Raw genomic sequence first — 575,386 nt, 5'->3', positions numbered from 1 at the left:
TAAAAATCATAGTAGTAGCCTCAAAATACTTGGATTTGTGATTGAGGAATGAAATGTAGGGAGTTTTAAAGGGAATTTTACTATGGTTTTACTGGAGGATGTGGATGGAAAGTTACATGGAAACATTCAAATAAGAATCCAAACCTCACTAACCAAGATACATTCAAATGATTAAGGAAGAGAGCATCTGCTGCTGAGACTTTTGCATGGCAAACAAATAAGGAGGCTAAAGCTTCTTTTTTTTAAAAAAAATGCACCATGGTAAATCTAGCATGCAGGCAGTGATTACACAACACATTTCTGAACATAAATAAATCACGTCTGCTGAAATAACAGGAGTTAGAGGTACATCCAGTTCCTAACGAGATTATACAGGGAAAAAAATAATACAGGGATTATTTATTAACATACTTGCTTACACTCCCACACTAATTGCACATTATTTCATTTAAACAAGTGTCCTTCCTTACAACTGTATGTGGGCAGGCTAACAACATGATTGACTCATCTCAAAGCAATAAGAGGAAGCGGATATGTTGAAATACTGTGAATCCACACTTTCTCCCATGTGCGCCCCTGGAAATCTCTCTCTCTCTGTCTCTCTTTCTCTCTCTCACACACACACACACACACACACACACACATGCTGTGGCTTGATTTCAAGGTGTAAGACAGATTCAAGTCTGCCAAAGTTAAGAGATTCGTTATCAGGTTTGGGCAAACAGAGCTGAACATTGTTTGAGTTTAGTAGAAGTTGGTACATTTGTTTACACATCACAACTCAGTTCACCAAGTAGACTTAACATTTAAATAAACTTTAATGATGTTTTGACTGTAAAAGTGTCACCAATTAGATTTAAATTACAGTGTAAATACTACAGGGGAACAGTTTGTACCAACAGAATATTTGGACACTGGCACAACACTGTACAAAAACATCTTTAATTCAAAGATAGTGATTCACTTAGGTGACAAGTATAGGCATGGATCTTGTATTATTCTACAAGCTCCACAGCTTGTATTATCACATCACAGGTTACAGTGTTGTTTGACAGGTTTCATTGGTTTCATTTCCTGTAAATCTACGATATATTCTGGTGATTATGTTTCTTATGGGCAATACTGTTCTGTTGTTGAAAACTGCTGTTTGTCCCCCAGTGTTTAAATGCAAAAGTCAGAAAAAAATGAGACTGTTTTGGCAAGCAGTATACCTATCAAACCCAAATAACCCGATTAGTCTTGCACAACTTCCTTTTCTATTGCACAAAAATATCAAGTCTATAGCCAAGACACAACTTTCATAAACTGACATGTAGCTTCAGTATACCAGTAGTTTCTAGACAAAACAACAAGAAGCTGAGGACAGGGAGGAGTAAACCAAAGGTGATGCAATTGTAGTCTTGCTTAATTACATACTTATTTCAGAGTAACAATATAGCAACAGTGCAGCTGCTGTATTTTTAGTCTGAAAATGCAATGCTTTGAAAATGTTGCAGTACAAGTTACAGAAAGATGTTGGGAAGATATTTCTTCAGCAGCTAATAATGGGGTATAACACATAGTTTAACATGCACAGGTAAATGGATGGTATAAACTGTACAATACAGCCTCTCTACACTGTGACGAAAATAGAGAACTAGAGGGGAGAGGAAAGAAGCTTTCTTTCTCTAAAGAAAGTTCACCTTCCCTGAGGATTTCATTAGTTTTCAGGCTAGGAAGGGCAAAAAAAACATCTAAAACCAGATCTAAAACCGGCCAGCTACAGGCTCTTACAGTTACTTTTTCAGTCATATGCACTTCTCTTGTGACTACTCCTAGAAATGTGGAAACTACATTTTGCCGCCCTTTCCTCATTATTTTCTTATGAAATCATTTTCTTGTAAAATAAAAGTGATGTACTGGCATAAAAGACAAAGTCATAGAATCATCATGGAAAGGAGAAGATGTCAAGAGAGGTCAATGACGGCGCCGTATTTAAAAGCTGTGGAAATCATATATAAATGCTGTGTTATATTTCTAATAAACTGAGTCCTCTGTCACTGTAAACAAAAGAGGTGATGAGAGAGAGTGAGGAGAGCTGAGGTAATGACAGGAAGGAAAGAGTGTGAAAATCAAGCCACAATACACTGTTTCATATCATTAACTGTTTCCTGCCTGCATTGCTTCTAGCAGTCAGTCACGTCTTCATCATCTGTTGTTTGCCCTCTCTCTCTCTCTCTCTCGATAGTTCTTAAAAATACCCAGAATGCGAGACCAACTAGAAGGTACTAGAGAAAATGGACATAATCCTTCTGCAGAAGTCATTTCTACAAACCAGTTGAACCACATGAAGGCTTGTCTTTTTCTGTGTGTGTGTGTGTTTCTGCTTGTGTTGTAGTTTTCTATAGCTGGTAAAGTGCAAATTACTAGCTGCTGAGTGCAGGCTCATAGGACAGGCATGACTGTCGCATATAAACACCAACCCCTCTTTCTCCCAAACAAGATCCACATGACACATGGGCTCCATCCCTCCAGTAAGCCAACCAGAAAGGCCGCCCTGGGGCCTGGTACTCTGTTGCCCAACAGACCTAATCCCCAGGCTTACTGCCTCTCATCTCCGTAAAGTCCATCTTTTGTGGTGAACACAACTCATCTGGCCAATGAAGCTCATTGGTTGTGCTCATACACACCAACATACCCTTTGTAATCCCTCTCCATTCTTTCTTTTTATCTCTCCCTGACACTCTGGGTCTCTCGCTTTCATAAACACACACTGTACAGTAAAGACGAGGGTAACCACGCGAATACCCGCATTTGTGTACACAAACAATTGTCCCCATTCTCTCACTCTCTTCTCTCTCACCCACCCCAAAGTAACACAGAAGCAGTGATGAAAAGATCCCTTTGTTCTTTGGCTATTTTTATCAAGACTTTATTTGTAAATTGAAAAACGATGGAAAAAATGATAAGGAAACGGAGAAGAAACAGCAGACATGTACATGAAGGAAAAAGTATTAAAATTTGAGAGTTTAATTCAGTGGAATCTGTAACTTTAAAGGCACAAAACACTGCAGACCTTACACAATGAGAACTGAGGATGTCTGACTTCTGAAAACTGCAGACAGACTGCAGTTGTTCTTCTCTCTGTGTAGTCGCGTGATAATGAAACAGACAGATCGGAAAGAAGAAGCTTCTGTCCGTCTGTCAGACTCAGATCTAACTGGATCTGGCTAAATGCTGCTAGACTGCTGCCTGGCTACCTCATTTCATTGTTCCTTGCACCTCTCTCTGTCACTCTCTTTACTCTGGCCTCTGGTGCTATTTGGTCTGCACATTCCTGCCCTTCAAAGCTACTGTTAGTGCTGATCACATAGTTAAGCGCTCATTCATGCTTTGTTTGTTACAGTCCGGGAACACAGATTTTTGCGAGAACAGTGTGTGTACGTGTGTGTGTATGTGTGAACATGTGGGTGTTGTGGGTGTGTCAGAAAGTGAAAGAGAGACACAGAGAACGGGGGTGAGAGAAGCGTAAAGAGCATACTAAAGCTTAGCAAGGACAAGGACTGAGATCTATAGTAACCTCTGATGGCTCATTTACATTTGAAAATGCTACTGTTTGTCCCGATTCACTGCTGCTGTCGCTGCTTTGGTTGCCATGGTCACAATTATGTGATTATTGCAAACAGGCCAAGTAAGACAATAGGATGATTAAGCCATTTACTGTACATGATTATATAAAGTGAATCTCCCTCTAGTGATTTGAGAAGAGCAGAACATGACCTCCATCAACAACTAGCTAATGCAATTGCAACTGAATACTATATACTACATACACACAACATAAATGGAGAATGAGTCTTAAATGGATATACCCTATCTTGCTTGACTATTTCAGTCACATTACTACCCAAACAAGTGCATGTCCTGAAAAAAAACCTCTACAGGTCTCACCAAACTACATATTTGCATATTTACAAAAATCTTTTAGGAATTAAGAAAAATGTCAAAAAATAATGTAATTTTTTTCCCCTGTTGTTTTTTTGTTTTGTTTTTATTTTGTTTCCCCTTGTTTATTTCTTTTCTTCCCTTGGTCTCATATTTGTTCTTTCCATAATCTCACACTTTTGTCACATTAAAATAGATACTAAAATTTTTTTTTAATTATTTTGTTTTTGAAAGTGTAAAGTAGTTTGCATGTGTTTAATTGAGATAATTAGGCAATAAATGGCAATAAACATTACAATCTTGGTCAAAAACATCAGAACATATCTCCAAAATTGGAGATGTATGGTTTCACAAAAGCAACAGGTACACATAGAAGTAAAGTAGAGCCAAGGCAGCCGGCTAACTGAGGACGCTCAGTCAATGCTGCTTTCTGGGGACAGTGGATCTGTCAGGAAAATCATACAAATCCTCCATGTATAATCCCACTAGAAATGCATACACAATAATACCAAATCCGTTAGGAGGATATGATACTGTCCGTGTTGCAACACTACTACTGTAACATTTACGTGTCTGTAGGGGAATTTGGGTCAGTCATATGACTTTCTATCCGGTACAGCTTCACCACTTTATTACTGCCAAATAGACCAATCCCTCATGTTCTCTCAGTCTCCAATGTGTGTGTGTTTAGCTGAGAATTTCTGTGGAAATCAGGGGACAGAGGAACAGTGAGACAACATGCAAGCCTGGGCGATGATGACAACAATGAAGGGATGTGCGATAAATAATGAAATTAGAGAGGGATAGTGGGATGGATGGAGGGATGATGGAGAGTGAGAACAGATGTAAATTGAAGAGAATAAAGCAATAGCTTAGGGAATAGGGAGAAGTAGGGTGGGTGGACATGCATCACAGATGAGTGTATTACACAATAAATGCACTGTGTGTATTTTTTCACGCTTGTCTTTTCCTCTTCTTTTCATGCAAACACACACTGAAGAATTTAAGCAGCCTAACTCACACACAAAACAAAAATTAGACAAACACACACATGCAAGCATATTATGGGAAAGACGACTTTATCTCCTCCCATACAGCCCTTTTCTCAAAACACTGCCTTGACCTTATACCACTGAAGGAACTTCACTCCACCTAAGTTTTCTCCTGACAGATGGCATCTGTGAATGAATCAGGCATTCTGAGTATGTGTGCATGGATTTTTGCATGTTTGTGTGTACAGGGACATTATGTCTTCACTCTGTTCCTCCCACACAGAGAAGCATCAGTCAAAAAATAGACGAGTTTCATCAGTAAGTTTCACTTCCCATGGCCTTGAGGAAGCTGACTTGTGGATGTTTATCTTACATAAGAAGGTGTTAAGTCTGCATGTTTGAAAATCGTGGCTTTTTTCGCAGTTGAACAGACACATAATAAACAACTCAGCATGCAACATCTGGTCTGTAGATAACACAAGTCAAATAAAGGTTTCTATTACTTATGGAAAATATTTATGTCAATTAATTCAATCTTTTAATAACATTCTTTAATGTTTAACTATGACCAGAGTCAGGAAGTGGTCCATATATAATATGTACTCTCTTCCTCTAGTTGTGCTTGAGTTCCCACCACATATTTTCCTGCAGCCTCTCAACAGTTGTGTTGATATGTACAAAGTAAAATAAATGAGCTGCCCAATTTAATGTATGTGCCACTTTGTTGTTTGAATTATTCTGTGATTATTATACCCTTCAGTACCTAGTGCACAAATTGTTTTTGTATTACCATTAAGAAAATTGATCATGAACGTCATACACATTCACAGTGAAAACAAAAGAAAGAAGCTTATGCATGTAGAAAGTAGAGTTTTGTGGGGGTTCTTGCATACCTCACCCAATATTTAACATATACATGAATGATCTAACAGGCCCAAACGACATTACCAGTAACATAGATTCATTACATGATTGAGAATAGAGACTGAAATCATATCTATCTGTTTCATATGAATCAGTTGAAAGTGACATAAAAAAGAGAAATGTTATCACTAGATAGATTTGAAAAGCAGAATAGACTCCCACAGGAAAGACAGAGAAAGAGACAAGTACGTTTGCCATCTAATCTGGTGACCACGGTTACCCACAAAGGTCAAAATCACCGGATAAATCTATGTTAGCTTACTTGTCAATCTGTATCATTAGCTAATGTTATGCTAACTGGTAACACAGTTTAAATGTATAAACTAAACCTATAGCCTAGCATATTTTCTTTTCAAATCAACTCAATAATACTAATTTACTGTCAGAATTAACAACTTTAATTTTTAGTGAAGGTATATACCAACATTAGATGTCATAGTTTTAGCTGAAATCTTTTGAAGCCAAAAATGTTAGCTAGCTGCATCTGCAAGCCTATGCTAATAAGTTAAAGGTGCACTGTGTAGAATTTAGTGGTATCTAGTGGAATAGACTTGGCAGAAATGGATTATAATATTCATGAGTGTGTTTTAACTAGTGTACAATCCCATGAAAATAACCTCCCCACTTGATGCACACTGATCCTTTAACTGGATCAAAACTGCTGTTGAAACTAGCTACTACTATTAGTTGTTGTCAGTCTCAACCATTATATTCACATCAGATGGTTGGGATTGAAGTAAAATGTGACCAACACACCGTGTGACATTCTTTTTCTCTTGGGGCTGACATCTCACATGTTTCTTTTAAAATTAACATACCCGCTTGTGAATTTTCATGAGGAAACCATTAACCTTGGTGCCAGTTAAAGATTGCTGCTTTGGACTGTTGAAAAATATGTAAGAAAAATCCACAAAGTTAATAGAAAACTAGGATGATGGGCCTTAATAGTTCTGGGGGAAAACTAAAACTGTTTAATATTAACATGGTATCTATGGTTTCACCTTATTTACACCTGACAGTCTCAAGTCTCTACATAGGATTGTATAAAATATCTACACTACAGTTTAAATTCCTGGTGTATAGGGAGACAGAACATGAATTACCGGAAAATACATTAGTTTAATTTCTTTGATGTAAAAAGTTTATAATGCCATATATAATCATTCTGTGATATTTTTACCATAGTGCTTGACACTCATCTAATTGGTCTTTATTTCAGGTCATCTGGTTGTTGAATAATCAAATAATCAATCAATTCCAGAGAAATAGGCCAATGAAATTATTTGCTTAGAAAAACAAATACACAAAAACCCAGACAGACACAGACACACACAGAAGCATGCTTAAACACCATCACAAAATAAAAATGTTGTAAAACAAAGCCCACATATACCGCAACATACTGTATTTGTAAGACAAATTTATATTCCAACCTCGTCTACCTCTGTGGTACCACAGAAACTCACGTGTACAGGTATGGGTTTCAGCTTACTAATATACTTCACCATGGTAACACAGTGATGTAGGCTAGTGGGCAGATTTATCTGTAGAGAGGCATATTGACAAGGTCACAGCAGGTTTTCCTAATCAGACTGACTGCTGTATGTGAATGTGTGTGTGTTAGTGGGCCATTGGGTGTGTCTACTGAATGTGTGTAAGCAACTTGATGTGACAGATTGCTTCACATCCCAGTGACGCAGGCAACTTATGATATCACCTGTTTTCTCTTCTGAATGCAGATACTCTGACAAAAATTATCATTACTGTAGTAGCACAATGCACTGACAACACTGGAGGGGTGTGTTGCAACAATATAATCCATACAGTGGTGCCAACATATTCAGACTTCCCTTCCACAATATAGAGGTGCCGTACTGTATATCTGATATCAGCTCAGTGACCTTGGTCATCAATAAAAGTCAAGAATTTATTTCTGAACTGGCTCAGTGTGTAAGTGTGTGCATGGTACATGTGCCATCACCTCAGAAAGGTAAGTGATGAGAGCAGCACTCAGGTGAAGAAAGAATATCTATCTATGTATCTATGTATCTATGTATCTATCTATGTATCTATCTATCTATCTATCTATGTATCTATCTATCTATCTGTCTATCTATCTGTCTATCTATCTGTCTATTCTTCTTTTCTGTGACACTATTTTTTTGCTCATATCATTCATCTGTCACTAATAGACAATTTATGTCTCTGACTGTACATTAGAGTAATTTTGTTCTCCATCAATCTCTACTCTGCTATCATCTCACCCCCTCTCCTCTTCACACCATCTTTTTCTACACATTAGCCATACTCTGACTCTAGAAACTGCAATGTTTATCTATCGGTCGGTCCACCACTTCAGTTCAGTCTGAAATATCTAATCAACAATATTGGGATGGATTGTCATGACATTTTGTACAGATATTCTTAATCCCCAGAGGACTAGGCTTTCTGACTCTGGTGATCCTCTGACTCTCCCTCTAGCGCCACCAGGAGTTGGATTGGGCGCAAAACCTTGTCCAGATGTTTGCATTTATCTCAAGCACCTCTGTGCCTGTAGCCTCACAGGGCTGCAAGCATAGCTGTGGTCTTGTTCCAGTATGGACATTAAGCTTCCAAACTTGCATGTAGACCGTCCTGGACAACCAAAAGTGGTTTAAATGACCCATCCAGACGTTTCAGTGGTTGAGGAAATTCTGTCTCCTAGAATTACGCTTTCTTACAAAACATATTATTTTTGGACATAATTGGACTTTTGGTCCAGCCCAAAGTGCATCATTTCATGAAGAAAGTTGAGTTGACTGGTGCAACTCTCAGAGAAAGAATACACACAACAGACTGGACAGCTGGGTCGTTAACTCTGTCGGTTGTGGTCATCAATGCTGCAGCATCTGTTGTGCAGTTAGATGTCAGAAAGTTCCATTTTAGTTGAGCCAATGCAAATAGGGGTTTTCTTGATTACTTTTACCCTAAGCACTAAAATGTATACAATTGATTAGTTCTAATGGAAAAACAAATGCAACTTTATTAATCCATTTTCATTGAATTTAAGAGGAAGTGATACCAACTGTGACATAGACAACACGATAGTTCCAGCTGACCTCAGTTCAGACACTGCTGCCTGTCCCCAGCTTCACATGGAGCAGTGTTTGGCTTTAACATAAAAACAGCTTGGTGAGACCTTTAGGAAGGCCAAAGAAAGAATTCTAAGAAAGTGAGTGATTGTTTTTGACCAAAACACAAGATTGCGGTCAAAATATCAACATGGCTTTTCACTGCTGGAATGTGACATTGAGAAAAATACAACATGCACGCGGAACCAAGCCACAGTACCAGAATACTTTTGAAGAGGTCGCCCCATTTGAAGTTCTTGCATTATTAATATGTCTACAAAAAGGATATGGATCCATATAAAGAAGCACTTTATATCATCTCACCACTGCATTTTATTCACTTTTCTCATCTTTCTGATTGCTCTTAAGCAAACATCACCTCCTTTGCTCTCTCTAGCTCCAATTGAAATCAGAGACTATTTTTAGTTTAAAAAGTCTGTTGTATCTTGCAGGTATGTCAAATCAGTAATTTTGTCACTATAAATCACAGGTATAATTATATATATAGGTAATTACTGTAAACTGCTTTACATAAATAATAATTATTTGTGGTAGTTTAAAAGGCACAGCATTAAAACATCAAACAAACTTGAAAATTTAACAGAGAGGAAAGTAGATCATTTCCTTACGGCAATAAAAACATAAAAAGTGGGAAACAAACTAATAAAATGTATCTTTGTCAGAGAGGAAGCTACTGTCTTAATGTCAGCTTTCCAACAAGCCAGTGTTTACAGTTTCTCTAAAATACAAAATTATATAATTACCATGCAGTATATAATGTATGCATTATTCATGATAGAATGTTGTGCAGATTCCTAAGTGTAATGTTATTGTATATTGTTATGCCATGTTCAATTATGTATTTTCATATTCCATACTACAGTATATAGAGCAAGACAGCCATGGATATGTTATGATCCCACTTCTAAAGTAAATATTATGGTCTGCCACAGCAGAATACGCCTGCTGACATTTGCTGTTGGTGCCATAACAAAACAAATCACAGGCAACAATGATAAAAAAGAAGCTGCTTGAATAACACAACAGCACTGAAAATAATCTTATAATTTTACACAAGATGGTCCTGTCATTATACACTGGAATGAACAGAGAATACAGACGTACGATAAAGGCCAGTGTGTCTATTTCTGTTTGGGCTGCTGAATTTTAAACAAATATGAAATATGAAAGCCAGGTTTTGCCTCTGCAGCTGATTGGATATGGGTCTCAAACAGAATGCTCAACATCTGTTCATAGCTGCAAAGAGCTCTGAAAACATGTTGTGAGCGTTATGCTGTAATTCGTACAGTACGTGAAAGATAGCGAAGCCCCACATATCCATCAACACGCATTAGCGCTCTCTCCTCATGACTAATTCACACTGTGTAGCCTGTACTGTAAATGTCACAGCCTCTCCTATTACAGCACTACTCACTTGGGTATATGATTTTACATCCTCTACCTGCTCAGGTAATCTCCCACTTATAAGTCCATTAAACGTTTAAGAGGCAACCTGTCTATAGAAATAAAAGGTTAGTTTCATCGTGTATTCTATCTGTGAACAATATGAAAAACAAAGCATCTTTGCAGGGGTTAGTTCATGAAATAAGTTATTGTATGAAGCGTGTTCAAAAGTCATTACAGGTATAAAAACAGTGCCCAACAAACATTACAACACATAATGCAGCCTGGACTTTTACATGACCAAGTTTTCACACACTTCAGTTTGAGCAGACCAGTGCACATAGAAACCAGGTCAGATGTATAGAAAAGGACATGCACAGACCAAATGCACAGACCTACTTAACGTGCCACTTAATTCTGAAGCACTCACCATTTAACTAGAATTGTAACTCGAATGTGTCAAATCGTTTCTCCTGTTAATCAGTACAAAATCTAAAATGTTCCACTTTATTGTGGTGCCTTTGATTAATTCTCAGTTAAGCTCCTTGACCCAGACAGCTGAGCTTGAATCTCAGATACAAATGGGATACCAATGTGCCGTTACAGCCCTTTGATACTTTTACGAGTGTGATGAGATTGTAAAATTGTATCTGTGTTGCAATCAGCCTGTGTAAACAATACGCCGGATTTTACAGTGTTTATGATGAAGTTTTCTGTGTGTAAAGTAATTGTCTCTGATTGATAAAGTACTGCTGCTACATGACACGGGTAGCGAGAGTTGCCTATCACTCTAGTCATAACTGGATAAAAGTGACCAGGGTCAAAGTGATGTAAGGTATCCTGGCTAGAGGCACACTGGTTAAAAGTTAAACCGCTTAAAGAGAATATTACTGATAGCCGACAGCCAGTGTGTGTGGGAGTGTGTGTGTGTGTGTGTAGATGTGTGTGACTGTGTTTATGTGTATTTGCCCACATGCATGTGCACACAACATGTGCTTGAGTTGTGTGTGTGCCTGTGTCTGCGTACTGAAGTTTGACCTATGATGTTATCTGGGTCACATTTTATGTCCACTGGTTTTAGGGATAACCCCCTCAGCAGGTCAAACACAGAAAAATCCTATTGCAACATCAGTAGCTCTGCTTCAAGCCCCAGTTGTTGGCACTCTGAGGAAGCTACTCACTTAAACAGTGGAAAATTCCCTTTGAACTGGGTGTGAACAGAATAATGATTAACTATGTATACACTGTATGTTTGGCACTCCAGATTCTCTCTCTGCATGATTAGCATAATAGTTCATTAAACGACAATGACATAATAGTCACAATAGTATGATCATAATAGTTATTCAAGTGCATGATGTAGGCATATAGGTCTGGTCTCCTGATTAGTTCAAATAAGATAAAAGCTCATAATCAATGCTAATGACACAGTGAGGAAAAAGGATGACAAAACAGCTGAATAATGTTGATAAAGCTGTCCAGTCATCATGGCCTCAAAAAGAGGTTTCTGACCATCATTGCCAGCAGTGCACAACACTAATGTGTATCACTGTAGTATTCCTCAAAGGTAATATGATGCTAACAAGCTCATTATGAAAGAACTGGCCGTTGGTACACAGCTAATTAGGTATTGCTGGCAGCTTTTCCCCAGCACCCGACTGTCACCATGGGTGGAGTGTGTTAAGAGAAGGTCTGTGAGATATTAAAATCTCATTATGAAGGACGCAGAAGAATTAAAAAACAAAGGCGACACGGGGCGAACTAGTAGATGGAGTTTAATTCAACACATCACAGTAAGGTTCGCAGCTTAAAAAATAAATCAAAAAGCAGCAAATAAAACACTAAATCCAGATTAATATGATATTTCACAGCTCAGGGAGTGAGGGTTTTTAGAGAAGAATGGGTATATCTTGCCTCACCAAAGCAGTGAGGCATAGCCACTTCACCATTCACAGAGAAAAAAAAGGTCTAAGCATAAAAGGAAAAGACGAAGAGATGATTAGAGCCTTAAGGTTGCATTAAAGCAAGAGCTTCCATTTTAAGAAGCAGAAGGAAGTTGCTGTGTTTGTCTCAGTTTATGTCCTCTTTCAAACCAGCTACTTGTCCTGGAGTAAACATAAAATCCCAGAGGAGTCTTCTGTTAATGAAGGAATACAGAGAATCGTAGTCCTCTGATCTGGATCTTACTATAAATAATTTATGCCCACAGATTAATTTCAATATGTCGCATTTGTTCCCTTCAGTAATGACTTGAGGCTTGCCACTAATACTGATGTTGAGCTTTTTTAAATGTATGGTTATTTCTTGTGAGATTCCCTGGATCTCCTGGCATTCTGTAATATGTATGAGGTTTTATGAGTTCAGCTGAGATATTCCTGTCTCAACAGCCGCAGGGAGAAGAGATGTCAGTGAGAGACAGTATCAGATTAAAATACTGGCCGGTTACATAGAGAGGAAAAAGGATGACTGATGTTATTTACGTGTTTTAAAGAGATACGAAACGAGCACCTGACAAATCTTCAGCACTTCAAAAAAAAAAAGAATATTCATAGGCTAAAAAAAGAATGAAAAGAGCAAAACAAGAGACACAGACATAAAAGAACAGAGGAACAGATAGGAGCCACCAGTGATTGGAATTATCTAAGACCAAAGACGCTGTCACATGTTTCTAAACTGGTGCGAGCTAAGGTCACCAGCATGAGCAGTATGAGAGGTCATGCGTTGCCTTTTACACACACACACACACACTCACATGCACATGCACACACACACATTCATACAGAATCTAACAGTTGCATACTTCCCAATCAATCATTAGATGTTGACATGATGCTCATCAATGTCATTGGTCATTTAAAGCGACCCAAATATGCGCCTGCTTTGTTTTTATGTTGCTCTTAAACAACGGCCCTTAGTGCTGGAGGCTGTTTCTTGATAGACTTGACATTTCCAGAAGAACCTGAAACCTCTTGGAATGAGAAAAACGTGACTATTTGTGCATGACTCTACACATTTGTCCTGATTTTGTCTCACTGCGGTCTCTTAAAATTGATATAACTTGGGAGAATCTCAAAAGATAAATGTGTTAGTCTAACACTGAGCAAGCTATTGTTTTGTTGGTTGCTATAATTGACTTTATCGTCATGTTTCACATTTATTGAAGTACCTCAAGCAGATGTGGGAAAGCTCGTGCTGTTACATCAATGACTGAACGCAGCAGTCAGAAGGCAAGACATGATGCAAGTAGGCTTCAGGGAGCATGACCTCTTAACCTGTCAGCAAGGCACAAGACTAACCACAGCGACATGTGAGTTTCTGAAGGGCTGTTATGTAGTCTCTTGGATAATTTGTTCCACTCCAAAATCTTATGCAAGCACATTTTGCACATTAAAATGTATCTCACAATAAAAACTCTGCCAGCTTACTCAGAAAAATATTGCTTTTTTAGTAGTGAAGAAGTGTAAATCCTTCCAATTTAGAGAAGATACCTTGAAAGTGATACAGGTGGGTACTGGCTGACTAGAGAGAAAAAGAGAGTAAGTAAGGCTAAGGAGAGAGAGAGTAAGGCTAAAACATAATTTTAATAAAAACACACACACTGTTGTTTCTGAGTTAATTAGAGCACAAGGTACATTTACAGGGAAAGCAGTGTGGCCTCCGGGGGGATCGATGTAACACTAGGTCAAGATAGCAGCTCAGTGCGGAACTAATCAAGTCTTTTCCTCCAAAAAAAAACTAGCTTGTACATGTGTGTGTGTGTGTGCGTGTTATATTCCCACTGAACTGACCCACTTCCTAAGTGCAGGACCGCAAGAGGGTGGAGGGTTTGAAAAGAGAATCTCTTGTGCCACACGTAAGTATGAGAGGGTTCATGTGTTTTTCCATGGGATAGAAAGCTAGACTCTTATGACTCTTGTGACTCTCTTGTGACTCCTCTTCTTTCTGTGTGGACCAGAGGACAGTTCTGTGGGAAAGACTACACTGGGTGTTTGAATACAGTGTGTCTTTGTGGGTCAGTCACAGCAGAGGGTGATAGCTGTATCTTATCATCCAAATGTAACTCATAGCTCACATTGTTTCCTATATATGTTTCATAAGCTGCAGATGGTAAAGAGGTACATGCTCAACTTTTCACATTTTGTTCCATGGAGCTTTGAAGAAGCAGTCTAAAATATTTCGTTATTTTCATAAGAAAAATATACATGAAATTAAATGAAATTAAAAATACATAGAGGAAAAAGTAATTGTGATTCTTGTAAAAAGACGTTAACATTATTTTTCATCTTTTTAATTGGAGGTAATGTGTCAAAACGGAGCTGGCCAAACCTGGCTGGTTGGAGTTAAAGTATTCCTCTACACTCCAACTAAAGTTATGCTTAATCTGTGAGTGAACTGTTGACTTGGTTGTCTTTATAACACAACAAGTGTGTTTGGACAGAATGATGAATTGACTGGGGAAGAGTATGTTGATGATGAATAGATATGAATTGTAATTCAAACCTCATTTGGCTGCAAGTGCGTCAGTGCAGATTATAAATCACAAATTAAATCTCCAGTTTGGACAAAGTTCTCATGTTTATACCATAAGTACTCACTAATTTCTTATGCTGTGTGCCATTCTCCTTCAAAAAGCCACTTTAGAGCGGAACAAATAGGAGGAGTACAGATCATATCTGTGTTACAAAACAAGATGGGTTCTTAGGAAGCTATATCACATAAGCAGTTCACCATAAAGTAGAGCACAACCTGGCAGCCACTTAAACTTAACCTTTGAGCTGGTGTCACTGAAAACCCACTGCTCCTATTTTGTCAATGTCATTGGTCTGTGATGAGAAGGTTAACTTAAAGAGTTTCACAGTTTATCAGTACCTTATCAGGGGACTGTGTAAATCCACTCTCACGTGGAACTGTTCTCATTTCTCAGTGCCCCAGGGGTGAGTGGTGGGGAGGTGGTGATAACACAGAAATTCTTCGTTATCCAGTTAACCAACTCCAAGAGGCACATGAAATTTTGATACACAATCTACTGTTGTTCACACACTGACAGAAGAATGAGAATGGAGTGCAAAAGAACTGGAAGCTCCATCAGATTAATGCAGACTAAACAAGACAAACTGTGCACAGTAACATATACTAAATAAGAAATCAGTAAACAGCTGGTAGGGCCATCCCTGACATTACAATGTTCACATTTTAATCAATTAATAGAGAATAATTTTCAAAGCTTTTGAACACTGCAGTGTCACTCTAAATTCTTGACAAAACTTAAACCTCCTGCTTGTCTCCAACCCCGCCCACACAGCAGTATTGGACACGTGTTACTGCTGGGCCCAGATACCTAAAATATTCATAGTGTCCTTGTCAGAACAGATTGATGCAGCCTCACTGAACAAATCTCTGTAGAGTGAAAGAATAAAGGGGGCGCCAGAGTCTACAAGATGACTCAGCAAAATGAAGGCTGGGTTCTTTTGTGTTGGAATTAGACAAAAGCAACATACACCCACAGATTTTTGGTAGTTTTTTTCAATATTTAATAATAACAAATCATAAATAAAATATATCACAAAGGCTAAGACGCTGTATTTCACACAAATGATATCTCCTTTGGTTTACTGCCACCCATGCACAACAAAACAGACCCATAGTAATTGATGTGGACTAACGAGAAAGTAGAAATGCTGGCCATATGGCTGCATTCACAGCTATCCCAGCAATGTGGCACGTTCCCGCAGGGTTATGCGGAGGTGTGGGAGGTGTGGGTGTTTGTCACTACATGGCCCATTTGTGTGATGTCATGTTGTGAACTGTAACCCCTGGCCCGGGCCTTTATCTTCCATTTCCTACCTGTAAACTCAAACAATGGATATAAACCAAAGGAAGCTTCTTGCTATTGTTATTTTGCAGTGTAGACTGCAAACCAGATGCAGACATCGAAGCTGGGTACACGAAATAACCCCCTGACCTCTTTACAGTTGCTCGGTAAGCAACAGAATGCTACAATGCTACATGGTAAACAATGTTCTTCTTCCAATGGGCATCTTCAGTGTAATCGCTGGCTTATGTGATTTGCCACCGCAGAGTGACATCAGATTGTGTTTCGGCCAACACTGTTTTTTGCTTAGCCCTATGTGGTCCCCCCTTCCGCAGTGTAAACGCACTGCAGCCATTCAAATGAATGAGAGGACTGTCGTTTTTCTTGCATTGCCGGATTTGGTGTGAATGCAGCCTAAGGCACACCAAATACAAGCTGTTTTACTGACTTTTTACGTTCTGAAACCAGAAACGCATGTTGCATTGCATGTCATGGTTTTGGAAGGTAGTCGTAGTCGTAAACTGGTATGACAGATAATTATTAACTTCAACCTCAGCCAAAGAAATAAAAATAATAATAATACATGTGTATACCTGCTTCTGTTTATGAGAGAGACAGAGGAGATTTTCTATCGTGGCCTTGGAAGCACTGATGAAGCAGTTATGTATGCCTTTTAGGACAGATTGTGAACTTGTTTTTTTAATTACTACAAACTGCTTGTGTAGTAATTAAGAGTGACATTTACAGTAAATGTAGTAAGTTAGAGCTGCTGCTTATGTTAGTGTCTTTAACACTTTTCACTTTTTCTCTGTTGACTAAGTTGACAAATCCAGAATGATCTCACAACAAATTCTGAAGTATTTTTGTACATAAGTTTTCAAGCGCTCTGTTAGGGTGATAGTACATACAGGGGAGACCAGAATAAAATGAACATGTGCAATTTGATGTAACAGCTATAGATGTCATATCTTTTTAAAGTTTATAATGTTCAAATTATTTTGAGACTACATCTGAAATATTTATTTAATTTTATTGTCAATGTTGATGTTTTAGCTCTGATGCTGTACTAGGTTGTCATTGTATTTTGCCCACTAATACAGTCTCCACAAAAACTAAACATTGTAAACTTCACTAAGGTAGAATTATTTGCGGGGCTATCGTGGCCACCTTCTACATCTGCCTACAGAATTAATCCTATTACAGGGACTATATATGGCAGCATCACATCAGATACTTTCTTTTTTTATCTTTTTGTTACCCACCTTTTGGTCCAGAGCCAATTCCTAAAAACACCTCTAAGAAACTAATAAGTCAGGTTGGCTGAACTCCATCAGCTGAAATCACCAAATGCTAGGGAGATGGACCGGACTGCTTGCCAGGGGATCCTCATTCACCCCTGCAGACTTTCAGGGGAATGTTGCAGTCAGATGGCTCAAAGGATCTTTGGCAAAGACAAAACTTACAATAAGGAGTGAATGAGTCCTTGAGATGAAGAAAGCTCTGTGGATATGAGGTTTTGCATTCTGTGGTTTATAAATTCAAGCCATTCAAATCATATAAGCTCTTGGGTTTTTACATTTAAATTTTCATAAGTACATGTCTGGCACATCACATTGGAAGTTACAGTGATGCATCAGTGATGGCATGTACTGAGTTTCCTCAAATTGTTTTGTTGAAAACATCCTTGGTGATATGACCTTAAAGCTGGTTGGTGTCCTGGCCCGTCTATATGGAGGTGCTTCTTCTACAGTCCTGGCACACATAGACACAGCAACAAAAAAGAAATAGAGGTGAAATATGATGCAGGTTTTGGCAACCAGCCATTCGCTTTCCTAACCATGGGCTAGCAATAACTTCTTTCACCTTGCCAGGAATGTCACGCCCACATGGATGGAAGTGCAATGTGTCCTGGTAGTAATACCAGCACAAGAGCTGTTATGAAGAGATTACTTTGTGTTGATAAACCTAATCTGTGTTGACTGGCCCCCTGGCTTTGGTTGTTATCACTGTGGTTTTCAACACAATGGTCAGTGTGCCGGTAAGGCTGTGGCTAAATGATTTTGTCCTGCTGTTACCGAGTTACATTTGGTGCCAGGCTTTCACGTACCGACAAATACACACACACACTCACCATTCATGCAGATATAAAGGCTGGCTGATACATTGGTATTGAAGTGATTCTTATCCTCTAATCTAATTAATGACGTACTGAGGTAGCACTAATCTCTATTCAGTCAAGGTAGGTGAATGAGTTCTTCTTCCACTACGATGACGTCTGTGCAGTAGCGCGCAGGGCTGAGCCCGGATGTTCCTTCTTAATGGACATCAAACGACTTATGCAGTGGTGCTCATCCCGGTGTGCTGTCATGGCTCATGGTCACAGTTAGAAGAGAATATGACAAATGGCAAGTAAATTTGGCTCCAGTGAAAAAATAAATTAAATGACCAACGCGGTCAAGACAGAGGACACAACCTGTAAAAGAGAGTTCCAGAAAGAGATGACAAGCAAAAGGCAGAGGAGCAATGACAGCCTCAGCCTAGACCCAGGGCCAAGTGGACACGGATTAAACTCAGCAGGCGTCCACCCTGCTGAAGTTTCCTTAAGCAAGCTGCTGAATCCTACTAGGCAGACAGGGGAGCTGTTCTGTAGCTGAGCTCCTATCTGACCTCTCTGTTGAAGTGGAAATTAAGTACATTTACTCATTAGCTTCTGTACTTATATACAATTTTGAGGCAATTATTTATTAAAAATATCTAAAATAATCTTTTCTTTCTTTCTTCTTTCTTTTGTTTGTGCTTCCCTTTCCCCCCATTTTGTCTCTTCTTTTTTTGCTAATCTATATCCTGGTATCCCTCCTGGTATTTCTTGTTTCTCCCTCTTTCAAGATTAGTTCTCACAGCCTGTGCATATTCCACAAAGAAACATACAGATATACACAGTGCATGAATTATATATTTTGTCACACATACATTCACACTCCTGCCTGCATCCCAACCCATATTTATATATACAGGTATACATATATGTCTAGATCTAGTATATAAACAATGTCAATGAGGCAGTTCAGGGCGGCTATGGCAAGAGGGACAAAGCTCTTGCCAAAGTGAGCTCTTCTCCATCATATTCTTCATCTACGACCAGACGACAGTAATGTGAAGAGTGGATCGAGGGGGTGATCAGTGCCATTTACTATTGTGAGTGTATCTAATTATATATTAATCTAATTATTCTTTTCATTATTGATTAATCTGTTGATTACCTTCTCTATTAATTGATTAGTTGGAAAATGGTGAAAAATGCAAATCACCCATGTCTCCTAATGTCCTGATCAACAGTCCACAACCTAAAGATATTCAGTTCAATATCATAAAAGACTAAAGAAACAGAAAATACTCACATTTAAGAAGCTGGAACAAGAGAGTTTTTGTATTTTTTCTTAAAAAATTGCTCAGAACAATTCATCAATTATCAAAATAGCTGTTGATTGAATAGTGTTGCAACTACATCTATAGTTACTGGTCAGGCCTACCAGCAGAATAACATTTTACACAAAACCAATGAGGAGCTCATAAAATGTGATGCATTGTTATAGATTAAATTACCCAACAGTATATAAAGAAGTTATATACTGTCACCAACTATATCTATCTATATCGGGGTATAGATGGCCCCAGGTAACATGCACTGGGGCCATCTTTCTGCAAGAGAGCTTTTACTTTTGATACTTGAATTATATTTCTTTAAAAAATATATAATGGATGATTTGGCCACCACACTGTGATTCACCTTTTTAAAAAAAAACAAAAAAAAAACAGCTTCATTGGAATAAGTATACAACACATTGACAACACGTTCTGTATACAACTTGTGTCTACAATCACAAACACACCGAGGGGACTAAAGGTTAATAATAAAGGTTAATGGTTAATAATAAAGGTTAATGGTTAATCATAAAGAAAAAAAATATATACATCTTGTAATAAAGTGTTTGTGTTTGTACATTCAAATATTGAAGAAATGTATTGTTTGATACAAGCAGTCAGCTCTGAAAAGTTTGGCTTTTTGCTTAAAGTTCTCCTCCACAAAAATATGATTTCTTTTTCTGCAGAATGATATATGTGCAGAGTTTGACACTAGAAGGCTGTTTTCACATTCATCTACTAAAAGTGGAAAGTTTCTCCGTGCTCATTAAAAATCCAATTTTAAGGGATGGACCTAAGAGCATGATTTCTGACCGATTCTGGTCCAACATTCGGCTTACATAAGTGTGATGTGGAAACTTGAAGCCTCTAGTGCACAAACTCTGAGAAAGGACTTTACAGTGAAGTAGGAAACATCTTGAGTCAAGCAGTTAAACATCTGAAATGAAATATATTTGCATATTTATAGACTGTGGAATTTTTAACGGGGGAGAAGATAAAAGATTTTTTTTTTTGTGGAAAAACCGTATCAGACACAAATTATTATTTAAAGTATTTTATATACATTTTACTGTAAAACATGTGTGGAGGGGATCTTTAAGACTTTGGATTATGAATATAAAATATGGTTAAAATAGTAAGCAAATCAGACTTTCATTAAATGGCTCGTCCAATAAATTTGGGAAAATATAGGGTCCATTCTTCCACTTTGTTAAGAGGATACATTTACTACTCATTCCTGATTGAAGCAACTTTTGCAGTTTGGAGGGGCATCAATATTGTGTTTTTGTGGCGTGGGTGATGTGCTGCTGCACATCTGTTTGTTTATGGTTGTGTTATTTTAGTTTTCTCAGTCTTTGTAGGCTGTTTTGGTGTTTAGCAATATGTCACTTTTTTTATAATGTCTTTTTATAAAGGGAATATATACCTCTTTACTTTTTTGTAAATGCTCTCATGACACCATTGTGTGTCCTTGCAAAACCCAATAAACAAAGAAAAAAAATAGTAAGCAAATTAATTAAATAGCACTGCAAGCAGAGACTCCTGACATATTGAGTGAATCCAAACAATACATTTTTCCAAAGGCCTGTGATCATGGATTCACCCCCACACTGTACCACATCCTGGATTTCATCATTCTCAGCGTAAGTACAAGTAGGCGGAATAAGGACCGCCCACCCGCATTACGTCACACACGGCGTGGCGGTTGCACAGCTTTTCACGGGAGCGCGCCTTCCCGTCAGCGCGAGCTTCCTGTCAAAGCGAGCCGAGACTAGACCGAGAGCGGACGTGTTTCTCCTACAGAGAGGGAACAGTCACACCACTAACCAGCTCCACAAGCCTGTAGCCGCGTTGCGTCGTTACTCGAACCAGAACCAACCAACTCTGAATTCGCATTAAATATGTCTAACATCATTTGTTGTCAAACGCCCCAGGTAAGATTTTTTTTTTCTCTTGACATTTAAAAAAAATCAACGAGGAATTGGCGCTGTTTGATGTCTTTGTCAGGGTTAACGTTACAACACGTGGAGAAACCGTTAAAGCTGTCGTTGGTTACAGTTTAAAGTGAATTGTAATGGTGGTTGTCGTTCTTTAGTTAACGTTGGATATTTATTTTGCACTTACAATGAATGGTAACAGCTGTCTTTGCCCAGACTTGGTGGAAACGGCTGGAAATGGCTCGATTTCGATCTGGCGCGGACAATGTCACACACAAACCGACGTTTTCCGCATACATAGCATATCTAATGACGCGGATATTTGACTTATATTACCCAGCTAACTGAATAGCGGAGTGGTTTCTTGTGTTGAGTACGGTCAAAGAGCTAGCTAAATGTATTCGCCGTGGTCCAGTTAAATTAATTTACCCGGCTTGGCGCTCTCATGGCTCCCCATCCTGTCTAAGCAGCAGGTTGTCTGCTGTAGCTAGAAAGCTAACATGCACTAATGTTAAGTTAGCGCCCTCTCTTTCGGCTTCTTTTGATTGCGAGCTAAAGTGGGTGTATTGTCTGCCTTTGTAACCGATGTAAAAGTCGATTTAGTCAGATTCTTTTTGGGGTGGGGTGGGGGGGTCGGCTCTTGTTCCTGACCCACTTTCTGCTGGCGGGATGTACGTACAGTCTATACGACTTCGGGCACATCGCCAGGCTTCATGGCCCTCATACATAACTCCAACCAGAGGAGGAGACAGACGAATGAATGGTTTGCAGCGAATGGGCAAACATACTGGGTGTCCAATCGTGAAAGACTTGCCCACTGGGGGCTGGCAGGGTGGGTAACATAGTATGGGTACATCCTGTCCTTTACTCACGATATATAGAGCCATATTGTCTCAGATTCTATGGGCTGTTGACATACTATTGACGCCTTACTGTTACTGTCGGCATTGCGCAGTATCGATTGTCTAGTTAAAGGAAATTGTCTAGCCGATTCTTAACGATTCGGGATTTTCTAAAGTGCTTTAGTATATAATGTCTGCCGGCTGCAGGTCGCCTCATGCCACATAGTATTTGACCTACTGTGCTGTTAATCCGGTCTTGAAGCTGGAAACCACGTGGAAAATTCTCAAATAACCCAGATTAACAATTTGAGAAAGAAGAAAACCATATGCAGGCGTTTTAAAGGCTTCTTCTCTAGATGACTAATAAAACATCCCTACTGTCGGTTTGGTCATGCTTCCAAGTTATTCTCTGTTTTACTTCCTTAAGTGGTATAGAAATGAGTCGCTCTTGTATTTAAACATGAGTGTTGTCTCATTTCGCACAATTAATCCTCAGTATTTCTCAGTTAAATTTGTTCAGTCTTGTTTAATTTGAGATATTATTGTCTCTGTCCTGCCACTGCTTTGATCAGAGGTGTGAATTTTTTTTCTTTTTATAGACGCACAATCAGTACAATTCGTTGTTATTGTCACACCCTTATGAGATCCTCTTGTTCAAGACTTGTTAAATTAAAGCAGTAAATTTCCACACAGTTAAAGCTGGGTTAAATAGTCGGCAATATCTCTCTTCACCACTGGAGGGGTGTCTAACAAGCATTGATTGTTCAGTGTCAGACCTGCACTTTTGTGTCTGACTAATCAGAGGGAAAAATGGAGAGAGAGAGAATACATCAAGAGCTGCCCTCTGTGACAAAGTTGGGAACAATCTCACTCTTTCTCTGTCGGGCCTTTGTTCTGTCCCCTTTGTTCCCTGGTTATCAAGCGTTTGCACATGTATCTACATTTACAGCTCACAAAGTCTGCCTGTCTTTTTGTTTCGCTAAATAAATTCCTATATGCTTGGCTACTGACCTGATGCAGGCACTGTTATTTCCCCAGTGTCACTATAGTTTTGTTTCTTGTGTCTGTGTAAGTGACTAAAAGGCAAGAAATAAAAACACATGTGTATCATGTTTAACCCAGCAGTTTTGTTTTGCACTTTTATGGAGCGTGACTTAATTCCTGGATTGCCATTTGCTAGTTTCCACAGAAACACTGGCTAACGATGTAAGATTTTCTTATCAGTTTGCAGAAGATTGTTGTTTAATCACAGGCTGCGATTAAGGCAGCAATGCTGTGTTAAGAGAGAATGATCTAGAGAGCTGAGGGCGTGGCATGCCTGGCAGAGCAGTGGGTTAAAATGCTACTGCTAGGTAGAGAAATGAGAAGGGAACAAGGCAACAGGCGAGCGTGTTGGATCCAGCCATGAGGAGGAGTTGAGCTTTAGAGCCTTCACAAGGAGTCTTCTGCCAGATGTTGCATAATGCCTCAAAACTGGGACAGTGTTCCCTCCATCCACACACAGACAGACGGGGTGAATTACAGCTTTCAATGCCAACCCTGCTGAAAATGTGGTTCATTGCAATACAAAGACTATATTCTAGCATGTGCAGTTGTGGTTGAGCATTTACCCATAAAAATCTCTGGCACATCTCCAGCAGTCTTGACGCTTAGTACTTTTACACATCCGCCTTTCACAAGTTGGCCATTAATGAAGCACGGCACATACGCATTTTGTGTGGGACTTTTTTTTAGCTTCATGCTGCACATGATTAGCATCTTTTGAGATAGAAAACACAACTGGCTCTGCAACAACACTACTGACTGCCTGTTCTGAAATAGTGCAATGTACTTTTTAAGAGCAAAACAATAAATTTTTCATAGTCCCTCTTAGTCCTTCTCTGCCTTCAGACTGATAGCCATCATCTTCTCCTTGTACATTTTGTCCCTTTTTTCTCTTTTGCGTCATACTGTGTAAGTCTTGAAAAAAGGTAAAAACTTAGAGAAAGGAAAAAATAGAGTCAAATGCAGTCCGAGGCTAAGTAATCGGATCTCAACATAATTCCTTGTTTTTTCTTCTGATACTTGATTTATGCTTATTAAACTCTCACTGTGTACAGTGTGGTTTTGAGTTTAGTAGGCCATGGAATTTGAGATTTTTTGTTTTGTTGATCTGGCCAAGTGCACAATTGTATTTGTGCTTTGTGGGTGATTTGAATCACTTGAGTTTCAAGTGACTGGCATACAATACATGCGCCTTGCATCATTTTGTTCAGCCTGGAAAGGGTAGTCTGTCAGGCTGGCTTTTGGCGCCTTAACTTGTTGAACCAGTTGCTTGCCATCTTGAACGTACATGTTGCTATTTTTATAGGGCTAATTCATTGAGAGGACATAGCTCAGGGCAGTCTTACTTCGTTCAATTTGTAAGTGCACAGATGTCCTACACTGCAAGCATTTTTTTCCAGCTGAAGACAAATGTTCCAGAAAAATATTATTTAAGCAGGTTTCACATATGGCCTTGGGTTTGCAGTCTTGCAGTAGTGAGCTAGCAGATAACCCTAGGCTGCACTGTATCTGTGGTTTGTGCACAGTTCAAATGGATCTGAAACATGTGTGTGCATAAACCTCCTGCAAGGTTCAAGAATCATTTTAAAGTCTTTTTTCTTAATATTCTCATTGTCTGACTAACTTGTCGAGTGCCTCCTTGCATGTTTCTTTTAAGAGTAGAAGCCTGCAGTTATTTGTTACAGGACTTTTGTGCTTCATCATTGACAAGTTCTTGTGTTGACAGTCCTGCATGCAAACCACAAATGTTAATGGTATCTAAAATCTACCACTTAAAGCAGGTGAAGTAACAAATAGCCTACATTACATGCACACCAGCTGAGTAACAGCTTTCTAAAAATGATTTTATGATCACACATTAGTTGGATACACACTCCAGAGATGCGAACTCCTCAACCTTTGCTGTTTTGAATAGGTTACCTACAAGCTTTGTGTAGAAGGAAGGAAATTCTGAGGAAGAATTTTTTTTCTTGGGTTCACAGCTCCGCTCTGCTAACATCAGTCTCTGAGCGATGGCTTAGAAAGTTCACAGTATACTTCACATTTGTATCGCAAAGGTTATTTAGTCATTAAATCAAAAAATGCTCGCAACTGCTGCCTTTTTTGAAGAGGAACTCTAGCATGTGCGAGCTGTAGACTGTCCAAGTGCTGCCCTGCCCTCGCAGTTAAGTTCCTGCCTATTTTGTTCCGTCAACACCATGTTTAGAAAACACATTTTTGACATTTGTGAATCGATTCAGAATCGTAGGAGATAACTATTTTGATAATCAAAAACTATTTAAAACAAAAATGCTAGAAATTTGCTGGTATCAGCTTTGTATATGTAAAAATTAGAGAATTTTCTTTGACATTGTAGCAGACTGAATATTTCAGAGTTTTGGACTGTTGGTCAGACACACAAAGACATTTGTTTTTTTTTACTATTTACTGACATTTTATAGACAAACAGTTCATCGATTGATCATGGAAAATAATCATCAGATCAATGGATAGTTGCAGGCCTTATGATAATACAAAGCATTTTGTGTGGAATTTTAAATTTGTGTGGAATTTGTTTTGTTTTTGTTTTTATTTATCACATGGACCAAAGTGACTTGACGCTATGTGCTGGTAAAGGGAGTGCCATGTTGAGCTGCAGATCAGTATGTTGATTATCGATTCCTTTTATGTGTTTTATGAAGGGTTGTTTTACCCCTTAATGGCTGTTAGAATTAGTTTTCAGGCAGATGCAAATATACTTAAAAGTAACTAGAAATGAACATGTAAAGCGAATGCCTTTCAAAATTTTCTTTCCCTGCCCCCAGACCCACTATTTGTGGGAAGCTCTCTCTATCCACACATTGTTCTCAACTTACCTGTTTGTATCCCTGACACTCACACAAAGCTATGCCACCCAGGAAAGCTTTGTCACATGGAGTGTGGATATAATTTCAGACAGGGCCAGCTGCCGTGGTCTGTCTCATCCTGTCTCTCCATGTGGGATAGTGATAAAACTGTTGGAATTTGAGTGAATTTCATTTGTGCTGTTAAGATCATATTGGTCCAAGTGAGATCTGTATTTCTTTGTGTGACAGATGGAAAAATACAAACTTTTTTTTAATAGCAGAATAAAATGACTTGAGATAGAGAGATACAGCACGGGACAATCTCTATTGGATCATGTTTTGTGGGAGTGTAGGTCTGCGTCAGGGTTAAATAGCATATTGACTGGCTGTGGAAATGCTGTCTCAAGTTGTTCCCTCCTGCGCTTTCCTTATAGGTCAATGTCAGAATGAAAGGGTTCCTATAGGGTGGAGCCAGCCAAAGGGGCTTGTCATAAGATTTAGTTGGAGTGGTTCGCCTCAGAGAGTGGAGACAGAGCTGAAGGCATGAGACAGATTTAACGGTCTTGCGTGGCCCAGTGGGACGTAGCAGCAGGTGTGGAGATTTAAAGCGCTAAATGGAGGGTGTTGTATGAGAGGATCGTGTGCTTAGCCAACTCGGTTATACCACTGCATGCCTGTTGGTGCACAGCATATTGGGATAAAATGCTGAATTCCAGTTTTCTTCCTGAATTCGATGAGGATTATTTAATCAACTCAAGTGACTATTGTATCCTTAATCAGATCGCCTATTCTTGAATTTTTATGTGTGTTGGGAGTGTGGAAACAGTGTGAGCTTTACTGCATGGTTGGAAAATGACTGGTGAAAGGGACGCTGAAAGAGTGGAAGAGGAGGTAGTGTTCTCCTTTACAATTGTATGTGCAAGGTTTCCTCGACTTACCACGTGGAACTGACTCATGCTAGCATTGCAAGAGCGCCAAGAAAAGGCAGCATCAGTTTCAAAATAAGCCATTTGCCCTCTCTCCTCTTGTATGAAACAAAAATTCATGTTCCTTTTTTTTTCTCTTTTCTCCTTTTTTCTTTCAGGTTATAATGTATGACCAACAGAGAATAAGTACAACTCTATAGCCAACGGGTTCCCGAGGACTTGATTACAGTCGCTTCAAGCCTGATAGTTTGTCGGTGCGACTGGTTTCCCTCTCCCTTCTGCTCACGCCCGTCTAGTCAACTGGCATTTCTTCTGACAACTTCCCCATCCCTCTCCTCGGGTGAAGAAGACCAGAGTTTCCCTGTGATCTCGGTCTGCTTTGCCTATTGCCTACCTTCGGTTCTACTCTCAGCAGTGGTGCTTCCCTGGATTTGCATTATTCTCTATTAGGTAAGGCCATGACTAATGCATATGAGAGATTATAGTACACAATGCACATTAAAGGCAGCTAATCCTAATCCCGCTCTCTTGGTCATCAATTAATAAAGCCAGCTATTACTATGTTGCACAGCTGAAAGCATGTTGGACAGAGTATGCTGGGTGTTATTGCCTGACTTGACTTGGCATAGATTTATTCATTTCATCTGTTTTCTTCAGATATACCAACAAAATTCACCCAAGATGATTCCAAATGGTTATTTGATCTTTGAGGATGAAAGTTTCCTGGATTCCACCGTGGCCAAAATGAACGCTCTGAGAAAGAGTGGTCAGTTCTGCGACGTTAGACTGCAGGTATGATTTAAAGCAAACACATACACACAGTGAAGGGTATAGTTGGGGTAAAATGACAAACATGTTTTAATATAAGGAATCAAAAACAGTTTGAAATGCATAAGATATCAGAACAAACTACAGTTTTTATCATATATAGTCCAGTTCACTGGGTCTAAGGGATGAATGGTCTGTATTTTGTTCAAAACCCGCTTGAGTCATGCCAAACTTGGAAACAAGGAAAAGACATGTTGTTGTCCTTTTTCTGTTATGGTTAGGGAGACTGTTATGGTTCTGCTGTTCTCATATTTCAAGTGTGAGAACCTGTTTCCACCATCTGTATGATGCAGACCTCTGACACACTTGTGCAACCATTCAGGCTTTGACATTAAGAGGTTTCCCCTGAGACAGGGAATCTTGGAGCTTTTTAATTATTTGTATTAATTTTTAATTACTGATCTTGGCATTTTTAATTAAAGAGATTTTGAAATGTCATAGTGGGAAAAGCACAGGTGCAAATAATAAAACATGATAGCTGAATTCCTTTTAGCTGCTTGGGTTTCAGGTTTCTGGTATTGTGCACGTTTACTCATGGTCACACTGTCGAGGCATACCGGGACACTTGAATATAACGGAGACATCTTTCATTTTACTAGTTACACCTGTGCTTTTCCTACGATAAAAGTCAAAATATCTGGTGTGGAAATCAATATCCTGTGAGCCTGAAATAATTATCGTTTCTCTTCATTTGACCAGGTGTGTGGTCATGAGCTGATGGCTCATCGTGCTGTCCTGGCTTGCTGCAGTCCCTACTTGTTTGAGATCTTTAACAGTGACATTGAGCCTCATGGAGTCTCTCATGTCACTTTTGAGGACTTGGACCCAGAGGCTGTGGAGATTCTACTCAACTACGCCTACACTGCCCAGTTAGTAGCCTTTATGACCTTTGACCCATTGTCCCTGATCTTATCATTGCAAAATTCTCAACTTGAAAATGATTGACAACCATGTTTTCTATGTGTAACCTAGGCTTAAGGCAGACAAAGAACGGGTCAAAGAAGTTTACTCTGCAGCCAAAAGGTTCAAGATGGAGCGAGTCAAACAGGTTTGTTTTTAATCATCTGCCTTTATTTATTTCCCCTCAGACATCCTGTGAGACCCCCGAGGACAGTTTTGACTTGATGCTTTAAAATGCACAAATGAAACGATACTGAAGTAAACCAATGTTTGTTACACATGGTTTTTACAGGCTAGTAATAATATTTATTGTGAAGTTGTAATTAACTCTCACATCTCCAACTCACTCCTCAGATTTGTGGTGACTACCTGCTGTCTAAGATGGATTCCCAGAACGCCATCTCCTTTCGTAACTTTGCCAGCTCTATGGGAGATGCCAGAGTTTTGGCCAAGGTGGACGCCTACATCCAGGATCATCTACTGGAAGTGTCTGAACAGGATGACTTCCTCAAACTTCCCCGCCTCAAGGTAAAACCTGACTAGCTTAAACTTGCACGCATGCCAGCTTGTTTACTCTTTAAATCAAGAAGTCTGTACAAGTATTTTATTAGTGTTGCCAGTGAGATTTTACACAGTTGGGGCCTTTTTATAATCGTAAAGCTACATGGCTGTACAGTAGAGGTTTTGACTGCTAATATCTAATTCTGGGAGTTTTCTATTCTAGTCCCCCCTTTGCTTCTGCACTGAAAATAGCAAGTGGTGGAGGTCTTAGAGCAACTCTGGATTAAGCTTTGTATTTTTAACTTTCTGACTTTAACGTGAGATTAACAATACTTATGAAGGTGTGCCTCCTTATAGATTTTCCTACAGCTAAAGCCTGCTGAGATGGATTTAGGGCAGGAGACTTAAACATATGCAATGAAGGGCTTGCGTAGGTGTGTTTACAGTGTGTAGGTTTTTATTTAAACTGAGGACTTTGTCAGGTGGTTTCCTCAGGCACCTCTGTGGTTGATGTTTTGCAAGTTGGATAAATCACCTGGTATTGTAATGTGTTGGAATTCAAACCTGTGTGCTAGTGGGCCTCCATTTTTTAAGACCGCCGATTTAGGGTTGTAGAGGAGTTGGGCAAAGTGCTGAAATGACTAGTTCATTTGTTGGTTACAGCTTCTCAAATGTGAAGATTTGCTGCTTTTTTGGGGTTCATATTATTTTTAATTAAATACCTTTTATGGCTTTTTGACTGTTGCTATTAAAGATATCACTTTGGGTCTAGGAGCTTTTGATGCTCCTTTGGCATTAATTCTTACAATTTTAGATCGTAAATGGAAAAAATGCTTAAATGAAACTTATTTATTGGTCGCAGAAATTGTTTGCTGTCCCAGTTGGGAGCTAAAAATATAACGGTTAATATTGAAGTTCAATTTATGTGTAAGACAGATCTGAACTGTATTTATCATTAAGGGGAACACTGACAGCTGGTAGCTTTTTGACCCATTAGCTAATTTACTGCTGTCTTTCTTGGGTCGCTTGTTGCAACAAAGGATATTAAAGAATTTTCTTCAAGGCGACATGAATTTGTAAACTTGACCTGAGCCAAATAATCTGGTGTATGTAAACAAAATTCCTGTTGAGACGTTTAAAATACAACTGACCCAGTGATTAATTCAAATGTGGGTTGAAGGTTGCACCAGGAGCTTACGGGTTTAATAAGTGGTGGGGGTGATTCCAGAGCAGCTTACTATAATACTGAGATGAATCTTGCCAAAATTGGGCAATTATATGGAAATCAAAATAAATCAAATGTCCCTAAGGCTCAGGTAAATGAGTAAGCCAGTAATAGGGCTGTGCAATATGACCAAAATCTCATATCTCCATATAGGTAATTTCATATCTTGATAACGATATATATCATATGAAACGATAGACATTTTTCTATCATCGCACGATACATATCGTCATAACACACAACCCTAGCCAGTAAGATCACATTTTCCAGTTGGCAATGAAAGCCATGGTATTAATTTCCTCAGTTATGCAGTCACTTTATTCCTACTGTGCATGAATGTAACTCCTGTTTCACCCCCTTTGTGTGTTTACAGTTAGAAGTAATGCTAGAAGACAACCTGACCCTGCCCAGCAATGGCAAACTTTACTCAAAAGTGCTCAACTGGGTACAGCGTAGCCTTTGGGAGAACGGAGACCAACTGGAACGACTGATGGAGGAGGTCAGTACCGGGGCGTGCCGTTTCAACTCATGCTTACCACCTTGTCCCTTCCCCTCCTTCTGGCTCCTCCTGTTTTTGACGTTAAGAAGTCATTAAGGGAGCTGAAATAGAAATAGCATGCCATTGTCATGCTGCTATGTCAGGATTGTTCTTTTTTTTCCCTCTGATTTGTTGAGGTTTTTGCAGTAAGAAACTGTACCCCTGAACCATACTACAAATTAGAGGTGAGCCAAAAAGAGCTGCTGTTTGCTCTTGTTTTTTTGTTTCAGCTGTTCTCCTTTTGGGTGATGTGGTTGATTTACATACAACCCCATCTGAGTATTACAGTGCTCCTCTCCTCTGAAACACAAAAACAGGTTCTCTAAGGTCTGACCCTTGATTCTGCTGTCTCACTGCCACTTTACTATCTGAACAGCTGCGTGTTTGTTGCTCCAGCACTAACAGGCCCTCCTCCCCATTGATTTATCTCTCCTGTAGGTTTATTAGCAGCAGCAGGAGACCAGACTGAGGAGCCAGGACTGAGCCACCAGGGTAATGAGTCAGAGAAAAGAGAGAGAGAGGAGAGGAGCACTACTGCCTCTCAGCAGCCTCTCTTTGCAGCCAAGCAACACAGTGCTCCCATCTGTCCATGCCATTTATACAGATGCATCCCATTTTTGCATTTACAACACATTTTAGCAATAAAAACATCCAATTGAAAGCCCCTTTACTGCACATAACAATACATGCTCATACAAATACCTACGTATCAACTGGCACGTTCAACAACCACTCAAATTAGGCATTGGACAGAATACAGCATTGCACATAAGCATAGTGCTTTGCTTTGACAAATATTATATTTCACTGGACTACAAATGAAATATTAACCTTCCAGGTGAAACTTAAAAAAAATTCTAAACTGATAAAAGCCTTTTGCTTTTTTTCCTTTTGTGAAATTTTCCCTAGAGATGGTCAACTGTCTGACCAACACATTGTCAGATTATATTTCTTGTCTGGCCTCAACAGAACAGAACAGAACAAGTGTGGGTTTGTTTTTATTTCTTGTTGGATGTAATCTATAATTGGATAATGTTCACGCATTAGCTTGATAGTTAGCACTACTGCTTAGTCATCTGGATTTGACTGCCTATTGTGGCTGCCATCACAATGACCAACTTCTTCAGCTAGAGGACCGGTTTCCAAGCAGCAGAGGTGGAAAGAGGGCTGCATGCAGCCCCTCCTCCTCCTCCTCCTCTTCTTCATTCTTCACAGAAGATCTTTCCAGATGCAGCCTCTCATTCTTCACCAGCTCCCTCTTTTTTTAGATGCAAATTAAGGAGAGCCACTGTCACACGCATGGCAGATACCTTCTTGAGCTCAAATATTTAACCCACTCTGTGCAGTGGCAGCAGCAGCAGCAGCGTGTGTCTTTTTAAAGGAAGCTTTGCATCCAAGCGACTGAAGATCCAGGCCTTCGTCCCCTCCCCCTCTTCCTCTTCACAGCACTGCCCTCCCTCCTCCTCCTCCTTCCTCTCCCCCTTATGCAGGGGCTCTCAGTGTGTTGCTATGGAGACAGCCACATGGGTGTGTTGTTCCTGTTTGTCTTACAGGTGCAAACGCTGTACTACTCACCTGACCATAAGCTGGTGGATGGAGGGCTGGTGATTGAGGGGCACAGTGAGGTGTTTGGTGGCGAGGAGGACCACCTTCAGTTTGTGCAGGTACTCAACAGCTTGTGCCTGGCTTCACCGTAATGAAGTCTCTACCACATTTTGCTTGGCAGTGTGTAGCTTAATTGTAGAGCTTGTGCCTGGCCATGCATAAAAATACTTCACAGCCTGTGCCTGGCTAGAAGTAGATACAGCTCATTTAATACCATAATTTTGCCACAATGTACGTAATAGCAAATTTCAGGGGATTAGCAAGAAATGAGCTATAACGCCCATCTGGCTATGCCTTTGAGCATATATTTAACCATATTTTGACTTTTAAGCTAATCTCAAACCAGTGGGAACGTGGGCAGTGATGACTGTCTCAGCTTTTTCTTCTCGATTTTGAGTTGTGACTGAACTGTGTGCTGTTAGATTTTGATGCAGACTGGTCTTGGACTTGACTTTGCAGTGCTGTGTTGTTGGCTTCACATGGTGTCAGGTGTCAAAACATACTCAGAAAAGATTAATGTAGGCTTATTATGTCAGGTCCACATAAGACCAGCTTGATAAAGCGTAGGTTGGGGTATGATTAGCTGGTGTTGGCCACTGGTGGGCCTGTGGTGCAAGCTTGGCTTCTGTAGCTGCACTGTGCTCTTGCAGAAGAAACCCGTACGGGAGAGCACCCAGAGACAGATGAGCTGCAGCTCTTCAGGAAGCCTGTCGCCCTCCAACCAAGCAGCAAATGCCCCTAAACAGACCGCCAGGAGAGAGTGGAAGTACATCGCCTCTGAGAAGACTACAAGTAAGTGTGTTTCTTAACTCCATGTTATTTGTTACAGGACAATCAGAAGAAAGTCAGAAGTCTGCTGGCTTTAAAGGCATACTATGTGGGATTTGTCAATTGATGTTTGTAAAGACATAGCATTCAAAGTTGGCACCGCCTCCCTGGCTCAACGAGCGAGTGAGAAGGAGAGAGAGAGCAGTTGGTTGAGCAAGCTAGACAGTGAATGAAGAGAGTGAGTGGCGCCATGAGAGCACAGCCATGAATCAGAGAAATAAGACATTATTTTCTGATTGTTTTACAGTGCTTACGTTCTAAAGCACAAATAAACATGACCACACCTCCGCACAAGCCTGCGGGAAGGTGCCACATTTCTATATTTTGTGTGAACGCAGAGCTTCATTCCGTCCTCTGTGGCCTCTCCGCTCTGCTCAGCCCCGCCCTAGGTCAAGAAAACACATAGAACTGCAGCTCTTCATAAATCCATAACAAAGAGCAGAGCGCAACCCTAAAGGTTGATGCCCAGAAATGTCCTGAAAACAGCAAAATCATAAGAAAAATGTAGCCACAAGCGGTGATTCCAGGGTTCAAGCTGGATGTTTGGACAAACTGTCATTGATTTATAGCCAAATTTGCACAAGGCCCATGCACGTGTTTGGAACTGGTGGCGCCCCCTGTTGAGCAATTTTACAAACGTGGTTCAACAGTCTTTTTGAAACAAGTTTTGTAATGATTGGACAAACAATTTCTGATTTAGTCTGACGCACATAACTTTCAGGTTATGTTTCAGGTAATTATGTACATATTGTGCAAGTTTAGTGATGACTGGCCCAATGGTTGTTGACTTTGGTCTATTTATGTGCTGAGCCAGGCCCTTTTTAAAGTTCATTGGTCAATATCTTGAAAACTAAATAAGATATCAACAAGCTTTATGCAACTTTTGATAGACGTGGTTCAGTAATCAGCAGAAAATGTGGTAGCAATCGGACCTGCGGTTTAGGAGGAGATATTAAAAATGTGTTGGCCTGTGCACGTGTTTGGAACTGGTGGCGCCCCCTGTTGAGCGATTTCTCTTTGAGCTTGAACCCCAGATAAGGAAATAAAGGAAGAGTCTCTGCAGATACATACACTGCCACACACTTCTAGTGGGTCATAAGTGATGACTGAGAGGGATTACTTTTGTATGAGTCTATATTGTTTTTTTAGGAAAATCCTGCATAGTATACCTTTTTTTTTTTTTTTTTTAAACTTTTTTTTATTAAAGGGAATGTGTTTAATTTTTTTTCCAAAAGAAAAAAAGTTTATCTCAGAACCTTTTTTCTCCAGATGTCTAATAACATTCTTCAATCTTCCCTCAGACAACAACTACCTGTGCCTGGCTGTGCTGGATGGGATGTTGTGTGTGATCTTCTTGCACGGTCGCAGCAGCCCTCAGACCTCTCCCTCTGCCACCCCCTGCCTGATGAAGAGCCTCAGCTTCGAGGCCCAGCCTGAGGAGCTGGAGGAGCACCCGCTCTCACCCATGCATTACGCTCGCTCCGGCCTGGGCACCGCAGCCCTGAACGGAAGACTCATCGCGGCAGGTTGGTCTTGAACAGGGTTTCAATATTACAATATTACAAACAAGTGCCATCAGAACTTTTTGCAGTTTTTAATATGTGGATTATGTAAAAAAACAAATATAAGGGAAACTGTATAACCTTAGGTGGACCTCAGAGTTCCAGTGTAACCTTGATACATCTTGATGTTCTGCAGGAGGTTACAACAGAGAGGAATGTCTGAGGACTGTGGAGTGTTACGATCCCAAAGAGGACCGCTGGACCTTCATCGCTCCCATGCGAACTCCAAGGGCTCGCTTCCAGATGGCTGTGCTCATGGTAGACTTTCCTCTTTATCTTTGTCTCAAATTTATTTACTAGGGGTGTAACAATTTTCCAAATCTATGGTTCGGTTCAGACCTTGATTGAGCGGGTTGAGGAAGGGGGGGACCAGTAGTTAATCCATCCAGTATACAAATAAGATTCAATCGTCTTTCAGAAATAATGTAGTTAACTGAATATCTGTAAGTCCTTGTAGTTCTGAGTCCACAAGGCAACCAAAAGTAAAAGTGTTAAGTGGTTGGTTGATGTATCATCTAATGATTTGTCCATTTACACCTGCACAGGGTCAGCTCTATGTGATTGGAGGTTCGAATGGACATTCTGACGAGCTGAGCTGTGGGGAGACATACGATCCACGCGCTGATGAGTGGGCTCAGGTGCCAGAGCTCAGGACAAACCGCTGCAATGCAGGTCAGCCTCCCCTGCAAGGACTGATTAACGGACTGTTGCATCTCTAACAAGGAAAATGTTTAAATTAGGAAGCACCTCTGTGACCTATTTCAGGCTGTTTCAGCTCACTCCTGTCATCTCTGTTTTAAGGTGTCTGCTCCTTGAACAACAAACTCTATGTTGTTGGTGGGTCAGACCCCTGCGGGCAGAAGGGCCTGAAGAACTGTGATGCTTTTGACCCTGTGACCAAGACCTGGTCCAACTGTGCCTCCCTCAACATCAGTATGTGTCCACACAGTCCCAAATACACTCAGAACATTCAACTAACTTTAATACATACACTATTATTTAAACTGAAGAGTAAAACTCAAATGTTTTGTCAGAGACAAAAGGGAAATAAAAAGTTGTATTTATAAAGTAACCTTGTTTTCAGGGAGACACCAGGCAGCACTGTGTGAGTTGGATGGCTTCATGTACGTGATTGGAGGAGCAGAGTCGTGGAACTGCCTGAACACTGTGGAACGCTACAACCCTGAGAACAACACCTGGACCCTGATAGCCCCCATGAATGTGGCTCGCAGGGGAGCCGGCGTTGCTGTCCATGCTGGTAAGCCAACAACTACATAAGAGGTTGGGATCAGTGGAGCCAGATATTTGTTTTGCACGTGGCAGCTTCTAGCGTGTAAACAGCATAAGAGCGTCATGTTGTGTGGGCGATGGTGATGTTGCTTCTAGACAAAAACGTCCCAGATAATAATAATGTAATTCAGGTGATTCAGTTTCTGAGCAGGACACAATAATTTGTCACGTTTTGCTGATGCTGATGTCTCTCTCTCTCTCTGTGTCCAGGCAAATTATTTGTCGTTGGTGGCTTCGACGGCTCCCACGCGCTCCGCTGCGTGGAGGTGTACGACCCCGCCCGCAACGAGTGGAGGATGCTGGGCAGCATGACATCTTCACGCAGCAATGCGGGTGTGGCCATGCTGGGCGACTCCATCTACGCCGTGGGCGGCTTCGACGGAAACGAGTTCCTCAACACGCTGGAGGTGTACAACCCCGAGACGGACGAGTGGAACGACTGCACCCAGGCCCCGTCTCCCCTCTCCGACTGAAGAGGGGGGAGACAGGGAGGAGGACGGCGGGAGGGACGGGGGGGTTACGGAGTTTCACAGTGCTTCACCTTTTTCCAAACTAACAGGCTTAGTGACGTAATCGTGTTTCGTGATGTTACGTGTGTGTATGAGCGGATATGTGTGGGGGAGGGGGAGGGGGGGTTGTCAGGGATGAGGGGTCTTCAGTGAAGACTGGCTTATATTTGGTGGGTGGGGAGGGGTGGGGGGGTTGTTGCCTAAAACAACATGACGCCTTTGCATATTGCATACAATGTTTTACGTGCTGTATATATTTTGTTTCTTCCTCATTTTTTGTCATATGCCAACATTTAATACACATTTAGTGCTTTTCTTTTTCTCTTAGAGTTGAAAGGTTTGTCACTTTCATTGAGGGTTTTCAGATGAGCTAGCTACTATTCGTCACTTGGAAGGTGGCAGTATGGGGTGTTGACGATTGAATTTTGGAAGTTCAAAGTTTATTTAAGAATATTTCTGTTGTGGAAATGTAATTTTGCTCACATATTTAAAGGTCAGTGGTTTGAAGCCTTACTCAGAGTGCGAGTTGAAAAAAAAAAACACCTGTCATGGCTTTTTGTGTCATTTAAACAAGCTGGATTGCTTTTTGAATCTTAAATGATGGCCTTTTTTATATTTTTTATACACTGCTGATTTACCAATAAAATAAAAGTAGTAGCAGACAGCTTAAGTCAATGAATCTAACCAGTGCCAGTTTTAGTTCATTTTTTGTGCACACACCACACACGCACAACCATGCTTCTGCTAATCAAACTTTTGTTATTGTGATTTAACTAATTGATGTATGTAGAGATGCAGTTTACTGAAGATCCTTTTTTTTTTTTTTTTTTTTTTTTTTATTTCCTTGTGTTTTAAAGTGTCAGGCATTGGCAGATTCTTCTGGAAGGAATGTTAGAGTGAGAAAATTATCACATTTGTAACATTTCTTAATTAATAAATCATTTAAATCTGATTTTTTTGTCTTCAGCACTTTTTCCTCAATTGCAACACAAGTGAATGATATGCAAATGAAAGTATGATGTCTGCCATACTATTCTGGGAACTGCCTGTGGGCTTTTACGGGTAATATTTAGGGTTGTAGCTCTAGTCAGGAGTAGATCAGCAGCTGAGCTAGGTGCTCCACGCCTTGTCTAAATTGCCAACAGCTGAATTACTGATGCTAAATTTAGAAATGACTGCTACCTTGTCTCACTCTTGCCCTGCTCGTAGTGTCGAGTAATTACTGTGTCCTGGTCTACGCTGTCTAAGCTTTCATTGCCACCAGTTTCCTCAGGGACTACCACGCTAAGCCAGGTTTTTTCCTGCTCCTCTAAGTGTCTTTTAGGGGAGATTATACTAAGCTGGCTAACAGACCTCAGCAGGAAGGGACGACGACAGCCACTCTGGCCTGTTGGAGGGTTGTGCCAGGACCAGCTGAGCAGGCTGCATCTGCATGACCTCAGACATCCCCCCCCCCCCCGACCCTGCGCTTAGTCACATTCAGCTCATTCACAAGTTAGCCTCAGATATTCTCTGCTCACACACGTGACCGTTGAGGTAAAAAAGCAGCATATTGGCCCCATGCTACTGGAAACAAGGACTAAATGTTTAGATACTGATAAGTCTGTTTTAGCCTTTTTTTGTTCTGGCCAAATGTATGTAGACTGATGTCCGGTCACTCTTCTGCCTTACACAGTAAATTGGGAGCAAGTTTTTTCTGGCTTTCTCTTTCTGCTGTTGATTTTTACCACTGAAAGCATGAGACAAAACCAAATAAGTGGTAACAAATTAAAAAAAGTGCATGATCTATTGTTAAAATGTATAATTATGCAGGCAGGACTATAATATTACACGTTTAGCCACTTTGATTCTTCCTCTTTCACAGTTTACAAACCAGCACAGCAACCCAAACTTAGACAAAGGTATTCTGAAAACAGAAGATATAAAAAAAATGCTTGGGTGGTTGTTGCTGTTTCACATTATCCTGTTACCTTGATTATATAGAGATTAAAAGCCTCTTTGGGTTAATGTCAGATCTTAAATTACATGTGGTTACTTTGGCACAAACCGCTCCAGCATTAAAATGGTTTAATTTAGAGATGAAGTGCAATGAAAATGTACTGCACGCACACGTTTAAACGGTTAGTTTGGTATTTCTAAGTTAGTTAAAAACATGGTTTAGGACATGCATCTGGAACAAAAAGTCAATATCTTAATCCAACATTACAACTGTACAAAATGTCCAATAACAGTACTGAGTTGAACTCTGCAATGATTTAATGAGAGGGAGTTCAGTAACTTTAGATCATCATTGGACCTAGTTATTTGCCCTCTCACCCTCCCCCCTCCAGCTCCTCCTGCGTGACGTCTGATCCTTTAGCCTATCTGTGGGTCACAGCAGCAGGTGTAATCTCAGCCTGCCTGCTGGCGTCACCTGCGCTCTAATCCCCTTAGTCACAATACACATGCAGCCACATGCACTCACATTTGGGCTATCAGTCAGGATCACGGCACATTTACTGTACTAAGCTGGTTTTTAAAGTTTTTGTACCAGACAGATTATCAAAAGGTTCAAATAAAAACTGTACGGCACGAGGTTTTGAGTCTTATCTGGTTTGCTGTTTGTCCAAACGGGCCGAAACTGTTTGGAAATCTCTTTAATTCACTTCTATGCAGAGATCAATGTAAGCAAATGCAGATCAGAAACAGACATCTGTAATAAGATAAAACATTTAATTTCTTCTTGTAAACATTTAACTCTTTTACATTAAATATATATTTGTGTTCTGAAATTATGTACATGTACTTCATTGTAAAAATCAACCAAAACTAGGAAAAGCTGAAAACTTAGGTTCTTTTTTCCCAACCTAGACATTGTTAAAAATGTTTATGTTGTTATATTTGTTAACTTAAAACATCCTGATTTTGAAAACAGGAAGCTCATGTGATAGTCAGACACGTCTACATGTTCTACTGCTAAAAAGGAGGATGTCAAACGATGCTTATCACCAAACCACTGTTCTTTTAGCTACATTTAGTTACTTGTTTATAATCAGAATCATGGCTTGTGACCCTGAGAGCTTCCTGTTTTTGAAAACGACTGTCCCGCTAGACTTAATGAGATGCTGCATATAGCTTCTTCAAATTGAAACTTTTGGTGAAGTTGAAGAAACATTAATACATATTTAAAGGTGCCCTGTGGAGTGTTCTTGTAAACAAACAACAAAAAGTTATGTTTACATGCGTTTCAGGTGAAAACAAGTTGAAGTTCTGAAGTATGAATGAAGATGCTGAACATATTTCCCTCCTTACAAAACATATGAAAAGCCATTTTTTAAAATATTTGAAGTCATGCATGGTCTACATACATGCTTACTTGCTTGCAGTCTTCTTTTTGCTTGCCTTTACGTTGTTGGTTCATTACTACGCTTCTTTGCTTGTAACCGCCATCAACTGCTGATCAGTGCAGTGGTGTAAAACCATTAGCAGGACTGTGTATCTCAGGTGTGTACACCTGTGTCCTTGTTTACAAACAAAACACGTACCAATCAGTAATACATCGCTCCATAGCACTACAAGTGGTCAAAAACTCCAGGATACCTTAAATATGCTCTGAGTTGAAAAATAGTGAACTTATCCTTTTTAAAAAAAAAGTGCAACAGACATTAAAATATGGTTAAATGTAGTCATTTAAAAAAAGCTGTTGTCACAGTGGTCTGAGAGCTTCAGACACATTCACATGGTCCAAAAATATCACAAAATAAATATTGAAATTTTATGTATGCACACTTAGTTTCAAAAGTAAATGTAACATTTTAAATAACTATAATAATGAAAACCAAAGCTGTGATTTAATTAATCACTAATTTAAACACAATAATTCAACATGTTATGTGCATAAACATTATAGACTTAATAACCTAAAAAAAACCTGTGAAAGATAGAAAAACTAAGATCTATAATTACTGTTCAACTGTGATTGTTTGATAGGAGATATGAAGACCAAGTGTAAAACAGCTCAATGAATATTACAGAACATTGAAAGCGGAACCTGATGCAGCTGAACTACTTGAAAACAGTAAAATACTGAAAAAAAGCACCATTAAGCAAATGTATTAACTTTTAGAATGACATTCATTCAGTCAAACAGAACAACTTGTCTGCAACAAGACACATTTTTATACACGGAAAATAAAAAAAAAGGTAAACAAGCCTTGTAGCAGGAGGTATGGTAAAAGCAAAAATCCCTTTAACTTACAGATATTACTTCAAGTAAAGGATCTTAGTTTATTCAAACATCTGTTTGGTTGATGTGCAAACGTCCGGACACTGGTCCAATCAAGGCTACGTGTTGAAGGTGATGTGTTGACCTGTGGTCTCAGCACAACGGTCCAGGGCCTCTTTTAGCCCCATTAACTGCGTCCCTCCGACTCTCAGCTTCTCCCTAGGAACACATATGGAGATACATATGAGGTACAAGCAGAGATAAAAAGACAGAAGCAGAGACGAGGAAGACATTGAAACATAAAGAGAGGAGTGCTTTCAAGTTGACTCTTGTATCAAACATCTGAGTCTCATATTCATCCTTTAATTTAAATCTCCTGATTGGCTTTATTAGAAATGAGGTCCATAAGGCTGGTTGGAAAGGAAAGACAAGTTGATGTTTGTATGTCAAGCTGGAAAATAACTATACAGTGAACTATTTTGCTGTGAAGTTGAAGATATACGTCCATCTGAACAGCGTCTTTAGGTGCAAAGGCAGGTGGAAAATTTGCAGTATTTATCTTGTGCTGATAAAAGATCCTCTAATTAACAAGAATATTATTGGAGGTTATTCGACTGGACAAGCCACATGTCCAGAAGGCACTAAAAGAGACAACAGCCACATATGGGATGACAGCGTGGCCCAGTATTATTTGAGTTTGTTTATTTGATATTTTCTGCTGACATATTTGGGGTTTTAGCAAAGGCCAAAGCCTGTTGTTTGTGCTTCTGCTTAACACCCTGAATAATCCATTTGTATAAAGAGTGCCACGTCTTATAAATCACAATAAATTTCCAAGTATTAAAGGATAGGTTCACAATTTTTCAAATCTATCCTATAACAACAGTCAGCTGTGAACCTATCCTATTAGTTTTATCACTTCACATTATACTATCTGGATGAACCCACATGACACTACAGACATCTTGATAACTGAACTATGTGCAGATCATGTTCAGCACAGAATGTCCATGACAGACAAAAGAGCTTGTGTGTGTGTGAGTGTGTGTATGTGTGTGTGTGTGTGTGTGTGTGTGTGTGTTCTGCAGTTTCCAGAGGCCCTGGGTTTCAATGCCAGCTATGAATACACACTTCTCTCCATTTGAATCACATTTTTCTGGTTACAACACCACACATTTCCATGCAGTTACGAACCAAAACACACAACCAGTCTTCATCGTGAGCACAAACACATACACACAAATTGGCTGTGACAGTCTTTGGCAACGGCTGCTTAGCAGTGGAGACACTGTGGGAGCTTGTTGCTTGTTTGTTTCCTCCTCTGCTTTGTTTCCATTGAAACGTTATGTAACAGTGGGGAGGAGAGAAGGCGGAAATAAAGACCAGAATTTTCTGGTTGTTGATGCCCCCCTGTTTTCACCCTATAACTATCCATCCACTTCCACTTCTTCATCCAAGTGTACAGCTGTGTGTTTTCATAACCTGTGGAAACAGCAGGTTGTTTCACCGACTGCTCGCTCTTGTCAGGTTCAGGCTACTCTCAGGATGTGTTGGTCTGGATTAGCATTCCAGCATGCTCCGTGGACAAAGGGATTGTGTGAAAGGCTTCCTGTCAATGTGTTTACACTGACAACTACGGACTCATTAGTGTGACACACTGGTCACGTCAAAAGGCATCGAGGTCTGAACTCAGTCACACAAAACTCAGTGACGCACATAAATTGTGCACAGAGTCACTGACCCAGATCGACGATGTATACACAAAGAGGGAGAGTTGTGCTGCTTCTTCGCGTTACATAACGGCCTATATGTGTTTGACAGGTAATTAATGGATAACCCCAGGAGACAGTAATGATTCGCACTGCATTGAACACAGAACCGCATGAAACGCTGAGATGACATAACAGATTCTCATCCCCCAGTGTGCTGATAAGTATATCAGAAAGTCTCACACAGATCATCTCCATGGCGACCAACGCTTGGTCTTCACAATCTACTGTTCGATATCAGTTTGAAGAAGAAAAAGATCGATAGTAGACTAAAATGTTCTGGATCCACTTTTATAAAAGATTATTAGTTGGCTATCTAGGAATATTAGCATCCTCTTTACACTTTCCTATTTACACACTGACAATAAGCACAAGCATAAACATTAACAGTGTGTCCTCTTCTGTCACTGCACATGGAATACACTAACTGTGCTGTGATTGCTTTTGTGTAGAAATCTTATAGTAAACCTTGATAATATGGTTCACATAAAACTAAGTCTCCTCTAAAAGTCAGTTCTTCCATTTGAAGTTCATTCAAATTTCATTCTGAGAGTAAAACACTGACCTTTTCGAGTGTGACTCAGCCTTGCATGGAGGCTAATGAAGGAATGCCAGTGAATGATATCAAAGTGGCACCGGGCTCGCTTATAAAGTGTTTGCCATACAAAGGCATGCAAGGACGTTTGATGCAGTCCAATTAGTACATGATGAAATATCATTATACCTCAGTAAAATAATGGTCTAGTAGCTTTTCTATTCTGCCAATCTGTTTGAAAAATTACTATATTCAATTACTTTTTCATTTAATTTTTGCAAAATAAAAAAAAAAAACTGACCTGGTGAGAAACAAAGGAGAGTGAATGATCTGTCTTATTAACCAAAGCAGCTTCTCTTCAATGTAGCTTTTGAATAAAAAGCAGAAATTTAAATAATATAAGACCTTAGGCTTTTTTTTTGATACAGCTATGTACTATTCCTTTTATGTTGGTTAGTTTTGTGAAGTAGCAGAATAGTGTTTTCCCCCTGGTCTATCTGTTTGACTGAGTTACATAAAACTACTGTGTAAATATTATAATATAAGATAATGCCAAAGGGTTGACCGCCAAGGATAAGGAGCTGGTGTTTAAAGTTGTTTGTCTGAGTCACTGAATTACATAAGAAATGGTATGCGAGTTAAACACTAATGTTAACATGTGAGCTTGCATTCGCACACATCAGTGCCCTCTAGACAGCTGAGGCGTTTGTTCTCACCTATCAGCTGTGGCAACCACCAGCTGAGCTGTGACTCATTAAAAGTCATCAACCCCTGATGACATATCCACAGACGAAATGAACCCAGGTGCAGCAGGATCAGGCTCGCACAGATAACTCCACTTTCACACAACATGCAGCGTACAAACAACATACATGCACGTGTTGCTGAGACTGAAAACACCACGAGTATGAAGAAAGAGACACTAATAGACACAGGGCTGCTTTTATTTAAATATTTCTTGGATCTGAAAAGATACTAGAAGATGAAACACAAAAACTGGAAAACAACTTGTTTTATTACTTTCCCTCCCACTCTCTTTAAAGACACAGTGAAATTAAGAAGGCATTTCAGAAAAAGGTTCATGCAAACACACAAGTGCATGCTTGTCATTCTTGACAAAAACTGCAAACCAGTTAGTGTACCATGTATTAAACCCTTCCTAAACACAGTATATCTCTCCCTCTGAATGTATAGAAGCAGCTAAAAACTAGAAGAAACATGAATATAAATGAAAAAAGTATCTAAAGACCATTTTAGAGACAAAGATTGCTGAGGTTTGTGAGGTTTTGAAATGTTCCTGTTCGTTACATGTTGTTGACTAACTGGTAATTCTGTCAGCTGATTTTAAAAATGAGGAATCTCACATTGCAAATATTACGGTGGTCACTTTTCAATTTGTTTATTATCAGACAACAGGTTTTAACATTAAACATCTATTTTAATCTGACATTTGTAAAATCCTGAATCTCCGGAAGTCCTGAAGCTTATCTACAGTTGAGGCCTGTTTGTACTGAAAGCTGCCTGTCAATGACTGTTCATGCTTCCTGAAAAAAGGTCTCCCTAAGGCTTTATATAACTCATGACATCATACCACTGCAGTGTGCACAGAAATCAAATATTTAACACTAAGGATAATGCACTCACTAAGTAAAAGCCCAGATCACTCCTCAGAGAATGTAACAGATAAAAAATTTACAAACACAACACAGTCAGCTTAACTATATCCTTCAGCAGTGACCTGTTGTAACAAAAGCTGGAATGATGTGACTGGTAAGTGACTGTAAATCTCTTCCACGAAGTGACGCAGCAGATGTTGTCTTTAATACTAAATAAACCTTTGGTTTCAATCACTTTATTATTCCAAGAAATTAAGTAATTCTTTAAAATGTATTTAAATATTATTTTTAGTCTGATGATCACATTTCTTGTCAACAAAACATTTTGTTTATTGTTGGCTATGGTAATATAATCATCATTATCAATATAACAACAATCACAGCACTGATTTATAATAATTTATTTCAAGTGACCTTTAAAAGAATTACTGACTGAAAGAACTATAAAAACAATTCTACTAATAGTTTTACTGATAGTGAAAGTTAAAATCTTCTGAAAGTCAGGAAGCAGCATTAAAGGCCTCCTCCACTCAAAAATATGTTTTTCTTCTTGTTGAATGTTTTAGCTTCACTGTGCAGAATGATGTACGTGCAGAGTTTGACACTAGTGGACTGTTTTCATGTTCATCTGCTGAAAGTGGAAAGCTTCTCTGTGTTCATTGACAATCTAATTATGAGGGTAATTTCACAAGTGTGATTTGTGACATCACAAATAGTTTAGAAGCCAATACGGATCCAATATTCAATTTACACAAGTGTGATGTGGAAACTTGAAGCTTCCAGTGCACAAACACTGAGAATGGACTTTTCATTGAAGCAAGAGACATCTCGTGTCCAGTAGTTTAACTTTTGATATGAGAAATATTTGCATATTCAAAGATTGTGAGGTAGAATAGATATCCTGTATGGAAAAACCATATCAGACACAAATTACTATTCAAAGCAGAGTGTTTTATATACATCTTAAAACATGTCTGGAGGGGATCTTTAAGAGAGGACACATAATAGCGTGGAAATAAGTAATCTGTTAAATACATAAGACTAAGGCTTGTTTCCATGGCAGCTGCTGGGTTCAACCAGCAGTTATAAATACAGCTGCATGGAGCTGAATGGTTATTGCATATGCCATATAACCACAACATCCCCGGTTTGTTGCGTGTCATACCATCTCTCTCCCCCTTGTTTCCTGTCTGCCTCCTCACTGCCAACTATCCAATAAAGACAAAAATAAATAAATACAGCTGCAATTTAGCTTCAGAACTATATCATGATGGACGTGGATGTGGATATAGAATTAAATTAATGTATTTATACAAAAAGTAATCTATGCAAATATTTAGCGCTGCAACTTAAGATTTTTTTTTTTAAATTACCAATTTATTTGGTAATTTATTTATTTTTTGTTATCAATTGCCTAATTGTCAATCAAAAGTACAAAAGGCAAAAATATTTATGTCAAATACATAATAACCCAGGAAAACAGCAAATTCTGACATTCGAGAAACTGAAACCAGCTTTTTTTTAATGTTCTTTCTTGACAGATGATTTAAAAGATTAATTGATCATTAAAATTGTTGATGAATTTTCTGTCGATCAACTAAACGATTATTTGATATGTGAATTACTGTAATAGTTTCAGCACTACAAATGTAAACCTTTTTAATTAAAAGTTTAACAGCTGTTTAATTATAATAAGTACATTTAAATGATCAAGATAGAGCACAAAACATATGCTATCAGTCAATGTAAGTGACAATGTATTTAACATAGCAGACAAATCCAGAAAACACAGTTGCAGTTTAAGCATAACTAGTGTACAGTGAACGCAAAACCATGTGATATTAAAGGTGATAAGTAGAAGAACACAGTCAAAAATAATCAGGATAAGGAGGATAACTGTGTGCTTATGTGTGTTGTTAACATTTAATCTTAAAACAGGCAAGATAATCTCAAAGAAAGTGTATAAAGCCTGTGTCACATGAGAGACAGAGCAGAGGTCATTTTGTAGTCCTGTATTCAGCCAATCGGGTAGCACTTCTTCTCTGGCAGCAGACAAATCCCACCTCCTTCCATAAGATACTTATTCAATTTAGATATAATGAGATAAAGAACAAAAGCTAGATAGATAAGCTAAGACAGACGACATGGACAATAGCCTGGTCAAGTGACTTTAAATCAGCTCAGTACTGTAGATATATCATCACTTCATTCACGTTACAACAGTTTATGGGAGACCCTTTAAAAGCACTGTTTAATCTCCATGGTTCAAACAGTTGATTAAACAAATATCTCTAGTTCACACTGACCCTAGAAAAAGGAATCTCAATACAGACAGTCCGTGCAACAGTCTGTCCGACAGATAAATCCTGACTCTACAGAACAATGTGTGCAATTACGTCTCAAAAGGTGGCAAGAACGACTGATAACTGATTCGGGTAACTGCATGTAGGTATCAAAGTCCCATTATGTACCAGCCTGGTAATTACTGTACCGTGCCTAGCAGATTAGATCTACTGTACATTTCTATTGTGCATTTCTTTCAAGAACTATGCTAATAATGTGTTTCAGAATTGTTTGGAATTGTTGGCATGGCCACCGTCATTGTGAGAGCTCTGTTGGTGATATCTATGCGGAGAGATTTTATGATCGAGCAACGGCTTTGAGACTGAAAGAACAACACTTCTACCTGCCCGGGCATGCTGCAACAAAGAGCACAAGAAATCTGAGAACCTGAGAATGTTTGATTTGGGCAACTGGTCAGAAGCAGGTTGTTGTCAAAGGCATATATCAAACTCAGTATGTATATTCAAGGTGGTGCTAGATTTATTTCAATAAACCTTACTTTAATGTGCTCAGCCTCTATAAGAATGTGACTGTTCTAGGTTTGTCCTGGATATCATACCCGATATCGCTGAGATTCAAGTAGTGACTGTGTGAAGTGAGTCAAAAAATCCCTCTGATTCACTGGAGAGACAGAGGTCATAGTGCAACAGCAAAAATGTATGCTCTATAATAAGCACATATACAGTATATATGGTATTATTATGTCTGTGTGTGTTCTACCTGTAGTCTTGTTGTGAGAAACAATCAAGTAGATCTTTGGCTGCCAATCTGGAATCCACATCAACAATCTGAAACACAACGCACAAGAGCTGAGCAAAAAGTGAGCTCAACATGAAAAAAATCCAATAACATTATTAAGATGGCACAATTGTATCCATCTATTTTCATACCAACAGTTGTAAAAAGGCACCGACCTTATTAGACTGGATGATGCTGAGCAGTGTCTGCACCTCCTCTAAACCAGGAGCTGAGGACAAGACACTGGGATGAACAAAAAAAACATAAAAAATAATTTTAGAGATGAGATAAAGTTGTTTGACATTTTCATAATCAGTACAGCTGGGGCCGATCCATACCTTAATTTGCAAGAAACTTTTATTCAGTGAATCCAAACTAAATGTCATTTTATCTCCCCCAAAGTATGAGCATGTCGAGTATAAATCTTATGTAACATAGAAATTTGTTGAATTTCTTCCCAGATTGCCACCCGTTCCACCCTAGTCAAGACCTTTTTTTTCCCCTTCTTTCTTTCTTTAATATCTTTTAAAGAAAGTGAATATCGAACCAGAAGAAACAGAGTAACAGACAAAAAGAAAGAAAGTAATGGCAGTAAAGGAATGAGGGATGAGGAAAAGAAAATAGTAAATTAAGCAGAGTCCTGAATTATCTATATGTAGAGGTATCTATCTAGTGACCGCAGAATGAGAAAAATGAGTGAGAGGGAGTCGGAGAGAAATAGCCCGCATGAGTCATAGCTCTGCTCGAATGTGAAAATGAGTCTGGCTGTCTCCTAGGCAACTGTACTCGAGCAGCCCAATACACACATGCATGTGCACGAAGAAGCACACACATAAAGTACACACAGTGAACCACCATTCCTGCAGAAAAAGATGAAGGTAGGTACAAAAAAAGCTTATTTTAAAACAGTTGGAAAGATATCCACACAACTGCCACGTTTATAAAGTGTGCTAGTGCAAGTATAATGACACACACACACACACACACCCACAGACACACACACACACACACACACACACACACACACACACACACACACAGTAAGTGCAACCTTGAGAGAAAAACAGGATTTGAAAAATATCAGATTTTGAAATAGGACAAAGTTGCAGCAGAACTGGTCAAGTGATTATAAAGATTACAAGTTACAAGATCACACAAAGACCTACTTGAGCAGCTGCAGGTGCACCGTCACATGACAAGGTCAACAGGAAATGATAGATAAAGATCACCTGATGCTAGAATACACATAATAATAAATAAATGCAATCAGATTAAAACACCTTCTAGAAATGACAAAAACAACAAACAGGGGAGCTACAGAGGCCTCTGAGAGGGTTGAAGTGGTGATATACTGTATAAACATAGTGTCTTACGATCTGAAAGGTCTTTTTTGTCTGGTTTAAAACGACTGAGCTGAGAACACACTGCACGACGGAAGCATCGTTTTTCCTTTGTTCTATCTATACGTCTTATAACTAATACGTTATTGTTCAAGTACTTGTTAACATGTGTATGTGGTTGTACAGGATCTGAGCTCTATTATGCTTCCTGTGTAAGCAAGATGGTACAGATTCAGGGGGAACCGCAACCGCCAGAGATAACAGAACAAAGTCAGCAGACGCCTAACGGGAAATAAAGCATGTCGAGCCATCGCGAGTACTTTGATCAATTATAAACCACAACAGGACGACACAGGGTTGAATGATGAGCTGACATTTAAAACTGAACTGTCTTGGTTATGACAATTATGTATGACAAATTATGTTCACGTAATAGGTTGTTTTCATGTGTAACAGCATATCACAATCAAAGAAAAAATATAATATTGTCAACTAATGCCAAAAACCTCTTTACTGGTTTTATAGGACTAGAGAGTAGGAGCTAGATGAAAGCTGGATGAGGAGTTTATAGTTACCTGCCCTCAAAGAGACCCAAATGTCACAATGAATCCCATCAAAGGAATGAAAAATAAGCTGACTCTGACCAAATGTTTGTGTGCTGTTTTGTTTACATGTACAGTACCAGTCAAAAGTTTGGAGACACTTTCTCATTCAAGTGAATGGGTACTGTATGTGTGTGAGAGAGAAAGAGTGACAAAACAAAAGAGAGAGAGAAAGTAGCAGTGAGAAATTGTGCAGGAAAAATGAAGTACTTGAACAGCCAAATTAACAGCTTTGAAACTAGAGGTCTGGCATTCTTGTTCAATTATTTTGTGTAATATTAAGTCAACTGAATGAGCTCAGAATTACGGGAAGGGTTTCTGAACATGTCATGACAGTTGTCCGAGTCATCACCAAGTGAACGGGAAGAGAGTTGGAAGAAGGACGTGACTGCATACAATTGATGTCAGCCTGAGAAACGCGATGATATCATCAAGTTAATAGAAAGAAGTTAATAGAGCAGATAATTTATAAAGTGCTCCACTGATACGTCATCTTGCAATGCAATGCTATCTGTTCTTTATTGAGGACTTCATTGTTACACTCAAATCTGCACGTCTGGTGTGAAATGTAAAAAAGTTTGAATATTTTCAGATGCCAATTCAGGCAGAAGCGAAAGCCAATGGAAGGTGACGATGTCCAGCAGATAACTGTTAGCATTTTTCTTGACAAAAGCTCAGTGAGAAACTAAACATTGCTACAGTTGGGCACTGTCTTTTGCGTCATGGGAAAGGTGATAAGGCAAAGATAGAAGGTCAAGCAGATTACAGCCTGATCAACACTCTATGCCAAATAGTGCCAAATACAAGACACACACACATAACAAGGACACAGGAAGGAGGAAGTTGGTTAAGGACAGGCTAAGGACAGTTTAAAGCCGCTTCATAGAGGGACTGGCTGTCGAGACACGGCAAGGTGCGACACACCTGTGCTGACATGAGGAAGGTGAAGTCAGAGGATGTGTAGAGATAGAGTAGAGATGGAGGGTGTTGAGGGAGAAGCAGTGACATGAGCAAAATTACACCAGTGACCTAATGACATATAAATTCCTGCTCATGCTGCCTTTCCAGTCATAATTTTTGTCTTATGTTATAAGATCCAGGCTCTATAAACACTCACTAGGACAATAATTGACTGAGTACAGTATTAAATTGACCTGGAGGGCATAGTGGTTAAAAAGTAAGCAGAATGTCAGGTGGGTTTGGTTAACAATGGGAGCAGTGATATAAGTGAGCTGAGATACCTGCTGAAGGCTTGGAGCAGCTGTGACACCATGGAGGACAGTTTTTGCAAACAGGCCACGGCGTCCTGTGGTGGCGGAGGACCTCCTGCTGGCTGAGCACTCTGCATGGTGTGAGGGTCAAAGCCCAGAGCTTTGAACACTTCAAAACTGGAACATGACAGAAAAAAATGACCTCAGGGGTCAGTGGAATAGAGAAAAGCAAAAGTGTTGTTTTATTTATACAAGTTCCTTCATGTAACCATTTATTGTTGTTTTAAATTACATTGATGGACTCTGGGTTCATTGGCGTTTTCTCCCTATTTTCCTCTCCGCTTTTTATTACAAGCAGCATTTTTGAGCTGTTCTTGTTCATCATAAACTATGCTGCCTTTACAGCAGGAAACAACTTTTGGATGTGTGCTCTCCTCCTACTGAAAAACTCTAGGAATTTTTCAGTGAAAAGCAGTAAAAACCACACAATTCTTTTTGCAATAATAAGCGGAAGCTGAGCACTGCATCCATCAAAAATCCCCGTTACACTCACCTTATTCGACAGACATTAGACCAGATGTTCTCAAACAGGGCCCACACTTCCTGGTGAGAGACCTGGGCGGACGTGAGTTGTTTGTCTTCATCATCATCATTCATGACGACATCACATGTAGGAGATTCCCCCTACACAGACAGATGTGGCTATTATTCAAACTGGGAAAATATCAAATAAAATCCAACAGTGTCAAATAAATGGTCATGTCTGATAAGAAAATACATCCTGCTGTCTGAGTAACTTTTGTTTTCTCATTATCTGCTCTTTCAAAAGTAAAAGAGAATAGACTCCCTTCAAGTGCTCTCTGGGTTTAAGCACAATATATATTACAACCATCACAATTCAGATAGTGCAGTTCTATAAAAGAAGTTGTTGTTTCGGAGTGATCAGAGGTGGGATAAAAAAATGAATTGAGTACACTAGCTGACCTGAGGTTGCAGGTTATGGAAAATGTTGTCCATTACGGAGAGGGCCCTGGGAACATGGCTTGAACTTTTCTCAAATGCTTTGACAAGATCCTTAGCTTCTTGGAGGGCTGCTAACATAGCGCTACAGTCCACTGATTTACCTGAGAAAATACACAGATACATACAGTATATATTAGATAAGATATAGGATGTCTGGACTCATATAGGTAGATGCACACAGATGCACATAAAGATATACTTTATAACTTTATTTACTCAGTTGCCAGTTTATTAAGTAAAACTAATGCCTTCATTAATAAAAAAAAAATGGGGCAGACAAAAAGAAACATCTCAGAATAATGCAATACAATTCAAAAGCACCACAATCTACAGGCATCAAAATCAGTTGAATCAGAGCCTCTCTAAAACAGTTTCAACAAAAAATAATTATAACCTCCTTAAAAGTAGGATTCACTGCAGGGCTGTTGTATTTGACTGCATTAGTTTTAGCTGTGTACACCGAATAAACTGAATGTACATAAACACACATAAATATCAGACATATGAAAATGAAGCAAAGGGAAGAGGTGCTACTTGAACAGCAAATACATTTTTCAGGAGGATGTTGTCTTGTGACAAAGACTGTGAGACACTCCAACAACAAGCCTGCTCAAACTGAATGAGTGTGTCTCATGTCTAACTGTTTACAGACTGGCAAAACCTGTACAGGACATGCACAAATTACACCGAAACGTGCATGTGCACCTGTGTGCAAAGTATACAGCACTTCATCATGTTGCATAACACACACGTTTTTTTTTTGCAATAGGGTTGAGAGGATATTTTATGGACTTGCATTCATTGTGTACCCTAACCTTAACCGTAACAGCTGCATACCTATCCCACAACTCTTTACCACACAAAATTTAACACTTGCACCACAGTTGAGCACGGGCTGTGAAGTGCCTGTCCCCACAAGTATAGCTACAACTGGCTCCACACACACTAACAGCCTGCACAGGGGAGAACAGAAAAATCACATGCAGTACTTTTCCACTCCTAGATTTGTTCTTAGCCTCACATACAGTTTATCCCTCCTTCCTCCTCCTCCTCCTCCTCCTCCTCCTCCTCAGCCTACTCTTGCTGTCCTGGCATAGAGCCAGGCTGCGTGGGACCAAAAAATCCAAAATCATGCTAGTGAACCAAGGACACACAGAAAAAGGGCAAAACTCCATTGTTTTAGCTATTAACATTCTTGGATGGATTAAAACACATTGAGCCGCTGGGCCAGCAGTAAGCCCCACATACAGATGGACAAAGAGAGAATAAGACGCTGAGACACACACTCAGCACTGTAAGCGTAATGTAATTAGATCCAGTGATGAGATCCAGGGGAAGAAGTGCTGCAGAGGGCGACTCAGCATCTTTCTGACACACATTTGAGTGTCCTGTTTTAGCGGATGACCTAATTATGTATGTAGATCTGTAGGGTTCTAGCGCAGTGCAGGGCAGACAATGTCATACTACAGTAGAGCAAAGGGTTTTATGCGGGGGATGACTCAGTAACTCGACACCGCTGTCCGGTGAAAAATAAAACATTTCCGGATACAGTTTTAGGGCATTTGATGTTTTCATTTATTAGTCATTCATTCATTTTTCATACCACTTCAGTTTAAAGCCTTGAAACTATTACAGCAGAACAAAGAATATATTCACATTTAGACACCTAATGGAGCTCAGCTTGGCCATTTCCACTGCTGTATTTTTATGCTTTCATATCTTCAAGTTTATTGTTGTTTTTCAAAATCTACTGTTCGCATTCAAATAAAGATTAAAATCAGCTCCTAGGAAACTGGCATCAAATGTTTTCATCTACAGTATATGATGTTGCCAAGCCTTTCCAAATCCCAGCAACAGAGAAAATGCTAAATAAAATAACATAACGTATGAGGTTAAACTGGGAACTTTCAGGCAATGTCCTGCACACACTGTAAGTATTTATTTACATTACAATCTTATCCATGTTATGCTGGTTAGATTTTTCCAGTTACTGTACAACATTGAGTGCACTGGAGTCTGGACTATGGTCAAAACAGACAGTGACAGTAACCTACATTTAGAGACTAATTTACCACATCAAATGACCCACTATTTTCTGTATCATCTGTTTTTTTTTGTTGTCTTGTGTACCTCCACAAAGTTCTGTCAATGGTTTCACACTATTATATATATACAAGTTGCTGTAATGCATCAAGAAATGCAGTAATGTGTCAGCAAAGGCAGGGAAGAAGACTGCAAGCTAGTAAACAGTGCAGGATGAAAACAATGCAGGATTTCAAATACATTTAAAAATTCGGCTTTGCAATTTTTTTTATGAGGAAGTTAAATGCACTCAACATTTTTGTTAGACCTGCAGGATACACACAACGCATCTGATGAGTAGCACTCAATATAAACATAAGTTTTGTTTGCTTACAAGCAAACTCCACGAGACACATTTAAAGGTGCAGTGTGTAGAACTTAGTGGCATCTAGTTGAACGGACCTGGCAGAAATGGAATCTAATATTCATAAGTATGTTTTAATTAGCGTATAATCACCTGAAAATAAGAATTGTTGTGTTTTCGCCACCTTAGAATGAGCCATATCTACATAGGGAGTGGGTCCTCGTCCACGGAGCCCGCCATGTTGCACCGCCATGTTTCTACAAGAGCCCAGAATGGACAAACCAAACTGGTTCCAGAGAGGGGTTTTTGCATTTTTAGCGAGTTTTGTGGGCACCGTAGGTTCTCCTATACAATTGTAAGGGGAGGGTGAGGGATGGGGTATTCATTTGGTTATAATCTGCAACCTAGATGCCACTATATCCTACATACTGGTCCTTTAAGAAAGGGGCCAGTCATGGCTGCTATATTATTTCTGATGTAACCCCAAAGATTGTTATGGAAATTTTTAACCTAGGTATAGTATAATTAAATGAGCACAGTAGTCCAAAATCTGTGTTTGTTCACAGGAAAAAAAACTTGTACATTAGAAGACATAATGACAGAGATAATAGCGCTTCCACTGACATACCTGAGTTGAAGAAGTTGATGAGATTTAAAACAGTTTGCAGCTTCTCCCGTGGGACAATGAAGCCAAAAACAGCTATCCAGTGCTTTTTCAAACACTGCAGGATATCTTTTAGAGTCCAGGGTGGTTTTAGATAAACTATCTGTTAAAAGAAAAAACCCACCATGAAACAATTTCCTAAATTATGCAATGTTCAAACTGAAAGTCATTCTGGCCCATCTGACTCACCTCAGTTCCTGTATATCAAACAAGGAGAGATTTGATCTAGAAATTCCCATCCAAAACACACACAAATCTGATCTACAGTAAGATGACTGACCAGATGTCTTTGACTCACACATATATAATGTCATTTCAAGATGAAACCAAACAAGCACTTCTAATTTCTCAATGAATACCAAACATTAGTTATCCATGCATCATATTACGATTTAGTCTAAAAGATAATGTGAAATTCCAAAACACAATTTTACCTCTTGCCAGAGGTCTTCGTAAGCAGCCTTCATCTCCACCTCTAGCACTTCGGACAGCACCTCCTGGAGGCAGTCTTCTAGTTCAGAAACACTTCTACTCAAGTCCCATTTTTTCTTCTCTTCATCTCCTTCACTGAGCTGCTTTCTATCTGTGATCAGTTACATACATATATATATAAGAATAGACACAAGATGCAGGACTGTAAAGAGGATCATATGCATGTACATATACATGTAAATGATGCAGGAGAGATAGTAGGCATAGCATAAGAGTGCAATATACACGCTTGGTATTATGATAGTGGTTTCACTGCAAATACACCTTCCAGCATCTGTAATACTAACTGTACACTGAATATGTGTAGGTGAGGGCTTCAGAGTTTTTAGCATTTTATTTCCACTCATATTTCTCTGTGAATTTTTTGGTTGTTAAAACTGTTTACAAATGCAGAGAAGTGGTCACCTAAATTTAATATGGATGTACTTGAAGTGAAGCAAAGAAAACAGGAAAATAGGAAATGGTGGGTGGAAAGTACATAGATGGTATGTGCTGTTAACTGCTGCACCATGATGGAGCAGGCCAAGTAATTTCCTGTTTTGCATGAAGAACACATTAATTCCTGGCTCACCGTTCTGTATGGCTCCTACAGAAAGGCCTGTTCTCTCTTGACTGTGTTGCTGCACTGGTGTAAAACTCCTGCTCATCACTGGTGATGAGACCTGGGGGCTGATATGAGGCAGCATGGGAATCTGATTGTTTTGCGGAAGGTGAGGGCCATGTCCGGATCTCCCACCCTCTGCCTCCAGATCATTTTTGCTGTGGGCCTTCACCCCACTCAAGAGGGCCTTACTGCATAGGTTTTTATCATTACTAGAGAGGAAAGAGGGGTTAGCAATGCTTTTTAATCAGGAGTGTCTAAATAGCTGATGAAAACACACATAATCAACATTAAAGGAATAGGGAAACCAGGTATAATGTGTTAATTAGTGAGCTTTGAGAGTGCTGGTAGGTGAATTTTGTTATCTTTGGACAGCAGTGTTTCTCCCTGTTTCCATTATTTATGCTAAGCTATACTAACTGACTGCTGACCGTAGCTTCACGTTTAGCGCTCAACAATTCCTTTAACATAATCCAATCACATCCCTTTACAGCAGCCAGGAGGTTTGGTGGCTAACACTGAATCCAGGCCAAGTCCCTGTACAACACCTATTCAATGTCTGACCATTGATTTCTCCTTTAATTTAGCTAGCTTATCAATATCAGACAATGTAAATAAAGGCAGACAGAGAAATAGGTCAAAAGGAGAAATAATGTAAAACAATACAAAGGCGACTCCTATTGTGAGCAAAAAAAGCCTAAACTCAGAATTCCTTGCTCAGCACATCTATTCTTACCCAATTACTCTGCCTGGCCCTCTCTTTCTCTCATCCCAACTGGAACTATCTGGCTGAAGCCACTCACAGTCACATGCATGTGCATTATTTGCAGAGGACATTCACTCTGCAGCAGCAGCAGTATACCGGAGGGGGGGAGGGGGAACTCACGTGCATAGGATGAGTGCACACTCTGGGTACAGAGTCTGGTATTGCAGGCAGCACTGCAGCACTCGGTCATCATTATTCTCAGTACTCAGACCATCTGGGGACAAGGAGGTGCAGACAGAAAGATGAAGAGACAGGAGTGACGGAAAGAAACATGACATTCCATATAAGGGCAAAGAGATGTGTTTAATTCATGACACTGAAAGCACATGGTAAGCGCTTTATTCAGTGACACAGCACATGAGGTCCTTTTCTCTTTAATAGATAAGAAGGAAGATACAAAGTTGGAGAACACAAGATAGAGAGTTCAAGTCTATTCCAAGAGATATAGTGAATTAGAAATAGGAAACAATATGTCTGCTGTATCTCCTTTATCACACATCTTGTCGAAGAGATCCTACAACCACTCTCGGAAAATTCATGTCTGATCAATATTATATACAGCTAAGAAGTGGGTTACCTTATGCATGGGTGCTAACCTGCCCTTGAGATACACGCAATGCATGAATTAAGGAGAGCACACAGTGCTAGTGCCATCCAATGGCTGTAAAGTGAATAGTCAAGCATTTACTAATAAATAGCACGGCAGGCACATCTGCCATTTATGGATCCATATATACTGTTCTTTAAATAAGAGACAAGACCATGCTCAATATTAGAATACAGAAACACGGCTTTGGTTGCAAAACAAATCATGCAAATTCATCTTCATATAATATTTTAGAAGCCAATGACCAGGCTCAAACTTAACAGTTTTTAGTTAAAAAAATCCTCTAGAACTGAAGTGTTGCTATGAAAGGCAGATAATTCTATTATGATGCGACACCCACAAAAAGGAACAAATGTTGAGAAGCAGCCATAGAAAAACAAAAAAAAAACATGGTGCTATAAAGTGTAATCAGTGGAACGCCATGATTCATTGTTATGTATAACAGACTCTTTCTTCTCCCTTTGACATATTCTATAATATTTATATTTTCTGTTACACCACCATGGATGAATTTGTTTTAGCCTGCTCAGCCATCACAAGTGTCTTCATCTTGGACAGCATCCAATATTCCCCCGTTCAGATGTGGGCTCATGGACAAATTATGGGGACAAAATACATCTTTAACATAAAGGTTCTATTCTTGGTGGATAACAAATTTGTTCTTTCGACGCATCAAAAGTTATGATATTTTCCTTATATCAGCACTCACTGCTACTCTGGGCGGCCTGCTGCATTGACTGCCCCCAGAGGTATGGGTCCCGGCTCTTCAGAGAATCGTAAATGTATGAGATGGCGGGACAGGCCAGGTGAGCCACAGAACCTGTGAGGCCTCTACCCTTTTTTAGGGAATCCAGCTCCTGAAGCACCACCCAGGGGATCAGGACAACAGGGAAGCCCAGAGCTAAGAAAATAGAAGAAGAAGAGACAATGTGGTGATGACTCCATATTTCATAAGTGGAGTTCATACCAAACATGTAATTATTTTTTTGGTTTTCATGGTTTTCACTCTACATATTTGGATTAACATTCTGCTCCACAATAGTGCTGTGGTCCTTGCTAACAACTGAATAAACTCAACTAGATAACTTTTTCAATAACAAGAAGCTTCACATCAAGTATTAAAATCATTTAACTACCTCCAAGACCGTGAGATCTCATTTTTTTCACATAATCCAGGTGACTGAGGAGAACGTTGGTGTCCAGAACGAGGATTAGGCCTTGCTGAAGGGGTTGTTTGCCTGTAAAAAGACATGGTCATGTTTGATTCATTGATTGTTGTTGGTCATCAAAATTAACAACTGAATTAAGCATTTTTTTTTTCAAATAAATTTTAATTTTGTTACTTGTAAAAATGGTTATGATGTGGGATGAAAGGAGCAGGTAGACCATTAGCTTGTGCTTGACTGTTCATATAGAATTCATCAACAGTAGATGAACTGTAAGTAGTGTATTTCTTGAGTTACTTAGCTTTTGTGGATTACTTGTTAAGGAAAATGTTAGTTCTACATTTAATTTAAAAAAAAATAATTTTTTTTCAAGTATCATAAATTGTATGATGTGGATCCATTTGACTAAAAGTATAGTGTCTATGCATGTTAACAGTTCAGGAAGACTTTGTGAAATGATGCAATGCTTAATGTGAAACTTTTTTACATTTTCTGTGGGACTACTCTTTGATATTAAAATCATATTTAATTCTCAACTTTTCCATGATGGGTAGGGACCCTGGTTTTATACCTGAAACCATATTAATTACCACTTCATTTTGTTGCCAGCACCAACCCAACAAATTATAGGCCTACTTCAAATACCATTGTGAGACATAACATTTTTAATTTATAGTCCTCCATGTGGTAAATTGAGATCATATTTCACAAAGATCTTCTGTTTAACATTTCAGTTCAGATTTATCACCTCGCAGGAAAACAATAAAACTCACATAGTGTGTCAGTAGCTCCCTCCTCTGGGGGATCTATGTCCATACAGGTGAGTTCTCCATAGCTCTGCATTACATCAACCTCCAATCTCTTCTCAGAGCGAGCAAGGTGAAGCTCTTCAACCAATTGCATCTATAGTACAACACATTTTTAAACAATAACTAACCTGTTAGCCATTTTTCACCACTGCATGATTAGAAAACTAAGGTTTCTGTTAGGTAAAAAAAGAGTAAGGAAAATAACTCATGAGAGCAAAGACTGACAAGTTCAGAACATACATTACTGATGCTTTTTCTTACCTGGTCATACCACGGCACAGTGTCAGTATTACATGTAGCTGGGAGTTGGCCTGACCAAGATGACCTCTTATCTTTCCTTTCACACGGAAAAATAGGAGTAACATCTGAACGGCTGTGAGCCTGTTTGACAGTTTCCTGCTTAGAGTTGTTCACAGAGGCCCCAGATTTTGAAAGCTCAGTCCCACGTCTGACATGTCTGTTTGTTGAAACAGCATCACTACTACTGCTATGAACTGACCATAGCGGAGCCTTTTTTAGTATCTTAAAACTCAGACGCGGAGGTGATGCGAGAGTACATGATGAACTAGCTGTCTTATGTGACACTGATGTGACATTCCCTGGGATTGAAGTGACGTTCTTCAACACATTTGAGCTCCTCTCTGAGGTAGTGTACTTGGCTGAGGTGGAAGACTGTTCTCTGGTAGTGGCAGAAGGCATTTTTGCTTCTGTATAAACACTCCTTTTGTCATTTAAATCATTTTCCTGAAGCCTCTGGTGCATTTTCTTGACCAGTTCCTTTCTCTTCTGCCTTTGAGAATCCAGAGAGACAGAGGAGGTCTTGCTCGGTTCCCTGGTCTTGACAGTATCACTGTCATTTCCAGTTCTTGGTGGTTCCTCAGTTTTGCACTTCTTCTTCAGCACGTTCTGCCTCTGTTCCTTTTGTTCAGTAGAAACCGAACTGGGACTCATTAGCTGCTTTTTTAATCTTGATGGGCTCCTGTGGGAAGACTTTTCATTTGAGCTACCTCTAGAGGTCCATTCTTCTCTCTGAGGAACTGCACCTGCATTGTAAATGTTCGGGGATTTTGATGGTCTCCTTTGCACAGTCTTACTCCCACTGACGATTATATTTTTCCCTGAGATATCAGGCTTTGCTTTACTAGAGCAATTATCTCCATGGAATGGCACAGAGACATATTTTGTTTTTGAGCATTCCCCTCCCTTATTAACAGGTTTCTGGTCTGTTGCTTGTGTTTTTGGCAGTCTGTAGACAGCCTTTTTGATCTGACGGCTGCTTTGGGAATCCTCTTTAACGGTAAGAGAAGCACAGTCTTTCGGTTTTGTTGCAGAGCTACATGTGGAAGAAGACAAAGAATATCACAGTCAGAGATGCAGTAGTTTTAAAAAACATATGAACGTGAGTGGACGGTACTCAACTAAACAGTATCTTGCTGATTATTATTGTTATTAATGTGTTATTAAAGGTTAAATATATTGTATCTAACCTCTCCTGGCTCTTCACATCTTGCTTCCTCTTGGAACTTTTATACTTTTTGGTGACATCTCGTTCTTTGGGTGCCTGCAATAATGAAAAACAAACATTAAATCTCTTGTAAGCCAGGTAGCAGAGCCTGATATGAGGATGTATACCATGAGACAATATTAAATTTGACCACCGTCAGAGACCACATCATTTATAACGTAACTATCCCTTCAATATCTCCAGTTGTGGTAATTTATTGTGTAACAGGTCATTGCTACAAATCAAGATCAAGATTGGATTTTAATATGATTTTTGCATCAGTCTTAACTATAATTTTGCCGCACCAGCTGAAAACAGACATTCCTGTCTGGTTATTTAATCCATCAACAATTTCTCAATTGATTTTCATGAAAATTAATTATATCACAATATGAACTGATATCATGTTATAAAACTATATACTGAGTACAGAGGATTATAACGACAACTCCAAGAAACAAAAACTTAATATAAAACATAGTTGAAGTTGCCTTTTCCTCACCTTCTCATCTTCTTCACTGGAGGATGAAGACCACTTCTTGCGCTTCCTCTTTTTTGACTTTTTTGACATTTTTCTGTGAAGGTAATTTTAAAGAGCAGACATCAACTTCAGCGACTATGCAAAATATGGTTGTCTTTATCCATACAGATTTAAACATCTCTTGATAAGGGAATAAGGTAACAAATACAAAGACATAAATATAGACATGGAAATTTGACTTAATATTTGAGTCTAAGACATATGGTGATAACAGAGACCACACTTTATTAAAAAAAAACCCACTCTTACAGGCTATCTGTATTTTTATAATGAGCCAACACAAACAGATTAGCTCCAGCTTGTGTGTCTCATGTAGCCTAGCTAGGTCTGGTTATTCCTCCATTTAAACCCTTTAAAACAATGGTGACATGAGGCTCAAACTTGGCTAACACAGATTGTATTGTGTATTAACACAATCATTACCATATCTGACATTTTGTACGGAACGTATAGTCTTTCTAAAGTACGTCTCTAATATGTACACAGTACTAAGTTGATTAGAAACACACAATCACAAGTCTAAAGTTAAATGTTACCGTTAGTCTTGTGTAAGCTAGCCGAAATAACAGTAACAGCCGCGGCTAATTGTCTTCTTTACTATCTCAAACGTTTACGTATATGAATTAATTGAGAAAAAGCGAGTCTAGTAGGAATAAACGTGTAATTGCCAAAGTTGTAAATCCACCTTTACTGACCGACTAGTTTCTGATCAAAACATCCGCTGATGTTCCGCTTTGTCTTGTTGTTCATTGGATTTAAATGGCGGTTGGCAAACCAGCTTACAGGCGCATTAGCGCCACCCGCTGGACTGGAGTGTGAAGCAGCACATTGGTGTAAAAAGAAAAGACAAATTATATTGTCTCTGTTCTATTTGCCCTCAAACAAAACAACTGTGGAGTAAATTGTCACGTTTGATTGCTGAACATATTTACCCTCACTTAACATTATTTTGGAAAAGTGTAGTATTTGGATTCACTGAATATGATAGGAATCTCTACTCTCAGTTTTATTCCATTACTCATTTTGACCAAAGTTTGTATTCACAAATCAAAATTCTCACGCAAAAGGCCAAACCTTTTAGAGCTGATTGTCCATATCAAACAATACTTCTTCCACAACAGAAAAGTTGTTAAAACCTATAACTCTTGTAAGCTGTACAAGATATTTATTTAATGATTTGTTTTATTGATGATTTCTTTTATTACAGCCTTTAGTCACCCTGGCATATTTATACACACAAGTTGTATACACAAGGTGCTCTAGTTGATTAGAAGACTATACATGCTTTGCTTTGTCTGTTTCTATTGTGCCAACTGGGCTGGAGTGAACATCTGAAAAACATCAGTTGCACTTTGATATTTGGTACTTTGAATTGCCGTGTTGTTGAAAGGTGCCAAAAAATAAACATGGCTTGCCTGGACAACTAAACAGCCATTGATACAGTACATGGAAGAGTAGACAGGTCAAGGTTAATTTGAGTATAAGCCTGAGTGGGTTATCTCGACCTCTTTACACAAACTTACACAGTTAGAACTAGTTCTGTATTACTACATCTGTTAGTTTTCCAGGCATCACACACAGTCAGCAATTTCCACTGAGGTTACAGGCTACAGCATCAGGGGTCTATAGGTTACTCTAGGCTTGGTTAAATCTTTGTTAAGACAGAAATATTAATCCAAATGTAAAGAGAAAAGGAGCAGTCACCAAAATTCAGCACAGTATATGAATCTGCATATCACTCTTTCTACAAATTGACTGACAGGTATGTTAATACATGGACTAATAGTACACTGCAAAAAAAAAAAAAGTTATTTCACAGAAATTTACTGTATTATTTTTGTTTTTTCTACATTAAGTGTAAATGCCATAAAAACACAGTAAATTATTTTTATTAAAAATATTCACCATAAAATAAAGGCTGTAATCTGTAAATTAATATAATGGAATATTGTAATTTTTTAAACAGGATTATTCATTTACTTAGTGGTCTTGAATGTTAAATTACATTGAATTCTATGTAAAAATACAAAAAATACACATCCTATTACTGAATGTAAAATTAAGGCAACTGTTTGTTTTGTTTTGTTTTTACAGCAAAATTTAAATTAAATGTAAAAAAAATGTAATAAATAAATAAATAGTCAAAAAATGGTAAAAAAGTCTGGCAGCAAAAGTTGGATGAATCACGCTGTGGGGAGATGATCTCAACCAATGATATTGTTTGAGTTCTGGGGGCAGGTCCGCAATAAAGAAATCCATACATAATTATGTTTAAACTAATTTTGGCCATCTGCACCATGATTTCAGTTTCTACTGGAAGGCTAGATGATCAATAATTTTGAGAATTTTCACTGTATTGATGATAGGGAGTTCTTGTGGATGGATTGGATAATCCTATGAATTTATCAAAGATTACTGCATGAAAACAATATCTTTTCCATTTTTTGTGCAGATTTATACATTTGTTTGACATTCTAGCAATGTTTTATAATGAGATTTTATTTTTATTTTACAATGGATGGACTGTAAAAATGCAGACAATGTCCAAAGTAAATATCCATATTTTTAAAATAAATCTCTGTAAAATAACTAAAGGGTTTTACAGTGTAGGCAACAATCAAGTTAAAGTTGTTAATGTTGATGCTGTGAATTTATCCTTATAATTAGAGCTTAAATTAATCGCCAACTATTTTGATAATCACTTAAACGCTTTGTGTCACTTTTTAAGAGGAAAATGTCCAAATTCTCTTTTTCCAGCATCTTAAATGTAAACATTATCTGTTTTCTTCAGTCCTCTATGATAGTAAACTGAATACCTTTGGGTTATGAACTGTTGGACGGGACAAAACAAGACATTTGAGGATGTCACCTTGGGTTTTGGGAAACAGTGTGAACATTTTTCATCATTTTCTTACATTTTATGGACCAAACAACTAATCAATTAATCAAGAAAATAATCAACTGATTAATCGATAATGAAAATAATTGCTAGTTGCAGCTCTACTTCTAATGGTATTAGGTTCGATCCATTATTGGTTGCAAAACAGCTGTGAGCAGACGGTCACTTGATATCATCCTTTTTACTTCCAACAGCAGTCTGGCTGGACGTCCATATTGAAACTTTTGGATCAAGGGCAGTAAAATTCTCATCATTGTATGTGTGTGTGTGTAACAGCAGTGTACTGTACTTTAAAATAATGCCTACACAATATGTATATCTGATATCTGATCCAGTTCATAGAAAACTAGTCTGCAATCCATATATTAGAGTATGAGGATTTTATCTATCATATGTTTTTTTTTTCCTGCTATCTCATGCTTTAGATATATATTCAGGTCTTTCATGAAACTGACATTGCAATTGCAGTTATATGCCACATAGTGACACTGTTGCTCTGTTCAGAAACCCCTTGCCCCCATCACTACACACACTGTATACCAAGCAAACATAATAAACCACCTTTATGTCCCTGAACCAAAAACTTAAGTAACAAGGCTGTTGAAGACTTTGAAGGTGACAGAAATGAGATGACTAACAGATGAGCTACGAGTTGTTCCAGCTGTAGGGAATAATCTCTGACCACTTCAGTAATCTTGGACAGGAATGATAATAACATGTAGGGATTGTGACATAAACAGTTAAATACACCAGGATTCAATAGATGACACAGTTTGGATTAGATCAGTGACATGTTAAATACATAAAGATTATATCTAAAATTGGAAACAGCTTCTCGGTGTTGTAGTTCATAGGGACGGTTAATTCTGCAGGGTTTAGCTGTCATAAAAAAGTGTTTATGTGATGTGTGGTGTGTTGTGATGATGGTCCAGAAGTCAGATCTCAAACAGACCGATTTATAAGATCATATCATCAGAGGGCTACTTCTAGCGGACCAGTTTATTAACATTAATCATGAAACTCAATCTTCTCTGTGAACATATACGAAAACAGCCATTACACAAATATAAATCTGTCCTCATGTCATTCTTGGTGAATAAGACCAGACAGAACAACTCTACAACTGCCCACACAAACTCATTCAAACTAAACAAACACGTTAAATCTGATCTGACTGAATTGGCATTTTGTTTTCATTTCATTATTGTATTTGACTTGTTGAAAACAATTTAGAAGTGAGGAGCGATACGGAGGTCTGCAATCAAACTAGAACTGACTGTATTAACTTGGGGTATAAATGTATAAAATGATGGTGATACTGTCCAGAAAGTCTTGACAGGTTTGTTGTAGCAGTTTTAATCAACATCAGGTTCAAATATTCAACTAAATTAATTTAAACGATGGTGGAAAATAAATCATGTACTTATGTACTGTTCATATGTCATGTTACTTTAAAATAAATACTTGAAAACTTGTACCTTATTTATGCCACTTCATACTGTTGTGGATTTTCGGAGCTGATGCACTGGCAGTTGTCAGTTTGAGGAAGAGAAGACCAAACCAAACTTCGTATGATGATTCTGGGAAAACTTTAATGAAGAACCTTGCAAGGGAGAGCGACTCAAGGGACACCTCCTGTTCGTACGGTGTCCCCAAACTCGTCTGACCCTCACAGTCCAAAACCAGCCTTTAAGCCAATCATAGAAACTAGTTCGTCAGTTCCGAATCATAAACCTATGACCTAAATCTGTATCTTTGGTTTGTCTTGTTGCGTCTGATGATGACCTGCATTCTGGCCTTGGTTCGCCTGTGAGGCTCCTGGTTTATTAAACAACATGTGTTATCTTCTGTTTGAGAGAACAGAAGAGTACAGCTTGACATTCTGTTGTCCTGGTCAGTTATGGAATATCCATAACACATACTTCTACTCCACTAAATTTTTGAGCGAAATATTGTATTTTTTAGTCCACTACATTTATTTGACAACTATGGTTACTTTGCAGATTAAAATTGCACACACAGAACATATAAGGTGATACAACATAATGCACTGTTGTAAATGAAACAACCCAGAAGTATAAAAAATAGTTAAATAGTTTGATCAGCTACAACATTAAAATGCTGCATACATGTTAATGAATAAATAATAACACAATCACAGAATTGATGCTGTATTATTGCTGTATGCTGTAATATTTGAAAGTTGTCATTTTACATTAATAATGCTTATATTTGTGATATTTTTTATTTAAGTACATTTTCCTGATAACATTTTTGTACTTTTTAGTACATTTTTGTGTGTAACGTGGGATTAAGAGATTGAATAAAGAGATCGTAGTGTTTACTCACCCTCTTGCTGATTTCTATTGACTTATGTTGCTTAAAAGGACAGGTTCACAATTTTTCAAGTTTCTCTTAAAAGTCAGGTGCCCAAATAAACACTGAAACAGGTTTTGCTTGCATTATTCATTCCTCCTGTTCATACTGACCTTTACAAGATCTCATCCAAATATGCTTTTAATGTAAGTGATGAGGGACAAAATCTACCGTCCTGCTTTTAGCAAAATGTATTTAAAAGTTTATTTGAAGATAATATGAGGCTTCAGCTGTCCGAGTTAGTCAAATAAAGTGGATATTTTCCACAGTTAGTCTTTTTAGTAAAAAAAAAAAAAAAAAAAAAACCCTCTTTGTGTTTTGACAGTGTTTTCATGTTGAGCTGCGGTGGAAGGATCATAACAAATAGATGGAATTTGGCACCATAATGACTATAACTTAAGAGACATTGAATTGATTTGACTAATGTGGATGGCTGAAGCTTTATATTAGCTTCAAACACATTTTCTTCTTTTGCACAAGAAGAAGGGCTGTGGATTTTGTCCCCCATCACTAACACTGAAAGGGCATTATGAGGGGGTCTCAGAATGGCCAGTATGAACAGAAGGAATGATTACAGCAAGAAAAACGTGTCATTGTTTGTTTGGGCACCTGACTGTTGTTTTAAGACAGACATGAATAATTGTGAACCTATTCTTTAAGAGCTGAGATTCTGCCAGACATCTGTGTGCCTCTGTCTGTCTGTCCCTCTTTCTGTCTCTCTATTCTTCTTTCAAGCCAATTCAAAGACATTTGGCTTCTGTTACGTGTGTGTGTGTGTGTGTGTGTGTGTGTGTGTGTGTGTGTGTGTGTGTGTGTGTGTGTGTGTGTGAATGTGCCCATGTGCTTGTGTGTGTGATGTTTGAGTATGTGTTGGGGAGGGTCTTTACTCCACTAATGGTTTGTTCAGAAACCCGAGCAGGGTGTTTTATGAAAATATGAAAATATTCTTTCCGTCATTTAGTTAATGGGTAACTACTGTGTGCGCGTGCGTGTGTGTGTGTGTGTGTGTGTGTGAGAGAGAGAGCGAGGGAGCGAGAGTGTGTGGATGCGTGCACGTGTGTAAGAATTGATTTTACGCTTTCTGATTTAAGGACTGCCAAGGTCCTCTGAGGTCAGGTATGCACACACGCACACACACAAACAGAAGCTTTGTACACAATGACGGCATGGCGTCATGGCACATTTCTTATTCCCATTTTGTCTCATTCTGACTTTGTGTGTGTGTCTATTTCATAGTTGTCGAAGTGATATTGCAGTTTTGATCAGGTCATGCTATAGGAGAACATTGTCTAGACTAGTAGTTCCCAATCTGGGATTTGGGAGTCCCAAGAATCCTAAAATAAATCTACGAGGCCACAAGACACTTATTGTGATAAGAAAGAATAATTTTTGACTTTTGTTAGATTCTTGCTTTTCTCTTGTGAAATGCTGAATGTGGTTACCCCCTTCAGGCCTGTAGGAGTCCTTCAAATGAAACCTCAGAAGGAAAATCATTCTTTTGGTTGAACTGTTCAAAACTTGTGTCCACACTAATGTGTGGATGATGTGTGTCCACACATCATCTATGATTGATACATAATCAGCAGCTGATGTCTTCATTTTGAGGGTTCATACGCCATAAATGGTGGGAACCTTATTCTAACCTACAGTACGCAGGCCTTTCCACAGTATATGAATGAAGAGCCTGGTTTCCACTACAGGGCCAAGAACATGTCCTGCCAGTACTTACTAAATATTTATACAACTTAATTTCCCCTAAATCAAAATATAGGTGATTCTTTCTCCATCTTGTTGCCAACAGAGATGACTCTTCTGCTGGGTTACAGTCTCATATAAACAAATAGGGCTTTAATCCTGCGTCCTAAACATCTTGACTTGGCTCTGGGCCGAGTAAACTGAAAAGTGTTGAAAAGTGGTGAATAACACACTGACTGGCTCTGTGACAGGCACCTACCTCAACACATTCTTCAAGTCTCTTTCCCATTAATAAATACCCTTTTATTAGTCTGCTCTAATAATTACCCTTGGAGGGGATTCCCAGACTATAAAGGAAAGTTTGTTTTTCAGAATAGTAATGGTAAAGTGTTAATAGGCCTGGAACAAAAGCATGCCATGCAAAGGCTATAAATGCCATCTCTTACTTTACTGCACGGTCTCTGCTGATATTTTATTCAGTTTCAGCAGCATTTATGTCGATCTTCTTCAACAGGCTGTTTCTTATTTTCAGAACTGAGTTGAAACTTGTTATTTGGATCCGTTTAGTTGTGATGATGATGAAGACAATGATTATGATCATCATGTCGGAGGTGAAGATGATTAAAACAAGAGAAAGTGATGATGATAATAAGGGTGAAAGTTGGGGGTGAGGATAAAGACGATTGTCCTTTAATGCAGCATGATGATGATGATGATGATGATGATGATGATGATAATGGAGGTGAGGATAATGATTTACAGATCTGATATCAGCAGAAGTGTCAATCAAAACAAAATACAATTTCTTTATCAGTGTCAGTATAAAATTCTGTGTTTCTGCCAGCAGTTACATTAATCAAGTGGACTCAGTATTTAGTGCTACAGTAATCTCAGGCGTCATGATCCTAATCTGCAGTGAGGAATACAAAATTTACAATTTTTGAAAAAAGAAAACACTGGTATTGGATCAAGAATCGGCAGATTCCTTAAGTTAAGGTATCAGAATTGTAATTAGAAAGAAAAACGTTTGATCAGTGCATCTCTATGTGAGAGTCATCATCATGTTAGAGGTGATGATGATGATGGAATCGAGGAAGATAACAATTATGATGATGATGAATAGTTGCATGAGCACCTGTGATACAACAGAGTATTTAATACTTGCATGAGGATGAAGGTGAGGATGGAAATGATGAAGATGCTGAAAAATCGTATAGTAATGATGACGATGATGATGGAAGTGAGTAGTAACTGCATGTACAGGTTGTGGGAGCAATGGTTTGAATGGCAATAATGATGATGGTGATGATTTTTTGGTAAAAGGTGATGAAGATCACAGCGGTGATGAGGATGTTGATAGTGTCATATTCGAAGTGAAGACCTTACTGACTCCGCGTGGCTGCACTTGTACCGGTGGTGGGAGTGTCCGCGAGGGGGGTAGAGCCGCTCCACTCCCTGCTCGCGCGCAGGCAGGAGCAGCGCGCACATGCATCCATTCTGAACTTATAGGGTCGCGCGAGCAGGAGGTTGACGCTCAGGACAAGAAGGAGAAAACTCTGCTCGTTTTATTTTACCGTCCATGATTTATTCCGGTCCGTACTTACATCCCGGTGTCATGTCAATTCGTCGGGCCGGTTTGCTGCTCCTGTGCGCGGTTTTGGCGGTGACGCGTGCTCGCCGGAGTTCACCGGAGCAGGAGGATGTTCAGGAGAAAATCAACAGCGCCAGATGCACGTCCAGGTGTCTCACTCTGCACATGACTCAGCTAACCGCTGCCTTTAGACACCTCCAGGTAAATGTCTGACGTTATGTCAATCATTAAGAGTACCAACAACCTTGAGGTCAAATATGACCACCAGTGTATAAAACGTACAAGTCAAATTCAGTTTGATGCTGTTTTCCTTTAAAACCCTAATTACATTAGTAGTATGACGTGTATTTAAACATTTATGTGAAACTCGAAGGTGGGTAAACTGTATACGTGCAAATGTAAGAGCAAGTATGCTGCACAATTTTAGACTGCACTATAAACTCTTGCTTAAAAAGGTGCATTATATGTATTTTCTGTAATTTTACAGGGCAGTTGCAATTGCTGCCTGTATTGTTGACAGCACACACTGCAACTCTATCACTCTTGATCCGTATAATTCAGTGGGATCAGTAGGGATTCTGTTTTTGGTCTCCTATTAGTCGCTTTACAACAACACTTTGCTTATTTGCTTTAATATTCATAGCAGCCTATTCTAAAATATTTCATAGGAGGATATTAAAGAGTGAACTGGAAGTATGGGATAGAAATGAGCATCTTGAATCAATCAGGTGCAAACAGTAGTCAAATAGGTTAATAAAACAGTGGAATTTAAGTTAAAATTATTTTTCCAATAGAGTAATAACACACTGAAATAATGACCTTTCAGTGATTTTGCAGATTTAGCTGTATTCAGTTGGTGATTTGTACATGGTGAGTGTGCTCAGTGATGGATGTGACCACAGGCGTTATCATCAGATCTATGAGATGAAAGTTAAAAGGCATCATTAAACAAATTAAAAAATTCAAAATTGCTATTATCTACCATTCCTATTGACACACCAGATGCACCCACACCTCTGATCACCATTCAAAGTCGTGTCACTTACATCTGTCACTCTTTTCAAGAATTATGTTGCTTTCCAAAGAAAATATATTTATTCATTATAACTGTTTGGTTGTATCCAGATATCTTTTTTTTTTATTAAACCTTACCAGTCTTTCCTTTTTAATACAACAAATGGTATTTACAGAAACAATTGCCCTACAGTGATTTTAGATTAGCTAAGAGATGTTGTTGTTATGCACACTGGAAAAGCACAGTTAATCAGAGGAAACTTAGTCATCTTGACTCAAACAGTGCGTTGTTTCCAACGTGGTATTGGACAAATATTTTGATCTTGCTAAAAAGTTGCCCTGTGCCAGTACTTAGAGGGGCAAAGGTAACCTGAAAATGTTAGGTTATTAGTTTAGAGTAGTTGACAAAATTGCTCATCTTAGTGAAATCGCTGGCCCATGCACTGAGGCCTTTGTAGTGAGGAATGTGAGATTAACGGGGACATTAGGACGTTACCAAGTTCGAAAAGCCACTTATCGTTAACGGCTTCAACATGTGCATGCTGTGTAGTGGGTGGGAAAGTCATTAACCACAAAGTTCAGCCCCCATGGCTCTGAGGTGTGTAGAAGAAAGTGTATGTATATGTGTGTGCGTGTGTGTGGGTTTGCATATGTTCATGTATAAAATGAAGGTTTGGTCTGGTCCTCGGCCATCCAGAATAGACTCCCGCCACCTGTGCATTGGGTAATGAGGGTGGCCCCTGGATGACTCTCTAGCAGTATTATGTGTGTGTGTGTGCTGGGGTTTCTGGTATGGAGGTGTGAGAAAGGGAACATTTGGTTTAAACTTTATGAAGTGGAGTGCAGTAGTCAGATGTTGAGCATCAAACAGCAGCAATGGAAATGAGACCAACTTACTGGGAGGTAGCAAACAAGCCAGACATTCATTTTCTACTTGGGTTTCATGTTAGGATGTGGACAAGATATTGCATTCCATTCTGATATGACTCTTTAATTTTTCAGTAAACACAGCTTGTGTGAGTTCTTGGCTTTAGCTGATGTCCACGGTGTGTTTACACCACCAGGATTTCCTCACTCTGTCCGCTGACATCTGCAAACATACCTGTTGAGAAAATATTCCAGAATCCAGAGAGGAAAAAAAAAAGGTCAACCAACTTCATTTATAGTTTGTTAACTACACTTTGTGGTGTGCTGTGCAGCAAATGGTCCATGTCTGTGTCTGAAATGACTACCTATTTACTTTATAGTGCGCTGTATTTACCCTCCACCATTTTATTTTTGATTGTCCGAGTGTGTAAATTTATCCGCTATGTAGTGCCCTCAAAAATGCCACAGGGAAAAGAAAAAGTATTATCCATTGCATGTCCGCTACTTTCTGCTGCTGACGTTCGTAGATGCAAAAATTACCATTGTGCGACTCTACCACAGATGTGTTAAGAGACATCCAATAATACATCAAAGGACTCTACAGCTGAAGGTGATGACCCAAAAGGATGATGATTAGTCAGTGTCCGACATCGCAGAATGCTTCTCACTAATGAGTAAACTATTTAAAGGACCAATGTGTAGGATTTAGTGACATCTAGCGGTGAGGTTGCAGATTGCAACCGACTGAATAACCCTCCCCTTCCAAGCATGTAGGAGAGCCTACGGTGCAACTTGCGAAAAACGCGAAAGGCCCTCTCTAGAGCCAGTGTTTGGTTTGTCCGTTCTGGGCTACTGTAGAAACATGGTGATGCAACATAGCGGGCTCCATGGAAGAGAAACTGCTCCATATGTAGATATAAAGGTCTCATTCTAAGATAACGAAAACACAACTATTCTCATTTTCTTGTGATTATAGACCAATTCAAACATACTTATCAATATTATATTCCATTTCTGCCAAATCCATTCCTCTAGATGCCACTAAATTTTACACACCGCACCTTAATGTCTATTATATAGGAAGTAGTGAATGAGTGAGGGAGGGAGTGATTTCTGACACAGCCCATCACAAGTTTAGTGCTGTGTTTCCTATGTGTATTTGTTTTGGGATTTTTGAAAACTGGAGAAGAATAAAGTGCAGGAAGATAACAGTGAATTAATTCATACATACTTCAGGAGGAATCAAATAAAAGTGACTCACATTAGTCGCCTCCTTTACTTATGTTAAGAAACATTAGATTTTAAGACTCAATGCTAAATTGAATGACTTCATAAATTGTCACTTTTTGCTTCTCATTGTATTGAAATTAGTGCAAATTAGTCGGCTATTAATGAATCAATCAACAACTATTTTGATTGTAAAATGAATCATTAACAGCCATTTATCAACCACAAATGTCAAACTTTTTTAGGTTTGAGTCTCTCTAATGAGAGTATAGTTTTATATCATTGTAAATTGAAGACCTTTGGGTGTTGGACTGTTTAAATGTCTCAACAAATAGTTTGAACATGTCACCTCAGGATCAGGAAAACTGTGAAACTTTTCTGACTTTTTTTTAGATTAAACAATTTATGGATTAATCAAAAAAATGAGTGAGAGATTGATCCTTAATGAAAGTTATTGTTATCTGCAGCCCAATAAAAATATATATGAAAAAAAAGAAGTCAGCAATGATTTGAATTACTGATTAGCAGGGCAGCGACAAACAGGAAAGGAAAGTGTTAATGTGTGACTCAGAAACTCATTTTAGGATATAAAGTGTGTACTTAAAACATTATGTTGTACCAAAGTAAAAAGAGACTCTAAACTTTGAGCAAACAAGGAAATAAGTTTCCTCTCAGCCACATCCTGGGGAACAGCATCGTTCCCTGAACCTATTATAGGACAGTGTATGAGAACACAGAGTGATTGATGGGTGGGGGAGTCCGAAAGTTAGAGCGTTCATTCATTTAAGGAACATAACGTTTAAAAGATAACAGCTCCAGTAACTATAACATCAGCAAGGGCAAATAGCGCTTTACTCATCCTCCTCTGTCACCACATTCAGACACAAACACACATATTGCTTCCTCTGGCTTCATGTGGGTGAACCCTGTGTTTTTGGCTCTTTATTTCTCAGTGTGTGTGTGGCTAGTGTGTAGCCACTAAAATGTGAGTCACCAGTTTTCTATTTACACCTCTCTTTATGCTGCTTCCCTGGGTTTTCCACTACTTTCCCTTGTATGGTGTCATAGCTTAATTATAGCTCTTTGTGTGTGCACACACATGAGCATATATATGTTGTCATGTTCCAAAATTCCTCCTTGATGTAAAATCCTAAAAATACAGGGAAAAAACTGCAGACTGGCCTGCAGAGTTGGATCTTTTTGCACATACGTCGTGGATTAGATTAGACTGCGTGTCTTAAACACTCACAGGTCTGTGGTGCTGATGAGCGGATGGTTTGCGGTTCGAGCCAGGGCTGAGGGCCAGTGTGAGCCTGAATGAGCTGCCTGTGTGAGAGAAAGCATTCATGTTTATGTGTGTGCGTGGATGTGTGTGTGTGTGTGTGTGTGTGTGTGTTTGTGTGTCCAAGCTGCTCTGCGGTAGGTAGCTCTAATCAGCCCAGAGGTCAGTCAGCCAACCAGTCACGCTCTGAAAAAGACCAGAGACAACGGTCAGGTCAGGTTGCACAGAGATAGACGGACAGATAAAGGCAGGTAGACAGACCCGGTCAAGCACGAAGACAGGCAGGGGGGGTGGGGGGGGGGAGAAAGACGGCAGGTAGACACACAGACAGGTGTAACAGACATTCATGAAGACAGACAACCTGACAAAATCATACACAGGCTAAAAAGTGGACTGATATGAAGGCAGACAAGTAAGCAGAGAGACAGGCAGAGGGGTGTGGACAAAGGCTTGTTTGATTCTTCTCAGAGATAAAGCCTCTGCGTCTTTCTGCAGCTTTGTGACTCCCTGTCATTTGATCGGTTGAACCAGGCATAGATGGTGATAAAGTTGTAGGTTGTATAGGAGTGACTCTCACCTGAAACCAGGACAAGAAATTCCAAGGCAGTAAATCACAGCTGGAATGGCAAAGCACCAAGCGGCATGGCTTTGTTCTTTCAGCCACAGAAAGTGAGACAGACAGAAAGACTCTTTTACCGCATCAACGCTGTGAGGGGATATTATATCTGATCTCGGCAATTAGATCCATTCTTCTTCTTGCTGGTGACTATTTTTCATGGTTAAGTCATAATTGAACTTGATAATTCCGAGTATTCTCTTCATTGTCACTGTTGGAAGTGAACTGAAACAGAAAGACAGTTGTCGATGTAACAGTCCGATGAGGCAAGGTTGAGGACCGTATAACAACCACTGTGTTGTGATACTTGCTGTTTGCAGGATGTGGGCCACCATAAACACTAACGTTGACACACGCACACACACACATACACACATACACGGACACATAGACCAATTAGGAGCTCCTGTCGGGAATGTTTAGACCTCAACATGAGCTTTTTGGGAAGAACTTTATTTTCTGTTGAGTGGAAGTTAGTCATTACGCATTCACATCTGTGTGCACACACTCTCACAAACAAGACGTACACACACACACTGTAGCTGTGTTTATTTCTGGTCATCTGGGGGTGATTAATGCCTCATATTAAATAGACTTTCTACTGCGTCTCACCACAAACACTGACCACAGTACACACACATAATATGTACACTCACTTTCTTTCTCTGTCCCTCTCACACACACACACACACACACTTTTTATCGCTGCATCTGGCAGAAGTGTGATTTATATCTCTCTTTCAAACACTAAAGGGTGTGCGCAGCTGTGCGCATGCATGTTGATTGTGCACATATATCTGTGTGTGTGTGTTTTTGTCCATATGTATGTGTGTGTGTGTCCCTGCCGTTGCATCCAGTAATATCAGGTTGTTATTCTTTAACAATGATTACTGTCGACTGAGCGGCCATCAGAGCCATGTGGAAGTCCTTTAGAGCAAGTGTTTCTTTTCATTGTGGGTCAGTTCTGTTTCTGACGGGTCTCTCGTGTCTCAGGCTCAGAGATTCTCCCTTGGATCCCAGACAAAATAAAAGTTTAAGACCTTGTGTTTATAGAGTAGGTATGAAATATGGCCATGTGAAAATCCACATTTTGCACTTTTTGGTTCAAAGTCATGGATCATAAGCTGGGTTGAACCGAAATTCTCTTGATATTTTTCAAGCATTGTCTGTTGTGAGAATTACTATATGGATTTGATTTGTGCAGGAACCATAAAATGAACAAAAGCCTTTGGATCAAAATGTTTTGTGGGTCCTTTGGTTTTACATTGAGTTTTTTTTTAAATGAAGGCGACACATACAACTTTCTGCACAACCTTTACAGAGCCACAATAAATGCATTTGTAAATTTTAAAATGTTCTTCCACGATATATGAAAATACAGTATTTAAAGTTGGCTTTCCATTAATAAAATAACACTGACGACTAAACTCCAGCCAGACGAACAGCAGTCACCAAAATTTATTGTATCCTGTTTCACAACTGGTATCCACCTCTTCTCGCCAGTCTCCTCTCTGCTCCTATTAACTAATATTTATTTCCATCTTTCACCTTCTTTTGTCAGTCTCCCTTTGCTCTTTTCAACTTCCTCCCTCCCTCCCATTTCCTCTCAGTCTCCCACATCCAACTTCTCTTCTCTTCTTCCAATCCTCCCTTTCCTTCTTTCTTTCTCTGACTTTTTTAACATGTGCAGCTGTTATGCCGCAGACAGACATACACACACTCTGAGACCCCACGAAACCCCGCTTTGACCACTGTTTAATAACCATACAGCACACAGGCCCGTCTACACTGCCTTGATTTGCTCTGACAGCTAATGTGTCCCATGAAATTGACTTGAGATGAATGTGTGTATATGTACATCCACATGTGTGTGTATTAATGTGTGTGTTGGAGAGGGGGGGAGACGGTGAGAGAGAAAGAAAAGATGAGAGCTGAAGAGGAGTGACAGAGAAGGGGGGATGTTATGACGAGGAAGACAGAGGAAGAAAGAGAGCGTGAAAAAGATTAAGAGAGGGGATGAAGATGTGAGGCCAGCGGGGAGAAAAGCAGCTTTATATCTGCTCGGTGAAAATCTGGAGATGTTTAACTGGCCTCACTGTCCTCAGTTCTTTGAGTGGAGCATCCACAGTATTTCATCACAATGATTTTCAAGTCCTCTCCTGTAATTTTTACAGGAGTTGGCTGTGGAGAGACTAGAGAGAGAGAGGTGGAGGGTACAAATGAAAGGCAGAAAGAGCGACAGAGTGACCAAAGTAAAGGGTAATCTGGATGAGTAGCAGAAGGAGGAAGAAGTGGGAATGTAAAGTGCGTGTCTGTGTATTGCTTTCAAATCCTCCAACTGTTTCTTCCTCCTTCAAAAGACGGGTAAAAGGGTGGTTGGTTAAATAAACCATCATTCTACTGGAAGATGAATATTCATCCCATCTAGATAGAGCATCCCAGAGCACGTCGTTGAATGCCTCCCAAATCCAGGGTGCTGATCTGTAGCTGAGCAATTAGAGCAGAGCAGAGTCTACATTTAAAATCCACCCTAACACAAGGTCAGGTACAGGCATCTGGCAACATTAGAAAGACATTCTGGGAAATGCGGGGAATTTGTTAGAGAAGCCAAAAGTACTGAAAGCAGTGAATTATAACGCTCCATCACAAAAAAAGAAAACTTAACATCACAAAGTGAATACTCTGAATGGATCCAAAGGTGGAATTTGCTTCACAGTAGCACCGCAAATATAAATTCTGCAGTGCTAATGCAAGTTAAAGTTACCCTGAGGAGTTTTTGACCACTAGTAGCACAATGGAGCAGTATTTTTATGAGCGGGTCCTCATTTTGTTTGTCTCGTGCCAAAGCTTAACACATAACACATGCATGTGTGAGAATGCAGGGGTATCCCAGTGTTTTCACATAATTTCACTGATTGACAGGTGGCAGTAATATACCACAAAAAGCAGCAAAATGCAGTGAAAAGGAAGCAAGTAATTATCAAAAAATCGGACTTACAGATGTTTTAAGAGAAAGGAAGTGCATTCAACATGTTTGTTAGACCTCTACGATACACATAATGTGTACAAAAGAACCCCACAGGGCACCTTTAATTGTATGACAGTAGATTTTTACTACCAGCAAATATCCAGCAAAGCACATCACACTTAAACATGTAAAAGTTTTTGTTCTCTTGTTACGCCTGATTTTGTCCTGGACATGTTGCTCCTTTACCACATGACCATATCAGAAAGGAACATGTGTTATGCTGTTGAATGTCTGCAAAAGTTTGTTTCCTAGAAGTGAAGCTAATGAAACTTTGGAGGTGGAATTTGTGTCTGTGTAACATTGTAAGCACAGATTAGTGAAGTTATTCCTGATTATGTCATTAAACAGAATTAATGGGAGAAGAATGTGATTGCTTCTCCGCTATAGCAGCTGCTTCAAAACATTTGAGAGAGTAAATAAACTCCTCTACTTGTGTGAATTACACTGCTATTTTAAGACCTGTGTCCATGGCAACTCTGTCTTATTTTGCAATCAGCAGCAGCACCTGGGTAGCTTTAAAAGTGCCTTTTAAAGACAGGAAAGACAGGAGGAAACATAGAAATTGTGGGTGAAGGAGGAAGGTGTTTTTTCTCCCTGCCTCTTGAGTGATACCATGACACCCGTCTCTATGTTTCTTCTCTCATCCATTCTTTTTTCCATTCATCATTCCCCACAGACTTGTTACTAATCTTTTCATTAGGGGTTTAACCATTGCTTTAATCCTCCACTGCTTTCTTTTTCTTCTCTCTCTTGTCTATCTTTATAGGAGACTGCTTTTTCCGTAGCCCCAGCATTATCCCTTGAAACAACTAGCACAGATTACTGTTAAGCCAACGGTGTCCACCCCACCAGTACTCATTTGGTCTTAAAGGTATACTAGCACTTGTATGATAGAGAAACACACTTTTATTCATTTATTCACCAAACTTCTGTTTAAGAATAACCTCATAGATGGAATTTCTCTGTAGACATTCTGAAACTCAGCCGCACTCCTTGTGTCTCTTCTCTGAAACCTGACTGCCTCTTCATTGCTGCCAACAGCTGGACAACTGAGGCAGTACTGAGCAGCTGAGCAATGGATATGGACAGTGGTGAGAGTATGAGAGGAATGAGGCAAAGAAAATTTGTGGAGAACTTGGAGCTCTTCCGATTTTCACACATTCTCAATGGCCAATCTCTGCAGAAAGCAGGCGAGACGGATGATTTGTCAGTTGTGGAAATGTGCAAAAGTTGCGAGGGGAAGCTCTCCGTGTGTTACAGAGGGAAAGCAGCTTTGAATCACACTTAGACCGTCCAAGCAGCGCTTCTTTATAAGTATGTCACAGCCTTAATTCCTTGCTGTCACATTTTCAACTACAGTGTCATTCCATGGCTGTTCAAGTGACAGTAAGTACTTCGCTACTAGGCTTGTAGGTGACATAAGTCCCCAAATTTGTACGTCAAAGTCCAATTTTACCAAAATAAATTTGCATCTGTTTTGAATGTTCAGAGTGAGTCTCTAACCTTTAACCTCACCACTTCAACCCCAACTCTAACCCCTTAACCCTCATCATACCAGCAGCACAAAGGCTAAAAGTGTGTGTGTGTGTGGGTGTGCAGAATGAGATGAGCTTGGTTCAGGCTAAATACAGCTCACTCAGGACAGGGTTTAGGAGTCGTTAAGAGGGCTTATCCAACACACACACACACACACACACACACACACACACACACACACACACACACGCTGGAAGTTTGCACACAAGTAGACATGAACACAACATAGACAGGCAGACAGACACACACAGACACACACTCACACACATACACACCAGAGGCTCATAGTCTCTGGAGGCACACACACATGACAACACGCAGGTTCGCAAATGTGCAAATGTGTCTAATAGTTGTTTTGATGTTGGATGATGGCATCATGATTGTGCCGATGATGACAAAGCATTTCAGAGTGCAGGTTGCCACACTGACTATTTTACCAATGCAAGTTAAAACAGCTGACCTGGTTTCAGCTTGCATTTTAAATCATTAAAGTGATTAAAAATCTCCCAAAACTATTCAAAAAAGTGAAATAAAAACTCATTGATGGGGAAGAAGCTGTTGAAAAGAAGCTGCAGGGTGATTCCTGTGAAGTGTTGTTGCGCACTAGCAGTAACATCCACATTGTGAAACCAACAGGGCTAATGGGAAGTAGCACTAAAATGATTAAGTGATTAATCAACTCATGTATTGACAGAAAAGTAATGGTTAACAGAACTGATTATTGGTTAAGCGTTTAAGTAATTTATTAGGCGACAACACTTACTGTCTACAGCCATGCCAGCAGCTCTGTGAGGCTGTAATTAGGCACAGTGGTGCTTTGAGTTAAATGTTCAGATCAGCATGCTAACATGCTATTTAGCAGGCATAATGTTTTACCATCGTAGTTTATCATGTTAGCAAGCTAACATTTCCTATTTAGGACTAAACACAAATAACAGCTGAGGCTTATGGGAATGTCATTAGGTTTGCAGTTATTTGGCCATAAACCAAAAAACTGAAATTTTTACCTGATGGTGGCTCTAGATGCCTGTTTTCAGCTTTTCCTTCATCCGACTGATGTGAATTTGTAGTGAAGCTTGGAAATGTTACAAGAGATAAAATACGACTCAGGTGTGCTTCCAGCTGGGTTGAGGCTTTTAAAAAGGTCCAAACCTGAATGAAGAGCGTAGAGAACACATCAATAAGACACTGGACTAAATCTCTCAAGACGTCAGTAAAACTGAGTAAATTAAAGTCTTTTGTACAGACATACATGGTTCCCAGAGGATCAATCCTGTCGACTTTGGTGATCTCCTGACTTTTCCTCCACCTCCACCAGGATGTTGACATTTTTGCTTTTTAGTGACATGTCTTGACAACTATTGGATGGATTGCCACGTAATTTGGTGCAGCTAGACATTCATGGCCACCTGCCACCAGCTGGTCAAGGTTTTCACTAACTTTATGAAATATGTCCACAGACATTTATGGTGTCCAGACAATGAAGAATCCTAATGACTTTGTTGATGCTCTGAGTTTTTCCTCTGGTCCCACCATAAATTTAAAATTTGTGGTTTTGAATAAAATATTGCAAAAATTATTGGATGTATTTCAATGAAATGTGTTTCAGACATTAGTGTACCTCTCAGGATCAATATAGTCACTTTTACTGTAGCACCATCATCAGATCAAATGTTTTAATTGTTTAACAATTTGGTTTATAACCAAATACTTGAAATATTCCCATGAGCCTAATTAGTACTCTGTGTTAGTGCTAATAAGTGATTATTAGCATGCCAACATAAACTAAGATGATGAACAAACAATATACCTGCTGTAACATTAGCATTTAACTGAATCAAAGCACTCCTGGATACAACCTCACAGATCCACTAGCATGGCTGTAAACATTTGTAGATTGAAAGATTAGTTGATTTATTGAAATAATAATTGATAATCACCCTAATGGGAAGTTGCATATATATGTGCTGTATATATATTTTCAGTTATTTGGATCATGATGTTATTTCTTAATGGTTATAACATGGGTACCAAAACTTTACAATGATGTACTGTAAAAATGCTAAAAAATGCTTCATGTAGCACAGGTAAAAACTCAGAAATATTTATAAGCCCAGGGCTGCAACTAACGAATATTTTCATTTTTGATTAACCTACTCATTATCTTTTCAATTAATTGATTAATTATTTTGGTCAATAAAACATCAAAACTGTGAAAATGTCCATCACAATTTCCTAGAGTCCACAGTGATGTCATCAAATGTCTTATTTTTTCCAAACAACAGTCCAAAACCCAAAGATATAAACATTTCTGTAATGTAAGACAAGGAAAAGCAGCAGAAATGTAAGAACCTGAAACTTTCTTGGCAATTTTGCATCAATTAAACCTAAATGATTAATGATTTATGATCAAAATAGTTGTTGATTAATATTCTCTTGATGAGCTAATCAATTAATCGTTGCAGCCCTATGCAGGTCTACATTACCTTGTATGTTCAGTAACAAGTATGGAGTATCACTTTGTTTCGCCACATTTTATTTACAGAATAAATAAAGATTTGGAAAGCTGGAGAGACTTCAGCTTTTGGTGTTTGGTTTGGTTCATGTGTATTTCTGTTGCTGTGGTCGTACAGTATGATGACGTCTCCTTCTGTCACAGTGGTTATAGCAGCCATGTTTACTGGTGGTCTTGACTCACCAAGCAGTAACTGTACACACATGCGCACATGCAGACACACATAAACATACATCTCACCAAGTGACGTTGTCTCTGTCCAGTTCAGAAGCCACAAATACAGTGTGTTAAGTCATTTTGCGCCCGGAGGATAATTATGTAAATAAGAGAAAGGATGAGTGTGTGTCTTTCTGCATGGCAGGTTTGCTCTGGTTATGTAATTTGGTCAGTGACCTTTTAACAATATTTTGCTTTTGGTTTCCTTGTAAGTTGCTCCGAACACAGACAGAAGGCGTCAAACGCATGATTTGTCTGTGAAAGATTTATTTCTCTCTCTGTGTTTGTTTTAATCCTCGTCCTCTCCGTTTCTTCCAGAGTGACCAAGTTCTGGTTTGGTGTGAAAACCACAGACGCTGCGCACAGGTAAATACACATACACACACAAACCTGTACTACTATGAGGATGTTGTACTGACTTGCATTCACCCAGGTTTACAGTCATAACTATAACCTAACTCTAAAACCAAGTCTTTGGTGCAAGGTTAAAGACTAGTGATTCAACACTTGTTAGCAGTACTTCCAACTTGGTTTTGTGTGCCAGCAGCCATGGTTGGACTTGTTCATGGGTAATAAGCTGGTGAAGACCAGTGATGGTGGATCATAGGAGAAAGCTTGAACCCATGTGTTATGCTCGTCTGGTGAAGAAGCTGTAGCATTTCCCAGAGCAATAGTAGATGTACCAGTGACAAATAACATAGTGCAAAGGGAAATTGGGCATTTCAAATCTGTGCCAAATGAGGCAGAAATCTGAAATGTCTTAACTGTAAAATAAATTGTTAACCTTATGTGTCTCCAGATATGAATAGATATTGTTTGAAACTTTTGTATCTTACCAGACAGCTCTAGTGTAGCCTTAAACAGCATCTGTATTATACCTTGGCCATGATAAATATTAAAAAGTCACTTTGGATAAAAGCGTTTGCCAAATGACAAAATGTAATGTTTATGATTGGCTGGCACATTATTGCAAAATTGTATAACAGGATACCTCAAATAAATATTTTGGTTAACAGTTTGTACACAAGGTATATTAACATAAATGCACTTAACCACAGAAACAACGTGTTTCTGCTTCACATTGTCCGCTAACTGTCACTGGTGGAGGAAACTAAATCACATGTTGAACTGCAAACAAAAAACAATAAAAAATGGATGATGATTTGTTTTTGCTCGTAGTAAGTGGCAATAGAAGAAGTGTGATAATACACAACAATGTACCTTGATCCTAGAAAGTAATAAACTTGATGCACAATACAAAACAGCCTCTGCCTCAAGAGGCAAAGAGACAGAGTGACAGAGTCCTCAGAGTCTTTCTCTCCCTTCACTTCTCTATGGAATCTTTACACTCACCGCACGACTCCTGTAATAGCAAAGGTTGTGTTTTCAGTTAAAATAATGTCCTCCCCTATATCCCCATTATCCATCCTCCCTGGAGCAGAAATTAGCCCCTGTTTATTCACTTAACACTGCCTGCCAGGAGGCCTCAGTGTGTGTGTGTGTGTGTGTGTGTGTGTGTGTGTGTGTGCGCTAATTCATTGTTTGATTCATGAGTAGTTTCCATACTGATTATTTTTAGCTGCCAGTCTGTCCACTCTGCAGCAGTTCCAGCTTGTTACAGCTTTCTGGTTTTAGACTGCTGGTCCCACCTCAGAGTCACAGTCTGCAGTGGGTGGATAAAACTGAGACTGAAGCAGTTTAATGCAAATGATCATGTTCTAAATCAGAAAGGCTAAAAGCTTGTCAGGGAAAATGTGTTATATACTGTAAAAAAAAAAAAAAATTTACCGTACATACGAAGGAACGCATATTTTAATTTTAAACAAGGAGATTAGAAATACTTTTACGGACTAAAGAATGATGCTGTGCTATTTGCAGGCAAAACACGTCTGTGAAATATCTGTCCACCATGACCTTTTACTTACAGACTTTAACTTACTCAGTATTAATGATGTCTTGAGAGATTCAGTTCAGCGTCTTATTGATGTGTTTTCTGCACTCTTCGTTCAGGTTCAGACCTTTTTAAAAGCTTCATCCCAGCTGGAAGCACACCTGAGTCGTAATTTATTTCTTGCAACATTTCCAAGCTTCGCTACAAATTCACATGACAGTTGGATAAAGGAAAAGCTGAAAACAGGCAGAGTGAGCGTTTTTTTTTTTTTTTTTTTCTCGGCAGCGCATATCTCAGTAGAGTGTGTGTCGAGGTCAGCATGGGTTAATGTCAACAACAGCCAAGAGCACGTCCCGCCCAAAACTACCACCAACAGATTGTTGCAGAGGATACCACACTGAGCGAAACATCAGACATCAGCTTTCAACTATACCTAACCCCCCACTACCTCAAACAAAAACACACAGCTCCTTTGACCTCAACCAAACTTTTCTCTTTCCTTGCTTTCCTTCCTTTGTTTCTATTCCTGATGTTTAGAGTTCAACAAAGAAACAAAGAAAATGAGAAAAGAAAATATTTTCTAGATTAATACTGTGTCTAAACTTTATTACCCTGGCTTCGGGTCTTGCTGTTGTACATGTATGAATACCAGTGTGGCACAATGTTGTAACCGTGGTCCAACAGCAGTCTCAGAGACTGGCCAGTGGGGGCTGGCTCTGCGTAGACCACAATTTTCCTCTCAGACAGCCTGATACTGCACAGACATGCACAGTGTCTCCTCTTGCTTGTTTCAATTGCAAACTTATTAATTCTTACCATTTTACAGTCTGTTGAAAGTGGATACAGTGCAATTTGTAAAAGTCACCACGGAAAGCCAATGAAAATAAATTAGAACAGAAACAAATGTGTCCCAGTCCTCAGCAATAATTGCCAAGATTAATCAAAATAATGAATTACACAGTAGAGGAAGTCCACCACTGTTAATGCTCCCAAGGTGTGAGCGTTTGTTAACACAATATGTTTAGTGCTTGCTGTTTTTTTTATTGATTATGTGCCTTGAGAACATTACACAGCCTACACAGTCCACTTCATTATTGTTTTATAAGGCTATTAGACTAAAGTGCCCTATTCTTCTCGATTCTGTTCTGCATTTGTTCTAGTAAAATATTTGATATAAGAGGGCAAACCACAGAATTAAAGACAGACAGACGAGGGTATGGTTAGAAATGTTCAGATGCTCACAATACTTTTTTTCATAACTTACATTTAGGAATACAAACAGTTTAACCTGACCGATCTTTTGGTTTTTGAAGTTGATACAGATGATGATATTTGAGCATTTAAAAGAATCCAATAATAATATTAGTACTGCAGCTAAAGATTATTTTCATTATCGATTAATAGAAGAAAATGACTATGACTAAACGATTATTCAATTATCAAAAAAGTTGGAGATCAATTTTCACTTGGCTAATTAATCAGCTAATAGTTGCAGCTTTAAATAATATATTGGCAGATTGTCATGTTTTTATATAAACATTTAACAAAAAAGTTATTTTGATGAGGAACCTTAAAGCTATAATATGTAACTATTCTGCATTAAAATGTCTAATAACTAGACCTATGTTATATATTTTGTTGAGTTGTGTACTTACATTATCCCAATTTTCAAACCCAGAGAAGTCTGTAATTTTAATCAAGGTAATGGTCTGTTTCATTTGGTCGCCTGTCAAAGGCGTCATACCCCCTCTACCAAAGAGTATATGTGCACAAGATGCATGCGTTGGCGTTGTGTTTGTCTGCTACAATGGCGTCTACCAAAGAGTATACACCCACAAGATAATACATCGGTGTTGTGGTTGTTCGCCAGAAACTGTAATAAATTGACTTTTATTCAGTTTTAAGCCACATTTTTATGATAAACTTTTTAGATCATGGTTGTTTTTAACTTTTGGAGAGGAGGAGACCTCTGTGGATAATTCGGCTCCTGGTAAAAACATCCTGAACGATGAACACTGTAGTAATCCTATCCTAGAGCAGCTGGTTGTTTAACAATGAAGACAACAACTCCCATGATCCCACGCTACTTCACGACATCATCACACTCCGTCTTTTCCTATTGTTTTGATTGAGAGAACCCATAGCGGCTGAAATTACATACTGTGCATTTAAATGTATTTTTTCTTAAGAATTGTGACAAATGTGTAATGAGCAGAGTATTTTACAGTAAAAAAATGTAATGTAATGTAACAATCGCACTATCTATAAATTCCTTTAAAGTAGGAATGCTGGACTTTTGTCCTTCTGGAAGTAAGAGTAAAGGGGGGCGCTCGGCTGTCATTGCCTGACACAGGAATGTAACACGCTCTCATGCGCACCCCGAATGACAGCCACACAGAGAGGTTTTGATGGTCCACCAGCCCAAAAATGTATTTTTGATGGCCCACCGGGGTTTGTCCCAGTATGTCTGATGGCCAGTAGTTACACCACTGGCTGTAATCTATTGTTGTGGCTAAACTGTTTTGAGCGTGACACAATCCCCATGAATTGACTCGTTTCATTATAAGAATTTGATCCATTTAGTCCGATAACATTTGGAAAGTCTAGGAGAACCGCACAATTAACGGCCAAATGGCCAGCGCGGGAATGTTGCGCCTGACACGAGATTTAAAAACTCTGTGTACTATGAAATACAGAGAGATTTATCAGGCGGTGATAGACTTAATCAGTGTTGAGTGAACTCGTTTGGCTTGAATATAACGGATGTTCATTTATATGTAGAAGTTCCGCACTGCAAGTTTAAACATATCTTTACTAATTCTGTACAACAAATTTTTTGTCACTTATTAGCTGACAAACCCATTGATACTGCTGATATCTGCCAATTTACTGGTCAGTCTCTAATAAAGAGAAGCCAATGGCTAACGTGTCAGGAACTGTCAGGAACTACCTGATCACCATTTTGATGGTGACATTTGATGCCAGTTTTCAGTACTTGAGTTTTCGATAATCTGTGCCACAGACGCATTTCATTTGGTACCAAAACAGTATTGAGGTTCAATATCCAGCTCTAGTTTTAGCATTTTCTGTAGTACAGTAAAAAAGAGAGAATGAGGGATTAGAAGGAGTAGAGTCCCCTGGTCATTAGCTGTTGATCTGTTGAAGGAAAAACACTCCTCTGCACAGTGTGATGTTTTAACTTTTTCTCTGGGGAGCCACATTTTTCTTATGTTTATAAAACCAATTTTAGAGCTATTAGTAAGGCAAATCTAACAAAATGTGACTTGGTCTCAACCTACATTCCACTGCAGGATCTCATAAAGCCTTTTGGCAGTGTAACATGCTCAATAACGTTTGACAGAGAGTTTTACAGAATAATTTGGGGACTCATATTAGCTTTCCCTCAACTCCTTTTTTGGTCATGATCCAGACTTTGAGCAATGTTGATCTATATTTTTCTCACTGAGTTGTAACATGCGTAACACATCGTCACACACCCACCCACACACACACACACAAAATGGTGTGCTGAGAAACTAAAGGATTACTTTAATTTTCCCATGTCATCTATTTCAAATAGGATGCTTTGACTGTTTTTTTCATAACAAAAAGTCACAAAAAACAAGCAAGTTATTTGAAATTTTATGCATTTTCTTCGAATCATCCTCAGTTTCGGAGCCCTGGCAGCATTTGTTTAAAAAATATTTGACTGCTATAAACAAAATTGCAAGACTTCCTGACAGATAGGAGACAATTATTTATAAATGAAGAATGCTTAAGAATAAAAAAAAAAACACATTTCTCTAAGGTCACTCCTCCTGTGAGTGTAGTGCCTTTTACAGGATAAGAGAAAAAGGGAGGAAAAAACAGATAAAGGTAAGCAGCGTCTCATTGACTGTGCTTTTTTATCTGTTCCTTTGTTACATCAATACCCAGGATCTTACTATTGAAGACACACACACACACCAGGCAGATGTTGTACTAACACATATGGTTTGTGTCACATCATCAGTGGACTTTCTCATGGAAACACACATGGGAGTTGACTAAAACTACAGCCCTCACTCAAATCTTCCATCTGTCCATATCCTCCTTCTTTTATCTCTTTCTCTCTCTCACACACACTCACAGATCACACACACACACACACACACACGCGCAGTTGTAGTAGTAATGTGTACCAGGTGTGTGAGGCAGCGGGATGTCCACTAACAAACAGGTCTGATGCAGAACAACGGCGCAGAGGTATCAAGTCACGGTTACTCTTTCATTCCTCATAACTTAGTTTTAAGAAGTTCAAATTACTTGTAATACCAGCTGGATCGGTTCTGCATGTTTACTGTCCTTCGATTTGTAATTTGTATATTTCACTTTATACTTATAACTCAAACTGTACCCTCTCACATTTGAATTATATTTTAATTACATGTGAATCAGTCTTCCCCGACAGGATTCCTTTCAAAATATAAAACATGAGAAGCTGCCACAAGAAGCACCACTACTCTTTTATTCATGCAACTTATAAGAGGTTCTTTGATGCCAACATAGAGGACAGGGGTGGTTCTTATTTTACCCCACTACCCTATTTAACCCTCTCTATAAATATCTCTATAAAAATGTCCACATATTTTTCTGAAGAAAAATATTCATCCATCAATTTTAAGTCATTTAGGGTTGTGAATGTCACTGTGTCTCAGCCACATAATCCACCTCCTCTTGGGGGTTTCTAAAGCTTTCCCAGTCTCCTCGCAGTTGGACGTGCCCAAAAAACCTCCAGAGGAAAGCTGCCTAATCCTTACAAGGCAAAGGAGCAGCAATTCCTTTGTGATGGCAGGGTTTTCCTTAACTTTTTTCTAATGGTGAAGACCCACTGGAAGCGAATGAATTGCACATTGTCGCCTCTGCTACTTCTCACTTCTCACTATGGCACTGGCTGGCAAGCACGTAGAGATATTTTTGTCACAGTGTCAACAAGTTTTTAGATTGTAAGTAGGGATGGGTATCGTTAGGATTTTATTCAATACCAATACTGCTTATTGAAACTGATACTTATCGATACTCTTATTGATAATACTCTCCATAATTTGGTGCAAAAAATAAAGATGTGACATGAAAAAATGTGAAAAGATTCAAAATTTACTCATTTACGAACATAACAGTTAAATTAGAAATACTTAAAACCAATGCTGTGTTCTGAGTTAATAACTACACTTATTTATATGACGATTAGGGCTGTAGTCAATCAAAGAAAATCTTGGCTGACTGAAACTCTATCTACTCTTCAACCAACGGATTGTTCGATGGGGAAAAAAGTGATATTCACGTGATATAGTAAACAAGCTAAGTTAGCCCTCCAAGCTAGTGCATATTACCTACTTAGCAGGTGATATCATGGTGATAGCTAGTGTTGGCAACACTTTTTTGCTGACACTTTTTTTTTTGCTGACAATGAATTAACGTTACATAGATACCGATAGCAGCACCATTCACTGTCACCTGCCCAGGAGCTTATAACTATTTTGGTACTGACCAGTCAGGAATCAGTGCCAATTTAGTACCGGTTCTTGATACCCATCCCTACCTGTAAGCATTTCTTAGCAACCATTATGTAAGTAAGCAACTTGCTGCTCTCTCCTACAGTTTGCGCTACTTCTTTGTCCTTGTCCTTGTAATCTGGTGTAAAAGTGGAATTCCCGCAATGGCATAAATTATTTTCTCCTCTACGGACATCTTCTCATAGATTTCTGGTCCACCATTAATCCACTTTATCAGTTTCACTGCATCACTTCCAGGAGAATGTCACTCTCATTTGCATAAAGTTCACATTTTTTAACTTTCGACCTTCGACCCTTTTTTTTGTGCTGCCGGTCAGACCTGCATCATGTGGAATCCACAATGCCTTGTGAAGAGATTCGCTTGTGTACCAAAGAAAATGAATGAGGGTGAAGTTTGTGTTGCATCATGCTGCATTCAGCACCCAGCAAAGGAAACTCATCACAGTCTCCTTTATGGTAATTTTGGTCAATGCCAAGGATTAACCAGATGGCTTAGAGCAGGGCTTTTCAAAGTCTGGACCTGAGTTCGCATCTGGACCGAATTACAAGTCAGTCCGGACCCAGCCCATACCTAGTGTTATGAATACAATGCATTATGGAGTGTAACGTTTTCTATGTTGAAACAAATTTTCTAATGACCAATAAGTTGTTAGTGACGTTGAATATACAGTGTAGCTGCAGATCTTTCACAGCAGTCCTGTCCCCAGATAAATGTGGTTTTAATGTGGCTTATTTCCCTATTGTTGACATTGTTGTCATGGTGACGTTAACTGCTGGAGAGAGTGTTGTTGTTGCTGACTTCACGCATTAACGTCACACCGGAGAATTTGCTATCAGCTCCTAAATTGCAGACACAGAATGTGTCTCCTTTTATCTAGCACACAATTTCAACAACTAGTGTAAATGTAGTTGTAAGCAGGGTCGGACTGGCCATTGCGAGCAATCTCAGTTGGCCGGTCACTCTTTGGTCTGCTTGAGCAGCCCGTTATACAAAAACAAGAGCGAGAGAGATGTGTCGTCGGCCCACTTTGATTATGCACCAACCCCCCCCTTTGAGTTAAAAGTTTGAGAACCCCTGGCATAGATCTACTGGAAAATCTAGAGCTTTGCCTCAACCATGTGTTCACCACAAAAAAATCTGGTACAATGCTTACATCACTACAGACACTGCATCAACCACCCTGTCACGCTTTACAGTCCTGAGTCTCACCTCTATTGCGCTGCTCTCAGCTGAAAATTGTGCGTTGGTTTGAAATGAAATCAGCACTCACAATGTTGTGATCAATAGGTAGGAAGAAATGGACGAGGAGGAATCACTTGGAAAGAGCTTCAGCAATCAGGCAGTCATCTCTCTGTGCTATTCTGAACCCCCTCCTCTGTCTCCCCCTTAGACTTTAACAGCGCTCATTATCATTTCACTTGCACAACCCAATACAACAGCTGCAAACAACAGCTTATATAAGCTTGCACATCTTCTGCTGGCATCATTTGAACTCTGCTTCTTTCTTCTACTTTTCCCACAGTCATCTCTATTCCTTTTGCTATTAACACTTGTCCACAAGTTTAATATGATATCTGGTTGAGATATGTTACATTTACTGGGCCATAAGTGCCAGTTCTGTCAAAATATTGTCAGAAATGCCAGCTTATGCTCCCACAGCAAAGGAATACACCAGGTATTAAAGTCTGATAAATGAATAGAACCAGCTAATCTGGTAAACTTCAGCATGTTTTTAATAACCTGCGGTATGTTAAGTATTTTGACCTCAGCCTGCCACCAACACATCCATTTCTTCATGGTCCATACTTCCGTCTTTTCTCTGTCCAAAAATCTTTAACACAGACCAGACAATTTAGCATCCTTCAGTAGCTGTGTTCTCTATTTTAGACAGAGAGGAAGCACAAGAAGTAATTGATTAGTGGAAACGCAGAGAGAGAGAAAGCTGGGATAGGATTCAGTCGTAGGCAAGTGTGGGTGCGTGTGGTTCGAGAGGTGAAGAAGTTAACCACTGAACTATCTTGAGGCATTTGTCTTTTTTTTACTGTCTTTCCAATCTCTCTTTCCTTTCCTCTATTCTCTTTCCTGCTGCCTTTCCACTCCTTCCACAAGCTGCCGACATAAGTTAACTCTGGTTGTGTTGCATGTTTTTCCAAAGGCTTGGCTAAACTCTAACCTGCTTTTCAAAGGGATTTTTGGAATTTGTTCCGCTACTTTTCACTCAATTACCACAAAGCCTGAAGTGTGTGTGTGTATGTGTGTGTGTGTGTGTGTGAGAGAGAGTGTATGCATGAACATATGCATGTGTGTATGCATATTTGAAATATAAAACAAAGATGCTTGTACCATCTGAAAAACTCTGTAAAATTTCATTTATTGTATGAGTTCAAGTGCAATTAATTCACACCATAAACAATTATAATTAAGATTACCATGAATAGAATATATAGTATTCTGAAGAAAATCAAGAAAGTGTCCCTGGGCAAGATACTGAACCCCAAATTGCTCCTGATGGCTGTGTGAGTGTGTGTGTGAATGGTTGGGTGACATTTGGATAAAAAAAAAAGCGCTCTATCACTCCTGCTGAGCAGGTTGGCACCTTGCATGGCAGCCTCTGCCATCAGTGTAAGAATTTGTGTGTGAATGTTGGCATGTGTTGTAAAGCGTTTTGAGTGGTCGGTAGACTAGAAAAGCGCTGTATAAATGCAGTCCATTTACCTTTTATATTAAATAAGCTGTGGTTTCAATCACAGTCACTCTGTTGTTAAAAAGCCTGCAGTTAGATACAGTATTTTCACCCAGGAGATTAAGGCCTATAGTTACTGTTATTATCACAGTATTTCAGTTTCACACTTGTAAGTTAGTTGTTTGGAGGGCTTCATACTTTCCCCACCACACCCTCAACTTCAAATCAGTAGAGACCTGTAAGTACAATCACAAAAAACTGTCAGTCTGTATCAATCTATAAACTGCATGTTACATTGTGGACCACCCGGTCAGATTTTGCAGGAAATCTTCTGGATTGCTTTGCAGAATAAAACATGAAGATGATGCTAACAGAGCTTCCAGGTTCTCAGAGTGGCTGATGATGGGAAGAAAGAAAAGCCAAACCAAGGAATCTTTTACAGAATAAGAAAACATTGTTCATACCTGTTGCTGTGTTGCAACAGAACAAGTTTTTAAAATGTAGTCTTACCTTTAAGAGACATAAGTTGATAGTCTGATCGTAATTGAGCCAAAATGATTTCATTACACACTAAGGCATTGTAATTAATTCATACAATTTAAAGTGAAAGCTGGCATCGAAGGTCTGGTCAGATTTATAATCCTGTTTAGTCATTCTTTGATCAGATAGCTCCTAATTTATTTACACTATATTAACATTTTTAATATTTAGTTATATTTAATAATATAGAAAAACATATTTATGTTTGTCAAAGTAAGGTATCGAAAAAAAGTATTATTTTTGTACCAAAACTCATATATACTGTAATACTTCACATACTGTATGTGGAAAATATAAAATAAACCCTGAATAACTGATGACAAAGTGAAAACATAAATTAACATAAATAGTCTTTCACATTGCACCCACTGAACTAGTGACCGTGTGTATGGAGAGTGAGCACATCTGGTCTGTGGCTGTCTGTCTCTCTCTACCAACTTCTCTCTGGACCTGTTTCACTGTTTGTCTTTCATCTCCTCTCTCCTTTTCAACTGACACTCACTCCTTTCCCCCCTCCATCCTCTCCGAAACCACATCTCTCCTCCCTTCCCTCTCTCGTTTCCTCTCCTCCCTCTCACTGAGTGTGGCTGTCATCCCTCTATCGTGGCAGGTGAGGCCATTAAACAGCAGGAGAGCAGGAGGGTTGAGAGACAAGGTGTGTGTTTGTGTGTATGTGTGTGTGTGATTAATTATTATACAGATACCAGAGGAGATCCTATGCAAACTGTGCACACATTCAGACGCAGGCAGAGTGATTAATCTCAGCTCTGTTGTTACAGTGTTTTGGTGTGTTAAACAGTAACATCTCTAACCTCTGACCTGTGCTGTGTCTACTGCACATAACTCATCATGTCGCCTTCAGGGCCAAAAGTGTCCGTTTGTCTCTCAGCCCCTCTTATACAAACACGGTGCATGTACTGTAAAGTGATTTACAACATGCAAGTGATATTTGAGAGTGTAAGGTGTATGCTGCATACATACCAAGAGTGTTTTCACTCAAATCCATTAGCCTTGTCCTCCCCCTCTCTCCCCTCCCTCCCATTTCTCTCCCTACTGTACGACTGACCATCTACAATAGTGGTGGAAGAGGAATTCAGATTCTTCACCTTAGTAAAATACCACAATGGAAAAGTACTGCATTACAAGTAGAAGTGTTTCATTTAAGATGTTAGTGAAAGCTGCAATAACCAAATTTTTGTTAGATTACCAGTGGAAGAAATGTGGAATGTAAAAGTTGTCGCTCATATGTCACCCTCAGTTTTACAGATCATTTTAGCATCTTTCAGCTCATTGTTTTGGTTTTACGGCCCGTAAGTTTACCATATTTCAATTCAATTCAACACAACTTTGTTTATCCATGTATGCTTTCACTCTGTGTCGTTGTTCTCATCAGTGGTGTTTCCAAAAGCAGCAGACAGTGGTTTTCAGAGAAAAAGCTCTGATAAACCCACTATATGAATGAACAGGGTCAGTGACTAGCTAGACAACATAGTGGAGAGTAAACACTGGACTTAGATTAACTCGGTGTCCAGAAACAGGGCTCTATTTAAATATGGATGTGGTTCATTAGTTGCTGGACGTGTAAATACAAAAACGACGGTAACATGACATAGTGATAATATGTCTTGCCCTACGTGCACTGCCCCCACATGGCCAAAAAGCAAAAATAGCCATTACGAATATATATTATGAATAACCCCTCTATGTGTTACTATATATTATTTCATTATTGTATTATTATTACTGAAACATTAACCTGTAAGCAGCCTTTTACTGCTGATCAAGGTGTAGCTGTAATTTTAACTACTTCATATAGTGTTGGGTAGTTTAATCAGTAACAATGCATTGCATTTAATAAACTGATAATGTATTTTGCATGTCAATTTTCTATAGCTGTCATAGGTTCTGTGTTACTACCAGCACAGAACCTAAGTGAGAGAAGGCATTTGAGGCAGAGATTAGTGATGAACATACCTGAGAAACTAGGACACTGTTGTCATTGAGCCCTTCTGAGGTTTCGTGAGCAACAGTAACCAATGAAACATGGGTGAGGGGGAGATGCCCACTTGAAAACCCAGAGAAGCCTTTGGGTAGACTTTGCTCCAGGGAAGGAGCATGCCAAAGAAGGACATAAATTACTTTTTATGAGTATTATTTTTTGCCAAAAGCATCAACAAGCACATCCAAGAGGGCAACATTTCAAACTGGTCAAGCAGAGAATGCGTGCTGTATTTTAAAATACACCAGGCTTTGTTTTCAATTCTAATGAAGTACAGCTACAGTAAAGACAGTATTCCTATGTTTCCAACTTAAGATGCCCACACCAATTACATTTATATGTCAACACAGTCCTGTTAGCACAGTTTAGTTCCTTATAAATAATTTTCTGAATATTGGAGCTTACACCAAAGCCATTTAACCCAGAGACGACTCCTGAATTAGTAAAGACCCAATAATGAATGTCAGTGAGAATGGATGTGTTTGCCTTAGAGGAGCAAAGAGGAGGAGGAGGAGGAGGAGGAGAGGCAGAGAGATTAAGGGAGCTGTGATTGGAGCTGAGGCAAGAAAAGGAGGCAGAGAGGTGAGATGAGAGGTGAAGGAGGAGGAGAGGAGGAGTGATAGGGTGAAGACAGGAGACAAAAAGAACAGAGGATTAGAGAAAGGGATGGAAGGGGGAGAAAGGAATAGGGGAGGGTGAAGGACGAGATGGAGAGGAATGAAAAATTAAACATGTCTGTAACTGATCAAAGCGGCAGCAAAAGACGAGAGGGGGGAGTAAAGGGTGGGCTGGGTTTGGATGCAAGATGGAGTGGAGGGGGTGTAAAAAAAAAAAAGACAATATGTTGGTTTGTGTGTGTGTGTGTGTGTGTGTGTGTGTGTGTGTGTGTGTGTGTGTGTATGTGTGTAAGGTGTTTTTGGGCAGATTTTGACAACCTTAAGCCCAGCACAGCACGTGGTCAAATGAAGAGACCCATGGGAGCTCCTTGAAGAAACACATCACACTTCAGGATCTAGTTACAGTACTGTGTGTGTGTGTATGTGTGTGTGTGTGTCTTATATTATCTCTGTGTCTCCTCATACTCTTTCAGGAATGCACCAGAAACTAGCAGTAGAAAAAAAAAAGGGAAAATAACTTAAAGTGATACTTCTCTCGAAACTTATCTTTTGTGGAAGGAAACATAGGCCTCAAATGTGGCTATAAAAAGTTTCTAGTTTGCTTCCTGATGGAGTTAAAAGGATGCGGTCAGCTTGGATTGATTACAGTTATAATGTATTCCAGTGTGACAAATTTCATGGCTAGACAAATATCAAATTGTTAAAAAAAGTGCAACACATCGCATCATTTCTGTTCATATATATCATAAGGGTGTACCAAACAATCATATCTTTGCCAAAATATTCATGTTGATAAGTGGAAGAGCAGCAGATGGGCAGTCTCACATGCATGTAGTGGTGGTTTTAAATGCCACTTAGACTGGTTGTGATGCCTAAAGGGCAGCACATACACATTGAAGTGTCAACCCACAATCAGCTCTTCTCAAAAGCAACAATTATATGACATTTGCTCCCCCAAACCTGTGCAATGACTACTTCTTCTGTCTGTATGGTGTGTCTGGTATATACTATGTCAAATGATGTGATGTGTCTTGCACTTCAGCTTTGACTTCTAACTTTAGTCATAAATTAGCATCATCCACTAAGAATTTGCTGATCAAAATATGCATGAAACTGCTGCTTGATCTTCTACACTGTCATCAGAAAGTTTATAACATATGACAACAACAGGGGCAGTTCATGAATAAAAAAATATGTGACTAACTGGTCTCTCACGGTGTGCGAACTCACGCTCACAAACTCAACTGAGCTTTGCCTGAGGATTGAGGCACTAAGCTTTGTAATAGGCCATATTTTGGTAAAAATGTGAATGTTTGGAACACAGCGAACATAGAGATGGACAGCAGAGACGGGGGTTGGTTGTTTTTCTGGTTTTGATTTTTATGATGTCAGTTTTGAAATCCCTGCATGAATCTAAGCTGACCACAACCTTTGTTTTCTGTGGAGAAGCAAACTGCAACCTTTTTTGCAGCCACATTTGAAATGTACACGGCAAGAGTGGCAACTGTACTACTCGAAAGATAGATTTGAAGTATTGCCTTAAGCTAAACTAAATTTATTTGTAATTTAAGTGAAATTAACCAACTGTACAACATTAAACAGCTGTCACGCTTCATGCTGAGACCCCAATTTATATCCCACAAGTTGTAAAATCAGGCATATGTGGCTTCAACTGGCTTTGGTTTGTTGATTTTGTATGAACCCTAGTTACAAGTCACTATTTTGTGTTCATTTTATACATTAAATTAAAGTTTACATGGTCCAAAATGCAGTGACCAGTGCAGTGAAGTGAAGTGTGATGATAACCCTAAAAGCCCACAGTTGTCATTTGTAAAAAAGCAAATGCGCCTATTTAAAACAGCTGAGATTGTTTCCATCCAACAGTAGCCATTTATTTTTATAAGCAGAGTTTTTATGCCTCTTTGTCAGTTCTGTTTGTTCCCCTGGAATCAGTGTGATGGAATAAATTGGAGAAATGATTGAAGCCAGGCACACTGGGGAGCTGAGGGAGACAGACGGACAGACAGAGAGAGAGAGAGAGAGAGAGAGAGAGAGGAGGGGGCGAAGGTTGGGGGGGTGAAACCGCAGTTTTTATGTGTTGTCTGGTTTTAATTTGGTAAGAGCCATCATTCACCAGTTCACTGAGGTGGCAAACCAGATGAGTGTGTGTGTGTGTGTGGGTGTGCTTTAAAAATGTGGGTTTCCTTCTGTGTTCTCTACCTGCTTAAACACTGAGCTATGTTTTTGCAAATTCTAAAACCTCTGCCACTTTATTTATTCTTGCCCCGCGTTGTTTTATATTCCATGTATTTTGTTAAACCTTGGCTTACTTTTAAAGGTGGTGATGTACAAACTTTGTCCTCTACTAATTTCATCATGTGTAATATGAAACAGTCAGTGTAAATTGCAAAATACTTCCTTGATTGTTCTCAAAACCTCATTTGTTTATTTCTATCCATTTTTTTCACATTTAGTGCCTTCAGCCATGCAAAGAACTGTGGGAAACCAGGAAGATGCTTTCTCCAAAGTCTTGTGAGGTAAGATAGAGAGTGCATAGTTTGTCTGTGTGTTTGTGTAAGTCACAGTGTCACCTCTGCACTAGAAACTTGCTTTTATTGGCATAACGAGAGAGTTTTTTTGTGTCTTTGTGCGCCATGAATTAACATTCTTGCGTGTGTTTATGCAAGGTTTTGTTTGAGTGTTATGAATAACATATTTGTGAGCTTTTGAATATATACATGTGAGAGCGTGCACCAGTTTTGTGTGTATTTTGTACGTGTTTGTGTGTGGCCCCTAAATGATTATTTGCAGAGCCAGTCACTGTGGTTTTCAGATAGATTAGTTTTTCATCACAATAGCTGAAGCATGTTACTGGCTGGATGGCTGACTGGCTGGCTGGTTAGGAACACAGGGTAATTCAGAGCTATTAACTAAAGCTTGTGTTTACATTTTGCTGATCTGCAGCCATGTGCTCAGACACACACACATATACACACAAATACACACACAGTTGTGTACACATGTACTCCTTTTCAGACCAAATCTCAAGGGTTGCCTTCAAAGACTCAGTAGGAGTTAACCAAAGGAAACACTTTCACCTCTGCTGTGTGTTTTCCTGCCCCCATGTGTGTATTTGTGTGTATTGTAATAATAACTTCCCTCCCCTCACTTCACCTCTCTCCTCTCCCTCTTTCTCTCATTTATGTACTCTCCCTCCATCAGAAGCAGACAGAGTGTGTGACGAGCAGGGAGTTTCTGGCCTCGCTGAGGTCATCCAGACAGGGTGACTGCCCTCCGCCTCAGCGAGCGACCGGATTCGCTGCAGCCTGCGTGGAGAGCTGCTCGTCAGACCCACATTGTCCATCCCCCAGGAAGTGCTGCTCCAACGGCTGTGGACACACTTGCCAAGCCCCAGCCAATCTATATAAAGGTAAATGTAACTCTTGGGCAGCTGGTTGGCGCTTGTTTGCAAAATCCTGAGGGTTTTAAGTGAGAACATATTTAACCCTTACATACTGTTCATATTCTGACTCTACACAGTATCCTCTCATGATTAGTCTCTATACCAAACTTCCACAAATCTATTTTTCATTCATAAATACCTTGTCAGTCATTAATAAATGAGTGATTAATCCTTAATGAAGCTTTCAGAGAGCTGAGAGAATATTATTAAGATTTTACACAATAGGTTTATGGTGAAAAAACATCGACAATCACACTATGTTATGGTTGAATGTTACTGTATCTGATTTTTGACTTTTAATATAAAACTAATAAGTATCAAATGTGTATTAGCTGCACAAAATAAAGTTGAAATAAATAAAATTTAAAAAATCAATTTTTGGTGTATTTCAGGTCATTTCAGGAAAAGTCATAAAATTTCAGGCTAAAGAATGATGTTTAGGTGTTTTTACTGCTCTCAAATGTACAAATGGGGGACCTGAACAGTAAGGGTTAAAGAAATAATTGTTTTTGATTGCATCAGGCTCTGGGCTTCTTAGTAGAGTTGATGTTGATAAAGGAATTCTATTGGTTGATCAGTCTAATGCTTGCACACATTCCAACTAATAATATTTTTTCTATTAGGTGTGCTTTAATCAGGCTTTTTTTTATTTTAGAAACAAGCTCTGTTAGCTGATATGCTACCACCCATTCTTGTTACTCGCAGCACTGTACACGTTTTTAGATGTTTGTACAGGAGGGATGTACTTCCAATTTTTAATGACATCTGGCACTTGTTCCTGTGGTGTTTAAATACATTTATGGTGAGTTGCTTTTGGTCAAAAGTGTCTGCCAAATAAATGAAATGTAATTTAATGTGATAAAGATCCCTAAATACTGCCTGCTTGACTGCGTCTGAAGTCCCAGAGGGTCCCAATTTGGTTAACAGCTCCATCTCAAGTCTGTGTGAGGTCTAGACAGGAACATGAACTGCCTCAGATGCCTTTGTGGTGAAGATTGGACCACCATCATAATTAAACAAAAAGAAAACTGAGTGGCATTGATATTTTTACTTCACCAAAGTTGGGATTTGCAAATTTCAGGATGACAGCCCTCTTTCCGGGTACTATGATATATACCATCCATTAGACGTGTATTTAATATATGATATATGGGACCAGAAATGTAGTCAGCTGCAAGACAAAGTACCTTACTGTCAAGTGTGTCAGAGCCCACTGAGCCATGTTCAGGAAGGGTATTCAACAACTTCCATACTTCACTCTCTGTTAAATTGAAATATACAACTTTTACTAAGCATTGCATTTTTTCTTATAACTTCAATAGTATTGGAATCAATGCTGCCCATATTCTACCTTAGTGCATTGACCCTGTTTACAAAAAAAAAAATCATTAAAATAATTGTCTATATCAAATGGTTTGGTTAAAAACCTGCCATCTGATTCCACAAAAGAAAGGCTTCCAGTTTCCTTTATCATTATTTCATTTGAGGTTCTCCAGAGTTCTTTACCGTCTTGTTTTATGGCATTTATTCTTTTTTATAATATTCCTTTTTCTTTTTTTTTACTCAGTTTTGTCACCTGGTTTCTCAATTGACAATATTTTAGTGTGTCTTCCACAGAACCTGACTTTGCTACTGTAGATTTGGCTTCATCTCTCTTTTTCATGAGATCTTTCAAACACTCGGTCAACCATAGCGCCGGTCTGGATTTGACAGTACTCTTCTTCATGGGAACATGTTTGTCAAACACTCCAGATGTTCATAAAAATATCTGAAGAAGCCTCTCTCCTGAGTAGCATACACATCAACCCAGTTTATATTTCTGACATCTTCCAAAAAACATTCAGAAATGAATTTCTTGTACATTCTTTTGTGTATAATTTCAACCCCACATTTAGGGATCTTGGTTTTCCTGGTAATTGCTATCATGTTATGGTCACTGAACCCCACAGAGAGACCAGTTTAGTGCAGTGCTAAGGAGTATTTATGGTCAATGCATGTAGCAGATGCATGGCCAGCACTGTTGGTAAAGACTCTGGTCGGTTGAGAAAGCATCTGTGATAGGTTACAAGCGTTAACCAATGACATCATTTTCTTTTTCATTGGGCATTGACTTGCAAGCCAGTCGATATTCATGTCCCCTACTAAGAAAATTTCACCATACACATCTGCAGCTCTGTCAGTTGGCTCACATAAGTCATTCAGATACTGAGTGAGTATCAGTTCAAGGAGGCCAGTAGAAACAATCTATCACTATTGGCTTCAGGTGAGGCAGATGTACTCTAACCCACAACGATTCTAAGTTGCAGGAAAATTATTTTTGGTATATATTGCTACTCCACCACCATGTGTATTTCTGTCTCTCCTGAAAATCAGAGGGGGTCTCAGACACAGCCAAGATGTGGATGGTGTTATGCTGAGTAAGACAGTTCATGTACCTTATTTCTGACTCTGCAGATATTCAGATGAGCCATCATAAGGCCCTTTGTTGGAGATGTTAACATGCTGAATTTCATGATTTGAAATATGTCTTTACATTTATGAGGTTGTAACAAAATATGGTGACATTCAGCGGTTTAAAAGAAATCATGTAAAGTAATAGAGAATAAGATTGTTTGTTAGTCATTGTCAGTGTGGTTATCTCCAAATTATCCATCAGCAGTAGAGATAGTACATGGAATAATCCTGCCTCCATGATCCATTAGTCCGCGCAGGTCATTCATTCATCAAACTCATCCACTTTGTTGATGTCCCTGATAATGAGGACTTTCGCTGTCTCTGGTGTCGATCCATTCAACTTAATGAATATGTTGCAACGTGTGGTCCAAGTCGCCTGGATCTTGTTTTGCTTTCTTAATATGCGTGTTCTTCTTTGTGAGGTGTTCAATGATGTACACGTCGGCCCCCTTTAGTTTCCTTCCTTGTTGAGTAGCACATATTTTTTCTTTCTGTTGGTGAAGTCAAAAGATCATATGTATAATTCGTTTTTATGAATATAAAGGTGTTTTAAACATCCTATCGGTCCTAAGGCTTCTCCATGTGCCATCTATACCACCCATTATTAAAACAGCTTTTTTTCTCTTGCTCTTGCAGGCGTTCCCCTGAAGCCTCGTAGAGAGATGAGCTTCGTGGAAGATTCGGAGGGTCATGTGAAGGTGCTGTGGGTGTCAAAGTTCAATGTCAGTGTGGAGCCGGTCGTTTACATGCTCCAGTCCCGCTGGAACATAGGCATTCACCCCAGTGAAGATCATGCCTCTCTGTGGACCACCGTTGCCATGGTAACTAACCTGCAGCCTCTCACCTTTCACCCTGGGTCTTTCTTTGAGAATTTAAAGATTTAAGATACTGAGATCATAAAGGAGATATTACTCTTTGAGTAAAGAGTTGATATAAGGTGTAATGTGATAGAAATGTTTATTAACTTCTGATTGTTTTGTGAGTCATTTTCTCACATGTGCAGAGATATCATCCCATTTATGTCACCCTCTCTACGCAATAATTTAGGGATATCAGTTGAAAAAATGTTGGTGCAACCCTAACCCAGATATATTACAACATGGCACATAGTTTATTCTGCTGAATTAGAAACAATGACAGTAGAAGAGTAATCAAAGTTATAAAAATGGTTCCCTGTGCCTTTAACAGTGGAACAACGCCACAAAGTTTGTAACATATCTTTACCTCATAACTCTCCAATTTGCCTCGAATGATGAAACTTCTCAACTATGGAGATGGATGTTAGACTCTGTTTCCACCTCATCAGTCTGCTGCCTTGCTGTCTAAACCTCTCCACCCCAGCCAGTCTCCCATTCTGCCAGGGTAAACCGTATGTGTGTGTGTGTGTGCGTGTGTGTGAGCGAGTGTGTGTGTGCACTGTACGTCCACGTGTATGTGCCTGTGTGAGGTTAGGTAAATAAGCAGAGCTTAAAAAGGAACCACAGGCAGCCACAGTCGTTCCACCGACTGACTCTGAATGACTGAACGCTCATTATGGACTTAAATAGATGGCAGCTCGTGTCTGTGAGTGCGTGTGTGTCTGTGAGTGTGTGTGTGATTGTGGATGAGTAGATTTTAAGCAGTGATTACATTTGCACTGTCGGGGAGACAAAACATGTGAATCTTTAGCAATTTTAACTATAATTTGGGCAAATCGTTTAATTTCACTATTATCAGATGGAAATCCAATCCGACTGTGTTCATCTGACTTTCCAGCTCATTATCTTGTGAAACTCATATGTCTAAAAGTACACAAGGCTCTGTCATCCTTTTGAGAGGAGATATATTATGGATTTGTGAGTGATAACAGGATATGCGTCCAGAGTGGGCTTCGACTGTAAAGTCTGTTTCTATTTACAGTTACTGTAATAAAATCATGGTATCAGTGATTTCAGTATTAAAAACATATAAGACGTCGTATAATGTTAACTATTAAGTATACATATACCTTATGGAGAAAAAAAATGCGCTTATTCATATGCATTTCTTAGATTTCAAAGTATATTCTGTAAAAGTTTTACCTTTTTTGTCACCTAAGGATCAAAGTGATATAAATGTTTAATACTTGTAGGTCCCTTTTGAAGTTTTCTTGCAAACAAACCAAAGTTATGTTTACATTCACTGTTACTCACCAAAACTCATATCCCTGTGATCTACGAATGTGTTGAATGCTTTTCCTTCCTCATAAAACATTTGCAAAACGGATTTTTTAAAAAGTAAATCCCGTATTGTTTACAGCCATGTTTACTGGCTCGCAATCTTCTTCTTCTCTGCCTTTGCTGGTGCATTTCTGTGTTTGTGTTTTCACATTAAAGCCACCTGTAGATCAGTGGAATAGTGCGATACAACTGGCAAGACAGTGTATCACGTCACCCGTGTGCACATGCCGGCGCACGTGTGTCCTAGTACGTGTGCACATTGCAAACAAAACAGGGACCACTCATAAAATACTGTTCCACATGTTCTATAAGACATCAAAAACGCCACAGTTTAACTCTGTGAGTCATGTACTAAAATAAAAATCGGTTTCAATTTGTTTAAAATGAGACATATCATTAAAACATCATAGGGAAATTTGTTTTTAATTCTGTCATGAATCCTGCAAAACCATATGCCATCATTTCATAAATGTCCACAAAAAGGAATGAAAACTATCATATATTATTTTAGCTGTACGATAAAAGAAAATAATGAGACTCTCAATGCTCTCAAGTGACTCTCAAAGCCTTTTGTAAAAAGTATTTTTCTGTCATACACCTTGTTTATCATTAATACATATGATGTGATTGTATTTTTAGACCCTTTCTGAAGATGTGGTTCTGTCAGATCTGAGACCTCAGCGTTGGTACCAGTTCAGAGTAGCGGCTATCAACAGCCACGGCAGCAGAGGCTTCACCACACCCAGCAAACACTACATCTCCAGTAAAGGTAATACTAACACGCTGTAAACACATACTCTCATTTTCTTCAGAGAGCTGTTAGGAGTGTCTCACAGAGAGTGATGGTTCCTCCCACATGTTTCCATAACCTATCTGTGAATTTTGATATTCTGTCATGAGACACTGAGCAAAACAGCGATTCCTGCGTTCCATTTGTGTCATTTTAAGAGAGATATTACACCTCTCTGAGGAAAAATCAGAAGCTCGGGAACGTTTCCCTTCCTCTCCTTCCCTGTTCTTTCTCTCTCTTTCACTCAAGAGTTGATGGATAAGGTACACACAGCAGGAAAACCATCAGACAGTTCATAAAACACAGACAGGAAACAGAAAATACACACAACTGCATGTGCACATATTCACATATACTGTACAGACACACACTTACATACTCACTCAGTTGGTTTTGTGGCAGAATGAAATCCCTAGTGGGTCAGTGAGACAGGGTGAAAGTGAGAATAAAACAGAAAGTCACAGACACACACACACACACACACACACACACACACACACACACACACACACACACACACTGTAGGAGGTCCTAGCTCTAATGCTTAGCAGACTTAGGTCATATTGGTGTTGCGCCAGGATTGGCTAGTGATATGAATCCCCTGCCAGGATTGGCTGGAGCATGTTTGTACGTGAATAATGACTTCAGGTTGGACTGCACTTTGGAAAATGGTTCTTTATCAGTTGAACACTTTTGGGAGATTATGAAGAGGTGTCTGAGATACCATTTTCCACCTCTGCATCAACAGAGCAAATGGTGGAATTCCTCATGAAACTGCCCTGGCAGCTCATGGTGCGTTAGTTTGCATTTTGGGAAATACGTTTATTTGCTTTCTTGCTGAGACTCAGATTAGAAGATAGATACCACTCTCAGATGGTATCAATCTTCTCATCTAACTCTCGGCAAGAAAGCAAATAAACGTATTTCCCAAAATGTTGAACTATCCTTTAAGACACGTCATATGTGTGTGTGTGTGTATGTGTGCTCTTGTATGTATTTTGAGGGCCTGGGTTAAAGGTTAAAGACACACACTTACACATTCCAAATACCATCTGATCGGAGTCAGAGTCTTGTGTTTCCAGTTCATTAGTCTGATTAGTCAGGGGCTGAAGGTCAAGGGTCACAAATCAGGAAGCTGGCAGATGTCAAGATGGTTGAGGTTCCTCCACTGTGACCTGGTGCTAACCATACAGAGAGATTTCGAATTTGAAAATCCGCAGGACCTGCCAGCAGTAATTATGAGGGAATGTCTGGATCAGAAAACTCATCTTGATGTCTTCATCTCATGAAACAATGGATTGAAATCCAGCTGATTGAGGGAGAAACAGAGAGAAAAAGGCCTTAGAGAAGAAGGTGTGTTTTGGTTCTCGTCAGGCAATTACTGTTGGCCCAAAGAGACACCCTGCTTGTTCCAAAAACATACTGAATGCACATACATGCACACACAAACAGGCCAGGCTTTCCAGCCCTAATATTTAGCTCTATCTTTGATCTCTGCATCTTGGGCAGCCAAGCACAGCCTGGGGCCTGTGGGAGGCCTGCCGTGGGGGATGTAGTTCTAATCAGATACATTTTGTAGTTTTAATCAAATACAGCATTGGGGTATGAGGCTCTAATGAGATACGGAGCCAGTGTTGAAAGGGCAATGACCCCAGGATTTCATCTTGGAGGCAAACAGTGACTAGTGGTGGTCGCCTTTGGTCTGTGTTGTGGTAGCTACTGAAAAAGGAGGCTTCAGACTTCTCCAGTATCATTCACCTTTGATGCTGTAAATCTAATTGGCTGAGTAGACCTGAATGAGACCAAGAGGAAATTAGCCTTTTCCCCCCGGAATGGCTTTTTTATTTTGCTCTGCTGCAGCACATCAAACATCGAGTTATTAGACAATTCAGTAAAGCTGGTTGATGTGCTTTGTAGGAATCATAATCTCAACACTAATCACTCTTCACCACATAAGGCCAAATGATTAAGTGTTTTTTATATGAAATCAAGATTGCAATTTTCATATCTCATGAGCAGTGATTTTAATCTAAAGTTACATAATTAACAGCATCTTTACAAGCTGTTGCAAGTCAGAGTTTAACCGTTGTTTACTCAGCTGTGGCTAATTAATGTTAATTTCGTGAGTTGGCGAAACAACATAAAAAATGAACTGTAGGCTGCTGTCTGGTTGATATGCTCTGCGTGCCGACGTCTGTGCCATTTACACTCGGCCAATTTTGTAATTTTGTTGTAATTAACCAATAAATATGGCACCACTTTTAAATGTCATGATTGTCATACTGAATGAATAGATTAATGAATTAAGGTTTTATTATTGTGTCATGCATACAACTAAGCCCACCCTGCCTACAAGACACAATAGATATACACTGTATAAACCGGATATAAACAGCGCTGCATGTACATTTTCAGACAATACTGTAAAAAGAATAAGAAAATAAAAAATAAAGAAAACCAACTCAAACAACTTTCACAGCCAAAATACCTTCCTTGTCTTCAAAAAGGAATACTGATAATTCAAAAAACAAAAAAACATTGCCTGATGAAGACCCATTAGGGTCGAAACATTGCCTTTTTCAGTCAATAATAAAAAGACTTTGGAGTTATAATCCAGTGTGTGGACACTCTACTTTCTCCTCCATTTGATTTATTTTCCTGCACCTGACTTAAATATAATATGGGATGTGCACACACTATATCTTTGCTCTTTATTACATCATACTGGGCATTACATCTGAATAATGTTAAATATACCACTAATGTAATTAATAAATGAATGAAGTATGGGATGTGCACACACTATCTCTTTGCTCTAAAAACATGTGCTACATCATACTGTGCATTACATTACTGGACGACTGTGGCTCAGTAGGTAGAGTGGGTCATTTTGTTTTTGTTTGACAAGACAAATTTACTTATAAGTTGATTTTTCTCTGACTGACTGGTTTTAAAAAAAAGTACCCTGTGAAGACCTCAACAACAAGCAGCTGCATCATTTTATCTGATTCTGTTCATGTAGAACAGAAGGTAAATTTGTGACAATGCTTGGTACCAATGTATCTTGTTTAATACTATGCAGTACAGGCCTGTAGTTTAATTTATATTTACACTTTATATCATTATATTTGTCAGACAAATCGCAATTAGATCCTTTCCTTGAATTGTTCAGCCCTGTCACTAGACCTTCATATGATGCTTTTGTACCAGTGGGGTAGTAGATGACTGACAACAAATCTGATATTCTTGGTCATCTGAAACAGTTCAAATGAAAATGTGTTCCTATGATGATGATGACAGTGGTGATGATGTTATTCTGATGATCACTTGTTTCTCTGTTCATCTTGCTGCAGATCCTTCCCCTCCAGAACCCCCAATAAATATCAGAGTGAGCAACCAGACTATGGACTGGACGGGTTCACAACCAGGGTCCCATCTCACAGAAAGGTATCTAAATAGATGAAAGACAATTAAATAGATGAATCTGTTTGTGATTTTCTGTGCTGCACTAGTTGCTATGCATCGTTTCAGTGCTGTAAGCTGCTGTTGTGGGCAATCAGTCATAAATTGTGGTCAGGAGGATAGTCGGTGCTTGACTGATTGCTCAGCTGCATGTAAATTACAGTTCATCCTCATTCAATCATATCATATCATAACATCTTTTCTATTTGTGTGCTGCAATACAAGACAATGTTATACAAAGTTCAGCCCATTACTTGTATCAGCAACAATATTCAAATGAAACCTTTAAAAAGATAAAAAGATAAAAAAGATGAAAAATGTCTGAGCCTCTACTGTACTCACACAGAGTAAAGAGATTGTAAAATCAACACTGAAAACAGCTGACAAACAAGTAGAGCATCAATTTTACTGCCACTCAGTAACATACAAGGAAGGAAGTACTGCACTTTCTAGTTCATTACTATGAATTTGTTGACAGTCATGCTGTGATGTTATTTGACTTCTTGCTTTCTTCTCATAGGTCAAGAGGAAATGAGGTTACCGTGGCAGTCTTAATACGCTGGGAGCCCCCCAGGGAGGGAGACCTGCCAGTCCACAACTACAGAGTCACCTGGATGTCTCGACATAAACACACAGCACACAAACACACACATTCACTGCAAGCACACACACATACCGTGCACAACAACATGCACACACACCTTGCACACTCACGCACACCAGAACAGGGTAAAAAGGAGAGCAACAGCAGAGTGACTCAGGGGGTAAGAAGACTTTCTGTTCATTTACTCACACTAAACAGATAATATAGTGATGGACACGTGCATAATAATATCTCACTCATATCTAAATTATAATAAAGTCTTTACACATTTTTTTAAAGGCTTACATACACACACTCACATTTGTATTTGCTATACCTCTTAGGACCTGCAAACTTGCTAACCCAACCCTTTCCCTAACATTAATAACTCTTTCAGACAGAATATGTGCGTACGGCATGAATCTACTCAACGTATGCTCGACCCATATTTGACCCATTCATTTGAGACAGCTTTCAATCTGTTTTTTCACTGTTAGCAGAGACTCCAGTCTGCAGAATAGTTTCAAACACTTCACTGCTAAACCAGAGAATTAAACTGTACAACACTGAATAATTACCATATCAGTTTCACCTCTCTTTCTGTCCATATTCACTCACTTTCTATTTCTCCCTCTCTCTCTTTGTGACAAGTCGTTAAATGACGTTTAAACATTGGCATCACTAAATTAATTTCCATTCCTGATAGCAATGCCAATGCTGGGCAGCCACCAACACACATCCAACCTAACTCAGGAGAAGGGTCATAAAGCTAAACCCCAGAGACGGATTTAATGGTGTCACTCTGAATGGGGTATAACCTAAAACCATTTTTTAAAATGTACCCTAAAACAAGTCTTAAAGGATACGTTTACAGTTTTCCAAGTTCGTCTTAAAACAATAGTCAGGTGCCCAAATAAACATTGACACATGTTTTTTTTTTTGCTGTAATTGTTTCTCCTGTTCCTATCAGCCATTAAGAAATCCCCTCATAATGTACTTTCACTTTAAGTGATGGGGGACAAAATCCACAAGCCTCCTAGTGTACAAAAATGCATTTAAAAGTTTATTTGAAGATAATATTAGGCTGTAGCTGTCCAAATTCATCAAATCAAGTCAATACCTTGCAAGGTTAGTCTTTTTACTGCCAAATTCCCTTTTTTGTTACGATTCTTCCACTGCAGCTGAACAGGAAAACACTGTCCATCAAGAAACAGAGAGGGATTTTTTTACGAAAAAGACTGGAACTGTGGACGATATCCACTTTATTTGCCTAACCTGTTTTAATGTTAATATGGGCACCTGAATATTGTTTTAAGACATATTTGAATATTGTGAACCTAACCTTTAACCCTAAACCAACCTCTTTGAAGTGAGCACCAAAATGTCCCCTACTTTGAATCAAAATCCTCAGTCTGTAGGTCTGAATTCACATTGGTCTTACAAAGATTGAAATACAGGAATGCAAACACCACATAAAACACAGATCTATAGCTGCACCTGAGAGCTTTTACTAGGCTTTTAAACCTATGCAGCACACACACATGCAAACATTCCTGTTTGTATTCTGGTTGTGATTACTGCAATGATTTTACAGGCCTCTGCAGTGCTCAAAGAGAACAGGTTCTGTAAATAGCTACTGTGTGCTCATGGTGGTTTAAACTGAAACTAGAAATGCATTTCCTGCGGAAAATGCGTATGAATGCTGACAGCTGAAATAACTTGCAAAGCATTGCTGCAAATACAACACACTTGTTCAGTCTCCTCATGTGTACAACGTTGCAGAATTTGGTTACCATGGTATATTACATTTAAGAGATATGGCAGTTAATAAGTGGTATGTTGGTGTTTTACTCATGACCTCAGGATGGGGATATTGGTGCCATGATTTAGTATGTCGTGCAGATTCTCATGGAGAACTTCTGTAACAATTTTCATTTTATAAAACACAACAGAAATATCATGTTATAATGTTACTTTACTGTGGGTAGAATTATATCAAATGTTACACACTTGTGCAGTGTGGCTTTATGTACAACATTCCCAAATTTGGTTGCAATCCAATTTAGTATTGCAGAGTTCTGGCCCGTTAAAGGCATCATCCACACCTTCAAAAGTTTTGCAATCAATTACAGACAAACGGTAAGTGATATCCAGAAATGAACTCATTCGTTTTATCTGACATTATCTAAATATGGTATTTACCAAGTTTTGTGAGGATTAGATGAAATACGTGCCAACAGAAGCAAAAAATCCTAAATGGTGGAAATTTAGGTGCAAATGGGCGTGGCCTATATCAGTTGAATCAGCGTTGTTCAGGGAAGACACTGTGCAAATATTGTTTTAATACACCTCAAGGCTCATGAGTTATGTAAAACACGTAAAAACTGACCACTTGGTGACGCTATTGGTCCCATGTTTTAATAAGTTAAGCATTTCCATATGAGACACCTGTCCATGTAGTATGAATACTTTAGCACTTTTAGTTTTTAAGATACCACCTTGCAAACATTCCTCCCAAAGCCTTTTTGTCATGGACTCTATTGGACTTTTTGTGTTTTGGGGTTTTTGGTTTTTTTTGTTGCAGATGAGAGATTGTAGTGTTGTTTGGGTATTTGAGTTGTATTCATGTTTACTCTGTGGCGGCTCTATGCAGGTTGGTTTATTATGAAGAGTTTTCTGGGTTTGGGGTTTTTTGCTGTGTTCCCTCCTATGTTCCTGTGCTTGCTTTGCCCATCTACACACCTGCCCTGCATCTGGCATTGTTAGTCCCACCCTGCTCTGTGTTTCCTCACACCTGCCCTGTATCATAAATAAACCTTTGAAGAACATTTGAGCCGTACATTTTATGCCCAAGGGAAATTCTTCAAATGTCTTCATTTGTCTGATCAACAGTCCCAAACCCCAAGATATTCAATTCACTGTGATATTACATAGAGAAAAGCAGCAAATCCGCATATTTGAGAAGCTGAAACCAACACATTTTTGGCATTTTTTCTTTAAAAAAATAGTGAAACAATCATATGAAATTAAAATATAATTGCTGATTAATTTTATTCCAATCAATTTAACATTGTAGCTCTACTTCAAACTTTGCACATATTACATTTTTGACATTTTTACTTGGCTGTAAACTAATCAAAAGTTCATAATCATATGTTCGGTGCACATCTAGGACTAAAGAGGCCTAAATCACCTGACTCACCAGAAAGCAGCTATTGTATTGGTATGTCAGATAAATAATTACATTTTGTATTTAAAAGATCACTTAAGCATTTCATTGTGAAGTCCTTGTTGACTGGAATAATTAGGAATTAGGACTGTAACACAAACTAGAAAATGCATGAGCCCTGTGAATTGGGGCATTGTCATCCTGGAAGAGACCACTCCCATCAGGATAGAAATATTTCATCATAGGATAAAGGTGATGACTCAGAACAACATTGTATTAATTTACAGTGACCCTTCCCCCTTCCCCAGTGGACCCAAACCATGCCAGCAAAATGCCCCCCATAGCATAACAGAGCCACCAGATCCCCTCACTGTAGGGGTCAAATATTCAGACCTGTTTCCTTTAATTTGTCACCCGTCTGTATGTATGTATGTATGTATGTATGTACAGCATGTATGTATGTAAGTATGTAAGTAAAGTTAAGTAAGTAGAAAAGCTTAATATCTTAAAAAGTATAAAAGTTATACAAATAAAAATTAATAGAATATAGCATAAATGTCCTTAAAGAGCTGAACATATTGATATATGAATGGATTCTGTAAATGAAAGTATGCAGAAGTAGTTAGCCAACGAAAAACGTATAGAAGAAAAAGAATAATAAAGCTCTGGATAACAATAGTTATTGTTTGCTTTCACAAATACACAAATACCAATTTAATAATCTCATAGCAACTTGTGTAAGTTTTAGGCAGAGCATCACACAGGTACACAAGAAACTCACATTTAACACTCTTTTAACATATCTATTCTTAATGTTACACCTTAAATTATTGCAATTAATTCAAATTAGAGAATGCACTTCTGAAACACCTGTGGCCAATAAAAATTCCTGCAAATAGGAAATAGGAATACAAAGCGGAAGTATGACATCTTAAATTAAGGATGTGGATTTATGCAATGAGCAAAATATAATGAAGTGATGGCCACTAAAGTTATAAATAATTTGACATTTATTGCAGTTTTCAAGATGTGGTTTTATGATGTTACATGCTGACAGTATTTAAATATAATAACTATATAACTTTATAACTAGTTTTGATATATTCACCCTAAAATCATTGTTTGGCAGGCTTCCTCGTTTCTGAGGTCTTTTGCAGACATTCTGTGCATATGTTCCTTGTGAATCTGAAAATGCAATATTGTGCTGAGACAGACATACCATTATCTTCATGGGATATAACTTTGTTAGAGTACTATGACAACATGTAGGCTTTGCAGCACTGGAATAACATGACAATGTAGCCACGTAGATTGATTGACAACAGAGAGATGTGGCTTTCCTGCATTTGGATAATGTGTTTAAGTCAAATCAAAGCATCTGGGAACAAGGGCATTAGTGAGTGAGTGTATCAGTTATCATGGTTGTAAAGCATAAAATCTGTGTGAACTAGTGTTATATGACTGATATTTTAATGCTGATTCAGTACTGTATCTTCGAACTTAACATGCTAATGAGGTGAGAAACACGAGACCAAGGGAATTATGGGATATGAAGTTATTTTAGAGTGAGTCATTGTTCTCTCATTGTTGCTTAATTCACAAAGAAACTGCTAACATCTTAAGAAATTCAACAGATTTCTTAGTCTATGCTTGAAATTATAGTTAATGCAGCAAAAACAATCAAGAGGGTGGATCTTGCCGTTATGATTATAGGTGTGATTATGATGTAAAATGTTCAAGAGTCCAGTCAGCAGCACCAAAATACCCATAATCACATTAAACAACACAGGTTTTACAGCTTTGACGCAACAGTTATGATTGCCCGTGTATTGACTGAACATTTTCCTTCATATTTGTTCAACATTTAGAATAAAAAAACCCCTACATTTTCATGAAAGTACTCTTTGCACAGGATTCTTTAGCTTTAGAGCCACTTAACTGCTGAAGTATAATGTGAACATTCACTTCAAGAAAAGAGAAAAAAAAATAAAAACATAAACATCAGAGCTTCATGGTTTTAATGCAAGCCCACTCATATGGACTTAGCTATCCTAAGTAGTGATGGCGATCCCAGACTGAGCCTGGTGGAGCCATTTATCTGTAGTCTGGTCCTCTGTTCTGCTTGGCTGGGAGGCCTGGAATTTAAATGAGGCCCCCTAACTAGTGTTTGCTACTTACAGCTGCATCTAGGCAGACACAGAGACAGCAGCATCACAACAGGTAGGAACCAGAAGAGCATATTTGTGCTGTGAAAACTGTCTGTCATATTGTGGAAAATTCAGTATATTTTATTACTCACCATTAAGATGATACATCCCCAAGATTTTTTATAACAAAAAATTTGTGTCAGTCAGGAATTTATGCAGGACTGGAGGGATGTAGCAATAAACCTGAAGTTAAAGGGGAAATTGGAGGAAGTATTCAAACATGGAAAAACTTCTGCTGAATCAGTGCTTTTAAATATACATCAGTTTCTTACATATAATGTCCACTGACATTATGCACTAAAATAGAAATCCAGACTTTTCTCTCTGTGTGTCACAAATACCCACACGCATGCACACACACACACACACACACACACACACACACACACACACACACACACTCGTACAGCTGTACAGGCCATATGTTATGTCTATCTTGAGCATAATGGAAACACATTTATACAAATACGTTTTGTCTGCAGGTCACCAAGGAACTGCTTTTAACTTGCTTTTGTCTCATTCTGTCACAAGTATACATATATATATATATATATGTAGAAACACACACACACACACACAGACTTGTTATCATCCAAGCATCTCTTTGTTGTGACTAGCTCAGGTCCACACAGACAGACAGACCTGATTGACTAAGAGCCTGTTAATAAGCTGTCAGTCAAACAGCAGGCTAATGCAGAACAGGTCTGGATGTCAGTCACAAGGCTCGGCACATACGTACATCTCTCAGGATGATGATGATGATGATGACGATGAGGATTATGGTGGCAGTGAGAATGATGATTGTGATTATGATGGCACTGATGATGGTGGCTATAGTGGTGATGCTGATTATATCACTGCAAACAGGACCAAAAAGCTAAAAACAACTTGTTTCTATAATCCACCCCGTTTTTAATATGTTATAGGCGCAGTGTGAGCTGTGGCTGCAGGGTCTGCTGCCCGCTACTTCTTACTTCCTGTCTGTCCAGACGGTGGCCTACTGGGGTCAGAAGAGGCTGAAGAGTCCCAGATCCCAAATTGTTTTCACTACAGTCACTCATACAGGTAAACAAAAAAACCCAAAACATCTTCTTCTTCATAGGGCTGGATGGTATGACCTAAAATTTACACCGTAGTATATTTAGGGTATTTGACAATAACAATGTTTATCACTGTATATACTTTTATTCTCACAATTTCAGTAGAATGTGATTTAACAATAAAGCAATACAGGACTGGGTTAGTAATTATTTATTGTTAATATCAATTAACTATTAATCTGCTTTAGTGTTGTGAGTGAGTTTCATACATGGTGGAAGTGTCTGAGTGTGTATGGCTGCAGTTTGCAGGACACCTTCAGTTTTGGGTGAAAGATTGTGGTTTTATATTGTACAAATCCACTATTTTCACAATTTTCTGAAAGCAATCTCTCTCAACAGTCTGGATGAGCATTCAGGAAGAAGCACAAAACCTCCAATAGGTGTACTGTACAGCTTTGTCTTGCAAGAATATAAATGGTAACAACAATAAATAAAAGTGAGAGGCCTAAGTAGCCCAAAGTAGTTTGAACTATAGGTGCACAGTTTATGTTGCTGTGATTCAACCAGACAGTCATACCTTCTGTAGCAACCGAGGAACTCTACCCTAAACATAGACTCTAGTCCATATTTCTGAACATTTTATTAACTTGCCATGCCATTAATAAATACTGTTTATGCAGGCCAAAGCACCCATTTGTTAACAGAGCCATACATTATTGAGTTAATGATTTTTCTGTTAGTTCAGAGCTGCTGCGTATGCTGACTGTCAGCATATTCTGTCCACCTACAGCTGCACTTTTTAAACACATTGACACACACAGAGTACGGCGGAAAGAGGCGATGTTAATGGTCGTCCAGGCAACAGAGGTATTTATAGGTGACCTGTCGGTCGGCCCAGCAGAGGATTATAGCCAGCTGCAGCTCAATTATCAAACCACATACCAACAATTTTATAAGAAACATATTGCCAAGTATTAATATTTGACACAATCCATGTACAGTATTAGTCTGGTTTCTCTCAGTGCTAATGAGGGTCAGTTATGCCAGATAAAGCCAATTAGTGTTCCTGAGTGAATGAAACAACAGGAAAGCTAGCTACCAGCTGCATTCTCGTCACCACTTTATGGTATTCCTGGCACAATATATAACATTTATTAATTCCATGTGCGATATAACATATATCCAGTCAGTCATATGATGTGTTCTTGTGAAGTTGACATTTTTCAGAACACTTACTGCATAAATGTCGCTTGTTAAGAGCAAAATAGTTGTAGAGGTTTTTAGAAATCAGTTAATATCTCCTGCATCCCAACTTTTATGTTTTTTTTTTTGTGGGTTTGTAGAAAATTTTCTGACCACATAAAAGGGAGTTTATGTGGAGGAAACAAGATTTGTTATTAATGAGTTTTGACATTCAAATTATTTTTATTTCATACAACCCTGTTTGTTTTCATTCCAAAGAAATGCGTTCAAATTGGCCAAACTCTGAAATTTTAACATTTATTATTTTTTCCTCTCCTCTCCTCTCCTCTCCTCTCCTCTCCTCTCCTCTCCTCTCCTCTCCTCTCCTCTCCTCTCCTCCCCTTTCCTCTCCTCTCAATCCAACTCCACCAAAGGAGAAGACTTCTCCAATGAGCTCCCCTCCTCCTCCTCCTCCTCCTCATCTTCATCCTCCCTTCCTTCATCGCCTTCTCTCTCATCGTCCTCCCCTTCTTCCTCAGACCTCCCACTTTCATCTTCTCTCCCTCACCCCGAATCCCCCCTTAACCCCGTCACCCCTGGTGACCTACGCCTGGAGGTTGCTGCCCCTCATTACCATAATGATCAGCTGCAGGTCAAGGTGTTCTGGAAGTGGTCTTACCACGGTGAGTTAAATTTAAAACACTTAACAACTTAACAACACCCTGAAGACGAAAAGAAAACAAAAACTGTGATAGAAATCCCAAATCTTTTTATATTGTTTATACTTATGAGAGAACTACTCCCAAAAAATGTATTTCTGTTTTTATAGCGTTATATAAATCAATAAAGAATCAAAACAAAGACAAAGAATTACTCACATTGCTCTATTAATGACATGATCAAAGCTCAGCCAATAGCAGACGGTAATTTCATATTGAATGTTTGATTTTAAACAGATGTAAGTGTGGTGTAAAATTGCTCTTTAAGCCACTGACCGCACTTATAACAAGCTTTTTTGTCTAATTCTTACTTGTCTTAGTAGAGATTGAGCTGGGATGTGGGCCTGTAAAGCCCACTGAGACACTGTCTATTATATTGGGCTATAGAAACAAACTTGGCTTAACCTGACTTCAGCAGGTACGTAGGCACATGGACAGTGAGATGGGACACATTCCTTTTGTCCTGATTGTGAGTCTGTCATTATCTACAAAGAGCACGGTGCTTTACTGATTCATTTATGCTAAATCCTAGCATACTTTTAGTAGAATAAACAGTAAATAAAAATATGTCTAAATTGTTGTTTTTTTTACCTGAAATAATGCAGAGAGGAGTTTGCATGTTCTCCCCGGGCCTATATGGGTTCACGCCGGGTTCTTCGGCTTCTTCCCACAGACCAAAAACCAAAAACCTAAAAGGTTAGGTTAATTGGTGAATCTAAAATCTAAATTGCCAGTCGGTGTGAACGTGAGTGTGTATAGTTGTCTGTCTCTATACTATATGTTAACTCTGTGATTAACTGGCGACCTGTCCAGGGTATACCCCGCCTCTCACCCAATGTGAGCTGAGATTGGCTCTGGCTCTGCAACCCGCGACCCTCTAGAGGATAAGCAGTAAAGAAAATGGATGGATGGATGGAATGCAGCGAGGGTGGATGCATTTATGTGTTTTAGGGCCCAACCGATACTTGATTTTTGGGGCCAATGCCGATACTGATATTAGAGAGTAAAACAATTCCAAAATCGATATATCAGCCAATAATTGTATACATACAGATTATATACATAAACACATGGGGTGTGTGGTTATCAAACAACAAATATATGTAGTGGAGGCATGATATTTTAGTTTAACAATAAACTTTATTTTATAAAATGACATCAGTGCACTGAAACAGTAAACTTCACTGAGAATTTAATAATTATAAATAACTATAAATAAAAAACACATAGAACAAAGAAAACATATGTACATATATATTAAACTGGAATTAAGAAAAAATAATCAAATATACATAAAATGCTGCCTATATAAAAAAATTTTAATTAAAAAATATCAGTGCATATTGGACAATATATACAGCGATACCGATATAGGCCAATATCGGCTGATAATATCAGCTGACTGATATATCGATCAGGCTCTAATGTGTTTGCGCAGTCACGACAACCTGCAGCAATAAGACAGGCAGACTGTAGTCCAGGAGGCAAAATACTCCTAAATACTGCTCACTGCTCACTGCTGCTCCTTTAGCTTATTGCTCTGAGCACATGGTAATAATTGAACGCTACTCAGATGAATATATCAACTTTTTTATGTACTCCTCTCTCATGTAGATTTTGGCATAAGAGAGCAATGTTCAGAGATTTTAGAAAGAAAATCAACCTGAAAGTACAAAAGTGAGAGGACAAAAACACGATTTTGAAAAGTGATTCCCACTTTTGTACTGTGTATCTGATCTATTTTGTTTTGTTGTATTACAGCCAGACAGAGACACCCCGGTCCATACATTTTGCGGTGGCGTCCACATACCTGCAGTGCTAATGTTACAAGCACAGAGAGAACAACAACTGTGCAGGTATGTCTACCCAGGCTGTTTTTTGTGTCAGTGTGTTTGTGAAATAGTGTATAGGTGTTTTGTTACTCTGTGAGTGTTATTATTGTGTGTCTGTGTGTATGTGTGTATCGGAGATCAGATTTCATCACCATAACTCAGATCAGTCTGGAATGCTCTCATCCTCTGTCTGTGTGTAACTTTGTCTCTCTGCCATCATCTCCCTCCGTCTCTGTGACTTTTATCATAACTGCGTCAAATCTCTGTCTGAGATATCCCAGATTTCTGTCTGTTAAACTCAGCTTTTTTAAAGAAATAATCAGTGTAACTCATAAACTAACTGTGGTGGATTGTCTTCTTGAGCAAAGAATCTCTTGTAAACTTGTAAAAAAAAAACAACAACTTAACATTACAACCAACAAAAAGTTATAGAAGTGTGCATAATACACTGGTAACTGTATTGTATATGTCAAAGTTTGACTGGAAAATGATCTATAGGAAAATACACAGTGGAAACATCTAGTAATGACCACTAACCATTTAAAGTGTTACCAAAATTAAAATAGGTGAAATAAAACCCTTTTCCCTCTGAAACTGCACCTTTTAAAAACCCAAATCATAAAGTGGAGCGGCAACAGAGAGAAGCATCTCAAAATATGGACTGGTATCAACTCTGCCCACAGCACTTCGTCAAACTGAACTCACTACTATTGTACCACTGGTGACCTGTTGTCTAAAATGATCACAGGCCTACTGAGTTGATAAATATCAATGTGCTTTGTGCAATTTGTTGAGGTCACAGAACATGATGTCTATTCATTGAAGTTTGGGGCTTTTCAAACAGTTGCACCATCTCTCAACATTTGAAGCTGCCAACCTGCAAAGCTGCCAAATACAGCTTTAAACTCTAGTGTTTATTTCAACATGGAGTTAACAAGCTGCTTATATGAGACAGGTTCCCAAACAAAAATAGTGGTAATGTGTATATTTTAAGGGACCTTGTAATAGGTCAAATTTAACAAGCAGCTGTGTGCAATTTACACTATTATGTCTCTTTAAACACTGTTGTTATCCCTAACCTGACTATATTTTTTTCCTGCAGGGTACCCATCACACCATCACAGGCCTGCTGTTTGCCTGTAAGTACCGGGTCACCGTGGCATTGAAGACTGACCCGGGATCAGAGGCTGTTGCCTGGGTTACGACCCCGACTTGCTCTTCCATCACGGTCAGAGGAGGCAAAACTTTGCCCTGCAACACTGAGGGTAGGAGGAACTAAACACACACACACACATACGCACACACGTGACGTGAATGCAGTGATCTACTGACCTGCTTTAATCCTCTAAACCCTTAACCCCTTCTTTAAGAACTAGCTTTTGCCATTTGTGATGTCTTTTTTTGGGAACATAAGACCCCAAACACGGAATACACATTCACACATACACTGAAACTCTATATATTGTATCACAATATTCCAGTAGTCTTCGAGGTTTGCCAAACATTTTTTTATGCACACAGTCAACTACTTTAATGCAGTGGATGGTTGCCTTCACATAACTGTGTTTATGGTCAAACTCTGACTAAACTCTGATTACGGGATTTTCTACAAATTTACTAGTGTGGTTATTTTAGCATAAAAACATCATTAAACCTACTGAGAAATCATTTAGTAAAGTATTCTGTGAGGGAAATGTTGTGTGTTCTTTGTGTCAGAGCGCCTCCTGGCAGGCAGAAAGGTGGTACTGCGTCCAGAACGACTGACTGCAGACTTCAAACAAGTTAATGGCACCCTGCTCACCACGTTTCGCTGGAGGATGTCTCAGCATGCTCTGGAGCCGGCAGCTGTCGAGGGGTTCCAGTTCACCTGGACGATGCAGTCAGGGATTACCATGGCAACCGAAGGCCAGGAGGACACTCTTATCTCTCAGACACAGACAATCGCACCGGTGAGACAGAAAGAGAGGTCTATACAGTGACTGAATTATCAAGTGTTTGTGTATGAAGTTCCTTTTTTCCCTTTATACTTTAATAAGTCACTGTCAACATTCAAAGATCTGAAGAAGCATAAAATATAAGAGGTCATTTCACAAATGTTGAATAAAAGTAGTAAAATAAAGTAACATCATGAAACAGCACCTATAGTAGAAAAGGTGATGTATGATATTTTTCTTTTCAACAATTCCCATGAACAGACTAAAACCAACAATGAATTGACGCTTTTCCTCTGTGGCATATAAATTCATTGTTATCTAAAAACTTTTAAAAACTTACCAGTGAGCTACACTGTTGTTCTGGAACTGTAGTTTATATTGAGTTAATCCCACCTACACTGTCCTGTTGCTGAAAATAGAGCACCAAATGTGTAAAAGAGTTGTCTCCAACAAATACATTATTTACAACTGTATGAGTAATGTTTGCAAAAAACTACAGTGCCAAGGAAATTATTTAGCCTCTTTTGAAAATGAAACTATATATACATGACACATTTTTAAAGATTTGTATTGGAAACACTGGGCTTCGTGGTTGAGCGTCACAGATGGACTAAAACATTGTTGGTTTTAGTCTTTTCATGGGATTTGTTGGCAATAAGCAAAACACAGAATAACATCAGCCTGTAACATGTTATTAGGTTATTTCTGCTTTTACCTCATTGAAAGACTTAGAAGTAATAGTTTATGTGTGTGCATCTGAATTAACCTTGTCTCTCACTCCTCAGTCTCAGCGGTCGGTCATAGTTCAGGGTCTCCAGGGTGACAGTGTTTACCAGCTGCAGCTCCAGGTGCTAACAGCAGGGGGCAGCAATGGTGCTGCAGTCTCCAAGACCATTCACACTCCAGTGATTGATTCCACACTGTGACAGGTAACGTTGCACTCTCACCAGCGCACAGTAATAGCCGCACTTTTAATCTGTTATTTTATAAAAATAACTGACATTCCCTCATGTTTGGAGAATATGTTGTTATGAATGGATAACACTTCATCTTCTGCCCGCTTTAACCTTGCCAATCATTTCCTCCAGGTCCCAACCTTACCGTCGCCGTCTGCTGCACCACTGCCATCTTCACCAACACCCACTTTTTTACTGTCTTCCAAAGTGCAACAACGTTTCATTACAGTCCAACTTCAGAAAACGTGACCAAAGCTGTAAAATAAAGAAAGTTCCTCTTTGTAAAGTAGATCACTTACTCATGTGACAGGTATTTCCTACTCATATTCTGTTTCTCTTATACTTTAATCACTTTTCAAACATCAGGAAAGTTGTGCACTTACTCATATGAAATAAAAATCATTTGTATTTCAGTCATGAATCTGTCAGCTAATCCAAGTCAATATTGTTTTGTAAGAAATGTAAAAGATGTCAGTTTAAAAAGCTCCCAGTACTCACAGGTAGTCTCAGCAGTGAAGTCTGTATCTCTATAACACACTTCTCCTTCTGTTTTCTATTAGATCTGCAGCATATTTCTAAATAATTCATCATGGCATTAGTGCCACAATGCTGCAGCATTGAAAGACATGTATATGAAAAGTGCTCCGCTGCATATGTTCATGTTCAATGTTTAGATTGGACTATTAAGGTCATTTCTAATCACTTGACATCACTGGAGCCAAATGACACATGTAAAGAGACATCTTATGCCTGTTGTTGGTTTTTTTTTTATCATGCAAGTAGAGAATAATATAGCACTGACCTTATGTACAAATAGAAATGTATAGCAATAGAATGACTGTGTTTATTTCAATGCATTATCTTTGATGTCAATGGGTCTGTGTGCTGAAGCCTGGAAGTAAGCTCAAAAATATTTTAATGTTTTGTTTTTATGTTAAAAAAAAAGCTTTTTTTAACTAAAATTTGTCTGAATTTGCCTGTTTGATATATTGTTGGCCTGCTCCAGCATTAATTTGCATCATGCTACACCCAAACTGTGATATGTGACATTTCCACACAGTTAATATAGCTATGCCTGTGGTAGAATAAGGTGTGACATTGATTTGAAAAGTCTGAGAATTATTATATTAATATTCTCTTTATGTACCCTTGTATTTGTTTACTTTGACATTTTACTGTTTATAATTTTGTACTTCATTCATTTACTTATCGACTGGTAGTTTTATTTATTGTTTTCCTGTCTTTGTTTTTTTTGTAATTAAATGATATCTAGATACAGTGTGTTTTGTCTCAGTGATCTGGCAATAACTGTGTGGTTGAAATTGTTATAAAATTTTATCTCTTCAACATTTTCTCTCTTGGAAAATGCAAACTTTAGAAACCTCACTCAGGTTTCTTATGGGTAAATGACAGCGGAGTGGAAGTCGGGGCTGTAGTTCCCATTGAGGACAATGACGTCACATACACATTATGTGTATTTTAGATGCTGCATTGATATTAGATCCAATATTCTTAATTTTGGATACTTTTAGGCCAACCCATGAATGAATAATTGATTTAGAACTTGCCGGTCAGAATTTAATCATGGGTATTGTGAATCAAGGTCTGAACAGGTATTTGGAAAATAAAATGTAGGCTACAGAAGATAGGATAGATTGAAGTGTTCAAGTCCCCCTCCACTCAAAAATGTGTTTTTTCTCTTGTTCAGGTGGATGTTTGAGCTTCACTTCAAAATGATGTATGTGCAGAGTTTGACACTTTAAGACTGTTTTCACATTCATCGTGGAAAGTGGAAAGTTTCTCTGTGCTCATTGAAAATCTAAGTTAAAACGGTGTAAGCATGATTTGTGACATCATAACCAGTTTGGAGCTGATCCTGATCAAATAAACAACTTACACAAGTGTGATGTGGAAACTTGAACCCTCCAGTGCACAAACACCGAGAATGGACTTTACAGTGAAGTAGGAGACATCCTGTGTCTAGTTGTTAAACTTTTTAAATGAAAAATAATTATAATTCACAGATTCTGGATTTTTAATGAGGGAGAAGGAGATTTAATTTTAAGAAATTCTAACTAGGTAATTGAACTTTTAGTGAAAAAAAAAATCTAGACAAATTATTACTCAAAGAAGAGTATTTTTATATGTCTTAAAACATGTCTGGAGGTGATCTTTAACATAATAAATAAGAATACGATAAATGTAAATAAATAAAACATTTTAGAGGCTTTTTGTGTCTGGTGAAAATGTCCTGAAGTGAAAAATCACTTCTAAAAGGTCCAGGTGGTGGTGGGATGGAAAGACGAAGTTACTTCGGGAGATTATCCGAACAATGCCGAAGCTGATCCCGACGCCGTGACGCAATCAATGAGCGCCGCCAGTTTGGATTGTTGTTTCTTCAAATCGTGGTCAGATGAAACTCAAGTTTGTTATTTCATAGACAAGGTAGTGTATATGAATGTTTCTCTATACTTTTCTCCATGCTTTTAATCTTATGCTCAATAACACTTGAAGCACTGACTCGCAATTCCTTCTTTGTTCTCAAACGCCTCCAACTTCCTTCTGAAAATGGAGGAAATGTTTTGCAGTCGCTGGTTTGTGTTTTCGCCTCTGTTTTGACTGCAGCTAGCTAACTTAGCTAGCTTCAGGGGAATGACTAACTTATGCAGAACTTTGTGAAATGTCATATTAGACATACTTAATTGATGTTCATGTGAATCTTTAGAAGATGGGCGAGTAGCCCGGTTAGCTTAGCTAACGTAAAGCTGGTTTTCTTTTCACCACTTAACGCTAACTTAATTGACTAACTTAATGGACTTTGTAGTGATAATTAGGGAAGTCGCGTGTAATGTGTCAACATACATTGAATGATTGTAGCTTAGATGTATTGTTAAATCTCGTAGGAGTGATGCTAAGTGAAATATCACCCCTTTGAAAAAGTAAGACTACTTGAAAGAGATGGATTGCACAAAATGTTAATTAGTGCTTTGTTATTATGTAGTAAGGGTGCCTTTGCTCAAAAAAGTCAGCTAGCTGCAAGCTAAAACAACAAATGAAGGGCATACTGCATCTGATCACCGAACCACCTGTTAAATGAAGATTAATGACCCCCGGTGCTCCACAGCACATTGAAGAATAGATGAATCGCAGAGACCTTTATTAAACATCGCTACTTATATTTTATCTTCCCACGTAACGAAGTTCGCTTTAAGTTTTGAAGTTAAGCTGGTCTCGTCTGACAATGAAGATTAATGAGATAGATCAGTAACATATAGAGATAAATCCACAGTGAGTAATGGAAAAACTCAAGGGAGACTCTGACAGTGCCCATGGTGTGTTTGCTTGGAAATAGGGGCATTTTGTGATTCACATCTGTAGTCACTACATGTAGATGAAACTCTTTTGGACAAAATCAAACTGTCTTCAGTGGAAATTGTAAAATTAAAATCTAACCTAGGACTACATTTTTATTATTCCAGTGGTCTTGGACAATATAGTCAAGACTGCTGTTGCGCTAAAGAGACAATTAGAGCAGTAAAAAATTAATTGTTAATGTCATCAGGTCACACTTTCTGAAGAGTGTCTGTTGAGACAGATTAAGAATGTTGGTTTTATTTTCTTCACCACAGTTGTATCATTCACATCTCTTGTATTTCAGATTCATATTTTGGGTAGCCTATATGCTGCTGTTGTCATATGTAAATGCTTTGTGTAGATTATTCAGGTATCAATATACACCCACCGGCCACTTCATTAGGAACACCTGTGCAATCTAATGCAATCCAATACAACATCTCTGACATAAAGTCTACTTTTACGAAGCTTATACATTTTCAGTTTTTGTTGATATTGTCAGAAAGGTGATAATTCTACTTTATGTTTATAAATTATCATGCACCTTACTACTGTAGCAGTGTCCACCTGACCACTGTATTCTTTCTGTTCTATTTATTATTGTTCAAATTTGAGTTAGTTTATTTACTTATTGTATATAATTTACCCTTTAATTGCATTTCTTTCTTTCTTTTTCCTTTTTTACCTCATTGTTGGCTGCTGTAACATTTTAATTTCCCTTTGGGATAAATAAAGTCTATCTGTCTAATCTCAGCTGCAGTAGAGGTACTACAGTTTTGCATTTCTGACCTAATTATCTCCAAAAATGCTATTGCTTTGAAAATCCTAAACAAGGTTTCTTGGTGTGCTGTTTTTCATTTGGGTTCATGACATGTTTGTGAACCCCTGGGTGTGGCCTGAGCCACGCCTTGCGTGTTTAAATAATAACAATTCAATTATCTTGCTAACTGAGAGGAGTTTACTAAAAACGTTTTATTTGTTTTTTTTCTCTCCCTGTTTCTTTCATGCTCTCCTTGCCACTTTCCCACTTTCTCTGATTAGGAGACCATGGTGGTGTCCAGCTACCACTGAGGAATACTCCCAAGTTCTCATCTGCTGCCATCAGTAACCTCTATGGTGGGAGAGGCTTGAGACAACTACTTTTCTACACAAGAAAGGTGGTTTAGAGAAAAGCACGTGGAAAGAGGAAGTGACAGGATTAGGAAAGAACAAACCGCAGTACTTCAAATTCAGCGGACCAAACGGGAGGAGGGGACAGGAGTGTGAAGAGAGGTGTTGGGGATGGGGCTGAAGAGCCAAAGGAGGACGTCATGGTTCACAGCGACTCTGCTTCCCCAATGAAAACAACACTATCAGTATCACCCCATTTAACTGCTTCTGCTACAGCACCTCCTCTTGTGCCTCCCCCTTTAGATACTACTGGTCAGGATCTAACCCAGACCACAGCGAAACTCCACGCTTCAGACATTACCTCCAACTCAGACTTGAGCCAGCCCTCTACACAGACTCTTGCTGATGCCGAGCCCCCTGTTTTAACCCCAGTAAAAGCACTAACAGCTAACTCAACCCCCGCATCAGGCTGGTCCTCTTCACAGACAACAACCCCTGCGCAGGGCACAGCCAATGGCCGTACATCAGGCAGAAGGAGGACTCCTAAGGCTTGTGACTGCTGCGGCCCCAACAGTACAGGACACAATGTCAGAACCCCGGGCAGAGGGAGGGGAAGGGGGAGAGGGAGGGGCTCTGGTAGGGACCTCTTGGACACCCCTAAAAGGAAAATTGGGGGCCAGCTGACGCGTATCAAGAGCTTTGACTTGACCAAGGAGAAAGTAGAGGAGGAAGAGGGTGAAAATGACAGATATGAGAAGGTGCAAATGTCTGTAGTAGTGGCTGATGCTCAGTCACAACCCCCTGTTGCTCTGCCTGTCAATGTCTCCCTGCTGGATGGACCAATAAGGAACTGTGTTGCTCCAGAGAAAGGGGACGTGCAGAAAAAGGAGGATATGTTGATAGAGGAGTCAGGGGTTGCTGGCACAGGAGTGAGAGGAAGAGGGTCAGCAGTTAGAGGTAGAGGAGGGAGGGGTAAGATGGGAGCTACATTTGCATCGAAAATGAAAGCAGAAGTTGGAGTGAAGAGGGGAGTTGAAGGTGGTGTTATCGGTTCTAAGACAGATGCCTTAACTCGATCAGTGTTAGTGCAGGGGCACGAGGAAAACAAAGATTCAGAGATGGAGCACGAAGAGCAGGCACACTCCATCTCGGTTAAATCTCCATTTGGAAACGGAGATACGATAAACCTGTCTGAAACAGAACCTGAAGGGGAGGACAGCATGAACGTGACTAAACCAGAAAATGGAATACTCTCCATCTCAGGGCAGTCAGGTTCTGCTTCAAGCCCAGGAACACCCCAGGACCTCGACTCTGAGATGCAGGTGGACCAGACTCCTGACAGAACAGACCCAGCGTCCTTACCAGTAACTCTTTCCAACGGAAACGCCACCACACCAACAGACCATGACCACAGATCCACACCTACGGAGATGGAAACGGTCTCTTCTCCGAACCAGGGTCCTATTTCAGTGTGCAGCATGCAGCACAGGTGGGCATTAAGAGATCACAGGCTGTACTGTCAGCCAGGAACCTGGGAGAAACAGGAGGCAGAAGAAGCGTCAGGTACAGATCAGTCAAAGGAAACACACGGACGAGACATGGATGGAAAGACACTGAATAATGAAAGTCTGGAGCAGCTTACTGATATGGTCCACGGTAAGAAGTGTAAGATGTGAGCACATTACATGAAATTTTTATCATCATCCCTTTGAGTTTGTTACAATGAAAGCAGGGTAAATCATTGATCTTTTTACACACAAACTTGAAATAATTTACAATGTTCACTTTTCTGGGATATTTTCTTTCCAGAATAAGAAATTAAGAACTGAAGATATGAGTAGTTGAGACAACCTGTAAACTAATATGCATCAATTCTCAGCAAAATCACGTTCTGTTGTATCCTATTGGTCATGAAATGGTGAATAAAACAGCTGTAGGGAATATGCCCAGTAGAAAATACTCCAGCAGAATAGGTATTTTCAATATTTTTCCTTATGTTTTCAAAATAGTTTCATCATAATACAGAACAGCCCAGCCATTAGTATTAATTAAGCCTGATATTTGGAATTGGTGCATCCTGCTCCCATGGCCCTAATACTGAGCCTGAAAGCCAACAGATATTTTGGCTCTCAGGACAGACATCTAATTTAAGATCAACCCTGATTTCCTAAAGTCTTCACATGGGTATGAACGAATCGGTCATCTGTTTCATGAAGCAGAAATAGGGATTTTCAACTTTAACAAATGAGGCCTGTTCATGCACACACAGGTCTTTCCTGATAGAATAAAGTTTGGAGTTTCTATAGTGGGACAGCATCTTGTTGGTACTAGTATATATATATATATATATATATATATATTTTTTTTTTTTTTTACAGGTGAAGTGTATAATCAGGACTGCAGTTGCCACAAATAAGTCAAAATTGTTCCAAAATTGTGTTTTAAAATGTGCAAATATCAGTGCTTTATACATAACCCGACACTGCTCATGTTCAGCTTTGCACAAGCCTCGAATCTGATAAACTTACAATTCTTAAATTGTCAGTAATTAATCAATATTGTAAATTTCGGTTTTAATATTTGAGAGATAAATTGTTTGTGTCTAACAACATCTTATCAGATCATAAAATCATGTGATAATGACTTTCTCTTCTTTAGAATTTCTGGAGAGCTTCTATATAAAATATGGTAGTTTCATTCCTCTGAGTGAGACAGATGTCCTGGAGTACCTGAAGAAGAAAGGCAACTGTGACCTCAGCAACAAGTTAGTATTTAGGCACACACACACACACACACACATACATACACAGATGTTTTGCCTAAACTGGATATTAATGAGGCAATTTATCAGTGTTTGAACACTTTGGATACAATCTCTACTACTCAGCCGATAGAATAGTTATAACAGAGGATTTTACATGAATCCAGTGATACAGGTGAAACAGTATTGTACATACAAACAGCAGAAAGTCAGTTGAACGGCTGTCGAAGCACTGGGGTAAAAACTGAAATAAAGCTGCATCTCTCCTGTCGATGTGTTTTACTTTAGGGGACTAAACATCAAAGGGGAAATGACTCGGTACAGGGCAGGGCTGGCCTCTGCTCCTATTTCGGGCTTCATGGTGATGTATAACAAACACACCCTGAGCCTCGAGGACCTTAGCACACTGGAGGACCAGAACTGGCTTAATGACCAGGTAAGGAAGAATGGAGAGATAAGCCCTGTTTCAAGCAAAATGTTCCAGAAACTATAAAACCAGAGGAACTAAACCAGGAACTAAAAGTCCCTGTTGTGCTGTTTGTGTTTCCACCGCAACTGATGAATTGGGTAGATTATGCAAATTGGACTCATGACGCATTTGAAATGCAGTATTAACACAAGGAAACAACAGAGTCATCCTGTTTTTTTTTTTTTTTTATTGTTACATGATTCTGATGTTTGAGTTATAGATCTAATGATTGAATTAAAAGGAGAAATGCAGAGGTGGAAAATGGAACTGAAACTCATGAACACTGGTCTCCACAATAAACAATCTGCTGAGTATTTGATAGTTATTAATCTCTGCTTTAGAATGTAGTAGCTGCCAAATAATCAGGAAATAAAGACAAAATTCACTGTGGAAACGCTTGTAGAGGAACTGAGGTTCTGAGGTTCCCGTGGGAAAGTTGCTGCGGTGAAAATGTGGCTTTATAAAGCAATGCAGAAACCTTATCATCATTTTCCCTCTTCTCACTCTGTCTGGCTCGCTGAAAAGAAAAGGCTGGAAAGGACTTTGACTTTTGATTTAGGCTGAGATTGATTGTCTGTGCTTCTGGTTGTTTCTGGCAGATTATCAACATGTATGGAGAACTGATTATGGAGGCAACACAGCACAAAGTAAGTCAGGTGTTTTTTTTGCATGGAGTTCAAAAGGATATAGAAGAAGACCTACAAAATATAAAAAAGGGCTCAATGTAGCAGTCTTTAAAGGAGCAATTAAATTGCAAAAAGACTAAATATGTTTTATTACTTTTCTCCCTCAGGTTCATTTTTTTAACAGCTTTTTCCACAAGCAGCTGGTTGCCAAGGGTTATGAAGGTGTGAAGAGATGGACTAAAAAAGTAAGGAGGAAGATGGGACAGTTTGGAAATTTGTAATTTTTCTGCTGTTTTGACAGTATTGCTAATAGTTGCCCCATGATGTCACATTCTCATCTTTTAATCTGCTAAAATTTCACACTCTTGAGTCAGCTTGACACCAGCAATTCCCCAGTTAATACTGAAAACTAGATTTTGATAACTGTCAACCTTTTTGTGTAGTCTGCTGACCCCCGTGGGCAACCACAATCTAAATTCAGTGTGACATAAAAGTATGTCTTATGTACAGCAATAATTGTCTGATAATTTGACTGTTACGTTGTGAAACTATTTGGGTTATACTGGATAACTTGTAGGAGACATCTGCAACATTTTGTGGCTTGGATATCTAATTTGTGTGTGTGTGTGTGCGTGTGCGAATTTGTGGGATTATTTCAGGTCGATCTGTTCTCCAAGTGGCTGTTGCTAATTCCCATCCATTTAGAAATCCACTGGTCTCTCGTCACAGTCACCATGGCAACAAAAACCATCAATTACTACGACAGCCAAGGCATCGTCTTCAGACACACAACAGATGTGAGTGCCTCTGTGCATGCTGACGTTCTTTGGGTTGTTTTTTTTTTTTTTAGATTTTGAAATGTCTGTAGAGCAAAAGACCATTGATGAAACAAGATCAGGTCATCAGTAATCCAGGGTTCCTCTTCTCTGCTATGATAAATCATTGGACCATCAATTCCTGGCGAGAAACTATATGAGATGAATAGTTGTTGTAGCTTAATTTCACTGGCAAAGATTTTCAGAATGTGCGTTTCTCTAGAATTCAAATAATTTCATTGTAGGGGTGTAATCAACCAGAACAAAGCAGAAGGATTAAATTAGTAGATAATGCTGGAAGACAGACTGCTTTTTTTGTTTAGTTGTGTTTAATTGGCACTGCTTGGAAGAGTTTCAATACAAATGTCAAACTGCAGATTTAGAGGCCATTAGTCTGTTAACTGTCAACTACTAGCTAGAAATTTGCCTGTTTGCTGCACTATGAAGAGTTGCTGTGTCCATTTAGGGTTCGCTGAAACTAAAGAAGAAAGAACAGACTTAATACAGACATGTGTATATACTTGTGTAATGTCATCACTAAAGACTTTTGACTTCATTACCAATACTATTAATATGCTACTCTATCACACACTAATAATTTAATATATACAAATTCAACACTTATAGAGCCAACTTGTAGCTGCAATCAGCAATGTCAAAATCTAGAGTTATGTGTGGTATTTTGTATTGACTGTATGAAATGTAATATATTCTAATTCATGAGGAAGCAGGTTTTTGTTGAAGGGTTAGCGTCAATCTAACAACCAGTCAGTGTGTTAGACAATCAGTCAAGTGAATCACTTCTGATCTGATCCTCTAAAAAGGAGAAACCATCGAGCCACGTGTTACTGGATTTGACTTGTAGACGCTGATGCACAGTGGCTTCATGTTATTTGTTGGCTCCATTGTGTCCCCTTTGTGAACCAGATAATTTGATGTTCCATCCCAAGTGGTTTGTGGTCCAGTTCAAGACATGGTTGACTGTTTGACACCATCGTTTGACAACTTAAACTGTTTCTATACACACATACAGTATATTTTTTTATTGTATATTAGTGTTGTATACAGTATATTATTTATTGAATCCGAAATTACATTAAAATTTGCATAAAAAAGTTTGGTCTGTACTAAAAAGTGTAAAATCCAGTAATTATTTCACAGTGGAAATGTAGAGGCATTGAAAATGTAGTTATACTTTGCACCGTCTTACCATAACTGTTCTGTGTGTGTGTGTGTGTGTGTGTGTTTGTGTGTGTGTGTGTGTGTTTGTGTGTGTGTGTGTGTGGCCTCCTTTCAGAACATTATGAAGTACCTTCAGTCTGAAGCTCGAGAGAAGAAACAAACAGCTTTCCAGAAAGGCTGGAAGATTACCATCATCAAGGTAACTTTAAAACCTGATTGTAATTTTCATGCTTGTTCACATTGTGACCTTAAAACATTCATACTGCTGGAAAAGTGGATGTTAGTCAACTGTAAAAAAAAAGTGACTGCAGAGATATTATTGCTAAGTTGATTTTTGATGAATAGAACATTCAGAAATTTTGTGTGAATTGCTATAATTAAAAACTAATCAGTTTAAGGCTAAATGAAATCTGTGGAATACATACATATACAGACATACACTGTTCAGTCCATCAGCTGTAACTGTGAAATCTTTTGTCTGATTAACTGGGAACTTGTTGACTCCTCAGGGTATTCCTCAGCAGAAAAATGACAGCGACTGTGGAGTTTTTGTCCTCGAGGTGAGACATAATTCTTTCCCACCTTTCCAGCCACCCGCCCCCCTCCTGTCCTTCAATCATCACATTATCTTTCTGTCTGTGTCTGTCAGTACTGCCGTCGTCTCTCGGTGAAGCAGCCTCTGCAGTTCAGTCAGGAGGACATGCCTCGCATCCGCAAGAGACTCTACAAGGAGCTGTGTGACTGTCGCCTCAACGATTGAATGACTGAATAACAGCCGCCTTCACTCACTGACTGAGTTCTGATCTGGTTACATAAGACGGTCTGTCTAAGCCTGTCAGATGACCTGTTTTATCGACAGCCATTTTCATTAGCTAACTCACAACCTGACTGTTTTCCAGGGAGCTGCAACTGCCTGTGTGACTGACAGCAGTGGCTGGTCACTTTTGACTTTTTGTGACTGAGTTCAATAACAGTCTACTTTAGCAGATTTTTACTTGCAAACTTGGAAAGAACTACTGACATGGCCCCCTACTGACCCCCTCCCAAAATGCTGGACCCATACATTTCAGGTTGCTTTTGCTTTCTACGTTTAGCACCCCCCAGTGGATTTCCACCCAACAGCCAGTTTTAAGGACACAGGAACTCTTATTCAGACTGAGGATGCAGGCGTTGGACCAGCTTGGACCAATGCAGTGGACTTTTCCTTCCAAATGGAGTGGCCTTACATCCCGGACGGCCATTTTTAAACTAAATGACATTTTTAACTGTTTATTTTATGCTGGATTTAGCAGCAGCATCATGCTTACAGTTACATGCGTGTTTTCTAACATGTTATAAAGCTAGGAAGTGCGATTCAGTGGACCAACTGTTCACTTAAAACTTGAAGGTTTGAGTTGGTTTTGTTCTCTTGGACTACAAATATTTGCACGGTTAGAGGCCTACCCATTGAAGAGTTCAGATTATCAACTGAATGTACTGATCACGTATTCTTCCTGGCTGCCTCGCAGGGTGGTGACTTAGCACCGTACAGGCTAATGGCACATTTTGGCTGTGGCTTGAAACAGGGATATAATTTTGCAAGTTAGTTTTTGTTCATTCTTTGAGTATCAGGTTTTTGTTAACTTACTCCAAATAATTTCTTTCTAAAATTCCAGTTTTTCCACCACATTATGCCCTGCATTTTTTTGTTTTGTTTTGTTTTGCTGTGATCACATCCTTTATGGTAGGTTTTGCACAAGCATTTTTCCAGTGTTTTCAGCTATAAGCCATTGTTGGATAACAGTTTGTTTGACTCCATCAATTTGAGTTAAAAATGTTTCTCATGCTGGTTAGTAAATTTCATGTTTAGCTGTACAGCTAGCTGCTGATGTGAGGACCACAGTTCTTGATTTTAGCCAAACGGTTTCTTCAACCTTATACTGTCAAGACGTACTACTTCATATAGATGCATTAACACAGATGCAGAAAGACTTGGTTACAGTCTCTTGACAGTGAAACAAGTGGACCTCAGCTATTTTGATTAAATATTCTGTCCAACCTGGATTTTGTTGTTATATTACCTTATATGTATTTACAGACTGTATTGTACTTTTACTGGCCAACTACTGTACATGCTTGCTTTGGCTAAAAACCACAGTGGTTTCTGGACTGTTTTTATTGTTATTAAAAGGCCAATACTGCTGGAAAATTTGTTGTAGGTTTTTTTATTGTATGAGTAGTGCAAAATCACAGAAATCCTTAATTCATAAGGAAACATGGAGGCAACAACATGCAGTGACAGGAATGATGATGTCTTAGCTTCACTTGTGGTGATAATTAAAATTTTTGGGGGGCTGAAAAAATCCCTTCCTGATCAAATCTCGTTCATAGATAACCACATTTATCCAGCAGCGCCTGTTTCACATGTTTTTCCTCTTTCAGATGTTCTTGCGACCCAGCACCAATAAAAAAAAAAATGTTAATGTCCCTGCCAAAAATAAGGAGAGGAATTGACTCAATTCTGATATCAATGACCTTCAGGGGAATATACAGTAAATTTTGTATTAGTGGATATCAGAAGAGATCTTTGAGTCAAATCTGTTCTTCCAACGCAGATAGTGAATGAGTGTGACTTCAAAGATAATCTTATCTTGTTATCAATCCTCTGTTCTGATCAAAGTCAAACTAAGACAATTTTAAGAATTCTTTTTTTTTTTTTTTTTTTGAGAAAAACCGATTTCTGCACTAGTAGGTGATGAAAACCTACAGCATCTTTTTGGTTTATAACAGACTGATGTACTGTTGTTGGGCTTAATTAACTACTGCATTACTACAATTTACCAGAAGAGGGGGGCCTATATTAGCAATTTTCACCTTGCAATACTCATCCCTTTTTTTCTTCTTGGCCTCCACCCAGAGCACAAGGTCAGAAACATGTCAGTGGCCTTGGAGTTGGATAGAAGTTGAGTGTCTTGCTAAGGGCACTTCAGCGGGGACACCTACTGACATGGGTGCCTTAACAGTGCCCTCTGGGTGAGGCCTATTATTCATTATGCAAGTTGGACTGCTTAAGTGCTACATACTTTAATGCCATCATTAGCATTACACAGCCCTGTGACTTAGTTGACCTTTAAAAAGCAGGTTTATGCTAATTATGTGCATTATATTAAATCAGATTCCAGTTTGAGATTACTGCTGCGTCTTCATCATCCTCAGTCTGTGGGAAGTGTTTTCTTCAGATCTGCACAGCTAAAACATAGATGCCTGTGCTGTTTTGTGCTTGATTCTTTGATTGCATTCAGCACTTCCAAAGTATTGGGTATGTCAAGGAAGTCACTGAAGGGCTTTACACAGTCAGCATTTTCCATTATCATTAGTACATTAATTGCTTTTACGGCAGCAGTGAAACACCATGTATAGACCTGACCATCTTCTTTATTTATCTGTTTTTTTTCAGTTGTCTTTATTATGACCTCACTATGTGTGTGGGTCATAGACTGTATGGTAAAGGTGCACAATAAAAGTTGAAACAGTATTTTTTACAGGAGGCAAAAATAGTGCTGGAAAACTAATTTGATGATATAGATCAGAAAAAAATGACATACAAAAGCAAAAGTTAGACCCCTTTATTTTGTCCCATATTTCCTGTCTATTGCTACACTGTCACTGTCAGAAACATGCAAAAAAAAGTACCTCAAATCAATTTAACTTCATCAGCTAAAATGCCATAAATCTTTGTTTCCATCTCATCAAATGAGGTGTTCAGCTGTTGTTCTTTGTCATAGATAATTGTCAACAGAATATTTTAGGGGTTTTGGACTGTTGGTGAGACAAAACAAGCAATTTAAAAAGATCATGTTGGGAAATTATACTGTGTAACACATTAGCCACAGACAGCTAGACTACTCGCCGATTACTGCAGGAACAATCGGTTAGCTTCAACTGCAAAACCTTTAGCGGTTGCTACTAGCAACACTCAACTGAAACCAACTGCTGGTGGCAGAATAACTTTCTTTGCCTGGGTCCAGACCTTTGAATCCGCCCACTCAACATATCAGTCAATAATTTTCTACAACCAACAGCAAACATTATGGATCATGTAAAGTTGCATCTGCAGACTTGTTTCACTTCATTCTTGTTGGTATGAAATCAACATGTCATTGATGAACCAGATAATGTGAACATGTATATATTATTTACTGAAGTGATTAAGTGATCATTATCAACTTAAAGGAGCGACTCAATAAACCTGATTGAAATTTATCAGAGCAGAAGAGTGTGGAAATAGTACGCTCGCTCTGTTTAGTGTTTAATCACACGTCATCTTACAGATTGAATTTAATGATAATAATAATAATAATAACAATACATTTATCAAACATGAATAAGTCTACAGCCATGCTAGCAGCTGTTTAGCAGGTATAATGTTTATGATATTCATCGTCTTAATTTAACATGTTTGCATGCTGATGTGCTAATTAATCGATTAATTTCATTAGTTTATACGGTATTTCATAAACCAAGTATTGGATAAATTGAAATTTTGACCTGATGATGATAGGTGAATACAAATTTATCCCAAATTTTCATGGTCATCCATCCAATAGTTGTGGAATTTACTTACTGTCTGGCTATCTTAAGTCAGAGGATCTCTAATATCATCAGCCTCAGGGCACCATGGATTTCTGTACAACATCTCATGGTAATCTATCCAATAGTTGCTAAGATATTTCAGTCAAAGTGGTGGACTGACCAGACTGACATTGCTATCCCTAGAGCCATGCAGGTAAAGTGGTAAAACAAACAAACATAAAAAGCTCTAATTTGTGACATTCTTCCTTTAGTTTAAGGGCATCATTGGTGGTTGGCTGCAATGATGTGAAGACAGTTTGAACATACATTAGTAGTTGGTGTCTCTATCTTTCTCTCCCACCAAATCTAATTCAGCTCTGCTCAGGCAGGTTAAATGCTGCTAAGCGGTGCTTTATCTCTCTAATGTGGAGAAAGTATAATAGGATAAAAGGCAGGAGAAGACAGCTCTCTCTCTGTGTGTGAGAGTCGGGTAAATGTTGGCTGGGGTACGTCTACTCTCATCATCCAGTTGGACTTGTCCTCATCTTTTATTTCAGTCCACTTGCCTCTTGGCCTTTTTTTTTTTAAAAAAATCCCTTTTGTCTTCGTGACGCCTATCTGTCTGGAACCCCTAACTTCAACTTCAGCTTTGCTTTGTCCCGAGGGAAGTTTTACTTTACAGCTGGGGCTTAAAATACTCATAATAAAAGCACATAAAACAAAAAATATTAAAAACATCCCACGTGTAGAACAATAAAATCAAAATATAACTCAGATAAAGAACAGATCAGGGCCAAAATAAAGTCACCACTTCAGATAAATAGAGTCTGATACCAATGGAGTTGCTCCTGTCACCCTGAAGTTTTAAAAGCATAACAGCAAGAACTAGTCCAAGTAAAGTACTACAGTTTAAGTGCCAAGTGCAACGACAGCCACATTAAAACACTTTCTCTGTCTCTTGCATTAGTTTTAGGCACCATAAATCTCTGAAAAGTAAATAGTTTGAAGTGTGTTCTAATGACAGCCATATACACTAAAGGCATTTATAAGTATTTTATTATATTGAGAATTGAGACCTGTTTCAGCCTGTGGCCTTCATCGGTGTACTGAACTAGAAACTCTTTTACTATGATTTAGCCTACTTACTTGCACAGAGAATCTTGAGTGCAGTAAAGAAAGCTTTTTTAAAAAATCTGCAATTTAAAAAAATCATCATAACACTGCACAATAAAATCTGCTTTACCTAAAAAGTCAAATCATTGATGTCACATTTGTAGGAACCATCAAGAATTTGTCACTCTCAGCGATACAATTCAACACCCTGAACAACAGAAACACTGTTGAAGCTTATTACAGGTCACCGGTATATATCAAAACAGAAATTAGTACCAGTTAAAGTGCCTTGTTGTTCATTTATAAAGTGACTGTAAAATCTTTGGTTCTGTAGAGACTTTTAATATGATTAAAGCCACTACTGGAAACATTTAAAAATGTATTACTGTAGTGCCTCCCAGTGGTGGTGCTAAAAACGACACTGGTATACAGCAATGACTCTTCCTTTTAAAATACTGACAACGACTGAATAATCTGCTAATTCTAATCAATACTTCCTGCAGTTATTTGAATAATAAATTGAAATAATCTGCCAGGACAAATGTACTCTTGTGTCCAAAATCACTCCCTCATTCACTCATTCACTACTCACTGTATAATAGAAACTCAATAAATTACTATAGTGAGTAGTTAAATGGCATTTCGGATACTTATGAAATGTGAATTTATAAGATATCACCGACAGGTGTGGTGTTGCATGACTTGAATTTTTCACATCTAAAAATGTATTGTATTGTGGGATTGTTAGGGGAAAGTACCAGACATGGCATGGACATTACGTTTGTCATTCAAGTGAGGGAATATTTGTATGAACTATACAGTACGCAATCAAATAAAATGGTGTACGGTAAGTGTAGTGTTTTTTATTAAATAGGTAATTGTTCTGGACACAGCCATAGTGTGCTTCTTTCAGAGCAGAGGACGTAAATGTAGACATGTCAAGTCAAGATTGACAATATGATTTAAATCAAAACAATCAAACAATTTTCAGCCAACACTGGAAAAATGGCTGGAAAGCTGAAATAACAGTAGCCTTTCAAGAAGTTGGAGGGGTGCTCTAAATGTTGAAATAATAAATCAGAGGTTGAGGTTTGGTCTTTCTGTGCCTCTTGAAATATCTTTTCACCCTTTCATTTTCATCACGAGGGAAGTGGGTGGCTTGGAATTTTTTGAGAGCTTTCGGGTCCTTATTTTTTGAAACTGGCAGAAACTAGAAGTAGCAGAGTAAGAGCAGAAATGAATGCAGTCAATAGTCATCCAACAGCAGTCCTGACCTTCTGCTTTCCTTTTCCACTATGAAAAACACTGCAGCACTATACATTTAGGTTTATCAATTGTAGGAGTTGCTCTGGGAAGCTTACACAAGTTATTAATCTCTGAGGAAAAATGAATAATATGAAAGTATTAAATCTCACATAAAAATCTATTCAGGTCATCTTTCAGCTGCTTAGAAGTAAAACCATCCAATAAGATTATGTTATTACCTCACCATGAGAACGTGCCTGTCATGCATTTCATTCCATTTGACATTATTATTGCTAAATTTAAACTGTATCTTTATCCTATATCTGAAGGTTTGCCTCACCACATTCTGTGACAGCATCTTTGTTTTCACTTGTTTGAAACCCCGTGGCTTTTTGTTTGGATTAGGGACTACCTGCTTAGTGGGTATCACACAATCATGGATGTAGCTGCACAATACATCTATCAGTTCATTAAATGAGTCTTCAAAGTCGGACCCAGCCGTACAGTCGATGCAGCCCTACAGGATATCTTGACTAGATGTCCAAACATTTGCTCTGTCTGAAATACAGCGCTACAGAGCTACGAGGGTCATATAGTCCCACCACTATCAATTATTTTATTCATTTGTTGGAATGTTGATCAATTTCTTAATTTCATTGATTAAAGTTAAACCATTCTACAGAAAAGGAATGGGAAATAGAGGGGAGAGGATAGGCAGTAAGAGCAGGATGGAGTGAAGTGGGTATGAAAAGAGGGATTTACTTTGGAGAGATTGAGAGGGAGGCCAGCAAGAGAGGATAAAGCTCAGAATAGGGTAGAGAAGAAGAGTTTGGCTCTTAAAAGGACATTGAGATGGATATGGAGCACACTGAAGGAACGGGATTAAGGGATGAGGGAGCGAGATGGACCGTTTGGAGGATCTGAGGAGGTCAGTGCTTCAGGAAGTACGCAGTAATCACAGATATTAGTCAGAAAGCTAAAAGGGGATAAGAGTCTTTGCAAGTAGTTATGTAAAGCATAGCTGAGGCTATAATAAAGAGAGTCAGATAGAGGTTGGTGAATATTCAAATATGACACTTTTCACTGTAGTCTCTCCCCATCCCTTTGCAAATCCAACTTCTTTTAACTTACTGTCAGTGATGTAGAGTGGAGTGAAAAGATAAAAAGGTACAGGTAAACTGTGACCTTTAATCACTGATCATATAAGGATAACAGCCACCAGTGCACACAAATATTCTCTTTGCCTTAAATGCTCTCTACATTGCCCGTTTGCTGTTGTGCATACCATACTACAAATTAATGTCACAGACTTTCATCAACTTAAATATTAGGATAAACTCAAGTTTAGAAATTAAACTGGTTGCAGTATGCACTTGCGTTTGCAATTTAATTATTAGTTAGTATCAATTAAATGAATTAGTTATAACCTGAAGTGGTTCATCTGTGTTGTCTCCAGCTGTATCCTAGATAATGTGCTGTAAATGTAACCTTGATGTAAAATATGTCTCGTGATCATATATGTGGCTCTTTCAGCTTTTCAGTATCAGCAACAAATCATACTTCTGAATATATATCATGGGAAAATGTTTCTGATGTTCTAGCTGGTACTCTCTCATGAGCTTTTATGGTATTATTTATGTTTTGACCCACCACAGGTCTTTTTTAGGCAAATACCCACATTTAAAAAATGAGAGATATGTGGCAATTGACCTCATATTTACGTAATCACATTCATATGTACCAGAATATCCTCATTACAAGATAAATGGATGGCAATAATATGAATAAATATACAAGTGCAATTCTTATATGTCTTGAAAAATCATCCGATCAGTAGGTCACAAAAAGCCAGTAAAATATAGGATGTGTCAAATACTTAAAAATATACATATTCCAAAGATCTTTTTTCTAAATACACAGTAACTGTACATAATAATGCATGTTTATAGATCAGACAGAGATTCAGATAAATTTATAGGCTATCATCATATGTGTCAGAGGCACAAAGAAACATGTATAATGACAAGATAAGACAACAGGAAAGATTTTAATGTCAAAGTCCTGTAACCAAGTCAAGTCAGTTTTATTGATATAGCGCTAAATCACAGCAGAGGTTATCTCAGGGCACTTGTCACATAGAGCAGGTCTAGACTGTACTCTTTAGCTGATTGTCTTCCCCTTTAAAAGGCCAAAGGATGACGTTGATCTTGATGTTTTCACTGCAATAAAAGTAATAAGAATTCTTGCTTTTTTTTAAAGGTATTTCCGATACGGATATGTCCGTGATGCAGTTGGTCAGTCAGTCACAGTTGGCCCATCTGTCAACACCACTCTGACCCCAGCAGTGTTTATGCTTCCCCCCTGCTGAATACTGCTGAACTCTGTCGGCTGACGTATTTTTGATCGTCATTTATTATCTTTTTTTTTTTTTTTCAATTTAAGGGACATATATCTCCCATATCCAATTATTTAAACACGAGCATCATGACAGTCGGTGGCTCCACATGCTGATCTGAGCTGGCTGTTCTGCAACAGATGGACATGTTAATCTTCCTCATCATCCCCTCCTCCCAACAACACTTCTATCATTGTATTATGGTGTCTTTGCTGTTAACCAGAGACAGCAGATTGATGCATATGTGCATTTATGAGAACAACATAAACACTAAAATGAGCCAATTTTATTGTTAATTTTTGTTTTGTTAAAAAATACCACCAAAATCATGATGCAACTTATTACTTCATACACAAAAACATATGTTATGTACTGTACATTTCTATTATTATTATTAATTATAATTATTACAATTATAATATGCAGCTTAATACATCTTCATCTTAATATCAATGACATTAAACACTGTTTTTACATTATGACAGAAACAGAAAAGGTGTTTACGGCTTGTTTTCAGTCCTTTGTGAGTAAATTCAGACAACAGGGAAAAGGGAAGAAAGGAAGAGACTCTCTGAGCAGGTTAAATGGCCTGTTATTAACCCCATGGGCTGCTATTGTTGATGAGACAAATGGAAAATTGACACTTCCCTTCGCGCGCACACACACACACACACACACACACACACACACACACACACACACACACACACTTTACTGTAACCCCCTTCTTCTTCCTGTCCCCAGAGAGCTCCATATAACCTTCTACTTCCTTCCTCATCGCCATGACGATGCCCTTTGGGTGAATCAAAAGAAAGCTAAATGTCTCTGTCATCATAACCATCTAGGGTGAATTTCTCTTCAGTTTTAGTTTTGTAGCCACTCATTCAGCTGAGCATGGTAAATGAGGAGGTGGACTTCATATAAATTAAACCACATACTGTATATGTTCACTATGTAACTATACGTAGAAAATATCAAACCATATATAAGTTGTGCTGTACTTGTGAGGTCCCTCATTGACACAATGCATTTTTTTAGCTCCAAAATCTAACTTTAGAGTAGCTATAAGCCATATTTTTATATTAACAAAGGATCACATACTCTACTAAGCTTTATAGTGTCTTTCAGCTCATTATTTTGGTTTTCTGTCCTGCAACTTGTATGCAGGACTTGTATGTTTTGGTTCACTCACGACTGTCATCAGCATCATTTTTGGCAACATCAGGCAGTTAAAAAGGTCTAATATAGACAATAGACTGGTGCATATGGTGGAGCATTTAGCAGCATTTAGCTGCTCTGGTAAATAGCCAGACATTTCCCTCAGGAGTTGGTGGAGAGCAAAAAGAAGAAAAGAAGAGTGAATTCGGGTTTGCACTCATCAGGTTGACACAGACATGACTCCAAATGAATGCTAATGTTGCTTCGGATCATCCGGATAAATAAGCAACTGTTTGATAACAAGTTTCTTCCTAAAATATCTGTTTAAAAGGTGATAATATGTTGGTGTTGTGTTTACAGCTTGTGTAGCTGGGAAAAAGAGTGGGGAAAAGTCAGTTACTGTAGATTTAACTTCATGTCTACTTCATGCATTCATGCCTGATTCTAACCTTTATCTTTAAACCAAGTCTTAACCCTCAAACTGTCCTTTGAAGGAGTAATGATTTGCCAAAAATGTCCTCACTCTCCAACAGTGCCCTCACTCTCAGGCCAATTTTCAGCCTTAAGTGTGGACAAAAAATCTTTTTATTCCTTTTTTTCTCTCCTACGTTCTCCATTGCTGAGATAACAATGCTGCTGTTAACAGCCCTGTCACAAAATGCAGAGTGTTTAGGTATGGAGCGATTTCTCTCAGAACACTCATTACAAAGAAGATTCAACACAGCATTTTCATTCTACCCAGGGAAATTTTAGGATTTTTGGACATGCAACCGGAACGATTTGCAGTGGAGACTGTGATGCTTTTAGCTCTCAAGATTTATTTGCATTGAAAATGTATTGTTCCTCAGTGCTTTTTCAGCAGGTTGCCTCTGTATTTCCACAGAGTAATGTTATTATTATGTATCTGTCTGAACAGAGACAGAAAAAGTCCCAGAAACAGCAATAAAATGATCAGGCAGTGTTTCAAGACAGGGAAACAGCTGTTGTGTTGATGTTGCAAAGCAGATCTGGTTGATTATGAGATTTTCTGCCAAGAGGGTTGGAGGGGGGTTGGGTCTTTTGTCCTTCAGCTTAAAGGGAAATCATGAGCCTCTATTTCATGGCTCAGTGGAAGAGAAAGACACCGATATGATAGAACCAATTGTCCTACAGTGCTGGTGGAGCATTTGCAGTGTTGAAAGATAAGGCTGGTGTTATTTTATCTTCTTAGTATAACCAACAAATTCCATGGAGCGAACAAAACCATCAGCAACTTCATCCTTTTAGTGAGTATCTGGCAACACTGTACTTCAATATGGTCATGCCAATAAAGCCTCATTGAATTGAATTGAGTATTGCTTGTGCAGCCTTATATTCTAAAGCTTCTGCCCCTTTACTGTTGTCTAAAAGCATGTCGTACCATTGCATTTGGGCAACATATTCCTTCATTACGATAAACACAGCCAGTGTAGTTTATTCCTCTAAGCTAGTCAAACTAGCAATGCAGTGTAAATAAGGAACCTGAGCATGCTCAGTGACATCTGCCTAACGCAGAGTAACTTTCCACAGATTGAAAATCCAGTTGCAGAGCTGTCTAGATTACAGTAAACTACACTGGCCATATTCATTCTACACAAATCCTTAATTTGTTAGAAAGAAATAGCTGGTTAGTTAGTTTTGGTCTTTTCTTTAACCAACCTCAGGATAAACACAGTGGGCTATGACAGTCCCCACAAAAGACTCAAAACCAAAGCTCTAAAATCAATGACAAAAAAGAAGCAGCCTGAACCCCTAAACTGTCACAAATTAGACCACGGACCCCCATCTGATAAGATTTTTGCTTTTAGATGTTTTATTACAGAGAGTGTATGAAACCCATGACCAAAATAGTCATACATTCTGTTATTGTGTTACTTATGGATGCAATCATAGTGAAAATAAATTATTCCCCTTTTTGCTGGGGACCCCATGGAACCCTCTCAAGGATCCTTGGATCCTGTTTTAACATACATAATATTTTCCCAGAGTCTCTTTGTCCCAGTGGTGTCTCCCATTAAAGAAATATCCTACAGAGGATTCTCTGTGGAATACACATTTATGAAGATGAACATATATGGACATAAATCTCTGCTGTAAATATTTCATGGGTTAGTCTAATGCATTCTGCACACAGTCTTAAACTTGGGCACTGAAAGACACTCTGTGTGTGTGTGTGTGTGTGTGTGTGTGTGTGTGTGTGTGTGTGTGTGTGTGTGTGTGTGTGTGTGTGTGTGTGTGTTTGTGCCTGTGCTTCATATTGGTAATTGCATGTTGGCACACTGTAGGCTCATGGATATGTTAATGCGTTCTGTTAGTGTTAGCAGGGGCATAAATGTGTTTTTTTCTATAGAAACTCAGTGTCTGTGTGTTATTGGTTGTATGTAGTTTTGTGTGTGTGTGGTTGTGTAGTTGACTTGGTTTTGAAGAAAAATATTTGTAACGGAATCATTTCATGCATGGAGTCTGGCTGTATGCCCTTACCACTGAACTGTGTCACTGTGTGCACCTGGACCTGTCAACCAATTTTCCACTGATTGAAATAATAACCCAGTCTATCTCCAGGATGCTCTATCTCTCTGATTGCAGGTCTGTTGAACCAGAATGTCACACACACAAAATGAGCTGTGCTGCCAAATGAGTCTCTTGTGTGCATACATAAATCTGCACATTTGACCATCAAGGTGGGTGTCTACATATGAACAGTATGGATGGGTGTGTGTGTGTGTGTGTGTGTGTGTGTGTGTTTGGCAGGCATGCAGGAGACAAAGAGATGTGGAGGAAAAGCACTTTACACAATGAATGACACTGAAACAAGGACTTACATGTGTGTCTGTGAGCTGATGCATCATGTACTCTTTGAACCCTTTCATGTGGAAATCAGACTGCACAGAACACCTATACATGTTTCATGTTATGAATATCAGTTGTCTTGGTACGCCACAAAGATCTTCTCAGGTGCAATTTTTCCAGTCACAGAGGCAGTTGCAGTATTTTTGTCCATCTGCATCAGAAGCAAATTCATATTTCGCCGTTCAGTCATGTACTATGTGTGAGTGAGTGTGTACTGTATGTATTTCTTTGCATGTGTGCCTGCTTGCAAACAGCACATTTAATTTGTGCTTTTTTTTTTCTGACACATACTATTCATGTTAAAAAATAGTATGTCTTTACTTGTCTTGGTTGCATGTGTAAAGTATGTGGGTAAAAGTTGTGTTTTGTGTTTTTCTCTCTGTGTGTTTTGAGTCATCTGATCCTTACATGAAAATTAACGAGCTGTGTAGAGCATTACACCTCCACATTTTCTTTATAACCTGTATGCATGTTTTACAGCAGTTGTTCGTGTGTGTGTGTGTGTGTGTGTATGTGTGTGCGTACAGAGGCAGTGTTATGCTGGTGAGTCATGTCTGGAGATCATGCTGTGAGGACTGTCAGGTTAACCTTGCAAGGAGGAGAGCGAGATAGCACAGTGTGTAGGCAAACCCTCGCAGCACGCCTCGCTCACTGTACACACGATGAGCAAAGGCAAGTGATCTGCATGTATGTATGAGGGATAGCCAGTTAGGGATGGGGTGAATGTTTTTTCTCCATGTGATCATGTACATTATTTACATATAAAACAATATATGTGATTGTTTGACTATCACAAATGTTGGCATGGCTTAAAGATAAAGTAGCAGTAAAATGAGATGGTTTTCTATCATCTCTTTGCAGTTTTCCGCAGTAGTTTGCTCTTTCTGGTGTTAAAATGTTAAAAACTGGAGTTTTGATATGAGAGGAGAAATACTGAATAAAACAAGATGACTGAAAGACTTGGTTGTGATTGTTACCTCTTCTCATACCTACGAACAGAAAGTACTATTTCTTGGGGGTGCCCTGGTGCCCTGTGTTTCCTGTCTCTATTGTCTGTCAAATAAAGGCTGAAGAAAGTACTATTTCTAGAATGTCTTGACCTTTATCACAGTCAAAATGTGGCCCACGCTGGCACCACACAGAGGGAATTATGACTATAATCCTGGACAAACCCAACACTCACCTACGACAGCAACTTGCAAGTGTGCTGGGAAGCATCTGCTCGGCTCAGTGGCTTTCAAGGTCAAACTAATTTTAACTGCTGCGCACACAAACAATGGAATGAAGTTGTTTTTGTGCGTCTGTGTGTCAGACAACAGTGAGAAAACAGAAAGGCATAAAATATTCTATTTTATACAGGACGGTTGTAAACACGCTGTCAAGAAACATTCAGTTTTTCCATGCAGACGTGTAGATGTTTTATTCTCACCTCTGCCAACAGATGGTGAATTGTTTTCCCACTAGAGAGAAAGTGAAAGTAGCATCTAGTGGAAGTGTGATGAACTTTGAAAGTTAACACTGAAAGTATGTGTAAAAATAAGAGAGAGCACTGTATGATTTTCATGGGAGAATTTGACCAGTGTCAGTACAATCAGCAGTAGGCAGAGACAAATCAGTGTAAAAGAAATGCAATCAGTTATAGTGTGAAATAGTGGTAGTGTTATGTATTTATGTGTTATGTGTGTATGTATGTGATTGGTTGATACAGACAGAAAGACAGGGAGGGACATTTCTTTATTTTTCTGTGTACATGAATTATTTATTACTTGCTGAGTTTTGTGTTTAAGTCTCTGTACCTGTTTGCATGTGTGTGTCCTTGTGTATGTGTGTGTGCCTGCGTGCGTGTATGTGCCTATGTGCATGTGTCTCAGCACCCCTCTCAAACTACCAGATGGCAATGCTTCTTAATCATGGTTGTGTTACTTAAGTAGTAAATCCCCCTGTTGAAAAAACCAACACATACACTCTGATATACACACACACTCTTGGCAGTCTTCCCATTTGTTCACCTTCCACACAAGTGCATGTGCACACACACACACACACACACACACACACCTTGCACACTCTATTAATGCCCTAACCTTACCATCACACACACACAACATGTCACACACGTCATTAATTAAACGCAAAACAAACACACATGTTAGGATTTGTGGATTGGAAGGAGTGGGTTGAGTGGGAATAAACAAAAAGCGGCGAGTATCTGTGTCCAATTAGAAGTACAAAATGCACCGTGTCATAGCTTAAACAAATACCATTGGTCATGCACAATGGCATCATCTCGTATCAATATGGAGGAGCCCAATTCTCATCTGTCTTGGTGCCCAGTGACAGCATTTCACACGGTGAGGAGAGGAATTATGTCGGTGATTTGAAATCAGTGTGGAAGCATCATGAAAAAAATACTGTTTCCATTTTAGTAGAAATGGTGTTTTAATCTTGGTAGCAGAGTCAACATAGCCTTGAGAACTGATTTGCGTATTATGATAGATGATGATGAGTTTAACTCGATACAGGGATGTTTAGACGTGAGATTGAGTCAACCCACTGAGATGCCAGGAACGGGAACGAAACTATTTGCATGCAGAAACATCACTTCTGTTTTGTTCCCTTTTCACTTCAATGTAATCCTTTCCTCCCCCCTTTGATTGTAAATAAAATGTGGCTCAGTTTCAGAATATAAATAGACCTAAATAGATTCATTTAATCTCAATCTGTTGTCACATACAGTAGAGGTGATATTTACAGTACATCCTAGCAAATAAATGTTTATCTCCTGTAAACATGGCTCTTCAGCCTATGACTTTATTCATAGCAGTATGACAGATGAGTGTCTTCACAGTGGAGGTGTTGCTGCATATCTCATCAGTGTGTATGTGTTTACAATCCTTGGCTCCACAAAGGGAAAGGTAATCACATGGCCACGCTCAGATAATGAAGCCTCTCCCTGTCTTTTCCTCTGTTACCGTGAACTAGATAGGATAGACTCACACCCGCTATACAATGTCCATTAAAGCCTGGGCCATTGGGAAGCAAGCAGTTTAAATGGCTTTGTGTGTGCAGCTATGTGTGGAGAAGCAGAAAAGGAATGTGTGCAATGTGCACACTGCATGTGTTGTATGTATTTTCTTACAGGAGTGCCTTGAGGCTCATGTAGAAAATAGGAAGACTGCAGTTCTTCAGGGTTGCTGCTTTATAGAAAGACAGACCAAAGACACCTCAGGCTCATTGGCTTCAAGCAGATATTTCACTTTCGTTCACTTCTTTTTCCTAATGCCTCTATATAAGTTGCTCTGTGGACAGTTGCTGGTACAAGTAATTTCCATTAAAAACACAATTCTTGTAAACATATAAAACATGGATTCTGGAGGCAGACTTCCAATTTGTTTAGAGGCATGCATTTTTCCAAATGGGTTGTTGTTTGGTTCTAGTGAATCAATTTACATACTCATCCTGCAAACTAATTTTCAGTTGACACAGCAGTGGCAGTAGTGGAGCAGTTAGCGTTGAAGAAATATACAAATTAAAGAGTTAGTGTTTCTGTAAGTTGACTTACGACAACCTGTACTGCTGTGTAGATCTCATCCATATTTCTGCCACAAGTTTTCAAGCCCTGGTACAGGAAGATGATACCGTCTCCCTTGTTGTTCCTCAGCCTTGGCATTGATTCTACAAGTCTCTGGAACTCTTCTGATGGGATGAACAAAAGATATTCCTTCATTTGGTGTTTTGATGATGGTGGTCTAACACGTCAGTCCAAAATCTCCAATAGGTATTCAATTGGGTTCAGATCTGATGACTATGAAGGCTGTAGCATATGATTCACATTATTTTCATACTCATCAAACCATTTAGTGACCCCTCGTGCCCTGTGAATTGGGGCATTGTCATCCTGGAAGAGACCATTCCCATCAGGATAGAAATGTTTCATCACAGGATAAAGGTGATCACTCAGAACAACTTTGTATTGATTTGCAATGACCCTTCCCTCTAAGGGGACAAGTGGACCCAAACCATGACAGCAAAATGCCCCCCACAGCATAACAGAGCCACCAGATCCCCTCACTGTAGGGGTCAAGCATTCAGGCCTGTACCATTTTTTCCTTTAATTTGTCACCCGTCTGTACTTCCTATTATAATATCAGACCACACTCCAGTGATATATAATTTTCAGATCCTAAAGAGCAACCGCAAGCATATACACAGAATTCTGAGTTCTTGGAACAACTGAGAAATAACCTTACATTCTCTGAGAAATTAATTCAGAGACGGCATCCTCACCCCAAATACTTTGGGAAAAGACTAAATGCTTTATAAGGAGAAAATCTTCTCCATTTGCTTCCCATTTAAAGGCCTCCAGAAAACACAGAATCACGCAATTAGAAAGTGAAATGCAGGCACTAGAATCTAATCAAAAGCGTCAGTTCTCCCATCAGACTCACTGAACTCTCTTGGCTCTGAAATTTGATTTAAATAATTTGCTTAAGGCTAAAGCTGAATTCATAATCCACAATACTAGAGTTACATATTACAATCAGTTCAAGTAGACTAATAGCTGACAGGTTAAAGCAAAATGAATCATTCTCCACCATTACTGCAATCGAAACTCTATCAGGACCCATTACCCATGACCCAGGTGAAATAAATGATACTTTTGAATCTTTTCACTCTCATTTCTACAAAGCTGACCCTACTCCTGATCTGACTGCCCTCAAATCATATTTGTCAGAGCTCAACCCATTTTCATTGACTAGTGAGGACACAGAATGCCTTGAGGTAAAACTTACTCTCCTAGAACTTAAAGAGGCTTTGAATTTGATGTAAAGAGCAAAATCGCCAGGCCTCAATGGTCTGCCTCCGGAGCTGTTCCTAGAATTGTGGGATGTATTCAGGCCACTCCTCTTAGATTCTCTTAATTATGCTCTGGACCCTGAGTCCTAAAATACCAAAATACATCACTTATATCAGTATTGCTTAAAAAAGGTAAACCCCCTCTAATATGCGGCAGTTACAGACCAATATCCCTCATAACAAAGAAGTGAAGCTCTTTGTTAACATTAAAAGACTGGAACCAATGCAAAAAGCCTTCAATAGAGTGGGTTGGATATACCTATGGGTGCTTTTGGAGGAATTCGGACTTGGTAGAAACTTCATATCAATGGTTAAAACACTTTACACTAATCCTTGTGCAGTTGTAGAAACAGGTAATACCGTGTCTAAAACATTTCCCCTGCAGTGTGGTACTCGTCAAGGCTGGACATTGTCTCCACTGCTCTTAGCACTCACTGGGGTACACAACATAAAATCTGTCTTTACGCGGATGATGTATTACTCTACTTTACTAATATCTCCAAGTCTTTACCTCAAATACTACAAGTCTTTACCCAGTTCAGTCAATGTTCTGGTTATAAAATCAATTGGGATAAATCTCTTTTTGCTCCTCTGAATGCCTCGATGAAACACTTCACATTACCAGCTACTCCACATATTCAGTGGCACAACACTGCTTTTTTTTTCTCTCTGATATATCAGACATTTCAGACATTTCATCTGATATCCAGAGATGGCAAGGCAGAATCTCAGTAATAAAAATGTATGTTCTTGGTCAACTAAACTCTCTTTTTTCTCCTATGCCCCCACCAACTAAATACTTTGATGAATGACATTCTCTGACTTCTAAATTCATTTTGAATGGTAAAAGACCTTGCATTCGGCTGCGTACACTTCAACGCTCAAAGTCCTCTGGAGGTCTGGTGGTACTTGATTTTAAATGATATTGCTGGTCATTTCAGATAAAGCTATTGACAACTTGGTGCAATGAAGAAGCTGCTACACCTTGACGCCAGATAGAGCAGGAACTAGTAAAACCACACAAACTGGCAGATGTACTGTTAGACGTGTAGAATGTTTGGACCAATTGTAGGCAATTCTCTGCAAATATGGTCCAATGTCCAGAAATATATGGGTTGTAATGTCAAGCTCTGTCCCCATTCTCCAATTAGGTATAATTACAATTTACTACATAATTCTGGTCCATATTTCGATGGTAGTCGGGCCTCTGACCTAAAGGGATGATTTTCATGTGACAAATTCAATAAAAAGTTGATCACAAAAAAGAGATGTAAGAAGATGGACTGTTTACTTTTACTGATAGCAAATCCCAAAAGGAGCTTAGCTAGCACTTGATGTAGCCTTTTTAGCACAAATATGTATGTTTGGTCAAAAGTAAAAATGTTGTGCTGTTTTGACACATTATTTCAAACCAGAAATACACAATCAGTATTTCAATTAATTCCAGCATGATTAATAAATATTCTCTCCCAAGCTTTATGCAATAGTCCTTTTATAGGTCATTCAGACTAATCAGCAGTGGACAGTGTGAGGCAGAGATGGTCTAGTCATAGCTTCCTGTAAATATTACTGCTGACAGATTAGACCTTCCTGGCTTGCTGAAAAGTACATTAAGGACATGATGGTTGTCTCTACCTTATTATAACAACATGTTTATGAGCCCTGGAAAGAAGCAACGGCAATAATGATAGGCAACAGTGCACCAGATGCACTATTATACACGTACACCAAATGGTCCTGTAACTATCAGCACAATAGAGGAAGGATTTTAAAATGAGTCTCTCATTGTAACATCTTACCACCTCATTTCTGACAATGCTTAGCCAATACTTTATTTGCATAACTTGGCCTCAATGCTAAGGACTCCCACGTGTGCGATCCTTTTGTGTCTCACATAAAAACAGACGTGATACTCGGCACAAGAGGATGAAAGGGTCAGTGATGTGGTTTTTCCAGAAATGAGAAAATAATATTTGTAGTCAATAGGCTGCTGCATTGTTTCTAAATCCTCGTTCAAGAGAAACCTCCTCTTGTGGTCGGTTGAGGAGATTAGACATGCTTTGTGGTGGCAGAGAGACAAGGGATTTGCAAAAAAAAAAAAAAAGGGGAACAACCCAAATCTCTGCGAGGGAGGAAAAAAGAGTGCCATAATGAGCACTAATATATTAGTAAAAATGTATTTACACAATAAGTCACAGTCTGTCTCCTTAAATTCAAATTCAAAACTGAAAAACGAAGCAAAAATATTTCCATATCTCAATTTTAGAGAAGCTTTGTGTTGCTAAAATCTGTCCATTCTATTGAATTGTAATGGCACACAACTCCCATATGTGGATTAAAGTAGAAATTCATGACATGACTAAAGCGCTTCAGTCAGAAATAGCATTCAAGGATGATGGGTCAAGTATATTTTGCACGCTGCAGAACAGTAGAGGTCTAATAAAGATTCAGATTTTCTTTTTTTGGAGGGACAGAGGAACAAAACCTCTAAAGCGTGTATGGTTTAAACATGGCTAACACATGTATGCTTTAATCTTTGATTATTTTTTTTCCAGCTGTGTTTTGACAGTTTGCAGATTTGCAGATTGACTTTTAACTCCATTTTACTGTAACTGTTTGCAGGGAAAAGCTGCAGGAAAAGCTTGCCCGCAATCCCTTCGTTTAATGTAGGTCAGTAAATGTGAGCTCCAGTGTATTAAATGTCACAAACTATATATATTTGAGTGCAAAAATAATGTTTAAAGCTGCAGATTAATTATGGTCTGTATTTTCCTAATTCTGTTCCTTGGAAATCAACGCAGAGCAGCAGATTCTTTAAGGACTTGATAGACAGGGACAGAGCGGAGACAACACATGTAGAGTAATCACACACATCATGACCTTGCGTCACAGTGACACACACACACACACACATGCAGAAACACAACTCACTCACTGACTTCCTGAACATGAGAACAGAAATTCACAAATCATAATATATGAAGTCACAAGGGAGTAATTCTGCCTTTTTTCCACATTCTTCTTCTTCTTGTTGACTGGTACAGTACACTTCTAAGCAACAGATTATTTACCGCAACATGGGAATCTCTTTAAAAGTCATCTGTTGTTGTAAAAGGAGGCAGATGTAAAATGTAGGTTGTGGGAATTCACTGAGCCCATGTTGGTGAAAAGGTAATAATAGCGCTTGAAGTACTTATCACACTGTGACTCAACAGGGAAAATAGACAGCGAAATAGAGAGAATCTTATCTTCACTTCATGTGCTCACAATCATGGGATGGAGCTTATTTTTCTCAGGTGTGTGTTATGTAGTCTAGAAATTATCATACAATTTGCAAATATAAATTGCCATCTGAGATCTGTGTTGACTGTGTCCATTTTAGTTGGGGAAATCATTGATTAGTGTGAAATCAAGTAATTTGATTAGAGCTCTTCTGCTGCTGGTGTCCGGTGAAGTAAGTTGTAAAATGTATAATTTAAATGAAACTCATTCTCTCTTAACAATAACATATGGCAAAGTCCTTTAGCCCTATTTTCTGCAACAACATTTACAAAATCACTAGAGACAAATTGTAGCAATGAATGAAGAGATGTATGTTATTTGGACTGATAAATTAGCTCACCAAATGCACAAAGAGAGTTAACTGCTTTTAAGGGAACACTCCAGCATTTTGGAAAATTATTTGTCGTGTTTGCTTTAAGTTAGATGACGGAATCTATCATCAGCCTATGAGCTTTGTTTACACAGTGTCAAGTAACAAACAAGGACAAAACTTTTGAGAAAATGTATGAAGTCACTCGACCTTGCTCAAGTAATTGGCTCCAAAATATTCACTGACAGCCTTGAGGGACACATTTCTTTGTTCAAGGGGATTTTTAAAAATTATTGATTAAAGAATGTTTCACTGCATCAATTTTTACACTTTCAAACACTCAATTAAATATGCACTGCTTAGCAAATAAGGAGTAATTTCAGACACAGCCTTGGCCTTGTATGGAGGAAAAAGCATTGCTGCACTCACATCTGATGGTTTAAAGGTGTAAGAACTGTTGAACTCTTCTGCTGTCACATCCAGGTGTAGTGTAATGTTGCACTGTAGTGCCATGCTACATCACTGCTATGCAGGGTGTGAACAGAGCATGTAGTCACCGATAGTTGGCGGTGAAAGCGAGATAATTTTCCTAACTCACCCAGTACTCAATACAATACATTTTGTTAAGATGATAGATTTACATTTGTTGGAACACATACTTAAAGGGGACATATGATGCTTTTTGTGATTTTCTGATATTTTTATAATATTGGGTGTCTATGTTAAACATGGTCATAACTTGAGGTGAGTGTATGTAAAAATGCTCCCTGAAAGTCAAAAGCCAGGGCTTCAACCTACTCTGAACGCTTTGTTTGCAAAGTTAGCTCTACTTCCTGATGATGTCAGACTGTTCGCACATACCCACAAACAGCTGTCTGTTCCCTAGCTTTTGTTGCTAAAGTTGTTGCTAAGGTTATTCAAGTAAAGAACGAGAAAAAGAAGTGAAATCCTACTACTAATGTTTGTTTACGTAGCTTCTGGATTGGAAGCTAACCAATCAGAACAGAGTGGGTTCATGGGGAGACAGGAGCTAAAACAGCCTGTTTCAGACAGAGGCTGAATTGAGGGGCTACATCCCCTTTAAGATGCCAGGCCAATTGTTTCCCTGTGCCTTCAGTCTTTGTGCTAAGACAGGCTAAACACATCCTGGACCCACTCTGCACTGAACTCACAAAGATAAAATTAAAATTGATCTTATATCATCTAACTCTGGGTTAGGTGGCAAACAAGCTATTTCCTAAAATGTTGGACTGTTTCTTTAAATCATGACCAGGCTTCAATATTTTCTTCATTTATTTGTATCTCTCAGAAGCATCTTGAGTTTAGAACAGTGCACATTTTAATAATTGTATAATAAAATTATTACTATTTTCTCAAAGCCTGTTTATGGTTCACACTTTGTCAAGACCATCTTTGCTCAGTACCAAGTATTTCTTTGATTTAGGCTTTGTGATCTGACAGCTCTCTGGTCCCACACCAGACTGAGATGCTCTGATCGTCTCTCTCTCTCTTCCTTGCTGCCTCTCAATTGGTCCACACTCCTCGCCTGCTGAGAGGGAGGAGGGAAGGATGGACGCAGGGGAACACCGAGTTTTAAATGCGCGAAAGCCCTCACAACCCCCTCAAACGTAAAGCTCCTCGGTCTTGCAAAAGGAAGCTTGTGTGAATGGTTGAACGGCATGCAACCGGGACAAAAATCAGTTTGCTCAACGCGTCAGTTTTGTGTCAATTTTGTTTCAGTCTGGACAAGCAAGAAATCTTAGATCCTGTGAGTACAAAACGAATAAGAATCTGGATTATCCTGGTCGTTGGGGAGAGCTGTGGAGTATCCCAACAGAGGATGGCGAAAATACTCGCTCATACGGAATAAAAAGACGTTTTTTTATGTGGTGACAGTTGCTCTCTCAAGCCTCAAAACAACGCGCAAAAGGCGTCGGGATTCCCTTTGTCCCCACGTGTGGATGAGCAGTGGATGAGCTGTGGAGGAGACGCAAGGTAACCAAGACCCATTTGTGTTTAGGCTGTCGAATCGGATTCACTTTTTATTCGCTGGACGGAGCGTATGCTTTGTTTTGATCCTAAATGCAGTGGTAAAGAAAGGGGCTGAATGGATTTTTTTTTTTTTTTGAGATGTGCGCTGGATTTTGGGCTGGCTTTGTTTGGCTCCTGTCATCGTTAAATACACCGACAAGTTCAGCTTAACCCTAAGCTTTGACCTCAAGTGTTTCCCCTTCATTTTATTTACACAGGCAGGCTGCAAAACACAGCACAGTCCACTTAATCCTTGAACCCTTAAATAATTGATAAAAAATACTAAATATATTATATATAATATTAAATATAAATTATACAGTAGTATTTCTGTTTTAGTCATACTGGAAAATTTAATGCTAATCAGTCCTTAGTTTGGACATTTGAACTCTGAAGTAATGACTTTAATAGTAGTCTAAATTTACCCATTTCATGCCATTACTATCTTTTCATTGGGTAGGTTAAATGCCACATTGCTTGTCATTTCAAATTGGATGTTTGTATATTCTCATTCACAGGGCTTTAAGAGAGAACAGTACACCTGCCCATCAGCGTAAGTGCCACTGATTTACATTACACATGTCAGGGTCACATTTCTGTCAGGAATATTGTCCACAACTGCCCTGAAACCTTGCAGGAAAGTGCTCATTAGCCCCTGGAGGAGACACATTTGCCACGTGGATGCTGCCTGATAACTCATACAGGTTGACCTGACCTGCTTTAAACAATCTCAGAAACAAATATACCCATATATTACCCTTGGTACATTTTCTAGCTGTCCATTTTTAACACTTGAACCTTGTGAAGATTGAACTGAAGTGTCCCTCTTTACAAATCTCCTTTTTTCCTAAATTTAGAGGGCTATCAAAATGTCTGCTTATCAATGAGCTTGGCAGCTTGATATACAGTCTTGCAGAGAATGGCAACTGTCCTGTTATGCTGTTTTTCATCCTGCTGACAGTGACTTTATTTTCAGATCATATTGATAGATTGATTAGCCTTTGTCTGCTGTGTCTTGTGTTTTCACATATTTGTATTTTTTACATTTGCAAATGAGCTGTCAGACAGAGCTTGGTGTGCTGAGAATGTATTCAGATCACGAACTGGAATGGAGGCTTGGTACAATGGGAATTCCTTGCAGGTTGGAAAGGCAGTATGGGGACTCCCAGTAGTGACAGATCCAAACCAGCAGGGTATCCTGCTTTGTGAATGAAACTGTGAACAAACACAAAAATCAATCTTCTGATGGGCTAGCTGGCAGGTGTGTTTCCCTTTTCCAGCGACTCTCAGTTTTTCTCATATCTCTCTCTTTCTCAAGGCAACCATTATCTTTCTCACAGGGCTCTGATTCTACTCCGTGTAGATGCTTCGGTACTATCTCCATGCTCCCCTGCTCGCCTTCCTTCATGTCTTTGACTCCTCTACTTTTAATCCCTCCAGCTATGCTCAAATGCCTTCCACATCTTCATTCTTTGCCTCTTTCTTTGTCTCATGGTCATCCCTCCCCGAATGGGAGAACTATGTAACATTGTTCTTCCATACCAGGCGTTCCATCCAAAACTCAGGGTCTATCGATCTGTTGGTTTACAGACCATGTTTAAATGTGGAAAACCATTGATCCGTGAGCAGAGCTTTTAGCGGAGAGACACCAGTATATACAGTCTCACAGCACATGACTAATTGCATCTAATTCTTACTGTCAAGATTGACTTGTGCTATTTACAAATATTTAATTGCTATCATTATGGGGCTGAAATTGGTTTCACTGACCCACTTTTTGTTGACATTGTAATTGAACACTCTATGTGGTTAGTTAGATTGCATTAAAAGTGTGTATGTGTCTGTGTGTGTTTCTGGTTTTTATATGGGCTACACAGTGGGCTCTGTGTGCACATTAAACCTTTTGGATATTCACTGGAGTGATTGTACATTCAGTAATTTCTCACTCAGCATGCATTCCAGTCAATTAGGTTGCTTAGATTCATGTGCTTAACTTTACATTCATTCAGTAAAAGGTACATTATATGATCACAAGACATCATATATTCAAAAAATTAGCCTTTCAGGCACTGTCAGCTGCCATTCTGAGATGTTTATTTAGAAAATAGTGAGCTGTTCACTCGTCTTTTTGTATTTTTATCTTGTATCTAAAGGCACTGGAAATGTACAGAGAGACACAGGAGAAATGGCTCCAGTGGGATTTAACCCAGAGTGAGTCAGGGCACGCACACAGGAAGTCCAGAAGTAACTGCTTGATTAGGTCTGGACACAACAATCCAATTCCAATAAGAACTAGCTGACCAAATCCCAATGTCATGAATCACTTTCTGTAGAAGAGAAAGACCAGCAGCCATCAGTAAATAGCCTCACAAAATCAGACTACATGGTTTGAGCTCCCTTTTTGTTATGAGATTTAGGTCTGACTCAACCGATACATGTCAGAACAATCGTTGAGTTTTTATATGATGATGTTACCCAAGGGACCCAATCCCCAAACACTGTGAACAACTATTTCATCTACAGTAGGTGTTGCTTCTGCAGTGGCATGGTTTATTTTTAGCCCCAAATATATTCTTAGATAAGACAATAGCTATAAATGTTTTTGAACATGTGTTGTGTGTTGGTTGAATGTTGAAAAATCAGGGGCTAAGACCATTGATAGCTCAGTTAGGGGTTAGGGTTCATGTTAATGTTGGGGGAGAATATGAAGGCTGCCAATCATTTAATGCATATTCTACTTGAAATGATTTATCTTAAGCAGATGCTTATTGAACTTTGCCAGACTGTTATGAAATGAGGGCTGCCATTATGAGGTTTGACCATAACTGAAAGAATAAATTAGAGATACTTGGCTTATGCAGAGAATATTTGCTATATATATAATTTTTAGGCAACATCTTACTTCACACTCTTTCAGTGGCATCTGGTCTTTATCAACAACACCCTGCTGCGAAGCTGTATATTTCACACTTCAAAGGTGTATATTTATACTGTTGACTATAGAGAAGCTATAGTCTATAGGACCAGCTGCTGCATCTCATTGGCTGTTGTTGAGGCAGAGGAGTAACATTTCTTTTTCACTAACTGACTCAAATTTTGAGTCACAAGCCGACTCATTTATCTTCAGACTGCCCAGTAGGCTACCAGCACTCCTTGTCATCTTTAGCTCTGTCCTCATCATGTCCAATCTCTCTTTCTGTGCAGCCCCAACCCCCAGCCCCTGTCTGTCACTCAGCCAATCCCATCATCCTGTCATTTTAATTGCAATATGGATTATTTGAATGTGCAACTCAATTGCAAGGCTCAATTCTGCTCTCATAGGGAATATAATTAAAGGTCAGGTCGGTTTCTCCGACTCTTGATGATGATAGTATGCACTACTTTTTCTCCTTATGTTGTTATGTTTTGCAGATTAATAAGGGATACGGCCAAATGTGTGTGTGTATGTATGTGTTTTTTTGTGTGTGTGTGTTTTAAAATGCCTATTCATGCTGGTATTTTGACACCATCACTATGTTTGTCCTGGCTCTTTTTGGAGGTTGGTTAAATACTCTTGGCAGATCCCCTAGACTGAAGAAGCATCTGCTAGATATTCCTCACTCAAAGAGTGGATTCAAAAATAAAATACAAACAGGTAAACGTGAGGCATACTAATAACCAATAATTCATTTTTCTGGGAGTTTACAGGGTGAAGACATTAGACTTGTTTAAGTGTTCACAAATCTATGATGGCATGTGTTTTGTAATATGCTGGCTGCTGGTGCACATCTGTGTTGTTTTCAATGCTCAGAGCATATAGTGTCAAAACTATGCAAAGTCTACATGATGTTAATATTCTCTGCATACACTGTGTCTAATGAGTGATGCATGAGGTTGATGTATGTGCTGAATAGCCTTGAGGTACTGTTACACTTTAGAAACAATATGTCTGTGTGTGCTTGTTGGTTATTTATGTGTGACAGCAGTCCTCCATCTCTAAAGATTCCTGTTTTATCTAGAATGAAATAATACAATAATAAATCTCTGGTGCTAAAAGGAGAAATTAAGTACTAACATCAAGTGCTGACATAGTCAGCCAGATAAATGTCTCATTATCATTCCAAAATCTTTCATCAGCTGGCACAACCATAGTACGACAGGAAGTATGTTCAGATGAAAACCACTGCTCTATATTATTAAGTTTAGATTATAAAAAACTAGCAATACTGTGTTTTTCCCCCCCGTTTTTTTGTGTCTTTTAATTTCCCATGAGCACGAGTTTAATCATAATGCAAGCAAAATTTAAAAATCAATATGTTCACATGCCACATTATGTTTAGAAAAGAATGTTAGATTGATTTGAACTTTATTTAGATCAGAGTTATAATCATAATAATCCATGAATATCTTTTGGCTGCAGAGAGATTTGGTGCTATGTCTAGATGGAATGTATTCAAATGAACAAGTTTGCTTTTTTGTTTTTGGCAGTTTAAGACATTGCAAATGAAATGGTAAAAAGCCATTCCTTTCCTGTGTGTAGAGTAGGGCCTTTCTGATAAATTCTCCGGGGCGCTATATAAGCTCATTTTAGCTTATTGCAGGTATATGCAGGTATATCATTATTGGTGTATATGTGGACTGACAATATAACAAGCATTACAGCCTCAGTGATGTCAATACATGGTTTGTCCACCAGGGAGCAATAAAAAGTTTATCACAACATTGTCCTTAAAAATCCAGTATTGCTCGGGCTATAGTATAGAGTTCACATTATTTAGTGTTTATTTGTATAAGGACAAGTATATAGTATGAATTTATGCCACATACCACAACATTTATTTGCCTAAACTAGTTTGCAATGCTCCTCACTAGATTAGACTTCAATTTTCCTGCGGCTCCTATTAGAAATGCTGAAAAATGAAATTCAAGTCCCGCTGGAATTAACATGTTTTTTGGGATGTGTTTTTTTTTTTTTGAAAGGCAATCAAAATTTATTTCCATTTTATTATTAAAATATTATGTTAATGTGTGCTGGGTGCAGAATAGACAGAAAAATGTGCCCCACAGAATGTCTGCATCTGTTCCACCAAAAGGAGGTTGCAATTTAATGTCAAAGCCACATTCCAGTTTGGCAGATAGATCCCATGAATTACAGCTAACCTTTATCACTAGTAGTTAACATGGTGAGATGATCTGAAATCTTTTTTTTTCTGATGCAAACATTTCAGGCAAGACACAGACAGTGGTAGCAGTAGTAGCTGTTGTGTAAAGACAGCAATATTTGATGGTGTTTTTTTTCTTAACATCCACAACAAGGATGTCTTGGTAACTGGAAAGATCACATTGACCAAACACAACAGTGCCAAACGTAGCAGGGGCAGACCTGAACTAACCATAGCTGGGCACAGACTGGCATTAAAGGGGCTATGCTACTAAAGCAGCAGCATATGGGACAATGGCACCAAAATTTGCAGAGCCAGGAGAGCGCAGCAGGACCAGAGCCCATATTCACAGCAGGGCAGGGATCAACTGGGCCGGATGCAGAGGGGCTGGAATGAACATAACAACACTTGGCCAGAGGCATCACAGACAAACACAAATGGGCCAGGCAGATAAGATGCTGTTATAATGTTGTTGAACAGTGGGACAAAGAAAAAATACAGGCAAGGGCATCCAAATGGAACCTGCCTTTAGTATGTTACTAGCTAGTTTAGGAGAACCTTACTGAGGACCCTCACTGCTACAGCCATGGTGTATTTAGGCAAAGTTCATAGTTGGCAGGATCAGGGGTTTCCCAATGTGACTTTGATCAAGAAACGGTTAAACTGTTCTCGTCTTCACAGTTCGATTTCTACTTAACTTATTACTAGTTTAATTTGTGCAGGCTGAAGTCAACAAAAAACAGGAGCGGTAAAAGCAAGGTTTAATCTATACAATTGGTCCAGAAGTAAAATTGGAGGAGCTGGGAATAAATGCAAAAAAAAAGAAAGAAGATAAAATCAATACTAGACTAGAAATTAAATCACTGGCAGTAGATTCTCCAATGATCTGCTAATGATGTTGTATTTCATTCATTACGTTGTCTAGTTGGCTGTCAGTGGGATGTTTCAAACACATTTAAATGGATTTCACATAAAATTTAGTTGAAAATTTAAAGGCACAGCTGGTTACATCGGATACAATTTACACACCCTCAGCTAGACAACTTTTGGTCACTGCAAACATTTTCTATTCATATAGATTAGGACTGCAACAAAAGATTATTTTCATTATTGCTTAATCTGATGATTATTCTCTTGATTCATTGTTTGTTCTATAAAATGTGAAAAATTACCATTTCAAATTTCCCTAGAGTCAACGGGGATGTCTTCAGATGTCTTGTTTTTCTGATCAACAGTCCATAATAATAAGATATTATTATAAGATATTCAGTTAACTATCATGTATGACAAAGAAAAGTAATAAATCATCACATTTGTGAAACTGGACATTTTTGGCATTTTTGCTTTAAAAAAACGCTAAAATGATTATTCTATTATCAAAGTAGTTGCTAATCAACTAATTGATTAATCGACTAGTTGTTGCAGCTCTAATATTTATTGCTTTTTATTGTAAGAAATAGATGTTTTGTTCAAACAGTGTAAATGTAATTGAGGGAGACAATCTACTTTGATATCATCCCCTCATGCTGCCTGTCATTTCAGATGTCACGCCCTCGCTATTTTCCGTAATTTAACAAAAGATGTTCACTCCCCTCTCCTTGTTGTATCAATTTATACATTTCTACATCCATCCAGCAATCACTGATTCATCTTCAGTGGGCACTTTTTTAGTAGGCTTTCATTTGTCTGGTCGATAGAGACATGGCAGGATAATGCCCACAGCTCTGTTGGATAAATGGACTTGATATATAATGGTGTATATGTGGAACAGCAGGAAGAGCAGACACAGCCGTGTGTACACATGCATTAGTTTGAGACAGAATTTGAGGAAGAAATGGAGAGTAAGAGGTTGTCAGGCAACTATTTACAACTGTGACAGTCAGAGCACATTTCATGATAATTGGATTTTTGTTGCCAAACACATAGTAGACAGAAATATTCCCATTTATCATTAACTTGTCTTAACATCTGCACACTTTGAATCTTTTTAAGGTCTAGCTGAAATTACATTCTACTGACCAGTTGTATCACATCTTAACATTGTGTCTTTTCTATAATATTTGATTAGAATATTATCTGACACAGGGGAGGATATATAAGATTATTTTCTTAATTCACGGTTCTCTGCTTGCACGCTCAGTAGCAAAAATGATCAAGTTGAAGTGTACAAATGATCTGAGAAACCATTTTTCAGGTGAGGATACAGAGATAAGAGAAATATCTCAAGACCTTGGAAGGATTGATTGTAAATGATGTGGCTAGAAATGTACAGCCACAGGTGTTGGAGTTCTGGATACAAAATGGTCTCAACTAGCTGTTGCCATCTAAAGCAAGATCTCGGGTGGCCTGGATCTCACTTTGTACTGCATTATTTTTAGATAATAATTTGATTTGACATTTTCCGCTTCCTGAACAATTTTTCAAAATCTGTCATATTTGGACACATTTGAAAGGCAGCAGCTGTCATATGCTGCTTTTATTGTACTGTCCAAGTGATGCTTACTAGCCCCTATTGTAGGTCACAAACTGTGGGTGATGCCAGTATAGACTCCCATTTATTGTTCTGTAAACTAAATTCTGTTCTTGTTTTTTGCCTTCATCTGCTGCTCTCTGTCTCTCCCCCCTGACTCTGACAGTCTGCTTATGAATATCATAAACCAACGTGAATAATCTTGGTTATTAATTTAATCAGTGAATAAACAAAAGGACGCACTCTCCCTCCTCTCACTCAGTGACTCTGAAAGAGTATTACCCTCACAAAGCTTGAGCTGACAGAGATGAATAGCTTGAAACGATGAGCTAGATAATTGAGAGTAATTAACATGCCAAGCATTCAGCTCATGTCTTCATGTTCAAGAGAAGCGGGGGCTATTGCTGATGAGCAGACTGAGGGGTAGAATTGAGATTGTGTTTTTGTGTTATAGACTCACTGTTGAGTGACATCAAAAAGATACAGCTTGGGTGAAGACAGTGCTCTGTTGGTGATTTTAGACTCTTTTTAGGGATGCTCAAGCAATAATCTGACAGAGAACGCTGGATCAGATTGGTCGTTATTACTGTGTGGTTGATTTGATGTGTTTGATGATGTATCAATGTAATTTTAAAGTAAGGCTTAGAGGTGAAGAATTTATCAGACACTGATGTCTCAGAACGAGCCAAATGTTAACCGCTGGCAGTTTCAGACGTTAATGTTATTAGCAAGCTCACGAGCTAGCTAGCTAACGGCTATGTTAGATCATCTCTGAGCTATCTTGCTTGTAATTTGCTAATTTCAGATTTTAAACATGGCAGTGTGTGAATGTCACTCGTGTGGGTACTGTTAAAGTTAGTTATACCCTGGGTGAATACTCTTTTCTGATTGGCTGGCAGGTGAAACCGTTTAATACACACGTAATTCAGCTCAAGTTTAATCACCATTTAAAATTTATCCGCTACCCTACTTGTAACCATAGCAACATTAAAGAGCACAGACGTCAAAGCTTACTGGTTATGAAGTTTTGAAGAATGGGACGCAGCAGAGGAAAAAGAAATGGAGAAGAGAAGAAAGAAACCAAGCGGAAAAACAGCATAGGAACTGACACCTGAAGAGCTTAAAATGATAGAGGAAGAGAAGGATGAGATTAATACAAAAAAGGCAACAAAATGGGCAGTTAATATACTGAGAGACTTTCTCTGCCAAAAACAAAGGAACACTGATTTGGAGACATACTCTGTGGTTATGCTTAATGACACCTTATATGAATTTTTTTCCCTTTTCAGGCTGGCGGCGAGTACAGTGTGGCAAGTTGTCATGACAACAGTAAGCTCTTGCTCCATAACCTTTCAATTTTGAGGGCAAAACTTTCACCAAACATTTGCAAATGCTTTTATTTTATATTGTTGGCAAATGACTATGGTCTAAGCAGTATAATCAACTTGTAGGGGGGTTAAACATTTTAAAAGGTCCTAAAAGTCTGATCCTAGAATCGCCCCTGTCATATGTCAAATTGAGCGCTATCTAGACATTTCCCTCTGTAGTTAGTGGAGAGTAGAGCCAAGAATGAATACTGGGCTTTCCTTCATCAGGTGGCCAGAAACATGACTCCAAATGAATGCTAATGTTGCTCAATTTATAAATAGGCTAGCATATTTTCCATATCAACCTTATAAGGTAATAATATGTAGCCTAAGTGGTGTGCTCACTACTTGTTATGCTGCCTCTGAGTTGCCCCAAAAAATTCTTAAAAGTCATAACTGGCAAAACAGGGCAAGGTGAAGCTTAATAGGCTTCACCTTGCCCCGTTTTGCCAGTTTTTGCCCATTTTGATGTTTCATTAGTGCTTCCCCTGAATGTTGTTTTTATATGTTGAGACCAAAAATCAATTTTGCCCCCAACTATAAATGTGTGTTGTCATGGATTTAGTAATGGCTCTTATAATAAGGGTCCTGGTATATGCACTGGCATGGCTTACCAGCACACCTCGATATAACAGAAATGTCATTGATGTTATTAGTTACGTCCCCGGTTTTGTTGCAATGACAAGTCAGAATGTCCACCTTGAGAAAAGTCTATTATGTTTGTGTCAAGGAGGTCGTCTTTGTATCCAGGCAGGGAGAGTTAATTTGACCTGGTAGCCAATCGCTATTCTCCTCTTACTTGATGTAATACCTTGGTAATCAATATTCTGATGGATTACTACGGTTATTGACAGCCTATACAGACTGTCTAACCCTTTCAGGATGACACAGCGATGTGGGATGTTTACTTTTGATTTGAATGGGTCAACATGCAGAGTTGGAGGGTTGAAGGTCGGCCTGACACTGCTCACCTTTGGTATAAGAAGGTGAAAATGCAGTTCTATAATCACTATAGGATTATTATAGGGTTACAGGGTCAAAATAGGGATACTACAGAATTATCTCAGGATTTCATTTTCAATCTTTAAGCCTTCTTAATCATAATTATATGGACCTGTAGTTTGGAATAAAGTAAAACTGACTGGTAAATTCTTGTAAGAAATCACTCAAAGTTGCACCACCTCACCTGCACCATCATGAAATTTATTTCCAATTCCACAATTCTCTTTAGCAAATACAATATATCCTGTCTATATATGTATTTTCTCTGTTGTAATTCTATAGTTGAGCAGTGTATGGAATTACAGCTGTGGACTTGGATCATCTGTGAATGGCAACAAGCAGGGATTAACCCTTGACAGCAGTATGGTATGATTGGGTCAAATACGGGTTGATACTATGTATATAATCCCATGTTGAGCATGTGGGTTGTGTGTGAAAATGGCATACAGTAGTACTGACCATCTGAAAGGGTGTGTGTGCGTGACCTGTTTCTGTGCAGCGGAATAATGTACGTTTGAATCTTTTCACATTTACACAGAGTTTAAGGAGCAGGATTTATGACATCAACAACAACTAATTTGGAATCCAATCCTGGTCCAGTATGCAACTTCTCCAAGTGTGATGTGGAAACTTGGAACCTCCAGTGCACAAACACTGATAATGGACCTTAAAGTGAAGTAGGAAACATCTAGTGTCCAGCAGTTAAACATTTGAAATGAAAAATGTTTTCATATTCATAGATTCTGGATTTTTCAATGCGGGAAAAGGAGTAGATGTCATTTTAAGGATTTCCAACCAGGTAAATGAACTTTTTTATAAACCTCATCAGACACAAATTATTATTCAAAGCAGAGTAATTTCACATATATGAAAACATGTCTGAAGGCGATCTTTAACTTTTAATTAGGCAAACAAAATGTATTAGTAGAGCATCTTTCATACAGGTTTCATGCAGGTGACTGACAAACTAGTACCAACAATTTGAACCAAATACACTTAAACAATTAAAATATAGTTTAAAATGTGAATAAAAATGATGACAAAAGTGAAAACAAAAAATACATAAAAGAAAATAAAAACATCAAAATATGAAAAACAATAGACCTTTTCACAGCAGACATTTTCACATGTCAACGCAGGAAAAGTACAGGTGCAGTTCATAATATTAATCAGGTGGAAGTGAGCCATCGTTAATGTCAACACCGACTGACACATCAAAAAGTCATAGCATTCTGCTGTGAGAAAGGTTTATAAAAGCAATAAAACATAAGCAAATGCTTAGCCAGGCTAGAAAGATACTTTATCATTTTATCTTGTTTATGCCCAATTAAAATCCATAATCACAACTCTGGAAAAATATGATATGTTGATTTAATTTTTTAATATTTATTTGTGGTTAATTCTCTGTCTGTGCCTGTGTTCATTAGAATATATACCCTCTCTCTCTCCCTCCACCTCCATTTTTTCTCTTGGTTTTTATAATGAACACAGTTGGTGTAAGAGTGTTTATTCTCTCTAGCACACGCTCAACGGAGTGCAGCCCTCACCCTGATTGCTCCCCTTCATTAGAATGACGCTGCTTGAAGGAGCAAATAAAAGAGGGACGCTGGGCTAATCAATTTTTTTAATTGTCTCAGTAAGAACTTATGAGAAAGCACTTACTTTTTCATAAGCTGATTTCCTCAAGACTTAGTCAGGCAGGGGTTGCTAGAAAGATGAGTGAATGTGTGTGCATGAAATGACAACATTCACTTCAGGGTGTGAAAAAGGAGAGGGGAGCGTCTGAAAAGGAAACACAGTGAAAAGAGACTTTGCTCATTAGTAACTCCCAGAGCTCCAGTCTTCTGTCTCACACTGATGATCTCTGTGAGGAGGAAAATTAAGTCCCCAGACAGAGCGGAGCTGTCTCTAGAGCCAGCAGATAATAGTGATCATTGGTGAAGGTGTGACGCTGCTCAGATGCTGGTTCAGGACCTTTTAGAATTCAGATGATGAAAGTTTTTAAAACCAAATACATAATTTAAAGTCACCAATTATGTAGCTTCTGATAAGCAGTGCAGAAGAAGCTGAAATAAATGATGTGCACTAAAAGATCAGAAATCTATCTAGTAAAGATTAGTCTTGTGTAGAGCTTGGTTGAGAAAATGTGAAAAACCACAGTTTTAGAAAACAGGTGCAATGAATCTATTTCCACTGCTCTAACCTCTCACTCCGTGATTTTTCTCCTTTTACTATTCTCATGTGGGAGGCTTTCAGAGGCTGTAGGCTGCAGAATAATGGGAAAGTTTCAGATATATCCCTCCACACAGAAATGAAGCATTTTCAGTGTGTCATGCATTCTTCCAGGAGAAACTGTTTTGAAATTCTTTGTCAATGTAAGTTTGAAGAATTTGGAATAAAAAGTTAATGAGACTGATTCAATCCTCATTTGTTCTAGTAAAAATTGTGATAACATGGGTGTGTGTAGCTAAAGACATTGATGTTTGACTCGATAAGATGCAAATGGTGCTACAGTTTATTTGTAGTGGCTATCACACATTCTTTTTTAGATTACTTGGCAGTCACCATGATAACTTGGCAGAGTTGTAAAGTCCTTCCTAGTAGTGCTTTGGCATCTGATTCAAGCTGTCAAACTCATGGATGTATTACTCAAACTGGAGTTAGATTTATTGTTATCATAACTGAAACAACAGTTAGACAAACCCACTTATTACTGTATTATATTATATTATTGTATTATTGTACCTATGTGAAATAGTAGTTATAGTTTGCAGTTCACCTGAGCTGCGTACTTTGGACTGAGAAGAACACCAAAGCAGCTAACGGAAAGCCAATGAATAAGCTGAGCTGAGCTTTAGTGATTGGTGACATCACCTTTTTTGTGACTGATTATTTTCATTATCAATTAATTAATCATTTTGTCTTTGACAATAGTGAAAAATTCCTGTTATAATTTCCCACAGTCAAAGGTGACGTCTTCAATGTCTTATTTTGTCTGACCAACAGTCCAAAAGTCAAAGATATTCAGTTTACTATCATGTATGACAAAGAAAAGCATCAAATCACCACACCTGAGAAGCTGAAACCATCAGTAATCAGGATTAGGTTTTATGCAGTAATAGATGTTGCTGCTACCCTGTTGTTGGGGTCGGGGTCACCACCAGCTCTAACAGAAACAAATGAATACACAAAGTCACCCTGATATAATTTTGTAAGATACATTTAGTTGTATTGCTCCAGTCTGTGGACAAGTTTGGGATATTTCACTGATTATAGTCATGGAGTCCATTTTTTGCCAATTTAATGCCAATGATTGCAGCCAATTTTTTGTTTTTTATCTGTGGTGAAGAAAAAAAGACAAAGGCCTTTAGTGTGAGGGCGGTAAATTTACACAGTTACCCTTATTGGTATTATTATTCAGTGCAGTGACCTCCACTCAGGCCCTAATCAAAATATCCTGATCAGGAATCCTAAGTCTTATACCATTGCAGCAGGTCTTAGGTTTCTGATGGGGTTTTTCAAAATTATCGTCTTGAAATACTGAAGTCTGAGACTGTCACTCATACAGTGCATTGAAAGACTTAAAAATATAGGAACTTCAGTCAGCAATCATCCTGTCTTTGCACTTTGAATGATGAATAGTTGTGTAACAAATCTTTTTTTTCCAAGTTGTCCAAAGTGATTTTGACTGACATAGCCACTTTGGTGGGGTTAGGGCACCACGACCGTGTTGCAGTCTTAAAAAGCAGATTTCCTGCCTCAAACTCCTGTTCAAAAACACATCAGAAAGAAAATAGAAAGATAGAAAGATAAAGCATCACATTTGTCTTCTCTACAACAAAAAAGACACAATTCCTGCTGTGTATAACTGTTATGTAACTAACAGAAAGCTGACAGAAAGGGGATTTGAAGACAAGGTTTACAAAACTGTCATGTTATCCCTGGAGGCTTTTTAAGCACCTTTGCCTGGACATCTGTGTGCTTTAAACTGGATTAGCGCTGGAGAATGAGAGGTGGATAAAGAGGATTCAATAAAGCATAAAGCAATTTTTTGGAATGAATTTATTAAAATGGCTTTTTCCTTTAACTCTGGAGGAAGGAAAATAAAATTGGTTTTCTGCATTCAGTAAATTGTTATAATGAATTCTGGTCACCCACATCAAAAATGATTATATGGTGCTATTATGGGACTGTAATTTTATAGTGTTTTACTGAACATGTGGTTGAAATGTCTGGTGACTAAACTGTATGTAGTTTAATCTTTTTTTCATACTGAAATCATATGAGCTGCTGAACAGTGGCAATCTTGAGGAGGTCTTGTGGAGACTAAGATATTCCAGCAAATCTGCAATTTGTCAGACAGAAATTAAAAGCAATTAGTAGGGCCACTTAGATAAAATATTTTAAATTACACTTAACATTTAAAAAGTAGTTTTGAACCTCCTTTATGTATTGTGTAAAGTATATACAGAAGTCTGAGAAGGAAATCAAGCATCAGAAATACAATGAAAATGTTATATTCTGTTGTGGATGGTTCAAATTCTTTTATGAATAAAGTGTTTACAGTTTAAAATATTTAATATTTGTCTGGCAAGCTGCTCGATGGCTGTTATCTCTGACCACAGGGTGAAATTATGACCATGCAATAGTATTGCCACTTTATAGAGGATGATGCCGTATTATCAAGCTTCTCAGTATCAGCTTGACTCTGCTCCAGTTACCCAGAAGTGAGCCACTGCTGAAACACAGTCAGTGGATTAAGTAGTTTATAGTGCTTCATAATTGTGCTAACTGCTAATATAAGTCAACCACCACAACCACAACCAGTTCAGTAATATAAGCAATACTACAGAAATGAGTTAATATGTTGTCCATTTAAAAATAAGAGCATTCTTGCTCGGCTGAAACTGAGCCCAACATATGTAGATTCTTAAAACAGAATTATTTATCAAGTAGAGGATGAAAAAATAACTGCTCTGTTACACATTTAAAAAAAAAAAAATCCTCCTAGCAAATGTTTAATATATACAGTATGAGGCCGTTCACTGTAATAATCCTCCCAGCAAATGTTTAATATATACAGTATGAAGCTGTTCCCTATAATAATCCTCCCAGCAAATGTTTAATATATACTGTATGAAGCCCTTCACTGTTGTGATGTGACTGGGTCATGAACTTCATTGTTTGCCATCCCTTCTCCATCCTGTCTTTGTTCATTGTGTTAATAACACAGAATCTCCTCAATATATCCTCTACGAATTGTCCAATGCTGTATTTGATTTTTGCACTAGTGAGCTAAACCCCTAACCTCATATTTGTATTAAGGACTGGGTTTTTACAAAGCCTGAGCTTGCATACAAAGGGTGGGTTTGCGCTACTGAGCATTGCCATGGGATTTGACAAGATTCAGAGTCTGTTGAGGATTAAATTGTGTTTAAGCGTGTTCTGAGTTTTTATTAATGTTAGACTATTCATTAATATAAGACCAACAATTCAGAATACTCAACCATTCTTGGAATTTGGTTGAGCTGATTTGTAGTGGTGTCACGTTATCGGCGCACTCTCTGTCTGAGTCACTCATGCAGACAGTCACACACATAAAGACAACAATATGATGATCAGAAACATGATGAGGTAAAACTTTCACAATGTGGAGAAGACTGGATTTTTTTTTTTTTATCAGAAATCACACTTCAGAACCAGTCGTGGTATTGGATGTCCAAAAGCAGCTGTGCACTGTGCAGTTTTATTATGTGTGGGGAAAAATTAACCATATTCACAAATTAAAATGAATATTGCATTGATGATAGAAAATCTTAAAGGAATGTGATTGCAGACACAAAAATTGTCGTCTTTATTTTTATTACAGCCAGTTTTGTCCACACAACATTTCATCTTTATTGTTGTATGTGGTCTGCTGTCTGCTAGTATGATGCAAGAGCATGACAGATCATAGTGAACTAATTATCGAATGCAGACAGACTGGATGCCACTTGTTCCTTCTGGTTGCTCTGTGTACACTTGTGTAGCATTTGATGTCTTGCATTTCCACTTTAGATTTTTAGTGGGGCATAAATTCAGATTAGTTCTCTCTTTGTCTCTTGGAGCACCACCTCATACAGACCCTTAATCAAGTTTTAAACTGCACATGTTAATCTAATAAAGAGCAAAAGGTAGAACACACCCCAACAGCTGACAAGCAAACAGTTTCAAGCTATAACTTAAAGTAACTTAAAGTCAGGTTACAGTACAATATGGACCAGAAGACTGAGGGCTAGCCAGGCAGCTGCTAAGATCCTGTTTCTCTTCCTCTTGTCAGATGTCCCACTGAGCCAGTCAGTCAACAGGACAGGCAGGCGGAGAGCTTGTTATCTCTGCTCTATTAGGCTGATACACGACATGCTCTGTTGAAGCCCTCTTCCAATGACGTTGTTGCATGTGAACTTCTGTGTGTGTGTCTGCATGTGTGACAGGAACAAGATGAGATGTGACACAAGACCTCATCACATTTTGCCATACACCCACCTGAAATTGTCTCCTGCGCAACATTTGAAATTAAAAACCTGTGGACTGTAGTCTGGGGAAATGGGTGTTTTTCAGGTATTACTGGTTATGATTTACTACCTGATGGCTTGGAGAGGGGGAATGGTTGCATTACACTTTGGTAGAAACGGATAGAGCCACTTTCTAGTTTGCGCAATAATATTTTACATTTAGTGGCCACTTTATTAGCTATGCCTGCTTGTAAACAGTCTGCTCTGACAAACAGTGAATAATGGGGCTACAACTCATACACTGTATTGGAAACAGGGTCAAGAGGTTCAGTTACTTCACATGCATGGTGCATTAACCAGAAAACACAGGCAACCAATAAAATCATAATTTTTTCAACAATCCTATTAACTCAAACTGCCTTTGTTTCATAACTAATAAGCCATTGGTTTACACTCAAGAGCAATACACAGCAGCGTGTTGCATTATTTGACACATGTCAGTTGATGTCTGTAGCGACCACAGTCATACAGACAAAAGAAGTAAGGTATAGCAGACAGGAAGTGCCAATCTGGGGTGTAATTAGGATAAAATTGCTGATTTTCTGAATAGTTGAAGTACGTTGATGCTGGTGTTTCCCGATGAGTTTAGACGTCATGATGATGCTGGTGTGTGAGCTTTCATAGAAAACGATGGGTGTTGATGTTATGATGCAGGTTATACACTGCCAACGTATGCTGCCCTTTAAGATTTTTACTCTCACTGTCTGATCTCCTGCTCCAACATCACGTTTCAAAAGGAAATCTATCACATTGAGGTCGTAATGATACCATTTAACCGGATCTTTTTGGTAGGAGAAGTCAGAGATGAAAGGTTAGACACATTTAAGCATGTTTTTACTTTTATTTTTTTTTAAAGGCATCTGTGGCACTCTTCTCCTGTTATATGATGATGCAAGGAGTGTTCTCATAACACTTATTATGCCACTTCATACCAACTGAGTATCACTTTGATGCTACAGTTGTGCTAACCAGATGCATCCCTAATGGCCACATACTTTTTACACATATAGACTTTAGTAGAGTACTAATGGCCTCCGCATTCTCCAGATCTCATAGCACCTTTGGGATGAGTTTGAACAAGGGATTTATAGCACAAATGCTTGGCCGAATATGCAGGAACTGCATGTTCCTATAAGCCAGAAAATTTAAACCAACCTTGTCATCTACATAATGCATTTATACACTATAAATCTGCTATATCAATGCATTTTTGTAGAGTATCTACCTGTACTATGTGTGACATCTAAAGGTAGGAGGGTGGGTGGTTGGGGGCACAAAGTACAGGACTTTGACTGATGTCCTACTTCCCACATGTTGTTACATTTAGGCTACTAAAACACTTAAAGATTTTGGAAAGATTGTGGTTTTAATAAATATTGAAAATGTGACCAAGACTGCAATCTTTCCCTAACCTTAACCAAGTGCTTTGAGTTTCATAAACATTACCATCAATCAAGCTTTAATTTCCACAAGCTGATATAGCAACAAATTAAATATGTTGAAAGTGAACATTTTGGAGACATTTTGTGTTGGCAATGAGCAGTTCATTATGTTTGGTATGAGCATGTCCTGATAAAAATGTAAGCTGGGCAGTTTTAAGGTTCTTATGCAGCATGCAGTATTTGCTAATGCATATAACATGAATATAAATGTAATCTTTAGGGGACAGGATTGATGCCTTGTAGAATTTGTGCTGTTCTGGAGGCAAGACTTGGTCATACCAAGTATTAGGAACGTTTACTGTTAAAACTATCCACAGTGAGAGAGTGTCCTTGCTTTAGAAAGTCACTTTGTGATGTTTGTGATGTTGTGCTCAGTGTTACCACCTCTGCCATAATCTCAGTTTGACTGCAAGCCAAAGGTGACTGTGTGACTATTATGAATAACTTAATGCTAAACCATTAAACACACAAAGACGCCTCAGCAGCGCTCTGTGTGTGCTGAACACACATTTGGGAGAACATTTTTGTATTGTTTTCATGCAGAGAGCATGCGTGCGCTAGTTTGTTTTGTTGAAGGCTTTTTTTGGTAATGTTTGTGTGAGCTGTCTTCTGTCTTCACACCTGTCTGCCCTAATGCTGCTAATTAGGCAGAAGTAACATCAATTAGGATGCCCCAGAACACACACTCTCTCTCTCTCACACATATACACCGTACTCCTCGTTAGTACCATTGTGCTTCATCCCCCGAGGTTACAGCGCTAATCTGTGTTCATAAACTGATTTCTACATCTGTGCTGCCGAGCACAATTTTCAGATCTGCACTGAAACACAAATTTCTTCTGTACCCACTAATTATCTGCTAATGGTGATAACTGGAACATATTGTCGTCCCTACAGAGAGGCCTTGCCGCTGATAATTTCCTCTAAGAAATACACAGTATATTCAAGGTATTTTTAATGAATTACCTCAATTACATTATTCAAGCGCTCAACTTAATAATCATAACAATAGTCAAACAAAATATTATGAAAAGTCTGTCACCAGAAAAGCTCAAACTAAACATACGAGAGAAAAACAATCTTTAAAATGCATTTACATTAATTTTGGTTTAGTTGTTTTCTCTTATTTGGGATGGTAAGGCTTTATGTGCTATGTTTCAAGTGGCGAAAACCAAACAGCATCCATTTGAACAATTCTCATTTCTTCAAAACTGTTTTGGAGAAATGAAGATAATTTAGGAACAAAAGTAAGTGAGTTTAAGAAAGCCAGCTTGCAAAGCAATTAAACTCTCTGCCATGATTATTCAATGCAGCAACTAGCAACTTTACTGTGTCTTAAAATGTTTGAGCACATGCCTGTGAGCTATCCAGGAGATTAGCTTGTGAAAACCTTTTCAAATATCAGCCAACAGTGAAGGTTGCCTGTCTAATTTGCTGTAATGGGTAAGACTAATTACGCTGAGAAAGTACATTTTATTAAACATTCTCTATCTGTTGAAGGTGCTGACTAGCAGTGAGGTCTTGTAGCAAGAGGAATACGTGCTAAGTATTTGCTTTTTTTTTTGCTGTGTTTAGGTGGTGTGATGGGGGTGTTTTTATGTAATAGTGGCATCTCCTTGGGCCTTAAAGGTTGTCCTGCCTGTTCAAGCTGAAACAAATGTGTCCATCTGCTTCAAGGGCATGAACTGTCCTTAACCATTACATTTCTTAACATGGTAAATATGCTGTCTCCAACCTGTCTGCATACAGTCTAAGTGCACATCCAGTCTTCCTTGCTGCTTCTTCCTCTGCTTCCTTATTTCACACCTCATTCTTCAACCCTTCTTTTTTTTAACCTTCAGCCTTTTCTCTTTATTTTATTAAATCCTCTCTGACCTGCTTGCTTGTGGTGCCCTTTCCTTTCTCCATCTCCATCTTCATCTCATTCTCTGGGCCACTCCTCACTAATTTTGCCAGATCTCCCCAAAACAGTCTAATTCTCATTCTTGTTCTTCTTTTACTGCCTGGCCCTCCCTCTGTATCACTTTCTGCCACTGCTGATGCTCACCTCCCCTTATCTCCATACACTGAAGAAAAAAATAGAGACCATCCCAGGTCACAGGAGGAACATATGAGTTCTTATGGGCCTTTTAACGACTGCCTGAATTGGCTCATTAGAGAGAGGCTCAATGACTGCGGAGTCAATCATGTCTGCTGCTTTTGAATGATTAGCATGGGGGGAATTACAGTGTGCTGAACCATTAAGGCTGCTTCAGGTTTCATTAGCTCGCTGTTACATTAGTGTGTGTTACTGAGAGGAAAAATTTTAAAAAAAGAAAAAGTATAATTTGTCCTGGCAAGAGAGAGAGCTCATAAAGATTAGCCAGTATGTATTGCTCAGTTTATTTTGTTTTTTTTTCATTTGTCTGTTATGATTCAACCTCCCTACACACACACACACACACACACACACACACACACACCACTAGAGCATAGGGCCAATCAGGACTGATTAGCTAGTTAAGTAAAAGCTTATGTGAATTTGACACGAATTCACAATTGGCTGCCCTATTGCTCTTTGTGTGATCGATTTGGGAGTCTCTCGTGTTTTTTCACATCTAAGATTTTGTGTAGGCTTAAATCTGGAGTGCAGGACTTGAGAGTAAAGGGGGGCACTTTGCTGTGATTGGCATCACAGGCTTGCAGCACGCTCTCATGCGCACCCTGAATGACAGGCACACAAAGAGGGCTGATAAAAATGGAAATGTTTGGGCGGTCCACCAGCCCACTGGGACTTGTCCCAGTATGCCCGTTGGCCAGTACACCACTGGCTGTAACCTACTGTTGCCGCTGTAAAATGGTGAATAAATTGTTTTGAGCGTCACACAACCCCCACAAAATGACTCATTTCACTATCAGAATTTGATCCATTTGGTCCAGTAACATTTAGAAAGTCTAGAAGCCACTAATGGCCACATTAATGGCCAAACAGCCAGCGCAGGAATGTCATGCCTTAAATGGGATTTAAAAACTCTGTATACTGTGAAATACAGAGAGATTTACCTCCGCTTAATCAGCATTGTGTGAACTCGTTTGGCAAGAGCTTGAATGTATCAGACATTCATTTCTGTAAAAGTTCTGCAGGTTTAAAATTAGTCTGACAGTAGCAGTGTTTTTGAAGTAAGGTTGTATAATCTTATTATATAACATATGTGAAATTATATTCTCAGAATCAGTTAAAAGCATCCATGCACTCTAATTTGGAGCTATTAGCAACAAAATGAGATGAATGGCAGTATTATCTGTTTATTATCTTAAGTATCTTTTTGTGTAATTTAAAAAATGGAGTGAAATCTGGCTACCATATCAGACAGAGTAATAGTGTTACGCTCACATGTGACAGTATTCTTTGCAACACATCGGACTACCCATTGCTTTTGTCCTGCTTACTCTTTCTTTTGCTCTATTTATTTGTAGAAAGCATTGAGATGTGAAGTGATTTCTTGAAGTCTGCAAAAACTCACCAGATGTATCATATCTCTTACTTTTAAATTGCAAAATGTGTGTAGCTGACAGTAGATTTTGTGGGCAAAACAAATTAGAATATGTGGCAGCCCCTGTGCTTTATATTGTTTTATTTTTTATCAACTCAGTGATTCACATTGCGAAAATGGTTAAATTGATCTGTAATTCAAAGCAGTCATGTGGAGGCTCACATATATTAGTAACTGCTAAGACATGTTAAAGTAATTATACATGTATCTGGTTTAGTTAAAAATATGTCTCATCCTGTATCCATCTCCTTTTCCTGTATTCAGTAGTTTTCTCAGCTGTGATATTTCAGCTTTGTTAATTCGAATCAATTTTAAGTTGCCTTGAATACACTACATGGAAGCTGTCATCTTTGTTTTGTTGTAACAAGAAGATCATGTCTCCTGTTGTCACGTCACTTGTCAGTGACTTGACAGTGTAATTTGTGCAGCCGGATTGCCAGCTGCACAGCCGTCAATTATTTTAACATCCTAATATTTCACTTCTTTTCCAGCCCCAAACAATGATTGAACTCACTAGTAATAAGCAACAAATCATAACAGGACAGAATTCTGTATAAGAATTGACACAATATTGAAACATTTGGAAATACAAACTGTCACAGCTGTAATAATGTACGACAGATGGTTGAACTGCTGCTCTTTATCTTATGTTTGAGTCCTGAGATGCACTATTCAAGGTCAGGCCCATTCAGCCATGAACATCTGTCTGAACTTACAGATTAAAAGCATGCAAACACTCATCATCTCACTCATCAGGGAAGTGAGACATTACAGGCAGGGAAATACCCCGAGAGCATTCAATAAACATTAAGTTCCACGGTCTTTTACTTTGAACATTTGACTTGGTCACACAAAAACATCTTTATACATTGTCCATGTTCCCTTTACTGGGTTTTTGATCCTTTGATATTTATGTGTGTATTTGTGTATATTTACAGTGTACATACACAGTTCATGCACTGTATGTATATTTGTATAGTTACTGTTCATGGCGTGACTCTTTGCTATGTTTCAGATCTTTTAGTCCAATATGAGCCTGTATGTAGCTTGAGATCATTGGGCAGAGCTTGTCCCGAGTCCTAAGTATATGGGCTGGTTGAGACAATATTGTCTTTTATATATCTTCTTAAAACATACTTTTATCTGAGAGTTTATCCTGATTTTTGAGGATTTTTTTCTTTTCAAAACTTGATTTTTCCTGAATTTTGGTATTTATTTTGTTTATCATATATTACAGGAATTTCCATTCATCCATTTTCTTGCTTGGACTTGATAGGGTGAGAGGCGGGGTACACCCTGGACAGGTCGCTAGTCAATCACAGGGCTAACATATAGATAGAGACAGACCATTCACACTCACATTCACAGGCAGTGTAGACTCTCCAATTAACCTAAACTGCATGTTTTTGGTCTGTAGGAGGAAGCCAGACTACCTGCAGAGAACCCATGAAGGCACAGGGAGAACATGCAACCTGCACATAAAAAGGCCAGTGGGTTCAAACCCAGAACCCTCTTGCTATGAGGTGACAGTGCTAACCACTGCACCACTGTGCCACCTATTTACTAGAATTTGATTTACATACTTTATTCTGGTCCATGTGATGTTACAAATCAATTTTCCATTTGTCTTTAATAGAGTTGATTTGTTGCTGTGTGTGAAGCACTTTGTAACACTGCATTTGTTTTGAGAAGTGCTCTACAAATAAGGATTATTATTATACATTTTATATTTGTACCTATGCTTATAAACTGTTAGTGCAAATCTAATTGCTCTCAAACTACCAACACAGCAGCTCCAATCAAACTACTGTTGGTATTGTTTTTTGCAAGAACCATCTTTTTCTGGCACTGGGAAGTGATAGGAAAGGGAAATAAAACGAGTTGAGTTCAACATGGGAGCGATCATGTTGCTGGGGTATCTAGCCAACCTCTTTTATCAGTGTGTTACTTTTATTGGCCCTCATAGAATATATTGCACATTTTCACATAGCAGTGCATCATAGGGGATTTCAGTGTGCTGTACAGCAGCGTTTTCATGTTGATGTATCACTTACTAGATGCCCCTCAACGGAGCAATATTGAAGGCGAGGCTGTTTTGTCTTGACTGCTCGGCTCTCTTCTTCCTCAGGAAGACACACCAAAATGACTGAGAAAAGTAGTTCAGTAAATTCAATATTGATGCATAGTGAACAGTGTGTATGTTATTGTACATGTGGTTTTGTATTACTTGTGACAAAATAGGAAGGACAGGTGGCAGAAATATCCCAAACGGAACAAGAACCAGGATTGGGGAATATTTATATTATAATGAAACTGAAGGTTAAAATGTTGTATTGTAATTATATCTGTCTCTCAAACTTGTGTCGACACTCTAATATAACGAGATGGATAGAAATTCATTTGTGTTGCTCAAAGCATTTGGAAAAGCTCAACACAAATAATGTCCAATCACTCATGGACCTCACTGTCAGCAGTTTTCATTGCAACTTGTTCTAAAAGGGTCTCTATTTGTGGTTTCCAGGTGTGCATGTGAAGCTGCTGTGGTTGGACAGCGAGGGAGATACTCGAGGAAAAATGAGGAAGAGCAGAAGTGTTCTCACAGTGTCTCCCAACAGTGTAAGTCACCTTGTCTCTACAATATCACACCAGTTATGTAACAGACATTAATCAAACACATTTTTGAAGACACGTGTCATCACTGGAGATGGGTTTCATTACACTGTGTCAGAAATATCGACCTTGTTGACCAAAGAAAGAGCCCTCATTAGTGTTCAGGGTTGAGAGGTAACCAAAAACATTTCATCATCTTTCATTTTAGGATTGTGTCAAAGTCACTAATCCAACACAAAATGTTCTTCAATTCAGAGACAGAGAGAGAGACATAAACACTGAGAAGAAGACACAGACACTCCCTGACTGAGACTTTATTATGGAATAGTGAGGATTATGAATAATTAGGAAGCATTCAAGAGTTTTTTAAGCAACAAAAGCAGCTCACCTCTTGTAGCTTCCTTCTTGTTGCTTTGTGAGGACAGAGAAGCACAGAGATAAGCGGTTCACCACATACACAGGGAAAGGCAAGGCGAGTTTATTTGTATAGTGCATTTGAACAACAAGGCAATTCAAAGTGCTTTATGTAAAACATAAAAGGCATCAAGACAGAATGTAAAAGCAACACAACGCAATATAAAAAGACATTTAAATACAATTTAAAGAGGAGAGAGTAAAAGTTTAAGTGCAGTATAAAGTATTAATCAAAAGCCTCTAATTTGATTTAATAAACAGAAACAGAAAAGTATTCAGCCTTGATTTAATGAACTGAGAGTTGCAGTTTTGTAGGAGTTTGTCCCAGATATGTGGAGCATAAAAACTGAATGCTGCTTCTCTATGTTTAGTTTTGACTGTGGGGACAGAAAGCAGACCTGTCCCAAATGACCTGAGAGGTCTGGATGGTTCATAACGTAGCAGAAGATCAGAAATGTATTTTGGCCCTAAACCATTCAGTTCTTTATAAACCAACAGTTGTATTTTATAACCAATTCTTTGACAGACAAGAAGCCAGTGTAAAGATCTGAGAACTGGTGAGATATGATCCACTTTCTTGGTCTTAGTGAGGAGTCAAGCATCCTGTTCCGAATCAGCTGTAGCTGTCTGATTGATTTCTTAGGGAGACCTGTAAAGACAGTGTTACAGTAGTCGAGTCTACTGAAAATAAATTCATGGAATGCATTTTCCAAGTCCTTGATATATTCTTAAGGTGATATCAGGCTGACTTTATAATTTTCTTACTGTGGCTGTTGAAATTCAGGTCTGAGTCCATGGCTACACCATGGCTTCTGGCTTTGTTTGTGACTTTTAACATTATCGACTGAAGCTGACTTTTAATCGTTCTTCCTTGACTCCAAAAACATTAACTTCCGTTTTTTGTTTATTTAATGGAGGAAAATTCTGGCACATCCAACCATTTATTTGTTTGATGCTCTTTCTCAGTGCTTGTATTAGTCCCCTGGTGTTATGGTTATGTAAATTTGTGTGTGGTCTGCATAATTATGGTAACATATTTTGTTGATTTCCATAATCTGAGCCAGGGGCAGCATGTAGATGTTAAACAGAAGAGGCCCCAGAATGGAGCCTTGGGGAACTCCACATGTCATTTCTGTCTGCTCAGATTTGTAATTATCTATAGACACAAACTAGTCCCTGTCCTTTAAGTAGGATTCAAACCAGTTTAGTACTGTGTCAGAAAGTCCCACCCAGTTTTCCAGTCAGTCTGGTAATATGTTGTGGTCAACTGTATCAAATGCAGCACTGAGATCCAATAATACTAAGACTGAAATTCTGCCACTGTCTGTGTTTAGGTGGATGTCATTGAGGACCTTAACAAGAGCTGCCTCACAGCTCTCAATCATTCCTCTCTTTGTCATCCCCCCCATGTTTTGACAGCTCTTTTCTGTTATTTGCCTGGCTCTCTCCTTTTCCATTAGGTCTCTTTTGCACAGAGATTTTCTGTAGCTCACGTCGCGCTCCTTGTTTCTGTTTCTTTCTTAGATCTCTCTTCTTTCTGGCTCACAGGTTATAAACATGTGATGTGATGTTTAAACCCACAGGGTTGCAAACTGTTTGCACTGTTTGTTGTGTGTATGTGCAGATCCAGTACAACACATCCTGCACTCATGTGTCTTAGTTTTAAGATACATTTATGCATGTGGACAGTCTCGCTACAAGACTAACATTCATGTGTGTTAATTTTGCACAAGCTAAATATGTGAAATATATGAGAAATATAATTTCTCATTATGAGAACATTCTTATTAAACACACATATATATGAAGATTATATCTGCACAATCTGAACTCTATACTTCCTTGTGGCAATTTGAGGTAGTGTACTGTATATGGTAGGTTTATGCAACCAAAAGCACTTGATTTAGGTTATTTGAACATCAGTGTATCTATGTTAGGATAACTAAACCACTTTGTAAAGTTTAAGGAAAGATTGTGGTCATGGTTATATACTGAAAAAAGTCAACAGTGACTTATTAGATGGCACACAAACTCCAGACCCCAGTGTCAAAGTTGAGTGCTTTTAATGGCCATCTACCTCCTTTAACCACCATTACTTTCCCTTGCACTATAAACACGTCCCACTCTGTCTGCACTCAAACTAAAAGTCACCTGTAAATGTATTCATTTTTGCAACACTGTGTTATGAGGATATGATGTGTTTAACGCCTGTACATTCATTCTATGCACTTTATGGACAGAAACATGCATGCGCACTTAGCAGTGGTTGTAGGTGTTGGGTAGTATTGCTCAAATAATCCATAGCTGAAGATGTGGGTGTGTATTATTCAGGCTCTCTCTTTCTCTCCATGTAAATTTGAGCACTGTGTACTCTTTTTGCTTTAATTGAATTTAATTACTCATCTCTGTTTTTGTCTCCTAACAACAGTTAACCCTCATCTCTGATTGGTGATGATAATAACAATAAAACAATCATAACAATAAAACATTAAAATTATAATACAAAGCGCACTTATGACAGCAATTGTTTTGTCAAATGGAGTCAGAATGTGAAAAAAGAGAACAAATGAATCAGCTGAGTATTTGCACTCTGTTTTGGCAAGGGCGGGTGCAGCTGTAGGGGCTCGAAAGTAGTTTAGGGCAAGGGTTGAAAAGGTGTTTCCTGTCAGATAGTTCAGTAAATTTATGATGGCACACCCTGATATCCCCTGTAGGGTCAGAAATATCATTTAACAGTTGTATTGGGTTTCTGGAGTCAAAGGGGAGACCTTTTAACAAGTATTCTCATTGAAAAATTGGCTGTTTTATACTTGACATCAATTTCCTACCAGATCCAGGGGAGCTGTCCTGAATCTCTCTCTGTGCTTTTAACTTCCTGCGCAGAGGGAAAAAACTATTTCTTGGTGAACAGCTTTGTCGTCACAGTGATGTTGGCAACCAGCAGAGACATTGCCTGTGGGGGGGGAGGCTTCAAGAGTTTAGTTACACTTCTTAACTCACTTTTAAACCACAAGTTGTCATTATTACATAGCAGATTTCTGTAAAAACGAAATACAGTGTGTTAATTATTCAGCTTTAGAGGTGCTGGTAAGCAATTTTTTTTTAACTTTTGGCAGAACCAGGCTAGCTGTTTCCCCCTGATTCCAGTCTTTATGCTAAGCTAGGCTTCCTGCCTCATGCACCAAGTATTCCTTTAAAATAAGCATACTTTGCTCATCTTGTACTTTAAATCTAAGTGTCATTATTTTTAAAAGCGATTTATTTATTTATTTATGATGACACATCTGGAAACCACACAAAGGAGTTACAACATATGGTATTTGTCTGATAAGTTAAAACAGATGCGCAAACCAGGAATGCATGCTTTTTTTTTGTTATGGGCTTGCATGTACATTTATCCATGTTCAAAAAGCCTGGAAAACCAGTGTATTTACAGTATATTTCAGTGAAAGTGTTAAGTGTTTCCTAAATCAATGAGGTTAAGTGTGCTGACTCGAGGTAGGACATTGTTATTGGATTCCAGCTCTAACAGAAGGGATTTGGTTTAGCTGGTGATGCTTAGCTGGGATTAGATTTGAGTGGTGTGAGTGTCTGCAGATGCCTGTGAGTGTTTGTGTTAATGATTTGGCCCATCATGAAGCTAACATTTGGATTGGATTAGTTTGGTGGGTGCGTACAGTGTGGTTGTATGTGCAGGTGATTCATTCCCTATACATTCATGTATGAGTGTGTGTCTCAGGGAGGGGGTGTGTTATTAGACAGTGGTGTGATGAAGGGTGGACAGATTAAATAATGTCTCTGCGCCCTACAGACCTAATGACCTCATTCCCATGCAGATCACAGCTAACCAGCTCTGATCTGATCAGCTCTGACTTCCTGTATGTGTTGGTACTCTTGTGGCTGTCTGTGTGAGTGTGCTTGAATGCATGCCACCATTTGTATGTGACTCTGCATATTTATGACAGTGTGTCTCAATGCTTGTTTCCACACATGGATACTCAGTTCCAGGTGCTCTGTGCTTTTGGCCAACATTTTGCTCATTCAATTAAAATCTATTTCTGAGGGTTAATGGAAGTGCGTCTGTGCATACATTACTCTCATCAAGTCCATATCAGATCTATCCACACCCTGTAACAAAAAAAAAAATCAATTTAACGTTATAGCTTCAATTTAACCTTTAAACCTCATTGTCTCTACTGATTCATGTCAGTAGTTCAGTAATGTTTTAAAACTGGAATTCAACAGGTTTTACAGGGTGTGTGTAGGTCCCTTAAAAGTTCTATATGATCTAATGTCATTGATTATCAAGATGTAATAATCTTAAAGGACAGGTTCTGAATATTTCAAGTTTGTCTTAGTCAGGTACCCAAATGAACACTGAAACAGGTTTTTCCCTCCAAATAAACTTTCAATGTAAGTGACGGTGAACAAAATCCACAGCCCTCCTTCTATGTAAAAAGCTTTTCTGAAGCTAATATGAAGCTTCAGCCATCCAAATTAGTCAAAACAGGTGGATATGTTTCAAAGTTAGTCTTTTTAATGCCGACTTCCCTCTTTTTGTTACTATACCACCACCACAGCCCAATAGGGAAACGCAAAGAGGGAATTTTTACAGGAAGTGGCGGCATTCGGCTGACTAATGGTGTCACTTCATCAGCCAAAAAGACTAACTGTGGAAGATATCCACCTGATTTGACTAACTGAGACTGCTAAAGCCTCATAATCTTCAGATAAACTTTAAATACATTTTAGCACAAACCAAGGTCTGTGGATTTTGTCCCCCATCACTTACATAGTAAGCATATTTGGAGGGAATCTTTTAATAGCTAGTATGAACTGGAGGAAAGATTTCAGCAAGCAAAACCATAACCTATCCTTTAAAAATCATGAACATTTTTAAATTACTGTTATTATAGGGTTTATTTTTAACTACGCTGACAAAATATAGTTGCAGTCACAGTTGGCGTTAAAGTTAGTTAGCATTTGGTAGCTGATAATTCTCGCTAATGTTATGTGCTTTGGAAGGTGTTATTGTTAACCCGTGCTGTTGTATTGTGAACCAAATTAAGACCACAGCATGAAGACAAATCAAACCAAACTTGTATATGTGTGCAACAGAGGAACCAGTTGTTTTTTTATATGTATATATTTTCATCATACGTCAAACACTTAGAATTTTAACAAATTTCTGGACATTCAGTTTGCAAACAGCCAAGCCATGATTTATGAGAAACTACTCAGACTGCAATTTTAGTGAACTACTTTTATGATAATGAGTTCATGAGTAATGAATCATTGCCATCACAGGCTTATTTACTGCCCTGCAATTTTCTCCAATCCAAGTACTTTCATAAAGAGGAAAAATCAACTATGTTACATACTATGCAATGTTTTTAGAAAGAATTTGGGAGAGAACTTTGAACTGCAACAACGCAGACTGCCTCACCAGCCATTGATGCCCGCAGGCGCACGCAGCCCTCCTTCTTCCTTGCCACAGTATATCTACTGAACAGTCTGTTGGTTTCTGTTCATGTCCTTTTATCACTCTTCCCTCAGCTCTGCACCACAGTGTGCAATAGATAAGGTGTCTGATCACAGCCAGCTCATATCACTGTAGCATGATAGCTTTGTCATAATTTTTACTGTATCCAAATTATCTGTCTTACAGAGTTTCTCATTAGGCTTCATGTGGTTTTCTGGTGTTTATATCTCATCTAGCTGTTCTATCTGTCTTGGGAGACACTCACAAGAGACCTAGTTTGTCAAGTTACCAAAGCATGTGATGCTTAAACAAAGTGCTTGTCCGATGATCGATCAGTCTCTGAAACCTCCTTTCCCTACACCTCTCTGGCGGGACTGCCGAGAATTTTTGTAACATTTTGAAAGTGCAAAACCACAAATACTTTGAGGAGAGTCTGTTTGAAAGTGTGTGTCATTATTCCCATTTCTACAATATATTCTGTCTCACCCTTCTCCATGACAGCAGGATTTTCAATGTTTGAGTGTGGATATTCTGATAGTTGTGCTTTTTAAATGTGGTCAGATGACATTTCATACAAACAATTTTTTTTCAAGTATTACTTGGACCATAAGCACAGGAAACCACAATCAGCAACCACTTTCCTGCCAACAGTCAACGCTGGTTTCTTTCTATCATATCCAAGATTGTTTCCTGACCTTAACCAAGTAGTTTTTTGGGCCTAAACGTAACCAAACCTACTGTAGGGATAATTCTGTAAAATGGTCATACTGTATGTAGCCATTTCTGAATGCTCTGACTAATTACATAATGTTGTCGTGTTGATGGTGTCACCAGAACAGAAAATACTCATATGGGTTGTATTGGAAGACAACAATAAACCAGTATGAAAGTACTTTTTTTTTACCCTTGTAAATAGTAGTTTGACCAAAAAAAGATCAGAAAAATCCAGTAAGTGGACACTGAGTTACAATTTATTTCTTTTGTCAACCTATTTTGTGTTTTATTTTGACTGTTGATTTAACAATCTTGTTTGTTGTTTAAGTATGAGGACTTGTTACCAGTCCTCCCCTCTCCTTTTTAATATATTTTTTTCTCCTTTCTGACTCTTAATCTCTCTTGCTGCCTTTATCTCACTTGTTTCAGCTTCCATCTCTTCTTCTGTCATTCTACCACTCTCTCTCTCTCTGTCTGACAGTTGAGTGAGGGTCAAACTGAACAGCTGTTCATCCTCCAATTAGAGAACTAGGAAGTTGAGCGTTGAATCTTATCCACCATAAGCAACAGTTCAACTCTATCTCTCTCCCTTCTTCCCATCCTCTCTACTCAAGTCTGTTCTCATTCACTCTTGTCTCTCTTTAATGACATCTATTTCACCTCCCTCCACTGTTTCTATATCGGATTTAACAAACACTGTAATCTTCTTTCACTCTCTATCTCTCTTTTGTGTCCGTCAGGAGGAGTGATGTTGGTTACCACAGCAACAGTAACTCTTCTCTCGTGTGGCACCTTGGGATTAGATGAACTGTGACCTCTTGCACTTCGTTTCCGTCTATCGGCTGTCGTTCACTGAATGTCCTCCTGATATATATCGCTGTGATGCTTTAGGTTTACTGCACTTGAAAAACAGGATATTTTATCTCATACAAGCAAGTTTGTGTCTTTCTTTAACAGGTAGGGATTTTAATTTGCCAGCACTAACACTAGATAACTTTTATTGAGGTCCTCGATTGGTTCTTCAGTATATGCTCTGTCTTTTATTACTTCACCTTCCTGCTGTGATTGTGAAAGTGAGTAGAAGACTTCTGCAGTCAGAAGGCGCCTCATAATATTAAATGTTCCTAGAAAGCATGAGGATAGCATGAACATAATTGATTGAAAATACCTCTAAATCTTGTATTATCCTTTATTATCCTTTCTGTTCTGGTTAAACAAGTGTTCTAGATACCATCGGAGTAAGTACAGAGTACAGTTTTTCTAATGTAATCTCTTATTGATTGATCTGCTGATGATTTTCTTGATTAACTGATTAATTATTTGGTCTATAAAAGAAAATAGTGAAAAGACGCATCACAATTTCTCACAAGGCCATGAAGTGCAAACATTCAAATGACTTGTTTTGTCCAACCAACAGTCTAAAACTCAGAAATACTCAGTTTACTATTATAAAATACTTTGAAAACCAGAAAATACTCATATTTGGGAAGCCAAAACTTGTAAATGTATAAGCAGAAAATGCTGGCAGATGAATCTCTAGATCAAAGTAGAGATCTATTTTTAATCCACAATACTTTGGATGTTTTCGCTGTGGAGTTAACTCTGTGGCAAAAATTCTCAGACACATAGATGGAAGTAAAGTGCCTCTTGTGTGGGGGCAGGGAATGGTTCCTAGAAAGAAAAAACATGAACAGAGGAAGAAGACGGATTCAGTCTGGATCTCAATCTGTTTCTCATCCTTTGTTACATCTCCTCGTCTTTCCTGCCTCTCTAATAAACTGATCTGTGCATGCATACCAAATAAATGAAGCTGAAACGTCTTGAAAATAGCTTTCAGCGAATTACACTGAGCGTGTTTTTTGTGCTCAACCCTCAGATAAGCTAAATTTATCACATGTCATGCATTTTGCCATAGAGGGAGAAAGCAGGCAATTTATTTTATCTCTCGTCTTACACACGGGGATCAGGCTATTTCACAAAGAAGATGATAAAAGAAAGAAAGAAGTGATAATAATTCACCAGTTTTTATTAATATCCTGTTCCTCTGTCAACCTCAGGGGAATATTTCATCACTTTTAGCAGCCTATAAATCGAACTGAATGGAATTATTAGTCCTGAAATGGCCTTTTATTCAAAGACGACAACCGTGTCTCTGTTATTATATGAAAACCTTGTGAAGCGTTTCTCAAAGTTTTATTGTATTGTCTGATTTTTTTTTTTTCTTAATATGCTGATTCATTTGAAAAAGCTCGGACTCAAGGGAAGCAAATAATTGCACAATTACAAAAATGCATGGTCATCACTTGTCAGTGTGAAAAAGAGACATGATTCTTGTATTTTCTGAAAATATTACTTTTCACTTTTCATTACTTTTCATGCCCTTTTTCAATCCATCCATCTTAAATACAACAGTATGCGCACACACACTGACACTGTATATATATCAACTAACCACTATGTTTATTTTATTCCTCCATTAAAAAGACCCTGGAGAAGCAAGCCATAAATGTATCTAACATGCTCATATATTAATGTGTGCTTGTAGCTGATGTGCATGCACAGGTGGGCGTTTCTATTCATATCTGTGTAGGAAATGCACAGTATGTATAAAACACATGTCTTTAGTCTGTATGTGCATATCGCTGGAAGCAATGCTCAGCTGTAGATGAATATGTCTTATTTCATACAAGACTAATCAGTCTCTCTTCCGGTGCTGTCCTCCCTCCCTCTTTCTTCTGCTCTTACTCATCTTTCTCTCGCTCTCTTCAGCTACAGTATCTTGCCCCTACCTCCTTCCTTATCTTTTTTTCTACTTAACTCACCACTCTCTGCAAATTCTCCCCCTCATGCCTTTCCCCAGCTGTTATCTCCTCGCACTTACCTTCCCCTCTGTCAGACCTTTTTACCTCTCTGTCTACCCTCTCCCACTCTCTATACCTCCCCCTCTATATCTGATGGGAAGCAGGTGTTGTTTTCTCAGCTCATCTCTTCATTTCCTCCCTGTTGTTTTGTTGCCTTGGTGTTGAAATGGCAAGAGCGTAGAGGGATATGGGTGTCAATGAGGGGGGGGCTGAGAAATGGGAAAGATGCCCTGAGATGCATTATGCATTAATGGTTTGACTTAGGAGAAAAATCACAAATAATACTAATACATGTTTTAAGAAATACTTTTTTACAGTAAATTGTTTATAGTTCAGTTGAGGTCTCCCCTCCCAAAAAATAAACTAATAGATATATACTGTAGACTGCATTGTATTGCTTCATATAATTATTTGACCTTGTCATTCACACATGTGCATGCTTGGTTTTTTATCTGTTTTCCTTGAAAACCAAGAAACTTTCAGTTTTATTCTGTGTTGAGCACAGTAGATGTAAAAAATACATACAAATATTGTCTGTACAACTGACACATATGACAGGGGTCATTTAATTAATCAGGCTAAACTGTTTCTAAGCTCAAATTTGCTTTTCTGCTGAGAAGAGTGGTAAATAGTAGTGGTAAATAGTGGCATAACAGAGCCTCATAATAACTTTTTGTGTATCAGCTCCTGACCAATTATTATTTTGGATATCCAAATTCCATTAGATTAACTTATCTGATAATCATTTATCTCAGATACAGACTTTTTACGTTTGTTTGCTTGTAAGTTTCTCTGTTAAACATCAGAAATAATCTGTGATAAAATATTCAGAACTCTTAACTAGCTTTGTCTGGCACTTTCCCCCGAATCCCAATGCCTTTTGTCAGTGGATGGAACAAGGAGTTAACACCTTCTGTACCCCAAATCATTCAACACCTTAAGATCACTGCTTGTATAGGGACACATGTCTATAAGAAAACATTCTAAGTCCACCCCACAGGACACCTGTAGGGGGATGGAGGTGGAAGGTCAAGAAATAATTTTCATATTTAAGCCAGAAAGAATTGTTTGCAGTGATTGAAGCAGTAAAGAAGTCCATGTCAAAGACGTCCTCATACCTGTTTGTGCTGTTTTGAAGCTATGAGGAAGTTTGCCTATGTATTCTAAAACTAATCATATGAGCTTTTTGCCTATCTGGTGCCTCATTTGTCACACTTTTTAAAGTTAAGGCAGCTGAAAATGCTTGATTAAGGTTAGTGAAGGATGTCTTCATGGTTAAAGTAAACCAGCTTTGTTGGGCGCAAACCCTAGTCTCCAGTGTTGAAGTTTACTGCTCTGTATGGCCATCCATTGTTTGTTTTTCCGGAGAGGGCAGTCATAAATGACATGACAGTAAAAGGTCACTTGAGGTTGAGGTTGTTCAGACAAACATTTCCATGCAGACGTCTAGTCAGAGGCGGGAGGTTCAGCTTTCGCTTTTGTATTGTATTTGCACACAAAGTATTTCACAGGAATACATTGTTGTTATTGCTGTGCACACATGTTTGGAGTCTCTCTCTGTCTCATGCTCATTTGCACTTGTCAAGATTTATCAAGCCCTTCAGACTTACATGTAAATTAGACTGTGCAGCTGAGGAATAAACATGGTTATTCATGCCCTGCAATCAGTTTGCTACAGACAGCACATGCTAACAAGACAAATTAAGCCAGTAAATGAGGCGGAAGGAAAGAGTGGAGACTTCCGAGGACGGATCAGTGAAGAGATGATGAAGGGAAAAAAATAATCCTGAAATTATGCAGGAATTGTGCTCTACTGTACTGCTCAGTTGTTTTTGGCTTGGTTTTGTTTTAAGATTTAAGTCATAATAATGTTGACTAAATAATTGAACTTTTAGATGCAAATTCGGGTTTTGTAGGACTTTTTACACCCTTATATGAGATCAACCGAGACAAAAAGGTGGTGAGAAGAGGTGTCAGGTCTCTGGTTAAGTAATATGGATAAATAAATGTAAAGGATCCCAGAGAGTAAGGTGTTTGTACTTTACTGTGTAAAACTTAATCTTTAGTCAGAAACAAGCCTGTGGCGCCCCTTAGTGGGCAAACTTTCCATTGACAGAACGTAATAAGTTCAGTGTGATTACTTTCATGTTCTATTATCTCTGTACAGTCTGTTATCACTCCATCTGCTTTACTATGCGTCTCTCTCAATTAATATTAAAACTTTGTCATTAATTTCATGCACTTACTTCCTCCTCCATCTTTCTTTCTCTCCCCAGGACAGCAAAGAGCCTCCAGATTGCTGCCTCAGTGAGTCTTTTACCTCCCCGTCATGCACGTTGGGTGTCGACCTGCGCCGGGGCCGGCGGCGCTTCTCAGGCAACCTGCAGCTACCCCCGTTATCATGGCGTCAGGGAGAGAGGTCGCGGACACCTGATGATGAGATCATGGCCAGACCAACGTCCCTGCCATTCGGTGCACCTCCTAGAATAGACATCACGCCGGTTGATCCCGAATGGTGAGTGGACTGTAGAGTAGAAGGCTGCGTTGGATTCTGGTGCCTGAGAACAAACGATGTGTTTGAATAATTTAAAACCGTGGTTGTTAAACACACACCTGAAAAACTGATGCTGTGGGGATATACAACAGTAATACACTATTCATGATTTAATTGTTTCTAATTAAAGTGCTTGTGTCCCACTCTTTACACTTTACCTAGACACACACACACACTCACACTATCAACAGAGGGAGACAGTGGAGTGCAAGCAGACATAACTCATACAACACTTATATGGGTTTTGGGTTTCTTGCGTACACAATGATTGACAGTTAAGGCAATTAATACCGTTATGTTTTCTTGGTTGACACACATGTTTAATGTTGCAAAGAGGTTAGTGACAGCATCTATAAACTCGCACATGTGGGTAGGGGTTCCCGCTTTTGAAGACCTGTCCTTCAAGCTGTACCCCAATTACCAGGATATCACACTGTTCAGCCTGCCTGGGAAGTTCATGCCAGGCTGCTAGAAAGGAGGACGACTTTAATAGAGCCTGTGGCTAATTGCTCTGGTGGCATCTTAAAGCCCGTTGCACTTGGAGCCTGATTACTGCTGCTAACAGAAGAGCCTCTGACATAGGAGGAGGAGAGGAGAGGAGATATCCAAATATGATTGAAACCACTTAATGTATATTTATCTGTTTCAGCTGTCATTGACAATGCTATTTTACACCAGACTAGCTTGCTTGTTGTTTAGCTTAATTGTGGGATATTGCCTTAATTAGGCTGGCTGTATTGAGATGTTTTAATAGTGCTTTAATTTCACAACAGTGATAAACATTGCTGGGGCTCAGGGCAAACACTATTGTTAACTGGCTGTCAACATTGAAGGCAGGTCAGGGAGATGTGGATCATACTGCTCTGCAGGGTGCTCAATTTGCGTGCATTAACTGTGGTGGCTGTGACAAGTCGAAGAGGGAGGGGCAGGGGCTTGTGTGGTCTTGCAGAATCAGAACTCAAATGCAGTCGTTGAGAATTACAACACACTTTTAATTGAGAATTGATGCCATGGGCCAAATTAAAAAACTAAAATATCAAATTAGGAAAAGAAATAGAAAAAAAGATGAAGTTGAAACTTAATATTTAGATTTATTTTATAACTTTTGAAATGAGTCTGGGGACATGACAAGGTTAATTAAATGTAGTTTGAACAGCTAATCATCCGGGACAAAGTTATGCTCTGGTAAACCATGAGTTCTCCCTTTCATACTGAGTAAAGACTGGGCTTCAGAAATCCTGTTAGAATACCTCTCTGCATCAGTGACTGATCTGTCATGTTGAATTCAGACTGTTGAAGATGACACTGCCTTGTTTCATTATTTATGCACCATGCCCTCAGACAGTGGTGCATGCACAGACACACACTCACAGCAACAGGTACACCTTGCAGTTTCAGATAACACGTACTCAAACACAAACAGCAAGTGGCCGGTTCTTGGCGGGCAGCCAGTTGTCCAGTCGTGTCAAATTCACATACGCTTTTACTTAACTAGCTAATCAGTCCTGATTGGCCCTATGCTCTAGTGGTGTGTGTATGTGTGTGTGTGTGTGTGTGTCTTTCCCTGTGTTTGAGATGCTAGTAAATATGGATCCCGTTGAGGAACACTTTAATAGAAGTTGCCAAGTGTTTCATTCTATTCAATTAGATGAATAAGGGCTGCTGGAAAGGTTAGCGCTAATCAGTCTTGATTGGCACAGCACTCAAGTGTACTGTGTGTGTGTGTTTAAGTGTACTGTACTGTATACACGTGTGTGTGTGTGTGTGTGTGTGTGTGTGTGTGTGTGTGTGTGTCCTGTTGTTACTGCCAGCAATATTGTTGGGCAATATGGTGCTGGAAATATATGCTGCTGTCAAAAAGCTTTTTAACATTTACATTTTTGGCCTTAGCTGATATATAATGAGTTACATTGAGTGCCTTGCCCATGACCCTTTTTCAGCCATGTAATGTGTCCTTGTGACCCACTGTCACAGGTTACAAATGAGTAGATTCATTTAAGACTGATATTCCCTTCTTAGATTGTTTATCCTTAATATGTTTAAAGTCTTACAGAGGTAAAACTAGAGGCTAATATCTTTTTTTAACATATTATATTTTAAGATATCTAAAATTTTTATTCTATATACTATTTTTTTCTTCATCATCCCTATCTATCTCACCACATGACCCCTTTATCACTAGTGTTCTTACTCTGCTAGCGTCAAAGCAACAACGCCTAGAAAACAGTTGTGACCATTACTCTTGAAGAATTATTGTATATGAGAGAGAAATTGTAGATAAAAACAAGGCCACAGAGTAATAAGTCTTACTGTTGTTGCTTTTCAGGACTGTTAAAAAGGTAAAAAATATCCAAAAGGGAGGAGTGTTTTGTTACTTTACATAATTGTAGCTACTGTATAAGAAAGCTTACATTGACTTCATCTATTAAGAACCTCTTGAGAAAATGGGTCCCTGAAATTGACACACTACTGTAAGAAATAAAATCAAAAACCATCACTGTTTTGAAATGTTCTATGACAAATCACATTTTAAATCCAGAATTAAACAGAGTCCTACTTACTGAGAAGTCACTGAGTGAATGTTTGAAGAGCTGCAATTTTTACTTCTACCAGAGGAGAGCAGTGTGAACATACAGAGCACGAGGGGTCACTAAATAGTTTCATGGGTCTGAAAATGTTGTGAAGTATATACTATGGCCTTCATAGTCACCAGATCTGTTGAATACCTCATGATTCACGTCAGACACTGCTCTTTACCACCATCCTCAAAACACCAAAAGAGGGAATATTTCTGGAAGAAAAGTGTTTATTCCTACAGAGAATTGTATTCACCTCAATACACATTGAAGCTATCCTGACAGATATGGTCCACAACACCTTACTAAGACACATTGTTTGTTTTTCCTTTAATTCTACACATTTCAGATCATATACTACACAAACAAATACACTTACTTTTATATTTTATTGGTATGATCTGATGATGACTTCCATTTCTTTCTGTTAACAGTGAGTTTATTGGTGGCTGTACAGTCCGCTCAGGCAGCCGCAGACTTTATAGCAGGTGAGGTGTGTGTCAGTTGTCAGTAACCCTGGTGGTAGAGGCAGACATGTTTCCCCTGTGTGCTTTTCCCTTCTGGCCATCCTCTCTTTTAATAGCTATCACAGTCTGTCTCCTTCAGGCACCACTGCTGCTAAACGTCAGGGTCAGCAGAACCTTCCTGAAGGTTCTCCGGTCGGATTACACTCATCCCTAGTGAAGCCTTAAGGTGGTAGTTGTAAGTGTGTGTGTGTGTTTGTGTCTGTATTATCTGTCTGTTGCACCATTTCAGTGCCAGTCATCAGCACATCTCCTTGTTTCTCCTCTCCATCCACTCTTTTTCTACTTGAACTTATTTAAGTGCTTCCATCAGTGTTTGGGAGGAGGAGTAAGGGAGCAAGAAGTTATTTTGGGATTCGATTATTTTTCCTGCTGATGTACACAATTGTTCCAAAGCCTAGAGTGCCTCACAGATTGATTTTTTGAAATTGTGGTTGTTTGTGCTTTTACCACTGATTGAGAATAGCCATTGTTGGTGGAGACAGATACTGCAAGTGAATGTTAGTTGACTGAAAGTTGGCACTTACTGTACAGTATATTTATGTTTGCTTATCTAAGTGTGATCTATGTATGTGTAGGACAGGTATACTGAGAGATAGGAGAGAGCTAAATAAATGCCAGTGGATACAATACAGTACATGCAATCAGACCTTCTCCTTTTGTAGTTTTAGCAATATCCATGTGTCTTTCATCAGATGTCTACACAAGTGGGAACAAGAATTCAGAAGTATTTGTTCACATTTTCATGCCACTAAGGATCTGTTTAAACAGTCCAACTATACGCTTGGAATATGAATTTATATGTCTGTTAAAGTGTTGCAACTGGCAATTTCAACATGCTCTACTAGCTGATCCAGTACAGATAGAAGGCTCAGATTACTACGGAAGTGATGATTGGCCAAAGACAGTCCACTTAATGTGTCTGGGACCAAGCAGAAACCTTAGTCTGACTAGATTTTTTTTCCCCTGAGTATCCAAAAATGCCAAAAAACATAACAGAGATTGACCCATAGCCAGTGGCGGTGTTTGCACAAGAGAAAGGGCAATACTCACGTACAGAACATGATATTCTTGGGTAAAAGCAGAATAAATCATAGTTATTAATGGAGTTAGATAAGTTGTTCCACCACTTTGAAATGTAATTTTGACATGGTCTGTGAAAATCCCAATAATAATGCGAGAAGAGAGAACACATTCAGTAAATGATATCATTGAAATTAAGTTATATGAAAATGTTGTTATGTGCTGCAGTTTTACTGTGGTTAAGTGATATTTCAGAGCTGCATGAAGAAAGCATGACTACAGTTTCTGGCAGCAAATACTACCTTGTATATTCAGTACATAGAATAATACTAGCAGAGGACTTCCAAGAATGCTTGTGCTTGTAAACATTTATCTATTAAACTCCAAGGCAGCGCCGTCTGTGATGTATAATCATGATAATGATATAATTTGATCTGCCATTTCAGACCCCTCTCCAAATTTGATTTGAAACTGTACTTGAATGTGTTGTTCACCCCGGGTCAGGACGACACTGGTCAGATTATGGCTCGTCTGCACTCTGTGTGCTTTCTTTGTGCGGTGAGCACTGCCCTCTCTCCTGTTGTTCCAGACGGCTTTCGTGTGGGTGTGAGTAATCCACACAGTCAGTGAGCAGAAATTGGATCTTACACTTTTCATTTGTAGCATGCACAGAGACAAAGGGAGACAAATTATGCACAAAGATTGTATTTATCTCCAATGTGTGGTTCCCACTATTCAGTTCCTGCCATGAAGTATGTATAGAAAGTATGCAACCCCTCTTTGACTTTTTGATGTTCTATTTGATTAGTGGATTAATTAAGTGTTTTGAACTCAAAAGAAAAAATATTCTCACATGTTACAGTAAGCAGGCACGCAAGAGTGCTGTAAATGAAATAATTATGTCAACTCACTTACTCTGAGTATAAATTATCGAGACGGGGCCCATGGTGCCACACAAGTCTTTTTGTGTGAGGAGGAGAGATGCTGCTCACCCCAAATCCAACAAAACAACACTACTCTCCATCCAACTAATATTTAAACATGATTTTTCACATGATTATGTGGCTTAGCGAGGGGCATTTTGGATGGTTTAACAAGATCCACTTTTATTGCTAAATCCTTGGAACGAGCAGTCATGCTCGCTACATTTTCATCAGCTTTGGTAGAGTTTTGGTTCAGTGTCAGAGGAAAAAAAAAAAAAAAAAAATTCTGTCACATTTACCTCAGCTACACTCCTGGTTGTCAGTTTGTGTTGTATGGCAATCCTCTCATGTGTGAAAGTGTATTAAACCTGAGACTCAGTATAGTTTAGTCTGTTAAGCTGTGAGTTGTTGTCAGAAATGTTTTTTTTTTTTAAAACAGGATAACTGTCTGAATGCTACAGTATAGTAAACCAACCAGCCCAGGCAGACATTCTCTTTTCTCTGCAAGTGTACACAGAATTTACAAACTCCAAGAAGAAATATTAAGATAGTCATCTTCAAATCTTAAAGCTTTTTGCTCCTCTGCAACTATTTCCCCTTTACTTTACTATTTCTATTGTTTGCCTTCTTTCTGCTCTTATTCTTAACTCTGCATTTTTTCTTTCATATAAGCTTTTATACTTCCACTGATTATGCATGTGGGTAAATAAAGAACAGCCTCTTTTTTTCAACCCTTTTTCACCTGACCATGGCATTTCAATGTTTATTATCTGCTTTCTTTTTGTGTTTCTGTCCCTTTTTCTCTCTTTTTCCATGGAACCTTTATGAATGAATACAGGCCTGCTAATCAGGGCCACAATGCAGTATTGTTTGTGAAAGAGGGAATAAGGAAGAGAGGATTTTATGTAATCAAAGATGCTACATTAAGGGCTCTCATCTAAAGACCTAAGCCCATCACACACACTGCTCCCATCACCTACATGTGACCCATACACTCGAGATAAACACACCTTGACATGCAAGATCTCCTTCCCTCCCAACACACACACATCTTCACAAGGTTTCACTGTGGGAGACCAGAGACTGAGGGAAAATAAGGCAGGCTGAGGCGTCTTTCTTGCATGTTGTGACATTATGGAAAGTGACAGATGGGGCTGGTGGGGGCAGCGATGTCTATAACATTTTTTAACCCTATACTCAACAGGGTGAAATAATAATATATTGATTAATCGATTCAGTCGAGTTCTTTCTACAAAAACCTGGTTTTAAATTAGCAGTTAGCAAAACAAGTATCCAAATGGAAATACTCATACATGTCATTACAAAACACTATTAGTACAAAAACATTACATGGATCAGTATGAAGCTAAAACTAGTGTTGGCCAACACCAACACAAAAAAGCAAAAGAGCCTTAGGGCTGCCGCTAACAACCTATTAGTACATTTTTCTATGAATCATTTAAAAAAAAAATCATTTTTCATTATCTGTAAAATGTCTTGAGAAGTCTTTTAAATTGCTTAACCAACAGTCCAAAATCCAAAGGTACTGAATTCACAATTATTTAAAAAAGGGGGAACCAGCTAATTTTTGAGATTTTAGCCATGCTAGCTGCGTGGCTCAAAGCAACGTTGGTCAGTTGTTCTGCCACTTTGGATCAATTCCTATGAAATGTGTAATAGACAGACTTTACAGTTAGACTTTGATGATCCCCTGAAGTTTTATCTTATGCCACCAGCAGGTCATAGATTTAATGTATCCAGTAAAACATCTCAGCATCTACTAAAATTTGGTACAGATGTTCATAATTTCCAGATGATGATTTCCAGTGATCCTCTGACTCTTCCTCTAGTGCCACCATGAGGTTGACAACTGTGGTTTTGAGTGAAATATCTTGATAACTTCTTGCATGAAATTTGGTACAGACAATCATGTCCCCCTCACTATGAATTGTAACTTTTGTTATCATTCGTTAACTTTCTTATAGTGCCACCATCTTTAATTTCTCCTGTATTTAAATATATGACCAAATAGGCCAACTAAACTGTGATGGTGACAGTTATAATCATTATACCTGCTAAGTAAAACCCCACAGAGCCACTAACATGGCTGTCAACTCTGTCTTGTTTCTTGATAAATTATTTAAATGATTAATCAGTCAAATTGTTAATGTTAATGATGAATTGAGTAATTATTTCAGCATTAAAGACCTTCATTACTAGGGTGGCCCAGATGCCTTAAAAGAGAACAGCATTTTTATCAGTCTCTCCTCCCACTAATAGCAATATAGAGACCCACTTGAGAAGGGAACATAAAGCACCAGTGAAGAGCTGTCAGAGCCCCTTTATGGTTGGCTATTGTATATCTCAGTTCTTCCTGTACTGTGACCGTGCATTGTGTGCTTTCATTCAAGCCCTCAAGGGTGTAAAAACCAGAGTTTAACATGGAATGAAATGGCCCAGTCACTCTCTAATTCAATCTCTTTCAATCTTTTATCTCTGTCGAAATGACTGTCTGGTATTGGCCCTCCGCACTTCCCATTTCTGCTTTGTCATTCATCTTTTCATCATATCTTTTTCCAGTGCAGAAATCTCAATAATTTACAAGAGGCTGCATTAATATTTTAAAATGTTGTGCACAGGTGTTTAGGGTCATGCTTTCATTCTTTCTTTTAATATTGAATATTCAGAAGCAGCTCCAGTTTTAAAAAGAAATGGCACATAGATGGAAAAATTGTGAGACTTCTGTCTTTCTTTTTCAATGATACAGAATAAAGTAGGTTTTCTCATACTATCTTACTGTGCCTTGGTTGAGCAGGATTTTGAAGACATGCAGTACTGTACAGTATATAACTTTACAATCAATTCAGCTATCAATACTAGATGCAGCTTGGATATGACTGTGATGATGTTTGGGATCTCTTAATATATATTCCTGGTTGTGGGAGTTTAAATCACTGATGTATTGGTTAGAATACAGTAGAAGATGTTTCAAAGCTTTAGTTGATTAGAATAACAGAAATATCCCTACAAAAAATATAACATTGCGCATAATAATACACAATCAAATAGTTATACTGAAAGTCTTATCAATCATTGTCAACAGGATGTCAATACAAGATCAGCTGTATTAGTATTAGCCTACTAATACATGTAATGAGCCTCAAACCAGAATTGAGTGGACAGAAAAATATTCAATAAAAGGCCTAAGTTGCTTATAGTAAAATATAAACTTATACCATTTCAAAAAGACTTAAACAATCTATCTGCCAGTATGTTAATGAACAGTTACAGTATAAACTAATATTATTGCACTTTGGTAAACTATGGGTCAGTTAACCTTCTACTGTCTCTCTCTGTTAAGTCACATGTTGCCATGTGACCAGCTAGATGCATAAAAACACACACTCATACTCATTCTACATGTAAAATGAAGTCACAAAATATAAAAACTTACGTACATATTAATTGAGGAATATAATCTTCTAAACAGCCAGAAAGGCAACTTGTATCCCAAACATAACCATCAAACTGTTGGGAGGGGAACTGGAGGAAAAAGTAAACGAGCCATTATACAAATTAACCTCTCAAAGGAGCTGACGTGCTCATATTCATGCTGTCCAGTGAACTGACGTGATTACTGACGGGGAACTGCTGTCATTTTGAAAATCTAAAACTCATGACATCATGGAACCGAATAGGAAACATACTGTACAAGTCGGTGACATGCTTTGTCAAGTGTAAGTGTGGCCTCTTTGCTGTTGAAACTTTGATTATTCGCACTGGGATTTGAAGTAGGCGAGTGTCACATAAACAGAGCCAGGGAATGCCATGCATCACTGGCTGATTTAAACTCATATCACCACTAACAAATGATACACACACTAGCCTGCTGTGCTCCTATGACGCCTTGTATTACTACAAGTGTTTTTTTCTTTATATATATATATATATATATATACTTGGAAAGACTATTTTCAAAGGGTTTATTGGCAAGCATTAAGTGAGACAGAGCTCCATGCTTCGATGTCTCAGAATTATCAGTGACTCACAACCAAAACAAATCAGTCCACAGAGCAGACGAGAGAGTGCTCACATTTCCAATACTCGTCACGCTGCCAGTCCGCTTCTTCTGATGTTCCTTTTTGGATTTTTTTTTTCTTCCCTCATCTTCTTTCTCTTTACCTTCAGGGCATTGCCCCTCTTTTTCTTTCTCTTCTTTTCATTACTCAGAGTAGCTCTTTATGTATGGATGTGTATCTGGGATGACTGTATCTATCTATTCTCTTTTTCTTTTTTCGCCGCATACTGTGGCAATCTCATGGTTGGATTGCTTCCATTCTGAGCAGACAGAATTATGGATGGGCAGGAGTGTTTGTGTGTGAGAGAGAAATAGAGAGAAAGAGAGAAAAGGTTAAATAAATTGGGATGGAATATACTTTGTTTCACTATAATCATGAAGTTAATGTGTCATTGTATTCTGACTGCAAATTTACTTTTATGTACTGGAAAAAATGTATGCTTTAGAGTATATATTTGAATCAGTTGACCTTTGAGCAGTGTGTATGTTTCTCTTGACTGATACCCATTAAGCTGTTTGCTTTTATCTCTCTTCCAAATTGCCTTTTTTTCCTTGGCCTACACTCATCAGTTGCCTGCCTCACTAAAGGTTACAAAATCATCAGCATCACCACAAATCCTGGCTAAACAAAAAAATAAATAATTAATCTGACAACCTGTTACTGTGCCTGCCTGCTTGTCGTCACAACAACCACCAGCCAATCCTCAACAGGGGGAGGTGTGGCTTGCGCTTGCTGCGTGCCTGCTCTCAGCTCCTTGTGTATATTCTGAATGAAACAGCAAGTGAGGCATTTGCCTGTGTGCTGTGCTCTGCTCCGCTCACTGCGCTGACTGTGCGAGTGTAGGGAAATCTTGACTTGAGGCTCGGCATAGTGAGAGTCACTTTGTGCCACACCGGGAGTGCCTTTAGAGAGGTGGGGGTTGTTTGCAGGAGAGAGGAGGTCAGTCAAGCAGTGGTTGATGGAGGGAGAGAGAGACAGGAGGAGGCAAAGAGCAGATTTCAGCCCTTCTAAATCTTTCATAAGGGAGATCCTCCAACATCAAGCTGCCCGGATGGACTGAGAGAAAGAGTTGGTTCTGAGATGTGCATTTAGGAGGCGCCAACAGTGACAGAGAGACACAGGGAGAAGGAGGGAGAGAGTGAAATAGCACTGGGTTGTGCACTTACAGACAGCAAGACCAGGAGGGAGATGGGAAGGAAGCAGTGTTGACAAGAATAATTCTTCTGGAAGGAGTTGTATGTGACCCTGCTGTGGGTAAAGCTCCTCTAAAAGCCTCTGATGAACAGAAGACTGGCAGAAAAGCACGGTGCATGAACCAAAAGAAAGAGAGAGGGAGAGGGCACGACTGCCGACTGGCTAATCCCTAAACCCGTTAAGAACGGGGGAAAAAGGGGAAGGATAGAAAGCACGGAGGCAAAGCAACCCAAACAACAAAAAGGTATGTGTTTGCTGGCCTTTTCATGGGTGTGTGCTTGTGTGTAAGTAGCCACAATATTTCCTCTACAACATTTCAACGCAGTGTAAACTTCTCTGTGTCTGGATAAAGTAAAAGAAGGGCAAAATCTGCTGTACATGACCGACTTATGTGACTGAATTTGGACAGAAAGGGGCAGAATTTGAAAGAGGAAGAAAAGCCTGACGTACAGGACTGAACCCAGCCTGCAGGGATGTCATCCAACGAGCTGAGTGTTGAGATGGACTCGTGCATCCGGACATTCAAGGAGCACATGCACCTGGAACTGGAGCCCCCAAAGATGCCAGGTGGGGTGGGGGGAAAGAGGGGCGCCACATCCCCCAAACTTTCCCCACGAAGCTCCCCGCGACTCTTCCGCAAGCTGATGGTCAACAAGAGCATCCGACAGAGGAGACGCTTCACTGTAGCTCACACCTGGTAAGGCTCGTGGGGGGAAAAAGGTACTGTACGGTTGAGACATACAGAAAGGGGAAAAGGGAGGGGTCGAGACAAAATGTGTAGGGTGCAAGGGATGTGACAGAGGACTAGAGTGAAGGAAGAAGATATGTGGATGGAAAGAGGAAACTATAGAGACATAATGAGGCCAAAGTGGTGGGGGAATTGGGAGAGAGGGGAGGTTCAGGGAGATAACATTGGAAGAAAAAAAAATATACAAGGAGAAGAAAAAAGGGGGAGAGCTGGGAGATGGATAAACAAGTCATATAAGAAGAGGATTTTAGGGGTTAGAAAGACAGCCAACAAGGGTGAGAAAGAAGAAAGCAATTATTTTTTTAAAGATAAGGGGTGGGAAAAAAACAGGTTCAGAGAATGAGAAAGGAGGTAAAGAAATCTCTCCTAAAACAATTTTGTGGTTTGTATTGTCATGATGAGTGGAGTCAAAAATATAGGATAGGGCTGCTGTCTGGTGATATGTCACTGGGTTAAGGATTACATAATGGACTAAAATCACATTCAGCAGGCTCCCGTCCTCCATTTTGATGCACTCTGTCTCTGCCCTGTACCTAGGTGAAATTTGTACTGTGTGTGTGTGTGTGTGTTGTGTGTGTGTGTGTGTTTGCGTGCGGATCAGTCCTTGTTTTGGATGGCTGAAGTGATGTGGAGGGAGTGTTAGGTATGTTATGCAACCTGGTGGTTCTTAACCTTTTTGGTTCACAACCCCAGTTAACAAATTGATGTCTACATAACAAACGCTGAACACAAAAATCACAAATGAATTGCAACATGACACAAGACAGTTCACCCTTCTCCCATTCACATTTTGTTGCGTCATACACATGATACAACAAACCCATTTAATACAATTTCTCTTGGTACATTTCCTAAAAGAAGCCCAGAGGCTTCTTTTTCAATTTAACAAGATCATACGGTCAAGAAAATGATATATTCACATATTTACTGTAGGATATTCCTCAATCTTATAATTATTTGCATCACTGTGTGCCCCACCCCCCACCCTCTCTCTGAGTCTTCATTTTGCAGCAGTTAGGCACTATGCTAAATGTGAAGGGAGGGTTTGCTATGTTATGCAATGTATGGATTAGTGGTGAGGAAAAGAGCTGCTGTGATTTGACTACAAAGCCTCAAGGTGACTCTTGTCTGATAAAAAACACCAGTCAAATTTGTTCACATTTGGCAGACAGAGGTGCTTTGTTTTCTTTATTTCATGAGGTTCATAGGGTGAAAACTATCATCTAAGAAAAAGATGAAATTCACATACAGTATGCACACAAATATATCTCCTAAAATGGTTACAACAGGATTTCCATATTGAACATTTGTGGTAATATAATAAAGGGGGCTTGTCACTGCTTGTGAGGGTTGGGTAAAAACAATTTATCTCTGTTTTAGGATAGGAGGGAAAGGAAATGAGTCCAGATATAAATCTGCTCCTGTATGTTGTGTCTAAATGCCAGGGACGGACTAGGACTAAAAAATGGCCCTGGACTTTTTTCCCAGACAAGCCCACCACAACCAGCTGCGGATACTCCACCACCCCCGCCCCACTGACGCACATACAAACACACCAGCCCTTAATACTACCTTTTATAAGCATAATGGGTGGATACTCCAGGCTACAGTAACAGTAATACAAAGCTATTTTAAGAGCAAGTGAAAGGTTTGTCACCAGCAGGCCAGCACTGTGAAGATACCATGATAGATTCTGGCTACTATATTGTGCAGTCATGATGAATATCTATATTTGAACAGGCTGTATAATCTATTTCAACACAGGAAATGAGTCAGATAATGCCATCACCATGTTAAGTTTTAAACCTGAAGGACTTCAGGGTTACTCTCTATAAAGAATAAATAATTACAAACATCAGGTACTGACTCAACACATTTGTCCTTCTTCTAAAGTGCAGTTAAACAATAAATAATATTTAAATAAACAAACAAATTTTAAGTAATATCTAAAATTAAACAAAAATTAAGTACTGTACATCGTTGGCCTGGTGCTAATGTACAGACAACTGTTCTTGGGTATTGCTGGTCCATAAACAATAAATAAGTGCAAACATCTACTGTACACATTTCTACTTCTGTTATGATACTTGGGTATTGTTGGTCTATGATCAATAAATAAAATTTAAATAAACAACAGGCATTGTAGGCCTTTGTACTAGTGCTAGGGTATTGATGTCTATGAGCAATAAATACAATTAAAAAAAAAAAGGTGGGGTAACATATCCTCACCTCAGGTTGAAAAAAGGAAGTGGGGATGATGGAAAGAGGGGCACTGAGGGTAGCATCTGTATCTTTACTCCAGGGTGGAGAAAGGAGGTGGGGATGAAGACATGGGTGGCATTGATGAAGGGCAAGCTAAAAGGAATAAAAGAGAATATAAACAATTAATTATGGGTGGGCAAGCATTTTGGTTTCAGGACACACACACACACACACACACACACACACACACACACACACACACACAGTCACTAACCTTAACTTTAAACCAAGTCTTCACCCTAAAATTAATGATTTCCGTTAAGGGGACTTACTTTTTGTCCCCATAAGGGAGGCAAGTCCCCACAACATGACTGTGTAAACAGATTTACGTCCCCTCAACGTGAGGAATACCTGGATCACACACACACATACGCACACACACACACACACACACACACACACACACACACGCAGTAAAATGGTAGACAGCACCACTATAGACAGCACAATGAAGAAAAAAATAGAGAAATTTGGGAGTAATTAAAATGTCAGCTAAGCAAGTTATAGAGAAATATGTCTTACCTTATTGGATGAGCAGTTTTCTCAGCAGCTTACTGTTTGCAACATCAATCTCAATGTCAGTATCCAAGGCCATTTCATGCATTTCATGAAAGTCTCTTGATTTTCTTGTGAGAGTTTGCTCCTGTGTCTGCTTTTAATATACTTCAAGGTAGAGAATCTCCACTCACAGAGTACTTGGGTGACTGACAGGCTGAGTAGAAACTTGTAGCCAAGGCCGAGGATATGGTATGCATCAGTCATCGAGTTGCACTGTTTCAGTATCTGGTAACAACACAATGCACACTCTTTGCAAGATGAACAGCTTTTAGTAAAAACTTAAACCTCATCTTCTTTTCCATCAGGTTCAGCCTCCAGTGTCCTGGTCCTGTATTCCTCCAATGCTGATGTTTTGAGTGTCTTCTACTGTACATCTAGATTCCTCAGCTCGCACTGCAAATTGGCAACTGTTGCCCTGCCGTCAAATTTAAGCAAACATTTGCTTGGCTCTTGAAGGGCACTAACTTGGGAGAAGTTTCTGGGGTCCAGAAGAGCTCGGTCAGCATATAGTGTGCCATGAGTAAGAAAGTGTCTGTGGATACTATTAGTAACTTTGTCCATGATTTGATTGTGGACTTCAATTTCAGGCTCTGTCTGCATCATCTTTTCCCATCTCATGATGAGACATCTCTCCATGCATATTTTTCTTTTTTCTTGCCCTTTTCTGTGGCAGAGTGGCCTCCATCTCGAGCCCTGTCTCCTCGTCCTGTTCCTATAACTTGTTATTTGCCCACTGAACAAATCTGTCTGCATCTACGTTAATGCTTTCAAAGTCTCTTGACATACCCTTCAATTCTTCTTGTGTAGCCACAACCATTTGATGGGTAGAGAGGATGTCCAATCCACTTGACTGCAAGTATTTAGAGGGAGGCAACATCTTCTCAAAAACCCAGAGAAAGACTTGAGCCGTCAGTATTGTTTCATACCTGAGCAGACCCTCAGTAAATTCGTTTGCCTTGACTCGTGCACTGGTCTTCATGGTTGCCTGTCCTGGTAGGACCGACAGTGTGAAGAGCATGACCACATCGAGCCCCTGGTCTGGGTTTCCAAAGAATCCAAAGACCTTCTTCAATTAGCCTGCCAGCGTGTTTGTTCAATTGGAGAGAGGCGCCCGTGTCATGTGTCCTGGCTCTCCTTTTCCCAGACTTTCATCCTCTGGTAGGACTCACAAAGAAACACAGTAATGTTATGGAGAAGATTGAAGAGTGACCCACTTGCTTTGACATTTCTGTTTTGTCAGCCAAGACCAGATTCAGAATATGCGCATAGCACCACATGTACTTGATTGGGGGACTTTGAGGACAACAGAGCAGAGAAACCTTTATATTGGCCTTGGATATTGGCAACTCTGTCTGTGGCATTACCAATGCACTTGCTCATGTCCAATTTTAGTTTCTCCACTACCTCTGTCAACAACTGGACAAAGTACGGTCCAGTAGATGCCTCACACTCCACAACAGCCACAAGCCTCTCATGTACTTGCTATGACCCACTTGCTATGACAATTTCTGTTGTGTCAGCCAAGACCAGATTCAGAACATGTGCATAGCACCACATGTATTTGACTGAGCGACTTTGACAACAACAGAGCAGAAAAACCTTTATATTGGCTTTGCTTATTGGCAGCTCTGTCTGTGGCATTACCAGTGCACTTGCTCATGTCCAATTTTAGTTTCTCCACCACCTCTATCACCAATTGGACAAAGTACTTTCCAACAGATGCCTCACACCTCACAACAGCCACAAGCCTCTTGTGTATGACATTAGCATTTCTTAGAATGACAGAGCACTGGTCTTGAGAGGTTATGTCCTGAGTTGTGTCAATTTCGACAGAGAACATCCTAGCTTTCTCAGTTTCACCTGAAATTGTTTCCTGCATAATGTGTTGAATTGTGGTAATGACTGTGTTGAATGTATTTTTTGAGAGCAGTGTGATAAAAGAAGAGTAGAATGATCATCTCCAAAATATTACGATGATCAGTACTGGTGTCATCTGAGGTGTAGTTAGCCTCAGACTGGCCTCTGTTGCTAAGCCCCCTTCTGCCAATGACTTTAACTATATCTACTACATGCTTCAGCACCTATCTGCTCTCTGTGAGTTGACGTGACTACCACTTAACAAACTCTCTATGTCTGCTTTGGAGGCCCTTAAAAAGTATGCTTCAGCACCATTCCTGTGCATGGCACCCTTTTCATGTTCCTCTATACATTGGAGGATATGTTTCCAATCTTTCATACCAGTGATAAAAGCATTGCTGTAGACTTTGCAAATGCCATACAAACTGAACAGTACAAGTACAATAGTGTGATGTTCACTGTATGTCAGTCACTTTCGATCAGTGCTATCTTTGTAAAAGAAAACTTTCTGCACTACAGTCTTTCCTGATTTTTGCTGTGGATGGAAACTAAAAAACATTTTCAAGTTGTCTGACTTTGGGCGTGTAAAATAATCAAAGGATGGGCTGGCTTCCCTCTGGCTCTCTTGACTCCTTCCTCTGCAGCTGTTGAACTGGGCCTAACCTGGACATGATTGAACAGACACAAATCAATAAAGGTCTAAGATAATAGCACTTACTTCAATCAAAGAAAACCTTTTTTAAAAAAGAATCATATTCACAATATGTGTCAATAATCATGGACATGCATGTTGTGTCGCTCAGCCTCAAGAGGTCACCAATGTATTATTTTCTGCACCTCTCTGTGTACGTGTTCATAAGATATATACACACAAACTAGCCCCAATGCTACTGGGTGTAGGTCCCGGCTGCACAGCAATCGTAGAGAGCCTGGCACTTAAAGCAGTTGTGAGAAAAATGTAGGCTAAACCATAATAACTAAACTCAGCACACAGTGATTCATCCTTCTCTATGCCTATCACCGCGAACCTGAGGTAGCTTAGCTAAGCAAGTTGCTAATGTAAAAACACATACAGAATTGCAATTTGTAGCTATGTTATCATGAGCTAGTAAACCTGTTAGATGTCCCCTCTGTCCCATTCTTACCACTGGTGTTGCACTTGGAGCCTGATTCTGGATACAACAAGGCTGACTAGTACCGTCGTCACCCTCACCCTGGGTCTCAGCAGCGTCATCGACCTTGTCCTTGACGTTAGCATTGTGCGGCTGCCACAAGTGCACGCAATATAAAACATATATGACTAACTATTCTGCTAGCTAACTACTTCTAGCAATGAATCCACCATGCTGCCATCTAGTGCTCATAAATGGGCATAACAATACTTTGTATTACAAAAAAACACAGAAAGAAGGATTTTTTAAAAATGATTTTGAATCCTTGTGGCAGCAGGGTGAAATTTTAATTAAGCTAAATGTGATTTCCATAAAAAGTGTCGTACATAAAGTATCATGGGCATTTACAATGCCAAAAAACTGATGACTTGTTTTTGTGCTCATAGCTTTTGCTATCAAAATTTGGTATGTCACCTTACCTCAACTTTGTTACCTCATGTTAATGTGATTTTTTTTTTCATACTGTCCACACTGGATACTGTACTGAGGCTGTATATATGAATGAGGAGCAAGAAGACTTTAACAAGTTCTAATATGTTTAGTCATTTTCTAAGAACAGTACTGTAAATACTGTGCAGTATTAAACTGTAATTAACAAAGCAGGCAGGCAGCTACATATATTACATTAAAAAATAAAAGATTTACCCATGAAATAAAAAGATGTACAGTTGATTTATAGGCAATGAGAAAGCAGATTAAATGTTTGTCTGTGGTGTCTGATCTCAGTAATAATAATATAGTTACAAGCAATTGAGCATGAAGAAACAATAAGCTACACAGGCATATTTACAAGCTTTCCTTCCGTGACTTGGCCCTGGCACTAGCACAACATGCTCCTGCTACAACAGTATAAGACCACTGATCTTTTTTTTTATTTTCTATACAGTTGACAACATCTCAAATGTGTCATCTTATCAATCCAACATTACTGTGATCCATTTAATTTGACCAAAGTATACAGTACAAATCCGGTAATGGTGTGAGGCTCCAGAAGGAATGGAATTATTTCTTACTAATACTAATAAAACCAATCCTGTCTAAAACTCAATAAGCTTAACAGGGGACTACAATCATTGGCATGTATTGAGTGGACAAATGTCTTTTCAGCTGATTGCAAGAGAAAGGAAGAAGGATGGTGGACAAGAACATTTGGTTTTCTTTTTTGTTATTCCATCATTTCCAACTTTCTAACATTCCGCTTTTTGAAAAAAGGCAGGAGGAAGACAGAGACTACTTTTGTGTGCCCCCCCAACCCCCACCCCCTTACTCATCATGCTTTACCAGAAAAAAGTAATTTAGTGCCATGTGTAAAAGCCTGCTAGGAATATTACATAGTCCACATGCACATGCGCGGGGTGTACTGGCATACACACACACACATTGAGACAGACTTTACTATAAAAAGCAATGCTACAGAAAAAAGACATTCACAGTGCATGTGCAAACTGGTAACAGCATTTAGTCTAAACCAACAGGTACAATATCTGCAGCAGTACAAAACACCCTGTTTTACTAAAGCAAAATCACAACATCCATAAAGAGATACAAATCGAACCACTGTGCAATACTTGAATAAAATAAAGCCATAAAAATACAATAAACACAGCAGCAGCAACACATAATAACAGCAATAATGCAACAGCAGTGCAATCATAAATGTATTTATGATAGGACAGGATTATGTATTTAAGTCTTTTTTGTTTTTCTGACAAAGTCCTTAATGAGGCTGGTAAAACCAATATTACGCAGAATATCACTTTCAATGAACATCAGAGACAGGTGATTCAGTCTGTTTTGGCCCATTGTGGATCTCAGTCTATTTTTAACAAGCCCCAGTTTTGAAAAAGAACCCTCCCCATTGGTTACGGGCAAAGTCATAAATAGTCAGAGTGCTATATCAACATTTGGAAACACTGACTGTAGTTTCCTTCTTCTTATAAGTTGCAGCAGTGGCCTTGTTGAGGTGTCCTCGTTTTCTTTAATAGATTCTCTGAATTGTCCAATTTCATCCAAAAGAATTTCCCCCCAGATCACCTGCATATTTCTTCTGGAGATTAGCTGCTCCTGTACGAAGATCTTGTACTGTTTTGCTGCTTTGAACTTGTCTTAGCCTGATCTCTCACAGTCAGGTTCAGTGGATTCATCTGCTTGTTTTTTTCCTTTTCCTGTGCCTCTGTGTGTCCAATTTGTAGTGTTGGGACACAGTTGGAGACATCACTCTCAAAGTTGTCAAAATCATCCCGTAGGCTCGCCACATAATCCCTCAGTGAGCTGATCAAATTAACAGCATTACATAAGTCCAGTTCAACTGCCTGTAGAGCAGTAATATTCTTGTGAAAACGCTGTACTATGTTGTTCCACATGTTGCACAGAAAGGCCTTCTCTAGTTTTTTCATCTTCACGTAGAGTGTCCTGGCTTCATACCAAGCAGAAAGATTTTGGTTCAAGTCATCACTTAACTTTTGCAGTGACTCTTGAATTCTAGCTAATGCTGGTGCAGTCCTTTTGTTGCTTGCGTGTGTGCTGACCATCTAGTCAAAGTCTCTATCCTGTGGTTGTCATCAGGCACTAAACTCGCTGTAATTTTCTGCCAACGGGATGTGGATTTGGAAGACAAATTAAAAAGTGTCTGTACAAAATTTAAAACTTCCTCTGTCTCAAGGTAGCAGTTAACACTGTTAACCCCCACTAAATTGAGTGTGTGCAGCACACGATACCCACTCTGCCAAATAGTTAATCTGTTTAATGTGTGCTTGCAGGCCACTGGAAATACCAGATGTGTTGCCTGCATGTTGGTTTGTGTTGTCTTTCTGAGGCAGTGTCTTTGTCAGTGTCAGTGTCTTTACTCTGACAAGTTTCAGGTCCCATTTTTACCCAGTATGCTCTTATATGTTCATCAGTTTTATCCCAGCATGCAGGATCCAAGCTGTAAGTAGCGGGATTTGCGGCCTCTTTTGCCCTCTCCGCAGCAACAGGTGTGGCCATCATGGAGGGATTTTGGTGGTACAACATACTAGTGTCTCGGGTGGTTGAAGTTATCGACTAGATGAAGATTCGGCAGCCTTGAAATGCCCAGTTAATTTAGGGATATAGCAATATGAAATAGTAATAAAACAGCAGAGATTTAAATATACATTCATATAGACAACAACAAATTATGAATAAGTGCATTCTAAAATATCCCTGGCATAGGTATAAAAATGAATAAAAATACAAGCATATTATTAAAAACAGTCACACCTAAAATCAAATTACTCTATTGATATCAGTGTATCAAGTTTCAGTCTAGACTGTAAATTATTCTGGACAAATGGTAAGAAATACCTGAAGGGTGTCTTTCCAAAATTAGTATTTACTGCAGGACCTTAAACTGTCAGCCAGTCCTGAGAACCGGTGTTAAAAGTGGAATGTCTTGGGCACAGGAGTGAGGATAAATAAGGTGGTAGTTTCTGAAGTAGTCTTTTATAAACGACTCGATAAAATTGTTGATCTCACCTAACAGAGAGGGAGGGCCAACCTACCTTCTGACAAGACATGATGATGGGTGCCATATGGGTTGTCACTAATAAATCTAAGAGCTGAGTGATAAACAGCATCCAGATGTTTAAGATTAGTGATAGAAGCATGTCTATAAATAACATCGCTGTAATCCAATACAGAGAGAAAGATCGCTTCCACAATCCTTTTCCTATTGCACAATGGGAGACAGGACGTTTTCTATGCAAAAAACCAAGATGCATCCTTAATTTGTGATTCAAGTTGTCTATGTGGGTTTTAAAAGTAAATTTGTTATCAATCCAGATGCCTAAGTATTTATAATGAGGAACTTTTTTGGTGTACCATTTAAAGTGCAGATCCGAAGACTAATGTCCTAATTTCCAGATCCAGACTTATTTCCTTAGCTCTTGAGAAAAACATAAACTTTGTTTTATCTGCATTTAAAACAAGTTTAATGTTAAGAAGGACATATACTGTAGGGTATTAAATGAGAGTTGCATAATATCAGTGGCTAACTGGATATAGTTTGCCGAACTGTATAAAATAGTATCATCTGCATAAAAATGTAAATTACATGTATTAAGGGACATGCTGATGTTATTAACATGGATAGTGAATAATACCGGATCTAAGATGGAACCCTGTGGAATCCCCTCAGTCACTGGAAGAAACTCAGATTTAACATCAACCACTTTTATACATTGCTGTCTGTCTGAGAGGTCGTTGCTAAACCACCTCAAAGTGTCAGCCAATATCTGTCTATTTATGAGCGTAAAGTGATCAACAGTGTCAAAAGCTTTTGATGTGTCAACAAAAAGATCTGCATAATGCATCTTAAGATCTACAGTAGACACAATATAATTTATCGTAAATTCTTTCTGACATTCTGCCACTATACCGTCTGGTAGTGTAGCAGTGACGTATTTGATAATCAAATTGACCTCATGAACCTGGCCACATGGCCCACGTCTATCCAGTTAGCCGCTTAATTTTTTAAATGTTTCCTTGATGGCCACTAGGGGTCAAGTTTTTTTTTTTCTCTGAAGTAAATTTAAATAATTAAAAATCATCTGGGCAATCTGGCGCTCTTGTACACGTGGGACCCTTATGCTGCAGCCTAGGCAAGCCTGTGCATTAATACGCACCAGGCTGCTGTATGTATGTATGATGGAAAAGAGATAATATGTGAATACTGGTATGTGTGTTTTGCTCTGTGTGTATGTTTGTCAAATTTGTACAGCCATAATTGTGTCTATATGAGAGTATGTATATTTGACATTTGGTATATCCATATGTATCTACATATGTGTGTTTTTCAGATGCACATATTGCATTTGAGAATGTAATGGGTGCTTATCTCTGTTTTATTTCTATGTGTGTCTCTCTCCTACCTCCACAGCAGCAGTAACAATGGGGACTCATGTCTGTTTATCTCCTCTCTTTCTCGGTGAATGGCCTATTTCTGAGTAGAGGGAGATTTGTGGGGGTTGGGTGGGTACAAGAGGGGAAATGCAAGAGGGAAAAAAATTGCATCATTTTCAAATCATTAAAGATGTCATTAGTGTCCTTTACCTTGTTTGCTCTCATAAGTCCACTGTATATGGGCTTGATTCAGGGACATGACAACACCCTTAACAGCCATTAACCACCAGTCCAGCCCATCAACAGCCATGTTCATGATAAACTGTCCTTGAGCGAGACATTGGGGTCTATCTGCTCACTCATTGTAATTCTCTAAGAGTGACAGGTAGAAAAGCTAAAAATGGAAATGGGAAAAAGAGCCCAAAGGGGAAAATTAACAGTCATCTCCAGAGGAGGAGCTATGACGATTAAGACAGTGAGGAGAACATTAAGGAGACAATGACACACACTAACTGGGACCAGATGTTTTAAATTTATTTTTTATGCTTGTTTTTTATTAGACACACAATCCCTGTATACTTCAAAAATATAAGTAGCCACCAGGATTACATGATTAATCTCTGCACTCTTTGCTTTATCCCATGACATAAAATATACTGATCCAAAATATCATGATCCTTTTTCAAAGAAATCACCTTTCCTCTAAATATTCCAGGATATTACTGGCCATGTACTCTGTCTGGTTTAATTGTCTCCCCACCTGTGCTATACCTTGGGAAAATAAATTTAAAGAATGATGATGAATTACTGATACAGCTTTCTTATGTAAACTTTCTTATGTAATCATGTTCTTATATATGCTCCAAAATGTAGCACTGCAGTAATAGGCACTGCTTATCATTAGGATTCTTCAAATAAACAGAGAACAAGAAAAACTGTGCCATAAACAATTCAAATATGATGCTTTTATTTGCTTTTATTTGCTACCAGATGCCAGTTGTTTTTTTAAATATATTATGATGTAGCTCTATTAATTTCCTCTGAACAAGAATATTTGAGTTCTTATTTTACTATTGCAAAGTTCTTTGATACCATTTTATATCAGAAATTGGTGTTCTGCTGATCTTTGAAATTAGTTCTGTTGAAATGAAACAAGTCTACTCTTGACTCCTTGAGTTTCAAATTGTTACATTTAAATAACTTTTGGAGGCCCGACCCCCAGGTCAGGAACCCCATGCTTGGAAGTATTATTTTGCATTTTTTTCTTATACTCACAAAACAACAGTTGTCTGAGGTTGGGTTTAAAAATTACAAGAGGTTTCAAACCAAGTGGCAGCTACCTCGACTTGAAACTGAAGGCAATGTGGAAGTGCAATGCCACTGATGGCCGCTAGATGCTGGCTCCAAAAAAATCCCTGTTTCCAATTGACTCCTATTCAAAAAGTATCAACTTCTCTCTAAAAATACTAAGTCAATCATTTCTTTCAACAAGTCATTATGGTCTCAATTGCTAAATTCAGATGCCCACACTCAATACTCAACAATTTAGTTCCTGGCTCCAAATGGAAAAGATGGCGCTGATCATAGGCTGTAATTCCAGGCTTCAAACCGACGCCGTGCAATCCAATGATCCATCTTTATTTACAGTCTATGTTTCAATCCCCAACTGGTTTTGACATCAGGTTGAATCACGCATACTGTATATGGAGAAATTTCACAGATTTATTATCTAATTCATTATCTGCTCTTGAACTACAAACACTGTTAATCTGTTTACTAGATTTGAATTATTTAGAGTTTTCCGAACTCTTTTGTGATCAATTATAAATTCTATCCTTGCTTTTAGTCATGATATCATTATTAGACCCTTGCTGTTGACTAGTGGCTAGTGAACCCCTGACCTACTGGCACTCAGACAAGGACTCCTTTGTTTGAGCTGTTCAGCTGTTCCCCTGTCTCTTTCTCTGTCCGTCTCTGTCTTTTACACTCTCTTTGTGTGTCTCTGTGTGTCTTTTCCTAAGTCTCACTCTTTCTGTCTGCTTCTTTCTTTGTGTAACTTCCTCACTGTCTGCCTTCTTTTTGTCTGTTTTTTTGTGTCTTTCCATGTCTGTCTTTGTTTCTCTTTGTAGGCATTCCTCTCCCTTTTTCTTTCCATGTCTTTTTTTTTTTCTGTCTCTCCCCCTTTTGCACTCCAAAGCACTACATGATGTAAATGTTTGATGGCCGGCTGAGACGTATGACTGCTCCGTTTTCCACTCACACAAAAAGCACATTAAGGAAAGAGAGAGAGAGAGATTGGAGGAAAGTAAGAGGGTGTCATGGGAACAGGAAGAGAAGGGCTGGAGAAAAGAGAGGGGGAAAAGAGGTAAAAGAAGAAAGAAAAAATTTCTATTTCCTCAGCAAATATTTTGATGTTGAATAAATCTTGTAAATAAATGCATATGCATGAAACTCACTATGGTCTTAAATATCATCAGACACATAATTGAGGATCATTATACCTAAATTAAATATAAAAAATGTAATGTGTGTTTTTTTTTTTTTTATATAAAGCTACAATAGATGACTGTGCTCGCTTAGATTATTGAACTTGGCCTCCTCCTGTGTGTTGACGTCCATCAGATGCTTTCAGGTTGATGACGAGATACTGGGGAGGAAAGTAGAAAGACAGATAAAGAGGTGGAGGGAGATACGCACATTGTGTATAGAAACAGTCGGACAGATAACCTTAAAAACAGACCTCATTTACCACAGTGGAGTCATCCCTAGCAAAAACAAATAGCGGTCGCTCTACACAGAGGGTTATTTACCTTAGCTTAAATGTCAGCCTAAATATCCATCTAGCCACACTATTCCATCCAGCACTCCGTCTGCTATTGATTTGTTTCTGTCTCCACTCGCCTCTGTGACTCACCCAAAATCATCTTTATATGAACGTCAGGGAAGGCTTGACGTGATTGTTACTGCCGCAGCCAGCGTGTTTACGCCAACTGCTCACTTCAGTAAGAGAAAGAGTGAGAGACAAAAGAGAGATCATTTCATTACCGAGCAACTGCTTTAAACTTCCTACAGGAAATTGAAATATACTGACAGATTTTTATAGATACAGCCTCTCTTACTGTATGTAAAAGTATGCTCATGTCTTTTGCCTGAAGAGTCTCATCCTCTTTCTACAACCCTCTCACTTTGTGTTTGTTGCAGTTATGTAATGTCCTGCAACTCTGTGGGAATGTTGGCCACTGTGTCACGTTTTGCCCCTATGAACTGTTTTTTTGCACATGAACAGATATTAGGCAGGGTTTCTAGTAAAGTCTCTAAATATTTAGCCATTTGTTAGGTATTTTCTGTAATGGCAGGAGGGTTTAGTTAAGTTAAGCAAGAGGTGACGTGGTTCCCTTATCCAGAGAAATGACAGTCAAAATTTCCTTGATGCAAAGTAAGAGTGTGCACTACTGAATCTATTGTAATCCTGTCCTGTATTAGAGGACTCCTCAGGGGTATTATAGCATGTAGTTGTCAGAGAAACAAAGGAGAGTCTCTGTTTAATTAACTCAAGACAAATCATTGAGAGTTTCAGGAAGATTCATTGAAGACTGTCTGTTTGATGTAACTAGCTTGTTATCCTCTCAGCACACAGAGGGCAAAGGGCCAGCTGGCTAATGTTAACAAGCAAATGTTAGCTGACTTAATGGCTAATGGTAGCCCTGCTCCCACTCCGAGTCAGCTATTGTCTCACATTTCTTCTGTTTCCCTCAAGAAACAGGCATTTAACTAGAGTGAGAAAAAGTGGGTTTGGACAGGAACATACTTAGAACAGTAGCATATTATATAAACAAACGATAAAAGCTAACATAGTATTTTGGCGACATGCAATTTATGGTTACATGCTGTTCAATGTCGTAAAGGCCCTGAATTGTCTTGTTTGCACAAGATTCATATCATCTTTTGGGACTTTGGGAGCTCCATAGACAGCCAAACTAAAACCAGAACGTCTGAGTTCTGTTCCAGAAGAAGGAAAACCTCAATTAAAATCCCATTGACATTTGTAATAATGCACATGACTAAAAATCCAGCCTTTGAATATAGCCTTACTCAACAGCAAGACCTACAAATTAAGCAACAAAATAAGTTGTTGGTCTTTGCACACATACAAATGTTTTCTGATCTGTTGACATTATTTGTCTGTGTACTCCAAAACAGTAACAAATCACTGTTGGAAAATATATGGCTTATGATTTGAAAGGCTAGGTCAAGATTTGATTAGATTTATGCAAAAAAAGGACTCAGTCAAACCAAGACCAAAAAGGACCTGGATAGTCAAACCAGTAATAACTGGTTGACTAAGGTAAGGGAACACTTGTGGTCATGGTTTCTCCAACCACAACACCAGATTAACAATCATTCACAAGAGCAACACCAGACCTTTTTGAGTTACTGACAAATTCAAAGATGTAGGCGGTGACAGAGGTCTGAAACCAGGCTACCTCCTCTCCCCCATTCCTCTCCTCATCCTCCTCCGCCTCTTCGTTCTCTCTTACTGCATGACTCGGTTCAGCATCCTCCATCTCTTATCTCCTGTCTCCCTGTACTGAACCAGCCGAGCAGAAAGTTAACTATTACGGATGGGTGAAGGAGTATGATGGCTCAGGGTTGTGTATGTGTGTGCCTCTGTGCGTGTTAACATGTCTGTATGTGATTATCTTGGCTGGGATTGGGATTCAATGGCTGGAAACTTGTGGCAAGTTACGGGTGAGATGTTTCACGCCTTTCTACACATGGCTTATTAAATTCTCAGATTGCTCATGTTAATTTCATAACTGCTCAGTAATTACATTATTTACCCTGGTTGTAGGTTTACATCAATTTCCACTCTTAATAAAGCGACATAAGAGAGTCATAAATTCCACATTAAGAGCCAGAGAGATATTTGCAAGAAATTATTCCCTGCTGTTGAAACAACATGTAAGCAACTTGACTGCTTAATTAGCTCAAGCAGTCTTTAAGTATACATGCATGCAGGAGTGTAGGGCTGATGGGAAGGTAGCGTTTGTTCCCCTGAGATGTCCTGGTGGTTGCTTTAAGACGAACAGCAGAACTGTAAAGAACATACTGTACCATGTACTTACACTGCTGTCAGCTTCAATCTAACTGATGAAGTGTATTGCTCGTCATCACACCATTGCCCCTTTTGTACTTCGCTATATATGGTCAACCAAAGCAGCATACTGTGTTTTTCCTTTTGTCCACTGGTAAAGCCTAAAGAATAAACACTTAACTGTTATCTTGCAGCTAATGGATTAATATCAAAATGTCACTCTATATGGAAAGAAAAACAAATAGGAAGTTTAATTTGATGCCTACGCCCTTCTATTCCTACAGCATACAGTGACGTTTCACTTATTTTCCATATATATTACAAATGTTTGAACCAGCTGTGGTAAAAACACACATCTGACACAAAAACTGAGACACACAGAGGACTGTAGGGACAGCAATAAACAGAGGACTGAAAACAGTGTTCAAATTTCTGTTTTGATTATTTTTTCTTTTCTTTTTCTCTTATTTTCTGCTATACATGTTTTTTTGTCTATTTGATGTCATATTGTTTTATGACTCAGTATGTTTTTAATGACTTGTTGAAATGAAGGGGAGGACTTTGTATAAGCCCTCTGGGCTTCCTTCCTTTCCTGCACAATTTAATATAACTTTTTACTGTGTAATATTTTATTGTAACTTTTGTGCAAATAAAAATAAAATTAAATAAAAATAAATAGATAATTGCACTGTATGGATACAAGTTTATAATAAAGTAATGCCATTCCCTTGAAAGGTTACTTTTAGAAAAGATGTTAATGATGCAACAGCGAGTGAACATAAAGGTTCCCCTTACCTCAGTGAGTACCCTGTATTCTCTGAATACTCCAAATGATGTCGTCACTGAGGTAAAAAATGAATGCAAATGTTAAATTACTGACTATAAGTGCACAAACGTACAGACAACAGACAAAAATACTGGAAACATATTATATTGTACTGTATTTTTGTGAGTCTTGTGTTGATTCTCAGGGATATCAGCAGTACTATATATTAATTTAATTAATAATAACACAGATAGTCTTGTTGTCATGCCAAATATTACATGTATTTGATGCTTTTATAGCTCTAATACAATTTTTAACGTTGTGTCAGGCTCATTTAGGCTCATTTCAATTTTCATATGATATCATAGACAGGCATAACAATATGTAAAACGGCAATTAGTGTGTATCTGTCTGAATCACTCAACTCTATGAATCGCCAATTCTTGCCATTGTAGAGCCTCAGGTCCTCGTCCTTGGGTCTCTGCAAAACATGTGGCCTTTAGCGCCAGTATTCAGGAAACATCGGAAAATCCATTTGTCTTCATTATATTCCATGCTCATCCCCTTTCCTCCTCCTTTCCTCCTTTTTCTACAACCCCCCTCCCCCATCTTGCTTGCTGTCAGCTTCTGATGATAATGTGACATTTGTAATGAATTTCGGAAAGCCATCTCTCTCTTTTTTGAACATATAATTTTCAACTGACATTCACAGGTATTTGCATGTTTTAAATTGAACATAAATCAATGATGATGCATCGGAAAACATTGGAACTGGGTTGCGGGGAATTCAACCTCTTTTCTGATTTTTCTCCTTTTTTTATTTAGGGCACCAGTAGTTTAAGTTATAATTGATTTATTTTTTATAAAGATCAAAACATCACATACCCTGTAAGAATGATGGGAGAGAAACAGAGAGAAGCAGCGGGGGAGAATGAGACACAAAGAATGAGAGCAATTAGTTGCCATTTTAGTTGAGAGAATGGGGTTATGTGTTGTGTGGAAGGACCAGGCATCTATTCATACTGTGCCTCATTGGGCAGCTACAACTGTGAATTTTGTCATTAACATATTACTCACTGTGTGATTGAGCAAGCATGTGTCTGTCTACGACATACAAATACTTCTTGGTGTGCGTGCATACCTTCATCCTCCTTAGATGGAATACAGCTGTGTCACTACCCTAATACTCATGATGGTGCGTGTCTGTGCCTGTGTGTGAGTGTGTGTGTATCGGATACCAGCTGTATATTCTTCTCAGCCCATTCAAAAGAGTGCAAGCATTCGGTAATAACACAACAATAACAATAAGAGCTCTAAAGCACCATTTAAATGAGCTGAAGTAAGCAGAACGCAACAGTACATTTCCTCTCCTTTTCCCCCTCTATCTGCTCTAAGAAAGAAGTAGTGATTATTCTCCACTTGATTGCTGTCTGTCACAGTGACTGAAAGGAATTGTGGCAGCATCTTTTTTTTTCCAGCTGGCAACAATGTGCAGCGAAGCAGAAGCGAGGCAGAGCTGCATTGTGCTTTATCTTATCGAATGAGCACAGAGTAGCTGCACGGGAAGACTGAAGTTATTGTAGCTGAAGTTATTCAGAAGTTGTTTTAGCCATGTATGAATTAATAAAGAAAGAACATTTGTCATCACGTAAACTTGGTGACCCAAAGAGCTGTTCATTTTGACAACCAAACTGATGCACAATTCTTAGTCGTCACATTCAAGTCAGTGAAACATATTAAAATGGTTTTGCATCAGCAAAACTACATACTAACTACATTTAATTAGTGCATCAAATTTGTGTTTCAAGCTGGAATGCAGGACTTTTGTGTCCTCCTTCTGGCAGTGAGAGTAAAGGGGGGTGCTTGGCTGTTATTGCCTGACACAGGCGTGCAGCACGCTCTCATGTGCACCCCGAATGACAGGCACAGAGAGAGGGCCGGTAAAAAACAGATATGTTTTGACAGTCCACCGGCCCAAAAATGTATTTTTTGACGGTTCACCAGCCCACTGGGATATGTTGCAGTATGCTCGATGGCCAGTACACCACTGGCCGTAACCTACTGTTGTGGCTGTAAAAAAGTGGATAAATTGCTTTGAGTGTTACACAACCCCTGCGATATGACTTGCTTCACTATCAGAATTTCATCCCATTCAATCTGATAACATTTGGAAAGTCTAGAAGAGCTGCATGATTAATGGCCAAACGGCCAAACGGCCAGCGCAGGAATGTTGCGCCGGACATGAGATTTAAAAACTCTGTATACTGTGAAATACAGAGAGATTTATCTGTCGGTGATTAATCTTAATCAACATTGTGTTTGGCAAGGACTTGAATGTAATGGATGTTCATTTATATGTAAAAGTTCTGCACTGCAGGTTTAAATTCTGTTATGACATAGAACGCTTTGTTTTCATCCTGACTTACATATATCTTTATGCAAGCTCTGAAAGTAAACTTTGAAACGAATGTTCAATTTAAATTTATAATAAGAAATAAAAAATACAAATTAAAGACAGAGATATTATTTATTAGGTACACCAAGCTCAAACTATGCACACTGTGTGTCTATACTTAAAACGCTTCAGCCACGTTTTTGAGTCGTCTGGCTCACGCAAGTCTGACAGACCAGTACAGCTCTATGTTAATTATTACAGTTGTTTACACAGCCCACATGACAGCTTGTGTTCCACACGCACTTATATGTGTGTAAGGCATATTTTTTGATTTCAATTTCAAGTCTATTTTCCTCAGTTTCATGTGCATAACTACAGTGATTGTGTATTGGCTCTGAGCACTTCCAACACGCATGTGAACTACACTCAACATTGTACCTGAACGCTTCCAGTGTAGACACACAAATAGAGCACTTGGTGCTGCTGCTGCTACTCTGCTAAATGTGCTGCTCTTGCTATGCTTTGTGTATAGACACAGTGTCAGCAGCTATAAATCCTAACTTTCATGAAGGTTATAATGTTCAGTTTTTGTTTAAACTGTTTTAGAAAGGCATTAATTTAAGTTTATGGTCATTTTTGAGGCTGTTGTTTGTGGTGCTGTTGAGTCGTACTGTTTTACTGAGAGGTGATTCTAAAAATTTGCCTGCCCTCATTGAGACTGGAATCTTACATTTGAAGTGGTTGTGGCCCAGTTACGCCATAAAGCATAAAGAATGACTGTGTCATTCTTGGTCATTGACCAAATGAATCCCCTGGTTGTTTAGTCTTCTTCATTTGGTGAAAAGACCTCACTAGCATTGCAGTTACTGAAAGTACTGTTTACTCACCAAAATAGTACCCTCTGTGTGTGTGTGTGTGTAAGCCTGTCATAGCTGGACTATTTGTTGAAATAAAAGCTATTAAATGATGTCTCAGAGTTGCTGCTGCGTGCAAATGAGTGTGTTTACCTACCGCCTCAAATGCAGTTTGAGGAAAGAGCAAAAGATGGATTTCAGTGAAAAATTCCTCTCAGGAATATCAATATATTTTGAAAACCTGCAGATGAAAGCTTACATACAGTAGCTAAAGATATTTCTTGGTGAAATATTTTTTAGCCAAGGAAAACAACATCACAAAGCCATGTCTAAAAAACAAAGGGTTGTTGTGGTTGCCGTGTGTTAGCAGACTAAAGCATCCCTATGTTTTGAAACCATTTCACTTTTCCACAGACATAATGTCTTTACACTGTAAAACTCCAAATCTTACCGTAATTATAAGTGCAATCATGTGATTTGAAAACAAAGCAAATCAGATGGTTGTCGGATTACATGTAACTCTGTTAGTAATGGGATTTGGACGAGAGATTTATCATTCGAATCATTTGAAAGTTCATCAAACCAACACAGAAACAGTGTCTGTTGACTGTCTGGCTCTGAGGCGCCCGGTCTGAATCACCATCTTATGGCACAATAAAATTCTCTGTGCTGTTATCTGATAAACAAGATGCGGGCAACACATTCACACGTTGTCACATTTTTATCATCATCATCATCGTTGTCATCGTCATCTACCACCTCTTTCTCCATGTGGTCAATGTTGTCATGGTTGTCACTTCTCGTCCCATACTGCCCATCAGTGTTCTTTTCTAGCACCAGTGCAGGGTGAGTGTAGGAATGCGTGTATATGTTTTAACAGCAGAATCTGTGAGATGGTGCATGTACAGTACGCAGCGCTTATAGTTCTCAGGCACCATGCCTGATTTCAGGCGTAGAGCAATTTTAAATATATATGATGCTTAATTCAATACATTGTACACATTTCCTCCAGGACAGCTTTTCAGGCTCACATATCTTTTCTTGCTTTAATCCCTGAGTTTGTCCATCTGTGCCTATAATTTCTGTTTGTGTGCGTGCATGTGTGTGTGTGTGCGTCCCCTGTCTCCTTGACTCACTGTCACCACAGGCCTATGGGGAAACCGCCACCCACACACTTTCTGATATGCTGTGTGAGATGCACTGTGTGTGTGTGTGTGTGTGTGTGTGTGTGTGTGTGTGTGTGTGTGTGTGTGTGTGTGTGTGTGTGTGTGTGTGTACGTGCACGCTGACATGAATAAAACTGGACTTGCAGAGAGGCTGAATGGTTTAGTGTTAGTTTGTGTTCAGGGATAAAAGGATTTGTGTGTATTGTTTGTGTGTATGTCCATGTGTGTGTTAGAGAGACACAGTAAACCAGGGAGATCATATGGGGGGACAGGAAATAATGGATATACTGGAGTTTCTACATGATTATTTTGATCATTTTAGCGGAAATGAAGGGAATATTTACAGAGTTTAAAATATTTACAGGGTTATCAGTCTATTAGGAACACCTGGACAATCTACAATTCAGTATAACAGCTGTTTTGTTTACATTGTGCCAAAGTAGGGTTTATTAAACTTTTATGAACTTATGAGGTCATAGTTTGTTATTGTTGTATTGTACTGCATATAATTAAACATATTTTTTATAATATTTTGTTCCATTGTTATTCAACACAACAAACACCTCACAGAGATTAATTATAATATCTATTATATCTTCTTATATAATTCATCAGATACAGTGCGTCTTTTCTCAGAATTGAAATCATTATCTTATTATATTTTCTCTGAATTGTTTGTATCCTCTCTTTATAATCATGACAATCATAGTGTAAATAATATTTTCTCCGAATGTTGAAATGTTCCTCAGAATTAAAGTAATTAAGTGAGACGATAAGATAAGGATGTATTTTCTACTCATCACAGAGTTTAGAGAAACATTGGCTGAAGTTTTCTTGTTTTAGTTAAGTGCAATACACTGTCTGGAATGCATTCAGTATGTTGTAATATGTGTTGTTGCTGAAGTGCACGCACACTGTCTAATCATAACCAAGACAACAGGTCTCTGGCCTAAATATAAAAAAAGAAATCTAGCTGAAAATAGTTTCAGCAGTGAGCCAAAATATTTTTCAGCAGGCTTTCCCAAATTCATTCTCATTTTCCCCTCTAAATCCCTACAGAAATCCCTCTCTGCTTGAAGAAATTGCCTCTCGAAAGCTACAAATTCTTGAAACCTGAAGGGTTTTAGACTCTAATTCTATAATCTACTTTTAGTGTAAATGTTATTCAACTAAACTGTTTTTGTTTCCTTTGTCCTGGTGTTTGTACCAGTTCAGTATTGACAAAAGACTAAAAACAGTACATAGTAAATTTTGGAGCATTTTGTGTAGCTGGCAGACTGTCTGCCTGTCTGTTTGCCCCATAATGTTAAGTAATGTTTCCTTTAGTTTGTTTATGAGCAACAGTCTGAAAGTTTTGGTTTCAACTGCCTTTGACTGCTCCTTTCGGTGCGTGTGTGTGTGTGTGTGTGTGTGTGTGTGTGTGTGTGTGTGTGTGTGTGTGTGTGTGTGTGTGTGTGTGTGTGTGTATTTAAATAATGGAGACCTGAGGGTCACAGAGTGCCATGTGGCTAGTGTTTATCCATGCTGGGATGTTGGCAGTGAAATATTGGCACGACATTCACATCCAAAAGTCATCCTCACTCTCTCTCTTTCTCTCTCTCTCTCTCTGTGTCTCTCTCCTGTTTTCATGTGCAGACAGTTCCACCCAGTCACTGAGTACTGTGACTCACTTCACATTGACCCATCCTAAGTTGTGTGTCCCTATGTGCAGCTGTTTTTTTGCACTGATATTCATATTTCAGTGTGGGGGAAAAGGCTGTGAAATGTTGCTGCCTCTGAATGTGCATCTAATATATAGTCTCATGTGTTTTCTCACAGCCTACAGAGGCCAAAGACTTCTCAGATATTAACAGGCTGTTAGTGAGAACAAGTGCGCCAATTTAAAGGGTTTTACCACATGAGAACAGTTGACATAATGACAAATTTTCAGTCACACAGTAGCACTAACTTCAAATGAACATTAAGAAACTCCATTTAACCCAGGTCTGCTCTCTGTCCTCTGTAAGTGCTTATCTTATTTCTTTCTTTTAATCTGTTTTCCACCAGCCTCCACCTCGCTCTCCGTCATGTTCATCCCATGATTAAGGCTCAGTTTGCCTTCAGTCCATTTTCTCTTCATTAGGCCAGCTCTCCAGCAGCGCTTGTTTAGTTAGTGTCATATTGATTTATACACACACAAACTGTGAGAGGGGCCTTTTCATACACTGGTCTGACTTCCTTAATGACCCTGTTGCCTAAACTCAGAATGTGAGTGGCTAGAACAGGTATTCCCAAGCAACTAGTGGACCTTGGATTGCAGAAATAACACTAATGGGGTGTTCAGGGAGACATTTAAGCATATAAAAGAATAGAGCAAATAAACAACAGTGTGAGAAACCCCATTTTCATATGCTGCGCCATCTTCACCATTTTTGGAAAAAGTGTTTTTTTTTATATTATTTGTATATATTTTTCCCCATTTTATCCCTATATACTAATTTCCAAGTGTGCCACCATTAAGAAAACAAGCAGTAGACACTTGGATAATTTAAATTTTTCATCAGGCAAGTTTTCCAAATGGCCACAAGAGTGTGTAATTTTTAATGTGCTGTGATGGGAAAGAGCTTTTTGTTTGTTAGAGGACTGTTATTTTAGGTTTTATAGTGATAAAGCAGAATTTCACAAAGCAGCTGGACTTCTGACATTTTATTCACTCCATTTATCTCAGATGTTCTCAGCATCACGATAACTATACTTTACTACACTGCGAGACGAGCCATGATGCATGGCAGTAATTCACACATTCACAGATCTATTTAACCGTGAGCACAACCAGGGGAGACACAAAAATGAATGCTGTGTTCTCCCTCTGCCTCTTTTAATTCACCACTGTTAGAACTACCTGAATCTTGGAGAAAAAAAGACTTGAAAAACAGCATTTCTGATCAAAGTAGTGCAGCAAGTGTTCAGTGTTGGGATTTCATCTTAAAAGCTGCATTAATCCTTATCTTATATTGATGTTGAATTAAATCAGGTGAGCTATTCGGCATTGATAAGGTGGCCAGAGACACTCAAGATTCACAAGTTAGATCACCAGTTAGATGATAATATTGGCAAGATTTGTAAATAGGGAATTGTTGGTTACCCAGCCATAACGACTTCATAGACTGTATATAAAGATGGATGTAGCGAAGTGTGAGGTCATTGGAGTCGGTTTGAAGCCCAGAGTTGCTTCTTGGTCGGTGCCATCTTTTCCATTTGGAGCCAGGACCTTCCAAATAAGGAGTGCCTCAGACCGAAACAAATGCTAGCTTACCGGGAACATCAAGCGGTGCACACTTGGGCTAACATTAGTTACTTTAGCTAAATCGAAGATAGCTGATGTAGCTAAAGATAGAAGACAGATAAAAGCTAAATAGAAGATTATAGCTACATAATTAGTCAATTAATCGATAAGTCAATTGACAGAAAATAAACCTGCAACTATTTTGATAATCAAATCATTGTTTTAGTTGTGCTATACATAAACATAAACTGAGTATCTTTTGATTTTGAACTGTTTAACAGAAAAAACAAGACGTGAAGAAATGATAATAGATATATTTCACTATTGTCTGACATTTTATATAAACAAGAACTAATTGAGCAGATTAATTAATTATTCAGCAGATTCATTGATAATGGAAATAATCATTAGTTGCGGCCCTTAAATCAATTAATGCAGTTTATAGAAGTAAGTAGTTGAACTCGTTTCTCCACTAATGCTATTGTAGTTGCTTTACAACACAAAAGTGTAATGGACCATCCATGTGGTGGCCAGATATCTCGTACACTGAATCTGTGGATAAAGTGGACCCGCTGGGGCCAGCTCAGTATAGCCAGGAAGTCTGTCTACTGTACTTCTCTACTTGATGGAAATATCATAACTCAGTGGCATGTGGGAGAGACTTCATAAAGAAAAACATTCCAGGAGGCCTGTGGAAACACACAGACACATAGATACACAGTCATACATGCAGATAAACACACTCATATAGAGGTATACTGTACACAGAGACAAACACAAATACACACTAAAAGTATACACAGATTGATGTTGGGGAGGAAAATATATAGATTAGGAAAATATATTTAGAACTTCATAGAGACGTTAATGAGGAAACATTCCAGTGGAGCAGTGAAATCACACACACACACACACACACACACACACACACACACACCACTACCACCACCTCCATAGTTTTAACATAGTTTTAATTGGCATGACAAATGGCTGGCTCAAATAATGATGAATGAGAAAATCCAGCAGGTTTGTTCTAAATTTGTTCTCTCTATATCTATCTATTTTCATTTCATCTCGGTGTCTCTCTAACTTTCGCCTCACTTGTCAGCATCCCTCCATAGCTGAGTCCTATTTCACCACACATTCAAGGTAAAAATATCATCTCTGTCCATTATACAGGGGCTCTAACAAATGCAGCCAAGAAATATGAACTTCTTTTGCCATAATTTAGAGGACACAACAAATCTTGTGGGGTCCTTGCCATCTTAAAAATTACTGCGCAATAATTACATTTTAGTGGTGTATTTGGATGCCTCTCATAAACTCATAAATGTTGGAAATATCTCATAATGACTTGGTTGTATTTATGCCACCAAGTGTTTGCATATGACATTAATCCTGGATCTAATAGACCTTTTGCATGACTGTTTTGTGTCTCTGTGCAACTGTTTATGCATTTCTGTCTTTATCTCTGTCTCATTTTGCCTTGTTTGGGTTCCCATTAACTCAGTGACTGCTAATCTTCCAGGGGTCCTCCCACCTTCTTTGTTTCCACTCTCATATGTAACCTTTGAGATTATTCCAGGAGGCACAGAGCTCTGAGCCAATGAGCCTGGCATTTGAAGGTCAATCGCACAGAACCACAGAGGAGCCATGAACCACTGATCAGACTACAGAAAGGAGGACAACAGAAATTAAAGCAAATACTCTCAAAAGTTTCCTATCCATAAAGTCTATTTTTAAGCTCCCTTTCACTTTAATTTTATTTTGAGTGGTCTACTGAGCTTAAGCCTAAAACAAAAACATCACTCGTGGTTGGCAGGTTTATTAAAGGACTTGTCCTCCAATCAGTCGCAGCTCCTGAAACAAACCTACTGTGACTGATGATAAACCATAGTTTAGACACAAAAAACACTGTGGTGGAGACAAACAATATGCATTTATACGCCCTCACAAAGCTTTTGACTAAAATATCTGAAGTGAACAGCATGTGGGATAACTTGTTTTTATCCCTTTTCAAATGAAACACAAAGCAATAATCTCCAGAAAAGGTATCTTTCTAAAAGGAAAAATACAACAGTATCTATTTACAATTGCTCAACAGACAACATGTTGACAGAATAACACCAGTTCTTCATCCTTCACCTTGTGTGTGTGTGTGTGTGTGTGTGTGTGTGTGTGTGTGTGTGTGTGTGTGTGTGTGTGTGTGTGTGTGTGTAAGGTTATTTGATGCAATGCAAAGCAAAAATCCACATGCTTAGTTCTGTCTATATTGTCTGTTTTGCTCTTAGACACAATGAAAAATCTCAAAATCCTGGAATCTGTCACTCAGTGTCGTCTCAAGATTTGTGACAAAATGGCAAAACAACAGATCAATAGATTGAGTAGGGAAGGAGCCATGTTCTTGTTTTTACACGGTGTAGAAATGTTACTTGACTTTTTCGTTCACTTTCCCTTTCTCTCTTTCTGACATCCCTTCATATTTCATCAGCGCCTCAGACTGTTCTGAACTTTCCCCGCTGAAGTCATTGGCACTGGAAAAGTGACAGTCATGAGGAAGTTGTGGCATGTCCTGCTCGGTTTGTGGGTGTCTGTGTGTACCCGTAACTCAAAGATGATAATGTCAAAAGCTGTCAGTTTTATTAATATTCTGCTTTGACTCCTGTAATGTCCTCCTCTTAGATCCCAGTTACCAGGCTGAGCTCTGACTGCAGAATGTGCAGACTTTCTGCTGCCAGAGTCCTGATGAATACATACACGCACATCACAGGATTACACTGCCAAACTTTTGGCTGCTCTAAATTGTCTGTAACTTTGAGGCTTGATTTTTAATGATTACGTCTTTGGCTTAGCTGGATCTGGATCCTGGCTGCATCCCACAGCTTAACCTCTTGCAGCCTGTGTGCAGATCTTCGCACTGACTTGCTCTTGTGATTTCTCTCTCAGCTTGACACCAAAAGTGATCGTGCCTTTAGACTTTAGTTTGGGACTCATTTTTTTGTGACTCAAGTTTTGGTCTCCTCCCAGTTTAGAAATCCCTTGCTGATATTGTTTGTCATATTGGCACTGATGGCAATTGTTTGTTAAACACTTTGCAACAAGGCTGAAAATGTTTTAAAAAGCTGCTATTAATGTTTAATTTCTTGCGTATCCTTATGTGATTGTGACCACTTAGACACTGATCCAGACCATTTTGGCATGTGACTGTGTGTTTACTCTGCCACAGCTGATTGGGATAATTAAATCTTTTCTTTCTTCTTTTCCTTTCCTCTCTGCTTATTCCACACGACACTCCTCCTCCGCTCCTGTCTGTTCTTGTTATGCACATTGCTCCCTTTTCTTCTCACCCCAGTATTTTCTTCTCGGTTGACTCCCTTCTTATTCCTCTGCTGTTCATGTGTCACAGGCAGCAGAGTGCAGTCTGCATTGTAGTCATCATTAATTCAAAGCAAACATGGGCCTTTATTTTCCTCTCTGATGCATGATGCATCCATTATTCACACATCCTCACAAAGATATTTCTAATTTCTCGCACAAACACACATGCACACGAAGAAAACTCCAACCACATTGCTGTCATAAGGTGAAAACTTTACTTTTAAAAAAAGGGCAACATTGAGAAAAGCAATGTTGCTTAAGCTTGACAGCCATGTATTTTTTAACAGATTTTCCACTTAAAGAAGTAACTTTCTGTACCTATAAAGGTGCCCAGAATCATTCATCATTTAAGCAAGAAAGTCTCTAAAATTGGAGTTAGGGATGTGCAGAGAGCCCAGTATTTGCATTTGTATCTGTATTTGTTTAGGCAACAAAATTATTTGTATTTGTATTTGAATAAAAGTGGAAAAAAAATCCTGTTTTTGTTTTTATTTCCCTCGTAATCTTAAGATATTTAAGTGTTAAAATAAGGGTTCTTAAACACTATTATAATAATTATAAACACTTAAATATAATATTGGTTTATGGTTTTCATAAACTCAGCAATAAACACATATAACCATAAACAACATTGAAAAGAAAATAATTTTAAAGCGATTTTTAAACTCAACTCTAAACTAATAAATGCCTGTGTGAACACTGTGAATATATGCATTGCACAGGCTAACATTCAACGCTATGCACACACATGCATACAACGTTACTGTTAGCTGTTGACAGCTATAAGGATACACTCACCAATGGTTGTTAAAGCTCAAAAACAGGTGCACGCTAGCCCACATTAACATGAGCTACAATTATATAGTAGAACAAAACCTAATTTGCTCTGCATTCCCATTTTAATGACAGAGAAAATAGTGTTAGCTCATACCAGGAAATGTGTCACACTGAGCTTGTGATGGAAACTAGCTGAAATCACCAATATATCGCTGGCGCGAACATGTCAAGACAAACTGCTTAGTCAGCAGCGAACTAAACTTAACATTAGCAACCGTTAGCTCCGGACAGCTGCACAGTCAGGGGAAATGCACACGTAGTTTTTGTTAAACCAAGCCAACAACAGTACTTTCAAACATGGATGACTTTGCAATTTTGCTGGAAGATTTACCTGAGGGTTGACTCGTGGTTCATAACTGCCTTGTATTCTGAAAATATCCCATGTTGTTTACATTATTTGTTTGCTCTATATACAGATTAGCAGCGACTATGTTCAGTGTCACGTCAGCACAAGCAGGCGCAAAGCAAATACCCACCGTGCTCAAATGAGGAAAACCAGCTATTTGACATGGGTTTTTTTCTTCCCAAAAACAAATAATTTTTAAAATATTTGTACACAATAAATATTCATAAAGACCCACTATTTGTGCTTTGCCAATACTGGATTCTGATTCGGCTCCACCCCTAACTGGAGTTGTGCAAAACATACACATGCACAAATGCACAAAAGACACAGCACATTAATTAATTTCCATTTTGAAAGAAAAACTAGAGATTAAGTGAGAGGATTGAAGGAGAAAACTCTTCACTCAAACTACTAGAGGGGGTTTAGGAAACTGATTGTCGCTCTCAAACACATTACCTGCTGGCGCTTTACGGTGAGGAGATATTTCATGTAATCTCCCTCTTCCTCACTCTATTTCCTTCCATTTCCACCTCCAGGCCTCTCAACAACAATGGGCTCCCTTCACTTTACCACTTCTCACTTCAATCTATCACTGCACTACATTTGCTCAACCGGTTCATCGACTTCATGTTGTGCATGCTGCCTAATAACAGTTATCTTAATTGAAATCAATAGAAGGATATAGAATTGACTATTGCCAGGAGGGACTGGGTGGTGGCAGCTTATGTATTTCCTCTTCCTCCACTGCTCTCTTTGTGCTTGTCTGTTTCACCACAGATGAATTCATCTCAGAAAAAAACACCAATAACCATTATGTTAATGGATCAAGAAAGTTGTTTGCGATGTACTGTAACCGCCATCCTGGCCAGCTTGAAGCTTCTTTTGCACTTGTTTTTCTCTCAGTGTTTCTGCTGTATTTGGTAGTTGACAGTAGAGACAGACAGGAAAGATAGGAGGGAGGCGTGATGACATGTGACAAAGGTTGCATGCCAGATTGGCGGGTACACAGTATGCGCCTGAGTCATCTGAGCTGCCACGACACCATCAAACCCCTCAGTTTACAGCTCCAGCTCCAAGAGAAAGTAATCAGTTAATTCTGCAAGATGGATGCAGAATTGTGGCAACTCTGATTACGTTTAACTTAAGGAGATTACAACTGATTTAAATGTCATTAAACAGTGTTTAACTTTTCAGAACAGCTCTTCTGCTGCTGATTATTGGTTCAAAGATAATTACCAGTTGATTATTTGTATACTCATGTTTCTTACAAATGTATGCATTCTAAATGAATGACAGTGAAACAGTTCTTTGCAGTCTCGACAAATGCACAAACTGTCCAGAAGATTGAACCCTGCTTGTGTCATAAATATGAGAGATAATTTGTTCCCTGATCTATGTAATGTTTCTCAGTGTTTGAGGTCAAAGAGACATTGCTAGCCAGCATTGATAGCAGGTCTATATGCTTCATCAAAAAACAAAACAAAACAAAATCAAGTCAAAGTATTTATTTAATTATAGTAATATATCTGGTCATAAATTTGGACCAATTAACAGTGTATATGTTTGTAAAATTCAGAGAAATAACATTACAAATACATTATATCTCCACTGTTTTTAGTGTTGCTCTTGTCAAGACCATCTTCCATTGAAATCTAAACTTTTCTTCTGTTAATGCTCATTGCCAACATTTGATATGATTGCCCTCACTAGTTAAAAATGTGGAACTGAGCCATACACATACATACAATATACCAACTCCTAATGACAGGGATCAGCTTACTTTCCAAGGATTTGCCTTGCAAATAACTAATTGCCCTGCATGTCACTGTTGAGGAGTGTCTGCTTGAACTCTGAACATGCTTTTCATCCTTGTGCATGTCACCTTCTAGCTAATTGTCTTTTCTCCTTGACTTTTTCTTCCATTATTATAATTCAGTGGGGAATCTCGAACCATTAAACAAAACCTCTTCATGTCTCTTAATTGTCAACTCTTCCTAAATATTCCTATAATCCTATTTGACAGCAGTCCAGAGACCATAAAGCCTCTTCAGCATGAACAGTATGATACAATGTTTGCTTGGGGCAAATTTAGTAAGTAGTAAATACATGCATAAATATATCAGATGGTCATCAGGTCAAACAAATTAAACTTGTTTGTAGAAACCTGTTAGTTAAACAATAAGGACATGCAAGGTTGTGTGGAGGACACTGCAGAATTCTTCAGTGTTGTCTGCTTTATAGGTGTTAATGGCTGTGTTGGGTGGCAATGCCCTGGCAGCAAGCTGGGAGCATCTGGAAGGCAGGCAGATAACGGGCTGGAATGGCTAACTAAGCAAGCGCAGAATGAAAACACTTTTTTCCCTTTCAGACCTGCTGCAGGGGACTCAGTACTGGCCTTGGCATTGAAATATTAGCGTATAGTGTGTGTGTGGTAGAGCATTAATAACCTGGATTATTACAGGGAGGAGCCCAATTGACATGCGTGAAATGAAGTCTATAATCTCTCCTTGGTAGGTATGATGTTGATGGCAATTTATTTTTTTTCCTCGTTTTTATCAACATGAATTCAGAGAACCACATCCAAATTGAAACAGTGTTTAATAAGCTATAATAGCCACAGCAGAACATGTCCGTGTAAACTCGATCTCCAGCAACCCCTAAACCAAGAAACTCACAAATAGTTTGTCTTTGAAATTAAAAGTTCTAACATTGTGTCTCACACTAATTATACAATTGTCCAGTTTCAAGATGTTTCTCATTATTGCTGGTTTTATCCCTCAACAGCACACTTTATGATTTGCATCTTTTTTTTTCTTTTCTCTTAACATTAGAAACACTTCATTTTTCAATTGTATGTTACTTTTTTTAAATAAAATATTCATGTCCCTCAGTGTTTGACTTTTCCTAAAAAAAATGCACCCCCCAGTGTTAAAAATAGTGGATGAATCAAGATTTAAAACACAGGCATTAATACCTAAAACCGCCACCGGGTAAAATTTACCCCTATATGAAGAGACTTTACTGCTCGGTTTATGCTTAAACATTGTAAGTTGCTAGGCTACGGCATCTGTGGGAATGTGTGATCTGAAAATTATGTCAATAATGGCCTAATAACATTAAAAAAAAGAGCAAAAAAAAAAAACCTTTGCGAAGTGCCTGACGTGCAGGAAAGCTGTCTGTGGAAAATTCACAGTTAAGATGCTGAATGTCTGCTCAAAGTGTTTTTAAAGGACACAAATAATCACAAACTTATTTTTAGTTAATTGATTATTCGTTCATTTTTGTTTCGCTATGTTAGCATTTATTGTTTATAGGCCATTTAGCCTAATTTGCCTGTTGCCTTACTCTGTTTTCATGAACAGAACACCAAAAGAGAAATATATATTTGCATTATGATGTTGTAAATTAAAAAAAGCTTTAATGGTTACTTCAAGTTTTTTAGTGATGTTCTCTTGTTCACACATTGTTGAAATGCCTAAATTAATACTTGATCAGGTGAATTTGTGCGCTAGACTTTGTCATGTTGATTTGCAGTAGCTGTTTGCTGTTATTATTATTGCTCATTATTGTCCATTTGGGCTATTTAGGCTACTTCGGTAATTTAAGTAACATCATTATGTGATGAATGTAATTTTATAAAAATATCATACCACACAAATATTTCCTTTTAATACCCATTTTCAGTGTCATTTTAGACTGAATTATACTGATGGCCAAGCGTCAGATTAGTGAACACAATACTTAGATTATAAAACAAGACCAAAACACAGGGGATGATTAAACAAGCTCATTTCGTGACTTAAGACATTCCTTTGTGAAGACAATGCCTTAATACAATGACAGAGTACATTTTTTAGTATTAGAAATGTGGTAGCCAGGTGCTCGGGTAAATTTTACACATTGGCAGTTTTAGGTATAGTCTATAGTGACCCCTGGTGGTTCTAGAGTTAATGTAGTGCTTGAAATCAGCCTTTACATCACCCCTCTAAGTGGTTGTCAGCATGACAGCAGGCACCTTTAAAAGCCTTTTGAACTCACTGCATTATTTAAAAAAATATGTCTTCTATTTGAAAATATTTTTCTCTCATGTTGTCATGTTGACGAAGACTTTGGACGAAAATGTTTCCAATGTATAATGACTTTTCTTTGACATTGGATTGTCAGAAAAGTGAGCTTGCCTAATCTCTTATGTTGGACAGACGATACTGGTTTGGAGTCTGGATCTGCGGTTTGATATCATTGCTGTCACACAAGCTCCAAAGATGATTGTACATTTTCATAAGCTGTAGTGTGATTACAGTGTAGTTAACCACACTCCTTTTGAGTGTGCAATATCATGTTGTCACGTTGCCTTCAAAATGTAATTTAACAACGAATTAAGTGGAATAAGTCAAATTACTTCACCTAGAATGTATTGTTCTACTTGTTGCAAGATATAGATTGTGCAAAGATGATGTTTTTATCAGTTTTTCAGTTTCAAAGTCACTCTTTTTTTGTAAAGTTGTAGTCATGGTTCTTACTGACAACCTTGTCCTTTGCCTCTACCCTCTCCACTCAACAACTATAAATCTGAAGTGTCTTCCATCCCCAAAATAAAATATAAAATACAGTATAAATAAATAAATCCATGATGTTGCATGATGCAGGTATAAAATAGCTTTTATGCCACGTGAACAATTACATTTGAGATTCTCTCTGCAATTAACGTCATGTTGTTGCTTTTTTAAAAATTTATAGAGATTTTTGTCTTTTAATTCCATAGTAAAATTTATTTAGATAAACCCCAGTGTGAGTAGCACTCTCTTTGTAAGTGACTTTGTGTTTGTCCATACTTGATTGTATAAGCTTAATACATGCAGAGAGCACAGCTGCCAGCTGTTGCTAAAAGGCCAGCATCCTGTTTACATAATGAATGGAAATCATACAGTTCACTGTTTTAATAGAAACCTGATTATAGTATAGATTAGATGGATGTGTTATGTGACAGTTGCCTGCTATTATCATATTCACCGCATAAATTTACACTGGATGCACAGCAGCATTGATAACATCCTCACATGCACGCAGAGAAACGCATTCAAGTACAGCCATTCATCTATTACAACCAGTCCAGTACTGTTTATGTTGTTTGGGCTACTTTCAAGTATAATGTGTAGAACAGTCTACAAGGACACTCCCAGTCTCTCTCTCTCTCTCTCTCTCTCTCTCTCTCTCTCTCTCTCTCTCTCTCTCTCTCTCTCTCTCTCTCTCTCTCTCTCTCTCTCTCTCTCTCTCTCTCTCTCTCTCTCTCTCTCCCTCTCTCCCTCTCTCTCTCTCTCTGCATGTGTTTTTGCGCAATGTTTGGAGAGTTTGCACCCTCTTTCAGCAGTGACGCAGGTTGTTGCTGGGATTTGGTTGATATGAAGTTGTGGGGGTGCGGCATAGCCAGCGGGAGAGTTAAGCGTGCTGCTACAGTACATAAACACACATACACACACTTGCACACACCTATAGGCCTTAGTACAGTTTAATCGGATTAGTGATTTGTGTGTGTTGTCATGTGACACACTATTCATGAGGTATGCTGTACTAAATGTGTGTCGATAATGTTTTCTAATCACTTGCTTGTGTGTGTGTGTACAACATATATATGTGTGTGTTCTGGCAAAGTAGCCTCCTGATTTGTCACGATCTTCACATTAAAAGGTGATATGTTTGGGAGTGTTGCGTAATTTTACTTAAACTGCAGCATAAGAGGACACATGCATGTTTACTTTTACATATTGATTTGCTATTGATGCACTCATCTGATACTCTGGATTGTTAACTGCTCCACATCTTATTAAACACACACACTTATATGAAATAGTAAGGCTGCACTGGCTAATTTTAATTCTGAATTAGCCTACATTTTTATTGGTTATTAATTAACAGCAGGATCATATCATAATGACATGTTATCATGTAAAGTCTTAGTCTAAGTTCTGATGTCCAAATGAATGCATCAGACAAAGTTGTAATTAAAAATAAACATTAGTTAATTAAGCTTTTGTTTTCCACATATAAATACTTTCATCTCATGTGCTGCAGTACAATCAAAGACAGTTTATTGCTCTGAATATCAGCCTGATTTTTTTTATATTCAATTGGGCATACATTTTATATATAGTGATAAAATATTTATATCAGAATAAATCCTCACTTTGAGTAAATGAAAGAAATTGCACAAGCCTAAAATGAAAAAGAAAGTGATGTACAGCCCTGTATTACAATTATACATAAAACCCTGCATAGTGTGCTGCATATACAGATTTAAATTAATAAAAAAGAGTACAGGTATCGGATTTTTACTTGCTATCAGCTTTCACTATTTAGGTATCAAAAGTGGTATCAGGATATCAATGTTCTCTGACCATGTTTACCTTTTTATCTGAACATATTTGCCAGCATATCTGAGCACATATATTGTGTACAGCGTGTATGTGTGTGTAAAGGGGTACTGAGGCATAAAATCGGACACGGCTGGTCCTGAGTGGTCACATATGGAGACTTGGTTGTGACACACAGGGCCCATAGATATGTTCAAACACTCACCACTCTGTCATTGTGTGCCCTCCGGCAATTGGGGAGGGGCATATGACATAAAATGGAGTCAGGGGGTCTCGTGCCAGAGCAACAATGAAAACCGAAACAAACCCACATTTATGAATATACGGTGTAAGAAGCACCATTTTCTAAGCAGTTTGGTCAGCGGTCTACCTTCCCCCTCTTGCGCACAGACACACCCTTTCTCTCTCTCTCCCATTGCTCCTCTCTGTCTCTCGGTGTGACAGGTAACATGTAAGTGGCGAGGTGGTGACGTGTGGCCACCAAGGAGTCTGGCAGTGGCGGGTTAAGGTGAGGTGAGCTCTATTAATGGTCATCCTTGTGACCCTCTGGCCCCTGAGGGAATAATCACTGAACAGCATGATTGTGTATGTGTGTGTGTGTGTGTGTGTGTGTGTGTGTGTGTGTGTGTGTGTGTGTGTGTGTGTGTGTGTGTGTGTGTGTGTGCGTGTGCGTGTGCGTGTGCGTGTGCGTGTGCGTGTGTGTGTGTGTGTGTGTGCGCGCGCATGTGAAGGATAAGCTCTGTGAGTGTTTCTGTGTTTGTCTGGGCAACAGACGTAGATGTATTTGTGTGTGCGTGTGTGTGACGACAGTGAAATGCCAGGGGTGGGACTGTCTCCTTTTTCATTCTGTCCACGGAGACAGCTACCACTCGGTCTCCATGGTAACGAAAGGAGCAGGAACCGTGGGGTTTAGCTAGAGCGTGTGTGTGTGTTGGGGGGGGTGGTGGTGGTGGTGAGGTTGAGATGGATGGAGGTGAGCAGGTGATGTGTTGAGATAACAGGTTGACAGGTACAGTGTCTCTGAGCTTCCTGCTCATGTTTTGAACCCCCCTCCAGCAGTTAATGATGTTCTTTGTCAAATTCCTCAATAGTGACATTGATTTGAACAATTTCACTCCTGTTAAACATTCAGTCAAGGTCACTCTATGTCAGTTCTTACACATTGTTAACATTGATACAGTCAAATGGCTTAGAATTACCATGATGATAATGGTGCAGCTTTCTTCATTTTCAATATATTCACCCATTAATTCATCAAGAACAATGTAGTTCATTTTTTCACTCAGTCTGCAGGTGTAAGGGCTCCTTCTGCATTAGTCTATTCCTGCCCCAGGGCTCTACTCAGCATATAGTATCCCCACAGTTCAGAAGTAAACCCTTCTTTTTACAACAAACACTCAGCTGCTAGACATGCAATATTTTTTCACAGGCTGCATCCACTTAATCAGCTGAATCATTTGTCTCAGTTTCCTGCATGTGTTCTCCCAGTTAATCTTGTTATGTGGGGCAGAGCAGGTGAACCCAAGTGGACACACCGGTAAGGAGACAGGGATATGGTGGGAACAAGGTATTTATTTTTAGGTGGAGGAAAGGGAATGCAGGCAGGGAAGCTTGGGCAGGTAGCAGGGAAACTGGGGCTGAGGCTTGGGCTGGAAGCTGGGAAACTGGGGCTGAGGCTTGGGCTTGAAGCTGGGAAGAATGGGGGTCCAGGGCAGGGAAGCAGGGCTGATGAGACAAGGGACAAGACACAGCAACCAGAGACAGAGCAGACAGGACTTCAGGGACGAGACTTGGGACAGGAGACAGAGCAGAAGGGACTGCAGGGAACAGGAGAACAGGATGAGTATAGGGGAAACAGGCAACAAGAACTAAATGCTAAATAGCAAAACTGGTAACAAAGTTGGCTTGAAGCATTGTAACACTGATGGATAGCAATGTCTACAATCTGGCAGAATGGAAGTGGCAGGGTTGAGTATTTGTAGAGGGCTTGATTACTGAGATGAGGTGTTGCTGATGTGGCTCCGCTCTGACTGTGGCACACCTGCAGACAATCACACACACACAGGGAGAGAGAAGTAGAGAGCCACTTGGGGAGTGGCAGCAGGTTAGTGAGAGACAGGATGGTGACAAATCTACTCAGAAGGGCGAGGTCTAGTCTTAATCAGTGTGTGTCCTCCATCAGTATCTGTTGCTATTAAAAATTTAGTGACACAAAATGTGTTTTAGGAAGTATGGTACCCCAGGAAAAGTGAATTACAATAAATTACATAAACTAACATTGAAGATCAAGGTCAGCCGCACTGTCACTCAAGAAGAAAATGAATTTCTAAACTTGCCGATATAAATCCAGGAAGCTAATTGAAAATTAATTGGACATAATCCAAACACAGACTCACGTCCTGCAAAGGTATTAATTTTCATGACAAAGCTGCGTGTGCACACGCACACGCACACACACACACACACGACAGAAACATAATTTCCTGCCTCCCCTCAATAGCAATCTTCTGACTCTTTGATCATCAAGGGAAATTGAATTGGCTCTTGGTAGTTTGGCCCTTGTTCCTCGTGTCCAAACAAAAGAGCCATGGTTACTGTTTCCAAAGCAACAAAATGGTTGACTGGACATCATAATGAGCATTTTACATCAAATCGTGATCAAGTTTTAGTGAATTAGTTATCATCTTGCTCAGTGCAGATAAGTACTTTTTGATTTTAAAGATTTTACAAAGGAAAAGACCAGTGATGAAAAGTATCTACTACTGAAGTGCTATACTTATGTGCAATTTTTAGGTACCTTAATTGAGTATTCCCATTCTATATCACTTCATATTTTCACTATATATCAGAGGGACATATTGTACTTTTTACTACTACCACTACTACTTTATTTCTCAGCTCTAGTTACTAGTAATACTTTATTTGTTAAGTAGACAGCTAATTATTTGAGTATGTTTGTGTTGTGTCATTGCTATTTTTTCAATTAATAAATTAAATAAATTCCCCACTGGAGAAGGTCATCATAGTTATTTCCTGATACATCTGTTTACTCCCATTTTGTTCCACTTGAGCCATGGACAAACATGATCATGTTTCAACAATCACATTTAGTAATCTCCCCCTTGGGGAGATTTGTATTTAGCCTAAGGAGGAAATGGCCCCTCAATATACAAACACAGTCTGTGATTTATTTTCTATAGTTTTTAATGAATTAACTCATAGTACAGTAAGTAGAGTATTCCTCATTTTGTTGGAGCACCCCTGGGAAATCCCAGACTTCTTTTACAACCACTGGCCTAGAAAAGTCACACCAGTTCCAAAATGAATTATGACACTGCAAGTCTTGGCCACCTCACAATCTGGGCTACTGATGTCTGTGTGTGTATTAATCACTGTATGCTTGCATGTGTTTGTAAGTGCCCCTGCAGTGTGTTTAAGGTTGACCTGTCTGCCAGCACCTTGTGTCAAGTGTGTGTGTCCTAAAAACCCTCCCTGTGGCTGCGTGCTGCTCTGCTGGCTGGCAGCCGGTGTACAACGCTGGGGACCGAGCCCCTGCCAACATTCGCCATCTGCCAACGTCCTTGCAGCACTCCTTGTGAGGAGTCCAGGCGCAGAGTGTTGAGCAAAAACAACAGACCCCTCTGGAACACAGTAGCACATACACAAATCACACACACACACGGACCCACACTGATTACCACAAACACGTTCATCTCACTGACTCCTCTCACACTTCTTGCTCATCAACATGCAGTGACTGGTGAGGGTGATGGAACTGGTGAGGACACAGATGATAAACGCCAGTGACTGTACAACCTTAATTGTAATGATGATAGTTAATAACAACAATAATTATTTTGTGGTCTTTGAGGAAGGTCATGATAAGGAGGATGATGATGGTGGTGACGCCAACCACAGCTGCGATTAGGTTGTAACAGTTGAAAATCGCAACAGTAAAAAAGGCGGTGAATCGTAATCACTTCCTCATGAAGTTCAAACTCAGCTTGTGACACCATGTAGCCCGCATCATGCCAACAAAAGACAAACACTAATCAGCAACATAGAACCACAGAAAGAATCGATCAGAGACGTGGCACAGCGAATGATGTAACGATAAACAAAGACTTCCTCTCATCCGCTATGAATAGCTAGAAATGTTGGCTTGTAGCGCTTAGGGTAAATCATCCTGACTTGTGGAGAAAGCAATCCACTTCCTGCCACCAGGGAGACAAAAAGAGATGAGCTTTTAATTACAGACTTGTTTACTGTTGTCATTTTATCACCTAAATATGTCCCAGAGGATTTATCTGCCTCTCTCTCTCTGTGTCTCTCTGACTTTATCTGTCATCACAAACCATTCAACCAAGCTGGCTGCTGCATTTGGGGCAGCAGCAGACAGCATTAAATCTACTTGCCTCCGGCTTGTGTTTTTCAGTCTAGGTTAATGAAGAAACATTTGTGCCCAAAAAAAGTGACAAATATGCAGCAGAATCTGGCAAGCATAGAAGATGGCAGACAGTAAGACCGTCTGTGCTAGTGTCCATATTGCTTATGCTCTATCACCGGAGTGGAAAATTTCAAGACCAAGTTTCAGTCTTGTCTGGTGTACAATGGCATGAAGAGGTCTGCCAACCACCTGCAGCAGCAATGACGCATGTAATGTATTCTTGATATAGGAAAGCCATGTCATACGAAGACCTGGCATGTTATGCTGCCTATGAACATGCTTCTATATAAAGGGATCCTGCCTTTAAATGTCTCAACATTGATTTTGCAAGAGCAGGTGTAGTTTAAAAACGATAAAATTTACCATTTGGCACACAGCCATACATTAAAGGATTATTCCATCTTACTACAACTTGGGTCTTAAAAACAACTTGGTGAAGTTTAGGAAAACATTGTGGTTTGGGTTAAAATAAGTACTTCGTTGAGGTTAAGGGACCTTTGTCGTCATGATCACAATAATAACCATGTGGTTAAAGTTTAGGGGATGATCATGGTCATGGTTTAAAAAAAAACATCATTGACTTGCGGTTTGAAATGGGAACAGTGACCTCCTGTGTTAAAGATGTTTTATTGACCCATCCGTCCAGCCCATTCTCCTCCCCACACAGGGTTTGTTGCTATGTAATAACATCTCTAACAGGAAAGACTACAGAAATAAGGCCCAAGTTGTAATAAATCAGAATGATCCTTTAAACAAAAAATATAGTACCATGGGTAGATGTTTTTAATAAGATTGTCACACTAGTGGTATTCAAATGCAAAACAGTGTCCTGTTTGGCTACCTACCTGTACTTGTTTTTTGTCAATTTTATTCTTTTGTAGAAATCACAGACTTGAATAAACAAAATAATAAACATTCAGTTTTTGGTTTTCATTATTATTATTTTAGCCTGGTTATGGTTTCAAACAGGATAATAGCACTGATATACTCCACCCCACTAGGCCACCTTCATCCTGATATTATGGCCGTTATTACATTTGTTGCTGTTAAATCCAATGGAGTGCAGCTGAACCTTGCCTTTTTGGCCTTGTAAAATCCAGCTTTTCAGAGGTCCACATATAGCTAATCAAATCAAGCACCCTACAGCAGAGGAAGCAATGAGGCCATTTTCAACCAGGGCTATTATTCCCTTTACTCCCTAATGTCATGGACACAGGTGATGGTGAGAGGCAGCGAGACAGTGACAGTGCCAGTTGGATAAACTGTGTTCAGCCTATCAAACTTGGTTACATCGTTTACCACTTTTATCACATCCTCCTTCCAAATTTAACCATTCAAAGCGAGACACTGAAAGCAATTCAAACACATAACAAGAGTTTTCAGAGATATGAAAGATATTTCTAGAGTGACAAAACATGTTCTTGTTCCCTGCTGATCCTTGTTAAAAGCACCCATGCAATTTTCTTTTCTGGTTGTGCCTTCTCCCTCTGGTTAAGTGGAACAAACCAGGCGTGAAGAGAGCTTGATTTGTAGTGTTTAGTCATAGTAGGTAGTGCCACTGGAGTTATTAATGAGGAATGTTGATTGTCTTACACATCACAAGTCCCATGGCAGGAGTTTGGCTGTTTGGGTCGTTAATCTAGCGCTACTTTATCTCTGTGGCTCATTAAAGCTCAGAGGCTACAGAGAATGGAGCACAGTCACAGCCATTTAAATTGCTTTTTGTGTGATGGATTCTGCTGCATCATGGCACAAAACGTGGCTGAGAATTACACCGTCTACCCCACTGCACTATGGATTTTAAGGGACAGCAAGTGCATAAATTCAACCTCATTATGCAGCTGTTTGTGTGCTAATCTAAGCGCTGCCGTAGGTACTGCACAGTCACTGAGTGTGGCTCTGTGTTTCGGATAATTCATTAGAGCCCATGGCATCATCAAATGAAGAGAGAGAGTCACAAGTTATTTGTGTCTGTGATGCCTCAAAGCTTTGTATCTATCAGCATGTAGACATTGTGTATTATAAGTAGAGTGAGTGATAAGAATCTTTTAATGATTTACTGCAGTCTGCTTTGAAATGGTTTCAGAATGATCACACCCACAAAGTGATTATTTTAGTATGAATCACAAAAAAAGTCAACAGTGGGAATATATATTTGGGATACTTCTGAAAGCTTCTAAATGTAGATGTGTAAAATGTACAGTAAGGCTAAGTGTTGTTTTTTTTACAACTGATAACCTAAAGAGAAACATTATCAAAATGAAACCCATCAAAGTTTGTGTACAAACCTTCGGATGGAGCTCAGAAATCTTCCCACCTCAGCTCTGCGACATGCTGATGCAGTATGTCGCATTAGCATGTGCCCGCAACTGTATCAATTTTGGCTTGTTAGGAAGCAGTGTCGGTGCCAGCCTCACAGCTACTGAATGAATGCAGGGAAGACCAGAGGTGGCAGCTCTGCAGTGAGTGACTCAGCGAGACAAAGGCGATGTATGGTCTTTCGGAGGGTGGGTGGGTGGAGGGGGGGTCCAGCAAATTTTGATCTTCCCCTTCTGCCTTTTTTTTTTTTTACACTCTTGGTTTGTCAGGAGCTGTTTTGCCTCCTTTTTTTATCGTCTTACTATCAGATTTCATCTCCCCGCATTCATTCTCTCTTGTCTCTCCTTTTCATCTCTTTGTGTCCCTCCCAACCCCTCCCTCTTTTGTCCTTTTTCTTCATCCCTTCAAACCACTGATTCCTCACTGTGCAGAGCTTAAGACTTTGATGCAGGCTGTGTTTTGTCACAGAGTTGTAGAGATGCTGTTGCAAAGTATCCAGTCTTACAGACGGGCGGCAGAAAAGGATTGAAACAATCTTTTAATGCCTATATGGAGCTGTTCCACCACTGGGCACATTGGGCTCATCTTCTCTCCCAGCCTCCCCTTATCTTCAGGATGACTAGGTGTGTATGCTGAATTACAATATGGTTGGGATACCTGCAACGAGCCACTCAGTGTTTTTTAATATGACAAGACGGAACAGTGAAATTTCTCCCTTGGTCACATGTTGGAGGCTTGAGGTTCATTCTGCAGCAGGGCAGTAAGCAGCAGTTTTAACTCCCAACTTTTGGCCTTCAGTGGGACATTTGTTCTTTCTTGCTGTAGAGAACAGTCACTGGAAAGTTGCACAAACAACAAGCACTCTTCTCTTTTAAATAATACAGCAGGAGTAATCCTGGAGGGTAAGGTAAGAGGGCAGAATAGATGACTGAGTAGCAGGGAGAAGCCATGAAAAGAGCGGATGAGAGTGCAGGAAGACTATGAGAATAGAGAGGTGGTGGATGAGCAGAGCAAAAGAGAGCTGAAAGAAGAGAAAGAGGTCTGTTCTCCAGTGTGCTGATGCTGCTAAAAGACTGGCCTTTCTTTGTCATTTGTAAACCAGTATGACGTAGGTTCCTTCTAGTCTGCTCCCATGTGGTGCTGGTGTCATATAAATTATATGGCTCTCTGTCAATGCTTCTCAGGTCTATTGTGAGATAGAGGCCTCTGTGTGTGTGAGAGAGAGACAAGGTATGTGAGTGTTTGCGTACGTGTAGGAGAGAGGTTGGAATTTGATTCCTAGACTCAGGTTGCAGACAGTAGTGTTTGTGTGTGTGTGTGTGTGTGTACCTGCAGGGGGTGAAAATGTGAGTCTCCATGCCCTTAAGGTTCTGTGGGACCAAACTACACAATGGACACATAGAAAGAGGAGCCCTCCCACATGCAGGAAGTACACACAAACACACACGGTTCCCTTTACATTGGTGTCACCAGTGATGTCACTGGTCCTCTACTCATGACACAGGATAACCTGGCACCTTCAGGTGAGCTTGGCTGTAGCACACAGCTTCTAATTATATCCTCTGGCCTAGAGTCTTGTAGGTTAATGTATGCTCTAGTCTTGTCTGCATTACTCTTACTGTGCAAACTCAAAAGACCAATTTGCAATTGCAAATTATTCTGGAATCTTCCAGTTCATTTTTGATTTCCAAGTCAATGGGTGCAGACCAACATGCCTCCAGACGCAAATAAATAGACCTACAACCAATCAGAGCAACGAAATGTGTGACGTAGCGCTGAGAGACGGGAAAATGTAAACAAACTACTTACCAAATCCTGTTGGAAGTAAGGCAAACACAGCTTTTTTATCAACAAAAGCTTTAAGTGCAGTTGTTTGTTCTTCTTTTAAAGAAAATATACCGCCTAGTTGCTTTAATACTGTCGCAATAGCAGACCGCTCCACATCAGCGGCCAAATCAGATGATCTCATTCGTCAGTCATCATATCAAGCCCGCCCCATATTAGATAAACGGTTGTGATTGGCCCGTCCCAGGCCAGGCTGGTTGGAAATCTGTCTGAACGAGAGGGCGGACACACGTATCTGCCAGTGCAAATAAAAAACTTGTAGATTCGTCTGGTTCCCAGGCTACAAGACAAATGGCAGAAAGTGATGTCACTGGGCACTGTGAAACATTCTTATTTGGAAGAAACTATTTTGCCAAAACTAACTCTTTATTGAGAATTGTTACATGGTGAAAATGTAACTTAGGCTAAGTCCTCTCATAGCTAAGCTAAGAAAAGTTGCCATATTTTTTTGTGTTTTACTGTGTTGTTTATGTCCACGTGCCAAACACCAGTTCCATATATCCCATCATCTAGAGCCAATGTGAGGAGTCCAAAAAAGGATGTCACCTTGGGAATCTGTATCTCTGCTGGAGAACTGTGTTATCAGTGCTATTATGGACAATAACAGAGAAACCTGCAGGAAGGGGAATGGAAAAATGGCCTGCCTCACCTAAACCAACGTGGTATTTGACTTTTGTGCGCGTCATGGGCTATACATAAGGATCACAGTGTTTAGGTAGTTTGTAAGTGTACCTTGGACCAAAAGAGCTGAATCCAATAACAACAAGAGCTCACATATAAAACTGGTGAAGCCAAACCTGCAGTGAGGGTGAACTGAGATCATCTGGCAGAGGCCCCCGTCTGCAAGAACTTCAGCTTCCACTTAAGGAATTGTTGTGTTTTGTTTTGTTCTGTTTTTTTGCTTCCTGCAGGTTTGGAACATGAATTCTGAGAAGGCCATGTTTAAAGCCTCTATTGAGGATGTTGCTACTCAGAGGTGTGGTTACAGGGTTGTTGGTGCCAAACTGAAGCCTTGTTTAGCCCAGAAGAATCATTTTGGGAGACAGAAGGAATACCACCTCTATGGTTGTGAGAGCAAAAACATAGGTGTAGGAGAAGTTTGGAGAGGCCATGAAGAAGGACTCAGGAAAAGAAGGCAGGGCCTTGCCCAGGCTGTTCTCAGCAGAGATGGGGTAGAAGTGGAAGGAGGAAGGAAGGAGGAATTCTTAAATCCTTAGGTAGTCCAAAAGTTCTGCAGTAGCAAGGCAATTTACGCCACAGATATACTGCCGAGCAGACGCATACATGGACAGCTGTGCATACCACAGAAGCACAGTAGCTCTGTTTATTCTACTTTCTGGAGTCTGTTTGTCCAACGTGTTGTGTTGTGACACATCTCTTATATATATACTTTATATATATCTTTTATATCATCATTTAAATCACCTAATGTTTGTAGCTGTGAGATGGTGAGGGTGTGTGTCAACAGTGTTTTGAAGCTTTTGGACCAGTTTAGTGAGTACAGACCTTTTCTTCTACTTTTCTGACAATTGGTTTGGTTAGATGCACCCTACTGAAAATAGATGACCAAAGGTAGCAACCAACCAAGCGATTCCCCATTTGGAAAAAAAGTCTGGAGGGTATGCTCCAAATATCGGGTCTCACACTGCTCAGCCTCCCACAGAAAGCTTATACCTGGGTGCTGGAAAGGAGGCTCCAGAACAGCTGAATCTCTGAATTGACCGCAGGTGTGAATGTGTTGTTTGTGTGTTAGTGCTGTAAAAGGACTAGGACCTGCCTGTTGCCCAGTGCATGCTGGGATTGTCTCCTATAGCTCCCTGCAACCTGACAAGTCAGTGTATAAAACTGATGGATGGATGGATGGATGGATGGATGGATGGATGGATGGATGGATGGATATAGGTTGAAAGCAATGAAAGATAAAGCAATTAAAGGGAGACAGCTGAGTCTAGAGGATGAAGTGAAAATGGCCACGAATACAATTTGAAGTATACGTTCTCAGCTCGCTGTTTCTTTCCTCAGTTCAGACAGAATAAACAACAGCTCAAAGAATGAGCTCTGAAGGAAGAAGCAAAATCACAAGTGGCCCATTTAGTAGTTGTTATTTGTGGGAGACAAACTCAGACAAGACAAAAATAGGCTAAGGGCTCTGGTTAGAAGTCATCACATGATACAGTTTTCATCTCCCAGAGACAAAGAGAGAGAGACAGGTAAGGAGCAGAGCTGCACACAAAAACATTCACAAACAGATACTAGAAATATAGTCACATAAAATAGGAAGTCGATATCATGGTATAGTAACTGATGAAAAAAATGGAGGGTACAAAGCAGGACGGAAACTGGGGATAAACAAAATGTGTCTAAAGGGCAACAAAGGAATGCTGACATAAACAAGACAACTGGTAAATAGAGGTAAAGAAGAAGAAGAGAGAACACTGCTTTAAAACTGAAAAAGAGCTGTCTTTAGCACACAACAAAGAAAAGGGAAGCATGAAGAAAAGACACAAAAAGGGGTGATGAAAAAAGACTGACTTGAAGAAAAAGAAGGAGGCAGAGATGGAAAGGAGATACAGGAAGCTATTTGAAGCTCAGCTTTGTTGAAACCATCAGCCATGGCAACCGGGCAGGGATGTTTACTAGTAGCTATGTGTGTCACACTGTCGCACACACTGACATATATATATATATATATATATATATATATATACACACCTTGTGGCAACACGTGCACAGACGCAAACACACACTTGCTCTCTAACATGAGTAAAGACCCACGCACACACTTACATACAGATAATGAGATGCTATGAGGTGAGACAGGCGCAGACCCACACAGGGCCCTGGTGATAATTACATTGAACATCGTTGTGCAAGTTGTGGTGATGTCAGCGGTGGCCTTTGTTTCAGTTGTGTTGTACACGAGTGTGTGCTTTATGTCTGGTGTGTGTGTCAAAGGCATAATGCGTCAGGAATACAATGTAATTTAGAGCTTCGGATCATCAAAGATTATGAGACAATTTAGAATATTATATTCAAATAATTAGATATTTCGGATATTGAAGTGCAGTTAAAGCTAAATCCTTCCCCAACTAAATAGTTTTTTATCTGCATATTATCAGGTCACATAAATGCAAAACAAGAGAAATCACTGAGATGTGGTGGCTTTAATATTTTGTGCATTCAGTCCATTTTACTCAGCAAACCTCCATATTGACTATGAACGTTTTAATTCAGGAAGAATGAGAGTATAGATGTTGTTTTGGTGTCGAGGCTAAAGGTTTCGTGTTGCTCCCTGCAAAGCATAATTTAAAGCCAGCGATAGTGAGAGAAGAATGAGATCAATGCGGCCCCCCTGTGGGGAACCATGAAGGAGTAAAGCCCACAGGTCGATGCCGGGGTGGTGGTGGGCCGTGACATGCATTGGCAGCTGCGGCGGCAGGTGGCAGCAAGCTGAGCAGCATCTTTTTTCTTTGTTCTTTCAGTATTTGACTTGACGGCAGTAATACGAGGGGAGTCTCGTCTCATAAATAAAACCGTAACTGGGAAAGCAGCTCATTCCCACATTCATACTGTATATTAATACTGTGGGTATTTAAAGGCAATCACTTGATTTACTCTGTGGTTACATTTACTTGGCTATTAAAAAGGACCTCCATTAAATTTCCTTCACATGCTTAATACACTATTTATTGGGATAGAAATAAAATTTTGAATAAGGTCTCTGTTCTACATGAAGCATTAAACACTATGCAGTAAAATCCTCTGGAGCAATTTTTCCAAACTAAATATGATGATACAACAAATACTGCTGACTAATACTTACCCAAAATCACAGTTTCCATTACATTTTATAGAGATTATGAAAATTTCAAAAGTAGAAAGTGTCTTTAATGCGTTTTTCTGAAATGCTGAAACATAGTGGGGTTTTCTTTTCATATTCTAACTACTGTCTAACTGTTGTCTACTAATATACTTTTAAATTTGAATATATTAACTGTGAAATAAAGGCTAGTGGCACTCAAGCTGTATAGTATAGTGTACGACTGTTCTGTTCTGTTCTGTTCTGTTCTGTTCTGTTCTGTTCTGTTCTGTTCTGTTCTGTTCTCTTCTCTTCTCTTCTCTTCTCTTCTCCTCTCTTCTCTCTGTCTCTCTCTCAGCTCTCGCCTGCTTTGTTCACCATCCAGCCAATTAGTCATTCATGTCGATGATCATTTCCACAGCTCCTCTACCATCTAATCCCTCATCACAACACTCTCCCTGGTTTGTCTTCCACCAGACGAAATCCTACCCTCCTTCACTTTCACATGGCCAGCCAACATGGACTTCTAAAATATGGCTTAATTTATATTACCAAGTAATCCAGGTGCTCTGGGTGCACTTAAATCCAATTTCCTTCATTGTGCATTATACTTGCCTCAAGGATGATAATAAAGTTCATTGTGTTGTATGATATATGATTTTGACATATATTGTGTATATACAGTACATTTCAAGCCTTCAAGTGCTACATTTGCTCATACACGCTGAGGGAATTCACAGATTTAGGCACCAGGATGGTCTTGGAGTCTGAATTTTGTTTAAGCTGCTGCAATAACGAATAAGAATAGCTTTAGACAGAATGAGTTTATGTGAATCTGGATTGGTATCTGTTAATTAGATCAAAAAATCAAATACATCAAAAACATTTTCTAAAAGGTGAATTAAGATATCTTTAGTCAGCTGTAGTTTTACTACAAAGCCATTACGCCCTCAAAGCCAGACATGTTGATAAAATGCTGTCAAGTCATTGCCTCAGGTATATTATGAATCCTTGAGCTTACATTAAGGTCACAGCTCATTGGTGGAGTCAGGCGTACAAATCTGGTTGCTATGGAAATGTCTCTCACCTCAGTGCCTTGTCTCAGTTTTTTTTCTCTCTCATGTTAGTGTGTTTGAAGAAATTTCCCAGCTGAGGGGTATTTTAAGGCAGCACGTGTTTTTGTCTGTTATACTGTGGGATTGTAGGATATTTGGCCGAGTAATATTTCCTTTCATTGCCCGTCTTTGTTTCGAGATGAGTCGTCACCTGGCTTTAAGTCTGTGTGCATATGAGTTAGTTGAACTTTGAATCACACACAATCACACTCCATCTGTTTTTTTGTTGTATTTTTTTGCCAGTAAGCAAGAGGTGATGCTCTCAGCTACAGACACAAGGTTTAATTGAACTCATAAGATACGCTAATGTTAATTTTGCCAACTCATAAATTGTTAGCACAATTTATGTGATTCAGTTCAAACAGTAAAATGAATGCCATGGTTAATATATTTAGATTGTGGCAGTTAAAGCGTCAACGCTGCTCTTTCTCAAAACAATAAGCTCCAGCAAACACTTGACTGACAGTTGACCAGTGAATGATTAATGGTTTTATGTCAAGGTAGTAAGATTAATGAGAGAAGGTGAAGCCTAATTATCTACCTCTGTCTTGCTGGGTTTTAATCATTGTTTCCAACCTAAACTATACATTTATCCAATATAAATCCCATTTGATCTATCAGCCAGTTAGTCTAACAAAAAGCTTTTCCTGTTCTGTCCATAGAAATTCTCTCAATCATTTCCTGAGCCCATACATGCGGTGAAAACTACCAGGTTTCAAAGCAAACAATGGCCAACCACACAGAGCCATGAGTCAAGTGCTTTCAACCCACTTGTTGCTGGGCAGTTTCACACGCTGTTTGATAGGAGGCACTTTGAATGGACTGGCAAAGTGGGCACCAGTGTAAAAGCATATTTTGTATTCAGCTGCAGTTGTTTTCTGTTTGCTGAATGCTATTTGATACGCGCAGTCTCAAGTGTCAAGCTGCAAATCAGCCCGTAGTGCAGGGTTTTTTGAAACGCGCAGCACTTGATGTGTGTTGCTTTCAAAAGCGAAGGGATTGTGTTTCTCGATGCAGGCTAGAGTTGTTGCTTTAGTCCTTATCACTTCGTACCGCATGCTGCCGCTCAATGTAATCAGACCCCATGTAGGTACAACCAGCATGTACAGCGAGACAGACATGGCTGTTGTGACACAGACGGTGCTATAAAGGAAGTGGTCCGGTCATAGGAGAAGGGAAACCAATGTGATTCTTTTTGCATGTCATTGCCAAAGGAGGGGATTACTTTGCTGCTTGGCTATTATTTAAATAAAAAAGACCTCACAGCTGTTGTTATAAGCAATTTAAACTACTGCATAGCTGATGGAGCGTGTTGAGTTTACAGTAGTCTAAGGTGAGATAGGCATGTAGTCCAAGGCTTATACAGTACATTTGTAGCCTTTAAAAAATTGATGATGCATTCTTTGACAGAAACAGATAAGAAATGTCTTACAGCATCTTGTCACAAGATGAAGGCTATTAACTATCTAATCAGCTGTACAATCTTGTGTATTTTATTGCTTCAGATAGATTAAAGTTCCAGTTAGCCTTGGCTTGACTTGTAGTCAGAGTAAAGAGAAAAGTGACTGGATGTGGTTTTGAGAAAACAATATTTGAGACTCTTAGCTGAATTTCAAAATTCTAAAATCTCTCCCAAACTATATCCATGCTTAAATAAAAAAAATGCTCAATATGAATAATTTGTTAAAGGATAGTTGTCATTGTTGCTAAGAAAGCCAGATTGTTTAGCAGTTGTTGTGGTTGCCCATGCAAATATATTCTTTGGTTACTTGGGCTGGGGGATCAAAGGTCATTCATGAAATGTGACCTGTATGTGGTCCGCCAGACCTGAACTAAGGCAGAGAGTAGAAAGAGGAACAGGGTCAATTTCAGTGGGACAGGGACAGGCGGAGATGTGAAACGTGGCTCTGGACGCTCAGAGGAAAAGTAGCATGGAATGGATGGTGTGATCGACACTGGGTCAGAGGAATATGTGTATAAGTGTTTTCATGTACTTTTTCATTTTGATTGCTGGACTTAGCTTTTCAGAGAACTTGCCTTTCATTGCAGGAACTTGGAAAGGTTTTACCAGCGCTGCAAGAATTCTACTTTCACTTGATTGACCGAGGACAGAATGAGGATTGTTTTATAAATTGGCTGGAAACCCCACTTTTTGACTCACCCTATTTACTGAAAACTGCTGACCTGCAGTACCTGAGAGGTGATTTGAATGAGCATGGAGTGTGATTTTCTGTTGCCAGGCTGAGTTACTGCCTGCTGCTTTATTACAACTGTGAGCAGTTGTCAAGTGAGGGACACTGTGATAAACCTGGTGAATTTCTGAAAATGTCCTGTGACGGTCCACAGCGGGATTCCAGGATGTGACGCCTGTGTGTGTGCACTACTACTTAAGAAGATTGCTTCAATAATACCAGTCTTATACTTTTATCATCGATGAATCAAATCAAGTAAGTTATTGAGTTGAGACTTTCAGAGAAAAAATAAACAAACAAGAAACAAACTAACCAAGACTATGACGACAACGTCATCCAGTCTGGAAGTTCCCATCAGCCCTTTCTGCTATCGTCGTCACTCCTGGGTTTGGTATGTGAAGAAAAAGAAAAAGTGGGGACCCAGCTGTGTTGTTCTTTGATTTTGTGCCTATTTGAGTGCATGTGTGTTCATTATTTAGACTATTTAGCCTGTGCTGATATGTGTGTGTATGTATGTTTCTGCATATGAACATAATTGCTGTGTGAGGACGCAGTGTGTCATTCTCATTAGACTTATTCCTTTGTAGTGATAGCTCAGTGGTGTACCTTGTGTAGATCGCTGCTGGAAATTGCTGATAACACTTTTAGCAGCAAGAAAATCACCTCAGTGCAAAGGAAGAGAGCTGTGGTGTGAAAATTGCCCTCTCTACTCTCTCTCTCTCTCTCTCTCTCTCTCTCTTCTCCTCGTTAGCTAATCAAACATTTCCACCCATGTCAACTCACTAATGTACATCTGTAGTTTAATTACAGCAATTTATACATTTGTGTTTACAGTACCAAATGAATATCTACATCAAAGGATATGGCTGGCAATTTTCTATATTTTTGTTATAGTCAAGAAAACTCATGTGCAGAGCCAAACCAACAATTAATCGATCTACTTATAAGCTCCGAAGCTTGATATATATGATTCCTCTGTTCCGTAGACCTCTGTTGTTGTCCAAAAACTATTAAAAACACATCAGTGATCCACACCGTTGCACTGGGTAACATCCTTCACCTCGAATATTATAGTCACGGCAGTTCCATATATTAATGACAGTGATCATAGTTTCAGTCTCCAGAGAGTAGTTCCTTGTAAGCTAAGACTAAATTGTGAATTTCTCAAAGAACTTCAGTACAAAGTCAAGACGTTGTGATATGTTGCACAACAAGCTAGCGAAGCTCTGTAAACAGAACTACGTTCCTGCGCATATGCAGTGACGTCTGCCGTCTGAAAACGTGAACGCTGTTATTAGTCTTTCTAGCCATTTCTAAACAAACCAGCTGAAGGAACCCAGTGCACAACAACAATACCGCAGACAACAATGGAGGTCTACATGACAGAGGAATAAGATATATTGTGAGCGTTATCCTTTAAATAACACATTTCAAAAGTGCTCTGTTAGACTGGATACAATAGTGTTCTGGGAAAGAAATTCAGTCCTGGACTTATCTGCTCAGACCGGCTCAGGGGGGCAGGCAGGAGGGCCCACCGGGATTTGTCCCAGTGTGCCCGATGGCCAGTACACCAGTGAATGGATATAAGCTTGTCTGAAATCTATAGTAAGTGGGTCTCTGCTTCTCAGGTTGTCTTAGAGAAATGTGATATTATAGACAAGACACACATTTCCTCTCAGGGGATGTCAGTGGCACCCAATCTAATTTTATGCAATTCTCTTTTCAATTTACTCTTGAATTTACTCTTTTTGATAATTATGCTAAACCTACCCTACAGCAAGTATAACTGCAATATGTCTGATCAACTGCCTAATTACTGCAGCTAATCACTTTCTCATGCACAGTACACTACTGTAGTATAGTACCATAGCTTGAAACTGTGTACTTTTGCTCAAAACCCTCAAGCTTGGGTTATACACCAGTTTGAAAAAGCACCACTCATGTGGAATCTGAACAACTGAATTGTGTGCAGAGCTGCCTGTCTAGTGAATTGGTGAACATTCGCTCTCATTCGTTCTCCTTGATCTATGAACCTGAAGTGAATCATTGTTTTGAACAACTTTGTGGATTACACTCCTACAGATCCTGTAACCTGACAGGTGGAGATGGACCAGATAAAAAGGTGTTACGTTTAGAGGTATAAAGGAAAGAGCCTGCGGGAGAAACCTTGGCACAAGTGGGCCTCGTTACTTGATTCCCTGTTCTTATGTCAGGATCAAGGCCTTTAACCCCAAACACGAGTTATCTACCACACGCATGTATGTCATTCATTTCATTTGCTGGGATAAATTATATTGTTAAAATTAATAGCACCATGCACAAGTAGACATAAACATTCCCAGATGATAGAGTATGATATAATGTGTGTTGTGTATTTGAAATGCAGCAATGACGTATGTGCTAGGTTTCCTAAACAGTAGTAGCTCTGAATAATTGAGTTTGACTGTTGAGGAAGTGAGGCAAACCTCTTTGTGTGAGTGAATGGTGTTTTTTATTTTGACAGAGCAGCACCAGATGCCACATGTACAGACCAAAATGTTACTGAGGCAGTAGATTATCAAATACAGACCAACCATTAACATACCATAAAAACTTCATAACCAGTTGATAAAACAATGTCACCACAAGGAATATTCCATAGCAGATGGATTTGGCCCAGTTGTCATGGAATTGTAAATGTCGAAATTTGCTGTTTCCAAGGTCAAGAATGAATTTTTAATCTCAAATTTTAAACCTGCAGTGTGGAACTTTTACATATAAATGAACATCCGTTACATTCAAGCCCTTGCCAAATAAGTTCACAGAATACTGATTAATCCTATCACAGCCAGGTAAATCTCTCTGTATTTCACAGTGTACCGGAGATTTTAATCTGGTGTCGGATTTGACCTTCCCGCGCTCCCTGGATGCTCTATGGGCAGAGCATGTGCTCTGGAGACTTCCACCAGCTGAGTCGGCTAACTTCTGGTTAACTCTCTTACTTAAAAAGGGATAAATAGTGTGCGGCTCTTCTAGACTATACAAATGTTATCAGACCAAATAGATCAAATTCTGAAACGAGAGAAATAAGTCATTTCGCAGAGTTGTGTGACACTCAAAACAATTTATCTACTGTTTTACACCCGCAACAGTAGCAACAGAGTAGGCTACGGCGTTGCCTATGACGTAAGCACGTGTCGACAATGTTTTTGTAATTACTCTCACTGCCAGAAGGGAGAGACAAAAGCCCCGCACTCCAGCTGTGAGACAACATGAACTTAAAGTGCTCAGAAAAAGATTTGTGAATTTTACGCAGTGCAGATACATAACACCACTACCAAACATGTACTACCAGCAAAACTCTAAAGTAAGAGATAACAAAGGACCTACAACTTGAATGCGTCATTTGAACATGTGCATGACACAAAGGAGCGTTTTATAATCTGGCGCCCTATAGCGACAGTAATCAGCAAGACAACATAATATATCTTTACTTTCCAAAACTGTTACAAATCACTGTTAAAAAATAATAATGTTTTATGATGCAACAATACTGTGGTTAAGGTCTGGTTAGGTTTAAGCACAAAAACCACAGGTTTGGGTTTAAATGATCACTTTGTTAGCACTTGTTGCAGGTCAGTGAAACATGTGGTGTGGGTAAAAGTTACTATGTCCTTAAAGGTAGGTGTTCTCTCATGGCTACAAAAACAACCACAAGGTTAAAGTTAGGGGACAATCATAGTGGTGGTTTTTAAGAAAGTTTCACAACTCGTGTTTGGAAATGTGACACTCGTGGTTGGAAATGGGAAATGAACAGCAGCCTCCTGTAGCAAAGTCCACTGTTGGGTTACAGCCACCCCTTCTCCTGCAAATGAGGAAAATTTGTCAACATACTGTATACAGTATATGCCTTTTCAGCTGCGCCGCTGCTCCAGGTCATAATTACTATGGATGCTGGATGGCATCTGTCGCTCAAACTGAACTATGCCATTTTTGGGCAACTGATATTACAACCTATTGTGTCATTTTTCTTGGGAGGACAGTCTCCCTACAGCACAGCATAGCTTGACTTTAAGAACACTGATATAATTGTGCCCACTGAAACTCAATCTAAAAAGATTTTTGCCTTTTGGTGCAATAATATCATAATAATAAAGTAGTCTTCACTGTAGTTGGGGAGACTGTGAGTTGTGAGAAGGAAAATCTTATAAGAATCTTCTAAGACTCATTGGGCACCAATCTCATTGCACCAGTATCAACGTTCCTATAGTCAAGCTATGTTGGACTGTTAGTACTTTGTGATCGCTTTCTTTTAAGATTTTTGCTGGTGGTACAATTTTGATAGTGGTGTTACTTCTGCACTGCTTAAAATTCAGACATTCACAAAGAGTATGCCCCCTGGTTATCACAGCGTGAGCGCTGCTGACGTCAAATACGGTATGGTGTTGGCGCTGAGAAGAGCGCTACCCTCCGAACAGGGGATTAGGTTAATCACAGGGGAACTGGCTGCAGTGCCCTCTTTTTCAGAGAGGGGAATTAAATTTATACAGAGGGAGAGAGAGGGACGGGGGATGTTATGTTTTGGCAAAACCAACAAGACAGACACCCGTTGATCTCAAAATTCTCCCTCTATCTGAAAATCGAATGTGGCAGCTGGATGATAAGGGTTTATTATCTCTTTTCTGACCTTATCTGCCTCTGCTTCTCTTCTGAAAACTATGAGTAATACTGTATGTCAAGTGGATGAAAGAAGTGATCCTCACCCTAAAGTTAGACCTCATAGATCTGTATTTGTGTGTTTCTGCTGCTTCCCTTTCACTCATCAACGTAGCAACTCAATAATTGCCTCAACTGTGAATTGAACATACGTGAACATGAAAATGGACAAATTCAAACTGTTTGATGTGATCTACTGAGCAGTAAAAGGGTTAACCTTGGCAACAATAAAAATACACCTGCACTCAAACATATCAGGGTCACTTCATCACTGTGCTGAACTCACTGTCACCAACACTATGAAAGTGACATGTAGACAGGAGAGTTTTCCCGTAAAGGGTCCTCCCCAACAGCACTATACTACCAAGTGTCACTACGCATGAAATCATATCAGTGTAGGACACTCCTTAGTAAGTGTGAAGTTATACATATAAATGCTTAAACTGTGGGATGCCCTGCCACCAGAAGCAGGAAGAAAGCAGCTGTCACCTTAGCTACTGATAGGTACCTTAGCTTATTTGTTGTATTGACTGCTGTTTTTTTTGACTGCATTTGCATTTTCCTGCAAATGCACTAGATTACCAAAGCACTGGGCATATATAATATATTATGTGTATGTGTGTTTAAGTCAAGTCAACTTGGGGACATAGTAGTTTTTCAGCTCAGCTTTTAGTTCAGTTTCAGTACATGATTTTGTCTGAGGTCAATGTGAAAAGGCAATATGAGGAAAAAACAACAGATGTTTTACGCTCATTGTCCTTTGATTACTTCAGTTCAGAGACAGCAAGTAAGCACTGAATCATACTCACTGTTGGCAATTTTTATAGTCCAATTTCAAAATTTGCTCATTTGGATAGATGTCAAACTGTAAACTCTCTGTAAGAACATACTGAAGAGGGTGTTGTGGCTTGATTTAAATTACAAAGTTCAAAGCTTCTGAATTTCCCCCTACAATACCGCATACAACAACTGTTTCTCAGTCTAAAAAGAGACCCATGCATATGCATATGTGTTTCATATGCAAAATATTGGGAATTACCAAGTCAAAGTCAATTTAAGTCAAAGGAAACTGGACGTGCAGTTCGCAGCTCTTAAAGTCACATTGACACTCATCCAAGCTCCCATCAGGCAGAAACTGATGAGAGCCCCAGGCATTTTATGTCACATCTTGATGCCGATAAGGGTCAAAAATGAGTTGTTAAGATTGCATGGAAGTCACAGGAACACATTGAAGTCGGGGCTGCTCGAATTAATTTTCCTTCCTCTATTGCATCATAACACTTGCAGCTCAGAGTCCTGTTTTCCATTATTTTTAGCATATTTAGGAAGGATATCATTATGGTATTAAAGTACAAAAAAGGGATTTTTTGGAATTGGTGAATCAATTCTGAATCAGAGAGCATTAAAATTCTTCTCATGGATCTATTTTTTTTTTTTTTTACCATCCCTTAAAAGTACTTACTATCTTTCATACTTTCCTTCCTTTTGTCTGCCTCTGTATTGAAAAATTTGTCTTTCTATCAGCTTGTTTCTCTGAACTCTGAACTTCTCTGAACTGTCTATCAGCCTCTTCTCTCTCTTTTTAGAATTTATTTTTAAATAGCTCTTAGGGATCATGCCTGTTGTTTGATCCTGATTTAATATGATTGCGTGTGTGTTCGTACGAGAGAGACAGCTTTCATGTCAAAGGTGATGTTGCGCTTGTCAGACTGCAAATAGAATATCAGATATATTTGACAGAACCTTTCTTTTTGGTACACTGAGACAAAACACATTTTCCTCAAAAATGAGTTTTTTTTTTTTGGTTGCCTCATCTGCAGTGTGATATCGATCCAAATCACATGAATGAGTCAGAGGAGTGGGCTGTCAGCGACAATTTAACAGGTTACTCTTAAGCCATCAAATGGATTCCTGATCGATGTTTAATTATGGATCTGTGCTGCTGTGTGAAACCCTGTTAAAGCTACAGATCGAAAAAATTCTAAAAGGTGTCGTTACGAATGTCCAAGCTTTCGTTAAAATCATGTTCTTTTTTTCAAATTACAGTCATACAATATCTCTCCAAACTGTGTTATATTATATAATAAATGATAAAAAAAAATACAAGACATGAATCAAAAATGGGATTCCAGTTGAATAAAAGAGGCTAATTTGAGCAACTCACATCAACATTCATCAATAAATGCAAGTTAGAAATTCATCGACCAAGCTTTCATCATAGAGACAGTTCCTGTGCTCTAATTATGGGTTTACATAGCCGTATTGAGTTTCCCAGACATGTTAACTTGGTTATTCAGAGCATACCCTTCTATCATCCTAATTCACAAATACAGGTTTTGGATTGTGGGGTCACAGACTCTCATCTCAAGAGCTTAGAAGCATTATAACTGCCATTTTAATTCAACCTAGAAATAACATTTGAAGAAACTATGCTCATGTCCTGTGTAATGCCAGCCCTGAGTGCTTTCCATAGGGCATGGCTCATCTGGTGGCACATCTTGCATGCCACATCCTGTAAATGTGAGTTTCAACTCGAGGGAATATAATAGTTACACACTGCCATCTTGTGGATGCAGGCATGCAGAACTAGTTTCATTTTCTGTGAAATGAAACAGTGCCCTCTGACATTCATAGAGGGGTACTGCCTCATTTTTCCTCAGCATGAGTGTATACGCTCTATGGTTTTACCCATCAACCGTGGTGACTATCTGCTGCTTATAGTAATGTGATGTGAGTAGTTGTGAGAATAGTCAGAGAATAGTTTGTGCAGATGCCCCACCCAAGAGTGAATAGTTTCACTGGGTGGCTTGCATCTACTGGTTTTACAATAAACATACCTCTTATGCACTATGGTACAGTAGGTTTTGTTTATTACAGTACAACTGGGTCTTGGCATATGTTCATTTCACATCTGATTAATTTCAAAAGAATGAACAAATGAGATAAGCCTTATAAACAAAATCAGTCTTGTCGTTCGTGTCGTGTTGTTCACTATTTATCCAACAGTTTCCCAGAGACGCTGGATAACTGTGTCGAATAAATCTAAATTTTAACTGTAAATGTAAAAACGAACATGTGCTTTAAATGAGTAGTTATGTTGATTTTATAGTTTTGGGGTCTATTTTTCAGTCTAGTTTTACAGAGCTCAAAACAGAGGTCTCTCTATTCCCAGCATGATTTGATTGTCACTAAATTATATAAGACCACAGAATAAGATTAAACAAAGGAGGCCTTATTGTTTTAATTTTTTGGCTAAGCTAAGCTTTGAATGATTAATTTATAACCCTTATTTATGAATTTAGTCGTAATAAAATAAAGTCTGAACAAAAGAAAGAGCGTCTTTGATTTGTAAGAAACTCCAACTGTCTGGTTGACTCCTAAAGCAGCCATGATCAATTTTAAGGCATTGTCTTCACTATTTGCAGCAGTTACCACAGTGTAACATAGATGGTTATCATTACAGTGTGAGAGGGAGCTCTCGCTATATCTTCTTCTTCTATGGTTAACCCTCGGGAAGTCATTAAGGAGGAATGCCATTGCCTTGTCGTGCAGGATACAGCCCCGTGGCTACCACATTTTCCGCTTCTCCCGTTTCTCATCTGTGTGTGTCATCTATGTTGTCTGTATGTGTTCAGTGGGGCAAACTGCAGTGTGGGAACCTAGTAGTGATTCATTTGGTTTCTTTGATAATACTACTCCCTTTATGTGCTGTGTTTAAGTACCTGTGTCATGTTTCTGAATCATTTCAAATAAACGATGAGGAAGCTTACTTGTCCTGTCCTGTTTTGACAGTGCTTATAAGAAACTCCTCCAGTCGTCATTCAAGGATTTCCTGTCGTTTCATGACCACTGTTAAAGGAAGTTAGTGTGAGTAAGAGGAGAGTATACTCTCACGCAGCCAGTGTCACGTTTATTTCAAACTAGGCCTGCAACTAACGATTATTTTCATTATCAATTCATGTAACCATTTTTTTTTGATTAAACATTGAATTATTTAGTCTATGCCATGTCACAAAATAGGGAGAAAAATCCCCATCGCAACTTCCCAGAGCCTAAGATGACATCTTCAGAGCGTAAGATGACATCTTCAGCAGTCCAAAACCCAAAGATATTCAGTTTACAATGATATAAAGAAAAGGTTGGAACTAGAGAACGTTGGCATTTTTTTTCACAGTTTTTGCTTGAACAATGACTGAAACAATAAATGGATTATCAACATATTTGACTCTCTGTTGATTGATTAATCGATTAAGCATCCAGAATCGTTTCAGCTTTATTACAAACATTTCAAATTTAGATTGTATATGTTCATTTTGAGTAAAAAGAAATACAAACATGAGCCGACGTTTGTTGTGTCAGTCCTTATCAGTTACCATTGTGGTAATTAATCCTTGAATATATGCAGATTAGTCACTGCAGCTATAATCTCCATACCTGGGAGTCAAACCATTATCATTAAATGGAGACAAATTCCCTCTTTTTCAATCGAATGTATTCAAACATGTTCTCACTCTTAAGGACAACATCCTCAGATGTGATTTAAAGCTCTGATAAACTAGTTAGTGGACCTTTGAGCTTAGATTATTATACATACTGTTCCCAAAGGTTAAGAATGACCATCCATGTCCATACAAATGACCACTGAGTATAATATTAAAATGTATTAAACATATGTTTAAAAAATGAAAAAAAAAAATAACAATGCTGTTTCTTCATGTTATTTTTTACTGCCTTGGACATAAGCTATCTCAATTCACATGATGATTGAAGTGATTGAAGTGTGTGCTTGTTGACCTCTTGTTGTCATAGTTACCGTGTCAATATTCCTCCCAGTGACAACCAGTGGTGTAAGTAAAAACAAAATGTTGAATAAGATTAATTAAGTAGTCTACAGTGGTGGCAATATAAAATATAATACTACACTGATGTTCTCAGTTGTTTTCTCATGGGACTGTAATGTAATAAATGTTTATAACACACTATAGTGTAGTTTTATGCAGATATTTTAAGCATTAATTAATGTACAGTATTTGTCAGGAATTAGAACTATCTATGAAAACATGTTTTATATTATTACAACTGTGTTTCATATTTTCATTCATTATTTGTTGCCTACAGGAGGAGTTATAGTTTTTGACAAATACATAATAAACACCTATGTCTGCTTACAACTACATTATAGTGTGTTATAAACATTTCTTCAATATTTATATACTTACTATAAATGCTAAATAGGGCGACTTAAAGTGTTACTGCAATGTTTAATTGCAGTAGAAAAGATGTTTCAAGTATAAGTATAATAGATGCCTTGATTATATCCTACAGCCACAAATCAAGAGTCTTTGTCTTCTGTTCTATTTGGTTTTAAACAGAAAAACCTTCTTACTTGGAAACTGGACAACACCCTGTATTTCAGATTACGTTGCCACACGAAAAGCCATACAATAGCTTCAAATTGAACATATTGACTGTACTGCACTGTACAGTGTCATCAGGCACTGTGGCCCCCTGCGAGAGTGCCAGATGCCACCTCTTTCTCACACAGACACACACTTACAGTTAAGGTAGACCAGCTTGCCAGAATAACAGCGAATTGAAACACACAATTTTGCTATTAAGTGTTAAGTGGATTTTTTGATCCAGTGCAAACAGTGAAAACGTCAGCCTTTTTATTTTTCATACATTTTTCAATATTTACTTTACCGTGTAAGAGTTCAGCAATTACACATATAGATACTGTATCTTTTCAGTAGCTGTGTGTGTAGCTGATGTGGGTTTTTTTTTTTTGCATATTTTCCATAAACACAGACTTACTATAATCTAACAAGGCTGTGAGTGATAGTGATGGATGGATCGCGACTCCACTCCAGTGATTCCACTCCAGAACTTGGATACTCCTCCTTACTCTGCTGGGCTGCACTGAAGGGAACAGAGCTCAATACACACACACACACACACACACACACACACACACACACACACACACACACACACACACTTACTATATACACACATAGAGACACACAAACACACACACACACCATGGGGAGGAAGTATAGCCTGACGAAGAGTCCACAAAGAGAGCACACACAGAGAGAGAGAGAGAGAGAGAGAGAGAGTGGAGAGTGTCAGAGTGTGAACAAGGGCTTCATGAGTTCCGTGATGTGACGTATTGACGGCTGCTTATGTTGTTGTGTGTGACGTGAGATCAAATGCGTGGATCAAGGTGTTTGGATATCTGTGCTGCTTTTTATTTGTGCCAAGGAGGGGAATGGCTGATGGATAATCTGCTGAGTAACTTTTTAAAGAGAGGTTTTATAGGTAACAGCCATGTAAATGTACGACAGTGTGGCTTGAATGAATGATGCATGAGGAGCTTAACTATTTCCAGGAGGTGAATGTGCGTGTGACGCTTATTTTGTATTAACTGTTAGAATAATAAGGATTTTCATTCGTACTGTTAAATGTGTGAGCGGTGTGACTGTTTGTATGTGTACTACTGTGCGGTTATCACTGATGGTGCTCACTTGTCGGATGTGTGTATGACAGTGTGTGATATTCATATGTAGGTCTGGGTGTGTGTGTGTGTGTGTCAAATGCTGCACTTCTGATACTAACACTCGGGCTGTGCTCTAGTTGGTGTGTTTGTGGTTACACATGTGATGGTATGCGTCGGGTCGTGTGTGCATGAGTAAATGTGCCTGTGTGTGTCGGGGCAATGTACCGGCGTTCACCCTGTGCCAGAGGAAGGGTTCACTTTGACTTCAGTGAGGAAGTCATCAGGAAACTCCATGCCGCCAACCATGGCCATGCTCACAGGTTAGGACGCACATTCATGCTGTCTCACGCTTAAAGATTCCTGTGCTTTTGTCTTTGTCCTTGCCATGTTTTCTGTTTTGAAGTTGTCATTTACAGCTCCTTACTTCACTCTGACTCTGTCTAATTGCTGATCTAATTTCTTCCATTTAAAGTTGTCGCACAGTATTTCAAAATAGTCTTCACTAAGTTGTTCATAGTGTTTGTAGTACTATATTTCTCTCTTTACTCCTGCCCTTTCTGTGTGTGTATCCAGTACACAGCATGCAGCGTCTTACTTCCTATTTCCCATACAATAGGCAATCTTCTGGTGCATTTCTCATCATTACAGTAATCTTAGCTGGAATGTGGTTATGTTCACTGTCACATGTTTGGGTGAGAAAATCCAACTTCAGTTTTTTTGTAGGGCAATGTTTTCAATAGGTTGCTGTGCTCTGTTTGTGCGATATGAGTCAAGTAGTTTGCCATGCAAATGAGTCTGAAATTATTGGGATGAATTTGCTTAATATTGTGGCTTTGTTTTTAGCCACAGTGTAAATATAGTCTGGACTGTGAGACACAATGACAACCAGACAACCCGAAGGATATATCCAAAAAAAAAAAAAAAAAAAATCATGACATTGAAGGGTCTCCGATCGTCTCAGCCTTTAGCCACTCAAGTTTGACTTTGTTGCTAAGTAGGAATTCTTGTCTGACCATATTAGTTTATTTTTTGAGCCCCGAAAAAATCATTAAGGGTCATTACTGTGCATGCCTACCGGAGCAAGCACATTTAACTAAAACGGTCCCATCCATCGTGAGGTTCAGGGTTTTTAAGATAAATCTGAGGAGTTGCAAGATAATTAACAAGATAGGAAAGAATGAGAAAAATCATTTCTGCTCCACAAAATGATGTATACTTTTGTAGACTGGGTGCAAATCTTTGCTTTTCTTTGTTGAAATGCTGGAATTGTTTTTGCGTCTTTAGGACTTTACAACGTATTAAATTGAAAGAATTTGAGAAGGGAACATCACATTTTGGTTGAACTCAGATATGCACTACGCAGCCTGGGACTAGGGGTGTAGTTAAAGCATGGCTGGTCTATAAAAGGTCTCAAGACAATAAGCTTAGAAAGCAGTGATTTCCCTTTTGTTTAAAATGTCAGTTTAACCAAATTACCCCAGAATTTTTCACTTATCCCAGAAGTATCAGAACATTGTCAAACCAAAACATAATGCATGGTTCAACACAATAAATAGGGATTTGTCCAGGGAAACGGTCTAAGAATGAAATTTAATTACTGTGGTGCTATTTCTGCACCATTGTGCTCTTTGAGAAATATTTTTGGTGTTATCATCTTTAATCTCTTCTAATCCCCTTCTAACATAGACCCATTTTCCACTTTTTTAGGGAGGACAGGGGATCTTTAGGGGGAGATAGCATGTCAACAGTATATGTCCTGTAGAAGTGGTATACATCATCTGAAAGCAGGGAACCCAAAGTCTCATTTGAGATGCAGCTGAGCACTGTGTCAAGTTTTTCTAGTCATAAATCTGTAATAAATATTCTGAAAGTTTAAGGGCTTAGAATATTATGACGGAAGTATATGATGGCCATTCCCATGCTCACTTATGTCTCACAATTTTTTGGTTGATACCATTTGTTACACAAACAAAAAAGACAAATAAATAAAAGTTATAAAATAACTTTGTATAGACGAATCTGACTGAAGAATTGCATTTTTTGGCGACTGGTGGGGCACACTTCTGTTCTGGAAATTTCTCAGAAACCCCCTTATTGTCAATATACAGAGGAAATCTTCTGAATGTCCTGGGTCTTTAGTTTGTGGTTATAAAGTCATGAGGCTTTGATTATTCCAGAGGTCACAATAGGTCATTTTATACAGTGAGATCAAGTTTCAAAAAATGGTCTCACTACAGTGAAATGGCTACCATGGGGACTAACATCATCACACATGAATACAATTGGGCTCATTGAATCCGCAAGAGTTTCAGTTTTCCAGTCATAATTGATGCAGTTCTAAGACTGTTTAGGGACCCCAGTATGCAGAAATATTCAAATACACCATTTCTAGAATTGGCGAAAATAACAAACGTTTATATTGTATGCAAAAATTGGCATGGTTTTTGCCTAAAACTGCATGGCAGCATAAAGTGGGTATGTCTGTAAAGGAGAAATGTTTGGGTACCCATAGAACCCATTTTCATTCAGATATCTTGAGGTGAAAGGTCAGAGTACCCCTTTGAAAATGGCCATGCTAGTTTTTCCCTTGCCAAAATGTAGCCTAACTTTGGAGCGCTATTTAGCCCCCCGACAAGCTATCATGACATGGTTGGTATCAGTGTATGCCTTAGGTCTTCTAGTTTCATATGATACCGTCATATGAATCTTCACTGTAGCTTTAAAACTGAACCCACTAAAACCTTTGAAAGCAATGTCAGTTGAGGACGCTGGTGTCCTTGGGGAGTTTAAGAGGTTAAAAGAGCTTACCATGCCATCAATGGAAAGCAAACATCAGGGGAGGGAATAAGATGGGAGTGAGTGAGAGTTGTGGGAGACTGGATGGGATGAGGACATGACATTGATGCCTTGTCCAACTGACATCAGATTCTAAGCTTAGCCAGCTGAAAATCCAGGATGCTGCATAGCAGTTTTATTTAAAAGTTCAGCATGAACTTCTCTGGTGACACCGCGTAATGAACTAGAAACCCAGGAGCAAGGATAAATACTCTCCATAGGGGGACAGACATTATAGGAGTTAACTGATTATCATACCATTGTTTTATAAAATTCACCTGAAATTTGAATCTCAAAATATTTTCCTCAAAGTAATTAAATTAAATCAAAAATGCATTTTCAACTCTTTCAAACTCTTTTTCCTACATCAGTAATCCTGTATTTATTAAGTTTGTGCCATGACTTGAACTTTTATCAGAAAAGTAACAACTGCCCTCAGGAGCGATATTTATAGATGAAGATGAGAATCAACCTCCAGCTATTTATCTTGCTCCTGAAGTGAGATGCAAGCGCTGTAGTGCATCTTATCTCACCTGCATAATCTAACTTTACTATTTGATCAGTTGTGATAAGACATACAGACATATAGTCATATTTGGTATACAACTATAAATTGCAATTACTATTGTAAGCTGAGAATGTTTTGATAAAGTTTTGATTCAATTCCAAAAATTGAGGATGAAACAACAAATAGTCAGAGATGACCAACAGCTATGCATGATGATTGCAGACTGATTTTGGAGCCAGCAAAGAAATAATCCAGTGTGATAAAGTAGGCTGGGTCTCACAGGAGGACTGTGGGTATTTTGGCTCAGCCGGAGACGCATCGCACTGATGGCTTGGAGTGTTGCAAGGTTTAGGGGACATCATACAAGAGAATAGAGCACAACAAGAAAAACGATCAAATGAATACAACAAAAAAACTGAAATAATGCCTTCAAAATGTCTTGACACTACAACGACACCATCAAGTAACAGCATATAAGTTTATGGAGCAACTTCTCCAATGATTTTAACAACACGCATAAACATACAGTACTAGTCAAATGCTTGTACACACCTTTCCATTCATTTGGGTGAGGAAGCGTGTCCAAACTTTTGACAGGTACTGTATATACATTAAAACCAAATAGCCCTGATTATGAAATCTAGTGTGAAACTCTTTTTTTTGTAACCATTGGAGGCTGTTGATGCCTGGAGACATTGGGCATCCACCTCAGGCTGGGTGTGTTCCACCTCTGTGAATGAGGGTTTCCTGTGGAAAGTACTGGAGTATACTGAAGAAAGCAGAAGTGTACAGATGGTATACTGTACTGTGCTGCATGTTTGACTCATTAGACAGGTACATGTATGAGACACACATGAGCACCGGGGATAATTACTCCATGACTGCTTCCTCACACTTGTGTGTTGCCTGCATGTGTTTGTGAAAGTGTGTGCTTTTGTTTGAACATACTGCAGCCTACAGCGTATTTACACACATGCAGCTGTCCTGTGCCATTTAAGGTATGGCTGTGTGCATAAATTATGAGCCTATAAGAGTCCTAGGGTGCATTTCTCACATGTACAGCTAACACAGATAATCTCCCACAGAGATGGGCTTAACCAAATATTTGGACAGTGACCCGGATTCCTGTTGCACAATAACAAGGATCACAGCTCCCTTGCCTGTGTCCCTTTTTTATTTTTTTATTTTATTTTCAGCTTTTCCCACTTGCGGGGACAGAGTTGACGTCACATCATGTCGAACCAGCATCAATTTCAAGCAAGGACGTTTAGCAGTAATAATAACTACACAGTGTGTAATAATATTATTCTGTTTTCAAAGCCTAAAGCCAAAATTGTCCATTTGTGGAAATATTGGTTGTGACACAGAGGATAAATAAGCAAATTATTCATCATTCACATAAATTCATGTTGCTATGTGTGCAGTCGACTACTGTACATAAAGAACCTTTTTAGGCAGAGGAGAAGAGCCGCATTGCCTGTAACACAGTAATTGTATTTGCTCACTAGACCAAAAACAATGCGGCTTAGAGTTTTTGAGTCACAGCTGTTGGCAAAATTACCCCAAATTGCCTCAAAATATGTCCATATCTGCTTGAGACTATACAATCCAACACTAGCTAGAGTGTAATTAAACTAAACAAAAGTGATCCTGAGGCTGGTCTTCAGCTTCATCTTATACTCAATAACATGTTAAATAGCTGTCAGCTTTCAAAAACCAGATGTCTTTTAAGTTTGGTGACCCATTTTTCTCTCCAACTTTGGATCACAGCATTTTGTGCTTGCTTGCCCATGGGCGGGGTGCAGCACTGTGTTGTAAAGTTTGTGGTTTGACAGTATTTTATTTTGCAGTGCACTTTACTTACAGTATAATGTGTTGTTATGGAGATGGACACACACAGAAATGTGGTTAGGAGAGGTTGTGTGGTCGGGACTTTTGATGGTCAACATTGAAATTAGCTGCTGCTGTTGTGAAGTGGATGTGATAATGATGATTATGTGATTATGTCAATTAAGATAATGATAAGGATGATGAAGGATGTGATAAAACTGATGGCTGGGAGGAGGACAAAGATCAAGAAGATGGTGACTGTAGGGCTGGTGATGATGAATCATGAAAAAAAAATAAATTTTTAACAGTCAAGGTGTCAGTGAAGTCCTTCTCTCCAAAATACATGCAGAAAGTTAAGAGTTTAATAGATCACAGGTCATTATGCAAGCACACGCGGTTCAATGTGAGCAATAGGGATAAGCAAGTGACCTTGAGAAAGCCTGAGTCTGTGCAGACCAGGGAATGTAATGGAAAAGGGATGCCACACTGCAATTTGCCAGCCCAGGAATGTTTTTCAAAGCAACGTCCTGCTAAGTTTCTCTCTCTTTTTCCTATGTTTGCCTATGCTGTGTGTCAGTTTTCACTCATATTCTCTCTGTCTTCCTCCCAGTTAAAAGTATATTTCAGTTCCTCTGTTTCAGTTCAGATACTTGTCCATCACTCTGTCACCAGCTGCTATTATCTTTCACTTTACTCAGCCACTGACACAGAAACAAACACACATACACACACACCCGTAGCCCTGTTCCATCATCACCACCACCACCACCGTCATCACACCTTTCGTCCAGTTCTGCTTTGTGTTTCCTGAAATCATGTCACATGAGGGCTGTGTATTTAGACTGTAAATTATCTCTAAATGAGAGCATCTGCTAGATGACTTTGTACCTAAGTGTGCATGTATAATGACTTGGCGCAAGTCCTGATTACGTTAGTGGCCTAATTTCTATTAATAAGTGCTGTATCTAGTTGGATTCCTGCGTTTTCTTCTCTTTTTTTTGGTTGGAGCTTACAAAAGGCCAGAGGACATATTTGATTCTCAGCATGGTTTGAGCTTAATGTAATGCCTGTTTCAGAAATTAACGGTTGGGACCAACAGTGGTTTATGGGTATAATTCTGGTGGTTCATGTTTTCATTAGTGTGGTTTGCAGGGCAAGAGAATAGATTCCTCATCTAAGGCTTTAATAACATTTTCACAGTTGATGCAATTCAAACAATGGATCTTTTATATTTTAGGGAAGTGGAAATTTAAATATATTATAGGCTGGAGCCAGCAGAGTTTTACATAAAATGACTTTGTTTATAGCGTTTTTATAGCTGTGCATTAAAAGGTACAATGTAGCTTCAGAGCCTACGCACACAGCTGCAGAAGCCTGATGTAGGCTACGTGCATCTTGTCAAAAATGTAACTACATGTCAAGACTTCCACGGTTGCAGAAATACACACTGGGACCACAAGCACTGTGATTGGTCAGCTTGTTTTTTTCATGCAAGTTTGTGATGCTGGAAGAGATTGTTGATAGTGACAACAACGCAAAGGCAGTAGAGGAAAGACTCAGTAATCTACAGCTTTCCAGTAACACATCTAGCAAAGTCATCTACACTGCAAACCCTCTGCTCACTGTGAATGATATTAAATGATGTAACTGCTGTTCTACAAGTATGTGCGTAGCCTACTGTCTCTATATCAAAAAGTGAAAGAAAGAAAGTGAACATGTCTGTGGTAAACATACTGTGGTAGTATAATTAAAGCAGGAAATGGACTGATCATGTACAACATATACGTTTAGTGTTGTGGATCATATCTATGTACATATTCTATATTGTTTTAGATTTTTTAATGAAAATCTGGAGTTGCGGAAAGCAAATCGCCAAAGGTTTTGAAGGTCATAAAAAAGTAAAACTACATTTGTGGCACAGTATTGATCAATTTGTAATCAATTAAGTGGTCTGTGTTTGGCTGGTGTGACAACAGAGTTTTGAAAATATCATTATTCTCAAATTATTTGCATCATTTGAGATCTAGCAGAACTTTAGCAGCTATAAACAACAAATGTCCTATTGTGGATAAAGATAGTAACAAAGAGATACTGATGTGTTCAGACTAGATGTAGAAAAAGAACTTGAGCTCAACATTAAGATCAGTGTTTGACAGTGATGACATGATGAATGCCCTCTATCATTTTGATTTCTTGAGTCCTGGGCTGTTAACGTTGAACCCATCTCTGCCATACATGTGTTGGGAAATGTTGGCTTTAGCATATGCATGTTTAGACTAGCTTTGGTAATTTCTCTATTTTTATATATTTTACAGAAGATTAATGTAGGGGAATCTTACTGTGATCTTTGGAATGTGCTGTTAAAATTCAATTGCTATTTTTGCTTGGTCTGATGGGATCATTCAATCAGCTCTTCATCCTTCTGGGGCATCTCATAACTCTGGTACATTTCACCAAGCTGGCTGGCTGGACAGAGAGGTCTTTTAAGGATCGACTGCCTGTCCCAGGCATATCTCTGTTTCCCCTTTAGTCCCAGACATTTGTAAGCAATATTGAAAATCTTTGTCTCCAGTTCACTTTGACAAAAGGTTCAACTGATGACGTGATGGAACAGATGGTTTTGTTTGTGAATTTTCTAGCAACAAGACTGTTAACATTAGTATAACACCTCATATAATAACAACAAAATCCAATTAAAGTGTGTCAAAGAAATAATATTTAAACCTTGGCTAACACTATGACAAACAGGAGGTGTTACCATGGCACCTCTGTTTGCACAACTCGACAGACAAATGGTCACTGGTTTCCCTTCAACATAACACACAGGAAGGAAGAGATTAATTCAAAGTATAAGAATGCTCTCTCTCTCTCCCTGCCTGTGACGCTCTCTCTTTTCGAAAGAGCAAGTACCTGTTTCTTCTTAACAGACTGGACAAATTTGAACCGCAGTTGTACTGTGGTTGTAATTTAAGCTTACTCAAGTGAAAGGTGACTGGTATTTATGATGTATAAACATTTGCAGGTCAAACATCTACAAATAAATCTAAACCAGGTTGAAAAGCAAAGTTCTTTAGACATCTAGGTCACTCATTGTTTAAACATTTAAAAGTCCATAAAATGCTGTATATGTAACCCTGGCTAATCAAATATAGCTCTGGTTTTAACTTGTACATCTAGAAGACATGCAAGTCACCAAGTGCTCACTGGGATGATTATTATCACAAAGTATAGAAAGTTATTTAAATCAATTTGAAACTTTTCTGACATTATCTGAGTTGTTCCCTTGTGATAAAGTGGCTAAAACGTACAAAGCCTTGCTATACTTTATTCAGTATGGGTGTTTATTAATTTTTGGTTTGAATTGGTTTATTTGAGACATAATGGTGAAGACAATAACATACCGGCATTTCACATTTTTCAGTGTTTTTTCAATAATCTTCTCAGTCAAATAATATTCTTCAGTTTCCTTCTGTCCTGCCTTTAAGGAGACAACTAACATCCCTTCTACTGACAAAGAGAGCTACATAACATCACCCTACATGATTGGGGTATGTGGACAGTATTTAAGATGTTTTCAGTCATTTTATACCCTTTCACGTTTCACTTTCACATTCATTCTCACTCAATTACTTACTCAGAGTGAACTGAGACTTGAGACTCATGTCAAACTGTCTTAGCAAGGAGGACTTGAAACTTTTTTTGGACTTAAACTTACCTGAGACTTGAGTCCCTAACAGATTTGACTTGAGACTTAAGGACATGTTCATAACACAGTAAAATCTTGGCTCAAAAGAATAACAAGTTATGAAATGTAACAAATAAACTATAAAAGTTAGTTTTGTTGTGTATTCATATATTTTGTCAGAATTTATCTGAGCAATACTATATAGGTATACCACAGTGTGCACATGAGTCAAAACACAGGATACTGAGTTATCTCGTTTAGTCTCGCAGCTGGGAAGTGGACTCATTTCCCTGGAAAGAAACAAAAAAACAAAACCTCTTGGGATGTCTACAGATTTTTGTTATCTTATGCTGTTTTATCACATCAGCAGTTACCTCATCCTGAATTTCAAATGGAGACTTTGCATTTTAAAAAAAAAAGCTAATTTAGTGCAGGATGAAGGTTACTTGTGTCAGGGAAACTGACCCCTCATGTCTGCTTTTTTCCTGAGATTTTACTGGAGCAGGTCAACTGTGTTTATGTTTCTGGTAAACTGTGATGTATTTGACATAAATTTGGCTTCCTTTACTGATTTGTAGAGTAGTTATGTTATGTTATTTTAGCCATAGATTTAACTTCAAAATTCTAATATTAGTTTTTAAAGCTCTTTAAAGCACTAAAGAATAAGTCTAGTGATATTTTATATTTTTTGTCAATAAATCCCATGAAAAGACATCCAGAAGGGCTAAATGAAGGTCTTGTTTAGATTTTTGAAGTTTCACCTCTCACCCAGAAGGTTTCTTCATATCATGAAAAGACCAAAGCAACAATGAATTGATCCTACTAACAAGTATTTCTGTTTATCCAAAGCCTGATTTAGCTTATTTCTCTGCCCATAGACCTCCATTATAGTCAAAAATTATTCAAAAAATCCATTAATGAGCCACATCTCTGCACTGGGTGACATGTTCCTTCATTACCATGAACATGGGCACTGTAGTTGATTATTTGTCAATCCTGTATCCTGCACCACATCCATGGGTAAAAATAATCCCCAACGAATACACTTTTAATCCTGTCTGAGTAACACTGGCTAAAAACTGCGCATCCAGCTGTTTTTAGGAAATTATTTTGCCTTTTTAAAAAACTGAAAGTAGAAATCAGTTTTTAAAGATTTACATTTGCAATCAGAACAAATGAGAGTGATTCTAAGTTAAAAAGTATTGACAGATGTACCAGCACACTGTCTGTTTTGTTCTTTTCATGGGATTTGTTAACAATAACAGAAGTAAAGAATCTCGCCTTATCCTTTAATGGTTTGGCTCTCCAGTGATTTCTGAGATACCCACTGACTATAATCCGGTCATCTAGTGGTGGTTTTTGGTTTGGTGGTGGTTACTTCAGTCTTTTCTGTGGAGCAAACTGTCTATGATGTGCATGTGGGTTCCTTATTCTCTTTGGGTGGGTGTTTGCACGTGCATTCTTACTGTAAAGCAGACTGAATTAAATGCAGTAATTACGTAGTGTGTGTCACCCTAATAGGGGAACCATCTCTATCTGTCACTTAGTCCATCAGCTTTTCAGTTTGTCCATCAATCACTCGTGAGGTATTCACACTATGAGCAAAGTTACAAAACAGCCAAGCGTGGTCAGCTACGTTGTTGCCGAGTTGCTGTTGAAATGTTGCTCAAGCACTGATTGATGTGGTTATGTTGTCATGGGTTTGTGTACCATATGCATTTATAATTATCTTTAATAGCTAGTAAACATGATTTAGTATTATTAAGTAACACTACCACATTTAAAAATGTACGTTACATACCTGGCACTCCCGTAATAGCTGCTACCCTCTGCCAAGCTGTGTTTTATTTTGTTAGTGTCACAGTAAATGAAAAGGGTTAAATAGCACAAGGAACTGGCTAACGGCAAGAATCAGTTTTTCTTCCATTTTTTTAGACGGAACGGAAAAAGGAATTGTGATGAGAGAGAAGGGCAGTGGAAACGGTGAAACAAAAAACATATGATTGATGGACACTTAACTGCATCATTGGAGCGCTGAAAAAAGTTGAGGCCGGCTCAACTTTGATTTTTAGCACGTCACACTTGTCACGTAGCGACAGGTGTCAAGTGTCAGTTTGTAGCATTATGTCACCGGCTTCTACTGAAAATGACTCATAGCCTGTTGCTTTGTCACTGGTAGTGTGAACACAAAGTCAGTCAGACAGATGCAGCTGGGTCATGGGAATGGAATGTTGTGTCATCGTAGCAAATCATTTTGGAGTCAGAGGGAGCACTTCCTGATTCATTCAGTGTAACATAACATCAAAAACACGGGGAACTCACCCTAAATCATAATAATCATAAAATATTACCATTACCAAATAATTCCTACTCTGCGTCCTCTGCGGTTCTTTGAACATTACAAGTGATATATTATCAAAAAACACAAGTGTGCGTCATGAAACCAGGATGACGCTTTGATTCTTCCATTTAGATATTGTCAGACTACCTAAATTCACGCTAGTTTGACTGATTATTTCCCCTCTACCTCATAACTCGATACATACAATAAAGAATTTGGCCTCTGGTTGTCTTGATCTCTCAGCAGTTTGGATAAACAGTCCTCAAACAGAAGGCATGCTTCTGGTTGACAGAGCAAGGAATTTAGCATTTTTACATTTGTATATGTTTACATATACTGTACATTAGATGTGAAGGATCCAAGCACTGATGTCCATGTTGTTCCGTTGATGAACTTCAAAGAGAAAGAATGAAAGAATGGTATGAGTGAGAATGGGTTCCCAGACAAATACACTAATCCACTAAACCACCAGGACACCCCATTTCATAGAAAAGGGTCTTTGTTCCCAAGGTCAGTCTTTGTGTTGTTATTTGAAGGCCAAATTCTTGGATATCCTTTCTTTGTCTGGTTAAGAAGACCAGAAAAAACACAACCATAAGATAAATGCTTATTTTCTACCTTTCAGTAATTACTGAACAATTACAAAGCAGTTAGATAATCCTGTATTTGTTTAGTTTAGTTTATAACCACAGTTAAACATTATGTAACAAAATGGTCTAAGCTCAGTGTCGTACTCTTGGTCTTCATTCATCTCCATTCTCTGAATGTGGTTGAAAGCTCCAAAAAGCTAGTAAGTAGACCATTTAAGCTTACATAATGTCAAGAATGAGCTTTAAAGACCAAACAGTTTAACATTTTTAGCTATTTTTTCCATGGTCTGATGGGACTTGGGGTCAGTGCCATCTCATGACCATATATTGGCATCAGTCACTCAGACAGCCTCACAACGGAGCCGTGAGACTGTCTGTGTTAAAATGATGTTTTAAATATACAACTGTTTTCTGATAGATCACTGTGGGTCCTTATTTAGTCTCATAGTATTAGGCCTGTTTTTATAGGCTGATTATTTTTAAATTTGCAAAATATTTTGTGAAAAATAATTGCACATGTGATATATCATACTATACTATACTACTGTATATGGTTAGTGGTGAAATAATTAGTTTATAAATTAATTTCTCAATCAAAAGAAAATTGACAACACTTTTGATAATTGTTAAATCCATAGTCAAGAAAAGCGAACTTTGTGTGTTGCAGTTTCTAAATGGCACTGTGCTGCTTTTCTGTTTTATATAATTATTATTTGAATATTTTGAGGGTTTGGACTGTTGTTTGTCAAACAAAACAAGCAGCATGAAGACGTCACCTTGCACATTTTTCACTCTTTTCTGATTCTACATATCAGCTGATTAACCAGTTAAATTTCGAAAATTAACAGATTCATCAGTGATGAAAATAACTGCATGTTTCAGCCAGAGTCAACTGTTAACCACCTTTTAGAGTATCAAACTACAGGCCTCCAAAATTATTATACTTTATTGTCTTTTACTAGTTAACTTACTGGTGAAATAAACCTTATCATGAGCTAAAATAACTTTCCACAAACAAACTTTAAAAAAATGTATCATGATTTCCTAGTGGTTATTGTACTGGATGGGTGTCCAAGTTGTCCCTACATAAACTAGACTAAGAGTCTACAGCCATGCTAGTAGCTAAACACAAAGTACAAAATTAAGTTTTGACCTGATGATGGTAGATGAAAAATTAACCAAAGTGACATTCATGTCCTGAGGGGGACATGAATGTGTGTATCAAATGTCAATTTCAATTAGGATGAATCTTCTGGAAACCCTGAATATCTGCAGAGAATCACCAAAATTATCAGGATAAAGTTTCAGGAGTACCATGTATATCTGTACCAATTTTCATTTCATTCCATCCGATAGTTGTCAAGACATTTCACAAAAAGTCAAAAATGTCAACCTTATGGTGGTCTTCCTCAAGATACAACAAATGTCTGCACGTTTCATGACAATAGTTCCTGAGATATTTCCGTTTAGACCAAAGTGTTGGACTGACTAAGTGACATTGACACCTCAAGGAGTCATGCTGAAAAAAAAAAGAACTTGACATAGACAACACCACAGTATGAGGTCATTGTTCCTCATTATATCTCATTGTTGTCATTGTTTACACAATAGCCATCAGCGGAAAGCCATGACACGGATGTCATTTTTTTCTCCTCTCTCTGTTTGGCTTCTCGTAAATGCACAAAACACCCGTCATGACACCTGTACCCTGGCTATCTTAGCTGGCTGTAAAGACTCTCTCAAGAGGATGTGACTCAGCTCATAGTCAGAGAGGAGGTGATGTGTTGGTTTAACAGAAGTAGAAAACATGAATAGAGCACTGGTTTGAACTCCCTGACTGGTGAGATAGCTGAAAACATACCATGTGCTTTTGATAGATCACAAGTCGGGTTCAACCAGTCTATTCCCACTGCATGCACTAAAAAACAACTAAATTCTTGAGAACAGTCTTGGCATAAAAAACAGACTATTGGTCTTTTCTGTCTTGATAGAAAGCCTTTTTGGACTGATGGGTCTTGGAAGCATTTCCTGGCCCTGTGAAGATGTTAGCTTTTTGAATTTCCATTGCACTGTGAATCATCTTCATCTACAAAGTTAATAAGAAGCTTTTTATCTTTCGTTGAAGATAAAGGAAAAAAAAGACTGGACAGTTGTGAAGTGTGTGTGTGTGTGTGTGTGTGTGTTTGTGTGTGTGTGTGTGTGTGTGTGTGTGTGTGTGTGTGTGTGTGTGTGTGTGTGTGTGTGTGTGTGTTGTTCTCACCTGCACTGGCTCCAGAATTAGTTGTCTCTGCACGTGACTGTAACACAAAAAGCGGTGGATTAACCTGAGGGCAGAAGCAGTCAAGCATTCAGTGCATGGTGCACAGTGCAGGCATGCATGTATACACAATACACTGTCATTTACCTTTGATCTTTTCTGTTCATTCTTTTTTTTTTTTACAGTATTTTTTAGTGCATCATTGTGACATGTTTATAAACTGAAATTTGAAAAGGAAATTATGCATAGAAAATGCTTTGCAGTTATTGTACCATGTCAATAATTCAGCATAAACATACTCACTACACCAAAATGTTGTGCTGTGTGAGACAGTATAGGCTTTGCAGCGCAGATGTTTTGTAAAAAGTAAGCTGTACAGTATCTGACTTTAAGTCATATTCTAGCTGAAAGATAATTTTACAGCTTCCCACTCTCCACTGGCTCAGAATTCTGCAGAAAACACAAGACATGATTCACACATTACACCAACTTGGGCTTCTCTCCATAACCCCTTGATCAAAATCTAACTTTTGACATACAAAGTATTACTTGGTGCGTGGACCCTATGTACCTAAAAGAGCTGTTTTGCTCTCTCACCACTGGGAGGAGCCTCTGGTTTTCAGAGCAGGGACTTCTGGGGGTTTCAAAGACAAATTGTGACAACTAAAGGTGATCCTTATTTTGATGTTGTTGTAACTCAAATTTGTAACTATGTCCTGCAAATTCTCCTGGAAGTACATAGTATCTATTTAAAATTTACTTACCCTCTGTCAATCTGTCTGTTTTAATTTGTATTACTGATTGCGCCTTCAGCACTGATGATGACATGATGTTTTTGTAAGACCCGGCTTCCCATCATTTCTATAAAAAAAGACGCCCTCTCTGCTTCACATCACACTTTCTCAAGGGGTAGAAAACCACAAGAAATTCCACCCATTCTTTCCCATATACGCTACAAATGATTTGCGAGAAAGCAAACTGTCGTTGGCGTTAATATTGACATAAGCCTCTAAAGCACATCGTTCATGTGCGGTGAAATAAAATACATACATAAAGCGGTAAGGCCGTCGCATTTGATGAAAATGAAAGCCTTCTACAACAGCCTTTATCACAATCTAATAAAGGAATACCGCTGCAACTAGAGACAGTTTATCAGAGCTATTACATCTGCACAGTGCCTTGTAGGTCTTTCCTTTGGAAAATCCTCTTGCTTAGATTAAGCGATTGGTTTTTCATTCCAGATGTCAATACAATAAACAGAAGAGGAGCTTTGTAGAAGCAGTGATTAAAAACAATACTCAACATAACCGAATACTCAGTTCCAAAGAAATTTGTGACCTTTCCACAAACATTGGATGTTTTGTTGGAAAAAAAAAAGTTTAATATTGTGTTTTTCATTTGTTGAAGTTTGTATTGTAACCAGCACCCGCTCTCCTGGTGTGTGTTTACTATACAAAAAGAGCGGGGGATTGCCATCATGGCAGATCAAAGTCATAAAAGGGAGGGAATTACAGAAACTCAAACCTCAGTGGAAATTATGAAGAAAAATAAGTCACACGCAAGGTTTGTTTGCATCACAGCCAATAAAACTTCGCAGGGATGTCTCCTACTCTTATGCTCCCCTTTCCTCAAGATGCATTAATGAGATCCTACTTCCCCCATTCCTCCACCTTCTCCTCCTCATGGACGTAGGAGCCTCTGTCTCACTAATTCCTCTCAGTAAATGAACACTGTGCACCAAACCATGTCACTATGACCTCTCCTGCCCGGTCATGTCAAGTCTATTCATGTATATATATGTGTGTGTCTAATTACAGTATCTATGTGAAAGCAGCTTTTCTCTTAAGGGGAAGTTGGTAGTACATGTGAAAGAATTCCCCTTCCCCTTTTATCATCCTCTGTTTTTAAATCCTAATCAAGACCGAAGAGGGCACTCAGTAATGAAAACAAAATGTTATCAGAAAAAGAGAGAGTCAGAGAGACTTCATGTTGTTTTTAAGATTTGTTAAGGTCAGAGTGGCAGCCTCCGTTGGAAAAACTTTTTGCTGAAATTGCAGGAAAGCCAAAGCACTTGCTGTAGATTAATTTCAGTGTTGAGTTTAGTTATTTATCCTTATCAAGATATTTCTGCTAACTCAAACACTGAGCATCCATAATAATGCTACCACTTGGATCCCTCAAACCTTAAAACTAGCTCCACTATTTTTTATTTCTCTATTCTTTCACGCTATGATAGAAAAAAAATGGTACAGTTTGTTAAATATCTTAAAAACTGCGTGTTTGTCTGTTTTCAGTTTCGATGTCGAGAATGGCCCATCTGCCAGCTGCAGCCCTCTGGACCCCCAGGCCTCCCCCGGCTCTGGTCTGGTCCTCCACACTAACTTCCCCGGTCATAACCAGCGCAGAGAGTCCTTCCTCTATCGCTCTGACAGTGACTATGATCTGTCACCCAAGTCCATGTCACGAAACTCCTCCATTGCCTCTGAACTGTAAGTAGAAACTCATGCAAATAAGCACAGCAGACATACACTCATTGCACAAGTATGTTCATGCCTGTGTGAAGCAGGCACACACAGACAGATGTACAGTGTAAGCTGGCATACACATACATTTCTTGGAAGATAACGCATTACAGTTTAATTTATTACACATGCGCACTTGTGTTAAGTCAATCAGAAGTTCTCAAAACACATTTTCAATAGAGCAAGATTTCTCAGGAGTATCAAGTATTTATTGCAACATGTCAAAGTGAAGTTAAAATATACTCAATTTATAATGTACTATGTCATTTTTAGGATGGCAGATTTATAAACACTGTTAACTTCCCTCTTTCAGATGCACATATCCATTCTTTCATTTACCCACTACATCATTGACTCACCTTTGGCCTATATACTCAACAAGTGACTCCTAGAGTTTGGATAGTGTCTGCACTTACACTGAAACCACAACAGTGCTTAACTGTGCTGACTACTTTGCATCTATGACACTGTGTGTGTCACAGAGCAGAAAGTCAACACAGCAAAGTCAGCACAGTATAATAAGAATTACATGGAGAGGGAAGTACTTTATTAATTTTACTGAGAGTAAATGAAGATGCTTCGATATCATATACATATTTTACAGGTAATTTAAAGATTAGAGCTTAACTACAGTATGTATTATCTTGGCAATGTTGAAGGTTTTATGCTCAGATGTTTTATGACCTAAATGTACCTAAGTTTCACATGTTAACCAGATGTTAAGGGCTCACTGTTATACTGTATACCCTGTATACTTTTCAACACTGGCATAAGCATATAAAAATAGCTGTACAGAGAGACTTACAGTTGCTACATTAGTGGAATGAGAATCTTATTTTGTGTGACATATTTATATCTTTTATTCAAAAAGTCAGTGAAATTACTATCACAATATTAATATGAATGTATTTTTTTAGGAAAAATCACATATGATGTTAAAATTGCATTACACCAAACAAAACTGTGCAATGCAAAATGTTAACATCCACATGTTTTCCATTTTCATTTGCACTTTAAATCATTTAAAACATACAAGCTGTTTAAAACAATAACATGATTTGATATACTGTCACTGTACAATTCTGCTAATGCACAATAATATCTCAAAATATAATTTATTTTTGATGATAGTTGTTGCGGTTTGTCTTTTAATGATGGAGGCCTAGCTCCTCTGACCTCTTATCATTAAAGTACATAACTGGATGTACAGCAGGCTGCTCCTGCACTCCTGCTCTGCCCCCCAGTGGATGATCTGGTGATAGATATGTAGTGGGTGTGGGAGTAAGTGCAGTGGTCCCTCAGTGACCACTGATGATGACTCCATCCTGTGTAACATGACAATGATTTGAAGCCCACAGGAGAGTATTTCAGTATTTTGTCTCAGTTCACAAAAACCGGTTACTTTTAGAACGTGCCATACAAGGTTACGTCTGAGGACTCCTGTTTTTGACCGGTGACCTTCCTTCCATACTCCTCTCCCTCTTTGGAGTCCATTTCTGTCAGTTAATTATAGTAATGAGACTGCCTGGGTCATGGTAGTCATTGTTGATACTTAACATATTTCCTTTTGACCAAGGCCATGCTGGCAGCAAGCACTTAGCAAACAAGTTTCACACAATAGCAAAACCTAATATATGATGTATTTGAACACTTATTTCACTACATCTTTCTTTTTTTGTGTGTTTCCAGACATGGCGATGACCTGATCGTAACGCCTTTTGCTCAGGTAAATATTTCACTGCTCTAAAGTCTGTTATTTTTCCAAATGGGGGGGGGGGGGACGACACAGTAGAGTACCCTAACACTGATTAAGCAAATGTAAAAATATCAACATCCAAAGCTCAGAGTTCAAACAAGCATAGCATTAATATATAATCTTGTTCAGCTCTATATAGTCAATATACCACAACAGGTGTCTGCACTTTAAAGAAAGCAAACAAATGCTGCTAAATATAGTACAAAGGAAACTAATGATTGTCTCTCCTTTTGTCTGTCTAGGTTCTGGCAAGCCTCCGAAGTGTAAGGAATAACTTCACTGTACTGACCAATGTCCAGTGTGCCTCCAGCAAGTAAGTGTAACTGAATCAATTATTTTCTTACTGAGTGAATAGTTACTTCAGTGCTTCTGACAACATTAGGGAAACACTTATTGTACACTCTTAAATTCAGAGTAGCCAGTTTACAATAAAATATCAGCTTTGTATTTTATTGTAAGCCATCGTACAGGCCTCATAAGAGTGTTATGAATTATGTTGAAGTCCACTTAGAGACAAACTTGGGATTGTTATGTTTTTAGATTCCTCGCTGGCTGTGGGACAAATGTTTTTTTTAAAGATTACTCTTAAATATTAATATAAAAATCAAAAAGATTACTCTTAAACATTATCATAAAAATCAAAAAGATTATATAATAAAAACTTTATGAAGTAAAACTTTTAAGTGGAAATACATAAAACTCTACTACATACTTCTGCATAATGATTTAGCTTTTTCTTCACTCTTAAAAGCACAGATAATCTCAGGCTGCAGTTCCATAATTTAACCACAAGGTGGAAGTATTGCACTTTAAACAGACTGAGGTGTGAGGTGTGACATCTGATGCTGCAGCTCCCAGCTTCCCACCATTCACAGTTGAGCAGCTAAAGTAGTCCAGCAAACACATCACATCACATGCTTTGAACAAAGACACAACATTAAAATCCTCATGTGGACTTTAAAACATTGTAAAGAGGTGATTTAATAACTAACTGAAAGTAACTTTATATCCATCATTTGTCTTTTCCCTCTTGAGAAACTAAAGAATAGCTTCCTTCTATGTGACAGTCAATTAAAATGCTCTACAAGGAATTGCTCTGTTGTGGTGAAGCGTGCAGGCACACACACACACACACATACACACACACATACACTACTCACACAGATGGAAGGCCTCATTGGTATGCATTTAAAGTATTTGTTGTCCCCACTGCATTTATTCTGCACTACTTCAGTGGTCACTGAATCATATTATTTTCTTATATATATAATGAGTAGGACTAAAAAATAAAAATAAACATGTCTCATAGACTGAAGAATATACATGGTTTACTCAAACTGAACCCAAACTTTACAAATCATTTGAACAGTGCAGTGATAACATGTGTTATTATAGGCCTCTTGTAGTCAGATTTTTTTTTTTAAAATAGTTTAATTCTGGTTATGGTGCATGTTATAAGCAACACTCTCCTTTTCTGTAGTTTTATCTAACTTTTGCAATCCAGTGCCCTTCTGTTTCTTCCAATATTTCATCATTGTTGTTTTCAAAGTAAGGCTGTTTCCAAGGTTTCACATCATTACAGTCCAGTTTGACGACAAAAAGTCTAATGAAAGCAATGTAATTCTTTAAGAGACTGTGGATGCAGATACATAGGAAATGTGTATGTAGGGCACCTTTTCCTCTATTCTTCACTGTGTTGGCTTATGTGTACGTGAGTCATTTTCTAAGGATGCTAAGAGCTTTCTCCTTTTGCTGTATGTACAAGCACTCAGTTTGCTGTTTATGTGTGGGTGAATGTAGGTCAGACAGGCTTCAGGTATTCAATGCAGCAAAAACTGAACACATAAGCATGCTGGCATGGACACGGATGTTAATGCACACACATACTGAATTAATTTCACACACAAGATCAGTCAGATAATCAATGAGTGCCTGCTGAAAGGAAATTTGCCATTACAATGTCAGCTCTTCTCCCCTGTTGCTGTGACTCTCTCTCACAGACACAAACACAGATCCTGCTCAGTCTTTTGTTCCTTTCAGATATTAACTGTTTACTTGAATTAATGCTTTCATGTTTATTTTTTTAGCACTGAGAACATTACATCCACCAGTGCCAGCATTTATAACCTCGGCTAGTTTGCAACACTTGTCTTTTGATGTGCCTGTACACAAATACTCACCGCTCAACAAGAAACATACAACCATAAAACATAGAAACAACAAACTGTAATTCAGTTAGTCGTTTATTGCAATGATAACACACAATTTAGTTAGGTGGTGTGATTCTGGCTCATGTGATGCTCTGGAAAACATTTCAGCAAGCTTGATACAGAATGTCACTGAGCTCACAAACCCACATCCCGTTGAGATACATATTATTTGATGAACATGAACATACTGGAGTTCAATTGCTGAAAGCAGAATAACTAAACTGAGAACCAAATGTTTGTAAGGATTGCCTAGTGTTAAGATAGGACATGGACATATTGTATATGATTGGATGTTATATGGAACATATGTGACTATGAAGCAACTTCTGTGCTCGCCTGAACTACTAAAACGTTCAACTACATTGAAAATACCATTTTGGGAAATTCGCATATTTGTTCTTGACAAGAGTTAGATGAGAAGAAACTCTCACATCTGTACAGTAAATGTGAATCTACCAGCCAGCAGCAAGTTAGCTTAGCTCATCATAAAGACTGGAAACATGAGGAAACAGCTAGCCTGGCTCTGTCCAAAGGTAACAAAATCCCCCCTAAAGCTCACAAGACTCAACTATTAAAAATGGCAAATTGCTGTTTTCATTTTGCTCATGTGCCATGCTAGTATTTCTTGGCCAGGTGCTGCCTACCAAGCTCACGGTGACGACAAGACTCCAGGAAGGTAAACTGACAGGCAGATTTTATAACCTTTGGACAAAGCTATGCTAGTAGTTTCCCTCTGTTTCCAGTCTTTGTGCTAAGCTAAGCTAACCAGCTGCTGGCAGTAGCTTAATATTAATATATATGCATGTTTCCCAAAATGTCAAACTATTCCTTTCTGTGGGTATGGAGTTCCACAGAAAGAAGTCTGTCATATTTAAAGGGGCAGTTCCACCAAATTACTGACCCTATAAACTTACACAAGTGAGAAAAGGTTTTTTGTAATTTGAGTGAGCTGACCCTTTGAAGATGAAGATCACATTATGTACGTACTGTAGGGTGTTTTCCATTTGTAACATCTTTGTTTTTTCTCTCTGTCCTTCCTTCTTTCAGGAGGTCTCCTGCAGCCACGACTCAGCCCCCAATCACTAGAGTTTGTCTCCCAGGTAAGAAACTGAGAGGAATGTCCTGCTACGTGTTTGACTTTTGTAAAGCGGCGTGAAGAACACATCTATCTGGTTTATATCTGGCTCAAACATTTTTCTGCCACCATGTCTTTTTCATTTTTCCTTGTTCTCATTATTGCCTCCTCCTCCCTGGCACTCGTGTACGTGACGACTTTCACTTTTTACGCCATTCGTCTCCAGCTCCAACATTGTAGTCCAGACTATTTTGTCATCAAGCTCATTAACCTTGTTCAAACACAATTGAACTGGTAGTTCAGAAAAACACACACACACTAACACACACACACACACACAGTCACACACACACAGTAGGTCTATTAAACCAGCTCACTCAAAGATAACAAAGATAACGGCAAACCTCCCTCTTTTTCTTTGATCATATTTGATTTTAAGCAGCTGTGTGTGTGTGTGTGTGTGTGTGTGTGTGTGTGTGTGTGTGTGTGTGTGTGTGTGTGTGTGTGTGTGTATGTATGTCATAGGCTACTTTCGGGAACAAATGTCTGACTAAAGACCAGTAAATTTGGTATGGCTTGTCCAACTGGGGACAAAAGCCATGTCCCCAAGCTGATTTTTGGGTCAGTGGTTATGGTTAGGGTTAGGGTAAGTCTCCAGGAAATGAATGTAAGTCTATGTCATGTTCCCAAAAGTGACCTAAGTAAACGTAAGTGTGTGTGTTTGTGTGTGTGTGCGTGTGTGTGTGTGTGTGTGCGTGTGTGTGTGTGTGTGTAGGTGTGTGTGTGTGTGTGTGTGTGTGTGTTTGTGTGTACACGTCTACACCAGTAAGAGGCAGTGTGAGTGCGTGTGTGCATGCACGCAGACATGCAAGTTTGTGTGTGTGTGTGTGTGTGTCTGTGTTTTTGCAAAGTTGATTTTACTTGTGAATATTTTTCTTTTTGAATTTATTTTTCTTTTTTAGTGTAATAGTTGGATCTGTGTCCGCTCGCTGGCTCAGCCAAGGCCATTTGCTACACACACATACACTCATACACAGAGAAACGTAACAAGGTGAATGTGGTTGTGCTTATACTCTATGTGAAATTGAATCTACATATACAAATAGTGCATTTTTGCGTGTTCTGTGTGTGTGTGTGAACACAGTGAATTGAGAGGGAATGAGGGGGCTTTCCTTCCCAATGTGAGCCACAACAATAATGAAAATGACATTGTAATAACTAAAATGAATAGAAAATTATTATGTATGAATATGTAAAATTAACATATAATAGATTTTCAGAACAAATATGTTACAAGAAAATAAATCTCACTTCACAGATCTGTCCTTCTTTCAGTCTGTTGATTTGAGCTGCACCATTCAAGAGAATAAAATGGTGCATTCATCATGACAGAGCGATGTATCTTTAAATAATCTCAAATTCTTATACTTGTGTTTATTTTCCAATCAGCAGCACATGAACGTACAGCCAGGCATTTCACTGTGACATCAGAGCTCACCTCACAGCCTGCAGCTACACCTTCCTGGCAACTTGCAGAGACCTCACTGTTAAAACTATGCAGAGCTGAAATCTAAGCCCATGCAAACTGTACTGGTGTTTTAAAGCGATACTACACCCAGAATCTGTCTTTTTTTAATTTCAAGCATTCACCTCCTGTAGACCTGAATGGTGGTTAGTAAAGTGTGTACTCACATAATTATATAAGAAGAACTTTTTTATGTTAGAAAACAAAGTAACAAATCCTGCTTCTTGTAGAAACTTCTTATATTTATGCTGACCATCCATTTTCTGACTGTCCGTGCATATGCTTAGTACTTTATGTCACAAACACACAGGTTATCCAACATATGGTTAACCCCTGCCTTTCACTTTCTTTGTGAACAAACCAAAAACAGAACAGAAAGAGAATATTGTGTTTATGTTGCAAGACTATTATTTTAGTTTTTAATGAGACATGACTTAATTTAAATGCAACAAGAGTTTGCACACTGTGTAATAAACACTGAAAGTGGCATAACTTGTCATGAGATTAGAAGTAGAATTTTGCACGTGACTAATAAAAATGTGTATAGCATGCATGCTTCTGTTTTTTATTGACTATCAATTCTAAGAAGCGGTGCTAAAATCTCTCCTCATTCTTTGAGAAAACAAAGTATGAGAGCTTTAACCTCATATCAGTAGACAGATGTTCCCACACTCTGCACAGATAATTGAAAACAGTGTCACCATCATGTCTCTATTGTGTAAAGAGAGACAGAGATGAGCATGTGAAACCGAGAACAGAGAGCGTAGTTAACCATCAAATACCAAACATTTTTTACATAAAACCAACTCGGGCCAGAAAGAACATCAAAGAAAAAGTAGTGAAATGAACCCTCAGTCAGTTCAGCCAAGATAACAGTGTTTTCTTTTTCATAAAAAACAAGTGTAGAGGTTTTTTTTCATATGTTATAGCGCATTTAGTCATTTCCAACAAAATTACTGCATGTGTCCCTTGCTGTATTTATTAAAAAAACACACCCACACAAGTTTCATTCTCCTTATGTTCATACTGTCGGCATCGACTATGAAGACTTGAATCAAATCTCATACTGTTGATGTACTGTTATTTGTTTTAACTGCTTTCATTTATCACCCAAAAATAATCCAGAGAAAGGAGAAATAAAAACATGAAGAAAAAGACGACTTAATATTAAAATCTTTAGGTTTATGTTGTTGAAAAGGAAACAACAGTCTGTGTGTGTGCGCGTGTGTGTGTGTGTGCGCATGTGTATGTGTGGTGAGAATAACCACCAGTTAACACAATGATATATGTGATCAAGTATTTCGGTCTATGATGGTATTTTAACTTTGCTGTGCAATTTTGCAATTGTGGATTGACAAGGTGTCTGATTTGAATGACTGTTTATCATGGCTCATATGCATCACTGTGAGTAATATGTGTGTGTGTGTCTGTGTCTGTGTGTGTGCTGCGGGGAGGTGTTCCTGTGGCTCTGATTGACGTCAGCATGCCTGTATGTGGCTTCTGTTGACTTCCTGTCAAAGCAGATGGACTGAGTTTTCACTTCCTCCTTCAGAACCGCAGCTCATCAGGTGCTCTGAGTTGGTGTGTTTGTGTTTGTGAGTGCGTGTGTATGTGTGTGTGTGTGTGTGTGCTCCATAACGTTTAATATGACCTTTCTGTGTAAGGGCAAAAAAGGTCGTCACTAGATTATGAGTTACAAGCCACTTTATCCTTTTTGCTAAGGTCGCTGAGTTTAAATATTATTGACTCTGTTAGTGAACAGTCCACTCCGTCATCTATTTGAAAAAAATGTCTGCAGTGTTCTCCTCGTGTAGTTTTGGCCTGCGTTCACTCTGTCGACTGTTTTTGATCATTGCGATCATCGTCACAACCTGGCTAAAGATTGACATGAGATTTATGTATTTTAGATCTAATGAGTTTCAAAACGTTGAGGCTGCCATTTTGTCATTTTATATTATTTTCAACAAAACGAGGAATTTATCCTACTAAAAAGTACTGTCTGTGCAGACTTTGACTGCACAGATAGTACCTTAAACCTCTAGTTATACCTCTGTGACAGAGCCAAACTGTTGCATTTTCATGATATGTTCCTTCATTATAAAAAAAAGCCAGTGCAGGGTATTCCTCTGAGCTTATTAAAGAAAACAAAGCAGTGTAAAGACATACAGTCTTCCTATGAGCATTATGGGGACATGGTTACTGTACATCTTTGCTCTCCAGACACTGAAAATGTTGAGTTGTTGTAGAATAAACTAAGAAAGAAGATATCTCCTATAATATGCAATATCATGCAATAATATTGCTCTTTTATATGTTTTCGCTAATCCAAGTGTCAGCTCCTGCACACTGTTGATGAAACTTACGGTCATTTTATTGAATAGCTATGTTTTGGTAAATGTCTGACAAATGAAGCTTAACTTTGATGAAACTTAGCTATTCATTAGATTTACTATACCATAAGTGCATGCAGGATCTGATTTTTGTCATTGGACATCATTTATTCTTACATGCACCTGCCTGAATACGGGTGTGCAAAGATCACTTTTATAGGAGTTAGCACAAGAGGGTACAAACTATTTTATTTACTGCGGCTACACAGTTAGCAGGATCAATCCCTGACATATTAGGGATTAATTTAAAAGATTTTTTTTTAAAATAGTTGCATACATACTTATATAGTAAACTTAATATAATGATGCCAGCAGACACTGGGCAAATTAACAAGTGATTTTAAAGATTAAAATGGTAAATGCTTCATATCACATACTGTAGAAGTTTGATTGTGAGCAGTCAACACCTGCTCAGCACAGACTCTTCCCTCAACTCCTGTGATCCCACTGCTTTCCCATGATCTCAGGCCACATCCCTCCCCTGAAAAAAACCCCCTATTCACACATACACCATCACATACGTCCACAGCCACATATTCCTCTCTCTCTCTATCTCCCCATAAGTCTTAATGTTTCCTTCTCATTCATCTGTTTCTCTCTCTCTCTCTATTGAAGGCGGAGGGGGCGGAGGGGGAGGGCAGGAAGTGTGAGGCAGGAAGAGAAGATCAGATAATTCCTGTTTTGCTGTCTCTAAACTGTTGTAACTTGACGGAAGCTAGGAGGAACTGTGTGTAGATGAGGTGTGTGTGTGCGTGTGTCGGTGTGTATGAATGTCTGTGTCAGCCCACAGGAGAAAAATAGGATGCAGATAGACAAAGGCCTATTGTCTGTGCCCACACACTGCACAAACATGCACATGCTGACACAATGATATACACGTAAATACCTACAGTACTGCACAATCACATTACATAGTGCACAGGTGAACCTGTTTTTCCCTGTTTCAGGGCATATGAATAATTCTTTTAATTCTTTATACAGACAGGTAAATAAAATAAAACCAAAACGGCATATTTTGCATATTTTGAATGCCATTCATGGAACTTATCAAATGCATGTAATGTAACATGAGATGTAAGACAGGTGCTCTGCTACTAAAAAACATGTCAATAATTTGGTATCATATCATTTAATAGTTCATCTATAGCACTTAATACTACATTTTTCACTATTTTGGTGCTTATTGATCAAAGTTTGGTTTATAAACCTGCGCAACATTCGGTAGACACATTTGTCAAAATCAGTTAGATTTATTTCTCATACACATACTATCAGGGGCAATCAGTGTCATGTTGGAGGACTCTTTGACATCATCAACCACTGATGTCAGACTCGCTCTACCCACTGAGCTACAGGTGGGGTTGTGAAAATGTTGACATTAGCGAAATCTCACTTGAGGTGTTACCAAGCAGAATTAAAGCCAGCTAAACTTAGTCAGATAATGTATGATTCAAAACTTGATTTGTATAACTGCTAATTATATACACCATTATGGATTTTACTGATTAATATTAGATGACTGCGGTTTGTCTTATCTTTGGCTCGCACAAAATGTAACGTCAGCTGTTTTTGAAACTAACTATTTAGCAGAGGTTGAAAGACTTAAAGATACTAGTCTTGGAAAGGCTCGGATATGGTTTTTAACATTTGCAATGGGGAGAAACGTAACATGTTTTGTTTAAATGTACAAATTAAACTATTAATACCAATCAATGGGATAATTTTACATTATGTAACACAAAGTCAGGAATAAAACCTGAGTCACCAACATGTTACTGAATGAACATTATAAAACACAGAATTTTATAGTGACATCGACAAACAAACTGCATTTAATGTGGATTGGTCAGGTCATGATCCCCGACCCACTTAATAAGGTCAGAATCAGCACCAATCCAGTCTGATCAGCACATCCTTAGGAAAAAAGTAATTGCCAAAGTATTATTTAAACAAGTAAACTCTGTTTAACTCGTTTTCTTATTACAATTGGAGAAGCAAAAAGCTAAATGTATATTAGGTGTTTTGAATTCAGAAAAACAGTCCATACCATGTTAACATGGCGTTAGATTAAAGAGATCTGAATCTGAAAAATGGGATGAGAAACTGTACTGCAGCTCCTAAACACCACCAACTCAATGTGTGTGTGTGTGTGTGTGTGTGTGTGTGTGTGTGTGTGTGTGTGGGTTAATTGAACCAAAGCTGTGTATGCTGAGGACATATTATGCAACCTGGACCATTTCTATCAATGTGTCAGGTATAACATTATTAACATAACATTACATAACATTATTCTATTCAGTGGTGAGTGGAAATATCCACAGAGCTGTGCATGCTCTTATCTATATGTTTGCCAGCACCATGTGTTCTAGTGTTTCCCTGTCACAGCATTAAAGCACATAGTTCACACTGTATGTTGTCTGTCCTATAAGTCAAAACATATTTAAGCGATAGTGTCATGCTTCACAGTAGCCAGTGTTTTTCCTACCACACAGTACAGTCGGGCATGCAGGGTAGGAAATCTACTGTGGTACAGATGGTACAGATATTATAGATCAGATAAGACTATAAATAAATTAAAATTGAATTCTTAATTCTAATAGATCACTCAGTGAGTAGGATTAAATGATTAGGTACTGACTCAATTCAATCAAATACATATATTTTAAGTATATTTGTACATAGAGCTCTCTGTATATCACCTGTAACGCACTGACTGCAAGTTCATACAAGCAACAGTTTTCGGAGATGTGACAGCATGCATGTTTCAGACTTTATTACCATTTGTTCTTCAGATTTAGGTGTCTGTCAACACTTCAGTTATTGAGTATAATAATGAAGACTATAAAGGAGGCTCATTGTTTTTACAAAGCTATCATTACGTCACAATCACAAACAGGTTAGTGAGGTCTGCTTGCACATGTGCTGAAAATTTCCACACACACAGCGACAGAAAGCCACTGACCCAAAACAGATGTTTTGTGTCATGGTGTCATAACAGAGCCAGGAAATATTATGTCCCATTTCTATGATATTTAGCTGTGAGAACCTCACAAAGGTATGACCTGACTTCCTGGTCCAGCTGTCCGCAGTGATGAAATGCTGTCATACAGGATATATGTGAGGCAAAGGGCTCTTGAACTCTCCCGACCTTGTTCACATACACACTGAGTGTGTGCGTATGTGTTTAGCTGCCCAGTAGTGTGGAAAGGTGTCAACGAGTTGGCTTTTTAAATCCCATTGTGCCTTTCCATTGTGTATGTGTTTTCGTATGAGGCCTGAAGGCCCCCCATGACATTTTCCCCAAAAAAAAAAGCCATATGTGTTATTTCAAAGCTAGGAGCTGGTATTTGGTCAACACTAAACAATAAGTGTGCGCTAACAGTATAGGTGAAAGGTGTTTGGACAATGTGGAACTGTTATGTTATGTAATAGGGTAAAAAAACACTGCACATACATTTGATGTATTAGCTGTTTATGGTATGTGTATGGCATGTATAGGCAAAGGGCTTATGCAATGATTGATCTTTTTCTGTGTCTCAGTCCAACCAGAAAATTACTGAAAACACAATAACGGGTAAAAATAGTGCCGCTGCTATATTTGGTCGCACCTTCTTTCCTGTACATGAGTATCACAGGAATATTACTGATCATTCAAATCATTTTAGGTTTCCAGTTTTGGTTTCACATACGTATTTTGAAGTGAAATCTGCCCCCAAGGTTAGAGTTAAATCTACCAGAAAAGGGTTAATTAGAATGGTTGGTATTCAGATTATGCATCTTTTATCCAATAAGATTTCAACTAATCTTATGAGCTCTGGCTTTAGTGATCAGTTAAGAACCAGATCAGAAAATAAAACATAAACAGCATAATTTTTCACAAGCTGCAAGCCCAATTTAACGAATCTTGCCTTTAGAAGTGCACCAAACCAACCTTTACCCTCAATTTTTAAGGTATAAGAATGAGTTGTCCTCCATTGCCCAATCTCTGTTGCATAACATCAAATTAAAAAATCCATGCTTTCTGTTTGTTGTTCTGGGCCACAGTTAAGAACAAGAAAATAATCTTTACTGAATAATTTTCACATGGAAACATGTATGAGGTTTATTTCATTTAAGCTCCTCTCTGTGTCAGCAGGGTTTCAGAAAACAGAGCAAAGGGCAATGAATGAAGAGTGTCTCATCAATCTCTGTATGAATGTTATTTAATACAGGCCTCACACAACCCTGCACTCCCTGCACCAAACAGTGGGCTGGTCCGTGCAGGAATGCACAGAGAGGAGGACAAGAGAGGCAGAACAGGAGGAGGGATGAAAGGAGGAGATGAGGAGTGATGAGGTGAGAGGGCAGGAGAGATAAGGGTTGTCTTGAGAAGGGAGGAAGAATAAGCAAGAGAAGATGCTGGATAATACAGCCAAAACAGGAAAGAAGGCTAGAGATGAGGAGCTGGATGATCTGTGGCAAAAAAACAAACAGAGAAACAAAACATCTTCAACAGAGAAACAGAGGTCCAAAACTTCTCATGGCACAATATAAGGCTGTCATAAGTGCATAGTTTATATGTTTAATTTTGCTGACATTCGCCTGAATATCTACACCTGCACCTAGTGTACAATAGCAATTAGTGACTAATGTTGCTGTAGCAAACACTAATGGGAAGAGCAGCCACAAGTTGCAAAGTTGTTACTCATCTGGATGACCCAGCAAATTAAACACCACTTGGAGCAGATGGATTATCTGCCAAATAAAAGACTTTGTGTGCTGCTGATAATGCTAGTTTTACTGATGAACCTGCACTGTGGTTCCTTTAAATCTCAATCGTACTTGTGGTAACTGTACTGGCAGAGAATGTTGCTATTCAACATGTAAATGCCAATATACATTTAAAATTTGCGATTAGGATGTTTTACAACACCAAGTGATCTACATTTGACATGATGGCAGTACACTACTTCAGAAATGATCCATCCAGACAACAGTCTTTCTTTAGTGACTATGTGCATACATACATGATCCCCCATGTCCCTCCCAATCATGACTGTGTACTGCAGGAAATATGTGCGTCGCTTTATAGACAGAATTCCATAGCTGTATACAATAAAACTGCTTTTCTATGTGCAGTTTACTCCACATGCACACATAAACAGACACACATACACACACACACACAGAGGCTATGTGTATACAAGTATTTATTTACCAGGATCTCATAATAGGTTGTCATGTGACACACCCAGCTCTGGTAGCAATAACTCCTCCACAGCGGTGCACCTGTCCGGGTCTTCTCACTGACGCAGCCCCCCGACTCCAAATAGAGACGAATAAACTGTCAGGGTGACCAGTGTGTCCATCTCACTAACACAAGTGTGGATGAATCCACACATGATGCATACATCACCGGGACAGTTCACTGGTTTGAGGTGATGGTATTGTTGATTTAAAATAAATTCACAGTCTATATCATTCAGTCATTCAGTCAAGATTTGATTGATTGTTGCTCAAGATCAACGCGTGTTAAAAAAACAACTTTGGGTCAACATGTTTTATCTTGATGCTCATGTAATACTTATAGAGATGATCTGCCATTGTTTGTTATATTGTGGGTATTTGTCGATTATGGCATGTATATTAGCTTGTAGGCATTTAATGCAAAATAAATTGTGTTGCTTTGCTGGAAGTTGGCTGTAGCATCCATTAGTTAAAAATATCAAGTCGTTGTGGGAGTCGGTGAAAATTTGGCAACCACAAAGCTATCATCTAAAAGCTATCTACTGAATACATTTTCTAGGTTAGAATTGAAAAGAATTTACTATTACTGTCGCTCGGACTCTGGTGTGTCGCATCAGAAACCACAACATCTACATTCCCCTTGGGGCTACAAACCATCGTTGGTTGGTGAGGTAATGCTGGACCAGCGCCGGCCTCGTGGTCTTAATATGGCATTAGTTCAGTAAGGGATATAATGGCAGGGCTGGCATGTCTAAATGTCACAGATACAGTATCTGCCAACCTATCATTCTGTCTCTCACCTCACACTCTGCTGTGCACGTCCACAAAATGCCAACATGAACAGTTGCTATGGCAGCAGACTCCCTCCTTTTTCCTCCAACCCTCACTCTGTTCTGGTCAAAGCTTGCTCTACCTCCATAACCCCCACTTCTCTCTCTCTCTTTCTTTTCCCTCTCCTCCCATTTCTCCAGGTGTCCAAGTATTGAGAAATCCATATTCCTGGCCCTGTTTCCCGCCATGTGGGTAGCAAAGAGGTTTCAGTATTTCTGTCCCTGGGTGTCTTGTGTTACCTGTACTCTTTACTACTTCCCGCTCCTGGCTATTTTAATTGCCTCAGTGGGACTCCCAGTAGACAGACAGAACAGTCTGGCTACTATGAGACCCCAAAATATGATGTTATACAAGAGTTCTGCAGCTTTATCCTGCGTCATATATGCAGGTTTTATACTGAAATTATTAGGAAACGATAAGATTCCATTTTAACAACTAAACTACTGGAGGTTTTAATCATTTCTCAACCTCTAATCCTAAAACTGCTTCAGGTATCCAGGCAGAGTTGTCTGGTCGCTGGGCAGGGTTAAGGAGATGAAACCATAGAGAAACAACTTATGTGATGGTGAGATGGTTTGGGTTTCTCTTACAGGAACTGTTTAGACAGCTGACAGGAAAGGCTGTAATATGTGTAGAATAATTCCCCCTCTGATTTACTGCAACTGCTCTTTGCGAGGGAAATAAGCATACTGTAAATGTGTGTACGTGTGCCAGGCAGCATGTTTTGTTTGTCCATGCCTGACTGACTATGTGAAAGGTCCTCCTGGCGGAGGCCTATGCTGGCAGCATGTGCATATTATTGTGTGAGTGTTGTTATCAGATAGGGAGAGATAAAGAGAAGCCCATGCGTTGTTCTTTTCTTTTTGTTACGTGACATCTCAGAGGTTTTTTGTTACACCTTCTGGTGGAAATATGTGAGACAAATAGCTCCTATCATCACCTAGCATCAACAGTAGTGTGTGTGTGTGTGTGTACTACTGCACAGCCTGTGGGAACTTGACATGGTCTTGTGAGCTGTACTACATAGGTGACAGCTGCAATTGTTTATCGGAAACTAAGATGACTGACTATTGGCACTTTTTATAAATGTTCCTGGCAGTAGTGGCAAATCTCCAGCAGTATGCAGGTAAATGCTACTGTCTGACAACAGGCCAGTGAATGATACTGTGGTAAAAGCCTGTGAAGTTCAGCCTCTCTTACGTTAAAAAAGTGTCAAATTACGTTTATAGCTGCTGCTTTTCATACACTAATGATGTGGCATCCTTTTTCTATTATTTTCTACCAGGTCAGGACTCAAATTATTTTGGGCACAGTCTTGTTTTACTGCTTCAGGTGACCAAATTAAATGTTTGGTTTGTGTGGATAAATTTAGTCCAGTTTATCAAACAGAAGGGAGGATATGTGTAAAAGTGAGGACACACATTACGACTGTTGATCCAATTATGAATGTGATTTGGGGCATGATATCTATTGGACCAAGTTGGAGCAGGTCTGTTCCAGTCTGGGTCAGCTAGTGTTGACAGTCAGCAGATAAAACCATATGGTGTAAAGATTACAGATATGTAGTTAGTACAAATAAGTACAGATATGTAAAGATTCAAATCTTAAGTCTTCAGATCCAGTCGTTGCCAGTTGTTTTCATTAAAAAAAAAATTAAACACTGGCCACAGATGACATCATTTGTGTCACCCAAGTGGCAACTACCACAGCTTGAGGCTGAAGCCATTGCAGAAGTACCTTAAATGCCATGCCACCGACGGTCGCTAGATGCTGGCTTCAAAAAAATCATGACATCATGTGAACGAGGTTGAGAAATATAATTTAAGTAATTTTACAAAAATGGTCTGAAAATGGCGAGCAAACTATATAACAGTGCTTGGCTGAGAATGATTTATTATCCATTTGATGTAGGTGTCAGTGTAGAGCCACAGCTCACCTGAGGTTTATCTCACACAACTTCAATCACCCCATTCACCTCTCTGCAGAGTTTACAGTCCTTGTTGCTCATGCCTCTCCATCCACTGTCTCATCCAAATGATGCATTTGTATCTCTCTTCTCTCAGTTTTCTTTACTTTATTGCACAAATTGCTACTTTAATTGTCAAGGCAAGCTGTTTTTTTGATGGATGTCCATTTCTGCTTTGAGACATTAACATTCAAGAATTCAGTTTGTGTTCTTGTATGATTTTGGGAGTTTCTTTACAATGCATCCCTAATCACTTTTCTGTATTTACTCAGTCATTAAATTGAGCTTTCTGTCTGTAAAAAAAAAAAAATCAGTGCACATTGGTAAAAAACAGTTATTATGTCGGAGGTTTCTAGTCTTTGTAGTTTTCAATAATCTTAAAGTCTGTCCTCAGTTGAAGGGAGAGACAACAGGCTACAGCTTTTGGCCATTAGTACTGTAAGCTCAGGTGTCACTTGCCCTTAATTCCATGTGATCTGTATGAATAGGGCAGGTTTACATGAGATGTTTTTCACTCTAAACTTTCCCAAAGCTCCGACACCTCCGTCAGTATGAGTGCTTACACCCCAGGGTGTTCCTGTTCAATGGGACAACAGAATGAGCGGCAGCAGGATGATGACTTCTTCTACCAGAGGACAGATTTGTATCCAGAAATGCATCAAAGTTAGCAGGTGCATTCTGCATGCATGTGTGTGTGTGTGTGTGTGCAGATGCCAGAACAGAACTTGCAAATGCATGTGTTAGGAACCACTGCGATGTAAGGGTGTCCCATTAGATGTATATGCATAAAATGTGTGTTTGTGTGTGAGTGTTTGTCACACAGACACATTGCTGTCCATGGAAGGAAGTCCACACTGGGCAGGATTGTGACACTAATGAGGAAACAGGCCAGTGGGACGACAGCGACTTCCTCACACACACAGACAGAAACACACATACTGACACACACGCTATCTCCCAGGTGTTTAGACACCCCCCGCAGGCTCTTTTTCTACAACAGTTCATCCATCTTTCTCCATGGACAAATGAGTTCCTTTGGCGTGACAGGGAGACAAAGAGCAGACAGGGCCTGACCTGCGTCACAAACCCCAGCATGAAAACACCGTCATTACTCCATTCACAACTCATCCATGACCTTGCTGGCTGGTTTCACATTCTGGCCCTAAACCTGGCTCACCACAGCTATTCTCTGTGGAGATCTGCTTGTCTGATGTACCCTAATGTTTAACATCAGTTTACAGTGAAACAAACCAAACTGAAATTGCATCACCCCACGTTTAGATTATTTTTGAGATTTTGTGATTTTTCTGTTATTTTTATACCATTTTGATGTCAGATGTCAATGTTAAACATGGTCAAAGTTCCTAAACTTGAGATTAATGTGTGTAAAATGCTCCCTGCAAGTCAAAAGCCAGGGCTTCAGCCTGCTCTGAACCCTTTGTTTGCAATGTTACCTCTACTTCCTCATGCTGTTGTCAGATTATTCGCACGTGCTCACAAACGGCTGTCCATTCCATAGCTGTTGTTGCAGAGGTTGTTCTATAGGTTGTTTGTGTTATCCACTCACATATTTTGGATTGTATTCAGGATTGAACATGTGCAGATGTATTTGAGAAGTTTCCATTTCGAGTAAAGAATGAGAAAAACAAGTGAAATCCTACTACTACTGTTTATTCACGTAGGGTCCTGAACCGCTGGAAGTCTGCCAAGGGGTAGCTTCCGGGCGCTGGCCAATCAGAACAGAGAGGGCTCTTTGGGAGGGAGACTTTAACGAGACAGGAGCTAAAACGGCCTGTTTCAGACAGAGACTGAACTGAGGGGTTGCATAAAGGGCCATTATAAGACAAGTCAGGAGTTTTTAAACTCTAAATCATGCAAAGCTATATGAGTAGTGCCCCAGAATACAAATATAGACATGGAAAAATCTTCATGATTCGTCACCTTTAAAGACTCGAACTAGAGTAAGCATAGATGTTTTCTAAAGTATAGATCAATCAGAGAGGGAGTTAAGTAAGTCCTGATGTACAGTTTTTCCACATACTGTAATGGAGCAGTGGCTATTTAATGAGAATTTTAGTTTCTAATTTTACCTGACTCTGCATATACCCAGTGAGCACAGACAGCCTGTCTTGCATTACATTAACATAGTTTGATACAGCATGTTATGTTGAATAGAAAATTGTCTAATTCAATATATACCTTCTAAAATGGATCAAAACGTAGAGGTATTTTACTGTCCTTCCTTTTTGCAATTAAATAACTGTACAACAATTTTTGTTGAGAAGAGTCACAACCCTTACTCAGTACTGACTAAAAAAATGTATTTCACCATGCCCATGTAGAAGCCGTAGATGTTAACAACTCAGCGCATTAAGTGTACTCAAACATCGCTCCAGTGTTTACAGAACAATTTACCTGACAGATGAGATTATAAACATTCGGATGAGACATCGACAGTGTAAAAGTCGAAGAGTGGGAAAAGTCGTGTACTTAAGATGTCAGGTTTCACTCTTATGACTCATTGTCAGACAGATATATAGGCTAGTACAAATAGGCACATGTAGTACAGAACAAAATGTGCAAGATGTTGATCTAATAGTGAATATCTCATACCTGTGTAAACACTTCTGAGCCACAGTTTAAACAGCTCAAGTGTTAAGTGGTGTATCTTGTGTTCCAGTATGTAAGGTGTTCTGTTGGTCACGTAGAAACTGCTTTTGTACAGTGTATCGAGAGAGAGATCACCGTAGAGAAGTATGTTCTTGGTGATCACAGATAAGACTGTTTACCTTCAGTCTCTCTCTCTCTGAGAAAAGGACAGACATCCAGTGTTTGCGCTACACTGTGATGTATATATTGTACTCATGAACCAGCTCTTAATGTCTGTCTGCATCTGCACATGCACTAAATGTGTGTATATAGTACGTGTCTATGTAAATCTTCATCAGTAACACTCTAATGCCTCTTCTCAACCGGCAGAGCTCCACTTAGCTGCTTGCTATTGTTTGTCTCTCTTCAGTTTAGTGACCTGTGTGTGCATCTGTCTGTGTGTGTGTGCATGTGTGTGCGTAGAAGGTAACATAATTGCATAATGAGGCTGTCGAGCTGATCAAACAGTGCTTTGTGTGTGTTCATTTTCCCTCCATGACTGAAAGTGCAAATCGGCACAGTGGTGCACTTAAAACTTTCTACACTTGGCAGCACATGTTTTAAGCAGAAACACAGTTTTGTTGTGGTTGGACTTGAGAGAGAAACTGGGAGGATTAAACTTTGACAAATACAATTTCAGTCACGTTCTGTTTTGATGGACGAGACCACATCGAGCATTGGATCACAGTCCTAACCGCGACATATTTTCCCTTTTAATCCAGCATCAATTTTGTTGATTGTGTAAGGATGACGCTATATTAGAGAGGTAAAAAGTTTAAGCTTTAAAGGGTTGGTTCAAACAAAATACATATTATTTCTCAGATCCTGTTTTGTTGTGTTGGATATGATTGTTGGTTAAGTAAAGGTTACAGACAGAAAATAAAATTGTCACTTACTTCTTGAGGTAACTAGTAATTTAGATTTTGAGATATGTCTTTTGCTGCCATGCCAAACCATCCCAAGTTGTTTTGTTTGTGGAGAACACAACATTGGAAAATTACACTTCAAAATTACACTAAAAGTTCAAAGGTAACATATCTCTTCAGAAACGATGTCCCAGTGACGCCAGATAATCTGGATTACTCAAATAGATGGTTTTCATTGACACAACTTTTCACTGAAGAAATAGTCTCTAAGAAAACTGTTGACAGAATATTCTGTGAATTATCCGCAAGTAATCAGGGAGGTTGGTGTTGAAATTTTTAAAAGAAAATGTCGTCATCAGCACCACAAATGTCATCCAAAATGTCACGTTGGATGTCTCAACAAACTAAAACAAAACTATCTAAATAGTTAGATACTAATAGCAGAAGTGAGAAGAAATGTTTCGTACTTTGGATGAACTAACCCTTTGTCATCTCACATTTTCAATGAGTAATCTGTAATATATGGTAGCAAAACAAAACAAATAAAAAGCTTATACAGTTTTTGGTTTAGAACAAATTGTGTATCTTCACTTGGTCTTCATGGCCCAGTATCCCGGAAACAGTGACTGAATACTCCATTGAACTGTCATGTTTTTAGTGTATGGCTTGTTATCATTTAATTGAATGGTATGTGTCAGCTTTTGCCCACTTCTACATGGTGAACACTGTATCTCATTTAGGAAGGGAACAATGTCAATGTCTCATTATGAGTACCGTGGTTGTTTCAGAGGTGCTTGAACCGGGGTCATGTATTATCCTCTTCAGCTCTCCATTGAGTGCTCATCTCTCATTCTCACACTTTAGCTATAATGTGTGTTTATACTCAAATGGACATTTTGTGTTTTGTGTGTTCCCCTCACAGATTAGACTTTTGATTCAGCACAATGATCCACTCATAGCTGTGTCCTCAGATAATGTCTCTATGCACTATGGCACAGCACTGCAAAGAGCAGGGCTGATGGGACTGCAGCAGATTGGGCTGCTCTTTATGAAGTGCAAAATGAGTGCCAGGAGTAACTGTACATATTTTGCCTTTGTTACTTTCAATCTGTCTCACAGCCTTTTCTGCACATTATTCCCTGTGACCTCAGAACAGCGAACAGCTTCAGGAAATCCAGACAATTTATACAATCAAAGTTTCATGTTGTCCATTTCTTTTATCTCATTGAAGCTACTGCAGCTTGTCTTATTTCTGAATAAGTCAAAAATCACTGTCTTGTCAGCAAATGTTCAAAATGTAGTAGATAAGATTTTTAGTGTTGCCAAATGAAAAGTTACCAAATCTCTATTACGTTAGAGATTGATTTTACACTGAAAGATTTGAGATTATTAAAGGTCCTTCAGTCGAGAGATGATAAACTAAGTGTCATGTTGTTTTTCTAGGTTTTTATTATTGTTACACAGTTTTTCATGCACACAGATATTCATTGGATGGAGGCAGGATTTTTGAAGAATTCCATCTGTTTTGGACTAAAACGAACTTGATTGTGTTTATACACTGTTCTAAAAAATAGAACAAAAAAGTAAGAGCCTGGTTACTAAAGTGAGTTATAAGTTTTGTAAGAGTGAGTGCTGCTTCTTTTAAACTATGGCTTATTTTCAGTTAAATGAAACTGAAGCTCATCTTTTTTCAGTGCCTGAGAGACACTTCCCTTGTCACAAGTTCCTACCACTTGACCTTGAGATGAATGCACGAGTTCGATGTGCCAAACTGGGATGTGGATCATGCTCAGACCACACTCCCCAGTAACAAACACTGTTGTATTTTTAATAACGCAAGTTTTTCAATTCTCTGACTTGTAATGAAAGTTTTATATTGTGGCATCTTCCATACAGTAAATCTAGCATGGATAATCCTGGAGAATGACGTGCCTGCCAACCGATCGTGGCTAATGTTTGTGACACAAACTTGTTTGTCATGATATTCAGCCCATTTTTTATTATCCCTAAACCGTCTCCTAGTCATCTACATTTTAGGGAAGGCTGTAGCCACAACATGGTAGAATAACTCATGATTTATTGTTCAGCTGTCAGGGTGAGAGTTTACGCCTCAGCTTGAACGAGACAGCCTGTACCTTTGCTCCAAAATGAAATCTGGTGGAAGAATTTGTACTACAGTTACAAGGCTCATAAATTGCTATTGTTATGCTTAAACTGGATTTTTTTTCTTGCAATTTTTTTTCTTTTAAATTTGTGCAAACTTTAACCATAACAGCTGCAGATCAGAAATCAGTTGTAAGAATAATTTACAGTCATGTTCACTCATTTGTTATGATTTTGTAAGGCGCTGACAAACAATGTTATGTCGATAGCGGCGCCAGATTAGAAAATATACGGGTCGTTTCAGAAGGCAATGACAAATAACTTGTTTTGTCGTATAGTTTGGAGAACTTGTTTTTCGTAGATGTCATGACAAGTCAAACTTATATGCAGTGAGCGATGGCATATGCATGAGAAAGAAAACAAGATGACGAGATAGTTGGCTGCTTTCTTTTTATTCCCATCCATGGTAATCCTTCCAGGCAGCCACACTGCCTGTCCAAACATTATTATAATCATCTCCGCTATGTGTCACACAGAGAGACCAATACGCTGGAAACATGACTAGGGTTCAGAAGAAGAGCGGGAACCATGTTCCAGTATTAAACCACAACAGCCATCAAAGTGTCCCTTCTCTTTCTTTCTAATTTGGCTACTGCCTGCCAATAACACTGACTCGCTACTTAGAAATGTAATGTGTATACAACCCTAGCGACTTTGACAAATGCACGTCTTACTGTGTGTTCACGTCCACAAGTGTGTGTTTTCCGAATCTTTGTTTGCCCAAACGGCACCTTGCATCATCAGGTGAAGTTGTGAGTGTACCTGTGTACGTACTGTATCTTAGTGAGAGCCTGCCATCAGTGTGTGTGTGTGTGTACACTTTGTGACAGATGTGGGTAGCTGTATGTTTGCTCTCAGAGAGGAGGTGAGGAATATCACGGCCCTCCTTCAAACCGCCTGCTCTCCCGCTCTGCTCAGAACTACCGGTTGTTTATATGATCTAATTCTTGGAGACAAGGTGACGTCATCAATAATATTTTCTGCTGGACCTTCTTGTATCATACAGGCTACAGTAAGCGTTTGTCTGTAAAATGCGTAACAGTATAATGTCACCGCAGTATCAGTCGACTTACTCATAACTTAGTTCATATCACCAGCCTGTCAGTGGAGATACAAGGAGTTTGTTTTTACTTGTTGTGGAGACCAGGCTGTTGAGATTCCAGTCAAAAATTTCTACATAAAAATCAAGTGGATCGAGGTGTTGTGACCAAGGCTCCATAGCATGTTAGTTTGACTCGTTCCCATACATGCTAACAGTAGTTGCATGCCATTGTCTTTTTCCTCTTTGTCTCATATCTTTCCCTTTGTGTATATGGAGGCAAAGAAAAACAGAAAAAAAAGTTTCCAAAGTTTTTATTTGAGAGGAAAAAATAGTATATTAAGCATTAATGGAGCTGTGGCTGGAATGTCCTTTCACGTGAAAGTTATGAAAGATGTTTATTTTTAGTCAGTTGTTTTGCATTGTACAGGAAATGACTGTGATACCTGCTGAAGGTGTGTTGACAGGTTTTCCTGTGAAATAACTTATGTTGTTTTAAAAGAAGATAATGTTTCAGTCCCTTTTGGACACTAAGGCATTGATGTCAGGACACACCCTGGATGTATTAAAGCTTTTATTAAAGGGGACATATCGTGCTTCGTATTAGTGATTAGCATTGCATAAAGACTGGGGATACAGCTACCCAAGTGAAAAAATAAAATAAATACGCCCACCAACATCTGCTGACTTTTTTTTTTTAACTCATTCATAAGCAGAAATGTAAAAGCGACAATCTGTGACTTTAGAGGGTGCAGTTTGTAGTTTATTTTAAGACTTTAACAGGAAGTGTTACAGAGCAAAGGAAGCTTGGGGTTTTAGTCAAATTAATAGATTCAGCGTAGCCTAGATAGATTTGAATTTTACTCACCCGTGTCACTACAATATACTGGAAAAAATATGGTATTTTCTAGCCTTAATGAAACAGCTGGTAGAGCGTTATGTATTGTCTCAAAATCAAGAAAATAAACGTAAAAAGTTTCATAAGAGGAAACAGGTGCGCTTCTCTTAAACCTCTTTAACGTCAGAACTGCAGGCAGAGAGGGAAGAGATATGGAAAGAAAGTGGGAAAACCTATCCAAAGTTGATGGTGCCCAGCTGTGTGGTGGAACGCATGCTCTGGCGAATACAGAGGGGTGGCACCTCTCCAAAAATGAAACAAAAAAAGTGTCTGCATATGTATCTAGATGGAAAAATGTATATTAATTAAGTTAATTCATTTACATTCTTGCTGTTTCAGAATAATCAATTTGGGTTCATTTATATCTCATTTATTTAAACCTTAGGTTTCTTTATTCTTACAGCTCTGCCCTGTTATTTAGCTGTCTAAATGATGCACTCTCCTGTCCTTTGCTCCTTTCCAGGAATTTGGTTATTTGTCTTTTCTTTGTAGTTGGTGATTGATGAGTGGGCTGCTACTCAGATGCTCGGCTAGCGAAGGGAGAGAAAGAGAAAGGCAAGGAGGGATGTGTATGACCATTTGTACACTGGAAATTTGTTGCATAAGAGCTTAGCTCATTACCACATTGTGGTGGAAAGACATGCGTATATGTCAGGGCTATGGCTATACTCTGTTTGACCTATGAACCTCTCTATTAGTCTTGCTCTTATTAGTGGTTTGGGGCTGTGTTGGATAGTTGCATAAGATGGATTTTTGCATGTGCGTCACACGTGCTTGACTGAAGTTTGCGTGTAAAGTGTGAAAGAGTGTGAAAATGTGTTTGTCATATGTCTGCCTAAATAGTTTGTTGGTTGTCGGTTTACTATTTTTCTATCACAGATGAACAAGTAAAAGTGAATTCTCGTGTTTGATTGCTGTACATGTACACATTGCAAATATGTACAGTATATCTCTCCTTGTGGATTTATGATGCCAAGACTTTACCCTGATGTTATACAAGCTTGTCATCAGAAGGTTTCCATTTTAAATCTGTAATGGACTGCTTGGGAATAATTAGGCACAGCCACATAATTCTAATTTCATACATCGTGGTTTTGTTTTGGTAGTTTTGGCCTATTAGTAATAATAAGATTGTATTGATTGAGTTGATTGCCAAGGATTGGGAATGTGGGGACATCATTAAAGGGAAGTCAGATGGGTTAGGAAACACAATCATACATACATACTACCTCTACTTTTTTGTCTCTGGTGAAACTTAGCAACCGATCAAGAATGACAAATGACAACCTGTGACATGTGACACAATGTTATGATAGCCAAAACTAAGAAAATAAAGTGTAATAAAAAATGTTCCTTCAAAGCATACAGTATCTCTGCATGTTTGCCTATATAATGCATGTTGCTACAAACAGGTTTGTATTTGTGTGTGTGTGTGTGCGTGTGTGTGTTTGAATGCCTCTGTCATCTTGGATAAGGTGTAGAAATGTGGCGGCTGATCGCCATGCCTCGTGCAGCATTAGGCCACATTTCATTCTTCCTACCCTCAAACTCTTAAGTGTCAGTCAGGTGCCTGAGGGTCCCATACACAGTGACTGACATCTCGAGGGTTTCAGAATAGCTGGCACAGTCATCTGATCTACTTGCTGAACAACAAGGAGAAATGTATTTCCAAAAAGTGACAACCACACCAAGTAATCTTTGTGCGTCTCTTTATTTCCAAAGAATTTTGAGACGTCAAACATAAGCCTCTATTGTGGTAAAGGTGAGTTCATAGTTTAATTGATAGTGATCCCAGTTTTGAAGTATGGCCAGAAATGACAGGCCTGGCTCTTTCTTAACAAGTCTCCCGTGACATAAACAAGCTACAGTGCCAAGTATTTACCCTACTCAAAGCTTTCTATACACTCTGGCACAGATTGCTGCGGCTCCCAGCCAAGGGAGATCCAGAGCTGAGTTTTGGGAAAAGACCCACATGCGTGTGTGTGTGTGTGTGTGTGTGTGTGTGTGTGTGTGTGTGTGTGTGTGTGTGCATATGCTTGTATATGCAAGGGGCCTGAAGCAAGGGTTGGTTGAGTCATTATGGTGTTATCAGTTGAAGTGATTTCCTATCAGTTGTGTACTTGCTCAGATTATGATTACACAGACATAAACTCAAGCCACTAAGTGAAACATAAATACTCATTTAGAAATAAGATGAATTTATGCTTGTTTAAGTTGATAAGTTAATTTGAAATGAGATGACATGTTGCCAAATTTTTTCCAAAATTGTCTTGGACCTGAAATGGCAGGTCCATACGTTTTCCAGCTTGTAAACAGACCTTCCAACAGTTTCTCTGTGTCCTCTTAATGAGATTCGTCGACTGAGCTCAAGGCCAACAAGAAACCCAAAGACCACAAATATCAGTTCAGGTCAAGACTTTTATATAAACCAGATCTTGGAACAGTTATTGATTACATTCAACTTCCTGCCTTTGTTTGTACCTGCGCTGCAAGCCAACGAGTTAAGCTTTTTGTCAGAGAAAAACAGTTGTTGTTTAAGTATGTGCACCACATAAAACTAGAAGTCTGCACCAAAACTTATGAATGAACATTATGATTACCAAATTAATCAGATTCCTGATAAAAGTAGTTGTGATTTTGGGGTATTTGAGCTGCCTTATTTTACACTTCATTGTGTTTGATTTGTTAGCTACCTACCTGCAAAAAATACATTTTCACTACACTTTTTCTTTCAGTAGACTTCCATTTTTCTCACCCTTGTGAAAGTAAACCAAATTTTGGACTGTTTGTCGGTCTGTCTGCAGTCGTCCATGGTTCCAGCCAATTATGTCATCCTCAGTTATCCCACGATGTAAGTGATGATGTCATTCAAACGCAGGAAAACAATCCATTCACATCTGGTGTCAAGTGCAAACAGTCCTCTTCTTCTTCAAGGGGCTTACTGAGCAGAAGCGTCTCTAGAAAGTTTGAAATTCAAACCCAAAGCCATAAAATATTCATATTGTTGTTAAGTATGGGTAATTTATACTTTTGCTTGTTTACATCTTCATTCTTGATTAATCTTTCAATTATTTTCTACTTTCTTATATTCAAGTTAGTCTATAAATGTCAAAAAAGTGAAAAATACATCTTCAAATTGCTTGTTTTGTCCAACCAACAACAAAATCCAAAATATTCATTTTACAATGACATAAAACAGAGAGATACTTTGCAAATGTTCACATTTGTGAAGTTGGAACCAGACATAATTTTTGCTTGAAAATACAGATGGGTGACAAATTAAAGGAAAACCAGTACAGGCCTGAATGCTTGACCCCTACAGTGAGGGGATCTGGTGGCTCTATTATGCTGTTGGGGGGCATTTTGTTGCCATGGTTTGGGTCCACTTGTCCACTTAGAGGAAAGGATCCCTGCAAATCAATACAAAGTTATTCTGAGTGATCACCTTTATCCTATGATGAAACATTTCTATCCTGATGGGAGTGGTCTCTTCCAGGGTGACAATGCCCCCATCCATAGGGCACGAGGGGTCACTGAATGGTTTGATGAGTATGAAAAGGATGTGGCCTTCGCAGTCACCAGATCTCAAACCAATTGAACACCTATGGGAGATTTTGGACGTGTTAGACAGCGCTCTCCACCACCATCATCAAAACACCAAATGAGGGAATATGTTTTGGAAGAATGGTGTTCATCCCTCCAGAAGAGCTCACAGATTTGTAGAATCAATGCCAAGGTGCATTGAAGCTGTTCTGGCAGCACATGGTGGCCCAAAACCTTACTAAGACACTTTATGTTGGTTTTTCCTTGAATGTGTCATCCGTCTGTATACTTAAATGGTTATTTGATTAACAAAATAGTTGCAGATTAGTTCATTTTCGATAAGCTAATCAATTAATCGACTAATGTGTCAGCTCTAAATATATGTGTTTAAAAACTGCAGTGCATTTTTGCTTGTAGGAAAGGCAGTGAAAATTATTCATACAGTTATGCCATCAACACGCACGTCACTTCCTCCACAAAATCAGTGTCAGTTCCCTCTTCAAGTAAAAGAGAATAGCTCTTCAAAGAAAGTGGTCTAATTTAATTTCAGTTTGGCTTCCCTCTTCCTTTTTCACTCAGAAACTGTATGAGTATGTGTATACAGATGAGTTAAAGTTTGAAAGGTCTTTTTTACTCTGCAAGGAAATGTGTAACGCATTTCTAAAGAGGTGTCAATCTGTCACTCGTCTTTGTGATGACTGAAGACCCCCGCAAATGAATACCATGTGGTTTTGTGCTAGTTCAGCTTGACATGATTCCACTCCAGTTGTTGTTTTGTTATTTTGTTTTACTGGAGTCGAATTCCACATCGGGTTTTAGCTGTGGCCTGCCACAGAGAGAGAGAGCAGGTTCAGAAAGCTGGAAGCATGCACTCTGCAAGTATTTGAATTATGCCATTGACGTCAGCACAGTCATAAAGTAGACGGCTGCCCTTCCCCTGAAGTATTCCCTTGCCAGCAGGCCTGTTCAGCTCTGCACAGATGGATTCAAACACTCTCTGCTTCACAGACAGGCCCTTTTGTTTGGGTATTTGGGAAGCTTTTGGACCACCACCACCACCATCCCCCCCACCTCCAAAAAAAAAAAAAAAAAAAAAGAAATCATCACCAGTACCGCACCCTCTTTGTGGAACAGGACAGAAAGCCATCTTCAAAATCAGCTCAACAATAACATATCCCACTTCAGTTAAAATCCTGATTGTTATCAACAAAGAGGAAAAACGGACAAATCATGATTCAGTTATAATTACTCCGCAGTAATGTGGTTGATTTTTTGGCAGAAGTAGGATCCAGATATCTTTGTTTTTTTTCTGAAACCACTGTTAGGCCATGAATGCCACATGCCTATTTAGTTGTTACTTGAGGGGGGGGGACTTCTATTTAATCTTGACTCAATCAGGAAGTTTCATTTAGCCAATATGGACAAACACAACCAATCTTGTTTTGTATGCTTACCAGTGCCAATAGCCTTTATTGGCTCAATTTGATTTTGTAGAGCCCTTATGTGGTCTGGGACGCGCACACAAACACATATGGACACAGACGCTGACACACGCACTATGCTTACCCATCATACGGAGGCATGCTGTTTGAGGTCATTTGAGGTTTGTCTCAGCTGGTCTTCATATGTTACTGGAGACACTGATCCTTCGTTGCACGCAAACCCCTTCGTCATAGAACCCCCAGTGCTTTTCCTCGCCCCGATCCTCAAGTCAGCTCTGTCCCCACCTGGACCAGACTGGCTTGGCTCCATTTCAAGGCCTACACACTAAATACGGTCAAGATAATGTTAATAAGACGGTCATGTTATTCTTGAAAAAATTTCAACGACAGCTGGAAAGTGTTGGGACCAAAATGATTTCTTACTTGGCCCCAATAAAATGTTATTCAGATATCAAAGCCAAGAAAGAGAAGAAGCATGACACATGAACCCAGCCTGTCAAGTTACATATCAGCCTACTGAGGCTGTTTACTTCCTCATTATTTGAAATAGAAAAGTGACCTGAGCCCCGATTTAGAAAGTTCATTGAAGCAGCTGCACCTTTCATATTTTCTAGGTTTACATTACAAAACTGAGTGCACCTGCAGAGAAAGTTGACATTGCATCATTGCAAAAGAGGTCAATGGGATTTTGTCAGCGGGGCTCAAAGCATTAAAAATGTGCGTTCAAAGACATCAGCAACATCTCTCTCAATGAATAAGATGTGTTACTCAACAGCAACATCTCTTTCCATGAATAAGATGTTACTCAATAATCCCTAGACGTCACTGTTAGTCTGGGTTGGTGACTGTTTTCATTATTACAAGTTAAATTCCACTTACCTCCATTGTGTCAGGGTGGATACAGGGATCTCAGAAGTGGACATCTTAAAACCTGGACAAAATAAAACCAAACCTATCTGCATGTTTTTATAATTTGGGTGAACTGACCCTTTAAGTCACACTGGTTAGGGAGCATTGGCTAAATGCCTAGAAAGTATATGCAGTAAAGCAATCAAAATTGACCAAATTTCAATTTTTTTCATTAAAATTCAGTTTGATTCCGTTTGTGATCAAACTTTTTCCTCTGACTTCATAGAAAATGAGCCTTGTCCAGCAGCAGCAGCTGCATGCGGGTCCATTCTGTTTATGCAAAAGTTTTTCTGATGATTTTAGAAATCTCTCATCACTCCTGACATCAGATCCACCGCTGTACCAACAGTAAACCTTTGTAATTGTAACTCTAGACACTACTTTGAAAAAAAAAAAAACCCAGCATCAACAGCGACAGAAGTTTGGCTTACTGGGGTCCGTGGCTCCTCTGATCCATGCTAATCAATCCGAGGGGCAAATGCCAGTCAGCGTGACAATGAGGCCCATTCAGCCCAGTCATTTCTGTTGCTCCCAATGTGGGAGTTCAGCTCAGGTAACACGGACAAAGCCTGGTCTGTTGCTGTGTGTTTGTGTTTATGTGTGTACACATGTATGTGTTTGAGTGTGTAAAAAAGCTGAGAGTAAGAGAGTCAGACACTGTGGTAAGAAGGAGCAAAAGAATATGTGAGAGTTTATGAGAGCGGGAGTCAAAACAGATGGAGAGAGTGAGGGAGTGTGCAGCTCAAGGACAGGACAGCGTTATACTCACAGGTCCTCCAAAAAGACTTGCTGATAGGACACACAAACAGTCTCGTTGACGTCTGTGCGTTTTATCAGAGAGAGAGTTGTAGAAACAAAACAAGATTTTTACACCAGAACATGATGACCAGTCAGATAGCAGCAAATACTGTATGTGAGACTCTGAGACAGACACTGCAGGCCTCAGTGAACCCTAAGGCCTGTGATGTCAGCTCGGTTTACTCACCTCCCACATGCATAAATCACTGTGTATCTCCCTGTATGTCAATAATATGCACATGTGAATCATGCAATAATATCCACAAAAAATAGGATATGGATATATTAGATATTTTCTTCAGTTCCACAAGATAAGCAGATCATTGTTAAAATTTGGCTTTACTGGCCTTTTTATGTATCAACCCCATTTGGTAAAGATTAATATTGCAGAGGGGAGTATCATTTTGACAGTAAAATATTTGTCATGTTCTGGATGGCATTTTAGCCATCGCTAAATTCTATTAGTCACATGAGTTTCTACAAATAATCACACAATTAAATTGTTCACAGAGTTGATTACATTTAATAACCTGTAATGCATTTTTTATGCACAAAAATTCAAAGATAGTATAAAATACAGGGTGTGTGTTTGGGATTGAAATCAATGGAGGATGCCAAAACATAGTCAAACACAGCATTTGGAACTAAAATTCAAACTGGGAGAAAAACATCACACCAGGCAGCCTTAAAATCACTGATGAGCACATGCAGTAATTCTGTCGAGTCACGCCACTTTCTGAGGAGAAATAAATCCTGTCTAAATGGGGCTTAGGAGGCACAGCCTCATGAGCTCCCGTACTGTCTCACCAACAAGAAACACCAATTTAAATAAAATTATCACAAAGTCAGAACAGTCAGTTTCCTCATTCCACCTGGATTTAGACAGTTGGATTAACACAGCAGAGCTTTTTCACTGTTATTCCAAGGATCCTGCAAGGTATCTGGTATCGCTATCCACCCTTTGGGAGTTGTTGCATGCTACTCAGATTTATAGCTTTCCCTGTTGGTTTCCCACTGTGTTCTATAGTAAATCAGACAGGAATGTGTACATGTGTATGTTATGGGGAGGACAGGGAACACTGTGTCCAAGCAGAGAGGGGGGAGAAGGTCCATTAGGGGTCTAACACACACACATACACGCACGTGCACATGCACACGCACGCACGCGCACACACACACACACACACACACACACACACAAATACACAAACACATAGTTGTTACATGTGAACTATTAAAAGCACTTTGTAAGAGGTTTTGTGGTCAGAACTGAGTTTATTATAGTATAAATACAAGCAGATCCCAAGTCGGGCTGGAAATCACATGGATGTGAATTTACATGTTTTTTTTTAAATGCAGTGTACTGTATGCCCCTTGAAAGAAAAACAGAAAGTGTAACAGCACCAAGACCACAGGCTTGCACATTAACGGTCTCACAAACATTTCCGGCTGCGTGTGTTCAAAAACACAATTTGCGTCATCACAATTTCAATTCATTTTCATTTTCAGATTCTTGCTTTTATTTATTGAACTTCTATTTCAAGGAGTAGTTCAACATATTGAAGACATGTGCTGTCTTCTCAAGACTGATGAAGAACAATTGTACTCTAAAAGTCCTCTAAAGCCCACTAATTAACATGTTGTATCTCATTTGTTTAATCTACACACCCGCAAAAATGTAAAATTATAATTTTTATAGTTTTTTTTTGTCTGCGTACAGATTAAATAAAGGAAATACAACATGTTAGTGGGTTTTAGAGATGCTGGTAGGCATATTTCTTGAACTTTGGACAGAGCCAGGCTAGCTGTGCTTGTGCCTAACCTTACAGTCTTCAGGCTAAGCTAAAAGCCTCCTGGCTCTAGCTCCATACTTAATGCACATACATGAGAGTGATACTGATCATCTATCTCTCATCAAGAAAACGAATAAACGTATTCCTTTTACCAGTTAAGTCCCATTGAGGTTGGAGATGTCTTTAGCTAAAGGGCCAGACTAAGATGGCAGCATAAAAAGTTGCAAACAAAAATTTTGAAAGTCAGCCAAATAGACTTAACTATAGAGTTGCAAAGAAAGAGGAGCTATTTTGGATGCCTCTAGTTCTGGAAGTAAAAATCCCATTCATTTTTCCCATAGACAACGTTTCGTGACTCACAGTTTGAACCCTTCTAAAAATGAATAACTGCATGAGAAAATATTCTTCTTATTATATTCTGATTCTTTTGTAAAAAAAAAAAAAAAAAAAGGAAGGTACGAGACTATTTACATAAAAATTTGGGGGTAGAAGTTAACTATGACTCCCGAGGTGCATTTCAGCAAGAAACAGACAATCACTTATCTTAAAATTTGCTCACATGTACCTCTAACATTGGACAGAAGCTAACAATTATAGCGTTGAGAAAACTGATTTTACAATCTACAGAGTGAATCAGTTAACTTTGAATTTCTAGGTCACTTTTGGGTGAATTCAGCAACTATGTTACTTACTACTTCAGCGATGAAGAGTATTGAATTCATTACGCTCTGATTTGCGCCCATGGCTTCTTCTTCATAGCAATGGTGGCCAGGGCTCATGGGTATTGTAATATTCTTAGCTGTCCAAAACAAAGGTAAAATTATTTAAACTGGTGGTCATAATATAAGCCAGTGGTTCTCAAAGTGGGGTCAGAGGACCCTCAGGGGTCCTTGATGGGGTTCAAGTGGTTCCCCAGCAAAAAGGAGAATCATTTATTTTCACTATAGTTCCATCCATAAGTAACACAATGACAGAATGTATACCTTTTTGGATTTCATACACTTTTTGTAATAAAACATGTAAAAGCAAAAGTCTTATCAGTTGGGGGACCCTGGGACAATATCTTATCAAATGGTCCGTGGTCTAATTTGTGTCAGTTTAGGGGTCCTTGATGTGAGGAAGTTTGAGGACCACTGAAATGGGAATACAGAATGGGGAAAAACACTTCCAGAACCAGCAGCCCCTCCAACCACGCAACTTTATACTAAAACAGACAGCCATACTGAAAAGATTGAAAAGAGCTAAAAGCAGGCATAATAACCAAATCATGTCATTTAAAGACTATTCTAAATGGCTACAGGAGAAAACATGAAAGCATTGTTTCTCATCTCTCTGTGTATCAAGGACAGGCAGCAAATATACAAACTTGTAGCTTTGAGATGACAGAGACAAGTATGAAGACACAGCCTATTACTGTAGGCCTATGCCTATGCCACTGGATAAATGAGCATTCTTAATCTGTGAGTCAGCATCCAGAGTGTGTCACAGAGCTGTTTCTGGGGGGTCACCACATGAAAAAGACACCAGTATGTTTTACCGATAATGATTCCCAGAGTGATAAATTTACCAATTATGGGCCCATTGAAGCTTTGTTGCCAATTCATAAGTGGTGAACCATGTGTAAATCCTCCATTTCACCAGAATGCCCAGTTATTATTTCTCTCCCTTGTATATTATTCACAACAAAATCTTAATTCCATGTATTGGGATATTATTTGTATTCTGCATCCCTGTAATTCATATAAATGAACTCTTAATAAAACTCAGATTCATGATGTCATTTTGTCACTTCTTCAAAACCCAGCTTAAAGAAATGTTTCAATCAACAAACACTGCAGGGCCATATAGCATGCTTGTAAACCACAAACCCTACCACCACCCTTCTTTCCTCTTTTCACAGTTCTTGTCAGTGATGGATTTTGCAACGTTGTGCATGTGAAGTCATAATTCGGCCCGTAAGAAGTGGAGAAGCAGCGCTACAACAGCCCTCTGCCTCACCATACCATCTCTGGTCTTTGTTAGGAAGTGTTGTGTAACCACACGGTTTCAGATCAACTTGTTTTCTGTTTCTTGTAAAGCAAGAGATGCCACTAAAGAATGGCTCTCCCTCTCTTGCTCTCATTCAGGAATCACTGCCAATTGGCCCACGTCACTTTGGTTTCTTTTTATGTGTGTGTGGTCTGTTTATGCTGGTTCACTGGAAATGGCACGTCACCCTTCAAAACCTACACGTTTACATGATGTCAATAAATTAAAGGACATAGATTAGTATGAGAGTGCTGCTGGGCTGTCAGCCTGTGTGTGTGTGTGTGTGTGTCAACGCCTGTAAGTCAACTTGGCTGATGATTAAACTACCCCGATGCCATATAGATTTTGGCAGCTGATAATGAGCTGCAGCCCCTAAACTCTGTTGCATCTACCATCACATCACGGGCAGGAAACTGACTCTATCCCCATGAGAGGATGACAGATGCAGCTGTCTCACGCTCACACACAAACACATATTTAAACACGTACAGCCTTTCTGGTGTGACGTTTTGTGGGCAAACTTGTCCTTAAATGACCCGATATGCTGTATACATAAAAAGCTTTGGGTGTGCGTGCACCTGCTTCAAAGAAGACAAGAAGTCTCCCATAAAATCTGGTGTCAATAGATTCAACAGATTTTTGGGAGAGGAGGGAGCAAGAATGCAGGAAAAATAGAGTTGAAAAATTGGCAATTCAATAGAGGACATGAAGAAAATCGGGAAAATATAATCATATATAAACTGAAGAATTATTCTTCTCTCACTGATAAATATAAGATACCATTCCTCATTGGATAAAAAACTAAACAACAATGAATTGTGGATAGACATAATGACAGGAACACTTGTATAATGATCCTAGTACAGTTCATTCAACTGATTTTGAAGGCTTTAGTTTGTGTTCTTGTTTTGGATTTTATTACATATATTACGATGTGTTCTCGTTATTCTGAATGTTGTACCTCTTTATGTATGTTTTGTATTCACTGAAAAACTCCAGACGTGTTTCAGTTTTATTACTGAAATCTTTCAGATAAACAAATCATCTTAAAATGTCCACAGTGTTAGTTTTTGGCCTGTTTTATCTTTTGCTGTTAATGATGTTAGTCAGTGTAGAAAATACCCTTCCTGCTATGCCAGTGAAGCTAACTGAAGTGAACTCAACATTTAATTGAAAAAGAGAGAGAGAGCTGACCTCATATCCCTCCTAACCCTCCCTGCCTCTGCAGCCTGTTGGCTCTGCCTCCCTCACTTGGAAAGTACATGTTTGTGTGAGCGCAGTGATGAGACATTACAGTTGATGTATGTGTACGTTTTCTGACTGGATTGTACATGTGTTTCTGTGTGTATTTTCCTGTCTGCCCCTGTGGGACAGTCACTGTAGGTCTGAGTGCTGATCAGAAAGGTCCTTGTGTCGGGGTGGAGGCGGTGGAAATCCCCTCTTACATCGCAGTGTTAGTGTATGTGTGTGTGTGTGCGCGCCTGTATTTGGCCTTTGAATGCTTTTTCCCTTGGTCCATCTAAGGCCATGACTGTACATAGTGCAGGCTGCTGTAACTGAAGTAATTACTTGTGTGCAGCAAACATGCATGCTTCATCTCCTCAAACAAGTGAGAATATGAAGGCATGTATTTGTTGGGACTCATTAGGGATTTTGTGTGTGTGTGTTATGTGATTCCCAAATACCCTTTGTTTTTTATAAGCATAAAAATATGATTTTTTATTTGCAGTAAGTGTCACAATATCTATCACTTAAAGCAGAAAAGCAAAGAAAAAAGCAATCTGCCTCTGGAATACAAAGTTGTAAGTTATAAAAAATAATGATATGTTGGGGTTTTATAAAAAATGAAAACTAGTTAAATGAGTCAAAAAAATAAAAAAAAATCATAAAAAAGCATGGCAGAAATCCTTTATTGTAGGCTTTATTTTTTGCAAGGAAAGCTTGTTTTTAATCTCCCTTTACAAGTATTTCTGTTGTTTCAGTAATCTTGTTTCTACCACTCCATCAGGTCTCACCCTTTGACCATGCGGATGTTTAACTATTATTGGAATCCAGGTTCAAATGGACTACATTAGCTTGTTGCATTATGTTATGTCCACCTCAGTTGCTAATTCTGCTTTTAGATAAAGAAATATACTGTATTGTCACATTGTCATTGCATTATACCAGATTTCAGCATCATTATGGGTTAACTGTGGTGCAGTGGAACAACAAGTTTGTGTCTTATGATGGTTTTAGTTGACTGATCTGTCAGATGCAGGGTATAAACAAGGGTTGGGTTCGCTTTACTTTCAATTAATTTACATCACATTTTCCTATGATGTGTGCTATTAAAAGCACTTGGCGCTAGATTAGAAGGTTGCTAACAGTACTGAGAAATAACTGAGAATCAATAATCAATGGTTTGTACATAAATTTCAGTTTTTCATTTGACTAGTGGTAAATTGGGTCCCGCACTGGAGTGAAGATTGGTATTGTTTTTGCTTGCCAGCGGGGCAAGGATCAGAGTAAAACTGTTATACAAGCGTTATAGTTCAGTGGATCTGGCACCTGCCTAGAAGATGGATTTAGTATGTGGGGACCCACAAGAAGTTGGCCTCATGACCAGTTCTAGGTGCTGACTCACTAAACCAGATTTTAAGGCTTTCTACCGATTTCTGTGTTTTTGAAATCCAAGTCAAGAAAGTGGTCAAGAGCTGAAACCATCAATCCAGCGCTCCAGCTTTCCCCCTGATGCCGCCTCACTACCACACACACATATACACATCTGTATTAGAGCAGATGAGAGCACTTCAACATGGTTGCAGTCTGATCTGGTCCAGGTATGGCTTCAAGTTGGCACTGCTATCACTCAATCGGCAAGGGCAAAGATGAACATTGGCCGAGATGAGGCTATATCTTCCTCCACAGCAGTGAATCTTTTCCCTTTCAGTCCCATTTTTAGTTTCACCAAGCTGTAGGCAAATGCTATCTAGCGGTAAGTCCGATAACCACACCCTCCTCCCATGCTATTGATGGCTGCCAGGAAGTTTTGGGTTCCCCCCTTGTAGATGGTGCTGTGGCAACCAGATCTGAATCACCCATGGCTGGACCCATCAGCCTAAGCAGTTGTTATTACAGCAAAGATTCCAGCTGGAGGTGTGAAATGAGAACATAGAATCCATAAGTGGACTGAACTTCTGAACTTATCAAGTTTCTACAATGCATTACCTTTAGCTGCAGTTCTTCATCAGCAGAACACACTACACAATTTTAAGCTTGTGACTGGATGAAGTTGCTGTAGACTTATTTTCTGAGGTTTTTTTGTACACCGTTTGTACTTTTTTAACAAAGAACCAGATATTTTCTAATGCCATTGAGCGTCTTGATTTTTCAGCCAGGAGAGTTTCAAGATCAGCCAAGTGCACCAACTGCCCAGTAACTAACATTGCCAATGCTAAAAAAATGAACAGGACTTCTACTGGAATGCTGGACTTCCCATATAAAATTTTAGTAAATATTTCAATAAATTAATAATTCTATTTTCCTCTAAAATCCTGATATTTCTATATTCTGATATCATAAGTAAAAGCGACACTACTATTCACACAGAAAGTACAGACCATCAAATGGGTTAGAATTACTTCTAACTACTATCACTACACAGACCAAAGATAAGGTTTTTTAATCTGACTAGAACAACAGTAAGACCATTAACTTATCCATAGCCAAGACCACTAGTATGTTTCTTGTCTGAGTTGAGTTTAAAAGTTCGAATTAGAAAAGTGTTACAGGGGAAAATGTCCTTCTCAGTGCTCTTCAAAAACACAAACCACCTCAGAAGTGTTGGGAATACTGTGAAGAAACATTTTGCCGTTTCAACATCAAACGCTTGTGGAGTTAAACTAAATACACACACACACACACACACACTCCATCTCTTTCTCTCACTGGCCTCATCAGAGTGAGGGAAGGCTGTGGGCAGAGTGCCAGGTGCCTCTCATGTTTGGGAGAGCAAACAGGCTCATGTCTTTGATGGCGAGGAGATCAGAGCCACGGACACATTCTACGTGGCCACGCTAAGGTCGCCGCAGTGCACACCCTGCTGCCATGTTGTGCTCCGCAGCTAGGAGACCTGGAGTATACACAATACAGGGGCAGCAGACAAGTGTGCGTGCGTTTGTTTATGTGTGTGTGTTAGTCCAAGCCCACCAGCTACCTCATCACACACCACTTCTGCTTTCCAACACAGACTCACTCCAACCTTGACATACAGCTGTAGTCTGAATAACACAGCTACACCACAGGAACAGGGTTTGAATATTGATTCTTAGATCACGCAAGAATATTTCAGTGATGGCTTCAACATACTCCGTCTCATTTTTAAAAAAAATGTTTCTACTCATAAACACTCAGTTTAATTTGAATTTTAAAGGAAAAAGTCCGTTACTAAAATGATTAAGGAGGAACAATACTAATAATCATGCTGGGTGGAATATGAAAAAACATGGAAAAATAAAAGTGCATAATTTCCCTACAGATACAGTAGGCGTATTGGAGAGTTAGAATTAAAAGATGTTTGTTTACATTGATCTTTTATTAGAAATAGGCTTTATTTACTCTTTAACTATTTGTAGCCATGCTAGCAGAATGGCAATGTAAGTCAGTCAGTCTGTCACTTTAGTCCAAAGATTTGGCAACTTTTGAGACCCCCCTCTTTTTTTTCTCCAAAAACTGGCCAGAGACAAGTCTAGTTGAGGCAGACTTTAACTCCTCTCTGTAGAGGAAGTCACCAATACTTCTCAGTAAATGTGCACCAAGTCACCAATATTTCTCAGTAAATGTGCACCAAGTCACCAATATTTCTCAGTAAATGTGCGCAAATGTGGCTGTGGCTTTCTAGACCGACTCTGTTCAGTGGGTGTGGCCGAACGGCCGCACATTCAGTCCGACAGCCAGTGATGAGAATGAGCTGTGAATGTGTGTACCTCATGACCAATCACTGATTCCCCCTGTTGACCAGGGAACTTCTTCGTTTGCAAGCGAGCAAAGTTTATTTATATTGCACCTTTCACAAACACCAGTTACAAAGTGCTTCACACTTAAAGAAATAAAATAAAATAATAAAAAAAACAAAGATACCAGATAAAATATACAAGGAGAGCAGATAAAATGGACAAAGATAAAATAGCCCAAACTACCCAAATGCCTGTCTGAACAAATCTGTTTTTAGCTGCTTTTTAAAAGAGTTTACATTATCCAAGGACCTTAAGCTTGTTGGAAGACTATTCCAAAGCATAGGGAGCTGTTGACTGGAAAGCACAATCCCCTTGGGTCTTAAAATGTGTACGAGGTACACTTAGAAAGCCCTGGGTGGAGGATCTAAGAGCTTGACTAGTGGTGTAGGGGTGCAGAAGGTCAGTAATGTACTGAAGAGCCTGGCCATGTGGGGCTCTATAAGTGAGCACCAAAAATTTAAAATGAATTCTAAAATTTACTGGAAGCCAGTGCAAAGAGATTAAAATAGGAGTTATATGTGATCATCTGTTGGATTTTGTTAAAAGCCTAGCAGCAGTGTTTTGGACAGTGTAGGTGGTGTATGGAAGATTTATGTGAGGTAAAAAGAGAGTTACAGTAGTTCAAGCGTGATGAGATAAAAGCATGTATTAACATCTCCATTTCAATTCTTGATACCACAGACCGGAGTTTGGCTATGTTTCTCAGATGAAAGAAACATGATCGAGTTAGTATCTTAAAATGTGCTTCAAAACTCATTGATTGGTCGACAATTACACCGAAATCTCGCAGGCAAGACCGGGAAGATGAAGATAAGGCACCAAGGTTCTGCCTGATTGATGACTGAAGATTATCAGGTCCAAAGATCAGGACTTCAGTTTTGTCTGCATTTAACAGCAGAATATTGTTTGCCATCCAATTCCTAATTGTGTTTAAACAGTTGTTAAGTACAGAGAGTTTGTGAAGCTCATTAGGTTTAAATGAAAAGAACAACTGGATGTCGTCAGCATACATATGGTAGTTGTACTTGAAGCTGCTGATGATCTGTCCCAGTGGCAGCATGGGTCCCAAGATTGATCCCTGGGGGACACCACATGACAAAGCTGCAGTGTCCGACACAAATTCACCTACAGAGACTGACAAAGATCTATCTGTGAGATATGAGGAGAACCACTCCAATGCAGTCCCAGAAATGTCCACCAGGTGATTTAGCCTGTGGATTAGAATGTGATGGTCCACGGTATCAAACTGCGCTAAGGTCCAATATTATTCTAAATGATTTAACTTGACTATTATATGTGAAACTAAGATGATAAACATGGTTTATCATCTTAGTTTCAGTAATATCATCTTGCAAGCATGCTAGCATGCTGATGTTAGCATTTAGTTTTCCTTTTTCCTTTTCCTTTTTTTCTTTTAAATCTCAGTTATAATTGTAGAGCATGATGTCAAACATTTTGTCACATTCATTCAATTTGATTTACAATAAGACTGAACTTTTTTTCATGTTCTACCTTTGTTGCACTAGAAGCACTTTGTGCAGCATTTTTGCAAGAAAGGTGCTACACAACCACTGCAGCCTAGTTGCAAATTATTTGAACTAGTATTCAATAACTAATATAGTATATGACATTTGTAATAGACCTACAATTGATTTAAATATTGCATTAAAATGATCAATTGTATTTTTAAACAAAAGACAGAAAATCTGCAAATAATATTACCACAGCAAACACATCCTGGCTGTACGGAAATATTGTTCAGTTCTGGTGAAATTAATAGAAGCAGCCAGTTCCTGTAATTTTGTGTCCGTGTTATATTTTCGCCTGCACTTGTGGTTAAACCTTCAGCCACATGTTTCTGTACAGCAACTGTAATCATTTTCGCACATGGACAAAATAAAACCTGCCTCTTTGTTATGTGTGGCCCCATAGACCCATTACCAAGTTTGTTTCTCAACCACTGGTTCAAAAAAAACAGTAATGGTGTCTGTTGGATCCTCTTATCTAGCCATTGTAAATAAGCAGACATTATCAGGCTAATTAAATAATGATGATCGACCAAAATTAGGCAATGAAATTTAAGTCAGCCACTAGATCAGTGTTATAACATAATTTTATTTGGCAGGATGAAATATGTGTTTTTTTGCAGGTTTAAAGGTATCAGTTTGCTTCCTGTGAGAAGGGGCAATGTTTGTATGTATGTGCGTGTGTGTGTTTGTGTGTAGCAAAGGTGGTTGGTGGGGTGGGGGGGTATCTGGTTTCCTGTTTGGGGCTGGGGGGTGTGACTTCATGTAAATGAGCTGAGGGCTGCCAGAAGGAGGGGGGTGGGGCACATATGCACAGAGAAAAAAGTTGAGTGTGTGACAGAAGGAGTTCAGGTCCTTCCTTTCCTCCGCCCTACTCTACTCTGCTGACAGCTGCAAGTCTTTCTAGCTTGCCACTACTACTCCTCCTCATGATGAAGGAGCGCTGCAGCCAGGTGCCACCTCTCGCGATTCCCCCTCCTCAGCAGCAGGCGCCCCGAGCAGGACCTGTGGGTGGATGTTGCCGGGGAATGGCTGGGCAGTGCACGGGCTGCATGTGTGCCGTCTGCTCTGACTGTGTGTCTCTGTGTGCCGGCTGCTTGTTGACAGATGAAGCGTACCAGAAGCTGGCCATGGAGACGATGGAGGAGTTGGACTGGTGTCTGGACCAGCTGGAGACGATCCAGACCTACCGCTCTGTCAGTGACATGGCCTCCAACAAGGTAGGACAGGCTGTATCTTATATTCTTCTGTTTTTATTTTTCAAATTCTGAAAATGTTGAGGGGTAAAAGGCTTATGTTGCCTTTACTTCTATTTCAATCATTTCAATTTTGTCAAGGTATGGACTATTTATCACTGCAAGTGTTTACATAGAAATGGCTCTCCTCTTTGAGGGAACCCTCAAATTTGAGCAGCAAAGGACTCTGCTAGGAGAACTAATCCTTCACCATAATAAACACTACAGAATACAGAATCCAGAGATACTGTAGCTGTAAACATACATGAACTTATTATGACCTTAGCAAAGTCAACAGTATTAAAAGCTGGAGCATGTAAGGAGGAGGAGGTTGAGGTGTTAGAGGGGCCTGCAGCAGCATGCAGTGTTGGCATGAGCGCTGTCAGGTTATAAAGGCTGCCCTGTAAACTTGTATGAATATGACTGGATGTTACTCATCAGCTGATTTTTTTCTTTCTTTGTGCAAATTATTGTCTGACATAAGGAAGAGTTTTTGCCTTCTGACCTGCTCTGGCCCTCTTTTCATCTTTTCCTGTCCTGTTCACTGTCCACTGGTTATTCTGCATCTTCTGCACCATTGATTGTAGGCTATGTGATGTGCACCGAGGTTCAGTTCCTGGTTCTTTATATAAGTAATCCCTTGACTTTATTACTCATTGACAGTGCATGATGCAGAGCAATATTTGTCTGTGTCTTTTAGGTTGTTGTTATTAGCAGAACTTGTCGCTTGATTGATTCATCTGTCTTTGTAGTGCAACTTCTTATCTGTATCTCAGAATTAATGAGTAGCATTCATTAAAGTGAGTAAAATCCTAACAATTTTTATCATTGTAATCATCATTATCACTACCATTATAAGTAGCAGTAGTAGTTATAATTTGGTGACTGGGCCTAAAGGGCCAGCAGCCAATTATTTATGCATAAAAATGTGTCCTCCCATTTCTTTTTGTAGAATGGTCCAGTCTCATTCAGTACAATACTGACTACTTTGTGGGAACATTTTTTCTAACAGTGGGGCTGTAACTGCTGTTTGAATTAGGTGTGGATGCTACAACACTACGACTTTCACAAGGCCCACCTAAACAGAAACTGTTTCTGATGAATATTTGTCCATATAGTTTTTCCTTGATTAAAAAACCCCATCATATCAGGATTATTTGTTACAAATTCAACTCTGCAGTAAGATGGTCTGGTGTCTCTGTGGCTTGATGTGGCCCTCTTTTCATCTGTACTGTCAAACAACCTTTCACTGTCCACTGGTTATTCTATTTCTTCTGTGTCACTGATTGTGTGTGATGTGCACCAAGTTTCAACTTCCTGGTTCTTATATAAAGAACCTGGAAGCTGAAAGAGCATGAAACCAAGCAATATTTAGCTACACCTTTTAGATATAGTGCTCCTGATTTCTACAGATGTCTATGTCATGATGGTGATCAATGGTGAAAATGCTTTTAGGGTCACAGGGACTTTTTTGTCACAGTGCCACAGTTGGCCACTGGGGCAAACTGGCAGCAAGGCTTCCTCCCTGCGCTATATCCAACTCTTATACCATCCATGGGCTATATCAGTAACTTCAGTTCTGTAACATGTGTGACTCTTGATGTTCAGCCATCTTTGTTGTAGCCTTATGCTGCTGTAAAGGGTGACAACTTACAGTTGCACCTTGCTGGTTGGCTCAAAGCCTTTAATACTTATTAATTGTTTTGGGTTCCGTTTTTGCTTGTGGCAGTGAAACCCCAGAAAGCTGATGCATGGCCTGAGTGGCAGCTGTGTGTTAGAGAGACTGAAAACCGATTATCAAGTGAGCCAAGAGGAAAAGCTTGTTATTTCTCATAAAACTGGACAACAGGATGCAAGGGATCCCGCAGTGGGTCAAACACAATAAACTAGAGAGGAAGAGAGAGAACATTTGTGTGTGTGTGTGTGTGCAGGACGGGAGGGGGGGATCCATACGGACCCCTGGGCAGAGTGACTCTCTCTTCCTGTCTCCTTCCTGATCCCCCACGCTCTCTCTCTCTCTCCAGACGACAATAGACATCCCATTATGCCCGTTTGCATGGTTAATGGTTGTGTTTATTTATCTCATTGCAGTCATCTGAATACATCACACAGTCAGTTTAGTCACGAGGACTGTTGAATCATTTTAAACAAGGCTACAGGACGACAGAGTCACACAGGAGATACGAGAAACTGTCGATATATCCTTAGTGCTGGAGGGGAGAAAGGACACTGTGTCACTGTGTCCATTACAGCAGAATGAAACCAGGATTTCACAACACTCTTAGCTACATTCAGAAACACGGTAAACCTGCTGGTTTATATCAACCCTCATTTGTGGACTTGTGGATTGAATTAGTCTTATCTCACGACTGTAATTTTAGCACTTTTGCAATCACAGAACATTTGGCTGGTTTGAGCCAGGATAAGTTCTGCAGCTGATGATTGATTTCCGGAGCCTTCTGCTTTGTGAAATTCCAAAATATCCTAACTACGGCATAACGAAGGGGCAGTTCTATCAAATATTCCCAGAAAATACTTGCAGTAACCCTCCAGATGCCAAGATGATCAGACTGTAACAGAACATGAAAGTTGACAATAGTTTCACCATAGCAGACAGGTTTTACATGGACAGATGGTGCCATATTTGTTTATGTTTTGCTTTTAGTTATTAGAATATCTCAAACTTTTAAGAAATATGTAAATTATTTTTTTAATTCCATCAGAAACAAGAATTACTGTGAGGAAAAATCAAGAGTTTTGTTCTTACGTGATCAACAGTCTCATTTCAGGTGACACAATGGGTTTATTGTGTGTTATGACCCTTTCTCATTGGTGTCACTTTGGCGGGTGTATGACTGTGTCTTGACACATAAACATCTGTGGACAAGATACTGATCAGGAACATGTCTATCTCGCATGCTTGCACTTTGTATGTGTGTGTGTGTATTTGAGTGTGTACTCTATTTAGCTGTGTACCTATATTAATAGCATAATCCCATTGAAGTCCAAGCAGTTTTTTTCCTAGACTAGCCTTGTTTTTACTGTAAACTAAAACGTTATACAACTGCTTCTCCTTTGTCATGTGGGACATAACACCTGACCTGGTTTTATTAACAAGAACATGCCGGTCAGCTAATGTGACCCCTACTGTAACTACCTGCTGTATTTAGGATGGAAAAACTGTTATTCAAGCTGTATGAAACCTGAGTACGAGGGAGGTGAAATGCAAGTAGCTGCTGCTTTACTGTATCTCCAAGGTGAAGTGCAGGGGGCTGTCACTGCAGAGGACCTACAGTATGTAAATGTCCTCTGTTATGTATGGCTGACTGAGATGGGTCAAGGCCTGTTGTGAGTTGGAATACTCCTCCGTGTCAAGGATGTAGACCTTCAACTAGCAATGAGTCGAGTAATTGATTAGTAAATTGACAGAGAATTCACTGTCAATTATGATCATTGTATTAGACAAAAATTATAACTTTTCATACATGACTTTTTTTTTTTTTTGCTCTTTTCTGTTTTGTAACATTTCAAATTGAATATCTTTGGATTTTTGACTGTTCACTGGACAGAACAAACTATGTGAAGGAGCCAGCTGTAATCTATGTTTTGCCCTAGGTTAGATCTAAAACTCTCCCACTAACTTCATGTCCTCCAGTATTTTTATTTTTATCCAAATCTGCGCCACAAATATACATTACAATACAATTACAAAACGTATAAGGCTGTCAAATGCACATTTTTGTTTGCCTGTTTCTTGCATTATTATAGTTTGCACTCTTACACTAGGTAGTGACGTTTTCTCTGGATTCTGGAGTCTTGTGTACATCCAGTTACCAAAGTTTTGTAAACTGAAGGACTGACTGAAAGCCGGTGTCTAGCCATCAAACTTTCACCTTAATAGATTTTAACTCTCAGGGAAAGAAAAAAAAAAACAACACCCAGCTAACATTCATAGGTGAGGCTCATGGAAATCCACTGTGTTCCTCAAAACAGGAAGTGTTCTAGTCATCTGAATGATCGGTGCGATATTGACAGTGTAAACCTCATAGCTGTGAGTGCCGGCTGCAGGAGTAGCAAACATCCAGATAGAAGAGCAAGAGGTTAGAGGCGGGACTACCCCCATGAGGGAGTGTGGATGAGGCAGAGGTCTCTCTCTCTCTCTCTCTCACACACACACACAAACTCAGTCACTGTTCTCATACACAGGGTGTGAGGTAAAGCCTAGTCAGACCTTGCAGTTCAAAGTGAGTCACTAGAGCTGTGGCGTTTCCCGGCGTCAGAGAGCAGAGGCTTGGTCCTTTTACTCAAGCTGTAGTCAGACTGAGACAGACACTTTAACGGACGGCAGCACCCGCTCTTGCTCTGCACTCTACACACAGCAACATGGGAGCCTGCTGCTTTGACAAGAAAGAGAGGAAATTAGGGAAACTAAATGGTTGGAGAAAGGTGAGTTTTCATGAATTTCTCTGCTATTACATGAGTTTTTAATCTTGTTTGCTGTTTTTGGAGGGGTATTTTATTGGAGTGTAAGATTCTGTCTCGTGTGGACTTGTGTGCTGAACTTTCGTGGCTTGCTTGATGTGATGTAAATTTCATACACTGTAGTTACAGTCTTTTTAAACACAAAGTTTCAGTAGATCATTTTTGTCTTTTGATCCTTGGTGTTGTTTAAAGTGGTCATCTTACGAGGGCTTCAAATATCTCGCAGCCGTGGATGCTGAATGCGTGCTTTTAGGTTTCCTTCAATTTCAAAGTATGTTTTGTGTAAACAGTGTAGCTGTATATTGCATATTACTGAGGTGTATATTTAAATGTTGAAGTGAAGTGCTTTTAATTATTTGTCTATTTCTTAAAACTTACACATATTTTCAGAGGTTCATGCAGAAGGAAGCGGTGGTGCATGCATTCGGCTTTAGGGAACCTTCATGCATCCTTCCATGTGATGCTAAAAACACTAATTCACAGATTTGTGGCTTTATTAGACACTGAGAAACTTCTCTTCAAGCATGGACCCAAAGATCTGTTAAATTCAGTGCTGATCACAGCTACTTAAACTTCTCGCTCAGGGTGTTGAGATCAAGGAAAAGATGTGGGCTCTCTGGAGATTATTAATTGTAGATGCTGTAGTGCGTCAAACCAGTTCCCTTCCAAGTTATTAAGTGACTTATTGTAATGTATGGGTGACAGAAGGTACTCAGTGGAACTGTGTAGCTATTGCTTGAAAATGGGTGAGTGGAGCAAAAAAGCATCTTAGTAAAAATTAGCTTGAGTGCTTTTCTTTTTGTGGTCTCTACAAGAGTCTGGTGGTGTTGAGTTAATAAGCAAAATGACAAAGAATTTAAGTCACCTGAGGGCCAGGCAGGTGATAAGTGGTGTTTCTAAGCATAATACCAAAGCCTGGAGACAGTCTTTTTCTAACTGAGGCTGAACACTCAGGTCATCTGGGGAGAAAAAACTTGCCATGTGGTTATGTGCTGTTCAGTGTTTGCTTTATTCTAACAGGGGCTGATGGGAGAAAAGTAAATCTTTCTGATTTCTTGTCCATAAAAATTAGAGCAATATTGCATTACTTTTGTTAATATGAGCATTCCTTTTTTTCTGGGTGTAATTCTGTCAGTGTGTATTTTACATGGGGGGGCTTCCTGCTTTCAAAACAACTAGAGCTCAAGTACGCAGTCTTGCAGCCTGTTAACTGTTCAAACTCCAGCCAAAAATTGTTTTGTAGACCACATCTGACTCTACTGAGGGCTTGGACAGTTGGGAGTGATGGGGATGATTCATTCAGCTGAGAAATTACTTTTATCTCTCCCTGTTTTTTAAACTCCTGGTTTATAGCTGACCACTTTTTTCAATACATCTCACTGTATAGGTTCAGAGACAGATGAATCCACTCTTTCTCATACAGACGCACACTGGCATGCATGAGTGAGTCAGAGGAAGTGAGAGGTAGTCAGGCTCTTTCTCAGTTGTCTATACATTTACCCAACATACGTACAGTTCATATGTGGGCAGGTTCCCTGATCTTTACAGAGTTCAGTCTTTGCCACAGTATTGCGTCAAGTTTGTAGTTTATCTCCCCCTTGCTAGAGCACTACTGAAGATTTACTGGTAAAAAAGATAAATGATTGTGTTAGTCATTTCCAATAATGTTGCACACTGTAAATATGAGATCACATTGATAAACAAACATTCAGATTAAGGAGAAGAAATTTAATTGAATTTAATGGAAAGTATGATTCACTTTCATAGAAGATTCTACGTGATGAAAAAAAATAATGGTCAGGTTAAAAAGTTTGATTACATTGCAATTGCTGTAACACTTATGTAAGTGACTGTATATGAAACATGGGTAAAAGGGTTGAAGGATTTACTAATAATTTAGTTTTCTTGATTTTATATTTTGGAAAGAAGGAGGGTTTCTAAGGTTTAAGCCTCTAATCAAGTTGGAGGATCTGTCACTGCAAGGTTAAGGGGTCAATTAACACTGAGCAGCCTGCTCTACAGTAGACTAGGCACAGTGCACCCACTAGTGGCTCAAAGGCCAAATTTCAATCAGAATCGCATCAAATGAATATTGGTGATGATTTTAAATGAGACATTTTGAACAGAGGAGCAGTACTGTTTTTCATTTTAATAGAAACAAGAATTTCCAACAGTAGTAAAAAAGCAAAAACAAAAAAAGCAAAGATATCTACCCCAGAAGGTTTAATATTGACTCATTTTGTAAAAAAAAATATAGAACTGAATCAGATTAATTAAAAAAAAAAAAAATCTGAGTATGCATTTACAAGTTGTCATTAATCTGATTTATAATCAGATCATACATTGCCAGCCACATCTTTATTAAAAAAAAAAAAACTAACAGTCTGATGTGTAGTGCCTGGTCAGATACTGGAAGCATGTTGTTGAGAGTGCATGAGCTCAGAGTCTCGTGTCAGAGGGAGACTCCGTATCTGCCGTCCTGCCTACCTGTCCGCCTGACTGCCCTCCACAGTGAGCTGTCCGATGGGATCACGTCTGAATGGAGGAGCGCGGTGTTATTTACCCCCCCCCCCCACCCCCCCTCTCACAATGAAATGCCACAAGCTCCATTCACCTTCTCTGCCTCTGTAACAGCAGCTCTCTGCTGAATCAACCCAACCCCATGCAAGCAGAGAGAGAGAGAGAGAGAGAAAGCGGGAGAGGGATAGGGGAATATGAGAGGAAAAGGTTAGGAGAGGGAGACACAGAGCTAAAAGAGAGAAAATGACAACAACAATAGAAACACAAGAAATGGAAAATTGAGCAAGAGAGGAAGGATGTGGAAAAGCAATGAGGAGACAGAAATGAAGGAAAAAGAGAACAGGACAGTAACTGTGACAAGAAATGACACAGAGAGAACAAAAGATGCCTGAGCATGGTAAGAGGCAGATGGATAAAACAATGAAATGTACAGTATGTGGGTATGTGAGAAAAAGATACCCACAGACCTAAGAAGCTGATCTTCCTCCAGTGTCATGGTGACAGTAGGAAGTAAAGAGGCTTCCCTTCTGCCCCTGAATGAACAATAAAATCAAATACACACGGGCAATAACACACTCATCTAGAAACATATGGGTATGAGTGTGTAAAACATGCATGTGACATGTCAGTGTCGACTGTGCTTAACTGCAGATAATTGCATTTGTAGGCTGCTGCTGTGTATGTGTGCTGAGGCATTTCTTTCAGCCTCTGGGGAAGCATCGCTCTTCAACACATTGCAGAGAGACATCCCCTGCTGTTATTTCTGGTTTCTTTATATATTATGCAGTGAGCTATTATATAAAGAGCTGCCTCCTCTCTTTCTTTTTTTATTTTTTTCTCCTCTTCTCTTGCGTCCTACCTCCCTGCTTCTGGTTCTTTCCCTCAGTGGGAGGATAATCCGGAATCCTCTCGGGGAAGCTTTGATCTCCCCCTCATCTTTCCGAACTCGTACACATGCAAACACACGCATATTGGACTGAGAGCTTCTCTGGGAACTTCTGTTTACAGTTTCCTGTGGATTGGCTCTGAAGTGACTAGAACTATGGATATTTTCTCATTAGCAGAGAGGTTTCCCAGCAAAGCTTTGTCGCCATCCTTGAGGGTTTCACAAACAAGAGTCGAGACAAAATTGACAAAAGCACGAATGCGCTTCAAAATTGGCAGTGGTACTGATGTAACAGTATATTCCAGTCAGGTGGCCCTAGCCTTGTACACTGCAGCAGTATCAACACCTGCTCCAAGGACAGCCCATTGATTCTGCCAGTGAGGCAGACAGACCAAGAGATTGATGACTGTGTTGGCAAGTGGCAGCCGGGAGAGAAATTGACATGTAAGTGGTGGAGAGTGAGGGAGAAACGGAGTGGAGGGCGGGAGGAGGAGGAGGGGAGGGATTTTCATTCTGTGCATCGGTGGATGTGAGCAGAGGCGATGTGTGTGGTGTGTCCTCGTGACAGCTCAGCAGCTACACCACATGTCTGCCTGGGAAGGAAAAGGGGAAGCCTCTCCTCTCTTTTCTCCTCCTTTACTCTCCTGTTCTCTGAAAACAGTCTTGTACTAGTTGCCTGATGCTGTTGCCATGGCGTTGGTGTGTCCTGGTAATTGGCGTACAGACACTTACTCAGAGGCAGAGAGAAAACCGTGGGTTGATGTCACCTAAATTGGGGAAGGATGCAATTATCTCCCATCTCTCCTTCTTCCTCTATTTTCTTTTTTTTTTTCCCATCTCTGACCGTCTTCCCCACTCTCTGGTTGTCTCTCGGTGCAGGCTGTTAAAAATAGCCTTCCACAGACACCCTGACAGCATCTAATATTATTATGGGATGCAGATAATGAACAGGCTTATGAGTTCTCCACAATGGCCGCCACACTCGGGGATGTCAGGAGACAACAGAAGACACAAAAGAGGGAGAGGGAGAGGAGCGGATGATAATAGAGATAATGGCGATAAAAATACAGAGCTGTGCATTCACATTTCTCAAAACGTGCCCCATCCTCCTCTTTCTCTTACCTCATTGTTTTACTGTAGAGAGGAGAGGCATTGCCGTGTGGCTCGATGACATTCCTTCACAATGGCTGACTTCATAAAAAATGGCTTTAAGAGATTATTACAGGGGCTAGGAATTTAAGAGGATGGGAATTATCTGCAGTGGTCGCACAGCTGGAAAAAAAAAAAAGAAGAGGAAAAGTTACATCTGGAATGAAAGTCTGAACAGTGTATGTCAGTCACTCAAACACTCCTTCATAACTCATATATACACCAATACCAAGCCGTAATTAGGGCTCCCCCCTTCTCCCCATTTTCTGTCAAATCATGTGTTCTGAATAGAGTGTGTTGCTGGGGCTGGCAGACTACAGCAGGGGAAAAAGAGACAGAAGAGGGAGGGAGAGAGCGAAAAAGGGAGAAACAGATAGAGAGAGAGAGAGAGAGAGAAAGAGAGAGAGAGAGGCAGGGTAGGAGGGGGAGTGAGCGCTACAGCAGTGAGAGCAGCGAAGCAAGACAAATCCAGCGGAGGAACCCCCCCCTCCAGTCAGATGAACATCGCTGCCTCAATCCCTCCTCCTCCTCCTCCTCCTCCTGTCTCCATCGCCGTTTTTTCCCCTCCTCCCTTCCTCGCTTCTTCTCCATTATTCATCAGCACACTGAGAGTCCCCAGCTCAAAAGCTCCAGCTGCTGCTGCTTCTCCAGCCGATCCACCGAGCCTGCTGGATCTCCTCCTTCGCCTAACCTAGCTACAGCCCTTGCTTTTCTTCCACATCCATCCAACCATCTCTCTCCCCTCGGCATGGAAACTCAGAGCTGGCCCTTTTCTGCTGCTAAGAGGGAGAATGAGCCCATCATCGAGCTGCTCTCTTAGCTGCTGAGAAGAGAAACACGAGAGGAAAGAAGAGAGGATTTTTTGTCCTTTTTGGCGCTGAAAGAATCCTGTTCAACTGCCTCTATTTTTTTCTATTGGATTACAGTTCTGGCTTTGTGTAGGAACGAGAAAACGGGGTCCAAAATGCCTGAAGCCAATTACCTGCTGTCGGTGTCTTGGGGTTACATTAAGGTGTGTGGCGCTTATCTACGTAGCTTGCTGGGATACCGCACTCAATTCATTGTACCTCACTGTGCTGTGTTACTGTTGCATTAAGGCCCTAAATCTAAACTAATTCAGCATTTTCATAGTATCAGTTGTTTTTGTGGAGCTTTTCAGGACACCATGCTCCTAATTGCACCAAAAGATATTTCCATCGTGGTGAGGGGGGGGGGGGGTCTGACAGAATGGTGTTTTGTGGCTGAGGCTCCATCTTGAGCCCTCTGCAGAGCTGTGTGTTTGTATGTGTATTGGTGTGTATGTGGGTGCACGCGCATGCATCGGTCTGTCATAAACAGCTGCTACTGCAGTGCCTGGGTCTCTGTATACTGTCAAATGCATCTGTCTCCTTTAACTGTTTCATCTATTTAAAACTCTTCAAAATATATAAACTACACGGAAATTGCTAAAATGTTGGAACAAAAACAAGTGTCCGGAACAGTGTGCAGATTTTCCTCTTGACATCATTGAAATTCTTGCACACTGACGCAAGTAAAGCACGCAAATAGGCCCCAAAAATGTGATTCAGTGTAATAAAATTGTAAATTGGTTGCAGAGGGTGAATTGAGGGGAATTAAAAGGTGATAGCCTCCCCAACGGTAATACAAATAATGATCCGCACCCTAATGAATTTAGGGGAAAATGGGGGGAATAAGATGTGTGTCCCCCATTGTTTGTACACTAATTAAATAATATAGTTGAGCTGCTGGAATGAAACTGAGTACCGCTGTATTTTCCATGGAATCTTGTACCATAATTTCTCCCAGGCTTTCCCTCAGTGGAAACTAACAACATTTTTTTTCTCTCTCTCTCCCCCCCTCCTCTTTCTCCCTTGCAGTTTAAGAGAATGTTGAATCGGGAGTTGACGCACCTATCTGAGATGAGTCGATCAGGGAATCAGGTTTCCGAATTCATCTCCAACACCTTCCTAGGTAAATGAAAGTCTCATGTACATGCACTCAAAATCACTTTCACAAATTTCACAAAATTGGTTTGTTATAATCCACCATTATCATTATAGACTCTGATCACGACCTGTTTTTTCCACCAAAAATACAAATATCCACAAATATTTGGTTGTTCACACAAATACCCACTTCTCTGATTCTTTGCCGCATTGTTTGTGTGGAGGTTCGGTCTTTTGCATGATGCTAAGCTGTGCAAGTTGTTCTGGCAGGCTTTTCTGTGGGGGCGTACCATAAAACACTGCGCCATTAGGTTTCGTCTAGAGGTTTATGACACCAGGCTCGAAATGGCCATTAAAATTTAAGTGAAAAATATATATTTCGGTTTTGTAAGTATTAAGAGAAATAAAGGTATTGACGTGGTTGACTTCTTTATGAAAGGTGCTGTTTGAATGACAAGAGAGCTTGTTAGCCAGAATCTGAGCAAGTGGATTGGAACTTGATGCTGTCAGTGTGGGTTGCACTTTCAAGATCTGAGAATAGATAGTGATACGTAAATATATGTGAATTTGTATCATCTTTACAGGCAATGCGTCTGTGGTTTGTCACCCACATGAATAAAATGTTCCAAACCACATCATTAAGCCAGAAAAACAACACGTAAATGCGGCAGCAGTGCAATAACAAATTTTTACTTGATGAGTTCAAAGTTGGCTTTTGGTAAATTTGAGATTTCCACAGATGCATGGTGATAGCTAGAAGACAGAAGCACAGAGCTCAGAGACAGACAAGTGAATGATTTGAAGATAATATAGATTGATAAACAAAAAGGATAATAGAAGCCAGACAGAATGTATGTAGAGGTAGTTAAGACTATTTATAGACATTGTGCTTCTGATCGATCAGCATCCTGATCCGGTGTAGTCTTGTTGGCGGATCCCTCACCACTGGATCATAGAGAGCGAGAGGAGGGGTGAAGAGAGACAGAGGAGAAGCGTATGAGGGAGGGAACTGACTGAAGAGAAAGAGGAAGTCGAGGTACAGAGGAACCCCCTTTGCTGGCAGAGAGATGAGCTCTGGTGACTCATCCCCATCTTAATGCATCTTTGTCAGCAGGGACACCTTGTTGTCCCTCCGGCTCTCCCTCCCTCCCTCTCTTGCTGCCCCGAGAATCCAGACAGAGATGACTATCGCTTTGATAAAGAAATCAGGATTACCCTGTTAGTAGTAGGAAGAAAGAAAGAACATTAATGAAAAGGGGGAAAAAATGGCTGCAGCCAGCAGCACAGCTGGTCTGGTTTGGCCTCAGATGACCAGTAGGACTGTTTAATCCTTCCATCCATTAAGATTAGTATCACATCAGTAATCCACGTATTTCTGCTTTATATTATTTTTATGGAAGCATTCATTCAGGGCATCTGAGAAATTACATTTTCCTGCCATATGTCTGGTTCTGCAGAGGTCATTCTTTTCAAATCCCCATCGGTTTATCGTGAACTATGTGTTTTTTTTTTTTAAATTTATGGCTGATGTTGAGGCGCACTGCTGGTAAAACAGAACAACTGTGCTCATGGAATCTGGATAATTTCCTGGATAAATAAGATCACAGAGTTTCTCATGGAGAACTCATGCAGACTGTGATTTCTCGCTTTCCGATGAGGACTCTTGGCTGACCGCCTGTTGGCCATTCATTCACGTGTGCCTTTCCCCCGCCACAGCTGTCCTCCCAACATAATTCTGTCATAATTCCCTTTGATCGGCCAGCAGCAGAACACACCTAGTTTAGGGAATTTACTGTGAAGGGGAAAAAAAAAGTCCTCCCCTGTCCCTACTGTATCTGCGTCTCTCACAGGAAAGTATATGGGGGAGGATGAAAAGGAATCAGATGAAATTGAAATAAATGTGGGAGGTGACAGAGGACAGCAAAGGAGACAGAATAGAGCAGGATACCTAAGATTTTTACTTCATCTGCTTAATTTGTTTGTAAATCCGTGTCTAAAATGAGAAGAAAGACTCACATGAGAGCAAGATGCACAGGAGAGAAAACAGAGGAAGGAAAAAACGTGTAAGATTGTCTACCCATGTGACTGGATGACACAGTGCAGGCCAGACTGCAACGGAGAGACTTAATCAGACTAGAATCATGAAAACTGTGCTATCAGTGTGTCAGTGTTCACTGTATACTGGTACTTTAATATGTAGAAATGTTTGTTAAGAATGATACCGTGAACTTGTCTCCCTCACAACTCGATCTCTCTCTCTCTCACACACACACACACACACACATATACAGGCCACACACAAACACCACACACAGCAGTGGTGATACTGATGGCTTGTAATAAATTAGAGCGCAATATATTGCTCTTCCCCTTGTTTCCCACGCAGCACATGTCTGAGAGTGCTTAATTGCCCATTCTCAATTACCACTGGAGGACTGAGGAGAGAGAGAGAGAGAGACAGACAGAAAGGCAGAGAAACAGTGTGAGAGGGAGAGCATGAGAGTGAAAGTGATTATTTGAATTACAGCTGGTAATTGAATAACCCTCCACAGGGGAAGGCTGATAGGCCAGCGATGAGCTGAGTCGAGGCTTGATAGATGAGTGCACAGCTCACATACCTGCCGATAGCCAGTCCCTGCAGGATTTCATTCAATTCTTCTTGTGATTGCAGTAAACACAAGTGCCTGGTTGCACTTTTTCAAAAATATTACGGGAAACTTAGCCAAAAAATCGGCACAGGAAACATGCCAAGTGTGAAGACTGATTTATCTCTCTAATGATCTTGTTTCAAAGGAACATGAAAGCCTAGCATGTTTTTTGTGTTTATTTTTGGATTTCTCACTCTATTTATTTGTGGCTAGACTAAATGTAGTTGAATAGATGACCAAACATTAAAATCCCCCCGTTTAGTGAGTGATTTGATAAAGCTGCAAAACATGTGGCAGCTTATTCAATGACCGACTTAACTGTGCAGAAACACCAGCTCTTAGTCTGTCAATGGACTGACCTATGAGAGTGAAAAGAACAAGAGATGAGATGTGAGCCACCTGCTGAGAGAGCAGGGAAAAAAGTGCTGCGAGGGAGGGAGAGGTACGGAGACGAATGAACAGTCGGAGCTCAGAGAGAGAGACTGCAGGTGGAGGACGGGGAGCATGAATGAACAAATGAATGGACAGACAGATGATGAATGAATAGGTGAATCACTAAATCCCTCAGGAACCAATGTGCCGCAGGTGTTTCTTAGTGCACCTGGGTTCTCAGGCAGCCTTCAAACAGAGTCACGCTGTATGAGGTTAAATGAGAATCTTAACCACTTCTCTCTCAAACATGTCTTGTCTGTCTTGCATTATTTGTTGCAAAGGCTTATTTCTAAAATACATGAAATCTTCCCTTCCTTCAGACAAACAGAATGAGGTGGAGATCCCATCACCGACATCCAAGACGCGAGAGAAGAAGAAGCAGCAGAAGCAGCAGCTGATGACACAGATCAGCGGGGTCAAGAAGGTCTCCCATGGGCCCTCGCTCTCCAGCAGCAGCATCTCACGCTTTGGCGTCAAGACCGATAAGGAGGAGCTGCTGTCCAAGGAGCTGGAGGACCTAAACAAGTGGGGCCTGAACATCTTCACCGTGTCGGAATACTCCAACAACCGACCTCTTACTTGTATCATGTACGCCATCTTCCAGGTATGAAGCGTTGCTATGTGCTATTATTAGTACTCTCCATACCATCATGTCTATTACATAATTGTTGCCTTAAATGCTACTAAAACTATCTACACTAATTCCTAACTATGATATGATGTTTTTTCAAGGAGCGGGACTTGTTAAAGACATTCAAGATCCCGGTGGATACGTTTGTGGCCTACATGATGACACTGGAAGATCACTACCATTCAGATGTGGCCTACCATAACAGCCTACATGCTGCTGACGTAGCCCAGTCCACACACATCCTCCTCTCAACTCCAGCCCTCGATGTAAGTCATAATAATTATTTGAGACAGAAAGGGTTGTGCTCTGTTTTTTAGTGCCTCGGGTCAGGTTCTTGTTACAATATCTTATCCACATTTGTCTATCAACTCCGGAGGTTCTAAATCGTCCCTAGCTTTGACTTGGGCACCAGTGCACATCCACAGAAATAAGGGAAAACTAAATTAGAGAAATATGCTTACATCACCCCATGCGCCTCTTTCCTGGATCACCACACCATCCTCGAAGAGCAACATCCTTCCATTGAATCATCTTTTCCCCTCCTCCGCCTGCTCCGACACATTACAGTTTACTGACAGAACTTCCTTTCTTCCCTCCAACTTTAGTCCCTCTTTTGTTAGATTTTGTCAGCTCTTTTCCTTAAAGGCAGAACGTGACAGAAACAATTACATTTCTTGCCACATTAAGGTTGAAAATCAAGTTTTCATGTTTAACCCAGGGTCTGTTGTCTCTCCCTCACACAATTCTCTGGGAATCAATAGTTAGTGGACATGGATTAATGGCTGTGTTCTTTCTGATGCTATTTTTTATCTTCAGAAATTGTTAAATTCTCTTTCTTTCCTCTCTCCTTCTTCCCTGTTGCTCTTTTACAGGCGGTCTTCACAGATCTTGAAATCCTTGCAGCCATCTTTGCTGCAGCTATCCATGATGTTGACCACCCTGGAGTATCAAACCAATTCCTAATCAATACCAGTAAGTCAAAAATGTCACTTTACACATGAATAAGGTGTGTATTCAACAACCCAACAGCAGCAGTTGTAATAACGACCTCTGTTCGCCTCTGTCCAGACTCTGAGCTGGCGCTGATGTACAACGATGAATCTGTGCTGGAGAACCATCATTTGGCTGTGGGATTCAAGCTACTTCAGGAAGACAACTGTGATATTTTCCAGAACCTCACGAAGAAGCAGCGACAGTCTCTACGCAAGATGGTCATTGACATGGTAAAATATTGAGATTCATATTCTTTTCTCTTCTACAACCCTCTTCATATAAATAATAATCTGTCCAAATTGTCCCAATGCTGATTCTTAGGATGGGAATTTTTTTTCTCTTACTTTCTTTAGGTTTTGGCAACTGACATGTCCAAACACATGAGTCTATTGGCTGATCTGAAGACTATGGTGGAGACCAAGAAGGTGACGAGCTCTGGAGTGCTGCTGCTGGACAATTACACAGACAGAATACAGGTAGGTGTTTGTTTTTGCAATGCAACTTATTAACTTAAAAAAAAAAAATTAATTATACAAAAAAAACTGTGTACATTATATGGAGCGTGAGTTTGGGACTAGACATACTGTAAGCCCTCCACCTCTCTTTTACCTGCTTTTAATAGCTCTAATCAATAGCCAGTGTTATTGGAGGTCACTCAGCCAATGATCATTAGCCAGCCTCCTACATAGCTGACCTCTGCTCCTACTGTCACTCCTTTTCTTACTCCATCCATCTTCTTTTTACCTGTAAGTGCTCCCCCACTCCACCTTTCCCCTAATGGCCTTTCTAGGATTTCTTCTTTATTAGACTGTTGTGCAGACCAGCCTCCTCTCATAACAAAGAGCATGATAGAATTAGCCTCATGTCTGTTCTGCAAGAATCTAATTTCTCCTAAATCTAGTTGTTGTAAAGTGATCTACCACATACATATTGGATATTGGATTATACATCGGAGAGGCTCATTGTTCCCAGTTTTTACAAACCCCCCTCAAATTTTCACCAGGATTTTTGTATTTTTGATATGTTTATGAGATTTCTAGCCCAACACATACAATAGGGGATATCTACCTTATGATACATTTCAGTTAATTGCAATTCTGGATCATTTCTAGGTGCTGCGTAACATGGTGCACTGTGCTGACCTGAGTAACCCCACTAAGTCCCTGGAGCTGTATCGTCAGTGGACTGATCGGATAATGGAGGAGTTCTTCCACCAGGGAGACAGAGAGAGGGAGAGGGGGATGGAGATCAGCCCTATGTGTGATAAACACACAGCCTCCGTGGAGAAGAGCCAGGTAGGCGATACTGCACATACAGTAGAAACCGCATTACGCACGAGCAAGGATGGCTGTACAAATTTATGTACGTCCATCACAACTTTAAAAGAAACTTATTTCTAACTATTGCTTGTCTCATTCTCTTCCAGGTGGGTTTCATTGACTACATTGTGCACCCCCTGTGGGAGACTTGGGCCGATCTGGTCCACCCTGATGCCCAGGACATTCTGGACACGCTGGAGGACAACAGGAACTGGTACCAGAGCATGATCCCCCAGAGCCCTTCCCCGCCCTTCTATGACCAGGGCACGCACGGACACTGCGGAGGCACTGGAGGGCAGGGAGGCGGGGAGAAATTTCAGTTTGAGCTGACCTTGGAGGAGGAGGACTTGGATGGAATAGAGAAAGATGGTGAAGGGGAGGAGGAGGAGGAAGAAGAGGAAGAGTTAGAGGAGGAGGAGGATAGTCTAGGAGATTCTCGCTCTCCTCCCCTGGACTATTTGGACGATCAGGCGAACGAGGAGGGTGGCATGATGGAGCCCACGACGGCAATAGAGATCGTGACACACGAGGCGTCACCCACAGACACATAGGGCTTCCATCATCAGGCTCACATGGTGATTTGAAAGTTTTTGGAAAAAGAGGGGAGATCCTCTTGCAGCTGTGCTTTTTAATAAGCCCACAGAAGCAAGGGCTTAGTTTTGGCCCGCACAGGGGCGTCTTGCACTTGGGTGTTTGAAGCCAGACACGGACGGACAGTTTCAGTGATGCGGCTTCAGAGTTCTCAGGAAATAATTACTGCGGACATTTTAGTCTTGATGGACAGGCGAGACTGAGGGTGGAACTTGAAGGATTTTGGCCAGTTTGGGAAATGGTTACTTTTCTTTTCTGGACTGGCATTAAATGGACATTGACACTACTGAGAGAAGTTTTGTACCTTAAGACTTTTTTACAGATATGATATGATCTAGAAGTAGCATAGAGTAAGATCTACTGATGGAGACACGTTTGTATAGCAAGAGAAAGTGTTTACTTTTTTCCTGTACCATTTGTCAAAGGACTTTTGTGTGCCTTTTTTACTAATGTCTTTATATAGTTTTTTATTTATTGAACACTCTAGTATGTCTGTGAAATGTTTTTTTTTCATATCTGAGAGAGCAAAATCTTTTTTGTATGTTAAAAGGAGAACAGTCTTCCATGTATTGGGCAATAGAGAAATCCAAACAAACGTCGACAAACAACTCTTGGACAAAATCATCTTAATAGGGAAACATGAAAACCCACATTATACGCACATTTTGTCACATTTTTTTTTCTCAATCTGAGCACAAAGTGTTTTTCTTTACACATGGAAATTTAAACATCTATGTTCATTCATGGTTCATGTTACATGTTCACTTTGTTACTTTCTATGCCAGTTAATGAATGTCACAATCACACTGAAATACATTTCTCCTATTTTCATACTCAGTTTCTTCAGCATATCTTTTCTTCTCCTTTTCGTTCAGTCTGCAGACCATTTGGGCTTCCTGCCTTTTCACACCAAAGCTGAACTTTAATGCAAAATGCTCAATGTTGAGATAAGAACTCACACTTGCAACTATAGAATCATACATATTCCAGCTAAATTCATTGTAAAACTATGATTTGATTTATGATAACATTTTGTTCTTTTTACTTTTGCATCATGTTTCCATGTGGTGTGAAATGGAAGTTAGCCCTCTTCAAACCCCCATAACTTACAATCTACCATCAGATGAAATCAGCAGAAATACAGGCAGGTCTAAAAACAAACCGTTCAGGACAACAAGCTGCTTAGATCTATGATAAAAGAAATGAACTCAGACAAGGACGAAATACACAACAGTGGTGAATCTATTTTTAGCCTACAGGTATGCTGCAGTCTTAATAATCCTGTTAGTTGGAACAGGTCCTGACCCCAGACCAGTCTGATGTAACGCCCCCCTGCCCCTCTGCAATCAGGCCCAGACCAGATGATTAAAGGTGCTCTTACGGCTGCCTGTTTGAAAGGCGCTCTCAGACCCTCATCAGTGCCATTATTCACATGGTTTACAAACCCCTCTAGGCTCCACGGACACGACCCCAAAACAATCAGGCCGGCTATTTCTTCCTCACGATAAAAAATCCCTCAAGTGCTGCTTCTGCTCATTGACGTCAATTGAATTTTTGCCCCTCCCCCCTCCACTGTATCAGGTTTCCAGGACAGTCGGGTTATTAGGATTTGGCACAGATGGAAATGCTGGATTCAGCATGGCAGACTGTACCCTTCTCAAAAAAAGAGGAATAATTGGGCACTCTAGTTTTAAAGCAAACCAGAAAACGTTTTTTTTTTGTATATTTCAGTGATATGTAGGGGGAAATGGTTTGAAAATGGTTTGCAGACCTCACATTTCTGCTTCTGTGGCTTCTAAAATGGATTTTTCCAAAACTGGATGTTCTACTTAGCATCTATTATCATGTCTCTCCATTTTCATTTTGGTTTACTGATATAGTCAAAGGTACTTCATCTAATTTCACTCCAGCATGCTTAAGTGGCAATCGTTTGTGTGCAGTATGTATGTATGTATGTATGTATGGAAGATTTTGTATGTGTGTGTGTTTCTGTATGTTTGGATGTGTTGACTTTGTCATCAGGCCTTACCCCCATCACTCCACATCTTTGTCTCTACCGTTTGTCGCTAGGAGCTCAAGTTGGTCCTTTTTGCTGTTTATAACAGTGTGTATTTATTCTATACTTTAAGCTTGTAAATAAGAAATACTGGTTCAGTGTAAAATCTATTTTAATTTATATGCACTTGCATTACCTGGAAGTGGTGGTGTCTAATGTGTAGAAGACTCCGGATTAGAGTCTTTTTATATATGTATTATATATTGTTTTATATATATAAATATATATAAATATATCTAAGTATATATTCGCACAATGTTTTGAGTGCCCAGCAGAGCAGCAGCTAAAGAGACATGTTGTTGTTGTCATGTGAGAACCTTGCAACTCCAAAATAGCATTTTTCTCTTACTAAAAAGTTGAAATTGTCAAGAAAATGAAAAATGTTATACTAATTTTATTAAACACATTTTTTTGTGATTATGGCATCACTTTGAAACATCAATTAATATCATGGATGCTTTTAGTATTGCTGAAAAGCTTTTCTTTGTTAGATTTATTAAATAATGGCCCAAATTTTCTCATAGGTCTACAAATATCTTTATTTCCTCTTTGTTTTTTGAGTCAAACAAACCTGGACCAATTTAGTTTTTGGAGGTACAATGTTTTCATCTGACAGCAGCAATTTGGTAACCCAGAGGTGACATAGAGGACATGTTAAACTGCATAGGCTTGGATATAGGATACATACAAGCTAGCTAAGGAACACAGAAGCTTAGTCAATGCTTGGTATCAAAATACACAAATAGCTTATTTTCTCTCAGCGGCTTGTCACAACCTAAGCTTCTACATCCAGCATTTGAATGCAGATTGCTGATATACGAGGCCAGACACAGGTTCGACTGACAAACACAAAGCAATCGTCTCCTTTTACACTTATCACACTTCATGTAAAAGTAGATAACACGGGGACGGTATTGGTAGCATGCTACAATACGCCCGGCACTGACGTGAATCGTTCTGAATTAACAACAAAACATGATCTTATGTAACTGACTGTGCTAATGTGTGAACTCTTTCTGACCAAACTTGTTAGCAGTTTTGAAATTCAAATTTGTCAGTATTAACACTGTTTATCTATGTTCAAGCTTTTTTTGGTCCTAGTTGTGTCCAAATGGTTAGCCAGATTTAGCACTATCTGCATGAGAGATGGGTCTTTTTTATTGTCAATAATATGTTCAAGTCTGCCAGTTGTTGCAGGTGGGTTATTAAATGTTTCACACAATGTATGGTATTCAATTGTATATTGTGTTCAAAAATAAATCTGAAATACTTTTTCTATGAAGTGATTAAAAGCAAAGCATGAATATATTCCATCTGTTTGTTCTGTTTTTTTTCCCCCTCATAGCCTAGTTTTCTCAACTATGGGTGTGAACAACAAATTGGGTCACAGTCATGCTTCTGGTGGTTTCCCACTTGTTTGTCATGTTTCATTAGGCTGCGCCCCAATACGAAACTGTATTAACTGAGCACCTGGGTCCTGTGCTGAAAAAAGAACCTTTAATATTTGAAGCAATGTCAACAATAGAGTCTAAAATCTGTGCTAACAGCCCCTAGAGGCCTATGCTGCTCCTGACACCCGACCTGACCAAAGAGCTGTGAACCAATTTACAGACTGAGCATACAAGCAACACTGCCATCCCAAAAAATACACACAAATATCCGACCTCAACACGATATTAGACTGCAAAGGTACAATGCAAATAAATATTTAACAGTTATAGACGTAAGTCTGCATGTAATAACTATTTTCAGCATCAATTAATATGCCAACTATTTTTTTAATTAAATGTTAAGTCTCTAAAATGTCAAAAAAGTGTGAAACATGCCAAACACATGTTCCCAGAGCCCAAGGTAATGTTTTTGAAATGCTTGTTTTGTCCGACCAACAGTCAAAATCCTAAAGATACCTAAATTTACAATTATATAAACACTAAAAATTAACTAAAAGTAACTAATCTTTACATCAGAGAAACTGGTACCAGCAATTGTTTCATATTTTTGATAAATGACTTAATCACTCATCAAAATTGTTGTAGATTATTTGCCTGATGATCAAATAAATTCAACTCTGTAAGAATAATACATGGCTTAGTTGAACCCTACATGACAAAGACATGAGTACAAAAAGAAAAAAGCGTATTTATTCGATTGTGGTTCTGTTTTGAAGATTCCCACAGATAGTCAACCACAATCTAATTGTTTTTTAAAAAGCCACTAAAAGGTCAGTGGCCTGGCCTTCCATTCTGTGAGAAAAAAAACATACCACAATCAAACCCCAGGACAGTTTTGGAAAGTGAATTCAAGAAATGGAATAAGAAATGTGTATTAGTACATCTGCACTATGTTACTCTTCATTCTCTTTGATGTCATTGCGTTTGCTGCATCATCACAGAGGTTTGGCTCTAATATGCTAAGACGGGAACACAGTGTGACACAGACTCAGCACCGCAGCCCACACACAATCTGACAGGACTGTCCTGATGTGCCATAAGGCCCTCTCACACACAAACACATATACACACACAGAAACACACAAACAAACATGGCGCTCATGTTTGCATGCATTCAAATGTACACACTCAAACACCACAGACACCTCTTCCCAGCATCCATGGTAGATGATCCTGTCATCTCTTCATTGATGACATTTACAACAATTTCTGAAAAATTATTCACACAACTACTTCTGGCACTTTTCATGTGTAAAATCAAGTAAAAACACATTACATATCTTCCAGGAGAGACTGTCTAAAAGCATGCAACGTTATCCTGACATTTAAACGATTACCACGCCTCAAACCTCTTTATAACTTTTCACCCCGAGTGCAGCAGTTTGTAAAAGAAACACCTGTGCTCCGATGTGGTCGGACACATTAACTAGTTCCTTTCTAGCATAACCCTGTCATTGTGCTTTCAGTCCTGTATGTTTGTGTGTTAGTTAGCATAATATTTCAAAATATACTTGGCAGAATCTTTGACCACAGGTCAAAGAGAAACTGTTAACAAGTGATGCAGATGGCCCCAACATGTGGACATCAATGTTGCACTTCACATTTTGGCTCATAACTCTTGAACCGTTAGGTGATTTTTTTCCCTGAAATTCTTTGGCCTAAACTGATTGCCTGCCATTTTCAAGATTTGCAAATATTTTTTTTTCACATATATATATAGATTAGCCAGAATAAAAACTCTTCAAAAAAGCAACTACAACCAAATTTGGATGACAGGTGCACATCAACTCTGAGCAATCTTGAAAATTTTGATTACATTTTTACAATAAGTGGCGTTACAGCAACATGATGAATTTTTATGGACATAACTCAGTGGGCTCATGAGTCTGACTCAACTAAAATTTTACATAAACTAATTTGTACAAGACCCTAACGTTTCAATACAGAATTTCAGTATTCTACGAAAAAACAACAAAGTGATCATCTGCCAATCAGTCTGATTATCCACTTCTCTACATTGTGATGCTGATCCAGGTCCAATTTAAAAAAAAATTGAAACCTCTTTTAAATTGAAGTAACAAATTCAAGGGATTGAGCAACCTCAGTGGATGTATGAACTGTCTGAATGCTCTCTGGTTTCAACTTCAACAATCAACCTGACTCTTGCTCTTTTGCAGTACCTCCTATAGTGACTCCCCACTAACATTAACTAGGGAGGATGTGGATGCTAAGTTGTTAAGCTGTTTTACTGCTACATTATTAAGCTGGTTTATTTAACATGTGGGATCTTGTACATGGCCGCAGTGAGAAGGCAATGAAGCAATGTTTCCAGGAAAGTTCTGTTAGTCCGTTATTTCCCACCAATGACTGGTTTGACTTTAGGGTTTATAGACTTTTATACAGTCACACGGAACAAACAATTGTGCAATCAGTCTTTTTACTGTATTTACTGCAACAACTTCCGTCTTTAAAAACACAGGGCAGTTTCGCAAAGTGGTCACAGGTGTTACAGTGTTACATTTTTCTTGGGGCGTTAGAGCGAATTAGTTCAGATCCACATGTTCGAAACTGGATAGAATTACTAAAAACAAAATAATATAATTTCAAACATGCTTCGCTCTTAGTATCATTCCAAAATATTTTCTAAACAGGATAAAATTTAAAAATTTCGGAATGCTGGCCTGTTGTGTTAGGTTCCTTCTCCAAAATCATGGCTATTTTTAAACTTTTGACTGAGGAAGAATTATTCAAAACGGATCTAAAAAAAACACCACATGAAATGGGTAAGAGGCTGGTGTAATTTCCATCCATGACCCTTCATATCTAATTTCACAGTGACCCACGATAAGAGCTCTGAAGCTGTTTGCCCTTGTATCCACTCCAACTTAACTTTAAAAGAGAATCACGAGTGAATTATATCACCAGGGTCTGTCATGTTATTCTCCCTCATTGTGCTCATCTATCGCTTAGCTCTTATCCTTGAATTTTCATATATATATCCTGTTATTTCCTCCACCTCGCTGTCCTACTCTCGACTCATCTTGCCTCTGACACAACCTATTAAAAGCAAGAGATTTTATTTGATGAAATTACTTGCGTGCATATGACGAAAGAAAGATGGATGGAAGGAGGAGACAGAGAGACATATGGGACAGTAGGCCTCCCCTGTCACTCCTTTCCGAAGGCACGGAGGTTCACAGGGAAGGCGGAGTTATCTAATAAAGCTAAAAACAGAGCAAAGCATTTCCCACCAGTCGAGGTAAATGACACCACTTAACTTGTCCCCTGTGTTGCACAGAGGGTTAGATCATGGATATTTTCAGCCAAGAAAAGGAAATGGTTATGTTGAGAGATAATAGGAATAAGCTTAAATAAGCTCAAAATTTCCCCACTGTATCCTCACCATGTGAATGAATGAGAGAGAGAAAGACATTCAGAGAACAAAGAAAGAGAAGAGAGTATAGGTGTGTACACATGGAAGAATACCTCTTAACTGGCATCTCAAATATCTTTCTTTTAAAACAAAATGGGAAAAAATCTGCCATTGCAGAGAGAATATCTGTCTTCTTTCAAATATAAATGTATGTTAAGTATTTTCTAGAATCAGTTGTTATTATTTTAATAGTAGTTTTAATAGTAGTACAACAGGGAAAACTGTAATAATACTTCTAATCATCGCAGCCCATTCTTCCTTTTCTTTTAAAGACAAATATTCTTGAAGTCTGAAATGGGAAGATAACTAAATGTTCAGATGAATTTGTAAATGTATGTATATCCAACTGTTAAATTGCCAATTTACTGGATTTTGAATCATTTGATTTTAAAAGTTCAACCGAGGGCATTGAGATGTTTACAGTGGTTATTTTCATCTATGTTATGTCACACTTGAAACTGCTGCAACACTTAAAATGCAGATTAAGTTGTAGTTTCATAAATCAAACTCATCCCCTGCCCCAGAAGTTCGCCACAGGTAGAATATTGCAATGCAAGATCAAACTACAACGTTTAAGATTTCCTTTGTTCCTGCTGCTATCACAGTATTTCACAGCCACAGTCATCTGTGCATATGCTGATGACGGCTACCATCACTGCTGCACTGTTTGTTAATGTCTGATTTTGTCCTGTTTTATATACCTCTGACTGAATAAATTTCCCCTTTTGGATTATAAAGTTAAAGTCAAATTTGGATTTGAATAGGAGGAGAAAGTGAGAGAGAGAGAGAGAGAGAGAGAGAGAGAAAGAGAGAGACACAGACACACAGGGAGACAGAGAGGGAGAGAGAAGCTGATGTAACTCCTTTAAGCTGAATAGACGAAGGCCTTATTGAGATGTCGGGTAATTAAATTTAAGGTTCCCGAGCCCACGCATTGTTATTTCACAATGGTGCACTGACAAATGTGGATTTTTGTTAGAGTCTTTATTCTGTTAACCTACGTAGAACTGTGCTGGCCTGAAAAACATCTTTGCTTGAACAAATATGTAACTTTTTTTTTCAGTTATCTCAGACAAAACAAGGTATTTTGCATGTCAACTGTTTTCTGCCCTTTAAATAGCTTAAAACCAAGTCATGAAATCAGATTCAAACTCTGGCTGTTAAAATTATAGTTACATGCGAGTCAAATGATCTGGTTTTATTTTTTCGCAGATGTTGATTATTAGTGTTTCACAGCTGTCTGTAGAGTGACAGCTCATATGACATAAATAGCATTAAATACAGCATGTGAGAGAGAGGAGTGATGGAATTACAGTTACTGTTACTGTAGGTATATATAGCACTTATAACATGCACACCGATTGTTCATAGGGTAGATTTAGGGCCTGGTCCGTTCAGTGTTGGCTTAATGTAACAGCTTACAGTGATTATGACCACATAGGGTTAAATATCTTCTCTTTTAATGCAAATTATGTGGCCCCTGCTTTTGCGTCATTGTGGTTTTATAGCTGGCTGCAGGGCCAGCTGGGTCAAATACTGCTGCTGCTGCTGCTCTCAGAGGAAAGGAACACTGTTAAAAATGACAAGCTTGGCAATTGATTTTAATTTGCATTAAGATTTATCAAGCCATCTTACAGCACTGACAGATAATTTTGTAAAGAAAAAAGAAAAAAAAATTCACACTGAGACTTACTTTTCTGACTTGAATAACATGCATTTTTCTAAATGAAATAATTCTTAAATTTTCTTGTTTTTGTCTCATGATTGTGTCATCAAACCAGCTGTGCTGTATTTTCCTTAATCAAGCAAAGTTGAGGCATGAAAACAGCAAAAACAAACAAAAAATCATAAAATATATCAGTGCTAGACAAAAATCAGCAGTTGCACTTGTCTGTTTGTACAGTAGCTATAGTGGCTTCCAGGGAAAAGGCAACATGATAGCCAACCCAGGTCCCCTGAGGCTGCATTAACCTTGTAACTGAAACAAGTAAATCATTCTCGTGATGGATGTGGCTATTAATATCCCCAGAGCCAATTAGAGGAGAGATGATGAAGTGGCTGAGAGTGCAGAGAAACACCATGGACAGCCTGTGTGCAGAACCTCGGCCAGTCTTCATTGTGCTCACTAAACTGGTAAGAGCACAAGTGGACACATCTGGCAATATTTTGGAGATGAATGCCACCACTTATGGCTGGTGTACGTTGGAACCACAGAACTGGCAATGTCTTCTAAAACAAGCAGTGGTGTTCACAGACACAGTCATGTAAACCACATGTCTAAAATATGCCACAGTATATTCAGGAAGATAGTATCTAAAAGGAAAGAGGAAACAAGTTAAACCTTAATAAGCCCCAGTCTAGGAAGAGCAGTGGTGTTGTGGAGGTCAGGGCTCCAAAGCAACCACCTGGTTCCTGAGAGCACCATGATCTCCCTCCCAGGGTAATGTTTGACATAAATGATGAGCAGTGTCTGAAATTAACCTTTTGATGCACTTGCCAAGGGGACTGGTAGATGAAAGAAATCCACCGTCCAAGCATATTTTTTACCAGCCGAAATAATGAATTGCCTTTTTGTGTGACATATACATTAGTTTCAGTACATTTCGTTGAGATAATAAGGTATTAATAGCTATTTAATCAACGGTTGCTGGCAGCAGACCAGCAGCAGACTGGCGGCAAGTGACAGTTTAGCGGAGAGCTGCGGTGTCGAATAGCTGATGTCACGTAACGGTAAAGAGTTCTGCCAAACTAGGAGCACTTGAGATGGTCTGTGGCTGGCGCTCCTTTGCCTCAGACCATCTTAAGTACTCCTACAGTTTCGTAGCACTGTTTAGACGCGTGTAAAAAACCACGTGTCAGCGTGTCTACACCGTATAGGGACAAACATGAGTAATTAACTCCGACCCATCATGCCAGATATTTTATTACATGACTATTTTGGTACAAATATTTACCCGCCAATGTGGCTCATAGCCTTGCGAGATTTACTTGTCAAACAGAAAACCTACCCACATTTGGTACTTGGCGGGTGTTAATTTCAGACCTGATAGTGAGTATTGGCTGCCAGGATTTGGGTGGTTACCATGATCATTTTTCAGTTAAAATTTGCACACAACAACTTGATGTCAAAATAGTGTTGCCAGTTCACTATGCTTACTATGGTTTATTGCAGCTCATGAGTATCATTTATGAAGTCTAATATCAGAAAATACCAAAACAGTTTTGCTCCAATCAAGTAAACTCCCCAGAGCAGGTGGGGCAAAGACTGATGATTGACAAGATGTTTGTTCAGTGGGCCGAATGTTTTGACATCAGCCACAAATCCTACTAGGACATAGTGGCTGGTAACATCATCTTACATTTTTGTATTGCTTCCAAGAACTATAGACTAAAATCAATTTTTGCTTGGTCAATACTCTTCATCATAGTAACAGACTACCTAATAATATCGTAAAAGAAACACAAGCAGCATAGGTGACACCAACACCTCTTTATGCTTCTTCAAATTCATGAACTAAATAAAAAACACTGGCTATAATCCAACTTCTATCCAGTCATCTAGAGAAGTGAAAGGCCCTGGTGTGGCCTTCCTGTCCTAGATAAGAGCACTGAATAGAAATGTCTATCTGTTAAAATTCTTCCTCTGAATCACTTACATGAACAGACGAAAAAACAACAGTGAGTTATCGTCTCAATTGCTCACTCCATAGGAAAACAAGAGGAGAAAAAAATCCTAACTGAGAGCTGGAATTAAGAATGTGTGTTTTTCCCGTAGCGTGACCAATTTCACAGTCATTTCTGTTTCCCTTTTCTCTGGTTCTTCCACAGCTGTGTCACTGAGCCCTTTGGTTACATTACTCTAAACTTTATAAATCATCTGTTGCTCTCACGCAGCCCTCCCAAATCATAGAGGTCTGCAGCACATGGGAACAATTCTTTGGCTTGCGTGAGAGCTTGTGTGATGACACACATGTGTCTTTCACTTCATTGTTCGCCCGTAATGCCATTCCTTCCAGTAATCTCCTGTACACAGCATTTATAGTTAATGACAGACTCACCTAGGTCAGCTACAGGGCTTGAACCTGGGTCATCTTGTTTAAAGAGTCATTCTCTGACCACTAGGCAACCCTATTATCACAAACAATATTTCTGATTGTTCTCAAAAGTATTGCATCACAGAAAAAGGCTGGTGTTGCCTACAACATCATCCTTGAGGCTCCTGTTAGTCAAATTGAATGTATTCATATAGTCATAAGTTTGTCCCAGAGGACTTTACAATCTGTACAGTATTCAACACTTACTATCCTTAGATCCTTGACTTGGACAAGGGAAATCTAAGAAAACCCAAACCCCTTTACCTGGGAAAATAAGTGGGACAAAGCATCAGGAAGAGCAACAAAGGAGTGATCTCTCTTCCAGGACAGAAAAATATATATTAGGTGTCATATGCACAGAGTACACAGGACACTGAACTAGAAATACTAAGTATACTAATACTAAGTAAGAACTATAGGTGTCAGATAAACAGACCTGAATAAAAAATTTGTAGAAATTATAGCTCAACCAATGGTGGGTTTTTGAGGCCGATACCAATATTGATGTTTGGGAGTTTAAAAAAATGTGATAATGATATGTTGGTGGATAGTTCATAAACACATATCATAGACAAACAATCTGGATATAGATTTGTTTTTTTTAATTATGATCGATACATACCGAATGGTACATTTTACAGTTGAAAAATCAGCTTGTCAGTGCTCTCTGGTGGACGCTGTAATGGATACACTGGGCCTCATACATGAATGTTTTCTTATTTTTCTCTTATAGCCTATTTGTTCTTGCACAAAGCAATAAGAGGAAAATAAGAAAATCCTACATGGGATTCAACAAACCATCTTAACTGCCTGAACTTGTTGTAAACTGTTCATTTCAGCCTGATGAATGCCAGCTGTTCATGAGGAGGTGTGCATTCATCAGACGTGATCATTGGCATAATCCACACCCCTAAAATTGCCGTGTAAGTCTCCATATTCTACTCCGTTTGTGGGCAAGTTTCATTCACAGCAAGTTACCAAAGAGTAAAAACACCACACAACTTCAAGCCCTGCTTTCAGAAATCAGAAGACAAACACATAACAAATTTAGGAGCGACAGTAGGAGACCCGAAACAATGAGAAAATATGAATCCAGCTAACACGTCATCAGAGCAGCTCTGTATTGTGACAGAAATAAAGAGGGAATGCTTTGACATGATGTTAGATGCTAAAAAACATCTCTCTAAAGTAAAGCGCTCTGAGATGGGAGGCGGTGGGATGCGATGGTCACATAGATATTAAAAGGAGAGTATTATACTCCACAGGTGATGTTACACTGTCAGCTGCAACACAAGATGATACTGGACAGAGACCTGCAGAGAGACACGAGGCAGCTGTTGAAGTGAGAGAAGTTTCCTAGCAACTACTGAAATGTAGAAGTTGCTGCAAACCTTTTAAATAAATTAGCAGCCATGATGATAAAAAATATGTTAAACAGAATATAAATTTTGCAAGTTTTTTTTACTTATATATTATTAGATTTTATTCCATTTTTTGTTGATTTTGGTATCATATATGAACTCAAATTAATTTAGATTAGGATATTATAATTTTAAAATCAAACAAGTGTTTCTCCCCTGTGAAGAAAGGCAGAGATTTTCTATTAATGACACGTACGATAGCTCTGGACCACTCGTAAATTTCGTTCGTATCTAAGAGAAAATTCTAAGTACAAAAAACCTGATGAATACCACAAATGATCTTAAATCACTTGTGTGTGCATTTTAAGAACAAATCTGTTCCTACAAGTGCTTCTTGCATGGGGCCCACTGTTTCTAAATTACCTCAAACCTAGTTTGCATTTCTGTAATGCAATTCCTTGTTATTTATCTGCCAACATAGACAGAGATACTGATATATCTGCAATAAGCTAATAGCAGCCTGATTTATAGGTCTAGCTCTAGCAGAAATATTAGAAAATACTGTAACATTACAAAAGCCAACTGAAGACTGCATGCAAGGATGAAATGTAGCATGTAGTTGCTTTGCAAAAACATGGATAGAGGAAATTTAGCAGCTGTGACTAAATGGTAAGTATGTGAAATAATATGCAATATAGAATTGTAGGAAATTGATTAAAGTGATAATCTTATTTATAACATGTAATAATGTGCTAAGATTAGACTGTACACTTAAAAAAAATCATTGTGCAGTGAGATCGATGCATGGTTGTTCACCTGCAATAGTTCCCAAAAATAACCCTGGCTGGATCAGTTGTATTGTGTCATTTTTTAAAAAACGATTTTATTTTTGATGATTGAATGTGCAGAACAAGAGTCGTCGTATTTAAGATAATTTATCAACATAATGCCACATAATGTGATAGCGGCAAAGAACTTACAGCAAATAATATACTATACTAAAAGTTACTGTATTGTTAACCAGCTGGCCAACAGTACAGAACACACACACAAAAACACTAAAAAACACTACCATGGTGGTGTTCTAGCTGTAGATGTGTGATAGACTATTTGTAGTATCTGTTAAGCGTCATGTAATTTTAGATAAAAAAAAAGATAAATTGACAAAGACAAACAAACTGCAAAATCTCCCCGCACATATTTACACAAGCTATCAACAATATTGATGAGAGAAAATTAAGATCTTAAGTTGTACTTTTGACAGTTTCTAAAAGGCCTAGGTTGGACTGCCTGTAGACCTGGACCTGATTCTCTCTCCATTAGATACATCCTTCATTCATCTTCTTTCTTTTCTACTTATTTTCTCAATGCCAGCTCAATGTTGCTTTAACTCTGTCTTTACTCCCATTATGTGCTGTTCCTGTCCCCCTTTCTCTGCCACAATTTTCAGTGCAGGAGCTCTGATCTGTTCTGAAAGGCTAACTGAGCATGTGCAGTGGTCTGGTTTGGCCTCATTGAGGAGAGGAGATCTCACGTTTCTGACAAACCTGAGTAAATGTTGTGGTTAAAGACATTTTGGACTCTGTTCTGAACACCTCATGTTGAGTCAGTCGTCATGGGAAAGGAGCCTTTGGAGCTGAGGAAATGATGAGCTTCACAAATCCAACAGCAGCAGCGTCAGAGTTCTGAGTAAAACAGAGAAAAAGTAATAAATGTAAGTGGCAGACCTGGGGTAGAAACAGCAATAACTGCTTGGAACCAAAGATTTCACCAAAATAAAAAAAATTCAAACAAATTAGTATCTTTTCGTTTTATACATTTATGCATAAGATTGTTGAGCTACATCTTTGCAATTCAGCTGATCTGGTAGATAGGCAGTGTTCCCTCAACAAATTGATTACGGTGTGTGTCCAAGTGTGTGAGTCAATGAGTACACACGCACAGAGAGAAAAAGAGCAAGAGAGAGAGAGAGACAGCCAGCCAGACAAGAGACACAGTGTATTGGGATTTTGACAGGGTTTTTCTCTCACATCGTATCACAGGGACGACCAAGTCCTCTCTGTCGATCGGGTTGCCGTGGCAACAGTGCCAGAGTTGAATACTGAGACACATTCTCTAGACATTTCTCTGTGGGATAACATCTCCACAGTGTAGGCGACGTCTTGTACCGCAGGAACCAAACACAGATAAACTCTGACACACTCACACTCTCTCTCTCCAATACCATTTGATATTAGAGCTGAATTGATTAATCAAGTAATTGATTAATTAGTTGATCACAATTTTGATAATCGATTGTTTATGTAATTTTTTTAAAGCAAAAATGCTTCTTTAATGTGAATATTTGCTGCCTTTCTTCATCTTCTAATGATAACAAATACCTTTGAATAGCTTTGGGTGTGGGACAATTGGTTGAACAAAACTCAAAAATTCAAAGATCACTTGGAGTTCAAGGAAAATGCTACAGATGATTGTCAGATCTCATGTTCATTTCTAATTGAGTAAATTAATAAAATCTAAATAGAGACAACTATTTTTGAATCATTTGTGGGTTTTCTAGAGGCCTTTTTGTTAGGGGAAAAAAAAGAGAACAGGGTGTGCCAATAGTCCCAGCAGGTCCCCTCACACACACACACACACACACACACACACACACACAGCCTCTCGGGGAGTCAAACATGCATGCAATGCGTGCCGACCAAAACAGTAGCCTCCAGTAACATTAATAATATACAGTAGGCCGATATATACTCCGTAAAACAAAAAAAACCTTTTGCATACTGATGACAGAAGAGGATCATCACGCGGATCAGGTACAGTTTACATGTTCTCGGGCCAAGTTTTGGTCTCATGGTCTGTTACAAACAATCGGAAAAACAAATGTGAGTGAGCAGCATGCGGGGAGAGACTTCCTTGTTATGCAACGCTATTGGTCTGCACGTCAAAATATTGTGGTTAGCCGGAGGATATTTTGCAGGATCGGTTTAAATGAATTACTAATAAAGGGGGTTGGTTAAGTGGAGGGGCAGGTGCATGAATCAGCCCAATCAATAGCAGAATTTACAAAGACATTTACACGTGGTATTTAAATCCCATTTTCGCTACTTTGCTTCACCATGGGTGTGGATAAATAAAAACAATAATTAACGTGCAAAAAGTAACTTACATACGTAATTTATGTAACATCGAAGAGAAGCAGATAGTCTTTTCTTCTTGGGTGTTAACGTAGTGCTGAGATGTGGTTTGGTGCCCCAAGTGTAACGTTGGACACCACCAGTTTGTAATAATAATAAAATACATCCAAATACAAATAATAATACGTCCATGGTTTGTGCCGTTAGCATAATCATCAGTTTTACATTTGAGACTTTGAAACTAAAACATTTTACTTTAGCGTTGTTTTTGCATCAGAAATATAGCCTTCATAGATAACATTAAGGTGATTTGACAACACTTACGGCTTTCAAAAGATATTTCCTGATTCACCACCGGAAATTTATATCCAACTGGGGCAAAAATATCCCATATCGTACAACGCCACTGCACGGTAACAGTTTTAACGAGCTTCCCAAATCTTACAACGTGTCAACGGTCAAACGGTCATGGACGCCGGAAGTGGCACCTCATCGTTCATTTTGGCAAAGAAAAGGCTAAAATAAATGCAAAATACATTAATAAAAATAATGAATTAACATATTTAAAAAGGTGTTGAACAATATCAGTATGAACAAGTTGTCCTGATAATAAAACGTTAAATTTAGTCGTTGCGTCATACAAGCGCGTGAAGAGATATGTCACTTCCGGCGACCATCTTTGTCTGACTGAGAAGCAATTTGGGAAACGGGTTAAATATTTCTCTATTGTGCTACGGAGAGAATATCATTTGTTCTGCCTGGACAGGAGGACGTTTGGGGAATCTACTAAAGTCTTCCAAATAGCAGTGAGTAAGCGTTTTTTTTTTTGTTTGTTTGTTTGTTTTTTAGTTGTGTTTATCTTGTGGAAAAACAGGCTAACAGTTAACTGCTAGCCAGCTGTCTGTCACAAATGTAAACATCAGTGCAACAGTTTTAACTGTTAGCATAGTTAAATGGAGGTGCAGACAGGTGCTAAGCACTAAATAGAAATTGTAAATATTGTATCATTTCACCACGTTGCATTTTAAATGCTGTACCATGCTCTGCCTCAAATTAATTTAATGGTGAAACTCTGAACTTTTGGCTTAAACAAGGCGCTATAATGTTAAACAGGTGTAACTTAGCTTAACTCAAAATATATGTTCAAGTATATGTTAATTAACTGTTGCTGTCAACACCTTAACATAAAACAGCATGGAAGTCACAAGTGTGACTTGAGGAACAAACAGAAAATATTTCTTGGGTTAAGTTTAGGGCTAAATTGTGGCTCAGTCACTGTTTGCCAGCTTTTATAATTTGAGCACATCTGAACATTGAAATTGAAATTGAAAGTGAGTTCAGTCTTTTGTGCTAAATGATGTCATAGCTAGAAAGTCATGATGGGGAATGAAATCATTTTCCAGAAATTCAGTCACAGTAGATATTGTACTTTCCCCAGAGCTGGCCTGTTTATTTTTGAGTTTTGTGATGTTCCCATAACCATGAAGACCCTGTGCTGGAAAGCTTACTTACATCCTGGAAATGTAACAGGAAACTGGCATTCTTTTACTAACTGCAATGTTTCTCAAGACATGATCAAGACCAGTAATGTGTTTGCTGATTAATGGACACTGACTGGTGAAAATATTGCTGTAGCTTTATGATAATCCATACATGTGCAACATGTCCCCCTCAGATTTACATTACAATAAAATACAGGGTTACTCATTGTGGATGTTGCTTGCAGTGTGAACACAATTCACAGGTGTTAACATCAGTGCAACAGTTTTAACTGTTAAATGGAGGAGCGGACTGGTGTTAAACACTATATAAAAACTTTAAATTGTAAACAGCGTATAATTACACCACATTGTATTTTAAGTGCTGAACCATGATTTGCCTTGATTAATTTAATGGTGAAACTCTGAACTTTTGGCTTAAACAAGGCATTATAACATGAAACAGGTGTAACTTGGCTCAAGTACATGTTTTTATCCAGCTAAAAACTTGTAATTCACAATAGTTTGCCAGCTTTTATCATTTGAGCACATCTGAACATTGAAATTGAAAGTGAGTTCAGTCTTTTGTGCTAAATGATGTCATAGCTAGAAATTTATGATGGTGAATGAAATCATTTTCCAGAAATTCAGTTATAGTGAATGATTCCCCCAGAGCTGGCCTGTTTATTTTTTGAGTTTTGTGATGTTCCCGTAACCATGGAGACCCTGTGTTTAACAACTTACTTACATCCACATCCTGGAAATGTAACAGGAAACTGGCATTCTTTTACTAACTGTACTATTGCTCAAGAAATGATCAGGACCAGAAATGTGTTTGCTGGTTAATGGACACTGACTGGCGAAAATATTGCTGTGGCTTTTTGATAATCCATACATGTGCAACATGTCCTCCTGAAATTTACATGAGCATAAAATACAGGTTTACTAGTTGTTGTGGACATTGCTTGCAGTGTGAACACAGGTCATTATTTAAAATCTTTTTAATCATGAATTCCAAATGTACAACATTGGTGTCTGATCAATTAAGGGAGTGTCTATGGAGATGAAAGCAGCTGTAATGTTGACAGTTGGATCCTGACATGGAGGCCTTGAAATTATGTAATCCCTGACAATAGTAAAAACCCAATGGAAACATTCGAGCAGCTAGTCAAATTTATCAAAGTGTGGCGATCGAACACATGAGAGGACTAGAACATTTGAAGCTTGAGTACACCATAGAGACAGGAGAAGGGGGGACAAGAGTGAACGGCTTTTGTCCTCTGCAGCGGTTGAGTAATTATGTTTTTGCGTCAAGTCGATTCATTCAAGTTGATTGGCCAAACTCACTGCATCAAAGGGTCTGGCACAACTGAAAAATAATTACAGCTTGTTTGGGACATTAATAATCAGTTTGATTAATTACGTTGAGTATGTTTCGTAAGAGCTGCAGCGTAGATGCCTGGGGAGAGTTGATTCAGAATATCAGAGGCCAGACTGTATGCAATGAGCATGTGACAGTATTTCCCTCCAGTCAGTTTGCTAAATATTTTGGTTTGTTAATTTTTTTAGTTAAATTGAGCAGGTGTTGTTGCATGTGATGACTCACATGCGCCCACGCCTGAGTTCTGGGTCTGTCTCTCGTTCCATCACTTCCATCCTGTACCTGTGGAGGCTTTGGCTAGGAGTAGCCACAGCCTGATTACTGCAGTCTGTGGCTGTATCCGAAATGTTAGTGTTAGTATTCTATACTAACACGCTATTTAGTGTACTAAAACAAATTTTTTGGTATGTCTGAAACCTTGGTGTAAAACCAATAGCACATGAATTGATTTCTATTTATGGGAATAATATTATAGTATGCAAGCACTGGACACTACGCCACTATAAATATCCCACAATGCAATACAATACTGACGACAACAACAAAACATAACAGACAATGGCTGCCAGGGACCAAGGCAGCTCTGTTGTAATGTCAATAACACTTCAATTTAAGTGTAAGCCTAATATGTGGTTTCACTTTGCTAGGCATAATATATTTCTTAAATTAGTTCAGACTTTATGGTTGGCACGTGTTACCAGGGTTACGCATCTCCAACCGTCAAGGAGGCTCTTAGCAAGTGATGTGATAATTGCAGCTCACTGCATCCGAAAAGATACATACTACTGTTAATTCACACAAAAGTATGTTGAACGATAGTACATATATAGGGTATGAGTCATTTTCAGCATGTGCACTCTTTGGTAGGGTGGGGTATCCTTAAAAGTTTATTGATAATCAATTCTGATTCTGCTTATCAATTCCTAGTGTCAATTCCAATACGGTAAAAAAGAAAAAGAGGTCAAATGTTTAGTTAACAAAAATATCTCTATTCTTTTAAGTGTTTACTTTGACTTTTATTGTAAATGATTGATTTTGATTTTATTGTATTGTTTGGAGTAAATACATACAATAAAAACATATGATCCACAGTCATTACATACATTTTCTTGTGGATGCCATTTGCACACTTCTGTAAAAAATGACTGAAAAAGGTAGCAGTAGGGTTCCTATTGTAGGACAGATTCAGATGCTCAACCACCTCAAGTTTTGTCGTTCTATAAAGCATTGCCATTGATGCCATGCTGCCTTAAATGTTTGGGCGCATTTGATATGCAACCTGACTTACAGCTAATTAGCTTCCCACATGCATTGCACTTCGCCTTGTCATTTTCTTTAACAAAGTGAAGCCACACTTTTGAGTGTTTACCGCTGTCCATCTTTCACCACTGTTGTGTTGTTAGCAATGCATGCTCGTATCTAAACAAATTGACATGCTGTTGCGTTTATGCATGATGTAGACAGGTCCTGGCAGATAGCCACATCCTTGCAGATATGTAGCCTTGTTTGCAATAATAATGGGTTATCGTGCTTGGGATCCGATGAGCAGAACTGAAATTCAAATTTTTTAACAGGTACCCGGTTCTTGCGGCCTATCCTTACAACAAAAATGACAGTATAGGTCTAAAATTCACCCAGCAATAACAACCTATAGTTATGTTTACACTAGGGCTGTAGTCTCCTGGTCAACTGGTTGATTAGTTGGTCGATATCCTCTCGTCCGTCCAAATTCTCATTGGTCGAATAATCGCCATGTTATTTTCATAAGGAGAAAAGTGCTACATCAATAGCCTTCCAGGATTAATCAATTATTTCCTGCGGTGGGAGGGACAGACTAACAAATTACCTGTGAAAACGAGCAATTTGTTAGTCTGTCTCCAAATTAAAGGAAAAACCAGGACAGTCCTGAATGCTTGACCCCTACAGTGAGGAGATCCAGCGGCTCTGTTATGCTGTGGGGGGCATTGTGCTGCCATAGTTTGGGTCCACTTGTCCCCTTAGAGGGAAGGGTCACTGCAAATCAATACAAAGTTGTTCTGAGTGATCACCATTATCCTATGATGAAACATTTCTATCCAGGATGACAATGCCCCAATTCACAGGGCACAAGGGGTCACTGAATGGTTTGATGAGTATGAAAATGATGTGGCCTTCGTAGTCACCAGATCTCAACCCAGTTGAACACCTATGGGAAATTTTTGACCAACTTGTTAGATAGTGCTCTCCACCCCCATCATCAAAATACCAAATAAGGGAATATCTTTTGGAAGAATGGTGTTCTTCCTTCCAGAAGAGTTCCAGAGACTTGTAGAATCAATGCTAAGGCACACTGAAGCTGTTCTGGCAGCACGTGGTGGCCCAACACCTTACTAACACACTTTATGTTTGGTTAATGAATCACTCATCTGTATGTGTTGATAGTAATTATTAAGTCAGATATACTTATTGATACAGCTTCATAGTTATTCAAACAAATCAAAATTAGTCATTAGAAATGAAGATAATGGCAGAGCACATTTGGCAGATTTCTATGTCTCAGTGCATATGTTAGATGTAGTCTGTGCTTGGGGGAATCATGTTGAGTTAACATTCCAGAGGCCTATTGCACATGTGAGAGTTTAGATGGAGTGAGTTGAAGTAGAGATTAGTGTGGGAAAAGCTGTGGGGGAGAGAAGGAGTTGCCAGACATGAACGTGATGAGTGAAGAATGAGGTTTCAGTTTTGGGTGGACTTTGCCTTGGAATTTTACCTTGGACAGTTTCTGACCTCGTTTCCTGTGTTGAGCTGTGAAAACTCTCAAATGTAGTATTATCAGGCAATGGATTCTCGTGGCTCAGCCCATGAAAACAGTACTATGCCCCTATATTACATTAGAGCCCAGCGGACAATTTGGAGAAAAAGGATTTAAAATTTTTCCAAATGGCAGAGCCTCAGGTGCTCAAAAAGTTTTAATGCAATGCCAAGAAGGTATTCCACTCTTGACTTCAGTTTTTGCAATACATTTAACACTTATTTCTATGAATACTGTAAAACATATTCAGCTGTTATTTTGCCTAAATGTAGTGAGAGAGAGGCATGCACCTCAGTTGGAGGCAACACAGTCCTGTTTAGACCCTAAATAGCAGAATGTGACTATTTGGTTCTTCTTTGGGAATCTGCTTTCCCAGATTTACTCAGTAAAAAACAGTCATGATGTGAAATTTAAAATAGTTTGATTAAAAGTTGAATAAGTGAAAGTTTTACAAAGGTAATTCATTTAATTTTGTTATTCACAAATGGATTATTAACATCCTTAGAAAAAGGGTGTGCAGGAATAGAAAATGAGCATCTCTGACATAAACAATATCATCATTTGTCAGTGACTTTCAGCAAGGCATTGAGTGTGATAGTTTTGTGTATTATCTCCCTGTGCCCCAAATCTCTCTGAATATTTGAGGAAATAGAAGTAAATATAGAAATAAGAATATATCCTCAGACAACGAGCGTGGTTAAATACAGAAAGTGTTGTTTCTGTTGGAGAAAGGGTGAGTCATTCATGCTGTGTTTGTCACAGATTGTTCTTGGGGGAAGCCTTATGTATTTGTCTGGAGGAGCCAACTATTTCCTCAGAGTAATAGTCATTTGGGCCTGTCTGCATGCTCGGGAAAACCCCAAATATACGGCCAACCAACCCATCAGTTGTCTTATAAATCATCTTTCAATTTCTGAAGTGCCATTAAAGATAAAAACATGCATGTGGAATGCTCTAATTGTATTAAAGATTATAAAAAGCTTTCTCAGCCAAGACGTCACACTGCGCTGGAAACCAGTCTGCCAGTTATCTGCTCAGTCAGTCAGTGTTTATAAGCAGTGAACCTTCATCCTGTTCCCCTATTGTTTTTAATTTTAAAGTCAATTTATGGGGTGCTTGATTATATGGCCTTATGTCAGCTAATTCATATTAAGGTTTATTGGTCGTGTTGTTGTTGTGTTTTAAATGTTCACATTGAAGCAGGTGTGGTTCAGAAAAAGAACGCATTTTCCAGTGTATTTCCAGTGATGCATCAAGGATGTGTAGTTCATTAGTCCATCTGTGAGCATCACGGATGTTGCTGCAATGTTTGCCCTGTGCTTATTTTAAGGCAGAGTTTACTGGAAGTGTGTGTGAGGGATTAAAGTGAGCTGTGTGTGGGTGTGTCTGTGTGTCGGGTTGAATCTAGGCTTTCTGTGAAGACAAGAGAGGAACATATGCTTTATTCTTTGACACTTAGGAGTTGATATGAAACAAGTCAGTGATGAGTAAGAAAGAACAAGGCATGCTGTGCCTTCTGGGTAGATGTGCTCTTGTATGTATGTGTATGCACATGCACATGGAATTTTGTATATATTGAAGTGTGTGTGTTTTGATGTTTGCATATAATCTTCTGCTGTATTCTGGTAAAGAGGTCTCCGGCATCATGGAAAGGCCTTTGATGTGTCAGCTTCAATATTTTGTGTGTGTGTATGTGTGTGTGTGTGTGTGTGTGGGAGTGCTCTACATACACACTCCCAAGAGGGTCCACAGGACAGCTCTTGGTGCACCTCAACACACTGCAGACCAGAATGGCAGGGAGTTCACAGTGGAATCTGGCCCACAGATACATTGGCTGATATGAGCCGCTCAACAGGAGAAAAGGAAAACTAAAAAGTAAACAAGTAATTCAAAAAGGCTTCTGGCATCAGCTGAGTGCCATAGGCGCAGCAACAGTTCCTTCATTTTTTAGGGAAAGAAGTAGGAAGAATTGATGCCATAGGAAGCCTCTGAGTTTTCAGACTATTGTCCCGACAAAAGAAGTACTTTGTAGAGGACACCTTGGGCTCTGAGAATTTTTGATGGTCGTTAATTGGACTTTTTTTTAGATCACATTATTAATCAATTAAATAAAAAAAGAAAAATCATGAATAATGAAAATAATCATTAGTTGCAGCTCTGATTGGGCAGAACTATTGGACAGAAGTGGTATCTACAATGCCACAGCATCTACTATTGGGGCTGAGCCCTTGAGTACTTGCATGTCTTCTCTAACAGAGACAAATTATAAGAGCTCAGCTTTAGGGAGCTACTCTGTCTTATCCATGTAATGAAATTATAGTAAAAATGGAGCTGAAATCCACTAAAAGAATGGGTGACTACTGCCAGGATTACCCATTCACTTCAACCCATTAGACACATGCAAAAACACACTGATACGCACATACTTTGTACTGTAGTAGAAGTTTTCTGCTGTGTTACTGATCCTCTACCATCCTGACTCAGGAAGTGTGGTGAATCTGTGGGTTGTATATATCCTAGTTGAGCTATGAGGCCTATAAAGTTTGAGAATAGTCCCATGTTACATTTTTTTAACCTTACCATTAAATGTTGTGAACCTTACTATGTCATGACACATTTACCTTTTTCCATGAAGACTTTGAGTCTGTCTCATGACCTCCTGTAATATGTCAGAGGCAGGTTCATTGTCCTCACTACTTTGAAATGCTGTCAGATAGAGCAGATCTTAAAAATCTACACTCCTATTTTAAGAGGCATCATGAATTATGGGTACAGTATTAAATGCGTCATTGGGAGGCCTGTCCAGGCTCCTACCAGCACGTCATAGCACAAGCACACACACGCACACACGCACACACATAACCTATATTAGCAACATTCTCGTGGGTGTCCAGCCAAACTGGAGTGAGCAATGAGCAAGCGTAGGCAAGTTCTTCCTTTTTTCCAAATCTAATTCAGCTATGGGCAATGGGATTTTTCTTTGTGAGTTGTCAGACACAACTTTGTGAGATTTCCTGTTCCCACCTTAACTTGAGGTCGAGGAGCCTTTCAGTTGGAAATATAATAATAATTCTTTATGAGGGTTATTTTCCTGTTAAACAGAACTCCGAAATGGAAGTGATATCTAGAAGCTGTTACAGAGTATAAAACTCATGCCTTTGCTATTCCTGTTGTCTTTAAAATACTCATTTGAAAATCCCTGCAGTGAGTTCATCTGGCTCCATTCTGTCATCTCAGCCTGGCTGTCTAAGCAAAGACCGGTACTCTTGGGAGTGGCCTAATTTAAACTGCTCCACTGTTTATAGATATAAGCTGATTGTATAGCAAGTTTGGGCTCTGTTTATTTAGGCTTGGGCCTTGTGTGGAAATGGTAATTGGTGTGAGTACGAGGGACATATCGGACCAGTGTTGACATCCTGGAGACCATTGGGGAGACCACAGACCAGACCGGCACAGTATTAGAGGGATGAGCTCATCTTTTCCATCTATGTTCTGAGGCTACAGGGGAGGACTGGGGTTTCAGAGGGGGCTTGTTACAATGGGTTAACTCTGGGTGAAGTTTGGGGTCAGAAAATCATCCTGGCTGTCAGTGTTTATTAAACTGGTGCTACAATGCAGCGAGGCAGTGGGAAATGTAGTCATTCCAAACTGTTATTTTATGTTACAAGTCTCAAGTTGAGACAATAATATAAGAGATGTAGGTAATCCGACTGAAAATCTTCCGAAGTGGCCAGCTACAGTATCAGTGAAAAGTTTGGACACACTTTCTCGTTCAAGTTAATGGGAAGGTGAGTCCAAACTTTTGAGTGGTACTGTATATTAAGCACAACACATGCTAACTTGCTAATTAACAGAGCACTGACTGGTTGATGGTTGATCCCCTCATCTAGGATTTGAAAGAAAACATGGTTTATTTGTCTCTGAGAACAGTGTCATTCCAAGCTTAGTCCCATGTTTCACCTTAAGAAAATCAAGCTAAGAATCAAAATAATACCCCCCCCAGTGGCATCAGACTAAACAAATCAAATCCACCTATGAGCTGACAGACTCCTCAGCATCATCAAGTAATTAGAAAGTGGGTGCTAATTACACAGAAAACCTTGCTGCTTGATGTAGTGTGTATGTGTGTGTGTCTGCCCCCCCTGGGCAGGGCAGCAAGTGGGGTAATGACAGAGAACAGTATGTCTGGCTGGCAGCACTAACAGACAGAGAGCATCATGAGTGGCTGGATGGCACGTAGGCACTCGACATGGCACCCTGCCATCACCACGCCTTATCGCCCTGCATGCCTTCCCCTGCCGCAGAGTGGAATGTTGTTTTGGTTTGACTGCACTCTATGCTGCCTAATCGGTGGGTGGGTGTTTGTCTGTGTACATTTAATGACTGCTGCCTAATCATCATCCCTCATCAGGGCACTTTGGGGGTGGGAGAAGATGGAGCGGGGTGGAGGATTGCTGTGATGTTGCTTCAGCAGTGTGCAGGAAATGGCACAAGGCCTCGGGACATGATACGTGACAGTTACAACATGAGCCCAGGGAAGTCCCAGTATAGAGATGACGTTCACTTACAGGCATCGTATTTGAAAAAAAAACAAAAAAAAAAACCTGTCCTGTGTTGACATACCTCAAGCTAAGTTTAGAGAACTCCACCAAGGTAATACGTGAGAGGTGTGTCACATGTAAGGGTACCTGCGGTTCACATTTAAAACAATATGGCATCAATAAAAAACCTTTCTCATGAAATTCAAAGTAATGACATTAATAGCCTACATCTATTTTGATTAGACACACACCTCTGAAACTAGGTTAAAACATAATGTTGAGTCATCATAAATGCAAGGCATTCTTGTTAAATTGAAGCCGTTTATGTGCCGTAGATTATTTTAGTAAAAAGTGACAAAATATAGTATGAAAATGAATTCATACATATCACTGCTAATTGAGTAATGTTAGTGTCTGCTGCCGGTTAACTTGATGATTTGATAGGAGAACTGCCAGCCTTATCACTTCTTGTTGGCTTGGTTCACATCAGTGTGTAGTCATGTGCCAATGGGTTTTCCCTATTCCTGTAGCACTGAATAAGGGTCATCATCCTGCTCAGCTTGATAAATGTGGCAAAAGATAAGACCTCATTGGATTGGTTTCAGGTTCTTTTTATATATTTCTGAATCATGGGGCTTTTTGAAATTAAAATGGTGATGCAAGTCCTGCATCCAGGCAGAACTTTTTATATTGTGATACTATGCAGTATCACTCTCCCTTTTGTTTAACTTTGTCTTGTCCAGCCTGCCTGTCTGTCTGATGAGCCATTAGCTAATCACCAACAAGGATTGGGCGGTGTTACGACTGCGGCTGCAAATGTGTTTTTGACTGTTGATTAATCCTTCAGTATTTTTTGTTAAATTGTTTAGTGTTTATCTTTAAATACATCTTACATCCCTAGAGCCTAAATTGATGTCTCCAGATTTCTTATTTTGTCTGACCAACAGTCAAAAAACCCAAATATAGTTACTATTAACCATGAAATGCAACAGAGAAAAGCAACAAATCTTCCCATTTGTAAATTTGTATCTGTAAATGTTTGGTCTTTTCATTTGACAAATAATTAATCGGGTATTGTAATTTCCTTTTTTTTGTTGTTGTTGATTGTCTAATCAGTTAATCATCACAATAGTTCAGCACTAGCTGTTGCTAGTGCAAAGCGAGGAGCACAGTTTGTGCAAGGTTGCTATTTTGGGGAAATTGAAGATGGAACTAGAACACATTTGATAAATGATAAGCAATTCAGGGACCTCAACTGGCATCACCATACCTCACCCTCCACTCCCAGTGGTTTTTTACTTGCCAGATAATAACTGCAGTTTGCTGCTAAATGCAGCTTTCCCTTCTTAACCGTATTCATACATTAGCAGAGTGATGACCCATTTAAATTTGTCTTTTGATTTTTGCTGATGGTAAAAACTGTTGTAGACCTGCAAACAGATGCCAAGAGACATCACCGAAAAATAGCCAGATGAGGGCAATACTGCCCTCCACAGGTGAAAGGCATGAGCAAAGGTGGAGAGAAAATAGGTCAGAGGGAGGCTGGTGGAGGGTGTATGTGGGTAGGTGGATGTAAAGGTGGGTGGGGGGTGGTTAGAGACAAATGCAAGGTAAAGGATGGAAGAGAGGAGAATGAGAGAGATAGATGAGTTTAGAATGGAAATGTAGAGTTTCCTCTCCTGTTGCATTTGCTGCTTTTGAAATAAACAAGCTTACTTTACAAAGGTTTCTGCCATCTGGGAGGTATATAAAATGTGCCACAAATAAGAGCATCCTTTCCCATAGTCTATTTCTGAATAATAACTGCTGTCTGTCTAAATGCAAAGGAGATGGCGCCACTCTCAGGAGAGAGTGTTTTACTGAGATAAGGACTCAGAACTGTGTAGCACTTTGCTCAAATGTGACAGTAAAGTGAAATGTCATTGTCATTGCAGGTATCAAGCTTATCTATTTAACGCTAAGTTATTATATCTTATTTGTATCACCAGGGACTGTCATCGCTAATACTGGGGTTAGTATTGCCGTGAACCAGTCTTAATATGATTGTGCAGATAGTGCACCTGTCATGAAAAGATCACAATTTTTACCTGGATTTCTTTTTTTTTTACTGTGTGAATGTGTGTGTCTTCTTGATAGATGTCATTGCCAAACTGCATGTTTTACTGTCCTTGTTCTGTTCTGTAAAAGAAGAAGTTAAGAGCAGATGTAGAGGTATATCAGAGGGTAGGTATTTGTGAGTGAATAGAGTACTGTGTTAAAGTGAACAGCAGATGGCGCCAACAGCATGTGTCATTTTTGGACTCTCATTGGGATATGAATCAACAGTAACTGCATTTGCCAAATGTCATTTTTAGTTCTTGGTTTATTAATCTAATTTCTAGATTTTCATGTGATTAAAATATTAATCTAATCTTATTTTCTTATTCAGAAAATAAGATTTAATCAAACAGTTAGTCCTAGTTTGACACCACGTACCAACATATTCTAATATACAAATATTTAAGAAGTTTTCTGCTGGTGATGTGCAGCAGAATCAGGTGCTTAAGTCCAGAATAGAAAATGTCAGAGGTGAGAAAAGACAGGAACATATTGATTTACTTTGCAGCCTTTAATAGTGCAAACATGAATATTTTGACATTGCTGTGTCTTCAGCGGAACCAAACCAAAACAAAAAAGATTGACTTGTGAATATTGTTTCTTCATGAATATTTCACTATGATTTCATACCTTCAGTACTGTAGGTTAACTTGAATTGTATTTTACTGAAACTTGCAAAGATGGCTCTTTCACATGCAGGGAGAGTTGATAGCATCAAGAACCTGAAGTTAAAAGTACATGAAGTCAGTAAAGTAATACACACATCATATATAGCTTTGCTTATTCAAAGGCACATTCAGACTGTTGAAAAGTTTTGGATTTTTGAATTACCATAACAAAGTGGTAGACATGGAGAATAACAAAATGTGAAATCTGCTAATTGCATATATACAGTCTAAAATATTTGTCTTCTGTTAGTACTCCAGAATTTGTACATGATTAGGGAAAACTATTCACAATGTGTGTCTCTGCATACACTATAAAAATGTCGCCTTTCAGTGCCCGACTAATCTGGACTCATTGCCTACTGTGCCACATTAGTATTCTCCACAGGTTTATGTTGGTGTATGGCAGTGTGTATGCCTTTGCCAGTGCAGTTGCAGTTGTTAATTTATGTGCTGGTATCCGCACCATTGTGTGTGTCCTCTCAGTAGCTCAGGCAGGCAGAGTCCTTGATTAGTCCTCATCCTCGTGTCCTTCTTTTTTCCAGCAGACCGTCATTGTCCTCTGTTCATTCTCTTCCCTTCTCATCCCTCTGGCTGGGGTAAGAGGTCCATGGAGAGATTTCTAAATGGCTGAGGAGCTGTGTACCGGCTGGTTTCGCATCGTTGCAGGTACAGTAAGTACAACCCGTCTCTTGTGCGACAGTACAGTACCTCCTCAGCAGTGAGAACGTAGATTGTTAACATACCTGAAAACAAGAGATATAAGTCACTTTTCTTTTTTCTTGTGTTTATATCCTCAGAGGGTTTACTCTAGATTATCTGATCTCTATGGTGAAATGGGTTGTGAGTGTATGAATTTTTTACTGTAGTAGTAAGTGTGTGTGCTTGTGGTCATTCACCTTCACTTTTTACTGACCTTTTATTTTGTTGCCATAATATGTGTGTTTGCATGCTTATGTATTTTTGTGTGTATATGCAACAGAAAAGAGTCTGGTACTGTCATTGAGAAGAATATGCATTTATTACCACACACAATTCATTTTCCTAAAGCTGCATGCTCTGCTACTTTCTCTTGCTCTCCTCTACTGTCTGCTTTTTGTGTGTTTCAATTGACTCCAAATCTCTTAGAGCTTTGATATCAAAGCTAAGTGATCAAAGACAATCATTTTCATGTTATCAATCATGTTGTGCCTATGAGAGAGCATGTCAGATCCACTGGCCTGCTATGTAATGCAGTCAACTGGATCACAGCCCAGGTCACCATGTTGAGTTAAAGGTAGAGTCAGTGATTCTGGAGAAAGATTGTTCAATACACTTTTTGTCATATTCATTGAATATTCATTCATATTCATACTCATCAAAAAAAACAGTGTTCATGCACAATGCCAGTTTCATGCACAATGCTCTGTAAATGGGGAAACAAAGTGGCTCAGACCGAGCCACACAAATCTATTCCAGCCGATCAGCAGGAGGTGTTCATGCTTGGTCACAGGAGAGGTGGAATCATCAGAGCAGCTATCTGTGTGACATGACAGTCTCCAGCACCTGTTGAATGGTTCACATAGAAAGTGTTTTCTCACGGAACAAATAGGCTTCCATTTTATTAAGTATGTCAGTCCACACTGAATCTGAATAGTCTCATGGAGACCCACCATATTTTTTTACTCTCTGAGTCTGTTTCTGTCGTGTTTAGTGAAGCGAAATCTGAGCAGGCAGCTGTTTAAATCACATAAATATCTCGATGTATATGTGTTGAATTTACTGTATTAACCCTATCAATGAATCAGTAAATACAAACACTGTCTATTTCTTCCCCTGGAGCTGATATGCAAAATATTCTCATTCAGTAAATTTCTGCTATTAGTCAGCCTGGTGAAGGCAGTTTGTCCGGCTGCTGTCCTCTCAGCTCCCCAGGAGCTGCAGCTAACAGACAGCCGCTTCTGTGGACAGAGACGCTGAACGCAGGTCGAGTGAGAAGTGGGGAGGCTGCAGAAAGTGTGGATGGACTGATGTGCTCACATGAAACAATTTTTTTTTTTCTGCTCGTGATAATGTGTGAGAGGAACAGAAGTGACTCTACAGCTGACGCATCACTCTGGACTCTGCCATATTTCTTTTTTGGTCAGTGCCTTGGTAATGCGCATCCATGAATTTGGGGGGTGGAGCTTCTGAGGGAGTACAAAGGGAGGGGTGTATTTGTTTGGGTGTTTAGTTCAAATATCAACACTCTTTCTCCAGAATGACTGACTCTACCTGTAACATTGTAAGGTTATATTGATGTCAATTTTCACAAAGTGACAAAAGACAAAGACGTTGCCCTCAGTTTGTATTTTTAAGCTTCTGTTTCTAGTTCAGAGGCTAATAGTGTCACATGGCATGTCCATCACATGACATACTAAAGTACACAAGGACAGCATTAACAACAACAACATTTTTTAATGTGGCTGCACTGTTTTAAAGCTATCTATAGCAGCAAAAAAATAACAAAAAGTCAAAAGCAAAGTGACATACTGAGGCATACTAAAGCTGTTTTGCATTTTTAATGGACTGACTGACTAATAATGATTATCTGTTTGTGAGCAATTAAATCAATAATGTTAGCAAACACCTAACCTAGACATAACTAATAGTATACAGAGGAGAATAGCATGGGCAGTCTGCATCCGAGATGTTTCACCTATGGCTATGACTTCACTGCCTTTTTTGTCTGGATTTACACTCTTTCATTATACCCAGAACCCTCAATATAACCTCTTTAAATACTGCAAGAACATTTAGGTCTAAATATGTTCTCAGCAGACAGATTTCAATTATTTTGGACATTTTACTTTTCTCTACCCCTTTCAAGACTTTCAGCACATACTCTACAAATGTCAAAGGGCTTCTGTTAATTTATTTTCTTTCTCACCATATTTCATTTCATCCATTTCACCCCAGTATTCTCTAAAAACATCCCTCACAACAGCCAATTTTATAAACCCTTATTCGTTTTAGGCCCAGTTAGAAGTTTCCATTCTTACAGCAAATAAAACAGCTTGTCCTCTGCATCTCAACTCTGGAAGACTTACTTAAAGGGCTTACTGTGAAAAGTTTAAAACATTTTACTTCAGTCAACAAAACTAGAAAAGGTTTTACATAATTCAGATTTTTCTTCTTTACAATTAAAAATTTAGCAAATTGGATAAAATTATTTATTTAAAAACATCACATCAAATTAGTCTCATGATGACATTCATATGGGAATAAGTCCAACTTTATGCCAAACTTGAATATGTTTTGCCTTTTAAGGTGATAATTTTGACAGTTATTGTGCAATATTTTTAGGTGCGATTGGATTTTGGCAATTTGGACAATATTGGTGTGCATATGAGTGGGAAGTTAAAAAGTGTTGGCAAAACCACTCATCAAATTTGTCATGAATGGCCCCTCTCCCTGATATGTTGAGCTGTTGGTAGGTGTGATTGTCTGTTCTTCTCCATAGTAATAGGCAGAAGTGTGTATCTTTATTCATGCTGCTCCTCTGCTGCAGCTCCAAAACATAGCTTATAGGGCATTAGGCTTTATATAGCAAATCCCCCTCCCTTCCTCTTCCCTTATTCTACACTCCTCCACTAGCTGTCCTGGTAGCATGAGTCAGCTGCATAATCACTGTACATACCTCCAGATATCAGCTTTGTTATCACAGACATGCCCAGTACAGTGTGCAGATGGTAGTACAGTGCACTGTATGAGCAAACATCCACAACTCCTCAGCAGTGAAGCCATAACACCAGTGCAATCGAAAATATCCTGCCTTAGTCTAAGTGAACACTAGATGGCAGTACAGGAGAAGTTGCTGGTTATCTAGCAGCCAAGGGAAGTGAGCAGGTATGAGACAAGAGGAATGATTTAGAAGAAAATGGGAGAGGGAGAGAGAGAAAGTGATGGGAAATAGATATGAGGAGAGAGCATAAATGATGAGGTAGATAAAAAGCCAAAAGGAAGGGAGGGTGCAGAACTAAATCAAAAAGGGGAGAGGCCAAGGAAGTCAGTAGATACAGCTTTGGAGTGAGTAAGAGAATGAAATATGAGGGGGAAGGGAGTTAAAGCTGGGGGCAGGGTTGGGGGGTGGGGACCCCCTCCTTGGGAGCATCTGCTGGGTGTTGAGACAGAGGAGCTGGGCAGGGAGAGACAGTGTGATGAAAGGAGGGAGGAGGCAAGTGACAGAGTGGGCCACATGGAGGCATCTTGACAAAATAATGGTGAAAACAGGGAAAAGGGGGAAGAAATCAGCAAATGAAAAGGGAAGAAGTAGTGATAGATGATCAAGAGAAAGACATTTGGTGGGGGGGTGGGGGGGCTTAAGCATTACTTAGGAGGATGCATCAGGCACGTAGAGGCACATGGCTGGCTCTGGTTAAAGCATGACAGAAGAAAGAAGAGGGGGAGAGAGATACCCTGTTGCTCTGGAGAAAATGAAAATACACAAACACATGGTGTAGATAGTATACATCCATATATGCATATGTGTCTATACAAATGTATAGTATATGTGAACAATACCCATACACCTCTATCTCTGTCAGCCCCTAAGACCGAACATTTTGTTTACACATATTTTCCAATTAGATATGGCTTACTATTTCTTTTTTGTGAACTGCCACAGCTATAAATGATTACATGGATTTCCTAGTAAGTCATACACAATCTGGAAATAAATAGAGAGAAATGCACTTTGCTCATAAAGTTTTCCCACAGATTTCTCTCAATTTTAATCAGACTCACTGAGTAATTTTAGGAAAGACTACAGAAAAAACAACTCACAGCCTGTGGTTAAAAGCACTTTAGTATCAAGTGTTTTTCTGTGGCAAATGTTGGATTTCCAATGCAGGGAAAACCCAAGGACATTGAGTAGATGTGGGGTTCCTCCATGAACCTCCTGAAAGCCTATGTAGGATTCCTTGACACAAGAACTGTATCTGTGTTTGATATTCAACGCATTTGTTTATGGACAAACTGAGTGTCGTCATTCTGTTTGTGGATCCCTTTTATTCATTTCATTTTTACACATTTTATTGCTTTTGCTTTTTAAATTTTTATATGTTTATTTTTTCTTTCTGGCTGCATTGTCTGTGTCGGATCGTGCATATTCAAAACAGAATAAATAAATTAGGTTTAAATATAAGGAAATGTATTCTTATGATTTAGGCTATACCAAAAAGGGACTTCAGTGTTTTGGAATAAATGCATATTACTGCTGAACTCAAATATTTGTAGCAACAAGTCTTTGTTGTCATATGTAGGTGTATGTATGTTTGTATGTCATGTTGCTTTCTATATGAAAAATACATACTGGTAACTGTATAATATTACAGATACACAATACAGAACACTGCCACTAATACAGCTAATGATGATGATAGTAATAGATTTCAAGATTGTTGATACAGATTGTTGCTGTATTCATTCCTGGTTCATGGCCAAATGTCACTTTACTGTTTCTTTTCTTGTTGTTGTTTTCCAGGTTTGCCTAATTGTAAGTCTCCTCTGCTCTTTGGTTTGTCCACATAAACATTCACCCCCCCCCTCTTTCTCTTTCTCTCCACCCTCTAATAGAAAATTAATCAGCAAACACACACACACACACACACACACAAGCACACACCCCTCTCCAGGGGCCAGTCTGTCATCAGCCCTTCCTGCTTGTTGGTTGCATTTGTAGCCTGCGTTGCCATGACGTCACGCTGATCGATCCTCGTCCCGGTGCAGTGGGAAAGCACAGAGGCACAGAGAGACAGCGGAGTGAAACAGACTGGCAGAGTGAAGGGAAGGTGGGAGGGAACGGTGAGAGGAGGAGAGAAAGAAAGGGCAGAGTGAAACCACACCGATATTCTAAGGAGGGCGGGACACAGAGGCAGGCACACACGAGCAGCTACTACAGGAATAGTCACTGTGAGAGAAGGTGCAGGGCAAATATTTTGTGCAGTGGTGTGTTTATAATAGAGCCTGCGTGTGTGCTAAACATGGGTTGTCACTTGGCTCACACCTGCACGTTATTCTCTCCGTGAGCAAATAATTGTCATTCACCACTGGGCAGGCTCGGCACACTGCACTGACATAAGGTAGGGTGAAGGGGAGGGGTGCATGTTTGTGTGTGTGTGTGTGTGTTTGTGTGTGTGTGTATTTTGTGCATTTGTGTATCCTCTGTATTTACTCTGTACATGTCTGTTGGCTTTGTCTGTGCCTCTATTTGGATGTGTAAATGTGTGTGTGTATTTAGTGTATCCGTACAGTTATTTGTTAAGCAAGAGAGGTTACTAATGTAGTGTTCTCTTGGGCTATGGTGTCAGGAGATTCAAGCTGTAAGCCATGTGACTCCACAAAGAGCCGCAGGGATTGGCTGAGCCCATCTATGACCTCAGCAAACTGCCTCCGCCCCTCCTCAACACTACCACCCCCCTCCCTGACACACACATACACACACACAAACTCCCTCCCACCCTCTCAGTCTCTCTGCCTCTCTCCCTCTCTCTACCCTGCTTCATTTATTTATTTTTTTTCCTCCAGTTAGCTTTTCCCCCACCTCTCAGCATCCTCGGCTGAATGTGTAGGTTAGAGCCGCAGTAGCAGTAGCAGCAGCAGCAGCAGCAGGAGCAGCAGTAGCAGCATCCATGGCTTAAGCCCCAGCTCTGATCGGCAGCTAGCCCGGCCAGGCCCCTACCCCTCCTCTCTCTTCTCTCTCTCTCTCTCTCTCTTTCTATCTCTCTCTGTATCTCTCTCCCTCTTTGGCTAGTTGACAGGCGACGTCTGGGGGTGTCGGAGGCTCACAGTTAGCCAGGGCGTTAGCCACACGCATACGGCTGCTCTGCTGCCCATCAATTTTACTGTATCTTTCTGATAACCGGGGGCTTCTTCTCTTCTCCCCCCACACCTCCTGCTTTCATTTCAGGCTCCTTGGAGATAGAGGAATGCAAATCTGCAACCATGATGGAAGGTACGATGACATTTTTGATTAATATACTGTCCCCCTTTCTGTTGTAATTCAGGGTAATCCCCCCTTTATGTCCTTGTCCTACACCGCTTCATCTGCTGGCAAGCGTGTGTGTGTGTGTTTGTGAGGTTCAAATGTCATAAGCCGCCCTGCTATTTTGAGTGCATACATTCCGGTGACTTGCATGTTATTCTTGGGAAAAGGGCACAGACACTGAATGTCTACCACAGATGCACAATGGCGAGGCTAATTGAACCGTGTGTACCTTTTGTGAGTTTGTGTCTGTGTGTATATGTTGTCCACCCCCCCTTTCCCACTTCCCATCGTAAAGGATTATTTGGATTTATTGTGCAGGAGGGCTTATGTGCCCAGCTGGCTCACTTGTATAAATTCTCTTTGTATGGTGTACTCTGAAACACATGCACATACACACACACACACACACACACACACACACATATACACATAGTGCTGTATGACTCTACTGTGTATCTCCTCACATTGCCATTTTACCCAGTATTTGCGTGTGGATTGCATATCTGTATGGGTGGGTGCATGCATGCATTTGTGCCCACCCATAGTTGGACTGATCCATCACTGTTAGGTTTAGCATAGTGAGGAAAAAGAGAGTTGACGACTGTTTTAGTTTCATGTCCCTTTAATTGATAGCATCATCAGGGGGAAGGCCAGTGATGTAGGCATGAATCCCTACAGCTCTGCAGCTGGTACACGAAACTCTCCATACGTTTCATATGATATCTTTTATTTCTTATCTTCATGTTGTTTAGGCATCCTATATTTAACATGTCATGGCTATGTATTTGACCGGAACAACCTAGAAATGTTGCTTTTCACTGAATCAACCTTGAGTTATGTAAGCTTTCAGTCCATGATGCCTAGGCAACATTTTGAGGCAGTGTACATATAATAAAAAAATCAACATTAGCCATCTGCACACAAGTATATTTCCTTAAGATGATTGTTTTTTGTCTAAGTTCCAAAAAGAAAGATGATAGCGTTCTTGAAGCCTGTTTATTCCGATGCATTTAGTGACTCCATCCCAGTGTGTCTGCTGCCTAGGAAGAATCTCATTAACTGGTTGTCTGGTTGCTTTCGTGTATCTGTGGTGGTGTCTTTCTATCGGTGTTTAGGCAGGAATGATGTGATTGCTCCCTGTTCATGTGCTGTTGGCTCTCTTTGCCTTCACACAACAGAATAAAACATGTTGTTTTATCGTGCCAGTGGCCAGGTCATTTAATTCAGGAATAAAGGGTGGTACCTGCATATTGATTTTGGACAGTAAATTTTAGTGACAGCTTTTCTGATAGTTTGTAGTTTTCATTAGTTTGGACTTAGTGATTTTCATCAGTTCTCAGTCATATTTAATTCACAGTCCCAAACCACATTTTTTTCTCATTTGGAATGCTTAGCCTACTGGCTTGAAGTGTGTTGCACATTTCTGCTAAGATGCCATGGAGGATGTTGTTATGTTTGCTTAGCCAACATTTCTACATCTTGCAGAAGTGGCAGTTAAGTTGTGAAATTTCATGAAAACAGATTAAATCAGTAAATCAAACATCACCGTGCTACAAGGGAAATTTGGTTTGCAGACAGGGTAGAATAGTAAAGCAGTGAACTGGACAGTAAGACACATAAAAATAAAGGGTGCCATGCCATTGGTCTGATGGCCCACTATTCTGAAACCCCAATAGTTTGAACTATTGGGTTTTCGGTATAATGGGCATTTGGACCAATGGGCAGTCCCCAAATAAAGTAAAAAACTAAATGGATCACTGCCACACTATACATCCAAATAGGGAGTTCTTACTAGGGGTGGAGCTGAATCTGAATACAGTATTCAGAAAAGAAAAAATAGTGGATTTTTACAAATATTTATTTCGTACAAATATTTTAAAAATGATTTGTTTTCGGGAAGGAAAAAAAAAAACATCAAATAAGAGCATGCGGGTCAGTTACATCGCTATCGCAGTCTCTCTCCTCTGCTCCACTGTGTTATGTGTATTAGCGGGTCTCAACAAGGGGAGTCACATCTACCTGTTGCATGACGCATATTTCCTCATTTGGACATCACTTCCGGAGTTGGGGGTGTTCCCCAGAGACAAAACTGAGGTACAGACATGCACAAAGTACTTTCAAGGGACTCTCTATAGCATATTGTTCCCCCTCTTTCTGTTAGGTTGTAAAAAAAAATAGGCAATAAATGAAAAGTGCAAAGCAATAATTGCCTTTGAAGTTCTTCCCTACAACTTACATGCTATGCTGTTGTTGTTATGGGTGTATAAATAGCTACAGGTCTGTCTATGGAGTGGCATGGAGCGGAGTTTTAGCTCAGTTGTCAGCACAGTCATCTATGATCTGGGAGACTTGAGTTCGAGACTTGGTGTGGGGACCTCCTTCTTAAGATAGTTTATTGATGAATACTTATTTCAACACTTTAGCATCCTAAAATTAAAAGTGTAATAAAAACAAAAACTGGATTTTCACGTCTATCTCCACTTTTATTCAAATACAAATAATTTTGCTATATCAACAAATACAGGTACAAATACAAATACAGGGCTCTCTGCACATCCCTAGTTCTTACCTCATATAATCCACTGAAAACTGTTTAAAAACATGTAACCACGTTATTGGTGATCTGTTGAACTTCACAACTGTCCAAAACGAGTTTCTCATTTTTTCATGTCCATTCTGTCTGTTAACGGGTAACGCATGGTTAATATAGATCTATGTTTACTGGTCTGCTGTGTTTAGTTGGGAGTAGATATAAATTTAAATTGAGTGAATCATATTTTAATTAGTTTAGGTGGCTAATAAAAATATCATGTGGTACAGAAGGCCACATCCGTTTTGTCCTTGTCGGAGTTTGGATGGAGCTGTGTTTGCAGCACACACCCACCTTTCTCACCACTCATTCTGTTTTTTCCCTTTAGTATATGGTTAATTATTGTTTATTAACCAATAAGTATATTGAAGGTAAAGCCTAGCTCTTGCACAGCATTGATCAGTAAGATGGGATAGTATGTGGTCCCCCTTCCATGTTGCATTGCACAGATGTATACAAATCCTTGATTCAGTTTTATGTACAGTATTGTCTCCTGATACAAAATCTGAAACACAAGAATACTACACTGGCAGAAGCAGTTGGATTACACACTGAGTCTTTTTAATATAAAATTCTCCAGCTTTATTTCAAGCCTGTGATTGCCTGCCCCACCAACCCCCACCTCTTCTCCTACAAGTGTGCTGTCCTGTCATTGACTACATTTGTCACGAGCCAGGTGCCAGGTTATTAGGTAACAGTTGCAAGGGAAAAAAACAGTCCACAAACAACTTCCCTTCCATTTACATGGCTAGCACAGGCTTAGCATGGACTGTGTGAGGGCAGGATTACAGTCAGGTGTTAAAATTGGAAGCTAATCCTTGTTAGCTCTGCTTTTTAAAGTCCCATGCAATGGCCAGCATGGTTGTCCCTGGGTAACACATGGGGTAGAAGACATGGAGTGATTACTTAATTTTAGTTCAAAAAGGACAGAAGCATGAATTTGATAGTTTGTGCTAGTCTCAGGAATGACAACCCCCTTCCCTCTAGACACAATATAGTGGATAGAGACAGGGATGTTGTGCTAAATAAAACAGTTGGTAAACTGTGACCTCCAAATGAGCATAATGAAAATTACTTCTGGCAAAACCAAAAATCCATCATACTTTCAGAAAAAAAACCTCTATGAATTATTTTTTCCTTAAAAGACCCTCTCCAAGTATATTTTATATCAATCTAAAAGTACTTATCATGTATCATACTTACCACATATCATGATAATTTTCTGAATTAATATCTTGGGATCTCTGCTTGTGGTGCGTAGTGTGTATATTTAATTGCTAGGCAGATTTAATAGTAACTGTATTTTACTATTAAATTCTACTATTAAGTTCTTGTGTGCTTTCTTGTAATCACTAGAGCCTGAACTTGTGTGGTGGTTGTTTCACGGGAAGTTTACTCAGCTCTCCTGAAGATAATCATTGCCAGTATAGCGTGGGATTCATAATCCCATTGGACTGTGAGGGTAGGAGCTAAAAGAGGTGGCAGATATATTAAGTGACACAATAGTGAAGTTTAATAAAACACTTACATTTCTAACAGCATAAGGACAGTGTATCTCTTGAAAACCAATGGACAGATTACTGTGCAGTTTACTATGGATATTCCTTATCACCAAAGGATGAATCCTAATGCATATAATGACCCTCTGACTTTTCCTCTAGCACTACCAACAAGCCAAAACATTCCCCTTGCACACAGCATCTATTAGGCAGATGGCCATGACATTTTCTCATGCTCCCTAGCGCCTAAACATTTCACATATTGGGCACTTCCTCTGTTTCCACCCTTGGACTAAAATGTAAACTTTGTACACAAAACATCTCATAATCATATCGGTAGACTGTTACAACTGAGCACATTTATGTTCCCAATGGGAAAACCCGTTTAATTTTAATGACCCCATGGCATTTCCCGCAGCACCACAATCAGGAGAAAGTTAACATTGTGGTCACAGTACGGATAAGGCTCTAAGAATAGCAAAATTAATTGTTGTCAGTATGTCTTCAGTATATATAGTTAATATGTTGTTGACTCTGTCCTACAATTTTGTAGGGTGTAATGAACGATCTCTCATGGCCACTAGCAGGGCTTCAGATGTGTAGTCTTGTTAATCCTAGTTACTAGGAGTAGGAATCAGACTGTCACAGGGAGGCCGAGTACTTAGAGCTTGCTGGGCTGAAACTTGGATAAACCCTTAACTGGAATGCTGCAGAGCAGAGGTCAGAGAGGACATTAGGCCATATGGTGGACTCCACTTCATTCCTTTAATGGTCTATTACCTGACTTTATGTTAAACCATAACTTGATAATTGTTTGCTTTTGTGTCATTGTAGCTGAATTGGGGTTGTCAAATTACACTATACATTACGTTACATTACACTATAAATTACATTATATCAGTATGATTGTGCCAGGATACAATTAAAAACAAATTAAGCTCTAAATTACCTGTCTTTGTGTTTCAACTCATGTCATGCATACAAGCACGGAGGGTCATGTCCACTGACTCAGCTTGTCAAAAGCATTGCAGCATAAAATAACATCTCTTTCAATTTAGTTGTAATGAAAGCATCATGATATTGCTGCAGAGAGTCCTGTGGAATAACCAGTCTGTTGTTGATGCGTCTAGTGCCAGCACTTGGACTACAACTTAACATTAACCCATCACTATTATGAGCTTTGTCATAACAGGCTTATGATTCTGTTGATAATGAATATCTAATAAACACTGAAAGACATTGGTTTGTTATATTCCAGTTTTTCTCTTTCTCCTTTCTGCCGCACAACCTTACCTACAACAACATTGGCAACATTAGCTTACATGAATAATATGTTTAACCATATCATACAATAATCACAAACATGCAACTGTACTAACCTAACAGACGCAAACACAGTGGTTTATAGAACATTACCATGACAAAAACTTTGCTGTGATCACTTGGAAATGCTATGGAGAAGGATCAGTGATGTCAAATAGTCAGCATGTCTGCGGTCAACTCTGCTCAATTTACCCGCATAGCAAATACGCTCCAACTCTCACTCAGAGGGACTCTGCTGTCATATGGTTTCCCTGGTAACGACCATAAGGCTGACTCATGTCTGTTTTTGTAATGAGCTAAGCAGAGGCTTCCAAATGTAATTTTTCATTGATTTCCGAATAAATAGGTATTTGTTGTGTTTGAGAAGGCACAAAAAAAGGACGGAGGCCAGTGTTGCACCAGGCCTGTTCAATTGTCGTGGAATTGTTAATGTTATATGTTTCGTCTCGTAGCCTTTTGTGCAACGATTGCTGAACTGACCCTGTCGCATACCCAAATGAGTAATTTGATGTCTTGCCATCAGCCAAATGCATAATAACTCATGTGGGCTGATGCATCGGAAACAGCCCTCGGTAGCCTGGGAGAGATTTTATGATGGTATGAAACAGAGCAGCATACCTTCTGTGAATATGAAATGCAGAATGCATAATTGTATCTCCCTGCCGTCCGTCACTTTGAATAAACTTAACAACTGGTGCCACTGATTCTTAGTCCTGAGTCATAAATTGAGTCCCTGTTATTCCTGGTATTAGTCTAATCTGGTGGCTCTGGTCAAGAGTCTTGAATAAACACAGCTTTACACAGACTCACAAATCTACAAATCATTTTTACTGGAAGACATTTTGTGTTAATGGTAACATCTACAAAAGGATGCGTTGCTGGTAGACAAGGCTACATCTGACGTCAGCGTGTATTCTGGAGAAGTGACAAGTGTGCATGGATGCGAACACGACATTAGACAATGCCAGCATGAAAAACGCATGCATGTGGATGTCTGTTCAATCATCAAAGTGCTTGTTTGTGTGTGTGTGTGTGTCTTCTTCACAAAGTGTGGTAGACACAGAGGAAAGCTCATTGTTGAATGTGTCATAGTAGAATGGGTCCATTGTAGTTGTTCTTGACAATAAGTTTGACAGAGACCCAAATGAACTTTCCCACAACAAAGACACGCAGGGACAGAGACTCAGGAGAGGAGGAGATGAAGGGAAAAGCAGTCAAAATGAATTGGCTTGTTCTCATTTGTACTCTCCATAACACCGTATTCATCCATTCATTCATAGACACAGCAGCAGAACAGCCTCACAACAACCTTCCCAAATTCCATTTTGTTCTCTGTGCAGACACACCCACTCACACTCACACACTTATGCAATGATGCCTAAGATTCAGAGCCAGATAAACAAACATGTTTGTGTAATCCAGTGGCAGCTTCTCCAGTGTAATCAAACTGTTTCCTCTGAATGTCATATCGGATTCAGTTTGAGAAATGTCTTTGTCAAAAATGTCATCAGATAAACATGACTTTTTGAGGTATTTTTGCATTTGACAGGATCATTATTCAGTCTGTTTGATGATATAGAGTAGTTAAAAATGAACATTAAATCTGCACATTGTACTCAATGTAGCAGGTAATTTTCCTTGACTAAATGATAATAAAAATAATTTCCATGCAATAGTTGCTACTTATCTCCCCATCAGTAGTGTACTGATTTTATTCATATTGAAATATTACACATAGCACATTAAAAACAAGCAGGAATTAGCACATAGTATTAACCAACAGCCTAGGAATGCTGTTTGCAGCCTGACAGGGTCCACACAGAGATTAGAGGAGCCTGCTGTCAAAACAGTAGGTGATTTGCTGTCAAAGATGTGTGGTCCAATTTAATCAGTGGTAGTTTTATCATAAGAAAACAAGTCTAGTGTTAGGGCTGCTGCTAATGTCATCACCGTGATGGCTCCTTGGGTGCCTTTGTGTCAGGGTTTATGACAAGAAAGGAACAGGAGAAGTCTCTGTATATCCATAAATAAGCAGAATTCAGGCAAAAAAACATTTAAATATAGTTCAGTGTCCCATTGATGACCTTTATGCTGTTGTGTTGATGTGAGAAATAACACAAATCTTAGGGAGACAATGTTTTATTTATTTGTCTTTTTGACTGAATTGCCATCTGTGTCTCTGTATAAACACACACACTGTAACACACACCACAGGGCTGTGTTCAGGTCACAGCCTAGGTCAGCCTGTTAGCCTGACATCATGGATTACACGGTCTCCCTGTATCTCTCTCTTTCAGTTCTTTCATAATAGTGTCTTTTATAGAGTCCATAGCAGTGTGGCAAGGAGAGCAATCCACAGTACCCAATTAGAGGAGAGACAGACAATGAAAGAGACACAGAGAAAGAAGCTGACATAAGCAGGACATAGAAGGGGAGAGAATAGCATACTATACAACCATTGCCAGGAAGAAGCTGATAAACAAAATGAGGTGTGGTGGAAATAGAAAAGGAGATGAAGTGAGTTAAAATGTCTGAGTAGGATAGCGTGAGACTGCAAGAGATACATGGAGAGCAGCAATGTGTGTCAGAACCCCGCAGGGAGAGGGCAAGACAAATAGATACAGAGGGAGGGGGAGAGGACAGTGTGATCATGAAAGGCCTGTATTTTGTTGATTCACTTCCTTGTTTTTGTGACATCAGTTGCTTTTTTGGAATTGGATCAGCTCATGCGGTGGAAGGGGTGATTTAGGAATGAGAAGCAAAGCTATGCCTGAACTTGGCATCCTCAATTTTATTATTATTTCTTTTATTCTATTATAACTTTATTGCACCTATCTGTATCTGGATTCCCATCTTGGTTCAAAATGGCAGCTTCAATTACATCATTATTTCTGTTACCACTCCTGCATGTGCAGAGAGAAAAAGCAACACAATCTCGGAAGGTTTACTAATTCAAGTTGAGTTATGCTGTTTTTCCAGAGGCTCGTTCACAACAGCGGGTCCATCCAGATCCCTGCATCAACTCATTCACCATAATTTATTGCCCCAGATCGGTAATGATTTCGGTGGCCCTGACTTTAGTGGCATCTCTGTCTTCACTTTACCTCTGCTGTTCCCACATCCTCTGCCTCATACCATCCCCTCTCCTTCTGAGAAGCCTTTGGTCTTTTTTTTTTTTCACTAATTTCTTCCCCCAAGTGTCTTTTATTTCCTGTTGTTCTGCAGACGTGAAACTCTTGATGTTTTTTTTTATATTATCGAAGACAAAGTGAATAGACGTGGTGGCAGGGAAACCCTCAGGGAAGTTATTTTGGCAATCGAATATTAATGTGCCTCTATGTATAATGTATGTAGCTCCCAAGCTGACTGTTAGTGCTTGGCTCAATCTCCTTCGACGCCACTTAATTAATAAATTAACATCAAATCTCATTGCAACTAAATGGATTTGTTCGGCCTTTTTTTTTTCCATTCGTGAGATAATTATCAGTGCCAGTGATCATGGTGCTAGTTGATGCACTGATGAGATATGTTTTGTGTTTTTTGAGTACCACTTACCTTCAGCTTGCATCATCTACTTCAATTAGTGATTTCCTTAGTTTCCCAGTGGGTTACATATTTAGGAATACTGCCAGAGGGAAATACAAAAAGCAAGATATACTTTTTCCACTTAAGAAATTGAGAATCATGCCAACATTACTCAAACAGTAACTTATTGTCTGTATTGAATTCCAACTTAGGCTAGCGTCAGTGAAGAAAATAGCATCTCAACCTTCTTTAAAATTAGTTTCTTCCTGTGAGATTGTTGACTGTTGCTGACTCCATTTGCTCTTTGATTCTGGGAACTTACACACGAACATCTGTGTGTCTGTTTTATCACTGATATTTTAGATGAAGTATTTTAACATGACCTCACATTATCATATGTCCGTCTAACTATCTGTGGGAGTAAGCCCTGAAATACAAGATAGACTGCTGACATCTGTTTTTCATGTTTCCTTTTAGGTTTTAGTTTTCATGTCTGTTTCTTCCTTCCTCCCTCCATTTTATAGATAAGTTCTTTCAACACTCTGTCCCAATGTTTATTAGGAAAAAATGGCATATAATTCATCCATATATGTGTGAGAAATCCCCTCTTTGCTATTATCTGTGGATGTGTCTGGGGCAAGCATGTATGGCTACGAGCCAGACTAGTGCAAACAGATGTCCGTTTCAATCAGTGGAGGATGCACTAGCACAGTGACGCAGAGACACAGCTACAGGAAGAGATTAGCAGCGTTTAGATTGATACTGGTTGAGAGATGTAGTGAAGCAGGAGGGATTGAAAGGTTGGAGTGCTGAGAGAGAGAGAGAGAGAGAGAAAGAGGGAGACGCAGGGATTGAGGGTCAGAGAAATGTAATTCATGAAAGAGGGATGAACTGAGTGTTTTGAGGATGTGATTAAAAAAGTAACGCAGCATGGGTGGAAGTGTCCGGCCAGCTGTGTGTGTTTTCAGGCATGTACTGTTTGCATGGAAAGTTTCTGTTTGAGTTAGTGTGAGACTTTATGTGTCTGTACTTTTTGCATACATAGGGTATAGGCCTGGTTAACATCCATATGCAAGAGAGCGAAAGATAAATGCATCGCTAGACTTAGGCCTATCTCTTTCATTCTCACATGCAAGGTCATTTTCACACCTTGTACTTCCGCTTGTTTGCACACACTGATTCGTGTGACTCTGAAAGTAAACGTGTTTGCAAACTTAAGTTGATGTCACTCCAAAAAAATAGGTCATTTTTAATGGCCCTTAAGACAACACTAGAAAACCAATAGTCCTCTACCTCTATAACTTACTGATTTTCTGAATTAAGGATATTTTTGTCCATTAGAGCCCAACCTATAAACTGGCTAAGCCCATATATCATCCAATATTACTTATATCACAGATATATTGCTGTCAGCGTATGTTGGCTGATAAGTAAGAAGAAATTGCACTACATAACTGTCAAAGATATGTTTGAGATTGTTTAGAAACTGTAACACCATCAAGTGGTTTGTCCTCTAGAGTGTAGAGACAAGATATTTTTCAACTATATCAGAAGGAAGTAGTCAAGTGTCCCACTCAGTACATATCTTGTATTGCCTGACCGATACTGGATTTTTGAGGCCAATACTTATATTGATATTTTGGACTTTATACTGTATGGGGCGATAAGTATTTTTGAAACAAAAACAAGCAATTTTGATACTGATGTCTTGATTTTTTTTTTTTCTTAACTGGTCAAGTCATTGCTCTCTCGTGAACCAATTTTGACATTTCTTTTAATCCAATTCCTTGTGACGTGTCGTCTGACATATGCACAGATAAATGTATATCTGCAGTAAGCTCATATCGGCTGAAATATCAGCCTGGTCAATTTATCGGTCTAGCTCTAATAGCCTGATCACAGGTCACTTATAAACAAACTGTGTGTGGGCGCCCTATGAAAAAGATTATGTGTTCATGTAAAAAAAAAAATGTTATGATAAAAGTTATGAATGAAATAAGGGATTAAGAATAATAATAATTCAATGAAGATTTAACAGATATTCTTGCTTCAGATAGTCAGATGAAAAGCTGTATGCTCCCAGATGAATAGATCTTTGGAGCTTTATGTCTGACACTGTAAGTTTAGTTAGAGATGAAACATGGCTGACTAATATTAGCACAAAACAGGAAACTGACTTCACAGGAAATAAACATTTATTTAAGCAAACATAAATGCTATTTGTTACCAGCCTTTCATTTTTTTCTAGATCTTTTTTATTTTTATTCTTTTTCACCAAAACCATCACTTAAGCTTAATGAAAATGATTTTGCTGTACTTCATATATATATATATATATATATATATATATATATATATATATATATATATATATATATATATATATATATATATATATATATATATATATATATATATATATATATATATATATATATATATAATTTTACAGATATTCTAACTCCCAACAAGTGGTTTGGCAGTTACATTTTTAATTGACAAAAATGGACATTTCTAGTATTGCTACAAAGACAGGGCTGTCAGTTTTTAGAGGATATGATATGAACATTATACATACATTATACATCACACTCAAAGTATATGCTGTATGTACAAACCAGAACTAGTGGCTGAGAATATTTTGATCACAGACCATAACAGCCTGACCACTGCTTGAGAGTGTGTGTGTGTGTCTGGCTTTTAATATGGACAGTTTAACTTGGAGAGTGACCTCAATTATTAGTGTTTACCACTACACACAACATAGTTATGTTTGCATGGATTAATGTGCCCATAAAGGTGTGCTGCAGAGACAGTCCTTCTGTCACTCGTTGTCCCAGTAGCTATCAGATGGATGACTCATAGCAGATAGGATTTCATTAGCAGACATCAGACCTTCCACTGAATAGAGGAGCCATTGATTTTCACTATATCAGCAGGGAGAGAGTCAAACAAGAGGAGAGAAAGGGGAGGAAGGAAGCCATGGGAGTTAGAGGTAAAGAGAGAACTGCAACTGAGAGAAAAGAGCACCTCCAGTGAAACTAAACCACACGACACAAAGCACCTGTCATCTGTAGTCCCACTGTAAGACACTGCTGAGGAGCACTGAAAGAAGCGTTGGCTGTACACAGTTCCCTATCTGTGTATATAATGAAAGATGGTTGCAAAGGATTTTTGATATTCTGTTTTGTCTGTGAGTCATTTTTATGTCAATATCATTCAGCAAATTGTTAAAATTCACCAGGGGAGGATGGAGAGGGAGACTTTTCTTGTGGACGTTTTACTGAAAACCGTTGTTCTTATGGGGAACGCACCGGGTTTGACCTACAGTATTTCAGCTTGACATAGCAATAACAGCTCGTGTCCTCATAGGAGGAGTTCATCCACTTTCGCCCCCAAACTGTTCCTGTAACCAGTGATGATTTCAATTCTCACTTTTTTTATTTCTCTTGTTGTTAAAAAGTCAGACCTCAAGCACTGTCAAAAATAAAAGGAAGTTAGTCGACTCAAGCTTTAATTTCTGCTACGAGGCTGTTTGTTAAAGAATTAATTCTGTCTGCCAGGAAGCGTTGAAAGAAGAAGTGATAGGAAAAATGCTGAATGCCAGTAAGTACAACCGCCAGTGACTCAGTAATGTCAAAAGGGTTTTTGAAAGTCACCCCAGTTGAGGGATGCCAAACATAAAAATTTGAACCAAGCTGTCATCTGTAACACAGCGCACACAGTCTGCCATGATGCCTCCCAACTCCCCATGGCCATGATGAGTCATGTCAGAGACAGAGGGGGGGTCATTCAGGGTGGCATGAATTCAGTGATGCCTGCTTGTTTTTTGTCCTTTAGTTGTGACGCATCGATGCCATATGAGATTACAGGCTTTATGTTTATTTTATCAGACAGCTCATTTGATCATGTGTCGGTACAAAGGCAGCATTGAAAGAGCGACATACTGATAAAGGCCGCAAAGGACAGAAACGACGGTAGATGAAAGACACGAAAAGATAGATTGATAATATATACATGCAAATGTCGCATCGGGTCTCGACGTGTGAAAGTGCTTCCATGTACATCAGTTTAGACAGCACTGTTAGTTTAGTTAGGTCGGTATCTCATGCAGCGGCAGGAAATGACAAAATAACCAGGAACCAACATATAGCCTGCGAACCTTTTGTGTGTTTCAGGATAGTGCAGAAAAGAATAACACTAAGGAGGAAGAAAAGCAAAAAAAAAGGAAGTCGATGTGAACTTTTCAGCATTTTCACCACCACCACAGACTTATCATTCCTGCCAACTTTTCATTTTCTCAGAGATCCGGTACCTTGTTGACATTGATATTCAGGGACAGGGTCAGATTCATATTTAGTCTTAAGAATTCTGTCAAAAACAAATAGACAAGGCAAACCCATGTGGCCACAGTGTAATTTGTCCAAATTAAAAAGGGAGGATAGAGGAAAAAGGAAGTTACTCCCCTCACTTTACCACCATTTTAACCACTATCTTTCACTGGTGAGGGCGATGCAGCAATAGAAATGCCTTCCTGTCTCATTCCTTCTGAAATAAGATAAGTTCCCCAAACTATCACTTTAAGCTGCAGCGGAGTGTCACATCTCTGAGTGTTGTTTGAGGTTGATTTGCATTGAAGACACAAATACAAGACGTTTGACAAGCTCTTCTCCACCCGCGCTGAGGGCCTTTTTTTTCCCCAGTATCACAAGATTTTGTTTTGTTCTTTATTTTCCCCTCCGGTAAATCATATGGCTCTCTGTAAATAGTTTTATTTGCTAATATTTTGGAAGTAAAATGGATATAGTTGTCAGCACTGTTCAGTAGCTGTTTGTGTTTATGTAAACATCTCTTTAGCGCCTTTTGCCTTGTATATCTGCCCTCCTACTAGTGGGACAATGTGTAAGTGAGCCCAGGTCTTATATTGTTTGTAATGTGTAATTTGTAATTAAAATGTGTGTTTAATTTTCCCACCGCCAGAGTTTCACAAATTATGTTGAGGGCAATGTTAGTAAATAGGAAAACTGAAACTGGATACATTTTTAATTGATGTTTTGTCAAATTAGGTGGTTTATTACACTGCCTATTGTATTAAAATTCACTGTGTATGTATCCTGATCAATGCACAAAGCTAATATACCAGTCCCCTCACTCTATATGAGATTCTGTCTTCACTGAATTGGTCTTTACTTCATGTACTTGCTCAAGTGTCTCATTTATGTGCCCCAAAGCTAAAATATCCCATCATCATCATCTCTGAGATCTGGTTCCTGAATAAAATATTCATAATTTATTCCTTCTGTTTATTTTTAAACCTATAATTTCAACAAAATAGCAGCGATAGCAACGGGTGTTTCATCGTCTTTTTAATCATAGGGTGAGGGAGAGAAGAAGAGGGGAGCAGGATGTAATCCAGGACTGACCTCAGACTGTTTGAGCCCCTTACACTGTCTCATTAGAGCACAGCAACGTACTTCCACATGGTGCAAGCTTGTATGTGTCTGTGTGTGTACTGTTATTTGTGTGATGATGTATGCGTGGAACTGCTGTTTAATATAGACCCTCACTGTCCTCCATTTTGTATTACTAGTTGTAGCAGGGTTCTCCTGCAATGGCCCCTTTTGTTGTCTTAGAAGTACCAGCGTGTTACATAACATGCAGTCACTAAAAACAATGTCTTTTTTTTTTTCTGTACCTTCGCACAGCTTACACAACATGTGTACACAATGTTAGTAGCACGTGCTGACAGGAGTTGAATTATAACATATGTTGTTCCAGTTGATACACAAAGATATGGACATAGCATAGAGTGTGCAATCTGCAAGCTTTACTAAAAGAAGAAAACATGTATTTAAACCTTTTTATCTTTATTTCTGTTTCTCTTCAACATACTTTATTGTGTTTTGTAAGTTCGTACTGTCAAGATGGCAATTAAACATCTGTTCATCAGTCATAATTAAGGCCAGTACCTTTGCAAAGGTTGCACATGGTGTGTGTGCGTAACCAGACTTCATAGTGGGGGTTCTGAAATTCACTGTGTTAAAGATAATATCTTAAGGTCTATACATGCATCATGAGGGTAGGTAGATACAGTCTGTATGTCAACCTGCTTATACAAGCCTTTCCTTAACACCACATAATTGGGTGTTAGTGACACAGGAATTGATGGTGTGTTCCCTCAAAGTAGTTCCAGATCTTGCGGTTCATTGTGGTTTCTCCACATCCCCTCTCTCTTTCTGCCTCTCCCCTCCTTCTGTCACTTTCCCTTTAAATCCCCCTCTTCTCCTCCAGAGACAAACAGCACTCCACCTTTTTCATGATGTCAGTGGTTCTTTATTTGAGGACTGCGAATGTGGGAAGAAGTCAGAAGTTTTTAATAAGCCCTTGTCTTAATGAACCATAGACAGTCAGGACATTCCTTTGCTAACCAAAAGCTGACCAAACCTATAATCTGGATGTGAACAGAGGAGGAGTGGAGTCAGCGGTCTGCCTTAACCAAAGTGAACTGAGATTAGATCGTTGGGAGGGAATAAGGGAGATATAATCCACAGGAATTCGGGCCAACTTTTTAGGATCAATGAGAAGGTCAAGAGAAGGAAGAGAAGATAGGACACATGTTGGTGATCTCATCCATTTAACCTGTCACTTCTGTGTCTCTTCAGAGTGTGCAGGCTTGACATAACTTGTCTCTGTTGTGTACCTCCTTCTCTCACCCCCCCCCCCCCCCCTCCTTTTTTTTCTGTTCTCAATTTCATAATTATTTTTTTCTACAAACAAAGTCATTTAATGTGCTCCCGTGGGGGAGAGGGGGGGGGAGGGGGGCTTGTGGAAGGAGGACGTGACCAAGCTGCATCTGAGCTACTGATACATATCAACTTTTTTGTCAAGCCTCATCTGGACAAGACCACACACACACACACACACACACACACACACACACACACACACAGCCTGGTAATGTGTTGTATGCAGCACTGCTTACTGCTCATGTGGAAACTTTCATTCGAAGCAGACTCATAATCTGACTGGCAATCTACTGTACAGTATGTCTCTCTGCCTGTGTCTCCTTCCCTCTTACTTACACATCACATGCTCACATCTTTCTCACTGGTAAACAGATCATACATAAACCTTACATGGTAGATAAAAGACATCTGATTGGCTGCTGGGAAGGTGGAACAAATTAGTGGTATCCAAGAATAAGCAAGGGTATTTTTACAAGATAAATAATGTAAACAATTAATTGATGATGAACTAATTGACTAATTGGTTGATCATTCTCACTACAACCAAACAAACTTAACATAGAAGAAGTGACAGAACATGAACTGACATTCGATAAGTTGGGCTTACACGATATGGAGTGTGTCTCTAGAGACTCTGAAGTGCTTATAGTTAAGTTCCCAGTCTATTTGCTCTTTGCAGAGCACTAGTCGTGCTGACCTATGAGGAGCTGACACTCTGATGGATAGGCTTATCTTACTAACATGACTTGTGGGAGGGGAGGCAGTTTATTAATTATACTCTGCTTTTATGTGCATACATGAAGATAAACACATACTGTCAAATAAGAACAGAAATGAAGGAAAGGGGAATCAGGACGAAGAGGGAAGAGTAAAAGGAAAAAAGAGTATGAGAATATGTAAAATCAGTGTCAAAATCAGTTGGATCGATTTGTGTAGTTTAATAGCAGTATTTATGAAATGTATGGCATGTATCATATTAACAGACCACATCACTCAATGCCCAGCAGTGTTTTTAAAAAGTTTTTACAAGAGTTTTTGTATAGAATCAAAGCAATTTACCTGATTGGTTACTTGATTTAGTGGCCATCAGAAAGGGGATTTGGCAGTGTGAAGAGCCCCCATAATGTAAAGTACATCGGCAAGACAAATGGGGTGTCTCAGGATTCTTTCTATCAGCACACACACACACACACACACACACACACACACCAACTTTATGGATTATATAAAGTTGTTCTGGGGATCGTAAAGGAAAGGTTCACTGGGTGTAATTCAGAGTGGAAGCACAGTGTGTCTAGCTGAACATGCCATTCCACTGTTGGAAAATAGGTGCTTGATTTTATTATCTCAGGTCTCCCCATAAACTCTTGTTTTACCATCAAAGCAATCAAGGTGAGCAAATAACACTCAAACCGTTGTTCCAGAATTCCAACATTTAATTGTGTCTTGGACAATTACCTTGGACCAAAGCTTAGCTGATTATTATATACTAAAAACTTACACAAATACAACAGTTAAATTCTATCCATCCATATTGTTTCATCTGGCTCTACATTGTTGTATGCTGCCCATACAAGGATGGACACAATATCATGAACACTTCACATGTACAGTCTGATCCAGTCTGAAACAACACCTTGGCAGCAAATACCTTTTCTATAGCAAAACTCATAAGTTTCTCAAAGTATATAAGTCTTGCAGGACTATTGTATAGATGACTATACATTGTACAGTGCTGCTAGATATTTGCTCCTCTGTTTGTACTGTCTTAGTACTGTCTTCTCTATAAACTCACACAAGCTCTTTGCATTTACCTTCTCTTAGTGTTTTTTTCACTCCAGTACCTGGGTACAAAGCAAGATATTTCACAGACTACTGGCCAGATAACCTTAAAATTTGGCATGAATATTCATCATGGTTCTTAATGGTTTTCCTCTGACCTTTCATCTAGTGCAGATTTTACCCAGGCCAAAATTTCAAACTATACAACATATTAATAGTGTGTCTAAAGCCATTGTACAATGATGTTCAGTAATGGTCTTTCTCATCAGGACAAAATGTCAACTTAATACAAAAAAAAATCTCATAGTACTTTGCAGACTGCAACAAATATGCAGAAGAATGATGATCTTACAGGAGACTTTTTTCTTTTATTTCATGGCCTTTCCTCTTGCACATTTAGACCATCCACCCTCAGGAATGTAAAGTGTAATGAACTACTATACTAGTACTGTATAGTTACTACTCTACGACGGCCGCTATGAGCCCTGTTCATGTCATTGATTAGTTGTTTTTTCTTAATTATGAGTGGCCTGCCTTTTCTGTAAAATTGTCAAATTGATCCATTAGTGACATATATAATTCCATTGTCAATTTTGTGTGTGTGCGTGTGCGTGCGTGTGTGTCTGTCTGTCTGTCTAATGTTTTCTCACCACATACCCATCATCCTTCCTCCTCCTTATCCTCCTCCATCTCCTTCTCTTAGTATAATGGAGAGTTCATGCTCAGTCCAAACACAGATCTCCTGGTTTTGAAAAAAAAAAAAAAAATTATCCATCCTCTCATCTGTGAATCACACTTCATTGTACACCCACACTGTCCTTTGCCTTATGGCTCAGCTACTTTGAATCCTTGCATCTGAAAAATCTCTGGACAGTTGAGTCATTAACATTTTTTGCTTTTAGCATATTTTCTTTCCACAATCTCACTCAGAGAATTAAGACAACCCTCAATCTCTGATACTGTGTGATTGCAAAAGTATCCTTATAATGATCAAATGCCAAGGACAGCAATCCAGTAAGAGCTGAAAATTATGGCTCTGGCTTGGTCTATCAGTTCCTGAGAAAAATATCTTTGCCTTACTGAATGTTCGACTTTGTTCACCTGTCACTCGTTTCCTTCGGGGGGTAGTTTGCATACAAGTGGCTTGTGTGAGTTCCTGGGCTGAGAGCAGCTGTTAACAGCTTTATATTAACCATTATTTGGGAGGTGTTGTTTGTAGGTTGTCAGACCAGCAAACCAAAATGTTGGGTTTAATGTGGCTGAAAACAACTTAGGGCTATATTCTTTGTTGAGCCTTAGTGTAATCAGCAGTGCTGGCAAACATTGCAATCATTTAAATTGTTATTTACAAAATATTAACATGCCTTGAAATGTTCAGTATCTCATTCCTGTTGAGACAATGCTGGTTCTGCTGTGCTGCAATGCCAAAGCAGACAGATAATCCCAACAAACATGCTTATGGGATCAAAACATTGATCACTTGTCAGTAAACACAGATCACATGTCAATAAACACACAGGGGATCATGTTGATCAGCGGGCAAGATCTAGAGGGTTTTTTTTTTACTCTCAAATAGGACACACAAATACAATAAACACTAGCTACCGCTGAGGTTAGCCAGGAAATTATCACTGTGGCCGATATTTCAACTTTTTCTAGATCCATTGGACAAATCGCACACAGTATATCGTCAGAAATCTTATTAAGTAACTTCTCTTATTCTAATGTTAACTCTTACATTATGTAGTTGTAATATACTGTGCTTTTTCGTATGTACCGCTCCCCTCACTTCAATGCAAATAATATTGTGCACCTTAGAAAACTGCGTTCAAGAGACTTGATCAGTATGTGATTGTAACTTAGCCAGAGCACTGAGAACTCATCATCATGTCTAAACGAGTGGAGTGATAATGAAGGTCCTTACTGTTTTAGTCTTGAACCAGCTAGATGAAGAGCGGGGTCCAGCAGTAGAAAGAGGATAAATTGAAAGTTGAATTTGCTTTGTCTTTGAAGGTCAACAGACATATGCAGTCAGAGTTACAATCCACCTTCCCTATACATTGAATCAGTTATAGCAGCTTCACAAGGAGTGTGCTTTTGCAACCATAATTTCTAAAACTCTTAGACATTTAATTTAGGAAACACATTTTTTCACAGTTGGAGACAAGAGGTCTACAGTAATTTTGTCAGGCCGTCGTTAGAAAAAATTTGGCTTCGGTACTGATGCTTCAAAACATTTTACTGTTAAATCCCAAGGCCGCAGTGACATTTAACAGAATAGAAGCCAGATGAAGTACTTTTATAATGTCTTGTATAATATACTTGTAGATTTGTTACATCATACAGAATGACACAATGTCTATTAATTTCCAAACCACAACCATTTCATAACTTCTCCTGATACTGAACTGCTGTGTAGTAATGCAGTATCCACTGTGATGATTAGTAGAAAGGAACAGAAATGTGACAATGCGATAATTAAAAGGTGAACTTATCGACGACGAATCCACTCAGCTATGGAGGTGTCTTACATTAGTTTTTTTGTTGTCTAGCCAACAGCTAAAACACCCAAGCAGCTTTAGCCTTGAAAACCAGACAATCTCACAAGTGTGGCCTCACTGATCAATAGCAGGCCTGACATGAGGCAGAAAACATTTCTGTCCAATTATCTTTTGGAGGCTGATTTCAGGTTGTTTTCATGGGCAGCACAGTGGCTCAGTGATTGGCACTGTTGCCTCACAGCAAAAAGATCCTGAGTTCAAACCTTGGCTGTCCCAGGTCCTTTCTCTGTGGAGTTTGCAGGTTCTCCCTGTGTTTGCGTGGGTTTCTGATGGGTGCTCCTGGATATGAATGTTAGGATTAAATCTCCTTGGACAGTTGAGGGTTAATATTCCTGTCAGTGGCCCTGACCAAGGTACTGGCAAAAGAACTGGAGTTGGGCGCTGCACTGCGGCTGCTCACCACTCCTAGTGTGTGTATACACTAGGATGGGTCAAATGCAGAGGATCAATTTCCCCACAGGGATCAATAAAAGTACTTCTTTTTCATACAGCCATCACTTCCTCAGTCTCACACCACACTAATAACCATCAATGATTTTTTTTCTATAAATTTCAGTATGTTAGTTAGAACCTATCAATAATGCAATTATTAAATGTATTTATTTAGTAATTGTTGATCTCCAAATAGACAAAACTATTTATCTGTAACTGTGTTTTGCCAGTTTATTATGCAGGGCAATTTCTTTATGAAAACTTGTATGAGAATAAAACTATTACTGTGAGGAATGAGGAACACCGGGCTCATTTAGTGAGCACACAGCATGCTGGTGATGGAAGCTGGTATGTATTAGGGAGCATAAATTTGGAAAAAGACAGCCAAATAACACTGATGACTTTACTTTTTCCCAGCATATGTTGAATGACTGCTGCTCTACCTGAACTAATTGTTGAACCTCTTCTCACCTCAGCTAAGTCAGTGTGCCTGGTAACTGGCTATGAAAAACAACATGCATAAAAAGGGAAAAAGAGGATGTTTTTCTCTCCTTGCTATTTCATCCTCCTATGGTAATGGGGTTCCGCTGGGTGGCTGCAGATGACATTTCTGGGTTCTGTCAGATTAATGTGGATGAAAGAAGAAGGAAGGATTTGTACTTTTTGTTTTTTCCCTCGGTGGCAGCTGTGGTGATCTGTTTTGATAGGAGAACATGACTGAAATAGCTGAGGACTCGTCTCCAGGGGAGAGTCTGGGGCCTAGCAGGGGTTTTGAAAACTGTAGACTGGCAACACCCATACACACACACTGTTTTCTAGAGACACTTTAAGGGGCTTGTATGAAAAAAAAAAAAAAAAAAAAAAAGTTGCCCACCAACTCTAGATCACCCTCAAGTTGCAGTCATACACAAGTTTCAGGACTGCAGTTGAGAAGCTTCAAACTACTTTCAGTATCTGCAACTGTAGAAAAGACAGTATTATAAAGGGCAAAACAATGAAGTGTGTTTTCAAAAGAGTTCAGAGCAATGGTCTCTGCTGATTCACATGAGCTCAAAATCTCATTTCTGACTTGCTAATGCTTTGAGAGATATACTTAAACTGCAACAGCATGTATTTTTAATTGCATCTTGCAGACAGAACATCCAGCTTCATTATACATCACATTACCTGGTAAGAAAAGACAATTAATTTGCTGTTTATGGAACAAGCATATTGTAGAAAACCGTAGACATGTCTGCCAGTGACATGGGCAGGAGGGCTTTGAACATCAGCTGGAGGTGCAGAGGGTACTTGGTTCCTATATCTGCCTCTGGTCTATGTGAATCTTGTGTCAATAAATGGAAAGACCCATGGAAAATACATCTTCTCCCTGTGTCTTTGTGCTGAAAATCCATGTTAAAATCCACTTTGTTGGCTCTTCAGCAGGTTCATTTGCCACACAGTCCTTGGTGGATGCTATTTGGAGCCTGGAGATGTGAACCATGAGTGCTAGCTGTTTATAGGGACAAGAGTGAGGGAGGGGTGATGGGAAGAGACAAAGATCAATAATGGGGATAGAAGAAGAGATGGACAGAGATTACAACGGGTAGTAGAAGTCCTTGGTTTTGTTATACTCCTATTTAAATTTTAGGTTGAAAAAGTAACCTGTGGACCAATGACAAGTTATTGTGCAACACGAACATCCTACAATAAACAAAACTAAGATAGTAAATCACATTACATCAGTAAGATGTCTCCCATTGCCGTGTTTCAAAAGTATTAAATATGATTCATTTTGATAGCTTCCATACTCTATACTTAAAATATACTTGAATATATAATAATACAATTATGTAACATGCAGTTATAATTTATTTTTTATCAAAGCCCTTCTCAGGACAATTGTTGCAAATTACATAGAGCAAATGCTATGATATGTAGCAATACTCTTCTACAGTGATGAAACATTTTTTCAATTAACTAATCATTTATCTAGCAACATGCTTTTCTTTTATAGTCAATTAAAGATTTGGAGATTTAGACAGTTACTCAGACAAAACAAGTAATCTGTACAAATCACCTTGGGCTTTAAGAAATTGTGATGGCAATATTTCACAATTTTCAGACAGTTTATAGGGTAAATAATTATTAGATTAATAGAAAAATGTCTACAATTTAATGGACAGTGAATTGTTAGTTGCAGCCTTAGTCTGTTATTAAATTTAAAAAAAATCTATGCCTATTTATCTGTCCCTATAAAGTTAAAATATACCAAGATAAATACATACATGTGTGATACATGTGCACAGATGGATGCATCACCGCCATCCTGGTGTTCTCAAACATCTTTTGTTCATCTCCGCACCAACTGCCAGCATGCTGCTATATGATTTCTGGCCCTGACCCACTTTCCTTAGAGGTGGGTGACGTCACACGATGAAACATCTCTTTTTTCCTTTCTCTTTTTTTTCCAAAGGGTGCATCTGTGCAACAAAGCTGACATGCACATTCCAAATCAGATGGTGTGTGTGTGTGTGTGTGTGTGTGTGTGTGTGTGTGTGTGTGTGTTTGTGTATGCACTGTATAAAATGTTAGTGCAAGTGTTACAGTTGATAGCCCACAGTGCAGCCACCTGGACAGTACAGTCGAGGCCTAATTTTAGCATCTACAGGAACAAACGCAAACTGACACCGTCTCTTTGTCTTTTCTCTGCCACACTGACACAGACTCTCTCACTGAGAACTCACACTTGCATGGAAACACACAGCAGGGCTGCAGGTGATTGCTGTCAATGGGCATATCTGGAGGCTCTCTTATGCCATGCCCCTGTATCTTTCTGTTTTGTGCTGCCAGTTAATGAAAGGGGGGCATTTCCACAGACAGCATCTCTCCTCTCGGCTTCTTCTGTTAGGTTTCTTCCTCCATCTTCCTCCAGGCGGGAATGTTAGAAAAGTGGTGGCTTAAATCCTGAGACTAGCAGGAAAATATAGGTTAGGAAGACTGAAGAAATGCAAGTGGAGATATGTATTGACCGACAGTGAATGCGCACCGCCTTGTTTGTGTTACACATAAAGCCCAGCATAGTCCATGGAATTGTGTCTTTGCAAGTGTTTGAGTCTCCTAAATTAGTTGGCATCACTCTACATAAATTAGATCCTCAACACGCCGCTTCATATTTAAAGGCTGATTCTGAACGTGCAGCATGATGGTATGTAGCTGCTGAAGAGGAGCATATGGTTTTCGTCAGCACATCCTGAGTAAATAATTACATCTTTCTTAAATCTCCTCTGCTCTGCCTTTTTTAACAACACACCTCAGTGTTGAGCCCCCTGATCCGATTTTCAGCTCCGAGCATGTCCGCGAAAACAAAACATGAAATGAAATGGAGGCTGCATTTGTGCGTTCTTGTGTGTTTAATCTGCACGTTCACATTACTACACATCAAGTGTCTCCTCACGATATGAGAACTTTTTTTTTTTTTTTTGAACCTCAGCATCATTGCAGGATTGTGAGATCATTGTTAGTGTATCTGCCAGACTAGAGCAGCATATCTTTCCTCACCTGCCTCTTCCCCCTGCTGCCTCTCAGGGCTGGAAGGATGGATGAGTCACTGCAACAAAAGAGCCTTTTAAACCTCCTTTTTGTAATATGCCTGTCTGTCTTTCTGTTTGTCCACTGTATGTATCAGTCTGCCTGCCTTCCTGTCTTACTGCTCGCTGTCTCCTCGTCTTACTTACTGTTTCTTACAGCTTGTCTGCCTGCAAGGTTTTTCTGTCTGCTTGTTTATGTGCCTGCCAGCCTTCGTCCTGTTCCACCAATTACTTGTCTCCTTGCCTGCTAACCTGTCTGCCTGCTTGTCAGTGGATCCACATGCTTCTCCTCGTGCTCAGTCAACAGCTTGACTCAATACCCACAACAGCCCGACGCAGTGTCTTCACACTTAAATTGTCTCATCGCTTGCTCCCATCTGAGCATGCTCTGACATGCATGCCTCACAGGCTTATAAACAGGAACAGGTTTTTTTTTTTTTCCCCATCCACTTCTAGAGAGAAATATAAACAATACAGATACCGCATTAGATAAAGAAAAACCCAAGGCTTCTGTCTTTTGGTGGGTCTTTACTAGTATAACAGCTTTCTTTGTTGCTTAGTTATCATAAGGAGGCAACAAATTAAGAGTTAAAGAAATGAATGATTCTCAAAAATCTCCACAATGGACAGAAAAAATAGTGTCCCTTGTATGTTATTGATGTAAAAATGACTGTTGTGTGACTTTATACTTGTGAGCGGTGACACAAAATATGATGATTGGTTAGAAATCTCAATTTGCTGCTCACTATATAGTGAACTGTTGAGTGCCTATTATATACGGTATAGTGAATGGGTGAAAGAGGGAGCGATTGCATACACAGCCCAAAGGTTTAACCGCAAACATCCAACACTTCTGCTTCTAAATCTCAATGGTGTATTATCGTCCCCTCTACTTACTATGCACAGCAGCACAGGTCACCCATTCAGAGTTTGGAGTGGCCTGGACTGGTCCGCTCGGCTGTGGCTGGCAGCACAAGCTGTGTGCTTGTGTGGTCGGTTGGCCGATAGAGCCTCTTCATCTCTTCCCCCTTTGGAGCAGCTCGTTAAACAGTCTCTGCACAGAAGTGAGGGCCTACACTGAAAGAGTGTGTTTTGGTGGATGTGCAGTAGCATACATTTTGCAACTGTGTGTGTTTTACATTTCTATGCATACATGAGTGTGTGTGTATGTGTGTCTCCAGAGCATGCTTCCAGTGTTTCTTTGACACTGTAGTGATTATAGCTGAGGCTAATGCACCGGAAACCCCTGGCAGAAACAGACATGCATAAGCCAACAGGAAATCACACAATAGAGGCAGGGCACATGCACGATCCCAACTCTTAGGTTAAGACTAAACTCTTTCTTTTTTCTTTTTTTTTCTTCAGTTCATTGGCTGCTTTAGATGGAGTCATTATTTAGAAGAAGTGTTTACTTTAGTTCTTCAAATCAGAAACAACATAGATTCCTTGTGAAGATGCTGTTTAGAAAAGAAGATGAACTTGATGAGAGCTGAAAAGTTTTCCCTCAAAATCAAATCTGTAAATTGGATCGTTCAAAGATAGAATTGGCCAACAAACACAGATATGAACCCCATGCTCCCACATAGGAACACTAAAGTTCAACATCACTTGGCATGTTTTCTAGGTGAATTTGCTCAAGCTTCCTCTCTGGAAAGATTTCCAGAAATTGAACGAGTATTGTTCTGCCCTGAATCTCCATCTGTTATAAGCTAGTGACGTGTAGTGTGTGACGTGTGTTTTTACAGGACAACTCCCAGGTGTAAATCTGATGGTAAAACCTTGAAAAGAGCTCTTGTGCACCTGCACTCTATTTAATAATGGGAGAAAGGTATAATTTCAGTGTTTTTAAGGTGGCTCTTTTTATTGAAGCCGGTGTCAGTGCCAACCACTTCACGTAGGTTGAAGGGTGGACCTCTCAGAGCTGAGAGAGTGTAATAATAATAACACTCTCTCTGCTGTTCTGGGTGGTGTTCCTCCGCCTGAGTGTTTTTCTTCTTGGGACCTTTTCTAAAGTTAGCATCCCACTTGTCCAAGATTAGCCTGAACTCTAGAATCTAAACTCTTTTCAGAGACCATAGAAATATTTTTTTGGAAAGTATTTTTTTTTAGAAATGACTATGGAGTCCCACTGACACACTAGATAGAAATGTGTGTGTTGTTTCAGTAGGTGTCTCCCAGAATAACATAACTTTGGAATGGCGCCGGTCTGTGCACTGCTACCCTTCAGTTGTCTTGTAAATTTTTAGGATTGGCAGTGTCCTGTCCTTTGGCTTCTCTTAGAATTACATTACTGTGTCTTGAGAAGAGACCACTAATTACGTTTGCACTTGTACTAGCATCCTTCTGAACGGAAGCCATTAAGTCATTAAACAGCGTGTACCGCACGCCCTGTTATTTCCCGCTCCGTCAATTAACCCCTGCCACATGCGTTCATGTATTCTGTCATATCAGCGTCATCCAGTCAGATTTAGGTCTTGTCTTTAGTCCAAATATGGAATTGTCATTTATTGCATCAAGTATCTGTTCTGCTGTGTGTGTCTGTGTGTTGGTTGTTTGTATCAAGAGGGATCACAATTTTAAATCTTTGATCTGAGGATTTAAGCTGTATTACTCTGGTTAATTATAATTATAATCCTTTGTGTGATGTAATTCCACCCTCTTCACCTGATAAAAATCTGTAGCCCTACCTTCTATACATAAAAGTGCATATATAAAGAGCATATATGCCATCAGGCAAAAGGGCAGCATGCTGGGTCTACATATGCTGCTCTCCACTGTAAAGCTGTGCCTGTTTTACCTTGTTTTCTAACAATCTGCCAGGGGTTGTTTTTGTATTTTAATTTCCCCCCCAAAAAAATTCACAAAGAACAACCCAATAAAATTAAATAAAACAAAATAAATTAAATAAAGAGAGGAGGAAATTACAGCAAAAATAAGATTTAGTGTAGTAATAATGCAGATTTTAATGTAATGTAGTGCTGAGCACACTATCTTTCTCTAGCCTGGGTACAGCTGCCATGTGCACACAAAATAGTCTTTCATTAGCACAGCTGTAAACCTGTCGGATGTTACTTGGGGGCAATGCTGAATTTACAAGAGAGGGAAACAACCTCAAAGGAGGAAAAAGAGAAGAGGCCAAGAGAGGGGACAGAAATGTAAGGTACTGATGACATGAACTTTAGCCTGAAACGAGATGGCCTTGTAAACAAATGTGAGTCTGACAAATTGGATTAAATACAACCTGCTGAAATGAAAGTGCAGTTTAAGAACAGCCAAAACTCAGAATTTAAAAAAAAAAAAAAAAAGTGCAAGTTTGTATGCCTTGATGGTGCCTAAAGGGAAAAAGAAGAAGCTAGGTAGCACTTACTGTAACTGGGCCACGACAGCGGCAAGACTTTGCTTCTTAATGGCATCGGGGATGAAATCAATAAATAAACATAAGATTTGAAGAAGCAAGAGAGAGAATTGACTCAGAGATCCCAAATGAAACTGCAAACGCTGTGACTGAAGTGTTGAGTTTCAGCTAGACGCCAAATTAAAACACTTTTAGGGTTGATCCAGACGAGATTAAATCGGACTCCGTGGAGTAAAAGGAGCGGCAGAGGAGAACGCTCTGTCAGTCGATGACTTTGTAGAAGGAACAATCAAAGCTCCCTCCCTCCATTAAGCTACGCGCTGAGAGAGCACACTGCGTCCTCATACTGAGACGCTCTCCGACAGATGCCTCGCCGAGATCTGTAGGAGGGAAACTGTCGAGCCAAAGAATGAAAGAAGAAATCTTCAGTCTGGCATGTCTGAAATGAAGCTTCCAGTATTTTGGGGGAAAAATAAAACTTAATCACAATTATGGAGAGGACGTGTCTGTGTACAGTGTGTGTACACAAGGTTGCAAATTTTCAGAATGAGCTAACAGCAAACAACACATACACTCACAGGCACCCACACAAGCCGTATGATATTTTCAGCAGTCTCCTTACAAAAATATTGTCCTTATCAAAAAAAAAAAACATGTATTTTTAATGGTTGACTTCCTTTCTCAAGGCTACCAGTTATTAATTTTCCACTCTACTCCAAACTCTGAATTGCTCAGTACCATGAACACTGACACTGGATAATTTGCAAGCTGATATGTTAGTATTGTATGAAGAAAAATATACACCAGAGTTTTCGCCTTTCATCTTTCATCATAAAACCAAAGCTATCACACGTTATTTTTGTATGCTTTACACTTGTGCTATATTTTTGTCCCTCTCCCTCTGAGTCATGACTTTGGTAGCTTTTAACGAAGCATGCGCTGCCGCCTAACACCTGATCACCTAGTGTCCATGAATATTCACCAAGCCCCGTGTCTTAATGTGCGTGCATGTCTTTGCATACGCTGCAACAAATGTGTATGCAGACGTGAGTACGTACTTTTGTGGACTGTTTGACTGTGCAATGACAAGCCATTGTGTATACTGTATGTGCTTGTGAATGTGCCTTTTTCCTCTGCGGTGGGACGTTTATGTGAGCTGTGACAGTGGCCATTCATAGGATGCAAGGCCAAATACGTTAGCCGGATCAATGAGAGGGTATTTCTGGATGAGACTCTTCATGGCCAGCAGAACTTTCTGGATCGATTTCCCATTTAGGCCTCAGACACGCTGGTGTAAATGTTAGTGTAGTAAAGGAATATCAAACCAAGGGAAAAAAAAAGAAAACAGACCATACACACTTTCCATGCACGTACACAGGTATAGGTATGTGGCTCTTTATGGACTCTTATTTGATGCAGTTGCCTCTTGCCCAGCACCCTCATGTGAAACTTTTTAGGTAATCAAAGTAACAATCATAGTATCTTTATTTTTAGACGTACACACAGAGCGCACACACATGGCCGTGTATTTTATTACTTTGCTACAATGATGACATTTGTCTTTAATTCATGAGTAGAGTCACTGGTGTTGAATTTGAGTCCAAGGCACAGATCAAGAACACGATTGTGATACCTTGTGTGTGTGTGTGTTTGTGTGCGTGTCTTTGTGTGTGTGTTAGAGAAAGGTAGCATCAGGTTCCTGCTTTAGGGCTCGGTGTGTGTCTGCATGTGGTATGAGGAAGAGATAGGTTGGTCAGATTATGTGATGAGTTCACAACCAGACAAGGACGAGGAAGAATGAGAGTCAAGGAATTATCAGAGAGGAAATGGAGGGGGACAACTGGACTTTCATCTTGGGTAAGAATGAGCCAGGGGCGTTTGTGATTAGGTTATTCAGCGTAGTTGTACATGGAAATAGTTAAAATAAAAAATAAAAATTCTATTGGAGAAGTGGAATAAATTCAAGATGTATTGTGGTTGAACTCCCTCAGAGGGAATAGGGCAAGATTTGATTGGATATTGTTATTCCACTCAATTTCTGAATGGAATGAAAATAGAAATTAAAAGGGGGCAAAACTAGTTTAAAAAATTAAGCAGTAATTCTGTGAATATCCTTTAATTTTGCAAAAATAATATTCACAAAGAACAACCCAATAAAATAAAAAACAAAAAAATAAGAGGAAAGGACTGTAAAATTCTGTTATAATGTAGATTTGAATGTTATGTAGTGCTGAACTTCCTCTAGCCTGGGTATAGCTGCCATGTGTAAAATATGTTATAGTGTAAAATATAACACTATAATGTAATGAACTTACGGAACCTGCTGTTTGAGCTGATTTTGTTTAAACCATTTGCTGGAAATTGCAGTTTTTTAATGCTGTCCAGAGTTATGTTTTCATGAAACCTGACCTGGAGTTGTTGTTGTTGACAAAGGCGATGTGGAAAGCTAGAAAAACTAGAACAACCGAGCCATATCTGCAAATCTGTGGCGGAACTGAATTTTCAGTTTGTTGACAGGAGAAAATGTAGTGTCTGTGTCTAGGTCCAGAGTTTGTATTTGGAATCTGCTTGTTTACTTAAGGCCAATAATTGACTTTGTTTAACCATAGGAATAGAAGTAATGGTTGTGCACATACTCTCACACTAGTTGCTTTTAAGGCACAATCATAGTTTTATATTGCTGGTTAGTGAGCAGCTCCGTTAGAGCAGCTGGAAATCAAATGTATTGTTCAAGACCACACAGTGACATGAAGATTTTGGGGAACAGGGAGAGTGGGACTTGTTGAATTTTTCAACTAAATTTTTGTTAAAGTGAGATCCGAGCTGGCAATCAAATGGCTACTTGATACATCAGTGCACTCACATGCTGTTGGTAACATAATAGATTGAAGCTTTGCATATTACCAACCGTGTGACTGTAGTACTGTAGAGGGTCTTCTGTGCTCCATGCCAATCTAAATTCTTCCTGTTAAATGCTTGGCACATTGATTTTGATGGTGCTAATGGATTTTCTTATCTAAAAATAATGCCTTGGTCCATCTGCACTGACCATGAACACAGTTAGTTCTGAGAAAGTGTATCCCTTCACACCACTGCAACAGGTCACTCAATAATACATAAAAACCTTGCCTTTAATGTCCTGTGTTTGATAGATGCTGGACAGTTGACCCCAAGTACCCTTTAACACACCCACAAACCTCACCTTTTAGTCTCGTCTTTGGTGTCTTTTCATGCAATAACTCACTATTTACCTTTTCTTTCTTCTCAGGATTGAAAAAACGTACCAGGAAGGCCTTTGGGATACGGAAGAAAGAGAAGGACAATGACTCCACGTAAGTCCTGTTCCTCCTTCCTGCTGTACTGTATGATCCAACACAGAGCGTATTAGTCGTTCCACTGCTGAGAATATTTACAATGGTGCTCAGAAATGGAGCAGACAGCTGCTGAAACCTCTGAATTGGTTTAATATTTTATGAAGAAAAATTGGTAAATGCCAGCAGGTCGTGCATATACATTACAGCAGAATAAAAGGATTAGAATAAAGTAAGAACAATTACAGGATTAGTACGAGGTACAGTTCTTGTCAAGAGAGGTTAGACTCCTGTTTCCATTAATTTCGCACAATCTTAGAGGCCAGCAGCCACTGTATAAGCCAAGAAAGTATATTATATTTTCTGTATTATACTAAACTGCCTATTTGACATTTTATTATGGATCTATAAAATAAGAGGCATAGTTAAAATATCCAGTACATGCCATTGTTTGCATACAGCTGGTGTTATGTCTATCATATCTTGACAGTAATGTTCTGAAATCATACAAATATAGTATGATCAAAAATGGACTCAATTAGATAAATTATGAAGGACTTTGTCAGCCTGCTGAATCTTTCTTTGTGTGATAATTTTCCAGGAGGGTTTAGCCAATTTGTAACTGTGCATGAGACACTGTAGATTTACTCTAAATGTTTTGTGGTGCTGTGATGTCTGTGGGAGTGTGATTTGAGCGCGAATAAGTGTGCGAGTATGGTTGTGTGAAAAGGTTTTCCTTGAATGCCTCTTTTTAAATATTTCGGTTTGACTAATTAGCAAAGCACTTGATTTCAAAATGAGGAGCTTACATGTTAAGAGATTTTCAAATTCTGTTTTCTCCTCTCCTTTACTTTCATATCTCACAGGGGGTCTCCAGACAGAGAGGGAGGTGTAAGTAACAGAAAATATTTAATGTATATCATCCAATTCATTCATTTGTAAATTACTGTTCAGTCTACGAATGCAGTGCGTTATTACTGGAAGAAATCGCATTTGATGGCTGTGAGGTACTAAATTCTAGTATTTTCCAACCTGGACCCTAGTTTACCATCATTTTGGGTCTAAGCGACTAATGGGGAAAACATTTTTAGGAATTGGTCCAGTATTGACTGCAAAACAGGCTGCAGTGTAATCCTTGGGGGTAATTTCACCTGTAAAAGTATTTCCACTAAAAGTGCTGGTTTTTGCCACTGACAGGCTCAAGTTGTTATTATATGTGTCTGACGATGAAAGTAAACACAGGAACTAGCCACCTGTAGCGGCATTAAGGCTAACTTTTTAGTTTCCTTACAGTCCAACCACAATGAAAGTCAGCCTCATACATATAAACGAACCGGCATGCGTGGATGAATATGTGGTTGACTTTACATACTGTGATTCCACACACAGTTACATGCTGAAATCACATTTTTCTTACCATGTGGAGCCGAACGTTTGTCCCTACCGGCCTCGCTCTTTTCATCCAGTTGATTCTGTGGAGGTGAAACAGTCTCCAGGACGACAATGTTGATAAACACTGTAAATCCATTTGTATTAGTTAGACAGCTGGGATTATACTCTCATCCGTGGATACATCGAGATTTTCCGAGTCTGGCAACAACAGGTACCACTCTGCAGGAAAAGTTTTCTTCTTCGCTCGTCAAGAGAGCAGTGGCTACAGGAACACTAGCAGTTTGTCCGAGGTAACCGTTACTGCACGTTGTCTTTCCTGACAGGCCTGTTGCCTTTCTGCCTCCATCCCTTGTTTTTCCTCTTTCGGTTGTTTTAGCTCCTCTCTGTGTACTCTGGCTCAAATAAATAGTTAGCCAGTCACAGTAAAATGACTCACAATCATCCTCATAATAGTCAAAGGGATAATCCATCATTACACTTGTTTTTTTTGGTTTCCTTACAGTCTAACTGTGGTGAAAATCAGCCTCATACATGTAAACAAACCGTGCAGATGAATATGTAGGTGGTGCAGTAAGCCAGCAAGCTGTCCAGGGTATAGATCCCTATGCACTTACAGGTGGCTAGTTCCCATGTTTACTTCTGTTGTCAGACACTCATAATAACAATCTGAGCCTGTCAGTGGCAAAATCAAGAACTTTGCAGTCCGTTTTCGCGGGCAGTACTGGACCAATTACAAAAGTTTTTCTCCCCATTAGTCACTTAGACCTAAAATGATGGAAAAATAGGGTGTAGGTTGAAAAATACCAGAATTTCCAACAGTACCAAAAGTTTGGGAACACTTTCCTATTCCCTTGAGAAAGTGTGTCCAAACTTTTGACTGATACTGTGCTGTATATAAGCCACTTCAGTGAATTTCAACAACAACGAGTTAAATAAACATCACACTTTATTTTCTGTGTTCTTTTCACTTGCCAGGAACCCCAAGAGGTTGAATCGGTACTGAACTTAGCTCTAGTCCTAGAAGTAGACTTATCTCTAGAATAGTGTAGTATGTAGAGCTTAGACTGGTTAGCTGTCCACTATCTTTTCATTAGCACGCTCTCTGAGAAGGTTTTGGAAAAAAACAATAAACAGTATATTCCCCTGGGGTAGCTTGAAGAGAACTAAAGCTTGAAATATTTTACAGCACTGTTTGGAATATTTGCAGCATAAAAATAATCATCATTATAGACCATTAGTAACCACGTGGAGTTTAATTTATGTTTGCAGAAAACAAGCTAAATGTTTCTAAAATGGTATTTAATTTGACCACATTAGGAGCTGCCAACCAGAAAGAAAGCAAAGCAGTGCCTGTTAGAGTAAATTAGGGGAATGTGGGGTAATTTGACATGATATGGCATCCAGAGTGCACATGCACATGCAGAATGTATGTACTACTGTATCTTCAGCGTCTGATGGGGTTTTTATTGAACCATTTTTCTCTTCTCAGTCTCAGAAGAAGACCAATGGGACCCCCAATGGCTTCTATGGAGATATTGACTGGGACAGATATGTAAGTAAAAACCCTGATTTACATTTTTTTAATTTTTTTAAACAGTTCTGATCTGGTCATTCAGCACATTCAACAACAGCTAATCTTGTCGCTTTGTTTTTATCTGCATGGACTGAGCCTCCAGTATAGTATTGATCTATATTATAGTAAAATCAATGTGTCATTGACAAGTTTGTACATATAGCATATTTAAAGAGACTTTACATAGTAAATCTACTCGATGGGTTTCAACACATTCTCATACTGAAATGACAGAATAGGTCTATTTCCACTGACTTCCAAAACAACATATATGAGTGTTTTCAGCGCCCTCTACAGGACAGATGGGGACCTGACCACATATATGCCGCTTTCCAAAATTGTTACAAATCACGGTTAAAAAATAATTAGGCACAAAAACCACTTGGTTAGGGTTGGGGAAAGATCATGGTCTGGGTTAAAATTATCACTTGAAACATGGTTTATACATACAGGTTATGCAACCTTTGTCGTCAATGCAACAGTAAACACCACAACGTTATGGTTTTTAAAAAATGTTTCAGTAACTATAGGTCGTTTTTGCCAGCCTGAATTTTAGACCTATACTTTCGTTTTTCTTGTGAGGACAGGCTGTGGGTTAAACTATTATCATCTGTGACATTGCATTGCTTACATTTTAGATCTAGATTATGACTTTGTCAATATGCTTTTGGTGACGTCTCATTAAGCAGGAAGAATTTGTTATGACTAGAGTGTTATTTATCTGAATACTGTATGTCAGTGGGAACTTTAGCTGGAGCTTTATGAACCTACGCTACTCTTAACCAACTGCTGGTTCACTGTCAGCAGTAGATCATCATACAATAAACATCACAAAGTGTTGCTTATAACATCATACAAGCATTTAAAGAGATCTACATTGATTCACTCTGTGTGTTTCAGAACTGTCCTGAGGTGGATGATGAGGGCTACAGCATCAGACCTGATGAGGAGTCAGAAGAGGGAGATATCCTTAACACTGCTTGATTAGTCATTTGATAGAATTAATTATTATTTGCCAAGTTAGGTTGGCTTACTAAAATTGCTTTGCTTTCATGATGTTAGCGGAGGATTTGTTATATTTGTGCATATTGAAAGGAGATCAGTTTGTGAGGTAACAATCAGTCACAGGGGATGGGCCTCCACCCTTCTCAAATTCTGCTGTGGCTGCCAAATTAGCCAAAACAAATCTATATAATGAAATGATAAAGCACATTTTAACGCAGTTGCATCAAGCTCTACATAAAGCACTTTTTATGTGGCAAAAATGCTTCCTGGTGAGAAATCTACACAAAAAAGACCACTTGACGATGATAAAGCACGTCAGTTGTGTACCAACATCCAATTAACAAAGATATAAATGAAGTTAATAAGGCACAGCACAAATCGGTGTCACGGACGAATGGGTCATCGACGCAGCAGACGTTAACAGGAAGTTGCATTGAGTTGTGAGAATGGTCCAATAACCTCTATGTGAATGTTGGAAATATCACTCTAATCAATACACTGATTTGTTGTCAGCTTGTATTAAGCAGAGGTGATGCTCTGTTTTCTTCTCTGTGACAATTCACCAGTAATACTTCCAAGGTCTCTATTTGTACCAGTCTTTCACCAGAATTCATACATAATAGTGTTTAGTCTTATGTCTGGATTTAAAGCAGTGAGACAATAATTGGAACATTGCAAAATTAAATAGCTTGAACCACAACAATGGACCATATTAATTAAAAACATACAAGGGTAAATGAGGGTAGAAATATGATGATTCATCTTCTACTGCAGAAACACAAGTTTCATAGAAATTAGTTTCAAGTAGAGATTTAAAGAAATTCACCAAGGTTTTAACGCAAATTTCACCAAGGACACAAATCTGACAGAGACCTGGCAGACCTGACAACAATCATATAGGTCCCTTTTATAATATCAATTGTATTGGTCAAACAATATTGACTGTTTAAGGAATTGAATGTTGTTTTCCTTGACACTGTGCTCCCACCTTGCGAAAAGAAGCCCCACTTCTTCTCCTCTGATGAGTCGGAAGAAGAGGAGGACCACAGGAAAAAATTTAAAATCAAGATCAAGCCGCTGCCGGCTGATCGTGTGGTGGCGGTTCCCTCGTTTGATGAGCTCAAAGCCTCCATTGGCAACATAGCTCTGTCCCCGTCTCCTCTGGTGAGTAGCTTTGACAGCTTTCACTGCCCTCTTACTGCTGGATTTTTAATGGAGGGCGGTGTATTAGTGGTTAGATGCTTATAACGTGCATGTGCGAATCACTCCTGCTTCTCGTCTTCATCCTCTTTAAAGGTACCTTGTGGAGATTGTGACCTCTAGTAGTGCTATAGACTTTGTCCTGTACACACGCACAAGGACGCACGTGCCAACAGGTGACGCGATACAGTCCAGCTTATGGATTCACACTATTCCAGTGACCTACAGGTGGCTTTAATGTACCAAGAAACACAGCAATTAGCCGGCAATGGCAGAGAAAAAGAAGGTTGCAAGCTAGTAAACATGGATGTAAACAATGCAAGATTTAAAATACTTTAAAATTGGCTTTGCAAATGTTTTAAGAGGAAGGAAATGCATTCTACTCTTTTAGACCTCAGGGCACACACTATGTATACATTTTGGTGAATAACAAGTCTTGTTTATTTGCACAAAAGCTCCACAGGGCAACTTTAACTGCCTTTTTAAAATGTAAAAGTAGAGAGATACTTGTGCACAGATCTGGTTGTGCATGTGTTGCTCACATTGTCTGAGTGTCTCATATACTGTTTTACCTTTGAGATACAGTGTATAATGTTGTGTGTATCTGTCTCCACAGTGTACAGTATATTCTATGTTATCCCATTGTTTTCTTTTAACTATTGATGAGATATCTTGATTGGATTACTGATTTGATTTTCTTGAGTTTGTACATAATAACAGAACTCATTTGTTTTAACAAGCCACTATTCAACATTGATCAATGTTTCTGATTTGACTCCTATCCTTTACAATCACAATCCTTGACCTCATTATAAGTAACGTCAGGTGATTATATGATGGTTTGAATTCCATATGGATAATATGTGATGCGTGTGTGCTTGAGTGTTTTCAGCGACTCGATTAGTTCGGTGTCATTTAACACGACGCAGATGTCCAACCACAACAGAAACCATCTGACGACGTTCCGCTGCTAAATAGCACGTTGTGAAGCTCTTATTTGAAGTAATGCAGTTCAGCTGATGAGTCCAAACTCAAGCACACATCCCCTTTAAACAGCCTGTAATTAGTAGCGGGGACTCAAAGCAGGCTTTGGCTTCCCCTGACTTTCCAGTTCCCACCCATCATTTCTACATTCTCCAGTGAGGACAGGTAGCCTGGGTGTCCAACTTGAATAATTCAGGTAGGAAAGTGGGCACAATGAAACCTGTGTGTCAGTCTGCTGTACATTGGGATTGTTTGTGGAAATATGAGCTTCGGGCCTTAATAATTCAGTCCAGCCTCAGTGTGTTTACCCACTGACTCTGTTAACCTGATCAGGTGTGAAGGTCTTTTCATGCTGTTAATGCTTATATGCACGTGTGTAAAGATATAGGGAGACATTGGTTGTTTTTTCATCATTTGTTTCGTCACGGTTGCTCTGTTGATAATCAAAATGGTTGCTGATTGATTTTCTGTTGATGGACTAATCAATAAATCAGCTATATATATTTCTGATTTAGTGTATGACAGAATATTAGTGTATTGTGTGTAACTGATTCAGTTTCGGGGTTATATCAATAGCTGTTTCTCGTTGTTTTCTTTGGCCTTTTGGCTAACTCATGCATATTTACAGCAGTGTTTATTGCTTTATACATTGTCCCTGTTAAACAAACCAGGAAGTCTTTGAGATGTTATCTCTTTTACAAAATAGACTCGGCCAAAATGGCAGCATAGAGTCATGTATTGTGTTTTTTTTAGTTGTGATCTGGATGTATGGGGGATTTTATTTATTGTTAGATCAGGACCAGTGATCTGAAATAAGTTTTCACTAGCATCTGAGGAATTCATATAATGCAGTCAAGTCACCTGAACGTTATGCAAGATCATGACACTAGAATTACTGGTCTGAGGTGATTACGACATGGCCATCCTCACCTCCACCGATTCAAATTCGCATCACGTTTGTCTGGACAAAATACAACAACTCCAGCTTTCCCCTCACACAGAAATTACATGAGTCACACAGTCACTCCCTGTCCCTGGCAACTCGAGGTAACCTTGGCTATGGACTGACAATAAAATGGTCTGATGAAAAGAGGAAGAGGGGCCAAATGTTAACAGGCCTCCGAAAGCAAACACTTTACTTCTTTTCACTTCTTTCTAGTTATTCCTTTTCCCTGAACTGATCCAGTAAAACTTTTTCCGCAAACTAAAACATTTATGACTTTCTCCTGTTTTCAAAAACAAAACTCTTACTTGACAACAGCCCACAGCCACTTGAATATCATTGAGGTCACTAAGACTAATAACTGAGAGTCTCTTTTTTTTTTTTTTGCCTTTAAATATGACATTAAATTGACAAGCTCTTAACCCAGCTGTGAGAGACCTGAAATAAATACCTAGTATTATACACATCTAGATACTGAGGTTGGCATGACTGAACTTAATTTGGCGTGTTTTGCATGAATTATTCATATGTACACAAGCTTGTGAGAGGGACATGATGATAGAGGTTGACAGATTTTTCTTAAAACCTCAGCCAGGACACAGTGTCTTCATCATGTGAGGAGGAGTAGTGGGTAATGTGTTGGTGGAAGGATGAATGATTGGCTGAATGCAGTGAAGTAGCATAGTACTACATCAGCTTTATCTGTATGTATTACTGATGTAGTTGATGCTGATGACTGCCTACATTGTACACGAACGCTTTGCTTTGCATCCCCAATGTTAGTATAGTTTCCTCTCCAATCTTCTAACTACTCGAAACTCTGCTTTTTTATCTCTTGTTCTTTTTGCTGCCTTTAATGATGCAAACTTTTGTAGAGGAGTCCGGTAAGCCTTTGCTTTGCATGCTGTTGTGTTAATATATATTTGATGTTTTTTGATTGTGAACTTGTGAATTCCTTTGCTATGCTGAATTTTCTTAAACACGCATTTGTGCATAAAATCTGCTCAGTGTTACTGGAAATAGGCTGTGTAGATATGACGCAAGATATCAAGCCAGTGGGTAATAACTAGGATTTTTTTTATTGGCCCAGCATTTATTGGGCAAATGGGCTGATATCACGTGATTCCCATTTTGGTGTGCGTGTTTCTTTTTGTGATGTTATATGTAGGCAGAATCATGTGCATGTGTGTGACTGTTCAGCATTTTTATGGCACGCACAGATTTGTTTTCCAAGGTACTTGGAGTACATGAGCGCTTTCTTTTAAGTTATTTCCGCTGACTAAGACGTCTTAAATCTGATTTTAATTGGTTCTGGAGTCTTGAGCTTCAAGTTCCTCAGTCCAAATAACATGTCTACAAGGAGTAGAGGAATCGAGGAAAAGGTCAGGGATGGAGTAAAATGTAAGAACTAAAAAAAAGACGTCTTACGTCATATTTTATTCCTATATTGTCCACCACCATTATGACTAGAAATCCTTCATATGGAAGATAAACATCTTACTTTTATGATAGATTCTTCTTATTTCATAATATCTGCCATCAATGTAGCCAGCCACAGTCTAGTCAAGTCCCCTCAGGCAAAGTCAATCACTTCACAGCCCACTGTGGACCTCAAACTGCCACAACTGCAAAATGATGTATCACCCTAGCACCAAAAACCAGCGATGACCAATGTTGCAATATTTAATTTCAAAATGAAACAAAAAAAATATTGTTCTACTTTATTTACATTTTCAGATTTCAAATATATTAAATGGATATATCAAATATATATACAACGATTTCATGGTGTATAATAAATATAGGAGAAAACATTAGCATGTTTGTACAGAACTAAGATCAATGATTGTCACTGACAAAAGCTAAAAAGTCACAGTTTGAGTCTAAACGCTTCCTTTTTTATTTCCTGTTTACATACAGAGGGGTGACAGTGAGTGGCCATGACAGAATGTGTTGGGCTTTGTCCTGCACCAATGTATCCAATGAAATGAATCCTTTCCGGCATGTCCCACCCCCCTGTTGCATCACTTTAATCACTCATGGCTCACTGCACAACTGGAACAAGCACAAGAGTGAGAGATGGAGAGGGAGAGAGGGTTGATGCGAGGAGGACGTGACGTAGGCAGGTGGAGAGATTTCAGCAGAAATTAAAGAGACCAAGGGGGCAGGTGGGAGACAACACAAGGGAAAATGGCAGGAAACTCAAAGGATTAGATGGCAAAATTAATACCGTTTTTAAGACAAAAAAAAGAGAAAAGAGATGGTGATGAACAGTGGAAGATGAAAATGAGGTTAAGTGACTGAAGCAGCTTTGCAGGATATATCCAGTCACAGCAGATTCACAGATGATTCAGGCAAATATCCTCATTTATCTGGAGGTGCTGAATTGCTACTGAATTCTCCTTAGCAACAGAAGATGGAGATGTAAGCACACAAGCAAAACAGGACACGCAGATCAGTGTGAATTAGCTCAGATTCTTGCATAATTATATAGGACTTATTGAGGGATTTGCATTTATTCTCAAAATTCCTTAAACTGCACAAAATATTTCCCAAAAAACCGAAAACAAATGAGCACAAGGACGTCCTTTCTCTATTTATGTTATCAACATCATCTCCAAATCTGACCAGCCAGGCCAAATTTCTTCCTCCTCCTGCTGTCATCTTCTGATAGTAGATAGGATGTATGATGTCTGCTTTACTGATTTGTCACTCTCTGACCAGGTATCTCTTCTCTCTTCCTTTTTGCTGGTCACAGAGACGTAGCCCGGTAAGTTTCCTTCGCTTCTGTGTCCCCGGGGTCAGGCTAAATATCACATGGCTTCTTGTCTTCCTTTTTCTACTCACCTTGTCCTCGGGGTCAGTTGAATAAAAGAGGAAGTACGTAGATGGGTTCAGTGGCTGAATCGATGGGTCAAACTTATTTGCTGATTTGTTTTGACGCAAATATTTAAACGTATAAATAAAGAACTGTACAAATTAAAAAAATTAAAAAATTCCTCAAGATTCTCAAGATCACTAGTGAGCTTGTGCACTTGTTTTTCATCTTAATTGGCTTCATGTTTCCTCTCTGATGTGGGAGAAAATTTGCACTTTTGACAGCTGGACCCTTTGATGTCTTACTTCAGTCACTCCCCATCGTATCTTCTCGTCTGTTCCTGTCTCCTCCCTTCCTTTCCTTCTCTGTCCTTATCTGCCCACTCTGCCTGTCTTGGCCTCTTGTGTCCTGCTCATGGTGAATTCATACATGCAATCACAAACACACTGGTGTTTAAGATACAGCTAGAGAAGCAATGTTGTTGTGCTATGCCTCTCTAACAACAAAATTAATTTCTCTTTTAACACTCTTACACTTTAACTTTATCAGTCTTACACTTTCTCTAGTACAGTAACAAGGGTGACTTGCTCTGGAAGTGTTGCAGTACTTCCTGCTTTGACCCCCAAACCACAGTTCACAGCACAGTTAGCTCACTGCAGCAGCAGTTCAAGTTAAAGTTGCCATTTTCTGGCTTATGCAATACTAACAGTGTTATTGTTATTAGATTTTGGAGTTATTAAATGGAAAAACATCATGCTCTCAATCTAAACTGTATTGCTAAGCACATTTTTTGCTGTTACCATCTGATAAAGCTGTCGAGGTGATTCTTATGTTACCACTCTCTGTGCCATAGTTAAATGAATGTTCAGTGAATTCATTCAATTTGGAATAAGTCTTCAAATTATGATGCCAGTTACAGTGCCATCAAAGTGACCACTGGTCGTCCACATCAGAATTTGTGATTTTACCTCCAGGATTTGCAAATAGTATGAATATCACAAGGTGTAGTTAACGCCTTTTCTGCAATATTTAGCTATAGCATGGAAGTGGTATTTTCAGTTTCAGTATAATCTTTCATGATAGGAAGTGTGTCTGTTTTAGGGATCCCTCCTCCTGTGTAGTAACTTCCTGATCAGGAAGTTCTACTGGTCTCATCAGATTAAGTCAGCCTGAGGCTGAAGTTAGTCTTCTGACCTTCACTACTTTACATCTTACATAATTGTTGTGTTTAAACCACACAGCATTTCTGTTTGAGAGCATTGACATTTTACATTTGTCAGTGATGTAAATTGATGGGGCAATGTGGGATGTACATTTTAGTAGCCTGACAGAAAAATACAATTAATTGATGTTCTTTGTGCATTTTCTTACACGTTGGTGACTAATTATCTTTTACACTTGAAGCCTTTGCTTTTGACATTCTGAGGTTTTCTGTGTTTGGGTTTTTACATTTTACTGTCATTTCTTTTTTCGCGTTACAGGGTTTGAAAAGGAACACCTCCAGTAAGTATTAATCTTGTTGCACCTTTTGCCAGACTCACTTTTAATTACAGTGAACTAGGAGAAAGTGATGTAAGAGTGGCATGCAGTAAACAAATATAATTTGTGGTTCCAGGTGAAGAGATTGCCAGACCGAGACGTGTCGTCCCTACTGTACCCACTGTGGCCCCCGCACCAGCTCCAGCACCACAACCCCCCAGGTATGTACTTCACTGTTCCCCAACAAGGCTGAGGACAAACTACTGCCACTTAATGTTAAGGTGCTGTAAGTAGCTAGTTTATGCTCGTCCCTTCTGCTGAAGGGAGGTGGTAATGATTTATGGATGTCAGGTGTAGCACAGTTGCAATCAGAAGCTGGATGATACTTTTCATTTTTGAAGCTTAAGTTTTCCTATTTTGACATTTTGACTTTTAAATGTCACCACGATATATTCTTTTATGGTCAAATGAACTGGGAGATTATCATTCCAGTAAACCCAACAGCTTGATCCACCTGTCAGTCGGTTAAAATCTGCATAAATTGCATCACTTCCCACTTTTATGGTTTTCATATTCTTACTCAGATGTCACCTGCATCCAATTGTAGCTCTTGTTTGTCTCTGTTAAGTTCGTATGAACTCAGTGTTTTCTAACATCTGCTGACGCTTTCAAGCTTGGTTTTATTGAACTGGGACCCAAACTGGGATGTGGAGTCACTTTTGGGTTATCTGTGCATGGTTTCAACATCAATACATTTTAAAAAGGCTTGACTTCAGGTCAAGCTTTTTTAAAACTTCAGGCTTCAGGTCAAATTCTAATACTTATTACCAAAAGCAGTGTTTTTGAGATAAGCACATACTGTAACCTTGTGTTTTTAACATAATAGATAAACAATGTCCTTGTAATTGTTGACTTTATAAAGATTTATCCCTACATTTAAAGCTAACTATAATTTAGATACAAGTTAGAGGATAGTCTGAGACAAAAAATTGTTTATTTTGCTGGCTTAGTACATTCAGTGAATCTGCAGAGCTGTCATTGTTTATCTGCCCAACAACCCTGTGATGCTCTACATGCCGTGGGAACTTAATCACGTTCTTCCGGTATGAATGCTTAAAATACAGTGTGTACAGTTTATAGTTGTTTTCATATTTATTCCTCAAGATCTGGCTTTTTGTGGTTTGTTTGAATGCTTGTTTCTTGTGTCTGCATGTGTCTATGTTTACTGTCTGTCTAGTGCAGTTGGTTCAACAGCCATGATACAGATGCACACCAGTAAGGTGTGGATACTCGCAAGAAAACTGAAATCAACTCTTGCATACTTGTAACTGTAACATCTCCAGTTTTAGTCCCAGGGAATTTTTGGTGCATGTCATCCCTCTCTTTCATGCCACATGTTACCTGTCAAAAGATCAGTGGCTAAATAAGGCAAACAAATAATAAATTAGGGTGATTTTTGAAATGTGATTGTAAAAATCTTATTGTAAGATCAGTTAACAGTCAAACAACCTATACTGTCAGTCCCCTGATGTTGTATTTAGTTAAATGTCTGCATTAGTTGTTCCTGCGCAGTCTTTACATCACTGTATATATGCTGTTGCAGCATTACCTTCAGAGTCCATGCTATTTTGAGCACAGCTGAATCTTCACAATTTACATACATTATATAGACATTTGGTGTAATTGTGATAAAGATTGAAGATATGCTATAATGTAAATAAAATCCTAATCAGATGATACAAGTTGCAGTGAGATGATATGTACTGTGTAACATTTCTTACTTACTTACTGTAAAACTACTTCTCTTATATTGTTCTTCATCTATTGCAGCAGTCAAGAAACACCAGTCTCTGAGGACACCACAGCCTTATTTGGGCCTCCTTTGGAAACAGCCTTTGGAGAACAGAAAACCGAAGGTAACTGCCCCTCCTGCATCTTTGTCGCTTTGTCTTCTGTTTCTTTTATATTTGTCTGTGGATGTCCTTATCTGTGTGCTGGTTCTTAGAATATGTTTTTGTTGACGGTTGTCACTAGCAATGTTTTTTGTGTTAGCAATGTATGAAATAGGCTTTCTGAACACACACTTATTGTCTCTCTAAGGCTGCCAGCTAAGCCTTGCTTGGCTGTCATAGCAGATATCCTCTCTCTGTTCCTTTCTCTCTCTCTCTCTCTCTCTCTTTCTGTCTCTCTTTCTTTCCCTCCCCCTCACCTATTTTCCAACATCATAGCTCTTCCCTCTGGCAACTGTGCAGTTGTGGACTCAGTCCATCTGTCTTTGCTAAGGTCAAAGTTGAAATTGGCACTCTAAGGTCACGTTCATGTGCATAGTGCAGCTAGTTAATATGCAGATTTTGCTGTCACCCACTCTCATCCAATCCTGTAGGATGCAGTGGAGCAGGCTGTGGGAGAGCTCTTAGATGTTACGCAACTGCCATGTCAGGCATAGCTAACACAGCACAGATTCCTTTTTATACATTACTTCAGGCAAATAAATCAACTCTGTGCATGACACTGGCAATTGGTTAATGTTAAACTTTCTCATTATAGTTCTATCTTCACCAGATATAAACAGCATGTGTGAATTCCTGAATAATAAAGTTTATGATACTTAGGTCCACCTAGCTAAAACAAATGCAATCTAACAAAACAGCCCTGCAAAAAATCCTACTTTCATGAAGGTGATAATGTTGTTGCTTTAGACAGACAGTGCTTAGAGGTGTCTCTAGCGTCTATTATTTTGTTGACCACATTTAGGGTTATCAGTGAGGTTAGAAACATCTCTCAGTATAATACAAAACAGTTCAACAGCACCATAAGCTGCAGCCTCAAAAATGACTTCAAAATTGAATCAACACATCCATAAAACAGTTTCAATAAAAACTGAACATTATAATCCTCAAAAAGAATGATTTATTGCGGGGCTGTTGTGTGCTAGGTGTACATGATAAAATGGTTACTGAGTTTACATCATTCCCAATAAATTTAGTTGAGAACATTTTTATGGATACAAATTTTGACTAAATTGAACACCTGAAGAATCAAGGTACAAAATCCTATTGATGCAAATATCCTGTACATCCAATATTTCCATAAACCCCTTGTACTCACTGATTTGTTTACATGCAGTAGGATAGCTAGCCCAATGTAAATAGTGTATCAAAATCCAGGTTAACAAATTGCCTAGCCCTTTTGAAGTGGATATGGCATCATCTGCTTTGCTGTTGAGACAGGTGGTTAGCTAGTGTTAAGCTAATTTGTATTTTGCCAGGTTAATGATGTTAAGGTAATAATGAAACAATACCACATTGAATTAATTAAATTATACTATGGAAGATTTTTAAAACATCAAACAGTCACCCAGAGGAGGTCATTGAGATTCTTTTTTTACAGCACAGACCTGGTGCAGATTTATAGAGCAGCAACTGTTGTACAGGAGTTTGGATGTCACCTCTGTGACCCAAATAGTTTATTTTTCTCTAGAAAATAGTATGTGCTGAACCCTGCAGTCCACTATTATAGTAGCATTGAAATTCAGTTTGCAAGAAAAGGATATTTATGTTCTAGTCTTATGACGCATCCTGACTGCAGTCTGCTGCTGAGGCCGGAAATCTGTTCTCTCTAATTAAAGATTTTATTGACCTGCTGATCTTTGTTGTTTCCCCTATTACACTTATTGCTTTTTTACGCTCCTAAGAGTCAGAAACCCTTAAGTGTTTTGGTGGTAATACCCCTGACATGGCCTGTTCTGTCCCTTCCTGAACCTAGTGGTTCTGTCTGAGTCCGATGTGTGGGGGACTCCTCTGTCAGAGCCTGAATCCTCTTTGACGAGATCCTTCCCCACAGGAAGTAAGTTTTAAAATTCCCTGCTAATTGTGCTGCACTTCCTCTCCTCCCTGGAATGACTGCACGGACCCATCAGCTCACCTCATGAAATCCCTCATCATCTGACTAACAAACAGACCTGCAAACTAACCCAATCAAACAGTTGTGTGGCAATAACACTTTCCTTCTCTTTCTGAACAGCCAGCTGTAACATGTTTCATTTCATAAGCCATTTCACAACCAAATGACTGTATGTTTGTTTGTTGTATGTACTGTATACGGGAGGGGCTCAACACTTGGCTTCCGTACTATACCACCCCCCTTCCCTTGCTGCCTCCTCCTTGCATTTGACATGGTGGTGACTGAATGTACTGTGTTGCATGGCTAATGGTTTGTGGGATGATCCCTTCTCCTTAAGTTGTTATGCATGTGTTTGGCAGGTGGGGATAATACCTGTCATGTATGGCTCCAAACTTTCAAGCTCATCTATGAAATAATACCTGTTTTAATTTAAGCCAGCACTGAATGCAGCCCAGACTTGTCACAAGTGACATAAATTAACATTCACTTCATACAAATGCTACCTAATAAACACTCACTGATGCTGATTAGGCATTACCTGTTAAGACTAATAGGACTATTCATTGTTCCACTGATTTTATTACAGCTCCACCTCCACTTCCACCCAAGAATGTCCCAACGTCCCCCCTGACGACTGGCCCTCCCTCTGCAGATGATGCTGGTATGAAGTCTTCTTACTTATCTCTGCCTTTGGTTATATCACACTGTCACCTCAGGATGAAACAAACTTTTACATTTGATATCAGCAGTGTTTTGATCTCCAGCGTATAACTTTCTCCATCGGTCTATCTGTCTGCTTGTCTACTGAGCACTTGTGCAAACACGGCCTTTGATTGGTCTGTGCTTGTCTTTGTTTCAGAAGTGTCACCAGAAGCAGACGATTCAACCAGGAAGTCCTCGATAGCCAACTTGGACAACATTTTTGGACCCGAGCAGGCTCCCCCTGCTGAAGAGGATGCAAGTGACACGTGGGTGTGCTTCACTGAAGAATCCTCTGACCAGCCGCCTCTACCAAAGGACCCTGCACCTCCACTCCCCACCTCCCCACCTCCTCCAGAGGAACCAGCACCTCCGTTACCAGCCTCCCCGCCTCCACCTGAATCTCCTGCCCCACCCTTGCCTACATCACCACCTCCTCCAGAAGACCCAGCACCACCCCCCCCTATCTCCCCTCCTCTGAAAGAAGCCCCTGTTCCCCCTCTACCAACTTCCCCACCTCCCTCAGAGGAGTGTGCTCCACCTTGTGTCCCCTCAGGTCCTCCCACGCCTGAGGAACAAAATCCTGTCGCCACCTCACCACCCCCTGCACCAAAGGAGCTCGCAGCATCTCCTCCCACTTCTTCTCCTCCTCCTCCTCTTGACTCACCCGCCAGCGTCCCAACAGCTCCCACTCCCAAAGCAAGCACACCTCCCTTGGTGACTCCTCCTGCTGAAGAACCCGCAACGTGCTCCGTCCCGCCACCCCTTGTCCTGTCTCAAGAAGAGAAGCCCAAGAATACAGATGCCTCCCAACCCAAAGAGGATGAAGGTGAAACTGTCTCTTCACCCAAAGATGCTAGCCAGGGGAGCCGGACTACACCTCCCCCACCTCCTCCCCCCACATACCGGGCAGTGGTGTTGTCACCGGGTCCAACATCTGGGGCAAGTGGTACAAATAGTGGTGAGTTGAAGTTTGTCAGAGTGCAGATTGGTATACATTATTTTCTTTGCCATAAAAAATTACTGTGTCTCTTCTAGCTAATAACAGCATGCTCGGAAGTCAGTGATGGATCACTCTGAGCAGGAAGCTTTTGACACAAATGGATTAATGAAAACACGAAGACAATTTCCTCATCATTGTATCAGTCAAGTTACTAGTAATATCAGTAGAATCCATATAAATACGGTTAGAAGAGGTTGTTTAGACTGAAGATGACAGGGAATTGTTTTGCCAACACCGCACCTTTCAACTGATTGCACCAGCGGTGAAGATTCTGTATTTTTAATCCTGGAGATTAAAAGGTTGTGTTGGTTTCATTGGATGCAGTTAAAGAGTCAGTGACCCAAACACAAAATACAGTATATAGCTATGAAGAAATAGTCTCAATACAAGGGAGAACATGGATCAAATGTAGGCCAGTAGTTCACAAAATAAAATATGTGACTAATAATGGAAAAACAGACTGGAATAAGCCAACACTTTTTAGAAATAATTTTGTCTGGTTTCAGCATTAGGAAATCCCAATTCTCTGTGGTGACAGATACCCAAAGGTAGCTGAAAAAGGAGTTCATGTGTTCTTTATCCCTTATGGAGGTGTTCCCGGTGGAAAGTGACAATAGTCCATTGAAGTGAAAAACCAATTACAAGGACTGAAGTGAAACAATATTCATATGTGGAAACTTAGTCTGGGTTTTTTTTTTATTAAATCCAAATGTAATTCTGTTAAAGTGAAACGGTTAATGCTTATATTCTTTATGGACACTGTACTTTTTGCCTCAAAACATGCTGAAAAGAGAAATTGTTTCTATAATTATGATGGACTCCCTGTGTCTTTCTGCTCTCCTCTGTAGGATCCTCCTCTCCAGTGCGACCTGCCACTCCTTCATCAGCCAACCCCACACCACCACCACCTCCACCCCGCCCCCCTTCGCGGCCCAAACTTCCTCCAGGAAAACCCACTGTAGGAGATGGAGTAAGTCTTGCGGTTTATTACATTTTCACTCCTAACTGCGATTGTTGTGTTTTGGTATTTCTGAGCTTGTGCAGCTGGCTCAGTGTGAAATTAAGTTTGAGAAAAGTTTTCCTGGCATAACAAAGGTCCTCACAAGAACACCTCAACCTGATTAAACGAGTTTTGACGAAATTGACCGAAAAACATAGTCAGCAATGGCGTAAGGCACAAAAACATGTCATTTGTAATTAATTTCTTTCATTCTTATCCGTTCTCTTACTTACCATCTATTTACCTTTTCAGAATCGTCCATTTAGCCCGCCAGTCCACTCGGCCAGCCCTCCTCCCATCGCCCCATTGGCGCGGGCTGAGAGCACCTCCTCCATCTCCTCTACTAACTCCCTGAGTGCCGCCACCACCCCCACCGTCAGTAAAGAGCTCTCCGTGTCTGTGTCAGGTGTGTGCACCATCACCCATCCCTGAGCTTTGCAGCCTGTTGTCTGTCAGTTGAATTTAACTGTTCAGGGATGATTGCAAAACATGTCTAATATTAAAAGCATATTACTGATTTTATGCACTGGCCCTGTCCTTCCTATGCTGAGAGTGTCTGTGTGGATTGAGTCATGCAGTTATGTATTTATTCATTAATTTTTTAAAATTTATTTCCATTTTCTGGCAATGATGGTTTACCATTCAATGAATATGGAAGATACAGTGCCAGGGTCACTTTTTGTTCCTATTATTGTGGCATCTAATTACCATACACCATTATAAACTCAAGCATATCAGTTTTTTATCTCGCTAGTTAAAATAGTAAGAGTCAAATCTCATCAAACGTGTCACTACAGTCGTGATTTCTAGTCATTTGAAATAAGAAATAATTACTCCTGAAGCTTCTTTTGGACACAATGATTTATTAAAATGCATGTAAATATTGTGTCTGGTTTAGATTGACACACAGACAAATTCATATTCACACTCATGCACAAACACACAAAGAGGTTATGAGTGGGAGGTGAGAAAGCGAAGCAGGGTGTTAATTTTAAAGCACAAGCATCCCTGGCAAAACCTTGTAATGAATTAATGACACAACATCAGTTTATACGAGATGATCTAACATCAGTGAAGTCAGAATTGAAGGACCCTGCAGTGCAGAGTTGTGAGTGGGTAATAGCAGACTTCAGTAGAATGTGAAATGGGGCTGAGTCATAATAGATTTAAAAAAAAAATACACACTCACACACTACTCTGGAGGCAGCAACAGTTACGTAAAAACAGAATATAGTCCCTGGTTGGAGGTTTCTTTTTTAAAGAGGACCTATTATGCTCATTTCCAGCTCTACAACATTAAGCAACATTAAAAAATGATTGAATCTATATGGAGGTTTCACTTAAGTGTTGCGCTATTGCAACCTTAAATGTATACATTATTTATTCACTGTTGCCCTCTTGATAACCCCAAAAGCCAATGAGCTTGACAGTAACGTATTGGACATGAAAAAAAAATCCAAATCAAAAATGCCCCATTCCAGTGCTTTTTGATGTCTGTGTATTCGTTCCTCAGTTTGTTTAAAATGTTTAATTGTTTGTTTTTTACAGTTTCATATATGTTTGCATGATAGCAATTTTCTGTTTTTTATTTCAAAATATTTTTCATTGGTTTGATTTGCTTTCTGTTTTTTTTTTGTTTTTGCCGTTTGTTTGTCTCTTTATTTGTCCTTTGGCTTGTCAGAAGACGATGCTTATGTAGACAAACTGCCCACCTTTGAGAGACACTTTGATTCGTTTGCAGGTATAGTAGAGATCCCCTCAGAGAGGAGAGGGGACGGGTTGGGGGAAGTGCTCCTTTGTGGATTTTTCAATTTGTTTGATGCTTTTTACCCAAAGTGCACTTGACATAGACGGGTAAAGGCCATCTCTGAGTGTTTTTGTGCTTTCTCAATGAATGTCAGTCAAAAAAAAGTATAGGTTATGGAACAGTGAAGCACACTGTCTTTTTGGCACTTTTCCCCCCCACATCTTCATTGTTTTGCTCTTGCCAACTCATACTTTCCCACACATTTCCACTGCATTTAATAGATATGATAGCCTCTCTCTCTCTCTCTGTCTCTCTGTCTCTCTCTCTCACCCCAGTATCTGCAGACCTCATTCACTCTCTTGTATCGCACTTGTTACCTACAGACAAATCTGCAAGAAAAAATGAAGGCTGTGGTGACACAAAAAGCTGCAGCTTTTGCATTATAGTTTATTTTTCCCAAAAAGTTTGAGTGTCTTCCCCTGTGCCCATCTGCCCACTTGCAAGACTTTTCTCTCTGTTTTATGACTGTGCACCAGTGGCTGTCTCGCCGTGTCACCATGGCAACCTCCTGTCTCTTCTCTTGGCGACACATATTGTGTGTGTATTGAGTGCAGTGCAGCCACTCCCAGATACCTTTACTCTGAGTCTGCGCAACAAAAGTGTATTTGAGTGTTTGTGTGCTGTGTTCAATGAGCATGTCTGAAGAGCTCCTTATCTGTGAGCCCTGGAGATCCACATTGTCTCTCTAACACTCAAACACACACACTACACACTCACATGCATACTGTCAGATCCGAGCTGCTACTTACAGAAGCGTTTGAAGTCTGGCATGAGAATTAGGTCGAATTAGGCAGGCAGCAGCTGTTTGGTATTCATGCCATCCTCTCCCTACCGCTGGAGTAGCACGACACAGCCTCAAGTTCAACCAATCTCCACTGGCCTTAAAGCCTCCGTCTACTCCCTCGCCCGACCCCTGACGCCCACCTTTCACACCTGTCACTCATACACTCTCCAGTCATGCAAAAATACAACCCCAAACCACGCCCTCCCCCATCTGAACACCTGCCCTTTTGTTCTCTTCATGAAGCACTACGCTGCTCTCATCGATCCATCACCCGACATTCCACTCAGTCACTCAACAACACAGCTTCATTGACGGGACCCCTCATCATAACAATAGTATGGACGGGAACAAGCCTACTTTTTTTTTCCAGTGTCACATGGTGACATGAGTAACATGCACACATTTGACATTCCTTGGTCATGTTTGTTTTTCTCATACTGGAGCTATGTCCCAGTTCAATGGCTGGATCCTCCGAAGTCTCGATTCCTAGACTATAAATCTACAAGTTGAGGTGTAACAATGACAAAAAACACTGTAGGATGTAAATAATGGAAACCAGGCATGCTGTAAATGCCACTGTTTATGCATGTTAGCAGCATGGGAATGTTTTTGTTTAAAAAAAAAAAAAAAGTCCTACTAAAAATGGAGAATTTATTGATATATAGTGTTTAAAATGATTTGGTCAAGTTTTTTTTTCAGTTGGGCTTTTTTTTTTGTATGGTACACCAGAGAAGCAGACAGGAAATGGACAGAGAAAGACCAGGGGCATTGTGGCCACATGGTATGCATCCCAACCACTAGGGCAGCAGGATGCCCCACATGGTACACTCTGCTCCAGTTGTCCATTTTGTTAGGCTGAGTTATAACCTGATAATGATATATCAGCCAATTTTTGCATAATAATGTAAAAACAAATATTTTTGATACAGATCCCTTAAATTGTGTCATTTTAAAGAATTATAGCCAAGATATGTACCGAGTGTGACATATCTTGACAACTTGATGCTACTCTCTGATGGACAAACTGTGTTTCTAAATGACTTCAAACATATCTTTGGCTTTTCTATGCTGCAATTTGTTGTTATCTGCCCAAAACAAAACTTAACAACTGTCCGAAAGCTCTATTAGTTTTAGTCTCTGTAAGACTAGATTGTCTCATTTTTAGAGGTGGCACAACTTCAGTCTGCCCCTCAAGTCTTTTTGAAGAATCCACCTTCATGATCTGTGTCCTTTGGAGGAACCAGCCACTGAAACTGGGACGCAGCACCACTGTCACTCCTTATTCCTGCTCTCTGGTCCTGGGCCTTGGCCGCCCCCTGCAGGGTGTCATTGTAAACGACAGTCAGCCTCCATCTGTTCTATAATTTGGTATGTGAAGGCCTGGAGGAAAATGGGAGCTCAGCAAGACACTGAGTCAAAAGCCTAAATTACATTAAAGTAGATGAGTAAGATGTAGTGAGGCCAGTTTTTGCTTTAGACACTCTGGCACTGCCTAAATTGCCACAATGAGAGCATCAGCGGACAAAGAAATACCATTTTCAAACATAAGCTGCTGCCCCTGAAACAGGAAGTGACCAAACTGTCTCTTCTTGCAGTCCCTCCTCAGATTATAGATATATACAAATATACAGACGAGTCATCTCCTCTCCAGTATTGCACACCTGCAGATTGCACACATCTGGCCCTCACTGCACCTGAGTCCTGCCTTTCCTGAGGCACGCAAGCACCCGCAAAAAAAAACATCCCGTCACACCCATGTTGTCACATGTTCTGTCCTGACGGTGTTTCAGTTCGACATGGCCCTCTGTCCCTCTTGGTCCCCGGCCTCCACCTCCACGTTTCACCTCACTGTGACATGTGATAGACCTACCATGTGAGACTCACGCTACTGTCCTTCTCTCCTTCCCCTCTCACCCCTCCTCACCTACTTTCCTCAACTCCTTCCCTCCCTTTCATCCCTCTTCCTCCTCCTTCTCCCCCCATCCCCACCTCCCTCCCTCCCTTCCTCCCTCCCTCCCTCCTCCTTCAACCCCACCCCTCAACCCCGCACAGAGAATGACCAGCCATCCCTTGTATGGTTTGACAGAGGGAAGTTTTATTTAACCTTTGAAGGTAAGTTTTCTCTGCACCAGGGTTAACTGTAGCGTGCACACACACTCTTTTGAGGCCCATTTGTGCAAAGCTTGGCCCCTACCCTGCCCTGCCCCCTTCTTTCCTTCCTTCCTCCCTCCCTTCCACTCCACTCCTCTTCCTCCTCCTTTGCAGTCTCTCCATCACCCTAACCCGCACCATGCTAACTCCTGGCTGAGCCCCCTTGTATGCAGTCACAACTATGCAGTGGCCTCATTTGTCATATCCTTCTCTACTTTCTCTTCCTGACATTGTTCATTCTCATTTAGTCTGCGCTGACCGCCTTCCATTCCCTGAAGAATCACCGTTCTTCGTGTACTTTACTAATCTTTTCGTCGTCATCTTTCTCCTTTGTGTCATTTGGTTTTTGGTTTGATCTTTGGGCTGTCTGATCTTCTTTGATCTTGTCAGAATAATTCAGCTTTAATAGCATGTTTGGAATAAGCATGCATATTTCTCTCAGACTTTCTCTATGTCTGCATCTGTCTTTCTTTTCTCATCTACTTTCGCTTATTCAATTAAAAGTGTCCACATATACAAATACTTGTTACTTAGAGGATGAGTTCCAACATCTAACACAAAGTTAGGAAAGATATTTGAACTAATCCTGCAATTTCACAGTCAAAGAGCAGAGAGAAATTGGATATCTTCACACATTTTCATGCCACCTTACTAACACCAATGTTTGTTCTCAGTTCAGATAGTTGTAATTTCATTTCATTTCATCACACTAGTTTGCACACCATGTTTTGTTCCTCATTTCATCCACACACTATTGTTGAGGAAGAGCGTAGAGCCAAGGTTTGGGAGTTGGAACATCTATCTGATGTGTGTGTTTTTCTGCTGGGTTGAAGCTGCTATAGATTGATTTTAAACTGACTGAAAAAGATTTAAATGATGATTTTTAGAGAAACAGACTGTGGTTATATCAACCAAAAAAGGATAGTAAATGGTAAAAATTCAGCTGAGCTGACTGTTAGTTATGTGCATTGCTTGAGTGTGTGTCTTGTGTCTCTCAGTCCTGTTTAATATGTGTCTGCATGTGTGTGTGTTACCTCCAGGCTGCTCCAGAGGACCCAGTCCTCTCACCATGGGAGCTCAGGACACGCTTCCTGTGGCCGCTGCGTTCACAGAGACCGTCAACGCCTTCTTTAAAGGGGCCGACCCCAGCAAGTAGGTCAACATGTGCTTCACACATTCTAACATAATTAGGATTCCCTCACTAGGATTACTATATGTATGTCTTTTGTGTGACTGATGTGAAAAGAGTGTGTTTTAGTTTGTACTGCAGAACAAGGAGGATAATGCTGGAATTAGTAAAACTTTGCTTTGATCCCCAGCTCATTTAGCATTTACAAACAGTATATTATAATAAATTGAATGAAAACCTTACTGTGTGTTATAAAACATGTATTAATCATGTTTTAAACTGTTTATAAATGTGTCAGAACTCATTAAGACATTCTTGACCTCAGAAATAGCAGTTTGACAAATAAATAACTCAAGGTTCACTTTCTAGATTTTCTCACAGTGTTCATGGCCTTCATCAATGGATGGAGTTTGATCAGTTGTCGTTGAGAGTGAAGAATATTTAGAAATAAATTAATACTTTATTATTAAACATATAATGTCACTGAGCAGTTGGAGAGCTAAGAGGAATAAGCTGTTTATAGTTATTAACAGTTATTAATTATGCCTGAATTAAATACATAAAGATTGTGATTCAAACACAAGAGGCACAAAAATGTTTTATGAAGAAATGATAGTATGAGAAACTAATTAGGGCTTAAAGGTGCAGTGTGTAGGATTTAGGTTGCAGGTTGCAACAAGCTGAATACCCCCCCACAACCATGTAGGGGAAGCTACACTGGCCACGAAAATCGCAAAAGGCCCTTTCTAGAGCCAGTGTTTGGTTTGTCCGTTCAAGGCTACTGTAGAAACATGGCATTGCAATATGGCGGGCGAGGACGTGCTACCTATGTAGATATAAAGGGCTCATTGTAAGGTAATGAAAACACAACGATTCTTATTTCCAGGTGCACTAATTAAAACACACTTATGAATATAATATATCTGCCAGGTCCGTTCCGCTAGATGCCGCTAAATTCTACACGCTGCACCTTTAAAGCCGTCCCATTGCGATGTTTATTAAGAAAAGAAACACACAAATAAAATGACTTGAACACATCTGAGCGTGTATGTTTTGTATTGTCTGTCCCCCCTTTTTTTCTCCTCTTCCTCTTTCTCTCAGGTGTGTCGTGAAGATCATAGGTGAGATGGTTTTGTCATTCCCGGCGGGAATCACGAGGCACTTTGCCAATAACCCGTCCCCTGCCGTGCTAACCTTCAGCATAACCAACTACAGTCGACTGGAGCATGTGCTGCCTAACCCCCAGCTCCTCTGCTGGTAATGACACGGCTCACTGTGAACTCACCACCTCACTCTCATAAAGAATAATAAAGCATAAAAACGTTTCTCACTGGAGACAGTGTCTCAGTGAAGAAGTAGTTCAAGTCTGAATGCTTTATTGTCTAACTTAAGAAGTCCCCCTTAATGTTTTATATGTTGTATGTAATTTAACTAAACTTAATTAAAACCTAATCAAATGTTCTTACTTACTGTGCATTATAATTTGTATTAATTATATTAATTTTTACTTATAGAGCATGTAAGAGAATAGCTTAAAGAGCATGACACATTTTGCATCATATATTCACACCAAGATTCCCGTCTTGTTCCCTACTGTTGTTTCCTATTCCTATTATTCATAATACTCATAATATATTTAATCATTATAATAAGATTTGTTTCCACTCAACATATCCTACTTACCACCCTTATGATATGTAGTAGTGACATATTTCACACAGGGAAAACTCAATGCGCTTTATTAAAAAACATCTAAAATATACAAACAGCATGAAAATAAATTATAATATAATAATTAATAATGATGTGTATACAGTATGTGTTTGAAATAAGGGTGTAAACTGGTAAAAGTATCTGTGAACTGGCTCATAGCACATTCATCATCCCATATGGACAAGTTCGGTTGTTAAGTGGTGACTAGTGATGAGTAAACTTGAGTGAGATCATTTCAGACACTGATCAGCTGTCTATTGAGTCACCATGAGGACATCTGAGTATTCAGACAAACTACTTTAAACAGAGATCAGCTTTGTTTCTGAGTCCTCGTTTGCACCTGTTGTAAAATACTCAATACATCACCTACTTGTGACCCATAAAAAATCATTTTAATGTTAATATGTTAACCAAACTCCCCACTCATTATGGAACTAAAATCATATTGCTTCACAGTAGTGCAATTTCTATTTCATAAAAGCAAGAATAAAAAAATGTTTGTCATAAAAACCCCACATAGCTGTTGTAAAATTAGTGCAAAGCACGACCTCTTGCGGCTCTTTGTTCAAATTAAATTTCTGACAAACTAAATTTTGCAAATTTCCAAAGTCATTACTGCCAAATTTTTTTATTTTTCTTGTCAAACATTATTTTAAAACTGAGAAGCTAGTTGCATTTACACTGTATGAGAGAGGATCGTGTGAAACGCCTGTGTTTTGATCGTGCTTTTCTACCTGTTCCTCTACTAGCGACACCACCACACAAGCCAAGGCTGATGCCAAGGACTTTTGGGTGAACATGCCAAACCTGATATCTCATCTGAAGAAAGTGGCAGAGCAGAAGCCACAGGCGACATACTACAACGTGGACATGTTAAAGTATCAGGTAAGCTCTGCCTTCAGGGAGTCAACCACACCAGACGAACAGACAAAAAAAAGGGCATTAAAAATGGTTTTGGCACAGCAGTTTTATGTTGTGTCTACATTTTTTGTATTTGTGTAGGTATCAGTGCAGGGTCTCCACTCCACTCCTCTGAATCTGGCTGTGAGCTGGAGGTGTGAGCCCACCAGCACGGACCTGAGGATAGACTACAAATACAACGGAGAGGCCATGACAACGCCGATGGCCCTTAACAATGTCCAGTTCCTCGTCCCTGTCGATGGAGGGGTTTCAAAACTACAGGCTGTGTTACCTCCTGCTGCATGGTAGAGTCTTCACTTTGTTATGATGTTAAAGCCAATAGTACCATTGAGCATATTATGTAATATATAGCCAACCAATTAAACAGGATGATAAGGTAAAGACGGTGGTAAGATGTATAAAGAAAGAGAATTCCAGGGAGGGATGTCTTACTTAACTTTGGTTATCCTGACTGCACACTGTGAAATTGTTTGTATCAGCATTATACCCATGATGACAGTAAAGTGCTCACTTTTACGTGTTTTCCCTTTAATTGGTCTCATAGGCTTTAGAAGCTTTATAAATGTGGAACTTGATAAAAAAGTAAAAATGGGTTTTGATTGCCTGCTTGACTCCTTTTCTGCCCTCTTATGATCCTGACAGGAACGCAGAGCAGCAAAGAATCCTTTGGAAGATTCCTGATATCTCACAGAAATCTGAAAACGGAGGTACGTACAGTATAATAATATTAGTAATTCTAATATTCTTGAAGGACTCTAGGTGATGAGGGAGTCCCATTTTTATTCTTATATTTAGTTAAGGCCATTATCAGGGCAGGTTTTGACACTTCTGGAGATCTCTGCAAATTGTTCCTTTTTGGGTTCCCCCTTTAATCTTTAACCAATTTTACTGTCACCCAGATCACATCAGTTCTTGAAGTCTTTACATCAGTTTTTGGTGTGCACATTGAAGGGCTTTGCTCCAAGAGACCCCCTATTAAAGAACAGTTGAATAGCCCAGTAAAATGTCTGTGTTAATGTTCTTATTTTACAAGATAAGAACCAGCAGGTGGAAAGAAACACTCTAAGATGAAAAGAAAAGTACAAACAGCTTTGACAGAGTTCAGATCCCACATGAGTTGTAACAAAGTCTGCAGGCATGCAGAGCTAGACAATGTTAAACACTGAACTACAATCTGCACCAGGAGCCATGAATGCAGCTCAACAAGCTATGGAAGAAAGTGTAGTGCTTTTAGTCCTCCAGGAAAAAATCGGGGCCTTATCGGCAGTTGTCTTGTTCGTCTATACCACAGGATGGCAGCTCTGCCTGAAATAACCAATGCCCCCCGCTGTGTGACAATGGTAGTACAATTACCTCAGCAATCCTCTTTGATATGCTGCTTTACGACTCTATTCAGTGTAACATCTCACTGCACTGTGGTTGTGTTTTATTGTGCTTATTCTCCAAGGAAAGAAGAAATCACACACACGCACACAATCAATTGATAAAGAATACTTTCATTTGTGCATCTGTGATGACAAACTGACGTCATATAACCTACTTTAATTATTTGGCCTGTTTCATATGACATAAGGCAGAAAGTTTCCAGGGTGTACCTGCTCTCCAGGAGAAGAACAGCAAACTAAATTATGTATTTTCTTCAAGATAGAAAACACAATCAATCCTGAAACATGATCACTTTATCCCTGCTTCTTTTGGACATGAATGACTTCAATGTTTTATCCTTTTAATGTAAAAAAAAATGCCCCTCTGATGTGTAATTTACTTTTTCAAATGAAGAGATCTGCTTTCTGCATTTTTCATTTTGTGATGCAGGACTGATGTATCTTTACATATCTGTTCACATTTGAATTTTTGAACTTGTCCCCTTGTGCACATCACCGTCTATGAAATGTTAGTGATGAAGTCGTCTGTCCTTGTGTTTCTAAATATGAACTCTTCCCTAAGGTGTGGGATCGTTGTTAGCACGCTTCCAGCTAACAGAGGGACCCAGTAAACCAGCTCCACTGGCGGTGCAGTTCACCAGTGAGGGCAGCACCCTGTCGGGCTGCGACATTGAACTGGCTGGGCCAGGATACCGCTTCTCTCTCGTCAAGAAGAGGTTTGCCGCAGGTCAGTTTCCCATTTTAATCGCAGCATATAGAGCAATTTTTTTTTCCCATTTTCCACAACTGCTAATTTAAAGTTCTGCCAGTTCTTCTAGAAGATTAAACCTTTTTTAAAATTCTTTTATTTTTCCATAAGCAATAAACGTAACACATTAAAAAGTAATGATTCGTCATTGTTTGATGTTAAATAACAATATAAGAAAGGAATATTAGTCAGATTTTTTTATCCGTTACACTTGAGAATTTTTTTTTGTTGTTTTTTTGGATATGTGTTTTCATTTATATATTACACTTAGAAATCTTATACCTTTGTATTCTCCATTATATTTCTGATTTGTGGGTATAGTATATATTATAGTATAATATACCTTTTTGTAAGAGACAATGTGTAAACAATATGTAATAATTTTGTTAGGATAGGTATTGTTCAATTGATTTAGGTGGTTATCTAAAGTCATTCAACCACAGTACTGTATGAGATGATGTAGTTCTCAGTACTAAACTATAATTATCGCAGATTAAGAATACATAACTTTGTATAAATAAACTACATTTTAGCTAGTCTCATGCTCAGTGCAGCTAAAAAAGGTAATTTTTTCATCTCATCCTTACAAACAGTGCTGTACATTAATTTATCGTGCATCATAAACAATAGATCTGAGACATAACCAAAGCATTTTGTTGATGACTTTCAGGAAAATATCTTGCTGACAACTAACCCATGCTACTGAGAACAGCACTGTCGAACAAAACAATCCCAGTGGACTGAGGTTGACACCGAGGACAGAGGACAGACCGGACAGACCTCCATTAACCTTTTCTGAACCCACATGACAGGTCCGCAGCCTACCCAGCAGTATTGTATAACTTACATATAGCATCGTGGAACTGTTTTAGGTCATGTAATTATTGTATTTGTATCCATTTCATAACATCTGTATTGCTGCAGTTCAGACACCTGGGTTCTTTCTTCCTCTGAAGTCTGTGCCTCTGTCTCCATCCTCCTCTGGTCAATGTGTGGTGGTGTTTTTTAAAGTTTCACTGCAGCTGCCTGACCAGCCAGGTTCAGCCAGATTGTGCTCTGGATGACGTGTTGTTTGTTGTCCCTAGTCTAGAAAAAAGCGGCTGTAGAAATATCCTCGAATAAGATCTTTGCGGTCAGAGACACACCTCAACCTTAGACACATCCAAAGTTGGAATAGTTAGAGTTGAACCCAGGATAATACAAGGCAAGTTATCAGCCTTTTAGCACATAAAAAAAAATCCCAGCCCTCTAAAGTAATCCTTGTGTCAGGGCTTCTCTGGGTCTCTGTCCTCACTGTCTCGCCATGAACGTGGGTGTACGTTTGGCTCTTGCCAGCAAATAAATGCATTATCTGATGCAGTTTTACACACGATGTCACAAGATGTTACGTCTTGTTTGTGCTAGTGTGTGATCGAAATGAAACACAAGATCAAGTGACTACAAGGAAGCTTAAACTCAAAAGATTTTCATGCATCACCTACTGGTACTACAGGGTCACATGACTTTGACTCACATCTATATATTTCTTTTTAAGATAAATGCACTGATCAGTCAATCAAACTGTTATTTTATTTCCTCAGAAATCTACAGACATGGAGAGGTTTTTAGCAGTTAGGCAGCTGCAATGATAAATCAATTTACTGGTTGCAAAATAAGACAAATATGTTTTCCCGTAAGAACAAAAGAAGTGTAAAAAGTGTCATTTTAAATCAATAATATATATCTTACAGTAAAGGGCGTTTGGTGTTTTCCTCGTATTGTCAGATAGCCTTTCTGTTGTTCCCAGGACAGCAGTGTTAGACTCCAGATTACATGACAGCATTCTATTTTTATTTATTGATGACGATGATTTGTTGTATAAAACATGTGATTCTGTATATGAATAGAATTTGAATGGTATCACACAACTCAGAACCCTTAAAGGTATAAATATTTGAATTCTTTTTTTTTTTTTTCTTTCTTTTGTTATCTGTGTAGTTGGGTAACCTGTGTACAGTATAAGGTATAATTTTTGAATTTATTTCAGATATAATTTTTTAACTCAAGTGCAACAGAAGATTTGAGCTATATATGGGCTGGGGTGGGTAATTTAAAGAAAAAGATAAATATCTTCCTGGATGCTGTGTTATGCTTTGTGAAAGCAGTGTTAATGTAGAGTTAGTTAAACCATGGGCAAGGTCCACACTTTAAAGCAGTAGTTTGACATTTTGGGAAACATGCTTTTTCACTTTCTTGGCCAGAGTTAGATGAGAGGATCGATACCGCTCTCATGTTTGTATGCTAAATGTGACGCAATAGTCAGGAGACAGTTACCTTAGCATTAAGATATGAAACAGGATGAAACAGTTAGCCCGCCTCTGTCCAAAAGTGAACAAATGGCACCTCTGAATCAATACTAATTAACATTGTACCTTGTTTGTTTAATTTGCACAAAAATCAGAGAGTAAAAATGACAAGTTGTGGTTTTAATGAAACATTTTATGCGACGGTAAGCTTCATAAAACAAATGGGGACATGAGAGAGGTATCAATCTTCTCATCTAACTCTCGTTAAGAAAGCAAATATCCCAAATTGTCCAACTATTCTTTTAAAGAAAGACAAGACAATGACAACAAAACAATCAGTTTTCCTCAACTGCAGTGATGAAGTTTGGTGACTATGGTACCACTACTGGAACAGGATTTGTTTACCGGGACCAGCTTGTTTTTTTTTTTTAATTCAAACACTCAAGTTTTGATCCAACATTCTCAGTTCCTACATCTACCCATTCAGTTATTCCTGAACTTAGTCCATACGTCACCACAAGCTTCTCACTATTTTCTTACCTGTTTCCATTTACCTCAGTGGTACCTGAATCCCCTGAGCGGAAATGATATCATGAGCACACCCCCGATCATCCAACCAGCGCTTAAATCCATGGCTTTATTTTGCATAATTGTAACGGTCTCTGTGAGATGACATGAGTTGAATGCGGTTGTGGAGCGAGGTTAAGTCGACCAAAATGCTTTTTCTTTTGTATTTTATGTGTGTGTACCCCGACAGTCAGTCCTCTGTTAAGGAGAATAAGCTGAATATTTTTAAAACTGATTAAAAAAGAAAAAATGTTATATTGTTTAATGTGAAAAAAACACTGTGCTGATGATGTTGAACTTCCTGAATGCTCTGACACTCAACATGAAGAACAAAAAGTGTGTGTGAAGTGTAGCTGAAGCTCTCCGTACTGTACTGTATGTCAACATTCTGCTAAATGCAACCAATCATAGTCCTTTCAGAGCTTTCGTAAAAGCATCTTAAACTGGGTTTAGGTCAAGAAAACAACACGCCTCACATCAATACTCTTATTCACTGATAGAGTACTTTTGATTGGGCAACGTTTTTAAATATATGTGGTTATTTGGCCAGTGAAAAAATCTGATCTGGGCTGTGTCGTTCAAATTAAAATCTTGTTCTTAACAAGCTTTTTCCGATCAAGACTCAATCTGAAAGAGCATTGTGGATTACTGTGAGGTTGCATTTAATTTGTTAATGTGAAGTGATGATGATTGGTGCCATTTAGCTCCCACATTAGCTTGGTAACATTTGCTGTCAGTCATGTCAGTCTGTCATTTAGTTGACTGGATGAATCGATGTGCCTAACAGGAAGTTGTTACCTTCTGGGTGAATCTTGAAGCTACCAGTGCAACAGTCACTACAGCATTATCTACAGAGGCCCACCATACACTTATCCCATCATGCATCTGTTTTAAATTACCACTACACTACAGGTTACAGACATGTCTTTCAGCTTGAAAGGCAAAACAAAACCTGATCTCAGTCTGTTGGTTGCCAGATAAATCTTTGCATCTTTTAATATAAAAATGAAACAAAACTTTCCAGATCCTCATCTCCATGGTGAATTTGTCCTGCAGTAATTTATTATTGCATGCAGAGCATGCAGTAAAAGGTGGGGCATCTCATGATGATAGATAGTACTGAAATGACATGTTGTGCTGTTGTCACTTACCTGTGTTAATGTTGAGAAGAGCAGGGAGTGTGTTTGTGTGCTATAAGCCAGAATGCTTTTGGTTCTGTACCGTTAACCTCAAACACATGTGCAAGCTCTTTGTACAGTACATAACAATGCTAAGATGAACTGAGAAACTTAGTTTGCTTCTTTCCAAAACCAATAAAAGTTATAACTGGATGCCTGTGTTTGCAGTTGTAGTTTTGTATGATTTAGCACAGTCACAACTTTAAAAGATGGGTTAACAATTGTTCATGTCTGTCCCAAAACAACAGTCAGAAGCCCATTTGAATATTGACACATCTCTTGCTGTCTTTCCTCCTGTTCATATTGGCCATTAGAAGATCCCTTCATAATGCACTTTCAATGTAAGTGATTGGGGACAAAACCCTCAGCCTTGAAGCAAATATGAAGCTTCAGCCGTCCAAATTAGTCAAATCAAGTCAATATCCTCCAAAGTTACAGTCTGTTGTGCCAAATTCCCTCTTTGTTATGATCCTTCCACTGCAGCTAAACAAGAAAACACTGTCCATCAAGACACAAAGGGAGGGATTTTATTTTACTAAAAAAGACTTAACCGTGAAACATTTCCACTATATTTGACTAACTCAGACAGCTAAAGCCACATATTGTCTTCAGATAAGCATTTGAAAACATTTTTGCTCAAAACGAGGACTGTGAATTTTGTCCCCCATCATTTACATTGTAAGCACATTTGAAGGGGATCCTCTAATGGTCAGTATGAACAAGAGGAATGATTACAGCGACCAAGCCTTTTTCAATGTTCAAATGGGTACCTGACTATTGTTTTAAGACAGACTGGAAAAATTGTGAACGTATCCTTTAAGTATGTAGTCCTACTGCATATTCATTGGCTAATTTGTTATCACGTAGTAGTGTTTTATCTCATTGACACTAGGTTTTGCAGAAATTATCTAAGCATTGTCCAGTATGAGGACTGTGATTTTAAAAAGACCTCACACTTCACAGAATGTAAGCCCTGTGCAAGAACATTTATTTGACAAAAATAGTGAAATGATAGAATACAGCTCAGTTTCTCTATAAATACATACAAGCAGACATGGAAGTTTTCAAACCTGCGACCCTGTGGATACTCGCTACATACAGGACATAGTAAGCTCAGGCGGAAATGTATTTCCTCTCCTTACACAGAGTAGGATATGATACAAGTGCTACATCCTGCACCTTTAAATCAAATCCCTGAGTGCATTTACCTTAAGTTAGTTTTGCTTCATTGAGTATAGTTAAATATATTTTTATGGTTGCACACATCTTCCAGCTCAGGTTTACAAACATGTTCGCAGATGCTCCATTGGTCCGCATTCACATCTACAGTCTTTACAAGTTAAAGTAAAAACTCACAAAAATATCAAATGCAATTTGAAAAATAGCAATTAGGGAAATGACCATTATAGTTCACTCAGCAATCATACTGTCTTAAAGCATGATTTAGATTTGGTTTCTAGTAAGGCAAAATGGGAGGAATTAGTCATTTTGGTCACTTGGAGAATTACAGGAGAAGAGGAGAGAGAGGAGTCGTTCTCAGCAGAGGAAGGTGAGGTCGCTCTTCCTGCAGCCCACCTGGCAGCACACGGTGGTCAGTAAGTTATTCATGTCCCGTCTGGTCAACTCAGAGCCCGAACTGCTTCTGCTGCTGCTCAGGCTCTCCAAGCTGCTCTGCTCCCCTGTGGGCAGACCTGGAACAAAAAAAAAAAAAAAAAAACACTTCTGACATTGTTCAATTTAGTCCAAAAAGTTTACACACAATCTCTGCCAATGTCAGTCTTTTACTGTTGTCAATTTGACTAAATGTGTTTGTAGGTATAAGTTGTATTAGTTTTTTTTTTAGGTACTTTTTTCAGTTGTTTCCAATTAGGTGATCGATGAACAACTGTTTTGAGATAAATCTTTGAGGTCTAATTGAGGTCCATGTTCCCATTAAATAAGGAAACTCTAAATGACAGCAGATTAAGTCTGTGCTATTTGTCTTCTACAGTGTCACTTTACTCTTTCTAATCAGCACAGCTGATAGGCTAACTGGGTTTATTTGTGTGTGTGATGGGCAGAGAGAGCAAGCCTGCCTGAGGAACACACTGCTCCAGTATTTAATCATGATATGTGGGCTACTCTGGCCTAATAAGATAGAGCAGCAGACAACATGTCCTTGTGCGAGGGCACCTGTCTGCCTGTACACCCACTGCAAATACTGAGTTAATAGTATATACTGTTCATGGAGCAAGGACAATCACAGTGTTTGGTTGAATTATGCTTGTCCCTTTGTGCTTAGTGAAAAAATATATGGATACACTGAGGACACAGCAATGAAAAGCTGACTGTCACTAGCTTTCAAGAACATGAATCCATCATAGTCTGGTAACAGTGAGATATGATCTTACATTAAAAAAATAATAATTTATTCTGGAGGGTGTAAGTTGGCAGCTTAGTGGGCTCAAATTTTGAACCCCTGAGTCAATGAAAATACATTCAAAATACACATGTGGTTTGAAAAATATCGTTGAAAGAAAAAGAAATTTAGAAAAAGAGCAGCTGTGAATAATCAAATGAAGGATGGCTGAATTCCATTTAGCTGCTTCAGTTTCAGGGTGCTGGTATTGTGTGCTGGCTCATCTTGAATATAACAGCCATTGTTAACATTATTAGTAACACCTATGCTTTCGTGAAAAAATCGGCTGTGAAAAGGCATATCAATTATAAACATTATGAAGTCTTAGGTCACCTTTTGCAGAAAATTGAGGAAGTACACAACAGTATGATTCCACAAGTGACTGAAACTACAGGATACAATTTTTTTTTTTTTTTTTTTAAAGTTACTTAAATTTTATGTATTCAAGAAGTATCACTGAGTCACCTTGCAAGAAAGACCGGAGAAAATAGTAGACAGCAAATACTCAGGAAGTAAGTTATGACTAAAAACATAAAAAGGGAGTAGTTACAGAAATACTGTATACTAGGTAACACTTTGGTGTACAGTACATCCACCAAATAATAGCTTTAGGTAATTTACACCTGATGATTCTTTCTTTTATACAAATATGGTTGTAATAAGGCCTGAAAAATGCAAATTTGTAACTAAAAGTCTTAACGGGGAAAAAAATAAATTTCTGACAACAATATACAGCATATCTCCTGTTTTGAGAATAAAAATAAAGATGTCTCACCGTCCATGTCTGACTCAGTGAGGAATCTCCTCCAGCGGGAGCCTCCGCAGGTGTAGACGACGGCCCTCAGGAACTCTCGACCGCACAGCTTCACTGCATTTGCCTCTGCTGATTTCACCTGATCCACACACACGGCTGCAAACAACAGCATAGGCAACACCACCAGAGCACGCATGCTGGATACCTGAGTGTCTATACAGGCCTTTATATCTCGCTGTTGGTCTGTTTTGTCCGCTGTTCCAAACCCACCGCAGCTGCTGCGTGTTATTTAGTCAGCTTCTCTCTTGAGTCAAGTCTTTTGGAGGATGCAGCACAGTGGACTTCCCTTCATTATATACCATCCACCTTTCAGTTCATCAATGCTGAGTATGTCTCCACCTCCCTCTAACTGGGTCTTAGCCCATCCCATTCACACACAAACATGAACACACACACACCCTGTTTATCCTGATGCTTCTAGACAGTCACGTCATTTTATGTTTCCGGTCTTCCCCACCGTCACCATTTTTAGCTGTTTAAGAGAGAGTGACGGCCATCAGCCTTTTACACCCCTCTACCAGCACTTACATTAGATGAGGGCAGCCTTCTCAACCTCCTTGTGATTACATGATTCAAGGCTGTGATTGCACTGACCTTCACTTCAGTGCATGGCTAATTAAGTGATGCAAAGTGTTTCCCCCTGCAGTCAAGCAGATGTTTCATCTGTTTACGACATTTTGATAGCCTGGTTGTCTTCTGCTTTACAGCAGTTTGGGGCATTTGAAAGGAAAAAAGTCAATGTTGACAGTCCATCATCCAGGTCATTATTGTGCTGCTGATGGTGAGATGTGATACTCAACATGATATTTCAGTTTGATCATTAACGGTGGAGGTCCCACTTAGGATGTCTATGATATTATATTGTGTTTAGTTGGACAGGCTTTATGGTGGTCCCTATGGTAGTGGAAAACTAAGACCAGTTTTTTTGATTGGTAAAATAGACAGAGGAAATATTTACTGCTTCATTTAACAGTATTCTTTTTTCTTTTTTTTTTAACTTTTTAGAAAACACTAAAAAAAAATAATCGTGCATTCAAGAGAAATCTTATTCATCTGAGATTTACCTTAATACTGATTCTGGCTGACAAGCTAAGCTGGCTGAAGGAGCCTGATCATATACTGTGAACCAAAAAGCATTTTCCCATAAGGTCACATCTAAAGGGGGTTAAAAATGTAAATTAAGAGAAATTGTTTTATCTACAACTGTAGCTACACTACACCCTTTCCAGGTGAAGGCTTTTGCACATTTAAAGAGATTTTGCATCATTTGAGATACTACTTCAATAAAAAAAAGACCTGAATTAAAATGTAACAAGTAATAACTTACTGGCTCTTTCAATTAAATAAACATTATATAAGCCTAATTGCAGCACCTGAGACACTCATCAACTATTCAGATTCATCTACCTCTTTCAGCTTGTTTCAGTTTGGTGACGTTATCTGTCATCAGAGTACATATCGGGAAACCTCAGACAGTTGCGGACAACAGTTTAGCACTGAATCATTACACATCATGTTCTATAGCTACAAGTACAACAATTATACAAATACAAAATAAACATAAACACTCTTGCATGAAAGTTCACTCTTGACCTTGGAGTGGTTCGACAAACTTTACCAGAGCTTTCAACCAAATCACACTGTATTCATCAGCAGAAGCCCTAAAAATACTATGCCCAGTATCATAACAGCTGCTGAGCTGACAGGTCAACAGATCTATCACACTGACTACTGAGCATCTGCTGAGGAAGACTATGTGAGTGGGTTGAGATTTATGAGAAAAAGCTAGTAAGTGGACCTAGATTTGAGATTCTTTTGTCAAACAAAATAATTTTTTGCAGACAGAGGGTTATTCATTTATCTATCAATCAATCAAACAATCAATCAATCATTCAATCAAGTTTATTTGTCACACCTAATCTTATAATGTACAATCACAGTGGAATCCTACAGTTCCTTCAATTTGTGCATTAAAAAGAGTTTGAATAGAATAGTAATAGTAATAAATATATGTGTAGGATTTAGGATCCTGGTGGCCTGAGGGTAGAAGCTCCCTCTGAGCCTCTTGGTGCTGGCCTGGTGTATCTGGTACCTTCTTCCTGACCACAGCAGGGAAAAAAGACCATTATGCAGGTGGTTGGTTGGTTGGTTAATGATTCTCCTAGCCTTATTCTTGTAGTGCCTGGTGTAAATATCCTTTAGGCAGGGTGGAGCACCGCCTATTGCATGTTCAGCTGAATTAACCACTCTTTGCAGGGCCTTGTGGTCCTGCTCGGTGCTGTTTCCATACCAGGCAGTGATGTTGATTTTTGATGTTAGAAATTCCTTGGTATTTGAGAGGATACCTGGAATTTCTTCAAGCGTCTGAGGTGAAACAGTCTCTGCCTTGCATTTCTCACCACTGAGTCAGTATACAGCACACAGGTCAGGTCCTCGGTGATGTGGACACAAAGGTACTTGAAGCTGCCTACTTGAAGCGTAGTGTCTTCCCTGCTTCTTCCCAAAGTCCACTATCAGCTCCTTAGTCTTGCTGACATTCAGAAGTAGGTTGTTGTCCTGACAACGGTGAGTCAGGTCCTCTACTTCCTTCAGGTAGGCCTTTTCATTGTTATCTGTGATCAGGCCCATCACAGCTGTGTCGTCGGCAAACTCGAAATGGTGTTGGAGTCGAAAGTGGCCACACTGTTATGTGTGGAGGGAGTATAACAGGGGGCTCAAAACGCAGCCCTGGGGTGCTCCAGTGAGGGTAGAAGAGGTGTGTCCACCTACTCTCACCACATAGGGTCTGCCTGTCAGGAAGTCAAGGATCCACATACACAGTGAGGTCTTTAATCCCATATCCTTGAGCTTTGTGACAAGCCTGGAGGGAACAATAGTGTTGAATGCTTAACTGAAGTCAATGAACAGCAATCTCACATATTTTCCTTTCTTGTCCGGGTGAGATAGGGTGGTGTGGGGGATGTGTGCTATGGCATCTTCCCTTGATTGGTTGGGATGATAGGCAAACTGTGCTAGGTAGAGAGGAGCGGATGTAATCCTTGACCAGCCGTTCAAAGCACTTCATCACTACAGAGGTCAGTTTTCTTGGGCACAGGAATGATGGTGGACTTCTTGAAGCATGCGGGTATGAGACTGAGCCAGGGATACGTTGAATATCAATACCAGTATGCTGCTCTGGTTTCAACATACATATTTTAACTTTTGTTACCATGGGAAAGTATGAATGAACTTTTCCAGGATCTTTTGTGTTTCATGATCCTCTAGTGTTTTCCATAGAAGGTTTCTGTCATTCTGAAAGGCTGTCCTAATTATAACCTAGCGACTCCTCCCGAGTGGGGACTGATGAGCTGTGTATTGATGGCTGTAATCAGAGCTACAACTTCTTTCATTGTCATAATGAGCTCAGTTTTGTCTTGTAGCCCTGATTACTGAGTCACAAACCTGGAGAGGTAAAGATGATGACCTAGATTACGACAAATATGACGTAAATGACCCTAAAAAACAGATGTTACATTTGTAGTCGTGTTTGATGAAATTCAAAAGAACACTGTGTTTAATGTACTTTAACAGAAGAGTGACAGTGATGTATGGTATTGACAAACTGAGTAGCAGATGTGGTCAAGCAGGGATGGTTCCTCCCATCATGGTGGGAAGTTATTAGCTTTGATCACATTACAAAGTTCCGACATGTTTTCCATTTCAATATTCCAAAAAGTTTGAGGCCATAATGTCGTGACTGGATTTGAGTATTTAATTCACTCTTACACTTGAGGATTTGAAGGTCAGTGATGTGTAGCTGGACGTTCCATACACCTCCAGATACGAATAAATAATAATAAATAGCCAAAAGTACACGGATGCCCAATAAACCTTTGGTCTGGGGCTGTTTTTCATAGTTTGGGGTATAGACTCCTCCGTTCCTATTGAGGGAAATCTTAAAGTGACAGCATTCAAGGGAATTTCTTTTAACAGGAGTGTGCTTCCAGCTTTGTGGCACCAGTTTGGAGAAGACCTCCTGTTTCAACATGACAATTCTACCTGTGCATAAAGCGAGGTCCATTTAAAAATCTTTTTTCCCAGTTTGGTGTGGAGGAACCTGACTTCAACCCCATCCAACATCTTTGACCCAGAACGCCAACCAAAAGCCAGGCCTTATCAAGTCTTCTTGTGGCTGAATGGGAGCAAATCCCTGCAGCCAGGTTCCACCATCTTGTGGAAAGCCTTCAAAGAAGAATGGAGGCTGTCATAGCCGCATGTTAATGTCTATTATTTTGGAATGACATGCTCAACAATCATATACATGTAATTTAATGTTTGGTTGTCTATATACTTTTGGCCATATGATGTAGAATGTTCAACTTTCAACATTTCAAAGACCTGGTAATAATTTTATTAGCTTTCCAGTCTTAATAGGATAATGAAAACCTTAAGTGGTTGTTCAAATATTATAAATAAGCTCAATCAACAGCGGTGAGTGCTTTGTAGACTTTTTTAGCCCTGGATTTCGCCTCTCAGGCTGCATACTGTACGTATGCTGTATGCAGCCAGAGCGGAAGACTATAGGCAAGACTCAACTGAAAAAAATGCCACCTCTTTTGTATGTTTTTCAGGTTTAAAAAAAAAAAAGTTAATAGGCAGTAAAGGACAGTGCTCCTCAAATTTGTTCTTTAGTAAATATGTTAATACAACAGTATTAATGATTAAGTATCAAGTCTCTATCAAGGAAACTGAATGTGACTTTAAGTAGTGTTAGTATATCAATAGTGCAGAAATTTACAAAGTATTTCTAATTTTCTAAAACTATAATTTTTATGATGGTTGATTTTATCATAATATGTTTTTTGCTACAATAGATGATTTAAATTAAATAACTTTTGGGGGGAAGTTTTAAAAAACCTCTGACTTCATTGTGTCTTTCCCATCCCTGAAACCAAATCTAAACCTTTTCTAATGTATAATACAGTGCATTTAAAGAGCAATATATATATATATTATACTGGATTTTCCGGGAAACCTTGAGTTAAGACTGTGACAGTAGAAATTTTAACTCCATATTCAATATAAAACCAAAGAGGCAAATGTGATGTTTGCAGATAGAATCTGTCCTAATGGGATTGTTTGTATTTCAACGAGACAATCGGTCGCCCATTTCTCTGGGAACTAATCTCACAACAAGAGCCACTAGATAACTAGATGAAACAGGCACAAGCCCAAATGGCTTGGGAATACATTAATGCATGTGTGCGTGTGTGTATTCAGTGTGTCTGGAACCTGCAGATGTCCTCCCCAATGTCAACGTGAAAGAAAAGGGCAGGAGAGACACTTTGAGCTCAGCTGTGTTTGTCTTGTGAGCTGACCATCAGGTGCTTGCATGTCATTGACTGACTGACTGGTTTCAATTTATTGGCATAAAATGCTTTAAAACCAACAAAAGTGCATTAACACAGACTGCAACAGTATAATGTCAACAAACATGGATGATCCTGATGAAGGCTACAAGCCGAAACGCGTTGGTCAACTAATAAAGTTGTTCTTCATACTACAAGTGTTGCTGGAGTTCTCATCTCTCTAATGTCAAGAAACAGCAAAGTTTAAATGTGACAATATAATACGTTCAATAAAAACTCATCAATTGTACCACAACAGTCTATCAAATATTTGGATTTGCTGTGTTTTGCTGTAATAATAATAAACTCCATCTTTTACAGCACTTTTCTTAACAAAGTTACAAAAACTTATTATAAAAAAAAACATTATTGTGACCTAATATTATACCCATGCCTCAGCTTTACTTTATTGCACTCTTTCACACTGATGTCTCAGCTGGTAGGCGTCATTCATCCATCACTGACTCTGTGGAAAATAGCAGATGTTACGCTATTGTCACGCTCAGGACAGCAAGGTGCACAGTTGTTCAGACCACAGTAGATCGAACTACACATCACTGACACATATTCTTTGTTTGTTTTTCACACACACACAAAAAAGCGCATAATATTATTGATTTTGCAAGCTCAAATTTGTTGAAATGAAATATATTAGCTTTTTACTACAATGTAATTGTAGTAATTGTAAATTGTGTTATTACTTGGTAATGAGGCCTCCACTCTACACACCTGGATCATAGACGAGCAATACAGAGCAGCAGATAAGTGTGATACATGAAGTCAGACTTAAAATCACCAAAACACAACCTGAAACTAATTAAATTTTAAAATATGGTTTAAACTATTTTTAAATGTCGAATGCCCGATTGGCTATTTAAAACACATGTAAGTTATATATCTTACAGGTACAGTACCAGTCAAAACTATTGACTGGTACTGTATATTCACACATAGTTACTGAAGAGTATTACTTTAGACAAAACAACTAGAATATTTATATTAAATTGAGGTTTTGCAACTACAGTATCTACATAAAAAATAAAAAAAAGAAAGAAACCAACAATTGGAGACAAACAGTAGACAATTAGTACCTCTTTCATAATAAAATGTGTCATGACAGACGGAAAAATACAAGAACCTTCTCACAGTTGAAACATTGCAGATATGGTTTTGTAAAGTTTTTTTGTAGGACATGTGCAGTACCATTTTTAATTTCACTTAACATCTAAGTAAATATAATATGACACTGTGAGGAGGTGAAGTGATGTGAATGCTAAATGACTCATTTAAGAGGTTTTCAGGCTGTTGAACATTTCATCCCTTTTCCCCTCTGTTGCTTCTGCCTTTCCTTTTTACTGTAAACACATCCTGTTTTTAGCTTGAGTCAGTCCATATCCAGAATTTACAGAACATGACTCAACACACTTATTGCATTGTCGGAGGCGAAACCCATTAAGTGCAGCAGCAGGTGAGGCCAGTGTCTGGTGATCTAGGAGCCAAGGGCTACATCTGCTGAACATAAATGTCTGAAATGAATGGCTGAAAATCTGAATGTGACTGAGGCTTAAATTAAAAACAAAAACAAACAACATATAGGCCAAGGAGGCTAAGGGGTAGTGGGCATTAGTCAATTCTGATGCTTCATTGTCTGAATAGGGCTAGTTATCAGAAAGCTGTTAAATTAACAAAATATCAAGAGATTAATAGTTAATTAGTTATTGTGTCATGCATATACAAGTGCTCAGCCAGCTGCAGTGGTGAAACATTTGTAACATAGACAAAAAACAAAACTTCTTACATTACATTGCAAACAAGGAGGGTCCCTTCCTGAAACAGCTCAAGTTTCTTTTAATTATTCATCTAGAAAAACTTATCAGAAATTAAGGATATTTTACTAAATAGTGTAGTGTAAAGAAATGCTACTTGCAGCCTTGCTTGTGTGTGATGGTAAGTTTGCATTAAGGCACTGGGAGAGGAGGACTGAAAGTTAAGATAGAGGACAAAAAGCTGCGTTGAAGTGTTGGTATAGCTACTTTTGAGGACAAATATTTTGAAAAGGTAAAGGTAAGGCTTATACTCTTTAAGAAAAGGGTGTATGTTGCACCTTCTAAGGTTTCCTCTTGAACTACTGCACTCTGCTTATTCTGTATTTCTGTATTGTAGAACATTAGCCAGTTTTATAAACTGTAAATCTTTTGCACAATCCATGTTAATGAACGTTGCTATAGGTTTTCAATGCCTGTGCCAATGCAACCCTGATTCTTTACATTCTTTTTCTGTTTTCTATTTTTTTAAAACCTTAATTTTAATTCTTCTAAAGTTTTAATACCTGTGCATTTACCTTACCTTTTCATCAAGCCCTGGAAATGTGACTTCATTTCTTCATAGGTAGCGTTTGATACTGAAAAGTATAAATGTCGCTGTGGTGAGATGATAATAAAGGACCTTGAATCCTTGTTTTTGGGGGGTGCAGACCTGGCCTGGTTTATACTGGATTTAAACTCACTACAGTCCCACTGCCAGCAGGTACATGTCATGCAGAGGAAGCCAAATAAAGAAATGTCTATGTGAAGTGCCAGATATTTCATATTCTCAGATTGATTTGTTTTGGGGAAGAAAAAATGTCGAGTACCAGAGCGCAGGTCGGTTACATCGCTGCTACGTCTATTATATATATATCTTATAATACATCCATGAGAAGCAGCAGGAGCAGCAGGAGCAGCAGCAGCAGTAATCATCCCTGCATCGGCTCCTCCAGGCCTGCAGGCGGCGATATAAACCGACGAGCCTTCAGCCTTCAGCTCGTGGTGTAGAGACCTTCAATGTGCTTTTGCAGCTTGTCAACTTAGCAGAAATGCTCCTCTTTGCTCAGTTACCCCGATAATCTACTCAGAAAAATCACCCATTCGTCACCGGCACCTAGGTGAGTTTTTTTCTTACATGTTCTGCAGTTAAACGCAGCTATGTGCTAACTGGAAAAGCTAACAGATTGCTAACTGAACTGCCCACCAGGAAAGGATCTGGCAAGAAGCATCTCTGACCTGTCACTGCTGACAATGTGGATATCTGTCAGTGACATGTAACGTTACATTTTCACACAACACTGCTGCGGATCTACAGCGTTTATTCAATACATCTGTGGTTAATTCATAGGACTCAGATACATGATAAGGAGGATATTACTGAGTGTTGTGACGACCTTGACTTCACCTGTTAACTAACTTACTTACCTGCATGCAGCGACTATATTTCATTCCCTTATATAACCTGGCACTTAGTGTAGATAATATGCATTTGTCTCAATGCTGTTAAGCAAAAGTAGCTTTACCACAATATGAAAATACTCCAGCATACTCCAGAAAATACTCTGCATTCAAAAGTATACTGAAGTACAGAAGTTTAAACAGCAAAATGTATTGTTACAAAGTATAAAACCTTATTGTTATGCAGACTTTATATTATTGAACTTATGTTACTGATTGTGTTATTACTGATGCATTGAAACTATACTTTAATTGTAGCTGCACAAGCAAGAGTTACAATTACTTAACTACTTTATATCTCAGAGTTGAAACGATTACTCAATTCATTGATTAGTAGATTGACATAAAGTTTTATTCATAATTTCGATCAGAAAAATGTGGATGGTTGTCTGGTTCCAGCTTCTCAAATGTGAGAGTGTGCTGCTTTTCTTTATTGTTGAATGTTGTATGAAAACAAACAGAATATTTGTGTGTCTGACCGACTTTTTCACTACCTTCAGACGTTTAATAGAAAACTCATTAAGCTCGTTAACCATCAATGAAAAGAAATGTCATGTGCAGCCTTACTTTATATTGCGTTGGGTAGTATAATCTAACACAACATATTTCATAATAAATACTGAACTGCACCTTGATTAAATAATTGCAGTGGAATAGAAAGCACAATATTGGTAGTTAAATACTTTACATCCACCATTAAGTAAATTACCTCACATTTGTATCTAAGTAAAGTATTTGGCTAAATGTATTTGATTACTTGTCACCACTGACTTGTCTCATCTGTTCTCAGAAACAGATCTATCATGGAGCCTGTAATGCATCAGGTTTGGCAGAGAGTCTTTCAGCGCCTCCACAGAAACTTGGTCCTTCCCAGGAGGAACCATTCAGGCTGCGCTGAGCATGCCGCTGTTCCTGCTTCCACTCACTCCAGACACATCAAACCCACGCTGCTGGTGTCCCGCCTCTACCAGCCCTCAAACCTGCGTGATGTGGGGCAGGACAGCCGGTTGCAAGGTGAGATGACCTGTAAGAGCCAGAGACTCATGCAGCAGGCTGGACTCATTCATCCCTCCAATCCAGGTTGCTACTACTACCTTCCTGCAACCGTCCGCTCCATGGAGAAACTGGTGAGATTATTTTTATTTTTATTTTTTTTTAAGACATAATAACCATCAAATAAGCTTGAGTCATCTGGTTGTATCACGACCACAAATACATTGTATTATTAAAAAGTATCAGTTCTCTATAGAGCTTTTTCTAAAAGTCTGCAACAGAAGACGGATCAAAAATGGAAACGACACTGATTCAAAGACTATTGAATCATGTAGGAGGATATTGCTGTAATGATAGTTGTTTTGGAATTTTTGTTTTATATTTTCTTTTTAGTTATTTCTTCTGGACAGCTTATTTTTAACATGTAAAATTTTTGGTCACCTTTTCATTTATAAAATCAGTTAATGTGCAAATGTTGCTGCCATCCCCTTTTTTCTTTGATACCTTTTTTCATGTAGAGGACTTAAGGGAAACTAATGGAGATCCATATTAAAAGATTAAAATATAGACAATATGCATACAGTAGTTTAGCTTACATTAGGATTACATGTCATATCTGACAGTCAGAGTACAGATTCCCAACCTTTTTGGCTTGTGATGCCTTTAGAATAAAGCAGTGTGAATTTGCAACCCATCTCAGCCTGCATATGTTGCTAAATGTTGGCCAAAGACCAATTTAATCATTTGAAGTCTGCAAAAATATACTTAATTTTGTGTTGCAGAAATGTATTTTCCTGTTTTCATATCATCTTGAGACACCTTGAGGGTGTCCCAAACCCAAGGTTAGGAACCACTGCATTAGAACGTATGTGTAAAAAAAATATGAGTGTAAGGATTGGTTAAAGGCCCCTGTTTGGGTTGTAATGTAAATGTCATAGCCTCTGTCTATAATCAACAGGTGAGAGTAATTGACCAAGAGATGCAGGGGATTGGTGGGCAGAAGCTGGACATGCCCAGTTTGTGCTCCGCTGATCTCTGGAAAACTAGTGAGCGCTGGGATTTGATGGGAAAGGAGCTGTTCCGTCTGAAAGACCGGCACGGTGTGGACTACTGCTTAGGTCCCACGCATGAGGAGGCAGTGACAACTCTCGTCGCTCATCAGGCCACCCTCTCCTACAGACAGCTCCCTCTGCTTCTTTACCAGGTAAGCATTACCTGTTATTAACCGTGTATTTTCTTGTATTAAGCTGCAGTTTGACATCATGATTTCTTTATTTTTAAAACAGATCACCCGCAAATTCAGAGATGAGCCGAAGCCAAAGTTTGGGCTTCTTCGAGGAAGGGAGTTCTACATGAAGGACATGTACTCCTTTGATGTGAGCGAGGAAGCTGCTTACCAGACCTATGAATCTGTGTGTCAAGCATACACCAGGCTCTTCGCCCGGCTAGGTCTGCGTTGTGTTCAGGTGCAGGCAGACACGGGAAACATCGGCGGTACACTCTCCCATGAGTTCCAGCTGCCGGCCGACATCGGCGAGGACCGGCTTCTGGTCTGTGGGAACTGCTCCTTCTCTGCCAATGTAGAGACCATGTCAGCAGACAGAACTGACTGCCCGCAGTGCAAAACTGGCACACTGGTAGAGTCTAAGGGCATAGAGGTCGGCCACACCTTTTACCTGGGCAAAAAGTACTCTCATGTGTTCAATGCCGCCTTCAGCAATGCCCAAAACAAGCCTAGCATCGCAGAGATGGGCTGCTATGGTCTCGGGGTAACTCGTATTCTCGCTGCAGCTATTGAGGTGATGTCAACAGAGGAAGCTATCCGCTGGCCAGGCCTTCTCGCACCTTACCAGGTTTGTGTTTTACCCCCAAAGAAGGGCAGTAAGGTGGACGATGCGGCAGGCTTGGCTGAAGAACTGGTTCACACTTTGGGAGAGACTCTGCCTCGTTTGAGAGGTGAAGTTGTTCTTGATGACCGTACCCAGATGACCATTGGTAAGCGGCTGAAGGATGCCAGCAGACTGGGCTACCCATATGTAATTGTGGTAGGGCAGGGTGCTCTAGAGGATACACCCAGGTTTGAAGTGATCTGTCAGCAGACGGGTGAGACGATGTTTCTCAGTAAAGATGGACTCTTTGATCTTCTCGGAAGAGTGGAAACTGTATGAACTCTGAATTTGGAAATAAATGTTTTCATTTTATGTTTGTGATGCGTTGAGTGAGGTGGTGGGAAAAGAAGATAAAAGCCTTGTATGTTTTGTCATATGTCAGTGAGAGGACTGGAAGTTTCTTTTTCGTTCTATATTCTGATTTACAAAGTGATGAGACCTATAATTTACATACCAGTTGATATTAATTATTGGCATATACTTACTATCACAACAAAAGCCTGATAACGGACATTACAACTTAAATAGCATTTGGTTACCATGATGCAAAAGACAATAATGTTACAATTTCAGTTTTTGCAGCCTTTCATGTTCCCCTGCAAATAAAGACATGAACCCACAGAGGTGAAAAGGAATAATTGCTGTTGTGTTGTAATATGTATTTGCATCTGTAATCACAGCTATCATGATTCAGCTAAATGATGGTATTTCTTAAATTGTGTAAATTCAACCATGTCATGAAAGTCAAGGAACAGCAAAAAATAAAAAAAGACCATTTCCAGTAGTGGAAGAACTTGGGTCCTTTTAAGTAAAAGTAGCAAAAAATACTGTAAATACACAATTATAAATACATCATACGTTAAAGTAAACTGAATCTCTTTAGATTTTGGACTGTTGATCTAATAAGACATTTGAAGACGTCACCATGAGCTCCGAAATATATTTATCGGCACTTTTCAATTTTCATTTCATAGACAAAAAGATTAATTGAGTTAGTTTGCATTAGTTGCAGTCCTACTAATTATCGTATGTAATTTTACTCATACTGTTGTAAGAAATATTTAAATGATGGGTTCAATAAATCATATTTCATTAACTGATTTCTGTAAATATTAGGTAGAGTAAAGGAGCCTAAATAAGCAGAGTACAACGACGTTAAAATGTACTTAGATATAGTGCTTTAATAAATGTTCTCAGCTGACGGCAGTGGAACCAATGAATCACTTCACTGTTTCCGTACGGAACATTTATGACGTTGTACCGCCCATGCACATGTTAATAGTGTAAACAAGGTAGCTAGGTAACTTCTACATTAAGTATCTCTGTTACAGCTGATGGGCTGGTGGCAGTAATTTAATCTCAGAGATTATCTGATAATAAACAACAGAACATCGCTTGGTGTATATATTGTTGATGAAAAAATGGCGTCCTCGGCGGTACACAGTGATAGCGACGATGGCATGGACGAGTTCATGGACAAATTCAAGACACAGAGATACAAAAATGGCTTCAATGAAGACACCTGGGAAGAGGTAACAATCAAATGTAGTGATTATCGGTTACCAGCAATAGCTAGAAAGTTATTTTTTATTTAAGTGAGTCGTCACCTTAATGTCTTCTTGTTAGCTAGCAAGCAAACAGGTCACTTAATAGAAGGAAAATTACTGTTATATCTGTTTTTGTCTCATCCAGGAGTTCAATAAAGTGCCAATGTTCATGAAAACTGCCCCTGAAGAGATCGATCCACGACAGTACCCAGAACTGGCTTGTATCCAGGCTATAGTCCACGATGAAGACAGGCCTCCAGAAGGTAGGTCGACCACAGCTTTTAGTCCCAAAGCTTTTGCAATACATATAAGTCACTTTAGTCTTCAAAGGGAAGACAAGGCAGCATTAAATGAAACTAGTGTCATAACATGATGTAAATGTGAGAAACTGTTAATTTGCCCAGTGGTGGAAGAAGTACTCAGACCCTTTACTTAAAGATCTCCTCCAGACATGTTTTATGATGTATATAAAATACTTTGAATAATAATTTGGGTCTGATTATAGTTTTTTCACCAAATCACAAATCCAGCTTGTAGGCCCCCTCAAATTGGGTTTTCAATGAGCAGAGAGAAACTTAACGCTTTCAGCAGACAAATGTGAAAACAAAGTCTGCACATACATCATTCTGCACAGTGAAGCTCAAACATACAAGTGTTTTTTTTTTGTAAGGGCCCACAAGCCAAAAAGTTTGGGAACCACTGGTTTAATCTTTAACAATGCAGTGTAATTTATAATTGTATCATTACGTTATTTTATGTAAAATTTCCATCTGAAGAATGACTAAAGCTGTCAAATAAATGTAGTGGAGTAGAAGTATCAAGTAGCATAAAATGAAAATACTCAAGTAAAGTACAAATACCTTAAAATTACACTTAAGTACAGTACTACTGCATAATTTATATTCTGTATTCACTACTTCATCTTTATAACATATACATATAAAATTATATCTACACTACCACAACCATTACTTCTGCACCTATTTTGCACAACTTTTTATTTTTTTATTTTTACAATATACAAGTATTTTAATTTTATATATTTTATAATGTATATAGATTGGATGTTTGTTTGCATTTATTACTCCTAGTATCTGTTTCCTTGTTTTCTGCACTGCTGGTGATCAATAAAGTCTTATCTTGAGTAAATGTACTTATTACATTCCAACACTGCATTTGCCTCATTTCTCTCCAGAGCAAGCACAGAGCCTGAAAGATGAGGGAAATTCATTTTTTAAAGATAAGAACTACGAAAAGGCCATCCTGGCATACACAGCAGGTTTGAAGAAGAAATGTGGCAACCAGGACCTCGACACTGTTCTCCTGACCAACAGAGCCGCGGCACACTTCTATCTCGGTAAAGATTTCTTCTTTAAATGCCATGAAGATATTTTTATGGCTTTTTTGGACACGAGTACATAACTAGCACCAGGGACAGTCAAAATATTACAAAATATCTTTGTCTATGTAATTATAACTACATCTGTTTCTCCATTTTCATTTTTCATTTCTGTCACACAGGTAACATGCGCTCTGCACTGAATGATGCTGCAGCTGCAAAGAAGATCAAACCAGACCACGTGAAAGCCTTGATCAGAGGTGTGTAATACATTCATACAGCTTTTTCACTTGTAATAGTGTCTTGTATAATGCAGTAACAGTACAGCTAGTAGTTATAATTTATAACAATAACAGAATAGCGCAAAAGACAGTATCATAATAATGATAAAATAAAAAAATATGCAATAAAACATGTCATTTCACAGTACCTTGTACTCTAAAACAAAATTATTAAATATTATATGACATATCATAAGTTTGCATTTTTACAAGAAATTAAAGAAATTACAAGAAACCATAACAATGCTTAAGATCTTTTTACATATATAGAGCTCATGATAATGCAATTAACAGTAATTTAAATGTCCTGTGTATGTTTGTGCAGGTGCTCAGTGTTGTATAGAGCTGCGTAACTTTGCAGAGGCCACCCGGTGGTGTGATGAGGGACTTAAAGCTCATCCTACAGATAAGAAGCTGCAGGAGCTGAGAGCAGCAGCCGATAAACACAAGGTATCATTTTTATGAGTTTAAATTATTTTTGGGGTGGAAGTTGCAATGAGGATAGTGTTGTAAGAATTACTATGAATGATTCTGAAAATAATCTAATTCATAAAAATACCCCGGCTTATTTTTTGTATCTTAGAGAGCAGCAGACAGAGATGCCAGGAAGGCCAAGGCCAAAGAAAAAAAAATGCATGGTGCGAAAGAAGCTCTTTTGGCTGCTATAAAGGTAAGCATCCTCTTTTAAACTGAGAGAAAGATGAAGCGTTAACTAACTTTCCTGCAATAATTAGATGCGTTTTTGTTTGCTTAACACAGGAGCGAGGCATCAAGCTCTACCGGTCTGTGAAACCTCCTCAGCGTGGTTCAGACAGTGAGGATGAGGATGAAGGCTCCTCGGCAGCGATCGCAGAGCTGAGTCTGGATGGCCTCAGCTCTCAGGAGGCGACGGGGGCTCAGGTCTTCTTGGACGAGCAGGGCTCCCTGCACTGGCCTGTTTTCTTCCTCTACCCTGAACATCAACAGAGTGACTTCATCTCGGCTTTCTGTGAGAGCAACTGGTAAACTCCTCTTCTTCTACTCTATTAAAGTCCTTACTGGGTCATGATTTGGTATATTCTATACTTGCATGCAGCTAATTGGAGAAATTACACGTAGTTCAGCAGTGTTTTCTTGTTCTATTTGTAATACATGTGTAGAACTGGCAGGGACTGTCAGCGGCAATAAAACTTTAAAGGGAGAATTAAAAATATCTAATGAACAGTATGTTTATCTGTTCATCTTATTTCTTAGAAATGTGATGTCATTTCCCTCTGAGACATAAAAACATCTTATATATGCATTAAGTTTTTTTGTTCTACAACATTCTGTACTGTCAAAAATACAGGAAACATACCCCCATTAAACCCATGAATCAATTCAGGGAACTCCATACATCACATTTTCATCTTTTCAGCTGCAAATTCAGGAATGCATCTTTTATTTGTCTTCCCGTATCAGTTTTATAGACCACCTGGCTGTCATGTTTGGAGAGGAACTTCCACCTTGGGACGCGGACAGAAAATATCACCCGCAAAATTTGCAGGTTTGTGTGCTTTGCCTAAATGTTATTAGTTATTGAAGCACAAATATCAGAACCTATTCAGGACAATAATTATTAACTGAATGATTAACATACTGTATCATTTTTATTGGTTATGTTTTTCATCCGTAAAATTGAATGAATTAATCTCTTTTTACAATCTGTGTAGTGCTACGTTGTAAAACTTCAATGGAGTGAATACATTCACTATTTCCGGTTACAGTAATATTTAATATTATGTTGTTGTATGCTACTTCCTGAAGTAATCAACAGTAATAAATGGTCCAGAGTATAATGTCAAATGAGGATTATTTTTCATTTCCAAAAACAGGATCATTATATCAACAAGTTAGATGATTGTAATAGTAAAATCAGTGGTTTATAATCCCTCATTAACCACATTTGATGTTTTTTTTTGTAGCTGTTCTTTGAAGATGTGGAGAAAGAGACACTCTACCAAGTTGACCCAGAGACGACACTTTTGAAAGTGTTACAGCATAAAAGGTACATCCATTGAGATCAAGTGTGGTTTCCATAAAGCGGATCTCATTTTGATTTATACCTTGGCCAGTAAGAATTCTCAATTTTTCGGTGTTTACATGCACATAAGGAACCAGGTTAAATCAGGCAATCAGCATTTTACTGAAGAAAGCCAACTATAAACCACTTACTTAGTGGATGTAGCCAAATAATGTGTCATTTTCACAAGCCCTCTTTTTATCTTATTAGGCCCAAAATTTGTTTAGATTCTTTGTATAAAAAAATAAGTTATGTTTGATGTTATATGCTCACACAACTTGGCAGCCTTTTCCGACTTCCTCTTAGTGTCTGTGCCTTAAAACCCTATTTATTACTCAGCCTAATCTTCTGTGTTTAATGACGTTTGAGTGCAACCGATCTTAAAAATAGACGAAGACGTTTCCTCCCTTGACCTTTTTTTGTCATCTAGTGAAGCAACAAGGAAACAGATCTGAAAAAAATAGTAACGTTTTTAATTCAATGGAATATGTCACCTGTTGGAAAGTGCCAAGGTGTAACAAGGAAATTTCTTCCGAGGTGTGTGTATGCATCTCGACTGTCACATTCTTGCATAATGTCATCCACTGTGATTGTAAAATGTATGTGTGAGAGGGTATTATCTTGTACCATGGAAATTTTCTTTAGGCGTTACTTCCTCAACACTCTTGCTGAGTCACTGTCTTTTCTGCTCTGTCGACAGGTTTTTTGTCAAGGCAGGTACTCCCAGTTTCATCGTTTTGGTAAAAGGCTCATCGTTCTGCAAGCAGTTTTTAACAGGAAAGAAAATATTGGGATTGTAAAAAACCTCGGCCTTCAACTCTTGGACTTTTTACTACACAAAATCCTCTTCAATGCTAAAGGACTGACTTTGTTCTTGGAAAAGATGCCCTGGCAAACATGTATGTCTAAAAGCAGGGCATGCTGTACGACCCCACATATCAACATAAATGAATATAAAACAAATATGAAAACACACTAATTCTTTGTATTTCTTTCTTTTCTTTTGTGTAGATAGAAAACAATGTAAAGAAAATTTATTTGAAAGTGCTTAATTAGACAAAGTTTCGAACAAACAAAATTACCAAACATGAATTAAACAGATAGAGAAGAACAAACTGTAATAGGTATAAACAAATTATTTAAGTGCTTATTTATAAAACTAAAAGTTCCTGTCATACATTCTTCAGGTAGAGCACTCCCAAACAGACAACAAGGCCTTGTTATCTTCTGACTTTATCCATGACGCTTAAAATTCTGGAAACTTCCTTCATTCTTTAAAACAAGCTCGACAAAGGACTGAGAGACAAATGAAATCAAAAAGTATGAAAATTAATTTTAAAGATCAACACCGAGATAAGTGGTTAATTGCATTTGACTGGGTCAAGTAACCAGCTTTTCTAGCTTGGTGAGTGTACTTTTCTGGTATGTTGGCACGGTGTAATAGATTATGAAGTAAGGTATGAATTCACTTTAGTTAATTAGTGTCAACATCTGTGCTGTCATCGTAATTTGATCATATCACATCCATGCCAAGAAAAACCTGTTGCTTCTGTTGACACAAAAAGAAGTTTCACTCAACGTCATCAGACTTTCCTGCAATGTATATGCACTTAATATAATCATGAAAGTATTGATTCTGATCACATTATTCTTGAATATTAATTGTTTTTGTCTAAGATTTAATTGACAGCATATTTTGTGTTCTTTGTCTTAATAGAGGTAAAAAAAAAAAGGGTGAAATCATTCAGTTCATTAGACCATAATTATTATGATTATCATTAAAGTAGTGTCAAGAAACTAAGAAATCATGCAGTTAATTCTGATGCCAATTCAATTCACTGATACAAACATACATGGATTTGATCTTCATTACCCCAAACAACAGAAAGAGCTTAATCAAAGTTCCATACCAAGATAGATGGATAAAACCAATCAGAAGCCACAAACTTTAGTATGAAGCCATGACGACATTTGATTGGGTCATAACACCAGTGGTGGTTATGTTCCCAGGAACCATCATCATTGGAGGAGGCTGCATCTGGACAACAGTTGGGGTCTGTATATTGATGATCGCGGGGACTTTTTTACGATGTTTTAACTCGCGGTGCATCTGACACCAGGAGCACCACACGCAGAAACAGGAAGCTGCGATGTCCTTACAGATAGAACCCTGTGGCGAACCGAAGTACAAACGTGTAAAGTTGTAAATTCAAATATATTTTTAAATAACATAGCTTCGCTTTTATTCAACATGTTATATGAAAGCAGTGTATACATCAGCTCAACATGCATCATACCTTGATTCCATATTTGTTTCGTACAGCTGACCTCAAAGACACGGCAGCGGGAGGCACAAATAGAGGTATTCCAAAGGCTGCACAGATGGAAGGGCTGAGGATGTCACATAATGGGAGACAATTGTTTTCTCCGAATCTATTTGATACCGTGCAGGCAAGGCAAGGGCAGCACCAGAAACCATAGCAACCTGAAAAACATGCAGATAAATCAACAGTTTTATAAACTCAACAAGTGACTTCGTTACACTGAAGATTGATTTACAAACCAGAAAAAATAAGGACTTTTATCCTTTTATTATTATTTTGAATGAATATAAGTCAAAGTTGTGGTGTCAACTCTTACATGTGCTGACTTCTTCAAAGCAGTCAAAGAGGCCACTTTCCCAATCTGTCAAGGGCTGTTCTGCCATTTGGCTGTCAAGCTGTAGAAACTGAACAAGTAACCTTTTATCACACAGAAATCAATGAATAGCAAAAGCATTCTTATGAAAAAAAAAAGACAAAACCATCTAAGAACAATAACTCGTGTCAGACAATTACATTCTTGCCCCACATACTCATCTTCTAGGTAATCTGATTAGATTTGGCGCAACTTGTTGCTCAACTTGTTCATGAGATAATGAGAAGCTGATTGGAATTCATACCATTTCTCAGAACATTTGAACCAGTGGCAGCTACTTTTATGCAAATACAAATATTTTTTCTAAATAAAAAAATTCCCCTTTTCTGTTTATATGGTTTGTTTTGGTTTTTTTTAATCAGGAATCCAGATCAATCCAATGGCCTCCAGTTGTGGCAGCAGCAATAACACCCAGCACTGTGTTTCACTTGGGGATTTAATATATGATGTTCTGCTTTGAATAACAAATCACCTTCTATTACAGCCAACTGGAAAACCTCTGAATACGATGCATAGACTGCATTAGCAAAATTTAAACAATTCAACTAAAACAGTCCTAAACCATGTGAGAAAAACACAACAACTAACTGTTGAGTAGAGCTGCAACATTAAATATGTCACTACAATAGCCTGTGGGAAAGTTCATGCGATAAAAGAGATAAAATGAGATAAAATTGGAGCAGGTCTTCAAAAACAATACAAAGTGATGGAAAAATAACATGAGTTGCTATGTTTGTTCGTTTTTTTTTTTAAATTATAATGACATTTGAAATATGTGAAGCCCTAGATTATTTAACTAAAACTAAGAGTTGGGATCATATTACAGAGATATTCTGAAAATGACAAGCTAAAATAATGTTGTGATCTATATTTGCAGATGGTGTTCATTGTCATTGCAGTTTGAAAGAAGTTCTTTAAAGAATAAAAGTCTCCATAGAACAATTAAAGTCACTGAGATCTCTTTCTATAACCTTTTTTATACAATTTGATACCTTTCATTGTGTTTTCATATATCAATTTGGATGCCAATAATCTTTCCATATAAGTATTCTATACAATCCAAGACTGTTCTCAACAATCAACCAGTTCTCTGGATGTCAAAGTGAAAAAAAAAACCCCTTGTTCTGAATTTACAGCATGTTAGATTAATGTTGAATTTTATTTTTAGGCTAAAGATACATTTCTTATTGGAAAACTTAAAGATCTTACCTGAGTGAGCTGGACACGTCTTTACACCTCTAGAGCAAGGGATGAATGAAAGGATGCCTTGGATTAGGAACGGCATATTTCGCATGTGGGACAGCTAAACAAAAACCTGCCAAACTTGAATCTAAGTGCAGAGAGAAATGAAATTGAAAGTTCATGTTAAGAATACAATGAAATTGTTAACCTCTCTGTCTCATCATATTGTGTTTAGATGTTTTCTTTTGTGTTAATTTATTGAGTTTATTTTCTTCTGCACATTTGTTTGAATTGTTGTGGTTACATATTTATTTAATTTAATTCAATTATTTTATTTGGATTAGTGTTTGGATTATTGGATTAGCAATAATACTCATGATCCCTGTAGATTATGGAAGAAAACTCAAACTCCACTAAGAGAATCCTCTCATGAAATAGCAGGTCAGAGATGGTCGGTGTTTCCGAGGATCATCGACCTGATGACAAGAACTCAACCGAGAGAGTCAACAGGATATAGTGTCACACTTGTGATGACAGTGACAGCCTTAAAAACATGAAACTGTTCTTCTGACACACCTAACAGCAGCAACTTGGCCTCACCAATCTAGGTTTCTTAAAACCATTTGTAGTCCACTGTAAACATCACACCAGTGGAGCTGTAAATGTATAAAAGGCCGTTCATGCAATCTACTGTTAAGTTGAATTCATATTTTGAAACAAATCTAAATCATTTGAGCGTAGATACTCAGTCTTGCAAAGATTCACCAAAAGGCACACACTCAGCTGGCTTAGATGAACGTCATATTGGACTGAGTGCAGATGTCTTGACGCAAATCAAACTGATTCTGAGACACAGGAGACTCATGTCCTCCCTGAAAGAGCATCAACTCCTCTGAGAGCTGTTGTTAACAGGAAGGCCGCAGACTTAAAGGACGTCATGGAGTACCAGATGCTGCTTGTGATGGTGTAGGTGATTACTGGAAACAAGTCAAGGCCCCATTACACTGAGGACATTTTTGGTCAGTTATGGCACCAAAAAGTCTGTTTGTGGTTAGAACAGGTCCTGAGGACAGCGTGTACCTCTTTGAGCTTGACTTAAAGAGCAGCAAACACAGTAACACTACCGCCAACAGATATCGAAGACTTTTAATCATCGCCACATTAAACCCGTTGTGTTCAGGACTGCCTTATTATTGTTTAGCTTATTGTCAAATGTATGTTAGTTATTTGTTTTTTGGATTGAAAGCAGAACTTTTGAGAAACCAGGCAACATGTGAAGGACCTATATCGCCATCTGCTGGTCATTAGAGGTAGAAAGAGTATTGAGACACTCAGTTTCATTTCACACATTGTGACACTGTTTACATGGAACTGAGCTGAGACGCAACAGAGGAAAAGTTTTACTTAAGTGACAAAAAAATGCAATATCAGTTAGAAAGGTAGAGACTCTTAACTAAGAATGAAAATACAATATTTTTATTTTAATTATCTTGTTAATTGTTTTTATTTAGTTGGGATTTCACACATACAGATAACTTACACAAAGCACAAAAGCAACAAAAAAGTGACGTTACAAAGCATTAAGTCATTGTGTGCAACAATTTTCACTGGGATTCTCTAAGTTTTCTACAAACAAAAATGTTTCCCATCAGAATAATTTGAAAGTCACATAACCAATAATAATAATTCCATACATTGAATGTAATTTTCCAAATAATTTAATTGGACAAAATCAAAATGCATTAAATGTGATCAAAAATGATCATTTTAAACAAGAATCCACACAGAGGTTTTAAAATCCTTCAGAAAGCCATTGCATATACTCAAAGACATGTCTTGTGACCTTGTGTTCTTTTGTTTGAACAGTAGGTTTGCTCCAGGACTGGTTTGTCTGGTGTCGCTTGGTTTCTACTGGCCAACACTGCATATTTAGTCATTCCCTCTATACTAAACTGATCAGATTTACCAACTTCTTAGCAAATCATTTTCATGATGGAACAGACATTCAATGAGGAAAAATGAATCACTAACTGATAAATACACACTCCAATTCTGTCTTCAGTGTCACAAAACAAACAACAGCAAACTTGTCAGCTCCCTTTAAAATATATAGGTGTATATAATAAAGGCCAAGACAAAGACTCTAAGCACCACACCCAAATTATAATCATCTATATAGAGAAGGACCGTTACAGAGAACTAATTCAAAGGTAGATCGAAGGAACAAATCAATGAGAGGTCACAAAGCTCGGTATGAAGCTGTTACAACCTCTTATTTCCAGGTTATTCTGGGTTTCCGGAAGCTGTCTTCACTGGACCGGGCTGCATGTTGACAACGACAGTGGTGTTTTTCTTGCGATATTTTAATTCACGATGCATCTGACACCAGGAGCACCACATGCAGAAGCAGGAAGATGCAATATCCTTACAGATAGAACTCTGTGAAGAACCAGAGAACTCGTTACTGCTCTTTTGAGTACATTCCTCTCTTATTATATAACAAGTGTTGCATCAATCAGTAAATCCAATTACTTTTAGTAATAAGTAGAAAGATTCAATATGTCTAAGATGAAAATGACAAGCATGTAAAAGTTGTTTTTGATAACTTTATTCCTCTGTTTGTCTTCAAAGAACATTTAAATATGTAAAATTGTCAATTCAGTTTTATAGATATGGATGAAGCTGTCATTCAAACTTTACATGTGTCATACCTTGATACCGTATCTGCTTCGAATGCCAACTCTTAGAGCCAAGGCTACGGGAGGTGCACACAGAGGTATCCCACAGCCTGCTGTTATGGCGGGGCTGCACATGTCACACAATGGAAGACAACGGCTCTCTCCATAGTTTCCTGCAACTGTGCAGGCGAGGCACGGGCAGCACCAGAAACCATAGCAACCTGAAAAACATGATTTAAGTTGTAATAGAGTTGTAATGTAGTGGGGGTATAATCTTAAGTGGCTTGAAGAAAGAGAAACAAATGAGAAAAAATATGAAATTATTTTGAATAAGTGTATAAAAGTTGTGGTGTTGAATTCTTACAAGAACGTGTGTCATCACAACAGTCAAAGAGACCAGTGCTCCAGTTGGTCAAGGGCTGAGTTGCCATTGGCTGTTGAACTTAAGTCACAGAAAGAGAACAATTAACCTGCAAACACACAGTACTCAGTGTCCAGCAATAAAATCCAAGTAAAACTGTGTTGTGCATCATTCTGTGAATAAATGAGTAAACCAATTATTTTTTACAATACATATGCATCCTCAAGAATAGATGATGTAATTAGATTTTAGAGCACCTTGTATTCATTTGCACGGTAAAATCTTTTAATTCAATTCACACCTTAATTTCATAGAACATTAGAACCAGTCATGTACTGTGTAAAGACTTTTACTACACTACTACTACTATTATACATAAAACATTAACATAGTACAACATGATAACATAACATAATAAAACAATTCAAAAACCAGGCTCCTGTAAATCCCAGTGAATATAACCTTGGTACATTTAATACTGACCCCCCCACAAGAAGAGGCATTTAAAACATTGTTGTGCCATGCTATTTGAACAGTGCACGGTGCTGAAATTAAGTCAAATAAACCTACCAGAAATTAAGTTTTAATATGTGAATTCTACCACTGTTTTAACTCCACATCTTTAGCCTATAGATCATGACAGATTTGTTCTTCACAAACACAGATAGGTGGCAGTCTAACAGAGTTTCTGAGGCAGCAACAAAACAAATACTTTCAATTAACCATAAATGAAGCAGTCCACTCTTTATTGTGTGTGGATAACCAATAAACTACATCTCTAGTCTCAAAGTGCAACACAAAACATACTGTATATGGACATATAAATCACTTTTAGATAAATAAGCTGTAAATCTGTAAGGCCTCACTTCTGCCTTCAGATTCAATCCTAAGCAGTGTTATAAATCAATTTTATTTTTAAATGAATTACAAGAAATAAACAAGACATACAAGCCTGTGTTTCCACTGCACTGATAAACCACCTGAGCCCCTTAGTAGCCTTGTTGGTTGTGTAGCAAGAATAACGAGTTAGACCAGCAGGACTTTTCAGGTTTCGCAAATGTCTAGTTGAATCAGATTTCTTTCATCACAACAATACTGGCAATAATGCCGTCCAGCCAATATTATTTTTATGTTAGAAATAAATTATTCCAATATGATAATTATCACAACTATTACACGTGGTTAACATTGACTGTAAGCTTTTGCTCTGGTGTATGACATCACATTGCGGTATGTAACATCTAACAGGTGTGTGTGGTAAAAACAATCGTTCATCAAATCTTCCGGCACATTTAGGCAGATATACAGTAAGTAAGATATATTAAAAGCCTTTATTTTAAGGCATACGCCTTTTGGTTAAAACACCGACCAGTTTTGACCTCAAAGTGTTTTTGATGAAGGCTTCTAATATAACCTGTCTTCATGCTCTGCCTAAGAGTGCCTGAAGAATGTTTTCTTTTCTTTTCTCTTTTTCATCCTCAAGAGCATCTTAAGGCTTCTTCAACTTAGTGCATGTGAAACTAAGTAAGAACTTGACTTCTTCATTTTTCTTTTTTTTCCAAAAATCCGATCAAAAATATAAACACTGGCCACAGATGAAAAAGCAGAGAAATCTCTCTTCACTTCCTGCAGTTGCTTCAGCTCAGCTTCTGCACTCTGAAGGGTGTGTGAACTCTAGCTTGTAAGCCATCTGCAAACGCCTGTGCGATATTTTAGCGAGTGTGAGTGAGTGAGTGACCCCATTTTGTCATTTTACAGCCACAAACCCACAGTGAAAACACCAATTTCTTTGTAAGATTCTAGTGTGATACAACTAATTTATACAACTGATATCCATGTTTCAATATTGACACCAAGAACCCCTTTGTTACCACCGAGTAGCCTAGCTGTAAAGTCATACATTATACACCCCCATCCATTTAACTGTTAGTCGTCAGAAATAACTAAGATGCCTCTGTTTTTGTGCGAGGTTAGTCTGATTGTCACTTTCTTTGTAACCTACAATTAGTTCCCCCTCATAAACCCCTTGTTGCTGGATCATATGAGTTAATATTTACTGCAGTCAGATTAAGTGTTATAAATATCCCATTTCATTATTAGCAAAATTAAAAAATCTTACCTGATTGAGCTTAAAGCGTTATTGTCGCCCCTCTGACAGCTGTGAAAGAATATGCCTTGCATGAGGAGTGGCTTCTTATGTATGTTGGGCAGCTCAGCACCAACAATGCTGCAGAACCTGAACGTATATGCTAAGAGAGGTGAAAAGAGTGAGACATTAAGAAATAGTGTATTCATTGTTTTTCTATGAGCACAGGTGTGGTAAACTAGTATTACACAGAAAATAGGTGTATCTGTTGATATAGTCAAATAGTCATAGCATTTCATGCATGAAACATATTCATGCACAAAGAGATACACACCCTCTAAAACACCAACTTCCTATCAAATACAATGACAGCTCACCATTTTCATTCTTTTATTACCTTACATTTATCTTTTATCTAAGTTGGCTACTGTCTCACCTTCAGCAACTTTATAGTGTAGTCTGTATGCGTTCGTGCGACCCCCAAACAGGACAAGTCTTTCAGGTGCATTGTATATCTTTACAGTCTCTGAGCTCTTTTTGGCTTGTCCTCACATTACCTGTACATGGAGTTTGTATGTCAGTCTAAGAGCTTGCAGTTTTTCCTTTAAACTGTCTGAAGAACACCAAATGCTGTGCGTACATTGTCACATTCACAATAACCATCAGCATGATACGGTCTGATTTGTTCTTCTCCATGATTCAGGGCATACTAAATTTCTATTTTGTTTTTGAATGCCTCAAATTCTAGCCACTTCATAGACACATAAGAGAGGGTTTTGTGCTGGCTGGTGTATGCACCATCATGTGTCAATGCCAGTGTGTCTTAGGGCAGGAATTGTGTTTTAAACACAGTCATGCAACATGAACAAACAGCATCACAATAGACAATGCATGCTTTATGTAAGACAACAACATTGTTGATTCCATAAGTACAAACCTCAAACTGGAAATCAAACACCACATTACACACTGTATTGTACCACTGCATGAAATCAGACCTTTTGTTTATCTGACATGTCATCATACCCATAGAAGTGGCTCAGGGTACAAACCTACATAGTTAGCATTCGTGGCTGTGTTGAATAGGTGTGGGAAGTGTTTTGTAGTCTGACAGGCACATTGGGAGAAAGTTGAAAGAATCGAGCCACCTTAGTTTCATTGTACATTAACAAGACTTTACTTCTGCGCATGGTTAATCTTGGTGCAATGCCGTGTTTGGTGAAATAATCCAACATAATGTAATTGTCAAATCCTGACGCATTGTTATGAGTGTTATGAGGGTGTAATTTTTGATTTTTGGCACAAAGAGGTTGACACAAGATGTACCAGAAGCCCACCACTTTCTTTTTCAAAGTCAATCGCACACAAAATTGGCCTTGTTTATTGTTTTCTGCTTTCATTTCAAAGTCGAAATACAGATATTTGGTCTAGGGGTTAGACGGTTCTGTCAGATGAATGAAGCAATTATGTTCAATGTCTGATTTTACCAGATCAGATCATGTACCTTTCTGACAGTTATGACCTACAGCATTTGGTTTGCAACTTATTGTATGCAGACGACCACAGTTATCACAATATTTTTGTCCGATCACAAGGTCTAAATTTTTTGCAGTGCTGATTGTATTCAGTCACTTTTTTGTGTTTCTTAAAACAAAACACAGATCTGCAAATGTGCAAACAGTCTGGGCAACATATGGTTGTCAAATCTTGTTTGTGACAATTGTCAGGCAGATGTTGCAAAAATATTTACATTTGTGGTATGCCTGGCTTGTGTTACCCTTACAACAGGATTCACACTTCCTCATACAGATAGAGACATGCATCCAAATGTTGCTCAAATTTCGACATATCTGTTAGTGAGACTTTGCGGTTCAAGTTAAATCTTACGCTCACATGGATTTGTTGCGCCTGTTCTTGGATTTCATTCTTAGACATGTGGGTATACATGGCAGATTAAACACAAAGTTATTGTGTTTAATGAAAAATTCAGAATGTTTTCTAATTTGTGCCTCACGTCACCTCGTTTGTTTAAAGCTGCTGTGACAACAAATTCAAGCCGATCTGAAAGCATTCAGTCATTGCTTTGCATTACTTGTTCAATTCATTCAGAATTGTTGCAGCATTGTGGTCATTAGGTTTTTAATATTGTACACGTTGCTGGACTGATGGACCTCTCAACATTATATTCAAAACACCGTTTGGTGCAGCCAGGTTTGTTGAAAAATTAACGTCTGTTAATTTATGTCTTAGTGTATAAACTGACGTCAAAATTGCGCATTCCTCCCGCCCGTCTTATTCATTCAGACAATTCAGTACTGTACTGTTTGTATTATCTTTGTGGTATGGGATTACCCCCCATTTGAGGTGTTTTGAAAACCAGGATCTGGCACTACAAATTCTGAGACATTTCTTTTCAGCATACCCATTTTTTTTGCAAAAGATCAAGACTGAGCAGGGGTCAGAAACTCTGATTCTACATTCTCCTTTATTATGTCAGTTTCATTTTCAACATCAGATAAGCTTTTGAGTGGAGATGATGTTTCATATTCAAGCCTGAATCTGTATCATCAGCCAATTGATCAATTTCATCCTCTACATCTGACAAGCTCACGCATTTACGAGTCATGATTAAACGATAAAATATGTGATAGACACAAAATAATTGATTGAAACAGGTGCATACCCTACACTTTGGTTATAGATTTGTCATTTCAAGAATTAGATCCAATTTCGCGTCCAGTCCTACCTCCCTTCTAAAATGTACAACCCCTTTTTCAATTTTATGGCATTTTCTTACTTAATTTAACACAACACTAGCTAGTTTTGTTTTTAAATTGTTTACTACAAGAGAGAAAAACAGTAACAACAGTAAGAAACCAGATGAATGCAGAAGAAATGGCGTGAAGTGTAGACTAATTGAGCAAAGACTACAATCTGGCAGGGCTGTGTAGAGGTCTTGATTATTGAACTAGTTGCAGCTAGTGGGGCTCTGCTCTGACTCCAGCACACCTGTCTCCGCTCACGCAATCACACACACAGGAAGAGAGAGGAAGAGAGGAAGTAGCAACTGGTAGGGAGACACAGGACTGAGACAGGAACTGTGACAACCTGAAAAACATGCAGTTATAAGTATTAATAGACACACATAAAGAGTTCATTCTCTAAGTGACGTGATAACACATATAAGTATAAAAAGTGTGGTCTTTTTACAGATTATCCAAAAATACTGAATACATTTTACTGAAGATGAGTCTAGTGGTGATTCTTACAAGAAAGTTTGTCCTCCATACAGTCAAAGCAGCCAGAGCACCACTCTGTTGAAGGCTGTAACACCATTGGCTGCAGACGATGATCCAATTAGATTTTGTTAATGAGAAAATCCTTCAAAGTATGCACAGCGTGAGAACAAATAGTTTGAAATACAAATGTTTTTATGATGAATTGGTTCTATTTCTTTTAACATATAAAATGCAGAGTGATTTCATCAGGGCATGAGGGTACCTCATTGTCTTCCAAATCTATCGTGATAAACTGGTGCAATAATGTCCCAGGATAATACCCCCTCACTATCTTCTTACTCAGGATGTGAGAGAATCTCCTGTTATCTATGTTAGAGTTGCCCATGGCCATCTGTAATGTGAGTTAGTCGGGCTACTTAAGTAATATTTTAGAAATTTTAATATTGTTAAAAATGTATACAATATATTTTAATATATTTTAAGGTTTTTATACAAAAGGTTGTTGGTTGTTTTTATTCATTTTTTTAGATTGAGGTTGTTTCTTGTTTTCAGGTCTCTCTTGACCAAGAGATCTCAATCTCAACAGGATTACCTCATTAAATAAAGTTTTAATAAGTTCTTGTAAGCATATTATAGAAATGTTATACAAATGGTGAAACGATTAAAGGATGTTTTTTTAGGCATATTTGCAGATGATGTTGTTTGAGGCTAGCAATATGATGAAATGTAATCCTTTGAGAGATCTCTTCATAACACTCTTTCAATGTAAGTGATGGAGACAAAATCCACAGTCCTCCATCCATGCAAAAATGTATTTAAAAGTTTATTTGAATGTTTTACTAAAAAGACTGTAACTGTGGAAGATACCCTCTTTAATTGACTAAATCAGATCTTGTGGCTGTGAAGCCGATGGCGTACGATTCACATTATTTTCATACTCATCAAACCATTCTGTGACCCCCTTGTGACCCCCTTTTTTCATAAATTTGTCACACATCTGCAGATCAACAGCACAGATAATAATAAATTATTCAAACACATATGTATTTTATTCACAATCACTTTAAGTATGTTTCTCACAAAGTTACACTGAAGCTCCTAAAGGCTTGTGATTGAATCATTTTTGCACAAAAAAAAAAACCCCAAAACAAAACAAAAAAAATGAAACAGAACAAAACTTGCATTTTAATGGTGTATATTAAAGAACAACATCTTAACAGTGTATACCCCCATCTGCTGGTCATCAGTGGTAGAGTATAATAAATAAATATCCACTCAAGCAGAGGTATTGTGACTTGATTTAAATAAAAGCATAAATAAGACTACCTTTGCAGGAAACTACTCCTTTGACGGTTTCCTCCTACTGTGGCAGTTATTTGTCCTGACCACAACTGTTTCAATGAATACACCCTACCAACAATTCTCTTCTCAGTTCAGTGATTAGGTGAACTCCCAGATTTGAACAGCTTTGAACATATTTGGTTAAACTAAAAAGCAGCATACTCCTGATTGTGCTGTACCATTGTATCTGTAGGCTATTCTGTAGTTCCTACCTTTCCAATAACTGTTCATCAAGAAAAAAAATAAATAATAGAAGACTCACAGTTCAAAAAACATACTGTGCTACAGTAAAAACAGCTTGATTACAGTGCACTTCTGCTGCTCATTTCAATTTGTGAAATGCTGTCAAGAAGTTTATTAACCACTGCATATCTGGTGATGTGACTGTATATCTATAAAAGTCACATTTTTGCATCATGTAAAGGGTATAGACATAACCCTTGTTCTCTTCTTAGCCGTTTGTTTAGGTGCCACAGTTTGCAGTAGCCTCTTCACTAGATCCAGTCGTCCGGTCCTGATCAGAGCCCTGGATAACTCTGTGACCTCTGCTGTGTGTGTCCTGTAAAGGCACCTAAGCTCAGCCTTCACTATGTCCTCAGGATACCTCTCCTCTGCCTTTTTCACCCACAGCTCCAGCTGGGTGATGGCAGGGTTGGGGTCAGGGCCTCCCTGCACAAACAGAGCCAGCAGGGCCTGTAGGAGGCAGCGCAGGGCTGTAGTGTCTGTACTCCCTGGTCTCTCTAACTCCACAGCACATTTGAAGCAATCCGCGGCATTTTGCTCCTCACCCTTCAGCAGGAGGCAGCGTCCTTTGAGCACATGGAGGTCTGGCAAAGTGTCACCGAGCTCAAACTGTATGGCCTGGGACAGACTCACCAAGGCACTGTTTACTGCTCCCTCATCCACCAGAAGGCTCTCCTGGAGTGCATCCACACCCATGTAGTAGTACACCTAAATGAGAACACATCTGAAAACGTTGCTGCTGTGGAAACCCATCATTTTTCTCATTTATTGCAGTTTGTGCCTTTACCTGTGCCATCTCCAGGTGAGTCCTCAGACATGGACGTACAGTCAGGACCTTGTCCAGGTCTTTTCTGGCCTCAGTAAGCTTCTGCCGGTCTGGGATTCCACCATCACCATGTTTTGCCTTCTCCAGGTCCCTGGCATACAGCATCATATTGATCTAAAAGAAACACCATTTTACTGACCTTATTTTATTATCTTATTTCATCAACTGTATGCATATGATTATTCAGCTGTTTGCAGTATTAAATTTCATTATTACCATTTAAAGATACATATTGCACAAAAATATATCCATTTAAAGTTCACACTAGTGCAAATTAGATTAGATCTAAAGGCCAGAATGTGTTAATTATGTGCATATTTCAGCCAATTTAAATTAATGTAAGTACTAATAGCATTAAACAGACTTTGCATGGTAATTGACTGAGGTTTATTAGCTTGGTTCTGGCACTGATGTGATGTACTCTGGCTGCAGTACCTTGGCGCGGGTGCAGTAGGCCTGCCAGTTGAGCTCTGGGTCTGGCAGCACATTGAGAGCCATGTTGCAGATCCCTGTAGCCATCTCATATTTGCCCAGTAGAAAGAACATCCTGGCCAGAAGGTTCAGGATGAATGCATCATCACTGGCCAGTTTTATGGCCTGAGGACACAGACATTGTATAACACTTTGTCATGGTAATGCATATAAAGTGGTAGCTATTGTAGAAAATCATGTTTCAATGCAATAGGGCTGATGCTGCTTCTACTGCAAATCGTCTATGTAAAAAAGTCCAGACTAATTTTTCTCATAGCTTGCCTGACATATGAGAGATCTAAATGTGGGAGTTAACTTACAGTTCCATAGCAGGATAAAGGTTCAGAGGCGGAGTAGCCACAGTCATGTATAGACATGGGTACAGTGGTGAACTCGTCCTTCCTCTCCAACATGATACCAACATAACACCAGGCGAGAGCTAAGAATAGAGATCAGAGTCAGAATTTTTAAAGCAACTATTGTTGTCTCCTTCTTCATGGAAGAAGAGGTTATAATTATATAATGACATCTTCATTCAAATTGTTCCCAACAATAGTCTAACTAATTAAGGCCTCTTGGTCCATTTCAGTAGATTTCAGAACCTAAATCCAGTGGTAGAAAGTAACTAAGTGCATTCATTTCAGTACATTTTTTGGGTATTTGTTCTTTATTTGAATATTTCCCTGTTATGCAACTTTATGTTTATACACCGCTACACTTATCTGACATCTATATTTAATAGTTACTTTGCTGATTCAGATTATACATACAAAACATGTGATGTGCTTATAAATAATGCATAGATCAAACTACAACGGCATATAAAGTAGTAAAAATTAGCTCCACCTCAACTGGCTTAAACGTTAATATAAATTCTGCTTACATGTTAATACTTGAATAGTAATAAACATTCGGACAGCAGCCATTCTGCATGAGCACTTTTACTTTTCATACATTTTCTTGATAACACTTCTGTAAGTTTATTTAAGTACGATTTTGAATGCAAGTATTTTACACATAATGCCTCCAAATACACAGCTGAGCAGGTGTATTCATATAAAAAACATACTGTGTTTACCTTTGTGCTGTGTTTTCTCAGATTCAAGTGTTTTTCTGAGAAGCTTCAGCCCCTTATTGTAGTGAGAGAGTCTGGAGTATTCAGAGTCCTCTTTGGTCTTAACTATGTCATCCAGTCTGCAAGAAGAGAGTGACTTGGCAAACAAGAAACAACGCAGGAATGATTTGTCAAAAATGTTTGATGCTAGTTATTTACCTTATATAAATGATTGCCATTTTAAAGTACCAGCTCCTTTTTTCTTCTTTTGGTATCTGAAAAACATTATGTCTTAAGTTATTAGGAGTAAAATGATATTTATTGTGCAGAAATACATATCTATGTTTTTAGGATCTTGCCCAGCAGCACTGTTTCAATGCTTATCTAGAATAAAGAATAATAGGTTTAGGGGCCCTGAGTCAAATTTATAGTTCTGGGCCATGAAAATGAAATGGGCGCAACTAGATTTTGAGGGAAAGTTACGTTTACAGTATATCCATGTTGTTGTGAGTTCATTTTAATATTATAAATCTTCTAATTGTAGCCACACCCTCTAACTCCCTTATAACTTTGCAGATAAAATGAGTCATAGAGCTTGATTTGTTCTGCATGATTGAAATACCAAACTAAAGAAATGCTGGAAAGTTATGCATCATAGAGTGGTGGCCTCATTATCCATAATTGGATGGATTGTTTCAGTGCTCCTAATAAGACTCTACTTTTTAGCAATTGAATAGACATTTACAACTTTATTCTGAGTGTTTTGTACATGTTGCCATCTCACCAGTTGACCACCATAGTCCAGGGCTTTGTTGTACAATGTTAGTGCTGCCGTCAGTCTCTCTCTCAAGTCGTCCTCACTTTCCAGCTCCACATCATAGGGGTAAACGTAGGCCTGCTCAGCCAGGCAGCGGGCCGCCAGCAGCCTGGTTTCTTCCTGTGAGGCCTCTCCAGCATCTAAGCCCATGAGGTGGGACACTTTCTCCACACACTCCCCTGCATCCAGCTCTCTCCCCAGCTTGTCATACACGTAGCCGAGGTTGGCCCAGGCATTGAGGTTCCCAGGGTCTTCTTTACAAATGCTTCTAAAAGGCCAAGATACATAAAAAGAGAGGAGGGTTAGGGCTTGAATGTTGGAAGTAATTCAAAAATATTCCATGATGTATGTCATTTTCATCTTGTCAAAAATATATTATAATGTGTACAACATTTTTAGCTATGCTAGTGGCATAGCTCTATGAATGGCAATGTCAGTGTGTTAGTTGGTTTGTTCACCACTCTGGTCCAGACTGAAATTTCTTAACAATTACTGCATAGAAATGAATTTTTTTGTAAAGACTTGGTCCTCAGAGGATGAAGCCTCTATTGGATGGATTGCCATGAAATTTGGTACACACATTCATGTCCTCCTCAGGTGGAATCATGTTGGAGATTGACATTTAATATTGTGCTGTCAATATTCAATTTATCCAATAATTTGGTGTATGACTAAATACTTGTAAAACTTCAGCCTCTGTGAGACACTCAGCTCTAGTTTGTATTTGTATAATGCTTATTATTAGCACATGTTTGCATGCTGACGTTAGCATTTAGCCCAAAGCACCACTGTGCCAGAGTGCAGTCTCACAAAGCTGTTAGCATGGCTGTACACTTTTGTTGACTGGTTTCTTTGTGCAGTATTTCCACTGACCTCAGCAATCAGGAAAGTTCATATCAGGAAGAGTTAATAAGATAAAACATGAAGTATCACAGCAGCAAAGAGGATGTATAAAAACATATACATTATAGTTAAAATTCTACCTGTAACTATTATCTGAGCTGTGTACATTTACTCTGTACTTTAGTATATTTTTGAAGATTACTTGTGTGTATTTTTTTTACTGTTTACTTGACTTGCATTTCTATTTTATACTACTTTATACTTCTACTCCACTTAATTTCAGATGGAATTTATTTTTACTCCTCAACTTTTATCTGACATCTGTTTTCAGAAGATTTTACATAAGAAAAACATATGATAAGCATCATGCATTGTGACTGCTTACAAAAAAAGCAGTGTCTTGTTGGGTAACCTTGTCATGTTTCAGATGTTTAGTTAGCAGCTGTACTGAGGAGACATTTCATCTCCAAACTTCTCACATGGTGAGTAATCAACTGTTGGAGTTTCAGAGGAAATCCAACTATCCAAGATTTCACAACAAAAGCAAAGGGAAAGAGAAACTCTGTTTTCATCTTCTTTTATACACACATCAAATTTATCCCCTCAAATTTATCTTGTGACCCTTTGGAGGAGGCTGACCCCCAGGCTGGGAACCATACAACTTAAACTAACAACATAAAGTTGTTAAACAAGCTCCACCTCGACCAGCTGGAACAGTAAAATGCTGCTACTGTGCATCTGTGTTAATAATCTAATAATGCCTTACATAACAATATATCAGTCAGGCGAATTTTTCTGCATGAATACTTTAACTTTTGATACTAAAGCATATTTTGCTGATAAAATTTCTCTACATTGATTTAAGTAGGATTTTAAAATCAGGACCTTCATCTATAAAGTATTATATGAATAGTTTTCACATTAATGTATTGGTACATTTACTTAATTTACTCATGAATACTTCTTCCACCACTAGATCTGAGAGATCTGACTTGCCAAGTGAATATTCTGAATATTCTGCCTTAAAAACAACGATGTATAGTCACCTGAATATTTCCTCAGCTGTGTCCAGCTGATCGAGATGAAAAGCCAACAGACCCAGAAGATTGCGGACAGCATACTGTAAATATCCAACCTCGGCCTCTAGCTCACTGTGTAGGCTCTCCTGTTTAAGATAAGTGTCTCTGTGTCTGAGCTTCACAGGTCCGACGGGATCACAGTTGAGGTTGAGGTCCAGGTGAAAGTGACCGGGGATGTAGTCCATGTCCTCCATGAGAGACTCAATGTCCTCTGTGCTGTCTGCTTCCATGGCCTCCTGCTCTTCCTCCTCCACACCTTGTATTCCAAAAAAGGATAAGAAACTATAAGAAATACAATAAAAAAAATACTCCTTTTACATGTTTTGACAGAAAAACCTACACAAGAAAATACCTTGTCCTCCTCAGCCTACAGTTCAGTCTACTGCTACATAATTCAGCCACCCAGTCTTGTCATCCTGGTGCAGACAGGTTGAACAGGTTAGGCTTGGGAGTGACTAGGGAGTGAAATGCAATGTAAGCTTTAACTGTTATTCCAACACACTTTTTGTATGAGGGCACCCTTTTTAGTCTCATTCATAACATTTACAGTGTGTTTAAATACATGCAATCTTAGTCATTATCTCCATTCATTCTCCTTTTTGAAAAAGGAGAGTGCAACACTTCATAGTTGTCTTGGCTTTACTCTCTTCTATTTACATATTTAGCTCTTAAACAGAAGTAGCAACTTACATTCCTTAAGGTCCTTTCTGACAGGATAATATTATTTATGTCTTGAGTTTTGTAAAAAAAAAAAAAAAAAATGTTTTGAAGCCTTTGTTTTGGAGTTTTTGTTTGCATTAGGCTGTGTCAGCTGTAGCCAACAGAAGAATGTGAACCATCAGGCTCAGAGGGACTTGTGAAATATGAAGGAAACTCAGTTGGTTCGAAAAATATTTTTTCCGTTTCATGCAACTACATTGAATGACTTTTCAGTATTACAGAAACTCAACATAACTTAGACAAAAACAGGCAGCTCTGTGATGAGCTGTTTGTTTACAGAACATGTAAACACCTAGAGCAGATATGTAGATACAAAAGCAAACATTGACTGTGAATCCTTGTTATCCTGCAAGTCAAAATACTTTGTTTGAAAACCAGATGCACACATGATAAGCACACTTCAGTTAATGCTTTTGCATACAAGCCCCATACTCTTCCACCAGAGGGTAAACTTGTATTATAATAAACCAGACTGACAGTAGAGCAAAAGGAAGAGAGTGTTGAGTGCGGTTATTCCAACATTACATTCAGTGTCTCGTTGGACTTTATGGGTCCACGTCAAAAGTGTTTCCCAACCAAGTCATGAAGACAAGGAAAAACTGCACAAAAACAAGCACTTAAGGGATTTATGGAGAGCAGTTTCAAAGAGAGATCAGCCCTCTTCTGACAGCTGGGGTGTAATAGTAGCTGTATGTGGGAGTAAAGCAATTACAAAAAATTTGCAGAAAGATGTAACAATAATAGAGTTGGGTTCTAGTATGAACAATTTAGACATAACAAGACCAGTATAAAATTGGTTCAAAAACATGAGCTCCTGAGGGAACTGAAGGTCAATTTAAAAGTCAATGGAAGTTTTTCAAATTGTTCCAAGTCTGATGGAGACTATGGAGGTGCGGTTTACAGCTGGAGAATAATTAAACACGTCAAAAAATAACACAAAAAAACATTTTGCTGTCTTTTTGCTCATTTAATTTACAGTTATTGACAATGTTATTCTAAAGTCATAGTTCGATTGCCATGCAACAGCACAAGTATTACATAATTTCCTGTTAGTATAAAACAGTTAAGTTTATTTCTTGAATAGCTTATCAACTTTTAAAGAATGGATACCATAAATAAATAGTGTTGTCAAGGCTCAATAAACAGACACTTGGACCCAAGAGCATGACTCAGAGGCAAAGCAGATAAGGTAAAATGTTGAGTTTTAATTATGGTAGAGAAAACAGGCAGGAAGTCAAAATAAGGGAAGGCAAAAAGCTGATAATGCAAACTGGGCAGACTGGGAGCGAGCAACAAGGGGCCAAAGTCCAAAAAGGCAAGCAAGGAGTCAAATCAGGCAGGAAAAACAGACAAGAGTAGTGGCTGGACAGCTGTGGCAGGAAGCCCAAAAGACGATCTGGCAAGGGTGAAAATGGGCCGGTATAGATACTACTGGGGTAATGGGGTGTGTAGGAGGGCGGGGACAGTCAGGTGACAGGGAATAGCGCGTACCTCTACAGGGGTTACTGAAGGACAGATGGGAGTGTCAGCATCTGAAACAACAGTAGTTAGGCAGGAGCAAAAACCAGCAGGGACACACAGCTAGCGGCAGTGGACAAGCAGTCCACAGGGCACTCAGGTCAAAGACAATTACAAGTGTATTCCCAAACCAAACTTTAATAACTTTTGGTGTAGGAGGAAACAGGAGCACCTTGTAGAAACCCACACAAATATGAGCAGAACAACCCACACACAAATACCTCAGTCAGTCAGGTTGAACAGTGCAGAACCACCTCTGCTGCCCCTGATAGAGATGCAATCAGTATGTTGCAGAATTTGTGTATTTTTTTGTACTGCAGTTTTGCCTCTTTGTGGGCAGCTCTTTCTACTTGTACCAATGTGGGTGTGCAGAAATCTGAAAATGTTCTCCTCTCGACAACCGTTGCCATGGTGGTCATCATGGATACCAGGCTGATTGCATGGTAACAATGATTACAGATGCTTGCTTGTGTGGCTATGCACCCTCCAAGCCAAAGGCATACATTCGACAGCATTTTGCTCATAAAGGCTCCAATTTAGAGGATAGATTTAACATTCCAGCAGGTAAACAACAAAACAAATATATTATGGAGGAGATGTGGACTCTTAATAATCCTTGTAGCCTCAGTAGTACTCCCCTGTAAAGTGGGATTAGGATATATGTCCCACATACTCATAAGGTTCTTTTTCAAACTAACCCCCTGTTAACCTACTTAATTGTTTTGGTTTCTGTCTCAATTTCTGACACAAAGCATAGCCAATGTATCACTGATGAAGAACAACATACAGGCAGTCAGGGAGGAAAATGGAAAGGTCTCATGTTAAACTGTGAACAGTATTGTGTCATTTTGATGCGGATTAATAAAGAGAACAATGACAGAAACCACGTAGCAATCAAGCATCAAAATATTTCAAATCCCATCTCTGCATAGACATTACATTTACACTGACAGGAGCATGACTGGGAAATTTGGGGCCCCTCATGAGATGTGACACTGAATACAAAGGATCATAGGATCAGAGGAAAGCCTCATTAATCCAGACTTTATACCTTCCCATCTCCTCCCTCTGAGCTGAGCTCCCCTCAGCCATTAATACCTTTGTTACACCCTCACTATCTGTGTGTAACAGATCCATTGCTAAGAATGGATGGATCTGATGATTCAGTATATATTGTTCCCCACCCCAAAATGAAGAAAGGTTCGTTTCATATCTTTAATCGTGCTTTTAGGCTATTGGTTTTTAATACAGACAGCCCTCTTTCTACTTTTTTCTCCCTCCCCCTCATTCCCCCGAGACAGACTTCTATATTCAATTAGTGCTTGCATCTGAAAACCCTCTGCCTTTCTAAGCCACTTCATCACTGTGGACTGCGTCTGTATTTCCGCTCTTAGTCAGCTTCTCGCTGGCACCCTGAGTGAGTGTTCCCAGTGAAAAGCATCTCTTCAGCTCCACAGAGGCCTCCAATGACTACAGATCACGCCACTGAATGTCTCTTTGTAGGGTCTGTCTGTCTGTGTGTGATAGACACATACAGTAAACATACAACATTTTCAGGGAATCATATCAGAGCACTTTCACCAAAAATGATGACTAATGGTATTCTTTCGTGATATTGATGATTCATTTCATGTCTGTTGCAAATTTGGAATATCTTAGGATGTTTTAAAGCCTTGTTAGCTGTGTGTCTGTACATCTGGAGGATGTCCAGGTATAGTTTTTTTTGGCAAATTGTAAAATGCTTTCCCTCCAAAGCCATGGGGAAAATGTCAGGGGAAAAATTATGCTCACCACCACCTTTATTGAAATTTCTAACTAACCATGTCAATTTCCATTGACAGCGGGTATTCAATTTCCATTGCCTCAAAACATTGCCAATATAATACATCAGCCCACCAGTCTTATAACCATTAGCTTCCATGTATTATGGCAGCCACAGTGCTTGTAGGTCTTGGCCTGTTGATGAAAAATCTGCCTGGACTGAATCTGTGTAGGAGAAAGTTGTCATATAGAGCCACAGGGTGTGAGCGTGTGTGTATGGAAGTGTATTGAGAGTGATAGTCTTTAGTAACACAGACATCTGTCGTACTTCATTACACTGATTAGTCTCTTCATCCAGCCCATCCTACAGGGGTTTTGCCACATCTAAATAGCTCATGAGTGAAACGATCTGGAAAAAGATTAACAAGTCTTGAAGCCTTCGTTTTAGCTGAGATAGTTGCTTTGTAAAAATGGCTCAAAATTAAGACAGATACTTTGATTTGTCAGGTATTTAATAGATTTCCCAATTGATTTTCTTGAAATCAATATGTCCTGGAAGAGGGATCCCTCCTCCTTTTTTTTGGGGGGGGGGGGGGGGGGGTTTCTTCAGGCAACTGTATGATTTGTGATATGGAGCTATACAAATAAAATGGACTTGACTTGAAAATATGCTACATCATGATATAAAATGATGTATACCATGATAATGAACCCCTACCTCATATAGGTAGGATTATTTTCAGGTCTGATTTATGGGATTGTATTTAATAAAATGGTCGCCTTGTCATGGCTTAGTGGGTCATAATTAAGAGATACTAAGTCATATTTTTTACTTATGAAGTAATACTTATGAGATATAGTACATCAGCTAATGCAGTGTGCATACAATGGCCCAACAGTAAATCCTACCTTCATCAAGGTTATAATGTTCAGGTTTTGTAAAACCTGTTTTACAGGTGTTGATTCAATATAATGGTTATTTTGGAGACTGTAGTTTGTGATGCTGTTGAATTGCATGGAGTTATATACTGAGAGGTGTTTTTTCCACTAATAATAGGATAGAATATCAGAGTCATCTATTAGTATAAAGGAATACAATTCAATAGCACTACAAACTACAACCTCAGTTAAATTGAATTAACATATTTAGAAAACAATTTTAACAGGAGCTGACCATTATATCTTCTATTACAGTAGTTCTGTTATATTAGACATCATCTTTAGCTAGGTATACCTAATAAAGCCATGACCTGGAAACTCATATAACATTCTTATACATATTGTGCACAATGTGGGCTACACACTTTTCTCTTTCTTGTTTAATGATAATGATGTTGTTTTTTTTCAAGTGTATTACAGGTCTCTCGTGGGCTACATTGCATGTTTTGTCTCTGGCGGTGTTATTTGCATGGTGCGATCTCCTACTTATAGGTAGATCTTGCAGGTGGAAACGTTGCAATAACTACTTCCAATTTCAGTGTGCGGACAGCCTCTCCTTTTCCCTTGTTGCTGTTTTTGGCCCTGTGCCAACCAGCTAGGGATTGGATGTGCACATTATCCATTTTTGCTTTATACATAACAAAGTTGAAACTGAGTGTAATTTTGACATACAAAATCATAATCATTAGATAAGTTATCATGATTGTGAGATACTTTATTTTTCTGGTTGCTTATTCAGAATTTCTTAAGAAATGAAATAAATACTTTTGCAATCAGGGAGGTTTTTGTTTTGACAAGAATGATAGCCCCAGTATTATTTTGATTTTGATACTGATAGCCAACGTGTTCCTTTATGCATGTTTTGTTTGAAGCTTTTACCGGAAGCTGCTTGATGTAACTCTGGCTGACTTGACAGTCTGGAGTCTCTGTTCCCACTCTGCGGTTGCTGCTTGCTGTCATCATGCAGGTGGAATCTGCGCAATGTAGCTCAGCGTAGGGATCTCCAACAAGACACATCAGCCTCACCGGCCTCCAGCGATCACACTCTGTGACGCTGGACTCTGGAGAGCGGACTGTATTTACCGCTGGAGAGGAACCTATCAACAAGACTCGGGAAATAAACAGCAAAATAGAGGATTTTTTTTTCATCTTAAACTTGATGATCATTAGTTAATTGAGATATAGCAGCTTCATTGAGATGATAATACAGCTAAATCAGTAAACACGGATTTTTCTCTGCATTACTCTGCTGGAATAATCATTCACACGTTGCTGTGTTGATGCTGTCAAATTGTTTTTCTCTCCTGGCGCAGTCCAACTCAGCTGGAGTCGCATATGATGCCATACAATCCTATAGGAAGTGACTCTCGCAGCTTGACAGGCAACAATTTCCAAGAAACGAAAAGGACGTAATCTTTGTCCTGCGGATTTCTTCGTTTTTTTTACGTATGACCACGACAATGGATGAAGGCATTGCTGCCAGCGAGACCATCCCAGATCTGAAAGACATAGAGGTGAAAATCGGCCGGAAGACCCCCGAGGGTTTGCTCAGGTGGATGCGGGAGGAGGCGTCCTCTATCCGGGGAGATGCCAAGCTGGCCACCGCGCACGATACCAGTAAGGATACGGGGAAGAAGAGTTTGGATGAAAAGATCAAGAAATTGAAGATGGAGATGGTAAGAATGTTGCACTCGATTGTATGTGTGTGTGCGTGTGTGTGTGTGTGTGTGTGTGTGTGTGTGTGTGTGTGTGTGTGTGTGTGTGTGTGCCCGCGCGCGCGCGATGGCTCACACTGTTGGATGTGTGGCAGACTCCGTTTTCCAAGATGTGGCATTCGCTATTCGCTGACATCACCAGTATACAACATTGAAAGGTGAACAATCTAAACCTTATTATTCCCTAAACAGTGTTGTTGTGAATACTAACATTTATGAGCAGATCAGTTTGTCATGACTCAGACATGCATGGTTGAAAGCATTGGTACAGCAGCACAGTCACTGAGTTGTACAACTCCTGAAAGCCTGGGCTATATTACTGTACTTAATGAAAAACCGCACAGTACTAAATAACATCAAGTTTAATTATTTGAAAAAGGTTTCTGCTTTTTCCTGCTCCTCATTTAGGGTAGTTTACAGATACAGAGAGATCTCTTCAATTTTCCTCAAGTGATGATAGCTATTAAAAGTCCATTATAAATTTTTGAAAGCCATTTCTTGTTCACCATAGCTATCAAATTCTTATTAAAGACTAAATATAACATCCCAACATTCAAAGTGCAAGGTGTCTGACAGAGTAACTGAACATCAGCAGACATGGTCATGTTTTATGAAAAAGTGACATCGTCCAGCCCTTTTTCTTCTCAGGTCCCTGCTGTGCACTCAAGAGTCTACCTTGCAACTCCCTGCTAAATGTCAACTTTCTTGTGAACTGTCCATAAAAGCTTCATTTCTGAAGTCAATGCCAAGATTTTCAAATCTCCGTTTTATTTCCTGTGACATTGCCATGGATTGTGCACTGCAGGACTGCACAAGTTTAAGATGCCTTTAGCAGTTATTAGTATACCAGGAACCCCACTAACCAGTGCTTTTTAGTTATTTATAATTTGTGCTTGCATATTATGATATGCTGACTAATTTTATCAGATTATTATTTTAGAGAGCTGGGATAGGCTCCAGCGCCCCATGACCCTGCAAAGATAAGCAGTTATTGAAAATGGATGGATTAATGATGATATACATTTCTCCTTAATGTTGTTTTATTATTGTGTAATTTTAAAATGTACTAACATTTGTCAGCATATGGGCACAAACTTACATGTTAACACAGGACTAGTTAATGCTTAGTTACCAGTTAGTTAAGCATTAATATGTGACTCATTATCTGAACAGTAACCATTAATCCAGTAGGGACTCTCAGTGTGACTGAACTGGAAATTTATGGTGTTTTCTGACCTTGAGAAATCCATAGAATCCCTTTATTCTTTCCATCGTTCTCTTATTAATGATATTGCCAATTTATTAGAGTCTTTTTCACAATTTTACAGTGTGTATGCTACTGTTCACAACAAATCAAGTTGTTACCGGTTCCAGCTTTGGCTTCTATGTTTATCATCAAGCATTTCTTCTGTTCTTTGTTTTTCTGTAAAGACAATGAAAGTAGATTATTTCGGTTTCTTTTTACGGTGGTTGATTTGTTCCATTGAACGCACATTTTTCTGTCTTCTTATTTATATGGACTCCCCCCTCCCACAAACAGCGTAGGGCCTGTAGCAATAATGCACCACTCTACAGTTGTTTTTTTCCCTTCTGTGATCACGTATGTCATACATTCCTTTGGCAGATGCAGGCATGCACCCAGTTTGTGGTTGTGATACAGAGCACATGCACTGTCACCACAAGCCTCCCAAACAAAGCAAGTGGTCTTCTGAGAGAGTTGCTCCAAAACACATTGGTTACATTTAAACATCCAAAACACATTATCAGTTTGGTCACATGTTAGAAAATAGAAACTTATTTCACTCCAGGATTTGTGGAACCCACAGGATGCTGGCGGTGAAAATGCAATTTAGAAACAGGAGTCAGAGGAGTCCTAGAAAGGAAATGGTGCTCTCCTCACGGTAACCCAACACTTACACTCAGCAGTAGTTTTAAGAATTTTGGCCTTTAAATACAATTTGACCCTCTCAACACACCCTCTTAACGTCATATATCTTGCATTTACTATGTAATTTAGTTGAGTTTAATTCATACTTGGCATTGAAATCTTTGTTGTGTCTAGTGTACACCAGGCAAGCTCACATTAATACTACTATAACAGTATGCACCATAATATTACAGTACTGCACGACTGCAATAAATTACCAGATGTGTCAGCATTAGACAGATTAATTAATTAGTAGGCCACCAGTATAATTAGTGGGCAACAATTTTGATTTTGAAAAGGAATGACCATTTATAGCAAATGTTTATACACTTAGATTTGACTGAAAAGGCTCTGCTGTTTGAGGGAGCTCTCTGAGCAGCGACGAGGGTCCTGCTTAGAGAGCTAATCCCTCTAACATACATAAACATTAAATCTTAGTTAAAATATGAAATACCACATAAGGAAGAGGTTGGGGTGGAGGAGGGAGCTGCAGCAGCACACTGCATTAGCAAGAGTGTAATCGGCCAACACATCCTCATCATTAAACGACCACATTGGCCGATTGTGCCATGCGCCCCAGAGAGACCCATGGGAGCTTTTTGTAATATGCCGCTTCTATCACAGCTGTCCAAAACCATTACAAATCACTGTTAAAATATAATTATGTTTTATGGTGTGACAACGCTTTGATTAACGTCTCTTTGGGTTTAGGCACAAAAAACACTTGGTTAGGGTTAGGGAAAGATCATGGTTTTGGTTAAAATGATCACTGGGTTAAAGTTACTTCTTCCTTAAAGTTAGGCAACCTTCATCGTCATAACAACAGTAAACACCATGACAATAGTTTTTAAAAAGCTGTTCCGACTTGCGGTTGGAAACGGGAAGCGAACAGCTGTCAGCTCCTGCAGCTAAGTCCACTTTTTGCCATGTATCTGTCTTGCCATCCACCCAACCCGCCACCTTGTATTGACGTCATCTGAACTGCGTCACTTCTCCGGGTCATTATTGCTATGGCCACTAGATGGCATCTGTCACTCAAACGTAACTATAGGTCGTTTTTTTCCAACCAAATTTTCAGCCTATACTGTCATTTTTCCTTTGAGGACGGGCTGAATCCGTGGAGTACACCTGCATGAATGTGATCGGATGTTTATCAGCCACACAGCTGTGGATGAGTCAGTGATTGTGAAGAATATTCACATCACAGCTGAGACCAAGTGCAACTTCAGTGCTCTGCCTAAACTAAGGCTATGCTCTATTTTTGAGTAATTTTTTTAAGCAAAAATGCCAGCTTCTAGTTTCGCACATGTAAATATTTGCCGGTTTCCTTGGTTGTTTGCAATTGTAAACTGAATATCTTTGGGTTTTGAACTATTTTTGGACAAAACAAAACATATAAAGACTCAAGAAAATTCCAGGAAACTGAGACATTTTTTCACATAATCAGATATTTTATATACGAAATGATCGACAGTTGAATGAATAGTTAAAATAATCATTGGCTGCAGTCATTATACTAGTCATTATATTGAAACACTACTGTATGAAACATTATCATATGGCAAGTTTTTATTGAAAGCATTTACTGCTATTGAGTGTTTCCCCAATTCTTCAAGCGTGACACTTCCATCCTCCATCAACGTCCATGCGGCTAGAGGTGGAGATAGAGGCTTTACAGTCACATTACAAACTCCTGATGGCACCGTGGTGATGTGTTGATAACTCGATATGTATAAATATCGGCTATATTTCTGAAACACCAGTTTTATCAAAATTAGGATTCACAGAGGCCAATATTTATCCTCCAACATTTCTATGAGCCTATTAATTTCACAGGGAGTAATAAAAATTATTAGCCTGTCAAAAATGTGAAAGTTGTAGAGAAATGAACTGTTGTAACCTCCAGACACTGTTGTCAGCGAGTTCCAGAGTGAATAGTTGACCAAAGCCCCCAGTTTAGATTCCCAAAGCATCCAGAGAGTTTCTATAAATCTGTCAAGAGCAAAGGACCAGACTGATTTGTTAACAGTTTTACTCATTAATCAGGCCTACTGCAAAGGAGGGAGGATCGAGAGACAAGTGATAGTGATAAAGAGCCACTTCCTAACTAGAGGGGAGTGAAACTTCCAGCACAGAGCCAGGCTGCTCCTGCTTGTGTGTGTATGTGTGTGTGTGCTTGCTTCATTCATCTATGGGATTGGTGTAGTGTCGAGAGTGCAAAAGAGGAGTTCTGAACTTTGCACTTTCATCAGAAAGCTCTTCCTCTCTCTCAGCCCAACTGGTCAAGGCAGATGGCCGCCCACCTAGAGCCTGGTTCTGCTTGAGGTTTCTTCCCGTTAAAGGGGAGTTTTTTCCTTGCCGCTGTTGCCAAATGCTTGCACATGGGGGAATGTTGGGTCTCTGTAAATTAAAGAGTACAGTCTAGACCTGCTCTATGTGAAAAGTGCCCTGAGATAACTCCTGTTGTGATCTGGCGCTATAAAAATGAAGTTGAATTGAATTGAAAAAAATCTGCTTAGTAAGATGTGCAGTAATGCATGTGCAGACAGAGTGCCTGCAGAGTGAAGCTAAATGGAAAAGCTTACATATGCATGCACTTGTGTACTTAATCTGGAAGTAACCCTGGATGTGTTTTTTTGTTGTTGTTTTTTTGATACTGAACACTTTCTGTCTAATTCTGACTCATAAGACACACAGACATTCACACACACAGGATGTTTAGCAATAGAGTAACATCTGCTTCTTTTTCTCACTTTTCATGTGTATTAGTGTATTTTGCTCTTGTGTCCCTCATTCATATGTTACTCTACTGTATCTGCAATCGCTCAGAATAGTGATGGTGGGCTGCAGCATCTGTTTACTGTAAGATCAAGGATGTAAGTGTGTGTGTGTGTGTGCGTGTGTGTGTGTGTGTGCGCGCGCCATGCTGTCACTGTGTCACCACCAGCAATGAAATGTTGCTTTGCTCCTTGTTAATTGTCAGGAAAAACAGGATGTGGCGCTGTATTTCTTGTTACACTGTACTTTATGTTTGACTGGAACAAACACGCTTAACGTGTATGTAAACCTCACCAGACAAAGACTTGTCACTTGACACATGCATCAGCCTGAATTACAACATGGGAGTAAAACTGAGGATTGTTGCATCTATTAAAACATCAAAATCTTACAAGATTTAATCAAGACTTTGATCAAGACAACAGTAGCACTCTGAACTCGCTTTTAGTTGTTTATTTCGGAGGATTCAATTTCCAGTTTTTGGTGACATCTAGCTCTTGTGCCTATTGTGTTGAATGTCAGTCACTGTGGGCAAAAGCCAAATAAATGTAATATAATAAGGCAAAATATTCTAAGTGTGCATTTGCCTTTCACAGTTTTAGCTTAAAATCAGGTGAAATGATGAAGTTCTGTTTAAAATGGCACGGCAAGACCAAAAATATCCCTCACTGCTTACCAGACTTTTTAACTAACTTCTTTATTGCTTAATCTCCTTAATCTTCTTAACTAATTTTGTTTTTGATTGATAGATGTATTGCTTAGACCATAAAATGTGAGAAAATTGTGAAAAATACCCAATTTCCAAATGTAATGTGTTCAAATAGCTTGTTTTGTCTGAAACCTAAAGATATTTAATCCATATAATGATATGAAACGGTGGGAAAATTCTCACATTTGAGACACTGGAAAAAGCAAATGTTTGGCCTTTTTACTTAATAAATGAGTTAAATGATTAACTGGTTGTCAAAGTTGCTGTTGATTAATTTACTAATTCATCAACAGGCTTTTTCTTTAATGTTGAAAATCCATCCTTTCATCATTTTTCTTGCAGTAATATGGATAATAGGATAGAAGAGATGACTGACACATGTATAGAAAGTGGATGTCATTACTGGAAAGGCTTTTAGTGTTGATCTTCTTAGCTCTCTGATTTCTGGTTGCAGGCTGTCTGTGAATAAACAGACTTTATACATACACACGTTTTCTTAACAGTTATGTCTTGACACGGTAGAGAACATTTTACGGCAGTGCGAACTGAAGGCAAATAAATGTTTTTATTAATGATTTTAGTGTTGCTGTTCATCTCTGCATGACAGTTTTAAAGCTCCTGTCTTTTGCACACGTCTCCAGCTGTCTAATGGAAGACATGCTCTCCTCTGATCTAAACAGATTTACTGGATATAGAGACACTCCTTTCAAACCGCGGAAGACTAGCAGTCGGCCACACACACACACACACACACACACACACACACACACACACACACACACACACACACACACACACACATACACTGAAGGCATTTTTTTGTACTAGCTGCATTTTACTCATGATCAGCACCTGTATTTCAGCTATCAAAAGAGATATACAAGGCGAATGCTGTTCCCCCTAGGTCATTCTCTCTCTCTCTCCATGTCTGCTTGTGTATCTCTGTAGCTTTCCCCTGTCACTTTCTGTCTCTGTCATCCACCTCTGGGAGGATGAATGTCAGTGCAAAGTCAGTTTTCAGCGCAGAGCAGAGATGAAGGGATTCAAAATCTAGTCTATTTAATCTTAGCCTTCCTCCTCTCTCTGGTCACAGGCAATCAATGTAGGACTTTTAGTTGCCAAAATGACCTGAGCTCCTTCATTCCTCCATCACACTCTTTATCATCTTGATGCATAAAACTTACCACTGAAGCTGAAAGGAATTCTCATATTTCAGGATTCCTCAGTTGCACCAGAGGAAAACCATATTGTGTTTTTTTCATACAGTAACAATCTATCATCCCACTCTCTTCTTACGTTAGAATGAGTCGTCTTATGTGTCTTGTGTGTCGAAACTGTTCTATTTTCTATCTAGTATCTGCTGATGAGATTTGGGCTCTATGCGTCTTCCACAGCTATGCAGAAAGTAATTTGAACATTGTAAATCCGTAAAACATTAGTCTAAACATTGTAAATCTGTGAAAAGCAGTGTATCAAATTGAAAGCTTCTATTTGCATTTTTTTGGGTAAATCAGGATTGAAACATGGTAGAATGTTTTTCCAGGTTTTATTGTAATTTAATTAAACATGTATTTTTTATTTTGTTTGACTTTTACTGTGCCAAATTTCAATCTAAGACATGTTTTCTGGTTCTGAAAAGGAGAAACAGAATAAAAGAGAGGGAAGAAGGAAAGAAAAAACAGCTGTCAAATACAGAGACACTAAAAAGAAAATGAGTAGGAGAACAGCGAGGATGAGTGCATATTTTATGAAGCATTCAGTGGTGAATGCAGACAGATGGAGCAGTTGGAGGTTTATAGAGGGACAGGGCCGACCTTCTGTCTAATGGTGACTGCAAGGGCGTTGTGTGTCTGCTTGATTTAGATTGGGAAGGTGAAACGACAGACAGTGACACCATGAGAGAGAGAGAGACTGCGCCAATAGAGACGAGTGTTTATTTTGCTGGTGAATGTGAGCACTGATGTGTGCTTGTGATGTCTCTGCTGGCAGTGATTCAGCAGTCTGTTAGGTATGGCTGTGTGACATTGGGAAGCTGTATCCGCCACGTGAGAGAGTCTGCGTCACGGATCAGGCTTCAGCTGTACTTATGTTATCACAATCAAGACTGAATGTCTGTGTTTAGACTCAGTTTGTCAGTACATCATTGAAACTGCATTCTTACACCACACATTCCCACAAAAGAGAAGATGGATCTGATCAGATTCTGGAGCATCTTGATGCATAATTTAGCATATTACTGGGGGAAACTGGTCTACAATAACATGTAAAATAATGCTGTACTGGAACCATAAAACTTTGAGATATGGAGTTTGTTTTTGTACTACCAATATGCTATTTGAGGATGTGTATGTTGAAGAGAAATATCAGAAGAAAAAAACGTTTGAACTTACACCTACACATTCAAACTACAGCAAAGGTAACAGTGTTGTGGATGTGATGGGAAAAGAGACAATGAAAGACCAGTAAAGTCGACAGATTATTTACTGAAATAATGAAATAGGACAACTTGGCAGATCAGACATTGCTTTAGAGTGGCTATAATCAATATTTGTATAATAACAGTGGATCAAATGACATGGTAATGTGAAAGGCGTCCCTCATAGTAACAAGCTGTCAGAAAGTTATTACCAGTCTGTGCAGTTCCTCTCAGCTCTGCAGAGCATTGGTTTGATTTTCCACCCTGCAACTTTGCTGTTTTGGTTAAATTTCACTGCTCACAGAGCATGACTTTACCAAGCATCAAACAGCAGACAGAAACAAGCTGCTGAACATAGTGAAGCATTTAGCAGTTAAAGGGATAGATATTTATCTCAAGAGTCACCGAAGATAAAAACAGAGCTAAAAAAAGAGAGTGAATATCAGACTTACCTTCACCAGACAGCCAGAAACACGACTTCAAATGAATGTTTACGTTGTTCTGTGTCTGTTGGATGTGTGATTAGGCAACTGTTAACAAAAGAAGTTCACCATGTAAACCTCAAGGAAGAACCACGGTTAACATCTTAATATTAGAAATCACCTCCAAAGACTTCTTGCCTGAAATGTGTCGGATTATTTGCAGCAGCTGTAGGCCCGGTTTGTGCCTCTCATGTAATCATGTAAGCAAACATTCCACACTGTGATCCAAAGCGCTCAGTGCCATTCAAGCCACAACTTCCTCTGCCATGAAATCCAAATTGTGACAAAAATGTCCAAGGAAGTGTCCAAGAAAAACTACAATCTGAGAGAAAACCCAAGTCCAACAAAATATCCATAACAGTAAACATTCCAACGATTCTGATGTTTTTGTGAGTGCTGGCGCGTTCTTGGTCTCAACTAGTTCCTTCTGCTTTGAAAGAGATAGGAGGAAGATACCTCATTACATGTATTCAGACATACATGTGAGGGCTGAAACTATTTATTTTCAGTGTTGATTCATCTTTTTATTTATTTTTCCAGTTAATTAATTGATTGTTTAACCCCATGAAATTTCAAAAATAACGCAGAACACAACAGCAGATCCAAAAGTATCTTCAAGTCATTTATTGTAACTAACCAATGGTCAAAAACCTAAATGTATTAATTAAAGTGATACAAAGGTAAAAAAGAAGCAAACAAATCCTCTTTATTAATACTTGTAGTTTAATTAAATTCACTTCACTTCAATTCATTCACTGTTTAGTTAAATATTGTTTGCAGTGTACATACATGACTGAATTTAGCGGATGAAAAGGCAGGAAAATGAGCTTTCCAGAATCCTGTGGATCAGCCAGAAGGTGCTTGGCCTTTTGCCTGAGCAGGAAAACTAAAATCTGTTTGGCTGTATACTGATGGCAACAAAAATGAAAAAAAAAGATGATTAATGGTGTTTCAGTCCTCAAGGCTACACAGTCCTGGACATCCATCCCCCCACTCTCACCCCGACTGCTGTCACATAAAAATCCATTTGGCCCCAGTTTGACCTTTTTCATTTGTCAGGGTCCTCTCCGTAATGAGTATGTTTTGACTTCATTGTATAATTAAAGACCATAATCAGTCTGTAAATAATGAAAATAATGCAGTGGAAAGAATTTCCTCAAGGAACAGCAGCAGCACACAATGCAAGACACGATTGGCATTCATGCTGACTAGAAGGCTTTCCACTGTTGGCACAAAGACGGGCATGTAGACAAAAAAAAGAAAAGAAAATGATTCTTGTTAGTCAGTAACAATCAAATATTGTCTCTACATTGATTTCAAAATAAAAGGCATTGCTGTGACCACAAGCAACTGTAGTCATGCATTTTAGATGATAAAATAAACTATTTTTACATTTGTGTTTCTATTATTTAATGTTTTTTAATTAAAATAAATTTACACTTCTTTCCTGGAAACTGCATGATGATAATTCTGCTCTTGCTATGGTTATATATTTTGGAGGAAAACACCAAACACCAACATGATTTTCTTTCACATAAATGTCCACAGATCATTACCCTAAAAATCAAAATAAATATGTATATATTTCCGAGGCTAGTCATAAACTGCCTTTTAAAATTGATGAAAATTGTCAAATTTTTGGTGTCTACATGTAATTGTTGATACAAATTGTTATGTTTGGTTCAGGTACAGTACCATCAGAGATTTTTCCTAAATTGTGTTAAAATGCAACCGTCCCACTAAAGAATAATTTACAGGATCTATCCTCTCAGCAGCAGACGAGTGGAGCTCACAGCTTCGTTAGCGTTGTGCCACCTCAGCGCTGACAGGCATGGAGCTACTTTTACTGCCACCCTCATTACGCACTCAGTCTCTTCCAGCTTCAAACCCTCAAACCTCAAACCTGAACCCCACCCCTCATGTCTACGCCTCAGGATGCCAGGAGGTTTACAGCCACACACACACTAACACACACAGACACGAAGCTGTGGTTGTTGATCTTCTTTTTGTCCAGCGCTCCTCCCTGTGTGGATTTATCATATTATGTTTGTTTCATATAGAGTGGATAGATGTTTATATTTATATCCTTTTTTCCTCACTCCCTTCATTTATTTATCCTTCATCATGTGTTGGTAGAGCTCTGTCTACCGGTGTAATTCAGTGTTGAGTTTGACCTTGCCATGAGCCGAGATGCACAACATTGACCACAAAGCTCACACCTTTACTTTCCTGTAAAGCGATGTCCTGCCTCATCTCCTGCTACAGGTGTCTTTTCTGCTTCTTAGCTCATGTCTCTGTGTACTTGTATTAATCGTTTTGGGGACAAACATCTGTTCACACAGTCACATTATAGTGACTCATCCCCCATCTATCACCAAAATTCTGAACCCCACAACCTCAACCATACATATTATAGGATTAAGGCTTGGTTTTTGGTTGAAATTAAGATTATGCTTAGGTTTAGGTTTGGGTTTGGGTTTGGGTTAAGGGTTGGGGTAAAGCAAGGTTATGGTTTAGGTTTGTGTAAGCCTGCAAACATTTAAGTCCTCACAAGTCACTTACTGTGAACACATAAACAGCACATTAAAGTGGTGCAAGGCATTCAAATGGTGCTTAAGCTAATCATGAAGGCCCATATTGACATTAGCTGTGATGACAGTTTGATACGGATAACATAATTGCCTGCGAATAATAAAAGTCAAATCAACTTTATTCAACATGAGGATGCAGTATCATCTAAATCGGTGGTTCCCAACCTTTTTGAATTGTTAAAATGAAGCACTTTTGACCCCCTTTTATGGCCTGCATACGGACATGAGTTGTGAGCTGCTCAACCAAAGATTGCGTACACATTGTCAGAGGTGAAAGTAACCAATATTTTATGAGAAAAGTTAGTAAAAGGTCACAAAAAAACGTTTTATGACTTTTCAGATTTATCTTGGGACCGCTTGAGGGGATTTTGACACCCTGGTTTGGAACCACTGATCTAAATCATCCTCCTACTGTGTGGCTTTTTTAACCACAGTGGGCCGGATACTTAGAAAGACAAAGGAGAGACATTGAATTGAAGTGGACTAAAAAATGTGCCAAGTAGTTTCACCCTGCAGCCAGCAGTGTTAGCTGTTCTGAATGGTGACTGGTTTATACAAAGGTCAGCCACCACTTACGCATTCAGAAGATGTACGAGAGATATTTTTTTTCCTTACATTTCTCCATGTTTTTTCTTGTAGATGGTAGAGTCTCTTAGCAGGGAGGTTTTAACAACACTGATGGATAATGACAGAGCTTTATAGACTAAATCCACAGTGAAGCGTCAGTCAGCTTGAGGCACAACTAACATCATGCAGACCCAACAGATAAATAGCTTGGCAGGTTGGAACAATCAATACGTTCCCCTCCACTGTTTTATTGACATGACCTGGAAGGTCATAAGGACCCCATACAGGAAAAGAGAGATATGCAAAGACTCCAAAAGGTCAGAGAGTAAAGGTCTTACTGGCTTAAGGTCCCTTCACTTCTACCTGCCATTGGTAAAAATGTTACATATGCAGGTTTGACCATTTTTATACATGTTTTGCTGTATCACTACACAATCTATAAGAATCATATATGCTGTGAAATATACAGTTTATAGTTTGTATATGAACATGCAGTGTTTGTGTATTTTGTCTGACATCATACATCATAAAATATGATGCATTTATTTTGATTTAACTACCCAACAGTCTAAAACAGTTTAAATTAGCTCCACCTCAACCAACTATAATAGCAAAATGATTCATACACATTAATGCGACAGCATTAACAATCTACTAAAATCTACTACTACTACTATCTCTACTACCAATCTACTATATATAATAGTAACCTTCTTTTTCTTATTTCTGTCTTTTACATCCATCTGTAAGCTTTTTTCCTCTACCTTCACCTTATATGTTTCCCTATTTTTAGCACTGCAAAACCTGCCAGCTGCTCCTAACTGTTTTTCCAATTATTTCCAATTATGGTTAACTGCCCAATAGTGTAAAATAGTTTAGATTAGACCAACTATAAGGTTTCTTACAAATTAATTCAACAGCATTAATAACCTACTAATATGTACAGTATATAATAGTATAATATTTGTCCCAATTTTCTGAATTCACTACTTTTACTTCTAATACTCCAAGTACATTATGCAAATCTTACATACTTCTACTTGAGTAAAGGATCTGAATGTTTCCTCCCTAAATGCTAAAACATACTTTTATGTTTCAATTTCTGTTACTCTATAATCATAAATGTGACTAAACTACAAATTATACAAAATGTACAAAGTACATTGTTTAAGTGTAATTGTCCATGAAACCTGTCTGAAAGTAGCCATAATCGTGTGACACAAAATACACAAACATGTTAGAGTTATATATATACTGTTTATAAACTGCATATTTTGCAATGTATATGATTCCAGAAAACAGAGTTAGCCTTGAGAAAGAGACACTGACAATATGTTGAAGTAGTGATAGACAGTGAAAACAAAAACATTATGTAGAAATACTGAGAGAGACCAAAGGTTTTAGCTAAGAGAGAAACTGGTTATCTGCAGAAAGGTGTGGATATCATCAGGCCCAGCTTTGAATGTTGATGCCATATATCACCTCTTGGCCCTGCACTTCACCGCAGACCTCTGGTAATGTATTCTGGGGAGGAATTTTTCCATGACTGCAGCCATCTTTTTCTTTTTACTCACCATTTAGCTTTTTTTTCAACCTCCCCCACACACACATCACATTAGAAGCAGCAGTGGCTGTTATTTCAGATTGATAATCACTTTATTTACTTCTACCAGATGACATCATGAATAAATAAATCTTTGAGTAGTTTGCACCATTTATTGGGCATTTACACTTCAGTTTAAAGCTTTTCCAATGGAATTTAGATTTTTTAGATCTAAAATGTGTCAAACTTTCCACTGTATTACATTTCCATCTCTCAACAGCTTTTCCTGCAGTGTTAGTTTTAGTTTGATTTTCTTGCTAACACTTTTAAACAGTTTGATTCACAGCTTACAGTATGCTTTCCTAAATCTTCTTTGTCTTAGTTCTGTCAGTCTCCAAGTTTTTTTCATCTACCTTCCCCTTTTTCGTTTCCCCAGTTTTAGCTGTGCACATTCAACCTGCCAGCTTCTCTTATATGTTACTTCCTATTATGGTCATCTGCAAAGGTTTAATAGCTCTATAGTGAGATTTGCACTTGTCACCGGAGCCAAAGCTGAATGCTTGAAATAGATATCTGCAGTGTCCTGGTGGTTCCACAGTGTGATGGGATTTTCATATAGCATGTGTCATATATGAAAATGCTTCTATTTTCCTGCTCCTTAGACAAGCAGACAGTGAAGGACAGACAGCTGTCTTCTTCCCGGTCGAGCTGACCTGGCTTTATGATTGTTGCCATAGAGACAGTGCCAAAGTAAACAATCTTAAAGCGATGTTGTGACTAGGGACAAGATCGCCTGGGCACTGCAGGAATAACTGAGAATAACTCAGTTAACTCTTTTCCCTCACATTTGCTGTGGAATTACACTGGGTCTACACCGGCACTTTGAAATGTAACTGCTATCTCCTTGGCCCATCAAGTTTGTGTTTATCAATTAATCTTTTTGCATAAGATATCCACATCTCCTGGAGTTTCTGAATTGATGAGCTCCAGATTTCAATAACACTTGGGTTCAGAGTTTGTCTGCTTCTTACATGTAACTTTTTCTTTCCTATTGAAAACTGCAAACTATCAAAATGTAAACATAATAAAAAATAATCATAAGAACCAACAAACAACTTCACTGTTTCCTGTCTGTCCTTTCTATGTCTGCGCAGGCCCACTTGCGTTCGGTGGACGTGAAGATCCTGCAGCAGTTGTTGGCAGTTCACGAGGGCATCGAGGCGGTGAAGTGGCTGCTGGAGGAGCGCAGCACACTGACGAGCCGCTGCAGCAGCCTGACCAGCAGTCAGTACAGCCTGGGTGAGGGCCCTGACACTTCCTGGAGAGGCTCCTGGAGCAGCCTGCAGGACCCCAACGACAAGCTGGACAACATCTCTATCGGCAGCTACTTGGACACCCTGGCGGATGACATGGATGAGTACTGCCCCTCCAGCTCGGAGTCGGTCATCTGCTCCTCCACACCACTGGTCTTAGAGGCTGCTGCTGGGGGCCGGATAGCGGGAGGCCCCGGGGCCATGGTTACTGCGGCTATGACTGGAGTGAAGTCTATTGGTGCCGGGGCTGGAAGTGGAGTTGGAATAGGGATTCGGGCTGGGGTAAATGAGAATGGAACTGTGGCTGGAAATGGGACAGAGGTGAAAACTGGACCTGGGACTATGGTTATCAGTGCTGTCATTGGGACTGGTATTGCTGGGACTGGAACAGGGAAACCAGCAATTCCTGGCAGCTCTCCTAAAGCCAAGTCTGAGGGGTCCAAGCAAGATCCTGCAGTCTGGACCAAGGCTGCAGAGACCGGTAAGGGAAGCCTTGTTTCTAAGAACAATACTCTGACACAATCCATTAAGGCTAATGGCATCCTGGAAAAAACAACTACACAAACAGGCAGCCCAACCCGCCCCTGCCTCAGCGAGAAACTGGGGACGAGCCAGAGCCCTAAACTCAAACCTTACAAAAATGGAAAGATTGACTTGGATACTTGCAAAATGAACGGTAAAATGCATCTGGAGTACGACGCGCACTGGCGGTGGGTGCAGTCACAAGAAGATGTGACTTTTTTGTAAGAGGGATAATAACAGAGAGAGCTAAAGCCACTATTGACCGCTCCCTCTGTAATATCAAAGACCAGATTGCTGAAGGTAGAATGAACTGCTGTTGTGAAATGCACATAGTGAGGCTTTCCTCGTTGAAAGACACTGGCTTTGAAAGACAAAGAATAAAGTTTTGTTTAGTTGTTCCCTCCTGCGACTGCACTAACTTTCTATACAACATTGATGTCAGTATTAAGGTGGATGCACATTACAGGATTTTGACCATATTTAGCCAAACAGGGCTGCCTCACACAAACTTAGGAAAATCAATTTTAAAATCCTGTCATAGTTTTTCTCAGGGTCTTTCTTGGCATTCCCTGATTTTTTCTTTTCTTTTCTTTTCTTTTCTTTTCTTTTCTTTTCTTTTCTTTTCTTTTCTTTTCTTTTCTTTTCTTTTCTTTTTGTTTTGTTTTATTTCCTGTATAAATAAAGCACAGATGACCTGCCGGAGAGCTGAAACATGATTTCAGATTGTTTAACATAGTATATCAAACAATGTAAATTAGAAGATTTGAATTTTGATTTGACCTCCTGCTGTTTATGCAGAAAAAACAATTTCCCATAAACCACATTTTCTCTACTTGCACTCACTCCATTATTAAAACCTAGGAGCACAACAAAGATTTCTGGTCTCCATAAATAATATTGCTCTGGGATCTCCTTAAAGAGGATGTATCATGCATACTTCCTGGTCTGTATTTTTCATCTGGAGCTCTACTGGAATATCTTTGCATGATTTACAGTTCAAAAAACTCCTCATATATCTACTGGCTCTTTATGCAGCCTCTCAGTTCAGCCTCTGTCTAAAACAGGCCGTTTTAGCTACTGTCTCTTTAAGGCCCCCCTCCCGTGGAGCTCGCTCCATTCTGATCAGCCATCTTCTGCAAGTCGCCCTTCAGGAGACTTCCGGTGGTTCTGGAGGCTACGTAAACAAACCATGAAACAAACTATAGTAGCAGGATCTCACTTCTTATTCTCGTTCTTTACTCTAAATGGAAACTTCTCAAATACATTTATACATGTTCAAGCCTGAAGTAGAGGTAACAGATGCATTCAGCGCAGGTTGAAGCCTGGGCTTTTGACTAGCAGGGAGCATTTTTACATACGTTCGCCTCAAGTTATGGACCTTTAACCAAAAGACATCTGACATCACAACGGTATAAAAATAACAGAGTCACAAAAAGCATGATATGTCCCCTTTAACTACTTTATACATCCTACTGAAAGTTTTGTGAGTCCTCCACAATCATCAGAACCTTTAACTCCATTACTAGTAGCACTGACAAAGCCTATTGTTATGCATTTAAGGCAGTAGAAGACCAAAGTTTCCCCATATCAACCCCATATTTGAATCACAAAATAAATTCTAGTCCCTATATATATAGTGACATATAAAATAGAAAAATATATATCTTATTCTTGGACAACATGACTGAACAGTAACAATGGTTACAGGCAGTATTACTTCATAATGTATTAACAAGTGAAACATATGTATTAAACACCTGCGTATTATGATAAAAATCTGTGAGCGTGTTTGTCCCCAAACTAGTTGCCTGAATAAAAAGTAGAAGATATGAACACAGAAGAAAGAGTACTGAGGTTAGTAAAAAGTGTCCCTCACTGAAAAATAATGTACCCACTGTGCGCATTTGTGTCTTTGTGGAGCTAATACCCTCAGTGCTTAGCCAACCATCTGCAATACTGTATATTCACTGAATCACAATACAGCTACTCTGTGCATCAGGTACTAGTCGTGACCGGTTGTTTGCAAATCTTTAATATGGCTGAATATTTTTCTTCTTTTAAGGTAACGTGTGTTCATTTCTTTTTAAAAGCAAATGTTGTGCCTGATTGGTGTGAACCTTAACTACAGTACATATGCCTGTATTTTCCCTCCTGAGATGACTGCACTGTTGTTATGATAATCTGACTTTTTTGACTGATTTTATTTTTTTCTCCTGGCCTCCGCTTGCGTGTACAAATGGCTAGACCAACGGTCTGTGTGCTCTCGCCATGTGAGTGGTAAATGTGTTTTGTCGTCTGGGTGGATATTGCATGCTCTGTGCTGAGAGCTTTATTGGTTGCACTGTGAGAAATGGAAGACCTAATACAATCAGAGAAGAAAAGCAATATTTCCTGAAGCCTTTCTACTGGCTTACATAAGCAGCCTCTTCTTAGCAAACAAAATCGAACAATATTTTTGGTTTTTCAGGAGTTTCCAAGACTACTGACAGGGAGAGGATGTGAGTGTGTGTGTTTCTTTGTGTGTGTGTGTAAGTGAGAGACAAATGCTGACAGCCTGCCTGACCACAGCTGGCTTGTCAGGTTTGGATAAGAATAGATGAGTCCCAAAGGTTTTTAAGTGTTTTCAGCTCATTCGTCACAGCGTTACTACACCTCCTACCATGCGGCAGTTAGTCATGTTAATGCTGCAGGGGTAGAGCAACACATTTGATAAACAGAGGGGAACATATTACATAATCAATTCATATTGTTTATGCCGCAGTGTTTAAAAAAGCTCCTTGTAAGAAGTTTGGCTTACCTTCCCTCCTACCTTATATGACCTTTATTTAGCTGACATTTAGTTTCTTCCCTTGTGTGGTATCATAATGCTCTGGTGCACAGCTCTTGAATCACTTCTGGACTCTAATTATTAATATGTCTCACTTGACCTCTGTCCCTTTTATGGAAATTCTTTGTTCTGCTCCAGAAGCACTAACCTCATTCAAAATCATATTGACATTTGTAATTATGCAAATTACTTAAAAATCCAGCCTGGGAACACAATCATATGTTGTATGATTTATTTCATACATCTAGATAAGGGCAGTGATTTTATTTTAAAAACTTAAAGCGTTGTTTATTCAATATTTCTCTTGCTATCCGACTTTAATAAACCCCATTTCCCATTAGCCTGAGAGCATTGTGGATTAAACATCAACCCTTCAATATGTATGTAATAAAAGGAAGACACAGTGGGCCAAACAGTTTAGAAGTATTTCAGACGGCAGAGATAACAGCAAAAAGTTGGAAAAATGACTTTAGAAGAAAGTGCTGAATATTATGGATGTGGAAGAAACCAAGTTATGATGATGTAAGTACTCACACTGCTGGGAGCTTAATCTTCGTTCAACTTAAATCAAAAAACTTTCAACTTCTAATACCGAGAGCTGTCGTGGTTGAATTTGTTTTAGAATATGGATAATAAGCTCTGGCAGCACATTTAATTTTTTTCAGAGAGACAGCTGGCTATACATGACTCTCATCTTAATGAGAGATGACATTGTGTTACAGGAGCCAATGGAACTTTGGCTCACTATACGAGTGCAGATGAAATACCTGAATACTTTTTAGAAATATAGACATATTTTTCTACGAAACCCTTTTTCATTTAACAAAAGTAAAATTTATCAAATGTTAAATGTCAAAACACAGCAGCAGCAAGAGCTTTGTCTCAGTAAAATAGTCCAAAAATGGGCAAAATTATGACTTAAATCAGAAACTGTCTGATCGAAGAATATGTAAAGAGAAGTATGAATCTTAGCAGGCATTTAATTTTCAGTTTTGGTACTTGCTATGGACACATTTCAGTCAGCACCAGCCCTACACATCCTAAAAGTCCTGGGCCTAATGTTTCATTTAGTCATCTCATTCACAAAGATATTTCCTAACTTTTCTCTGAACCACCCAATTAAGGGATCATGTTGCTCAGATCTAGTTCCTCCACATCCATACATGTTAACTGCCGCTGCTTACATCATGCATTAATAAAGCATTGATTCATTCAGTTTCTGCAAGGTTTCACTGTAAAGAAATTTAATCTTTATAGGCTGTGACAGTAAATATGTTAAACTCAGCATCTCTATTTGTTTGAGCCACTGAAGTGTTTCCTCTTTCCTCCTCCTGGTGTTCTTTTCATCCTACTTTCCACCACCACACTGGTCTGATGGAAATGTGCAGTCTGTGCCAACACACACATCATGCACACACAATGCCCTCTCACTGGAGACAGCACCATAAAGCCGGCACCACAGAAACAGCAACTGAAGGCTAGTCCTGGAGACAGGCGAGGAAAACTGTGCTAAAACTAAACTTTTAACTCCTGGACAAGTTGGATCACTTTAAAAATATGCCCCCATCTTTTTCTTTCCCTTCTGAATCCCTTTGAATACAACAAGAAGAGCATCTATCCATCTCTGGATAAGTATTTCATCCATGGTATATTATCCAGCCACAGTATAAACATGAAGTCATTTAAAACCTCCTTCCTTTTTTTAACATATGTGTTGGCTGTGAAGCAATATTGCATGCCAAAGAGACTGTCTGCTCCACTAGTTTGTGGTTTTCTTTCCAAATTAGCTGAGCCATATGGAAAAAAACTACATTTTAGAGCAGGGAACAAACCTGTAAAACACATTACATCAAGCTATAGTGTGTCTTTCTGATGATATACTGTAGCCCACGATGCTGTAATGTGTTTTCACAGGGCACATCCAGTTTAAAATTGGAATATGAACATTGTTTTAAACCACTCCTTGGCAGAGATTTAATGACTGCTGCCAGTCTAGGTGCCAGGAGGAATCGCTTGTGGCCTGATTGTTTTTGAAAGAGCGATAATAGTTGCTTTGTGCATGACTGAGGATGGAAGAATGTGGAAAACACCTTTCAGTCTTTTAACTTTTCAGTCAACACTAAAAGAAGTTAGAAGTTATGGAAGTAAACACAACCCTGCAGGCTCGCTCCCTTAAATCCTTCTGTTCCGTATCCTTTTTCTGATGTCCAGGATTTATCAGACGCCCGGAGCTTGATGTGTTTGCCTTGGCTTCAGGTGCCAGAAGGCGCCCCTGGCTATTCTGGGCACAAGATAAACAGCATGATTACATAGATGAGTGGATATCCACACAGTTGCCATGACAATGAGACGAGCAGGCTTCAGCTCTAGTGACTCCATCAAACAATGTTTAACACGGTGCTAGTAGCAGTATAGACGTACTCTTTGGTTGATGACTGGTGACTGACTGATGCAATTTAACTTGTCTGCAGACAGTCAAAGTCAGAATATTACAAATTGGATTTGATGTTAATTCCTATGCAAGTCATTTGTGATGAATCCTGATTACATGTATACATTTTCCTGCACCACTTTGTAATGGCTTTAATAATTTCTTTACATTTAATATCAGTTAAGCCATCAATACAAAAAATGTTGGGTTACCATGTTGTGAAAAATCCTCTTGACTTGCTGGAACATTTGACCACTTATTTCTAGAAAAAAGGCTGCAGACAATCTGGACCAAAATCAGTTAATTAACAACATCACTTATGTAACAGATCTGATGATTAAAACCCTTTTATTAGTGACTTATCAGCATCTTAAACTACAGATTTGATGGCTGTATTCGTGTAATTATAGTGTTAACTAATGGACTACCCACATGTACAACTGCATTATTACCAAATAAAAAGAATAAACACCAATCAAATGTATATTTTTGAAAACCTGGCAATCCAGAATTCGTCCATATCAATTAATGCTCATCAGTGATATGCAATGTAAAGCATTAGTAAATGATTGACTAACTATTAACAAAGCCATTAGTTACAACCAATATACATGTTATGAAGGGTGCCTATTAAGAAAGTGGTACCCATTTTCATTATAATCCAACAAGGTGTTCATTGACTTTGTGCTGAAATGCCAGGTTAATATATAATCCATTAATAATTAGATAAAAGTCAGACATGCTGACTGAGGGAATCTGGTTGCTGCAAAAAGCACAAATTCAGATTTCTATATATTCTTTGCCCTTCTAGAAACTAAATGAAATACAATGTCAGATTTCTTATCACCTTGGGCAGCTTAGTATGTATTTGTGAATGAAAGAACGTGCGTCCAAAGTTAAACGCACGCACAATTTTTTTGTCCAAAAAACTGTAATGGATCTCTGCTTCTCGAGGATTGAGGATTAAAATGTCAATTTTATCGCATTAGGAAAAACATTTTTGATTCCTTTCTACCTTACAATGTGGGCTTTAAATGTTGTACATTTTTTAATGTAATACAATGCAAATTTTAACAGGGTTGCATGTCCTTGAGAGGCAGAAATCACAAAGTAAAAGAGTTGATTTGCATGTTTCTCGAGATACTAAGAATTCAACATTTTAGGCAAGTTTTTTGATTATTTTGATTGCAGCACAGGAAATTCCTGTACATGTAGTCATTGGTGATTTTTCTTCCCTTTTCTCACACTCCTCGCTGGTCTGTTGAGCATTAGTATACAGCTCAGCCATCGTCACTAGTAACCACCTGAAATGTTGTCAAGAGGATTTTACTTGCTGGTGGCTTCGGTTCTGACCATTTTTGAGAAGCTTTTGAGACGGACTGGTTGTGTCTCCCGGGGAGGCAGAATAGAGGGATAAGCAGTGAGCTGACCGGCGTAGCACGCAGCATGCAGCTGAAAGAAAGCTTCCACTCCCGGTGTCCTGCTGTTTTCTTCCTTCCTCCCATACACACAAACACACACACAAGCACAATTTATCCCAGGACTGGGTCTCTAGGTACCTGACAGCTCCTCAAAGAGAGCCATTAAGACCAACGTTTCCTTTCCTTGAATCTTATTTATACTTTATCCCTGTGTGCGTGTGTGTGTGTGTGTGTGTGTTTTGTTCTCTTCCCAAATTGCTCAAAGAAATGGAAGTGAATTGAAACAAACCCCACTGAGTGTACACAGGGCTCTGAACTGGGTCCAAAACTCAACTTAGGCAAAGCATGTCCCTAACACAAAGCTTAGCGGACTGAAAGATAAAACCCACTGAGACCGACTGCAGTTCACTGGATCAGTCCAATCGATATCTTGCTTGAGTGAGTGGAACGTTTTTTTTAATTTCCATGGTACGATGCATTTTTATTATTTTGTTATGCAATGTGTCTAGAGAAAAAAAATGTTATTTTTCTTTGTAGAGTGGAAATGTTCAACAAAAAACTGATTATGTAACTAATGTGGAGAATTATATCTTGCAAACTATGTAAATTATATGAGCTTATCCAATGATTAAAGATATTTTAAATGTTTTTCTTGTGTCTTTCTTCCCTGATCATATGCCAGGATGTGATATCAGTAATGTTGCCCCTGAAAACATCCTTTTCACAGTTTGACCTCTTGACCGTTTGGGGTTTAGTTTAAAGAAACTTGGGAACTGTATCAAATATTTCCCACGAGAGAAAGCGAATTAAGAAATTCAAAACCGAAATCCTCCCCACCTTCTCCTGTTCAGCAGCTGTTTTTCTCTCCTGACCCTCTTAATTTAAACTACTCTGTATGCTTTCAGTGAACCTCATGTAGATCCCTAATCAATACTTGGCCTCATCCCACACACAAAGGTTTATCAATGCAGATCCATTAGCTCTCAAAGCACTCAATGGCCATTTACCAAAACAACTACAAAGAGGACACTGTAGTATGCTGCTTGATGACGTCACAGGGAGCATCATTGTCCTTTTTAGAGCAACTGAAAGAAGTATGGAAGAATACTAAGAGTATTTATTGTGCACAAATGCATTATCTATGTGTATGCATATTTTTTAGATTGAATGTTTTTTCATTGTTGCTTGAGAGATAAAATTAGCAAGCTTTAGGTCTATTCCCGCTTCTTCACTTCACTAATATATAGTATATAATGGTAATGGTAATTTGGCCAACATTATCTCACAAGTGACAATCGCTTCCCAATGTACGCAGCGTCCCATTTGATCACTAATGACTTTGAAGCTTTCATTTGAGAAGGAACATACAAAATATGGCTTGACTTTATAGCCAGAAAGATTATACTGTGGTTCAGTGCTGAAGGTTCAGACACCTCCTTGTGATTTAACACCAAAATGCCGGTTATGATGTCTTTTGGATATACAGTATTTGTGGAATTGTCTTCAGAAAGGATCAAACAAGTGCAGCAAAATTATGTACAGATTCTATCAAAATGTGAAAGACCTTTTACTCCAATGGCTTAAGATTTCAAATTTACAGTCTGATCAGTCTACCTGAGCAAGGTGTTGGGTAAGGCGGGTTAAAGATGGATAGAGTTAGTCCGCACTGTACTGATAACTATCTAGAGAAAAGTTTCCATTTAACATGCATCTTTGTCAGGCTTGTCAAGTTTGTTTTGACTATGACTAGTGAAGATCCCTGTTATATCAAAAAGTTGCTCTGTTGATTAAATTAAAATCAGAACAGTGTGCAGATCTTTTGTCTGACTTTTGCCTTCGCTCATTTTTTGTAATTTTAAGTTAAAAATAATTGAATAATAAAAATATTAACAAATTATCAGACAAATAATTATTATCCCAAATATGTATGTTAGTTATCCATCATGTGCATTCACACTTGCACACTTGTGGATCAACCTTACACCCAGGTACCATTTTACAGGATAATGAGTCAATATGGTTTAGCGGCTTTTCAAATCAGCTGACATCATCTCATGTGCGTATTTGTGTGCACACGTTTAAATCCAGTGTTATCCATCTCCTCCACCAGCTCAGCAGCATTAGGGTTTATCCTCACTGGAGAGGACATATCAGCTGTGTGTAATCTAACAATAACCTCTGGAGCCCTTTGTCTGTCCGCTGGACGAGTATATTCACACTGGGCTGAGTGGGAGGAGGATGAGGGGATTATAAAGGAGGAGAGAATGGTGGAGATGTGATGTAGTGGATCTGAACATAAGCAGGTCGGGTGAACAGATTGAGGTGATGATGGCTTGGTGTGTGGGTGAGAAAGTGGTGTCGGTGGGAAAAGGATGGGTGTGAGGATGCCCTCTGGGTGGGTGAGAGTCAGGGCACCCAGCTGTTGAGGTTCAGATGTGGATTAGTGAGGAGTGGAAAGTGGGGTTTGTCTAGCCTGACTAATGACGCTTAATCAGAAAGAGTACTTTGTGTATGCCTACTCTCTTATGCTTTTGGTTTGGTTCACTACAACTGAATTTTAAACAACCTTTGTGCACCAGTTATGTTTTTACTGTCAGCTGTCATTTTGGTAGACACACCTCCACCTCCACCTGCACCCGTTTTACACCAGTGTTCATCAGAGTGTGATTCAGCTTCAGGTCCAGTCTCACATAAAAAAATAAAAAAAATCTTCCTCTGGTCTTCACCATCACCAGTGTCTAGGCTCCATCTGGAATTACTATGTGCTTTTTGTGAGTTTATGGCCCCATAAAAGTACTGTAAACCCAAAAACAAATAAATTCCTTTAATTATTAACACATGTAAGCCTTTATTTATTTATTTATCTGTCCAGATTGCGTTATGATCATGGACTGAACATACAATCCAATTTTCTAACCCATTTCAACAGTCTATTAATAAAACCATAATTCAACTATCATATGAACATGGTGATTTGGGAGACTAAGTATAGCATTAAGAATAGCATTATGGCAACAATAAGGAACGTTTAAATAATAAATGGTAAGAAGGCACTTGACATTTGTATGAAAGATTAGACATTCACTGCTCAAGAGCAGATAATGTTGAGTCAAGTGACATTAAAAAATCAATCCACACTGTTTGATTGACAGGTGATCTCTTGGAGGTGCAGTGCAGAAACAGTACAGGTTTTAGCACTTAGCACAAATGATGCAGACAAATATGTAAATAAGAATTAAATTATATAAATAAACGCTTGAGTATTTGTGCATTCCTATGAGTAATATAGTCCAAACAATGCTTGATTCAACTTCCACAGAAACCGCTGACAAAGCATGCTCCTGTTGAGATGATGCACTGCTGGTATCAGTGTCAGCCATTGATTTTCACTGTTCAGGAGACAGTGGTTTTGTCTGGTAATGCATAGCTTCACTAATTGAAGCAGGCTAAGAGTTTGTGGCTGGTGTTGACGCCTGTGTCAGCAAAGAGTTTCATTTTACAACCAACAACCACAAGAAGCCATCCAACTCGCTGATGCTAAACAGACTGGAGAGCAGCACATTTCTAATTTGCAGTTAATCGACTGATTCAACCTGTGTACTACTCGGGGTCCTGACGGGGTATTTTTATTTCCACTTGAGCATGTTTTTTCCACAGAAGGTGGCCAGTGTGTGGAGTGCACACAAACAATGTGGGGAGGCTGTAAAAGCAAAGTGAAGCAGTAGGGGGGAGGAGAGTTTCCTGCTTACACGACAAGGTGGAGGACCCAGGAGAGACACAATGCACTGAGGGAGTGATGGAGCAAACATATTAAAGGAACAGTTTGACATTTTGGGAAATACAGTTATTCGCTGTCTTGCTGAGAGGTAGGTGAGACGATTGACACCAATCATTGATCTTCTCATCTGACTCAACAAGAAAAAAGGAATGAGCATAAATTCCTTTAAAGTACAGAAAAAATGGTGGTGAATTAGAAAACACATTTGATCTGTTTAAGTGCTTGTAAAAGAGAGACATATATCATCATATATCTCAATAATAGGCTAATATAAAAGATCTTCAGCTTTCCAATTTTGGTCAATTGATAACCAATATAATAAGATCCATGTGAGCTCATGATGTACACAAACCACTCACTATCCACTCACATGTAGGCTTTCAATGTCGGCACAAATCCAGTGAAAACATATCTGCTTATTGCTCCCCTTCTTTCTGTCAACCATTCAATCAGGTTAAAGATAATGGTTATAATGAGCCACTAACTCCAGCCACAGCGTACCACTAATCTCCTCAAGTACCCCTCAATGTCATGACAGCAACCGTTCAAAATAGTTTGAGTCTTCCAAATCTGGAGAGAAAAACACCACAGGCCCTCCTCCATTCAGACTGTGCGGTGTGAGAGGAAACCACAGATGAGGACCTCGAGTGTCATCTCTTCACCTAATGTCACCACAGTGGCAAAAGCGTTAAAAAAAAATCATAAGTTGGACTCAAAAGCACCACTGATTTATCTTAAAAGATTGAAAGAAATGCACAAAACTCTAACAAAATGCAACAGTGTAACTCCTACTCTTCTGCTCTGAGTAACATTCTACTGTAGTTTTAATTTCATGGTTCAGTCTTTGGTGGATAAAGAAGTTTGGCTACAAAAAGAGAGAGCATGAGCTCACTAAGTTGAACTTTATTGAAGCAGATGAAATTCCATTTAATGTGGATTTTCTCAACATCGATCCAGGCACCCCAGATTTCAGCTTCTGCTTGGTTTGTGACATGAAAGCAGTGGACTCAGCAGGACTGAGGAAAGTTATCTGACATGACTACATCTATGATGTGATGTAATAGAGTATAGGGGTTAATGAGACAGAAATTCTAGATTAGGACTAAAGTATAGTGCATGGTTAATACGTGGCCTCTAAAGAGCCTTGGCAGTGATAACAGAGGAGACAAAAAAAAACAAGGATGGGCACAGAAATCTCAAATCTTTACATCAAGAACCACAATGGAGACTGTGCGGATAAGTCTTGGGCTTTATTTTGTTATGCCTATCCCTATCCCTATTAATATAGCCTGATATCACAAATCACATATTTGCTCCAGGATGTGTGTTGTACAGCAATACAGCATCCTCTATCCTTAGACCCTCAAATTAAATAAGGAAAAACTACCTAAAAATCCTGTAACAGGGAAAAAATGGAAGAAACCTCAGGAATAGCAACAGAAGATGGATCCCTCTTCAATGCAGTAGATGTTGTGTGCACAGAATAGACCAAGAAAGCAAAATTACAGACATACAGTCTGGACAAACAGGATGACCGAATTATAGATGGATTGATAACACATGAAGAAATTGATCAGGAGGAAGTCAAGTGACTTCCAGGTGCCATTCACATACACAGAAGGAGGAGAGACGAGAAACCACACACAAGGGCGAAAGAAAGAGATAAGGATATCATTCACGCAGGGGGAGAGAGACCAGAGGTGCTGCATCGAGAGTAGAGAGATGAAAGGAAATGAGGGGAAGGAGAGAAAGGGAACGACATGCAGGAATATTGCGGTTCATGGTCAGCACCTAAACGTACGTCACCTTCACTGTGTTCACTGTTTTGCAGATATGTGACATGATGTCCTCCTTCTTGTCATTAAAAATAAACTAAACATATATGAAGTAATTCAATTGTTTCTTTTGTCAAGACTCCAAGACATGGAGGAGATCAGGTGATTTGAGTATGATGGTTGTTTTAACATTCTCCATTGAGAATTTAACCTTTTTCCTAACAAAAGAGGTAAATTCTTCAAAATGTCTCTTAGCAAAGAACATTTGGAACAATTCAACCTTTCTTTTCCTCTGTTCTAATATGCTGTCTGGTCAAAAACAGTAAAAGAACTCAACCCAACTTCTGAATCAGGTTTTCCTCTCTCTTGGAATCATAAATTGTACTGTAACAAACTGCACATTTATTTTATTTATTTAACCAGGAAGTCTCTGGAGATACATACATTTTAGAGAGACCCAACCAAAATGACAGAGAAGAGTAGTCAACACATACTGTATAGTCACATAAAAACACAATTCATTTAGAAAGGATGGATATGGAGAGGTATGAAAGACAGAAGACTGAAAACAGTTACATTCTTCGTGAGACATGAGTAATTTCCAAATGAAGTTTGTCTCTTGCACAATAGCCTGGACAAAGTAAACAGTATAAATTTAACTCTAACATTCAAAAGTTTCAAACTATGAAAACAAAACCAAAAAGCACAATAAACAATTCCCACTGAATATAAACAGAATTGTCGTAATAGTTCAATTGACAGATCTGTGCCAAAATATTTAATATACAGTATAACAACTTTATCATTTATATTCAATTGTGGCAACTGAGTGCAGGACATTAATGTGATCTCTGTGATACACTCTCATTCAATATCTGCATTTCATAACTTCATGTTATTTCCATTTTGCCTTCCTCCCCATCACATTAACAACCACTTAGACTCTCTGACAGTTTGTTAGGACGTTCCCAGACGGTGGAATGTGCACAACGTCCCAAGAGCTGGTTGTTACTGTCGAGTGTTTTTACTCCAGGGGTCCCCGGGATCTATGGGATGCTGAGGGAAACAAACAAAGGGGCAGAACTAGGCCGTGGTGTTCCCACCAAGTGACGCAATCCTACATGGGTCAGGGTCAACAGAGGCCAGGTTTTTTGGGAATTGTTTTTGGAGTTTCCAATAGCTACCCAAGGATTTTGTGGTGAAGTAACTCATAACACGGTTGGGGATGAAGCCATCTGTTTTGTGTTAGGGTGACTGGGTGTGCATGTGCATGTGCACGCGTGTGTGTGTTAGTTTCTCATTAGGATTCACCGGTCCCAGCATACTGTGCAGGTTGTTGTCGTTGAGGCCATTTCGTGTCCGTTGCTCACTGTTTGCAAAATGTAACATATTTGCACACAGATTTCAATTAATTAAAGTAATAGACGGAGGAAAACAGATCAGATATAAAGCTGACAATTCACCCCAATATTATATCACTTCCAGTTTGTTTGAACACTGAATGGAGTATTGATCATGTAATCTCCTGGCCACAGAGTGTAGGCTCCTACATTCATTGTTATTCAACTTCAAGGTCTCTTTTATGATCGATATTACTTTGAAGCCTTTGGATTATCAGATGAAACAGGTCTGGTAAAGAAAAAAGTGTAAACTTACAGAAGAGTTCAGCAGAAAGTTTCATCAGAAAATTCATCAGAAAATTTGTATAATTAGACTTTTCTGCGCTGCACTTTCCTCAGTGATTGTCCACTTTATTTCATTATTAGTGTGTGAAAATGTACCTTTTTTAAACATTTCCAGTCAGAATCACACTTCTAGTCTTCATTAAATTATGTCTCTGGTTATAAACAAAGGAGAGTGTGATACAGATTTATAAACTGCCTCTTATTTTTCTTATCTTTATTTTCTTGTTGCTGTTTTGTTGCTTTCAACGTACATCCTTATTTTCTGAATTGTGTATATGGTACTGGCAGTTTTAACGTATTTTACTGTCCTGGTGTGTTTTCACTGTATTTATGTTTTCATTTGTTTTCATGCTGCATTGCTGCAAAAACAATTTCCTCTTGTGGGACAATAAAGATCTGAGTTGAACTGAGCAGAAACAAAAAGGAACTCACACTCTTACTATATGTTTTTTTTATAATTTGAATTTAAATCCATAAACAATGCTGATTAAAATGAATCTGATTTGATGTTACAATTGTATGTATTGTTTTTTTGTTTGTTTGTTTGTTTTGAAAAGATGGAACTCCTGAATGAGTTGACCTTGATTCACTTCACAGAAATAAGGTTTTTTTCTTTATTTCTTTACTTTACAAAGCTTCTTTCTCAGTGTAATTAATGAGGAGATCCCTTGGTATGTTACAGTGTGTAGTGGGACTAGACCGACATCATATAGCTGTGTTTAAATGTTTAAACGTAACATAATGCTGTGTGTTTAGTTTTCCTCTCATCAGAGATGTTGGTGAGAAAATAGCAGTGGACAAATTGAATTGGTTTTGAAATTTATCTGACATGACCACATCTACAGTTTGTACTTTAGGGGTTAAAAATTCATGACTACAGTTAAAATTGCTGTTACATGGTTGTACAGGCCTCTGGAGAGATAGTAGAGAGATGGAGCTTCCCTGTAATGTATTAAAAGAGTGCAACACACCATAAAGAGATTGTCCTACGCACTGCTGACACAGCTCGTAGAAACGTCTGACACACTCACACACACTGCACACATGCACAAATACATAAATGCACATACACACACAAAATCATTACATTAATGGATCCGTAGCTGCACTCATGGCGATCCATATCTGCACTTCACTGTACTGATCTGTCATATTTTCAGTACCTCCTTCATCTGTGAGTCAAATGAACTGTAAAAAATACTCAAGTACTTTGTCTGAAACTGCTGTAAATGTTCAAAGAGAAAATAGGCTATCAATTTGCTGGCTTAAAAACCTACTTTGTTCACAGATCAAAGGAATATTTTCAGAGGGGGAGTCAGAAAATAGGGAACAAGTGCACAGAAGCCTGGGGTGTTGCCTTGCCACATGCCTGTAGTGGACCTCAAACCAATTAGGCCTTAATTGAGTGTCAGAGTGAAAGGGGGCCATTCAGCTGCACCTCTTTCACCCTGTTAGCCAGAGACAAGCATGCTTTGTGACACACATACTGACTGATCTGGAGGCATTTCGTTCATCCGACCCACTTACAACAGACGATGCTGGGCAAAAAGGCTGCCCCAGGTCGTTTTCAAAGACATGTGCATCTCACGTTTTCTCCCACAAACAAGTGGACAAATGGGTTTTGCCATGGAAATGATTGGGCGTAATGGCTTTAGTTGAGTATCAGTTGACTATGTAGGGTAATGGTTATATTCCCTCCTTCAAACAAGCAAAACAAAGGGTCAGAATCGATGAGGATGAGCTCTTTGATGAGTATCTTTCAATACCAGCCAAGTGGAAATTTGTTTGTCACCATCGAATTCAGGTGACCTAGTTGTTCTGTCTCCAATCTACAAGAAATAACAATGCAGAGGGGTTGAGTGAGGTCTTAAATTACTGGGTTAAATTTGTAGAATATGGGTTGATTAATCACACTGAGATTATTCTTGTTAGGTTTATTTGGGCCTGGTAGTAAGAGGGACAGAGGTTTGGCTGCAGTAAACCAGATATCAGCAATGTGGCCTCTTCTGAGATTGACAAAACTCCTCACACTTGGAGCAACATTTATACTTTGGTGAATGTTGAATGAATGTTGAATGAATGTTGCAAATATTTAGCCACCAGTTCAACTGCTGGTGGATGAAGAAAACAAACTTGAAAAGGTATATTTATTATAGAGAGGGAAGGATTTAAAGAAATTGCTCCTTAAAGATGAAGCATTTTAAAGCAAAGCCCAAAACATAACCTGTTGTTCACAAAAAATGGTGGTATGTTTTGACTGTAGATTTGCTTAGGAATTAGTTAGGGTTATTTATAAATGCTAAAGAGATGATATACTCTAGATAGACAGATACTGTAGACTTGAGATTGGGACTTGAGTTGGACTCGAGTCACAAAAATGGGGATTTCCAACTTGACCTGGACCCAACTGCTTTGAGACTTGTCTGCCTAAAGATTCAATGCGACTTGAGACTTCATCGCAAAACCTGAAGTGATTTGACTCGTTGACTCATGAATATTGAAATTTCTGTGTAGTGTGCACAGTAATTTTGCCTTTTTCTCACCCAAGACCAGGATACTACATATTATGGTTCCCTGGTATCTCTTAGAACTCAGACCAAGCCGGTGGTTGCAGATCTGAAAAGCGAAGCCAATGCAGAAGGGCCTTAAACCTGCATTATTTCTAATGGCCATCAGGAGCCAACTCCACTGGCTGCAAAGAGAAGTCCCATTGTATAGAAGTCTATGAGAAAATGACCGTACTTCTCATTTGATTTATTACCTCAGTGGACAGTTTCCTAATGAGTTTATGACCTCAATCACTAGTTTCAAGTCTTCTTCAATACAGCAAGATGTTCATTTTGTAAATTATGGTCCCATTTAATTTGAATTTGATGATAAAGCAGGGTATGCTTTAGGGCGTGGCTACGTTGTGATTGACAAGTCGCTACCACAATGACAACGTTGGTTAGGTAATGTAACCATGGTGTAACCCCAGATTCACAGAGTATAGGCATAGCCGTTGCTATTTCAGAGTTTTTTCTCAGTTCATGAAAGTTAATTGTAACATTTTGGTTGCCTAAAACTTCTTGTTCAGCATTTGGTTGTACTAAAAGACCCTCAAAGGAGTCGGATATTCAGTTTTTCTGGCAGGCTAAGTACATTTTGTTTTAATAGTTGTAAGCCTGTTTTTCGCCAGCGAAAATGAGCATTGGCATTAGCATTATCACAGTTAACCATAGACCACAAATGCACTTCGCTAACCAAGCTAGCAGCTAGCGCTAGGGTCAGCTCCACCCTCTGTCTAAATACGGTCATTTCTCATCACTTTTGGCTCCAAAAATCCAAGATAATGATGGCCAAAATGCCAAACTCGAAGCTACAAAATAGGAGTCTACAAACCAATGGGTGATGTCATGGTGACTACGTCCATTATTTTTTTTACAGTGTATGACTCAGACATTTCTGTCACTGAGTGGCTCATAAAAGTCGTAACAAGAAGAACTTACAGTAACTTATTTCTAAGTAACTCTCTTGGAGTCCTGTGGGAAGGGAAAACCATCAGGCAGGTGTAAAATACCAAAATAATGAATTTATTTACATGATAAAACATGATAAATACCCATGATGAAAACATTTGGGGAATAAAGCATGGTGTATTGGAAAAGAGTTGTGCAACTGAAAACAGAGCAAACACAAACTATACCAATTTTTCCCAAATCTTGTAAATGATGTAATATGACTTTTCATGGAGTCACACACATCACTGGAAAATTATTGCTCTAAAATATATATATCCAGGTGTTTCATGAGATAAATCATGCAACAGACATCAGATAGCTCATATATTTACAACCCTGTCAGAGAGAAGGGGTGAGAGAGCAATATGCATGTCTTCCCAAATCCTCTCAGAGGCCTCCAGTACCGAAAGGGCCCCAAGAGACGGTCCAAGGGTCAGCACAGCTTCTGTCTACATGCTTTTTTTTCCTCTCTCAAATATTCCACTCTCAGCCTCGCACACTCCCTCACTCTGTTTGCTTAGCTCTGTTCCACTTGCTGCGACAGATACATTTGTTTTTGTCAGTCTTTTCACTGCGGTTTCTCCAAATGATGACATCAATTTCCCTACAACTGAGGCTGCCATCCGACCTATGTGGTCAAAAGGACCACATTGTACCTGCAGTCCAGAACAACCCATAAGAGCATATTATGCTGGTTTCCAAAACAGGAGTGTCATATGCCGCTTTCCAAAACGTTACAAATCACTGTTAAAAAATAATGGTTTTATGGTGTGACAGTGCTGTGGTTAAGGTCTAGTTAGGTTTAGGCACAAAAACCACTTGCTTAGGGTTAGGGAAAGATCATGGTTTGGGTTAAAATTATTACTTGAAACGTGGTTATGCAGCCTTCATCATCATGGCAACAATAACCACCACGACAATCATTGTTGTTGTTAAAATAATGTCCTGACTTATAGTTGGAAACATGACGCTCACTTGGAAGTAGGAGGCAAACAGCGGTTTCCTGCAGATAAGTCCACTTTTTGCCATCTAACAATCTAGCCATCCATGGACCCTGCCTCCTCTTAATGAGGGAAATTGTTCTTACACTTTCTAATAACGTCATCTGAACCACATGACTTCCCCAGGTCATAATTACTATGGCCGCTGGATGGCGTAAAAGTAACTATAGGTTGTTTTTTGCTGGCTGAATTTTAGACCTATACTGTCATTTTTCTTGTAAGGACAGGCTGGCTGAGCTATAAGATTACAGAGTACGGGGAGAGAGAGGCTTTACATTCCCAGGGAGCCAAAATCTATCTCTCCAACTTGCAGTGCTGCGGTGCCTGGCAACCAAACCAAGTTTTTTTTTTCTTGCCCCCTGTTTACTGAAATAAGGAGCACAGCCAAAGCAAAGTGCACACTTAGCTCTAAACCAGCAAAGACGGATTTTCCTCATTTCCTTTGTGGTTGCGAAATTTTGTAGTGAACTTGCCTCGATGTGACCTTTACCCCAGATGTTAAGGCCTTCAAAGCCAACATGGATAAACATCAGTAGCTAAAGCCCTTCACAATTGCTGCACGAATTAATGCCAAGCGATCAATGAGGGATTTACAATGTCAAGCTGCTAAATCTTTCTCCTGATTCCCATTAACAGGGTTGATGGCAACAGCTGGAGCATGAACAGTGACATCAGAACACACACACATACACACACACACACGCAAACACTTTTTAGGTCAATTTGTCAGTTCAGTGATGATCTAGGTGTTGAGGCGTCATTGTGCAAAATTCTTTAATGAATCAGTGTAATAATTTCAGTTTAAATAAATGTAACTTAGGAGTAGTAGTAATACTCTTTTGTCAAACAAACTCTTTCCTCTTTAGGAGTAACAGTGGATTACAATTAATGCCATATTCATCTCTATCCAATGGTGTAATTTCAGTCCATCTGGTCTAGTTTATACAAATCCGCTAATTATAACCATTGTGTTTTAGGTGAGTGTGGGATTTAGGTAAATTATACCTGTAATTTAATTTAACATTGTATTCAGCACTGGTGGGTGTTGTCTTACAGTGGTGAATGACAGATGACAGATACAACATTTAATTTCAGGTGAATAAAACCGCTCCTGAGCTGGATTACCAAATTTGTCACTTTTACTGTATCTGATCAACCATAAAAACTTAGAGAACATTATACAACATCTGAAATCCTCCTCCTGCTGCCTTGATATTCTGCCAACAGGCTTTTTCAAAAATGTTTCAAATTGCATGGCCTCAGATCTTATTCAAATTGTCAACACGTCTCTTCTCTCAGGTTTCCTCCAACAGGCCCTGAAAACTGCTGTCATCAAGCTGTTCTTAAAAAGGCACAATCTAGACACCTCACTAATGAACAATTATATGTAGGCCCATATCAAACATCCCATTTTTAATTAGAATCACTGATAAAGCTGTTTTGATGTCTTCCGGTCAGGATTTTGAAACCGCAGCACTGAGACAGCTCTTGTTAAGGTCTTCAATGACATCCACTTAAACAGGCAGTTGCAGAATTTCAGTCTTAGTATTATTGGATCTCAGTGCTGTGTTCAACACAGCTGACCACAACATATTACTAGACAGACTAGAAAACTGGGTGGGACTTTCTGGCACAATTCTAAACTGGTTTGAATCCTACTTAAAGGACAGGGACTACTTTGTGTCTATAGGTAATTACATATCTGAGCGGACAAAAATGACATGCAGAGTTCCCCAAGGCTCCATTCTGGGGCCTCTTCTGTTTAACATCTAAATGCTGCCCCTGGCTCAGATTATGAAAAACAACCCAATATGTTACCATAATTATGCAGACCACACACAAATTTACATAACCATAACACCAGGGGACTATGGTCCGATACAAGCACTGAGTAAGTGCATTGAACAAATAAATGATTGGATGTGCCAGAATTTCCCTCAAGTAAACAAAGACAAAACTGATGTAAATGTTTTTGGAACCAAGGAAGAAGGATTAAAAGTCAGTGCTCAGCCTCAATTGGTAATGTTAAAAACCACAAACCAAGCCAGAAATCTTGGTGTAGTCATGGAGTCAGACGTGAATTACAGCAGCCACATTAAGAAAATTACAAAGTCAGCCTACCATCACCTTAAGAATACATCAAGGATTAAAGGACTTATGTCTCAGCAGGGTTTGGAAAAACTTGTCCATGCATTTATCTTCAGTAGACCCGACTACTGTAACAATGTCTTTCCAGGTCTCCCTAAGAAATTGATCAGACAGCTGACTCTGATTCAGAACGCTGCTGCTTGACTCCTCACTAAGACCAAGAAAGTGGATCATATCACTCCAGTTCTCAGATCTTTACACTGGCTTCCTGTCTGTCAGAAAACTGATTTCAGAATACTCCTGTTAAAGCACTGAATGGTTGAGAGCCAAAATACATTACTGATCTTCTGCTACGTTATGAACCATCCAGACTCAGGTCATCTGGGACAGGTCTGCTTTCTGTCTCCAGAGACAAAACTAAACATAGAGAGGCAGCTTTCAATTTTTATGCACCACATCTGGAACAAACTCCCAGAAAAGTTCAGGTCTGCTGCAACTCCCAGTTCTTTTAAATCAAGACTGAAGACTTTTCTGTTTGCTGCTGTCATTTATTAACCCAAATTTGATGCTTTTGATTCATTTCTTGCACTGCACTGTCATTTTTAATCCGGTATTGTATGTCTTATTCTATTGTATTTGTGTGTTTGCAAGATTTATGCCATTAAAGCAGCACTAATTGATATTTTCACATTGAAAATGGGTCAAATGTGTAAAATGAAAAGAGTCATTCGTAGTTATGAATCCACATTATCACCCAACTTTGCAGTTCTCCTTAGCTCTACAATGCATTTTAGCATCTTTCAGCTCATTGTTTTGGTTTTACAGTCTGCAACTTTATTGTTCTGCCTCACTGTCACTGCTCTTCATGTTCACAGCAGGCAGCTGTTTTCAGCTAAAAAACTGATAAACTGACTACATGATACCTGCCAAGTATAGACCTGCAGACAGACAAAGTAGCACCCAGCAGACAAACATTTGTTTAACATTTAGCAACCAAGGAGCTGATATTTTCCTCAGGAGTTGGTGGAAACCAAAAACACAGTTAGAAGGAAACTGAATATTACATTCATCCGGTAGACAGAAACTCCATTCCAAATGGATGCTGATGCATATGCTCCATATATGCTGGATGTGTAAAAAGGTAAATAATCTTGCCTTATCAATTTAAAAGAATGTCAGTCTTGTGTTTACAGCTTATTTTGGCTGCCCCCAAGTGAGCAAAAAATCAGCTATTGTAGGTTTAACAACAAAGCTTGTGTGCCTTACATTTTTGCTTACTATTTTCAAAAGCTTTTAGTTTTAGATTTGCTGATATATTTTCCTACAGTTCCAGGCCGCCATTGCTTTCTGTTTGTTTTTGTACAGTATGAAAATCAATTACCAGATTCTTGAACTTTGGTAAATGTTGTTTTATCCATTACAATGAACACTGAGTCTGCATAATATTGTATTTTGGTCAGTGTTTGTTACATTGATGCAGATTTATTTGAGAAGTCTGCTTTACATAACCTCACAACAAAAACTTAAATTTGCTGTTAGAACTACTTCAGACTTTTTTCATATAATTTTAATACTGTTAATAAATTAAAAAAAAAAAAAGAAATAATGGATAATAATGGATACCTGGAACAGTAGAAAAAATACATCCAATAACCTAAATGGTTAGTGTTGTGCTCTAAATAGTCTAAAACATATTGGTATGGTTCTTTAAAGCCAATGCCTGAGGCTTTACCCATAACCTCTCACTCACCACAGCACAGCTGTGGATCAACATCTCCTTTTTATTTCTCTTGTAGACTTTGCTCTGTGCCTCCTCAGTTGTTTTCTCCTCCCTTTTTTCCACCTCCTCCTCCACAGCTCAAAGGCCATTCAGTGACTTCCAGATGACTACAGCATCCAGCTCGAAGATAAATCAGTTAGGACATGTAGGTTTGTTTTTGAAGAAAGTTGAAGTACCTGCAGAGATATTTCCTGGCAGGTGAGGACACTTCTATAGAAGTGTCAGTACAGGCCAACACTGGGCTGCCATTTCTAGAAGGATGGATCCAAATAAGGATGAGGTCAGGTAATGAGACCAGGGAGGATAGAGAGGGAGGCATAAATCAAAAAGTAAATAAATTAAACAATATCTTAAATTTCTATGCATATATCTTCTCCATATTACTTTTTTCTGTTATTGTGTAATCAAAGTTTATAAGAGTTCTAAGTTCCCAGCGTCATCTTCTTTTTAGCAATGCTAGTGGTGTGGCTCAGAGTCAACCGGTTCAGACTGAAAAATCTCGATATCTACTAGCTGGATTGACATCAAATTTAGCACAGACCTTCATGGTCCCTGGAGGATGAATCCATCTAGCGTCACTAGCAGGTCAACACTTTCACTTATCCTGTGAAATATCTCAACATCAATGAATTGGCATAACATTTGGCACAGACATTCATGATTCCCAGATGATGTATCCTACTGACTTTGGTGATCCCATGAGTTTTCTTCCAGCACCATCATGAGGTCAAAATTTGAATTTGTCCACCATCAAATACCTGCAAAACTTATGACAGTCCCATCAGCCTGTGTTTAGTGCTAATTAGCAAATGGTAGCATGTTAACACGCTACACTAAAATGGTGAACATGGTAAACACTATACCTGCTAAACATCAGCATGTTAGCATTGTCATGTGAGCTTTTTAGCATATAATATTCATTCTGTCAAATATTTGTTATGGCAACAAAATCTATCAGGCATTAATGCAAAAAAAACCCCCCAAAAAACGTTTGAATTTTATTGTGAGAGTGAACTTAAAACATTTCACAGCTGATTTGTTAGGACAACAGAACCAGTTTTTCCTTAGCATCACATTTGACCACCAAGAAACTTTATGACAATGTGAGTTCTGTGAGAACATTTCAAAATTATGTACTCTACTGTAGAAATCTCCTTGGGTCATGGCAAAGTGTGTGGCTTTGAACATAATTTGTTCCAGGAACATTCAACGCCTCATATGGTCTTCAGAAAGGACATTTAAGTGAATATGCATAATCTTTTTTTCTCAGAGTCAGTGTTTCACCACTAATGAACAAAATCTCAATCTTAAGAACAAGATTACTGCATTTCACAGATACTTAATTTGTTTACACCATCTCACTGGGAAAGTGTTGTGAGGATTTCAACGACCTAATCGGCTCACTAAAACTTTCTTTACTGTCCAAATCATGACAAAGTTACATTAAAGGAGAAACAGTATTTTCCTTAAAGTCTGCATTTCTTACTGGACATTTCTTACCTTTCTAGAAAGGTCACTCACCTCTTCAAACCGCATTTTATACTGTTTTTTTCTTTTAAATCAAAACTCGATCTGGCTTTAGTGATGCTAATTTGTTACAGCTGAAAGATCAGCAGAATGCCAAAGAACTTTCACATGTGCAGCCTTTCCTCTGCAGGCCGTCTTATCTCACGACCCCTTGTTAAGCTGCTGGTTTGCAGACCAGGAAGCGATGTACTGAGGTCTACTGGTGAGGGGTTCTGAGGAATCTGGGTCACTTGACTAGACAGAGAGCATCATTTTTTAATTTCAGCTTTTTTTTTTGATCATGAGTGGGATGTCATTTTGTCTGCAACTTAATTTGAAACATTTGTGTCAGGTTGGGTGGCTTTCAGGCTGGGATCCTTGAAGTCATTATCATCTCACAGTAGTTCTCTCACCACAATTCAGAAAATATATCCCTGAGCTCCACCACTGTATCCTAATGACCAACTTCTCCCTCTCTCTGGTGTTTCCCTCATTCTATTACCATATCTGAATTTAGCATGGTGTCAGGCCTTTGTGCTTTCAAACATCTCTTTGCCAAAGCCAGCAGCTCTCTGCACCATCCTTTTATGGTGAACACAAGACACACAGAGAGGGCCTTTAAGGATACAGCTTCCCTGACATCACTGAAATAACCAGGCTGCATGAGTAATGCTTTTCTGCCTCTTTGTGGCTGAAATATGCAAATACATCTAGATGACAAATTGAATGTGACATTTCTTGTTACAAAAATCTGTTGCTCTGTCACTTTTTTTATTACACATGGTTCAATTCAGTGTGGTTGCTTTAAAAAAACACAGAGGTTGAGCTGAACTGAACGTTGCTATTTCACTACTTGCTGAAGAGCGTAACTATTACATATAGACATATTTTGCTGTTTACATTATAGGCTATTTCAATTTTTATGTTACAGCCTACACATTAACAATGTTATTGTTAATTTAGAGGTGTAATAAAACCAAAGTAGAACTTAAAATTATGTCTTCTGTCTAATGTACAATCAAAAAAATGATAATACGCTACATAAAACAGAAGTGTGAATTGTTCCCACAATCTACTGTACGTGAAATAATTTCTGGTGTCTGTGAACTGGCTTATTCATTTTGTCAGATAATTAATGACTTTCTTTCTCTGTTTTTAAAAACTAATCAAGCAATATGTGACAATTTTAATAAAATAAATGACAATTACAAAATATAATATTGAAAACTGCCTTCATAACACTACACATGGTGAAAGCCAGATATTTACTATAATATTTAAATGATCTGAACAGGAATAATTGCCCCTTTTTTGACTTTTGCAGTTTAATTACACTATAATTAGCTCTTAAACCTCGGTTACATCATGCGTGCAGAAGGTGTAGTTACAGTGGCCTCTAGTGGCATTTAAGTGATCTCCACAAAACACAATAAATGGGTTTCAGGTGTCAGCTAAAAAACACGGCATGAAATTTAACTGCACACTATTACTGTACTGACACAGTATTGAAGAGAGAAGAGTAACTTGTTCCAGATGACGTGTGATTTTAGACTTCCTAAACTCTAAACTGTAGCTAAACTAAAATAATGTGTTTATGTTGGTTCATTCATCAACACAGGTCATTAATTTACCATATGACTACATATATATACAGACAGAAAAATATCCATTACATACATACTGTACACATACTGTACAGTACAAATATGTATTTCTGGAGTCACATCATTTTGATTCCTTGTTTTGTATTTACCTCTTGCAGCCACAAGGTGACAGAATATTACAGCTGTTTAGGAAATTCATATGCACAGTACATGTTTGTAGAGTCTGCACGCTTTTGTGTATGTGTTCATCTACTTATTCAATTATTTCTTTATTTTCTAAAGGTTTGGTGAGGATGAACATCCCTCCCTCCCTCCGCCCATCCATAGATTTTATAATAATTCTAACAAATACAGATTTAAGACAAAAGAAGAGAGATAAAAGAGATAAAATTGTCTGTGTCACAACATACAATAAACCAGTTCAATGATAGCACTGGTCCCTGATTTACAAACCACACACACTCACAATAAATACTTTATTTTCAACATGAAAAATAGACAAAATATCTAAATATACAATAGCAACTTTTGTCCACTTACGTTTCAATATTTTCATGACATTTAATTTCTTAATTTCTTCTTCTGGTTTCAAATATACATTCTTTTGTCTTTTATTTGCACCAGACAGCAGCTGTACATCAAAATGGCCAAGCACAGGAAAAAATAGATATTATATTTTTCACATACTGTAACAAAGTCTCAAATACATTTCAGCACAAAGTACAAAAAGACATTCTTTGGGTTGGTGAGTGATTTAGACCATGCAGATGTTTGAAATGCAAGCTGCCTACTGATGCAGAGAATGACGAGTCCAGAAATCACCTGCAATTACTCATCGTTAACAACTGTTTCATCATTTAGTCACACCAATACAGTATCGTTGAACTGACAGCCCAGTTGGGCCTTCACTTCACAGTCAAATGTGATTTGAGAAAACCAAAACTAAGAGATTATGGGCATTTTCTCTCTCGCTTTCTATGCATTTATGTATTCTCTTTGAAGCTCTTTCATGTTTCACTTAAAATGTAACTGAGAAAATTCAGCAGAGAATCAAAGACAGCTTTTTTTCAACATTATGGTGTGAGCAGATGAGTACATGTAGTCATACAGAGCTTGATTATGATGACCACTATACTAGTTGTTGGCTGCTGCTCTCCATTAACATTAACTGCATATTCTTCTGATAGCCTAACCTCCTTTGAAAATGTTTGAGCTCATTTTTCTCAGTTAGTGCTCCTGCATCAGTAATCACTGCTACATGATTGCAACGGAGCTGTTTGGCACAGTAGAAACTAGGGTTTAAATCCCCCAAAAGAAAGAAAGAAATGCCTATAAATGAGGCTTGTGCCACACAATAGCAGCAGTGATGAAGATCAACTTTGAGTCATACATCATTGGAGGTATTTTTACATTATCCAGCTCCACACCACACTATGTCTGAAGGAATAGATGATATATGAATGCAGCTTGTGTGAGAGTCATAGCTGGGGTTTGGTTTCTTGTGGTTAATCTGTGAGTTGCCTCGTGCAAGGAGCAGTTCTGAACTGAGGCATGTACAGTGGAGAAAAGCCACGTGTTGACGCTGACAGCATCTCACTGGGCTCGTTCGAGTCCACAGGGCCGAGCAAAGGGTGTGACTCCACAGAGCAGGCCTCTCTGTTCAAAACGACGTTTTTGAGCAGCTCAGCTTTTGTATCCTCCTCTCTCTTCTCCTCTCCCTCACTCTCCTCATCCTCCACTGGATAGTCCATACCTAGATAATACAGGTCCTTCCCTTCTCTCACCTCCTCCTCATCTTCTTGCTCTGATGTTTCAGAAAGCTCCTCCACGGAATTGTAGGAGCAGGAGCACCGCGGGTCGTCCATCTCCCCACCTCGGCAGCTGTCCAATTCCCACAGGCCACCGGGGAAAGATCCAGAAATGTCTGAGTTGTTGGCAGAGAAATTGCCCTCATCACTGGAGCTGCTGCCACTACCATCCTTGTAATGGAGATGAATAGGCTGCTGCTCCTGCTTTTTATCAGTGAGCAGCACAGTGGCGTATGTGACTGAAGAATGAGCAGAGGTGTCATTGGTGCCTGGGACCTGATCTGGTGGGAGGTCGACAAGCTGTAACTCATCCATCCTCAGGCTTGAAGTGGTTAAAGCATCCAAACCAAGGGCTAAGGAGTGAGCTCCACCCAGGAGTGCCTCAATGTCCATGGATTGGCTTTGGTCGACGTCAGAGTTAAACCCTGAAGGAAGAGAGATAGCTAAAGCAGTGGCTGTGTCAGGGGTTAGGGATACAAGCGGGGTTTGGACCAAGCCTGTGGTCAGAGCTGAGAGGTCAGTCTTTTCCACAATGACGACTTTGGAAATGTTCTCAGCAGGGAGCAGTAGCGGCCAGGCTGGCAGGCCTTCTGGGGGTTGGAAAAGGTGGTCGAACGTGTCAGCCTAGAAAGAGATACAAAAACAGTGTAAACATTAGTTTTCAGAATATGAGCTGAGATATAATTGAAATCATGAAAAAGACATTGTAAAGTATTTAAGTTGCAATAGAAAAAGTTTAAGAGGGAAGAATGAACTGCATGTTTTGTATTAGTGCATTACTCCCTGAGGGTAGCATTGCAAACTTACATAACAGTATACATGTCACAATGTAAATGTGCAGCCATTGAGTACTAAAAGATAATTTGCATGATGTAAATTGCCAGTCAGTTGCTCCACCATTTGTTCCAGACTGAACAACAGTTTGGTCTCAGTGACTACTGGATGGATTACCATTCAATTTGGTGATCTCTTAAGTTTTTATCTAGCTCCATCATCAAGTCAAAATTGTAATTTCGAATTTTTGTAATGTTTAGTGCTAATTAGCAACGGTTAGCATGTTAGCACTTTAAACTACAATGATGAACACCATACACATTACACCTACTAACCATCAACATGTTAGTTTTGTCATTGTGAGCATGTTGATGTTAGCATTTAGCACAGAGCATCGCAGTGTGTAAGTTCAGCTTCAAAGAATCACTAGCATGGCTTTAGACTGTCTTGTTAATCAATCTACAGCACCTTATGTACATTCACAATGCTGTACAGTATCATGCAAATAAATTACATCTAATAGAAAATTGTGCGTAAAATATATTTTGTTTTTTGGGGTTTTTTTTTTTAACAGACCAGTGTGCAGGATTAAGCGCCATCTAGTGGTGAGGTTGCAGATTGCAATAAACTGAATACCCCACCCCCACCCCACATTCCCTCCCTTCCGAGTGTGTGGGAGACACTGTGGTGGCTGTGAAACCGCAAAGGGCCCTCCCTGGAACCATTGTCTGGTTTGTCCGTTCTGGGCTACTGAAGAAACATGGCAGTGCAACATGGCGGACTCTGTGGAAATCTCTGTAGTTTCACATTATTTTTTACCTTTTTGAAGTCCAGTCCTTTAGCCCAGGAGCATTTGTTTGGGTTGGGCACATCCTTCCACACATACTTTTTCATCCTGTAGACAAAGTGCAGCAGATACTTAGGTTGCTCTCTCTGTATAAAACACTTTTTTTCTTCCTCTTTCATCTAATTTCCCCACCTCCCTGCAGCTACACGTCAAGTGTTAGTACACCCTTGTGACCTATTAAATGTCACACTTCTAATTTTTCATGGTCAGTGTCTCTGCTCCCTAAATTAGACTGCTCCCCAGAGATTAATGTGATTTATCATTTCTTTCAGGTGTCAGAGCAAAAAACAAATTTGGTATATATTGATGCTGTAGAATTTCTACCAAGAATAAGATTAATTATTAAATAAACTGCAACACCTGCATGTCAAAAAGTAATGTATCCTTCATAAGATAACTATTGTACTTAAGGTAACTCATTTGATATCAGCAGCTTTTTCATGGTGATTTTGTGTCCTTACTGCTCACAATACAAACTCAAAATCTTTATATATCATTAATAATTAACTAATTAATTTTAGTGTTTAATCCCTGTAAATATGCCATTGAAGATTTGGAATCTTTGTACCAGTCAGGAGCTCTTACTGGTTTTGGGAGAGGACCAGGGTGACAAACAGGACGATGGAGAGGAAGGAGATGATCATCAGCATCATGTAGGCTGCAGGGTCTCCTCTGGTGGCTGTAACAGGTGGAAAATACACATCAGACCTTTGAATGGCACAGTGTAACTGCTGGGGACCATTCTTGCAAAAACTTTGATATTTTAATATGATATCATTACAACAGCCTGAAAACCATATTGTGCATATTGTGCATACCTATGGTGTACACTGGTTCCCCTTCGCCTTCAGCAAACACAGGATACAAGTAGAAGCCGTACTCCTCAGAGCCAAAGAAATCACCTGAGATCATAGTCAAGTTAAGGGTTAATTTAGCAGAGACTACTCGCTCTTTCACAGAAACACTCTGTTAACAGATACAATGAGAAATGAAACACAAAGGACATGTTACCTCTTAGATAGACAGCACGGTCAGTGTAAGGCACTCTGGCCCATGTTTCTCCACTTAGGCCTTTGTGGTGATCAGGGTCCTGCTGCCTCTGTGGCAACCACTGAACCACCATGAACAGAGGTATAGAGCTGTTGTCCAGCAGGCTCCAGGACAGAGACACACAGGTGCTGTTGATAACCAGCGCACGGAACGAACGCACACAGCGGCCTGAAGGACACACAAGAAAGAAAAGAGTGTAGTCAGTATAATGAAACATCCTCAGATGACTCATCCTTTTGGGAAAATTCTTTAGAAAGTTGAATTTCTCATTTTGTGGTTTGATGACGGAGGTGGAGAGCGCTGTCTGACACGTCAGGTTATTTGGGGTCCAACTGGGTTAACTGGTGACTGCAAATATCATAAATTATGAATTGTATCAGTCACTCCTTGTACCCTGAATTCTGGAAGCTATGAGCATTTACAACTGAGCAATGTACTTCTAACATATGACTTGGCCATCACAACAAATTTATAGTTAATTTCTACCGTTACAGTCACCATGTGCATTATTTGAAAAACTCCTGAGGGAGTTATCTAGCTCTTTAGCTGCTAAATTGATGCGCACTGTGTTCCCCAGCTAGTCTGTCTGCTGTTTATTGCTGGGCTGGTAGTGTACAGTGGGTTTATTAGAGCTCTTTTACTGAAAACAGCTTCCTGCTGTGGCTGCAAACAACCCCTAGAGTGATGAGATTAAACCGAAACAAGTGAAGTTGCAAGCCAGAACACCAAAACACTGAGCTAAAAGCTCAGCTAGACAGGGCTGATAAACTGCAGAGTCTGATAATTATCACTTACATGTAGTCATGTGATGCATTGTTAATATAAAATCTGAATATATCCACTTTAAGTGGCATGTTTTTCACATACAGACAGATGGCAACAGGTGAAAAATCTGAATAAATGAGTAGAGCAACATAATGAACGCAGATGCTTACTTACAGGTCACATGGGGTCATTAAATGGTTTGTTGAGTATGAAAATGATGTGAATCATAACAGTTGTTTGGCTTATTTAGCCTGCAACAGAAACAAATGACTGAAACTGGCCATCTTCATGGAAAACCGATTTGATTCTGCCAGTTAGTAGTTTAATGAAAATGCCTTCCTCTGAATTATGAGTGATGGGACGGATACACAACTGTCATAAACAAACACAAAAACATCTCAGCATATTACACAGAGTACTGTCATTAAAAACTGAACCTCGTTACTTCTGTTAAAATGCTGCTAATAGTACTTACTTCACTAAAGATAATGGCTGCAGGGCCTCAATCAGGGCTTTTACAGGCTCACCAGAGATACACATTTTAAGTGTCATGCCTAAATGGAGAGTGTGCATTGAATAAATGCCCAAATGGAGACGTGTAATGAGAAAAAGAACAAAAAAAGACTTTTAATGATAAAAAAACAGTCTAATGAATGACATGGTCTCAGCTCAAAAAACCTCAAAAACAGAAATGGATGTTTTTGAGAAATCCATTTCTGGGAGGAAATGAAAAACAAAAACAAAAATATTCAGTTTAATTAACTTTTGTTGTGTCCCACTCAAAAGGAAAATGAATTAACAACATGACTGGACATACACATATACCTGTTTTCATGCAGGTCTGATCAGAATGGACAGCATTTAACACCTTGTTTTCTTCCAATGTGCACACATGCCTCTGAATGTAAAAGCTGACCGTGAATCTGATAGCACTGATGAAAACCTGAGGTCATTTTTTTTTCACAATGCAACAAAGCCTTCTGACCTCAGCCACCGTTTTCAAGTCTTTACTGGAACATAACAGCATGTTAGAGAATTAAAAATATCATTGCAGAAACTGTCTGCACTCTCTTCTAGCTGCTCAAATCTTGCTGTGTTGTTTTGGATCTTATTTATCTTATTTATTTTTATGTTTTTTTTGGCAGCTTCTGGGTTGTTTTAAGGTGCCATTTAGGGTTGTTTCTATGATGAAATTGTATATGTACATAATAGAAATTGTATTCATGATTGTGTGTTCATATTTATGTTAATGTGAGTTTTGTTTTAAATTAGTCTTTATTAAAGATCCCCTCCATACATGTTTCAAAAAATGCTCTGCTTTGAATAATAATTTGTTTCTCATATGCCCCCCCCCCCCCCCCCCCCCCCGAAAAAAATACCCTGTTAAAATCTATTCCTTATTAAAAATACAGAATTAATGAATATACTAATATTCTTCACTTCAAAAGTTAAACTGTTGGATACAAGATGCCTCCTATTTCACTGCAGTAGTCACAGAAAAACATTCCCCCTTCCGCAGATGAATGTGAAAAACAGCCTTCTGGTGTCAAATTCTGCACATACGTCATTCTGCACAGTGAAGCTTATGATTATTATTGTGTCCTTTCATTGTTTCAGCCAGCCTTCAGATTTCATGCCAAGTCATATGATGCTGGATTACCGTAGATATCATTTTAGTAGAGGCCGCACATTTTGCACTGAGAGTTTGTTTTTTTGGATTTGTCCTGCAGCACTGATGCAATAATGATAATGTGAGACTTCATTGATCCTCAGGAACAAACTCAGGCCACAGTGACGAGAATACAGAATACCAACAATTTCACTATCATGTGCAAATAGCAGAATAAATTCACTGTCTATCAGAGTCTTTGTTCACTCACGTTTGGGCTGTCTGTCCAGTGTCATTTTGATGTTGTTGGCAGAGCTCCCCAGACTATTGAAGGCCTCAACAGTCACAGTTTGGACCTCCTGGTTCCACTCAAAGCTGTAGGAGGACACCAGCTCGATCCGCTCCCTCATCACAGCACCACTTGAGGACCGGTGCTGGACTATAAACCCATCCACACAGTAAGAGCGCACTGACATTGGGGGATGCTGGAATAAAGCAGAACAACACATGATTTTTAATGATATGTTTTACTTATAAGCCTAAATATTTTTATATTGTGAGTTTTGTACCTCAAATAGTAGAGTAACATTAGTCTGGTTTCTGTATGGATCATCCTGGAGAATTCTCCAGAAATCAGGACCACGGTCAGGAGCTGAGGAGGAGACCGACAATAACATCACGTGACAGCTTCTACCTCTGTGTTAGTGGGGGGGGGGGGGGGGGGGGGGGTGATGGTATGAAGTGCATCATGTGTGCCATTTTCCATTAGCACTAAAATCAGAAGGTCACATGTAATTTAAAAGGTTACATCAGGCATCAAGCTGCATCTCAAACGCACTTCGATCGCAGGAAAAACATTGTGTCAAGGCTGTCATGATTTTAAAATGCTAGTGTGATTTGAAATTTTGTTCTGGAGTGATATTTATGGTGTTTTACCTCTGCTATTTTCCGGTGTAGAGTAAACTGACTCACTCCAGTCACTCCAGTAGCCGGTGCCGTTGATGTGCATGCAGCGCACTTGCACCACATACACACGGCACATGTCCGGAACCGCAACCTCCGCCCACGGCACCCGCACTGGATTATGTACCTAAAGACATGATGTTTTTCTCAGAGTTACGTAAGGCTCATTTAGAAAAAATAAAACCAGTGGAAAATATCTCAGAATGGAGTACACATGTGGTTCATCTATCTATCCACTTTACCTGAGCAAAGAGAAAATTGTTCCTTCATCTTCATCATCATTTTGTTTGGCAAATGGAAACCATAAATAGTGCGCGTCCAATTTTAAAGAGAATTTTTTAATCAGTGGACAGGAACCAGCTCATACCAGTTCATGTCGACCTGACCAGGTGAGGCCATGTCAAAGCATCCTCTGTCATTTACGGAGATATGAGACTCATTTAGCTGAACCAACTGAGTCCTGGACCTGTGTAACCTCCTACATGTTGGTTGCTGTTGTTTTTGATAGATCAACAGATTTCTTAAAAGGTAGAAAGATATTTTGGAAAGATACTTTAATGAGAACTTTTTTCAAAATAAAAATTTCACAGTGAATGAACAGTAGTGAGTTGGAAGTGCTCTGTGGCAATCGATCATTTGCTAACTATCCAATATGTCCATGCAAATTGATATTTAGAGGGTTCACAATTTTCTTTCTTCAATTTTACCTCCTATATTAAGATCAGCAAAATACCATCCATAGTATTGCTTAGCAAAACTTTCAATCAAAGCTTCTGGTTTATCATTATTAACAGTCAAACGGAAAGTCTCACCTTCCACTCTGGCTGAGCTCTGACAGCAGATGAAAGGAGACGAAACTGACACTGGAGCCCCTCGACTGGCAGAGAAGGAGGTTCCCATGTGACCCTCAAGACCCCTCTGCTCCGGCTCACTGCCCTCACATTAGTTGGTGTGTGGGGTTTCACTGCAGGTGAAACAGCAGGGCGTTAAACCTTGTTAATCTCATGCAATTTCACAAACTTCTTTAGTATAAGCTGGTATATGTAAAAGTATGACAGCTGTTGTAGAGGATCTGATAAAAACAATGCTGGATAACGGACAAGCATTGTTGTGGAAGTAAAAAGCTTACTAGATAGACTGAAGTCTACTATAAATCCTGACAAGAATGTTTCTTATACCTTTATCAGGGTCTACAGACATCATTCGCAATCAGTGTTTTTAACATCAATATTTAAAGGTGCTCTACAACCATACAAAACACACCATTCAGTATTTCCAATGGCAGGAAATTCCGACAATATTGTTTTTGCTATTTCCAGGTCATAGGTTGCCCTCCACAGAGTGCCACTGTTTAACAACTGTTCAAAGGAAACCTTTCAGAAATGTTTGTTTATATTATATAGTAAATTATGTTGAAAATCAACTGATATATCTTAACAGAATATTTTTACACTGTCAAATATTGATATTGACATATTGTTAACTGCTCAAACAAAACCTGTATGCTAAAAAAAAAATCAATCATACGGTAAGACATAGTGTTGCACAATGTGTTCTCATCTTGACAGATTGATGAGCATTGAAGAATTGTTAAAAACAAGTTAGTCACTGTCTCTTCCTTTTTTGCAAATTCATCTTTCTCACCATGATCTATGGGTGACAGGTACACAGGTTTGGACCAGATAGGGCCCAGACGGGACGGCACCTCCAGCCACAGCTTGTAGCAGTTCATCCTCAGGGGATGGATGGTACAGGTTTTTTGCCTGGACCGGACTGGAAGGCAAACAGGTCCCATCTCCCCCACTTTCTCACCCGCTCTCTCCCTTTCCTCCATTATATCACATGGCAGATCAGCCCACCTGCAGTGAAAAATGGTCTCATGTTATGTTTCTCCCTTTTCTCTCCACTAATCTGATCTGTACAGTTTCACATGCCAGAAAAGTAAAGTGTAGCAGATGTGTACCAGTATTTTTTGCCAACATTTCTATCATTTATGATGGCAGGACAAAAAGTTCTGCCAGACTCTGAACTACTAAAACCAAAAGTGAATGTACAAAAAAATGCCCCTCATTGCACAAGAAAATCACGTGGATGGATTTTACAACAGACAGTCTGAGTTGAAATTCTACTGTTAACCTTTGTTTTGAACACAAGTTTGGCTAATGTTTAAAACCAGTATAATCATCTGACTGCTCAAGTTTCTTGCCTCATCTTAATTCTTTTTAGCGACGTTGCCACATTCCCAGGTCTTAGTTATTTACTTGATGAAGCATTGTTATTACCGTCTAGGTCCTAAGGTTCCTATACAAATAAGCATTACATAAATACAACAAATGGGAATTACCCTTTAAATTGTTAAAAAATAACTCAAAATAGCAAAATACTGTATCTCTCAAATTAAAAAAAAATTCCATGATGTATTAACAAATAGTTAACTGCTCAAAGAAACTTCCAGGTTTCACTTCAAAGAGTACGAGCCAAGCATTTCCTGAGTGTTCCCAATGTGTTGTTTGGTACACTGTGTTCAGTAACTTCCAGGTTGTCAGCACTCTGAAACTGGGCGTTGATATGAGACTTCACTAACAATGCCACAGCTTGTGAAGACATTCAAATGCACTTTACCAAAAGGAAATAGCTACTGTATGTTAACCCCGTTTTACCTGAATCTGAATTTGGGTTTAGTCCACTGTGTGTTCTTCCAGCTACAGTCCATAGCATCAATATCACCGTTGGTTTCACAGTTTATATCAATCGACGCTCCTGAAATACAAAGGAAAATAAAAATAAACACGTGAGATAGCCTCGGTGGATTACAGGACGCCAGTCTCTTTCCTGTCTTTGTCCACTGCAGCTGAAAACTGTCACAATAGGAACATGGACCTTGAGCAACTTCAAAACATCAGAAGTGAAATGCACTGCAAAAATAGGTCACAAATTTACTAAACTGTAAATATAATGTGTGTATCTTACAACTGGACATGTAACAATTGTAGTTAGATGTCCAGCAGTTAGTGTTAAACATTAGTGTTTGCAAGTACTGGTGCACCAAAGCTCACCTTCTACATAGATCTGGCTGTAAGGGATGGTCCACTCCTGCGTGCACTGCAGCAGGTCATACATCCGAGTCTCTGAAGGGCGCACTGTGATCTGGCTGACCTGGTTTGGGTAACAGTGAGTCAGATCTATACACTTATTTACATAGACTGTACTTTTATAAAATTCACAGGGAAGTTATTTAACTTTTTGGAAATGTTCCCAGAAAAATACAAAAATACAGAGCGAAACCCTGAAAGGAGAGTTTTTTCTTACCCACTGGTTGACTGGGTGGTACTGGCTGCGATGAAGCGGCTGTTGGAAGTTGAGCATCCACATGGCCGTGCTGGCATTGATGCTGTGGTCGTTGAATACACAATAAACTGTTACGTTCTCCCCCGGTCGGGCCACCACTTTCTCAGGGATGTAGCTCACCGCTAAACATACACAAAAAATATCATTATGTGGTTTGATTTTTTTTATAAATCTTATGTTTACTCTTTTTGCAATTAGCTTTTTGCAATCATTTTTTTTGACAATGTACCCTTCAGAAAGGAAGACGCAAAAGACAAAAAGCTAAACATATGTCAAAAGAACAAAACCCTCAGTTGAAGAAACTCCTGAGTCATTCTCATTCATTCACAGTTTCAATCACAATCATTACAATAGGGAAAAAAAACAACTTTTTCAGGAATTTTGAACACTTTGTTTTTTTAAATCCATTGTTTGTAACATGGTCAGACATGGACTGAGTGCGAGGGTTATCTAACTACCTTCTCAGATGAACATCTGCAGAAAAGCAAACTACTGCATGCCAGCAATGGCAAAAAAGGACTGTGACTCATCAGCAAAAGAAAGGAAAAGAAAGAAAAGAGCTCAACAAAAGAAAACTGAAATGGCCTTCAAACTTTGTGTGTACTTCTGTGTGCATATAGTATGCACATGCATATGTATATTTTAAACCACTAAACTTTTCCAAGAGTAATTATTTTACCTTCTCCAAACATTTGAATTATTTTATTATGCTGTTTTTGGAAGACTTCCTGCCATCACTGGAGACAATAGAGGACATTTTCAGTGGCTTGTTTTGGTGTGATGACTCAGGAGCTGCTGAGTCTCACAAACTTTTAACCCCTACACTGACTCGTGATGATACAAACACGTTTTTGCACCATGGTCAGGTTTCCTCATGTGATTTACAGTAGAAGAGCAACCTTCCTGTAAACAGAAACGTCTACACACACACACACACACACACACACACACACACACTTCTACCATGAAAACACAACACAAATCACTGCCAGATACTAGACTCAAATTGTCCCCTGTGTTGATAAAAGCCGTCAGGCTGGTGTTAATATTTTATTAACAGTCTGATGTTGTAGAGAACAGATTAACAACCAACCTGTGTCTCTGATGGCACCTAAAAGGGGTCATGGGTGTGCCATCAATTCTCAGTCTCATTTCTCAACTCTCAGTTTCATCATTTTTAAAACTTCTGCACATATATGTCTGCTTCATGTTCAGCTCTATGAATTAATATGCTGTTGTGTCATACTATGATTTATAGCTGGTTACTAACCTTAGAGACCGACCTCTGATTCAGAGCCTATTGATGTGGCCACATTGGAATGAGCTCTTCATGGCTCAGGCTAATGAGCTAGACTCATTTTCAATAGTTGAGCACTGAAATAAATCTACCTGAAGTAATTGAGGTTAGCTGTTGGCTCTGCTGCAGTCAGTGATGAGTCCTTTTCTACAGGACCTCTCAAAAAATAAGAGTTGAAATGCAGTCAGCAGGACTGATTTAGGATGATAGCCAGTGAAAAGGTGAAATTATATGATTTTGCTCCCTGATTTTAGGATCATCCAATTCCCCAATTGCCACTCAGCTCAGCTGTTGGATTTCTGAAACAACACAGATCGCTGTCAAGGTTCAAATCATCAGCAGGGAACTGAGAGTGTTTGTCTTCTTATTGTGTTCTGTTTGCATCCCATCCATATTTTGTTCAACAAACTTGCAAACAGAGGAGCCAACTTGCAATATTTAAGGCAGACTGACTGAGAGAAACAAGTACAAAATCTGCAGCAGATTGCAAAGTAGCAATTAAATAATCTTATATTAATATTTAGTTTTAGCTGCATCTGCGCAATGTTATCAAGACAAAAACTATATACACAAAAACTACGGTTGTGACTCACCTCAATGTCTAATTCTAACAAGGGCTAGAGGCATCAATCTGTAAATGAATCATAATGTAACTCAACTATCAGCATGTTGCCAAGCAACATAATTAGATTTATATTCCATTTCAATGACTTTCTGTAAAAGAGCAAACATAAAATTGCAAACCTGGAAAGTTGGAAATAAACTGCACAACTGACGTAGATAGCCCTCTAAATATTTTCATAGTTTGTCATTTGTTTTTTGTTTTTTTGGTCTTTTCAATCCTGCACCCAAACTGCTGTCTGAAATACAATCTGATCAAAATATTGAATTAAAAAAAAACAAATACTAAGTCAGTGATTTCCACCAAAGGTGTATGAGGAAAAGAACCAAAAGAATAAAAAGAAAACAATTTCAGTCTAAGCAGGTGAAAGGTGCTTCTTACTGTCAAGGTAGATGTGGTACGGTTCACTCCAGTCACTCCACAGTGGAGGTTCATCCAAGCTGGAGCAGTGAACCTGGATGGTGTAGTTCAGTCGGGGCTTCAGATCCAGAAGCATCCTGGGCTCTCCAGGCACAGAAACCATCTGAAGACAGCAGAGAGGGAATGAACAAACACTTACACAAACTGACTCGAGCATAGTTGGGCATGTTGTAATGAGAGCAATGACTCAAAATCTATCATCGTTTGTTGTGTCATCAACTGTAACTGTTACCAAAACACAAAACCAGACTGTATCCATAACTGGATGGTGTGTGTAGTAGACACCTGAATATTTCTGACATGTTTCTTATGCTTTTTGGTAAAATCAAAAGAAATCTCTAGAGGGAATATCTTATTTGGGAAACTCTTTCAAAGCCAAAGCAGGAGTGTAACGGTAGACTTTTTTTCCTACTAGTATGAATACCAAATATTGAAACAAATTAAGGGTGTTTCCTTAAGTCATTACTTCAAATTAAAAAGTATCAAATTCATAGCAAATGTGACTTCCTCTTAACACCCAAACTAAAAAGATGTAAAGAGAAAGACTGAAAACATACTTTATTTATTTATAGGAGTCTTATAGGTCTAAAGTCCCACTTCTGGATGAATCATACAGTGTCTGAACACTGTGTGCACTGTTGAATTCTAAGAACACTCTATGAGGCAATTAAAACCACTACTGCAAGCAAGCAAGTCACATTAAATAAGCACTTGATCTTGACAGTGGAAATTTGTTCAGCGTGCAAGCAGCGCTCCTGCAGTGAAAGGCGACTGTGTGACTTGCTGAATGCATAACTTGTATATGATTCTCTTATGTGGTTTTGTTTTCACACATCTAAAAAAGAAACGTTTTATTTACTCCACAAAATGCTGTAATCTTTCTGCACATATGCTTCACATAAAGAATATTTATAACCAATTCTCGTATGTCATAATTGGCCTTCTGTATGATCTGTAATATTTAAAACATTTGTACTAGATGGAAATATTTTTGCATTTTACCCGTAAGACTTCCTGTTTTGAGCTACATGAAACCACTGAGGCATCTATTCTTGCTAAAAACAGAGAATAATAGATGTGACATTTCGGCTTCAACATAAAGTAAAAAGTAACTTGACCTTAACAAACCTACAGTAAATGTCAGATCACTTGACTGTGACAGTGAGATCTGTGGAGGTGTCTCTTACTCTGGTATGGTATTTTATCCCTGCTTAGTGTAGCACAGGTTAGTATTCACCTGCCAGGCTGGATGAGTGGTGTCAGAGGAGTATCGGACCTCATATCTCAGCGGACCGGAACCAAAGTCTTCTGGGTCGTCCCAGTGTAAAATCAGTTCTGCCTCGATGGTCTGGATATGTGAAAGGTTGAAGGGAGGACTGGGTTTCGCTGTAGCATAAAAATAGATTATTTTAAGAGCACATGTATACAGTATGTTCCACAGTAGAATCAATACACTTCAGACAATTTACTCACAATCATAATTCCACTTGGATTCTGCCTTAATATTAGATGGCATTATTAAGGGTTACTAAATCCTATGGATCATTACAATAACTGTAAATAAAATTAGAAGATTATGTTTTTTCCTTCTGGATCATAAAATTACTGTATTTGAGTTTCTACCTGTTAGGGATTTTGAGGATCTGTTGTGTGGCCTTAAGGTAAATCATTATTTATTTATAGCAGGATTAGTCATTTACTGTCTCTGATTCATGTCACTGTTCATCTAAATTTGGCATTTTATGTAATTAAACTTATCTTCATGCAGTGAGGATCAATACTCCTCCAGTCCTCATATCAGGATTATCAATATTAAATAAATGAATCAATCACAACTTGAGCACATAGTTAATGAAGAATATAGACAGCATATAATTTCTCTGCTCGGCATAAATGGCAAATTCACTTCACCTTTTGGTCTTTACATATATATGAAGCTTATGCACTTAAATGTCAATGAATACATTTTGTGTCAAACCGTGCAACTGGTAAATTAAATTTTTTAAATGAATTATCTGTACACATGAGACATGCAAATATGTCCCAATACACCACTTGATTACGAAAAATACAACAAGAGATAATTAAGTCTCATAAAACCACAAAGATGCCTACTGGGAGAGAAGAGATTACTCAACAGCATGAGTAATTACTTTACAATTTATTTTCACTTACACACAGACACTTCTGAAAGACTCAATCGCACGCGTAAGTCAAGGAGAAACAACATCGTTATCTAATCAAAGATATCGGTATTATATCATTTAAAGGTTGGAAGAAAATATTATTGAAGCTTTTCTTTCAAGAGCAGAAAAAAAAGCACACTCAGAAGGATGAATGCTGTATTAGTGACACTGTAGTGAACTAAAACAGGAGCAAAAGGATAAATATGCAGAGTGAACAAACTTGGGCAACATAAGGTTACTACTTAGTTTCTGTTATGCTCCGTCAGTTTAACCACAGAGGTGTAGTTGAACAAACACAGCATGGAAAGTCCTTGTCTATCACTATAGAGATCTCACAGCCTAGTTCACGCACACACAAGACTGTGTCTCATCTACTCTCGGCTGTATTCCAGTCACGTCGGCCAATCACACCCAAATGAAAGACTTTCACCTTATCTGTCCAGATTCAGCCTTGTAGTGGTTGGTGTTTTAAACATTAGTGTGCTGGATCATCTTCACACTTGGCTGTTTTTTTCGTGCTACTCTAATGCCAGTAATTCGGTAACTTTGAACAATGCCAGGAACTTGCTGCTAATGACTTGCTGTAGTAAACTTGAACAGTGCATCCTTCATTCATTGTAGTCTGAAATGCATTTCCTGCTTTTACTTAATTAGAAAGACTCTTGCCTTGTTGATTCTGGAGTTAATGCAGTACCGTTGGGGTTGCATTGTAAGAAATGTAGGAAATTATTTACTGAAGCACAGATAAATGAGGCAAGCTGAGGGAAAGATGGTTTACCAAAAATGCAAATTTAAAAAATGACTTGCACCACAGATATAATTTAGGATCGAGGAAGGTGGAGTTTTATTGCAGAAGTTGCCCAGAGGTAGGGCGAATGTAAGCCTGTATGTTAGTTACTAACTTAATGGGAAACAGGTTCCACTTTCTCCTAAAGCATATGATATGAAGTTTACATATAACTTGTAACTAATGGCTTGATTTATTTTTAGTTATACCTAATTACTTAAATCTTGTCCTTACCAACAGCTCCTTACTATCGTACTATCCTTACGACCTATAAAGAAATACTACATCATTAATTAATTAATCATCAGTACAGCCATTAGTTACATCTTACAAATTATGCCTGATTCAAATTGTGGTGGTAAAGAGAGAAGTTTTATAAACCTCTTATAAGTAAAGTATCTACAGCTGATGGAAATGTGAAGCTTTTACTTTAAACTTACTAGGTCACTTATGGTAAATGTTTGGGGGTTTTTTTGGACAGGAAGAATACACTATTTTAAGCGCAGTAGAATCAGGCCATGAAGTTATTTAGTTTTCTCTACCATGGCCATAGTAAAGTACTTTTCTTTACTACAGGAAACGGGAAATCTGCCTCTTCTGGGACAGATTTATGCCCGTATGACTGCCCGCTGAATGTGGATTCAAAATAGTAAGTTTAGAAAGAAGCCCTTGCTCTTTGATTCTGAGAGACTAAAGTTTATTAGTTGTTTTAACTGAAGTGGATCAAGAAGTTATGGATCATTGTAAACCTCTTATAAAAAGGGAAGACAAACTGTAATGTGTTACTGTAATACGAAACAAAGAAAGAGTAAAAAAAGAAAGAAATCCCTCTTTTACCAGGTCGGGCTGGAACTCTGAGAAGAATTGGTGGAGCTACAGCGCCAGAGATGCTGACGGTCACCATGGTAACGAAGCTTGTAGAGTCAAGCGCAAGTGAGCACATGAAGGAATCCTCTGCTTCACAGACAACAGGATTATAAGATGCAGTGTTCCCATCGTTGACCTCAGAGCCCCCGCTCTGGGAGCTGGAAATGGATACAAAAAATGCTTTGGTCACTCTGTTTTCTCAGTGAATGTAATGTAATCAAAACTAAATATCACTGAGAGTCAAAAAAGTAGCAAAAAGATGGAAACAACATGTTTCTGTGACTTCAACATCTAATCAAAATAAGACCATTTAAAATCAATTCAGCAGACATCTGTCACATTTAATCTCCATTTGCCATTTTGTTTTAACATATCTTTCAGAGTTTAATGGGTTTCATGGACATGATAATCTAATCTCAAGGTCCATTTATTAGCTGTTTTGGAGCTTTTGATCATATCACATCATCATCATCAGCATAGATGAGAAGTCCTTAAAGTAGAGTGCAAAAATGGAAATTTAAACATCCATTTTTTAAGAAATCATTAATTCTCTGATTCCAGCTTCTTAAATGTGAATATTTTCTGGTTTCTTTAGTCTTCTATGATACTAAACTGAATATCTTTGGGTTGGTTGGGACAAAATAAGACATTTACGGACATCACTTTGGCCTCTGGGAAACAGTGATCAACAATTTCCACCATTTTCTGACATTTTATAGTTTAAACAACTAATCAATTAATCGAGAAAATAATTGACAGGTTAATCGAAAATGAAAATATTCATTAATTGCAGCCCTATGTGAAATGATCGAAAACTCCAGAACAGCTATTGAATGGACGTTGAGGTGGGAGTGTTTTATCATATTATGTTGACTTTTGAAATAAACATTTCAGAACCTTGACTGCACAACAAGAGTTTTACTTTGTCCTTCATCTCTTGTCAAATGTGCCTTAGATCAATTGTGAATTGGTCTCTTTATCCCAACCACAATAAAAGGCTGGAGCCAGTGTGATATCACACAGCTTCCCCTCTACTGATCAAAGCAAACACACATGGTTAACCTCCCGCTGCGCAGTCGGGAAAGCTTCAGCTCAGACTTAAACACACACACACATAAACACACACACACAGACTCATTCACACATTGTGGAAAAGCAAGACAGGAATGAAACAATAAGAGGGTGCAGCTTCATACTCACGGCAGGCGCTGTAAACTAACTGCCATAAGATTCGGTGTGTCTGACGGTGGGCCGTGAGGCTGAAGATCACAAGTAAAACTCTCCCAGTTTTCATCAATTCTGCACAGCATGTCCAAACAGGTGCCTGACAAGAAATTACATTTGCATGTTAGTAGCACCATCGGCGCCATCTCCACCAGTTGACTGTCATTTTCTAATAAAGGCTTCTGAGAAAATGACCTAGCTTAATATTCTGAGAACTAAGCCGCTGCTTGGGAACTTCATACTTTCAACAAAGAGAAATATTATTGCTGCAATCAACAATATGGTGACAGGGCTCCTCCTGCCAAACAATTTAGTCATGGAGGGAAAAAAAAGAAGATTTTAAAAGTCTCGGATTCATCCATTTGAAGTCAAATAAGTTTTTTTTTTCTCTCTCTTTCTTAGCCTGAAAATAATCTGTCATTCACACACAGTTGCCAATTTAGTTCTGATATAAAATGTGTATAAAATTACAGTTTTTACTTCCAGTTGGACAAAATTTACTACCATGTCTGCCAGTTAATGTTGCATACATAAGATACAGATTGCAGATTATATGAAAGCAAATGGTTAGTATTTATGTCAAATATTTTGCATGTTGCAGACTCTACTGTAGATTATTATCTAGGACCTGTCCTGGCCAGAGATCCACATATTTATAAAACTGTATTTCTATGTTCAAGCACAACTGCCTGCAGTCATTAACCCACACAGATCTTGGGGACATTTTTATTGCTAAAAGCAACAAAAGATCTGAGTAGTTGAACAGGTAAAATGATGAAATGAAATGTAAGGATCTCTTAACATACTCTATTGACTTTGGATTGTGTCTAACAGGAGATGAATCACACTCCTGACAGTCAAAAGGCCTCATAACACAATCAGGGGGCACAGCGCAGGCACTTAAATTCTCTGTTAAATTATCATTGCTTGGAGGGGCTGGAAAGGGTTTAGCTAATCACCATTGACATGGATGCGTCACTGTGCCTCATGGATCGATGCAAACAAACAAATCCTCCTCACCTCCCTCGTGTTTAAATATCGCCTCATCCCCATCTTCACCTCCACACTGACAATATCAAGAGAGCGTTTTATAATTGTGCCTCATGTTAACTGGCCTGCAGTTGCTTTTTAAACTTAACGACCCCTATTATTTCTTCCTTTGCTAGAAAATAGTGGTGCTGAACCATTTCTAGATCAGTAGAAGAAGTAATAACAGCTGGTTTGATTCTATTGTGCTATCGGATAAAAGGAAGAGGGAATCCTTATTAGCCAGAACATCTTGTGAATTGATCACAGCACAAGACTCTCATGGTCACACACCCTGATGGGAGGCCGGGAGGGATGCCAAATGAAAAGTCGTTAAAGTGTAATGAGTATGTCACACTGATCTTTGGGGGCATCTCTATCACTGACAAGTGACGGGGCTGCAGGCAGAATCATGAGGCTCTGTCACACTATCCCTGCTGTTTGTTCTGATGAGCAAGAGCCACTTAAGCTACCCTGTTGCTACTTAGGATTATAAGTGTTTCACTTAAAGGTTTTCTTGTAAACAAACACAGTTACATTTATGTTCCCTCATACAGAGGGATGATGATGATGTTCATTTATGTTCCCTTTGTATGAGGGAACATAAATGAACATCATGTTTGTCTTGTACTGACTACTATTTTTATCATATGTTTTGTCTGGAGTCAAGCAAGGCATAGCATGAGACCATCATATGGAATGTGTATCACATCACCTGCTAGAAGAGCAGAAAATACAAACAAAACAGGGACTCACTCCTCAAAACACGAGTGGTCAAAAACTCCAACAAGATTCCTTAAAATCTTAGTAGTGTGTAAGCCAGCCTAGTAACCTAGTAATTGCGTTGATACTGGACGATTCTGCACGTCACGTCACATCTAATCCAACGCCCAGAGCCAAAAAAAACAAAAAAGCCAGGATCTTTGAACCTCTAAACAAAACCTTTGAGCCTGCAACATTCCAGGATAAGATTATAAAGAAAGGTAAGACTTGTTAATGATTAAACCTGCAGTGCAGAACTTCTGTCTCCCCTTTCTGGCACTGAGAGTAGTTACAAAAACACTGTCAATGTGCTTAATGGCGTATTCCGACCAGCTGGTCTCACACCAGCCAGTGGCTCCTAACATCTCCGCAAACGTCGGTGCAAATTTCCAAATAGGCATTAAACTTACCACATATTGGGAATCTAAATGGTTACTTTCTGCAAAAATATTCAAACTTTAGTGACATATTAACAGTCCTACAGCGAAAATTACAACAGCTTAGTCTCTGCCATCGCTGCCAGTTGGTGTGAAATGCATTCTGGGACACTTAGCTTCAGCACTACCTGTGCGCCAGTGCGGGAATGTCATACTAGACACCAGATTTAAGAACTCTGTATACTGTGAAATACAGACAGATTTATTTGGCGGTGATGGGCTAAATCAGCATTGTGTAAATTCATTTGGCAAGGGCTTGAATGTAACGGACGTTCATTTATATGTAAAAGTCCTGAACTCCAGCTTTAAGTGAGCATGTTCCTTGATTCAAGTTAAGGCGACCCACTGGCCAAAGTGCCACACTACTTGTAAGTAAAAGTAGTTACCAGATAGTCTGGTTCATTAAGCTTGATGCAGAGTAGACAGAGCGGCCTCTGGTATTTCAGTCTGTGAATTTTGATTGTCTTAAAAGACATATTGTTTCAGTTGGAGAAAACTTATAAGAAACTTCAACTTTAACTGTATGTTGTCAAGTGATTGTGGAAGGTTGAGCCTGAAGCCTGAATCAACCACTGTAAAACCTGTCTATTACAGTTTAATATCAATGGGTTTGTATTTGACTTCAATACGTGACAATAAAAACGAAAGAGAAGAAATTAAATAACTCCCTACATGCTGACTCTCGTTTAAAAAATGTAACCAGGACAGGAGAATCCTGACAAGCCACGACAAGACAGTCAACATTTTTTAATTATGCAAGACGGTAAATGTGTGGTTCACAGTACTCAACAACAATGACAGATATGATTCATTTGTTAAAAAGATTATTACCGCCAGAGGGCTTGTGATGACGTGATGTGATTGTCAGGCTCCTGAAGCTGCAGTGAGGATAGTGTGGGAGGTTTGATTCAGAGAGGTTGTTCAGAGCGGTTGTGCGGTTCTCCAGTGTGTGCGTGCCGTCCTCCTCCACAGCGAGGTGGCCTGAAGGTGAGTCACAGCACAGCTCATCCTGCCATGGTAGGTTCAGAGCACCTGCCTGGACAGAGGCTCCCTCCTTGGGCTCCAAACACAGAGCACCTGCTCACAGAGAGGCAGGGGGGTTAGCTCAGGTTTGACACATTCATGTGAAATATAGAATATATTCACAGTGGCCTTATATTTTAAATTTTGTACTTTCTGTGTACAACAGAACCAATTTTTAAACAATGTGAGCAGCAATGGAATAGTTCTCTTTTGCTGTCAAAATCTATTTGTACAGATGTCATGTAAGTTAAATAAAAAATATATATTTTTGTCTAAGGTTATGTTGAATTGTTAAAAATGTACCAACAAGTTGTTTGAGGTTTTATCATTAATAAAAGATATGTAATATTAACAGATTGTCATAGAGTAAAAGGACCAAAAGGCAAAATTGATGGGAATAAATTTGCGAACAAAAGCTTAGATGAAGGTCATTTTAATTTTTTGTCCCTTTGATTTTGGTTTCTATTCCCCAAAAGGTTTTGCAATATTAACAGCTCTTTTAAAATGAGGAAACAACCGATGGCCATGCTGTGAAAAAATGGAGAAAGAATCTGAGAAATAGACTAAGGTTTTGTTAGAGCACACCTGACGTGTTATTGATTTGGTCCAGGTGAAAGTCATCATGTAGGTTTGACAGCTGGTAGTGGATAATGTACTGTATTGTCAAAGAAGAAGTTTTCATTTTGACAGCTCTAACCACACAAGCCATACACAGGGGAAATCTGTCATCTGTAACACATATCTTAAGGATCCATGTGTCAATAATGGTATGAGACTGCTGCGTCCAGTGTCTCAGGATATAATATAGACTTACACATCATGCCCATTGTCAACTCTTCAAAAGCTGAGTGCTATCACAGAATGAAATGTCAGTTGAAAGCTGAATTGTAAACAATAATTGAAAAACCATTAGGTATTTCAGGATTCGACACAAATACTACCTTCATCTAAGAAGACTAACATTCACACTGGTACAAATCACACTGATGTGTTGTGACAGATTATAAACAATAGAGTCCTGTTGTATAAGATATCTAATGACATTCGTGTAGATGATGATTCATACATCTAAATATCAACACTGTCCAGATTTTTAAATGAAAAAAATGTTGCCTGATTGTACAAGAAAATCATTTTTGTGTGTGTCTACACAGAAAGCTAAACAGTCTATATTTTTTGTGAGCTCTTGTAAATGATATTTACAAGATTATTTATCCTTCATTGACCCTTAGATGTCAGTTGTTCAATATTTAAGGCATGTGTGAGGTTTGTAAAGAGCTATTTATTTATGTTTGGCATTCAATACCCATTTAAGATCAATAAGAGTTTGTAGGTTTTCAGGGATAAGCTATGGCATAGAATAATGTGTCATCTGCATAAAGGGAAACTTAGATTGATTTATAGATTAACTGATAATGATAATTAGAGAGAGGAAAAGCGATGCTGAAACAAACTCCTACATAACCTACAAAGATGTTTGACAGATTTTAAAGTTTCACTTAAGTCTTGTTTTTCATCAACAGCAGAAATTATATCATTTAACTCAGAAGTGGCGGCAGAAACACTGCTATGGCTGGATCTGAAGTCAACTTAAAACTTCAGCTGGATATTGCATGCATGCAAAGCAGATATCTACTACAATGCATTCAAATTACTTTGGCATGATGACATAATACAACAGAAGTACAAAATTAGCTGCTTGTGTAAGCTGCTATGCCAAGGCCTCTACCATTCCTGTCACTGCTGTTAACATTGTGTCCCTCCACAAGAGATTGAGGAGAGAAATACTATGATGTGTGATTTTGGATTGTTTGGAGCATAACATTCTTCTAATTTTCCACAAAAAACTAATTGTGAAACTTTCCGAGGTAAGCTTATCTCTTCACTACAGATGCAAGCAAGTTTCACATTGATTATTTTGAAAAAAGAAAACTAGTGGTAGTTGGAAGAAGACACCACACACACACTGAGAGGTCACAGATGTTGTGCTAGACATGGAACTCACCATGGGACACCAGAAAAATATGCATCAGGACTGACAACATTACAGACCAAACCCTGTAGAGAGACAAAGAGGGGATAAGCAATAATGGATAGATGGAAGTGAGAAACTGCAACAGTACAACATGAAATAAGAAGCAAAAGCAAACTAAAACTGAGACAACAGGTGCATAAAGAGCAAAAAACCTTTGCAGTTTAGATAGTGAACGAGCAGAAATTAAACAAGTCAGGTATCAAGGGTAGTAGTTGATTTAAGGTTGCTATATAAACATAAAGCAGTGTTTAACATGTTTGTAGCAGTAACTTTTAATATCTAAAACCCTGATGCAATTGTATGATCTATTTTCTGTGTTCTAGTGAATACTCTTGCAGCAGCATTTTGAATTAGCTTGAAATGGGCGTCAACTCTGCAGATTATGTACGATTCAAAGGAATCAAAATAATCTACACTTGATGAAATGAAACGAAACAATGATTATCTCCAAATCTGATGACAAAAGAAAAGCTATCATTCATGAGAAAACAGTGGGGACTTTGTATGCCACTTTGAGTAATCCAGTGCTGGGACACATGTGTTTGCCACAGTTCCGCAGTACAGTGGAAGAACTGGTTGACCAACTTCTCTGCAATGACTCATCTGACACAGAGCTTCTCCTGTGAAGCACTCTGACACAAGACACTGGACAGTAGCTTGCATTAATGACTCTTCTGCATTGCTGCCCAGGCTTGCTCAACTTTCAGTAGGTTATAAACAACTTTGGGTTGTAGGTGGAAGTAAACAAGCCACCATTACTCCAGTGACATCTCACTCGTAAACTCTTGCATTAACATTGTAGTGAGAGTGACAGTGTCTGAGTTTGAAGTATGTCCGTAAAATTGTGTTGAATCCACATATTGAAATATAGTCAATGAAGTGCAGCTGAAACAAAAGTTGTCTAATATAGTTTAACTTTTCAGCAACGTTTAGCCAAGTTATAACTGACATCTAGACACATTTACTCAGCTGTGCTGTTATCACCTGTTCCGACATTAAGGTTCCACGCTACACCATTATGCCACTTTCTTATTAATAAATCTTCCTAAAATGGTCTGTCTAAAACAATACTTTCTGCATAATTATGTTTTCTGGCAGTAATATATTCTGTACTATATAATGATATATATATATACAGTGTAGAACTGCAATGATTAGTTGATTAATCAAGCAGTCGATTGACAAAAAAATTACTCTGCTAACTATCTTAACAATTGATTAATAATTTTTTTTTTTTTCATTTTTCAAGCAACAAAGGCAAACATTTGATGGTTCTAGCTTCTCAAATGTGAATATTTGGTGTCTTTTCTTGTTATATATGACAGTAAATAATCAGTAGATTAAACAATAATGAAAATAATCTGTCCTGATATAATGTATAATGATACAGTATACCTTACAAAGGTCAGACAGACCGAAACGTTGTACCGGTGTGACGTTGTTCCTGTCACACATTCAGCTGAGACTTTAAGCATCAAAGAAGAGAATTGCAATTTTGCAATTTCATATGCTTTAGATTTTTATTTTATGATTAATGTTGCTAATTGGTTAATTTATAATCATAACTAATCATAATCCTTTGGAGGCTAGACAATGTTAGTGTTATTTTATCTCCCCAAATCCAAATAATACAATACACCTAATTTCAGACTACTGTTTTGAGATTGAACAACACCCACATTCACACCTTAATCTGTAGAAGGTATAATTGTCTATATACTGCAATACTTACATTGTGGTGTTCATAGCATGAGCATGGCCTAGCTGGGCTTTGCCTGAGGTGAATCTCACTGAGGAGAGAAAGAAAGAAACAGAGGGGGTTTTGCTTGAGGTGATTATAAAAGACAGATTTGAAGCAGTGCTACAGGTAAGAACATTTTGACTCTAGTAGGACTAAAGACCTGTGTCATGATTAGAATAAATGGGGGTATCACATAAAGGAGCAGCACTTGAATTAAAAAAAATACTCCTCGAAAAGGTGCAGAGACAGAAAGACGGCAGAGGCAATTTCTCTAGCAGTGGCACAAGAAGACACCAAAGGATTTCTCAGATGGATCCGATTTCAGAGGCAGATCTCTCACTGATGGGAACACCTCCCACTCTCCTACTCTTCCCCTTCACTAATAAAATATTCCACAACAGCTGTTCATTCATGACAATAGAAAATTCTGCCACTCAGAACAAGGGAGGAATATTGCAGCAAAATCACATCTTTATTTTGACCATGTCTCTGGTCTCCAGGGGTCACCAATATATGCAAGAATCATTTCAAAGAACGACAGCCCACAGTTAGATAAGAACGAGCTATTTAATTAGTATTCTCTCTGAAACTCAAAATCCAACCTTCAATTCCCTTCAGGACATTTTAACCATGTCTACCCAAACATTTCTTGTCTTAATAACAAGTTTTTTTCTTTATTTTGACAGATACTGCCCTTTATTATAAAGCTTTCCGTTGCTTGTTTTGATCTCAAACAAGAGCAGGGTGGCAATTAATTAATACAGTGTGACTTCACACAAGCCACAGACCACATCAATTAATTCATTGATATGCTAGACCAAAACAAACACAGCACACTATGAAAAACACCACAGTGGATGAGCTATAGTGTGTGGGTGTTCATGCCAAGAACTGTGTGTTCAGTATGTGCAGAGAGGTAATCATTTGCAAATCAATTTGTAAATGTGTTTGGAAACTTGTGCATGTGTAGAAGAGTCTGTCAGTGTGTTAATGTGTCATATGATCCTCTTGAAAAAGTAGCTGACTGTCACATAGGATGCACAAATAACCAAAAACAAGACAATTAATTGGATGCAAAGCACCATCATCTGCATAAGCAACGACTGCAGGACAAAATAACACGTGAAGAAGAACTCTGAGCAGCATCTCATGTATTTAATCACATTTGTTCCCACGTTTGGCACACACCTCTAATCGCCCTCAAAACAAACCCTGCTGACTGACTCTGACAACATCTGCAGCAGCAGGGACACGTAATGAAGTGTCAAGCAGAGTTTTTCATCATCAGAAAGAAACGTCTCTGTGTTACCTGGAACAGAGACTGCTGGGATTGATTTTTTTTTTTTTTATAAAACGTAATATTTAAATGGAGTTTGTGGTGTTATCTTAAAAACAGACAAGATTAAACATTTTCTTCGGTGCCAGTAACCTCAAGTCATTAAAGTTTTGAATTTATCACCCTGAAAAGTTGTCCATTTTTAAATGAAAGAGGTTTTTGGATCTCATTTGCAACTCTGTTTCTTCCTGAAACCACTGAAAAAAAATCAATTAAAACGACTTATGTTGAAGTAATTATTACATTCAGCATTTTACACATCAATTAATTTTCTGCGCCTTTAGCTTTTTTACCCTCACAGGCAGAAATGTCGATATAAGCCCCAGGTGGCAGTGACAGGTTTCACATTCGTTTTAAATTTGCATGTTAGATTAAAGAAGCCGGATCCTAGCCCCTCATTTGCACAAATACCAACAATAAGTTTCTTTGTCCTCTCCAAACCGGTGCTTTTAGGACTAGAATTCCTCTATTAAAGTATATGCACAGATTTATCACAAAATCTATACATACTGTATATATTCTAATATAATTATATAATTAAATCTAGTGGAAAATCAATAGAGAAAATGTTTATGACTAATATAACCTGGGCTAATTCAGCAAGCTCATGAATTAACCAATGAGATGTTCTAAAAGAAAGTTTAACCATACAGGGGTGTGAAACCATATTGAGACAAAACAGCAGTGAGGAGATAAAGAGAGAAAAAGGGTCCAGAAGAGGATGTCTAATCTATGCTCACGATATCTTGCAAATGGAATACAAAAAAAAATCTGATTATCTAAATTTCTTTGCTGTGTATCTCCAGCCTGCAGGCTTTGTTGTGCTATAAAAACAAACCTCATTAAGCTGATACAGCGAGTCAAAACCTTGATGCTCAGTTTCTCAGAGCTGCACACTTCTCACAGGCAAAATCGTATAACTACAACTTCACTATGATGATGATGATGGTCCATCCATATGTTTCAGGCTCCTGCTTCCCCCTCTGCTTTGGAAACAATTAGATTAGCCCATTTTAAAACTATTTTCCACATGCAAGGGAAGCTCTGTCCCCCCGGAGGACTCCACCTCGCCAACTATTCATCCTGGTCTGACTCACTACCCTGCCAGTCTCAAGCCGCGGCTTGTTTCCCCCCCTCATCATCATCAGCAGCAGCAGCAGCAGCAGCAGCAGAGGCAGCAACAGACGCAGCAGAAGCAGTAGTAGTTTGTTTCTGACAAGTTGTTACGTGAAATGTTAAATTACATGTGTCGTTAAGTTATTATTTCTGGTGACTCTTGTTTCTCATCATGAAAAGTGCATCAAGAACAATTAATTTGAGAGATATGATATGGGAAAAAAACAACACATCTCAATATCAGACAACATATCATAAACCTACTGTATGGGACAAGGGATCATGCAAAGCAGAGCGTTATTACAACAGTGCTGTTATTTGTGGAGGCTAGATGGAAAATATCACAAGGAAAAAGTACATCAGGTGTGAAAAAAACATTCAAGCTGTCAGTTTGACAGAAGTAGGCGAAAAAATCCGCATGAACGTGTGAAGAAAGAGGGACGAGTGTGAAGGAGCGACTCCAGACACACACACACACATGTGGTAATTAGAAACTTTAAATGTGAGATTCACTATTATTATATAATGTGACCTTACATAGCTCCGGTGGCTGGACTCTGGTCTTGTGGCCGCAGGTTTTCTTTCGTCCAAGTCAAGAGTTCATTCAGGTGAGTTTAAATCCTCAGTGAAGATGTGTGCGCCTCTGTAGCTCAGTGTCCATGTCTGAGACTGAGAGCGACAGCAGTGAGGAGAATTTCCCGGTGAGACGAGACGCAGCTGCTGTTTCCTTTACGTAACAGCGACCTGCCTGGCTGAGGATACGACTAGAGACTGAAAGCTCAAAGGAGGGGAGAGGCTCCGGCACACAGCAGCGCCCAGCCCTCCGTGATGCGTTCAGGAACACCTACGGAAACCCTACAACTTACGATAACCCACATGAAACGGCCACTTGTTCCGGAGTGAAAACAAAAGCAACCTGCGGGATAGAGGTGGAAAGTAACTAAGTAGTCATGTTTTCTCAAGTAGCCTTTGAAGTAGCCTATTTTTATTTTTATTTGTTCACTCATCATAGGTCTATTTCCACTCAACTATTTGGAATCTGGAGGCACTATTAAAGACAGCAGCAACAGTCAGGTGCCCATATGAACACTGACAGAGGTTTTGCTGGCAGTAATCATTCTTCCTGTTCATACTGGCTGTTAAAAGATTCCCTTCAAATGCTTTATTGATGTAAGTGATGGGGGCCAAAATCCACAGTGTGTCCACACAGTCATTTTGTGCAATTTAAAAGTTTATCTGAAGCTTATATGAGCCTTCAGCAGTCTGAGTTAGTCATATCAAGTGGATATAGTGTCTTTTTTAGCATAAAAGTCCCCCTTTGTTTTTCCTCAGACAGTGTTTCCCCATTGAGCTGTGTTGTAAGTAAAGACAAAAAGAGGAACTTTCGCATTAAAGACACTAATGTTGAAAGATATCTACTTGATTTGACATATTTGGATGGCTGAAGCTTCATATTACCTTGAGATAAACTTTTAAATACATCTTTGCACAGAAGGAGACTTGTGGATTTGGCCCCCATTACTTACATTGTAAGTGCATTATGAAGGGATCTTCTAATGGCCAGTATGAACAGGAGGAATGATTACAGCAAGAAAAACCTACTCCAATGTTCATTTGGGAACCAGACTATTGTTTTAAGAAAAACTGAAAAACTGTGAACCTGTCCTTTAACGTTGCAAATTCAGGTTTTACATTTAAATCATATGGCAATTTCTAAAATATGATGCTTTGTTACATTACTGCAGGAAATTTAGAGGGGTGAAATGTTTGTTTTTGCTTTTTGTTCCTTTGTGTATTTGCTTTTTGTCATTTATCTCCAGAACATCCCACTTTCAGCTATCATAAGGGATGTAGCACAAAATTCTGCTCCCTAGTCACATAGAGGTCCCCTTCCCTTCTTGATCTATGATTACCAAGCATCATTTTTACAAATAAGTGAGTCAGCAGCTGGGCATATGAATCTGTGGTGGTTCTGGGGTGATTGCTAATGAAGTCTGTAGACTGAATAAATACTTTAAACTACCACTTGAAGACTACCACTCCCGCTGACTGTATATTGATGATTGGCAAACTGTTGCTAACATGAGAGTAAATGCCTCAAGCTCCTCAGCATCAATGTGTCGTTATCCATTCTTCTGAGTTTCACTCCCTTCTGGTTATTATATCTCCTAAAACATAATTGACTTCTGTGAAAAGGTACGGTGTGTTAAAAGAAAAACCCCTTTAGCCACACAGTTATTCCTCAGAAGTCTATCATACAAACACTTCTTGTATTTGCATGGAACAGGCATCAACATGTTTCAACTGTGTGCAGGACAGTTTAGTTATTTCAAGCAGGCTTTCGCTGACATTCAACTTTTTTCTTTAATTTTAAATTCAAGTATCCCACTGTTATAGCACTGGAAAAAAGTCTGCTTGCAGATGTGGATCCTTGGCCACACCACTAAGTCAACGTTAGTTTTCCCAATGCAAACAGTCAGCCTGCTCAATAATCCGTTATTTGAATGGAAAGAATGTCTGTATCTCTATTAACCATACAGGGAATTCCCCATTAGAGGTCTGTAGGGTGAATAGTGAATGATTTTGTTGTCCTGGGTGATGTTGTCATATTTATACATCAGATTATGTTTCCCAAAACTTCCACAGAACACCAGTTGAAACTATAGAAAACACTTTGTAAATAATGTCTGGTATCCTCTAATTTATGCCTTTAATTTGCAGATGTTGAGTGTACAATCAAACAGAAACGTAGATGAGAGAATGCTGTATGCTGTATAGATGAAAGATGGTCCATGTCACTGGAAAACACAGGTGTTGTGACCAGAGTAAAGGTATGGATGAATAGGACCATGCTCATATGTGCTTATAGGTTTTCCATCAGTGTTTCCCACTGGCTTAGAGGATAAGGCTGGCGATTTCCTATATTTTTCTTATTGTCAACAAATCTCATGTGCAGAGCCAAACCAACAATAAACTGATCCTACTTACAAGTATATTGTGTGTGTATCCAAAGTCTGATACATCTTACCCCTTACTCCAAACAGCTCCAAAGACTAATAACAACAATAACCTTTTTTATTGTCTTGAGAGCACTTTGTAAGCCGAACACCACTGTGTGGGCAGGAACATGGTGCCATATACTGAGCTTCGCTAGCTTGTTGTGCTACATATTATAACCTCTTGACTTTGTACTATATTGTACATTGTAAATAACTATACCAAAACTCATCAGGGTGAAGGAACATGGTAATAGTTTTTATATTCTACGGCACAGTGGAATGAGATATATCAGGCTTTGGATAAACACACAATATTTGTAAGTAGGATCGGTTAATTGTTGGCTTGGTTCTGCATATGAGATTTGTTGACAATAAGAATAATATAGAAAATTGCCAGCTGTGTCTTTAAATATTCATTTGTGGTGTTGCTCCTGCAGACAGCATTGAATTAATAAAGGTAATACAGATTGCACACAAATCCGTCATTGACCTATACTTTCAATTATGTAGACTTTTGAAAAGACAAAAATAACTGATAAAATATTAAAAGAAATCTATATGAGTGTGCTGCCCTAATGAGTTCTATATAAGAGAAACACAATATATTTAAAAGCAAGCAAGCCCTGACTTGAGATTGTTTTGTCAACTGCTGTTTCCGAGGTTAATGAACCATCAAACTCAACTATTTAGCAAACATGGACATTCTAGAGATGTTCAGAGTGATGGAAAGTTTTAACATCTACACATCTTTTAGAAAGCTACTTCATCTGCTGATGAAGACTGATTGAAAACTAGTACCAACAAGTTGGTACTGTAGGTGGATTGTTTTGTCAATACATTAACAGCTTTAATGGAAAATTTAAACTCCACATAATGAACCAAAACACATCTGATTTTCTAACAAGAATGAATATCTATTTACAAATGCTTATTTACTACTGTTTGTCTTCTGGCGGTCTGTATGGTCATCTAGCTTTCTCTCTTCTCTCTCGATCAATACAAAAAGCTTCCCTACACATCAAACAGCTTGTCTTTGTCAATAGCTGTCTGCCCAGGTGTATCCAGGACTGTGATCTGCACAAATTGTCATGGTGTGATAATGTGTGACAGATAGATGTACTATAATGACAACAATAAATCTCTGGATATCAATCAGATGACAACGTTGCACATTTGTGGCATAATGGAAAGTATCACATAGTGACTGTGGTTGTCAGAATGAATGGATATCATGATGACAAGCAAATAGGTGTTCTATGGAGGTGGGTGTGAATCCTAATTAACTTGAGGTGTTGATTTACAGTACAATCCCACACTTTAGATTCCTTCTTCTTGGTATGCTCTCCTTGGACAATCCACACTGCTGGAGTAAAAGGCCACAGTGTTGTAAAAGTAGTAGTTATGTAGTTTATTATTACCACTATCCATCTGTAAATTCCTTGTGTGTCCATGGCAATTGTCAGACAAACAAAACAACAAAGGACATCACAGTTATAGACATACATTAAACAGCATAGTGCTCCATAACACCCCACCACAGCATCACCAACAATCAAAATCAAGTACTACAATAAAATGCAAGTGACACAACTCTCATATGACAATGATTGTTCATACCTTCCAGCTATACTGTTAGGTTAAATTTATGTTAAGGGAATTAATATAATCATTACAAGATCCTCACAAGTATAGTAAATTACTAGTATATTTTATTGATTTGTGGAGCCAAAACTCCAGTCCCCACATTAACAATTTATTTTAGGACTGGACTTGGTTTTACGGTTTAGGTTTGAAGCATCCATCAATTTTATATACTTGGGGAGCACGCTGGAAAGGTTACCAGTCCATAACAAGCCCACATTGACATGGGTTATTCTGAGCTTCCTATTCATCCAATATGGCTGTCTTTAGACTGAGGGAGACAACCCGGAACATCTGTTGGAAACACAGACACGGAGAAGGCATGCAAGTCCTCACAGAAAGGTGACAGCTGGCTGGCAGAAGGACGTTCTTGCAATGTATCAACATGCCCAGGAATTATGTGTAGGCTGAAGTTATGTGAAGGCAGGCAGATGTTAAAGTTAGGTTAGCCCACATGAAATGAATGCCAGTCAATTCAGTTTCCTCACACGTGTAGTACCACACGTTTTTGTGTGTGCTTCAGAGACACAGTGAGATGTTACATACCCGCAGTCACGATCAAACTTTATGACGTAGAAAAGATGCGTCATTGTGTGCTTGCATATATTTTAAGGGGGAGGAGATTCATTTGCAAATGGATTTCGTTGATCTGCGTCATTATGGAGGCACATTACTTCACTTTTACAGCCCACTGATTTTTACGGAGATGGATTCGACCCATTATTGTCAACAGCCTGGCTTTGCTCTGTCCTTGAATACTGCAGTGACTGTCAGGAATAAGCAGAGAGCATAAATTTAAAAAAAAAAAAAAAAGAAAAGAAAAAAAGCTCACAAAAGGGGTGAGGGAGTTCTTCTGAGTTAAATAAATACATCGGTAAAAATCCTAAATATGAATAACCTCACTGTTTGATTGGCAATAGAAGCTGATTTTGTTCAGATAAACACAGCCCTCTATTGTTACCACCTCTGAAGCCTTTTTTGCTTTAGACCATAAGGAGCATTGCTTTATGTTCTGTAACAAAGGACATCCCCACTAATAAAGGGCAACTACTGCTGCTAGCAAATTTCTCAGTGATATGCATCCAATTACAATGCAGTTATCATTCACAGAGGTCTGTTTTAGTGGTTTTCAGACATGTTTTCAGTCTGGTTTCTTAATATGATCGCCTGTATGTCAAAATATTATCACCTGTATACAGCATGTAGACTGAATATTTGATGTCCAGCTCTTTTCATATGTTGTTATCTCTTTTTCAGCAATACATCTACATTTGTGTGTGTGAGCACATTTTGGGCAACTGATAATGAGTCAAAGTCCTTTTACATGCCATATTTGGCTAGTTAACTTTTTAATAAATATCATCAATTTAACCTTTTAAGCAAGACAAAAAATGTTTTCCACCAAGAAATGTATTTTAAATATGATTTAATGCAGTATTACTACTATTTAACTTCTTCTGCTGCCATATTTATCTTTTTTTACATTTATCGAAGTGCAATCACAAGATTTAACTGACGGATGAATTGTAATAGCAAACGTGTCACTGTCATCTGCGTTCCAGTAGAAATCTGGCGCTGATGACTGAGTAACTCTGATTTATAACTTTTAAAAATGATCTATTTAAATCACAAAACATGTGCTGAACCTTTTTGGAAGCTACAATAAATGAAAAGTGATGAAGAATCAATTTTGACAGGAGCTATTTTTAACAGTGGAAAAACATGCACACGGTCAATGTTACTCAGAAAGTCAACATACTTTGGATTGCAGAAAAAGACTTAAGAAAACATTCAAATCCTGCCAATGCTCATAGTTTATGAAGTTATTCCTGTAAAGCATGATTACTAATGCTTCCACATCTGCCTTTTAATTCCTGCCTCCCTAAATATTTCTTTCTTTTATCTTTTGTAGCGTTAAAAGGAAATGTGAGAGTCACAAAAATTCGCTTAAAATGTTACATTCACTGATCAGAAAGATGAGGGGAAAAAGCACAACTGCAGTAGCAGCCTCACCTGCGCATTTAAAATGAAGGGATGACATCATCCAGTGTCATCATCCCCGACCAGCCTGTGAGAATGACATCATCCTTGTAGTATGTAATCCTCAAGTGAAAGTGAAGTTTGTGTGGTGCAAAAAATAAATAAATAAATTGGTAAAAATCCTAAATATGAATAACCTCACTGTTTGATTGGCGATAGAAGCTGATTTTGTTCAGATAAAAGTGACACAGCCCTCTATTGTTACCACCTCTGAAGCCAGGAAATTCATCTAATCTTGATGTTTTTTTTTTGTTTTAGATCATAATGATCCAATCTGCAGACCTATGAGATGGTCATGCTCTGTTTGGAGCATTGCTTTATGTTCTGTAGCAAAGGTCATTCCCACTAATAAAGGGCAACTCCTGCTGCTAGCAAATTTCTCAGTGACCTGCATCCTATTATGATGAAGTTATCATTCACAGGGGTCTGTTTTTGTAGATTTCAGACATGTTATCAGTGCTTTTTATTAATATCATCACCTGTATATCAAAATATCATCACCTATATACAGTATATACATTGAATATTTGATGCACAGCTCTTTTCATATGTTGTTATCTCTTTTTCAGCAATACATCTACATTCATGTGTGTAAGCAGATTTCGGGTGACTGATTTGACTGAGTCAACTTCCTTTTACATGCCATATTTGGCCAATTAACTTTATTTGATTCTGATAACATTTAAAGGTATACTATGCAGGATTTGTAGGTTGGTATTTGTTAACACAGTATTCAAAGTTGGCCCCTCCTCCCCAGCTCAACTAGTGATAGAGAGAGAAAGAGAGAAAGAGAGAGAGAGAGAACAGCGGCGGCTGAGTGAACTAGAGAGTGAATGAAGAGAGGGAGCGGCGCTTGCCAGAACAAAGCCATCAATCAGATAAATAAAATAATATTTTCTGATTGCTTCTCAGCAGTTACGTTCTAAAGCACAAACAAGGCAGTGTCTCTGCCGATAAATACACTGACACACACTTGTAGTGGGTCATAAGTGATTATTTACAGGGATTACTTTTGTATGAGTCTATATATTGTTTTTTTAGGAAAATCCTGCATAATATACCTTTAATATATATCATCAATTAAACCTTTTAACTGAGGCAAAAAAATGCTCTTCACCAAGAAATGTATTTTAAAATACTATTCAACGCAGTATTACTACTATTTAACTAATTCTGGGTTAAATCATGCTGTACTAACGATGACATCATTATCATTATTCCCATGTCATCATTGCTTATATGGAGGTGACTTGACAGCAGAGCTACATTAACACTGTATCATCATCATGAGTTAGCTCTTTCTAACAAACAGCCCTGTGTGCTGCTATGTGGAAGACACTTATGAATAATTAATCAGATTCCACAGTGCACCAAAAAAAAAAAAAAAAAAATCATCGCTGGGTCGAGGGCGGGAGGGATTACATACCAAGAGGGTGATGTCATGCTTGCAGACTGGTTGAAATGATGTCACTGAAGGGGGTGATGTCATCCCCTCATTCTAAATGCATGCATGAGTCTGCTGCAGTGTGATTCCCCTGCCAGCAGCCTGTTTCACATTACATCTCTTTGATCGCTGAAGGATGAAATGTAACCCGTTTTCACATGATAGGCCGTGAATCTCTCTCTCTATAAAAGGGAGGAAATAAGGCGGGAAATAAGAGCAGATGAGGGGACATATAGAGAGCTTGCTTTGCAAGAATAACTCCATACCATGGGCACTTTCAGGTCTTTGTCGCTGTTCTCTTAAATGGTATTTAGCTAAATATGCCTTTTCACTTTTTTGCAGAAAATTAGAGGAGAATATCAATACCCCTCTCATGCCTGTATGGTAAATATGAAGTTACTGCCAGCAACCAGTTAGCTTAGCTTAGCACAAAGACTGAAAGCAAGTGGAAACAGCTAGCCTAGCTCTGTCCAAAGGTAACCAGCACCTCTAAGGCTTAGTAATTAACACATTGTGTCTTTAATCCATACCAAACCAAAAGTGTAAAAATGACAATTTGGTCCCAAGGAAGACTCCAGGAAGCTTTAGATGTGCAGGTTGGCAGATTTTGTTACCTTTAGACACAGCCAGGCTAGCTGTTTCAGTTTTTGTGCTAAACTAAGTCTTTGTGCTAACTAACAGTCTCCTGGTTCCAGTTACATATTAAACAAACAAGAGTAGTATCAATCCTCTCATTTCACTCTTGACAAGAAAGTGAACAGTAATTGCCAAGATGTCAAACTCTTCCTATAAAATTCCACAACAGCTTGACTCTGAACAAAGTTGACTGTTATGCTGCCTTCAAAAGGAACTTGTGACCTTGTGGTTACGACATGGGAAGTCGTGTACACAATGTGCTTGGTGTTTTAGTGTTTAAGTCGTGAGACCATTGCTGTTAGGAAACATGGATATAAACTTGCCATCCACCGAAAAATTAACTTCCATGGCAACAACACAAAATACCCACTTCGAAAGTCATGAATACCACAAGAGAGCGTCGTTCAAATGGACTCTTCTCGTGAACACAACCCCATTTGAAGGCAGCATTAGTGTGAATAAGGATGTCCTGCTAAGTACAAACCCAAACAGCAAGTCCAGCATCCTTTGATTTAGGCCTACATACAGATAGAACAGCAAATCGTATATGCAGTTATAAGCAGCTCCACCTGACAAAAAAGGCTTTCGTCACGGCCAGGAAGAAGTTAATACCCACTGCTCGGATGTCCACTAGTCCGCTGATGTCTGAAAACTAAAAAGTGGGTCATCTGACTGCTCCCTGTCCTCTGGGAGGATTGCATGGAAGAGTCTGTCTCAGAGGATAGTGAGAGGAAATGGCCAAATTATGTGGAGTTCAGCAGAACTGAAGTGGGGCAAAACCTTTTAATTTGACAATCTATAGGGTCATTTTTATACATTCATTTCACTCCTTTCTTACAGGTAAAGTGGAGTACAGCATGTGGATCAAAGCTGATCACTTTCTGCACCAGGATACAATGCCAGAACCTACTGAGAATAAAAAATATCCATCACTCTACACCTCTACATCAAGATGCACAAGTTCTTAGGTCTCTTCAGTCAAACTTTAAATTTTCTAATTTTAAACATGCTAAGGAGTCTTTTGAGTGCTATTTTGCAATTCAAAACATCTCAATGTATTTATTTTTAATTTCTTGATTTTATTTTTTCATATATTAAATTTTCTGTTCATAGCTAGAATATTTGTACAATCAATCTCTGTGTTTTCATCTTTGTGGAAGGTATATGTACTGGACACCTCAGTCTTATTTCCATTGGCAGTGTGCCCAGGGTCACACTATGAATGTCCCTGTTATTGAGAAATGCAGCTTTGCCTCCTACCAAACTGAAAAAAGTGTCAAGACAAGATGTGTGTTAAGTAGTGGAAAACTTTATTAATATGTCTGAGAGTCGACCAAACTAACACTTCTGTGGAAGACAACTGCTATCACCTCACGCTCAGACTTTGTATTTTATTTTACATCATCTCAGAGAATGAGCCTAAGTCTGAGTTCACATGCTTGTTTATATCATGAATTTATCATTATGCAAGCAGTAGTATGTGCTGACAAAGTTTAAGTGTGATGTCTTTTCCAGAGCACAGCTGTATCACATCTCCTTGAAAATTACGGCTGCTGAAATACAGGCTGACACTGCGTTTGTCACAAGTTCTGGTTAATGTAGCCAATATCTAAATGGACCAAATGTGTAGACCAACCAGCCAGAGAGCAATAAAATCTGCTGACATCTGCCAATTTGTGAACTGACCGAGGTAATGGGATCCAAACACAAATCTGGATCATGAGATTCTATGAAATGAGCATAGAGAAGGAGGTTCTGTGCACAAACTGGACACAGTTACACCTACTGGTCATGTGACCAGGTTAGCTAACAGGTTACATTCAGGCCACTGACTGTAGATTACATTTAGACAATTAACAGTAAGAGGAAATACAAACTCCAAAGAAAATACCAAATGCCAATATCATATCATCTGCAAAAAAGCTGAGGAACTGAGCTTCCTGCTGTCTCTCTCTTCCTTGAAATACATTAGCCCTGTGTGAATGTCAACAATAGTTATTAAATTCACAATTGTCAGGAGACGACACAGTATTTTTCCACTGAATTAACAGAGAAGCTGTTCAGCTGCAGAGCTGAACGAAAGACGCAGCACAGCACCTGCCAAACATCAAGTCTTGGGAGAGAAGAGACAGAGAACATGTCAGAGAAGCAGAGGAAAAAAAAGAGAGTGAGCCAATGTAGGCTGTGAGCAAACCACCATATGGCACAGCAACATTTAAAAGGACCTGATGTACTACCACTGACTTAAGGCATGGTGTCGTTTCACTGAATCACAACAAATGACAAACCATTCTCTCTTTTCTCTTTTTCGATTTTCATTGAATTAGTAAACTGACAGAAAATTAACCAACAAGAATTTGAATAACTAATTAATCAGGTTATCATTATAAATTGAATATCTTTGTGGTTTGGGGCTGTTGTCAATTTGAACACTTCACCTTGCAGCCTGAGCGTTTTTTACTATTAAAGACTAAATCATTGCTCAATTCATGGAAAAAAAATATGGAGAAATAAATGTATCTTGAGAATAATCATTAGTTGCAACACTACTTTACCGTTTTCTTGCTCTGTTTCTCATATGGAGGTTTGCCTGTGTGTCGCAGCACAACTGGAGCTGAACTGAGGTGATGTACACACTTATGATGCAATAAACCCACCCAACCCAATCACTAGGCATGTGTGTGCTTGTGTGAATGCACTTAGCAAAAACCGCCTACAGTAAGTATACAGCCCTTATGTCTCACAGGAGTTAACAAGACAACCGGAGCTAATAGATTTAATGGGTCTTATCATCAATAATACACTAACCTGGAAAACACAAAAGGCTGTGTTGTCAGGATTTTGTGGGGCCACAAAATGTCTGCAGCAAGGCTGTAGGGTGATTCTTAGCATCAGAGACAAAGCACAGGACCTAAGGGGTGATAGTATTTCTTATTCATCTTGTGGTCATTCTTTTCTTTCTTTCTATTTCTCTGTGTCTTACACACACTGTGACACAAACACACATCAGCACACAGTTTGCAGCAGTGTGTAACACGATGATGCGATGAAATGACAGCACCGTATTGACTGTCTGCTTGTTCTTTGCGCTGTCAAAACTGCATCATCAAAACATGATGGAGTCACTCATAAAACCACCATCACAGCCTCTCCCCGGGACACAATCTCCACCTTGTTTCTGCGTACACACACACACACACACACACACACACACACAGAGTCATACATTCAACTGTTCAGTCACTTGTTCCACACCAAGTCGGTTATGCCCTCGTTCTCTCACACAGCTTCCCTCTCACTTTCCCCTTTGAGAGAGAGAAAATGTGAAATTGCAAGGGAGTATCTCTCTCTCTCTCTCTTCTTTCCATCTTCCCAGAAGAAAACAAATATGGAAAGAATTAGAGAGAAAGACTGAAAGGGAGAAAGTGCTGAGGTGTCCCATGCCAAGCCTGTGCGTCATCAGATTTTATTATCTAAAATCTAGTGAGCCGTCTCCTCTAGCCAGGACAATAAAGAAACAGTGAGGGAGTCAAGCAGGAGACTGTAATCTGGTGACCGATCAAAGTTGTGTTGCTCCTGTTGTCAGCTTGTTATAAGTTTTTTACTGCTTTGAAATCAATTCTTTTGGAAGAATTTGAAAGCTATTTTAGGAAATTGTCCTTTTCTACTGATTTTAACAAACAACAATCAACAAACAAGAAGCCATGCTAGCAGCTCTGTAATGTTGTGCTTTGAGCAAAGTGCTAATATAGGCGTGCAAACAAGACCATAATGAAAATGTTAACATGCTGATGTTTAACAGGTATGTTTTTTGTTGTTTTTTTTACCAAGCTTGCAGTCTTAATTTAGCATGCTAGTATGCTAACATTAGCTAATTAGCACTAAATACGAAGAGCTGAGGTACAGCTGAGGTGAATGGGAATGTTATTAGTTTTGTGGGCAGCCTATTTGATTATAAACCAGCAAATACTGGACAAATGAAAATCTTTACCGGATAGTGATGCCAAAGTTATTACAGTTCATTCTGTGGGGACCATTAATGTCTGTGCCACATTTTATGATGATCCCTCTAGCTGACGATGAGATATTTTAGCGGATAATAGAAAATTTTGACCTGTTGGTGGTGCCAGATGAAAATTCAGAAAATCATTAAAGTAATTTCCATTCTCTCGTAACCTTTTTTTTTTTTTTTGAAGATGGCATTGGCATTTTTGCCTTTATTGGATGGTAGGCAGCAAAGAGGCAGACAGGAATCAAAGGTAGAGAGAGAGAGGGGGGTATGACATGTAACAAAGGTCCCTGGCTGTGGCATCTGCAGTAACCATTCAGCCACCAGGGCACTCCATCCTCTGGGAACCTTGAATATCTTTACCAAATTTCATGGGAATCCATCTAGTATCTGTTGAGATATTTCAGTCTGGACCAAAGTGGTGGACCGACCAACACTGTCATCACTATAGTGCAGCTAAGACTTCCATTAAAGGACCCTAGAGTAGATAGGTTATAAGTGTGGCCTGTGATTAAGTCATTGCCCAGTGGACACATCAAACAATAACAGCACACAATAAAGCAATAGTGTGCAGATTGTGACAGTAAAACTGATCAAATAAATCTTGTTTTTATCAGGTCATTCATCACTCAGTCTTCATCAAACTGGTTTTTATTATAAGGTTTTGTGACTTCCGCTCTTCATATGAAACAGCAGCTTGAAGAGGGATAATGCAGGCATGGGCTGTTAAAAAAGAGAAAGACGAAATATGTGTTGTTATAAATTTCCTTTGTAACAACAAAAATAAATCACTGGCACTTGTATCAGCCTTCCAATCTCACACTGGTCCAAATCTAGTGTTCAAATCTAGACAGATGAGGTCTGTACCTTTAGACCACTTAGTGAATATTTGAACAATAAATGGTTTTAAGATTGTTTTCTGAAATGTAGATGAATTAAGAGTGGCTGCAGAGTTTGGTTTCATATCAAGACAGTAGCAACATGTTGGGTTTCCAAGCCACTGAGAATCTCACACGTCTACATAATGTTCCCAACTCCCCAACCACCCACTTCTGTCTGCATTGGGTTGTTTTCATTCAGCGCCCACTCGCGCAAAAGCAGACTGTATTAGACAAGCAGCAGGCAATAATATCCAGGCGGCTTTCTCTTTGAGTCATACCTAGGTCTCTACCTTAATGTCTTATTGAATCCTCTCAGCGGAGGAGAGAGCATCAGTTTGGCACCGTAAGCCAATCAAATTCTCTTATTCTTCTAAATGAAAGCTCTGAGGTCATAAAGCCTGCCAGGGAAGTGTCATTCAAGCGTACTGAAGCAAAGTTTCTCAGTATTTTTCTGAATGAAAGTGTTCTTTCTGAATCAAACTCCCATGGCTGGGGCCATAGAATCTCATATATTGTTTTGTTTTATTTTGCATTCAAATGTTTTCCAAGAAAACATGGTTTTCAAATGTGGTTTGAGTTGTTTATTGTTGCTTGAAGCCATGAATAATTTACAGCTTACATCACAACTTGCAACACACCTATGGCAGAGAGTTTAGTTTTTTTAAGAAAAAGTTTGCTGGCCAACAAAACACTGAAAAGTAGGATATAAAAGGCAAAAGAGATTGCAAACAAACAGAATGACAGGAATACTACACATATACTACCTAATGGCATCATGTCAGTTCATCTTGGGTTTTTGAAACAGTCTTGTTTGTCCACCTTGTTTTTTTTCTAGCTATCCATTCCCACTACATTGAAATAATGCACCTTTTTTTAATTTATATTTTTGGGCATTTGTTGTCTTTAGTGGACAGCTGATGATAGATAAGCAGACAGGAAACAAATGAAGAATGAGGGGCATGGCATGCAACGAAGGTCTCGAGCCATGATATTAATGCATCTTGACATTTCTGATGACTGACACAGATCAAGCAATGACTGAGGAGCACTCAGTTGGAAACCAGTGTGTGTTTTTATGTTCCTTAATAAAATAAGTTACCACAAAACACAGCACAAATAGGAAGTGAGAGTGAATTAGTGGAAATGGACAGCACAGGTAAGAAAGTGCTCGTATGTGGAGGATAAATAAAGATTTAAATAATGAAGAGGACAGCGATAATGGAGATGAAGCAACACACCGAATTAAGCAAAGTGGAGAATTTCATTTCACTGGAAGTCCGTGATGTAGATAGTTTCCAATAAGTATAAATCAGGTGAAGTCTTCCTAGAATAGTTGCGCTGCTGTACGGTTAAAAGCATTATTATTATCCTATGCCACAAAAACAACAACTGAGGCAAAATACTTTGTTTACAGACCGTCAGCTCCAGAACATTTGGTCATGATGTGACGATTAGGATTGTGGATGATTCACAGGACTGCAGACAGACAGATACTGCCAAAAAAAAAAAAAAAACCCACTCATGCACAGATATAACTGATAGCGGAAGGCTACATTAAACGTGATCCTCAGCCAGTGTTGCTATGGAGATGAAGACATTCCACTTTGCGTTACGTTACAAAACTTTTATTTACCATTATATCAACTACTTACTTTTGATTACTGAATTTATTCCAGACTGATTAAGATTTTTGTGTGCAGCTGGTTGATGGATCCCCTCCCCTTTCACACACACACACACACACATATATGTGTATCAAACGCTGAGGGGAATGACAAAGCATTGGTATTTTATGACCTGGGAACGGGTTAGGCCTTACGTGACATCTGCTGCTTGAGATAAAGTGCTGTCAGACCAAAGACATGCGGATATGCAGCCTAAAATGGAAACCTTACAGTTCCCTGTGACCTTGAATGACAATAAGCAAGTATAGAGAATGGATAGATGGAACTAGTTATTAATAAATGCTTTTTGTCTTCCATTTTAAATTACCATCTGTTTTGACAGAGTAAAAACAAGTTTATCTAAGATTTTAGAAATACTGAGGTCATCAGCCTAAACAAAACACACTCCTAGAGACAAAAAAAAGTCTTAAAAATGTTGTAATCGTTTTGATTTTATTTATTAATTCAGATATATTCCCACGAGTTTTTAATTCATCATTTAAACAGAGCTGATATTTCCTCTATGGATGAATGTTTGCCATGTCACTTCCACTTTTCCATGCTATCAAAGTCTCTACAATCCCGATATCATCATATCTGAGCAACAATCTTTCTGTCTGCATTCCTTGAGCCAATCAGTCTCTGGCCTGTATGACAGATACCTACTATTGCTCAATCCACCACTTTCCCATCACTACTGTGACCTCCAAGATGTTCAACTGAAAGTTTCTATCAACCACCTGCGTCTAGTCTCCTGGGGATCAATGCTGTTCCATCTACTATCGCCATATGGGGTTTCACTCAACGAAGATGCTATCAATAGAGTCTTTCTCTGTTCATATTGTTATGCAATTCCCAATTGATCTCTCCTTATTGAACTGCTCAACTAAAAAAACTCTTTCTCAAATATTTTTTAAATAAACTTTATCTCCATTTTCCCCGTAATTGTAATCAGTACCCGAAGGTTACATAGCTGTTCTGGGAAATCATTAGAAAATAGAAAATAAAGTATTTGTTTTCCAACATTAATTAAATCCTGGTGGAGAGATATTTTTTATTAATTTTGTTGGCCTAAAATGAATCACATCTAAATAAAATAAATAAACTAAGTGTAAAAATACTCGAATCTGCCTGAAACAACACACACCATGTACTTAACTGTAGAATGTAAAAGCGTTGCTAACCCCTGAAATTGCACATAAAAAAATACTGTTGACAAGATCTTAGTGTCCAACAGCCCGGCCAGCAGAGTGGACATGAAGATCAACTTTTAGCTCCTGTGTAAATTCAGCCCTAAAGGTCCAACTGAGCAAACAGCACAGTACAGAAGCCTCTCATCACCATGGAGATGTCTGTGACCATAATCTCACCTTTGGCACTCCTTAGTTTAAATAAACCAAATGGGTCAAATGGACAGCAAATTGCACCCTGCAAAACGACCGCGGCTGTTAACTCTGACATAGATTGAAAAACAGGAGGTCGAAGCCAGTCTGGTCAGCTTTTGCCCGAGGCTCATCTGAGGTGTGTCTGTGGTCAAAGTACCTGATCTCAGGCAGCAGCTGGCTCTCATGTTGAGACACTTGTTTGAACATGAGGGGTGACGATACAACATTTCTGATATCAAGGTAGAGCTTTTAGACGGAAAGCTAAATCAGGACTTGATAAAATTTGGATGGATTTTCAACAGAAGCTACATATTTTGTGATTTTTAAAGGAAAAGCTGCTTTTTTGGAAAGTGAAATGAGAAAAAAAAACATTGTCCTTGTGTGTGTCGTGTTAAAGGAATAGTTCAACATTTTGGGAAATCATTATTTGCTTTCTTGCAGAGAGTTAAGATGAGAAGATCAATACCATTGTCATATCTGTCTGTTGAATATGAAGCTACTGTCAGCAGCTGGTTAGATTACCCTGGTTCTGTCTAAATATACAAATCTGCCTAACAGTGCCTGTAAATCTTACTAATGAATTCATCTGATGACTCCAGGAAGTCACTGCTCCCAGCCAGCACAAACCCCCCCTTAAAACTGCCACATGACATTTGTACAGTTTGGCTTTTGTACAAATTAAACAAGTGTGATATAACATGTTGATTAGAGTGTTTTAGAGGTGTGTTTTTAAACCACTTTAGCTGTTCTCCCCTGCTTCCAGTCTTAATGCTAAACTAGACTAAATATATCCTGACTCCAGCTCTTTTACAATGGATTTTGATGGGCTTCCATGTTTAAATATGTACAAACAAAAGAATCAATAACCAAAGATTAAGCATGAGTTCATGTCTCCAGGAAAAGATACAACAGAGTTATGATCTCTGTGGTTCCTGTTGTGCTGCCTCATTCAAATTTGAAGAAAAAAAAATGTAGAGAAATAAAAACAACAGAAGCATAGGTTTATCATGACAAAGATTTTGGGATAAAAGAGTCCAAGGGAGGGAAAGAAATTGCTGTTTCAGAAGAGAGTCTGAAGAGAATACAAGGTTGAACCAATATGTTTCTTCACAAACAAACAGCAACACAAAAACAACTCTAGTGACTCAAGATTAAATGAATAAGCAACAGTCAGATGGGCAGGGTGCGTGTAGGGTGTCATTCATCTCGCAGCTGCAGCTTGTATTTTATGTCGTATGAAATGTTATAACAGTGATTGAGAAAAATTACTCACCAGCTGCCCCATACTCGTAGATCTCGAGAAGTACAACATAAAAAATAAAGTTTGCCTTCCAGCTGACATCCTTAATACATGTAGTAGACTGGGACCTGACATTGTCAACAGTACTTGCAGAGAAAGTCCTATAGACGGAGAGCTTTATGTGGATCAGTGTGTCTCTGGGCATGAGGGGCTATTTCTGACCCGGGGTGTCAGAATACACACCAATCCCTCACAACACTGTACACAGGCCAGGATGGGCATGCATGTACGTGGCAATACAATCTGCATCTACGGGCTACAGGTGTAAGTGTACTGTAGAAGTGTGGATGGCATGGGGATTAGATTTTTCTGGATAGAAGCCATCTCTATTTTGGACTGGATGTTTATATTTGTAGCTGTGGGCACACTGGGATTTTAGACTTACAGACTTAGAGGAACAAGAGCTCTATGCAAAGCCTACCCTCTGTCAGTGGTCCCCTTTTAAATTTTCCCCTCTAGTTGAGGCACATAGGGGTTTTCTGTGTGTGCACACACTTGATCCCGTAATTCCTCTGACGCATGCCTAGAGCAGCCTCTGAGTTGCAATGCTACACCATTTACAGCACCCTCGCTCAACCTTGCACTGATCCTGACCGGGTCAAACAAACTCGGCGATACAATCTCTTATCAGTGAGACAGAAAAAAACTTGATATCATGTTATTGCAAGCACAAAAATAAATCCTGTTTGTTTAGTAGAGTGTGGAGTGGCCACTGCACTGAAACAGACACAAAACTTGGAGCTCTATAATCAATATTTTTATTACAACAATGGATCAAATGATTACATGTAATGTGAAAGGGGTCACTCCTGGTGACAAAACAACAGAGAATTATCATCAACTCTGCAGCTCACTGATTTGGATTTACGAACCGTAGTTTTACTGTTTTGATTCACTCTCCCTGCTCTTAGCATCGTTTTGGGCCACAGCGGGCAGCTCCGATAAAACTGTACGCTGCCCCTCATCAAACAGCAGACAGACAAAGTTACAGACTCGCTAGAGAACATAGTGGAGCATTTAACAGCTAAAAAGCCAGGAGTTGGTGGGGAGCAAAACACAGCTAAAAAGAGAATGATTGTTGGACTTATAATCATCAGATGGACAGAAACACGAATTCAAATGAATGCTAGTGTTGCTCTGTATCTGCTGAATGTGTAAATAAGCACGTAACATGTTCACCATAAAAACTTTATAAATTGATAATATGTCAGTGTTGTGTTAAGTTACAGCTTGTTACACTGCCCTCAAGTGACCAGGGAATGAATGCAGGTTTATTGGTGCGCAGGACAAATCAAAGTGCAAGATTTAACTTGCATACATCAAGCAATCCAGGAAGTCCCCAACTGTAGCTGCACATGCTGCAAACAGTTACTGTTTCAAGTTTCAAGTCAAAGTGATGATCAGGTGGACCTGCAGAGAGAGGAAGCAGTGAAGAGCTTGAGAGGCGAATAGCAACAGACCCTAACAACAGCCATTTTAGAATTCAATTAAAACTGTTTCTGAACGCCTATAAAAGTTATTATTAAAGTTCTGTTGTATTTTTCCATCACAGCTGCAGTTACATCTAACCCATGCTTGTGAAGTGGCAGAGCCAGAAAGGGAGCCTATTTTTAAACTGCCAGTAAGATACTTCACTGCAAAACTCTGCTGACTGCAGCAGTTGGAGAGTTGACCTGCATGACACCTGAGTAGTTTAAAAACCCCAGATAGCCTTAAATCTTGACCAGAATCTTGATTATCTTGTATTTGTATGAAAAATCTAAGATGAATGCATATTTGAACATCACCTGTTTTTAAGTTTTATGACACAAAAATGATACGAACACGTTTTTTCAGCTCCATCCTTAAAAACAGGTTACCAGAAGAAGGCTTGCATTTTCCAGATTTAGAGATTCAGGGTTGCATAGTGTTGAAACTGTACATGTTTAGTGTATTTTCTTCAAAAGAAAACCAGTTTGGTATATGTATATATGTTCTCTGCATCTCAGTAGACATCTGGCTTCTGTTGTCATACATTAAGATAAAGCTTGTGATCTGTTGTTTGTTCTCATCTGTGAAAGATGCACTTGAGCAGGATATGCCAAAAACCGCACTGAAACCTAATGAAATGTTCCATTTCTACTTCCTGTGTGAAATCTACACACCCAAGCAGCAATATCACAGTCTCCTGGCATGCAAGATTCACATTCCTATTCATGCACATACACACACAGACACAGACACAGACACACACACATACCAAAGCAGCATGATACTTCATTCTTATTGT

General features: G+C 38.9%; 14 protein-coding genes and 2 long non-coding RNA genes across 25 annotated transcripts; 9 read left to right on the top strand and 7 right to left on the bottom strand.

The window, feature by feature from the left end:
* Positions 1–21,314: 21,314 nt before the first annotated feature.
* On the top strand, positions 21,315–37,901 carry ivns1abpa (influenza virus NS1A binding protein a). 2 transcript variants are annotated; one of them, XM_044362555.1, is made up of 15 exons: positions 21,315–21,523; positions 27,322–27,613; positions 27,821–27,955; positions 28,691–28,860; positions 28,964–29,039; positions 29,246–29,419; positions 30,991–31,116; positions 32,709–32,819; positions 33,411–33,552; positions 34,890–35,114; positions 35,287–35,408; positions 35,696–35,822; positions 35,952–36,083; positions 36,235–36,408; positions 36,651–37,901. In XM_044362555.1, the coding sequence occupies exons 3-15, from the start codon at positions 27,845–27,847 to the stop codon at positions 36,911–36,913; spliced, it is 1,953 nt and encodes a 650-aa protein (XP_044218490.1). In that variant the 5' UTR covers positions 21,315–21,523; positions 27,322–27,613; positions 27,821–27,844; the 3' UTR covers positions 36,914–37,901. The 2 variants fall into 2 exon arrangements, with proteins under 2 accessions (XP_044218490.1, XP_044218491.1); XM_044362556.1 differs by lacking the exon at positions 21,315–21,523 and adding an exon at positions 26,752–26,829.
* swt1 (SWT1 RNA endoribonuclease homolog) lies at positions 37,762–62,641 on the bottom strand. Of its 2 annotated transcripts, none has more exons than XM_044362553.1 (17): positions 62,562–62,641; positions 61,828–61,900; positions 61,309–61,382; positions 60,083–61,154; positions 59,786–59,915; positions 58,983–59,084; positions 58,556–58,747; positions 57,360–57,453; positions 56,444–56,685; positions 55,815–55,963; positions 55,345–55,483; positions 52,292–52,431; positions 51,861–51,991; positions 51,338–51,484; positions 48,331–48,397; positions 48,137–48,204; positions 37,762–41,372 (listed from the first exon to the last, which is right to left on the bottom strand). In XM_044362553.1, exons 2-17 carry the CDS (start codon positions 61,894–61,896, stop codon positions 41,273–41,275), a joined length of 2,916 nt encoding a protein of 971 aa, XP_044218488.1. In that variant the 5' UTR covers positions 61,897–61,900; positions 62,562–62,641; the 3' UTR covers positions 37,762–41,272. The 2 variants fall into 2 exon arrangements, with proteins under 2 accessions (XP_044218488.1, XP_044218487.1); XM_044362552.1 differs by lacking the exon at positions 62,562–62,641 and adding an exon at positions 62,403–62,555.
* A 7,612-nt stretch (positions 62,642–70,253) lies between these two features.
* anos1b (anosmin 1b) lies at positions 70,254–123,692 on the top strand. Its single transcript, XM_044362623.1, has 15 exons — positions 70,254–70,628; positions 83,047–83,094; positions 98,489–98,551; positions 99,237–99,444; positions 102,568–102,752; positions 104,769–104,898; positions 108,273–108,366; positions 108,902–109,145; positions 115,267–115,405; positions 116,997–117,245; positions 119,043–119,137; positions 120,216–120,378; positions 120,830–121,062; positions 121,833–121,976; positions 122,136–123,692. Exons 1-14 carry the CDS (start codon positions 70,416–70,418, stop codon positions 121,971–121,973), a joined length of 2,205 nt encoding a protein of 734 aa, XP_044218558.1. The 5' UTR covers positions 70,254–70,415; the 3' UTR covers positions 121,974–121,976; positions 122,136–123,692.
* Positions 123,693–124,330: 638 nt separating this feature from the next.
* LOC122989187 (sentrin-specific protease 5-like) lies at positions 124,331–134,508 on the top strand. Its single transcript, XM_044361891.1, has 10 exons — positions 124,331–124,448; positions 126,399–128,123; positions 129,126–129,231; positions 129,517–129,664; positions 130,297–130,344; positions 130,491–130,568; positions 130,983–131,120; positions 132,436–132,519; positions 132,830–132,880; positions 132,970–134,508. The coding sequence occupies exons 2-10, from the start codon at positions 126,668–126,670 to the stop codon at positions 133,078–133,080; spliced, it is 2,220 nt and encodes a 739-aa protein (XP_044217826.1). The 5' UTR covers positions 124,331–124,448; positions 126,399–126,667; the 3' UTR covers positions 133,081–134,508.
* Positions 134,509–155,658: 21,150 nt separating this feature from the next.
* LOC122988491 (cAMP-specific 3',5'-cyclic phosphodiesterase 4B) lies at positions 155,659–192,275 on the top strand. Its single transcript, XM_044360831.1, has 3 exons — positions 155,659–156,094; positions 180,161–180,255; positions 191,997–192,275. The coding sequence occupies exons 2-3, from the start codon at positions 180,214–180,216 to the stop codon at positions 192,237–192,239; spliced, it is 285 nt and encodes a 94-aa protein (XP_044216766.1). The 5' UTR covers positions 155,659–156,094; positions 180,161–180,213; the 3' UTR covers positions 192,240–192,275.
* On the bottom strand, positions 185,825–209,341 carry LOC122988492. The gene is made up of 5 exons (XR_006404807.1): positions 209,164–209,341; positions 206,126–208,681; positions 205,571–205,696; positions 191,967–192,278; positions 185,825–188,530 (listed from the first exon to the last, which is right to left on the bottom strand). It is a non-coding gene; the product is annotated as an uncharacterized LOC122988492 (long non-coding RNA).
* On the top strand, positions 202,159–345,825 carry pde4ba (phosphodiesterase 4B, cAMP-specific a). Of its 5 annotated transcripts, XM_044360827.1 has the most exons (15): positions 202,159–202,837; positions 203,003–203,290; positions 281,772–281,966; positions 283,689–283,725; positions 283,998–284,068; positions 287,013–287,065; positions 324,737–324,849; positions 335,779–335,872; positions 339,248–339,531; positions 339,660–339,824; positions 340,431–340,530; positions 340,627–340,781; positions 340,905–341,027; positions 341,664–341,846; positions 341,978–345,825. In XM_044360827.1, exons 2-15 carry the CDS (start codon positions 203,067–203,069, stop codon positions 342,419–342,421), a joined length of 2,241 nt encoding a protein of 746 aa, XP_044216762.1. In that variant the 5' UTR covers positions 202,159–202,837; positions 203,003–203,066; the 3' UTR covers positions 342,422–345,825. The 5 variants fall into 5 exon arrangements, with proteins under 5 accessions (XP_044216762.1, XP_044216761.1, XP_044216763.1 ...); XM_044360826.1 differs by having other exon boundaries at positions 202,159–203,290; XM_044360828.1 differs by lacking the exons at positions 202,159–202,837; positions 203,003–203,290 and adding an exon at positions 265,077–265,751.
* On the bottom strand, positions 331,476–358,628 carry LOC122988493. Of its 3 annotated transcripts, none has more exons than XR_006404810.1 (3): positions 358,315–358,628; positions 356,404–356,541; positions 331,476–334,721 (listed from the first exon to the last, which is right to left on the bottom strand). It is a non-coding gene; the product is annotated as an uncharacterized LOC122988493 (long non-coding RNA). The 3 variants fall into 3 exon arrangements; XR_006404809.1 differs by having other exon boundaries at positions 331,476–334,024; positions 358,315–358,619; XR_006404811.1 differs by lacking the exon at positions 331,476–334,721 and adding an exon at positions 351,033–351,714 and having other exon boundaries at positions 358,315–358,627.
* A 41-nt stretch (positions 358,629–358,669) lies between these two features.
* On the top strand, positions 358,670–441,462 carry sgip1a (SH3GL interacting endocytic adaptor 1a). Its single transcript, XM_044360825.1, has 27 exons — positions 358,670–358,796; positions 371,489–371,612; positions 377,872–377,916; positions 408,600–408,663; positions 409,509–409,533; positions 411,524–411,586; positions 412,508–412,571; positions 413,601–413,776; positions 416,615–416,623; positions 418,498–418,509; positions 420,039–420,060; positions 420,173–420,257; positions 421,867–421,952; positions 423,802–423,882; positions 424,526–424,600; positions 424,799–425,599; positions 426,490–426,611; positions 426,894–427,047; positions 428,323–428,382; positions 431,285–431,344; positions 432,424–432,535; positions 433,614–433,769; positions 434,975–435,110; positions 435,228–435,430; positions 435,789–435,853; positions 437,094–437,258; positions 437,950–441,462. Exons 2-27 carry the CDS (start codon positions 371,570–371,572, stop codon positions 437,970–437,972), a joined length of 2,907 nt encoding a protein of 968 aa, XP_044216760.1. The 5' UTR covers positions 358,670–358,796; positions 371,489–371,569; the 3' UTR covers positions 437,973–441,462.
* An 824-nt stretch (positions 441,463–442,286) lies between these two features.
* insl5a (insulin-like 5a) lies at positions 442,287–444,789 on the bottom strand. The gene is made up of 2 exons (XM_044362150.1): positions 444,483–444,789; positions 442,287–443,000 (listed from the first exon to the last, which is right to left on the bottom strand). The coding sequence occupies exons 1-2, from the start codon at positions 444,655–444,657 to the stop codon at positions 442,846–442,848; spliced, it is 330 nt and encodes a 109-aa protein (XP_044218085.1). The 5' UTR covers positions 444,658–444,789; the 3' UTR covers positions 442,287–442,845.
* A 7,875-nt stretch (positions 444,790–452,664) lies between these two features.
* pars2 (prolyl-tRNA synthetase 2, mitochondrial) lies at positions 452,665–456,837 on the top strand. 2 transcript variants are annotated; one of them, XM_044361894.1, is made up of 4 exons: positions 452,665–452,831; positions 453,968–454,298; positions 455,123–455,368; positions 455,451–456,837. In XM_044361894.1, exons 2-4 carry the CDS (start codon positions 453,975–453,977, stop codon positions 456,330–456,332), a joined length of 1,452 nt encoding a protein of 483 aa, XP_044217829.1. In that variant the 5' UTR covers positions 452,665–452,831; positions 453,968–453,974; the 3' UTR covers positions 456,333–456,837. The 2 variants fall into 2 exon arrangements, with proteins under 2 accessions (XP_044217829.1, XP_044217828.1); XM_044361893.1 differs by having other exon boundaries at positions 452,666–452,831; positions 453,962–454,298.
* Positions 456,838–457,283: 446 nt separating this feature from the next.
* ttc4 (tetratricopeptide repeat domain 4) lies at positions 457,284–462,236 on the top strand. The gene is made up of 10 exons (XM_044361895.1): positions 457,284–457,585; positions 457,746–457,863; positions 458,796–458,957; positions 459,122–459,199; positions 459,546–459,670; positions 459,804–459,890; positions 459,980–460,221; positions 460,661–460,745; positions 461,164–461,246; positions 461,962–462,236. The coding sequence occupies exons 1-10, from the start codon at positions 457,475–457,477 to the stop codon at positions 462,059–462,061; spliced, it is 1,191 nt and encodes a 396-aa protein (XP_044217830.1). The 5' UTR covers positions 457,284–457,474; the 3' UTR covers positions 462,062–462,236.
* Positions 461,976–464,174, bottom strand: LOC122989191 (cornifelin-like). Its single transcript, XM_044361896.1, has 3 exons — positions 463,902–464,174; positions 463,559–463,746; positions 461,976–463,431 (listed from the first exon to the last, which is right to left on the bottom strand). Exons 1-3 carry the CDS (start codon positions 463,966–463,968, stop codon positions 463,210–463,212), a joined length of 477 nt encoding a protein of 158 aa, XP_044217831.1. The 5' UTR covers positions 463,969–464,174; the 3' UTR covers positions 461,976–463,209.
* Positions 464,175–474,582: 10,408 nt separating this feature from the next.
* On the bottom strand, positions 474,583–480,432 carry ttc22 (tetratricopeptide repeat domain 22). Its single transcript, XM_044361977.1, has 8 exons — positions 480,146–480,432; positions 478,224–478,524; positions 477,659–477,714; positions 477,464–477,579; positions 476,706–476,824; positions 476,350–476,511; positions 475,876–476,028; positions 474,583–475,796 (listed from the first exon to the last, which is right to left on the bottom strand). Exons 1-8 carry the CDS (start codon positions 480,406–480,408, stop codon positions 475,260–475,262), a joined length of 1,707 nt encoding a protein of 568 aa, XP_044217912.1. The 5' UTR covers positions 480,409–480,432; the 3' UTR covers positions 474,583–475,259.
* Positions 480,433–486,005: 5,573 nt separating this feature from the next.
* On the top strand, positions 486,006–502,676 carry lurap1 (leucine rich adaptor protein 1). Its single transcript, XM_044361669.1, has 2 exons — positions 486,006–486,792; positions 500,999–502,676. The coding sequence occupies exons 1-2, from the start codon at positions 486,565–486,567 to the stop codon at positions 501,902–501,904; spliced, it is 1,134 nt and encodes a 377-aa protein (XP_044217604.1). The 5' UTR covers positions 486,006–486,564; the 3' UTR covers positions 501,905–502,676.
* A 24,861-nt stretch (positions 502,677–527,537) lies between these two features.
* On the bottom strand, positions 527,538–573,245 carry lepr (leptin receptor). The gene is made up of 22 exons (XM_044361539.1): positions 573,091–573,245; positions 570,185–570,261; positions 552,658–552,715; positions 550,896–550,948; positions 548,699–548,944; positions 545,619–545,742; positions 544,389–544,576; positions 541,816–541,964; positions 540,540–540,681; positions 538,201–538,361; positions 537,948–538,047; positions 537,552–537,651; positions 536,536–536,750; positions 535,704–535,855; positions 534,865–535,018; positions 534,498–534,580; positions 534,200–534,413; positions 531,516–531,722; positions 531,323–531,406; positions 531,090–531,183; positions 530,477–530,552; positions 527,538–529,507 (listed from the first exon to the last, which is right to left on the bottom strand). The coding sequence occupies exons 2-22, from the start codon at positions 570,207–570,209 to the stop codon at positions 528,581–528,583; spliced, it is 3,552 nt and encodes a 1,183-aa protein (XP_044217474.1). The 5' UTR covers positions 570,210–570,261; positions 573,091–573,245; the 3' UTR covers positions 527,538–528,580.
* Between the last annotated feature and the right edge of the window lie 2,141 nt (positions 573,246–575,386).

Source organism: Thunnus albacares, chromosome 9 (genome assembly GCF_914725855.1).
Source record: "Thunnus albacares chromosome 9, fThuAlb1.1, whole genome shotgun sequence".
NCBI classification, from domain to species: domain Eukaryota; kingdom Metazoa; phylum Chordata; class Actinopteri; order Scombriformes; family Scombridae; genus Thunnus; species Thunnus albacares.
Note: the sequence above shows the minus strand (reverse complement) of the source record. Positions and strands in the feature narration are given on the sequence as shown.

What these genes read in the sequence shown, in the direction of transcription:
- sgip1a (XM_044360825.1), top strand. Translation starts at nt 371,570, where the DNA reads ATGGCTGAGGAGCTGTGTACCGGCTGGTTTCGCATCGTTGCAG. An exon ending in TTTGAAAAGGAACACCTCCA is followed by an intron (nt 420,061 to 420,172) that starts GTAAGTATTAAT and finishes TTGTGGTTCCAG; the next exon opens with GTGAAGAGATTGCCAGACCG. An exon ending in AACCCACTGTAGGAGATGGA is followed by an intron (nt 426,612 to 426,893) that starts GTAAGTCTTGCG and finishes TTACCTTTTCAG; the next exon opens with AATCGTCCATTTAGCCCGCC.
- ttc22 (XM_044361977.1), bottom strand. Translation starts at nt 480,408, where the DNA reads ATGGAAGCAGACAGCACAGAGGACATTGAGTCTCTCATGGAGGACATG. An exon ending in TGAGAAAACACAGCACAAAG is followed by an intron (nt 476,825 to 477,463) that starts GTAAACACAGTA and finishes CTCTATTCTTAG; the next exon opens with CTCTCGCCTGGTGTTATGTT. An exon ending in CTTTATCCTGCTATGGAACT is followed by an intron (nt 476,512 to 476,705) that starts GTAAGTTAACTC and finishes CTGTGTCCTCAG; the next exon opens with GCCATAAAACTGGCCAGTGA.
- ttc4 (XM_044361895.1), top strand. Translation starts at nt 457,475, where the DNA reads ATGGCGTCCTCGGCGGTACACAGTGATAGCGACGATGGCATGGACGAG. An exon ending in ATGAAGACACCTGGGAAGAG is followed by an intron (nt 457,586 to 457,745) that starts GTAACAATCAAA and finishes TGTCTCATCCAG; the next exon opens with GAGTTCAATAAAGTGCCAAT. An exon ending in CGCGGCACACTTCTATCTCG is followed by an intron (nt 458,958 to 459,121) that starts GTAAAGATTTCT and finishes TCTGTCACACAG; the next exon opens with GTAACATGCGCTCTGCACTG.
- pars2 (XM_044361894.1), top strand. Translation starts at nt 453,975, where the DNA reads ATGGAGCCTGTAATGCATCAGGTTTGGCAGAGAGTCTTTCAGCGCCTC. An exon ending in TCCGCTCCATGGAGAAACTG is followed by an intron (nt 454,299 to 455,122) that starts GTGAGATTATTT and finishes TATAATCAACAG; the next exon opens with GTGAGAGTAATTGACCAAGA. An exon ending in TCCCTCTGCTTCTTTACCAG is followed by an intron (nt 455,369 to 455,450) that starts GTAAGCATTACC and finishes TTTTTAAAACAG; the next exon opens with ATCACCCGCAAATTCAGAGA.
- swt1 (XM_044362553.1), bottom strand. Translation starts at nt 61,896, where the DNA reads ATGTCAAAAAAGTCAAAAAAGAGGAAGCGCAAGAAGTGGTCTTCATCC. An exon ending in GCAGGCCGCCCAGAGTAGCA is followed by an intron (nt 57,454 to 58,555) that starts GTGAGTGCTGAT and finishes CCTTGTCCCCAG; the next exon opens with ATGGTCTGAGTACTGAGAAT. An exon ending in TCTAATGTCTGTCGAATAAG is followed by an intron (nt 51,485 to 51,860) that starts GTGAGTGTAACG and finishes GTCATGTTCCAG; the next exon opens with TTTTGAAGTGTTCAAAGCTC.
- anos1b (XM_044362623.1), top strand. Translation starts at nt 70,416, where the DNA reads ATGATTTATTCCGGTCCGTACTTACATCCCGGTGTCATGTCAATTCGT. An exon ending in CTGGAAGTGGTCTTACCACG is followed by an intron (nt 117,246 to 119,042) that starts GTGAGTTAAATT and finishes GTTGTATTACAG; the next exon opens with CCAGACAGAGACACCCCGGT. An exon ending in AGACACAGACAATCGCACCG is followed by an intron (nt 121,063 to 121,832) that starts GTGAGACAGAAA and finishes CTCACTCCTCAG; the next exon opens with TCTCAGCGGTCGGTCATAGT.
- LOC122988491 (XM_044360831.1), top strand. Translation starts at nt 180,214, where the DNA reads ATGAGGAAGAGCAGAAGTGTTCTCACAGTGTCTCCCAACAGT. An exon ending in TCACAGTGTCTCCCAACAGT is followed by an intron (nt 180,256 to 191,996) that starts GTAAGTCACCTT and finishes TTCTCTCCCCAG; the next exon opens with GACAGCAAAGAGCCTCCAGA.
- insl5a (XM_044362150.1), bottom strand. Translation starts at nt 444,657, where the DNA reads ATGCGTGCTCTGGTGGTGTTGCCTATGCTGTTGTTTGCAGCCGTGTGT. An exon ending in CACTGAGTCAGACATGGACG is followed by an intron (nt 443,001 to 444,482) that starts GTGAGACATCTT and finishes TTTTTGTTCCAG; the next exon opens with GTCTGCCCACAGGGGAGCAG.
- LOC122989187 (XM_044361891.1), top strand. Translation starts at nt 126,668, where the DNA reads ATGGTTCACAGCGACTCTGCTTCCCCAATGAAAACAACACTATCAGTA. An exon ending in TCTTCAGACACACAACAGAT is followed by an intron (nt 131,121 to 132,435) that starts GTGAGTGCCTCT and finishes GCCTCCTTTCAG; the next exon opens with AACATTATGAAGTACCTTCA. An exon ending in GGAAGATTACCATCATCAAG is followed by an intron (nt 132,520 to 132,829) that starts GTAACTTTAAAA and finishes TTGACTCCTCAG; the next exon opens with GGTATTCCTCAGCAGAAAAA.
- lepr (XM_044361539.1), bottom strand. Translation starts at nt 570,209, where the DNA reads ATGACCAAATGTTCTGGAGCTGACG. An exon ending in GTACCACATCTACCTTGACA is followed by an intron (nt 538,362 to 540,539) that starts GTAAGAAGCACC and finishes GTGTATGTTTAG; the next exon opens with CGGTGAGCTACATCCCTGAG. An exon ending in AAGGACTGGACTTCAAAAAG is followed by an intron (nt 529,508 to 530,476) that starts GTAAAAAATAAT and finishes ATCTCTTTCTAG; the next exon opens with GCTGACACGTTCGACCACCT.
- LOC122989191 (XM_044361896.1), bottom strand. Translation starts at nt 463,968, where the DNA reads ATGGCAGAACAGCCCTTGACAGATTGGGAAAGTGGCCTCTTTGACTGC. An exon ending in CTTTGAAGAAGTCAGCACAT is followed by an intron (nt 463,747 to 463,901) that starts GTAAGAGTTGAC and finishes CATGTTTTTCAG; the next exon opens with GTTGCTATGGTTTCTGGTGC. An exon ending in GAAACAAATATGGAATCAAG is followed by an intron (nt 463,432 to 463,558) that starts GTATGATGCATG and finishes GGTTCGCCACAG; the next exon opens with GGTTCTATCTGTAAGGACAT.
- ivns1abpa (XM_044362555.1), top strand. Translation starts at nt 27,845, where the DNA reads ATGATTCCAAATGGTTATTTGATCTTTGAGGATGAAAGTTTCCTGGAT. An exon ending in CGCCTCTGAGAAGACTACAA is followed by an intron (nt 33,553 to 34,889) that starts GTAAGTGTGTTT and finishes ATCTTCCCTCAG; the next exon opens with ACAACAACTACCTGTGCCTG. An exon ending in GACAAACCGCTGCAATGCAG is followed by an intron (nt 35,823 to 35,951) that starts GTCAGCCTCCCC and finishes CTCTGTTTTAAG; the next exon opens with GTGTCTGCTCCTTGAACAAC.
- lurap1 (XM_044361669.1), top strand. Translation starts at nt 486,565, where the DNA reads ATGACCACGACAATGGATGAAGGCATTGCTGCCAGCGAGACCATCCCA. An exon ending in AGAAATTGAAGATGGAGATG is followed by an intron (nt 486,793 to 500,998) that starts GTAAGAATGTTG and finishes ATGTCTGCGCAG; the next exon opens with GCCCACTTGCGTTCGGTGGA.
- pde4ba (XM_044360827.1), top strand. Translation starts at nt 203,067, where the DNA reads ATGTCATCCAACGAGCTGAGTGTTGAGATGGACTCGTGCATCCGGACA. An exon ending in GTCCAGTGTGCCTCCAGCAA is followed by an intron (nt 284,069 to 287,012) that starts GTAAGTGTAACT and finishes TCCTTCTTTCAG; the next exon opens with GAGGTCTCCTGCAGCCACGA. An exon ending in GCAAGATGGTCATTGACATG is followed by an intron (nt 340,782 to 340,904) that starts GTAAAATATTGA and finishes TACTTTCTTTAG; the next exon opens with GTTTTGGCAACTGACATGTC.